This window comes from Ursus americanus, chromosome 25 (assembly GCF_024610735.1).
Source record: "Ursus americanus isolate L20-20 chromosome 25, mUrsAme1.1.p, whole genome shotgun sequence".
Classification (NCBI taxonomy): domain Eukaryota; kingdom Metazoa; phylum Chordata; class Mammalia; order Carnivora; family Ursidae; genus Ursus; species Ursus americanus.
Window position 1 is genome coordinate 42,581,268 of NC_142151.1, and position 567,409 is coordinate 43,148,676.

At 49.0% G+C, this 567,409-nt stretch overlaps 11 protein-coding genes and 2 long non-coding RNA genes across 42 annotated transcripts; 10 read left to right on the forward strand and 3 right to left on the reverse strand.

Moving 5' to 3' along the window:
• The first annotated feature begins 9,177 nt into the window (after positions 1 to 9,177).
• SLC4A8 (solute carrier family 4 member 8) lies at positions 9,178 to 76,117 on the forward strand. The gene is made up of 25 exons (XM_087855395.1): positions 9,178 to 9,364; positions 21,754 to 21,835; positions 31,664 to 31,810; positions 32,319 to 32,454; positions 33,745 to 33,905; positions 36,873 to 37,061; positions 37,945 to 38,036; positions 38,988 to 39,145; positions 40,045 to 40,132; positions 41,099 to 41,245; positions 42,059 to 42,159; positions 48,016 to 48,190; positions 48,775 to 48,908; positions 49,643 to 49,888; positions 53,446 to 53,551; positions 54,130 to 54,291; positions 56,993 to 57,106; positions 59,908 to 60,069; positions 60,967 to 61,218; positions 64,402 to 64,470; positions 66,112 to 66,285; positions 69,194 to 69,331; positions 73,818 to 73,909; positions 74,119 to 74,171; positions 76,028 to 76,117. Exons 1-25 carry the CDS (start codon positions 9,320 to 9,322, stop codon positions 76,096 to 76,098), a joined length of 3,294 nt encoding a protein of 1,097 aa, XP_087711521.1. The 5' UTR covers positions 9,178 to 9,319; the 3' UTR covers positions 76,099 to 76,117.
• A 57,162-nt stretch (positions 76,118 to 133,279) lies between these two features.
• On the forward strand, positions 133,280 to 309,808 carry SCN8A (sodium voltage-gated channel alpha subunit 8). Of its 12 annotated transcripts, none has more exons than XM_087855848.1 (27): positions 133,280 to 133,413; positions 190,120 to 190,449; positions 213,336 to 213,453; positions 215,483 to 215,573; positions 216,209 to 216,337; positions 218,070 to 218,161; positions 228,759 to 228,980; positions 230,002 to 230,065; positions 232,322 to 232,463; positions 233,997 to 234,203; positions 235,060 to 235,353; positions 244,715 to 245,110; positions 257,223 to 257,355; positions 262,530 to 262,768; positions 268,248 to 268,421; positions 270,452 to 270,808; positions 273,247 to 273,717; positions 274,253 to 274,370; positions 274,900 to 275,054; positions 278,142 to 278,315; positions 283,512 to 283,634; positions 289,448 to 289,732; positions 291,577 to 291,630; positions 292,093 to 292,230; positions 293,236 to 293,340; positions 295,951 to 296,221; positions 299,968 to 306,597. In XM_087855848.1, exons 2-27 carry the CDS (start codon positions 190,174 to 190,176, stop codon positions 301,113 to 301,115), a joined length of 5,976 nt encoding a protein of 1,991 aa, XP_087711974.1. In that variant the 5' UTR covers positions 133,280 to 133,413; positions 190,120 to 190,173; the 3' UTR covers positions 301,116 to 306,597. The 12 variants fall into 12 exon arrangements, with proteins under 12 accessions (XP_087711974.1, XP_087711982.1, XP_087711975.1 ...); XM_087855856.1 differs by lacking the exons at positions 133,280 to 133,413; positions 299,968 to 306,597 and adding exons at positions 133,603 to 133,740; positions 309,641 to 309,808; XM_087855849.1 differs by lacking the exons at positions 133,280 to 133,413; positions 218,070 to 218,161 and adding exons at positions 133,603 to 133,740; positions 217,821 to 217,912.
• TMDD1 (transmembrane and death domain 1) lies at positions 307,412 to 308,323 on the reverse strand. Its single transcript, XM_045800734.2, has one exon. The coding sequence runs from the start codon at positions 308,321 to 308,323 to the stop codon at positions 307,412 to 307,414; it is 912 nt and encodes a 303-aa protein (XP_045656690.2).
• Positions 309,809 to 311,266: 1,458 nt separating the features above from the next.
• On the reverse strand, positions 311,267 to 340,166 carry FIGNL2 (fidgetin like 2). The gene is made up of 2 exons (XM_045801011.2): positions 339,897 to 340,166; positions 311,267 to 315,458 (listed from the first exon to the last, which is right to left on the reverse strand). Exon 2 carries the CDS (start codon positions 315,445 to 315,447, stop codon positions 313,486 to 313,488), a length of 1,962 nt encoding a protein of 653 aa, XP_045656967.1. The 5' UTR covers positions 315,448 to 315,458; positions 339,897 to 340,166; the 3' UTR covers positions 311,267 to 313,485.
• A 14,706-nt stretch (positions 340,167 to 354,872) lies between these two features.
• On the reverse strand, positions 354,873 to 358,114 carry LOC148107817 (uncharacterized). Its single transcript, XR_015721576.1, has 3 exons — positions 357,870 to 358,114; positions 357,600 to 357,766; positions 354,873 to 356,203 (listed from the first exon to the last, which is right to left on the reverse strand). It is a non-coding gene; the product is annotated as an uncharacterized LOC148107817 (long non-coding RNA).
• Positions 358,115 to 358,402: 288 nt separating this feature from the next.
• Positions 358,403 to 368,670, forward strand: LOC148107818 (uncharacterized). The gene is made up of 4 exons (XR_015721691.1): positions 358,403 to 358,529; positions 359,509 to 359,987; positions 362,227 to 362,391; positions 363,687 to 368,670. It is a non-coding gene; the product is annotated as an uncharacterized LOC148107818 (long non-coding RNA).
• Positions 368,671 to 368,714: 44 nt separating this feature from the next.
• Positions 368,715 to 374,871, forward strand: ANKRD33 (ankyrin repeat domain 33). 2 transcript variants are annotated; one of them, XM_045800802.2, is made up of 5 exons: positions 368,715 to 369,818; positions 370,003 to 370,257; positions 370,564 to 370,606; positions 370,783 to 370,923; positions 372,214 to 374,871. In XM_045800802.2, exons 2-5 carry the CDS (start codon positions 370,048 to 370,050, stop codon positions 372,921 to 372,923), a joined length of 1,104 nt encoding a protein of 367 aa, XP_045656758.1. In that variant the 5' UTR covers positions 368,715 to 369,818; positions 370,003 to 370,047; the 3' UTR covers positions 372,924 to 374,871. The 2 variants fall into 2 exon arrangements, with proteins under 2 accessions (XP_045656758.1, XP_045656759.1); XM_045800803.2 differs by lacking the exon at positions 368,715 to 369,818 and having other exon boundaries at positions 370,173 to 370,257; positions 370,481 to 370,606.
• A 9,199-nt stretch (positions 374,872 to 384,070) lies between these two features.
• On the forward strand, positions 384,071 to 398,823 carry ACVRL1 (activin A receptor like type 1). 4 transcript variants are annotated; one of them, XM_045801008.2, is made up of 11 exons: positions 384,071 to 384,162; positions 384,643 to 384,820; positions 389,271 to 389,339; positions 389,904 to 390,155; positions 390,331 to 390,542; positions 390,789 to 390,888; positions 391,238 to 391,384; positions 391,659 to 391,934; positions 392,514 to 392,711; positions 395,229 to 395,359; positions 396,553 to 398,823. In XM_045801008.2, exons 3-11 carry the CDS (start codon positions 389,276 to 389,278, stop codon positions 396,685 to 396,687), a joined length of 1,515 nt encoding a protein of 504 aa, XP_045656964.1. In that variant the 5' UTR covers positions 384,071 to 384,162; positions 384,643 to 384,820; positions 389,271 to 389,275; the 3' UTR covers positions 396,688 to 398,823. The 4 variants fall into 4 exon arrangements, with proteins under 4 accessions (XP_045656964.1, XP_045656965.1, XP_045656963.1 ...); XM_045801009.2 differs by lacking the exon at positions 384,643 to 384,820 and having other exon boundaries at positions 384,100 to 384,162; XM_045801007.2 differs by lacking the exons at positions 384,071 to 384,162; positions 384,643 to 384,820 and adding an exon at positions 384,884 to 386,442.
• Positions 398,824 to 426,736: 27,913 nt separating this feature from the next.
• On the forward strand, positions 426,737 to 459,203 carry ACVR1B (activin A receptor type 1B). Of its 5 annotated transcripts, XM_045801004.2 has the most exons (10): positions 426,779 to 426,896; positions 428,155 to 428,303; positions 443,129 to 443,368; positions 444,182 to 444,430; positions 447,403 to 447,633; positions 450,111 to 450,278; positions 451,317 to 451,473; positions 452,689 to 452,813; positions 455,738 to 455,868; positions 457,356 to 459,203. In XM_045801004.2, the coding sequence occupies exons 3-10, from the start codon at positions 443,194 to 443,196 to the stop codon at positions 457,479 to 457,481; spliced, it is 1,362 nt and encodes a 453-aa protein (XP_045656960.1). In that variant the 5' UTR covers positions 426,779 to 426,896; positions 428,155 to 428,303; positions 443,129 to 443,193; the 3' UTR covers positions 457,482 to 459,203. The 5 variants fall into 5 exon arrangements, with proteins under 5 accessions (XP_045656958.1, XP_045656960.1, XP_045656959.1 ...); XM_045801002.2 differs by lacking the exon at positions 428,155 to 428,303 and having other exon boundaries at positions 426,737 to 426,896; XM_045801003.2 differs by lacking the exon at positions 426,779 to 426,896 and having other exon boundaries at positions 426,951 to 428,303.
• A 9,244-nt stretch (positions 459,204 to 468,447) lies between these two features.
• On the forward strand, positions 468,448 to 476,149 carry TAMALIN (trafficking regulator and scaffold protein tamalin). Its single transcript, XM_045801001.2, has 8 exons — positions 468,448 to 468,772; positions 470,883 to 470,932; positions 472,523 to 472,577; positions 472,682 to 472,784; positions 473,959 to 474,052; positions 474,155 to 474,221; positions 474,434 to 474,500; positions 474,926 to 476,149. Exons 1-8 carry the CDS (start codon positions 468,521 to 468,523, stop codon positions 475,420 to 475,422), a joined length of 1,185 nt encoding a protein of 394 aa, XP_045656957.1. The 5' UTR covers positions 468,448 to 468,520; the 3' UTR covers positions 475,423 to 476,149.
• Positions 476,150 to 501,879: 25,730 nt separating this feature from the next.
• NR4A1 (nuclear receptor subfamily 4 group A member 1) lies at positions 501,880 to 518,844 on the forward strand. 4 transcript variants are annotated; one of them, XM_045800999.2, is made up of 7 exons: positions 501,880 to 502,001; positions 513,937 to 514,814; positions 515,615 to 515,744; positions 516,044 to 516,195; positions 516,535 to 516,737; positions 516,841 to 517,019; positions 518,008 to 518,844. In XM_045800999.2, the coding sequence occupies exons 2-7, from the start codon at positions 513,939 to 513,941 to the stop codon at positions 518,262 to 518,264; spliced, it is 1,797 nt and encodes a 598-aa protein (XP_045656955.1). In that variant the 5' UTR covers positions 501,880 to 502,001; positions 513,937 to 513,938; the 3' UTR covers positions 518,265 to 518,844. The 4 variants fall into 4 exon arrangements, with proteins under 4 accessions (XP_045656955.1, XP_045656951.1, XP_045656956.1 ...); XM_045800995.2 differs by lacking the exon at positions 501,880 to 502,001 and adding an exon at positions 503,812 to 504,024; XM_045801000.2 differs by lacking the exon at positions 501,880 to 502,001 and adding an exon at positions 504,092 to 504,321.
• An 8,420-nt stretch (positions 518,845 to 527,264) lies between these two features.
• On the forward strand, positions 527,265 to 533,706 carry ATG101 (autophagy related 101). Of its 6 annotated transcripts, none has more exons than XM_087855861.1 (5): positions 527,265 to 527,386; positions 527,958 to 528,080; positions 530,547 to 530,801; positions 530,931 to 531,183; positions 533,005 to 533,706. In XM_087855861.1, the coding sequence occupies exons 3-5, from the start codon at positions 530,746 to 530,748 to the stop codon at positions 533,407 to 533,409; spliced, it is 714 nt and encodes a 237-aa protein (XP_087711987.1). In that variant the 5' UTR covers positions 527,265 to 527,386; positions 527,958 to 528,080; positions 530,547 to 530,745; the 3' UTR covers positions 533,410 to 533,706. The 6 variants fall into 6 exon arrangements, with proteins under 6 accessions (XP_087711987.1, XP_045656950.1, XP_087711985.1 ...); XM_087855859.1 differs by lacking the exon at positions 527,265 to 527,386 and adding an exon at positions 527,521 to 527,666; XM_087855860.1 differs by lacking the exon at positions 527,265 to 527,386 and adding an exon at positions 527,548 to 527,672.
• A 1,854-nt stretch (positions 533,707 to 535,560) lies between these two features.
• SMIM41 (small integral membrane protein 41) lies at positions 535,561 to 539,031 on the forward strand. 3 transcript variants are annotated; one of them, XM_087855422.1, is made up of 3 exons: positions 535,561 to 536,013; positions 537,350 to 537,660; positions 538,556 to 539,031. In XM_087855422.1, exon 1 carries the CDS (start codon positions 535,613 to 535,615, stop codon positions 535,886 to 535,888), a length of 276 nt encoding a protein of 91 aa, XP_087711548.1. In that variant the 5' UTR covers positions 535,561 to 535,612; the 3' UTR covers positions 535,889 to 536,013; positions 537,350 to 537,660; positions 538,556 to 539,031. The 3 variants fall into 3 exon arrangements, with proteins under 3 accessions (XP_087711548.1, XP_045656786.1, XP_087711549.1); XM_045800830.2 differs by having other exon boundaries at positions 537,350 to 537,567; XM_087855423.1 differs by having other exon boundaries at positions 537,430 to 537,567.
• The last annotated feature ends 28,378 nt before the right edge of the window (positions 539,032 to 567,409 follow it).

Below are 567,409 nucleotides of genomic sequence, written 5' to 3' on the forward strand. Positions count from 1 at the left end.
CACCATGCTGTACATCAGATCCCCAGAACTTATTTATCTTATGACTGGACGTGTGTACACTTTGGCCAACATCTCATTTTCTCCACCCCCCAGCCCTTGGCAACCACCATTCTACTCAGTTTCTATGAGTTTGGCTTTTTTGGATTCCACATATAAGTGATACTATACAGTATTTTTCTTTCTCTGTCTGACTTATTTCACCCAATGTAATGCCCTCAAGGTCCGTCCATGTTGTCACAAATGGCAGGATTCTTTCTTTTTTATGGCTAAATAATACTCCTCTGTGTGTGTGTGTGCATTACATTTTCTTTATCCGTTCATCTGTTTATGGATGCTTTCCTGTTTTCCTTCCCTCCTTTGTTCCCTCCGACCTTTAATTCCTTCCTCCTCCTCCCACCCCTTTCTTTCACTTATGTGGCATGCTTTTGCCCATCCTTTATCTTTAAAACACTGAGTCATCTTCCTTTAGGCACGGTTCTTATATTTTGGAGCCAATCTGTACTTTTGGCATTTGGCCACCTCGGGGCAGAAGTGTCTGAATGTAGTGCCTACTGGCCTGGGAATTTGCCTGTTTGATGGAGGTCTTCTTCCTCTTTTTCTTCTTCTTCTTTTTTTTTTTTTAATTTTATTCATTTCAGAGGGAGCGAGAGTGAGAGAATATAAGCGGGGTGGGGAGCGGGGAGCAACAGAGGGAGAGGGAGAAGCAGGCTCCCTGAGGAAGGATGTGGGGGCTCGATTCCAGGACCCTGGGATCATGACCTGAGCTGACCGCAGATGCTTAACTGACTGAGCCACCCAGGCACCCAGATAGAGGTCTTTTTTAGTTTGATTATTTGTGTTTTCAAAAATGTGTTTATTTTACTTTCATCCCCCACCTTTTTTGGTACTCTATTTCTCACCTTTTTTTTTTTTTCAGGAGAAAATTTTGTTTTGTTTTAAGAGGTAACAGTGCGTTGGGGGCACCTGGCTGTCTCAGTCAGTGGAGGGTGTGACTCTTGATCTTGGGGTTGTGAGTTTGAGCCCCAGGTTGGGTGTAGAGATGACTTAAAAATAAAATCTTTAAAAAGAGAGAGAGAACAGTGTGATTTTAATATTTTTAAACATTGAAGTATAGTGGACATATATTAGTTTCAGGTGTACAACATAGTGATTCAACAATTATATAATTACTTCCCAACTTTTAATTATGAAAAAATTTAACTATAAAGAGAATGTGAAAAACAAGGACAACGAACATCTGTAAAGCCCCCACTAGATTCCATAATTCTTAACATCTTGCCATATTTGCTTTCTTCCTCTCTATCTAGGCATATCTGTTTCTATACCTATACTGACCACTCACTTAAAAGTGATCCGTAGACACCATGATATTCTACCCCAAACACTGAAGCATGAGTCTTCTAAGAATCATCTCCTATATAACCACAAACCATTATCACATACAAACATTAACCATAGTGGAAGTCTCTTTAAATTCTGTCTTTCATTGCTGGAAGTTCTCCTAGTAGTCTAGAATCAGAAGGATGCAAATAGCTTGCTGGAGACAGTAATCCCATCCTGCTCATGACCTTTAAGGAAGACAAGAACAAGGGAGGCTCTCATAAACTGGCTGCAAGTATTTGAAGGGCTGTCATGTGGGAAAGTAAGCAGATTTCCCTTTGGAGCAACAGAAGCGAACACCTGGAATAAAAAATGGATATTTCAAGGAGGCAAACTGAATCTGGAATGGGACTGGTGGCCTTGTTCTGTGGTGAATTCCTTGTCACTGGAAATATCCAGGGAAATTGGACGGCCCCTTCTCTGGGATACTGTGAAGAAGGATTGTACTGAGTAGAAAACTGGTCTGTGGCCTTTTAAGCCACTTCAGACAATTCCTAGAGGACAATTCTCTGTCTCTTAGAGGATGGAAGTTCTGGAGAGACCCAAACTGATATACAGGTTAGAATCAAGTTGTGGAGACCTTAGGTTTTTTTTTTTTTTTTAAGATTTTATTTATTTATTTGACAGAGAGAGAGACAGCCAGTGAGAGAGGGAACACAAGCAGGGGGAGTGGGAGAGAAAGTAGCAGGCTCCCAGTGAAGCAGGGAGCCCAATTCAGGGCTTGATCCCATGATCCTGGGAATATGCCCTGGGCCGAAGGCAAACGCCTAACGACTGAGCCACCCAGGTGCCCCTGTTTTGTTAGTTTTTTTTTTTTTTTAAGATTTTATTTATTTGAGAGAAAGAGAGAGAAAACATGAGTGGGGGGAGGGGCAGAGGGAGAAGCGGGCTCCCCGCTGAGCAAGGAGCCCGATGTGGGGCTTGATCCCAGGACCCTGGGATCATGATCTGAGCCCAAGGCAGGTGCTTAACTGCCTGAGCCACCCAGATGCCCCAACCTTAGTTCATTTGGCCAATCCCAAACAAAGCTGATTGTTTCTATATCTGCTTTAAGGTTGGACTTTTTTTCCCCTGCTATTCATTGGCTGCCCATCTCATAGCTCTGGTTGTTCTTGGTAAATCCAGTAAATATTATATTTCTTATATAAATATTTCTTATATTTTATAAGAAAAGACGAGAGAAACTCTGCCTTCTTTAAAGAGGAGGCTGGCCTTTTCAATTTGGCAAAAGATTAGAGGTAGAAAAAGATAAACCAGGGAAATACATTCAAATTCTATGTCTATTCCCTTTTGCCCCAGCCCAAATGTCTGAATGGGTCTCTTTTTTTATTAACTGCAAAATGAAAGACCTCAAGGGATGTTTCCCCGGGAGTAAGAGTAGCTTGGACTGAATTTATATCTATGTCACATAACGTGCTTCTAGAGATAAGAAGCAGTAAGAGGTATTTTCCGCTGTTCATGAGAGTTTGTTTAGTAAACTAATGAATGGGTATCACTGACAAGCTTTCCAAAGTGGAAATTACATCAAACTGTCATCTGAGGGGAAAGGGCAACTAACAGAAGAGGAACTCTGGGCTCTTGCTATAGGGAATGCATGTCAATTCTAAAGGAGAGTCACGCTTTCACTGTCCAATTGAAATCAATTCAATTTTAGGTAGGAAGTGGCTGAGTGGAATTATGTTTCTAGGAAGCCACGCAACGAAGTGGAAAGCATTAGTAGTTCTTGACCCAGCTCCGCTATTAACTGGCCTGGGAAAGTTCTTGTTCCAGCCACAGTTCAGCTTCCTAGTCTAACAAATGTTTCTGTGTACATTTACGGATCCGTGGAAGGGACATGAGATAAGGTGATTAAAAAAAAAAAAAGGTAAGAGTATATAGAATTCTACAAATGTGAGGTATTGAATGTGCTGCCCCCTTAAGGATATCCTAGGCATCACAGCTAAAGGTGAGGCAAGAATTTCCACACGCAGGATAACAAGCTCAAGAGGTCTTATCCCCAAGCCGATAAGATGTGGAAAGAAACCACCTGATCTCGAAGCAGGACTGGGTTTGGTTCCAAATGGATAAGATAGATGTATTTAATTAATACAAATGTGTTTGGATTTGATATCAAGGACTTGGCAAATGGTTCTTGGTCAACACCCACTTCTCCCAAATTCCTGAATGATTGCCTATCTGGATCTGGAAGTCTCAAGGTTTCTTTCCTCAAAGGGCTACTTTCCTCCCGTGGTCCGCTTCCTCTGTGGGTCCTTGCCCCCACCTCTGCCTCTGTCCAGTTATCTCCCTCGTGATTCTAGAAAAGGCAGACTGCAGGTTTTTGCCGCCTTAGGTGGGTTTCCGTCTACCACAGCCTTCCTTAGGGGGGAGCAAGGCGTCGCGAGTCCAGTCTAGGGAACTTCTGTGGATGACGCTGATGACGAATGGAGGGGGAGTGCTTTTCCCAGTCAGGAGTCAGGTTTTGTAGCGCTCCATTGTTCTTCCCTGTGATGTGTAGTGTTCCAGGCTGGCAGCATGCGGTGCCCAAAGAAATGGTATGCAGTAGTCTCTTTGGATATGCTGTCACTTGGCAAAGGGCTGAAGGCAAATCGCGCACCTGCACCACCTTGTTAGCTTGACGAAGAATCCTGGCTCCCTGCCCCCCCATCCCTTCACAGGAAATGCTCCCAGACGGCAGCACCAACAAACCCTAATTAAGTCTTCCCTCGGATCCTGACGCCTTTTCCTCTAACCTTGCTTTGGGTTTAGATGTGTAATTAAGAGGAAGGGTGGGGGAGAGCAAAATCAGGTATACGATGCAGCTGGGAATTGGAGCTACTTAATAGCATGGAAAGACTAGAATCTCTGTTCTGGCGGCTCTTTTGACAGTTTAAACGGAGCAAGGGATATGGTAAAATGATGGAGAAATTAAGATGCTTTTGATGAAAAGATTGGGTGCAATTATGTGAGAACGTTTGCTCAGACATTTTGAGTTTCTCGTGTTTGTGCCTTTTTGTCTCTGAAGAAAAGAATTTCTATGTTTTTCAGCCAATATTTAAAGATAATGTATGTAAGGTGCCTGCTGCTTCCCTGGGAAGCCTGTGAACGCTCCCTTACAATTAAATGCAAAATCTGGGGCTTTGCGTACTTATCTGAAAACAGAGTCCCATTGATTTTATCATGTCCCCAGAGGGTTCAAGACATACCCCTCTTCCCCCAAAGTTTAAGAACCACTGGTATTAGAGAAGGCTCTGGAGGCAAAATCTGGAAGGAGAGCCACATTGGGAAGCCATGAAGACAGGATGCATCCTATAAAAGTTAGGGAAGGATGGAAGCCCTGGACAGACCCATGGGAGGATGTGAGTGGTTAAGCATGTTAAGCATCTGGAATGAGATGCACCTGAGCTGAGAGCCCAGCGTCTTCATTTATTAACCGTGCTGACTGTGTGGCAAGGGCAAGTTACAGCTCTCACTTGGGATGGGATGATAGGACCTGCCTCATGAAGTTGTTGCTTGCCTCCTGGCCTCCCTGTTGATGTGTGTGCATGTGCAGTCTCTGTCTCCGGGCGTACTTGGCTTTTTCCTGTGCATTTCATGCCTCCTTCTGGGCCAAGAATCCTGTACAGACCTCTAAGGGCTCTGCATTCTATTTTTTTTTTTTTTTTTTTTTGCTTTCTTTAGAAAAATCATCATTGTGAGGCAGGGTCCTCAGCGGACTATCCTTCCAGCTTTTCTAGAGCCTGCTTGCTGGCGGGATAGAGAGTTGCATATTTGCACGCTTCCAAGCAGTCCAGGGAGCATGAGAGGCTGGAAGCCTAGAGCCTGGAGCATGGAGCCAAGTGAGCCAGCCTCCTTTGGGAAGGAGAGACCAAAACGGTGCTGTAAGGGGAGAGCCTACTTCTGCAGTACCTCAAAGAGCGGCTGGCCCTCAGGCAGCCTCAGGCTGGCTCCGTGGCCTAATTCCTTTTGTAATTTGCACAATAGACCAGAAGATGGGGCTCTTGACCTTGGAGTCAAGGACCAGAGACTGACTTTCTCCACATTTGAAGTGGAGGAAAATAGACCGACCAGAGCTCCCAGGAATTTTCTACCCCCTGAGCCCTCTCCCTCCTCTGCCCACTCATGCCCACTCCCATGGCTAGGAGCTATCCTTCCAGGGAGGGGGGTATTCGGGGCACATCCTCCCTTTGAACACCATCCTTGGCCTCTCCTGAATTACCATGTTGCCAGAGTCATTCTATCTGACTCTGTCCCAGCTTTCCTCCCTGTAACCCACCTCACGCCAATGGCAGTTTCTGGCCATATTGCATAGCGGCCAAGAACTCTAGAGTCAGACAGACTCATCCTTGCCTCACCTCCTCAGAGGGGCTCTCCCAGATCACCCCGTCTAAAGCAGCTCACCCCACCCCCCACTACCCTCTATCACATGGCCTCGCTATGGACTTCCTAGCAGCCATCATAATCTGTAATCATCTGTTTGTTTATGTGTTTACTATCTCCCCACTAGACTGTAAGTCTCAGGAGGGCAAGACTCTGTTTTATTGTTCTTTCCTCAACATGTAACCTGAATACATAGGTTCTCAGTAAATGTATTTTGAATTAATAAATGACCAAAGCCCAGCTTCATGACTGCCTGATCTTAAGAAAGCTACTAAACTTCCCTTAGCCCCCATTTTCTTACCAGTGAAATGGAGAAATAATGGAGATATTATAAATATTACATAATACCATGCATTTAATGACAAAGCCTGGAACCTGGAAGTGTTCTCCAAAACTTTCAGCAGAGTCTTACTTTCTATTATATGAGAAAAGCAACATCTGAATAAATTAACTGGCTCTCCATAGTTGTTTTTGTTTTTGTTTTTGTAGAGAGAGCTCAAGAGCGTTCACCTGAGAGGGTGGGGGGGGGGAGAGGAAATAAGAATCCTCAGCAGGCTCTACGCCCAGCTTGGAGCCAATGGGGGGGGGGCTCTATCTCACAGACCTGAGAGCATGACCTGAGCCAAAATCAAGAGTCGGATGCTTAACCTGGAGAGACTGAGCTACCCAGGCACCCCTGTTTGTTTTTTTAAACCACGATCTGTGCTTCACTACTGTTCTTTTCTCTTTTTGCTTTGGCTCAAATCATGACTACTCTGAACGGGCCATGTACATTCCTACTATTATTACCTAAAGATTTTATTTATTTTAAAAAAGATTTTATTTATTTGAGAGAGAGAGAGACAAAGATAGTGACAGAGAGCATGAGTGAGCACGGGGCGGAAGGAGAGGGAGAAGCAGACTCACTGCTGAACGGAGAGCCTGATGCGGGGCTTGAGCCCAGGACCTTGGGATCATGACCTGAAGGCAGACGCTTAACCAACTGAGCCAGAGGTGCCCGTTTTTTAAAATATTTATTTTATTTTATTTTAAAGATTTTATTTATTTGACAGAGACAGCTAATGAGAGAGGGAACACAAGCAGGGGGAGTGGGAGAGGAAGAAGCAGGCTCCCAATGGAGCAGGGAGCCCGATGCAGGACTCGATCCCAGGACCCCGGGATCACGCCCTTGGCTGAAGGCAGAGGCTTAACGACTAAGCCACCCACGGACCCCAAAAGATTTATTTATTTATTTTAGAGAGAGAGGGAGAGAGCACTTGAGCGTGCACACACACACACACACACACACAAGAGGGGAGAAGGGCAGAGGGAGAGAATCTTCAAGCAGATTCCCTACTGAGCATAGAGCTGGACACCAGGCTCGACACCAGGACGTTGAGATCATGACCTGAGCTGAACCAAGAGTTGCGACGCTCAACCGACTGTGCCACCCAGGGGCCCCCATTCCTATTATTAAGTTTTTGCCTCGTAGTTGAGGTACTTGTTCTCCTTACCTTGGCTCAATTATTTTCAGATTTATCTTTAACCCATGTCCTCTGTGTCTTGGTCCTGAAGTGTCCCAAGTCACAAAAATAATTTTCTCTTCTGAATTTTTATAATCTTTGTTGTCTACATTACTCAATATGGCTCTTATTCTGTGTTTTATTATCTTGTCATCATATTCACATGTCTTCTGTTTCCCTGATTAGACTCTAAGTCCTTTGGAGATATGTATAACATATATATGTATATGTATATATATATATATATATATATATATATATAATTAAAATATTTTATTTATTTATTTGACAGAGAGAGGCAGCCAGCGAGAGAGGGAACACAAGCAAGGGGAGTGGGAGAGGAAGAAGCAGGCTCCCAGCGGAGGAGCCTGATGCGGGGCTCGATCACGGAACGCTGGGATCACGCCCTGAGCCGAAGGCAGACGCTTAACGACTGAGCCACCCAGGCGCCCCAAGATATGTATTATATTTTAAATTTGTCTGCATCTTCAGTGCGATTTGGGCTCGTACATAGTAGGGTTGGATATGTTTTTGATCGAATTAGAAGCACATATATTTGTTAACTTCTTTCTGTATGGCCAGTGTTCTTTGAGGCTCTGTGGAACACAGAAAGACATAAAAAAATAATTATCTTCAAAAAACTTACAATATTATAATAAGTTAAACTCAACATATAATTAAAGTACTTAAGTAACCACAGCATGGTAACTGATATAAGATACGGAGTGCCGTGAGGCTTCAGAGAAGGGAGAGGTGATATCTCTAAGAAGTGTTGGAGAGAGTGGGATAAAGAAAGTTTTCTGGGAAGAGATAGCCTTTGAGATTGACTTTGAAGGATGGTTAAGATTTTGATGGGCAAAAATGGGGGGCAGTGGATTCCAAATTCAAGGGACAGAATTAGTGAAGAGATAAACAGAGACTGTGGCAAAGAATGTTAAGGCTCAGAAACAGAACCAGGGGCCTTAGACAGGAGATTAGAAATACGGTTCTGACCCAGGGACACACATCAAATTTCAGGTCCAACGCAAGTTGTGGTATACAGGGGTTGAAATTTCACACGTACCCGACTATGTTCTCCAGATGTAGTTTCTTTTGAAGCAAAGAATCGTTTGGGCTGTCTCCCCCCCCCGCTCTAAAAATATGGACTCACGTACAGTCTGATGTGATAGTGCGTGAAAGGCAGAAGGCCCCTTGCCTCCTCTTGGGGACAGAGGGTTGGTTGGTTTAAGGCCAGGCTCTCTTTTGCTTCAAGCCCAAATCAACCTGAACGCATTGCTCATGAGTTTCCAACCTTGCCTTAGATCCGTGGTTCTGTTGTTAAATAATAATGTGCCGTAGATCATTTCTCGGAAAAGTTGGAGGCATTTTTGTGGAATTATTTCAACAATCCGCCTGGGCTCGACTCTGTGCGTTTCTCTGCCAACCTAAGACCAGAGGAGAAGACCTGAGTTGGAGTGAGTCTGTGGAGGGGGGTCTGATCACTGCCTGCCCGCTTCTCTTTAATGCACTTTAATCTAGCCACTAGATTAACAAGTAATTTTAGAAGGCCCTTCCCCCTCATCCTCTGGTACTTCCTTCTTCAATCCCAAGGGCTGTTACCTCAGAATTTGAAAACCATTACCTAAGTAATAACATCAGAATTAGACAAAACCGACACTTTCTCAGTTTTCAAGGGTCAGGTGCAGCCGCAAATAGCAGCACGAGATTCTCAATTTCTAGCAAGCAGCTGGGAGGACCTTTCAGCCCCGAGGCCCCCCGAAGGGAGGGAGGCGGTTTCCAAGGCAACCGGGCCCGGAGCGGTAGCCTCCCCAGACTCCCTCCTCCTCCTCCCGGTAGCCCAGGGTACCGCCGGACAGCGTCCTCCCGTGCTCCGCGCGCTGATTGGCCGCACAGGCCGCGCGCTGATTGGCTGCGGCGAGGCCTCGCGGGCCGGTGGCAATGGAGGCGGCGGCGGTTGATGGTTGACCGTTGGCTCCGGGGTAGGGGTCGCCGCTCGGGCTATCGGCTCAGAGCCGACCGGAGCGGGCGGGCTGCTGACGCTCGGCCTGGAGCCGTCGGGCCAGACGTAGCTGGGTTCCGCCATGCCGGCCGGCAGTAACGAGCCGGACGGCGTCCTCAGCTATCAGGTAGGGCCCCGCCTCCCGCCCCTCCCCGGGGCTCAGCCTCCTCATCCTCTGCCCACCCTCCTGCCTCTGCCCCTGAGCCGGGCTCCGCAGGCCACTCCCTGAGGGCGAGGGGAGGTCCGCCCGGGACACCAGGGGGCGCTCCGGGCGGCTGGGGATCGGGCCGGGGCCGCGAGAGGGTGACCTTGGGCGGAAGCTGGGAGCCGGCGGATCACTGCCGCATCCCTTGCGCGGCTGGCCCCGGGGAGCCCTGAGGGCGGCGGGTGGGTGACCGCTGTTCTCTAAGGGTACACGCTTTTGGGAGAGAGGCTGGCTTCTGGCCTCGCGGCGTCCTGTTGGAACGGGGGAGGAAGGGTGGCGAAGGACCTTGCTCTGGTGGGGCAGGTCTCCTCTTTGTGTTTTTATTTCTGGAGACTTCTGGTTCATCAGTGGTTCAGAGAAAGAGCTGGAAAGACTGGAGGCTGGGACCAGACCCCGTTAGTGTGGCCAGCTTTATGACTTTCTCCATCCCATTGGGCAGACAGCTGACAACTTCTGGGAAGGGAAGGGAAGGGGAAATGGGATGGGGAAGTGTTGAGAGGTCAGGAATAGGTGTTTAATTAAGGGAATGAGGAAACCAGATTTAAGTAAGTGATAACTGTTGGGGTGACAAATGTCAGGAAAAGCATTGGACTAGGTGTCAGAGACTGTAGGCTCAAATCCTACATCTGCCTTGCACTGGCTTTGTGACCTTGAGTAAGTCCCTTGTCTCCTTGAGCCTCAGTTTCTCCATCTAGTAAAATGGGAATGGTAATACCTGCTTTGCTTACCTCACAGGGTTGTTTTGAGGACTAAATGAGGTGCTATTTGTGAAAGGCTTTATTGTGTGACAAACTAGTAAGTGAGTGCTAGCTCATTGAATTCCCACTCCCCCCTTTCCTATGCGGTCAGGTGGTCTGGTCACTGCTCTGGAAAGAGAGGTTGAAGGGGGGTGGGTGTCAATCTGAAGTGGAGGGGCGTCAAGAGGATGATGGGCCTTCTAAGGAAGGATGATGGGTCTTGGAAACAAGTGCCATGTTGATGTCCGTGATGGTTTCTGTAAGGAAGCAGTGGGAACAGTCCGAGTTTGTAGCAAAATGGGCATCAGACACTGACTCCCTTCTTCTTCCTGGTAATAGTTTGTCACAGAAGATCCATGATTCCTTGCTTGCTTGCTCCATCAAAGAAGGGACCATATCTAAGATTTTGGGAAATCTTTCCATACCTGATCCTCCCAAGGGCTACTAAGTGTTTTAAATGTATGTCGGGGTTACAGCAATGAGTGAAAATAGGCAATGTTCTTGTCCCCTGGAGCTTCCTGTCTTGGGGGGTGGAGAGAATAACCATTTTTAATCAAATAATCCCATAAGTAAATGTATTATTATGAACTGTGATAAGTGTTTCAAAAGAAAGATAGGCAGTGCTCTGAGTGGTTCCAGCCTTGGCCTTAGATGAGAGAAGAATTTGCTAAGGAAGAAAATTAAAGATCTAAAGAATAAGTGTCAACTGAGGAAAGAGGGAGATCAAGGACGTTGGCGACAAAGAGAATAGCAGAAAGGGGGCACATCTAGTTAGAGGGCCTGAAAGAAGGCCAGTGTGGCTGGAGCCACAGGGAGCAATGCGGGGAGTGGTGTGAGATACACTCTGGGGTCATAACATGCAGGGCCATTATGGCCCATCCTGAGAAAGTTGGGATTTATTTGGGGAACAAGGGGAAGCCGCTGAAGGGGTTTAAGCAGGGAGGGGAAGGAGAGGGACAGAGAGAGTGCGAGAGAGAGCACAAGTGCATGAGAGCGAGGGAGGGGGGATGAGAGAGCAAGCACCAATGAGATCATGATCAGATTTTCCTATTGAAAGATTTCTCTGGCTGCAGTGGGGGGGAATAGAACAGGCTGGAGCGAGTGTGAGGAGACAGTGTCCTTAACATGCAGAATGTGTACCAGTTGTATTGTCAAGATCGTAATAACCCATAAGCTTCTGTTAGTGCTCTGTGAAATTGATAACTCCTGAGTGCTTCTGGGGTAGAATACAAAAGAATTATCTCCTTTACATCTAGTTCGTGTAACTTTCATGAGTGGTGGGGGGAAGAGAGGAAAAGGAATAGAGCAGAAACAGTAGGACCTCATGAAGGCTGAGTCAGGTGATGGGCAAATGGGCACTTGAGATATAGGGAGGAAAATAAATGAGGGCAGGAGGAGCGAAGAAAATAGGCATGACCTGGAGGACAGTCAACCGATTGAAAATTACCAATGAAGACTTCTGTGTGCCAGCTAGGCGCTCCCTCTCTCTCTCTCTCTCTCTCTGTGTGTGTGTGTGTGTGTGTTGCGGGGGGATGGACTTTGCAAAGTGAGGAGATTGTGTAACTCGGTGTAAACAGAGATTCTAGGCATCACATGTAAATATCATAAGCCTAGGCTGTTATCTCTGGTGTGGACTATTGCACTAGCCTCCTACACTTCCCTCTGCTCTCTCTCTCTTGCCCTTCTACAGTCCACTTTTCACATGGCAGCCAGACAGAGCTTTTAAAAACACAAATCATGCCTGATCCTATCTTGAGACCCTTCAGTGGCTTCCTGGTGCATTTTAGAACAAGACCAAACTCATCATGGCCTACAAGCTTCAATGTGTCCAGCACTGACAGCCTCTCCCCCATTCTCTCACCATGCACCTCTGTACTGGCTTTCTTTCTGTTTCTTTCATATGGCAAGCTCCTTCATGCTTTAGGACCTTTGTTCCTGTCATTTTCTCTGTCTAGGACATGATTCTACCCAGGCTTTTTTGTGACTCCACTCAAACGTTACCGTCTCAGAGTGGCTTTCCCTGACCTCCACCCACAGTCACTCTCTTTCAGATAATCCTGTTTTATCTTCTTAATAGCACTTATAACTCATCTGAAGTGTTCTTGTTCAATTTCTATATTATCTTTTTGAATAGAAACTTCATGGGGGCAAGAACCAGGTAGAAAATCTTGTCGTACAGCACGGTTCCTGGTATAAAACAGGTGCTTAGTTGCATGAGTGAATGAATGACTTTCCTGTATCCAAAGCCAATGTGCTTCTCCTTAAGGAACTCATGGTCTTGGCAGGGTTAGTACAGAGTATCAGGTGTCCATTGCTTGATTACACAAAAGCTCTCCCTTGTGTCCTGCTGGGCCTTTGCTCAGGTGTTCTGGCTGTGAAATCTTTCCCCTCCTCTTCACCTAGAATATTCCATTTAGCTTTCAAGGTCTGGCTCTATATCACTATCAGAATTCATCATTCAGTCTTCTCTGCTCACAATGCCCACCGAGTGCTATTACTGTCTCCAAAATATGTGCCTTTAATCACTCTGCATTACAGTAGCTTCTGTTTTGAAACCTAGACCAGAGCTTGGTTTGGAGTGAGCGCTTAATAAGTGTTTGGGAAGATATGTGGCAAGGTATACAAAGGATGTATTGGATAGGGAAGAGACTGGACTGAGGGAGGCCAGCGAGGAGGCTGTAATTTAAGATGACTTTTTTTTTTTTTGTAATGTAGGATGACTTAATGAAGGCCTGCATTACTGAATTTTGATAAGATCTCTGGAGGTGGTTATTGAAATTTTAGGAGTCAACGAGCTCTTAAAGGGGTTAGGTAGTAAGGGAGGAGGAAGAGCAGAAAGCTTTAGGGAGAGTCTCTAGTTTGGACAGGAACTGAGGACATCTTGTATCTTCAGAGTTCTCCTGATCAGCACTTTCAGACTTGAGCAGAAAGAAGTGCTGGAGGAGAAGGCTGGAGTGGTCGGAACCATCAGGACTTGAGGCAAGGGGTGCTGGGAACTGCAGGCCGGTTCAGTGGTGGTGTAAGTGACAGAGAGGCGAGCAAGTGAGTTTGGGTAACGACCAAGGCTTTTACGTGAATCAGTCCTGCTCAGAATGGAAAATTCTGCAGAAATCTTCAGAATACCAAGCCCTGGGAAATGGGTGATAATTGGGGAGGATGGATGATGAGAAGGACTGATGAGAAGATAGTCACATTCTATATCTTCTGTGGACCTGGAAAAACTCGTCCAAGCCAAGACTTCCTGAGGGAGGCCTGACTGCTAGCGCCTCATGACTGGCACATGTCGGAGCCCAGTTAACATTTACTGACTGTTATTGAATAAATCATCAACCATAGCAGTTTCTCTTCTCACTACTTGCGCTGTACAATCCATATTCCTCAACCCTCTCCCAAAATACACTAGATGTTCTTTTCCTTTGTAGGAGTGGGGGAAACTGTGAGCATCCTCTGTACATGGCTTTCCCAGCTCTTCTGGGGAGCTTCAGTAGGAGAGGTATGGGCTGTCCTGCCAAGCAGAGAACTGAGGTAGTCTGGGGGACAATCCAGGTTGTAAATTTACTTCCTTCAAAATCTGTAGATAATTGCCTTAGCTCAAGTTTGCTTTGGCAGGGTAGACAGGGCTCTCGGTCAAGACTGCCGTAGTACTAATCAGGACACAGAAAGCAACCATGTTTATTCTAGATCTGCTGCTAGGTAACAGCAACAAATCTTAGATAATGGAGTGGTTGGTTGTTTCCTGTAAGGTAGTAATAAGTTTACTCTGGTCTTGGTAGTTAGGGAACCATAATCTGTGTATTAGTTTCTATTGCTGCCATAGCAAATTACCCCAAATGTGGTGGCTTAAAGCAACACAAATTGATTATCTTACAGTTCTGTACTTCACAAATCCAACGCAGCTCTTGCTGGGCTATATCAAAGTGTTGGCAGGGCTGTGTTTCTTTCTGGAGGCTCCAAGAAAGAATCGGTCTCCTTGACTTCTGCAGCTTCCGAAGGCTACCTGCATTCCTTGGCGCCTAGTTCCCTCCTTCCAGCAGCACAGCATGTCTCCAACCCTGCTTTTGGCATCACATCTCTTGCTCTGATTCTAGTCTTCCGTCCCCCTCTTCCACTTTTTAGGGATCCTTGTGATTACATTGAGCCTACCAGATAATCCGGGATAATCTTCTTATTTCAAGTTCAACTGATTAGGAACCTTACTTCCATGTGCAGTCTTACTTGGGGGGGACATTACTCTGCCTACTACCATGTACTAACTAACTAGTAATCTGAGTACTGAACAGGAGTGACTCCAGCTGAGGTTCAAGAAAAGAATCACTGAGAATCCAGAGCTACTTTGAAATTTGAGGCCCCAGCAGGCTGCTGAATAGGCAGAATAGGGAGCTCCCGGGTAGTCAGGAGTTCATGGCCACTGAGAGGTCCGGAACGGCTGGACAAGTCCTTATGGAACCTTTTTTTCTCACTAAAGCAGTCTGAGTTCAGTGAGGATGTCGAATTGAGGGCATTAGACAGATGGGCATCTGTGGGCCAGCTTCACTGACAAGGGTATACAAGCGGCCAGAACTGAGACTTTGCTGGCTGAAGAGGAAGATGGACGTGCATAAGATGGAGAACTATTGGAAGTCTGGTCAGTAAAAGGGCAAAGTACAAGTTTTAAGTACCAGGTGCTGGCACACTAAGGCTTTAAGATGGTAATAATGTGGGTCTTGCGCTGTGAACACTAATGCATGATTAGGTGACCTGAGCTCTCTGAAATGACTGGGTTCTTTGCTTTTGGCAATGTTAGCATACAATGTTAATAAGAATACAGAGGGGTTTGGGTTCGAGTTCCTCCTATCCCACTTAGCTCGTGTGATCTTACTTAACCTTGCTTTAAGACTGCCGTAAAGATTAAGTGGGGTAATATACGTAAGGCACAGCGCTAGGCGTACAGGAAGTGCTCAGTAAATATTTGTTCCGAATACTCACTGTATCAACTGAGTTTGCTGATTAGAAACCCTGGAAGTCACTTCTATGTTTGTTGTTTTAAAAATGGTTAAATGTATCAGAACTCAAGAGATGCTTGACTCTTTTTGTTGGGGGTGAGGATGGGAGGGTGGAGGGGTGGAAGGGTGTTATACACAATCTCTGAAAACATTGGATCCTTAGGAAAAAAGATGAAAGCGGTCTTCGGAGGTGAAAAGTCTGAGACTAACTGCAGGAAAGGAGGGGGAGTTGAGTTTGGCTGGTCCCCCACCCACAGGTCCAGAGTGGTGCTGCAGGGGGCATGAGTCAGGGAGGGCGCTCAGGGTGGGCTCCGCTGCCTGCTGCCTTCCCCCACCCCTGCAGCCTCTGGGGCTGCTTCCAGGAGCTGGAGCCATTACGTAAAGCTCAGCTCTGCCCCTGCCTTTTCATTTGTCCATTAACTGTAAGTCAGAATCTGGTCTGCTACTCAGGTATAATTCATTCATTTTTCAAGACTCATAACAAGATGTGCCTTGCAATTTCAGTGTTTTAATGTGTATTTAACCTCCTTAGTTCTTTTTATCTTCTCCAGTCCTTGAGGTAGGCACCCAAATCAATTCACATTTACATAGTGGGTCATTGTCAGTGAGCTAGGCGGAAGTACAGAAAAGAGGAGACTTAAAAACACCACCTTTTCTCCAGTTCACTCTTCTTTCCTTTTTCTCCTAAACTTATATAATGGGGTTCTCATGATTCCAATCTTTTCTGAGTCACAAGCTTCCCTGAGAATCTGATGGAAGTTATGGGCCCTCTCAAGAAAAATGCGCACTCACACATAATCCTGAAGCCCATTCATGGGAACCCTAGAAATCTATGGATAAGAAATCCTCTCTGCCAGAAATAACAATGGTATCAGAGGAAGTAACAGCCAGCTGATGAGGAATCTGCAACAAGCACAGATCAACGAGACTTGATATTCTTTTCTTTTCATTTTTTATGATTTTAAACAAACTTTGTATATACTTGAAATTTATGGAACATTTCAAGCAGATAATAAAGTAGAAAGACTTGTAAAAGTGACTAGTCATGTACCCATGACCTAGCTTCAACAATAAACACATATATGTTTTGTTCCATTATGTCCCCACCCATTCTCCAAATCCCAGACATCATATCATTTCGTCAGTAAAAACTTCAGTGTGTATCACTGAAGATTAAGAAGTTTTTTTAATGATATAACTACCAAATCACCATATTATTATTATTTTTTAAAACTCACAATAACTCCTTAATATAATAAATATCCATTTAGTTGTTTAAATTTATGTGGGTGCCTTATAATTTTTTAAATAGCTGTTTTATTTGAACAGGGATCCACACGAGGTCCACACATTCACATTCAAGCCTGACATTTCAAATGCTCTGACTAATGGTGTTTGACAGTGGCTCTGTTTTCTTTGGCAAGACAAAGAAAGTGGATGAATTTAGGCTGTGGTTAACTAATCTAAATTAAGGAAACAAGGTGAGTTTTCAACCTGAATATTTCAGATGTTTGACCTTGCTCTCCATATTTTGTTTTTATAGTTCTTAGAATCATAACATCAATGATCCCACCCTCCCCCTGCCCCCTTTCTCCAGATTCCTGCTGTGTTCTATGCTGTGCCGGTTATCTGCGGACAGTGCTAAGCATTATAACTGATTGGTCCCTGTCCTTTGGATATTACAAACCTGTGGGGAAGCCAACATGAAAAATTATTCATATATATGTATATACATATATATACATATATATGAAGTTTAATGGGAAAATATATGATCATATGCTAAAGAGTTCAGAACCCTAATAAATATTCATTCATGACAATTTTTGGATACTTACCACATACTGGACATTATATTAGCTGCTAGGTACATAGTGGTGAACATAGGCACACCACCTCCCCCTCTGGGACTTACAAGAGTGCAACCTACTTAGAGTGGTAAGCTACTGTATTGGGCTCTAAGAACATAAAGATGACAAATTGTGGCTGCTGCCATCAGGAAATCCATGACCTAAAAGATGAGCTAGATAAATAACAAATCTAAACTAAAGGCAAGTTGTTCTGCTTAGAAGTTATTCCTTTACTTTATGTGAGTCTTTACATTGATATTAAAGATGTATTTGAAGATTTCAAGTTATTTTAAAAAATTATAAAATGTGAAAAAAGTAATATTTCTAAGTTAATATAGTCTTTTCCATATCTGTAATCTTTCAGTTTTATCTGTAAATATTTCTGTGTGTATCACTAAAAGATAAGAATTCTTTTTTTAATTTAAGCATTTATTTTATTTTAATTTCAGCATAGTTAACATAACAGTGTTATATTAGTTTCAGGTATATAAGATAGTGATTCAACAACTCCATACAAAAAAGGTAAGAATTCTTTAGAAATGAGCACAGTGTCACCTAAAGAAAAAAATAGCAATTTCTTTACTATGATAAAAGATCTAGTCAGTATTCAAAGCTCCAATTGTCTCAAAAAATTATTTAAAAAAATAACTAAAAAATTATTTTGGTTTGTTTGAATCAGGATTCAAATAAAGTGCACACGTTGAGATTGATTTATCGCCTCTTTTAAACTACTCCTTTCGCCTTCTTCTCTCCCTGTCTGTCTCTGTTTCTGTCTTTCTCTTCTTGCAGTTATTTATTTTAAAAAGGGGGTAAGGGGAGGGAGAGGATTTGTTCTACGGTTTCCCAGAGTCTGAGTTTTGTTGATTGTATTTTCATGCTGGTGTTTTTCCATGGAACTGTGTTTCAGTGTATTTTCAGTAAATTGGTATTTGGATTTAGAGGCTTGATCAGATTCAGGGACAGTTTATTTGTTAAGATTACCTAATGGGTGGTGATATGGCCTCCCATTAGGAGACATACAATGTCTGGTTGTCTCTCTTTGTGATGTTAGCGGCTGTGGAAAATCAATGCACTCCATTAGGGATTGCAAAATGGCGATGTCCTAATTCTAACATTCCTTTTTCATTTATTCTTTTCTATAATAAGAAACTTCTCTCATTTCTTCTATGAAACCACTATGGTACAATTTATATAGGAAAGCCAAGATAAATGTTTAACAGTTTTCAAAATAATGTGTTGGTTTGTTAGTATTATCTTCCAATGGTGACCGGTTAATTTTTAGAGTGACATTGCAAACTCATAGATTTTAACATATTTGATATAGTTAATCTGTTGCAGTTATTACTCTTATTGATGCTCAGATTGTCCTAAAAAGCAAGAGATCTCTTTAAGTTGACTCCTGAGTCCTTTTGACACCACCCTAGTTGTCTGTGGGCGGCTTTTAGTAGAAAATGATATTTTAAGAGGCCACAATCTAGGTGCTGAGGATACTCATTGCTTCTTGCTGATCATTTTTTCTAGGCTTTTTGAGTGGACAGAGCTAGAAAATGTAAACTTATAAATTTAAAAACATTTAAAGATAAAAATACGTGTTCTTGTTGATACATCCGAATCAAATTCAGGACTACATGGTTTTTACTTAACTTCTATCTTAAGACTGTATTTCCTTTTACCCCTGCTGAGAATGCCAGTTCTCAATGACATTGAGAAAGACAGAACAAGTTTACATAATCACTCATTGGTTGATCTCATAACGCACAACAGTCTCAGAGTGATAGCACCAACACTACCACCAATAGATAACTAAAAAGCAGTTTAAGATCTTCTTAAACTCTTTCTGTCTTTAGGGTATATGCCACTAAGGATGTTCAGTCAATTTATTATATCTTAGTTACGTGGAATAATTTGTCTTGGAATAGTTATGCCGTCAATTTGACCTTTGCTTTCATTTTGTTTCTCATTTCTGGGAATTGCTTTTAAAATTTTTAGTTTTGTTTTAAAATTATGTGAGATATTTATAAAATCAGGTATATTCAAAGAAGTCTAGTTTTCTGTCCTTGTCTTCTCACCCTATTCCCTCACTCCTCTATAGGTAACTATTAAAAAAAATTGTTCATGGTTTATTCTTCCTCTATATGGTTTTAAGTATGAGCAGATGCTTATGTTCCAACACTTTTTCTCTTATATATAGATATCTATATCTATATCTATATCTATATCTATATCTATATCTATATAGCCTCTGGTGCCCCAAAACCTCAAACTCTTAAATACAGAGAACAAATGGGTGGTTGCCAGGGGGATGGGTGAAAAAGATAAATGGAATTAAGAATACACTTACCTTGGGGCGCCTGGGTGGCTCAGTCGTTAAGCATCTGCCTTCGGCTCAGGGCGTGATCCTGGTGTTCTGGGATCGAGCCCCACATCAGGCTCCTCCGCTGGGCCTGCTTCTTCCTCTCCCACTCCCCCTGTTTGTGTTCCCTCTCTCGCTGGCTGTCTCTATCTCTGTCAAATAAATAAATAAAATCTTAAAAAAAAAAAGAATACACTTACCTTGATGAGCACTGAGTAATGTATGGAAGTGTTGAATCATTATATTGTATACTTGAAACCAATTTAACACCTATTTTAATTATACTTGAGTAAAAAAAAGAAATAGCAGAGATATACTTGAATTTAAAAAATAGCGCATATATATATATATATATATATATATATATACACATAGATATTTGACTTTAATCTACTTCCCTAAAAATTGGTTTATTCAAGTTGTCCTCAAAAACCTTTTTGAGGGGTGTCTGGGTGGCTTAATCGGTTGAGTATCTGCCTTCAGCTCAGGTCATGATCCCAGGGTCCTGGGATCGAGTCCCACGTCAGTCACCCTGCCCTGCCAGGAGCTCGTTTCTCCCTTTCCCTCTGCCTGCTGCTCCCCCTGCTTGAGCTCGCTCTCTTTCTCTCTCTCTCTCTCTCAAATTAATAAAATCTTTCAAAAAAAACTTTTTTGAGTCTTCTCATTAGGAAAATGGATTGCTTTATGTTCAGGGTTGCCTTATTTGGGGACATAGATGATAACTGGAAAGGAAAGGAGTAAAATTAAGACAGTAAGCTGGAAATTTGAGCAGGATCTAGAAGATGGTCAGGATTTGGTGGAGATTTGGGGATGGGGCACATTAGACGACAGAACATGTGAGCAAAGGCATGAAAGTGGGAATGTGCCCTATGCCCATGGGATCAGTGAACTTGGCTGGAGCTGCAGATTTGTAAGAGAAATAGATTGGCAGGAAAATCAGTTCAGATATTTTTTTGAAATAATCCAGGGTTTTGATAAGGTAGGTGCCGTTATATTCATTATTTTACCAAAGAATTATTGAGTACCTACTATGTCTGTGTAGGATGCAGGGGAAACAGTGTTGAGGAAGACACACAGCGTCCCTCCCTTGAGCAGAGACATTTCATTATGAAGGAGAAGTACAGCGCACTATGAGGGCATATAAATGGGGGGACCTAGCTTAGTTCAGATGAGGGGTAGTCAGGGAAGCCTTTCAAGGAAGTGCATTGAGGCTGAGATCTGTGGGATGATGAATAAGTATTGGCTGCTGGTTGTGGAGGTGAGGATAGCAGGGAGACGGTGATAGTTCTAGGCAGAGGGAGAAACACTTGAGGAAGAAAGTAAATATGGTTCCAGAACTGAAAACGTGTCCTGTATGACCTAACGGGCTGGAGAGTGTGGCCTAGAGTAGATGAGACATGAGAGTGGATTCAAGAGAAATTGCAAAGGAGGACTTGGTAAGAAAAGGGAGAAAACGATCTCCCTGAAGACATAAAATAGACACTCAATATACATGGAATGGTTAAATCAGTACATTTGAAATTTCAAACGTGGACTAAGAAACGAAGGTACCATGGGTGAGTGTAAGTAAATGAGCACAGGGTGCTAGTTTTGGAAAGATTAGTTTGGTTTTAGACATGTGGATCTTGTGAGTGACATCCCAATGGTTTGTCAAATACTGAGTCAACAGTTTCAGGCTGCTGTTGAGATTGTAAGACTCAAGTGAGGGAAACAAAAGGTAGAGTGTTCTTGCTTGGGAATGATGGTTAGAGGAAGAAGATGAGCCTTAGGCTGAGAGAGAGGAGACTTGATCAGAGGAACAAGATGGAGAATTTCAAGGACAAGAGGCTCAAACACTGTAAAGAGGTCAAGGAGACCGATTTACACTAAATGAAATGATGTGTTTGACACTGCTTACAAAATGCAGACCTATTATCCTCTTGTACAGGTGGAGTGGGGGGCTGGAAAAGGCATGAGATCTGCAGTCACAAGACCTGAGTTCAGTCCCACCTCTGCCTTTGACCACATTTGTGTCCTTGAGCAATAATTACTTCATTTTCTCTGACTCTCAGGCTGCTCTTTTATAAAGTGAGAAAGAGGATGGCTGTCATGTTTGTGTCTCAAAGTTATTGTGAGGTTCAAGTGAAAAACATACATAAACTGTGGTGCTTTCTCCCCCAAGGGTTGCAAAAAGGGTCTGGCTCCTCCGCTATGAGCCTGCTTCTTCCTCTCCCACTCCCACTGCTTGTGTTCCCTCTCTCGCTGGCTGTCTCTATCTCTGTCAAATAAATAAATAAAATCTTAAAAACAAACAAACAAACAAAAAGGGTCTGGCATACACGTGGGACTTAAATGACTGTTCGAATGAACATATGCATATAACCGTGGCTACTTCTTTATGTTTCAACAGAGACCAGATGAAGAGGCTGTGGTGGATCAGGGTGGGACCAGTACAATTCTCAACATTCACTATGAGAAAGAGGAGTTGGAAGGTAAGAACTGTGGTTTTGTGTGGGGTGGGGCGGGGGAGAATTAATGAGAGGCACACTGGTGTGGGAGGAGAGCTTTGCCATCAGGAGGCCTGAGTTTGAGTCCTCTAGCTTTCTCACTAGCTGTAAGACTTCGGGGGAAAATCACTTCATTTCCCTTAGGCTCTATGTCCTTATCTGTCAAATAAAAGTAGGGATATTAATACAGAGAACCAACTGGTGGTTGCCGGGGATGGGGGTGGAAAAAGGTGAAATAGATAAAGGAGGTTAAGAGGTACAAACTTCCAGTTATAAAATAAGTCACGGGGATGAAAAGTACGGCATAGGTAATAGAGTCAATAATATGGTAATAATGTTGTTTGCTGACAGATGGTGAGTATACTTACTGCGATGAGCGCTGAGTAATGCACAGAATTGTTAAATCATCATGTTGTACACCTGAAACGAACACAGCATTGATGTTAATTATAATTCAATTTAAAAAGTAGGGATATTAATACCTTCCATTAGGATCCAATAGCATGTGAGACAGTGCTTTGAGCACTCTAAAGTCCAATATAAATATGAATAAATGACCTATTCCTTGAGACTGTAAAGTACTCAGACCAGTTTGTCAATTCTTGGCAAGTGCCTACAAATAGTAATGTAAATACACAATTTTAAAAGAAAATAAAATACAAATCGTTTCTAAAATTCAGTTTGGTTATTATTCGGTTTGGTTATTATTCAGTTTGGTTATTATTCAGCTGTTCGGTTATATTATTCAGTTTGCCCCATCTCCAATATTTGCTCTTCCCATTCTAATTATCCGCATTTCTGCCTGGTGTTTTCATCTAAACAAGACAAAAGAAAACATACACACCTGTAACATATTCTTTAAGAATTCATAGTGCAGAGTTGTATTTTAAAAACACCCAGCTGAAGTAGAAGGGAAAGAAGAGTCATTTTTATTGACCTGCTCTGTCTAGTTCCCTTAATCTTCTTTTGTCCCGTGTCCCACCCCTAGGTCCCCACATGACCATTGGTGATATCCTTCTGCTTTCCTTTTCTCCATAGTGGCTGGTTTCCTGATAGGTGGTGAGGCTCAGTTTTATGAGAGAAAGGCTCGTGTCCAGTCTAGCTTTAATGAGAACCCACATTTGGCTCAAAAGCCTTTGTGAAATCTCTGCAGCGTCCCCTGCCATGTCGAAGGCTATGACGCAGCAACTTTCTAATGACCAAGACAGCATGTGAAATGTTCTCTCTGTACTGCTTCTTCCTGTGACGTTTTGTTCATCAGAGCTGCATAATTCCCAGAGAAAACTTGTCCTTTGGTTGGGGAGAGTGAAAGCTGTAGAGGCTGACTCAGCCCCGGGGCTGTTACCATGAGAACTTCTGTGGGTGGCTTCTGGAGGTCAGTGGAGTTTGGATAGATCAAGGTCAAGTTTTCCAAGTTATTCCGACCAGATGGAAGAAGAGCCAGTGTGGGTTTCGGCAACTGGGGGAAAGTGGAGAAGGAAAGGGCGTGGAGGCGGGAGGCTAGCATTTGTTGAACGCCCCCTGCGTGTGAGGCATTGGGTTAGGCATTTCGTACCAGTTGTCTTTTTCATCGTGCCAGCAGCCCGAGCGGGTAGGTATCATCCCTATTTTGCATGTGGAGAAATTACTCAGGGTCATTTAGCCTAATAGCAGGTGAGTCTGGGATGGAATTCTGCTCTTTCTATTCTACCACACTGCCGGCCAGGGAAGACAGTCCTCGGCATTAGCCATCCAACCTCAGTTTCTTGCTCCCTCACATACACGCTTTTATACGATATAAACATCGTATGAATATTTATCATGTTGCCCTACCTGTCCTTCTGCCTTGGTAATCCTGTTGCCTCTCTACCCTCTCCCTGCACCCTGAGGGCACTGTTGCTCTCAGTTTCATTGTCTGGGTCCACTAGACCTTTGCCCTCAGCAAGGAGGTAACCAGTGACGAACACTCTTGTCTGCTTGGGAGTAGAATCATAAACACAGGCAAACTCTCTTGGATCCTGAGGACTGGGTTCCATCCACGGAGCTCAGCTGAGTAATCGGGAGTCGGAACATCTTTTCAAGATGACATCATCTATTCTTCATGCACTCACCATTCTGCTATAAAAGAGAGCTATCTATGATGTCATCTGTAGGGGACAGCGTCTTGGGAAATGGTCCCTTATATAGAGAGCTTTTTGAGAACTAGAAACTTATTTAGATTAGCACTTTTTAAATAAAGCACAATTGGCACATGGAGGACGAATGGTGCCGACTTCTCAGGCCTGATGTGGTTCTAGAGCAGCTCCAGAGAGGAGAAGAGGGAGTGGGGATTTGCTGTAGGCTTGGTCATGCTGGGGACTCTACCCGGGTTCACTATGAAGGAGGCCCTAGGACTCAGGCTGCACCGAGGGTGCTGTCATTTCTTGAAGGCAGGAGGAAATAAAGTCAGTCCCACTTTGATGAAAGCGGAAGTAAACTCTATTCTGATTCAAAGTGCGTGCCATGATACAGGGTTCTGTGGCTGTAGACAAATCTCTGGGTCTCCCTTCCCCTTTATTCCATACCTTCTGCTCCACATAACATAACCCAGCCCCCTTTTCAGCACTACTTCAGAGATTTAGTCTCTGGACATGGTTACAGACTTTTGTAAATGTGGGTCTATTTGCATAAGTTAATTCCATCAGTAGGAGAAGGTGCCTTAAACCATGACATTGCTTCTTTTTATGTATGAGAGGAGTCCAAAGCAAGTATTAGAACAGATTTCCAAAGATAAACTCGCAAAGAGCAATAGTCCACGATGTGCTTCAGTGGACACTCCCATTCCCAGAAGGACATGGAACAGTTGCTTTAGTTACAGAACTGGGTTTTTCCGTTTTTTTCTGGCAGATCATTATTTCTGATCAACTATTAGACTTAAAAATCCTGACTAGGTTTAGTGCCTTCTAATAAGTTTTTAACAGAGGTAAGAGCCTTTTGATCCTATTTTTAAGTTATAAAAAAAGGCTCGCATCTGCTCCGCGTGTTAGATTCCCCCCTCCAGTTATTGACTTTGAGTTCAACCTGTAGCCCAAGGGGGCGGAATACTTTTCAGTATCTGCTAATGAGTTCTGCGTGTGTGCTGGATAAACAAACTGTTTATGCTGTGCACTCTATGTTGGTAGGCCCGGTCTCTATTTGCAAGGGTAGGTCACAGCTGTGATTTCTGTCCTGCTCCATGAGATTCGGCCCCAGTTCACTAATGGTTGCTCTCTGTATGTGTATATATACTTATTTTTAATAACACACACTAACATTATATCTCTCCCATAAGTTTTACTGAATGAATAGTTGTATTTGTACACAGATAGCTCCCAAAGCATTTGACAATGACTGGAAACAAAGAATGGGGAATTAGATGGGGAGAAGGTGGGGTCTGGGTGGGGTGGTAAGTAGGTGAAAGGGAAGAAGACTCCAGGAGGGAAGGCAGTTGAATGGCCAGCAAAGTGACCACAGGATGGATGAGTCCAGTGAAGTCACCAGACTGCCAGAATCCAGTTAAATGGACTAGATTTTATTGATGCCGTATTTATTTCCTGATGTCCATTTGTTTGTCATCGTTTCTGCTGATTTCACTCAGAAAATCCAAGTCCCTGCTTCAGAAGAGTCCTCAGCTTAGAAACTGAAGCCTAATTTTCAGACAGCCACTTTGGTCTTTCTTAGGTCTGACCCCTGCTGGGACTTGTTTTCATTTCTGCCTGTCTCCCGCATTTTCAAAAGGCAGGCACTGTGGTTGGTTAGTGTTTGGGAGAACTGATTGGACCGAACAAATTCTTAGAGAAAAAGAGCCTTTCCCTAAGATTTAAGCCTTACCCTACTTCCTACAGAGCCACCAAAGGCACCTGAAGGATGTCTTCCCCATTATCCTCAAACTTGCCTAGTGGGAATTTTAGATATCAGGCAAAACTATACATCATTTGCTCAACAAACATTTACTGAGCCCCTGCTATACTCCCTTTTTGCAGCAGTAAGTAAGAATAGTGGGAACAATCGAACCGCCTTGTCTTCTCCAAAGAATGACCTTGCCTGAGCCTTTCCTAAGTTCGTATGTAAAACCTGGACTAGAAGTGACAAGTCATTTGATCCAACCTCCTTGTTTTACTTTAATAGTGACAGCGAGCAAATTAACCAAGAAAATGAGATATAATAACACAGGTTCTAATACCTAATCACTACCCCTCATTTTCTATTTAGAATATACTTAAAATTACATAATCTTGGCAATATACCGACAAACGCCCAGTGGAAGTATTCAGAATGTGCTTAAGAAGAAGTAGAGGTCCTAGCCTGGCTGATAACCATCTGGGGGATTTTTGGGGAAGGTGAAGCTCATGGCTGGGATGGCTCTGTTGAAGGACTGAAAGTCACCCCTCGCTGAGGCTTTTCTTCACCTAAGTCTAAGCTCTACCTGGACGTACCTGATTTTACAACACCTAGGTCACTGTTTAAGGGGCTGGCTGAAGTGGTTCTGTGGGATCTAATTATGCTTTTCACTACCCATGGGTTCTTCATGGTCCTGCCTGTCTTTTTGACCTTTCTCCCCTCCTCTTCTTTCCTCTTTCACTTTGCTCTGGCCTACTGGCCATCCTTTTGCTTTGGAACTTGCACATTCCCACTGTTAAGGCCTATACATTGATCTTGTCTTGTCCTGGAATGCTCTTCTCATGGCCTCTCCTCATCACTCAGCTGTTGCCTCTAATCATCTTAGCTACAGTCTCCCTTCTCTATCCTAACTTCTACCCGGACACTTGACCTTTTTTTTTTTTTTTTTTTTTTTTTAGGGGGAGAGAGACACGTGTGCATAAGAGGGGTGTGGGGTTACAGAGGGAGAGAGAGAGAATTTTAAGCAGACTCTATGTCCAGTGTAGAGCCTGATGTGGGGCTCGAGCTCACGATCCTGAGATCATGACCTGAGCTGAAATCAAAAGTTGGACACTTAACTAACGGAGCCACCCAGGTGACCCTACCATGTTTTTATTCAGAATAATTATCAATACTTGAAATAATATGTTATTATTTTCATGATGCCTGTCTCCCCTAACTGGAATATGTGTCTTGAGGACAGGACCTTGTGCTGTTCACTATTGTATCCCCAGCCCTTGGGACAGGACCTGGCACAGTTAGGTGACTCCAGCCTGGGTTGGTCTCAGTGGTATACTACGGGGAACTAATTAATGTACTATAGTGGAACATTATTAGTTAACATGATATTTTATTAAGATGGTATTCAATTTAGTCATTTTCACACTTTATAGTTTTCATTGATAATGTCAGAGGTTTGGAATCCCACATCTTAGCAGATGACTTCTTCTGGCTCCATATTTCTGTTTCGATAAAGTTGCAAGATGATTACATTATGTTCAGAGATCTGCCTGTCAGAAATGTCCTGAGACACGCATGAGTCGATATAGGATTACCCTAAGACAGGATGAGGATAGGAGGGGTTATTCCTCCAATACTAAATGTTTATCCTCCTGCCTCTCAACATTCTAATAAATCTCTGATCAGCTTTCCTTCTAATCCCGTTCCTCTTTCTTTGAAGTATAGCTAACATACAGTGTTATATTAGTTTCAGGTATACAATGTAGTGATTCAACAATTCTGTACAGTACTCAGGGCTCATCAGGATAAGCACTCTCTTGATCCCCTTCATCTACGTCACCCATACCACCACCTCCCTTTTGTGAACCACTAGCTTGTTCTCTGTGTTTAAGAGTGTGTGTGTGTGTGTGTGTGTGTGTGTATGTCTGTGTGTTTGTGGTCTCTTTTTTCTTCGTTCATTTGCTTTGTTTCTTATATTCAACATAGGAGTAAAACCATATGGTATTTATCTTTCTCTTCTGATTTACTTCACTTAGCATTTTACACTTTAGGTCCACCCATGTTGTTGCAAATGGCAAGCTTTCATTCTTTTTGATGGCTGAGGAATGTTCCATTGTTTGTGTGCAAATTAATACAGCCACTGTGGAAACCAGTATGGATGTTCTCCCCAAAATTAAAAATAGAATTACCATGTGATCTTTGAGTATTTAGCCAAAGAAAATGAAAACACTAATTTAAAAAGATATATGCACCCCTATGTTTATTGCAGCATTATTTACAACAGCCAAGATATGGAAGTAACCCAAGTGTCCATCTATAGATGAATGGATAAAGAAGATGTGGTCTATATAATCCTTTCTTTTTATTTTTCTTTATCATTTGGGAGTTTGGAAGGCAGGAGAGGACAACAAAAAGGAGAGAGAAGTAGAGAAAGGAATGTAGAGCAGCACTCCAAGGCATATTAATTAACCCCGCTTGTAGGGGGAGAGCACTTATCGAGGAGTCCCCAGAGAAGCTGAACACAGTCTTAGGAAAACCCACTGCTGTGGGAAGAAGAAGAGTTGGCAACTCTTTCCATAAAGTCCCTTTATTCAGGAAGTCTTCCTTTCTCAGGTTGGCTTGGATCTTCTGAGGCTTCTCATGCTTTGGTGAGTCTTTCATTTGCCCTAAACACATTCACTTTGGTTACACATTCCTTTTGTGGCTCCTTTCACCTTAGAAGCTCTCTTAGGTCTGATTGTGATCTCCTGAGGAGGTTCAAAGGGGTTATGTTCCTGAGGGAGGCTCTTAGGAGATGTTCCATTTTCTGAACATTCGTGGAACAACAACCATACGCAAAACACTGTGCTTTGTTATGTGAGGGATTCCAAGAGGAAGAAAGTCTGACCTGGGACCTTGAGAAGCTTGCAGATGAATAGTGGGAGGTATTAATTCTAGTGCAAGGCATAAAATAAGCGCATAAGAGAATGCTAGCCAAGGGCTCTGGTGACTTAGAAGTAGAAGGTGGCACATCTCACAGCGGTTAAGCGTCTGCCTTCGGCTCAGGGCATGATCCCAGCGTTATGGGATCGAGCCCCACATCAGGCTCCTCTGCTGTGAGCCTGCTTCTTCCTCTCCCACTCCCCCTGCTTGTGTTCCCTCTCTCGCTGGCTGTCTCTCTGTCAAATAAATAAATAAAATCTTTAAAAAAAAAAAAAAAGAAGGTGACACATCTGATTGGGGGAGATCAGATATAATACCAAGAAGGAAGGTGTGTTGCTGTGAATCTTGTGGGAGCAAGCCAAGCCCGTGTCTGGAAGGCACCGGCACACTAGTGGAATAGCGGTTGGTTCAGGTAGAGGAAAGAACTTGAGATGATGGTGGGTACAGCAGCTGAGGCTGTGGGGAGGAGACAGAGTTGCTGGGGAGGATGCAGAAAGTGTACATCTCTAGATTTCCCCTGCCCCTGCAATGTTGAATTGGTGTGAGCCTGTGTGGGATTTCCACTTCAGTCTCGCTTGAGCTGATTGCTCAGTTCTTTTAGAGGCCCTTCCCTTTATTTTTCTATTGAATGTACAGTTTGTCCTAGTGAAGAAAAGACTAGCAAGAAGGCTGGGGCCTGAGCATGCTGGAGCATGAGGGGTCCTGACTGCACAGACGTGAGCTGTGATCAGAGCGGTGCTTCAGGAGGATTTGTTTGTAGGGCTGAACTGGTGTGGGAGGCAGGAAGGAGGCTCCTGCTGTTGTCAAAGCGAGGGGAGAGAAATCCTTGACGTACCTGATCTGTAGAACGTAACACTGGGGGGCATGGGGTGAGGTGGAAATCTAAGGTGACTCTGAGGTTTTGGGCCTAGAAAATTGAGGGAATGGTGATGCCATGAACAGAAACAGGGAAGAAATGGGTATGAACTTGATCTGAGATGGAGGATGATGGCTTTGCTTTGGGATATATTGAATCACTGCAGATAAAGATTTGGGGGTCATTTGTAGAGGGAAACTTTCTAATCATAAGAGTAGATTCCAATAAAAAAGGGGAAGGGCCCAGGACCAAAACCCTGGGAGCTTTTCTTTGGAGGATGTGGAAGGGATGGAGAAGCCAAGTCAGAGGAGTGCGGAGGGAGGCCAGGGGTACAGGAGCTAAGGGACCCTGGACCACCAATGGGAGGAAGTAGTCAAGGGATTTGGACACTGCCTGGCACATGGTGGGCTCTCAGGAAAGGCTTTGGAGTTGAACGGAGAGACATAAGATGATAGAGATTTGGCGACTTAAGTGGTCCCTAATGAGGACACTTTCAGTGGGAAGTAGCCACATGCAGAGGCTATGGAACAAGGAGATGGTGAGGAACAGAAGCTAGGTGGGTAGATTGTTCTTGAAGGTGGTTTGATGGAGAAGGAAAATGGACAGGTAGAAGCTTAGAGAGTAGCACTATACTGGAAAGTTTCTTTTTAAGATAAGAGAGACGTGGTGCGCCAGCCTGGCTCAGTTGGTAGAGCACACGACTCTTGATCTCAGGGTCATGAGTTCGAGCCCCACGTTGAGCCTAGGGCTTATTAAAAAAAAAAAAAGGTAAGAGAGACTTGTAATCAGGAGAAAGCTGTGGAAGGGATGGATGGAATGGAGAGACTGAAGCTAGCTGATGGAAGAGGACTCCAGAGGCGTGGGAAGCCATGCTCATTAGCCTGGTCAAGAGGGGCGGCTGGGGGAGGAAAGCAAGCCAGGCTGAGATGGAGGGAAGTCACATGAGACTGCCTAAGTCTTCTTAGTAAAATATGAAGGGAGGTCACCTGCTCAGAGGGAAGAAGTGTGGCTCAGGGTGGTGGATTTGAGGACAGTGACGGAAGACCGGAATGTTCCTGTAGTGGGAGAAGAGGGGAGTCAGCCTGCGATCTAGAGCGCGAGTAGCAGGAACTGGGCAGCAGTGGGGGGAGACTCAGGCTCCGTGCGTCAGGGTGCTAGCAGCCCCGAAGCTACTGATTCTGGGCTTCAGGCTGGCAGCGAGGCAAGGCAAGCCGGGTGGAGGTGAGAGAGAAGCCTGGCAGTCATGAGCAGAAACAATAAGGCTTCTAGAAGGAAGAGATGAGTAGAAAAGGAGGAATTGGACAAGAACACTCTTGGATCACTTATTTTCCCACATTCTTCTCTTTTTGTACAACATGTATTATCTCTCCCTGTAACCCCAGACTCATGCTTCTTAAGATTTGTAGCTAGTCTCTCACTGCTCTTCTGGATTGTGTATTCTACAGTGCCGAAAGAGAAGAAGTGGAGACTGGTCCTAGAACGTAGTGGCTGCTGAAAGTGATTTCAGGCATTGTGTTGAGCATTTTATATACATTATCTTATGTATTGCTCATGAAAACCCTCTGAGTTTAAATAATAAGCTTTTAGTATTATTTTTTAAAGACAGAGAATGATTAGCTAACTTATTCAAGGTCACATGGTTAGTGAATGGCGAGGTCAAGTTTCGGACCCAGGCAGGTTGACCTGAGCCTTTAGCCACTTCTCTAAACTGCCTCCCTGCCAGGACTTGCTACAGTTGGCACAGTGACTGTATTGCTTTTTCTTCAATTGCTCAAATTGTCGTAACAACAACTAGAATCCTTGTTGGCCTTTATGGTTTGCAGATCAAGTTCACGCACATTATTTCCTTTGATCTTAACACTCCTGTGAGGTTTGCAGCCACGTGCAGGGGGACGGAGTGCATCAACTCCAAGATCTCTATGTCTTTAGTCCTGAAATCTTTGAAGTTTTGCCATTACAGAGTTGTCACCCGGCCTTTCTTAAATATGCTCGATTCCTTTTATTAAAGGCTTTCTCTGGGGTGCCTGGCTGGCTCAGTTGGAAGAGCATGAGATGAGACTCTTGATCTCAGGATCCTTAGTTTGAACCCCACATTGGGTGTAGAGGTGACTAAAAATAAATAAATAAAAACTTTTAAAATAAAATAAGATTAAAAAAAATAAAGGCATTCTCTGTACAGACCTTCTGCTTCATTCCAGGTCATAGAACTCTGTATGTGGGCGTTCGGATGCCGCTGGGTCGGCAGAGCCATCGCCATCACCGAACGCATGGCCAGAAGCACCGAAGGCGAGGGCGGGGCAAAGGAGCCAGCCAGGGAGAGGAAGGCCCAGAGGCCCTGGCCCACGGTAACATTCTCAGGAGGGAGGGTGGGGGCCCATGGCTGGGACCTTGGTGAGGCTGAGGGAATGTATGATGGATATCAAGTACGTGGTCTTGATTCTCTAGCCCTTTTATAGAGTTTTCAGGGCTTGCTTCCAACAAGAAGAAATGCCTCTAAGAATCAAAAGTATCTTCCTGAAAAACTCTTAGTTCAGGCCTCCCAAATCAATTACCGTATAGGTTGAAATCATTTGCCAGAAAATTAACCATTCTTTTTAATCAAATCAATCAGATTTCCAGTTTGTTGTGGGTTTTCTTCAAGTGGTCTTAGTTCATAATTTTTCCCCCCACTAACTGCTTCCATAGAATAGCATTTTTTGGGAGGGGGAATAAATCTTTTTGATCTACATTTAGGATTGTTTTCTTGATGTTCCTAAAGTTATAAGGTCCCCAGATGTGCTAAGTATAGCAGAATGCTATTTCTGTTCTAAGTTGAGGCTGGGAGCAGACCTTTCTCTGTGGCTGATTTTCTAGACACACCATCTCAGCGTGTTCAGTTCATTCTTGGCACTGAGGAAGATGAAGAGCACGTGCCTCATGAGCTGTTCACAGAGCTGGATGAGATCTGTATGAAAGAGGGAGAAGATGCTGAGTGGAAGGAGACAGCTAGGTAAGGCCCTAAAATATCCTGGGTCATGAGTTGCTTGGGTAGGCAAACGTGTACCTTTCAGCAAGTGACAGGTCTGCTTGTCTTTTATTTCTTCATGGGAGAAGTGATAACTGACATGGGGACTGATGTTCTAAAGTCTTCAATGGGAAGTCTTGATTTTGTCCTCTTTCTGATGTCTCCAATGATACCTATACAAATTGACCTTGAGCCTGGGATTGGTGACAGAAACATAGAACCTTTAGGGAGTCCTCTCATTTACTTAGGGCCCAGAGTTGCTTGTGGGCTATCTTGATATTGTAGTTCTGGCTTAGAAGATGCCTGATGGGGCCACCTTTGTTTGGACCCACGCAACCAAGCGTAGGTGAACATAGGATAGGGGAAGACTTTTCTGCAGGTGAACCATAGTGTTTTAATTCATTTGGGTTTTGATTCACTGGACGTTTCATAATTTTTGAGATGTCCTACGGGACAGCCCAACCTCATGGAGACCAGTAGGATTATAGCTAGCCTGACGGTAGGCTTCCTAGGGTAACAGTAGAGTGACCATGCTTGCCTGAGGCTCAAACTCCAGAAGAGCCCTCAGATTAACCAGGGCCATGTCTGGGCTCCTCTGGTAACTGGCCAGTAAGCCTTATGGGGGAATAGAAAGCCATCATGCCTGAGTTTCAGGGAAGAAGGCGAGGTGGGTAACTAGTAAAGTGTGGCTCTAGCTCTCACTGGAACAGCTCTTCCTGGATCCTTGCTATATCCTTGGACGTTTGCCATGGGTGGAGAGGATTAGGCAAGACAATCACCCTGATGCCAAGTCTTGTTATTCTGTCTTTGCCAACTTGTAAAGGTCACATTTACAAAAAAGAGGCTTTTTAAAAAAGAAAAAATTATCATTTTATTAATCTGTCCAAATGATGTTGATTAGACCTATCTTTTTAATTGCACAAGTAATATGTGCTCATTATATGAAATTAGAAAAGAAAGATAAGCAAAAAGAAGATGAAAATTATGTATAAATCTACTACCTCAAGGAGAATGAGGAATACACCATTTGGTGTCTTAAACATGTGTGTTTGCATTTTTAAATTTTTCTTTAAATAGAAATGGGATCAAGCTGTACTCAACTTTGTGCTGTTTTATAACCTGTTTTTTTTTTTGCCTATCAATGTACCCCGAACATTAAATTAAAATGTCAATATGATTATTCAGCTATCTTTCATTGTGGCTTACATTAAAAATTCTCTTGTGAAAATTCCTCATTTTCTGCCTTTGGCATCCAGTTGTTCGTAATGCTTTCAGGTGGCTGAAGTTCGAAGAGGATGTTGAGGATGGGGGTGAACGCTGGAGCAAACCTTATGTGGCAACCCTTTCACTGCACAGCCTCTTTGAGCTAAGGAGCTGCCTTATTAATGGAACAGTCCTTCTGGATATGCGGGCAAATAGCATAGAAGAAATTTCAGGTAAGTTTAGGTACAGGAAAACAGAGGAATGTTTGTGTAAATTAAGAAGTGTGGTGTGGAGGAACGAGTAAAGTAGCTGTGTGTCCTCAGGTCCGTCACTGAACCTTCTCCACCTCAATGTCTTCAGCTGGGTTCAGATGGGTTTTAACTAAGAAACTACTCTACCTATTTCACAGTCTTCTTATGGGATTCAAACAACAGGGTGTTCAGTCTTCTATTTGCCTGTTCATTTAGCATGCATTTATTTTGTAGCTATTTATGCTCGAGAATGTGCTAAGCACAAGGGAATAAAGATAGGAAACAGTTCCTACCTTCAAGAAGCTCACCTTTTAGTGGGGGAAATAGCCATGGGACAATTCGAATAACTGCAACCACAGAGATATGTCTTGGTAATAATCAGAGAAAGGGGCAACTGGGAATTGTGCAGAGAAAAATGTGTGAAGGGAAGATTTTTAAATATGGCCGCTAGGGAAGACACGTAAAATTGAGCCAAACTCTCCCCACGGCTTCAGCAGTGTGTGAAGGGTGACGTCTGACGGGATTACCTGACGTGGTTGAGTGCTGCTACCATGTTTTGGGCACAGCGTTTGAGAAACACCTGGATGCATGTGAAGATTTTCCCCTCAGCTGGGCTCTGGCTGGCTGGTGAAATAGAGATTTCTTCAAACGTTTCTTCAAGTATCCAAGTTATTCTGCCTCTCTGGGATCACTTGGGGAAGCAGGGGAGGGATCAGCTCTGATGAGATCCTGTGTTGCCTCTGAAGGCTCTAGGGGAAAGCTGTTCCCTGCTTCTTCCAGCTTCTGCAGTGGCCCTAGGTGTTCCTTCTCATGAATGCCTAGCTCCAGTCTGCCTCTGTCTTCATGCGGACTTCTCGTTCGTGTCTCTCTTGTAAGGCTATTTGTCAGCGTTGTCCAAGATGATCTTATCTTAAGGTCCTTAGCTTACTTACAAATGCAAAGGTCTTTTTTACAAATAAGATCACTGTCACAGGTTCCAGGGGATTAGTATATAGATGTATCTTTTAGGGGGGGCATCATTCAACCCATTACAAAAGCTGAGAGGAGAGAGAGTACAACTCATCAGTGTTAAAAGCTGCAGAGAGGTCAGGTAAACACCTATTAGATTAAGCAACTGGAAAGTTATTGGTGATTTTATCAAAAGCAATTTCAGGGACGCCTGGGTGGCTCAGTTGGTTAAGCATCTGGCTTCGGCTTGGGTCATGATCCCAGGGTCCTGGGAGAAGAGTCCCATGTCAGGCCCCCTGCTCAGAGGGGAGCCTGCTTCTCTCTCTGCCTGCCGCTCCTCCTGCTTGTGTTCTCTAGAGAGAGATTTATTTATAAATAAATAAAACCTTAAAAAAAAAGCAATTTCATCGAGGTAGCCAAATTATAGGGGACTGAGAAATTTTTCTTTTGAGAACTTTAAATGATAGGAGTGAGTAAGGCAGGGTAAATAAAAGGGGGGGGGTGAACATTCTTTTTCTTATTTTAAATTTTTTTCAAGATGTAGGATCCTGAAGCATGTTTACAGTATGGGGGCAATGAACCAATCAGTATAAAGGTTAGAGGTAGAGAAATCATGGATCTTCAGCTTGAATATTCAAAGTAGATTTTCTTTATTTATTGCTTCTAGTTCTTGGATAGTTGTGGATGGAGTTGGGGGTTGAGAATAGGTCGAAGTTTTGGGGAGGCTTGGGAATAGGTATTTAGGATTGAAGTGTAACTGCTATAATTCCTTACAGTAGGTACCTGAAGTATATGTTAGTGATAACGTTAGGTGCACTGGGTCGAATGTCACCCGTGAATCAGCATTTTGTATTTATTATCTCATTAATTTTCCATAACAAGCTTTGATGATGGTCGATGATATTATCTCCATATTACAGATGAGGAAACTGTGGTATGGAAGGGTTATGTAACTCGCCCAAGATCACACAGAAAGTGGTAGAAGTGGGATAGAATGTGGGCTTTTGGAGGGGGGGTAAACAGAAGAGGGAATGAACCATGAGAGACTGTGGACTCTGGGAAACAGACTGAGGGCTTCAGAGGGGAGGGTGGGGGGGAATGGGATAGGCCAGTTATCTGATGACAGCAACTGTGGCAAGTTATACTTGGGTATTAAGGAGGGCACGTATTGCATGGTGCACTGGGTGTTATACGCAAACAATGAATCATGGAACTTTACATCAAAAACTAAGGATGTACTGTATGGTGACTAACATAACATAATAAAAAATTATTATTAAAAAAAAAGAATGTGGGCCTTTCGCTCTAGAACTCATACTCAATAGCAGGTATTGGGATTCTTTCCCCTCTCAACTGCGCTGGGTTTGAGGGGTTAAAGGTCGATGCTTGGTGGCGGTTAGCTGGGGTGCTGAGTTAGCTTAGTCATACTTGTAGGTTCCACCTTCAAATTGTCATTCGGAGTGCTCTGTGGTTATAGTTCCTCTCGGTGATCATAGCAATGTTGAAATCTTGGAGCAGGAGAGTATAGAGGAACTTTGGCAGATGACAGAACGAAGTGGGGATTAATGTGGGCTTTGGAGTCAGGTAGTCTTGGGCTTGAATTCCATCCTTGCAACTTACTAGGTGTGCGACCTTGGGGAATTTTGTAATGTTTGGGCCTCAGTTTCCTGATCTGTACAAATCGTTACAGTGCCACCTACTTCTCAGAGTTTTTGTTAGGATTAGATTGGATGATCTATGTAAGGTTCATAGTACCTTTCTGGTGCATATTAAGTGCTCGATAGTTTCTAATAATAATGATTTGTTACGGAATCAAGTATAACTTGCCACAGTTGCTGTCATCAGATAACTCTTTTGGGCACCGAAGCATTAGTTGTACCTCAGTGACCCTGGTGGAACTGCTTCCCCCTACTCCGTGCCCCTCACCCCTCACCCCATCTGACGCTGGCCTCTTTGAGTTCATTGTCAGTTGGAGTGTTCATGTTAGTGCCTGCTTTCCAGACCTGATCCTGGACCAGCAAGAACTGTTCAGTGACCTGAATGACAGCATGAGGGTTAAAGTACGAGAAGCCCTGCTCAAAAAGCATCACCATCAGAATGAAAAAAAGAGAAATAACCTCATTCCCATTGTTCGCTCCTTTGCTGAGGTTGGCAAGAAGCAGTCCGATCCACATTCGATGGATAAAAACGGTAAGATTACTAGAAGTGACTGTTTTCTCTTCTTATTAATTAGACATTTAGGAACTAGTTGGAGATGCCAAGTTACTAGAGGGTACAGGTTATATTTGTCTAATATGCGTCCATGCTTACTTACACACAGTACTCTGGTCACAGGCAAGAAGGGGGGCTGGGACTGGTGACCATCGATCTCTTGTGGCACTAGGGATGCAGGCCTCAGATCTCAGATAGGTCTCAGATTCAGGAGGCAAAATACAGTAGCGTAGGTCTTGAGTCAGACTTCTAGGCTGGAGATTCAGGCTTCACTACTTGCAAAGTGGGTGACCTTGGGCAACCTCCTAAACCTCTTTAAGTCTCACTTTCTCTTCCGTAAAATAAGGATAATAATAGCATCTACCCCATAAGTTTCTTGTGAGGCTTCAATACGGTAGTCCATGTAAATCCCTTAACCAGGTGCATGATGGGTTATAAACACTCAATGAATTTCAGCTGCTGATTGGTTTCCTTTTCTGTGGCCAGGCAGGGCCTGATCTATATGTCTCCCTATCCCCACATTCACTGATCACAATGGCAGGGGATATGCCTGGGAATCTATATACTTGAAAAGTTTTCCAGAGGAGTCTCTGATGTGCACTCCTGGTTATGAATCACTACCTTCACAGAGGAAGACAGAGGATCACAAATATGTTCAGGAGAAGGTGCAGAAGTAGTAAGACTTCTGTTCTCCCTTTACCACTAACTGGTGGATAAGGAGATATGTCTTAGCTTCACAGTCATCAGAACCTCTTCTTTCTATGGGCTTTGCAGGAGACATGGCCGTAGCCAACCAATGATGGATGGGGTGTGTCAAAAGGGGGAAAGGGCAGAGACTCAGGAAATTGTTTTCTCTCAATAGGTCAAACTGTGTCTCCTCAGTCTGTTCCCACTACAAGTCTTGAAGTAAAAAATGGAGTGAATTGTGAACACAGCCCTGTGGATTTAACCAAGGTGAGCACAGACATGGGAGCTTGGCTTAGAGGCCTAAGTGGCCTCTGGAACCGAGTCCAATTGCTGGAAGCTGGGTAAGGTTTGGTATTTCTGCAGCCTTTGTCTAAGACCAGAAGCCCCTCTGCAGGAAAGGAGGCCCTTCTGCTCAGGTCTTCTCCCTTTCACTCCAGCCCGGATGGGGCCCACTCAATTTGTTCCACCAGGTTCAACGTGGTGGAACTGAGAGTAGCCCCTGCTTATCCTCACTGACGCAGACCTCCCCATTTTTCCACAATTCTTTTTGGTATTTGCTCTTCAGCAGCTCCTTCTTACCTTCAAGGGTTTGGCTGAAATGGTATTTTTGCTCTTGTCTCCTAAAACTACTCGGCAGCCGAGACTCTTCTCCGGGACTGTGACTTGGGTGTCCGAGGCCTGCTGCAGCCAGCAGTGCCTCCCTGCCGCTGCTGCTGTAGGCCTCGACCTCCCCGCCCCCAGCCTCCCGCTGCCCTGGTCTCTCCTTGACACCAGCTAAAACACAGATGGTGTCATGGCACTTCTCTGCCTGTAAGCCTCCCTGTTTTATTTAGAAAAGCTGAAACCTCTGACAAAAGCAGCCAAGTATTTTAAAATGGAAAACATTTGACCTACAGCTTCAAAAACAGTCCTCTGAGAAAGCGTGGTGTCATGGAATTCAAATCAGAACACCTGGATTTAAATGGTCTCTCTCAAAAGCTCCCTCGGGCAAGTGAACTTCACCTGTCTGGGTGTCAGCGCTTCATTTTATAAAACAAAAAAGTGGGGCCAATAAGACCTGTTTTATCCACTTTACAGAGTTATTATAAGGATTACACGAAATTGTGTGAGAAAACATTTGTTAAATCATAAAATGACAGACGAATGTGAGGTACGAGAGGGTGATTGATGTTTGAGGTGACGCTCCCAGGTTGTCAGAAGGTTCTTTTGGACTTTCAGGTGGATCTTCATTTCATGAAAAAAATTCCCACTGGGGCAGAGGCCTCAAATGTCCTGGTGGGAGAGGTGGATACTCTGGACCGCCCCATTGTTGCCTTTGTGAGGCTGTCTCCAGCTGTTCTTCTCTCGGGCCTGACCGAAGTGCCCATCCCAACAAGGTAAAGACAAGGGCTGCAAAAACTCAGTGCATTCCGTCTCAAGTACAGATTTGTGTGAGCTCTGGTGGAAGAAACCAACTAATGCCAAAATTTAGGATTAATTGGGGCATTCTATTTAAAATTCAGCAGTGATCTCATTGGGGGATATTTGATTAACCTCCGTGCAGAAGGATTCTAAGACTTTTGAGGCTGTGGCTGTGCGGGACCTACAGCCTTGGGAATGGAGAACTGAAGAGCATCCGAAGGGCATAGCACAGGCTAATCGCTTGTTAGTATGGGAAGCCTGAGTCCTAGTGTCCCAGTTCTTCAGAGCCGTGTCTCAGGGAAATGTCTCTGAGCAAAGGTATTGATGTCTCTTTCCACGGTCCTGGCAGGATTTGTAATGGTTTGCAAATATGTCCACATTCACGCACTCTGAAGATGGTGACTCAGGTGATTCAGAGCACCATTAATTACAGAGTATTCAGACGTCCAGAACACAATTTAGACTCCTCTACCGGGCTTGATCATTTCAACTTCCTTATCCCTCTCCTCTCCCCATCATTTTCTTATTAGAGCAATGAATGAGATTCAGAAAACCTTGAATTTGCACTACAATGGCATGTTTTGAAAAAAGCATTTTTTCTCTAGCAAGGAATTGTGTCTATGGAAACCCTAAGAACGATAACCACACTATTGAATGGAGTCTTACAAATAGCTTCCAATGCTCCTAGTGGAGCTCTTAGGTCAAGGCAACTTCTGTTGCTCCATCATTAGCCTGTCTCCTTTTATTGAAGTTATGACAGTGATTTCTGTTTGATAGGAAACAGAAACGTTTTGTCGTTTGGAGAGGAATAAGATGCCACTTCTTTATGTTTACTTACGTCATTTATAATTTCATCCCCTGTATGTGTTGCCAGATTTTTGTTTATCCTATTGGGTCCAGTAGGGAAAGGTCAGCAGTACCATGAGATTGGCAGATCCATGGCTACCATCATGACAGATGAGGTATGTGTCACCTCTGCTTTCCGTGCATGCTACAGATATTTACTGAGTATTTACTCTGTGTCGGGTCTTGTGCTATTTGTCGGAGATAAAGTAATTACCATTCTGGGTAATTATCTTCTGGGAAGCAGTTCGGGTCACTTCTCTGTAGGCCTTTTGTGGGAGGATCAGACCTTCTGGGGGTATTTTTTCCTATGTCATCTCTCCCTTTTTGAGTAATCAAGGATGCAGAGAAATGCTTTTCTGGGAAAATTATTACTGCCAATTAGGACACCTAGAGAGAAAGACACTAAGGCTGACAACTTTCTAGAGAGAATGGTTAATTACGTGTGTAAAAGCTATTTACATAAAGAAACCTCACTCTTATTCCTGTAAATGAGACCAGTTTGCATAAGGGTCAGGGGTATGAGCTTGGGCACTGTAATGGGAATGTCCCAAGGCAGCCGGATATTTTGGCCGCCATGCTGCTGAATCTCCACCACGTACCCTAGTGTGGTCTGCACTGCTCACGTAAGCTGCAACGTAAGGTTTTTAAGGCATGTGTCATAGCAGGTAGAGGGAGATGGGGGTTGTGTTTTATCATCTCTCTTTGATTGGGAAACTTATTTCATGGAGGGGCCTTCATTAGTAATTCCATCCAGTTTTTCCAACTGTTATCAGGAAATTTTCCCCCACATTTTGCCTTTTGTTCCACTCTTTGGAGGGATAACAATATACAAAGTTAGAATCTTATCTCTTCTTGTACTAACATACATATCTCTAGTTCTTTTCGACCCCTCTCATCTTCAGGTTCATTTTTTAATCCTTTTATCTTCGCATTTTTTTTTAAATGCTGAAGTTTTCCCCACTTCAGATCCCCATGACAGGGATACAAATCCTGAGGCTGTATCTGTCCTTCACCACAGTCATTGGTGATTGTTTTAAGTCAAGTTATTTTCAACTTTGCTGAGGGTTTTTTCTTCTCTGTAGATTTTTCATGATGTGGCATATAAGGCGAAAGAGCGAGATGATCTCCTGGCAGGGATTGATGAGTTCCTTGATCAGGTCACTGTGCTGCCACCAGGAGAGTGGGACCCCTCCATTAGAATCGAGCCACCCAAAAACGTCCCTTCCCAGGTAATGTATGCACATTAGCCAACGGTGGCTTGGTGTCACTTACTGAGTACCCACCACGGACAAAGCAAAGACCATGAGGGTATATACTAAGTAAATCAAGGCCCTTTTGGGGGCACCTAGGATGAACAGAACAGTTATAAAAAATAAGTACAGTAACATAGGTCAGCTCAGGTGATGCAATCAGTCAGGATTATTCTAGGATAAATTTGGAGTGGCTCTTGACAGTTTGATGTGGAATGGCAGAGAGGGGAAGGAAGGACAGTTCTTGGGAGTAGATTGTGAATGAAGCCATGCAATGAAAAGAGCAAGTTGCAGAGAGAAAGTAGAGTCGCCCATGCTTCTGGCCAAGCTCAAGGTGGGAAAGGAGCTCCTGTACTCTAGCCACCAAGCCTGGTGCTTTATAAATGCCAACTCAGCCTTGCCAGCAACATCCCCAAATAGGTATTTTTATCCTAAATTTTACAAATAAATACAACTATCTTCAAAGTTTTAAGGGAAAGTAAGATTACACAGAGGGAGATTTGAAACTGGAACTTAGGTCATAGCTGATGCCAAAGCCTCAATATTTCTGTTTCTGGACAAGGCAGAGTTAGGAGTCAAGTACTAGTAGAGAGAGGGAGAAATTATATGTTGTTGTTGTTGTTTTCCAGGAAAATCAGTCAACTGCCCCAAAACAGTAAATGCATTTGAAAACTACAAACACTTGGGTATTTGGGGGCTGCTTTTGGATTATCTCATTACCAGTCCCCCCTGTTAGCAGGAAGGACAGAACAGATGGCTGACTTTACTAATTTTGGGGTCCTTTGTTAAAAGGAGAAAAGGAAAATGCCTGGAGTTCCAAACGGATATGTTTGCCACATAGAAGCCGAACCACATGGGGGCCACAGCGGGCCAGAACTTCAGCGCACCGGGCGGTAAGTTCGGGGATATTTCACAGCTCGTACTGCTTACAGGGCTGACGGTCTGCAAAGGAATGAGTCATACTCTGCTTTCAGCCTTCTTCTCTGTAGTATATTGGCTGGGAATGACTTTCCAAATGGAACCACTGACTACAATAAGTATTGCAAATATATCAGCTATTGTATTCATTCATTCAAGTTTCTCAAACCACCTACCACAGTCTGTCTCCCCTCCGGTCCTTTCCACACCTTGTTCCCTGATTTGAACCCTCGTCCCCTTCCTCATCTCCTGGCTAACTGCCACTTTGTCTCGGCTTAGGTGTCACTTCCTTTGGAAAGCCTTCTAAGACTCTATAGATGAGGTTAGGTATTCCTGCTATGTGGTGTCACAGCTTTGAACTCTGTCCTCTCTCATCGGCCACGCTCCCCCTAACCCCCGGTTACACCCTTCTCATGCTTAATTACTATTGCTTGATTTGTTGTCTTCCTGTTAGAACGTTTGTTGCATAAGGGCGGGGGGCCCGTTATATTCCTAGCACCCAGCACTGTGCCCTGCACAGAGTAGGCACTCAGAATCTGATGAACTTATGAATGAGTACTTTTAGAATGACTCCTGTTTTGTAGTATGAGTGGACTAAATATAGATAAATATCAAGTGATTACTTGAAGTTAAGAAACTCCCTTAGGGTAGGAATATAGGTAGGGGTGTGTGTGTCTCAGAATAGTCAATCTATTCTTCTAGGCCAAGATTCTACAGACAGATGCCCAAGGAGAAGTTTCTCTATGGAAGGTTAGGGAAGCAGGTCTCCAGACTTGGTTTTATTTGCCAGGTAGGAAGGTGGTAAAAGAGGATGATATTTTGGATTGGAGTGACATCTAGAGTTTCCCCCAGATTGTGGAACACAGGTGAGACCATAGCTCTGGCTCTGTAAGTTGTGCTTGTGTCTAAGAAGGACCTGCTGGGTGGAGATTCTCAGGACATGACTTACATCACGGAGAGAAGCTTTGTAACATCCTCTATTCCTTTCTTTCACATTATTTTTTTTCTCTTTGCTTGAAGTTGCTTTCCTTATTTTTCTATCCTCGGTATACTCTACGCATTGGAAACTCAGGGTTTTTTTAGAATTGTAGACAGTCATCTATTTTTCCACTCTTGGAAATTCAGGGAGGAGCGAGGAAAGGAGACTGAGAAGCAGGAGAGAAGGCACTTAACTAGCAGTGTCCAGACGGGGATTGTGTTTCCTGGCTGGAGGAAGGTATTTGAGGGTGGGGAAAGATAATTGGGTTCTGGGGAGTGATCGCAGAGGAAGGAGCAGTTTTGATAGAAGGGGGTCACTAAAATGACGGAGCAACCTCCAAGAGTGAGTTTAACGTGTTCTTTAAAGTTGGGAGAGGTCTGAATTGGGTGGGAGGCCTTGTATTGAGAGATGGTTCATCCGTCCTTAGAATAGGGGAAACTATTCATCTGTCCTTAGAATAGGGAACCATCTGTCATTTGAATAGGTTCCAGGATTGAGATTGTCCTGGAGAAGGTGGTGTTTTTTAGGGGAAGAGTCTTGGGTATGGATTTGATAGTATTTCAGACTTGTGATTTATCTTTTGAATATAAATGGGGTTCACCCCCCAGGACTTAGAGTTTAAAGGCAGTGGAAATGAGGGCAAGAGGATTCCCTCCAAATGATATCCATGCAGAGGTGAGCTTTCAGGTTTCTTTTGGTGTCAGATGAGAATAAACTAGAGTCCCAGGCCTTTTGAGGGGGTCATTTATAATCAATTCCATGTGGGGATTTGGGAGGCTATAAGATCAGATTTCAACAATTATAGATTCTCAGCAATGGTGCCTGACATCCCAAAAGAGAATCTCATACAGCCAGAATCATCACATGCTTACTCAAAGTATCAAAGTACCCTTACTCACAAACTCACATAGGGTTTGAGGAAGTTCTCCCTTCGTGTCTTGTCAGGAAGTTATGGAGCTGGTAAGGCTGAAAGGAAGGGTTATCTAGGCTCAGAGCCTAAGTCTGCTTGGTGAGGGAGATACTTCCTCTTCCTGAGCTCCTAGAGTTTTCCTCAGAGCCCTTAGTAGAAGACCTCAAGACACATGGCCTTTCTCCCATTGTAGCCTTGTAGTGACTACTACAAGGTGACTTAATGCCTGCATCAGAGATTATGGTTCTGGGCCAGCTCTTGCCCCTTTCGCAATCTCTAAGTATTGAGATCACTCTCAAAGAGTGAATATAAACCCACCCATGCAGATGGACATCCTAGAACTTTCTGGATCTGGACTGCACAGACTAAAAATACATTGACAGCTTGGGTTCTGTGGTTCTTCATACCATTAGTTGTGTTTCTTTGAGGTGGAAAACCTGCTTTATGCGTACCATGTTGTATAGGGTGGGGCAAAACTTGGAGACTTAGTTCTTAGTTCTACCTGTTGGACACGGTGAGGTATATGAAGATGGGGGAGCATAGACTCTAAGAAGGTGAGAAAGAGACAGGTGGAAAGCAGTATTCTGAGTTCTGTATTACCTGACCCACCATGCCAGGATGAAGACAGTGTCTTGGAGCTCCCTGCTGTTGAGGCAGGCAGTGATGCTGATGCATTCCCATATGTAACAAAGAGGAAAGTCTGACTAGAATGTTCCTAGGCCACAAGCTTCACCACAGGGAGGATACTCTGGAAAGGGTTCTTCCAGGGGTATGTTTATGTACCTTATTGGGGAAGCCGCTTTGGGGAAGGGTTAATGAAAAAAGAATCAGGAGCTGCTATCTCGATGATCCCCCCTCCCCCCACACTTCAAACAGGTTTCTTCCAAAGCACACCAGACAAAGGATGGCTGTCCTGTCCCTAAAGCCCTCCAGAGAAGGGCTCCCTAAGTCAGTGCTCCAGAGCCTAGTGACCCTCTACACGGGTAAGTCCTGTCTTGCATCAAGCTTAAGTTCATATCCCTGTGTGCCTCCTACCCTCCAAAAACTTGAACATCAAGGGTAGTGTTGAAAGGGAAAGGAAGTGTCAAATGTTAACAGAAGCATCCATGCCTGATCTTGTGGGAGAGGAGCAATTATGGTCTGATTTTGTGCATGAGTGAGATATAAGGCTGACTCTGTAAACAATATTTAGAAATTAGTTTACTAATTTACAGTTACATTATCGATAGGAGCCTCAGATCTTTTTTTCCCCTTTTATTTATTTTTTAAAAAAATATTTTATTCATCTATTAGAGAGAGAGAGCACAAGCAGGGGAGAGTGGCAAAGGGAGAGGGAAAAGCAGGCTCCCCGCTGGCAGAGAGCCCCACGCAGGGCCCGATCCCAGGACCCCAGGATTATGACCTGAGCCAAAAGCAGACGCTTAACCAACTGAGCCACCTAGGCACCCTTACTTTCCCCTTTTAATCACTGCTAGGTAAACAGATGTCCTCCCTATCTGTCGGCTTCTCATGAATCCATTTCGCATAAATCTTTTGTCTCTTACTCACAGACACTCTTCCCTGAAGGTGCCTCCTGCATCCAGGGGGCTGAGCAATCATGGCAGCATCTCCGATTGCCTAGTGGGGTGAGGCTCATTATTGCAGAAGGAGATTATTTTCCCAGAATGATACCCTTCAGTGGAAGGTCATCGATGATTAAGAGGTGATATTCGCATGGTACCAGGATTCTGTGTCGGTAAAGACCAAGAAACACTTGTATCTCACCCTCACTAGTCACAACTGCCTGTAAGGTCCTATTTACCTAGAGGAGAAAGCAAAACACAGTGATACTTTATTACAAATCAGAGCCTTGGTTCCAAACCCTGAGGTGGAATTCTCACACTCTAGGTTAGACCCTATAGATAGCTCCTTACCTAGGGTAGGTTTGCCAGATAGACTAAAAACAAAGCTAGCTTTGCCTCTCTTCCCTAAGCCAAGACCCAGATTGTGATGTTACTGCTGTAAATTGAAGAATGGTGAATCCCAACTATGCCCACCCAAACCAGAAGAAAAGAGCCAAGGGGTAAGATAGAACAGTGTCTGCCCTGTGTCCACCTGCACCCTCATTGCACTGGCTAGGGGAGAGAAGGCATTCAAATGGAGAGAGAGAGAGCTGGCTGGGCCTTCTCCTCTGGCATACAGGTTCCAGTCCTCCTGGTCCTCCTCCATGCTCCCAGGCAGAAAGAAAGAGCTGGCCAAGCCTCCTTTCAAGAAGGAGTAGCTCGTTTTTTGTTTTTAGCTTTTTATTATAGAAAATTTCAAACACATGAGGCAAAAAAGAGAATGGTATAATGAACCCCCATGGGCCCATCAGCAGTGATTAACACTTTGCCAGTTATGTTTCATTTATTTCTCCCCACTTATTTGTTTTATTTTTATGTTTTCTAGATTATTTAAAACCAAATCACCGGTATCATGTCATTTTACCTGTAACTACATCAGTATGTATCTCTGTTTGATGAGGGTATTTTAAAAAACAACTATCATGCCATTAAGAAATCTAACACGATTAACACCGATTCTTTAAATTGTCTAATGCTCAGTTCATATTCGACTTTTTGTGATTGTCTTAGCAACATCCTTTTAGAGTTCATTTGTTTGACATAGGATCCAATCGGGGATTGCATTTGGTTATTATGATCCTGTCATATAACGGCTCTCCTTCCTTTTTTTCTGTGCCACTGATTTGTAGAAGAGACCAGGCCATTTGCTGAGTGACTCTTTTTGTGACTCACCTACCAACTTTCACTCTGGTGCACTGACTCCACTCTTAGAAAAAGTGACCCCACTTGAGAACACTACTCCTCTTTGGTGTGGGATATCTTGCTCTTGATCCGGCTCATCCTTGGGAAGTGGAGAAGGGTCCCCGAAGTCCTGCCACCAAGTCCTGTTCATTCTATTCCCGATTAAGCGCTTAAGTCCATCCACTTCTCCTCATTCCAATCCACTGCCTCCAGTCTTGCCCCACGTTCCATTCATTACACCCCCCCCCCGAGTGAGCCTTCCAGAATGCATGTTTATGTTGTTCTCCTGTTTACAATCCTTCAGTGATGTTACATGCCATTAGCATAAAGTTCTAATTCTGTAAAACAGTTTACAAGGCTCTTCATGACTTGGCTTCTCCAGCTTCTCCATCCTTGTCTATCAGCTTTGGCTCCTCATTGTCTTCCAGCCATATCTCCGTCAGCCCTGCGCTCCCACCTCTAGGTGGCGCCCGTGCTAGCCCCTCTGCCTCATCGGGCTGGCTCCCGGTCCGTTCTCTGAGTCCCTGCTGAAATGTCCTTCCCTGTCCTATGCCGCCTGTGGCACCCTCACAGCACTGCCTATCTCTTGCACTAGACTGCAGGTCCTGGAGAGAAGGGCAGTGTTGTCTTGCTCACTGCTGCCTCTCCAGTACCTGGCACAATGCCTGGCAGGAAGTATCTGCTACTACTTGTCAACTGCATGAATGAATTATTATGCTAATTTCTCAACGGAAGGTGGGTAGTTGCTCAGAGTAGGAAAGTGCATGTGATGGGGCTTTTTATCTAGACTACATATACTAAAACTAACAACTTTAATACCTTGAATTGGTTTTGCACATTTCCTCCGAACAGCTCAGGATTTGAAGTTTGTAGCTACTTCTTAATTTCACATTAATTTTTTGAAACTTCTTATTGAATGGGTAATATGCACATCCACATTCATTCTTTTTGTGCTTGGGATAATCATTCAAACTCGTGCCCTTAGCTGCAAATAGAATCTCTGCTGACACCCGAGAGATCTCTTGTACTTGGGGTCAAATTGAAGCCAAAGTATGTCTTCAGTACAGAACACATTTGAAGTGTTTTTCAAATGGGTGCTGTTCAAATACTTTCGTGAAAGAGGGACTGTGTCAGAGGCCTATCTGCCATGTTTCCACAGGCTATTTGGGGGCTTGGTTTTGGACATCAAGCGGAAGGCCCCCTGGTACTGGAGCGACTACCGGGATGCGCTCAGCTTACAGTGTTTGGCCTCCTTTCTGTTCCTGTACTGTGCCTGCATGTCACCTGTCATCACCTTTGGGGGATTGCTCGGAGAAGCCACTGAGGGACGCATAGTAAGGACTTTTCACCACTTCTATCGGTCCCAAACAAGACTTAAAATGTGTTGCCGGCCAAGTCTGCTGAGGGGAAAATCCCCTGGGATTGGATTCTTTCTACTGAGTTACTGTGGTCTTCTGACTTCATACCAGGCAGTAACACAGTTTTCCCTTTAGAACAGACTCTCTTCTGCTTGAATATCAATTTCAGGAGTTGATTGCCCAGTCGAATTACCTGGTGCTCAAAGGATGGAAAATGATATATCAATGTCATTTGACATTTAAGGTGACTTTGAGTGACGGCTCGTACTCGTGAATGGTATCATTGTGCCTTCTATGTCTATTTCAGTACTGAATTGAGTCACTGAAGAACAGGACTTAGTTAAGGAACCATATGTGGTTGGATTTGGGCACCTGGATTATCCAAGCGGTATCCATTTACAGGAGTATTAGACAGTGTGTACTCTTCACTCTTGCTAAGATGAAATGCAAGCAAAGTGCTTGTCGGGGCACACAAGAGAGCTAAGTCAGGAATGTGCAGAAGCCCACGTTACTGGTTACAGATGGGCTATGGACTCTGATGATTTCTTTTCCCCCCTCAGAGTGCAATTGAATCCTTGTTTGGAGCCTCCATGACTGGGATTGCCTATTCCTTGTTTGCGGGACAGGCTCTCACCATCCTGGGAAGTACGGGGCCAGTGCTTGTATTTGAAAAGATTTTGTTCAAATTCTGCAAGTAAGACATTTGGTTTTCTGAAAACTCTAACTGGATGTGTTATTGTGCTGTTAGGATTGAATGCCGGATCCTAGGCATGTATAAGCAGGCAAATATTAGTCTGGATTGTAAAAATCTGAAGGAAGAACATCATTTGGTCTGTTGTCCTGCCCCTCCCCCCCAGGTAGTACCATACCTAAAATAGTAGATCTCTGAGTCTTAAAGAGCTTTATTAATGCCCTTCAGCCATTATTGAAGTCTTAACTTTTTATCTTTAAAAAACTTTCCCTAGCTAATTCAAATTCCTCTATTTTAATTTCAAGTCCACTTTTAATTTGGCATAATCTGCCCTCTTCATAGTCTGGTTGCTAGTGATGGTAGGGACTTGGCAGTGCCCTTGTTTCCCTACTTTTCCTATAAAATCTTTTCTTCATTTTATACTGGAGTAGGAGCATTTGGAACAAGGGTCAGCTGTAAGAATAAGGTCTGAATCATGTTGGCCAGTAACGGCAGAAATGGGTGAGGGGCAGTTCCTTTCTTCTTCACTTCCCATGTCCTTGCTGTGGCAAATAACAACAAATGTTTTGTCACGGCTGTCCCTGGGCAGCATTTAGGAGTGAAGTACAGTCAGAATCAGGGATAAACTGGGTTGCAGTACTGGAATGGGTAATATGAGATGAACTAACCACGTTTCTGACCCTTTGTCTTGTCATTCATCCATCCATACTTTCTGATGAACCTTGGTCTTATTCCAGAGACTACGCTCTTTCATACCTCTCCCTGCGAGCTTGTATCGGACTGTGGACCGCCTTCCTGTGTATTGTCCTTGTGGCGACTGATGCCAGTTCCCTTGTCTGTTACATCACCCGCTTCACGGAAGAAGCGTTTGCCTCCCTGATTTGCATTATTTTCATCTACGAAGCCATAGAAAAGCTGATTCACCTGGCCGAGACCTACCCCATCCACATGCACAGCCAGCTGGACCACCTGAGCCTGTATTAGTAAGTATGCTTTCTGCTTATCTTTTTTTTTTTTACTTGAGCAGAGGGCCTGAGTTTATTGGCTGGATGCAGTGTACCAGACAGTACTTGTAGCTTGTGTTAAGGAATAAGGAAGTGTCTTGGCCCTCTCACTGGGAAATAAGGCTCAGGTGGGGATGCGGAGACCTGGGGGAGCCGCCAGAGAACAGTCAGGAGTGATGATGGAGAGGACGGACTAAGAGTGAAACTCAAGGCACATGAGAAATGCTTTCCAGAGCATGGCTTTTGGTTCAGGCATGAGACAAAAATAGGTTGCAAAGGGAGCGGGGAGAATTCAAGTTAGTTTTTGGGAAGAACTTCTTTTTACAAGGATTTGTGAGTCCCTGGAGCATGTTGTCAAGATTTTTTATAAGTACAGGCTACTCTTAGGAATCATCAGGTAGAGATATAATAATAATTCCTTAGACATCCACAAGCCTCTTACTTTGTTTCCTAAAGATCTAGTAATCTATGTAGTTACCTAGATTTCAACACAAGAGACTGCTTTCTTCACATGTTAAATACAGTTTGGATCAGCTGGAAAAGAAACACAGTATCTGGCTGTGTTTTCAACCATCTAGGAGAGTCTGGTCCTATAAAACATTTCTTCTCTGGAATAGTATTCTCCAAATTATGACTAAAGACCCTCAACCTTTAGCTGTGTCCATCAAGTTCCCACCCTTCTGGCTGTACATTTCTGATGTGGAGGGTCTGGTTGTGAAGCGAACAATGAAACTGTCTGGGCAGACAGAGCGTGCTGCATGGAGGTATCTGCCACCTAGCCACGGATACACCTCTATAGATTTTGCTTATCCATTTAGTAACCTTTTGAAGGTCTGAATTCATAAAAAATTTGTTAGAATTTTGAAATTATTTTATAACAAAATAACAACCATTAGGGAGTATGATCTTTAATGCCTTGTGGATTGCCGATTGGCATTGGGGTAAGTTTCATTCTTTGAATGAACCTTTTAAAATCATATATTCATTTTTAAAAATCATATGTTAATTTAACAAATATTTGTTGAACACCTACTATGTGCCAGGCACAGTTTTAGGCCCTGGAAACATAGGGCCTGACAGATAAAGGATCTACCTTCATGAGGCTTATATCCCACTGGGAGAAGACAGACAAAAGTAACCAGCCCTGGACTGAGTAGACTTTGGATCTGGATACTGTAATTCTGTGTTAATAAAGCTCAAGATGGTATTTTTCTTAGTTGCATTCCACTGTTGGAGCTGTGAAGCTAGAACTCTCCAACTCTTTAAATGATTTGATGTTAGTATGTGTGGAACTGATTTTTAAATTTTTAAATTAATTAATTAATTTGTAAAAGATTTTACTTATTTATTTGAGAGAGGGAGAGAGGGAGGGGAGCAAGAGAACACGATCAGAGGGAGGGGCAGAGGGAGAAGCAGACCCCCCCGCTAAGCACGGAACCCTACCTGGGGCTCAATCCGAAGACCCTGGGATCATGACCTGAGCTGAAGGCAGATGCCTAACTAACTGAGCCTCCCGGGCACCCGTGGAACTGACTTTTTTTTAAAAAAATTTATTTATTTATTTGAGAGAGAGTGAGAGAGAGCATGAGAGAGGTGAGGGTCAGAGGGAGAAGCAGACTCCCTACTGAGGAGGGAGCCCGACGCAGGACTCGATCCTAGGACTCCAGGATCATGACCTGGTCCAAAGGCAGTCGTTCAATCAACGGAGCCACCCAGGCTCCCGGAACTGATTTTTTAAAGAGCAGTTTAGGTTCACAGCAAAATTGAGCAGAAGATGCAGAGAGTTCCCATCTACCCTCTGCTCCCACACATGTGCAGTCTTCCCAGCCAGCACCATCCCATGCACCAGGATGGTAAGTTTGAATGAATGACATGGTAACCAATGAATTTACATTGATACATCATTATCACCCGAAGTCCATAGTTTACATTAGGTTTACTCTTGGTATTATACATTCTGTGGGTTTTGATGAATCTGTAATGGATATCCACTATTATAGTATCATACAGAATAGTTTCACTGCCTTAAAAATCCTCTGTGCTCTGCCTACTCATCCCTTGCTAACCCCTGGCAACCACTGATCTTTTTAGCCTCTTAACAGTTGTGCCTTTTCCACAATGTCATATAGTTGTAATCATGCAGTATATAGGCTTTTCACACTGGCTTTGTTTACATAGTATTATCTCCTTAAAGGTGTTTTATGTCTTTTAATGCCTTGATAGTTTCTTTTTAGTCCATTGTCTAGGTATACTGCAGCTCATCCATTCACCTACTAAAGGACATCTTTGTTGCTTCCAAGTTTGGAATTGATTTTTTTTTTAAGATTTATTTATTTATTTTAGAGAGAAAGAGAAAGAAAGCACGGGTTGGGGTGGGGGGAACAAAGGGAGAGAGAAAGTCCCAAGCAGACTCTGTGCCAAACACGGATACATGACCCAGAAATCACAACCTGAGCGGAAACTAGGAGTCTGATGCTCGACCAACTGTGCCATCCAGGCGCACCTGGAATTGATTTTTTATGCCTAAATATAGGACTTTACAGCTTTCCCTATTACTTTTCATTTTGTTGGTTTCCTCCTATTACGATCTGTTGAGATCTTTTTGTATTTTAATTTTGTCATACTAGATCCTTAGAAGGCATGCTCATTAAATTTATGATGATGATACAAAGCTGGTGGGAATGGCTATGTTAGTTGTGTATACTGGGAGCCAGTTCAAGCATGAAGCATGTTGGGACTGGGAGGCAACATGGTGGCCAATGAGACAAGTCTGATCTGCTCTAGTTAGATGGAAGAGGAGGCCACTGTGGTGGGATATTACCAGGAATAATGCAGTGTCAGGAAGCGCTTGCATCCAATTCCAGGAGACCTTGATATTTATTTATTTATTTATTTATTTATTTATTTATTTATTTATTTATTTTAAGATTTCACTTATTTATTGGACAGAGAGAGAGCACAAGCAGGGGGAGCGGCAGACAGAGGGAGAAGCAGGCTCCCCACTGAGCGAGGAGCCCGATGTGGGTCTCCTGGGATCATGACCTGAGCCAAAGGCAGATGCTCAATGGACTGAGCCACCCAGGCGCCCCTGAGACTGATGTTTAGAGCAAGAATGTGATGGGATATAGGAAGCAGGAGACACCCGGGCTTGGAGGAGACTGTTGAGAGCTGACTGGGGTATCAGGTCCTCCCTGCGTAGATTGAATTTCATGGGAAGGGCCTGAGAGAGAGAAACAAAGCAGGAAACCACCAGGGCTCATTCTGGGCACATGAGGCACCGAGCTTGGTTGTCGGCACAATTTAATTCAAGAACCACACACTGATTTGTGTCTGTCTTTAGTAATGGCTGACTGAAAAATAAGGATGTGGTCAGGCTTATGCCTGGGCCTCAAGCAACAGGACCAATGTCAGGGATCTGAAGCGGGCAAAGGAGCAACAAGGCGGCTCTGACAGAGCCTTCAGCCCAGTTGTGGCTAAAAGTATTTAATTGAACACTTGGCTGCTCTCTTCAGGAATCTTTTTTCTTTTCCCCTTAGCTGCAGGTGTACTGTCCCAGAAAATCCCAACAACCATACCCTACAGTACTGGAAGGACCACGATATCGTGCCCACAGAAGTGCACTGGGCCAACCTGACTGTTAGTGTAAGTCTGGGAGCTGCGTTACGGCACTGTGACTGCCAGGTGGGCAAGGTCTGGCACTTTCAAAAAGAAAGTTCTTTTCTAATTTAAACTATTCTTACTGACCCTTCCCCCCTTCCGAAGTTCTCTTGTATGTAAAGGGAAAGGAAGATTGCCTTTCTCTTCTCTCCCACATGGCCCCTACCCGGCGACCCTGCACTAGGGATAGGTGGGCATGACACCAGGCAGGGCAGGGGGCACACCTGGGTGTGGTGAGGCTTGAAGAACATTCAGATTTGGACGTACTCTGTAACAGAAACTATATAAATTGCCAGGGCCCTCCCAGAACAGCATGCCGGCTTGGGACCATCCTGGTTTCATTTCCAAAAGTGCCTAAGGACTAGAACTTGTCGCCATGCCTGGAAGGGGCCCATGTAAGCAGGAGCCCCTCAGCTGTGCAGAGGTCAGGAGGACACTGCTGGCAGCCTATGCTCCTCTGCACATCGCCAGCACCTGCGGGGTGAGAGCGGCGGGCTCCGAAGGCCGGAGCTGTCGATTCCCTCGCGCCTGCCTCCCGTCACCCAGAACGCTTGTTCCTCCAGGAATGCCAGGAGATGCATGGAGAGTTCACGGGATCTGCGTGCGGCCACCATGGACCCTATACCCCTGACGTGCTCTTTTGGTCCTGCATTCTCTTCTTCACCACCTTCATCCTCTCGAGCACCTTAAAGACGTTTAAGACAAGCCGCTATTTCCCAACCAGAGTAGGTAGCACGCTCACACATTCCTTTTGCGTTAGAATTCTAATGTAACAGAGTCTGTTCTCGGCCTCCATGCTGCCTGCTGAGTGGAGTGGCAGTGGCAAGCTCCACGTGTCCTGGTAAGCCACACTATGGCATTCTCCTCTTCTAGTGTCCGGCAACCTTTCTTCAATGTGTGGTGTGGGATGAGGGATTAATACTTAAAAATTTTGTTAAAAGTGCCAGGTAATGGGTGCCTTGCTGGCTTATTCAATAGAGTATGTGACTCTTTTTTTATTTTTTTAAGTAGGTTCCATGTCCAATGTGGAGCCCAACGTGGGGCTTGAACTCACAGCCCTGAGATCAAGACTTCAGCTGAGATCAAGAGTCAGATACCTAACCAACTGAGCCACCCCAGCCCCCCATACCTGCGACCCTTGATCTTGGGGTCATGAGTTCAAGGCCCACACTGGGAGTAGAGATTACTTTAAAAAAAAAAGTCAGGTGGTTTAAGGTGGTTCTCTAAAAACTATGAACTCTCATTTCCAGAATGCTGGGACATGTAGTGTACAATAGCTAGAGCTGGCTCCTAAATAGAGTAAATTGGGGTGATCACTTTGGATATGTAGGGGACCTAAAAGTCTCTTCCCAGAGATGGCTCTTGTGGCAGCCTGTGAAATCACTGGTCACGTTGACTGCAGCAGCCAAAATGCTCCTGAGTTGGTTTGCATGACTGAAGCCTCAGCAGTCTTTCCTGATGCAGATGGCACTGTTTGATCGTGTCCAGTTTTAGAAGGGCAGAATTAGAGGCTGGGTGCAGAGTGGCTAAAAGGGGCCACTTTTGCTTTGAACGGGAGTTCAGATCAGGAGAGATGGTGGTTTTTCTGTGTGTGAGGATTTAATCAGGTGCATTCGCAGAGCAGGAAGTCCGAATGGGTGGGGAGCTCAGTTGATTAGATATTTAGGGTACACACATGCATGACTAAAACACATTCTTAGATTTCAGTGAAACTGCACAGTAATTAAGGGAAACGCATATCAAATAAGTTCTGGGTCACTGTTTCTGGTCTGGACAAATAGTTAATAAGTGACAGTTCTCTACTAGCTACTTGCCCAGGCCTGGGTTAAGTGCTAGCAGGGATATAAAAGAAGGTTTTTTTTTTTTTTAAAGATTTTATTTATTCATTTGAGAGAGATTGAGAGCACGAGCGGGGGGGGGCGGCAGCAGAGGGAGAAGCAGGGAGCCTGATCTAGGGCTTGATCCCAGGACCCTGGGATTATGACCTGAACCAAGGGCAGACACTTAACTGACAGAGTCACCCAGGTGCCCCAAAAGAAGTTTAGAACATGGTTTCTGCCATCATCTAGGAAGAGGAAACATATGAAGCATACAGGTCCATAGGAGACAGTAGTAGAGAGTTGGCTGTCAGGACCATAGGAGTTCAGAGGAGAGGAGGGTCACTGGGCCCCAGGCTGGTCAGATGAACCCAAGATGGCTCCTGATGGTGCGGCAGGTGCATGTGCAGAGAATTTGTGTAACATTCAGAAGAGAACTAATAAAACCAGGGGCAGGGAGCTGGAAACCTCAGGTTGCAAAGGAAAACAAGGTCAGGTTAAGATATATTTTGGCTTAGATATATTTTGCTCGATCTCTGTTGGAAGTTCAGATTCTGGCAGACGCTGGGCATTTCAGAGGCATTGTATTTTATTAAAGCCACAGTAAACTATAAAGCCCCCGGGGCACAAAATGGTGAGAAGTGCTATAGAGAAAATGAAGCAGGAAAGGAGTAGAAGAGGTGCCGCAGTGGAGGGTGATGTCATCAGAGAAGACCTCAAGGAGAAGGTGACATCTGCGTGAACATAAACGGGGTGAGGGAGCTACCCGAGAGGTTATCCCGAGAAAAAGCATTCCAGGTGGAGGGGTGAGCAAGCCCAGAGACCCTAGGCGGGAGTGAGTCCAGCACATGTAAGAAACAGCACGGTGGTCTGTGGGACCGGAGCAGAGTGAGTGAGCGGGGAAGCCCTCGAAGCTGGGCTTGGGGAGGTGATGACTGCAATGGGGCCTCAGAGGCCAAGGCCTTTTAGGTGTTCACCTCCGTGAAATGAGGCGCCATTTCAGGGTTTTCGTGGAGGAGTGACCCAGTCCAACTTCTGTTTTCAATGATCAGTCTGGCAGCTTTCAGGAAGGGCAGAGCAAGATGAAGGGTCTGCTGTACTTACTGGGACAAGAGCTGACGGTGACCTTGATCTGAGTAGGAACAGTGCAAGTGGTGACAGGTGCTCAGATCCAGGATGTGTTCTGAAGGTAGAGCCAACAGGACTTGAGTGCAGGTAGACGAGCTGTGGGCCATGAGGGAGAAGAGGAGTTGATGCTGCCGCCAAGGTTCTTGGCTGGCACAAATGGACCTTGACTGGTCCCAGGAAATCTTATTCCAAGTTCTCAGAACTATTGCCTACACCTGGGCATGAATGCTCTGAACAGAACTCTTCACAGTCAGGGCGGTGACATGAGAGTCTCTTGGATCGCTCCTTCTCCCCCATCCTATCCACCCTTTGGGGTGTTAACTTGGGCATAGTAACATATTCCTATTGTTGAAGTATGCTTATATTAACTCAATCGTCAGATGAAAGCATGCTTCTGAGGACTTTTAAAACTTATAATACTAAATTCTTTTCTACCGCATTTAACCTAATAAAACACTTTTCCAACCCTTTCTCATGCCAGGTGCGCTCCATGGTGAGTGACTTTGCTGTCTTCCTCACTATCTTCACAATGGTGATCATTGACTTTTTGATTGGAGTCCCATCACCAAAACTTCAGGTTCCCAGTGTGTTCAAGGTAAACAGCTTTCAGGGCACTTGGGGCCCTCCCGTGGCTTCCTAGAGCCTGCTCCCAAGTTAATCTCAAAGGCCTTACCCTAGCCGAACCCTGCGTTCTGCAGTGCCCTACATCTGAACTTTGCTCCTCGTGCCTTCGCTTTCAGAAGAGCAAACTCTTCGGGTTTGGCTGAGTTCAAGCCAGCAAAGTCCGAGAACAGAACCCCAAAGTGGTTTAATGAATGAAAAGTTAAGATTTGAAACAATGGAATGCGCTCGTTTACTCAAATACATACCACATTCGGTGGAAATGTGGGGTCCCTGGAACAGGTCTGGTTAACAGCACTCTCATGGAGCGTCCACTCTCTAAGGGCACTGGAGGGATAAAGCAGCTAGGTCAGGACTTGGCCCCTGTCCTCAAGGATCTTGCCGCATGGAGAGGTGAGCCGGCCAGGGGCCTCTCCCACGGTGTAGCCCTCCTGCCAGAGTAACCGGGACAACTCCTCAGCCCTGTTCCATTGTTTCTTTGTATAACTCTCTAAAATCTACAATGTTTTGCCCAAAATGTAGACAAAAAAAGTCAAACAAATGATCATATGTGGGGACTCTAGATCTGCTTCAGTTGAGGGGCACTGAGTAACACAGAGGACGGGAAGCTGAGCTCGGTTCCACAGGCCCCACAAGAACAGAGGGGAGGGAAAGCCTGGGTGCGCTCAGTGACCCGAGAAGAATCCTACAATGAGAAGACTGGAGAGGCTGGGGAGAAGGAAGACGGGAATAAAGGCAGTCCTTGACTTGTAAACATCCCCTTACCGTGCGCCTTTGTCTTCCCTTTCTTTTTCTCTCCCTCCCTGAAATAGGCCTCGTTAAAAATATCTTTTTCCATATTGCCTGAAAATTTTTTATTTTATTTTGTTAAATGCACCGCGATGCCATCAGTTAGAAATTGTGGATTAAAAAACACCCTCTTTAAAAATATAATTGCTCCGAGAATACGTCATTCTCACCTTTGTTTGAATGAGTACAGTCAGCTTTCTCTCTAATACCTAGCTGAGGTCAACCCTCCAGGAGGAATGGATTTGGTGTAAAAATAAGTAATTTGAGAACATTAAGTAGTCCTTGGAAAGGTTCCCTGATGGGTAGGCTTAAGATAGAAGGTACTGAATTTCTGGAACATCTGGGAAGAAGGCCTCTGAGAGGTGCAAGAGAGATGAGAAGGGAAAATGGGAGAATGTCAAGGAAAATGTTGCTCATTGGCAGGCCTCACTTTCAGGAAGCAGAGAAGAAATTTTCTTCCTTCTTTCCTTCCCTATTATGCCACATGGCCCCTAGTGATTAAGACCCAGTCTGAAGGCTAGTACTATTACTAATGTGTTAATGTCAGTAAGAGGATTTTGGTTTTTTTTTTAAGATTTAAAAAAAATTTATTCATTAAGAGAGAGAGTGCGAGGGAGTGAGAGCATGAACAGGGGGTGGGGGTCGAGGGGAGAGAGAGAAACACTCCCCGCTGAGCAGGGGGCTTGATCCCGGGACCCCAGGATCATGACCCGAGCTGAAGGCAGACGCTTAATTGATTGAGCCATCCAGGCGTCCCATGTCGCTCAGAGTTTAATAAATTTTTGTGTTGACCGAGAATTTAACTATCACTTGGAACGCTGTTACTAAGGAGACATAGATTCTATAAACTTTCAGAACTTAACCCGTTCATAATTTGGGATTTGGTGGCATTATTGATCAGTCTTTGAATCCTAGAGTCATGACCAATATGGACCCAACTACTTTGGACGTAACAGTCTTTGCTTTGTTCATTGAGTTTGGGTCAATTCTGGGCCAGTTTGTATCCCTGGTCTCTTATCTTCCATTGCTATTTGCCAAACAAGGGGAACTTTTCTTCCCCAGAGTACCCTGGAAGGGGTTTGAGGATCTAGGAAAGTTTAGGTATGTCATGAACACCCAAACAAGATTTGTGAACAGTAGTGTTCTCACAGGGGTATTGGAGAGGGTCCTAGACCTAACAAGCCCCCAACTTCAGTGGTCTTGGGCTCCTCTCTCAAGTCTCTAGTACCTGGGCTCCTGTTTCACTGCTGTTGGGAGAAGGCCCCTGGACCAAAACAATCTAAGCCCATGAGATTCCAAGCAACTGGCTCTACTTTGCTTTTATTTGTGCTGTAGACATACGTTATATGGCTTCTGGAGGGGAGCAGTCTGAAATCTGGAGAAGGAGAGTCGAAATTATTTATATTTGCCTTAATTATAATTGTATTAAAATTCTTTTTTGACAATGGATTTTGTTACTTTACTTGGGCTAATGTTCAGATAAAGTTGCTTTCTCTGTATGTGGATTTGGAGAGTAAGGGAAGAAAATGAGGGATTAATGACTATTTCACAGGAAGTTGGTAATCGAGGATTGACTCAAAGAGAATTTGGAACAAGGTCATAGATTTCCTAAGGAGTTGCTGTATTTCATGACTTTTTTTTTTTTTTTTTGGTTTTATTTATTTACTTGAGAGAGAAAGAGAGAAAGCAAGTGAGACAGAGAACACGAGCAGGGGAGAGGGGCACAGGGAGAGGGAAAAGCAGACTCCCTGCTGAGCAGGGAGCCCTAAATGGGGCTCGATCCCAGGACCCCGGGACCGTGACCTGAGCTGGAGGCAGACACTTAACCAGCTGAGCCACCCAGGCGCCCACATGACTTTTTTTTTTTCTTTAAGGATTCTCATTTAAGAATAAAAATAATGTGAGTTTGTGATTCAGCTTGATCTGTTTTGCCCTAATGACTAGAGTTAAAATACAAAAATAAAACTTTGTTTTTTTCCCCTTTAGCCAACAAGGGATGATCGAGGGTGGATTATTAGTCCCATTGGCCCCAATCCCTGGTGGACTGTGATAGCTGCAATTATCCCGGCTCTTCTCTGCACTATCTTAATATTCATGGACCAGCAGATCACAGCTGTCATCATTAACAGGAAGGAACACAAGCTCAAGGTAACAAAAGTTCTGACCTAGAAGGAGAAATGGCATCCTGTTACTTTTTTTTAGTTTAGGGTAAGCACATTTAGACCAGGAACTATAGAACCTGGATGAAAAAAGTCATGGAAAGAGCTCATAAAGAGTTTTCAGGGGTTTCCAGTCCCTCCATTAGTGACAAAGATTGGTTTGGAGATGAAACCAGAGTAGAGCATGATGGAATGAAGTGAAGGGAGCTTGGACTCTGTTACTATCCTCGCAAGCCTGTGGCAAAGGTGGGTGGGCACAATTCCTTGTGGTCCCTACACAGGCTTATCTTTCTGAGGTTCAGTTCAGGGCTTGGGCCACTGTTTCTTGGAGTCAGATATTCTCCCATTGGTGTCCATTACTGGGGTTTCCAGACTGAACCTTGAGCCCAAGGATTCTAGGGTGGTAGGGTTGATTCCAGCACATTTATTAGTCAGGGGCTTCATGCCTTAGTCTGTGTTCTTTCCTTATGTAGAGTAGGCAAATCCATATTTGTCAAGGATCTGGGGGTGTTTGTAAGAAGCCATTTATCTCCAACTCCTGTATTGTCTACCATCTAGACACTAGGATGATCAAGATGTGGCTTGGCCTCTGATTACTCCACCAAGAAAAGATGACTCTTTGATTGTATGAGACTCTGGGTGAGATCTGGGGGCACTTGAATAAAACATGGATATGGCATGTATAGGACAGGCTAAGGTTTCTTTTTTTCTTCTTCTCTGTTCCCTCCAAACCAGGAGGGGCTGGAACACTCGTCCAGGATCCCTGGACCCCTTCTTCCTTAGCCATACACCCCTTCCTGCTTTGGGCCTGAGACTCTTAGCTCACAGTTCTATGTCCCACTACAGCTAAGCCACTGGTGGTGACGGAGACTCTGTTTCCCCACAGAAAGGCTGTGGCTACCACCTGGACCTGCTGATGGTGGCCATCATGCTGGGTGTCTGCTCCATCATGGGCCTGCCCTGGTTTGTGGCTGCAACTGTCCTGTCCATCACACACGTGAACAGCCTCAAACTAGAATCTGAGTGCTCCGCTCCTGGAGAACAGCCCAAGTTCTTGGGCATCCGAGAACAGAGAGTGACAGGCCTTATGATCTTTGTGCTGATGGGCTGCTCTGTCTTCATGACGGCCATATTAAAGGTAACCATTCATTCGTGCAGTAGATAAATATTCGGTGCCTGATTTGTGTCAGGAATTCCGTTAGGTGCTGGGAATATAGTGATACGCCAAAGAGATACACATACAAATAACCGCCCTGAAAGAGCTTACTCTAGCAGAGTAAGACAGATAAGTTGTAGCCAAGGAAGTTAGTTAAGAAAACAGACATGAGGGGCGTCTGGCTGGCTCAGTCAGTGGAACATGCGACTCTTGATCTTGGGGTTGTGGGTTCGAGCCCTGTGCTAGGTATAGAGATTACTTAAAAATAAAATCTTAAAAAAAAAGAGGGACACCTGGGTGGCTCATTTGGTTAAACTTCCAACTCTTGATCTTGGCTTGGGGAGTTGGATTCAGGCCCCTCCCTGGGCTCCACTCTGGGCATGGAGCCTCCTTTAAAAAAAAAAAGAAAAAGAAAGAAAGAAAGAAAGAAAGAAAGAAAGAAAGAAAGAAAGAAAGAAAGAAAGAAAGAAAGGAAGGAAGGAAGGAAGGAAGGAAGGAAGGAAGGAAGGAAGGAAGGAAGGAAGAGAGGAGGAGGGAGGGAAGGGTAAAAAAAGAAAAAAAGAAAACAAACGTGATAATTATAGAATATGAAAATGATAAAAGGAAATATAAAGTGCTCTATGGTGCCATAGAGAATTAAGGGAGTGCTGTTTTAGTTAGTGTGGTCAGAGAAGGCTTCTACGGAGATGGTATTTAAGATGTGATGTAGCCAGCCATGCCATGGATGGAGGGAGATGGCATGGGGGAAGGGAGAAAAGCAATCTAGTTGGGCCCTGAGATGGGAAAGAGTGATATGTATTCTAAGAAATATCAGGACTACGTGGCTCCAGGGTGTTGGGTCAAGGCAAGAGCACAGAGAAATGAGAGTGAAGAGCACATGGGGGCAGATCGTGGAGGGCCTTTTTGACTCTGGTAAAGTTAACCTTTGAAGGGTTAACTTCCAGGCAAAGGACATCATCCATTTAGTATTTTTAAAAGACCATTCTGGCCAATTTCTAGAGAATAAACTTTTAGGGTTAGGAAAAATAGAAGCAGAGACACTAGTGAGGCTATTATAAGTGGGAGATGATGGTGACTTGGATAAGGAAGGTGGTAGAAGAGATGGATAAAAGGAATGACTTCTCTGTATCTTGGAGGCAAGATCCAAAGTCTTGCTGGTTGACTAGATCTGGAATGGAGTGTGGAAAATGGAAAAATCAAAATGCCTGCTAGGTTTCTGATTTGAGCATCTGGGTGGAGAGTACTGACATTTAAGATGGAGAAGACGGCATGAAGGAGGAAGTGATTTTGTGAGAGGTGGTGGTGCTATGGTCAGATTTTGGGTGAGACAACTGCGTGAAGAAGCTAGAGGAAGGTTCTGGATTAAAATATAAATGTGGGAGTCAACAACACTTAGTGGTATTGAAAGCCATGGGAGTAGATAAGATCACTGAGGGAGAAGGGTAGATACAAAAGAGAAATAGGCCCAGAAGCAAGAGCAGAGTTGATGGAGCTCCAATACTGAGAATTTGGGCAGAGCAGGAGATGGCAACAGAGACTCAGAAGGAGCTGCCAGAGAGGTAGGAGGGAAACCAGGAGCGTGTGGTATCAGGGAAGCCAAGCGAGGGGAATGTTTCCAGAACGAGGGATTGGTTGGAATCTGTCTAGAAAGATAAAGACTAACCCAAGCCATTGGATTTGGCAACGTGGAGGCCTCACGTGACTCGACAGGAACAGATTCAGTGGAATGATAGGGCTGAAGTTGAATTACAGGGAATTGAGGAGCAAATAGGGGGTGAGAAGTAAAGGGAGTGTGGGCAAGACAGCTCTAGCAAGAGATTTTTCTGTGAAATGGAACAGAAAATGGGCAGTGGCTGGTGTGAGATGTGGGGTTAAAAGAGGATTTTTTGTAAAGATGGAAGATACCTTGAACGTGAGGAAAAAAACATTGTTTTGTGGGTGTAAGGCTTGCATCTGGGAAAAATGGGGTGAGAAGGAAAGCTCTGTGGCTGTACCACCAAGCCCCAAACGTTCTGGAGCACTTACTTGGCTCCCGTGCCTCCTTTCCTCTTCTTTTTGGTGCATCTTCAACTGCCCCGGCCTGCACCGCGAGTGCTATTTAAGGGTGACAGGTGAGAGAAATGGGAAAGAATTTGGAACCGTCTTCCTGGCCCCTTACTTTCCACCCAGTCCCCCTCTCCTCACTCCCCCTCCCCTCCTTTCTACTGTCTGTCCCCAGCCTGGCCCCCACTCCCACCTCTGGTCTAGCCGCCATCCGGAGGAGCCCAAAGGTCACTGCTCCTCCAGGAAGGTAACCACGAAGGCATGGCGGTGGGCATCACCGGGCCTTCCTAGAAGTGGCTCAGAGGGCTTCCTTCAGGATACCATTCAGTGGTTCTACAAGCAAGGTTAGCACCAAACTGAGATGTCTACTCACTCTACGGTTGCAACAGCAAAAAATCCAGTGGGGATTTTCTAGTTCTGAGAGGAATTATGTTTGGGAATGCAGCTTCAGAATAAAAGCAAGTCAAGTTTAGTCTTCAGCTGTAAGACTTCCCTTGCCTTAATTCCATAGGCCTCTTTTCCCTACCTCACTGAGTTGCCTTGAGGATTACCGAGATGGAGAGCGATGGTGTGATAGGTGTGTATGTATACTCAAGTGCAATGTAATGATGTTGATATTTCTCCCCAAATCATTCCCTCTCTGATACCTCCCCATTCCTGCCCTCAACTCTCTGGTTCACCGAAAGGAAACTTTGTAGTCCATGTTAAAACACACCAAATCCCCAAGATAACTGATTATGTGATTAGTTTTCAAAGATATCAGTTCTGTAAAAGAGAGATGTGTGTGTGTGTGTGTGTGTGTGTGTGTGTGTCCACCCATCCCCACAGAGGAGGAAGAGCCAGACAGCAGTAAAATGTGGGGCCTATGATTTAACCAGGACCAGATTACTCCTATCTGTAATCATTTCATTTCAGAACAAAATGGGTTTTTTTTTTTTATCATTGTCAGCTTCTGATTTTGCTTCTCCTTCTAAATCATGCGAAGGCAGCAGAAACTAATGCAATGTGTATGCAGTGGTTTGGGGACTTTGTTTCCTTCTTGGAGATTCAAAAGTTTATGTAGTCTTGAGGGCGCTATGATACCAAATTTAATTTCTGGTCTTTCTGCCCTTTTGTGTTCAGTTTATCCCGATGCCAGTCCTCTATGGAGTTTTCCTCTACATGGGAGTGTCCTCACTACAAGGAATTCAGGTATTGCATGGTTCAGCCAGGGCAATGGCCTCTCACCACCAGCTCATCCGTCCTGACCGGGGAGGGAGGGCTCCCCCAGGGACTCACAAACCCGTTCGTGAGAACCCTTTTCCTAGGCTTGCCGGTTAAAGCTATTTTAGACGTTTCTTTGGGCGTTGGGCAAGTCATTTGGACAGTCAAGCTGGCATGAGGGTACAGAGACTTACAGGGTGGCCTGGCTTGATGTCATGGTGCCAGTCATTCATGAGCGATTTAACAGACAGCTGTTAGACTTCCACGCATGGATCATGCTCGTTTTCGCATCAGGCTACAGTGTGAGTGAGGAAGCTTAACTGGGGGTGCACTGGTGACGAGACTGGCAGTCGTGGGGGCTGCTCCAGGTAAGTGGATACCACTTCCCGTCATGCTCTGCCTTTTCCCAGCTGCCAACTCATTCCTCTGAGTCCTGTGAACATAGAAAATCAGGAGCTTGCCACAGATAACGAGGGCACCCCAGATGATACCTTAACTTAGTTTCTTCTATTGGCGGCTGGTTCCTCTATGTTTTTATGGAATGTCCAGTGGTCACTCTTACCCACTGAATTTTAATGTGACCTTGGGCAGGTTATTGAATCTCTCTGGGACTGTTTTTATTTATTTTTAATTTAATTAATTAGTTAATTTATTTATTTTTAGAGATTTTATTTATTTATCTGAGAGAGGGAGTGAGAGAGAGAGAGCACAAGCATGGGGGAGAGGCAGAGGGAGAGGAAGAAGCAGACTTCCTGCTGAGTGGGAATCCTGATATGGGGCTCGAGCCCAGGACGCTGGGATCATGACTGAGCCGAAGGCGGGTGCTTAACTGACTGAGCCACCCAGGTGCCCCTGTTTTCCTTTTTATAATATAAGGATGGTCATATATTCTATATCCACAATGTTATGAAGTTTGATTTTATCTTTTTTTATAAATAATCAAGGAAAGGCTCCAAACTCCTCAAAGAACAAGTAAGAGATTTGGTTTTGATAATAAGCAGAAAGATGGAACTGGCTTATTTTGTTTTCAACACTCCCCGAGAAAGATCTCTCAGGAGCCAGTGTGGGATAGAAGAAACTAGAGTTAGAAAAGATGGATTTAGGGACACCTGGCTGGCTCAGTAGATAGAGTGTGTGACTCTTGATCTCAGGGTTGTGAGTTCGAGCCCCGTGTTGGGTATAGAGATTACTTAAAAAAAAAATCTTAAAAAAAAAAAAGACGGGCACCTGGGGGGCTCAGTTGGTTAAGTGTCTTCCTTTGGCTCAGGTCATGATCCCAGGGTCCTGGGATCGAGCCCCATGTCAGACTGTCTGCTCAGCAGGGAGCCTGCTTCTCCCTCTGTCTCTACCTGTTGCTCCCCCCTGCTCATGCTTGCTCTCTCTGTCTCTGTCTTTCTTTCTCTCAAATAAATAAAATATTAAAAAAAGAGATGGATTGAATTTTGACTCTCACATACCAACCTCAGCCAAATTACCTGTACCCTCTGAGACTCAGTTTCCATTTTTGTCCAGTGGAAACAGTAGGTAAGCTTTCAGAGCAGGTGATTAAGAGACAAGAATGGGCCTCACAAGGCTTCTGTCTGACCCAGAGAAACCTCCTGAAAATAATTACCAGTTCCCTCCTTTCAGTTCTTTGACCGTCTGAAGCTCTTCGGGATGCCGGCAAAGCACCAGCCGGACTTTATCTACCTTCGGCACGTGCCCCTGCGCAAAGTGCACCTCTTCACCCTCATCCAGCTCACCTGCCTTGTCCTGCTCTGGGCCATCAAGGCGTCTCCGGCTGCCATTGTCTTTCCCATGATGGTGAGCTTAGCAACATTGTTATTTATTTTTAAAAATCGGGATGAAATATACATAACCTGAAGTGCATCACCTCAACCATTCGTAAGGGTTCAGTTCAGTGGCATTAAGTACATTTACGTTGTGCTGCAACTATTGGCACCATACTTTTCCAGAACTATTTTATCTTGCAAAACTGAAACTCTGTACCCATTAAACAGTAACTCCCCATTCTCCGTCCCCGAGCCACTAGCAACCACTATTCTACTTTCAGTCTCCATGAATTCGACTACTCTAGGTGCCTCATGTGAGTGGAACCATAAAGTATTTGTGTTTTTGTATCCGGCTTATTTTACTTATTAGCATAATGTCTCCGAGGGGTTCATCTATGTTGTAACGTGTCAGAATTTCCTTGTGAAAGGCTAAGTAATATTCCTCTGTGTGTATGTGTGTGTGTGTATGTGTATGTGTGTGTGTGTATGTGTATGTGTGTATGTGTATGTGTGTGTATGTGTATATGTGTATGTGTGTGTATGTGTGTGTATGTGTATGTGTGTGTACGTGTGTGTGTATGTGTATGTGTGTGTATGTGTGTGCATGTGTGTGTATGTGTGTGTATGTGTATATGTGTGTGTGTATGTGTACGTGTGTGTGTACGTGTGTGTATGTGTGTGTATGTGTATGTGTGTATGTGTGTGTGTATGTGTGTGTATGTGTATGTGTGTGTATGTGTGTGTGCGTGTACGTGTACGTGTGTGTATGTGTATGTGTGTATGTGTGTGTATGTGTGTGTGTATGTGTGTGTATGTGTATGTGTGTATGCGTGTGTGTACGTGTGTGTATGTGTGTACGTGTATGTGTGTATGTGTATGTGTGTGTACGTGTGTGTATGTGTATGTGTGTGTATGTGTGTATGTGTGTGTGTGTATGTGTGTGTGTATGTGTGTGTGTATGTGTGTGTGTACGTGTGTGTGTGTGTGTACGCACACACCACCGTCTGGTTATCTGTACACTTGTTGACAGACACTCGGATTGCTTGCACTTTTTGGCTATTGTGAATAATGCTGCTATAAACGTGAATTGTACAAATATCTGTTTGTGTTCCTGCTTTCAGTTCTTTGCAGAATATACCTAAAAGTGGATTGCTAGATCATATGATGATTCTATTTTTAATTTTTTGAGGAATGGCTGTATGATTTTATAAGTACATGGGGTTCCAATTGGTCCGCATCTTTGCCAACACTTATTTTCTGTTTTAGTTTTATTTGTTGTTTTTTGGAAATCAGCCCTCCTAATGCATGTGAAGTGCTATCTCATTTGGTTTTGATTTGCATTTCCCTGACGACTAGTGAGGTTGAGCACCTTTTCATGGGCTTATTGACTATTTGTATATCTTCTTTGGAGACCTGTCTATTCAAGTCCTTTGCCCATGTTTTAATCAGATTGTTCGGGGTTTCGTTGTTGAGCGCTAGTCTATCTATTCTGGACATCAGTCCCTTATTGGCGGCGAGGTTTTTGGTTGGCTTGGGCAGGAGACGCATTATTCTGGGACCTTGAGGTGTGGAAGCACATGGGAGGCAGCTGGCCATCTTCCTTTCAAGTCTATCAGTCGGTCTTCCTCCCTCCCTCGCTCCCTAACTTCCTTCCTCTTCCCTCTCTCATGAATCTGACATGGAGAGGATGCTTCAGGTTTGCAGTAATTTGCATATTACTTCAGAGCAACACAGTTCTGGTTTAGAATTCGCTGCCACCAGAAGGGCCTGCAGTGGTGGAAGTGCATGGTTGTAAGCCACTGGAAGACAGGACCAAGTTGGCCCAGCACTGAGAAGTGATTGGGGACATCCTCCCCTCCCCTCGAACGGAAGCGGAGGCTTTGGAAAAGGGACTGGGGAAGCTGAACTGTGTGTGGCACCATGGGTGGCAAGTTGCTTCCTGCCACTAGGGTGCAGATGAAATTCTTGCCACCTGACGTCCTCGTGGTCTCACCTTCTCCTCTTGTTACCTTCCCCTCTCCGGCTACCCTGGGTCGTGAGGCTGCTGAGCATTCCGTGGGCTTTTTGAAAATGACCCAAAGGGTGGGCCTCTAGAGAGAAAAGGCAATTTGTCTTACTGGGAGAATATTCAAGGGTGAGGAAAACGGGGGTCAGGGGGGACTCCTCTCCCCTCATCTCTTACACATGCATCTCCTGGTGGATCTGTCCATGTTGTCAGGGTTCATGTAGGTTTCTGCATTTGGGTGTTACATTCAGGGGCTGACTGTTTGGTTAAAGAAACAGCAAGTGCCTGACAAACCCTTGGAAGGGATACTATCGATTTTGGCTTTATTGAGAGAGTAGTTGCGGACACGAGGGAGAAACGTGGTTGAACATGAGAAGCCTGATTTGCCTCATTCCTGTCCAGCCACCAGATGTAGCTGGTGGACACAGGTCAATCCAGGCCAGTCATTCTGGGTTGTTATTATTAATTCTCCTTTGGCAAAAATGGCCTTTTATGGGAAGAAAGTAGAGCAGCGGGGGAGGTCCCCTGTCCTATGTACAATTGAGAAAATTAGCTGTCGGATTTTAGGCAAGTTTCTTTCTCTCCCTGGGCCTCGGGTTCCTCATTTACAGAGAGTGTCAGGCCAGGCCAGAGGGCAGAGACACGAAACACTAGTGATTCACGATGCAGGCATAAAGCAAGGATTTTGTGGGGAACCGTAAAGGCGAAGGATCAGAGGGAATTCAGATGGTCCTTCAAGTCCCTTCCTGCCGTGGTGAGGGATGCTTGGGCTGGGTGTGGCTGGCCTCGCTGTAGTTGTGGTCTGGCAAAGCTCTCTCCCCAGGATGGCCCTGCAGCCCTTCCTGCTGTTCCCACCACAGGGAAAGTAAGACTTGGCTTTTAACTCCAGGAAGGAAATGAACTCCTTTAATTCCCTCTCTTTATTTTTCTTCAGGTTTTGGCGTTGGTCTTTGTCAGGAAAGTCATGGATCTCTGTTTCTCTAAACGAGAGCTGAGCTGGTTAGATGACCTCATGCCTGAAAGTAAAAAGAAGAAGTTGGATGATGCCAAAAAGAAGGCCAAGGAGGAAGAGGTCATGGTTCTCGCACCACCCGTACACTTCGGGGCCGCCTCAAATTATAGAACATGGGAAGGGCCACATGAGAAGTCAGCATGTCTGGAATCCCAAGGGTTATAGTTAGGAGCTGGGCAGATTACTCCAAAGATGGCCTTAGCTGAGAATGGATGAAGGATTCTTGTCCTTATCTGTCCTTTATTTTTGGTCCCGACAATCAGTTTTTCTCCTCTTTGTTTGGCTACAGTCTGCTCACCAGGTTCATACTTAGAATATGATCATAGAGTCTGCTCTTATTATCCGATCTCATGGTTCATGTTCTCCCAAAAGGCCTCATTTGACAACGACACAAAAGCTATTATTTGTTATGTACCTAATGGCAGATGGTGTTGTGGTTGGCACCATGCAAAGACAACTTGCACAGGACTTTCTGTCCTTCCTCATTTCACTCAGCACTTGGCATCTGCTGTCCGCACAATGGACCCTCAATCAATGGTCTGTATGTGCCAAGAATGGATGTGTAACAAAATGAAAATGCCAGACCAAGAAATGAATGAGCCGGAAAGTGTTTCCAAATACAGTTAGTGCCTGAAACAGTGTCCTTTGAAATGCATTTTAAATGACATTTTTCCCTAATATCTTGAATTTTTAAAACCTTATATTATTTTTTCCCCAGCTCTATTGAGATATAATTGACATGTAACACTGTGTACAGCATAATGATTCGCTATATGTGTATATTGTGAAATGATCACCACAATAAGGTTCGTTAACACATTCATCATCTCACACAGTCACTTTTGTTTTTTTCCCGTGGTGAGAACTTGTAAAATTACTCTCTCAGCAACTTTCAAATATACGAGGCAGCGCTGTTAACTATGGGCACCATGCTGTACATTACACCCCCAGGATTTGTTTGTGTAATAGCCGAAAGTTTGTACCCTTTGACCACCTTCATCCATTTCCCCCAGCCCCAGCAACAACTAATCTGCTGTTTCTATGACTCCGGTTTTTTTTTTTAGATTCCACAAATAAGTGAGATCATATAATATTTGTTTTTCTCTGTCTGACTTATTTCACTTAGCATAATGCCCTCAAGTTTTTTTCATGTTGTTGCAAATGGCAGGATTTCATTTTTTATGGCTGAATGATATTCACCTGTCTCTCTCTCTCTCTCTCTCTCCACACACACACACACACACTCTCTCTCTCTCTATATATATATATATTACCTTTCCTTTGTCCTCATCCACTGATGGACATTTAGCTTGTTTCCAGGTGTCGGCTATTGTAACTAATGCTGCCGTGAACATGGGGATGTAGAGATCTCTTTGAGATAGTAACTTCTTTTCCTTTGGATATATACCCAGAAGTGAAATTGCTGGATCATAGGGTAGCTCTACTTCTAACTTTTTGAGGAACCTCCGTACTGTTCCCAGAGTGGCTGCGTCAGTGTGCATTCCCAGCAACAGTGCAAGAGGGTTCCCCATTCTCCGCATCCTCGCCGGCACTTACCTCTTCTCTTTTTGGTAATAGCCACTCTGACAGGTGTAGGGTATTATCTCATTGTTGTTTTGATTTAAATTTCACTAATTATTAGTGATGTTGAGCACCTTTTCATGTACCTTCCAACCATTTGTATATCTTCTTTGGAAAAATGGGTATTTAGGTCCTTTGCCTATTTTTAAATTGGATTATTATTATTATTATTGCTATTGAGTTGCATGGACTCCTTGTGTATTTTGGATATTAACACCTTACCAGAGATGTGGTTTGTGGGTGTTGCCTCCCATTCCAGAGTTTGCCTTTTCATTCTGTTGATCATTTCTTTTGCTGCACAGAAGATTTTTAATTTGATGTCATCCCCCTTGGTTTATTCTTGCTCTTTTGTTGCTTGTATTTTTGGTGTCATGGCCACAAAATCATTGCCATGAACAATGTCAAAGGATTTTTTCCCTATATTTTCTTCTAGAAGTTTTAGTGCTTCAGGTTTTACATTTAAGTCTTTAATAACATTTCAAGGTGATTTTGGTGAATGGTGTAAGATGGAAATCCAGTTTCATTCTTTGGCTTGTGAATATCCAGTTTTCCCAGTGACATTTATTGAAGAGACTATCGTTTCTCCACTGAATACTCTTGGCTCCTTTGTCAAATATTAGCTGACCATATATGCTTGGGTTTATTTCTGGGCTCCCAAGTCTGTTACATGTGTCTGTTTTCTATCATTAAAAGAGTTTTAACAATTATAAGCACAAAAGCGATGGAGTAAAACTTTAACGAGAAGATTGATAGAAATCACTACATAAAATGTGAAGCTTTGAAGTGTCCCAAAACTCTACAAACCAAATTTTAAAAATTACACATACACATGCACACGTGCGTGGACACACATAGAGGTGTATCTCATTTTATCATGCTTCACTCTATTGCACTTCATAAATCTTGTGTTCTTTACAAAGTGACACATTCACTGTGTCAAGTGAATCTATCAGCACCATTTTCCCAGCAGCATTTGCTTTCTTTGTGACTTTGTGTCATCCTTTGACAATTCTTGGAGTTTTTCAAACTTTTTCATTATTTTATATTTGTTATGGTGATTTGTGATTAGAGTTTATGATTCATTGAAAGCTCAGATGAAGGTTAGTATTTTCTCGCAATAAAGTAGGTTTTAATTAAGGCATGTACATTGTTTTTAGACCTAATGTTTTTTAGACGCTAAATAGACTACAGTATAGCATAAACATAACGTTTATATGCACTGGGAAGCCAAAAAATTCATTCGACTTGCTTTATTGTGGTGGTCTAGAAGCAAACCCGTGATATCTCTGAGGTATGTCTGCACATACATACATATATATATTTATTTACTGATTTATATAAAATTTTAGGTACTGATATGTTTGACGAAGAACATAAGGAGTGAGGGAGTTACTTTATTTAGGCTGATCAGGGATAACTCTAAGGAGACATCTCATCTGAAATCTGAATTAAGTGAGGGCAAGTCGTGAGAATATCTGGGAGTAGGAACATTCCAGGCCAGGGGCACAGCAAATGCAAAGGTTTTGAAGCAGGAATGAGCTTGGTGTGGTTACAGAACATGAGAAAGCCAGAGAGCCTGGAAGGGAGAGAGGTAGCAGGAGACTAGTTAGAAGTCGGTGGCAATGGTTCAGGCAAGAGGTGAAGGTGGCCAAGGCTAAGGGAGAGGTGGTGAAGCGGCTGGCTTGGGGACTTCCTTTGAAGAGCGAGCTCACAGGGTTTGCTAATGTACAGTGAGCGTGGGTGAAAGAGGAATCAAGGACAGATCTTAGATTTTTGGAGTGAACAACTGGATGAGTGGTTGTGCCATTTATTAAGCAGTTTTGGGAGGAGAATCAAAGCATCTCTTTTGGATGTTAATTTTGGGGTGGGCAGTAAACATTATACTCCTTCTTTTCCAAAATTTCTGAAGTAGACATGTATTTGTTAATACATGTTTTATTTTATATAGTTTCTTCGGAAACTAAATGAAAGAAAAATAAGACTTCACCCCAAAATTTCATGTCAGCATCCAATATTTATGTTTATTACTTTATGTTCATTACTTTATGTTCTCTTTAAGTCGTTAACATAGTTTTCATATAACTATAATCATTGTTTACTTGAGGGGGCGGTATTTTTTTTTTATTTCCCCCCTTCAACTTGATTTCATAAGATACTTTCATGTTTCTATATGTCCATATAATAAACAATCATGTTTATTGTTTTAATGACTGCATAATATTCTCTAGTATTTTCTCATAATTAATTTGAATTCTCTTCCTTTGTTGAAATTTATAGTTGTTTTAGGATTTATTACTAATCATACTACTTTAAACATCTTTGTATATATTTTTTCTCTGTAATTGTTTTCTTTAAATTGATGGGATTATTTAAATTAAACAAAACATTTTGTTAGGTAGAAAGGTAGAAAGAACAGTCAGTATTCATATTTCCCCGATTGCCTTATTATTATTATTATTATTATTATTATTATTATTATTATTATTATTATTTTTACAATCTGTTTGTTTGAATCAGGATCCAAATAAGACCTATGTATTACAATGGTTGATATGTTTCTTAAATCTTTTTAGGGGTTCCTTTGTATCTTTTTTTTTTTCTTTTTGTGGAAGAAACTAGGTCTGTGACCTGTACGATTTTCCACCATTTAGATTTTACTGTGTCCCTTGGTGTCATTTAACAACGTGTTCTTCTCTCCCCTATATTTCTAGTAAATTAGTAGTTGGCTCTAGAGGTTTATTCAGATTCATTTTCTTTCTTCTTTTAAAAAAATACTATTCCATAGGTACAAAGATCTGGTTGTCTCTTTTTTGGTGATGAGCCAAATCTATGAAAGAACATAAATACACTCTTTCAAAATAAATGTGAGAGAAATTAGGTAGAAATTGTGGTGAGAGAAATATGGGTGGTGTAGACTCATGGTTTTGCTTGGCCTAAGATAGAATAATGTCTTCTTCTCTTTCAGGAGGCTGAGAAAATGTTAGAAATGGGGGGAGACAAGTTCCCCTTAGAGAGCAGGAAGTTACTAAGTAGTCCTGGAAAGAACAACAGTTTCAGGTAAAAAAAAAAAACACAAAAAACACAAAAAAAAACCCAAAACCCAAAAACCTCCCCAAACACTAGGGAGTTTACTGTTCTGGTTATTCTGTAAACATGTGGCATTGTGGTGGGGGGTGGTCACAAATGCAGGTGCTGGCATAAAGAGCTAACATTCAGCCTCCCAGCTCCAACCTGGGAAAACACTTTCCCTTTTATGGTTTCCTGAGCACCTGCTATGCTTCAGGCACCACCCCGGGTGCTGGGAATCACAAGAACAGAGGTAAGGGAGCATGTGCTGAGCGCCTTCTCTGTGCTAGGAATGTGCTAGAAGCTTGACTTATGTATTCTCCTTTAATCTTTACAACAACTTACAACAACAATATGTCTTGTTATCCATATTTGTACAATGAGGAAACTGAGGCTTGGATGGTTTTAGGTAATTTGCCCAAGGTCATAACACTGCTAAATGGAAAGTTCAAGAGTCAAACCCTAGTCTTTGTATTCTTCAGGTCATTGCTCCCTCTCCTTTCTCTGCCATTTTCCAGAGATGAATAGGATATGGCCTTTCCATTCCAGAGATGAATAGGACCGAGGGTCCTCCTCTTGGGGGGCATGAAATTCGCATGTTGGGGCCAGCCTTTGGTGAGGGCCAGAGGCAGCACCTCCATTTTGACTCATGGTGTCTGTGGTCCTAGGAGCCAAGGGGAAACTGAACTGGGGTCCCCCAAATTCCTTGCTTCTGCCAGTGATCACAGCCCCCTTCTCCAGCAAAGTTATTGCTCACCACAGGTCACAGGATGCTAAATTGGTCCATCTGTGGCTTCATTCCTGGCATTTTGTTTCCACTGTGGCAGAGCTGTTTTCATAAGCTGAAAGATGCCCAGAGGCCGCAGAAAAGGGAGAGAGAGGGAATCAGGATCACCTAGACCCCGGATAACTGATTGCCAAATCATTGAATTGATTGTGGTTTATACCGAGGGGGAAATGAGGAAAGTCTCATCTTTGGTATTAAAAAAAATTGGATTTATTTATTTTGACAAATAAAAATATATACTTAAGGTGCACAATGTGATGTTTTGAGTCTAGGTACACATTGTGAGATGATTGCTACAATCAAACTAATGACATATTCATTACCTCCTAGAGTTACTGTTCTTTTTTTGTATGAGAACACTTGACTACTTACTTAGCAGCCTGCAAGTGTGCAACACATTACCGTTAGCCACGCTCACGCTGTCTATAGGTCTTCAGAACTTAGTCACCTTATAACTGCCAGTTTGTACCGTTCGATCAACATCTCCCCTTTCCCCCCACTGCCCAGTCTCTGGTAACCACCATTCTACTATCTGTTCCTATGACTTTGACTTTGTGTGTGTGACTGACCCCAAAGAAATGGGATCTTTGGGCCTTAATAAGCTTTCTACAAGTTGTGAGAAGTAGCCATAGACTGAACTCTCTGGCAGCAAAGCAGGAGCAATGTCCCCTCTCTACTGGGATGCTGCCTCTTCTTCTGGCCTTTTAAAATGAGACTGTCTGGCCGGTAGGACATTTGCCAGTATCCCGGGGTGCTAGGAGACCAAGGACTGGTCTCAAGGCCTTGACTCTCCACTTACTGACGTTTGACCTTGAATGATCCCTTAGCTCTGGGAGCTTTGGTTTCTGTACTTTCAAAATGAGGATTTGAATAATTTCTGATTTGACAGTTAAGATAATAGATTGTAAGAGTCCTTTGTAAACTACAAATGGAAAACATTTGGCCATGTAAGTGAGAAAACGTATGAAGAATGCTTATTAGCACATGCCTGGCACACGGCGAGCCTGGCACCAGCGAACGCTCAGTAGGTGGCAGGTCCCAAAGCTGTCATCCGCACCCCCAGAGGGGCCCCTGGAAGGAGGGCACGATCGTGGGGGCAGAGCTGCCCACTGCTTGGCACCCCAGCCCAGTCCTCAGCACCACCTCGTGGGCCACCTTGCCTCTCTGCATTCCAACCACCTGGCTCCTGGTGCTGCCAAGAGCTGTCAGCTGAGCTCCCTCAGACCTACTCTCTCCCATCCGGTGGCGTGGTGATAATTGTAGACTGAGATATGTCTTATATTTGTATGTCCTCCATTTACTGTCCTAAGCATTGATTTCAGGTGTGACCCCTCTGAGATTAATATATCTGATGAAATGCCTAAAACTACGGTCTGGAAAGCTCTCAGTATGAACTCTGGAAATACAAAGGAAAAGAGGTAAAGAGAACTATAATTGCTGATTTTTATGTATTTCTGGCTTTAAAAAATAGCAATCATGTTGAAAGTGAAATAAATCTTAGCTGCAAAATTGAATTGTCTAAAAAAAAAATCACTTCCGGGACTGCTGCTAACCTGTGAGAATTGCTAGAAGCCTAAGAAAAGGAAACACGTTTTCTAACTATTTGAACAGATGTGGTGTTTGGAGCCGCGCATTTACACAGCCCCAAAGTCAGGACAGGATTACTTGGGGATGTAAATTTGCTTTATCTGTTTAGTCACCTAAATCCTTTTTCTAAAAGTGCCCATTTCAGGGGCGCCTGGGTGGCTCAGTCGGTTAAACCGTGCGACTCTTGGTTTCAGCTCAGGTCATGATCTCAGGGTCGTGAGCTTGGGCTCCACACTGAGCAGAGAGCTTGTTTGGGATTCTCTCTCTCTCCCTCTCCCTCCGCCCCTCCCCCAGCTCATGCATGTGCGCGCTCTCTCTCAAAACAAACAAACAAATAAATAAATAACCATTAAAAGTTCCCATTTCAAAATTTCCCTGGTTACGGTAACTGCACAAACTGGAAAATGGCTAAAATGTGCAGAGAGTGTCGATAGTATTGATACAGACATTTAACTTGTTCCATAATGAGAATTATTGCCAAGAAAAGATTTTGAAATAATGTCACAGTTTTCTTATTTGGGAAACAAAATTCTGTATATCATTTGCCAATAGCGTAGATCAATTTTCATCAGGTTACTGAAGAAAATGGAAGGACTTGAGGCATCTTTGCCTTCACTGAGGCAAAATCTTAGATCTATATTAAAGGCAACTTTTCTAGTTAAGGGGAAAAAAAGCAGTAGGCTAGGAATTAGGGGACCTGGTCTAGCCATTTATTCCACGTGTAACCTGGCAGGCCATTGTTTCTGGGACTCAGTTTATTCAGCAGTAAAATGGGAATAATAATGACTAACTTCCTCACTCATAGGAGTGTTCTGAGGAGGAGCTGAAGTACTGGGAAAAGTCACAGCCACCAGTGGGTGGTGGTGGTAGGCTTTTTCTTCACCGAATGGGTTAAAATAAATCTGTGCTGAATGTGAGTGAAATATAGAATCTTGTTTCCTTCAGAGGAAAATCCAGGCAGCTGTCGAAATGTATAACGCACATGGTTATTTTTAGTTGAGAACTAGTCTACTTGTAAATGAACTTAAAATATAGCCAGATCCAAATTGTGGTGACATCTTCAAAGTATTGTGTTAAAAGCAGGAATGAATCATGTGTTCCCTTTTTGTCTAATTGTAACACTTTTATTCAGTCTCTTCAACTAAAAGTCTTTGCTGGGAAGGAAGATTTGGGCCGTGAGGTGCCTCAGGGAAGTTCTGGTTACAGAGAAGATGGTGAGTCTCTCAGAGAAGAAGCAAGACCAAGTCTGGCCCTGTCCGTGGTCATGTCAAAGCCATGCCGAAGCATGCAGTTATCCGTGCTGGGCATTGGAGGGCAGCCAGCCATCCCCATACCAGCAGCCAGTCACCAGATGTGAACGTGGAAGCAGAAGACCATGTCCTGTTGGTACTTCTCTTCTTCCTTTCTCTTTCTCTTCAGAACTGCCACCCATGAAGACCCAGCTTCCCATCTTCCAGACATTTTCTCTGAAACTCTCTGCTGGCCTGCAGAGCCATATGGATCCATTCTCCCACTGAGGATTCCCTCAATGAGCTCCCTCTTCCTAAAAGATGGGGCGGGGGAGTAGGAGGAGAGCAGAGAGAAAAGGGAAGGCTCTCCAGTCCCGCAGAATCCACAGGCTCCGAGGCAGTCCTGGGCCTTGGTTTGCTGCCTCCTCTGGGGGAGGCTGGTCAGACCCAGAGGCTGTCAGGAGGGACTGCCACTAGGACGGTCAGCGACCAACCTGGGCATCGGCAGGGCCTACCACTGAGGCCAGAAGAGGCCTCTGCCCCAGGCGCGTCTGTATCGCTCCCTGGCAGCAGCCTGCCTAACTCGGCAAGAACCTTGGATGATGAAAGGGCCACAAGGGACACTGGCGTTGTTTAGCTCAGACGGGAAAAAGCTCGGGGGAAAATCAGGAATGATAAGTGAGGACGAGCAGCTTCTCTTGGTTTCGTTGAGGATGGACTAAGGGAATGAACTTCAGTTGCTACGGAAGGAGTTGGTTTAGACACCAGGAAGGGCTTCCTCGCCTGAAGATTTGTCAGAGTGTCTGCTTTCTAGACATCTGGGAAATGTTCGATAGTAGTCGTTTGTGCGTAGAAAGGGAGATAAGGTGTTTTTATCGGCCATGCTGTGGAAACATCCATGTTTTGCTGCTGTCTCTTGATACATTCTGATTCCACTCCAGGAGAGATCCAAGTGCTTACGTAATGTCTCCTTAGCTGCCTTAGTAGCGAACCATCATCAACTCAATGGACCCACACCACCTGCAGCCATGTGGTTTCTTCATCATCATGAATTTCTTTTGGTTGACAAATGTTTTGGCTCTCAGAGGTAAAAAGCCACACTGGGAAATGAACCGTAAGTGGTGAAATTAATTTTGGTATTTAGTTGAAAACGATATTTATAGTTTTTCTCTTCTCTTCTCAGTTGTGATGACTAGCAGGGGTTTGGGCTCCAGTGTGTCGAGGTCTTCCCTTGTTTTGTGCACAGAATGTGACCAGTAAGCATGTCGGTACCCAGGGGATTCGATCACATTAGTTTTCCACCCCAGAAAATCTTTGTACAGTGGGATGTTCCTACGGGTTGCTCTCCTTTCTTTTCATAGGTGAAGAGTTGGTCACAAAACTTTGTTGAATTTTGCATTCCTTTGACTTTTAAAATATATCAGTGTAGTCTAGTCTTACTCTGAGGACTTTTGAAATTGAAGGAATCCTGCATTTCTTTAACATGCCCCCATCCCCTAGAACCACACCTATCTTAGCACACAGATGACTTTCAGAATATTGAGCAACTGGTACAGGATGGACGCCAACCACTCAGAACGGATGCCGGCTGTAAACAGGCAGGTGGGCGCGGCCATGCCGCTGCCTCTCGGCCAAACGCCATGCTGCTTTCAAACGTTAAAACGACATCCCTTTGAATTGTGGGTATTGTTCCTGGTTTGATTTCCGCTCACAAGGCTGTCTTAGGGACAGCCAACTTCCCTTCATATGGTGCAGACAGGAACGGGCATGCAGCTCTGAACTCTATGGGCATTACAATCTTTGCTAGCCAAAGCTTCACATTTTATCACTTTAGGAGAAATGTAATGATTGTACCCATTTACCTACCTAATGTAGAAAAATCAAAAGTCAACCTGTCAATGGGAAGAGCTTTCCTGCTGACTTGCCGTGTCTCTCTCTGGCTGCTTCTTTGAGCTTATCTCTTTCTTCGTCTTCCTTGTTCCCTGAGAACACTCTCACTTTCCTCCTCCATCCTGCCCCTACTATCTTTTCCTGCCACGTCTGTGGAGGAAGGTTGGTGACTGTTTCTCCTGTTCCCCTAGTTTCCACACAGCTGTAAGGGATGTGGCAGAGAAAAGCCTATCATACAACAAGTTAGGTGACAATATCACTCAGAAAAATCTCTGTCCTGATTATCAATCTCTCTTGATGCCCTGTGTATGCTAGGCCTCTCGAGAGCAGGAAACCTGTCTTTGTTAACTGTGTGCAGCGCAGTCACAGGACCATGCGTGTACTTCCAGGTCCTTCCAGAGCCAGACCCTCCCAAGTTCCTGCGCCTTAGGAATGTTAGTTACTTTGGAAGCCTGTGCCAATCGTTTTAAGCCATTACATCTTTCTCAGATTAATAGTCGGCCTCATTTCTGCTGCATCTCAATGGTAGAAACCATTCCCTACCCTTATGGTCTCTCTTTTCCCAACTCCCACCAAACACTCAACCCCAGCCCTACCCAAATGCTTCCTCGCTCTCGTCCGTGGCTGGTGGCCATGGTGGCAGTCAAGCTAGGCAGTGTCTGGGGTAGGGAACTAGGAGTGGAGGCGAATATGTTGGGGGGGGTGCGCGTGTACTTTCACTGACAAATGCAAGTGGGTCCATGAGATGTCCTTGCTGCTATTAAATAGTTTGTGTACCTAAGTTGGGGGGACATAAAAAAATATGATCATTCTCCACTCTCGGGTTTCTTGGAGGTCTCTGGCAGAATAGCTTGATGACAAATATAGGCAGATTAGTCTATAGGAACAGGTGTTTCAACTCAATGTTGAGGAGAAACTGACTTCGGGATAGAAGGCAAGGCAGGTAGTTCACTTGGGCCAGAGAAGCAGTCCGCCTCTTTTATGACAAGGGGGATTTCAGGAATGGTTGGAGTGTTGGCGGGCCGGTGCCCTGATGGGCTGGCCGTGTCGAGGTGGGAAGGGAGGGAGGTCAGGGGTTTAAGAAAGTGATGGTAGGTGACATCTTGGTTCTAGTGGTAAGAACGGGTGTTGCAGGGTGGTTGGGTTACTTCCTAGCTCATGACTTTGAGGGGAAGTGTTGGTCTAGAGAGAAGGGGAAGACCAGCCATATGCCGTGAACTTGCCAGATCTGTTGGGTTGCATAAAACGCAGGCTAGCTCTTTGTGACTATGTATGATTTCTAACTTCTGATGATGGGATCATCAGGAGATCTGGTCTTCACACATACAGCTCCTGTCCCCACCTCCTTAGTCATATACGCTTGCCTCTGGGATAGAGAGGTAGTGAACAATTTACTCCAAAAGGTGGTGTGAATAGTTGCTCTTTCTCTTTGTCTGGGATGTGACTGGCTTTTAAACTAGTCATAAATGTTTGATAAAAATCTGATAAATGCTAAGTCTCAGGTGGGGTTGACATCTCAGGCTATGACAACTGTGACCTTCAAGAGGTCTCTGATTTTAGGAATCTGCTTTCTGGTCATCCCGAAAAGATAGTGCCCAGTTTTACTTAATTTTCTCCTTACTCAGCTCTCTAGACTTCCGTCTCAGGAGAAGAATCAGCAGTTCTCTCTGCATCTTCTCTGTCGACTTCACTGTCCATGTTCTGAGTCTCTCAGTTTTCCTGAAGCCTAGGAGAAGATGTGACCCCAAGGCCCCCAGCTTTCCTTGTAACTGGCGTCAGAAGTCCCGTCCACTCTGTTCTCTCTGCTACTACATCAGCTTCTCTAAATAATTCTTCTGCTCCTCCTCCTAGGACTTTAAAGCAGTCTTTCTAGTTTGTCATGGCATTTTCCTCGGACTTCTCAGATTTCCAAGCCACATCCTGGCAGGACATTCAGGAACCCTGCACTGAATGTTCTCAGCCTTCCTGACTTTCTTTTGGTTGCAGCTGTCAGGCCTCCATGACGTAAAAATCCTTCCTGCGGGCCCCGACAGGCCAAATGAGACATCCTCCAAGTTCCACCCCTTTTACTGACTCAGCTTCCTCCGGCAGCCTTTCTTCTCCTTTCTGCCTGGTCTTTCAAGTTCCCCTTGGAGGGCTGACATTCTTGGTCAAGGGTCCTCAAAACCACCACCAGTTGGGGGTGGTGAGAGAGGTGAGGAGGTTGGATGGTTCTGGGGTCCTCAGAAAGGGGACTTTATGGTTATTTTCCTTACTTGGTGTGGGGGACTAGGGATTCTCAAGCCCTCAAGCTCAACCATATTTCAGGGTAAACAGGAAAAGACACCCCAAATTGAAGTGTTTTTCTACCAGATCTATTCTTTTTGATTCTTGGTGCCCTTGTTCTCATACCTTAATCATAAAGAATGGGCAGTTGACTAGGTTAACACTTCTTTACCAGAAAGGAGGCTAATTTTCATAAGCAAAAGAGGTGTGAAGGAACCATATCACTGCGGGAAGCATGAGAAGAGGAGAGGAGCGTTATGTGGATCTCTTCAACAGGAAAAGTCAGAAAGTGGAATGAGTCATCCACAGGCACAATTCCTTTAGGAGGTTCTGTGCTCAAAGGGAATAAATAGTTTCTGATCCTTCCGAAAAGAAAAGGAATAGCATTTTTCTCAAACCTGACCACTGTCAGCACTGGAGAACACAGAACTTCTTCTAGCTGATGGCATTCATATTTCCTGAGAAAGAGAGACCCCCTCCCGCAGCGCTCTTCCAAGGCCCGCAGACATCAGCAGAGCCGGGGCTTCTCTTAGCGGGTTCGCGAATGACTCCAGCAGGCAGGTTCTCACACACGCAACAATGTTGGGAACAGAAGTACCACACTGAATGTGCAACTACTCCTTTTGCAAAAGAGGCAAAAATCCTCCTCCCCGCTCCTTTCTCCCATATTCACTCCTCCAAGATGATCAGCCTCCCTCATGTGTATCTGTGTCTGTGTGATTGGTTGGCTATGGCTGCCCGAAGCTAATGGCGTCCGGTGGAGAGCAGAGCACCCTTCCCACGGAAGGGGACAGCTTGAGGTGCTGGTACATTTCCTGGTTTTCTATGTTCTTCTTTCTAGTAGGTCTCATGTAGAGATAGAGATATTTTTGTTTTAGAGATTCCAAAATATATATTTTTAGTGTAAGAAATGTACCCTCTCCACACTCCACGGTGTAAATAGAACCGAGAACAAATGTGTTGTTGTGATAATCCCATAGCAATCTGTGGTAGGAATAGGACCCTCTCCCTTGCCACCAAGTCTCACGGTCTGCATCTGTGAACCAGGGGAGGTGACCACGACACCTCTGTCTGCCCAGACCTTCCTGTGCTCAATGGGTGAAAAATAAAGTCTGTGTAAACTGTTCACACCTGTGGTATTTTTTGAGCCAAGGGGCTGAGCCAACGCGGACCAGTTTCAGATCGTGAAAGAAGAGTGAAGAGGAGTCATGAAGACAGTTGAGAGGAAGGGCAGGGTATCTGCTGGGCGTGCCGTAAGAGGCGCATGTGTACCTCCCTGGTACAGACCCAGCACAGTCCTTGGCAAAGAAGGGGACTGCCTAGATGTCTGTCTGGGTGGGGGGACAGGACAACAGGAAAAGACAGCCCATTTTGGAGATACTACCAGACCACTGAGAGCAATTGCTAATATTGAAGGACCGTCTGCTGCCTAGAAACCCAGATTTTAGGGGCACCTGGTTGGCTCAGTTGGGAGCGCATGTGACTCTTAACCTTGGGGTCATGAGTTCAAGCCCTACGCTGGGTGTAGAGATTACTTAAAGATAAATACAATTGTTAAAAAAAGTTATTCCTCCCTTTAAAAAAAATCCAGATTTTAAAAATTGCTGTCACTCAGGAGGGTTTTGGGTTTTGGGGGGAGGGAGTGCCCTATTTATCTTCTTCCCAAATCCATCTGTTGGACGGTTGGAGAAAAGGGGATGAGGGAGTAAGAGTAGAGAGGCCAGTGCCAGGGTTGGAGAGGAAGGCAGGGGTGCAGGGAAAGACAGCAAGCCTCATGGAGTTCCTAGAAAGGCATCCCCCGAAAGCACCCTGAACATGGAGCGCAGTGTGGCTATTTTATTAGGGAGCACCAGGTCAAATTGGGCTGTAGCCCTAGAACTCACTAGCTCTGAGGCTTTTGCTATCTTTGAGCTATTTTTTAAATATGCTGAGAGTATCCCCAATAAGCTGCTTTGTCTCAGAGAAACATGCTTGAGTTGCACTGAGGCGGGGTAGTGAGATGGGAAGGCCCGGGTGCAGGGCACGGGCGGTTCTGCTGTGGGGGAGCCTTGAGCACTCTCATGTCCCGGGGACTGGCCTCGGGGCTGTGAAGGAGCCATTAAGTAATACATGGGAAGTACTTAGAAGGGCACCTGGCGTGTAGTGAGCACACAGTTCAGTACGGAGAGACCTGGAGGGAGGGGTTCCTGGGGCGGTAAGGTCGGCAGCCATCACGTCAGGACTCTGGTCACAGTCTCGGCAGCTCCCCGGGTTTTCCCCTCGCAGTTGCCACGAGATGGTTCCAGCAGAACCTCCAGGCATCCCATCGGCCAAAGGCAGGAAGAGAGAACGGCACTTCTCCAGCTTCTCTCTTGTAAAGGGGACAATTATTCCCAGAGACGACACCCCCCCCCCATGTCAGTGGTCAGAACCGAGCCACCTCCCCGTCTCTAAGATGGGACAACAGGGATGGGGTGACGCGGTTCAGCTTGGACCAGTGAGGCTCTATGGAGGGGGGGGCATCTTCCCCGACGGCATTGCTGCTCCAGTGCTGGTACAGAGCGAGGATCCTGCTAGCCGGCGGTAAGGCAGGAGCCAGACGGGATCAAATAAGCCGCGTGTCCGCCTCAGACGACAGTCCCAGCAGGAAGCCGGCGGGCCGCGGCTCAGTGGTTCTCCCCCGCCCTGACCGGAGCGTCACTCGAAGAGACCGTGGGCCTCCTGCCGCCTGGTCCCCACTCTACACCAATTCACCCGAGTCTCGGGGACAAGGACGCCCGTGAATACGCGTTCCATCCCCTCGGGACGGATCTCGGACGCTGGCGGGGTGGGGCGTCCCCGCTCCGGTGCGTGCCCTCCGGGTGCGTGCCCTCCGCCGACCCTGCTCCCCGGCGTCTGCGTCACTTCCGGCCCCTGCCCCGCCTTCGCCGTGTGAATGTTCTTCCACGCGGAAGCCCTCCGGCCCCCTTCGTGTCTCTGGGCCTGACCTGTCACCGCCTCAGCCACCTCCACATTCTGTCACCCTCACTGTGCGCCGTTTCCAAAGTCAGATTCCCAAGATCCAGAGCGGGATGGGTCCCTTGGCCGCCGTTGTAGGTCCCTGACCGGCCTGTGGATCGAGGGCCTCCGGGTCCGCGGCCACGCCGGGGCCAACTGGGAGAGCGTGAGATGCAAGCAGTAAAAGGTATGGCAGTCGGGGGGTGCTCGTCGGCGGAGACTGGGACTCGTCAGTCCCTCGTAGAAGGAGCCAAGGGCCGCGGAGGCACGGGAAGTGACATGTCTGGACATCTTGGCGATGTCCGAAGTGTATCCCCAGGTTACAGAGCGGCCGCAGATTCACCCCTTTTGCCTGGTGGTGGTGGTTCATTACAGGGACACACAGGCACACACTTGCAGGAAGCAGGTGCAAGCTAGCGCCCTGCTCCCACCTGCAGCCTTCGTCGCCAGTGTCCCTAGTGGGGCACACTCCCCACAGTCTCACGGGTCCGGAGCTCCCTAACAGAGGGAAGCACCGAGCTTTCGTCCGGAGGCTAAGGGGGTGTGACGGGGGCTCTTAGCAAGCAGCAGGGTACGGAGCAGCCAGCCCAGGAACCAGCCTGCGCAGGTTCAAGGCCCAGCTCTGCCTCGACAGCTGTGTGACCTTGGGCAACTTGCTTCAGTTTCTTCACTGCAGAACAGCAGTGATAGGGCCACCCCCCGCCCCCATAGGGCCAGTGGGGAGGGCTAAATGAATTCCCCAGCACGAGGAGGCAGGCCCTGGGTGCTCTCCATGTGCCCTCCCGCGGCAGCAGGCCCTCCCTTTGCTCGCTCCTCCAGCCCTTGGCTCTGCAGCTAGGTGGTAGAATGGGGCCCTGGGGCCAAGCGTCAAGGAGTCCCAGCACTGTAACGTTTGTCTGGGGTGTTATAGGTATTAACTCCTACGAAGAAAGAGGCTTCGCATGGGCTTCCTGGCCGAAGCCATGTTCTCCGGCCCAGCTTCTACCTGAGGCTTTCATTGGAGGTTTGGGGTGCTTGCCCAGTGTAAGATACTTACCAGTCCTTGTTTGGGTGTACACTCCCTGGGTCCAGAGAGGAGAGACCAGGGTGTCCCCAAGCCCCTAAGGGTAACGGCCATGTCTTTATTATTAACGCAGTGCCCAAGGCCTCTCCCCACTCTCAGAAATGACAGAATGAATTATAATCACCTGATTTCCTTAATAGACACAGTGGATAAAGAGAGAATGCCCAGGCCTTGACTCTCCAGGCAAAACCGTAAGTTTTCTAGTAACTTCGAGCTATATCATTCTAGAGCTGATTTTGAGCACTGCGCCCTCAGTTTCCTCTCTGCCAGATGCATAAGGTCCCTGTCTAAGGGCGCTGCATCTAAAACACACACCTTCCCTGCCCAGAAAAGTAAGAAGACTTACCGAAAAATAAAAGCATTCGAGAAATAGGAAATTAGAGAACATAAGAGTTCCATCGCTTGCAAATCGCAGAAGTTGAGAAATGAACTCAGTGTTCCGGCAGGAGTGCCTAAATGTGGCCAGGGACCCAACAAGTTTTTTTAAATGAATGACCAAGGGCAGTTGTAACCACTGCTGGGCAATCCCGGGAAAGATTTCCCAACAAGAGGCACTTCGGGGGCCATTGTGAAGATGCGAACAGCCCGAACTGAGCAGCCCTGCTGGGAAACAGGGCGAATAACGGTTGGTGGTCAACTTGTTTCGTTAGAATTCCCTGCTTCCCTCTCCCCACCTTTGGCGCAGGGGAGCTGTGGTTTCCGGGTACCCGGTCCCAAGGAGAGTACTCTGCCCTCTTCAGATGCTGCTGGAAAACAGAGATGCCCAAAGCACGCCCTTGCGAGGGACACTGGAAGAAAACAGGGGAGAGGCTCGGGGTGCCCTGGCAGTTGGGTTTATCTCGTCATTGTCCTGGGGAGGGTGCGTGAGAATAAGAGTCCTCTGAGGACCTATACGATTGGAGTCCTCTAGAAAATCAGACCGTGTATGTAAAGCACAGTGGTGAGGACCGCGGTTCTGTGGGACGGAGGAGGGCAGCCTCGCAGAGCTTCAGAAGTCAGGGAGGCCTCCAAAGACGGGGCAGTATTGGAGGAGAGAAAGAAGAGGGTGTAGGCCGGGCCCCAGAGGCAGGAGTCCAGATGGAATGTTCTGCGGATGGTGAATTTGGCTGGTTTGCTTGCAGTTGAAGATTTTGTGCAAGGAAGCAAGTGTACATAAAATTGGAGGCACAGGAGAGAAGACCTTAAATGCCAGGGATAAGGAGCGAGGAGTTCCTGTAGGCTCTCAGCCACTAGAGGGAAATGTGTGTTTGCTGTGGTGTGGAGAACGTGGTCCTGTGGCAGCGAGGAAGCGCGGGCAGAGGGAACAGTGGAAACGGGGGGCTGGGCCCGAGGTGGTGAGACCCCGGACCAGGGCCAGGGCAGTGGTGACAGGAAGCGCAGACCAGGGAGATGACCTGAAGGAACCAGAGTCACTGACTGGGAGCAGGGGGTGTGCAGGTGGAGCGAACACCTCTCTAATGTCACACGTCTGAGAGAAAAGCTGTCGTGTGGGACAAAGAGGACTTGTCTGCCCGAGCTTCAGAGGACACAAGCAGGACGACCTCTCTTCCAAGGAGGCCGATTTGGGCTCAGCGACAGGACCTAGAGCGAACGCTGTCCAAGACTGGAACTCGCTGCCCCAGGAGCCGGGGGTGGGGGGGTGCCCAGCGCTGGAGCTGCCCCTGGGTGCAGGGGGGCCATCGGCCAGGAGAGCTGCAGGTGGGGGAGGATGGACGCGAGGGCCCGAGACTCTGCCGTGGGGACAGGGCGGGAGCTGCACACAGACGATGTTACCTGGGAGGAGGCTGAGAGATGGGAGGGTGGTGATGAAGGAGTGGGTGGGGAACAGATGTCTGAGTCGAGGAGACGGAGCAAACGGTGCGGGGAAGAGAGCGAGTGGGCTGCGGTTGTCTGCTTCTGAGGCCGAGCATGAGGATGGGGCCTCAGCGCTTGGAGTCCCCGCTGCTCGGGGGCTGCGACTTTGGGTTATCTGGGTCCCAGATTACATGGGTCTAGGTTAAAAAAAATAGGGTTCCAGAATGACAGAAGAGGGTACTTTCCTGACTATCCCCTGCCCCCCCCACCTCCTATCATAGGACCTCCAGGCTCTCTTAAAAGACCCCAGAGCCAACTCCTGTCTGCTCGTGAACATGGTGACCTCAGTGACAACCTCTGCACCCCAGGCCCCAGTTCCAGCTCTCTGGGCTGTGCCCGCTGCTGAGCGAGACCCTGCCATCGCTGCTGCCTCCATCGCCCACTGCCGACCCGCTGTGCCAATCCATGCTGCGCTGGGCTGACACGCCACATGCTGATGGCCTTGGCCCACCAGGTCCCTCTAGGCAGCAATGTGAGCCGTCCATCCTGATCCGGGCTAAGGAGCCTTTTCTCCCAGTGTCAGGGCACCCTCTGCCAGTGGAGTCCCAAAGCTGGCTAGTTGCCTTGGCTCGTCCAGTGTGCCAGAGGAAGAGAGTTCATTACAAGGTGTCGATTGCCTGGAGGCCCATGTCCCCCAAAGAAGGGGATGGAACAGGTTGACCTCTACTACTAATTCCCTACCCTGGTCCAACCAGTGGTGTCCAGTGTCAGGGTCATGCAGGCAGCAGAGGCCACGAGTGGGGGTGGCTCCTAGCAGGAGGTATGGGTAGGGCCAGCATCCCTGCTCGTGAAGCATCCCTAACATAAACAGCTACCATACCTTGAGTGCTTAGCGCATGTCAAACGCTGGGCCAAGTACTTTAAGTGTACAACTCAGTGAACTCTCCCAACAGCTCTTTGAGGGAAGCATTGTTATTCCTTTCTAACAGGTCTGGAAACTGAGGTTAAGAAGGTTAAGCGAGGGGCGCCTGGGTGGCTCAGTTGTTAAGTGTCTACCTTCGGCTCAGGGTGTGATCTCAGGGTACTGGGATCGAGCCCCGCATCGGGCTCCCTGCTTCCTCCTCTCCCACTCCCCCTGCTTGTGTTCCCTCTCTCGCTGGCTGTCTCTCTGTCAAATAAATAAATAAAATCGTAAAGAGAGAAAGAGAGGAAGGAAGGAAGGAAGGAAGGAAGGAAGGAAGGAAGGAAGGAAGGAAGGAAGAAAGAAAGAAAGAAAGAAAGAAAGAAAGAAAGAAAGAAAGAAAGAAAGAAAGAAAGAAAGAAAGAAAGAAAGAAAGAAAGTTAAGCGATTTGCCTGGTAAGGTGCAGCCAGTAGATGGCAGAGCTGGCATCCAGACCCAGGTCTTTCTGAGTCCAAAGCACGTTCGTGTTCAAAACCACATCCTTGTGCCTTGTTCTGACCACACGGGTTCAGCCTGTCCCGTCTTCTAGGCCCGAACGACCACTGTTTTAAGGGCGGACTAATTTGGTTTGGCCATATCTACACCTGCTTGCTTCCTGAGTCAACAAATAACTGTGGGCCGAGCCCCGTCGCCGGGCTTAGGCCACAGGGGTGAACACACTCGTGGAGCTTCCAGTCTAGAAGGCGGTGACCTAGGCGAGCACACGCCACTGAGGAGGGGGCCGATCTCCCCAACAGGATGAGCAGCTTGGGAAACTTCTGGAAGGGACCTCGGTCTCACGGTTGTCACATGGCCCTGGGAAAGGAGAAGTCAGGAGATGTGGTTCGGGTCCTGACTCCACTCTTGACTACCTTCAGTTTCCTTCTGGGTCTCTGGGTTCTTCATCAGTATAATCACGGGCTCGTGGATAGTTTCTTAGCTCTCTCCTGAGCTCGACGTCCCCTGAGTCCGTAATGAGGGCAGGACTTGCTCAGCAGGCTCAACCCTGGGCTTTCGTGTGCTGAGCCAGGAGCCACAGATTGGTCAGCTCTGAGGCTGGGGAATCAGGGTGGGAGGGTCAGAGACATCTAGGAGGCTCCAAGCAGGTTGGAGTCTGGAATCCAAGGGGTGAAAGCCTGAGGTGGAGGCACCAGGGGAAAGGAGTCCCTCGCAGGACCTAGGCGCTCAGGGGCTCTCTCGGCGCACACCGGTGTCCATGTTCACAGGTGGTCTCCTGGATCTGCCACATTGACAGTGATGAAAGTGCAAAGCCAGGGGCTGTGGCCTCAGATCTCCTGCCTGGAGAAGAGAACCCAGCTCCATTCATATCATCACGAGGCCACAGACTCCGCTTTGTACAGCCTGTGATGAGTTATTGGAAAAACCCAACCAGAGGGAACCTGCGTTATGTTGCTGGAGTGATGGCCACCCCCCCAGACGACACGGTGACCTTGCTCATCAGTCCCAGCAACTGGAGTCTTCGTCCCACTGGCACGACCCACAGAGAAGGGCCTGTCCAGCCCTCCAGATCAGGCTGCCGCCGTCTACATGACAAACATCTCACGGCCGCTTCTCTTCCCAGCTTCTCTGCAAGGTGACGGAAGCGGATCATTTACCTGCATCCGGTCTCGTCCTTCCCACTGCTCCTCCGGCACGGCGCCTCCCCGCAGCCCCAACCTCATTCTCCCCCCGCCCCCATCTCTCCCCTCACACGGGGCAAACCCGCCAACAGCCTCATCCTCTTCTAGCCCCGGCTCCGGGTCTCACCTGGTCCCTGCTCACGTGGACCCTCACAGTGCGTGCCCAGCAGGGCCGCCTCCTGCCTCCAGCTCCGCTCCCATCTACCTCCTGCTCTCGGCCCCACCAGAGAATCAGAACTGGGTGAGGCCGATGGATGCTGTCGGGCTGCGCGCCGTTTCAAACGAAACATACCTTTTGTGGGGCACTGTATCGTAGGTACGATTGTTCGTACCGTATAAAGAAACTGAAGCTCAGAGATGCTTAGTAATTTCCCCAAGATCACCCAGCTATTAGGTGGCAGATACGACTCCGAAGCACGTTCCTCTTTCCACTTCATTAATCTACCTCCCAGCACCTCTGGATGAGGCTTTCTTATGCCTTTTAAACTGATGCTTGTTACCCAGATGTGAAATTATTTCATAATACTAAACATGCTTCTTCCTACTCTCAATTCTGCTCCCTGCCTGCCCCCCAGGGAGGCTGTGCGTATTCAGAGGAAGGCATTCTTACCACCCCCACCCCAGCTCCCGAGGGCCATGGAGTGGCATGACTCCATTTGGGGAAAGGCTGCAAATTCCCCTATACTCTGCCAGAGGAGGGAATCCAGAAAGAAAGTTTTCGGCCAGTGCCTTTACATGGGACACAGAGGTGTCTCTGAGCTGGAACGAGGGGAAGCACATAAGAACAGGCCCTGAGATCCACAGCAGGAACGGGAGCCTGTCCTTCCTTTCTCCTTTGCTTGGACCATCTGGGTCAGAAAGAGCCCGAGTTCCCCAGAGAGCAGCTCTTCTCCTCGTCTTGTCCTGCACGGGAGGGAACCGACTGCCCGGCTTCCTTCTTCACAGCAGCCTTTTTGCAGACAGCATCTTATTTGATCCTCGAAACTGCCTGCAAGCAATTATTCTTGTTTCCTTTTTAGAGATGGGAACATACAGGCCCCTGGGGCCGCTAGTGCTGTCCTTGCTGCCTCCTGCCTGGGTTTGTACATTTCACACCCTCTCTTTTCAGAGTGGACATTTACCTGCTGTTGGTTTCACGGGTCAGATCTTAAAAATTTACCATGAAAGGAAATCACAGAACTGTATTGTCACAGATGCTGTCCACTCGCCACATGCGGCTATTTAAACGTAATTAAAATAAATTTTTAAAAATTCGGTCCCTCAGTCACATCACCCACTTTTCAGGTGCTCCGTAGCCATAGCAGTGAGTGGCGAGTGCCTTGGGCAACACAGAGGAGAGCCTTTCCATCATTGCAGAAAGTTCCATTTGACAACACTAGTACCAGATATTCAGAAGGTACGGAGAATTATAAAGTCACAAATGTATTCACTTCCATGGCTGTATAATCGAGTTAGTACAACCTTAGTGACTCGAATGACACACTTCCTAATGCACAGTTTCCGTGGTTCGGGGTCTGGGCACGGCTCGGTTGGTCCTCTGCTCAGGACCTCCGTAGGCTGTCACCGGGGTGTCAGCCAAGGTTTCTGTCTCATCTGAGGCTCAGCTCCTCCTCCAAGATCATTCCAGTGGTTGGGAGAACTGAGTCCCTTGTTGTGGACTGTGGCCCTCAGCTCCCAGAGGCTACTCGTCTCCACAGGCACTTTACAACATGACGGATTGTGCCTTCAAGGCCAGCAGGAGAGCAGCTCCTACCTCTCGACCTGCTCTTCAAGGGCTCACCTGTTTAGGTCGGGCCCACCCAGAATAACCTCCCTTCTGATCACCTTAGAGCCAACTGATTAGTCAACTTTAATTACGTCTGAGCAATTCCTAACCTTCGCCCTATAATGTCACATAATCCCAGAGTGACATCCCCTTACCTTTGCTGTAGTCTGTTCGTCAGAATCACTTGCCTCTAGTCTCACAGCTTCCACCCACACTCAAGGAGAAGGAATTATACAAAGGTGTGGATACAGGGGGCGGGAATCACAGGGGCCATCCGATGATTCCACTTACTACCACCGGGTATCACAGTATGAAAAGACAAATAGTACGAGAGAGTACAAAAAGACAAAACTCAATAAATCTGTAATTCTGCCATTGAAGGGGACCATTGCTAACATTGTTCTATTTCCCTCCAGTCTTTTCTGAGCATATTTCTTTTTATACTACTAAAATCATGCTGTATGTACAATTTGAATCTGTTCTTTGTTTGTTTGGTTTTTGTTTTGTTTTTTTACCACTATCACATCATGGGAAAGTCACTGCAAACATCATTAATGACTGGAGGATACCCTACCATGGATATATTATGACTTATGTAACCAATTCCCTACTGCTGGACAAATATGTTAATTTTTATTAATATTATCAACACTGTGACAAACATCTTTGTGCATAATTTTTTCTGTATGTCACATTATTTGTTTAGAATAGATTTGACAAAGGAAATGATTATCTTAAATTTGTAAAACTCTTGTTACAACTAACTGCTTTCCCCAAGTGTACCAAGTGTAAGCCCCCAGCAGGGAGGCACATGTCCATTTGCTGCAGGGGTCATGGTTTGGGGCCTCTTGGTTTTGGTTGAGTTGAGATGGTTGAGCTCCCCCAGGCAGGACCACAGGATCTCCGGCTCGGTGTCCCCACTGGATTCTTTATCAGCTCCCACGACTTGAACAGAACCTTTATCAAAAGCACAACTTTTCTCCAGGTTGGAGACACTGAGAGCTGTCAGCGTTTTACCCAGCATTAGGCCAGAGCCCTATTCCTTCCTCAATCCTGCTAGTTCTGGGATGTGGTCCCAAGGTCTTTCTTTCCTCGTAGAACCCTCCCAGGGCACCAGACTTTGAAAACAACTGCAGCCCAAATTCCACAGCGTTCCCCTTGGAACGGAATGCTGGGATGGACACGTTTGCCAGCGCCCCCTTCACAGCATCTGCTGGTCTCTCCCGGGGAGGAGAACAGAGACAGGGCTGCCTCTCCTGCCCTGGGGCTTCCCAGGGCCACTCTGTTGCTCTGGAAGGTGCCCAGCTGAAAGGGGGGGAATGGGAGCTGGAACTCCATTCACCAAGCTAACACACGCAACGGTGCCTTAACACGGCTGTGTTTGGGTGGAAGAAAGAACACCTTTTTGAGATTTGCGCAAAGATACACTATGGGCTGGCGGTGGCCCTGGCTTTCCCAAGTGCCTGCAATTCCACCTGTCACCCCCTTGGGCCATCATCCCTTGGCATGTGTCTTAGAGTTCCTCACCTCTTCTCCCCCGCTGACACGTGACTCTGGGACCTTGTGACCCGCCCCCGAATTCCTGTTTCCCCCCTCATTACTGCCCTAGCTTCACACTTCAGACGGAGTCTGTCTGAATTACTACTCCTCAGACTTCAGACTGATTCTGTCACCGGCTCATTGATTACCTGAGCTGGGAACCAGGGTATCTGGGGAAAGCCTGGCTTCCGTGGAAGCAAAGTGCCAGAAGCATAGGTAGAAAAGTTCAATAATATAGGGAGGTATGTTCCCAAAAGAAAGGGGTTGCCTAAGGACAGAAGCCAAAGGGACTGGTTGGGGAGAGGCCGAGGATGACGTGAGCCTCGCACGGAGGGCTAAGCTCGTGGGTATGTGTGAATAAGAAATCTAGATCCAGAAGGGGCTTCGGGGACAGGGCAAGCGCTGTCTGCTGCTCTCCCTGGGATGCAGTGCACAGGGCATCAGGGGTACGCTGGGAGCTGCGGTGGGCTAATATCTAGAAAGTGCCTGAAGCCGTGTCTGGCACGTATGTGTTTGATGCATAAATACGGACTTGGCATTGACATTCCCCGGCTGCCCTTCCTCTCAGAAGGCAGCCTTGCTCCCAGCAAATCTGCAGTGCCTCAGACAAGGCCCCTTGGGGTCTGCAACAGCAGGTTCCAAGGGCAGAGCTGACCATATATAGGAACTTCCCGCCCACACCTCTGTTGTTTTTACTCCACGGTCCTCTCCTTTCCCTGCCTGCCTGTGGACTAGGTTGCTGTCCCAGAAGAATCCTATACATGCCAAAGTCCCCAAACTGGTCTGTAATGAGACCAGTCTCTGAAGGTCTTGAAGACAAGAGCCAGTCTATCGTGTCCTTTTTCCTAGTCCCAGGAAAGCACACAAGAGCTGCTCATCTCCTTTGTTAGATGAACCTACGGTCCGACTCCGACACAGCATTACCCCGCCGCTGAATGCTGATCGGGTACGAAGACATTTAGGGAGAAGTCAGCTCCACACCAGACAGACGAACAGAACAGGCTCCACTGGGTGCATGTCAAGGGTCTGCTTCCTGGTGTCTGTGTGGAAAAGGGTCAACTCAGCAGGCCTGACTGCTCCAACCCTGCACATCCCCAAGAAAGGCCCTGACCCGGCTCCTGCATGTAACGTTTGAGCCCTTGGAATACCCTGCTTGATAGGAGTTTTTCCCACACCTGAGGCCTTGGGCCATACTGTGTCAGCACCACCAGACAGTTTATGCTACCAAAGTGACCTGCGGGGAATGCCCGTTGTTGTACGCCTGAGGCCGGGAGCGTGCGAATCCTGATGTGGCCTCTAGCAGGGCTGGGAGCCAGGCACGGGGGAGCTGGTATCTGTCCCGGGCGCAGCGCGCACCTGCTGACCGGCCCCCGATAAAACCCCTGGACGGCAAGGCTCGCGTGTGCCTCTCTGGTTGACAACACTTCGCCTAGGCCGTCCCATGGAGGTTCTGGTGCCACGAAACGCACCCCCGTGCAACTCCACCGGGAGGGGACCCCTGGGAAGCTGAGCCTCGTTTCTACAGGAATTCACTCCATGGGCTTTTTCTCTTTGCTGCCTTTAATCTGTATTATGTGGCTTCGTTAAGCCGTCGCTGGGAGAGCTTTCCTGAGTCCTGGGGGTCCTTCCAGTGAACTGTCGAGCCCGATGGTGGTCTTGGGGATCCCCACCACAATGTTTGTGATGCGAGAAGCCTGGAGGGGGAATCATCTTTGTCTTCGGCTGCACGGATGCCTCTGCAGAGACATACTTCATTCACGCGACAAACATTTCCTGACCCCCGGCCATGTGCCCACGCTGCAGCTCGGGCCCGGGGTACCCCAGGCAGACACACAGCCCTTTGCCCTCACGGAGTGCGGGTTCTCATGGGGGCGGGGTGAGAGCCTATGAGCAGTCAAGAATAAATAGGGTAACATAGGGCGCCTGCGTGGCTCATGTTGTTAAGTGTTTGCCTTCGGCTCAGGGCGTGATCCCAGGGTCCTGGGATCGAGCCCCGCATCAGGCTCCTCTGCTGGGAGCCTGCTTCTTCCTCTCCCGCTCCCCCTGCTTGTGTTCCCTCTCTCGCTGGCTGTCTCTTTCTCTCTGTCAAATAAATAAATAAATCTTAAAAAAAAAAAAAGAATAAATAAGGTAACAAACACTATGGTGGAAGGAAAAAGTCCTGTGGAGACAGGGTGCTGGGGTGAAGGTGGGGCCCCTTGGGAAGGGGCCACGTGGCTTGACGGAGATGAGGGAGCTGGCTGTGGGGGTGACGGCTATGCCAGTTCTCTGGCTGTTGTCATTATTTAATGAATGCTGGCGGTCTGGGAACTGCAGGAGGAGACAGGGCGGCCCGGAGGTGAGTTAGAAAGCGCTTGCCCTTCGGTGACGTAGGGGGGTGTCTGCAAGAGTGCAATGCCTTTTGGAGCATTTCTCTGCCATTCATATATCCATGGGGCGTTCTGAATTGATGGTTGCTGAGCACGGAGAATTCAGAAGGGGCACATCTGGGGAGCCAGGGTAGGAGGGATTAAGGGACAGCGGTCATGAAAATCTGGGTTCCCAAGAGCAAAAAAGGAGGTGCCGGGATACCAGGGAGGCAGGAGGGCTCTGAATCTTCCTAGGTTTCCAGAGGTGGCTCTGCCTGAAGAGACAAGGTCTCTGGCGGGGGGAGACTGGATAAAGAGAAGGAGCCTTGGAGGACGTGGCAAACGCTGCTGGCTCCGCCCCGGGTGCCCTCAGGTCTCCTCCGCCAGCTCTGTGTCCACCCCCAGCTTCAGTGTTCACTCCCGAAGGCTCTGGCCAACTACTGTCTCAGAGGATGAAACATGAGCTTCTTCACCCAAAGGCACCAAGACCTGCACGTGCCTTCAAGTTCACGTGCCCAGGGCAGCCCGGCCAGCGATGCTGGTGCAGGATACGCAAGAACAGTCCCTTTGCCCCGAGCTGGGACAAACTCTGCTCCAGCTTCTACTCCGGAGCTCCCCACAGGATCAGGCTGAGGCGAGGACTTCACCTGGAATGGAACCCTGGCTTCTCCTTCCCTCATCTGCTCTCCCCATCCCCGTATTGGAGTGGGACTATTTCCTTAGGAAACCACCTGCACGTGAAGCTTTGTCCCATCTGACCCAAGACAGACAATTCAAGCACCAAAGCAGTACCCTGGCTGTACCCTGGCTCACAGTGCTTCGGAAGAAGGGACAGAGTGAGGAGCGGGGAGGGACAGCCGCACCTGTTCCCATGGCAGCCCGGAGAAGCATTCCTCTCCCCACCCCAGCCTGGACTGCCCAAACCTGCCTGGTCTGGTTTCTGTAGAAAGGACATTGCCAGTGCCTAAGGAGAAGCGCACCAGGCTTCAAACTGCCCCAAACTCCGGGAAACTGATGGAAAATGCAAACTCAGTATCAATTCCACGCGAAACCAAAGGGCTAAATCTGGAGCCCAGACTTGGGGCAAATAACTTCAAAACGCACACAGAGAGGATTCACCCTTTTTAGCCAGCCTAGAAAGCTGTCCAGACAGTTCAGAGGAGGCGCTGAGACCAATAGGAGAACTTGTCTAAACAGACTACCCGTCCCATCTTTGCTCAGCCTGCCCTCTGCTGGACTGACTCATGAACAGCGGCTAGTCAGGAGGGACGAAGCCAAACGCAGGTTCCAGAATTCTCTCAAATCCTACTCATCCTTTAGGGTCCAACTTAAATATCATCTCCTCCGGGAAGCCTCCCCTGGTTCTTGCAGCTGGAAGCAAGTTCTTTACTGTGAGCTCCTGCCAGCCCTGCATTTACACTTCTCTACTTGCCTACCTTGTAGAGACAGGTGTTCCGTAAGGTGCTGTCTTATGTTGTAGTTACGTAGTTTATCTCCCTGATGAACTTGTGAGCTCCCAGGGGAAAAGAATTTTTTTTTTTGAAGTTTATTCCCAAAGGATTTTGTACCTGCCCTGAAATATCTCCTACAACTAAGCCCTAAATTTGCACCATTAAAGACAGTTTCTTGAGGGGCGCCTGGGTGGCTCAGTCGGTGAAGCGTCTGCCTTCGGCTCAGGTCACGATCTCAGGGTCCTGGGATCGAGTCCCACATTAGGCTCCCTGCTCAGCAGAGACCTGCTTCTCCCTCTGCCTGCTGCTCCCCCTGCTTGTGCTCTCTCTCTCTCTGACAAATAAATAAAATCTTAAAAAAAAAAAAAAAGTCGCTTGAATTCAAATGCATCTCCAAAAAGACCCAATTAAAACATAACTATGAAAAAATGTAAACGTGTTACTCTGTGAGTCATTAACCACTTATGGCTTCAACACATTAACAGAGCCCAGAGCTCAGAGCCACGGTGTTATGGGAGATGTTTTTTGATGGCAGAGAGGTGAGGAAAGGCAGAGGGTAATGAATAAAGGAGGAGAGGGTTGAGCACAGGGCATTTCTGAAGACAGTTGGCTGGATAAGGCTAGAGAGGGGTTGGGGCGTTGGAGGGAAGCAGAAACGTACTACCAGGCACTCACTCACCCTGAGTGAGAGGTTCCAGCAAGACAGGTGTGGGGTACATATCAAAGGGGCCATTGTATCTTGTAGGACCCAACAGGTAATTATTGGCTCAACACGCAAAAAGAAAACAGTAAAAGAGAATTAATAGATACTCAATTACATGTCAGTAAAACATAACATTATGTCAACATCATTAATTGCTAAATTTAGCCTTTTAAATATTCATTCTATTTGAAAAGGATTTGTGGGTTAGATTTTCTCACTTTCTGAGTAGGATTCCCGAGTAGAGACAGCGACTCCTGAGAAATCATAGCCATTTGCAAATTAAATATTACTCATAGCCGAATAATTTCCAAAGCAAAATCTTAAAAAATCCTTTCAAATTTCCAGGGAAAAATTATATTTATTGTAGCATGTGAGCACCTTTTGATATATTTGGCATAATAAAAGTAGGACTCCCTGGGGCTCACAGAGTTTTAAAGGGCCCTGTCAAAGATCAATTTCATTCATCCCCTTCAGGTGCCCTCCCGATGACATCACGGGCTTCACCTGCCACGGACGAGCTGCTTCCTTCTCGGAAAGGCAAATGTACCTTCTTGTCCACCTGTATGGGCCCATCCCTTACAACTAACTGAGTGATTAAATGCTTGGAATAGATAACTGAAAAGTTTTCCTGCTCCCAAGTGTTATCAGTTTCCTACGTGTATTTCCCAAGTCTCTCCTGCATTTACAAGCAAAACTGATTACATACTCCACCTTCTCCTTTTACACAGCGATGAATCTCTTACGCCACCGTGTTCCTCGTCCTTTCTACTTAACCTCCACCTTTTAAAAAAGACGTATTTATTTATTTATTTTAGAGAATGGGGAGGGATGGAGAGAGGAGGGAGGGAGGGAGGGAGAATCTTAAGCAGACTCCCTGCTGAGTGAGAAGCCCAGCAGGGGGGCTCTATCTCAGGACCCTGAGACCCCAACCTGAGCTGAAATCAAGAGTCAGACACCCAGCCAAGTGAGCCACTCAGGTGCCCCTGAATCCCCTTCTCAAAACCCATAATTGTGAGGAAGCTCCTAGCTGCCCTCCCCCAAAAATGGTCAGAAGGGGGAGAAACACATAGAGCCCTTTCCGAGGCAGAAGCAGTTTGTATCAAGTCAGAAAACACCGAGACACAGAATGTAGTTTAAAAGAACCGAAGTCATTTTATCCAGAAACAACGTAGAGCACAGGACACAGAGAATGCCGAAGTCAAGGCATCTGGAGGGAGTGAGCCCCAGAGAAGCCTGATGGTCAAGAGTGACAGGGTTTTTTTTATTTGCAAGAGAGATGGTGATGAACATCTTTCTCCTTTGCCTCCTTGCCTTCCTCCTCCTTCTTTGTTTCCTCTGTTATTCTTGCTAGGGATAGAAAAGATTGCCGAGAAGCCTGGAGGAATAGCCACATGGAGCAACGAGAGGCCAGGGAGTCAATCAAAGCTGAGAGGGCCCTGGCGGGTTGGAGGGCCCGGTCCCAGCAGGGCTGCGGGGAGCTCGACCCTGACGCACGAGATCAGAGGGGCAGGGCTTGAGTCCGTAGTTAAGAGAGGAAAGGAAGAGAATCTAAGGCTTAGTCGTGTTTTCTCTGCTTGCATCCGAAAACCTAGGTGGGCACCTGGGTGGCTCAGTGGGTTAAGCGTCTGCCTTCAGCTCAGGTCATGATCCCAGGGTCCTGGGATCAAGTTCCCATCGGGTTCCATGCTCAGCGGGGAGCCTACTTCTCTCTCCCCCTCTGCCTGCCGCTCCCCTTGCTTGTGCTCTCTCTCTGTCAAATAAACAAAATCTTAAAAAAAAAAACAAAATAAAAACCTAGAGAATGCAACAAAGTGATTTTATTCAGGGGCTGCTGTGTATGAGGCAGGAGGACGCAGCAGTGAGCAGAACAGATCGAGCACGTAGGTAACATGTCTCCTTAGCACCCCAGGTCTGGCATAGTTTCCGGCTCTCCTAGTTTTTCATGACCTTGACAACTTTAAGGAGTAGCGGTATACGGTGTTTTGCAGACTCTCCCTAAATCTACAAGCCCTCCAGAGGCTTGGAAGGCTCATCTGCTGTTTTTCTCATGATCAGAGTGTTGTTAGGAGTTTGTAGGAAGAATCCCACAGAGGTCAAGTGCCCTCCTCGTCACATCCTGTTGGGGGTTCGGGATGTGAATGGGATGGTAACCTTGATCATTTGGTGTCCGTTGCGTTTGCCAAGTTCCTCCGCGGTGAAGTGACTGGTTTTCCCTTTACGTATGGTATTCTTTGGGTGTGAGTCACCAAGTTCAGCCCACACTGGGGAGGGGGGGGGGTTCAGCTCTACCACCTAAGGGCGGAGCGTCTACTGATACTATTTGGAAATTCTTCTGTAAGGAAGACTCGTCCTTTGTCCTCCGTCTACTTACGGAATCATGACTTTATCCAGACGTGGATTTATGCGTATTCTGTATTATGGGTTGCAATCCAGTACCACGGTAATTATGTTGTTGCTCAGATTTCCGAGCTTTGGCTGTTGGGAGATTTTTCAACGTGGTTCCCGTGTCTCTTTGACACCTTCTGGGTTTTGAGCACTTCCTTGCTTTCTGCCACTACCAGCAGCTGACCTTTATGTTTTTCGAGTCCTGCTGTGCCGGGTACCTCTTTGTTGTGTTTCCCCCACAGAAATGTGCATCGTTATGCTGTTCTGTTAGACATGAGCTGGAAAGGGGGCAGCAAGGAGGGGAAGACTCTTGCTGTCCCCCAATATCCGTCCTCCCTTCCTCCAAAATGACAGAGGTCACCCAGGCGAGCCTATCTCCTGTAGCATTTTGCAGCCGGAGGTATCTGCTAACAGGCTTGTGTCGAGTGATTTGCACGAGAAGCAATGGAAGCCACGCCCAAGTTCTTGCCCTTAAAAAGATGGGGCGTGAAGGAGCTCCCTGGGCCCCCTCCTCCTTCCTGCGGCGCACAGATGGCCGCAAGGGCGCAGACCCGGGTCAGCGCAGGGCGTTCGGGCAGCTGAGCTGAGGCTCTCCCCCCACCTGTTCTCCATCTCTAGGAGTCTTTCTGGCACCGCAGCAGCACAACAAAGCAGACAGGCCGGAGCAGGCCTCCCCCGACAGGCGCAGGGGCCAGCGGCCTGGTGAACACAAGCCCAGGGCGGACGTGTGCTGGGATGAGACCCCCGCGCGGGCAGCGGTGAGCCTCCACCGGCCTCCAGGCCCGTTCAGAAGGCGGCTGGGCGGAGGGGGAGACTCAGAGCTTGGCCCGGGGCGGCCAGGTGAAGGTCTGGGGCCCAGCTCGTCACTGTCCGTGCAGGGTAAGTTGCCTTGGTTAGTTGCCAGAAGGGGTGTGGTTCCACTTTCACCTTTCCTTCCTTCTCTTTCCCTCTCACCCTACTCCCTTTAAATTATGACAAATGCGCAATGATCAGAAACCACGAAATGCTTGAGAAATAAAAAAAAAGCGAAGTGATATTCTGGACCTCTGGATAAGGATCAAGGAAAACTAACATTTACTGAGTTCCTACAATGTCGTAAACAGATTATAGTACTCTTCATAGCAATGTGCAAGACAAGTATTTTGTCTGTTAAAAGGGAAAAGGTGGTCAGAAGAGTTGAGTAACTTTCGTAAGGTTGCACAGCAGGAACTGAGCAGAACGAGGATTGGAGTCAAGGCTGCCCTATCCCCAGCTCTTTCTCTTACCTTGTCATCTCTGTCTCCGGGGGTGCTCAAGGCCTGCTGTACATTTTGTGTTTTGCTGGGTGACCCTTTTGTTTGGGGGTTATCTGTTGGAACTCAGCATGGGAGCCCTCTCATCTAGACGTCTCGGCTCCCCTTCCTTCTGGGCAGTTGTGATGGGCTCTCTCCCACTCGGACACTGGACCTTCATTGCTGTTGTGTTATGTGTCCCCCCCGGCAGTCCTGGAGTCCGTGTGGGTTCTTCCCGAATCAGCACCTGTGAGATGTGTCTGGAACGGAGGGGAGAGCCGTCGGCAGAGCCCCTAAGCAGGAGCCACAGAATCACGGCCTGGTAGGGCAGACCCCAGTTCAGGAGTTTTAGAAAAACATGGAGGATGCTAATGGGTGGTTTGGGTTTGGGTTTTGTGTTGTTGGCCCGATGATGGCTGCTCACGCCGTCTGGGTAGCCTGGTACCTGAGCAGACGTGCTTCGGAGCCAGACGGCACGGGGTCATCTCCAAACCTTGCTACTCTTCCAGTTATCTGTTTCCCCGTAACAAACTGTCTTGAAGCAGAGTGGCAACCATTGTATTATACGCATGATTTCCTGGGACGAGAATTCAGACTTGGCTGGATGATTCTCGTGCCCACATGCGGTATTCAGCCGCAACTGAGCGGGTCTGAAGGGTCCAGGATGGTTTCACGCACACATCTGGAGCATTGCCGAATTAGCGGGAAGGCTGGGCTCAGCTGGGCCCTTCTCTCTTTCCCTGTGATCTCAGGGCCTCCCCATTGGTCTTTCCAGCAGGGTGTCAGATTTCTCATATGGCAGCCGGCGCTCTAAGAGACCAAGATGTCAGTCTTCGCAAAGTCTGGGTCTGGGGGCGCCTGGGTGGCTCAGTCAGTTGAGCGACTGACCCCTTATGTCATGAGATGGAGCCCCGCGTCCTGCTCTTCGCTCAGCTTGGGGTCTGCTCTCTCCCTCTCCTTCTGCCCCTCCCCTCACATGCTCTCTCTAAATAAATAAATACATAAATACATAATTAAAATCTTTAAAAAACAGTTTGGGCCTGGAACCCACCTACCACCCTTTTTGCTTGTCCTTGACTGTAGGTCAAGGCAGCCAGAGGCCAGTTTTAAGAGGAGGGGAAAGATTACGTTAAATGTGTAGATCGCTTTGGGTAGTATAGACATTTTAACAACATTTGCTCTTCCAATCCACGAGCATGGAACGTCTTTCCTTTTTTTTGTGTCATCTTCAATTTCTTTCATCAGTATTTTATAATTTTCAGAGCACCAGTCTTTCACCTCTTTGGTTAGCCTTACTTCTAGGTATCTTATTGTTTCTGGTACAATTATAAATAGGATGGATACCTTAATTTCTCTTTCTGCTGCCAAAGGAAAAAGAGAGAGAGAGAGAGAGAGGCAAACCAAGAAACAACTCTATAGAGAATGGAGGTGGGTGGGGGATGGGTGAAATAGGTGTTGAAGATGGGGGCGGGCACTTGTTTTTGTTTTGTGTTTTTTTTGAGATCTTATTTATTTATTTGAGAGAGAGTGAGGGAGAGAGTGAGACCATAGCGGCCAGAAGGAGAGGGAGAGACAGAAGCAGGCTCCTCACTGAGCAGGGAGCCCGATGCGGGGCTCGATCCCAGGACCCTGAGATCATGACCCGAGCCAAAGGCAGAGGCTTAACCGACTGAGCCACCCAGGCGCCCCGAAAGGGGTGCACTTGTGATGAGCAGTGGGTGATGTACGGAGGTGCTGAATCACCAAATTGTACACCTGAAACTAACATTACACTCTATGTGAACTAACTGGAATTTAAATAAAAACAAAACAAAACAAAAAAACAAGAGGAGCGAAAAAAGACCTTATTGCCCCAATGGGCGGAGTGTCACAGTCTGGCCGTGTTTTACCCATCACCTTGTCCTTGGGCAAGTTTCTTAACTTCTTTGTGTCTCAGTTTTGTCACCTGGAACAGTGGAGACAACAACAACTCATCCAGTTGTCATGAGGATTATGTTCGAGAGTTTAGGTGAAGCACTCATGACACTGTCATGCTGTCTTACGTGCTGGTAAATGGGAGCTATTCTACTGTCATGGTTAAGGTCACCGGCTGTGGAGTCCGCCTGTGTGGGGTTCCCTTCTGCCGCTTGGTAACTGTGACCTTGAGCTGGTTACTTGACTTCCCTTTGCCTGCATTTTCTCCTCCGTGCCTACCACGTAGGACTATGTTATTAAAATTAAGTGAGATAATACATGGAAGCATTGGCCCGGAAGAAACCCCTACATGTTGTTTGGACGGTGGGAGTGGGTTCCCGAATCAGAGGACGCACACCTTCCTCACCCTGGGCTTCAGTGACCATAGGAGTCTCCAGGTTAATAACTTGGGCGCTCTTAAGGAAAGTGAGGGCAAAGTGGAGGGGCCGTGTGACGCTGTTGGCTGTCGCGGGTCCTCCTGGTGGTAACCGTGAGCCAGGTACCAGGTGGGCGGGGTGGTTGCTGCCCTGCTAAGGCGACGACGATCCCACAATGAACGGTGCAAAAGAGTCAACGTTGCCTGTTGTCTCTGGGCCTCAAGAAACATACCCATCCCGGACAGGGGAAGGCACATCTTTTCTACGTCCTGAAAAAGATCAGAAAGAAATCTCAGAACACAACCAGAATGAAGGAGCAAAAGTGTCAGGGGCTTTCAGGAAGGACAGGTACCGGGGAGTGCCACCTGGCCAACATTTGCGGGTTTTGCAGAGCCCAGGGAGTGGCTGGTGGCGTGGAGACTCTGGAAACGGCCCGATGGACTGACAGTTGGTAATCCCCACATCACAGAAGCCCGAGGCAGCAACAGAAGGAGAAGGTATCATCAAATCCCAGAGCTGGGAGGACTCCCAGAGGCCCGGCCAGATGCATGAATAACTTCCACATTCTAGAACAGTGGTCATCAAGGTCTGCCTGCACCCCCCAGAGAAAAGCGGCCTCTTGTCTCTCTCGGTGGTTGGTTTTGTTTATGTTCATCTCTTCATTTAAGGAAAATCAGCTTTCCTGCAGTGTCTACCCACTGGTTCTAGTTCTGCTCTCTGGTAGCACAGAAACCTACTAGTCTTCTAGACATTTTAAGTCAATTTCCCAACCTCCTCTCCCCTTCTCTCCACCAGGACCAATAGCCCTAGCTCCTTCTGTTGTGTTTCAGTGATGTGATCTGAACTCTCTCCACCATCCTCCTGTTTCTTCTCTTGACCTTCTCTTTCAAGAAATAAAAGAAAGAGGTATCTGTGTGGCTCAGTCAGTTAAGCATCTGCCTTTGGCTTGGGTCATGATCCTGGGGTCCTGAGATCGAGTCCCGCATCGGGTTCCTTGCTTAGCAGGGAGCCTGCTTCTCCCTCTCCCTCTGCCTGCCACTCTCCCTGCTTGTGTTCTCTCTCTCTCTCTCAAATAAATAAAATCTTAAAAAAAAAAAAAGAAATAAAATAAAATACCCCAGGTGCTCCACAGCCAGAAAAACAAAATCAGCTTTTAATTCGTAGGTGTTCCCTATCCATTCTTTATCTCTGTACTAACACTGTATTAATTTTTGAAGATTTTATTTATTTATTTGCGAGAGAGAGAGAGAACGCAGAGGGGAGGGGTAGAGGGAGACAGAGAGAAAGTCCTAAGCAGATTCCATACTGAGTGGCCCATGACCCTGAGATCATGACCTGAGCCAAAACAAAGAGTCAGACACCCAGGCGCCCCTATGCTGACACTTTCTTACACAGTGTTTGAGGGTGCTACTTTGTTCCCATCTTGTGGTGGATTAAAAATGGCCACAGACTCTTTGCTGCTCTTTCCACCGAGAAATGGAGTCTTTTTCTCCACCCCTTGAATCTAGGCTGGCTTTTGGATTTGCTTTGGCCAATAGAACATGGCAGAGGTGAAGTTGTATGACTGCTAAGCCAGGTTCAAGAGACTCACTTTGGTCCTCTCGGGATTCTGCGCCAAGGCCGTCATGCGGAGAGGAAGTCCAGGACAGGAGAGCTGGGGAGAGACAGGCCCAGCTATCGGACACTCCGGCCATCGCCACCGAGGCCCCGGCCACCCTGTACCCTCCCGCCAGAATGCATTTGCATGAGCTGGGCCCTGAGAGACCAACATGAGAAGTGCCCTTGCAACCCACAGAATGATAAGAAATAATAAACTGTTGGTGTTTGAAGCTACGAAGTTTTGGGTGGTTTCCTGTATGATAGATGACTGACACACTGACCGTAGAAGCCACTTGATTGAGTGCTTTTGCTCCACACTTACCTGGAGGTTTTCTTCCCTTGCAATAGTGAAATATTTATCTCCTGGCCTTTGCTCGAAGCGTCCCCAGCGTAGAGCCACCAGCCATCGGGGGAGAGAGTCCCGCTGTCTTGTTGGGCCACCGGCTACACCACTGCAAAGAACGCATGCCCAGCATGGGAATGAGCGGCCCAAGCTAGGAAACTAAACCCCTGTGCTAAGGGACAATCGTCATAGGGAAACAGGATGTCTGACACTGACATCAAAGAATCGCGTGTTCTTCCGTGGCTGGTATCTCACTGCCTGACGTCGGGAGGAATTCAGCAAGCCAAAGGGAGACACAACTGCATATGGAAGAGGCCAAGGGATGGCCTCTCTGGGAACTCAAGAGAGGAACAAAATAACGTCTGTTTCCAAGAAGTTGTTTTGTTTCATTTTGGTTTTTAAGTATCTTTTTGGGGTCTTTGGATTCCCAAGTAGCGAGACATTAACCGAGGTATGGAAATCAACTCACTTCAACAAACAGTTCTGAGCCCCTACCAAGGGTCACACCGAGTGCATGGGGTGAAGCAATAAACGCCACAAGCCCTCGAGGGGGTCAGTTCAGAGTTGCTCAGATCCAGAAGCCTTGGCTGCAAGGAGCAATGAATGTAAATATTTCAAGACGCTCGCGGGAGCTGTGAAGTGACAGGACAGTATCTGTGATTTCTAGCGGCTACTGCTGATTCTACTGGAGTTTGTTGCCTACATTTATAATCGAAGATACTGCTAATTTTCAGGTAGTAATCAGACAAAATGAGGATTTGTTTTCACCATTCAAGTCCCCAGGCCCCAGAATGAGACCCCCTGTGTCCAGCCCAACAGCTAAAGGGAACAACTAAAGAGAAAGCAAGACAGTTGTTTCTAAATTGTCACAGCCCAGGCTTTCCCCCTTTGCCACACAAGAAGCGGAAATAGTCAACCTCTCTGGGGGAGCCGGAGCCCCAGAAGCCCCCAGGCCTCCTGGGATGGCTTCAGGATCCGGACTGCCAGGTGCTCAAGCACCGCTCCTCCCCGAGCCACCTGCCTCCGCGTCCCCTCACGGAGCCCATACCGATCCCTGTGCTCACGGGCCCCTCGCTGGCCCCCAAGTTCTGCTCCTGTGTCGCTTGGATTTGCAGTGGCTTTGGCTTGCTGTGGTATCTTCTTTTTCAAGGTCTGAAAAAACATTTTATTCGAAATAATTTCAAACTTAGATTAAAGTTGCAAGAATGGTGCAAGGAACTCAGAATACTTTATGTTCACCAACATTTGACAGTTTGTGTATTTGTTTTTCTCATTCTCTCTCTATATGTATATATTAGAGGCATATATGTATGCATATGTACATATATTATATATACACATATTTTTTTCTTTTTTTTTTTTAATTTTATTTATTTATTTGACAGACAGAGACAGCCAGCGAGAGAGGGAACACAAGCAGGGGGAGTGGGAGAGGAAGAAGCAGGCTCCCAGCGGAGGAGTCCGATGTGGGGCTCGATCCCACAACGCCGGGATCACGCCCTGAGCCGAAGGCAGATGCCTACACATGATATTTGTCTAAACAATTTGAGGGGAGTTTGCATACATCATGTCCCTTTACTCCTGAATACTTTACTGTGTATTTCCTAAATATGGGTATGCGCTTCTATTTCCACATTACGGTGATCAAATTGAAGAAATTTTTTTAAAGATTTATTATTTATTTGTTTATCTGAGAGAGAGAGCGCGAGCTTGAGCATGGGGGGAGGGGCAGGGGAAGAGGGCGAGCAAAAGCGGACTCCGTACTCACTGCTCTCAGCATGGAGCCCGACTCCGGGTTCGATCTCAGGACCCCGAGATCATGACCTGAGCTGGAACCAAGAGTCAGACACTTCACTGACGACACCACTCAGGTGTCCCCAAATCGAAGACCTTGAATGTTGCCATATTACTTTTATCTCATCCGTAATACACATTCCAATTTCTGTAATTGACTCAGTAATGTTCTTCTTAGCGATCTTTTTCCCTATGCAGGATCCATCCAGGAATCAGTATTACACTTGGTTTCGTGCCTTTTTGGTCACCTTGATTCTGGAACAGTCCCTCAGTCTGTCTCTGTCTTTCTGGTCGTTAATACTTTTGAGGACTACAGACCAGATATTTTATAGAATATCCTTCACTTGGGGTTTCTGCAATATTTCCTCGTGACTGGATTTAGGTTGTGTGTGTTTGGCTGGAATAACACATGTTAGCCATTCTTGTTAGGGAAGTCACGTCTGAAAGTTTGTGAAATTCATCGGCCCCTTGGTGATGAGTCGTGATCACTTCCTTCATGTGTTGTCCGGGTTCTCCAGTGTGTTTTGACTTTTTTTCTCTTGTAATTAATAACTAAGGTGTAGGTAGAAATTTTGAGACTGTATAAATATTCTGTCCTTCATCAACCCCCCCCCACTTGAATTTACATGCATTGATGAATCTTGCCTGAATTGATTCTTACTATGATGGTGGCAAGATGGTTACTTTTACAACTTCATTCCTTCCACATTTATTAGTCAGTATTTTTTTTTAACTTTTTATTTAAATTCCAGTATCGTTCACATACAGTGTTATATTTGTTTCAGGTGTACAGTATAGTGATTCGACACTTCCATACATCACCAGTGCTCAACACAAGTGCCCGCCTTCATCCCCATCCTCTATTCCCCCATTCCCCACCCACCTCCCCTCTGGTAACCATCAGTTTGTTCTCTATAGTTCAGAGTCTCCATGGGGCGCCTGGGGGGCTCAGTGGGTTGAGCATCCAACTCTTGGTTTTGGTTGAGGTCTTGTATTCGGATCAGGTGTCATGATCTCAGGATCATGGGATCGAGCCCTGGGTTGGGTCCTGTATTGAACTTGGAGCTTGCTTCACATCTTCTCTCTCGCTCTCCCTCTACCCCCTCCCTCACCTGCACACACTTTCTCTTAAAAAAAAAAAAAAAAAGAGCCTCCATACTTATTAGTATTTATCTGCTTATCTGGGTTTTTTTTTTGTCACTATGGACTCATGGGTTTTTATTTTATTCAATGGACTATAATATACAACTCTCCTTGAGGGTTTGGTGTTTGAAATTTTGATGTCCCAGATTCTGCCAGCGGAAGGCTCATAGAGCTGATTCCTGTGTCTTTTTCACATACCTTCCATAATATTTTAAAAAGCACTTGCTTATTCTCTGGCACAGCGAGCTATTCCGGGCTCATCTTGTACTTTTCCTGCTCTAACTCTGGACTTCGCAATGTCTCTAAGCAGCCCTGATTCACAAAAGAACACATACACTGACCAAGGAGCACAGAAAACAATGTTCAACAACATTAATCATCAGGAAGTTCGTATTACAAGCACAATGAGAAGCCACCACAGTCACTAGAATGGCTAAATATAAAAGAATGACAATAAAAACCACGGACGAAGGTCTGGGTGGCTACAACACCCATTCACTGTTGCTGGACCCACTGTGGGAAAAAAATTGACAAGTTTCAAGTAAAGCTACACTTATAAAGTTTTATATTTACCATGTGACCTGGACATTTTGTTCCCACGTAGTAACCTAAAAGGAATGAAAATGTACGTCCACATAAAGACTTAACATGAATGTTCATTGCCACTTTATTCATAGTAGCGAAAAGTTAGAAACAAGGCAAATGTCCATTAACAGGTGACTGGATCAGTAAATTGTGGCGTATCCGTGCCGTGGACTGATTTCTGCAAGAAGTAGAAATAAACTGCTGACACACACAGCAACGCAGATGAATCCCAAAGACGTGACGCCGAGTCTGTACTGTATGGTTCCATTTGTATGAGACTCTAAAGAAGGTAAATCTAAACTATGGAAATGAAAAGCGGGTAAGTGGTTGCTTGAAGCTGGTGGTGGACTGTGGGGCTTAACTGGGACGTGGGGAGAATGGGAAAGTCCTATATTATGATTGTGGGAGGGGGGCGGTTAGAAGGGTGCATGTATTTATCAAAACGAATCAAACCGTGTGCTTAAAGTGGATTCATTTTACTGTCGATCATTGCATTTTATTACATATAAATTGCATTTTATTGGATATAAGTTGCATTTCGGTAAAGTTGATGAAAAAACTATATAAAAAGGTATATTCAGAGAAGTGCCACTTTTTTCCCTAACCCTTTGACTTAGTGTTGGGCTGAAGGCCGACTTGTTTTTGCTTGTAAGACATGATTCTGTGAATCTCTGTAGGAAGTTTAATATTAACCACAATGGGAGGATTTACACGAAGGAAACCGGCAAATTTACAAACCAGGGCTGGCTGGCTGGCTGGCTTATTTATTTATTCACTTATTTATTTGCAGAGAACTTTATCTATCCTCCAACCCTCATCTCACTGGTTTCTGGTTTACTCTGCCTGTGTCTTTTTTTTTTTCTTTTTAAGATTTTATTTATTTATATGAGAGAGAGAGAGAGTATGAGCTGGGAGGGAACTGGGGAGGGACAGAGGGAGAAGCAGCCTCCCGCTGAGCGAGGAGCTCGATGCAGGACTTAATCCCAGGATCCTGAGATCACGACCTGAGCTAAAGTCAGGTGCTTCACTGACTGAGCCACCCAGGCGCCCCTCCCTGTGTCGTTCTGTAAGCATCAGCAGAAATGTATTTGTTTTCTTATTTCCTCTTCTTTCTTACATAAAATGTCACGTATTGTATATGCCTTTTTTGCACTTTGCTTTTTTTCACTTAGCAATATGTCCAGGAAATCACTCCAGTTCAGTTCATAGAGATTGTTTTCATTCTTCTTCAGCTGCACAGAACTTCGTGGTGTGACTGTACTGTCGGTCATTCAGCCAGTCTCCTACTTCCGGGCATGTGAGTAGTTGTTAGTATTTTGCAGTTACATGTAATAAATAACTCATGCCTGCATAGTTTTGTGTTGTTAGAGATATCTTTTTTTTTTTTTTCCGAGAGAGAGCAAGAGAGAGCGTGGAGGGGGGTACAGAGGGGCAGAGAGAGAATCTTAAGCAAGCTCCACTCTCAGTGTAGAGCCTGATGGGGGGCTCAATCTCACGACTCTAAGATCACAACCTGAGCAGAGATCAAGAGTTGGACGCCCAACTGACTGAGCCCCCCAGGTGCCCCAGAGGTGTCTTTTGAATTTAAAATTCTAGAAGTGGAATTGCTGGGTCAAAACATACACGTTAAATATCGCCAACCTTCTCTCCATATTGTTGAACTTTGCATTTTTACTGGCAATGTATGAAAGTGCCTCTATCCCCACCACCTTGCCAACCATGTGTGTCGTTAAGCTTTCTTTTGTTTTTTTTTTAAGATTTTATTTATTTATTTGACAGAGAGCGAGCACAAGCAGGGGTGCAGCAGAGGGAGAGGGAGAAGCAGACTCCCCGCTGAGCAGGCAGCCCCATGTGGGACTCGATCCAAGGACCCTGGGATCATAACCTGACCTGAAGGCAGATGCTTAACCAACTGAGCCACCCAGGCGCCCACCCCCCACCCCCAAATCTGTTGCTAAGCTTTTGAATTTTTGCTAATTTGACAGATGAGGAATCGTATCTAAGTGTATTTTCAATTTACATTTCTATTGTAATGAGCAAAGTTGAACTTCTTTTCATGCAAAAGGGTGTGGTGCATACGCTTGCCCCCATTCTACAAAACCTCCCATTTGTAGGACCCTTTCTTGTCTGACCAAACCTTAGGGTCTTATTTCAAGTCACTGAGAGAGAATCTGATTGGCCCACCCATCTGTGAACTGGTTGCTACCGTGGGTGTATCCGGTTCTCATCAGCTGTCTCTTCCTGTCCTTGGCCAGGGGCTTGATGGTTGAGGGAATTCTCAGAAGGGAGTGTGGATTGAGTGTCACTATAAGCATGAGAGATGTCGAGTGACTATCAGTCCTGAAAATGTGTGGGAGACCAGATGGCCCTTTCTGATAAGGCTGCTACTGTCTGACAATTCTTTCATTCAATAGATATTTTTTGAATACCACTATGTGTAAAGCACTGATCAAAGCACTATGGAGAAGGCAATTTTTTGTATTAAAAATATTATGGAACATGGCAAACATATACAAAAGTAGAAAAAATATATAACGAAACTCTGTGGACCCATCACCCAACTACAAGTATCCACTCATTTCCAGCTTTGTTTTCATTCATACACCACACGCTTCCCTCCGGGTGGCTTTACATCTTTTCCTTTGTAAATATTTCAGCACAAATTTCCAAAAGATAAGGGCTCCTGACTATAAAAACATAACTACATTACCCTTGTCACACCTTAAAAATTAACAGTAATTGCCTAATAGCAAATATTCGCTCAGTTCAGGCTTGGGTGTTGGTTTCTTTTATAGTTTGTTCAAATCAAGACCCAAATAATGTCCATATATTATGATAGATTGATAGGTCTCTCAAGGTTCTTGTAATCCAAAACTTCTCCCCTTTGTCTCTTCCCCCCTTCACTCTTCTCTCTTTTCCTTTCAACTTATATGTTGAGGAAACCAGGTCATTTGTCCTGGAGAGTTTCCCACTTTCAAGATTTTGCTCACTGCATGCCTGTGGTGTTATTTAAAATATACCTCCATCCCTTATATTTCTTTTAAATTCAGATTTTATTTATTTATTTTTCAGGACTCTTTCAGACAGACACACAACATCTGGTTGTCTCCCCTTTTGGGATGTCAGCAGTCATGTTCAATCCATTATTAGTTCTTTGGGGAATGCAGGGTGGTGATATTTTAATTCTACCATTCCTTCTTTATTAGCTGGAATATTTCTACAAAGAGAGACTTCTCATCTGCTATTTTGGTTATCTGTACTTACAGTTTCCATAGGAAAGGCAGGAGAAATGCTTCAGCAGTTTTCAACCCAGGATTTGGTTCCTAGAATGAAACATGCAAACTGAATCTGACATGCGTCCTGCCCTCTTGGAGCCTTCCTTCTGGTAGGGGGATAAGACATGTGGACAGAGTGATAAGAGAAGCCAAGAGAGGCTAAAGGCCCGCAGGGCCATGCTCCCTAAGAGGCAGAGCAGGCTGGGCTTCAGTTCTTCTGGCTGGAGGGCATCAGGGGGAGCTTGTACAAGTGGTAGAATTTCAGCTGAGCCTTGAAGGATGGGGGGACAGGAAGCACCAGTTGCTCCCCAACATCTGTTCTCACCTTCTTCTTTGCCAGGGCTCATGGTCTTCCAGACATAAGATAACTTTTTATCCTCCCCTTGCAGTTTCATGCAGTCATACGACAAGACTTTGGTCAATGGGCTATTATGAGAAGAAGTGATCTGAGCAATTCCCAGGTTATACCCTTAACGAGAGGGGGCAGACCTTTCCTGTCCCCTTCCTCCATCCTGCTGCTCAAAAAGTAGATGACGTGGGGCGCCATCTTGGAACATGAGGTCCAGGAGGCCCCGTGCAGATGGCCAAGCAACAAGACAGAAGGAACCGACTGGATCCTGGATGTCCTCCTAGGAGCCACCATTCCAGCCCTGGACTGCAATCCAACTGTGACAAGAACAAGGAATAAACCTCTCCCCCTGATGGAGCAGCTGTGGAGATGGAAGTGCCAACCAGGGCCTCCCTTGGAACATCTGCTGTCTGCTGGTGCTGGGAAATAGTGGGGAAGGGAATCTAATTCAAAGAATGTAAGGACTGGAAAAAGTGTAAGGCCGGGGGAATGTTTCGGTACTTTACACATGGAGGAGGAAGAGGAGAGAGCAACCAAAATAATCCCCCAAATTCTGTTAAAAGAAGGGTTACCTGGTATTTTTGAAAAGCATCCACTAGTCTTTCCCTGCAGTTTACTCGATGTGAGAATCAAGCAAAATGTGTTTGTTGCATTAATGATCACAGGCCTTCAACAAACGAAGTGTTTTCTCTACTATTTTCTGCATATTTTCCTAAATTATCTTGTAGGAGCTTTAGCATTCTTTTATTCACGTTCAGATTTCAAATTCACCTGAAGTTGGGTTTTGTGTATAGGAAAAAGTAAGGACAAAGTTTCAATTATTTTTAAAAACCATCCTTTTCCTTTTGCTCTACAACTTTGTCACAAATCAAAGGCATCGGGCAGTTCCTACTGAAACTGAACCTACAAATACCCTCTGATCCACTAAGTCCGTTCTAGACATACACCGAACAGAAATGCGTTCCTATGTACATGCAAGGACACGTTGGAGCATGTTTATAACAGCACTAGTCCAAAGAGCCCAGTAGACAACACCCTTGTATTAAAATCATCAGACTTGCTGAGAGACTAGAACTTAATGGTTCCAACCTCTAAAAAGAAAAGATCATTATATAAGTGATAGAGACACTAGTTATCCCTACAATGACAATCATGTCACGATATAGGAATGTATCAGATTAACACATTGTACACCTTAAATTTGCCCAATGGGACATGTCCAATGTTATTTCCATTTCTTTAAGAGTTCGAAAAAACACAAAACCATAACAGCCCTAAAATGAAAACAGCCAAAATGTCTATCAGCAGTAGGATGAAAGAATCATGGTATATTCATGCAATAAAACAACACTCAGCTGCTAAGACATTTCAGCTGAACTATACACAATAACTGATACATTTCACAAAGATGTTGTGGAGTGAAAGAAGCCAAAAGTAAAATAATATAAACTATCTCAATTCTATTTATGTAAATTTTAGAAATGGGGGAAACTCACTTATGCTGTCAGGTTATCTCTGGGGAAGGGGAGTGGATAGTAACTGGGGGAGGGGGCACTGAGCACAGCTTCTGAGGTCCTATTAATGTTCTATTTCTTAATCTGGGTGGTGTTTGTGGATAACGCATTGACCCGTGTGTTCATAATGTTTGCAGTTTTTTTTTTTTTTAAGATTTTATTTATTTATTTGACAGAGAGAGAGACAGCCAGGGAGAGAGGAAGCACAAGCAGGGGAGTGGGAGAGGAAGAAGCAGGCTCCCAGCGGAGGAGCCTGATGTGGGGCTCGATCCCAGAATACTGGGATCACGCCCTGAGCCGAAGGCAGACAGTTAACGACTGCACCACCCAGGCGCCCCAATGTTTGCAGTCTTTAAATGTGTATCATACATCAATCTAAAGTTATTTTAGGAAAGAAGCTGGTCATTGTGTTACGTGGGAGTAGGGAAGTAAAGACCGGAAGACTGGAGACGGGTATGTGGAGCTGGCCTGCTTTGGTTTCAGAGTAGCTGTTGCATTTCTTTTCTTTTTTTTTTTTTTTTTAAAGATTTTATTTATTTATTTGACAGAGAGAAACAGCCAGCGAGAGAGGGAACACAAGCAGGGGGGAGTGGGAGACAAGAAGCAGGCTCCCAGCAGAGGAGCCTGATGCGGGGCTCGATCCCAGGACCCCTGGATCACACCCTGAGCCGAAGGCAAACGCTTAACGACTGAGCCACCCAGGCGCCCCACAGTTGCATTTCTGTAGCAAATCACCAAAACATACAAGATGCTTGATATACATGCAAAGCAATGTATGATAGTTGATATAAAATGATGGCTAGAAGAGGGGCGCCTGGCTGGCTCAGTCAGAGGACCATGCAACTCTTGACCTCAGGGTTGTGAGTTTGAGCCCCACGTTGGGTGTAGAGATGATTTAAAAATAAAAGCTTTTTTAAAGAAGTGATGGCTAGAAGAGGACAATGAAGATAGTTTTCAGATTTCAGCAATTCTCATATACCACTGATGCTAAAATGTGCCATTATTTTAATAAACCACTTATAGGGGAAATGTGCTGCTAATTAAATATGAAACCACGCCTTAACAATGGTCCAAGGTGACACGTGAAATGGTCATCACAGTTTCTCGTTGCTTTGAGATTTCTTTCATTTGCTCCAAGGGATTTGACAGGTTACTTTCCTTGGGTTACCTTGTTGCGTGGCTTATGGTATTATGATGGACATTGCGTATGTTTTAGCTACAAAATGGACCACAACTTCATCTAGTTGTGGGTCTCTTCCTTTCTTAGGTCCCATAAGACTCTTGGTTGGGCTTTACAAGAGAATTGAGGATTTTGGCCATTGCTCCAGAGTGAGATTTTTGCTTTATTATTACCAATCTGTCCCCACCGCACTGCTTTGTTTCTCTGCCTGCCTGGGACTCCAAGAACCTTTTGTTTCAATGAGCAATCTCTGAAAAGACATTTTAAACATCAATTAAACTCATCCGCCATGATGCCAATGGAATAGCCACGGCCAAGTTCACACACGTGGAGGCAGTGGCACAGCTGTTGCCCGGCCAACGGCGACTATGAGAGGCTTCGCAATCTCAGAGATGTTAAATGGGAAAAAATGTGCATCTTAGAATTGATGAATCAGAGTGTTGAAGGGAAAGGCAATGTCAGAAAATTACTATTTACAGAGTTAGAGGAAGTCTTACATACTTGCATAATTTGGGCTGAAAATAAGCAGTGATGTATTTCAAGGATCTAGAAGAAAATCAGGGAAGAGGTCAAAAGAAAATAACATAGTTTGCCTAAAATAAATATACTATGCTTGATGGAGGCCGGTCTTCATTAACTTGATGTGGAGAAGCATGGCTGGTCCCCTCTCCCCTTGGGAGGCAAGGTGGTATGATAAATTAGAGCAGTGGGGTGCTGGCAGATGTTTAGCAATGACTCTCTGGAAAAAATGTGCGTATATAAGCTTATCAGAAACTTTACTGCTATAAAGGATGTGTGGCCCATGGTTTACAAATGATATTAAATATATCGCACTCTGGGGATGCCTGGGTGGCTCAGTCTGTTAAGCAGCTGCCTTTGGCTCAGGTCATGATCCCAGGGTCCTGGGATTGAGCCCCGCATCAGGCTCCCTGCTCAGCAGGGAGTTTGCTTCTCCCTCTCCCGCTCCCCCTGCTTCTGCTCCGTCTGTCTGTCTCTCTCTGTCAAATAAATAAATTAAATCTTTAAATAGGTAGATAGATAGATAGATAGATAGATAGATGGGTAGGTAGGTAGCACTCTGTTACAAATTACCGTAGAGCGTATTAGCCAGTTGATTCCCACAGAATGCTTTCGTGGATTTTTCCCTAGCTCTGTCTCCATAGCCAATCTGTGGTTGTAATTGACAAAGACATGAATGTTGGTTGGTATTTTTGTTTACATTAGTGAGTAAGAGCAAAGTGAAACCGCAAAGACATATGTTGGAACTTCACTAATCTGTCAGTGACATAAATGGCTTCTTTGCTGAGTCAAGTAACGGTCTTCTAATGCCGAAAGAATCTTTCCTCAATGTGTTTGTGTTGTGAAAAAACGTAACAGCTATAGACACAGCACACTTTTTAAAAAAGATTTTATTTATTTATTCATTTGAGAGAGAGAGAGAGAGAGAGGGAGGGAGGGTGGGGGAGGGACAGAGGGAGAGGGAGAGAGAGAATCCCAAGCAGATTCCCCACTGAGCATGGAGTCCGATGGGGGCTCGATCCCACAACCCCGAGATCATGACCTGAGCCAAAATCAAGAGCCAGAAGCCAAATTAAACGAGCCACCCAGGTGTCCCTAGACACAGCACACTTTTAGGTTTTGTCTACATTATTAACATTTCCCACAACTTTTTTTTTAAATATTTTATTTATTTATTTGATGGAGAGAGAGAGAGAGCCAGTGAGGGAGGAACACAAGCAGGGGGAGTGGGAGAGGAAGAAGCAGGCTCCCAGTGGAGGAGCCTGATGTGGGGCTCGATCCCAGGACTCTGGGATCACGCCCTGAGCCGAAGGCAGATGCTTAACGACTGAGCCACCCAGGCGCCCCTTCCCACCACTTTCTTAAGTCTAGACAATCAACAAAATGGTAAATTGAGCCCTGATGTGTAGTGTGTGCCAGTTGCCGTGTGGCAAATGCCCCCCTCGTGGCCAGCTTCCAGCTGTCTGTGTGATCTCACTGAATGAGGGGAGGGGCAGAGGCGCGCAGCCGCACAACGTTACGTGGGATTTCCACGCTACAGAAGGGAGAGTTGTACAGAACCTTCAAAAGCAGAGGCACTAGTAAAAGGTAGTGATAATAGTTAGGAAGTGATGAATTTTGAGTATTTACTACCTTGTTTTAAAAATAATTTAATTATAAGTTTGCATCATTTAATTTTTAATAATGGCCCTGTTTAACAAATGCTCACAAATTTCCTGAAATTGTACCTTAGCAAGCCTCTGTGAGTCAGCTCCGGCACACCTCGTATTTGGAGGCAGACCGCTTCAGCTTTATATTTAACTTTACCAGTTCCTTGTTCTCCGACCACGGACAGTACGCTTAGCCCCTTCAAGCCCAGTTATTTCTCTGCAGGGCTAATAATACCTACGTCACAGAGTTGAGCTGTTGAGGACAGCACGAGACCAAGTTTGTGAAGTGCCAAAATCAACACCAAGTAGGAGCCCAGGCTTAACTCTTTTCTCGTCCTTTGGTCTTTCTCTTGTCTGACGCATCTGCTTGTTAAAATTATTCTTCCCCAAGCAGAGACATTGCTATGTCCTCGCTCAGACTTCACTGGTATTAAGCACAAGCTTCAGTTTGCTATCAAAGCCTACCTCTCACCCATCTCAGCTTTTCATTACTCCTCGAGATTGTGCCCCCATGATAGATCTGTTGACATCTCGCACAGCGTCCTTGTGGGTCCCATCCCCACACCTCTGTTCCCGGAGTTTCTTCCCATTGGGATCTTTGGACCATCCGTGCCCCCTCCCTCTGTCCCCATCAAAGCACCCACAACAACGCACACTTCCTTTGTTAGCCCCGTGTGATAATAACATCTAACTTGTACTGAGTGCAGGGGCTATGCCAGGAGTTGTGCGGAGTGCTCTGTATTCATTATCCCACGTAGTTAGTCCAATTTAAAGATGAAGAAACAGGGGCGCCTGGGTGGCTCAGTTGTTAATCGTCTGCCTTTGGCTCAGGGCTTGATCCCAGATCCCTGGGATCGAGCCCTGCATGAGGCTCCTCCGCTGGGAGCCTGCTTCTTCCTCTCCCACTCCCCCTGCTTGTGTTCCCTCTCTCGCTGGCTGTCTCTCTCTCTGTCAAATAAAATAAATAAAGTCTTTTTTAAAAAAATAAAGATGAAGAAACAGAGGCACAGCTAAAGTGAATTGATTGCCCGAAGTCATATCACTAGTAAAATGGTGGAGCTGGGATTGCAGCTCATGTGGTCTGACTCCAGAACCTGGGCTCTTAGACATTGTGTCCCACTTAACTGCCTGGATAATTGCCTTTTAAAATAAATTCATTTGTTTCATGTTAACCTATCATGTATAATGTTCTATATCATGTTCTTGACCTTTTTCAGGTCTAGGTTTCTATGCTTTATCTAGTATCATCTTCTTGAAGGCAAAAGTATTCATTTACCAAATATTTACAAAGTGCCCTCCGTATGTATCAGGGGTTATTCTAGGCATTGGGGATATAGGACCAGTCCTTGGTTAAAGAAGTGACGAAATATCCATATGGCAGAATACCATACAGCTGTCACAAAGAGCGAGAAGGCTCTTTGTAAGGACATGGTAAGCTTTCCGAGATACACCGCTGAGTGAATGAAAACAAGGCACAGAACACTTTGTACACTATGCCACCTTTTGCGAAAAGATGAGGAGGGGTTAATAACTTTTCTGTGTGTTTTTACCTGTTAAAATAAAAGACTCAGTCTTGGGGCGCCTGGGTGGCACGGTCAGTTAAGTGTCAGACTCTTGGTTTCAGCTCAGGTCATGATCTCGGGGTCGTGAGATCGAGCCCCACGCGGGGCTCAGCGCTCCTTCAGGTCTGCTTGAGACTCTCTCTTCTTCTCCCTCTGCCCCTCCCCACTCTGTTTTTAAAATAAATAAATCTTTGAAAAAGTTAAATAAAAGACTCAGCCTTCCTCATTATGAAGTTCATGGTGCAGACAACATACTATCATCGTGCTATAATTGATGTTTAATGGAATCTTGATCTTCAAAAAAATATATATTCTGAAATCTTCACAAATCCCTAAAATCATGAACACCCCCACGGCAGCGAGGGCTCGCTGCTTAATAAAGTCTCACTATCCCCTCCCAGAACGTGGACTGGTTGCTGAGAAGTGGCTTCTGGCAAAGGACTCTACTTCCTAACCTTCCTTGCATGTGGGACCATCCGATTAAATCCTGGCCAGCAGAACGTGGACCCGAGTAATGTGACCACTTCTAGGCCCAGCCATGAAAGCTTCCTGTGCGGTCCAAGGCTGCACGTTGACATCCAACAGGATCTTGAATGACTGCATGGAGCAAACCTGCGTTATTCCTCTTCTTGGCTGTCGCCCATTGGGCTGCACTTGAGAAATGAAAGTCTATTGTGTTTAGCCAGTGAGATGGCAGTGTTATCTGTAATTGAAGTCTCCGGCACCTTCGTTAATACCCTATGCTAGTATACGGTTTTCCTCTCACAGGATAACTGAAAATTTTGAATGACTCTTTCAGATGCTTACTTCTTTATCTTATGTGATGAGCATATTTTTGGCTGGGAAACTTGGTGAAACAGTTTCACAAACTAATTTTTCTTCTTTTTACCTAATACCTATGGTGGGATCAACCGTATCACAGGGCTGTGCCAAGGGCACATGTAAGAACATTTCACTTTTTAAGTAATCCAATATTTCCATTTTATTGCTAGAACTACATTTTCCTAGACATTTCAGCTTCTGTCTCTCGTGTTACCAGCCGCCGTCTTTCCTCTGCTTTTTCTACTTTTTATAGTTTTATTTTATTGTGAGATGCATCATACATACAGCAGAGGGCATAAAACAGAGAGTTTTCAAGAAAAACTAGGAGATGAAGACCTGTAAAGTGCCACTCAAGTCAAAAAACAGAACATTGCCTTCCAGTTGTCCCTTTCCAATGACAATTTCTTTCCTTCCCCCACAGATGAAGCCGCTATCCTGACCTTGGTGATGATTTCTTTCTTGTGTTTCTTTATATGTCTGATCCCTAAATGACATAATGCAGTTGATCTATTTTTTTATTATGTTCAGTTGATCTGTTTTTGAACTTTGTACAGAGGGCATAATCGGCTCCGCCCACTTTGTGTCGTGCTCTGTGTCCGCCATGATGTAGGTGCAGGGCGTCCACATTGTTTCTTATTGCTCCGGTTAGTTCCCTTGCATTGCGTAGAGCAGTCCTTTCTGTCATTTCTAGAGAAATGACATTTGACTATTGCAAACAGTGCTTTTGTGAACGTTCTTATCAATGTCGCCTATGGCCAATGAGTATGCGTTTCTCCAAGGTATGCAGCTGGAAGTAAGCTTGCTAGGCCACGGAATATGCCTATCTTCAATCTGGCTGGATGATGCCAGGCTGCTGTGCAGTGTCTGTCTGGACCACTTTCTGTGCCCACCTGTGGTGTATAGAAGTCCTCCATGTTCCTCAGCTATGCCAATACTTGGTGTTGTCAGACTTAAATTTTCTTTTCTTTCTAGCTTGCTTTTTTTCCCTTTCCTTCCCTTCCCTTCCCTTCCCTTCCCTTCCCTTCCCTTCCCTTCCCTTCCCTTCCCTTTCCATTCCATTTTTTTCCTTTTTGTCAATCTGGTAGGTATTCCATTGTGGTTTTAATTTGGCCTTTGATTATTATAAGGTCAAGCACCTTTTTATGTGTATATTGACCATTAGACTTCCTTTTTACGTGATGTACTTGTCTTTTGCCCAGTTTCTAATGGTGGTTTAAGTCTTGATAGCAGGAGTTCTTAATCCTAGACCCATGTTGGTTGTATGAGTTCCAGATATTTTTTACAGCCACCTCTTCATCTTTTCCCTTTCTTTATGATATCTTCTGGAAAGTAGACACTCTTAATTTGATCAGGTGTGGATTTATCTTTTCCTTTGTAGGTTGTGTTTTTTTGTGTCTTGTTTAAGAAATCCTTCTTTTCCCTGAGGTCATGAAGTTATTTTCTAGTATTATATTCACAGCTTTTACAGCTCTGGCTTACACATTTAGATCTTTATTTTGCCTGGAAGTAGAGGTCTAACGTTATTATTTTCCATGTAGTTACACAATTGTTCCAACACCATTTACTGAAAAGTCTGTCGTTTTCCCTTCAATCTGCAATGTCTCCTGCGGTCGTACATCACGCGTTCACATACGTGAGGGTGTGTTTCTGGGATTTCCATTCTGTTCCACTGATCTATTTACCTAACTCTGTGCCAGTACCATTTATTTATTTATTTATTTATTTATTTATTTATTTATTTCCCATTTCAGTTTTCTTTCTGTCATTCATTTAACGCATTTATTTTGAGTGCCGGACAGATACAGTTCTAGGTACCAAGGATGAAGCAGTGAACAGAGTGGACAAAAATCCCTGTCTCCCCCCACCCCGAGTTTATGTTCTAGTGGGAGAGTCAGACAATAAACAAGGTAAATAAATAAAATACACAAGATGTTAGATAACAGTACCTGTTGAGAAAACTATAACAGGGAACGGAATGGGAAGTGTTGGGGCTGAAATTTTGGATAGGATGGCCAGGGAAGGTGTCCTTAAGGAGGAGATATTCAGTTTCTATCTAAATGGAATAAAGGAGCACCCTGTGGCTCTCCGAAGGAAGAGAGTTCCATGCCGAGGGATCAACAAGTCCAATTTACGTGTTTGCTGGACCTGGTGTGTTTGAGCGATGGGCGAAGCCAGTGCTTGCAGTTTGAGTGAAGATTGAGGGTGATGAAGTCAGCAGTTAACAGGGGCCAATCACTGGGGGGGGGGGGGGGTTTGTAATTCACAGATTTTGGCTTTGACTGCTATTTGAGAGTTTTGAGTAGAATAATTTGATCTAACTTCTATTTAAAAAGATCCTTTTGGGGGCGCCTGGGTGGCACAGCGGTTAAGCGTCTGCCTTCGGCTCAGGGCGTGATCCCGGCGTTCTGGGATCGAGCCCCACATCAGGCTCTTCTGCTATGAGCCTGCTTCTTCCTCTCCCACTCCCCCTGCTTGTGCTCCCTCTCTCTCTGGCTGTCTCTATCTCTGTCGAATAAATAAATAAAATCTTTAAAAAATAATAAAAAAAATAAAAAGATCCTTTTGGGGTGCCTGGGTGGCCTAGTTGGTTAAATGGCTGATTTCCACTCAGGTCATGATCTGAGGGGCGTGAGATGGAGCCTTGTGTGGGGCTCTCTCCCTCCCCCTTTGTCCGTCTCCATCCCCACACGTGCTCTCTCTCTCTCTCTCTCAAAAATAAAATAAAATAAAATAATAAAATAAAGGGATCCTTCTGGATGCTGGGTTGAGGAAAGACTGAGGGGGGCTAGGGTAGAAACATTGAGGTCAGCTAAGGGTCTGTTGAAACAAGTCGGAGGAGAGAGAGTGGTGACTTGGACCCAAGGTAGTTGTGGTGAGAGAGGGTAGACTCTGGATTTGCTGATGGGTCAGATGTGAGGGTTGAGAGAAAGACAGTTGTGAAAGGTGACCCTGGAGTTTCTTCTTGGGGACATTTTCCACAAAGGAATGAAGGTTTTATTATTTGGTGAGCATTACTATCCATAGAATGCTGACAAATAGAGAAGAAGAACTTCAAAGTATGTAGGCGCTGGGCCAGACTCGTCTGCCACCACTTCTATCAATGACAATCAAAGAAGACTTCTTGGAGGAGGCTGAATCCAAGCTAGTTTTTTGAAGGACAAATGAGAATTTGCCAGATGAACCCTGGGCACTTCAAATATGAAAATGGTGTGAGTAAAGGTCTGGAAGAGCAAAATGGCATGGGGTAGACATTTCTAAACTTTCTCAGTTTACTGCACCCGCAGTGTCCTTGCGACGTTTTCATGGCATAGGCCAAAATGCTGCCTAACAGTTCCATTATTGACTAATTAGGTCCAAGCAACTTAATAAATATTTATGTCCTAACAACTAAGTAGCTGTTTGAAAAAATAATACCTATAAATTGAAAGAAAATGTTACGTTTACTTTACTCTCAGATAATCGCAATGACATACTAATGATGTCGTTGTGGGACATTGGGATATGTGCATCTATTGGGTACACGTGGTTTCTCAGATGTTGGAATCTGACTGGACACCAGCACCGTAATTTCCTGTTCCACACGGACTTTCCCATGGTGTTTGCTTTTTGTTATGGCAACTCTTGAAAACCCAGCTTTGCAAAGAGATAATGTCACCGAAAGGAAAGCTTTGGCATCTAATATCGAAATTGCCGACTACCTCAAGTTACTAGTTTACGCAGTGTCTGGTGGATGTTCATTACTGGCACATTTTCCTCAAAAAATTAAAATATCTTCGAAAGCCCCTGTGAGTTAAATGTCCTGGGCTGCCTTGGTGCACAGTTAGAAGCTGCAGGCAGGGGTCATTTAGGAGAACTGAAAGCATTTCAGCACGGCCAGCAGAGGACATAGTTGTGCAGGGAAGAGTGAGAGGACATGAAGCTGAGCTACGAGCAGCAGGCAACTTATGCAAGGGATTGCCCATCACATTCAGCTGTGTCCAGACCCACTGGAGTGCCGGGAATGCACCAGCTTGGTCTTTGGAAATGCACGTTGCAGCTGGGAGGATGGACTGCTTATATAAAGTGTATCTGCAATACACCAGGATTATTCCTCTAACAAAAATCATACTTACTGATTGATTTTGACTTGGGAGGAAGTCAGAGAAAGTGTCATAAAGCATAGAGCATGTATGGTTGGCGTAGTCAGCTACGGCTGCCTAACAAACCACTCCAAAAGTAAGACTCACGGGTCTGCAGGTGGGCTGCATCTCAGCTAGGGTGGGCTGGATTCCAGGCTCCCGGCTGCAGGCGGTCCAGTTCTGTTCCATGTGTTTCTGCACTACCCCTGGACTGGAGACTGCTTGGAGGACACGGTCTTCTCATGGTAGATCTCGGTGCAAGAGACCACATGGTGTCCAGGCACATGTAAGCCTCTGCTTGGATTGGGTCTGCTACCTTTCTATTGAACTAAGCAACTCACACAGCCCTATCTAGAGTTACTGAGGCAGGGAAATAAGCTCTGTTTTTCCAGAACATGGCAAAGTCACGTGGTTGGGAGAGGGAAGCAAAAACAACTTTTTAAATTAAGGTTTTTATGTTAATTCCAGTATAGTTAACATACGGTGTTATATTAGTTTCAGGTGTGCAATATAGTGATTCCACAGGTCCACCATCACTCCGTGCTCATCGCGATCAATGCACTCTGAATCCCCATCACCTAGTTCCCCCATCTCCCCACCTGCCTCCCCTCTGGTAACCATCAGTTTGTTCTCTATGGTTAAGAGTCTGTTTCTTGGTTTGTTTCTCTCTCTTTTTTCCCCTTTGTTCATTTGTTTTGTTTCTTAAATTCCACGAGTGACATCATAGGAGATTTGTCTCTCTCTGACTTACTTCACTTAGCCTCATACTCTCGAGCTCCATCCGTGTTGTTGCAAATGGCAAAAGGTCATTCTTTTCATGGCTGAGTAATATTCTACTGGTTATATACATACATATATAGACCACGTCTTCTTTATCCATTCATCTATTGATGGACACGGGCTGCTTCCATAATTTGGCTGTTGTAAATAATGCTGCAATAAACATGGGGGTGCTTGTGTCCCTCTGAAATAGTGTTTTTGTATTTTTTGGGTAAATACCCAGTAGTATGATTACTGGATCATAGACTAGCTCTATTTTTAACTTTTTGAGGAAACTCCATACTGTTTTCCACAATGGCTGCACCAGTTCACTGAGGGAAGCAAAAGTAATAATAGTCCATTAATAACACCCCTGTCAGGGGCACCTGGGTGGCTCAATCGTTAAGCGTCTGCCTTTGGCTCAGGTCATAATCCCAGGGTCCTGGGATCCAGTCCCGCATCAGGCTCCCTGCTCAGTGGGGAGTCTGCTTTTTCCTCTCTCTCTGCCCCTCCCCTCTTGTGCTTTCCCTCTCTCTCTCTCTCAAATAAATAAATTTTATAAGTCTTAAAAAAGTATACCCTTGTCATTGTAGTAATGGCAAAAGATAATTAGGGCAATGTCAGTGGGAAGGAGGATATACAGTCAAAGGCATTAGGGAGCCCAGGACTTAGGGTCCATTAGAAATGAGGTAAGCAAAGCATATGGATCTCGAGCTTGATAATAAACTACTAGTTACGTAGTGCTTGTAGGTGCTAGGCGCCATTCGATGTATGTATACACTGACTAATATAATCTTGTCATAACAACTCTGTGAGATATCCATTTAATAGTTGAAGAAACCAACACAGAGTAGTAACGTAACTTGCCCAAGATTCTAAGACTCGGTGATGCTCAGATTTGAATCCCTGACATCTGGCTCCACAGTCCACGTGGCTGACTGACCACTATGACAACTGACTCTCAACTATCAGAGAGCCGACTCACTGCATAGGGTGCATAGCAGTGCCCTCAGGGGGGTTCCAGATGCTGACCTTGAGGCGTGAGGTATGCTCTTGTGGATACAATTTGACCAAATTAGTTGGTAAATTATTTGCCAAGCGATAATAAAAAGTAGGATAAGCCAAAAGTAAGATAAATGAAAAGCAGGATAGTCCGAAAGTCCACAGGCTGACAAACGGGGCACATTGTGGCAGCGTCTTTCACGTTGGCTGCGGTGAAAAGGAACAGTGAGTGATACCTTCCACGTCGCCAGTATTTCTGCAGGGCTTGCCACTGTGGGAGGAGATTAGGAGTAATCTCAGAGATAAAATCTTCAGACCAGAGTCTGCTGGCATCACAGCAAGCTAAGGAATTAAATCCTGTTTCCATTGAAGAGAGCAGTAAATTTAGAGGAAGCAGTAATGTCTGGAACGAGAGATAGAAGATTAAGTAAATTATTATTGGGTCAAAAGGTAAAAAAGAGAAGTGGGACAGAACATCCCAAAGGAAAGTACTTCTGCTAGATTTTCATCAGAAAACCCTAGATGACCTCTAAAGGTAGTGGGTGAGGATGGGGACAGAACCGGAGGGTGACAGGCTCTCAGAGGGGAAGGGGCAGAGTCCACTTCACACTTAAAACATCGGTGTGCACTGGACATTCTTAAGCTGCGGTTCAAGGATGAGCTTCACAACTGGACTGTGCCTTAGGATACGAGCATGTTTGTGGATGGGTCTGCGAATTTATCTGGAAAGAAGAATGATCTGTAGTTCTCATCAGATTTGCCAAGGAGTCTCTGATCCTAAAAATGTCCAGAACAACGGGTCTTACAGCATCTCCTTGAACTGACACCTTGGCTCCCTTCCTCAGGGGTGGTCTGTTTTGTTGCTCATCAGCTCTGTAAGAGCATGCTTCCTCACCGGGAGCTGGCCCCCGTCTCCTAGGAATTCCCACCCCTGGTCGTGGCTTGGCCTCTGGAGCAACACCAGGTAAGTCTAATCCCTCTTTCATCTTTCTAAATGGAAACTCATTTCTCTGTGTATTGAGCTTTTTCCTGATATGAGCTTAGTTGTTAAAGGAGATCCTTGACATTTTTGATGACTTCAAAGATTCTCATGGAGTCAGCAAATATTCTCCTTTTGGAAAGTTTGTAAGTTTGGCTACCTGGATCTTAAAAGTAACAAATTCTGTTACTTGATCCCCATGTGATCCCAGAGGCTGAATTTCCACATTTGTTAAAATATTAGAGAAAGGATATAGAACTCTGTCCTCTCTCACTGTTTGGTAAATAATGTCTGATTATAGCTCCGAAGGGTCTGATTTCCAGGAAAAGCAGCTTCAATAAGGAGGACATACATCCTGCTTGTAACAACCAGAGATTTGGAAAATGCGAGATAAAAACGATTTACGAAGGCATCTTTTATGAGAAAAGTGTTTCTTTATGTTATGGAATTGGATTTTTTAAAAATCTGGGACCTCAAACTTCTTTTTCTAATGTATTTACACATTGGCTTCCTTATACTATTGATAAGCTACATAAAGTTTAATAATTCCAGTTTTAATCATTTTTTGGTGAATTTTCTTTCTTTCCTTCTCTTTATAACCACCTTGATTTAGTTACCATATTGGAAATCAGGGCTCCATCTCTTCATGGTGTATGGGGCCTGTTCCCATTAAAATCAACTTCTCGTTCAGTTATCTGAAGCACCCTAAGCAGGCAATCACCCAATGTCTGTTGATATAAGATGAGAAGCAACAAAAGCTCATTCTTTAAGTGTGTATGTATTGAAAACCTACTGTGTACAAAGCACCCAACGTTCTAGTAGTCAGAGAGCTTACCGTTTAATTTAGTATCCAAGTTAACTACTTAAATTTACGCAGTGGCAAAATAACCCCAACAATGACTTACAGCTAATAACTGTAATAGTTAATCAAAATAAGGCAGAAGAAACAAAGAACAGAAGGAATAAACAGGACACCGCACATTGTTAGATTTAACCTCAACCATATTAATGCTCCCATGAACTGTAAATGGTCTAACCATCTCAACTGAAAAACAGAGATTTAGATGGGGGTGGGGTGGGAAGACTAAGATTCAACTACATGTTGTCTCAAAGAAACTCACTTTAAATATAAAGATACAATAAATAGGCTAAATTAAGAGAATGTAAAAAGAAATACCATGCTAGTCTATAGTAGACAATGTAAATTTCAGAGCAAAAATATAACCAGGGATAGAGAAGTTCATTCCATAATGATGATGGAGTTAATTCATCAGGAAGGCATAACAATCCCCAACATTAATGTACCTAATAACAGAACCATAAAATATGAAGTAAACCCTGATAGAAATGCAAGAAGAAACAGACTAATCTACAATTATATTCATAGATTTCAAGATACCTCTTTTAAAAATGATAGAAAAAGTAGAAAAAAATCAGTAAAGATATAGAATACTTGAACACCACTATCCATCAACTTGACCTAACTGACATTTACAGAGCACCCCATCCAACAGCAAGAACACACTCTTCTCAAGTGCACGTGGAACATTCACCAAGATAAATCATATTTTGGGGCCATAAAACATGTCTCAAAAAACTGCAAAAGATCTAAGTGATACAAATCATATTCTCTGGTCACAATGCAGAAAGTTAGAAATTGACAACAGGAAGTTGTCTGAGAAATTCACAAATATTTGAAAACTAAATAGTATACTTGTAATTCATGACGCAAAGAAGAAATCAAAGGGGGAACCAGAAAATTTCTTTAACTCAATTATAATGAAAATCCAACATATCAGAATTTATGGGACGTAGCTAAGGCAGTGCTTACAGAGAAATTTGTAGCAATAAATGCCTATTTTAGAAGAAGAAGGTCTCAAATCGACGACCTCAGCTTCCACTTGAGAAACTAGGGGAAAAAGAGCAAGTGAAACTCAAAGTAAACAGAATAAAGGAAATAATAAAGACCAGAAATCAGTGGAACAGAACACCAAAAATTAGTAGAGAAAAACCAATGAATCCAAAAAGTCCTTCTTTGAGAAGACCAATTAAACTGATAAACTTACAGCCAGGAGAAAGAGAGAGAGAGAGACAAATTACCAAACTCAGGAATGAGAGAGCTAGCATCATTACAGATTCTGTAGATACTAAAAGAATAATATGTGAATATTATGAACAACATTATGCCCATCGATTCAACAACTTAGATGAAATAGAAATTCCTTGAAAGATACGACTACCAAAGTTCATTCAAGAAAAAATTAAAAATCAGAATAGTCCTACAGCTATTAAAGAAATTAAATTTATACTTTAAAAACTTTCTCTTGGGGCACCTGGCTGGCTCAGTCAGTAGAGCATGTGACTCCTGATCTTGGGGTCATGAGTTCAAGCCCCACATTGGGTGTGGAACCTACTTTAAAAAAATAAATACAAATTTAAGAAATAAACTTAAAAAATTAAAACTTTCCCTCAAAGAAAATTCCAGGCCCAGACGATTTCACTGGGAAATTCTGTCAAACATTTAAGGAAGAAATAATATGAATTCTACACAAACTTTCCCAGAAAATAAAGGAAGAGAGATTAGTTCCTAACCCTTTCTATGAGGTCAGCCTTACTCTGATACCAGAATAAGACAAGGCATTACAAGAAAACTACAGACCAATACATCTCATGAACATAGATGTAATCATTCTTTTTTTTTTTTTTTAAGATTTTATTTATTTATTTGACAGAGACAGGCAGCGAGAGAGGGACACAAGCAGGGGGAGTGGGAGAGGAAGAAGCAGGCTCCCAATGGAGGAGCCTGATGTGGGGCTCGATCCCAGAACGCCGGGATCACGCCCTGAGCCGAAGGCAGACGATTAACAACTGAGCCACCCAGGCACCCCTAGATGTAATCATTCTTAAGAAAGTGTTAGGAAGTCAAATCTAACAGTATATAAAAAAGATAATACTCCATGATAAATACATTATTCTAGGTTGGTTTAACATGTGAAAATCAATGGATATAATTTACCATATTAAAAGACTAAAAAGAAAAGCCATATGCAGAAAAAGGATTGCAAGTCCAATATCCATTCCTGATAAAAATTCTCAAGAGAATAAGAATAGACAAGACTTTCCTCAACATGATAAAGGGCACCAAGGAAAAATCTACAGCTAACATCATATCTAATGATGAAAGATTGAATGTTTTCCCCCTAAAATGAGGAACAAAGCAAAGACATTTGCTCTTACTACTTCTTCTTTTTTTTTTTTATAAAAGATTTTATTTATTTATTTGACAGATAGAGACAGCCAGTGAGAGAGGGAACACAGGCAGGGGGAGTGGAGAGGAAGAAGCAGGCTCCCAGCAGAGGAGCCTGATGTGGGGCTCGATCCCAGGACTCCGGGATCACGCCCTGAGCTGAAGGCAGACGCTTAACGACTGCGCCACCCAGGCGCCCCTGCTCTTACTACTTCTATTCGACATTGTACTAGAGGTCCTAGCCAGTGTAACAAGGCAAGAAAAGGAAGAAAAGACATTCGGATTGGAAAGGAAGAAATAAAACTGTGTTTATTTGCAGATGACATGATTGTCTTTGTAGAAAATCTGATGGAATCTACAAATAAAGTATTCGAGCTAATAAGTGAATTTAGCAAAGTTCCAGCACATAAGATTAATATACAAAAATTAATTGTACTTCTATATACTACTACAATCAGAAATGGAAATATAAAAAAGTATTTTTTATATTTATTTTTCAGTAGCACTAAAAATGTGCAATATTTAGCAGTAAATCTCAGAAAGGTGAGCAAGACCTGTATTCTGAAAACTACAAAACATTATTGAGAGAAATTAAAGAGAACTGAAATAACAGAGAGATATACTGTATGTTGCTGTTATGACATCAGTTCTCCCCAAATTGATCTATAGATTCAATGCAATCTTGATCGAAATCCCAGGGGGCTGTTTTGTAGAATTTGATAAGCTCATTCTAAAATTCATATGGCAATGCAAAGGACCTGAAATAGCAAAATCAATACGAAAAAAAAAGAGCAAAATGAGAGGGTTTGCGCATCTGACTTCAAGATTTATTATAAAGCTAAAGTAATCAAGACAGTATGGTATTAGTGTCAAGATAGACAGATAGATCAATGAAACAGAATAGAGAAGCCAGAAATAGACCCTCAACGTATCTGAATAATTGATTTTCAGATATGGGTGCAAAGGTAATCAGATAGGGCAGGAACAACTAGATATCCATGTGGAAAAAAAAACCCGTTAGGTATGACCACAAATCGTGATTGATAGAAAAAGAGAAAATAATAAATCAGACTTCATAAAATTAAGAATATCTGCTCTTTGAAAGGCACTGTTAAAAGAATAAAAAGATACGCACAGACTGGGAGACAATATCTACAAATCACACACATGACGAAGGACTTGTATTTCAGAATATATAAACACCTCTCAAAACTCAATAATAAGAAAACAAACAACTCAACTTTAAAAATAGACAAAGGACTTGAACATACATTTCACCCAAGAAGATTTACTGATAACAAATATGCCCATGAAAAGATGCTCAATATCTTAGTCATTAGGGAAAATGCCAATCAAAACCACAGTAAGATACCACTACTCACCTGTTAGAACGGCTTAAAGAAAAAAGACAGATCATAGGTAATGTTGGCAAAGATGTGGAGTAACTGAAACTCTCTAATGCTACTAGTAGGACTATAAAATGGCATATTCACTTTGGAAAGCAGGTTGGCCCTTTCTCAATATGTTAAATATATACACCTACAGTTGGACTTAGTCATTCTATTCCTAGATATTTATGCCCAAGAGAAATAAAAGCATATGCACACAAAGCATATTCATACAAAGACTTGCACACAAACACTCCTATCAGCTTTATTTTTAATAGGCAAATCTGGAAATAACCCAAATGTCATCAAAAAGTGACTGGATAAACACATTGTGGTATATTCCTATAATGAACACCACTTCGCAATAAAAAGTAATAAACTATTGATAGGCAACTGAATCATCAACAACAGGATAATCTCAGCACAGTTATGTGAGTGGAAGAAGCCATACCAAAAAAAAAAAAAAAAAAGGACATACTGTATGATTCCATGTATTTAAAATTCTGAAAAATGCAAACTAATGTACAGTAATAGAAAGAAGATTAGTGGTTGCCTGGAGAGGGAGTGTGGGAGAGTGATACATGGAAGGATTACAAAGAGGCAGGGGGAACCTTTTGGAGGTGATGGGTATGTTGATGATGGTGATTTCACGCATGTACACACGCGTCAAAATTGTGCACTCTAAACATGCATAGCTTATCGCATGTCAAATCCACCTCCGTGAAGCTATTTAAAAATGGATGCAGTGGGCACACTGAGTGATGGGCATACTGTGCGCCAGGTTGTGTTGTAGGTGTGTGAAATGCCTTCTCTTCAGTCCTCACAACGAACCGATCAGGTTGGTGCTGTGGTTGCTCCCTTTTTACTGAGAGGCTCTGTGAGTCTTTTACTGAGGTCTGGAGAGGTTGTTCAGGCTCCAAGGCTACCCAGTTAGTAAGTGGCAGCCTGACCATCCTCTTTCGCTCTTAACTCTGAACTTCTGAACTTCAGGGGGCACGATAAAGCGCGAAGTTCTCACACTCATTACCCACATCCTCCTAAGAGAGTGCGGAGCAAGCAGTTCCAACGTTCGCCCCTACTTCACATACAGACTAACTGAGCTTCGGACGGGTTAAGGTGGCCTTTGCACAGCTTCAGACCCGGAGGCTGTCGGGGAATAGATGTGTCCCTTCTCCTCATGCCAGGGCCCTATCCACTGAATCACAAGGCTCCAACTGCTGTTGATAGACTTGTGCGTTGTGGGGGGTTTTCCCCCCCAGTCGGCCAAAGATCATGTAGATAGAGTTCTCTGTGCCTCTAGGCGTCAGAACTCCAACAACGGAGCATTGCCATATTGCTGGGCATTTCCTTCGCGACTGCCGTTCTGGAGACAGGTACGACTTGGCATTTACCAGGGTCACGGGGCATTCGAGCCCACATAGCACCTTCGGGTTTCAGCTCCCGGGCGCTGGCAGACGGCCCGCCGGCGCTCCGCGGCCGAGTCCCGGAGCTCAGCCGGGTGCCCCTCCCGCGCTGCTCCGCGGGGGCGTCGGGGAGGCGGGCCCGGGGACGCTCGCGAGGCGCTCCGGCGCGGCGCCCCCTGCCGGCGCCCTGCTCCCTCGCCGGGATCCGGTCCGGGCGGCGCGGGGACTCCGGCCTGAGAGCCAGCGAGCGCGCGGGCGGGCGGCGCGGCGCGCTGCGGGCGAGCGGGCGCGTCCTGCAGGGGTAGGTGGGCCGCCGGGCGCGGGCGGATGGGAGGGCGCGGGCGGCGCGCGCGGGCGGGCCCGGGGCGGGCGGGGGGCGCGCGGAGGGGGTCGGCGCGGGGGCGGAGCGGGCGAGGGGCCCGGCGGCGGGGGCGCGCGCGGCGGCGCGCGGCGGGCGCGAGTCATCAATTATGCAAGGACTCGGGCGGCGCGGGGGGCGGGCGCGGGGAGCGCTCCAAGATGGCGCCCACCGCAGTCCCGCCCGCCGCAGCCTCGGCGCCTCTGCAGTCCGGCCGCGCCTCCCGGGCCCCGCGCTAGGGCCACCGTTGCCTCTCTCGCCGCCGCTGCCGTAAGTCGCCCCGGAGCCCCCGCCCCGGCGCCCCCGCCCCGGCGCCGCTCCTCGCCCGCCGGCTTCCCCTTCTCGCCTCGGGACCCCGGAGCGGGGCTCGCCCATCTCCGGTCGGGGGCTTTGCCGCAGAGTGCGCGGCGGGGCTCGAGGGGCCATGGAGCTGGGTTTCTGTCCTCCCTGTTTTGGACAGGTGTTTGGAAGTCTTGCTTCCTTCTACCGTGTTTACCGGGGGTCCTTGAGGAGAATTGAGGACCACCGGCTACCACCCGCATACACCCTCGCTCTTCTCGTCTCTTGGCTGCCTTGGGGGACACTGGCCTGCCCTCGGCGCCCCTTCCCTGGTGCAGCCCCCCTCCCCCCATCTCCAAGGGCCGGGACAGAGTCGGGGCCCCTCGCGGGGTTGCACTGGGAAGGGCAGCGCTGTCGGGATCTTCCTACAGCAGCCCCTCAGCTCTGCCCCCTCCCCCATGTCTTACTGCATCCTTCTCCCCCATCCGGCTCCAGATCGTTACCAGCTGCAGAAGCCAGGAGCTCCTGGGTTCTTAGGGCAGCCAGGACTCCCCCTGTCCTTTACTCGGATGCGTCCGTCCCCCTCCTGACATGGTGCTCTGGGGCTGTGTTGGGGGCCCCCGGGACCTTCCTCGGCAGGCTAGGATTCCTGCATTAGGGAGTACATCACTTTCAGAATATCCCCCTTCCCCCACCCCCATCCCTACGCCACCCGATGCAGAGCTCGTTCCTCTCCTCCTTTCTCTCTTCCCTCCCCCACCTTACCACAATCAGCAGCACCCCGGGCTGCTTAGCGTTTGGCTTACAGGACTGCCCAGCTCCACAGACCCCTCCTCTCTAGTTCTCTCTTGGTACTTGGGGGACCGCAAAGCCTCTGCATTTTTCCTCAGAGCTCAGCTCCATCCCCTCCGTGCCTGCGGCAACCACCGGTGGAGACTTGGCAGTTAACTTTCCCGGGGTTAGCCGGGGCTTTCAGACCCTTTCAGATGCCTCAGCTTAGAGCTCGGGTGGGGTGGGAATCATTTTTAGTCTGACAAATATGATTCTTCAAACCATGCATTCCTTCCAACTACTCCACCCTGTGCCCTCTTCCTCACTTACACTGCAGTTTTTGAAATATGGGGGAATACATTTTATATCGGGAGATTCTAAGATTCTCGGCATCCGTGTTCATAATAAAAGAATGTCATCTGTTTGGGGAGGGGGAGAAACTTGGCATTGCATCTGGCTAATCCAGGGAGAGGGAGAAATAATTAGCATGGAGCAAACTCTACCACACGAGAATTTAGTGGGCACCAGAGAAGCAGGAATGGAAGCAGGAAATGTGGGTGAGGGCTTTGGGAGCAAAGGGGGATAGTGCTTTTTATAACTATTTTCTCAAGTTTGAACCTGGAGAGCCTTCAGAGAGGTTTCGGTGTGTTAGGGCTGGGGGATGTCTTAGCTTTCCCAAGGAGATTTCGGGTGTGGTAGGCTTTCACTGATTCACCATCTCTCTGTACTTCTCTTTCCTCCACGTGCATTAGAAGATAATGGGGGTAGGGGGACTTTTTTCTTTCCTCAAAAAAAAATATATATATGTATATAATATATACATATATATATATATTTTTTGATGTGTAATGCAAATGGCTGGAGAACATTAGCATCCGATACCATTCTGGTAGGAATCTCGGGGGAATCAGACTTAAACTGCTGAAAGCTTTGTAGCACGTTGCCTGTAACCTGGTTCTTGAAATACTGCAGCATTTTTTCTTTGGAACTCATGACCCATAAGGCCTTCAATTCTCCCTGAAAGAATTTGATTGCTTGGGAGGGGGGTGGTAGTGATGGTTTGGTATTCAGCAAGCATTGTCTGTCCTAGAAATTGAGTCTCTCCCTGGGGAGGTCTCTGAGCATGTTCTATATTCTCAACATCTGATTTAGGGTATGTGTAAATGTGTTGTGCTTCTTAGTAGGGCTGGTGGAGATTGCAAGGCAGTTCCTGATAGTGCAGGCCAATTATTGGTTTCTTGGGTTCAGTTTGAGAGGCAGACTTAATATACCTTTGGTTTTCATTTGGGGTTTGGTCAACTTTTATCAAAGTACTTAAAGGATTTTATTTTAAATTAATAAAGAATTATGAAGTAGAATATAGCATACTTAAAAACAAACACCCATACAGTGCTTGTTGCTTTCTTTTTGGGAGCTTTAACAAATTTTTCTCATGGTCCAGCTTTGGGTTTAGGCTTGTACCAGGGTTTCTTGCTGTGGTGCTTAAAGGACAGTTCCCTGGTTTCTTGCCGTGGTGCTTAAAAAGACAGTTCCCGATCCAGCCCTGCCATGAAGTACGCACATGCTGGACATGATTTGGGTTTTTCTTTGCTTTTGTTATCAGCAGGCTTTCTTGTAGATGTGTGTGTGTGCATACGCAGCTGGGATTATTCTTGAGGTTGCAGGCCTAGTTATCATATTTTATTACTCCCACATAACTCTTCATTTTGGCTGTCCCTCATGGAGGGATCCATATGTAAGACTTACAGTGACGTTTTGCTGACTACATTGTTTTAGCACATTTCAGTAATTTCAAGTAGCAAGGATCTGTTAATAATTATGGGAATTTGGTCTCCACAAGAATTAATCAGCTAGCTTGCTAAGTCAACCTGGATCAGCAGGGAATCTTCTCTGGGTTGATTTGAACAGTGAGCTGAAAAAAGGACTTGACACGACAGAGACCAGTATGTAATCCATTGTATCACTAGTAGATTTGTCAAAAAATTTATTTTAAAATCATAGAAAGGGAAGGTGGCCATAAAATTCAGCTGTACAGCCTCCCAGCATAGGAATCCCCTTATGGGAGATCTTTGTTTTGAATACTTCCGTTGGTAGGGAACTTCCTACTGCCTAAAGTAGCTCATTCCATTTGGGTTCCACTGGGATTAAAGTACTTTAATGCCATTGAAAAGATAACAGACGTAAATTTAAAAGACCTTTAGTTTGGGGCTATATCAAGGCCAGATGTCTTCTTGTGCTCATTACCAAGAAAAGATTGCCTATTGATATTCTATAGAAATTATACAAGAAATCCCCATCTGCTTGAAAAGAATACAAAGATAGAGACATATCTACCTAAAGCAAGAAAAACATTCCATGAATGGAGAGAAAAATAATTATCTTTAATGTGCTGATGTTATGTAACAAGTTTTGGAGGCACAGGCATGAATTAATAAATACATAATTCCTATCGATTATATCTGAGAAAGAAAATAACCCCACACTGTATAGAAAGTGTTAAAGATGCAAAGTTTATCCAGAGTGAGATCAGTTTCTGTAATTATGAAAATAACACACTCTTATTACAGTATAATTTTAATACATGTAAGAAAAAACAGGAAAAAGTCATCCTTAGTCTTAACTCTCCTAAGCAAAACATTTGTCTGTGTTTTATTGTATATTTTCAGTCTTTTTTTTTTTTTCCCTATAGGAGGGCAAGAAGCACTTGCAAACGTTATTCAGAATAACAGTATTTTTAAGCCAAGCCTTTTAAACTCTTAAGTTCATAGTCTACTATGTTAGTCCTTTAGGGATTTAAACACTAGATGGGTATATTTAATTTACCTTTTTTTTCTGAATCATTTTTAAATTTTCCAAAAAATTATCTTTAATGCAAAAGAATTCATTCTTAGATTTGGAATCCTGTAGTCTCTTGATTTAAATATAGCAAGATAACTAGAGGAATAAAGAAATCTTTTCTTAATCAGCGAATCAACAAATATTGTCCCTCTGCACCTACTGTGTGTGAGGCATTGTACTAACACTCTGTCAGCAGCAAGAACCAGCTTGGAAAATGATACCATGCTCAAAAACTATGGCTATTAAAATGTACAAGAAAGGAAACAGAACTTTCATGCTCTAGATATACATTAATTGCTGAAATATGGTATGGCAGACTTTTAGGTCTAGGCTGGTAATTCAGTCTAAAACAGAATAATTCATATAGGTATAGGAAGTAAATGCAGGAAAAGACAAGACAAAGAGGAAGTCTTCTGGGAAGTTTCTCTCTTTGTGACTGTATAGAGACACAGCAGGACATACAGTTAAGTACCATGTCAGGAATTCAGGGGAAATGAAGACACAAGAAGGCTGCCATAGTTAACACCGCTGAGAAGCAGCAGCAGCAGTATGGGCTTTGGAGTTAGGCAAAATTAAGTTCAGGTCTCGACTCTGCTACTTATTAGCTTTGTGACTTTGGGCAAATTATTTAATCTATTTGAGCTTCAGTGTTCTCATCTATAAAAATAATAATACCTACGTTTGGGCGTTTGTGGGGATTAAATGAAATCTCGGTTATCTTGTGGTTTCTGACACATAGAGCTCAATATATATTTACTCCTTTCCCTCTAGGGATTTAGCAGCTTAGTGTATGTTTATACACGTATTTGATACAGTATATATATATATATATACACACACACACACACACTGTATTAAATTTTAGTAGTCTGAAAAGCAGACAGTTGCTTTATCTTAGGCCTGCATAGAGGATAGGATCTGCAGATACCCTGACTTGGATGGACATTGCTAGTCTAAGAGGAGAAAGGTTTTATTGTGGAATTGCAATGCCGATCTCCACCACGACCATGCAGATGCAGTTACCAAAGTAACTCCTCATTCATTCCCAAAGTATTCTAGAATAGGACTCTACCCAAGAGGAATGCTCTGGCACTGACCAGCTAGCTGGCAGGCAACTGAACTGTTTTTAGCTACAGCCTGGAATCCGAAGGTGGAATGGACCCAAAGACTGAGGCTCCCCTTTATTCTTCCTTGAGGTGGATATCTTAATTATGGTGAGTGATTATCAAGTTTGGAGTTGCTTTTGTCTTCAGCACCATTCTAGGTTTTCCCATTATATTTGCACTGATTTATTTGAATGGGTCTCATATAGTTAGGTCTCACACCTGACCGTCTACCTTTGGTAATTATTATTCTATGTTTGTCTGTTTATCAGAACTTTTAAAATCCTGGGATGCCTGAGTGGCTCAGTGGGTTAAGCATCTGCCTTCGGCTCAGGTCATGATCCCAGGGTCCAGGGATGGAGTCCTGCCCCGGGCTCCTTGCTCAGCGGGGAGCCTGCTTCTCCCTTTGCCTGCCCCTCCCTTTGTATGTGCTCTCACTTGCGCTCTCTCTCTCTCTCTCTGACAAATAAGTAAATAAAATCTTTTTAAAAATGTAAAAAAAAGAACTTTTAAAATCCTTCTATCAGTTGATTGAATTAGGTAAGGCAAATATTATTCTACCCATATTATAATTGAGCAAACTGTGTGTCCCAGAACTTAAAGCATATTGTCCAGGGCTACAGGACCATTGAGTCATGGAGTGGAGATGGCTACCCAAGTTGGCTGACCCATGATTAAGGATTTTTTTCCCCATTAAATGGTGTTATATTCTGATGTTCATATAACGAAGTAACGTGAACAATTTCGGCCTTATTTTAAGAAATTATCATTAACCTAGGTAGCTAAACATATCTTAGTGAGTAGGCATAATGAAAGATTCTTGGATAGGCAGAGGGAGGGCAAATGTACCTTTGAAGGAGAGCATTTTGGAAGCAGGAAAGATGAGGGAAAATGAACAGAAGATGTATCACTTATTGAAGTAACACACCTGTTTTGTTTCTGCAGTTATCCTAAGTACTTTTTAAAAGGTCATCATGTCTTGGTGTCTGCTTATCTTTCTTCATTTCTCTTGCACATAAATATATACATTTAGCTACTCATAAATGCTCCCGTAGTGCCAACAAAAGTTATAACCAGGACTGTAGAGGAATTATGGCCTCTACCACCTGACTTGTTTGCTTATGCAAGGCTGAAATTGGTGTAGGCCTGTATACTGGAGATTGGTGCTGGGAGGGGTATTCGCGGTGGAGCAGAAAAAAGTTCTGGAAGGCTCTTGGGCTAGAACAGCAAAGGTGAAAGTGTGTAATCGTCAGGATTTCCCGTGGGTATATGGAGATGTGTCCTATTGAGAAAAGTGGAACAAAATAAGAGCTGGGAGCCCAAGGGCCTAAGAGGTAATCTAGGTTTGGGACTCAAGCTCTCTTGACCCTGAAAGAGGTTGATTGGGTTAGGGTGACTGAAATGGTAGCTGAGGGGGGGACCTGAAGCACTTTTATATTCACCGTTGGTGGTAGGGAGAGGCCTCCCATGTTCCAGGATCTGCAAGTGGAAAGCACTGAAATTCCCCAGAAGACATATTAACAGGCTCTTTTCATGTTCAGTTGATTAGTGCTGTTTTTATGCTGTAAAATCTTTGGGTTCCTGGGGAGTGAGGATGTTAGAGAAATACTAGTGAATGCTTATTTATCCAGGGATGGATTCTCTAGGCTGTGAATTATACATGTCATTTATTTCCCTCCCTTTTCCTGCACTTTGGGTATTTGATCATTAGCATATCCACCAGAATGAACTTGGGAAGGGAAGAGGTCAAAATTAAAATGTTACTTTAAATTTTTAGATAGTGACTGATAAAGGAGGAGATCACAACTACTTTATCAATGAAAAGGCAGTTCATTTTTCAGCTGTTCTTATTCTCTTGTTATTTCAGTAGTTCACAGTTGAAGGCTAAACCTCCAAAAGCTTAATGTTCACTGGAAGCCGGTGTGAAATAGCATTTTTCCTTCATTTGACTGAGCAACTGTCCTGTAAATAAATAGAGTTTAGTATATTACATGGTCAGTTTCTTGTTTTAGGAGGAACCCTTCTTCAAGTAAGGATAATGCAACAGGCTTTTCCTTTACATTCACTACTGTCTTTTTTTGTCTTAGCAAGAAGCTGAATAAAACATTTTTAAGTGAAAAGAAAATTATGTATTATTATTAAATTGTGGAGAAAAATTGAGCAGGTTGCAAATGAGACCAGTGGAGCTTTCTCAGAAGTCAGAATACCCAGAAATCTCATTTGCTACAGAATTCTCAATTGGATTTCCTAAGATTTTGGCGAAGACTAAAGAGGCGAAATGTCTTGTTTCTAGGAAAGATGCCTTGGAGAAAATGGGCATTTTTTAAGATTTGTGCTGTGATGGAGAAGAAAGTATTGGGAGTGTAAGGAATCATAAGAGCAGAGTTTGAGAAGGTGTGGGAATGACTGCTGTGAAATGGACAAGGGAATTTGGACGTGAACTTGGGGAACTGCTCATTTTTTAATAGAAGGACTTATCTCCCCTTTGCAGACTCTTTTGGAAGCATCTCTGTGGCCTGATATTCTGGATGGGGTTTGGAGCCTTGGAAGGTGTTTTGTTTTTTAAGTGTTATTTTATCCCTAGCTCTGCTAGAACGCTGCTACAAATTGCTTTCTTTATCTGATGCCTGCATTGGAAAAGCTAGAGAGTATTTTCTTGCTTTATACCAAAAAATTTAGTAACATTCTTAAATATTATTTTGTTTCCTCTTTTTTTTTTAAAGGATTCTAAGTCATTTAATATAAAAACTTTTTCTCAAAAGGCACTGTTGAAGTTATCTCTTCCGTTCTATGTATTTTACAAAAAATATGTACTTTACATTTGAGCAGCTAACAGAGGCAGTGTTCAAAAATCACAAAGTTCAAAGTTAAATCTTATAACTGTCTCCCAGTCAGTATGCACTCCATAAAGGCAGCTATCTTTACCAGTTTTTCTTGTATTCTTTTCTGTGTACATATGCACCCGTGCACATTCTGTCCCCTTGGCCCATACACAGTTACTTCCATCGTCTTTTAGGAAAGACTATTAGAATAGTTTAGGGATTTGAGCTCTTCTTTTAAATTGTCTTAGATCAATTTTCCCTCTTTTCCTTATGATATAGATAATCCCTTATGTTTTTTTCTTAGTGAAATTTCTTGGCTTATTTAAGGTAAAAAGTTAATTAGGCCAAAGCAGCCCTTTCCTACCAACTATGTTGTTTTTTAGGGTTTCTGTATGAGAATTACGTATGAAAAAAGTATAGAAAAAGACATGGCCTTGAGAACTGTTGGTATTTTGCTTTCTTTGGGGAACTGTAGATCCCTTATTCTGACCACACCAATCAACAAAATTTTCATGAGTAACAACTAAGGGTGAGGCATTGTGACAGGTGTTGAAAGATAAGGAGAGATAGCCCTTATGTTGCAGAAATGTATTTATTGGGTGAAATAAATTATAAACACAAAGTGATAAATAAGAGGGGTTCATAATGGTTCATGACAACAACTGTAAAGGGTTTAATTGCCATATAAATAGTATAGAATATAAGTAAATTGTTTTTTTTAGAAAAGAGAGCTTTAAGCTGGTATGATGAGAAGGTGATGGAAGAAGTATGATTTGAGCTGAGCTTTACGGAATGGTTGGGTAAGACAGTGTGAGTCAAAGTAAGAAGGTGAGAATGCACGATGTATTTTGGGAATGCAGTGAACAAATCAGTTGGGCTGGGGTAGAACGCCACCTCCTTTTCCCCGGCGGGTAAGCCTGCAAAAGATAGGGTAGAGGTAGCTCAACGTTAAGGATTTTTGAAGCTGCGTTTATCCTTAGAGACCATGGAGAACACAGAAGCTTTTTGAGGGAGCACAGAATGACACATCATCAAAGCCGTGCTACAACGTATCAGGAGGATTGGGCAGCAATGTAAAATAGGACAGAATAGAACACAGAATGGACATCCAGTTAATTGGCTGTTTGGTTTGGCCTTTCATGGATGGTGACAAGGGCTTGGACCGGGATTGTAGTGATGAAGATGGAAAGGAAGGAAAAGAGAATTTTGTATATGTGTGTCACATGTATTTAAGTAATATTTTCCTAATGTAAGAAATAGTTTATAAGAAGGCTCAGTGGGACTTGATGAAAGACTACATGGGGAAAAGGGAGGCGGAGGAGTTCAGGATTATTTTTCCATTTTAAAATTCAGAGATACAATCTTCTGTTTAGAACATCTGGGGAGGTAGGTGCTGTAATGCATGCTGGCAGTCCAGTCCAGAAGCACCTTGGTTATTAGCAAGCTACCTTTATTTCTAATTTTTAAAAAATGGTCTTTGTAATCTCTCCAGCCAATGTGGGCCTTAAACTCATGACCCCAAGATCAAGAGTCAGATGCTCTTCTAACTGAGCCAAGCAGGCACCCTTATTTCTGATTTTTTTTAAAGATTTTATTTATTTATTTGACAGAGAGAGAGAGACAGCCAGGGAGAGAGGGAACACAAGCAGGGGGAGTGGGAGAGGAAGAAGCAGGCTCCCAGCGGAGGAGCCTGATGCGGGGCTCGAACCCAGAACACCAGGATCATGCCCTGAGCCAAAGGCAGACGCTTAACGACTGCGCCACCCAGGCACCCCTTATTTCTGATTTTTAATCTTTCTTTGCAGAGAGTTATTCCCCTTGAGCTTCTAAAGTTTTCTTTAAGGGAAACCTAAGTGTTCCTACTTCTTTATTCTCTGTGCTCGCTCACTGATCAAGATTATTTAACCTTTGTAGATCTCTACCCTTTTCTTATTTTGGAGTGTTAAATTTTGTCCATTTGTAGACACTTAATATGTGGTCTTTTTCCTTGATATTCTCAACTAACCTTTAGTTTCGCGTATAAAGAAACAAGAATTATGCACCTTTTCACAGACCTGGTTGGTGAATGACTGTTTTGTCCTTTCTGAAATCGAGTGGCTTTCTTTGATCATTTGCTTATGTTCTGTGTGCTTCATGAAACCATTTGAAATTGCAGGCTTAGTTAAAGGTAGCAACTGAGGGGATTCTAATAGGTGAAAGCAGAGAGGAAAGAGGCTTTATCGGCCAGTACTGTTGCTTTTTCTTGCAGGTATTGAACCTTGGGCTGTGGATACAAAATGTCAGGCTTGACTTGCATTAACTTCCTTGGTGCATCTGGGGTACCAGGCGGTGGTCAGTGGGCTCTAATGTGCAACTTCAGTATACAGTGGTAATTTAGAGCAAAGGGTATGCTCAGGGAGCTCAGGTTCTGTTCCAGCCTTTTGTATTCAGTAAAGGTCTTTGAATAAGAAAAAAATAAAGGGTGATTGGAACATCAGAACATGCACATGCAAATTAAAGGAATACACGTAAGAGAAAAGCAATTTAATTTAATGCAATAAAATTTTTCATTTAATTTGTTAATATTTTCCTTCTCACCACTAAAATTACAGAGTTCTTGCAAATTCCATTAACATTTGCCACAGTTTGCACTCAGACAGTTGGCAGAAGTCCCCATGGTTTGTGTGGAACCAGTAGAGCAGACAGAGTCCATGTACAAGACGTTAGTAAATTTAGCACTCTATTTAGGGATGCAAAGCATCCTTACGGTAACCCCATTAGGAGATTCTCTGTGCAATCACATTATAAGTTTGTACCTGCTTTTTAGTTTGAATGCTCAAAGTAACTGTGATTAAGGACAGTTAAACAAAAGCCCCTTGGGTATGCATTCTTAGGGTAGTCTGGGATGAGGAAAGTCCATAAAGACCTCTTAACTGAATGCTGGCAGTCTGTTTTATTTTTTTTTAATATTTTATTTATTTATTAGAGACAGAGCGCATGAGCGGGGGAGGGCGGGGGGCGGGGAGAGGCGGACTCCCCACCGAGCAGGGAGTCCCACGTGGGACTCGATCCCAGGACCCCGAGATCACGACCTGAGCCCAAGGCAGAGGCCTCACCAACTGAGCCACCCAGGCGCCCCTGGCGATCTGTTTTATTAATCTAGATGTTCTACAGCAAGTAATAGTTTGGTAGATTTGAGATATTTTTCTCTTTCCTTCTATCTGTAGTAGTTCTTCTTCCTTATCTCTATAAAAGGAGGGGGAGGGATGTGTAAGACCCAAGAAGAGACAGAATGAGTGATTAAGTGTAGTGGGGAAACAAAGTAGAATAACCATAGGAGTATTTCACCTACCTTATAAGCTTTTTTTTTTCTTTTTCTTTCCTGACTCATAAAAAAGTTCAGCCATAAGTGCAGAAGAAATAAGACTTCTTTCATTTGGGGATCTTAATATAGACTCTTGGCATTAGAAATGGCTGAGAAGCTTTATAGATCAAAGAAAATAAGTGTGTTTTGTGTGATGAATGGGTATCGAAGACATGTTATTAATTAGGTCTGAATGTTTTCCACCTTCAATTTTAATTAGAATACATCCAGCCTGACCCTTGGGGACTGATAGGCTTTGTTCCTTGCCACATGCTCCTTCCTGACCACTAGTAAGTCTTGGGTTTCTCTTGTCCCTTGTGAGTTGTGGGAGTTGCCACCACTTTCACCTCCCACTCCTTAGCAGGCTGCCTTGCCGCTTCCCAGTGGTGAGGCATAGGGTCACACCAGGGAATGTGACTTACTTGCCTGCTTGGGCTCTGCTCTAGAGCCCTATCTCTGCTCAGGATAATGCCCAGAGAAACAGGTTTTTGCTTGTTTTGTAAGAGCCATACATTTATCTCTCACTACAATTTGTTGCAAAATCTCAGGAAAAAAATAATCATCCCCAGAAAGCAGTGTCACTTTTCTAGCTGGGATTACAGACCCATCAGCTCCTTTTAGGTACTGCTTCTGTTTATAGATGTTGAATTGTCAAGGCTTTTCCAGTTTTTTTTTTTTTCTTCCTTGCATGGTTTACTCACAGAACCTAGTAAGAACCCGTATTTGTGGAAACTGACTGCTGATGTCTGGGGGTATTATAAAAATCCAGGGTGATCTATAGAGTTAGAGTATGGGCACTAGTTTGCATTTGGGACAAGAGGGTATCAGATGTTTTTATGGACAAAATTTAGGTATCAGGCCCCTGCAATTTAGTTGTGGCTTTGGGCCAGTACACAGTGCCCCTGGGACGAGCAGGGTCCTTTTTCCTATTTGGAAACATGTTCTTATTAGGGTACTATCATCAAACAGGGTCCTGTTTCCTTCACAAGAATAAGTCCAATAGAACTAATATTTGAAAAGTTTTTGAAGTTCTAGCTCATGTATGGCAAACATATTTTTTTCTTTTAACATTTTTAACAGCTTTGGTTATTTTTTGTTATTGTCACTTTTAAAATTTACAAACAGTACAATTGAAAAAATTTTGGTGTACAGTTCTGTGAATTTTAACACGTGTGGATTCATATAACCACCATTGCAGTCAGCATACAGAACAGTTCCATCACCTCAAAAAGTTCCCCACTACTGTCCCTTTGTAGTCACACTCTCCCTAACCCATAATCCATGCCAACCACTGATTAGTTCCCCATTCCTAGGGTTTTGCCTGTTCTAGAATGTCATGTAAATGGAAACATACTATAGTTATAGCCTTTTTTAAAATTTAATTTTTTTAAGGATTTTATTTATTTATTTGAAAACGAGAGAGAGAGCATGAGCAGGGTGAAGGGCAGAAGGAGAAGCGGACTCCCCGCTGAGCAGGGAGCTTGATGTGGGACTCGATCCTGGAACTCCAGGATCATGACCTGAGCCGAAGGCAGACACTTAACCGACTGAGCCACCCTGGCGCCCATTATATAGCCTTTTGAGACTGGCTTCTTCCACTTAGCATGATGTCCACGTTATATTTATCAAAATTTGTTCTTTTTTATTGTAAGTAGTATTCTGCTGTATGGTTATGTAGCAGTTTGCTTATCCAGTCATTTGATGAAGGGTATTTGATTTGAGATGCTTCCAATTTCAAGCAATTGTGAATAGTGCTGCTCTAAACATTTGTGTATAGGTTTTTGTATGAACCCAAATTCACATTTCTCAAAGATATCCGTAAAAGTTTTCCAAGAAACTAGTAAACCACTTTTTCAGAGTGGTTATACCATTTTGTATTCCCACCAGCAATGTATAAGCGTTCATTTGCTCCATATCCTCATTTGCACGTGGTATCGATGCTAAGTATTCAACTCTTTTGCCCATTTTTAAATATTGGATTATTTATTTTCTTACTGTGAGTTTTGAGAGTTTTTTAAAAAAATACACATATCCTGGATGTAAGTCTTTTGTCAGATAAATTACCTGGATATATCTTCTTCTAGTTTGTAGCTTTTCTTTTTTTTTTTTTTGTCTTAATAGTGTCTTTCATAGAGCTACAGTTTTCGATTTTAAGTCTAATTTGTCAGTTTCTTTTGTGGCTCATGTTTTTGATGTCATATATAAGAATTCTTTGTTGAACCGAAGGTCGCAAAGATGTTCTTTGTTTTCTTCTAAAAGCTTTATAGCTCCACATTTTACATTTAGATCCATGATGCATGTGAGATCCATACCTTTTGTATAAGGTATGAAGTTTAGATCAAGATTCATGTTTGTTTATTTTTTGCAGAAAGATGTGCAGTTGTTCCAGCACTATTGCTATTGAAAAGATGATCCTTTCTCCATTGAATTGGCTTTGTACCCTTGACAAAACTCAACTGGCTATATTTGTGTGGGTCTTTTTCTAAACTCTATTCTGTTCCATTGATACATGTGTCTGTCCCTTCATAATACCACACCATCTTGATTACTGTAGCTTTATAGCAAGACTGAAAATTGTCAAGTGTGAACTTTCCAGCTTTCTTCTTTTTTTCAAAATTGTTTTGGCTATTCTAGTCCTTTTGTCTTTCCATATCAGTTTCAGAATCAGCTTGTCTATATCTGCAAAAACCCCTGCTGGCATTTTGATTGGAACTGCATTAAATCTGTAGATGATTTGAGAGTTGATATTTTAACTATATCGTATATTGAATCAACGAACATTATGTAAGTCTTCATTTATTTAGGTCCGTATTTGATTTCTTTCATCAGCGTTTTATAGTTTTCAGCATATAGGTTTGTACATGTTTTGTTAGATTTATCCTTAGCTATTTTTTTTGAGCTATTGTAAATGTTTTTATTTTAGATTTCAATATCTAATTCATTCTTAGGATATATGATGAATTTTTTATGTTGGATTTGTATCATACAACCTTGTTAAACTCACGTATTAGTTCTAGGAGCCTTATTATAGATTTTGGGGACTTTTCATAGAGACAATTATGTCATCTGTGAATAGTGACAGCTTTATTTCTTCCTTTCTAATGTATGTGCTTTTTATTTTTTCCCTCTTCCACTGTTATTATAGACTTTACAGACTTCTAGTAGGATATCAAACGAGAGTGGTGAGAGTGGATATTCATGCTTTCTTCCTGTTCTTAGGGAAAAAGCTTTAGTCTTTCACCACTAAGTATGATGGTAGCTGTTAGTTTTTGTAGGTGTTCTTTATAAGGCTAAGTTCTCTTCTATTCCTGGTTTGCTGAGAGTTTTTTCAGGAATGGATGTTGAATTTTGTCAAATACTTTTTCTGTACCAATTGACATGATCATAGGGTTTTTTTTTTCTTCTTAATCTGTTAATAGAGTAGATTACACTGATTGATTTTCAAATATTGAACTAGCCTTGCATTCTTAGGGTAAACGCCACTTGGTCGTGATGTGTTTCACTTCTGTATTGTTGGATTTGATTTGCTAATTTGTTGAGTTTTTTTTTTTTTAAGATTTTATTTATTTATTTGACAGAGAGAGAGACAGCCATCGAGAGAGGGAACACAAGCAGCGGGAATGGGAGAGGAAGAAGCAGACTCCCAGTGGAGCAGGGAGCCCAAAACGGGGCTCGATCCCAGGACTCTAGGATCACACCCTGAGCCAAAGGCAAATGTTTAATGACTGAGCCACCCAGGCGCCCCTAATTTGTTGAGTTTTACATTTGTGTTCATGAGGATATTATCAGTTTGTTGTTTTTTTTGTGTGTTTTTTTTTAAAGATTTATTTATTTGGGGCGCCTGGGTAGCGCAGTCATTAAGCGTCTGCCTTCGGCTCAGGGAGTGATCCCGGCGTTCCGGGATCGAGCCCCACATCAGGCTCCTCCACTGGGAGCCTGCTTCTTCCTCTCCCACTCCCCTGCTGTGTTCCCTCTCTCGCTGGCTGTCTCTCTGTCACGTAAATAAATAAAATCTTTAAAAAAATAATAAAGAACCGGAGTAGAGAATGAAATTATCTTTAAAAAAAATAAAAATAAAAATAAATAAAGATTTATTTATTTGAGAGAGAGAGAGAAAGAGCACAAGTTGGGGGAGGAGCAGAGGGAGAGAATCTTCAAGCAGATTCCTTGCTGAGCACAGAGCGTAACACGGGGCTTGATCTTATGACCCATGAGATCATGACCTGAATCAAAACCAAGAATTGTCACTTAACCAACGGAGCCACCCAGGCGCCCCCGTAGTTTTGTGTTTTTCTTGTGCTGTCCTTGTCTAGTTTTGGTATCAAGATAATGCTGGTCTTATAAAATAAGTTAGGAAGTGTTTCCTTTAATATTTTTTGGAATAGAATGTATAGAATTCCTTCTCTTAAGTATTTGGTAGGATTCTCCAGTGAAAGCATTTGTGCCTAGGGTTTTCTTTGTGTGAAGGTTTTTAACTGCAAATTAGATTTCTTTATTATAGGACAACTCAGGTTGTGTATTTCTTTTTGGGTGAGTTTTGATGCTTTGCGGCTTTCAAGGAATTGGTTCATTTCATCGAAGTTGTGAAATTTATGTACATAGTATATATTATTTCCTTATTATCCTTTTAATGTGTGGGGGTCTATAGTGATATCTCTTCTTTCATTCCTGATATTGATAATTTGTATATTCATTCTTTTCTTTTTGATTTGTTTAGGTAGAGGCTTATCAATTTTATCCATCTTTAGAAAAACAGCTTTTAATTTTGTTGATTTTCCTCTGTTGTTTTTCTGGCTCTTTTTAAAAATTGTTTTCTGTTTATATTGTTTTTCTTATATTTATTTTCTTCCTTCTGTGTACTTTGAGTTAATTTTCTCTCTTTTTTCTTTTTTAAGGTGGCAACTTAGACTGTTTGAGAACTTCTTTTCTAATATAAGTTTTTAATACTATGATTTTCCCTGTAAACACTGCTGTGACTGTATTTTACAAATTTTGGTATGTCGAATTTTTATTTTGAGACTTCTTTTTTGACCAATGAATTATTTGGAAGTGTGTTGCTGTGAGATATTCTAGAGTCTTTATTTTATTGATTTCTAGTTTAATTCCATTATGGTCAGAGAACATACTAATTTATATGAGTTCAATACTTTTGTATTAAGGTTTGTTTTATCACCCAAGATATGGTCTATCTTGGTGAATGTTCCATGTGCACTTGAAAAGAATGTATGTTTTGCTGTTGTTAGGTAGAATGTTCTGTAAATGTTGATTATATCCAATTGGTTGATGGTGCTGTTCATTTGTTCTGTATCCTTGACTTTCTTCCTTCTCTCTCTCTTTTTTCTAAAAATGTGATTTAATTATTATTTAATTGCAACATTGTATTCTACCTTTTTATTTTTTCACTTTTTTTGAGTTGTAATTGACTAATAGGAATTGTGTCTATTTAAGGTGTACAACTTTATGTTTTGATATCCTTGATTATTTTTTATTTAGTTGTTCAGTTGATTACTGAGAAAGGAAGATTGAAATATCCAACTGTAATTGTAGATCTGTCCATTTTTTCCCTTAGTTCGATCACTTGTTGCTTCATGTATTTTGAGGCTCTTTTGTTCAGTGCATATACGTTTAGGATTGTTACATCTTTTAGTGAATTGACCTTTTATCATTATTTAATGTCCTTTCACCCCTGGTTATTTTCCTTGGTTTGAAATCCATTTTGTCTGATATTAATATCAGCCACTCCAGTTTCCTGTTGATTCGTGTTTTCTTGTATTTATTTTCCCCCTTTTACTTAAACATTTTTTTATTTTGAAATAGTTTCAGATTAGTAAAAGATTTGCAAAAGTAGTTCCTGTATGCCTTTCACCCAGCTTTCCCTAATATTAACATCTTGTATAACCTTACTTAGTACATGTATCAAAACTAAGAAACTAGCATTAGTATAGTACTCTATTAAGTAAACCACAGAATTTTTTTGGATTTCACCAGATTTTCTACTAACGTCCTTTTTCTGTTCCATAATCCAATTCATATGGCATTTATCATCCTTTTATTTTTAAAATATATATATCATTTTATTTAGTGGGTTTCTGGTAAACAGCATGTAGTGTATTTTTTTTTTAATTGAAGTCCATTCTGACAATCTCTTTTCTAATTGATGTGTCTAGACCATTTACATTTAATATAATTACTATTTTGAATTCAGGTCTACCATTTTGTTATTTGTTTTGTTTGCTCTCTCTGTTTTATGTTTGTTTCCCTTCCCTTCTTTTGGATTATTTTAATATTTTTTAGTATCCTATTTTAATTTATTGAGTTTTTTACTATCTCTGTATAGTTGTTTTAATTTTGACTGCGGATTACCGTATACGTTTTTAACTATACGGTGTACCTGGAATTAGTATTTACTACTTCAAGTGGAATGTAGAAACTTCAGCACCATTGGATTTACCTCTTTACCCTCTTCCTTTTATGTTGTAATTGTCATCTGTATTACATTTACATTCATTGAAAACATCATCAGACATTTTATAATTTTTGCTTTCAACCATCATTTAGATTTTAAAGAACTTAAGAGGAGTAAAAATGCCTATTACATTTACTCAGATATTTACCATTTCTATTGCTCTTCCTTCTTTCCTGAAATTCTAAGTTCCCCCTTTAGTATCATTTCCCTTCCTGAAAAATTCTCATTAGCATTTTTTTTGGCAGATATGCTGGTAATGAATTCTCTTGGTTTTCTTCATCTGAGAATTTATTTGCTCATCATTTTTGAAGGATATTTTCCCTGAATATAGGATTTTTGGTTTGGCGGTTGTTTGTTTTGTCAGCATGTAACAATCTTGTTCCGTTGCCTTCTATTCCTCCATGAGCCATCCAGGCATTCACATTACTGTTTCCTTATAGCTATTGCATCATTTTCCTGACTGTTTTCAAGATTTTTTCTTTGTTTTAGTTTTCATTGGGCAAGAATTTCTTTGAGTTTATCCAATTTGCCATGCACTGAGTTTTTTGAATGTGGAAGTTTATGTCTTTTACCAAATTTGGGAACTTCGTAACTATTATTTCTTCAAATATTTTTTCTGCACCATACTCCTTCTCCTTTCCTTATGGGCCTTTGATGATGTAAGTGTTAGGTCTTTGTATTATCCAGTAGGTCCTTGAGGTTCTGTTAATGTTTTTTGCGATCTTTTTTTCTTTGGTTAGAAAATTTTTGTTGGATCCATCTTCAAATTCACTGACTCGTCTGTCATCTTAATTATACTGTTGAGCCCATCCTGCAAATTTTAAAATTTGTTATTATATTTCCTAGTTTAAAATTTTCCATTTGGTTCCTGTGTGTGCACACGTGCACATGTGTGTGTTCTGTTCTTTTGTTGAGACTACGTATGTTTCCATTTACTTCAAGAGTGTTTGCATTGATTTCTTGGAGCATGATTAGAATAGCTGCTTTACAGTATTTGGTAATTCTTATATTTTGGGGTTGGTGTCTGTTGATTGTCTTTTCCCTTGTGAGATGTTCAGATATTTTTTTGAGAGAGAGAGAGAGTGAGAGCAAGGTGGGGGGAGGTTGGTGGGCAGAGGGAGAGAATCTTAAGAAGACTCCATGCTAAGCAGGTAGCCCAAAGCAGGGCTTAATCTCACAACCCTGAGATCATGATCTGAGCCAGGGTTAGAGTCAGACTTAACCAACTGAGTCAACCTCATGCCCCAAGATGTTGAGATTTTTGTGTTTGTTTGTATAGTTTGAATTTGTATCTCAGACATTTTGCATATCATGTTGTGAAACTTTGGGTTTTGTGTAAATCCTATAGAGAATGTTTCTGTTTGCTTGTTTGTTTTAGCGGGCAATCTAGTTAGGGTTAGGTTCAGGCTGTAAGTACTTACCTGTCTTCCATGGGCTGGGGTTTAGTAACTTCAATTTTCAAAGTGTTTGCAGTGCCATTTGTGTTTGTTCCGTGTCTGTACCAGCCAGTGGCCAGTCTCAGAACTGGCAGTGATGTAGCCCACAGATCACTTGTTAAGGCCTTTGTTATGTGTTTAGGGTCAAATACATGCCATGTGCAGCTTGCGGATGAGCCCTGGAGTTCTCGCACAGCCTTATTGAGCTCCCTTCTCTTCCTCTTGTTCTCCCAAACTTTCCAGATTCAAAGCATTCTCCTTTCTGCTCCTCTCACTAGAAAGCTGAGACTTTTAAAACTTTCTGCTCTACCTTGAACTTCCTGTGACTACATTTCTCTGAGAATCAAATGGCAAGGGAATAGAGAGAGAAAATAAAACAATGGAGATGCGCTCTATGCTCCTGGATTGCAGTTCCTCAGGTCAGAGAAAAGGTTTTCCTGTTTGGCTGCTGTTGTCATTGCCACTGCTGCCTCTTTGCTTTGGGGTAGAGCAGGAGAGAACAGAAGAGACTAACAAAATCAGGATATTTCCTCTATTTCTTTTGACCTTTAGGGGATCCCTTTCCTGGTTTTCTGCACCAAAAATGGAGGTCTTCTTTTGGAGCTCTTTCTGTGTGCACCTGGTACACAGTTCTGGATTTGGGCTGCATTTGAGTTCAGTCCAGAAGATACCAGAATAAGGAAAACTCTCTGTTGATTTCATGGCGTTTCGAGCTTTGGTTTCTTATCCCAGTACACTGGCGATCAGTTACTCTTCAGTCATCAGATAATGCATGGAGTTGCTCTATCTACGGATTTTAGTGGAGTTCAGTGGGAGTGAGAGGGTGGAATGGACTTACTCTGTCTTAACTGGAACCAGAAATTTGGGTTATTTATTAAACACATGCTGAGATGGGGCAAGAAGGGTGATGGCTTCAAGGAAGGTTATCAACCCCTGAAGATTAGAAGACTGGACTGACAGGCCTCAGGGTCCCTAGTGGAGGAGGCCCCAGGGTGGGACTGCGGCATTTTTGGTGCTCTATGCTCTCTCCTCCTCCTTTTTAATTTTAAAATTAAAAAAATTTTGAACAGATAATATTTGCAGTCAGTACAAGAGTGATATAAGGGGAACAGAACAAGAGAGCTCTTCCTTCACTCACCTGTAGCCGCCTGGTTCCTTCCCCCGGAGGCACCCAGTTACCAGTTTGTTTTGTGTCCTTGCGGAGACACTCCACACATCACCAAACACAAAGTAAGGATAAGTGTGCATATATTAACGAACGGTAGTGTTCTGTACACACTGCTCTCTGCCTTGCTTTCTCACTTAGTATGTCCTAGAGACCGTTCCATATCAGTGCTTGTAGAAGACCTCATTCTTTTTAGCAGCCGTGAGGAATGCCATTAAATGAATATACTATGATTTATTAGTAAGTCCTTTATTGATGGGTTCATTCCACCCATAAATGTATATTTTTTCAGTAAATAAATATTTATTCTATTGATTTCAGTCCTTGTGTTATTATAGGAAAGTTGCACTGTATGTCCTCGTACACATATTACATTTGTGAAGCGGTACCTGGGAGTAAAGAGTATGTGCGTCCATTTAAAATTGTCAGATTGTTAATAACGTGTTGATACCTTATTTCACACAACTGCAAATAACGCACCAACTTTTTTAAAAAGGCTTGGCAAGGAGAGGGATATCAGAACAGGTAATAGAAACCTTCATATAGTCTTGTAATTTTTTTTTTTTTTAAGAGAGGGAAGGGGGTAGGAGGAGGGGCAGAGGGAGAGGAAGAAAGAATCCCAAGCAGACTCCATATGCAGTGCAGAGCCTGATTCAGGACTCCATCTCATAAGAGATCTTGACCGGAGCTGAAATCAAGAGTCGGACGCTTCACCGACTGAGCCACCCAGGCGCCCCAAAATCTTCATATAATCTTAAATATTTTTTCTAATTCTGGTTAACAAATAACTCTGGTTCTGCCAAGTCTTTTACCAAAATTATACAGGGTAAAAAACCAAAAGTGCGTTAGTTGGCATTTACCTTCTTTCTTCCACCTTCTGATTCTATTAAGAGACATGTCAACAAGCTGTGGAAAAAATAGCGTAAAACGGCTGTATAGCAAACAGCCAAAAGGAAGGATACGGCGGTCAAGGGGACTCGGATGGCCAGTTGATTAGACAGTAGTTCCTAATCCTTACATGTTGGTTTGGATTCAAGCCTTTCACAGAAGCCATACACATTCACTGGTCATTTTTTTCTAATCCCTAGATCAGCATGTGTGATGTAAAAAGTTTTCAGGTAAGGAGTCTTGGAGATACAGTCAATATTATGGAGACCAAAGTGTCATCATTTAGGGTTTGTTTTTTTAATGGTTTATGGTGTTTGTTTGAAAGCCTTGCATTTTCCGGGGCCTCTGGGTGGCTCAGTTGGTTAAGTGTCTGCCTTCAGCTCAGGTCTTGATCCTGGAGTCCTGGGACTGAGCCCCGTATCGGGCTTCCTGCTCAGCAGGAACCCTGCTTTTCCCTCTCCTTCTGCCTGCCACTCCCCCTGCTTGTGCTCTCTCTCTCTGTGTCAAATAAATACATCTTTAGGGGCGCCTGGGGGGGCTCAGTCGTTAAGCGTCTGCCTTCAGCTCAGGGCGTGATCCCAGGGACCTGGGATCGAGCCCCACATCGGGCTCCCCTCTCAGCGGGAAGTCTGCATCTTCCTCTCCCACTCTCCCTGCTTGTGTTCCCTCTCTCGCTGGCTGTCTCTCTCTCTAAGAAATAAATAAAATCTTTAAAATAAATAAATGAATAAATAAATAAATACATCTTTATTTTAAAAAAACAGAGAGAAAGCCTTGGATTTTCCTAATAATAGTTTTTGTGACATTATACCTGAGACCAAAAATCAGATCAATGAGGTACTTAAAAATTTTCATGTTTACTTGGCTTTAATTGTATTGGTATCTGCTTCAATTAATTTTAATAAATAACAAAATTAGCTAGAACATTAATATTAAAAAAAGACTTTTTAACGTGAATGGTGTGTTTTTTCCAAGTGGAGACCCTAATTATTAAGTAATAAAACTGGTTTGGGTGGCTCTTCAAATAGTCATTTTATCTTAATTTTTTATGTATTTAACCCCATATTATCTGAAAAATAGGGATAAACATGTATTAGTTTTTTAAAGAAGTACAATGCAGTAGAAAATACAAAACAAAAACAGTTATCTTGTGAGACCATGCACTTAATACAGTGAAGCAGTCATTATATAAAACACTGAATTTCTTGTTTGAGTTTGCCTTTTGAACCTGTTCTACATCGGTTAAATTAAAAAAAAAAAAAAGGCTCTGTAACAGGGTGCCTGAGTGGCTCGGTTGGTTAAGCATCTGGCTTCGACTCAGGTCATGATCCCAGAGTCCCAAGATCTTGATCGAGCCCCTCATTAGGCTCCCTGCTCAGTGGGGAGTCTGCTTCTCCCTCTGCCCCTCACCCTGCTTGTGTTCTCTCTCTCTCAAATAAATAAAATCTTAAAAAAAAAAAAAAAGGCTCTGTAGGATGAGACACCACTATGGGGCAGGATGGCAAGGAAAAGTCGATGGTTGTTATAATGACTTGAGTATAGCAGGTGTACTGAAGGATGCTAAGATATGGCTCACATTGGGTATCCTTGGTCTTTCCTCACATTGTGGTTTTATAGAGTAAAACAACAGAGGAAAGACCATCAAGACATTTTTTATTGCTTAAATGCTGTATCTTTTACTTTTTATCTTCAGAAGGTTCTGTGACCTTCTCTGCTTAGCATATAAAGCAAGTTAAGCAAGCATGGTCCTTGCCAACTATAAACTTATCTCTTTGGGTCTAGAAATTCCCTTTTTTTTTTTTTTAAGATTTTATTTGTTTATTTATTTGACAGAGAGTGAGAGAGCAGCAGAGGGAGAGGGAGAAGCAGACTCTCCGCTGAGCAGGGAGCCCAACAAGGGACTCGATCCCAGGACCCTGGGATCATGACCTGAGCCGAAGGGAGATGCTTAAATGACTGAGCCACTCAGGTGCCCCTAGAAATTCCCTTTTGAATGTTGTTTTCTGAATTTGGACTAGAGATCAGAGCCAGTATACATCTTTCCCAGAGGGCAGCCAAGAATTCTTAGAATTTTAAATCATTACCTTAAAAATGTAGTGCTAAGTTTCATTTAGGAATAGAAAACGCATTGTATTGATGACCTCAAAAAACGAATAGTATATAGGGGTGAGTGTCAGGTGTTACTCATCAGTTTTGATATCTTATGCAGAGCCCACACCGTTATTTGGCCAGAGGCTAGGACATTGCTATTATCAGTTCACGTACACGGTGATGCTTCTGAAATAATTTCATTTGGGAGTGGAGATACTGGGGTGGTTCAGATCTCTTTAGTTCTGTGTCAGAGCCAATAGCGAGTAAGAAGGAAGGGGCAGAGTCTCAGCCACAGCCCTGGACTCTTAAAGGCAGGCCAGGGTCCAGACCAGACAAGGTGGAAGTCCCAAGAGAGACCAGAGTTCTGCTATATAAGCTTGGGAAGCCCAGGAGGCTTGGAAGAGAAGGAAGGAGTCCTCATCAAAGAAAGAATATGTAGTCCTGTAATTTGGGAATTCTGCCTCTGACTATGAATGTGCCATGGAAATGCATTGTCTTCATCAATAGAAGTATCCGTACAATAGATTTAGCTTACAGGGTTGTAGGTGAAGTGCACTGTATCTGTAACAGATGTGCCTAATTATGTGATCCTGTTCTTCTGTCACACAGGAATCTCGCAGATAAAACTTCAATTAGTTTTCTCACTAATTTGACCCTAAACCAGCATCAGATGATTAAAAAATCAACTTTTTATTTTGGAATAATCCTAGATTCACAGAAAAGTTGCAAAGGTCATACAGAGAGTTCTGCATATGGCTCACTCAGTTTTTCCTGACGTTAATACTTACATCACATGGTATAATTGTCAAAACTAAGAAAGCAGATTGGTGCTTCCCTGTGAAATTCCAGACTTTCTTTGGATTTTACCAGTTTTTATAGTAACGTCCTTTTTGTTTTGCAGGATCCAGTGCAATATATCACATTGCATTCGGTCGTCATGTCTCCTTAGTCTCCTCTGGTCTCCTCAGTTTCTCAGACTTCCCTTGTCTTTTATGATATGGGCAGTTTTGAGGAGTACTGGTGAGATATTTTGTAGACTGCCCCTCAATTTGGGTTTATCTGGAGTCTTTCTCATGATTAGACTAAGGTGATGGGTTTTGAGGAAGAATACCTAAGGGGAAGTGCCACCCTCGTCACATCCTGTCAGCAGTATATGGTATTAACATGATTTATCCCTGCTGATGTTAACCAGTCATTTGGTTAAGGTAGTGTTTGCCAGGTTTCTCTACTGGAAAGTGACTATTTTCCCCTTTCCATATTGTATTCTTTGGAAATGAGTCACTAAGTCCAGCCCACACTTGGGGGAGGAGGGGTCAGGATTAGGCTCCACCCCCTGGAGGAGGTAGTATCTACATATATTATTTAGAATTCTTCTGGAAAGGAAGATTTATTCCTTTTTTCTCTGTGTTTTTTTTTTATTGTCGTTAATTTATGTCAGTATGGACTCATGTATTTATTTTATATTTTGATTATAACCATGCTGTTTATTTGGTTGCTCAAATTGTTCCAGGTTTGGCTCCTGGGGGCTGTTCCAGATTGACTTCTGTCCCTTTGACATGCCCTCAGTCTTCTGTTACTTGAGCACTTCCTTACTTTCTGGAACTAGAAGATGTTCCAGGCCTATCTTGTATTTTCCCTGTCCTCACTTTGCAATCAACATCTTTGAAAGGAGTGCTGGTTCTTTTCATGGGAGAAACCAAGCTCTGAGCACTGGATATGTGTATCATTAGTAGGTCCCTCAGAGGATAGAGCTAGGAACTACACATACATGTACCAACCCACATATGTGTACGTATTTGCAATTATTCTTGAATCTATCCATCTGTATATATATGTTAAGCGTGGGTTCACACTGGTATCTCTGACTCTAATCCAGTTACACAGTGTTTATTCTAGTCTTCCCCCCCTTGCTTATCTGCATCTCCTCCTCTGACAATGAGAAACCTGCCTCTTACCATCCACCCTAGTGAATGGCGGATTTACTTATTTATTCAATCCTCTACACATGTTAAGCAAGTTCTGAGTTATTAATCATATTCCCATGAGCAAGAAATTTACCAACCAAAGTACAGTGTTTATGTACAGTTTCTTTTGTCTTCAGCTTTATAGGTTTTGATTGTAACAACATTTTCCAAAGTAACTTAACTGAGCTCCTTTTCTCCCCCACCCCCTTCAATGAGTTTATGTCATACATTTATAATATGTTAGGTTCATTTGTCATAGTCTGCATTCCATCTTGGAATCCCCTGATATCCTTTCGATTAAAAAAAAAATTGCATGCACTAAAGTTCACTGTTTGTAAGGTATAATTCTCTGGGTTTTGACAAATACATAAAGTCACGGACCACGTAGAATAGTTCCATCACCCTAAACATTTCCCTGTGCATATCCTCATAGTCAGCCACCTACCACCACACTGGCATTCTGTTTTCGACACCACTAATCTTTCCATACCTGTAGCTTTGCCTTTTCCAGAGTGTTACATGAATGGAATCCTACAGTATGTAGTTTTTCATTCAGCAAAACGCATGTAAGATTTATCCATATTGTTGCATGAACCAGTAGCTCATTCTTTTTAGTCATTGACTAATATTCCCTTCTGTGGATATACCACAATTTGTTTATCCATTCACCTGCTGAAAGACATCCTAGTTGCTTCCAGTTTGGGACCTTTTTAGATAAAACAGCTATAAACATTTGTGTAGAGGTTTTCATGTGAACATAGTTTTTGGTTCCCTTGGCTAAATACGTAGGAGTGTGATTTCTGGGTCATATTGTAGTTTATATTTAACTTTATGGGAAACTGGAAAACTGCAGCATTAGAGTTAAACACCCATTTGGGGGATTTTTTTTTTTTTTTGAGTGCAGTGGGGTAATTAACAATTGATAAGATTGAGGCTAAGAAAATGTCAACTAATTATTATCTGTGTAACATTCAGCTGATCAAGTAACTGCTGTGTATATAGCATTAAATTTGGTGAGTAGGTGATACAAGAGAAGATCTTGTTTTAAATCTTCAAAGGAATTTGCCATCTAATAAGGAGGGTAAGTTTTTATAAGTAGTAGTATAAGGCAGCATTAGGCTGGCATTTAGGATTAGGCTGGGTTCTGGTTCTTTGTGTCTGGTTGTGATGGTAATGACAGTATTCAACTGATTTGTGCCTGGGTCTTAATCTGTAAAGGTGACTGACAGCACAGTGAGGTAAATGCCATTAAAAGGTTTATTATTTACATTTCCCAAGAGAAGGGATGCCTCACCAGGTTTGGTTGGGAGGAGGGAGTAATGAGAAAAGTGAGGCCCAGAGCCTTTTTTCTGTTTTCCATGGGAAACACGAGGCAGGGCAAGGGAAATGGCATTGGATTAGCTAGTGTGAATCATTTTGGTGGGCTTGTCAGGGTTTGGGGCTGTTCCTAGTCGTCTGGGACCTCGCCCTGGGTTGATTTAGGGCAAGGGAAATATAGGCTTGGTATGTGAGTTGATAAAGGATATAGTTCAGAGTATGGGCTCTGGTTGGCAGGGAAGGTATAAATGACTCTGGGTGTTAGTTTGGTCCCGTGATTAATGGATAACAAATCGAGAAATACAGAATCTAGAAAAACACAGAATACCAGCACAACCTTCTTGCCTAGAGCTCGCTGTACCTACCAGTTGAATAATTTAATTCAATGCATTACTGACTGTCCACTTTGAAACAGGTACAGAAGTGTGTGAAATGAGGTCTTTGCCCTCAAGGAGCTCATGATATATCAGGAAAAAAACAGATTCATTCATTCATTCATTCACTAAGCATTTATTGAACAACTACCATGTGCCAGGCACTTGCTAGTCTCAGAAGATACAGGGTTTAATCTATTGGATGGAAGGTGCATGACCTAATAGAATAGGTTTCTTTCCCTTTTAAATATTAATATTTAATACCAAAATACATACTCTCATTTTGCTCTTTGTTTTCTATTTCCCTCTACCCCCCCAACTCTCCAGTTGTTTTCTAGATATACATTTGGATTTAGAGGAGCTTAGATTATAGATTTGGGTTTTCACGTTTATGAAAAGTGTAAGAAATGGTATATGATTGACAGGTTTTCTTTTAAGAATGTGGAGTACATTTTTCCCCCCTAGAGCAGATAGTTTAAAAATGCAAAACTTTGGGAGGGATGCACTTGGATGGCTCAGTCGGTTGAGTATGCAACCCTTGATCTCAGGGTCGTGAGTTCAAGCCCCACTTTGGGCATGGAGCCTTCTTTTTAAAAAAAAATGCAAAACTTTGGTTAGGTAGTTGTCTTGACTTTTTCTGCTGTGTCTAAAAAGCAGTAATGGGGGAGGTGGCACAATTGTGTATGTGGCTGAAGGAGGAGGGAGAGGAGCTGTGGGAAGAGAGTTAGAAACTGGGGGCTAGACGTCAGAACAGTGGCTCTAGTGTTGGTTTTGTTGTTAACATGTACATTTGGGGCAGATCATCTTCCTCTTTCTAAGCCCGGTTTCCATTTCCTCATTCAGAGCATGGGTTGATGGTTACCACCTGTTCTACCTATCTTGTATTGTGGTTAACCATGAAGTGTGGTATAAATATAGACTTATTATGCAGTACAAATGTAGGGTATATTGTAATACCTCATGCATAAAAAAGCCTCAGAAAATATTGAGGGAATGAATGAAGATACCCCTTTTTTCTTTCGTTTCTGATATTTCACTCTAAGAAATGAGAACTGAGAGACCTTGAACCTATGTATTTACCATCTCTAGCTATAACTTAGTACGCGCTTTCTTAAGTTTAGCTATGGTTTTGAGTGGGTTAGTTTTGGCACTTCAAGAAGAGTAACTAAAGAGGATACATATTTTCTATCTCCTGCAGAGCTTGGAGTACATTGTAAGAACTCAGTAAATATTTGTTGATTGATGGATACTTATTGAGAGTTTAGCATATCTAAATAAAACCTTTGGGGACTAATTCTAAAGCAGAATATTTCCAAGTGAGTAAGAAGTTGGTACACAGACTGGGAGAGGTGATCATGGAATGGAGTTAATAAAGAAGACTCGGTAGAAGGTTTGAGAGAGGTCCTGATGTTCAGCTTAAAGGCACAGTAGGTTTTGCTTGAGAAATGAAAGAAGAAAGGTACACCTCATTAGAGTTTCTGGGAGAAATGAGAAAGGCACATTAGAAAGTGAATGAACTGGTGGGACTATAGTACAAGCCAAGTTGATGCGGTGTTCGAATCACTTTTAAATTGTAGTTATCACTGGGGCTATATATTTATCAGAGTCAAACAAGCAACCTTCCAACTTTGTTCAGAAGTGAGTCCTTGTCACGGTATAGACGAGCTCTGCAAGGTTGAGACTTAATGCTTACAAAGCATCTTTCTTCTGCAGAGCAATCTCTTAGGCTGCTGATGTCATTACTTCTATAATCTATGTAGAATGTCAGAAGTTTTTAGTAGTTTTGTAGCCCAGCTAAGCAGATAGGCCAGGAACTAGCAGCCTTTTATGGAGATGTTTGGGTCACTTTCCTTCTAGACGATGAAGAGAATTCTTACTGTGTAGGGATTCTCACTAGCTGGTGTGTGTGTGTGTGTGTGTGTGTGTGTGTGTGTGTGTGTGTGTGTGTATGTGACAGCATGCTGGCCCCCACCTATAGGTGGCTGGTAGAGACCGTTTAAAAATAGCTGAGTATTGGTATCAACAGACCTGTGTTTGTGTGGAGTAGTGATGGCACTCCTCCCCTAAAGTAAAGGTGCTTTTCTTATCTGGGCATTACAGCAAGTTGGTGGTCCTCACCTCCTTCATGCTCACCATCAACTTAGTTATATATTAGTAAGTACGAGTTATATACTACTAAGTACTAGTCTGGATGATATTTTTACTGGCAATCTGGGCAATGCAGTGTAGACCTGCTCCCTGCTCTTGAGAATTTCAGTGTAGGACTCTTAAGCCTCAATCTAAACATAAAAGCACGGATAGACGATTATATAAATGTTATATAAGTCTGCTATGTTTATAAGATGTAGTAACTATCTTCTGATTTTGAAGAACTGCCACGTAGGACAGGGATTCGACTACTGTTTGACTTCAGAATTAGTGTGAAGACTGGTAGGTGAAAGCTGGTAGAGGCAAATTGTGATCGAATTTGAGGAATACACTTATTTGTTGACAGGTGAAGTGGGCCACCTCAGATCACAGTTCTCTGTCCAGGCATTGTAGCAGACGCTGTCATCTCCTGGTAATTTGTAAAGGAAGTACAATTGTCATGTGAGTGGGTGGGCTACCAGGTGTCTCAGCCTTGGCACTACTAACATTTTTTTTTTTTTTTAAGATTTATTCATTTGAGAGAGAGCGTGAGTGGGGCAAGGGGCAGAGGGAGAGAATCTTCAAGCGGACTCCCCGCTGAGTGTGTTGCCCAACAGGGGGTTTGATGCCAGGACCCTGAGATCATGACCTGAGCCAAAATCAAGAGTCAGACGCTTAACTGACTCAGCCACCCAGGCGCCCCACTATTGACATTTTGAATAGGGTACTTCTTTGTTGTGGTGGGCTGTTCTGTACGCGGTAGGATGTTTACCAGCGTCCCTGGCCTGCCGCTAGATGCCAGCAGTACCCCCTCCCCCAAGTTGTGACACTCAGAAATGGCTCCAGACATTGCCGGTTGTTCCCTGCCCCACTGGGGTACAGAACCATTGGACCCAGCGACTTAAGGTGCCTCAGAACTCTAGTAATGTGACCTTTTTTGGGGCAGGTAAATGCTACAGCATAAGTTTTTTTTTAGCAAGTGAGAATTGGTTAAAGGGCCTACATAATTGGAGTAGGGGTATTCTCTTACCTTTCAATGCAGAGAGGCTTTCTAGGGTTGGGAGGTTTTTCTGAATCTGTCGCGTGATGTTGGTGAGCTTGGAATGTGCAGGACATTCCCTAAACAGGGTGTACTCTTGGGAGAGGGCTAAGAGATGAAAATGAGATGAGACAGGGTTTGAGTCAAGACCCCCGATTGACCAGTGTAAGGGAGAGAGATGTGAATGGGTTGTTACAGCAGGCGAGCTGTGGTCAAGCAGAGCATCAGAGTTCCCTTCCTGATCGTTCTCCGCAAGCCTGGACAGCTCCGCGGTGGAGGAGGAAGGAGTGTCCGAGGAAATGACAAGCTTTAAGCTTGACTTGAATCTTGTCTCCTCCCTTTGCTAGTTTTGACCTGGCAAGTTTTTTAACCTCACTATGCCTTGTGTTTTTTTTTTTCATTTTTAAGAATTGTGGTGAAATATGTCACATATAATGGACCATTCTTAAGTGCCTAGTGCAGTGCTATTAAGTCTAGTCATAGTGGTGTGCAACCATCACCACTGTCCCTCTCCAGAACTTTCTCATCTTCCCGAACTGACATTCTGTATCCATGAAACTCCCCTTTCCTCCTTGCCTCCAGCCCCTGGTAGCCACATTCTACTTTCTGACTACTCCAGGCCTTTCACATGAGACGTATCCTACAGTTTTGTCCTTCTGTGACTGGCGTATTTACCATCATGTTGTCAAGTTTCAGCAGCGTAGCTTGGGTCAGACTTCCTTCCTAAGGCTCGACAGTGCTCTGCTGTATGTATGTGCCACATTTTGTTTATCCGTTCATCTGTCAATGGACACTTGGGTTGTTTCTACTTTTTGGCTACTGTGAATAATGCTACTGTGGGGTGTGTGTGTTAGTGTGTGTTTTCATTTACAAAATGGCAAAACAATGCTTCTCTCATAGAGTCATGGCGGCTGTCTGCAGAGGCCCCTTGCGGAGTGCTGGGCCTCAGCGCGCGGTGACTGGCACTTTCTTTCCTCCCACCCCCTTTTATGCCAGCTTCTTCCCTTTTGCTTCTTTTATGTCTCCCCAGTCCTAGGACTGGTAATCAAACCAAAGCTGGCGCTAATGGGTTTTTTCCCTGCCAATTAAAGTCCGTTCTAGGACTGATGTCTTGCCATCAGTATTCTCTGAACTGTTGGTGTTACTTCAAGACTAGTGAAGCTCTGGACATTGGAGCTGACTCTGAGGTTGCCTGAAGTGCTCAGTTTTTTTAATGGCTCTGAGAGTCCTTTGCTAAACTCATTGTCACACTTTTCTCCAAGATAATTTGTTCTAAAACCTTGCTAATGACAGCTTGCTGTGCGCAGGGTCCTGAGGTCCCTTCATCAAGGGTTTTGATTCATTTGTCATTCAAAAGACTATTGATATCCTGAGGGCAAGTTTTAGATACACTTGGTGAATTTCACTGCTTTGTTCTTTTGACTCCTGCCTTTAAACACCCAGGCTCCCTCCCTCTGTGGGAAGGAATATTTTTGGCTGGCCCTTTTCTGTCTGTGCTGTGCCATCTGTCACAGGGGTCATTGCTCAGAGGCTAGCTTCTTCCCTGCTGGGAGCAGGTGGTCAAAACCAACGGCTATTGACAGGGTCAGGTTGGGGCATCTTACCAATATGCCCCCAAAGCTGCATGTATAGCTGTTATCCTTCAGAGGAATAAGAGAAGGTCTTACTTTGTGGTCTTTTTCTGCGTTAAGGAGGGAAGAGATGCAGATGTGATCCTAAATTGTGAGTTGATTCCTGTGGTCCAGCCACTTGTCATCTGTCCTGTCTGTGCTCTTGCCTCTACCTCAACTGGTTCTGGATGCTAAGACAGCTACCTGAAGCAGCCTACGGTGTACAAGGAAAGAGACATCCGTGAAAATTATGGGCGATATAATGACGCAAGCTGCTGCGTGTCTAAGATGCTAGGGGTGACATCCTGATCCTTGTTCAAGCAACATAAAACACCCCTGAAATCTTTCAGTGATCTCGCATGGTAAAGACCTTGGTTTTAAAGTCTTATTTAAAGAGACTGTGCTCCCAACCACTCAGGATTCTGGGCCTGACTCACAGGGGAGCCAGCCCAGTGCTGAGTCACTTAGCCGACTTCATTCATCCATCATGTGCTTGTGCATAGCTTGGTTGCAAGGTGGGAGAGAATTACTATTTTCAAATGTTCCTTCCTGAGGTAGCATGGTCCAGAAGTGAGCCGAGACACAGGATGCTGGAGTTCTATTCTTGGCCCAGCTATGCACCTTCAGCAAGATGCATCCCTCTCCCCCCCCTTCCCCCCCCCCCCAGTGTGTTAATATGGAAGGATCAGGGAAATAAAACCAAGACAGATATAACAGAATTTTTTTCTAATGGTTTTCCCAGAGAGATTATAAGGAAATATGGCCCACAAACCCATGACTTCCTGGCTCGCTGAGTGTTGTTCCCCCACTTGCTTAAGTAACTTGCCATAGCCTCCACTTTTAAGATAAAGAGGAATTTTTCCTCTGGAGATGAGTCCCGGCATGCCTAGTCTTTGTTCTCTTTCAAACCTGTAATTCCTCTTTCTCGTAGTACTCACTGCATTGTGCTTGGGGACATTCAGCTGTCTTAAAAAGCACAAGCTACCCTATGACCCAGCCATTGCACTACTGGGTATTTACCTCAAAGATACAGACGTAGTGAAGAGAAGGGCCATATGCACCCCAATGTTCATAGCAGCATTGTCCACGATAGCCAAAGCTTGGAAGGAACCAAGATGCCCTTCAACAGATGACTGGATTAAGGAGTTGTGGTCCATATATACAGTGGAATATTACTCAGCTATCAGAAAGAACGATTTCTCAACATTTGCTGCAACATGGATGGCACTGGAGGAGATAATGCTAAGTGAAATAAGTCAAGCAGAGAAAGACAATTATCACATGATTTCTCTCATCTATGGAACATAAGAACTAGGAAGATCGGTAGGGGAAGAAAGGGATAAAGAAAGGGGGGGTAATCAGAAGGGGGAATGAACCATAAGAGACTATGGACTCTGAGAAACAAACTGAGGGCCTCAGAGGGGAGGGGGTGGGGGAATGGGATAGACCGGTGATGGGTAGTAAGGAGGGCACGTATTGCATGGTGCACTGGGTGTTATATGCAACTAATGAATCATCGAACTTTACATCAGAAACCAGGGATGTACTGTATGGTGACTAACATAATATAATAAAAAACATTAAAATAAAAAAATATATAATATATATAGCAATTAAAAAAAAACACAAACGATTTTTTCTGTTAAGTGGGGGAATTACTTCAGAACAATTTACCAAATAAATTTGGCCTAAGGTGTGTGGTCTCCAGTTACCAAAATCGTCTTGACCTAGTGGAAGGTACCGCTGGTTTCTCTGGGGGCTCCCTAGTTCCCCCGGAGGCCTAGTATCTGCATGTTCGCCCTCACTGGTGTGCTCTTATGTGTCCCATCCATCCAAACCTAATTATGCCTTTCACTTCTTCTGACTCTTGGAGAAGTCAGGTCTTTTCTACCTACGCCTCAGGTATTATCTACTCCTTGGCATCCTAAACCTCAATATGGTGCCATCTCTGAACTCTGCCGACAGAATTCTTTTATTTTTATTTATTTATTTTATTATTATTTTTTAAAGATTTTATTCATTTATTTGACAGAGAGAGAGACAGCCAGCAAGAGAGGGAACACAAGCAGGGGGAGTGGGAGAGGAAGAAGCAGGCTCCCAGCGGAGGAGCCTGATGTGGGGCTCGATCCCAGGGCCCTGGGATCACGCCCTGAGCCGAAGGCAGACGCTTAAGGACTGAGCCACCCAGGCGCCCCAGAATTCTTTTATTTTTAATATGAAACAGTTTAAGCATACAGAAAAATATAGAAAATAATAGTCTATTTGCTTTAGCTCCTTTGTTTGAATGTAAGAAATCATCATGGATTCATTTGAAGCCCAGAGGCACCATGTTCACCCCCATCCCCAGCTTTTTTGTCTAAGGCACAGTGTAGAGTAGTGCTTAGCCTCCCTATAGGAGGCCTGCTTTCCTCTACCTGTATTAATTATTCTGTTTTCCTCAAGTGCTTTCACAGCTCCCCCACCCACCTTCACTGTGACCTTGGGCAAACTGCTTTGTCTCTGTGAGTTTTTTGGGTTTTTTAAAGATATTTATTTATTTATTTATTTATTTATTTATTTATTTATTTGAGAGAGCATGTGCATACGTGGTGGGGGAGGGGCAGAGGGAGAGAGAATCTCAAGCAGACTGTGCTGAGTGTGGAGGCCAATGTGGGGCTCGATCTCATGACCCCAAGATCATGACTTGAGTACAAATCAAGAGTTGGACGCTTAATGGACTGAGCCACCCAGGCGAAACCCCTCTGGTGAGCTTTATATTATATTTCTCATCTGTAAAATGAGAATAATAGCAACACCTGCCTTCCCCAAGTTATTTTGAGAATCAAATGTGGTAATACATGTAGAAGTGGTTTGTAAAGCTCTGGGTTACATGTGGCCTCAGTCATCTTGTTTCCCAAGGCTGTGGGAGAGGGTGCTGGGGGAAGAGAGATGGCCAAGAGAAGGGATGGATCAGACTCTCCAGGGGCTTTTCCAAACTAGGACATACCTACTTACACTTGTATGTGTATACACACTCATAGACACATACTCATATCATTAGAAATGCTTTGAAGGTAGAGGCCAAGGGAAATCATCTCTGTCTCGACTCCCTTCTATCATTTTCAAGGTTCTCTGTTATTTTTTAACCCATCTCCCACATTGTTATGCACTGGAATGGCCATTTAAAAAAATCAATTTCTTGGGGCGCCTAGCTGGCACAGCGGTTTAGCGTCTGCCTTCGGCTTAGGGCATGATCCCGGCGTTATGGGATCGAGCCCCACATCAGGCTCCTCCGCTAAGAGCCTGCTTCTTCCTCTCCCACTCCCCTTGCTTGTGTTCCCTCTCTCGCTGGCTGTCTCTATCTCTGTCAAATAAATAAATAAAATCTTTAAAAAAAAATCAATTTCTTAGTCTGTCTCTATTTGCTCAAAGTTCGGTTTTTCAATAAGAATTTTCATCAACTATTTGGCTACAGAGGTTTGCTTTCACCAATATGCTTTGCAGAATTCCTGCCACAATTCTTTGTTACCCCAGAATATGTCTTTCTTTCCATTGTGCCCTGTCTCTTCTAAATGTAGTCTGAAGAGAGCTCTCCGCTGTGCAAGAGTTAAGGATGCCTCAACAGTTCCTTTAGAGCACATTACACGGAAGACAGACAGTCAGGTGTAATTACTGTCTAGTCACTTCTGTGCTGCTGCATGTAGGCTTCTGAGTAGATCCTGCCTGCTGGTCATTGTCTCTCAGCCTTCCACATCTACCTAATCATTTGATTTATGGGCTCCTGGGTAGCTCAGTCGGTTAGGCCTCTGCCTTCGGCTCAGGTCATGATCCCAGGTTCTTGGGATCGAGATCGGGCTCCCAGCTCAGCAGGGAGCCTGCTTCTCCCTCTGCTCCTCCCTCCTGCTCATTCTCTCTCTTTCAAATAAACAAAATCTTAAAAAAAAAAATCATTTGATTTTATTCAGTTATAGTACTCTGGCCCAAAGTGGAGAAGGGGTACATGGGTGAAGATATTCCTGTATAACCATAGTAAGAACTCTTCAGTTTTATTATTTAAAATATTTAAGATTCAAGGGTAGAAGTTAAAAATGCTTGCGCTCTGGAATGCAGTAATTAAACTCCTGGGTGTACACCCAAGAGGAACTTCCTCATTGAGCACATGGTGACCTGGACAAGAATGTCTTTGGTAACACTGTTGACAATACCACACAATGGTTGGAAACAAAGGTTCATCAACAGGAAGGAAGATAAGTTACAGTGTAGTCACACAGGGACCTATTCCTGTGAAGCCATGAAACTGCATGAATTAAGGAGGTATGTCAAAAGGAATCTGTCAACCATAATGCGGGGTGGAAAAATGGAAGTTTTAAGATATGATCAATATTTTGCATTTATACAAAGTATCAGAACATGCAAGACAATCTTTATATTATAATGGATACACTGTTTAAATGGCAATAATATAAAATAACATAAGAAGTGGAAGAGTTTGAGAAACACCCAATTCAGGATAGTGGTTGCCTTTGAGGAGGGTCGAGAGGAATTGAATGGATAAGAATACACAGGGGTAAAATGGAAGTTATCTGTAAAGTTCTTTTACTATCCGTATGTTTTTTTAAGACTTGAAATATTTCATAAAATGAGTCAACTGTAATAAAAAGGATTCAAAATATACGTCTTAGTTCATTTAGGTTCCTATAACAAAAATACCATAGACCGGGTGGCTTAGGGACAACAGACATGTATTTCTCAGTTCTGGAGGCTGGCAAGTCCAAGATCAAGGTGCTAGCAGATGCAGTGTGTGGGGGGAGCCTCCTTCCTTTCATACAGGCCTTCTCTTTGCTGTGACCTCATGTGGCGGAAGGGGCAAGGGAGCCCTCTGAGGTCTGTTTTATGAAAGCCTCTATCTTTTATCATTTAACATATGAATTTGGGCGGGACACAAGTATTCAGTTTGGTCTATAGCAATGTATAAAGAATATGACCCCAGCTTTGTAAAATTATAGGTGAAGGAAAGAACATGGAAGGATTTAACAGAAGTTCTGTGAGTATTAGGCTCATAGATGATCTTTATTTTTTTTATTTTCCTGTATTTTCGTAGTGTTCTGCGATGAAATACATATTATTTTTATAACCAGAAAAATAAATGTTATTTTTAATTTTTTTTTTATTTTTATTTTTTTTAAAGATTTTATTTATTTATTCTACAGAGATAGAGACAGCCAGTGAGAGAGGGAACACAAGCAGGGGGAGTGGGAGAGGAAGAAGCAGGCTCATAGCGGAGGAGCCTGATGTGGGGCTCAATCCCAGAACGCCGGGATCACGCCCTCAGCCGAAGGCAGATGCTTAACCGCTGTGCCACCCAGGTGCCCCTAAATGTTATTTTTTAAAAAGAGGTCACAGGATATCCAAATAAGACAGTAAAGTAGTATTGGCAGCCACTCAGGGCTTTTTCTCCAGTCTGGACTGGAGACTATTTTACAGTTACTTTAACTGGCTATAATTTTCAAACACTTTAATTTGATGAGTGCTTTACTGTTCTTTTTGCTTTAAAATTTTTTTTTTGTTTTGAAGGAATTAGGTTTAGAGGAAAAAAACTGCTATGATTTTTAAAGCCAAAGGATGCTATTTAGTATTACATAAAATCATGTTAAGACAAATAATGATTTTGCAAGACCGACAGCATGGTTGATAAGCTAACCACTTCCTAATTAGAAGAAGTTCTCATGGGGTTGAAGATGGTCTGGATCAAATTGCGGAGGAATAAACTTAATTTTAACTTTTCTGTTTGCCTTGTACCTACAACGTCATACATTTCACATGTTCATAGAACAAACTTTCTTCTCAGCTCAGATATTACTTTTAATAGGAAACCCTACCTCCGCCCCATCCCACACCCATCTGCCCCTAATTCTGGATTATGTGAATCCCCGGTACCTGATAAGGTACTGGGTACCTTAATGCTGTTGTGTCCCTGCATGGTAGTTGGCTGGTAATCCATCTGTCTCTACTGCAGTTTAAGCTCCACAGGATCGGATGCAGCTATTTTGTTCATTATAGAATCATTCCTTGGTATCTGGCACGGTGTCTGGCACATAGAAAGCACTGGTAAATAATTCTTGAATGAACAAATGGATGAAAAGGTCACCGCTGAAGGGGACCTTCCGGAAACTCCCAACTGATGGAAAATTTTAAACTGGGTTTTCTGCGTATAGGTACAAGAGAAGTAATTAGGTTGAGTAATAAGAATTCCAGAATTCTCTCTAGAACCTTTCAGTGGAGAAATGAAAAGCCAGAGTTTTAAATGCCAATGCCTTACTAGAAATAATGAATGAGGAAATAGGGAATGAAGAAAGTATACCCAGGATTGACATAATTAATGATAAAAAATTGTTAAATTGGTTGCTCCTTCCTCTTAATCTGATTTGAAGTGTTATTTTTAAATCTTGCTTTAAATGGTCTGATTTTTTAATATTAGATAAGTTGTTTTACCAGTATTCATTTTATAAATACTTCTTGAAATACAACATGCATTTAGGAAAATGTAGAAATCATGAGCGTACTCTGAACACACCTGTGTAACCAGCAGCCCAGAAGCTTTCCTCCTGCCTCTCTTAATCACTACATTTCTCCAAGGGAACTGCTATCCTGAGTATTCATGTTTTCACACAGTTTTTATAGAATGCCTCAACATATCACACTCCTATCAATATCAGGAGTCAGTCAGACTGTTGGGCCCAACTATTCAGATTGCTGCCATCTTCCCCCTGGTGGTCTGAATGGAAGGCATGGTGTCTTCAGCCCAAGTGGATGCTCTGTTTTATTGACGATAGGTGTCATATTCCCAAATCATCACTTAACCTTTATCGTGGAGATCTTCGACTACGGTGTGTGGAAAGGTGATTAGCAGAAATTTAGTTCTGTAGTTGATTTGAGCCCTGGTTCCCTTGAATCTTGAAGATCTCATACTGCTAGGTGCATTATTTAAGAGGTTTTAGAGTCGATTTGCTTTCTACTTTCTGAACTTCTGAATTAATTTCTAAATACCATTCTTTCATTTTTGCCACAAACATTTATTTGATGTCCTATTGTGTTCCTCTTTGTGGACAAAGCACAATGCAAGGCAAGGATGCCGTGATTAATAAGTGTGATCTTTGCCCTTGAGGCGTTTATAATTAGGGAAAATGAAACACACACACATAAAGCTGTGATTTAAAATAGTGTTTTAGGAATTGACATAAAGTACTGAGGGGCAGGAGAAGTTATTTTGAGGAGGGGGAATATGAACAGCCGTCCCAAGCAAGGTTAGGCAGGAGAGCGTTCTGGGCAGAGGGGATGGCACAAGCAAAGGTTAGGAGTGGAAAAGTACAGTAGGAGTGAGGGATGGTTTCGTGAAGCCTAAGCTACTAGCAGAGAATAGCTATTAATAGGCTGAAAAGGGCCCTGAGTGCTCGTTTAAACATTTGAAATTTTAATCAAAAAGCAGTGGAGAGTCTGAAGATTTTTGAGCAGAAGGAAGCCATGGCCATCAAAGCTAAATTTCGTATCAATTTCCACTTGTGTCTACAGTTTAGAATTACTGTCCTGTCCCTGAGGTTTGCATGGGTTGTGCCAGCTGTGAGGATTAGTCAAATTCATTTGTCATCGGTGAGGTAGTTGACAACAGTCAGGGTACCGTAACAGTTACGAACAGTTTTCTGTTTTAATGTTTCCTACAAAATATTTGCTAATCCCACCTTTTCTGACTAGAGAGAGAGAGGGAGAACTTTGGACATCTTAGGGAAGAGTATAAGAGTAAGTTTTGTTGATACATTACAGATGAGATGAGAAATCTATTTCTCACCTTGCTACCACTGTGCTTGTCCCATCGTAACATTCTTTTCCTGAATGAGAAACGTCACGCTATAGGAAAACACGCTGGACGAAGAGCCACGACTGTGAGTTTAAGTCCTGACTCTGCTACTTGCTGTCTTTGTGACCCTGAGCAAGTCACGGAAGCTCTGCGGGCCCGTCAGCGGGTGGTTGTGGAAGTCCAGTTGGAGAGCACTTGTGAAAGCATTGCTAACAGTACGGGGACGCGCGTGGCTGTGCTTTGTATTTGGAGGTGATGTTTCCGTGCAGGCGTGGCTGGCAGTGTTCACGGAGGCTGTCGACCTCAAAGTGGACAGTCGCTGTCCACGTCATGTCCACAGTGCTTCGCAGCAGTGTGTTATCGCAGCAGAAGAGTGCTGGGGTAGAAGGCAGAAGCACCGAATGCCAGCCCGCACCCTGCCGCTTGGCACTCAGATGTAACTGCCTGCTTTTGTAGGCTTCCCTGCACTTGTCTTAAGGCACGGTAAAAACGAAAGCACCCAACAACACAACAGAAACAAAACACATACAAATTCAATTCCAAAAGACTTCGTGAGTGATGCAGGCGTTTACCCGATGATTCTTAAAGAGATTAGCAGGATGTTTTGGGCGTTAGTCCGCTAGACCTGCTAAAAGGTATTCTTTAGCCACTCCATATCATCCTTGTCCTGTCTCCTTTCTTCCTTTCTTTCTCCTTTTCTTTCTGTCCCCAAGCGCCCCAGCCCCACTGCAAGCCATCTCAGGCATCAGCGGCATTGCCAGAGTTTTCCTTCCTGGCCTCTTCACCATCACCGCCATTATCAGTGTGATCGGGTAGCGTTTCCCCCTTTCCCTTCTTACTCATTGTTCTGTTCGGCACGGGGAAGATGGCTAGTCTCAACGGGAGGGAAATTCTCCCTCCTTAGAAGGTGGATGGGGGACCATTTAATATTTTGTCCCGGCGTCACTGGCTGTTCGATACAAAGCAAGGCAGTTAACCTCTCTGACCCCGAACACCTCTTCCGTGAAGCTGGGTCTGGCAGTAGTTGCCCCCCAGGTGAGGGTGAGACGAGGTAAAGGACGCGGAAGCGCTCCGGAAACACTCGAGCGCTGGGCGAGTAGGAGGTGCCTTCGTTTAAAGCCTCAGCAGCTGTTGGCAGAGTCTGTCACTGTCAGCTCGGTCTCCCAAGACTCCTGGCAAGTCCGAAATCTCATTCAGGAAAGACCTACCCTGGTTTTAAGCATGGCTGACCACGTTGGATTGTTCGCTGCTGTGATTTCCTGACGGTTCACAGCCAGGCTGTGGGGTATTACCGTATTTTCATGTGTATGACGCTTCAGGAGCTCCTGACATTCTCTCTCATCTGCTCCTTGCGGTAACCCTGTGTGAGGAAGATGATTTTATTATCCCCGTGGCCATCCCGCCGTGTGTGTCTCCCTGCTTGTAGTCACCGTGTCCGAGTGCACTGCACAGTGACTGCTTGAGTGACGCGTCTTCCCTTCCCCTGCACCCTCATACAAGAGCGAGTGATGCCTCTGAGTTTGGTCAGCACGCTGTCTTCTAGTAACCACGTAGTGGGTCTGCCCTGCCATCCACCAGTGATTGATTGAGCGAGTGAAGAGCAAAAACCCTACAAGCTCGAGGAGACCTTCGTGGTGCCTATACTCAGACCTCTTAGCCGCGCTCCACGCTGTTTGTATGCCATACAGTGTGACCCAGTTTGGGTGTCACCTTTTTTGACCAGTGAAGTGACCTGTGTGTTGCCTGCATAGCAAAACTCCACGCAAGCTGTCAGTTCTCATGTTTTCATTAAAAGTCTTCATCTTGTTTGTAGAGTTCTTTGGAGTAGGCAATGCTTGACCTGAGTCATTGTCAGAGGCATCATGGTACCAGGGAAAGCATGTGGGCTTTGGATGGAGGCTGCTTCGCATGTGACCTTGGGAATTCTTATTTTTTCTTTGATTCTCTCTTTCCTCACTTGTAAAATGAAGCTGTCAATACCTGCCTTATGAGGTTGTTGTGAGGATTAAAGGTAATGTTTATAAAGTGCCTGGCAATATATATTATCCTAACCTTTATAGCTACCGCACCAGCTTTGCAGACAGGCGCGTGACCACTTGCATATACTGTTGTATGTCCATATCAAGTGAACTTTGTTAGTGAGCAATCCCACATCCAGTGTTCTAGGAGCTGTCCATTGAATTCTGGAGTTGAAAGAGACCCAGCCGTTATCTTGTGTACTAGTTTTGGGGCCATCCTGGCACTCCACAGGGATGTCTTCAGGGGTGATCTGAGAGGAGTGAGGTGGACCGTGGGCCCTACTTCAATTAGAGCAGAGTTACTTTTACCCGTATTATTGACATTTCATCCAGCATTTTACTTGAGAAAGACTTCCACTGATTGAAAACAAAAAACGTTAACATTTTAAACCAACTTTCTACCATTCAGTGTGGGAATCTCCGTTACAAGATTGACAGATAGTGACTTAGAATGTGTTGGGATTATCAGTCTTCTGAGTTCCAAGCTTTCCAGGCTGCATAGTAGACACTCAAGAAGCGCGTATTAAGGGCACCTGGGTGGCTCAGTCGTTAAGCGTCTGCCTTCGGCCCAGGGCATGATCCCGGGGTCCTGGGATCGAGCCTCACATCAGGCTCCCTGTTGCGCTGGGAGTCTGCTTCTTCCTCTCCCATCCCCCTGCTTGTGTTCCCTCTCACGCTGGCTGTGTCTCCCTCTCTCTGTCAAGCAAATAAATAAAACCTTAAAAAAAAGAAAAGACATGCGTATTGAATGGATGATCTCGGTCATGTGGTAGGGATCAATGGAACAGTACTAGACTTCTTTTTACCCTCCATGTTCATTTCTTTATTCAACCTATTGTTCTTTCTGATGTAAGCCTATATGTTTAGAACCTCAGTAATTCTGTCAGAGAGGCTAACTTTGCTTAGCCTGTCAGAATCCAGGGCAGCTAATTAATTTATGTTTATGGAATCATAGAGCTAAAAGGGATCTTTGAAGGGGTACAGAAAGGGAAAGAGTGCTGATAAGAAGTAGTGTAGTGAAATGGTTAAGAACACAGACCCTAGAGCCAAACAGCTCGGGTTCGAATCCCAGTCTGATCTCGGGCAAGTTACTTAACCTCTCTGCTTCAGTTTTCTCATCAATGTGGAATAATGACAAAATGTACCTCACAGAGTTGTTAGAAGGATCAAAAAGATTATATAAAAGTTTTTAGTACTATGCCTGGTACATGTAGTTACTATATGCTATTATTATCAGTAGTGTGATTATCAGTATTTATTTATTGAGACCTACTTCACATGCATTATCTGATTTAACCCTTAAATGAGGAAATGGAAGCTCCTAAGATTATGTAATTTTCCCAAGGTCAGTTAGCTGGCAAACTGCAGAGCTGGCTCTATAAACGATTTCACTCACTTCCCTTCTTTTTAAGTAAGACCAAGCCTTGGGTAGGTAAATTGAATTATTAAGGGCCATACAGCTGGTCAGTGACAATATCTGAACTATCATCTCAGTTTCTCAGTCTTGGTCTAGGAATGTTTCTCTTTTAGGGGTGGTGGCAGAGGTCTTGATCTGATGTCATAATTTAAAAAAACAAAGCAAAACAAACTCTAGAGCAAAGGTAATGTCAGCTGTCCAAAACTAATATGATTGGAAATTGTCAAGCTGTATGGAAGCGTATGGGTTAGAGTCTTACCAATAATGGAGAGTAGACACCTCATAACTCTTATTATAGTCAAATGCCGTATTTTTGAAGATGGCAAAGATAAGGACAGCTGTGAAATATTGTGCCTTAACTTCTGAATTCTCTATGATATGAAAAAAGCATATGCAGACAAAAGTAATAACAACGCTGTGATGCTGATGTTATCATAGTCCATACCTTCCTCTTCAGTTGTGAAAGATGTTCTAAGTCCAGCAAGCGTTTCCACCATCTCTTTCTCTGTTGAGGGTCAGTCATCTTCATTCTGCAGCTGAAGCTGGCAGGCACGCCTTTGGCTGTGTGCAGTCTATAAAGTAGTAGAGAGTATCTTGCCTACACTGGTCTACATTTGTCTTTGGTACACATGAGATATTGATACTCCGTGGCTACCTTTTATATCCACATTTGGATTTTTTTTGTATCAACTGAAAAATGAACATTTATACTTAGTATTTCGTGTCGCTGACTGCGCACCAAAAGTTTAATTCCACAGTGATTTCATCTTTGTTCAGCAAGATTTATGCAATGATTTTCAGACACTGTTTTGGATTTTTATATATTTTATAAAGATTGAATGAAATGGAAAAAATTAAACTGATAGCACAGGTGGTATTAACTAATATTTACTGTGTACTTTCTACTTGTTAGACACCGTATTAACCCCTGCACTTTGTCATTTTAGTAGGTCTGATAGTCACTATAGAGTAGAGGCAAAGCTTAAAACCATTGGATTTTTGTCAGAAGCAGTGAATCTCTAACCCAAATCATATATTCAGTGGACTTAAGCTGATTGACTCTGTCCAGTTGGAAAGGAAAAGACATGAACTATGAGATGTGTTGGTATCTTTTCCTCAATTATAGAATAATAACATAATAAAAAATAATGATTTTTTTGTGTGTACAAGTACTTTTCTCCCTCTACCCCCAGCCATATTCCTTGATATAGAAGGATTTTTGCTGTTCCCACCATGCCCAATAAACACTGATGGAGAATGTGTACAGTGAGTTTCTTATCTGGGCTCTGGGGTTGTACTGGAAGCTTAAGATACCTGGAGCAAAGGGGCGTCTGGGTGGCTCAGTCGTTAAACGTCTGCCTTCGGCCCAGGGCGTAATCCCAGGGTCCTGGGAACGAGCCCCACATCGGGCTCCCTGCTCCGCTGGAGCCTGCTTCTTCCTCTCCCACTCCCCCTGCTTGTGTTCCCTCTGTCGCTGGCTGTCTCTCTCTCTGTCAAATAAATAAATAAAATCTTAAAAAAAAAAAAAAGATACCTGGAGCAGACTGCAACTTCCAGAATGTTTTGGTTTTCCTTAGACGTAGGAACATCTATTCAGTGACATTTCTTTTCTAGATGCTCAACGTGTCAATAGTTTCATTCCCTGGAAAACACAAACAATCTAGTGGAAAATAAGACTACATCTGCTCTCTCTTTAGACCACTGGGGAGGGGAGGAAGTACCGAATAGGTGGAGAGGAGAGTCTCAATATGACTGAAAGGAAGGCATCGGAAATTGGGGTTAAAATCTAAGGTGCATGTTGGAACTGAGGTGAAAGAAGTAGAGAACCGCAGATCACAAATTGCAGTTATGATGCAGTGAGCAGGAAAAAGTTGTTTGCACTGTAACTCGAATCAGGAGACTAGTGAAGAGAATGACAATAGATGTGGGGGCAACAACCAGAGTCTACAAGGGGTTTAGGGTGTGGGATGTAAAGGGGAAAACTCCTGTGCCTTGTGGAAGAAATAAAGGAACACAGAAAGCCAGTTACATTTGAAAAAAAAAGAAAATTGGTGATAAGGGTTAAGTGATAAAACAGAGGGCAGTTTTGACTTGTCGGGTCTGCAGGGCCAGGGAGATGGCAGTCTAAGGGCCTCTTGACTGGGCCATATCTTGAGATAGAAGAGGTGGCTTTATGGTTGTATGGATATATAGACAAAGTGGAATTCTATCTTCATTTTGGCCTGACGGGACCTGCTCAGAGAAGCTTTTGGATCCATTTACAATCATTATAATCACTGGTTTTGACTTCATTTAAATGCTTTTTTATATCAAAACACTCATGTACTCAAGAGTGTTAAGTGCTTCACAGGCCCCTCCGGGTAGACTGACTTATTTATCATGGTCAGTCCTATGTTTAGATCCATATTAGGCCAAAGCATTCCATAAACAGACCCTTCGAAAGGTATCTGGGGAAGACGTAGGTGTAAATCATTGAAGAGTGACTGTCTCAAAGGGATTAGGAAGAGACCGGTTATTGAGAATCAGAGGCAAAAATAGATCAGCTCTGGGAAAGTTTGTTGGGCGTGAGGCTTAGGAGGAGCAAACCTCGCGGTGGCCTCATGAGGTGGAAAGCCAGAAGAATGCGCAGGGCAGCTCTCAGTTAGCATGGGTGCTGACAGTCGCCAGGGTGAGGACGGGCCATAAAATCTCGTAGGAGGGAGAGCCAGATTTTGATGTTATCAAGAGAGGGTTAGGACTGCAATTTTTTATGTTTCAAATGAGTAAAACTAAGGTTTGACAAAATTGTTTTTATTTCAATTTCTAGAACTGTTATATGATTTCCCAAAATGAAATCTGTAAGTGACAAAGAAAATTGGCAGCCTAGCATCTAGTTGTCACTTGGGGAAGGAGGGGCCTAGCGAGTGGGGACAGTGTAAACTCCATCCATCTGGCTGCATTTTTCTCTTTGGTGATAAGAGCCGCCCACCTTCCTCCCAGTGCAGAGCGGCTCCCCTGGCTGATTCCAAACGAGCTGTCGATCAGCATGCAGAGAGCTGGCTGCCGGTTCTCAGGGGCCGGCTATGGTGCTGCACCAGACTTCTCTTCTTTTAGTGCTTGTGGTTAAGTCTTTCCCCTGAACTTCAGAGCGGCCCATCTGCTGCCTATTTCGGGGGTCCATTTGGATGTTCCAGAGCAACTCAGACTCAGCATATTTAAAAGTGAGAAGTCATCATCTTCACCCCCAACTGTGCAGCACATCTTATTCTCCCATCAGTGAATTTTACTACCTTCCAGCCATTTGCCCATGAAAAAAATCCGGACCTCCTTCTCGGTTTTCCGTCTACTTACTTCGCACTTCAGTTAGTCGACAGGACTGTTCAGTGTGTTCTCCCTCTTGCTGCTGCCTGGTTCAGGCTGTCCTCACCTCTCACCAGAATTGCTACAGCGGTGTTCTACCTGGTCTTCTTCACCCGATCTCTCTCCTCCCGCACCCCGTCTCCCCACTGCCTATCTCATTCTGCACACTGCAGCTGGAATAATCTTTCTGAAATGCAACTTTGATCAAGCCATTCCCTATTTAAAAACCTTCAGTATCTCCTTATTGACTTCAGGATAAAATCAAAACTCCTGCCCATGATAAGGTCTTGGCCTTCCTGATGTGGCACCTGCTTATCTGTTATCTTCGGAAGTCTGCTTACGCTGAACTGTTGGCAGTAGCCAGGTGGCTTGATCTCCCTTTTCTGTGGTCTCTTGTATATGCTGCTTCTTCTTCCTGCAGAGTTCGGTCCATTTTCCTGCCATCCGCCACTCCACCAGCCGTCCTTCAGGCTTTAGCTGAGATGTCCCTTTCTCCAGAAAGCCTTCCTTGATCTCTCCAAACTAGATTAGGTGTCCTGCTTGTGCATGTCTATAAAAGCCTATTTTACTTCATTGGATTTATCATACTGTCCTTGCCTGTTTACTGGTCTGCCACCCCCAGAGGACTTTAAAGGTCCCTGAAGGCAGGGAGCTACACTGATCCTCAATATAGTTCCTGGCATATAGTAAGGAGCACACTAAATGTATTGTTTGTCTTTTTTTTTCCTTTTTAAAAAAATTGTGGTAAAATATACATAATATAAAATTTACCATCTTAAATGTACAGTTCAGTGGTGTTAAGCACATTCACATTGTTGGACATCCATCACCAGTGTCCACGTGCATAACTTTTTCATCATCCCAGACTGAAACTCTGTACCCATTTAAATAATTTTCCATCGCTCCCTCCCCTTAGCCCCAAGTAATCACTATTCTACTTTTTGTCCTTATATATTTGACTATAGGTACCTCATATAAGTGGAATCATACAGTATTTGTCTCTTTTTTAAAAAGAATTTATTTATTTATTTATTTATTTATTTATTTATTTGAGAGAGAGAGAGAGAAAGCACGAGCTGGGGAGAGGGAGAGGGAGAAGCAGACTCCCCACTGAGCAGGGAGCCCAACATGGGACTCGACCCCAGGACCCTGAGATCATGACCTGAGCCAAAGGCAGACGCTTAACCGACTGAGCCACCCAGGCGCCCCCAAAATTTCCTTACTTTTTAAGGCTGAGTAATATTCCATTGTGTGGGTAGAGCACATCTCGTTTATCCATTCGTCGTCTATCCGTGGACATTTGGGTTGCTTCCACCTTTTGGCTCTTGTGAATAATGCTACTGTGACGATGGGGGTACGAATATTTGTTTGAGTCCCTGCCTTCAATTCCTCTGGATATAATTCTAAAAGTGGAATTGCTGAATCTTGTAGAAATTTTATGTCTAATTGTTTGAGGGACTACCACACAGCAGCACAAGGGTTCCACGTTTTCCACATTCTTGCCAACACTTGTTATTTTCTGTTTTGTTTTGTTTTATATTAACCGCTCTGGTGACTGTGAAGTTGATTTCATTGTGGTTTTGATTTGCATTTCCCTAATGATTAGTGATGTTGAGCCCCTTTTTGTGTGGTTATTGGCCATTCGTATGTCTACTTTGCAGAAATGTCTATTCAAGTCCTCTGCTCATTTTTTTTTTTTTAAAGATTTTATTTATTCGGCAGAGATAGAGACAGCCAGCGAGAGAGGGAACACAAGCAGGGGGAGTGGGAGAGGAAGAAGCAGGCTCATAGCAGAGGAGCCTGATGTGGGGCTGGATCCCGTAACGCCGGGATCACGCCCTGAGCCGAAGGCAGACGCTGAACCGCTGTGCCACCCAGGCGCCCCATCTCTGCTCATTTTTTTTAAAGGATTTATTTATTTATTTTAGAGAGAGAGGGTGCGCGGGGGCAGGGCAGAGGGAGAGGCAGTGAGAATTTTTTTTTTAAGATTTTATTTATTTATTTGAGAGAGACAGAGAGAGCATGAGTGGAGAGAGAGGGGCAGAGGGAGAGGGAGAAGCAGACTCCCCGCTGAGCAGGGAGCCTGATGCGGGACTCCATCCCAGGACCCTGGAATCATGACCTGAGCTGAAGGCAGACGCTTAACCAACTGAGCTATGCACGTGCCCCCCTCCCTGGTCCATTTTTAATTAGGTTGTTTGTTCTTTGTTGTTGAGTTGTAGGATTTTTAAAAATGTAGTCTGAGCATTAATCTTTTATGAGATATATGATTTGCAAATACTTTCTCCCATTCTGGGTTGCCTTTTCACTTTCTTGTTAGTGTCCTTTGAGGCACAAAGGTTTTTATTTGATGAAGTCCAGTTATATCTGTTTTGTTGTTGTTGCTGTGCTTCTGGTGTCACATGCAAGAAATCCTTGCCAAATCCAATGTCATGAAGATTTCCGTCTACATTTTCTTCTAAAGAGATTTATAGGTTTAGCTCTTGCATTTAGATATTTAATCCATTTTGCGTTGATTTTTGTGTATAGTGTAAAATAAGTGTCCAACTTCACTCTTCTGCATGTAGATATCTAGTTTTCCCAGGACCGTTTGTTGAAAAACCTGACCATTTCCTCATTGAAGGGTCTTGTCACCCTTGTTGACAATCATTTGACCATATATCTGAGGATTTGTTTCTGGGCTCTCTATTCCATTGGTCTATATGTCTATCTTTATGCCAGTACTGGTACGGGATTGTGGACTGCAACAGCCAGGAAAGAATTCTTGAGATGTTGTATGGTGCAACTTAGTTTATTTAAGTAGCTGGGGGACAGGACCCGTGGGTAGACAGAGCTGCACTTTTGCTGTATAAAGCTGGTCGTTAACATGCTGAGTGCTCAAGGGGGTGGAGTCGTGCAGGGCATATTAGATCATAAATGTCTTCTTTGAATTTCTACTCGTAAAACTACTTTCACAAGATTTCTCTGGTGCTTATCGTTCTGTTCGATATCGACTATGGGTGAGATGTACAGGCAGCCATGAGACTCTTTTAAGAATGTGGCAACCAGCACATACTGGATCCTTATTGGAACTACACAGGCTGTAAGTCGGCCTTCTGGGCTACAGGTGAACATTTTTCTGCTTTTATCCTTCATCGGTACCACACTGCTTTGGTGACTGGATCTTTGTAGTAATCGTTGCTGTCGTAAAGTGTAAGTCCCCCAACTTTGTTCTTTTTTTTCAAGGCAGACACAAGTTTTTAATACTACTTGCTATTTGACCCTCCTCTTAACATTTTTCTTGAGTGCCCTTGCCTATAATGTTTCTGTTAACAGTTCCTCCTGGATGACTTCTCTTCCTTCATCCGTTACAACCACTCCAAAGCCAGTTTTCCTTCCCTCTTGTACCCCTCTCCCCTTAATTTAGATTCATTTCTAGTTGTGGGTACAGGCCACAGCTGATATTTTAAGGCCTTAATCCTCCTGGATGACCAAGAGAAGGGAACCCTAATAATCTCTTTCCCCCAACTTTAAGTCCAGTTCAGTCTCTTTCAGAACCATTAGGGCTAAAAGTCACTTCTCTTGTTCCTTCATCATCTGGGCTGGGTGTTTCATCTGGCCCTGCAAGAGGAAGAAAACTGAGACTGGGGCCGCATGACGGGCGAGGTGCATTGCCTAAAAGGCCGTGTGGTATGGTGAGAAGAGCGTTATGTTGGAGGCCGAGAGACTTGTGCCGTAGTTTTACGTCCGCCACTAAGTAGCAGTTAGATAACCGAGCCTTTCTCGCTTCCTGGAAAGTTCTCTTATCTGTAAAGTAAGGAAAGTTGGACTGGATGGTCTCTAAGTTCCCTCTAAATCTAAAAAGTTTATTTTTACTTTTTGCAAGACAGGTTTCTCAGAAGAAGAATTTAAGCTGGTTTAAATGGATGAATAGAACTTGAATGAAAAGCAAAGAAAGACTTCAGGAGATTTAAAACAAGAAAATGAAAGTATATTTAGAAGTCAGTGAAAATAACAGTGACCAGCCTTTTTATTGAGCGATACTGGGTCAATTAGATATCCATGTTGAGGGGCGGGGAAGAACCTAGACCTCTATCTTATATACAAAACTCAGCTCCGAATTATTTGAAATCTAAATAAGAAAGGTAAAACAATAAGGCTTCTAAAAGAAAAAACATAGGCTAGTAGCTGCCTGACCTTGGGATAAGCAAAGAGTTCTCAGAACAAAACATGAAAGAGAAAATGGATAAGTTGGATTTTAGCAAATTTAAGAACTACTTTTTTTTTATGTTATGTTTAAGAACTACTTTTTATCAAAAGACACCATTAAGAAGGTAAAAAGGAGAAAAACATTTGAGATATATCTGACAGATGACTTGTATGGAAAATATCCAAAGAATTCCAACAAATCAATAAGAAAATGCAGGTGACCAATAGAAAAAAGTGGCCCAAGACAAACTGGTATTTCACAAAGGAGGATATCTAAATGGTCAATAAACGTGTGAAAAGGTGCTCAGTACCCTCAGAAAAAAGCAAATTAAAACTCCAGTAAGCCCCCAGACAAGAAAAACTGCTCAACCTCTTCAGTCAGTAGAGAAATGCACACCAAAACCCACAATGAGACACCACTCACACCCACTAGGATGGCTGTAATACTATAAAAAAAAATTAAAAATTAAAAAAAAATTTAAAAGGAAAATAAGCATTGGCTCGGATATGGAGAAATTGGATCCTTACATTGTTGGTCAGAATGCAAAATGGGTCAGCCACTGTGGAAAAAGTTTGGCATTTCCTCAAAAAATTAAACATGCTGTTACATATGACCCTGCAATCCCACTCCTAGGCATATACTCATAAGAACTGAAAACAAGAGGGACACCTGGGTGGCTCAGTCGGCTAAGCGTCTGCCTTTGGCTTAGGTCATGATCCCGGGGTCCTGGGATCTAGTCCCACATCTAGCCCCACATCCAGTCCCACATCCAGTCCCACATTCCCTGCTCAGCGGGGAGTCTGCTTCTCCCTCTCTCCCTACCCCCTGCTCATGCTTGCTCTCTCTCTCTCTCTCAAATAAATAGATAAATCTTTAAAAAAAGAAAAACAAAATATTATGCCAAGTGAAAGAAGGCTGACCCAAAAGATTACTTACTGTAAGCTTTCATCTGTATGAATATCCAGAATAGATCACGAGAGCCAGAACAGGAGCTCAGGGCAGGAGTGGGGGGTGGACAGGAAGAGGAATGAAGAGAAACTAATTAGTGGGTAAAGGGTTTTACTCTGGAGTGATGGAAATGTTTTGGAACTAAATAGACTTGGTAATTGCTCTACATTGTGAGTGTACTAATTGCCACTGAGTTCACTCTAAAATGGTTAATTTTAGGTTATATAAATTTCACCTCAATAAATCATTTTTTAAAAAACTATGTACAGTACCTATGTGCATACCCACCAGAAAGGGTGAAATAAAGAAGACTGTCCTTTCTAAGTCTGGTGACAATACAGAACAGCTGGAACCCTCTTACATTTCTGGAGGTATCATCAAAGCAAGACAAACACATGCCCTCTTTCAACCCCAGCATTTCACTCTTGTTTCTATCTGAAGAGAAATGAACACATATTGCCACCAGCAGACATGTGCAAAAACGTCCTTAGCAGCTTTTGTCCATGATAGCCTAAAACAATAAAAAACCTCAATGTCTATCAAGGTCAAATGGATAAACTGTGCTGGATTTGTACATGGACTACTAGCCAGCAATAAAAAGAATGAACTACTGGTACAAACACAACAAAGATAAATTTCATAGAAAGAATGTTGAGTGAAAGAAGCCAGACCCTGAAGAGTATGTTATATTCCGCTTATATGAAGTGCAGGAACCAGCCAAAGTAATCTAAGGAGATAGATGGAAGACTAGCCTTTGCTAGGTTAGTGGTGATGTGACGGTGGGGGTTATTGACAAGGGGGCTCAAGAGAGCTGTCTGGCTGCTAGAATAAATCTTCCGTAACTTAATCCGGGTGGTGGTTACACAGGTGTATACATATGTACATAATAGCCCATCTGTGCGCTTGAGATCTATACACTTTATTATGTTCTACCTTAAAAAAAAAAAAAAGCCTAGAAAATCAAAAAACAGTCCCCAGAGTAGGGGAAGAACAGGAGAGAATGTTTGAGAAGCGTAAGGTTGTAGAAGACCTTGAATGGCAGTGGGGTGGCAGAAGTTTGGATTGCGTCTTACAACTGTGGTAGGTTTGAGGGAGAGAAATGACACAGCGGAAGCAGAGATGTGCCTGGTGGTCTGAGCACTGGTCTACAAGCGGAGGCTGTTCTAGTAGGACCTGGATGCAGGTGATATGATACTGTTGAAAGTGGAAACTTGGAAGAAAGAAGGATTAGTAAGGCTGGTCACTGGTTGGGCAAGGACAGCGAAGGATGACAGGGCAAAGATGACTGAGAGTCATTGCTAGATGGCTGGAAAAATGATGGCTCTAAAAACAGAAGTAAGAAAGCCAGGAGGAGGAATCAGTTTGGGAAGTAAAGAGATGAGTGGTTTTGCACGCTTTAATTTTGAAGTGGTGACAGGCAGTTGTGAGACTCAGGAGAACAATTAGGGCTGGTGATCAAAATCTGAAAATCACCCACCCATGTGCAGATTATGTTGAGTAGATGAGATCCCTAAAAGAAAGAGTGTTGCAGAAAGATTGCAGAAGCCCAGCTCTTAGAGAAGAAGAGACTGTGGTTGTGGATAGAACCAGGATAACATAGACTAGAATGAGGACTTAAGCCTCATGGAGAGAGAATGGGGCAGGAGATATAAAGGGAGAAGATACAGAAGTAGGAAAGGAAAAGGAAAAGATCGAGAATGTGAGGGGGAGCTGGGATCGTTGAGGGACCATGGTCTTGGAGAAGGCAGGAGGAAACAGGATCTGCAAGCAAAGGCAGAGGACTTAGCCTTGGACAGCTTGACCTGTGAAGAACGCAGGGCTGTACAGTCAGGTCTCGGGCATTGTCAGCATCTTCAGTCACTTCCTCTTGCAGTATATTCATTCTTTTCAATTTGAATATTTGACTTGCAGTGTTACACTAGTTTCGGGTGCACAGCATAGTGACTGGACAAGTCTGTAGGTTGTGCTGTGCTCACCACGAGTGTAGCTACCATCTGTCACCAGACAGCACTGTGACCATAACATGGACTATATTCCCTGTGCTCTGCCTTTCATCCCTGTGACGTATTCATTCCATAACTAGAAGCCTGTATCTCCCCCTCCCCTGCATCCACTTTGCCTGTGGCAATCCCCTCCCCCGCCTTAGCAACCATCAGTTTGTTCTCTGTATTTATGGTCTGTTTCTGCTGTTTTAGAGTCTACGTATAAGTGAGATCATATGGTATTTGTCTTTTTCTATCTAACTTATCTCACTTAGCATTAAGCCCTCTAAGTCCATCTACGTTGTTGCAAATGGCAAGATATAACATTCTTTTTTATGGCTGAGTAATATTCCATTTTATATGGATGTACCACAACTTCTTTATCCATTCATCTTTCAGTGGACGCTTGGATGGCTTCCATGGGGAAGCAACTCTTGCAGTATTCTTTGTCCTCTAAGTAGGAACTGAGGTGACCCAGGGTGGAGAATGAGTGTGACTGTGAGAGCCAAGAGGTCCCCAGGTATTTGAACCAATAATGGGTTTCAGGCATAATCCTATCATTTGTGAAAGGGATACAGAAGTAGTTTAAGGCACCATGCTTGCCCTCTGGGAATTTATAGGGTGCAATTCAACAATGGCTAAGAGCCAAAACCAGTGCAAATAGGATGTTTTGAATCCTGATTTGTCATTTTCTAGCTGTCTAACTTTGGGCAGGCTGTATTATGCCTCTGTGTCTCTGTTTTCTCATCTCTTAAAAGGGAAGAATAATGACACCTACCTCATATGTTGTCCTGGAGATTAAATGAGTTAACAGGGGGCGCCTGCGTGGCGCAGTCGTTAAGCGTCTCTCTTCGGCTCAGGGCGTGATCCCAGCATTCTGGGATCGAGCCCCACATCAGGCTCCTCCGCTAGGAGCCTGCTTCTTCCTCTCCCACTCCCCCTGCTTGTGTTCCCTCTCTCGCTGTCTGTCAAATAAATAAATAAAATCTTTAAAAAATAAATAAATAAATAAATGAGTTAACAGAAGCAAGGTGCTTGGAACAGTGCCTGAGACGTAGTAAGTGGTGGATAAATATTAACTAAGATCATGATAAAGCTACAGGAGTTCACAAGGGGGAAAATTAGTAAAGGCTGCAGCTGGTGGGAAGGTTGTGCAGAGGAGCGGGCATTTACTGGAGACCATTCAGGGATAGAGAGGAGGAAAGGAATGAGAGAAGAATTCTAGCTTGAGGAAAACATTGTAAATAAAGTCTTAGATCAGCAAAACCATTGGCATTTGCCTGTGGTGTACTTGGTGATCCAGACTGTTCCGCTGGGAGTAGTGGGGGTTAGAGTAGGACAGGAGGGGGGGTGACTGGCACTGGTCACAATAAAAGAACTATACGTTGGAGAGTCAGAGCGCCTGGGTTGTGATTTTTATCCTGGCCCTGTGACCTTGGGCAAGTTGTCCAATCTCTTAGGACCCCAAGTTTCCTAATCTATAAAATGAGATGGACTGTATCTGTAAAATCCCTTGCATCTCAAGAATTCTGTGCTTCATACGTGATGACTTCTTGGACCCCACGGTCTGTGGAACAGTGGGTTTTTTTCAGCGCAGCATGGAGCCCTCTGGTCTTTGTGGCTGTGGCCTCATTAGTCCCATGCTGTAAGGGAGTGAGCCGACCAGCCCACATGGAGACTCCACACACTGCCTGTGCAACACTTAGCAATCACCACCGCTAGAGAAATCTGGGATCTCTGCGGGTGTGTTTATGAAAGGCGCCCTTGGGTATTTCATTCTCAAATTATTTAGAGTTAACTCTACGACTGTTCTCTTGAGGAGCCTTGAGTTTTATGGATACTTGCCTTGAAGTGGACCCTGAGGGCTAAGTAGGAGGGAAAGAACAGTCTTTAGCCTTTTAAAAAAATTTTCCCAGATTGTCTCTGTGGAGCTCACAAAACTAACAGCAAAAGCAGCACCATGAGCACCAGACGAAACGCTGGTAAAGCCCTAAAGCTTTCATGGTAAGACTCACCTACGGGGTCCTTTCGTGACAGGCACCAAACACTGTTGTTTTTGACGTTAGGGAGTCCCCTGTTCCAAGATGTGTTTTGTTTTGTTTAAATATTTGATTTATTTATTGAGAGAGAGAGAGAGTGTGTGTGTGTGTGTGTGTGAGAGAGAGAGAGCTTGGGGAGGGGCAGAGGAGGAGAGGGAGAGAGAGAATCTCAAGCAGACCCTGTGCTGAGCGTGGAGCCCAACGGGGGGCTCGATCTCAGGACCCCGAGCTCATGACCTGAGCTGAAACCAAGAGTTGGACTCTTAACCGACTGAGCCACCTAGGTCCCTCTTAAAGGCGTGTTTCAAATAACTCAGGACTCTGTATAAACATGGAAATGGACTTTTCAAATTCCATGCTTAGAAATCATGGGCTCTAGTATGGCCCTACTTCATTTTTCCTTTTAGAAGGGAAGTTTGGTTTGTCGTTGTGTTCTCACGTCTGTCCTTCCTGGTTTGAGCCCCTCTGGGCTGCACGCAGGCCTCTGCCGTCCTTCACCCTGCGGCAGGCGCTGCAGTGCTGTGGCTTCAGAAGAAGTTCTCTGAGATTCCTCTGCCACTGGCTTCCCCCGCCCCTCCCCCTGCCCCCCGTTGTCCCTGGCAGCATCTCAATCATCAAAGAGGTACTTCTGGGCTCTTATGCCAGATGGACTTCACGCATCTTGGTAAATTGAAAAATAACTTAAAACGGAAGAGCCAAAGTAGATGGAAGCTATTTTATCTATATTTTGTGTCCCCAAAGTTTTGAAGGGTTTAGTGTTTGCAGAAACTGGAATTTGAAAAGAGTGACGGTTTGCCCCGGTGTTGTATTTGGAAGGAAGCGTATTTCTTTAGGGAATAGAGTTCTGGGAAAGGAAGGTGACTCGAGCATATAAGGATTCCAAAGCTAACGCGTGCCCCTGGGTGATGTGAAGGATGCCTTATTACAGTAGAAGTTCCAGGAGGGTGTGGAACGTACTCTGTAGTCACGTGTGGTCGCGAACAGTGAGCTGCGTCTAAGTAAGAGAGAAAAACTAGCAATTCCGGAGCCTCCCGTCTTTCCGTCTCCCCGGCTAACCATTCCCCTGAGGGGTGGCGGTGAGCCTCACGCAGCCCGTTCACGCCACAGCTTCTCCGAGGAGAAAAATAACCGTGTCACGGAGGAAACTATGTGTTGCAGAGGTTGTGAATAAAGGTCGAGAGTGAGATGGTTTGGTCTGGCCTCTTTTCAGAGCAGCGATTGATTACTGCTGTCTGTGTTGCCGTTTCTTCCAGAGCTGACCTGTCCCGGACGCAGCATAACTAACGAAGCTGCTGCAGGATGAGAAGATGGCAGCGCGGCTGCTTGCACCACCAGGCCCCGATAGTTTCAAGCCTTTCACCCCTGAGTCACTGGCGAACATCGAGAGGCGCATTGCCGAGAGCAAGCTCAAGAAACCGCCGAAGGCCGAAGGCAGTCATCGGGAAGACGATGAGGACAGCAAGCCCAAGCCCAACAGTGACCTGGAGGCAGGGAAGAGTCTGCCTTTCATCTACGGGGACATCCCACAAGGCCTGGTCGCGGTTCCCCTGGAGGACTTTGACCCATACTATTTGACGCAGAAAGTGAGTTGGAGGAGGCCGCGCAGCTTCAGACCCCCTTTCCTAACAGCCTTAGGGGAGACGGGGGAGAAAGAACTGTCCCTTTCCCAAGTTTGGATAAGTAGTTAAAATTGCGTTTCAGTTCTGGTTAATGCGGTTTATTTTTCCGTCTAATTGCTGCTCAGGGTCATTTGTGGGTCTTGACACTTCTCCACCCTGTTAATAAGACTTCCGGTTTTGGCTCCAGGCCAGATCAGAAAAAGGAAAATGGAATAAAAAACAAAACAAAAGAGAACGTAAATGCAACGTGACTATTTAATAGAGTCCGAGAAAGATGGCGCAGTGAAAGGAGCTATAGGCGGGTAGAGTCTGTCTCCTACACACGTTCAGAATTCTCTCTTTAAGTGTAAACATGATGTAACTATTACAATAGCAGCAAAGCCTATTGTTAATATAAAGGAGATGATGGGTTTGTGCTCTGTGCGATCTTTCTCTGTCCCTTCGTGACCTCAGGTCATAGCTGTTGGAGACAGGAATAGAGGAAGGTAAACCAAACCGGGCCAGTGAGGAGACCAGGTGTTTGGCCTTGTGACTCAGTCGTCTGGGTTGAGCCCCCACTCATTCCTACATTAGAGTCCACTCTGTTATTCCTGCCGGTAAGAAACACAAGTGAAATAAATACTAGTCTTCACTTGGCCAAGAGTTTCAGACTCCCCTAACAAATCTTTGACCAAACCATGGGTTTCTTTCTTATGATTATCTTTTGAAATGAGGCAACAGGTGGAGAAGCAAAGCCCCCTGGTTAATCCACCAGCCAACTAATGAGCCATTGCATACATGACATCAGGAATGACATCAGACCCCATTTTAGGGATCCCTCATTTGGTAAGTGTCATTTAAAGAATTAGATTGATAGGTGTTTCCAGATGAGGGGAGAAAAGGCTTTGTGTAATTACATATTCACAAATATGAATCTTACCTAAACTGTTTTTATTAACAAAACTGCCTCATAAACTTCCCCTAACTTGTCCTTCAGTCTTTTAATTTGGAAGAAATTTTAATTTTTTGGATTAATAATGGGACAGAAGTAAGATGAGACCAGTAGATCTCAGTCATTTTTGGCTCAGGATGGCAAAAACAGGTAAGACGTTGTCTACACAAAGCTGTCTTCACTCACTTCTGCGGCAGCTAGGACAGCTCCATGGCAGAAGCAAAGTAGCACCGGTAGCCTGTACCTTCGCCTGAGAAGTATAGAAAGTCTCAGAAGCAAAGCATGATACGATAGAAATTACAGTAGACTAGAAGTGAGAACTCCTGACTCTACCGTCATTCTCCATGCTTATTATCTGTATTTCTCTTTTCTCAAAAGTATATTGTTCAAGCTACCACAAATAGATTATAGGAAAAGAAAGTTTTCAATGAAGAAAAAACTTCTCAAAACTAGTTCATGTCCATTAGCAAGACACGTCACCTCTCTGGGCCTAAATTTTCTCATCTAGAACTGAGAAGTTAGAATTTCTAAGGACTTTTTCACACATCAAGTTCTGGAACTGAGTAGTTTTCATAAACTTTCATTGATTTCCTCATTTACTCTTCCCTTTTTAAAAGTCTAACTTTGTAATCTCAGCCTTTGCCGAGTGGGGTAGATGGGAAGGGAGGAGGCAAGCTGTAACGTTCTGGGTTAGAGAATAAGGGAACGTGGAATCTTTGGCTATTTTTAGAAAAAAAATTCATTCATTGTAAAATTTGGAAATATTTTTAGAAATGTTTTCTTGCTCTTTCCTACCCTGACATCCATGATCTTAGAAGAGGTACAGAGCAATGACAAATCACAGGGTTTGGGTTGTGCCTATTTAAGTGAGTTGGCCAATGGTAAAACTTTTTCAGAAAGTACTCTTATAGCAATAAGAAGATAAGTAAAGCCCCTTGGATCCTGCCCTTTCAGGAGGCTAAAACCTCCTTGCTTTTATTTGAACTGTTTATTTTTCCAACTCAAATGCAAATTAAATCTCCCTTTCTTACACTTGACTTACTATACAAAGAATACATAGAGCTTTGGTTGTTAGAGCCAGTTTCCCGTTGCATGCCTTTTCCCCTGGTTGCTGCCCCATAGATAGCCTCTTTTCTCCTCTAACACCTCAGATTTCAGTGGCCCTGGATTGGGAGCGAGGCCTCAGATGGGGTGGGTCTCTGGCCCTGATAGGTGTCATTCCGTGGGCAGGATAGATGTTGACGGAGCTCCATTAGGGGACTGGCTCTTCATGACAGTTGGACTTCAGCCTTCAGCCTCACCACAAGGTTAAATAGTTTGAGGAAAGGATAACTTTAACTTATTTTTTTTTTTTGCTAATCTTTTTTTTTTTTTTTGTGAAACATACCACCATGCAGAAAAGTTCATAAAACATAAATGCATAGATTAATTATTATTATAAAGCAAACAAACTAACACTCATGACAAGAAAGAATATTAGTAGCACTTCAGAAGTATTAATTGTACTGTTAATCAAGGGTTGTTTTTTTTTTTTAAGATTTTATTTTTAAGTAATCTCCACACCCAACGTGGGGCTCAAACTTAGAACCCCAAAAGCAAGAGTCACATGCTCCACCGACTGAGCCAGCCAGGCGCCCCAAAGCAAGGGATTTTTTAGTCGATTACTAATATGTTTGCTCAAGTTTATTTGCAAATCTTTACGGGCATTACTAATATTTCTTACTAACTAGGCCTTTCACTAGGCCAAATTAGCAAGGTCTCCTCTACAAGGAAGCACACTGGGAATTAACCCACAAATCAAAATATTGAGAGTAGAAATGACTTTAAGAGGACATTCCCTTGCGTTTGTTTTTCATGGACTGCCTTAAATAATTCTTGCAAAATAGAGTTTCTTTGATAAATGATACAAGTGGATTTCTTTATCTTTTCCTTATAGGTCTCATTTTCTACCTAATTAACCATTTTTATGGTTCTCAATGAAACTGGTTTCTCATTTCCTTCCCTCTATTTTAGAGGTGAAAGAAAACTACTCCCCTGTTAGTAGAGTTCTGGTTTCATCCCGTTGTGGATTTCACACTCTCCAGGGACACAGGGACATAAACCTGTGTGTCATATTTTCAGATACCCTTGTACCAGCTGGTGCTGGTTTGAGCTTCTTGAGGCCCTCAGCAGTGTTGTCCATATTGCATTGCACTCCCAGCTGTTCCCGAAAACACTCTCTTCGGATTTCCTCAGACCTCCCAGTGCTACAACATTTTCTTTGCCTCTTGGTACTTTGTTCTAATGTCTCCTTTCTTTGGCTTTCTTGTATTTCAGCTGTTGCTTGCAAATAATTGCATTTAGGGGACGTGTGTGTTTATTTATTTATTTGTTTATATTAAATAAAAATAAGTTATGTACCTACATGGTTAAAAAGTCAATCAAAGATATTCAGTAAAAAGTCTCCCCTTTACACCTCTCCCTCTTCTGCTCACTTCCTGTCTCCTTGAACAGGTAACCACTGTTAGGAGGGTCTTCCAGAGTTTCTTTATATATGTATCGGCAAAAACAAATAGGTATTCTAAGGAACTTGAACTCTCCCGAATGCCTTTGTTCTTGGTTTTCTTTCTGCTATTTTCTTAAGCCTGTTCAAGTCTTAATTTTGTTGTTTTCCCTTCTTTCATGCTTCGAAATCTTATATTTTATCAGTGTAAATTCTCAATTGATTTCTCCCCCTTCCAAGCTTTTTTAATAAATCAAATCAAGGACTTTGTATTACTTGAAGAAGGGTTTTTCTATCTCCCCAGTTCTTAATAATAACTTGTTGAATTTCAAATGGCCACATATATTCCTGATAACTATCTGAAGTGGGGCAGCAAGAAAGTCTGTGGATTAGGTTGAGAAGGGCCTTCAGAGTTGCCTCCTACTTCTTTTCCCACTTCTTAAATTGGTGATTGATCCACGTGTCCTTTTTGTTCAGGGGGTATACGCTCTTACAAGAAAGCCTTATGAACAAAAATCTAAATTATAGGATGGACTGATGTGTCTTTAAATAGGGCTCATGCCTAATGCATTAAGAAATTATATGTGGTTTCCCAAAGTTCAATTTGCCTTCAACTCCTCATTTCTCTTTTCCTGCAAATTGTAGTCTACCTGGAATCATAGAAAATTAGAATAGTGTATCCTTTGACATCAGCTAATTCAGCCTCCTCTTTTTATAAATTTAATGAGGGGAAGTACTTGTCAAAAGCCAATAGTAGGGGCGCCTGAGTGGCTCAGTTGGTTAAGCATCTGCCTTAGGCTCAGGTCATGATCCCAGGACCCTGGGATCGAGCCCTGCGTCGAGCTCCCTGCTCAGCAGGGAGTCTGCTTCTCCCTCTCCCTCTGCCCCTTCCCCAGTTGTGCGCGCTCTCTCGCTATCTCTCTCTGACAAATAAATAAATAAAATCTTTTGAAAAAAAGTATAGCCCTTCTCAAAAAAAAAAAAAAAAAGCCAACACCAGTGTTCGTGGTGGAGCCAGGACTAGAACCCATGCCTCCAAACTCTTAGTTGGTTACAACACATTTCTGGTTCTCCACTTTTCTCATGTTTTATTAACCGATCCTCAGCTTCATTGGCTCAGTTCTTCTGAAGCTAGGCAAGCAAATTTACAGACTGGAAGAAGAACCTGCTTTTTCATTCATTTTCCTGATAATCCCTACGGCTTAATAGCCTTTTTTAGGATGGGTCCTAAGAAGTGCAGTTCTTCTGGAGGAAAGGCTGGTGTCTGTATTAGTTGCAGGATTTTACCTTGCGAAGTGCAGGAGCTGAGTAGTGTACCCGCCGCAGACAAGCTGTTCCGGAGGCTCGGGCTCAGTATCCGCACTCCTGCAACAGTTCAGCTGGACATGTAATCTGAACACAGGTTATTTAACCTCCCGACGTATTTTTACTTTACTTTTTTTTTCTTTTTAGAGAGGGAGAGGCAGGGGGCAAAGGGCGAGGGACAAGCAGACTCTGCTGATTGCAGAGCCCACCGCGGGGCTGGATCTCATGACCCTGAGATCAGGACCTGAGCCCAAATCAAGAGTCAGACGCTTAACCAACTGAACCACCCAAGCGCCCCTGTATTTTTACTTTTAACAGGAACATGATCTCCCACCTGTCCCAGTCCCCCAGCCTACTGACAGAATGGGATAGTGAAAAGAGCACCTAACTGGCGATATAAACACTTCCATTTTAGTTCTTCCTGTGCCCCTTGTTTGCCCTTGGCCAAATCACTCAAAATTCTCTGGGCTTCAATTTCCTCACCTATAATATATGCAAGATGAGAGCTGGACATTATCTGTATCCTTCTAATTGTATTTCACACATATGTCTATCACAGTATATTTTAGCTGTGGCAGACTGCTTCCTGTTTCCCGAGTGTCCCCTGCCTCCTGGTCTCCATTCCCTCCTCTTAGAACGTACTGGTCCTTTAACTTCACCTTTTGACACTTGACCCATTCGTCCAGGCCCTAGGGCCTCTTCTTGAAGCCTGGCTTGATTCTCTACACCAGAACTGATTCCTCCTCCTTCTGAATTTCTGTAATACATTAACGTATAATACATTTGGTCCAACCTTTACCAAGAAGTGGTTTTTAGATTTAATTCACGTTAGCTATAGCAGGGCATTCTGTTCCCAGCAATGTTTACAGTTTCCTCCTTACACACACACACACACACACACACACACACACACACACACACACACACAGAGTCCCAAGCGCTCCTGGCAGAAAATCCTTGCTGAATCTATTTTCACATACTCTTCAACAGGTGTGCAGAACAGAGACAGGCTGCTTAAGGAGAGTTCATGTTCATTAGGTGTGATTTGAAGTATTACTAATGAGGTGCTGCATTTCCTGCTTTTGCACAATAAGCCTAGATGCTCCTTTCTGTTCTAAATAAAAACTACGTATTTTAAAACTTCGTTTTTAAAAAGCCAATATGCAACAATATAAAAAAAAATGGTGTTTCTGTTACTTTATCCCCCAAATCAAAGTGAGGCAAATGCTTGTGCACCAGTGGGAGGCAGGCCATCGTCAGGGTGACGGGTTAAGGATGTGCATGTGTGGGGTGCTTTTCTATTCTCCAAACATCACTCTCTAGAGGGGGAGGAATTTAGCTGAATATTCCCACAGCTAAACCCTCTTTAAGACCTTAGCAGTAGACCAAGTGTTGGGACATCTGGTTTCGGATCCTATCCCTATCTATTCTAGGCCATCTTGAGCATGTCACCTAACCATGCAGGGTGTCAGTTTCCCTAATCTAGGAAATTAAGATGAGGCTAATAGCTAATATCCCGCCTGTCTCGCCGGGTTGCTGTGAAGGTCATTTCTCGTAGCCTACATAAAACAAAACAGCCTGTTGCTCCAGCCCTGCTTCAGTTTTCTCCCTAGCGCTTGGCAACACCTGCCATGGGTTTATTTGTTTATTGTTCATCTTTGTGCTCATCGGCTGGAGCAGTGCCTGCCCTGTAGTGAGTGTTCAATCCATATCTGTTGATTACATTAATCTTAGGAGGCAATGCATATGAAAACACGAGGTACTTTTCTGAGTGCTTTGAACATGAAAGGTGACATGATATTTTTTCTAATAAAAATTTTCCCATTGACCAAAATGAATTGAACTTTGGAGGGAAAAGAGACTGATTACCAGTATATCTTTTCCTTTCCCAAAGAATTAGTTTCCTTTAGGGGCTGAGGAAGTAGATCAGGAAATCGTTTTCCTGACATTTTAGATATTTTCAGAGGGCTGGAGACTGTTGTTAAGTGCTACCAGTCTTATCTCTCCTCTTGTAGAAACTTAGAGTTGGAAAGACTTTATCAAAGGTCATGGGTTAATAGCCTCCACCTCATGCTTGATTCTCTTCTTGGTTTATTGGTATCATGTGTGTATTATACAAAGGATGTTATTTCCTGAACATTGTAGGTTGTCCTGTCATGTCTACCTTTATTAAGTGTTTTGCTTCTTTCTTGGCTGTGTGAGTTGTGTTACCTCCCCTGTATTAACCGACTAAAAAGACAATGAGAGAAATGGACATTGGAATATATGCCAATTTGGGTTGCCTCATATAAAACATGACCCATTTATTCAACAAAAATACTTCTTGAGTACTTCCGATATGTGAGGCCTTGTGGGGCAGGGGGTCTGTTTGGTTCTCTTAGGGAGACAAAGATTAATAAAGTCCATTCTTCACCCTTAAGTAGCTTATAACATGGCAGTGTATAGTATGATATAATTTTTGACAAGAGAGCCCCAGAAAGGGCCTTACTTACCTCATAGTAAGAGTAGTATTTGAATCAGGCTTTGGAGTTTCTAAAAGAGGGATAGACCGAAACATTCTAGGCAGAAAGAGCAATGCGAGCAAAGGCTCAGAGACAAGGTCGTAGAACAATGGAAGAAAAAGTGGAGTAGTCTGATTTGACTGGAATGTGGGGAAATGAGTGAGGAACCATGGGAGATGAGGCTGGGGAGGGAGAGCTGGAGCCAGATCATGGAGGACTCCATATGAGACGAGGAAGTTTGGTCTTTATTTGATAAACAGCAGAGACCTACTGGAGGTGTTGGGGAGTGCAGATCGAAGTAGAGCTTTAGGGACGTGAATGTGATATGCAGGGTGGGCCAGAGGACAAGAGACCAGCTGTGAGGTGATAAGGGTCCAAATATGGTGGAAGTGAAGAGTAAGGGCAGTGGATGAAGTCAAGAGCTGTTACAGAGATAAATTGATAGGATTTTGTGATTGATTGTGGAAGGTTAAGGACAGAGTCGAGCATTCAGTCATTCGTTTGATAATGTGATAAATTGTTATTGAGCGTTTTCTGTACGCCCAGGCTCTGTTCCATGCCCTCGGGAGCAAATCAGACAAGGCTATGCTATTCTTGGAACTTAGTTTTTGTTGGGGAGACAGATAATAAACAAGTAAAGAAATGAATCATTACAGATAATGATATGTGCATTAAAGACAATATGGCCTAGGTACTCGAGAGGTTGTGGTGCTCTAACGTGGTAAGAGACTAAACCTAGGGAATACAGAAGAATCAGAGGCTACACGCTGTCTAGATATTCGGTGTCTTAAATAGGCTTTTATCAAGCACTAAATTATAATCTTTAAAAGGACCCATAATGCAGATATTCTGAGTTACTTAAAAGCCAGTATCACTCTGTTGAGAGATTTTGCCAGTCTTCGATTTTCACATAGGCAGGAGTCCAGCACATTTCAGCATCGGTGTGAGTCACGGGGGCACCTGCAGATGAACCTTGCATTTGCTCCAGAAAAAAAGCCTCAGGTCTTCTCAATTCCTTGCACAAGTACTAAGTTGCAGTTCCAAAGCTCTGAGCCATGTTGATGTAGAAGAGACAACCTTTCACCTGAATTCCAGAATGCATGTTATTAATACCTCGGCCATAAAATTCCACTGATTGATAGTTTTAGGAATTAGTCTCCGATGGTTTCTCCAGGGTCATGAAATATTTTTATTTTAATGAAAATTGACCTGTTGAATGGGTTAGTTAATAATGGCCGTTGGAAGTGGTGGAGGACCTCTCAAGATCACAATGATATTGATCATCTTCTGACAATAACCATATTTTAAATTCTTTATTAGTCAAAGAGAATAAGCCTGTGGCATCATTATACAGAGGGATGCTTCTCTTACTGATTGTTTCCATATTCAGATGAGTTGTAAATTCTTTACATATTGTTCTTTACACCTAACCCTGTTTGACACAGTTCAAGATTAGGATTGCCCCATTATATGACAATTTCTGCCAACTCTGAACCCAGCAGTAGAATTTTCGATACTGGCTCTGAAGAGGCACTCCTATTCCTCAACTTCCAAAGTTTGGCCTGTGTAAGCAAGTTTGAATAAAAGATCCCTCCAGTTTCAGAGGATGAGGTCCCCTCTCTACTGTTCAAGGCCAGTCCCTGTCCCTGTGACTCTGACCCCACCCATGCCTTCCAGCCTTCTCTAGAACTTCACTCTCGCAGTTTTCCTCTCACTTTTCTGGTCTGTCAGTCTTTCCCTTTGCATCCTGGTTCCTTCCCCTCAGCCTATAAACACTCCCAAAGCCTCTCCCATTCTAACAAGCCCTCACTTGAGCCCACATCACCAGCTAGTCTAACCTCTCTTCTCCTGCCATTGAAACTTGTGAAGAGTAGCCTTTACTCATCATCGCCACCTGCATGCCTCCCACCCACTTCCCCATCCTTGCAGCCTGACTCTGCATCCTCACCTCTCCGCTGACATTCTCATGGTAAGATCCTCTGTGATGTCAAACTGCCGAATTTATCGGACATTGTTTTACTTCTTATCGCACCGAACCTCTCTGCTGTATTTGATACTGTTGATTCCTCCCTAATTCTTGCAGCTCTTCTCTTCCTTGGCTTAATGCTCCGTATATCTCCGATCATTCCTTCTCTTCCATTTCCGGCACCTCTCCCAGGTTCTGTACGTGGCCCATGTTCCTGTCGTTCGACACACTCTCCCTGGGTGATGTCACCCATTCTCTCAGTACTCTTGAATCTGTATCTCCAGCCTGGAACACTCCTTAATATTCCGCAGCTTGCCAGTCATCTCTAGCTGGGTTTCCCACAGGTAACTCAGTGTGTTTCATATTGAAGTCGTTTCTCCTCTCAAACCTCCTTCTTTCATCAGCTGTTTTAGTGGATGACACCACCCAAATTCTAGATATCATTATCGACTCCCCAATTTTCTGCAGTTCTTAGGGGCTACCAACCTTAAGGAGCTGTCAGTAGAATGTTGCATATTTTTATAAGTAAGAAAATATTGTGGCGCAGAAATCTGAATTGCTCAGATTCCCTAAGCTAGTGTGGGGCAGAGCCAGATTTCAGGCGCGGGGATGTGTGATTTAATGTTCATGATCTTTCGGCCATACCATGCTGTCTCTCTAGCGTATACTGCAGACTCATTTTTTGTTTTTGTGTTCTGTCGCTTTTAGATAATTTTCTAGCATTTTACGCTGCCTCAATATGAAGTTACTCCATGGTGTTTTGAGGTTTTTTGTTTTCTTTTCTTTTTTAGTGTATTTGTCTCAGGCTGTATCTTTAGCATGGTATCTAAGACACAGAAAAGATGAGAAGACTTTTCAAACTACAACAAATAATTCTTATGGGCGGATGAGCTAAAGGGTGGAAAAGGTCGATTAGACACTGAGCAGAAAGTTGCGTATAGTTATAGGTTAGTTGTCTGATCATTTCTTCATGTCTAAGAGATTAATTCATGTGTTCAGTAAACATGTATGAATCTCTACCTTTGCCAGATGGGCATCAGATTATGCACTCTACTCGCTAAGCTGAGAAACAGTAGTTGGAAGCCATAGCCCTGCTTTAAGGACCTCAGGGTCCAGTGAGAGATAAAGATGTGTACATAAAAATGACAACACTATGTGAACTGCTCTAACCGAATTAAGTGCCAAGCAGAGACACACAGGAAGGAAGGATAATTCTGTTTAAGAGAGTTGAATGGGGCCATCTGCAGAGAGGAGGTGATAGTTGAGCTGGACCTTAAAGTATTAAAATATGGTTAAAAATTTCACCTGTTGCAAAAGAGAAGAAAGAGCAGTTCGGGTAAAAAGACTGGTACATGCAAAGGCAGAGGGGCATGGGAAGGACTGAATTGTTTCAGACAGTGGGTTTGGTTGTGACGAGAGCATGGAGTGTGGTTTGCTGTGGCTCCCGTCGAGAGGCAGATTGGATCCCAATGTGTGTGTACTAAGCCGTGTTTATTTTCTCCCACTTCCAGAGTTCTTAGGTCTGACATAAGCTCTGGGGCCCATCTTGAGCCATTCAGTGCAGCCATACAGGTGTCTCCTAGTGACTCTGGATACTTGGTCTAGCTTATCCTATGGTCTTGTGCCAAGTGTGTGAGTACTAACATGAATGGTAGCCCTTGGGGTTTCCTCATGGCCACCCCATGTTGGGAGCCAGAGAGCAGGAGTGACAGTAGTCTGTGTGATGGCCGCAGCAGCATCCTAATCACGTCCGTTGAGGGTTCGTTCTGTGCCAGACACTGTAGCGAGGACTTTTGGTGAATCTTCATTTAATTCTCATAACCTGATGAAGTAGGTACTATTAATCAATATCCCTATTTTATCAATAAGAAAACCGAGCCTTAACAACCTAGAGAAGTCGACAAAGATCATGACAGCTAATAAGCAATGGAGCTGTGCCTTGAATCCAGGTCTTTGTGGCCTCAGAGCCTCTATAGAAAACACTCTGCTCTTTCTAAGAGAGAGGAAAGCAAGAATATAGAATATTCTGGAATATGAATACAGTGACTAAGGGGGTTAATATGCTTTATATAACAAACGTGCATTTTGCTTTACCCCAGAGCAGCTGCAGTCTGTGTACCCTAAGAGGGTAAAGGGGAAAGAGATCAAAGGCAAATTCATATTGAAGGGCAGCAAGGAAGAGTGGCCATGTAGGAGGTTCAGGGCCGCCCAGCCTCTAGGGAGCAGCGTCATGCTGGCTCAGCCTGGAGCAGGTGCATGGCGCTGCTGTTCTGCCAGGTATGGCTTCCCGTGACCAGGATGTGGGCAGGAAGGGGGTCAGCTGCTCCAAATGTGGGTTGGAGGGCATGCGGTTACAAGGTCAAACCAAATGAGCAAGTGTGTGCAGAAGCACCTGGAAAACAATAAGCCACAGGTGCATGTGGTGCCAACATTACCTTCATCCAGCTTCACTTGGGAAAAAGGCCACAGCCATAACCAGCTGCTGTGATCTCCGAGGGATGTGCAGGGGTTTCCCTTTTGCCAGAGTTAAAGGTATTAAGTAAGAGAGATTGCTTCATTGACCCAAGGATTGGACCGGATGACCTGGTGTGAGAAAAAGCATTCAGGACCAGACGCCGGGAGACCTGGCCCCTAGTAACTCTCAGCTCTGTGGTGTTAGTGTGAGCAGAGGTGTCTGTGCGTGGTCTCTTGGCTGTAAAGTGAGGGTTAGATTTTTTGAAGCTTTTTGAAAACTGCCTTATAAGAGCACAGGCTTTGGAGTTAGACCGCCTTGGCTCAGTTCTAAGTTTTGCCACTTAATAAATAATGTTGTGGTTCTTGGGAAAGTTACCTGACTTTCCGCCTCAGTTTCATCATCTGGAAAATAGTACCTACCTACCTCATGAAGTGGTTGCTGTGAGACAGATACTGAATGGGCGTCTTAGTAGGCTGCCTGCCACGGAGTAAATGCTTAATGTTCAATGTTGGTCCTCAGATAGGCTCATAGGTACAACTGTCAATGATCAAAAGCAGTAAAAACATTAATATGAGATTTAGATGTCCGTCTTGCCTAATCCTCGGTGTAGTGGAATAGAGACTTGGAAGACGAGGGCTCTAAATATTCATAGTTCGGGACCCCTGGGTGGCTCAGTCAGTTAAGCGTCCAACCCTTGATTTGGCTCAGGTCTTGATCTCAGGGTTGTGAGTTCAAGCGCCGTGTTTGTGGAGCCTACTTAAAAAATAACAAAAGAAAATAAAATAAAAAATATTCATAGTTCAAATGAAAGTATAGCCTAAAGGAAAAAAAATTTGTCCATGTTTCATGTCCTGCTTTAGTTCAGTATTTTTAAAAGGCAGCTGAGTGCCAGGACACAGGTACTGAAGAAATTCAGGCCAGTTGTGCCTTTGCTGGAGCCTTTCCTGAGGCCCATGGGACTGTAATCGTGGTTTCACTTGAGGGGCCCACTAAGCAGATTAGCATTAAGAACGGCATCCAGACTCTTTTCAACACGGGGTAGTCGTTTGACAGTGCAGGTCATTTCTGTCCCAACAGCTTCCCCGTCTGAAGTAGAATCTGTTTAGATTCAGCATTAGATGTTCCTTTATTAAACTGGGGGAACTTGGAAGGGACATTGATTTGCCGCCCGCTGTATGGGCTCTGTAGATAGTCACTCGGAGGTGAATGCCAGATCGCTGTTGACGAGCGGACGGCGGGCTGCTGCTGCTGTCGCTGGTGTGGCTGCTCTGCAGATCGGCTGTATTCAGATTGTCATCGGACAGAGAACTGTGCGTGCACTCTGAAGCCAACAGGCAGAGAGAATGTGCCCTTCGTAGAAGTTACCAGAATTAACAATTTATAGTTAGGCGGGAAAGAGCTAACAACTAATGTAAGTCAAACTGGCCAGTTGCCTGGTTCAGAGGGAGTACGAAAGGTCCGCGAGAAGACGGTGTATATATGAGGTTGAGACAGGCAAGAACTGAAGGGGAGAGAAGTCAGCTAAAAACAAGAGGGTCAGGGGGTTCTAGAGACCAAAACAGTTAAGATCCAGGGGCCAAACTCGGGGAGACAGTCACAAGTCAGTGTCTGTAACAGCTCGAGCTAGATAGACTCAAAGGACATTGGTTCCCAACTTCCCTCTTGTAGATTGGCTCAGTCCCTGGGCGCCTTGGTGTTCATTATAGCCAGAGGTCATTAGGTACATGAGGGTTACTTTTGCCCTAATGGAGAGGAAGGACTCAGTTGAAGGGAGAGCCACTCTGCTGGGCTGTGTGTCCCACAGCAAACCAGGGGCTGGACAATAAACCTTTCTCTAAGAAGCTTTCTGGTCTGTGATCTATTCCAGCCCTGCATCGAGTACTCTTCTCCGTAACGTCTTTTCGTATCTGTGTACCCTTTATTATTTTAACCTACACTTTTTGTATGATTAAAAGAATCTGATCCTGAGGTGGGGCGAGGGTGACAACATGCCATTATATTGGCCGCACTGCAGTACTTTGGTACCTACGTGCATTTATTGGACCGCATTTGCAGGATGCTAGGATTTGTGCGGTGTGTGTACGAATGTGCTTGTCCCTGACGTGCGCAGTGTCTCTTCCCCTCACAGTAGACCCTGAAGAAAATACATCTTATCCTGAATTAGCAGTGGCAAAGCTCCTCCATCCTGTGCTCCAAGCCCCACGTTGCTAATTAGAAATGAAAAGCCTGTGCTTTTCAGAAGGTTCATTTTATGCCGGCATGACATATTTATGAAAACTGTGCCATAACTCGGTAAGAGCTGTTCCACTGCTCTTAATGGGCCTTGTGCTCAAACGCGTTCAGTGGCTGTTATTATAAACTGATATTTCCCCTTGGGCAATAAACCACAATTCAATTTCAATTTTCCTTTTAACTCATTTACTTCACAAAGATCTAATTTAAGACAGATTAGGTAAAATATTATTGGACTTCATGGACACCAAGTGATTCTTGCTTAAGAAGTATTCTTGTAAGAATCCAAAGCTTGCTGTCCTTCCCATTCAGTCTTCCTGGGCTTTGAAAATCAATCCAGTGTTGAACAAGGGACAAAACTCCTTTTCTAGATTCTCATCAGCAGTTTAATGACGATTACTGAGATTTTATTGGCCACGCATATGGCTTTAAAGTGCTTTAAATATATATTTTTTAAAGCCAGCCCCTCACCAGTCATCCCCATTCATTTTCTCTCTGCTCTTCACTGTTCTGGCAGGAACGGGGCATAGAAGCAGGGGAGACAGGGCGGGGTGGGGTGGGAGCAGCCCTTGGTGCACTTCTGCCCTGGGACTGCTCCGTGCTGCCCTCTGCCCACAGAAATATGGTTTTCAGGGTAGTATCACAGCTGTGGACCCTGGACTCGACAAAGTATCACATTGAAGGAGCAAAACAACCAATTCAGGAGAGTTCTACCAAGACGTAATGTGAAAGAATAAATAATATTAGGCTTTCTCCTCAAAGGTATGGCACTTCATCTCGGATGTTCCCGCATATTTTCTAAACCACAGAATCACAGATATCAGAGCAGGAAAGGGCCTGGGCACGCCCATCAGGCAGCCCTCTCTCTCATTTCATAGACGAGGGAAATGAGATCCAGGGAGAGCGGCTCACCCAGGCCATACAGCTAGCAGAGGCAGGTGAAGCAGGGGAATCTAAGTGTTTGAAGATAGGTGTTTGAATCCCCCCCTCCCCTGTTTTAGTGACCTGGAAGATCACTGGCAGTCCCCAGTCCTGGTGAGCACAGATTCCCCTGCAGCTTATTGAATCCCTAACCTCTGGGGTGGGACTCGTGAAGCTGTACTTCTTACAGAAGCGGCTCGGATAACTCCTATGCGGCCCGTCGGGCCTAGGTCCGGAACTGGTGTTCGTGTGTGACAGGGGTCACCCAGCTGTGCCCCGTGGGTCAGATCATCTCTGCCATTTGTTGTTGGATAGCCCGTGGGTTCAGAAGGGCTTATACACTTTTAAATGGTTATGGAAAAGTCAAAGGAAGGATAGTATTTTGTGATGTGTAAAAATTATATGAAACTTAAATTTCCTTGTCCACAAATAAAGTTTTGCTGGAACACAGACACTCTTAACTTGTTTACGTGCTGTCTGTGGGGACTTGTGCACCACAGCGGCGGGTTGAGTTGACTGTGCAGCCCACAGAGCCTACAGTATTTACTGCGGCTCTTTACAAAGGAGAGCTGCTGGCCCGAGACATGCTATGCTGTTTGTCACGTAAGCCCTGTAAGTGCCAGCATCAAAAGGGAGATTCCTGAACTTCGAGTACTTGTCTTAGTCCAAACACTGTCTTGTTTTATGCTAAAGGTGCAGTTATGAAAGTGGCACCTGGGTGCCGCAGTCGGTTAAGTGTCCGCCTTTGGCTCAGGTCATGGTGCCAGGGGTCCTGGGATCCAGCCCCACATGGGGCTCCCTGCTCAGCGGGGAGTCTGCTTCTCCCTTTGCCCCTCCCCCCTACTCATGCTCCCCCTCTCTCCAATAAATAAATAAAATCTTTAAGAAAAGAGGCAGTTATGAAAAACTGCATATAAATTAAGCATACGTACTAATTATTTTAACAATAAAGTATATTTTATTGTAATACAGCCTGCTACTGGAAGAATGGACGATTCATGTTCACTGCAGGCGGTTTTGTGTGGACCATGTGTTTATTTCTCTTTGAGGAGAAAAAAGATACCTTCTTTTTTACCTGATGAAGATCTAGGATGTAAATATTTAGAAAGGAGTGCTGATAAACTATTTTTACTCTATGTGCACTCAATACCTAAATTAACTATGAAATTTCTACTTCACACATAAAACATAAAACATTCTTTTTTATTCTTTTCAGATTTTTATTTACTTTTTTGGCAGAGAGAACACGAGCAGGGGAGCGGCAGAGGGAGAGGGAGAAGCGGACTCCCTGCTGAGCAAGGAGCCCGACGTGGGACTCGATCCCAGGACCCTGGGATCATGACCTGAGCCGAAGGCAGCTGCTTAACCATTTGAGCCACCCAGGCGCTCCACATCAAACGTTCTTAATAAAGCCTTTATACCTATAAAACCATAGTTTTTAAATTCACCAGAGATCCCTACTTTCCTTGCCAGCTCCTCACTTACTAATTCAGAACCCTCTGTGCCTCCTGGCTTTTCTTCAGCCAAGGCTCACAGTTTCCGTTTCTTCCTGTCTTCTTTTTCTTTTGCCTCTTCTCCTTGTCCCTCACCTCAGACATGTAAGCATTTGTTCGCTAACCAGGCCGCAGATAGTCGTTAATGTGCAGACGCTGACTCCGCGGTCGGAAGGGCCCTCAGTGGTACTTCCGGACCCGTCTTTCCACCGGGATCAAACTCAGAGATCAGACGAAGGGTGTGGAGCACACCACTTTTAAAAGTCCCGTTCCCTGTCTTCCTCGAAGGCAGGTGGGTGATTCTGTAAAGGCCTGGCCTGGTGGTGTTTAGATCCTGGGACGTGGGCCAGTGCTTCTTTCATTGCTGCTTAGGCTTTTATGTCGTGTGCCCCAGGGGCTCAAATTTCCCATTCACCAACGAATCCGTCCCCCATACCAGTTTCATTCTCTGCCACACGGCCCCTGAACAGCCTCTCAGTTTGGCACAGGAGAAGCTGTAAAGAGGCTCTAAACTTGGCAAAATATACTGCTCTTTGCTGCGTGACCTTTGATAGGTGGTGTCCCTCTCCTGAGCTTTTGTAAAGTGCATAGAGGATAATAACCCCTCCTTCACCCAAACTTCACAGGAATATTAGGAGGTTGAATGAGGAGGTTATTTAAAAGGCTTGGCATTTTCATAGAGGGAGTTGCTATAGAAACCCAGAGGCAGACAAGTACTTTGGAGAGGAGGTTTCTGGAAAGTCCCGGGGTCTTTGTTTCTTTGGGTAGCCAAAATATGGAAGATCTGGCCTTTGACCTGTTTCAGCTTAACCCTTTTGCATTCAGCTCCCTTTTGCATTAAGAATCGGCTTTCCTGCAGTCCTGCAGCATGCCCCGCCAGAGCCAGTGCCCTCTAGTAACAGGAAGAACATTATCACGGTGCAGTCTCGAACACTAGGGAGGGTGAACTGAGCATTTCCAGAATGTATATCTGGCTCAACGCCAGCACCGCTTTTCTACTGGGAGAAAGGCATGACTGCCAGATTAGGAAAGGAAAGACTAGATGATGAGAGGAAAGGATCTTTAAAAAAGAAATCTGTTGGCAGCTGTTTATTGGGAGTGCGTGGCTTGGGTTTGGGTTATAGGAACTATGGGAAGAAATGTGAGACTGAGTCCTGTCCTCTGAGAGTGTAAAACTTAGTTTCGGGGGTAACTGGATGGAGTAGAGGGAGGGTTAAAAAAAAAAAAAAGTCTTAGAGTGGAATGAAAGGCACAAAGTCCAAGTATAAATAGGAATTCAGAAAAGGGAGAGCTCAGAGTAATTGGGAATATTTCATTAAAAAGTGGGACCTCAGGACCAATTTCAAAATCATGCTTCCTCTGTGGGAAGAGGGGATGTGCTTTGGAGAGCTTGCAAGAAGGAGCAGCACGGTAAGGCCTTATCTCTTCAGTAACTGATGGGTACATGGATGTTGGTGGTATCATTCTTTAGACCTTTGTATATGTCTTATACATCTTAAATGATTCATTTTTTTGTTTTGTTGCTGTGGTGTTTGTTTTTTACTGAAATATCATTCACAAGCTAGACAGTTCACCATTTTAAAGCATGCAGTTCATTGGTGTTTTGTTCACAGGTTGTGCAGTTGTCAACACTATCTAATTCTAGAACATTCTCATCACCCCAGAGAGAGCCCTTAGCAGTGACTCCTCATCCCCCCTCTCCATTCAGCCTAGGCAACGACTAACCAACTTTCTGTCATAGATCTGCCTCTTCTGGACATTTCATGTAAATAGAGTCCTACAGTATGCGGCCTTTTGTGTCTGAATTCTTTTTAAGATTTTCAAGGTTCACCCATGTTGTGGCATGTATAATCTTTCATTTCTTTCTTTCTTTCTTTTTTTCTTGGCCCAGGTGTCTTTAGTTTTCAAGAAGTTCTTCAAATCATTCTGAAGTTCAGAATGAGTTAGGAACCATTTTTGGCTATTACTATTCTTATTTCTATTATTTGACTTGGAATAAAGCTGATTTTTAAAAATTTGTCAATAACACCTTACTGGGCACTCTTTGGATAATAATGTATATATTTTTATTATGGTAAAATATATGTAACGTAAAATTTACCATTTTAACCATTTTTAAGTGCATAATTCAGTGATACTAAATATATCCATCATGTTATACAACCCTCACCACTATCCATTTCTAGAGCTTTTTCATCTTCCCAAAAGGAAACTTATACCCATTAAACGGTCTCTCCATTTCCCCTCCTCTAGTGCCTGGTAAACTCCATTCTACTTTCTATCTCTATGAATCTGCCTATTCCAGGTTCCTCATAGAAGTGGACCTGTCCCTTCGTGTCTGTCTTATTTCACTTAGCATGATGTCTTCAGGGTTCATCCATATTGTAATATATAAATTAATCTCATTCCTTTTTAAGATTGAATAATATTCCATTATATAGAGAGACCATATTTTGTTTATTCATCCATCATTGATGGACATTTCCGGTCATTTCTACTTTTGCAGCATTTTGAATAATGCTTTTTGTGTATGAGTTTTTGTGTGAATACCTGTTTTCAGTTCTCCTGGGCACATACCTGGGAGTGGAATTGCTGGGTCATATGGTGACTCTGTGTTTAACTTTTGAAGACTGCCAAACTGTTTTCCAAAGCGGCTGCACCATTTTGCAGTCTGCCAGTAATATGTGAGTGTTCCAATTTCTCCGCATCATTGCCAGCACTTGTTCTTTTCCATGTTCTTTTTTTTTTTTTCCCATTATAATCATCCTGGTAGGTGTGAAGTGCTGTCTCATTGTGGTTTTATTTGCATTTCCTTAATGACTAATGATGTTGAACATCTTTTCATGTGCCTAGTGTCACATGAAGTTTGTCTGTCTGCCTTGTAGAAATGTCTACTTTAAAATTGGATTTTTTTTTTTTTTTTAACTTTTTACTGTTGAGTTCTAAGAGTCCTTTTCTAGTCCGGCTGCTAGGCCCTTCTTAGATTCACAATTTGCAAATATTTTTTCCCATTCTGTGGGTTTTTTTTTTTTTTAACCTTCTTGGTAGTGTCATTTATTGCACAAAATTTTGAATTTTGATGAAGTCTAATTTCTCTCTTTTTAATTTGGTTGCTTGTGCTTTAGATGTCACAAGTATGACACCATTGCCTAATTGAAAGATGTGACGATTTACACTCATGTTTTCTTCTAAGAGTTTTATCATTTTAGCTCTTACATTTAGATCTTTGATCCATTTTGAGTTAATTTTTATATAAGGTGTGAGGTAAAGGTCCAGATTCATTCTTTTGCATGTAGTTGTCCAATTGTTGCAGCACTGATTCTTGAAGGCTACTCTTTCCCCTTTGAATTGTCTTGGCACCCTTGTCAAAAATCAATTTGCATAGTTGTATGGGTTTATTTCTGAATTCTCAATTCTGTTCTGTTGATAGATATGGCTATCTTTATGCTAGTACCACAGTCTTGATTACTATAGCTTTGTAGTAAGCTTTGAAACAGGAAAGTATGAGTCCTCAAATTTGTTCTTATTTTTCAAAATTGTTTTGGCTCTTTTGGTTCCCTTGCATTTCTATATGAATTGAGTATGAATTTTTCAACTTGTTAATTTCTGCCCAAAAAGGCAGTTGAAATTTTGATTGACATTGCATTGAATTTGTAGATTAGTTTGGGGAGTATTGCCATCTTAACAGCATTACATCTTCTAATCTCTGAGCACGAGTGCTTTCCACTGGTTTAGGTCTTCTTTAATTTCTTTTGATGATGTTTTGTAGTTTTCAGTGTACAAGTCTTATACTTCTTTTATTACATTTATTCCTAGGTATTTTGTTCTTTTGGATGCTCTTGTAAATGGAGTTGTTTTCTTAATTTCCTAATTTTTGGATTGTTTATTGCTAGTGTATGGAAATACAACTGATTTTTGTATATTGATCTTGTATCTTGAAACCGTACTGAACTTGTTTATGAGCTCTGATAGTTTTGTGTGTATGTATTCCTTAGAGTTTTCCATATATAGGATCATTTCATCTGCAAATAAAAATAGTTTTACTTGGGGCGCCTGGGTAGCGCAGTCGTTAAGCGTCTGCCTTCAGCCCAGGGCGTGATCCCGGCGTTCCGGGATCGAGTCCCACATCTGGCTCCTCCGCTGGGAGACTGCTTCTTCCTCTCCCACTCCCCTGCTGTGTTCCCTCTCTCACTGGCTGTCTCTCTGTCAAATAAATAAATAAATAATCTTAAAAAAAAAAAAGTTTTACTTGCTTAATTGCCTTGCCTAGAACAACCAGTACAGTGTTGAATAGAAGTGGTGAGAGGGACATCCTTGTCTTGTTCCTAATTTTAGGGAGAAAGCTTTCAGTCTTATCATTAAATGTGATATTAGCATGTGGATTTTTCATAGATGCTCTTTATCAGGTTAAGGAAGTTCCCTTCTATTTCTAGTTGGTTGGGTGTTTTTATTATAAAAGAGTATTGGACTTTGTTGAATGCTTTTTCTGCATCTGTTGAGATCGTCTAGTGGTTATTGCCTTTATTTTATTAGTATGTTGCATTGCATCAATTGATTGTCACATGTTAAACCATCTTTGCATTTCTGGGATAAATCCCACTTGATCATGGTGTATAATCCTTTATATATGCTGGATTCAGTTTGCTGGTATTTTGTTGAGGCTTTTGTGTCTATATTCATAAGGGATATTATGGTTTTGATTTTTCTTCTCGTGATGTCTTTGTCTGATTTTATATTAGGGCAATACTGGCCTTACAGATGAGTTGGGAAGTGTGTCCTCTTCTATTTTTTGGAAGAGTTTGCAAAGGATTGGTATTAATTCTTTAAACATTTGGTAGAATTCATCAGTGAAGCCATCTGGTCTGGGCTTTTCTTTGTGGGGGTTCATTTTTTTAATGCAAGGTGCAGAAGAGTATTTATAGTACAATCCCATCTGAGAGAGAAAGAGAGTCTTTTTAAGGCTGTATCTGTGTGCGTGTATTTACACAGAAGAGTTCTGAAAAGATGCACAAAAAAAGATATATAAGCAACAAAGGTTATCTTTGGGTAATGAGATAGAACTTAAGTCTTCTGTGCCTTATATATAATTACAAGCATGTATTGCTTGACTTTTTTTTTTTTAAGAGCCTACTAAGAACGGCTAATCTTTGGCCATTTGCTCTTTTATCCGCACAGTGAGGTGCTAGTGCTGTGTGCTTGCTACTGGCCTTGTCTCCTTAGGAGCTCAGTCTCCTAGGCCCCTGCACCTCCAGCTTCATGGTCCGTGGCACCCCTTCTCTGTTTCTCCTCCATCAACACCGAATTACCTGTCAGTTCCCTGAGAACGACCCACAGTTATGTGCTACTGGGCCTCTGTACATTCCATTCTATTCCCTTTCCCTGCCAGCCTTCATCCTTTATCTGCCAGCCCTTCCCTTGTATCCTTGAAACCCTTTCCAAATACTAGTTACCTTTGTGAACACCTTCCAGCTCACTCTTCTCCCCTTCATTCTCTACCCAAGGGGAGAAAACACTCTCCCTCCTGTTGCCTCTCGTTCATTACACATATTTTCGTTATTGAACTTTGTATTTACCCTGCATCGTAATTACTAGTTCGCATATATGTCTTCCCTAAAAGTACAGTTTTATCCAATTTTGTATCGCAGAGTTTAGCACAAAGTAGATGCTCAAAAGTACTTTGATGGAATTGAGTTCATGAGACAAGAAAAGGCATTGTGGGTAGTATGAGCAATGTGAGCAAAGGCCAAAGTTACGAGTTACTATAATATGTACTGGTTTGGCAAGACAGGAAGATTCATGTTGGGAAATATGGTTGAATGATTTTGGCAAGGCCGATTGATCATGGAAGCCCCTAAAAGCCGGTAGAGTAGACTTGGTCAGTAAATACTGGCAGAATAAACAGCTCTTCTCACTTATTTCGATTCCTTGCTCAATTCTTTCTTCTCAGTAAGCGTACCCTGACCACCTCCTTTAAAACGGGTTACCTCTCCATTCACCCATCCCCTGACCCCTGCACTCTATGTCTCCCCTTCCCTCATCTTCCTCCTTTTTCCATCGCACTTACCACGTTGTATATCATTTACTTATTCATTATGTTTTTTTATTTGTTGTCTGTCTTCCCCATTAGAATATAAGCTCCCTGCACCATGTAGCCTGTTTCCCAAGCACCTAGAACATTGCCTGGAACATAGTGGGGATATAGGAAACATTTGTTGGGTGAACAAATCCCAAGTTAATGAACTTCAGTGTCTTATCCAGAGCTGGCAGAGGACAGCCTAGGTATAGTTCAAATGGCTTTTTTCTGAAAGAAAGAAAGAGATGTATAGAAATGTGTAAAACTGCTAAGATAGTACCCACCGTATATTATGTATATAATCTGGGGCCGGGCAAGGGAGGGCGGGGAGGGAAAGAAAGCTACGGTGCCTTAAGGTTTCTTGCCTTAGAAACCAAACTAGGAAGTCGAAATTACAAGTACATTCGAGTTTATTTATTTCTTGCCTAGAAAAATGTTGTTGCGTGTGGTGATCCCATGCTTTAATAACTTCTCTTTTTCTTTCTCCACAGACCTTTGTAGTATTAAACAGAGGGAAAACTCTGTTCAGATTTAGTGCCACGCCTGCCTTGTACATTTTAAGTCCTTTTAACCTGATAAGAAGAATAGCTATTAAAATTTTGATACATTCATATCCTTTTCTACAAATGCGGAGTGAGTGCAGCATTCGCATGGTCACTGGTATATAGTGTATGTTTCTGAACTTTGACATTTGAATCGCATATTAAGTATTTTATCGGTAGTGTCGTTGACTGTCCCACCAGTCAGAAGTTTGAGTCAACATCTGCCAGCTCCTGAGCTGAGCTTCAGCAAATTCTTTTTTCCTAGGACAATATCATGGGAGTCTGGAATTTCGTTGGTATCATGAAGAGAGACAAATTAAGATGGTACCCCGTAACCGAAGTCTTACTTTTTAAAGTGCCCAGAGCTCAGTAATTTCATTCTGAAGCAAACGATTCAGTTTTTTAACACATACACACACACAAACACGAGTCCAGTATTAGAATTTTTTGGAAGGCCACTTCTTGAGTACAGAGTTGAATGAATGCTTTTAGAGATCTGCCTTGAATATTTCTGATTTCTTGAGCAGTGAGCATGGAAAGTGCCTGAGATAGTTTCTCGGATTAAATGGTCTCCTCAGTACAGAGGTTTAGATCTGGATTGCAAGCCTGATATGAGTCTTCTGTGGTATTTTTACTCCCCTTCAACAGAAAATGCCAATTTATTCCTGTGGCCTGAATTTTATATCTTATTAATATAGGGGCGTGTATGACAGATGAAAAATCATGTGATGAGTTTAGCAACTTTTCACAGTGACTTTAAATTGTATGGTTGGTGTTTAGTTTGTCAGTCTTTAGTCCGGTGCCCCGAAGGATATTGTATTCTCTGAGTAGGATGAAGAAAGTGGCAGTAGCGACTTATAAATTGGTTTGCTCAGCTCTTGCCACATTTTATTAACTCTAAGAATTTAGCAGCCCGATTCTGAAATCTGTAGTTTACAAGGAACATTGTTCTGGAATAAATAATTCACAGTGGACTTCTTCCCCTTTTGTTCAGAAGACTGTGTCTTTTTCTCTTCTAATCGGAATGTGTTCTTATTCCTGGAAGAAAAATCGAGCTGAGGTGAAGAAAAATCCAGCTGTAAGAAGTATTTTTTCTTTTAAAAATTTCATTAGTAGAGTGAAGATGGTGAATGCCATTAGCAAGAGAGAGTTAGCAACAAATGAGATATGGCTTCTGTGCTTATGAAAGTGACAGTTTGAGTTTGAGTAACTCACCTGCTGACCTAAAGGAGTTAATTTGTTTCTCAGTAGACAAGAACAGAAAGGCTGAGAAAAATCTTGGGTGGAACTGAAAAGGCGGCAAAATGGTTTGCTGTCCGTAAACATTCCCGGGCACTTTCAGAATGATCAGACGAATCTACCCCATCATCTAATTCTTAGGAGTATGGTGGTGCTTATGTCCTTGAGATCCTTACCCAACAGGCCATGACTGGTTTCCCGAATTGTTCAAATGCCACACGTAGCGGCTGTTACCTTCCCCTCTAAGGACAATTCAGCCCTTTGGAAAACTAGGGGGAAAAGTGAACCGTTACGTTCTACACCTGAAACTAATGTAACATTATGTGCCAACTGTACTGCAATTAAAAAAAAAACAAAAGTGAATCATTAATTGCATGTAGATTTTCAAATAACGAGTTATGCAAGATAAGGTAATTAACAATAAATGAGTACTGAATAATATAGATCAGATGTAATGTACTTTCTCACCTGATGACGTCGGCATCTGGTAGACTGGTAGATTTCTGGTTACTACGTGTACAGGTATTTAGAAGCTTTTTCCATAGCTGAGGCCAATGTGGCAAGAGTGGGGGGGATGTTTTACCCAAAAGAAGCAGAGCAGTGTCAGCCCTTTTGAAAGAAAGAGAGTGGCTGTCCTGCTGTGTCCACCCACAGCTCTCTGGTCAGGTGTGGGTACATACGGCAGCATTCTGTGTTCATGGTGGCTTTCACTATCGCCTCGCTGTTTCCTTGTCCTCTGTGCTTTGTCTCCTTTCAGGTTACTGACTTAATTCTCATGATACCCAATGTGAAATGTGTTTGCTTTCTGAGGAAGAAAACAGGCCAGATTTCGTGTATTCTCCCTTGACTCTTTTCTACAGTATTTAGCATGATCATTATGTGCACTATTTTGACCAACTGTGTATTCATGACTTTTAGTAATCCTCCTGAATGGTCGAAGAATGTGGAGTAAGTAGCTCATTTATTTATTTGTCTGCTTGCTTGTTTTAAAGATTCTTACACACCGAATCTTGCTTTGCACAGTTTATCCATCAAGGAAAAAAATTGGTTTTTTCCCACTCTTTACTTCACAGAGAGGGGTGAGGATCCATGTGGAATTTAGGAAATATCCTTAGAAGTCAACTCTAGAAAGAGAAAGTGCGCTCTGGAAGTTACTGCCCTTCACCTCCACCCTCTCCTGTGCTGGCCAGTGCCTTTGACTTGCTGCCCCAGCGCCATCTTGTACCCTCAGTTAGTCCCTCATGGCACTGCCTTCTTCTCCAACATGAGATTTCCTCTTTTTTTTTTTTTTTTTTTAACTTGTCTAAAGTTAGAAATAGCTCTGGGGCCTCCTCACCTGGTTCAAAATGACCACCTACTAGATGGCACCCACTACAGCATTCCAAAGTTCTTGGTTTTGTGTTTCGGTAAGTTTTCTTCAAAGCATCCCTTTCTCTTCCTGCCTTCCTTTCTCCCGCATTGGCTGTGCCCGTTTTGTTTTGTCTAGTAGTCGAAGCCACACTTCAGGCACTGTTATCTTAAAAGATTCACTGAAAGTTTCTGTCTGTTCAGAAATTACCTCAAGCTCTCCATTTCTTTGACAGGTACACATTCACAGGGATTTATACATTTGAATCACTAGTGAAAATCATTGCAAGAGGTTTCTGCATAGATGGCTTTACCTTTTTACGGGATCCGTGGAACTGGTTAGATTTCAGTGTCATCATGATGGCGTAAGTTGTCTGCTTACTTTATTGATGTTCTTGGTGTGATTACGCATGTGTGGTTGTATGCCTGGTTGCGTTCGTAAGTGTGTTTGTGGCCAGTTAGAAGAGGCATTAGTGGATAACCGTAGAAGGCCAAACGGGCCTACGCCTGTGATTCTCGCTTGTGAGGGCAATGACAGCATGTTTATGTGGGAGAAGGTAAGCCAAGGCTTCGTGAAGGTAGCAAGTGATTTTCCCATCGACGTGCTCTCGTATGTTCTCTGCCCTTACAACACTGACCAAGGTTTGCACTCTTATTACCATGGGGCCTTGGTGAAGACTTGACATGTTTTAGGTGTTAACCTTAAGCTGAAAATCAGTTTCCTGGGTATGTTAGTTATAGCACATGTAATTTCATGAGGCTGGTCCAGATGTTGCAGACTTGAGAGCACATTTGAGAGTGGAAACATGAGCCAAAGTATTCAGACTGGTTACTTCCTGAGGAAGTACTGACCAGGACTTGACACTATCGCGAGAGAGCAGCGTACCTCCACAGCAGTATGCTAGCTGCATGTATGCATCCCTGTGTCTCTTTGGGAAATGTAACTGATGATAGAAGACTTAGAGCAGACTTCATCATTTGTACTTTCGGGTGGGGAAGCACTTTGTGGTACGGTGGGGAGTAGGGGTGTTGTCTAGATTGTGTGTGTGTGTGTGCAGGTGTGTAAGAGATCGAGTACGTTTGTATATATATGGGTCTGAGCATCAGAAAGATGTGTTTCAACTGTAAAATGTGAATGAATGAACGATATGCATTGAATATTTGAAACGGAGACTTTGACTTTCTGTTATGTCAAGGCAATTTCTAGCTTTCCAACATTACGAATACGCACTGGTATTCATTTAAAATTGAAGTGTCCTTGCTGGGCACAGAGCTGGTGATAAAGTGGGCACTTAACACACTATTTGCTTCGATCCCATGATCCTGAGCCCTGCCTTTGTACGTCACTGCAAAGATATGCGTACGACTCCTGGATAAGTCATATCTACAGACATGTAGGCACTTTTGCCGTTGTCAACTAGGGAGTTATTTAATGTAAATTTGTTTTTATGGGCTTCTGCTGCAGAAATTTGCCTCCTTTTTCCTAAGAAATTGTTCACAAAGCTTGGAGACATAAGCCTTTGATAACTCCTGGCCTTTCTTTTTACTGAAAATAACGAATGGACCGAGAGTAGTCCTTCTGATTGGGGTCTACACAGCACGATGCTGATTAAGAGAGTAAGCCCTCAGAACCTCCTGGTTGGATCAGTTCTTTCGAATATTCTTTTGAATTCTCTTTGTCCAATTGAAAAAAGAAATGTGTTCTTTAAGTGTTTGTATTTTGAAATTTTCTTTTTCAACAACAAAAAGAATGAAATCATAGCTTGTGTATAAGACCCTTTCTTCCCCCCATTGTCAAACCCTCGCCCAGTGGTACCATTACAAGTTAACTTTGGTTTGATTCTGCAGGTATATAACAGAGTTTGTAAACCTAGGCAATGTTTCAGCTCTACGCACTTTCAGGGTACTGAGGGCTTTGAAAACTATTTCGGTAATCCCAGGTAAGATGGCCCGGGGTTGGTGTTAGGTGTTGGGTTAGGGCCCTGACGTGACGTATTGTACTTTTTGTTTTGTTGTGGTTTTGTTTTTTTTCCTTCGGTGTTTGTGTTCGTGTCTGTGTTTGTCATTTGTGTTTGTGTGTGACCTCCCTTACTACAGATATGTGACAGAGTTTGTGGACCTGGGCAATGTCTCAGCGCTGAGAACATTCAGGGTTCTCCGAGCTTTGAAAACTATCTCTGTAATTCCAGGTGAGAAAATTTACACACAAAACTGACTGCCTCATCTCCTCTTTCCCTTCCATTCATTTTGTCCACCACATTCTAAACCGGTGTCAGCACACTTGATATGGCCTTGCATTACGCATGTTTTTCCTGGGAGACGTTCTCTGGAATGGCCCTCTGGCCCTAAGGCAGTTTCAGTGGCAGCGCTTTGCGAGGCATGCAGCCCCATTGCATCCATGCTTTGAAAAAGCACGTGCTTAAAAATCACTTGGATCCTCCAATATCTGAAAAAAATTGTCACAGAGCTAGCTGTCTCTTGGAACATAAGTCATTTGCTTCCTGGCCTCATGGAATTACAGTAAATTTAACATTCACCGTCACCCCATTGCTTGTGACTTCTAGGCTTCCTGTCGCATGGTTTGCTGATGGGATGTTATTCAATGAACTATACTTTTATCGTTACTGTGTTAATGGAATTATTTAACCACAGAAGACACCTACCCTGTTAACTAGTCCAGTTTTAGAGCCAAATTGAAGAGCCTTGGAGTTAGTGAATGAACTTTAGTAATCACAGTCACATCCTATTGCTGTCTGTTTCACTGGAGTAAGAACCAGTAGACCTCTACTATGTGTGTATTCAGAGGCCATTCTCAAACACAAATCCCAATGAAAGCTTGTGCAGATGCTGTTAAAAAAAGTGAAAGGTAAGACAACATACATGCGTCTGAACGTACGGGCAAACAACAAGGACAGGAACTTGAGAAGAAAAGGGAATCAATCAGTGGGTGGTTGGGAAGTAGTTAATTGACAATCGTTTCATAATTTTTGCCTTTTTCTTTTCGGTCCTGGTTGAGCTAGCCCGGTGGTTCTTCACAAAAGGTTTTGGATCCTTTTGAGAATCAGGGGGAAGTTCCCGGACCCCGCTGAAACCCATCCATGAACCCCATGTTAAGATCCTTAATTTAATTTAAATCCTAACTACCAGATAGTGCTTAACTAATTTTTCTAAAGGCCGGTCTTGAAATCTGGAAGGAAAGACATTTGAGTAAGCCTTGGGAGCCTGAGGCCCACGGGCAGGCACGTGGCAGAAATCAAGAGTGTGTGGTTGCCGACTGGACTCTGGTTCCGTGCAGGGGCTTTCAGGGAAGACTCCCAAGGGACCAGGCTTCCCACTGCAGTTTTGTAGAAACAGGGACATGAAGAACAGAGGCATCCTGTTCCTGGTGTCACGTGGCTCTTCTGGCGGCTGACTCAGAAATATTCCTCTCTTCCCCTTTTCAACTTCATCTAAATATCAGACACAGAGAGAGGGAAGCACAAATGCAGAGTCCTGGAAAGGGCTGACTTGGAATGTAGTTTTCTGAGAACCTCAAGGAAGGTAAACCTCAGTTTCTCCATTTACAAATCTGGGCATGAGGTGGGCCGGTAAATTTGGGCCCTACTAAAAATGAATTCTTTTACAGTTACCAATGGGAGCTTTCTCCCTCTCAACTAGAGGCTAGGCATCAGTTGGAGTATATTCTTGGCAAAAAAAAACTACAACCCTGACTTATCAAGGTTCAGTTCCTAGCCATTTTAAATCCGTTTGACAAAAAAGCGAAGCTCGTTCTCCAGGCAGCCTCAGGCAGCTCATTGATGGTGATTTAACCCTTGGGCAGCCTTGTCTTATTTCTTCAGGCATCTGGAGCACCAAATCTTTACTTTCATTTTCCCTCTGCTCTCTTTCTTCTCTGGCCTCTTTTAAATATGATCCCATGTTTTCTGCTCACTTCCCCCAACATACTCTGCAAGGCATCTGTCTCTTTATGTTCTTGTGATCTGAAAACTTCTCTTCCAGAATTAAATTGGAAAGCTGCATTCTGTTCACTAACTAGGGCAGCAGATGCTATCTCTGGTCTAGCTCTTAGCTTCTGTTTGCTGTATGGATAGCTTCTGACCACAGCATTTCTGCAAGGTAACTCTTGACTGGCGTCATATTACTTATCCTTACTATTAACCCATTGATCTATCTATCTATCTGTCTATAAAATATATTTATAAACACATGGTAGTGCTCCATAAATGATTTTAGTGTAGCAATTATTATTATAAAGAAGAAACCTAAACCCAAAGAAAGGGTTTGTATCAAGGCTTAGACCTCAACTTCACAATTTGAAATAGATTCCTGATTCCTGTTTCTAGAAGCACCCCCCCTCGAGCTGGCTTTGCAAAGTTAACTGGGATGCAAAATAACTTGAAGGGATAATAAAGCCAGTAATAGATCTCTATCAGTGAGTGGTACGATTGATACTTGAATTAAAATGCGACTTTTTATGCCAAGTCCTTTCACTCCCCGTACTATTTATAGAGAACTATTGCCCTGTTCCTACCTGCCTGTTAACCAGCTCTCCTTTCAAGATGGGAGCACCATCGTATGAGTCACTAGACCTGGTGCCATCTCGATTGGAAATCTCAGTCATTCTGACTCTGTCGTCGAGCCAGGCCTTACTGCCCTCTTAGTGAAAGCCATTGTTGTGCATACCAGGCTTTCTCATGGATCAGTTCAGCGGGACTGGTGCTCTCTTTGCCTTTTCCTGTTCCCAGTTTGATTGTAGGCTTTTGCTGAAGCTGCCGGAAGCAGAAGCAAGAGCAACTACAGAACTGACGTGGGGTCTGCAAGATCCCACGAAGGCTTCAGCTCCCTTCATGAGAGTGTTCCGTTCCTGGAGAACTCACCCACTCACCCGGGCTGACGCTGCCATCCCTCTTAGCACTTTGGTAGATAGTCCGAATGTGTCAGCGAGGTCAGGACTCCCAGAAGATGGGATAACGCAGTGTGTCGGTTAACTGCAGCCTTTTGGATAAGGGGTGCTTTGATTTAGAGCCTTCTGGTGACTTAGAAAAGACCAAACCCACATTCTGACCCTTTTTATTTGCTGACTGAAGACCTAGATATGTATCACACATGGTTTCCCTTTTGCTTCAGAGACCTTGGCTTGAAGAACAGTGTATGCAAACGGCAGTTACAGGAAAAGACCTTTCCTACATTTCTTTGGTCCAGAATTTGCTGGATTCGACTTGACATGGAAGTATTCTGTGTAGAAATTCATGTCTTAAAACTTTGTTTTCAGGGGGCGCCTGGGTGGCTCAGTTGGTTAAGCGTCTGCCTTCGGCTCAGGTCATGATCCCGGGGTCCTGGGATCAAGCCCCACATCAGGCTCCCTGTGCAGCGGGGAGCCTGCTTCTCACTCTCCCTCTGACCCTCCCCTGCTCATGCTCTCTCTCTCTCTCAAATAAATAAATAAAATCTTTAAAAAAAAAAAACAAAAAAAACCTTTGTTTTCAGGGTGCTTGGGTGGCTCAGTCGGTTGATCGTCCGACTCTTGGCTTCAGCTCAGGTCATGGTCTCTGGGTGGTGGGAGTTGAGCCCCGCATCAGGCTCTGCGCTCAGCACAGAGGCTGCTTGTCCCTCTCCCTTTGCTCCCTCCCCTCATCTCTCTCTCTCTCTCAAATAAATAAATAAAATCTTTAAGCAAGCCAACAAACAGAAACTTTGTTTTGGCTTTATATTCATTTGGGGCCTGGGCATAAAAATGAGCTTCTGAGTGACTTTGCCAGAAGTTTCATCTTCTACGTGTTTTAACCATGTGCCACAGGACCGACATGCCCAAAGATAGGGTGGAAATCTCAAAGCAGGAATCTGAGGCTTTTCCTATTGAGTAGCATTTAGTGGTGTAAATAAATCCAGTTGGGACAGCCTTACTGGCCAGTTCTACTCATTTCTATCATCATTTCAGTGACTCCCAAAAAGCACTGCTTCTGTATTTGCCAGCACTAGTTTAATATCATTTTGCTTTCTTTAGAGTTATAATTTTTTTATTATTTTTCTCTTTGATTTTTTATTTCTGTGCTTTCATTTCTATTACTTTCTCTCCGTACCTGTGGTATCAGATAAGAAGCAAGAAAAATGGTGGGCCCTTCTCCTTCCCACCCCGGTATTCACAAAGAAAGCGTTTTCTTTAGACGTATACATTATGAATATGGCAATTTCTGCTGCCCAGTGAACGGGGATAGAAAGTGTTTTCAGGCTATATTTAGACTCCTTGTTTCCTTTATAATATTCTAGTTATTAATCCAATTGCTTTTGTATTTCTCCTTTTCCCATTGCTTCTCAGGAAAGGTAACAAGTTGAACACAGTGGTCGTATGTGGGAAAACCCTGGAGTCTCACAGGATCCCACTGACCCACCTTTGGGAGCTAGTTAAAATTTTGCTCAGACTTTGTGATACAAATCTGGTCTTGAGTAAATAAATCTATCTCCAGATCTCTCCCCAATTATTCTTGATCCAAAGAACCCTCACGGACGTCATCATGAGGCTTGAACCTGCTGCAGGATAATTGACGTGGCACAACCTAAATCTAGAGCTTGTCTGGACCAAGCCAGACTTTGGGAATTGGGGAACTTTTCTCCCCCGGGCTGAGAACTGCTTGGTACCGCTCCTGAGCCCCATTCCAATGTTACTTTTGTAGAATTAGCTCATGTTGCTTCAAACCAGACAAGTTTCTCAACCTGAGCCACAAGCTAGAAAATATAAATTTACTTTATAATCCGGCATCACCGCTGTGGAAGATTTTGACCCCAGTGTACATGGCTGATTCCTCTGGACCTGGCACGTCCGCAGGCTTTGTTCATCTGTCCGACGGCTTGCTGGACGTCGTGAAAGGTGACGGGAGGTTCAGAGGTGCCTTTGGATGTAGAGGCTTCACCTGCTTCTCAGAATTCTGCACTGGTAGCTGCCATTTCTGTACGTTGGGTCTGCCTGTCTTTCTTGATACGTAGTAAATGTATTAACCGCTTCTGCTCAGGCTCATCCCAACGCTAGTTAATGTTCGCCTTTTCCAAGAGTTCTCGCTGTCCAATCTGCCCCCACGTGGCTTCTGCTGCACCCTCTGTTGTGTAGGAGTTGTTTGAAGGAGCATTCTGCTGTGTTTGGGATAATCAGTTTTCAGTCAGTATCTTGCTTGTTCTGGGCTGTGGTGTTGTGAGCCAGTAGAAGAAGTGAGGCAACTTCTCCTCAGAGCCAAAACAGTGGCATTTTCCGTTCTCGCACGCATCAGGTCAGGAATTCTACCAGCAGCTTCTTACTTTATTGACCTCTGTTGGCGATAGCAGGAAGCACTTTTGCCTGGCTGCGTTTTCTAGTGAGCGTCGGTCGCTGCTGGCAAGACTATAGAGCTTGAACTCAAGAAAGGCGTTGTATGAAAGACCATCAGGTACATGAAAAGATGCTCAATATCACTAGTGATCAGGGAAATGCAGATTAAAACCATAATGAGATAGCACCTCACACCAGTTAGAACGGCCATCATCGAAGAGACGAGACAGCAAACGCTGGCATGGACGTGGAGAAAGGGGAACCCTTGCACACTGTTGGGATTAGTAAATTGGTGCAGCCACTATGGGAAACAGTGTGAAGGATCCTCAAAAATTAAAAATAGAACTACCATATGATCCAGCAATTCCACTTCTGGGAACATATCCAAAGGAAACGAAAACACTAACTCAAAAAAGATATCTGCACCCCATGATCATAGCAGCATTATTTACAGTAGCCAAGACATGGAAACAATCTAAGTGTCCATTTATGGTTGAAGAGATAAAGTTGTGAGATATATACACAATGGAATATTATTCGGGTATAAAAAAACGAGGAAATCCTACCATTTTTGACAACACGGTTGGACCTTGAAGGCATTATGCTCAGTAAAATAAGTTGGACAGAGAAAGACAAATAAATCCTGTATAATCTCACTGATGTGTGGAATCAAAAACAAACAAACTCATAGAAAAAGAGATCGGACTTGTGGATACCCAAGGCAGAGTGTGGGGGGAGGAGGAATTGGAGGAAGGTGGTCAAAAGGTACAGACTTCCAGGTCTAAGAAAGAAAGTGCTAGGGATGTAATGGACAACATCGTACCTGTAGCTGACATCGCTGTATGACACATAGGAAAGTTGTTAACAGAGTAACTCCACAGAGTTCTCATCACAAGCAAAAATTTTTTCCTTTTTTTCTTTTTTTCCCCCCTTTTCTTTTTACTGTATCTATATGAAAAGGTGGATTTTAGCTAAAACGCTGGTGGTAATCATTTCACGATATATGTAAATCGAACCATTATGATATGAAACGTCTCCAGTGATATATGACAATTATTTCTCAATAAAACTGGGGGAAAAGAGAAAGAAAGAAATGCATTGAGAGCCTCATCTCCATAACTTGCCGTTGATGTCTGCGAGTATGGTCATTCCCAATCATCAACCCTAACGGAAGGAAGAAGAGTCTTAGCGGAGGCCAGGTGACCCGGTGACCATTTACATTTAACACTGCCATGTAATTGGGTGTCTCCCTCGGCACGCTAACATTACGCCACGCCACCTTTCTTCCTGTGGAACCTGGATGAAAATCTTGGAGAGTGAACTTTTTAGATAGCCATAGTTAGTGTTATTTAGCAGTTATTCTTGCGTAATTAAGATTTGTTTCTCTGAGCCCCTGTGAAGTAAAAAGCAGCTGAATACCATTTCCAACTTAAGTTTTTACTTCAAACTTCATGAAAGCTGGAAGAACGCTCACCAAGGAGTTGCTCTAAACCTCAGACTTCAGAAGAAAACACTTGAAGATTTTTTTTTTTTTAAGTCTTCTTGACTCATATTTACAGATTTCTTCAGCAATGATTTCTGGTTTATGGAGAAAAGATTTTAAACCAGCTGACTGAGAGCGTTTAGGTCTATCCCCAGGAAAATGATGAGTTCCATGTATGGTTGGTGTGTTAGTCGAAATCTTTGGTTGCAAGTGGAGGAATACATGAAGGGCTGGAATGCTTTTGGGCTTCTGGAAGCCAGCGAAACCAGAATGCAGAGCCAGAAAGCTCCAGATACCAGGAAGTATTTTTTTTTTCATGTTCTTTCTCTCCACGTGTCTATTTCCTTTTTCAATCTCTTAGCTTGCTAACTGCCTTTACTTCTCAGACATCCTAATATAATGACAGAATATGGCTACCACTTAGTTCCCAAATTTCCACGTCATCATTCCTTCCACTTGAAAAGACTACTGGACTGTCTTTAGTCCCATTCTAAGTCCCCAGAGGAAAGGATCAGGATTTAGGTCAGATGTCCACCCTGACACCTATAACCTACTCACAGATAGTCACTTCCTACAAATAAGGCTGCTGGGGGGCCAGCTTTATAAAACAGGGGATAATTTGAGCCTCATGGCCTGGAATTTCCATTATATGGGCTTGGAACTGTCCAGAGAGTTCCCAGCCCAGGAAAATCAGATTAAACTATGCTAAAATTGTATGGGTTTTTTTTTATTTGATTGATTGGTTGATATCACAGATGCTTCGGTTTGACTATTTTGTAGTATTATACTCTTGTTAGTAATACAAATGACAGTTTACAGCTCCTTTCTCAATTCATTTAAAATGGAAATAGAAATGGCCTTGAACAATCATCCAGTGTTCAGATCAGTGATTGTCTGAACCATTCAGGGGAAATATAAGCTCTTCTTAAAGAAATCCAGGAAAAGAAACTACAACCATTCTTCAGTGACCTATTCACCTATTTTTTAAAATCATGCTTTGACTTTGAAAACAGAACTTAGGAACCTAGAATTGAATTATTGACCTAGTATAGACCCACCTCGACCAAGCCAAATACTTTCCTATGAAAGGACTTTCCTGTTACTCAGCAACTTATGCAAATAAGGCCCATAATACTGGAACAACATTTACTTCTTGATGGTTGCTTTCTATTTTATACCACCAGTATCTTCTTATCTGTGTGACTATGATACAGTTTTCAGGGCCTTCCGAATAAGATTGATATTGCAGCTACTTAATCTCGAAGAAATAAATATCTCTGCCCTATTTTGAAAGACTTCTAAAGAAGATTCTTCAGCTTTTCCTATACTGCCCACTGCCACATACTCCTGTGTTTATCCACATTCTGTGTATAAGAAAATGAGGTGGGACCTTGAATTCATTCTGATATACGTGGATCATAGCTAGTGACTGAGCCAGGACCAGAATTTCTGCTTTCTGATTTCCTGTCTGGTGCTCTTTTTGTTTTTTGTTTTTGTTTTTGTTTTTTGTTTTTTTTTAAGATTTTATTTATTTATTTGACAGAGATAGAGACAGCCAGCGAGAGAGGGAACACAAGCAGGGGGAGTGGGAGAGGAAGAAGCAGGCTCATAGTGGAGGAGCCTGACGTGGGGCTCGATCCCGTAACGCCGGGATCACGCCCTGAGCCAAAGGCAGACGCTTAACCGCTGTGCCACCCAGGCGCCCCTGGTGCTCTTTTTGAACAGTCTTTTTTTTTTTTTTTTTTTAAGATTTTATTTTGAGAGAGAGAGAGCACTATTGGGGGGAGGGACACAGGGAAAGGGAGAAGCAGACCCCCTGCTGAGCAGGAGAGCCTGCCGCAGGGCTCAATCCCAGGACCCTGAGATTATGACCTCAGCCAAAGGCAGACACTTAGCCAACTGAGCCACCCAGGTGCCCCTGCACAGTCTTATGAGGAGAAAAGAATCCGGTTAGAAATGTCTTGAGTCCTATGCCTTGAATGTAGACAAGCTCTTAATGCCTTTGGTGGCCACAGTCTCTATGGAAGGTCCATTCTATAAGAAAACACAAGCCTTTGCATACTTTTGTATCTCTATAGTCTTAATTCATAGCTCTTTTTTCTTTAATTCCTCTCAGATCCCTTTCAGAGTATCTGTGTGAGAGGAAAGAAAATGTCTCATTCGTTTGCTCTTTCAATAAAAATATGTTAAGTGCATGCTTTGTGCTAGGTCCTGTGCACAGCATGCATTACTATTATTGGACTCAGATAGAAAATTCTATTGAATTCAACTTTGAAAATTCCAGGTGGTTACTTGCAAAATACAGCAAAGAACCAGTCATGTCCATACTCCCCATTAGATCACCATGATACGAGGTTAGCCATGCCGCGTTGCTATCCCAGTCACATCTCTTTGAGGAGGGCAACGTCTGGAACGGTGATAGCTTGCAAGCATTAAGTGTCAGGTACTATACTTGGTGTTTTATGTTCATTATCTTATTTAAGCCTCACAACAACCTGGTGAGGGGTATTGTAAGTACCTTCTTATAGATGAATAAACTGAGGTTCTGGCAAAAATGGTTAACATTTGAGCCATTTACTGTGTTCCAGGTACTGTGTTAAGTGCCTGTATGAATTATGCTTAATCCTCACAAGAGCCCCATGATACTCAACTATCTTTATTCCCATTTTAAAGATGAAAAAAACTAAGATTCAGGTCATATTAGTAACTGGTCTTAGTTAAGAGTAGTAATTATGCACCTAGCTTCACACTTCAAAGCCAAGATTAGGATTTCTCTTGAATTTTAGTCTAATATCCCTTCCTTCGGCAGTGGATCAGGGGTGAGCTCACTCTTGAGGCCTGTGTGTCTGCGTCCTGTCTGCCTCGCATCTATCCTGGCACACTGGCCTCCCTGGAGTGAGTGCTCAGTACTGTGTTGGCCACTTCCTACAGATGGCTTGACGTCTGGGCAGGCCCAGGAGAGCCTCACACAGCATTTGTTTTGACCCAAACATCGTGAACCCACCGCCATGTTTTCCTGTGTCTCCTATCACTGATACCTCCATCGCAGTTAAGAAAGCTACCCGCAGGTTCAAATGTGAACCAGCGGCTTCTATTTAAACCTCAAATTCAAGTGGGCTAGTTGTTTTTTTTATTTTGTTTTCAATCTAGGACAGAAAAAAAGGTCAGTTATAGAGAATAGGGCATGTATATGGTCCGGAGGTGTATTTGTAAATGGAAAGACAAACTGGAAATACTGGGTTGATAATAATTAACCTTTTCAATACATTGGTATATCCAGAACTCTTGGGAAAATATTTATCGTACTTTCCCACAACTTGGCTTTTTTAAACTTTGCAGTAGTTCTCTGTCCAACCAGGAAACCTCCTCAATTCCTGATCTTCCCGTTTGTTTATTCAGTGAATATTTACTGAGTACCTGCCATGGGCTAGGCAGTCTAGGACAGTTGTGAATGAGACAGACGTAAATAATTAATTATAAGCATGATAAATGCTATAGAGGAAAGTATAAGGTGCTATTAAATTATTAAAAATAATGGGGGAGGGAGACGAATTGGAAGTCAGGGAAGGCTTTCTGAGGGAATTCCTATTTAAGCTGAGCCTGAAGAATGAAGAGGAGTTAGGCGGGTAGGACAGGGGAATGGAAGGAAGCATTCCAGGCAGAGGGAAGAGCGTGTATGATCGCTCTGAGGCAAGTAAGAGCCTGGCGCATATGAGGAGCTAAGCAGCAGTCAGACTCAGGAGAGTACTTCCCGGAGGAAAAGAGCCGCATGTTGGAGAAGGAACTTTCTTTTTCTTCTTAAAAAGTGTTGACTTAAGAATTGATACTTCTGGAAAAATGGATAATATTGCTGGCCTGTAGTTATTCCCATGGCATAAGAGAGAAAGTGGCCATGGTTCAAGGGTGGTGCTGTGGGGAGGAGTAGAAGCCAGTAGCTAAGAGGGAGGCTGGGGGAGGTGGGGAGGGTTCTGACGCGACTCTGATTCCGAGGCTTCTATCTCCTCAGGCCTGAAGACCATTGTGGGTGCCCTAATCCAGTCCGTGAAGAAGCTGTCAGATGTGATGATTCTGACAGTGTTCTGCCTGAGTGTGTTTGCCTTGATTGGACTGCAGCTGTTCATGGGCAACCTGCGAAACAAGTGCGTCGTGTGGCCCATAAACTTCAACGAGAGCTATCTGGAAAATGGCACCAAAGGCTTTGATTGGGAAGAATATATCAACAATAAAAGTAGGTGGCCCCTTCTCTGCAAGGGGCAAAGACAAGTCTGTCTCCAATTTACATGGTCTGAAGCCATCACTGGGCTATAAAAAGTAGTTGGGGTGAGAAAGGAAGCCAGTGCTCCCGCAGTGGCCTGAGGAAGTTACTCCCTGTCCTCGGGGTAGGGTTGTATTCAGAAGCGCTCTCTGGGTTTTCTCTCCCCTTTAAAACCCAAAATGAAACTTTACAGCCTTTTCACAGGCACCCCTAAACTTTTGCTTTGAAAATCAGGCTTAGGAGTTCGATAAAAATACCTTTTGCCTTGGTTGGGTTACCTCAGATGGTTCAGAATATGCCTCGTAGGCTCTCTTGTCTCTGGTGTGGGGAGTCCGGTGATCTCCTAGTAGCCATTTGAGCCCCTCACACTGAAGGAGTTTTAATAATTTCATTTCAGGAACCACAGCACTTGGGTCTGCACTAAGTGTGCTGGTACTTCCATAGAATAATGGGGAAAAGTTAGCAGTCTCACTGTTCATCACCCCTGAGGAACTAAAGGCAGTTACGTAGCCGTAAGAAAATGTTGCAAAGGCCATTTCGGGGACACATACAGGAAAGGGGAACGTGCCTCCAGTGAATACAGGACAGTGTAATGTGATCAGTGAGGGTTCAGCTTATCTTTGGTTAAGAGAGCTTTTAAGGACAGAGGCTAAAGTTGTATAGAAGAGGAGTAAAAAGGTCAGAAAACTCACTTTCAGACCCCTTAGACTCGAGTACCAGAAACTGGCGTATAGATTTGAAATACGAGTGGAGGTCAAGTGTCTGTGAAAAGGACATTGGATTAGGACTATATGGTAGCACTTTTCATTTTTAAGTATATATAAGAAAATAATTAATGGGAAAGAATTCTTATCAGGTTTTACTCTGTCAGAAAAGATTTATATGAGCTAAAATCAATGACTGTTCCTGCCAGGCTAGTTAGGAACAGTGTAACCTTATTCTCTCATTCACTTAAATCTGCCTTATTCATTTCCTGCTCTTCAAACTTTTCTAGCAAATTTTTACATAGTTCCTGGCATGCTGGAACCTTTACTCTGTGGGAACAGTTCTGATGCTGGGTAAGTAGCTCACCTAATTTTATTCTTCTCCCTTAAAATAATGTGTCAGATGAAAATGGACAATATTTTCACTTTTCTCTGTGCTCATGTAGTAACTGGGTCTGACATATTGGTTGACTCAAATTTTCTTCCGGTTTCATATTTGTCCATCCAACATTGGCATTTCACGTTCATAGGTGAACGTGCCTATAGTCTCGGGGCAAAATTAAAAATGTAAAAGGCTAAGGATAGAATCTATAACACCAGGTACCTTGCCTATCTCTTGTAGACTCCCCTCATTCTATTATAACATGACGAATAAAATACAGAGTAGGGACACTGTCTTAAAGATAGATTAGTACCAAGGACGACCCAAAACATACCAGGCCTGACAGCATGGGGAGGGAACAGAATAGCAGCATAGTATTCTTTCCGTTTCTTAAGAAGATTTTATTTATTTATTTATTTATTTATTTATTTATTTGAGAGAGCAAGTGCACCCACAAGTGGGGGGGTTCGGGGAGGGTAAGGAGGGGGGGGAGAAGCAGACTCCCCGCTGAGCACGGACCTGAAGTGGGGCTGGATCCCTGGACTTGGGGGTTATGACCTGAGCTGAAGGCAGCCTTTTAACCAACTGAGGAGCCCAGGTGTCCCCTTTTTTTCCCCATTTTTAAAAAATCGTGAGAAAATACATAGAACATAAGATTTACTCTTGTAACCATTTTTAAGTGTCTAGTTCAGTGGCATCAAGTACATTCACAGGGTTGTACAACCGTCACCACCATCTGTCCCCAGTACTTTCCATCTTCCCAAACTGAGACCGTACCCATTAAACACTAACTCCCCATTTCCCCTCCCGCTCCCAGGCCCCAGTCGACCACCCTGCACTTTCTGTCTCTGTGATTTTGACGACTCCGAGCACGCCATGTACGTGAGGTCACACGGTGATTGTCTTTTTGTGACCGGCTTCTTTCACTTAGCACCATGTCCTCAAGGTTTACCCACGTGATAGCATACGTCAGAATTTCCTTCTTTTGTAAGGCTGAGTGATGCTCCATTGTCGGTATATACCACATTTTGTTCATCCATTCATCTGTCAACAAACGCTCGAGTGGCTTCCATACTTTAGTTATCATCAATAATGCTGCTATGAGCACAAGTGTATAGCAACATAATGTGAATCTTGATTCTGCTACTTTTAGCTCTGAGACTTTTGGCAAGCCTTTCAACTTAGGTGAGCCTCAATTTCGTCATCTATAAAATGGATTTAATAAGTCAAGTTCTCACTTCCTCAAAGGGTTATTGTAATGATCCAATTACGTAACATACGTGAAAGTGCTTTGTAAACAGAAAATTATATATATGTGAGGGTGTCAAATCATTATGCAGAGTATACTTGGTCCTCTAGGAATTAGTGTTTTAAGATGACCATGACAACTAGAAGTCCGTTTAATTTCTGTATTGAAGTAGATACTAGAAATTACATTGAAATAAATATCAGGTGAGTCTAAAAGCAGAACTGGTAAAACCAAGGTCACTGAAATCCCCAGTATGACTTAGGTTGTCATGAAGGTTGAGTATTAAGAGAACAGAGATGATTAAGAGGAACTTATAGCAGGCCATTTGTCATTTGGGCTGGTAGCTAAGATGAATTTGGTTGAATTGCACATTGATGTGTATCTAGGACAATGATTCTCAAATTCTGGCATGCACAAGAATCACCTGGCATGCCTCTTTAAAATGCAGATTCGTGGCTCCCGTGTCCAGAGCTTTTATTCCCAGGTCTGGGTAGGATATAGGAATCAGCGTTTTTAAGAGGCATTTTAAGAGGCATGCCTGGTGATTCTGATCCTGGGCTGTTCCCAGAACATCGTTGTTGTTTTTTTTTTTTTAAGTTGACCTGACCAGGGAGGCCTGGATAGCTCAGCCAGTTGAATGTCTGCATTTGGCTTAGATCATGACCCCAGGGTCATAGGACTGAGTCCCTCATTGGGCTCCTTGCTCGGCGGGGAGCCTGCTTCTCACTTTGTCTGCCACTCCCCTTATGCTCTCTCTCTCTGTCTGATAAATAAATAAAATCTTCAAAAAAAAAAAAAAAAGTTGACCTGACTTCTTTGTTCTTTCTCCTTCTTCTTCTCTCTCTTTTTTTAAATACCTGTGTGTTGGCCTGACTTTCTAGACGGTTACTTATTATCTCCATAGTCCTGGAAATGACCTAGAGTTAATGATTGGGTAGAATTATGTTGAAAAGTGCTGAACTTCCCTTTCTTTTCTCAGGCAATGCCCAGAGGGATACCAGTGTATGAAAGCAGGAAGGAACCCCAACTATGGTTACACAAGCTTTGACACTTTCAGCTGGGCCTTCTTGGCATTATTTCGCCTTATGACCCAGGACTACTGGGAAAACTTGTATCAGTTGGTAAGTAGTAACACCTCTTTTTTTGAGTATTGCCTTTTTTCTCTTTGGGGACAGAATTTGCGTGAGGGTTTGTGGGTTTGGAGACACTCTGTGTAAAAGACCTTCAGTGAAGATATTATATGGGATCTTAGGATGTTATTTCTCAGAGTCAGCTGGTTTACAAAATGAAGGGAATTCTCCCAGCTCTTGTCCCTGTTTTTTTAGTAGCCAGTCACATGTGCGGTAGAGGCTCAAAGGGTTGACAGCCTTTTGCCTGGCCTGGGAATCTGCTATCTCTGCTTACTTCCTGTTGGTCCACCAGACCATCTGCAGTATTTCTCTTCTTGGATTTTTGGCATAGGGCATCTTTTTAGGGACTATCAATTAAACATCCTGTACAAGGCACCGTGCTAGACATTATAAAGATGAGCCTTCTAGCCACAAGGATCTTGGATTCTAAACATATCAACATTTGTGAGATTTGTAACACATCTGAACTTGTTCAGGCAGGTTGTGACAGATTTAAAAAAAAGAAAAAGGTCTGCCGTTCTGTTGGGCTATCTTGGTAATTGGAGACAAGTCTTGACTGGTGGTGATGGAGAAGTAAGTGTAGGTGATTGCTAAGGGTCTTCCAGCTTAGAAATTCCATGATAATTCACTGTTTTCTATTTGACTCTGTCATTTGGTGATGCCAATTTGAGAATGAGAAACATGTCTCCCTCAGGCATGCAGGCCCTCTTGAAGAGAAGCTTCTAATTTTCAGATCCCGTAAGGAATTCTTACTTTCCGTCGGACAGCCTAGAGTTCTCCTAGGTTCAAATCTTTCTCATGAAATATTTGTGGTTGATGCTAAATTCCATTAAATATTTGTGGTTGAAAAGAATAACAATGAAAACTAAATAATAGCGGGTCACATATACATAACCTAAAACCCAAGTGCTCTTTGATGTCTGTTTGCTCACTACTAGTGAAGGGAATAGTCCTAGGATCTGCTTCTTCTTTTTTTTCTACTGTTCTTTATGCCATATCCCTCTTTAAAAACCCACCCTACTACAGAAGGATAAGGGAGGATGTCACTCAAGATGGGGACTTTCTATGACTTGGTCCCTAAGATGGAATTTGTCTGTTAATGCTCTTTGAGGACCCATAGATAAATGAGCTGAAGTCTTATATTCTTTTCTTTATACTTGTTTTACAACCAACTAACAAAGTCCAATATAATTCTTAGCTCAGAGCATTTTTTCCTTTAAAAAAAAAAAAAGAATCAAGTGTTTTTCCATGAAAGGAGTATACCGGGAGTATTTAGAAATGCAAGAGGATTTTTTCTGTCACAATGAATGGGAGGTACTAGTGACATTTACTCTGAGTTGAGGAGAGAGGAAGCCATTTGGCCGTTGGGATGCTAAGTGCTCTGCAGGATGAAGGCACACCGTGCAATAAAGGACTGTTCTCGAAATGCAGTGGTGCCCCTGCAGGGGAGCATTACCCCACAAGTTATTTTCAGCCTGGTACATTTGATGCACGTGACTCAGAAAATGGTTCCTGTCTTTACAGACCTTACGAGCAGCTGGGAAAACGTACATGATCTTCTTCGTCTTGGTCATCTTTGTGGGTTCTTTCTATCTCGTGAACTTGATCTTGGCCGTGGTGGCCATGGCTTATGAAGAGCAGAATCAGGCAACCCTGGAGGAGGCAGAGCAAAAAGAGGCTGAATTCAAAGCAATGTTGGAGCAACTTAAGAAGCAACAGGAAGAGGCACAGGTTGGTGATCAGTGCTTTGCTACGGTAACTTCCTGCCAGATCACCATGACTAAGGCTCCGTCCGATTGTCATTCCCGTTGATCTTCTGTAGGCACGTTGTCAAACAGAAGTCGTTAATCTGATGAAAATAACCCAAGTAACAAATGCAGATGGTTGGTCCAGTCATTCCATTTGTCTTTATGGCCCAGTCGTTCGTTAATATGATCGCTAGTTGAATTTCTCAACTGGGTAGTGCTCAGCTGCTCCGGCGGCTGGGAGGAAGACAAGTGGCCGGAACAGGGTATATAATGTCTCATGTAAGCACAGTCTTTTCGTTGAGTAAATCGTTAGGATCTCCTTCGGAGAGTCTCTGGGGTCATGAAAATATTGGTCGTAACTGAAAAGAAGACGCGTGTAAAATAGTAAAGTAAGATGCGAAAAACAGACTAGTGATCCCACCACCCTAACACTTTGCTTTCTGATCCTTATCCAAATAGACAAGTGTTTTTATACTGTTGGGCCCATAATATATAATATAGTTTCTTAGCATTCATTTTCAGAGTTGCCCAGAAGAAATCTTTTGGTACCAAGAAAGCAGCTAAGTTCTTGTCTGAGAAACTCAAGAGAATAAATCCTAGAGTTCTCGCCACTGGGTTCTGCTCTGATTACCGTAGGGCCACGTGCCACAACACAGATCAGCCAGAAAATGGAGACAGTCAGGTCCTGGCCACAGTGTCCTCTATGGGCTGGTTCGCCTTCCTCCTTTCCCCACCTTCCCCCATCTGTGGGAAAGGAAGTGACCTGCACTGCTTGCCTGTTTTGGGGCAGCTCCGGTTAATGGCTTCTGACTTTCCCGTCACTGTGGCTCCTTCCCTAGGCTGCTGCCATGGCCACCTCCGCGGGCACTGTCTCAGAAGATGCCATCGAGGAAGAAGGCGAAGAAGGGGCAGGCTCTCCTCGCAGCTCCTCTGAAGTATCTAAACTCAGTTCCAAGAGTGCCAAAGAAAGACGTAACAGGAGAAAGAAGAGGAAGCAGAAGGAACTCTCTGAAGGAGAGGAAAAAGGGGATCCTGAGAAGGTGTTTAAGTCAGAGTCAGAAGATGGTATGAGGAGGAAGGGCTTTCGGCTGCCAGACAACAGAATAGGGAGGAAATTTTCCATCATGAATCAGGTAAACTCTTTGCACTGGGTCAAATAAGCCTAAGAAATTCTGCTTTTTCTAATCTCACTTGATTCTCATATTCACCGTTGGCTCTTCATTTTCCAGCCCTTTCCCTGCATCGTCTGGCCTACCTCTCCACGCTCCATATTGTTCCCAGAGGCAGGCGATGTGGGCGTGTTAGGATGGTCCTCTGCTCCAAGGCTGCCCACCCCCCACACCTCCACACACTCCACACCTCCAACCCACCCCACCCCACCCCCACTCTAGGCCAGCCCTAGGACTGAGTGATCACCTTTGGCAGACTGACTTCAGCCAGAAGGTCCATGTCACACCAGTAGGCCTTCCATTCTAAAACTTCGGGAAGCACCTTTCTCCTTAAACCTCAGAACATCAGAATTTAGCTTTCAAACATCTTCTGTTTAAGAACTGCATATAATTTTAGGTTAGAAGAAAAGTCCTGAAACTCTTTAGGTCACCTTATTTGAATGTGGCAAATTCTAGTAATTAATTATTCTAGATATATAGTGTCATGCTGATAAATTAGCCTACAGTAGATTAAAAGCTTCCAGTTGTAGCCAAGTTTGATAAATGGGGAAACTAAGAGAAAGAGAGAGGGGAGGACTTATGGATAATTACTGAGCATTCTGTTACTATAAATATTACCACATAACACCTATTTTTGGATTTCAAAGAACACCACCAAAATCCAATTCTCCGGCCATTTAATTCCCCATTTTAAGGAAATGCTGGAAAGTTTGTAAGGTGTAGAACAGATTACAGTTACCAGGTTTATGGAGTGTACCCAGTGTTTTCTCGTCTCCCAGAGATGCTGCATTGTGTCTCTCCCTTGTATCTCTCACCTCCCAGTTCCATCTCTGCTAGAACTGTTCGTTTTATCACAGCAGAATCTCTCCTGTCATCCCCTTCTTTCTATCCTGTTAATCCCGTCTTTGTTCAGACCTTTGTATTGTTTCATTCTACTGCAGTTAGCCACCGCAGGTTCGTTTCCTCTGATGTTTCTCCCTCTCCTTCATGTTTTCTATACCATTGCCAGAGCGCTTCTTAGTAAAACAGAGCTCTCCTTATTCACCCCCAAGCAGTCATGGAGTGCCTGTCATGCATCAGGGATTATGACGGGTCCTAGAGATTCACAGGGGTTCAAACACCATCCCTGCAGTGGAGCGGCCACTAAAACTTGTTTCTGTAATAGCACTGATGGTTCCATATTGTTCCGTGACTGCAGTAGGCCGCAGTGTTTTAGAGGGCACAGACCTACCACAACCTGGAGGCTTAGCAACTGGTAAGTGGGAATTAGTCAAGTAACGTATGTGCGTGTTGGTGAGGGAGCACTAGGACAGAAGAAAGGACGCTCCAGATTTGGAAGAAAAGTAACTTCTGGTGTGGACACCCCCAGCTTGAATTACAAGTAGAGATGTCTTTTAGGCACACAGATAGGCAAGCGATGGCTTCTGGAAGAGGTGCTGAGGTGAGAGACAGTGATCGGAGCCGTGAGACTTGATGAGGTATTCCAAGAGGCTGTGTCAGGTGAAGGAAGGAATGGTGGCCTAGGGGCACGACCACTGATGTCCGTGGGCATCGGAGATGGAGCTCATGAGGAAAACAGACGAATAGTCATCAGAGGTGCTAAGAAAACCAGGTCAGTGAAGCCCAGGGAGCACAAAGGTTGGAGAAAGGAGGGAGTGATCAATGGATTGAAATTTAACAGAAATGCTTCATGAACTCAGAATTGGAAATATGTAGGGGATTTGGCAATATAAGTCATCGAGAACTTTAAAGACACATCTCAGTCCAGGATAAGGATGGAAGCCATATGGAAGTGGAATGGGAAGTGAAGACAGTGAGTGTAGGCTTCTCATACAGACTTCTTTAAACAATATGAGTGAAATTATTTTTATAATCTGGGCTGGGGAGCCCAGACTAAGGGGAAATAGAGGTAGAAAATGGAGTCGAACAGAAAGAAAATGGAGTACAGGCTTGGAAGACGTGAAAATAGATGGAGTCTTTAACAGGAAAGGGCCACTCCTTCTACACATGTCAAGATAATAGGGGAGGGTGGGTGTAGGTAAGTTTGTAGGTGGGAAGTAGGAGATTGAGGAAGATGACACCGGACAGTGTCTGGTGTGCAGTAATACAGGAAATTCCAAGTCCGACTGAAGGGAACGAGAGATTGAGTAGGGGGTTTAAAGAAAATATTGACAGCGTAGAACAGTGATCACAAAGGATGGGAGAGGAAGTTACCCTAATCATATGCACTCTGTTTACTAACGAAGCACCAGCCCTGTAGCTGGCAGTCCTAGCACCCCCTGCTCCTGGCCTTCCCAGTCCCCGGTCACTGTGCCGTCGGGCACCCTGCGCTTACACCAGAATGAGCTGCTAGATGCTTCTCATGTGCGATGTTTGTTTTCTACCCTCAGTTTTGCTCCAGAAACCCCCTTTCTGAGATGCCCTATTTTTCTCTCTCTCAATGTCCACACCGTACTTCCTCTTCACAACCTTCTCTCGGAAAACCTTCCCTGACCTCCCCCGTTCCACACTTCATTGGACGTGACCATTTCACCTTTCCGTTATGTTTTATACGTACCTCTTTATGTGTTGCTTTTTACTCTGCGTGGACTTACGTTCTTCCCTCTCTTAGATAAAGTGCTAAAGGCAGGGCCTGCATATGGCTAGCATTCAGACACTTGTTGGACAAGTGAATGGGGGACTTTTAGAAATCTGATTTCACCCCTTCTGGGACTTCTCTGTGGCCTGGAACCATCTCTCTGTCTCACCTTCACCTCACCTTTCTCCTAGTTCAGCCTCTTTTGGGGAAAAGTGTGATTCAGCTTTGTTGTCACCCAACCCTTGTCTTGAGAGCCGTCTCTGAGCTAGTTAATGAACACCTTAGTGCCGTTATTGAATGGTCTCTGATTAATCTATAGGCTTTAGCATAGAGTTGCTCTGATTGCTCCCTAGCTCAAAAAATAAAACTGGGCTTCTGAAATGTCCTGCTTTGCATGAAAATACTCACTTCCTCTCATTTCTCCATCTGAAAAAAATTGTAGATTCCTAGAGGCCAGGGCTGTCTGCCAAGACTTGCTGAGAAACCCCACGTGGAAGTCATATTCTTTGTCCCAGGACTCTTCTGCAGTTTCTCTGATTTTATCTGGAAGAATGACTGAGCAAACTGAGGCCAAGAGAGATTCACTAACTCATCTAACGTCATATGGCTAGTAGGTGTTAGAGTCAGGATTTGAACGAGGTCCTTCAGACCGCAGAGCTTGTACTCCTGAATGCTACGGTGTAGAGCCACCCCTCCCTACCCACCTCCACACGTTCATGGTCATCTCTTGTTGGCTCACCAGTGAAGGTGGCTTCTGTTTCCCATGGCCAGTTCAAGTGTATGTCCATTTCCCTTACTGCCAGATCTTCAGAGAGCGCCTTAAGACATCTACCCACCCCATTTCCTACTCATTGCTCTATAAAATTACTACTACCATTTTAGGGCTTAGGACAGTTCATAAATATAAAGTATTATCAGTTTTTCATAGTATTTTAATTTTTCCATTGTAGCATTTCTCAAGCTTTTTAGGCTTAGGACCCCCTGATATCCTTAAAAATTGAAGACCTCAGGGCACCTGGGTGGCACAGTCAATTGAGCATCCAAGTCTTGGTTTCAGCTCAGGTTGTGATTTCAGGGTCATGGGATCGAGCCCTGCAACTGGTTCAGCACGGAGTCTACTTAAGACTTTCTCTGTTCCTCTCCCTTTGCCCCCCCCCCACATTTTCTTGCTTGCTTCCTCTCTCTCTAAAATAAATAAATCTAAAAATAAATAAATAAATACCCTTAGCTGTATTCGCACCATAGATCTTTAACTCATGAATTATTTGTAGTATCATGCACTGATCATTTGGGAAATACTGGTTCACTGAGTTTCACAGATCTTCCAAGTACTGACACACAGTATTAATTACATACATTGTAATCACTACCAGCGCATCAGAAAAGTCTAAATACTGTGAAACTGTCAGGCTCGCAGAGGCCACTCTACACTTGTGAGAAAATGAAAGTGATAAAGGCGATATCATCTTATTGTTACTATGAAATAGTTTTGACCTCTTGAGCCCCCTTAAAAGGATCACAGAACCCCCAGGAGTCCCTAGACCACACTTTGAGAATGAATGCTGTTTTGGGAAGGAAAAGTGAAATATGGCATGGACATAGAACCTTTAAACCACCAATTTGTCACATCCTAAGCATCCCGGTCATTGTGAAGCCTTGTCCCAACAGACAGCTGACATGGATACCCTAAAATCCTCAATTAGTTTTTCTGTGGAAAAATGTGAGGGCCACCTCCTCAAATCAAGAACACCCCAGAGCCATTCTCCCAAGGAAGCATCTAGACCTGAAGTAGTATATTTAGTTGGCAGTGATGTGCCTGCCTGAAAAGGATCAGAAGCTCCTGATTGGTGGACAGGGAAGATTTTGAAAACAGGAGCTAAGGCCCACGCATTTTATAAAGCAGCCTGGATCCCAGGAGTTAATAGAGCCAAGGGTCCTGAGTCATCACTGAAACCCTCCAGCCCAGGGAAGCTGAGACTGGGGAGAGGCTGGGGTATCTAACCTCAGGATGTATCTCCTTAGAGAATGGGCTAGAGCAGGATTGAAGGCTGGGTCCAAGGAGAGATGGGGCAAATTCTCTTTTCCCCTTCCACATTTATTACAGGCAACTCTTTTGCCAAGAATGGAACAGAGAATTAAAGAATAATAGGTAGATAGTTTTCTTTTAGTGTGTATTGTCTCAGGATCCTGATTTCTATGTGTTTGTAGGTCACTGAATTGACCATTATCTTACTTACCAGTTCCCTATCAGTTAGGAATAGATCTCATACAGTATATATTTCTGACTAGGCTGCAAGGTGCAAGAGGGCAGGGACCATGTGGTAGGTCTTCTTTACCACTGTATCTACATCACTTAGTACACATAGGGATTTAATGATCATTTGTCTAATAAAGGAAACCTCTTTCCTAACGTGGAGACCTATTGTACCGTGTAGTGTCAACAGCCAGCATTGGCTTCATGCAAACTCACAGACTTAGTCCGGGGAAGTGAACTTCTTTGAGAAGTGAGGCAGTGACCCAATGCAGGTGTGACGTAATGTTCAGGTGTGGGTGGCTAGTTTGCAGTATCATCTAAATGCATGTTCACTAAATTAAGCACCGTACCTGCGATACACAGAGCACTCCAGGAGATACAACATGAATCAGGCAGTGTGCCCCTAAAGAGCTTGTAGCTGGTTAAAAAGGAGAGCGCGCGTACTCTAAAACAGAGGCTCGGGGCTCTGGAAGGGAGGAGGTCTGTAGAGGAAGAAGCTGAAGGGCTGGACCGTGGACAGTGGCGAGGACTTGCACGGCTGGAAGCGCAGAACATAGAGACCTGCAGGCAGTGTGGCTCCACGTTGGGTCTGTGAGGAGAAAGAGTGAAAGATAAAACGGAAAAAGTGAATTAGAGTCAAAGCTGGGGGGATCTCGAAGGACATTTTTAGGACATTGATTGATGATATTAAGTGTGATCATGGGATTTAGCAAAGGAGCCCAAGAGTGCCTGAGTCTTGTCTTGTCCTGGCCATAGTTCTCTCTAGCGAGCCCTCCAAGGGAAATACATATACCCAAGGCACTGTTATTAACTCCAGTGTTCTGTGTTAGACTGAACCAAACATGTGGGTAGAAGCTCAAAGATATTTCCTGTCCCCCTCCCCCTGCCATCCACCTTGGGATCTTACTGCATTTTTTTTTTAAGATTTTATTTATTCATTTGAGAGAGAGAGAGAGCACAAACGGGGGAGAGGGAGAAGCAGACTCCCTGCAGAACTGGGATCCCGACATGGGGCTCGATCCCAGGACCTGGAGATCATGACCTGAGCCACCCAGGTGCCCCAAGGGATCTTACTGTATTAATCATCATTTTTATTTTCTGTGTTTTATGATGCTTTGACATTTTAGGAGTCTTGCTAGCTGGGGAGAGACTGCCCCTCCCAGTGCAAACTTAATTCCTAGACAGTGAACAACTTGTCTGGAAGTGTGTCTTTCATATACAAATCAACCAATCCAAACCTTCAGCCCCAACTTTTTATCTAACGCTCACATACCAAGACACACCAAACCAATGTTTTCCCTGCCCTCAATCACTCTGAGGGCCAGGTACTGGACAGCCAGCACCGCTCCTATAGCCCGGAGCTGGACAGCCAGCACCGCTCCTATAGCCCAGAGCCCGCTGAAATTACTCAAACCGCCCGATCCCAAAACTTGTCAGATGTTCCTACTCTGTCTCAGCCGTTCCTTCTGAGGAAACCACCATACAGGCTCTGAACCATGCTTTTCCCTTGCTCCTTTTGCCTCCTAACTGACCCTACTACCTCCCCATGAGGCCCTGCGGCATGGCGTGGCATGCCTGCCCCCTTCTCTTGAGAGCTACAATTAATAAACTCTTTCTAAGGTAGCTGTCTCTGTGTCTGTCACCTTACCATTTCTCATCAGAACAAAATCATAGGCACAATAGGAAGGCATTGCCTTCGGGATAGCACATTGCTGTGGTATGAAAATTTAGGAGTTGCCAAACAAAGGGACAATTAAAAATATTAGTGTCTAAGTTTTCTTTAACCCAGGAAATTTAAATCCATTGTAAGGCTTTCTGAATGTACCTATCTTATAACCAGGGTGTTTTATATTCAGGAGTGGGATAGATGTCACTTGGATACATATTAGTATATTTATTAAAAAGGAAGAATAAGGTCATAATTTTTCAAATAAAAGTAAGTCTGATTTGGCCAATTGCTTTGACAATAAGGACTGGTTTTGCTAACTATATCATATGGTAGATACTTTTGTAAGTTAAATGAGCTAAATCTATGGCTTTAAGGTTTTGATGAAAATATCTTCAAAGCATGTAATAAAATAAAATGATTTTATTAAAAAATTAATGTTGGAAAAAATTAACGCTGTCAGTGATGCATTGAAATTAATGATATCTTGATTATTCCAACCATTTCTTTTGGGTTAAATAAGGTCTCTTTAAGTAAAAGAATTACCTCTTTATGAGTAACTCATATTTTTATTAGTAAATAAAAATGAAACCTTTTTGACATCCTCAGAAATCAAGAAATGGAATACTTCTAAAAGCTAGGTAACAAATCATTTGGCAAGTTGGGTGGTTTATAGTTCTTTGCTTTCAATAAAGTTGAAAGACTACCTGATTTGATTGTCAACCAATAGATCATTAGGATAAATTTTGCTGATAGCTTACTATGTGATTCTGGTATAGAATTTGAAAGGAAATTAAAAAATTGAGTGAGATTGCTATAGCCAAATTCTTCTGTTCCAAGATACTATTTATGTGAATAAGGTTTCTCAGCATTTAAAATCCATATTAGATAGGGAAGGGAGAATTGATGTAGAGCCGTGTTTGATTCTAGTAATAAATAATACTGTCTACAAATATTTCATCACCAAAAACACCAATAGGAAAAAAACTCATTAAGAGATACGTTTTAATAAAATTTTCTTTTTAGGGGCGCCTGGGTGGCTCAGTCGTTAAGCCTTCAGCTCAGGGCATGATCCCAAGGTCCTGGGATCAAGCCCCGCATCGGGCTCCCTGCTCCGCTGGGAGCCTGCTTCTTCCTCTCCCACTCCCCCTGCTTGTGTTCCCTCTCTCGCTGGCTGTCTCTATCTCTGGCTGTCTCTCTCTGTCAAATAAATAAATAAAATCTTAAATAATATATATTAATTATATAAATATAATCTTAAATAATAATAATAAAATTTTCTTTTTAAGCTTAGTAATTGCTTATAAATGTATACTATATGTGTATATCTTGATCAATTTTATTAATAAGAATTATAATAAAAAATCAATCCAAGAGAATTTTTAAAAATTCTTAGAGACTCATGGTCACAGGAAATTTTTTTAAATTTTAAGTACAGTTTATTTATAACTTTTTGTTGAAGAAAATTGTTGATCAAAAGTGATCAGTAAAATACAGTAAAGCATAAAAATATACATTAGCATACAATTCTCTAGGGAATGTGGAATTGGAAATATGAGTTGAAAGAGAAAAAGAAATGAGAAAAAATTTGTAAGTGATAAATAAAAGTTTTATTTTAACATGTCACTGCAGGGGCGCCTGGGTGGCTCAGTCCCTTGAGTGTCTGCCTTCTGCTCAGGTCATGATCCTGGAGTCCCGGAAGTGAGACTGAAACCCTCATTGGGCTCCCTGTTCAGCGGGGAGTCTGCTTCTGCCTCTGCCCCTCACTCTGCTCATGCTCTCTCTTGCTTGCTCTCTCAAATAAATAAAATCTAAATAATAATAATAACAAAATGTCAGTGCAGGGAGCACCTGGGTGGCTCAGTTGGTTAAGTGTCTGACTCTTGATCTCAGCTCGGGTCTTGATCTCAGGGTTGTGAGTTCAAGCCCAGAGTTGGGCTCCACACTGCACGTGGAACCTAAATAAATAAATAAATGGTACTGGGAATTATGTAATTTACAAATATTTAAACTTTTGATGGGGGCGCCTGGGTGGCTTACTCCATTAAGCATCAGCCTTCGGCTCAGGGCATGATCCCAGGGTCCTAGGATCTAGCTCAAATCAGGCTCCCTGCTCCCTGCTCAGTGGGGAGTCCACTTCACCCTCTCCCTACCCTTCCTCCCACCCCTCCTCATGCTCTCTCTCTCTTTCTGTCTTGCTGTGCACTCTCTCTTAAATAAAATCTTTTTTTTTTAAATAAACTTTTGATTTAAAAAATGTTGACTTTAAAATGGAATAGGAGGGACCATACATGATATTCAACTGAACAAAAAATACTTTAAGACCGCTGTTGGCATAGGACTTACCTCCAGGGCATGTACTCATCGAGAGAATTAGCAAGTGATAGAACACTTCAGCCTTCTCTCCTTTTTGCCAAGTGTGGCATGAGTCTATCTTGAGTAAATGAAAGGCACACTTCATGTGAGCTCATGGTAATGAGAAATAGACACACCGATGTGTTTCCTGGTGGGTTAGCTACATAGAGCTCGAGGTAAAAGCATCGTTGCAGTGCATGGGTGAACAGTGAGGAGAATTTTTGTATGGTCAGCTGGTCAAAGACCGATGCATCCCAAGGCTATGGGGCAAGAAGTGAGTGCTGATGGGTGCTGAGTAGTACTACGAACCCAACATCCAGAAGTGCTTTCTGGGAATACTTGTGTTCTGATGCAAGAAACGCAAGGCGGGGGCCAGGAAGGGGAGGCACACAGACTTTGCGCAGCCTGTGTGGGGTCCGCCTCGAGTCTCATGCCTGTCTCTCTGTCCTTCTCTGTCTCCCTGCCCCTGCAGTCACTGCTCAGCATCCCGGGCTCCCCGTTCCTCTCCCGGCACAACAGCAAAAGCAGCATCTTCAGCTTCAGGGGCCCCGGGCGGTTCCGCGACCCGGGCTCGGAGAACGAGTTCGCGGACGACGAGCACAGCACGGTGGAGGAGAGCGAGGGCCGCCGGGACTCGCTCTTCATCCCGATCCGGGCCCGCGAGCGCCGCAGCAGCTACAGCGGCTACAGCGGCTACAGCCAGGGCAGCCGCTCGTCGCGCATCTTCCCCAGCCTGCGGCGCAGCGTCAAGCGCAACAGCACCGTCGACTGCAACGGCGTGGTGTCCCTCATCGGCGGCCCTGGCTCCCACATCGGCGGGCGGCTCCTGCCAGAGGTGAAAATAGATAAGGCAGCTACCGATGACAGTGTAAGGAAGTAAACACATAGACCGAGGCTAGGCATGGCAGTCTCTCCCGCGCCCTCCTCTCTCCTCTCCGGCCGGCCTCTGGCTCCCACGCTCTGTCCCCTACTCTCACGTCTCGTCCCCACCACCCCGATCCCTTCTGTCTTCTCCCTCCTGGTTTGTTTCTGTTCCTCTCTTCAGCCCCTCCTTGGTTTCCCTTTCACTTTAATCCCTGCTCTCTTCCCCCCACCGCACCTTCTTCCTTGTTTCTACTGCCCTACCCCATCATCTCTTTGCTTTATTTTACCTCTTTTTCTTTCTGTCCATCTTTGCAAGTCTTTATCAGCCTACCTGTTTCCCTCTCCCCACCTGCTTTGACTGAATGCTTCTGGCCACGCCCGGATGGAATGAGAATGGCATCCTGCCACCACCAATGACCAAGTCTGAGCCGGTTTGGAACTACCATTGCTTCTCTCCCTCCCACGTCCTCTCCTCATAGGGAAACAGCCTGGAATTTAAAGCTCTTATCTTTCTGTTAACAACAATAACAACAACGATACAGCTCAATAATTTTCCAAGTCTCCTCTGTAAGAATGAGGTGTGATTTTTCCAAAGAGGAACGTGGACACCTGGTGCTACGGGTGGGAGCTGTGCACCAGGGAGAGCCAGGCAAAGAGAGGTTAGGGAAGCCAGTGCAGAACTGGAGCTAGACATTCAAAAGGGATTGAAATGGAAATAAATCGAAGGAGGGAAAAGTGGGAGGTTGGGGCAAGAACACATGGTGTATGGGGGAGGAAGGAAAAGGGAAGCGAAAGATGAATTTTAAATGTAATCAAATGTCAGGCTCTGGAGGAGCTGCATATAATAGCTTCATAAAATCACTTGTCTAGGGATTTGGATAATGGCTCCCCTCTTTGGGAAAAGCCATCTCTTAACATTCCTTTAAATTCTAAGCTGTTTATACCTTTTTTTTGTCGTTTCAAATTCTTATAACCTCAGCGATCCTAATCCTCCGTACCTCTAACCCTTAACTTCCCTCAGTCCTTCCGTAGCTGGCATAAGCTCCTTGAGATAGCATGCCAGTCCGTTTTGTTCTCACACTTCAGTTTCCTCTAACACAGCACGAAGACAGCCGGTCCTCTAATTAGCATGATGCATGTGTGGAGGAAAACTGGACAGTCAAGGATGGACTTATTCACAATGATCTGTTTTTAACATTTCAGGACAGTTGTTGACTGTACAGATAAAAATTCAAAGTGCAGTTAGGATGTGTTTGACATTGTCTTTTCTCTCCTGCCTTTTTATTTAATAGCAAAATACCCCATACACACGCACACATGTGTTTGTTTAGCGTTTTACAAGCTACAGGTTACTTTTACATTCATTATTTAACTTGCTCTGAATAAGAATTTCTGTAAGGCTGACCAAGTGGAGAGCATTATCCCTGTTTTTGAGATGGGGAAGTAGGGCTCAGAAAATTTGGGCTCCTTGAGGTCACGCAGCTCATTGTTGATAGAGCCAGTCTTAGGGAAAAGTCAGTCTTCTCTCAGTGAATTTTAATGCCTTCTCTGTTTAGTCACATGGCCGTTTTTCTCCTGGAAAACTGTTTCTTTAATATCAACTATAATACCCGTAATAATAACAAACAGTGGTTCCAAAATCCCCCCCACAACCAGATAGTTGGGCAAAATAAATGTTATAGATGATTATCTCTATTTTAAATATAATTTTTGATTGTCCCTAATTCTACATGTAGAGGTAAATATTTAGGCTCCATAATTAGACAGTTATATTCTCTGGAAAAGCAGGAGATGATATCAATAGAGTATGAGGGGTGGGTCAGCACAGTGTAGGCAACTCAAATATTAAGAACCAAATCAAATTTTGATATTCTGGCTGGTTTTTTAAATACTTCAGCCAAATAATAGATCTTGCTTCTTCTTTGAAAAGAAGGTATTAAAAGGTATCCAGGAAGGAGGAGATTGAACTTCAGCTGAAGGCAGATGAGCACGTTTGCAGGTTTTGTTTTTGGGTTTTTCTGCAGCTTCTGTTATAATGTGTGGGGGAAAAAATTTGAGAGGCAGTTGAGCAGATGGCTGTGGAAGTAAGGCTGTCTGCACCGCCTTACCGTGTAGCCTACGGAGTGCTGCCTTTGGGTTTCGGGGGGCCTGCACACTCAACGCCTATAAGCGCTTAGAGGATTCATCGCAGTGGTCCCAAGCAATGATGGTGACAGATTTGAGGATTCCCAAGGCCAGGAGGGCAGATCCCAGAGTGGCAGGAAATGAGGTAGGCGGGGCTATTTCATTCCCAAAGGCTTCATAACTAGGAAAAGCTATTTCATTAGAAGCCATAAAGAAGCACTTTCTAGCTATTAATGGTGTGGCAATATATGTAAGTTATACTAATAGGCCAAAAAGACAAAACAAAACAAACCCAGACTGCATAGAGTTTGTGTGGTGTGATATCAGATCTGTAGAAAGACAGACTACATGCAGAAAAGGATGACCGACTAGAAGTTAACAGTAGTTGGCTTTGGGAGGGGAAATTATAAGTGACTTTTTTTCTTCCTTACGCTTTTCTGTTATTTACAGTTTTCTACAACAGAAATAATAATTATAGCCACCATATATTGGGTTCTTGCTATAGTTATGCTAAGCACTTTATATGCATGATCTCATTTAATTTCTTGTATATACCGAACACAAATCCATTGTGTTCGGTAGGTGATTTTATCCTCTTAACAGGTGAGGTTCAGAGCCTTAGTGACTTGTGGAAATGGAGCTTGAACCAGGGTCTTCCTGATGATAAAGAGACCTTCCTGGCTGTTTGAATATTAGCTTCTTTGGGAAGTGGGAAAAACATTTATCATTTATCTTAGGAGGAGGCAATAGATTACTAATGTTATATGCAGCCCAGGCCAGAAGAGCAGCGAATACTGCTTTAGGCTGGGATGTAGCAATTCAAAACACTTGGGATGTGTCTCCAGTGGATTCACTTGCCGTCACCTGAACCACTAGAGTGCTTCCATCGTATGCTCATGCTTTGTGGAGTTGAGTAGGAGCTGCTGAGGCCCACAAGCTGGTCTCACACAGTATTGATGCTGAAGCTGTGCCACATCTGTATTTTTTCCTGAGACTCAAGTCAAGAAATAGAATATTCTCAGGGCGCCTGGGTGGCTCAGTTGATCGGTTAGGCATCTGACTCTTGATTTCAGTTTGGGTCATGATCTCAGGATGCTGAGATCCTGCTCCACGCTCAGCAGGGAGTCTGCTTCTCTCCCTCTCCCTCTGCCCCTCTCCCTGCTTGTGCATGCACTCTTTCTCTCTCAAATAAATCTGAAAAAAAAAAAGAAGAAAAAAATCTAATATTCTCTGTGGAAAAAAAGATATCCAGACATCACCTCATTAGAGTTCCACCAGAAACTATTTCACCTGTTCATTAATTACTGTTATGATTGGTGATTATTTTTCAATAGTTTAGGAATTTTCATTTTTGCTTTTTGCTGAAGCAGAGGATGAGGGGACTGTTCCATGTCTTCATCTCTAAGCTGGAAAAGTAGGTGAGAATCTCATCACTCATAGAGAAAGCAGGTGCTGCTGACAAATCCAAAATTCACAAGTAACTCAGAAATCCTGTTGCACTAGCTTGCAAATAACAAGCATTATCTCATTTAATGCTCACAGCTGATAGATATTACTCTCGTGTGCATTTCACTGAGGAGGAAACCAAGGCATAGAGAATAAAGTGACTTGCCCAACATCACACAGTAAGTGGTAGGGTTAGGGCTTGAACTCAGGCAGTCTGACTCCAGAGCACCGGCCAGTAACCAGTGCACTACACCAACTCTGAAGCCCGAGTTCTTCAGTTTATTTACTGATGTGATCCTGGGAAATTAATGTCACCTCTCTAAGCCCATTTCCTTATCTGCAAAAAAACGACAAAAGGACCTGTGCTATAGGGCTGTTGTAAAGATTAAATGTAATAACATTTATAAACCATGAAGCATATTATTTGGCCCATTCTTGGTGTTCAGAAAGCTAATTTCCATTTATTTCTCTGAGAAGTAAACATTAGGATTTCTCCTGAATTGCTTGACTTGGCGAGGGTTGCATTCCTTCTAAAATCCTAAAGAACCTTTGTCTGAGAAGAAGAAATTATTGTGCAATTATTTTAAAGCGGATTACTACAAAAATTTGAGAAAGGTTTGAACAGGAAACAAATGGCTAGGTTCTAAAGCTACTTCTGAAATGCTCTAAATTTTAGTTCGAAGAAAGGTAACTGCTTGATAAATTTCCATTCATGCATCTCCGTGGGAAAGCAATTTAGTTGAGCTTCCTTGGGCAGATCTGTAGAAATGTGGGCAAATCCGCCACCTGCAGGTGTTGTAGGATATCTCTTTGAGAAGGACAGCTGCAATGTTGGAGGTTGGAAGTCCGTGGCCAAATGTCCTAATAAACTTTGCTTTTGGGTTGAGAGAAACGGAACAAATTTGTACTGAGTTTAACTTTCAAAGAATGTAATTAAGGGTCTCAGTGGCTTCCTCTGTTTTACATGAAAGCTCCTTAGAGGCCGAATTCTAAAAAGGCAGAAGCTCCTGCCTTTAAAACGTTGTTAATTCTTCTCTTTCCTCCCCAGCAAAGAAAAACAAAACAAACAAAAGAAATAAACACCTCCACTTACAGGAATAAAAAATGACCTGAAGAGATAGTGAAGGGGAAGGGAAAGAGTATGCGATCTTTCCTCTGGTCCTTGGGTCTCAGCATGGTTGGAGGAAGAAGCCCTCTCCCTCCCCCCCAGGTGAAAAGAATTGAGCAGCTGAGCCAATAACAGAGACATATCTCCCAAGCAGATTCTGGAGGAAGGGCGCCTCTGATGCTGTTGTACGCCGGAGAGTCTACTCCAGCTTTCCTTCCCTCTGGCTGGCTATAATCTGACACAAGAAACAATAGCCATCAACCCGGATGGGGAATGTAAAATGGTGCGACCACTTTGGAGAACAGTGGCAGTTCCTCAAAAAAGTAAACACAGAGTTACCATTTGATCCAGCAATTCTACTCCTAGGTAGAACTGAAAACAGGTGTTCGCACAAAAACTTGTACATGAATATTCATAAAATCATTATTCATAATAGCCAAAAAGTGGAAACAACCCAACTGCCCATCAACGGAGAGATGGTTAAATAAAATGTGACACATCCCTATTATGTAATATTATTCAGCCATAAAAGGGAATGAAGTATTGCTCTGTGCTACAGCATGAATAAACTTTGAAAGCATGCTCAGCAAAAGAAGCCAGGCACAAAGGTGCACATAATATATGATTCCATTTATGTGAAATGTCTAGAAGAGGCAACTCTGTAAAGACAGAAAACAGATTATTGGTTGCAAGGGGCTAGGTAGAGGTGAGGATTGGCATTGGCTGCTAACAGGTACTGTGTTTTTCTTCGGTATGGTGAAAATATCCCGGAATACATTGTAAGTATACCACAAGCCACTGAATCGCACACTTTGAAACGGTTAAAATGGTGAATTTTATGTTATGTGCATTTCATCTCAATGTTGTAAACGTTGAAAAGAAAGAAACAATAGCCTGGGCTTTCAGTGCCAGCTTTCAAAACTTCACCTAGGGAAGAAGGATTTCAAGGACTACATCCATCTTGGATTCCTGTATGCCCTGGTTTTAACAGATTAGACTTTTTTAGTACAGATTTATTTTTCTCTGGATACTACTATCTTAGCGCTGAGTGCTTAGCACTTTTCAGTAATGTTCTTTATAAGCAGTTTTAGTTTATATCATCCTAGGCAGTTAACAGTGACTAATATATGTTTGCTCCTTGTCTCTCCATTAATCGATCAGATCTGATGAATACTGAGAGACTCCGTGTTCAGACAATGACCAGACCATATATAAAAATAAGACTTTCACTCACAACCTGCCCAAGAAACCAACCCCCTTGTCAATGATAAACAAGCCAGGCAGCCAGCTTGCTGTAAGTCAGACCTGCGGGCAGCCAGATTGCTATCTCTGGTGACAATCCAGTAAGCTAAACAATAACTTCTATAACAACCAGCCCCAGATAGGTAGGACTTGAGTACCAGGTGACAGTTTTCCTAATTTTTGTTTCTGCTTTCAACTTAGGACCCACCAGAGAAAGCCAAATATGCACCCCTAATCAATCACCGAGGATGCCCTGCTTCTCGTTCCCACCTACAGCTTCCTCGTGCCAGCCACCTTGAAATCAAGGCACACCCGAAGCCTTCCCATTTTTCTACTATAAAGCTTTCCCACTCTACCTTTGAGTCTCTGGCAAAACCCATGTGATGGTGGCTGACTCCCTTCATCAAGCTCAGAGTAAATAGCTTTTCCCACTTGACTGATCTTCATTTATTTCCACACCACAGATAACATTTTATATATATTATATACACACCCTGTGTTCCATATTCTGTTTCAAAAGAATGCTACTGCATAATCAGTATTGCAGTAGTACATTGGGCAACCCTCACCCAAGAGTTACCGAAGATGTGGGTACAAAGGTGGTAGAGCAGGAGCTGTCCAGCTCCAGCTGGTGGACCAGCTGAGAATTGTACCCTAGACCCCTTTGTACCACAAGACTCTCAGAAAGTACCCTTTCCTACTCAATCCCCTCACCTCTCTGAGCAACCTCTTCTGACATTTATCACCATAGATTCGTTTTCTTTCATTTTCAAGGACTCATACGATACATATTTCTTATTCGGCTTCTTTCACTCAACAAGAAGTTTTTGAGGTACATTCCTGCTGTTTCAATAGTTCCTTCCTTGTTATTGATGAGTATTGATAAGGTACTTCATTGTATAAATACACTGTAATGTGTTAGTCCACTTTCCTGTTGATGGACATTCAGATTGTTTCCAGTTTTCAGTAGTATGAATAAGCTTGCTAAGAGCTTTCTTGTGCAACTCTTTTGGTAGATAAATGTTTTCATATATATTGGATAATTATCTCAGAATGAAAATCCTGGGTCATATGGTAAATGTATGTTCAGGTTTATAAGTAACTGCCAAACAGCTCTCCAGATAGTTATACCATTATTTTTAACACTCCTACCAACAGTGTATTAGAGTTCCAGTTGCTCCATATCCAAGCCAACATTTGGTGATGTTAGTCTTTGATTTTAGCGCATTAGTGAGCATAAACTGTATCTTACTGTGCTTTTAATTTGCATTTCCCTGCTGATTAATGATGATGAGCGTCTTTTCATGTGCTTACTGGCTTCTCATAGATCTTTTATTGGTTGCTTATTTAAATCTTTTACCCATTATTGATTTGTTTTTATATGTTATGGATACAAGTCCTTTATCAGATACATAAATTTTTAATTTTGATGAAATCCAATGTATCAGTTTTTTCCTTTTATGTTGTTTTTTGCATCCTGTCCAAGTAATCTTTGCCATTACCCAAAATTGTGAAGTTATTTTCCTTCTATAAATTTTACAGTTCTAGGTTTTATATTCAGGTCTCTGATTCAGCTCAATTTGTGTGTATGAAATTAGATAGGAGTTGACTTGGATGAATATCTAATTTTTCAGTACCATTTGTTAAAAAGACTTTCCTTTCTCCATTGAATTGACTTGGCACCTTGGTCAAAAATCAAGTGATGTACATGTGTAGGTCTGTTTCTGGATTCTGTTCTGTTCCCTTGGTCTGTTTGTCTATGCTTATACCAATACTACATTTGTCTAATTACTGTAACTTTATAGTCTTTTTTTAAAGATTTTATTTATTTGACAGAGAGGGAACACAAGCAAGGGAAACGGGAGAGGGAGAAGCAGGCTTCCCGCTGAGCAGGGAGCCCGACACCGGGCTCAGTCCCAGGACCCTGGGATCCCTGACCTGAGCCAAAGGCAGCTGCTCGACGACTGAGCCACCCAGGCGCCCTGTTACTTTACAGTCTTGAAATGATATAGCATAAGCCCTCCAAACAAAAAATATTTTAAAGATTATTAAGTAACCTCTTAAGAGATTAATTTGCTATTCAGATCTTTTTTAAAAAATTATTTTCCTATTCTAGATCCTTTGCATGTCCTTATGTATTTTAGAATCATTTTCTGTCAGTTTCTTCAGAAAAGCCTAGAATTCTTATAGTGATTGCTGGGAATAATGGACATCTTAATTATATTGAATCTTTCGATCTGTGAATATGGTATAGTTCTCATTTATTAAAGTCTTCTCAAGTTTCTTTCAGCAACGTTGTATAGTTCGTAGTGGAGGTCTTACCCATCTTTCCTTAGTTTTATTCCTTGGTATTTGTGGTTTTTGATACTGTTGTAACAGGTATAATTTTTAAATTTTTTATTTTCAAGTATTTGTTGTTGCCAGAACATAGAAATACAGTTAATTTTTGTGTTTCGAACTTGTGTCTTATCACCTTGATAAATATAACATATTGATTCTATTAGGTCCTTTTTTTTTTTTTTTTTGGTAAATTCCATAGGGTTTTCTACATGCATAATAATATTTTCTGTGAATAACAGCAACTGCACCTTTATGCCTTTTACTTATTTTTCTTGTTTTATTGCACTAGCTAGGACTTGAGATACAAAACTGCATAGAAATGATAAAAGCAGACATTCTTCCTTGTTTCCATTATTAGAGGAAGAGGATATAATGTTTCATCAAGAAGTATAATGTTAGCTGTAGATTTTCATAGATATTCTTTATCAGATTGAAACTGCTACATTCTATTCCTGGCTTGCTAAGAAACTTTATTATGCAGAAGTGTTGAATTTTATTAAATGTTCTTTTTCTGCACCTGTGAGATAATCAGATGGTTTTTCTCCTTTATTCTGTTAAAGTGATGAATGACATTGACTTTTTTCCTAATGTGAAACCAGCTTTCCTCATATAAACCCTGTTGGTCATGATGTATTATCTTTGTATATATTTGCTTATGTTTTGTTAAGAATTTCACATCGTTGTTCAACATGAAGAATGTTGGTCTCTGATTTTCTTTTCTTGTGTTTTTGGCAAGTTTAGTATCAAGTTATGTTAACTTTATAAAACAGGTTGAGAAGTATACCCTTATTCTCTATTTGCTGAAGGAATTGGTGTTAGTATTTGGTATTGGTATTATTTCTTCCGTAAATGTTTGATAGATTCACTGGTACAGCCATCTGGACCTAGACTTCTCTTTCTTACAAGGTTTTTTTTAAATTACAGTTTCTAATGTGGGCTATTTAGATTTTCTATTTCTTCTTCTATCAGTTTTGATAAGTTTGTCCATTTCATACAAGGTGAAATGACATGAAGTTGTTTACAATATATTCTTTTTTTTTAGGTTAGACCATTTAGATTTTTGGGCTTATTGATTATCATACTGTATCTTATACTCTAATACAAATATTGTACAGAAGATTTTCATCTTATGATGGTTCAACTTATAATTACAGTATATTCTTACTATCCTAATAATGCCTGTAGGATTTGTAGTAATGTTCCCATTCCTTTTCCTGAAAATTACCATTTGTGTTTTCTGTCTTTTTTTCTTGATCAGTCTTGCGAGGGAATTATCAATTTTAGTACTCTGTTTTTAAAAAATATTTGCCCTTTTTGATTGTCTATTGTTTGTCCATTTACTAATTCATTAATCTCCATTCTTATTTTTATTACTTCCTTTCATTTACTTACCCACAGTTTAATTTGATCTTTTTCTAATTTCTCAAGGTGAAAGCTTAGAGCATTGATTTTATATCTTTTTTATATTCTAATATAACCATTTAGCACTGCAGAATTTTCTCAAGCCTTTGTGTTAGCTGCATCCCATAAATTTTAGTGTATCATTTCCATTATCCTCAAAGTATTTTCTAATTTCCTTTGTGATTTCATCTTTGATCCATCGATTTTTGGAAGTCTGTTTAATTTACAAATTTAAGGGGATTTTTCTGAATATCTTATTATTACCACAGGACTTTTCAATGGAACCAGTTATTTGGATCTGTGGTAAATGCTCTTGCCTATGTAAAAAGGTGACATAATGACTTTCTCTTTTTACCCTCTGAAGTTCCCTAAGTATTGTCTTTGAAATTTCTTTTTCTCGGTGTCTTCTTTCATTTATTTCTTTCCTGAAGCTGAAGATATGTTCTATAACATACCTTACTCTGGAACAAATTTTAACATTATAGAAGTTGCCTCCACGTATCACTGCTACAGTTTATTTTCATTTTACATAGAAAGATATAAATAATCATTGTTCCATCTTAATATTAAGTTTGGGGATAACCTTTTCTTTATGTGGATTTTTTTAATCCAAGCTAAAAATTATTTTAGCTTTCAAATAGATACCACTAAATAATATTAATGATTTGACTAGGTCCTTTAGACAGCATTTTTATTAACTTTGTTTAAGGTTAATGTTACTAAAGTCTGAAGAATTTATATCTTGTTACATCCAGCAAGTCCAGAAAACAATAAGATATGCTTAGAACCAAAGCAGTTTTAAAAATGCAGTTTCATCCTTTCTTGATGAATCAGCCAGTCCGTCAGATCTTGGAGTCAGCATTATGAAAATTATCTACCATGTACTGTAGGTCTGCGGAGGGCAGCTCAGTAAAAATCTAGAATGAATAAATGCACGAAACAAGAGTGTCCACTCTATGGAGCCTTTCTGGGTTCCTTTTTAGAGGGTTGTCACTTTTAAAATAGAGTAGTCTATTCTGATTTATTAGGTGTCATGAATATCAGGCTGGCAATGGAAGCAAAAAGTGGCCTGTCAAAGAAATACATCTTATTATGACCTGAGGTCCTGGTCGACACATCGTTGCTTTATATTCAGGTGTTTGTATAGTAATGCAGCCAGGAATTCCCAAGGAAATCAGTTCTTTTTCTTTTCCATTTCTTCTATAGTTCTGCCAAACAAAACAAAACAAAACCCTAAGGTAAACCAAATGTCTGAATCAGTGGAACAGTTTGATGAAACACTGTAATAAGATAAACTATAATCTGCCAGAAACTTTCTCCTATACAGTTCTTAAAATCTAATCATATCCAAGGGCAGAAAGCCTTTCTGATGTCGCTCTCTAGAGACAATTACTTTCTTTTCAAAATCACTAGGACCTCTCTGGTACTGATCAGACATACTTCTCTAGCTTCACGCAAACATGTATCTTCCCTGTGCTCTGAGAGACGGTGACTGTCTCTGCCCTCTTACCTTCACAATGGAAGGGATAGCCAACATTACATGGATGACCTATTAGAGTGGTTGGCATGGTTACTAGAAAGCTAGCTTTTAAGCCACTGTGTGAGGGCGGATCTAATGCAGAATATTCAGGTTGGCACAAAGAGCACAAGCAAGGGACGTTAAGAAACACTGCGGTAATCTCCCATACCAGTACTGCCCACGGTAGAGCATGTAACAGATATTTTGTATAACAGTCTAATGGTGTTTCCTGCCCTTTTTGTTTGACTGGGAATTTGAACTTCACCGGTTAACGTATGAAGTAAAATTTTATAAGGGCAAACTAAAAATAGTGCTATTTATGTAATTAAAATAGTGAAACTCTTACCATACTTCTTTACATTGGCTTGGAGGAGAACTGGGGTAAAACTTCAACTTGCTAACATTCGGTCGGGCCCAGGCTCGACATTTGGAAGTGACAGTTTGAGAAAGTGATGGTGTCCTCTCCCCATGGAGGAAACAATGTCGGCATATTTGGTGTGATCAGGGACTTGGTTAATGAAACGTTGAATAGAGGTGAATTCAACTTATTTTATGTGTGGTCCAATTCTAGCCAGATGCTGTGGATACGAGACTGAGACAGGAAAACTCAGGTTCCACTTTGGTTGGTGTTGCCCCTTGGGATCTGGTCTTTCGACTCCATGCTAGGAATTGACCAGATGAGGTGTTTGGGTCTTAGCCAGATGCTTTGGTTCAGTGGAGATTTGTACAAACTTACCTGGTCTTGTCCTCTACAGAGCTAGGATGACCCGTAGTCATGTTTCCTTCTACTTGTTGAGGTTAATAGGATTGTAGGATCAAAGTAAGAAGGTGTCATGAAGAGTATCTGTTTCTGCTCACACTCTGGACTATCTGTCCAGTAAGGCCCAGCTTTAACGTTTGTAAGACTTTACTCACCCGATTTGCTATTTTTTTCAGGCTACAACTGAGGTGGAAATTAAGAAGAAAGGCCCTGGATCTCTCTTAGTTTCCATGGACCAACTGGCCTCCTATGGGCGGAAGGACAGAATCAACAGTATATTGAGTGTTGTTACAAATACACTGGTAGAAGGTATGTGCCCTTAATGTCAGTCCAAGCCGCCAAGATATCAATATATAGTGTGCATGATAAATATAATCCCTGTCCATTGGCCTGAGTTTTGCAAAACCTGACTCTGAACTTTAGGAATAGAGTCTACTGGTTATAGAAGCCAGCATCCCAATTCTGCATGCAGAGAATCAAATAAGGACTTCAGAGCTGCTGCCAGCGTCATACACAGATAGGTAAGAAGTATGAAGGAACGACGTCGGGAGGGAGCTAGAAGAGCTCGAGAAAACCGTAATGGTCGTGAGGAGCCAGTGGGGTGAGGTGAGGCTATAAAGGCTGTGGACTGAAGAACTGTGAGACAGGAATTGATGGAATCCCCTCCCTGCCCTCTTCCCCAAAACATACCTTCCTCTTTTCCTTTTTAGCTACCTACAGCCCTCTTGGTTTTCCCTGAAGGACTAATGTACTGTGCATTTTGACTGCACCTAATTCTGCCTCTCATCAAACACCCCACGTATCCATAAATATATTTGGTGTGTGAATAGGTAAGCCGAAACCCCTCTTATTTCGGCGCTCTGTGCCCCAGGGAAAGAACAGCCACTGTTGAATCATAGCGTATCTGCAGTCGTGCTGCTGTCAGTGCTTGTACTTGGTATTGCTGGCTCCTCCACGACACAGCCTGGCACGCTGAGGAACATCAGGATTTTCCATGACACCATAGTCCCCCAGCAAGTATCAGCTCTCTGCCCAATCGTGGTCTGTATTCCAGGCTCCTCCTGCTTTCTCTGGAGGTAGAGTCACTGACGGGGTTTTCTCTCACAAGATTCTGATTGATTCTGCATGAATCTTCTTTTGATTCACGTCGATTTAGCTGAGCCGTCCCACTATAGATTCCGAATATTGTCGACGCCCCAGACTGCTGCTCCTCAGAGTTCAGACCCCCAGGCTGGTGTCCTTGGGACAAGTTATTTTTTGAGTCATTTGAGCCCAATACCATTTCTACTCTGAGAGAAAGGGAATAGGAGAGAGAGAGTATGTGTTCATTTGTTCGGCAGGGGTGTCTGCGGTGAAGGGAGGGTCCCCAGAAAGGGACTCTTCTAGATTGTTTACATTCCCACGTGTGAGCAAGGTGTTAGAGGGTACCTAGACTGATCTTAAGAATGTATAAGTAAAAAGAATATTGAGTTAACGGTTTTCAGCTGCCTGAACACTTATTCCTGTTTTTCTTTCATTCTCATCTAATGTCTGAGAAAATCTTTAAACTTTGTGGTTATACTTTGAGATCACAGGCAAGTAACTGCAGAGCATAAGAATTCCAAGCTAAGGAACACTAGCTTAAGAACAGTGGCTAATTTTATTCTTCACTTGGAAACAAGGACAGGATTTCTCTGGATGTCTGTGGAAGTCGAGAAAGACAAATGAACCACCTCCAACAGGCATGTTTTATGACTGGCAAAGACAGCAGAGTGGGAGAACTATTGATACGATACAACAGTTACTCAGTTGACTGCTACAATGGCCCAGCACAGGGTCTAGTAAAAGTAAATGCACCAGAAATGTTTGTTAGACTGACCCTTGCCAAGCTGGGAATGCTGGGGGCTTCCATGCCGCAGGCTTCCTTTTGGAGGCCTTGGTGCTTCCATTCCTCTCCTGAGTTGGGTAGAAACCACTGGAGCGGTAGCTTGGTCTTTTTCTTCTCCCTTCTCTTCCTCTTCTCCCTGTGCTCTTCTTTCTCTTCCTTTTCTGGCCTACTCATTCTCTACCCTCCACCCACCAGCACATACCTAATAAAAAATAGACGTAGGGGTAGTTCAGGGGAGAGAGAGACTGTCACAGTTGTGTTTCTGGGTAGGAAGCCATTCCAGTTCTTTCTCCTTTTTTGAAGTCCTAATGTTCACATAGCCTTTCACTGCTCGGACATTCCCCTAGCCCCTCCCCTAGTATTCGACTCCCTTTGTTAAAGCTGGTGAGACAGAACTGCTGTAAGCAAAGAACAATGATTGGGTGGAGCCGAATAACGTGAGAGGGAATTAAAGGACATTAAGAAAGATCCATTCCTATTTAACTGCTGATCCCTCTGTATTCAATAATGGTTACAACCTGAAAAGCCAGCATTGAATGAATAATTGTCCCTGCTTCTCAGAACTTCAGTTAGGAAACTCTGATATTATTTTAGTCTTTGGATTACCAAACCAAAGAAGCAGGCTTCTTCCTACCTAATATCTTAGAAAGCACGGCAGAGAATTCCGGAACCATGTAAATAAGGAGAAAATCCTGCCTGCTGTGTGTCCCCCCATCTCGCTGCAGCCATGCTCACCCAGATCCAGTAAACTCAGCAGAATTCAGTCAGCAGATCCTTGGGGATGTTTCAGAGGACTGGGGGGGGGGGGGGCAGGGTGTAGGCAGACTACTATAGACTCACTTCTCCGATCAGTGAAGCTGTGGGAGAAGGGGAGGGAGTTGGTGAGGTAAGAATGAAGAACTGGTGGTGGTACTTGGCATTATTGATTCTCAGGTAAAACAGGTTCAAAAACTGCCTCACAGAGACAACTGGCCATAGCCGTTGGCTGCCACGATTTGTTGATTCACTCTTGTGTTCAACTGACCAGCCCCAAGTGTCAGCACCATTACTTACCTGCTATCTGTCTTTCGTGGTGTGGCTACAAGCTCTGTGAGGGTGGCAACTGTGCTCATCAGCGTATTCCCAGGGCCTTGCACACTGTAGGTGTTTCAAAATTGTTGAGTAGAACTGAGCGAACCCCTGCCTTCAGAAACCTCACGGTCTACTAACACCACCATCTTGGTGGAACTGTGAGGCCCTCTCTGAAAACAATTCCCAGCACCCCTGAGTTGACTGCAGTAACCTCTCTAAGAATGTCCAGGAGTAAAATAAAGGGAACCCCACAAGCCTTTGGATATTTCTTTAGATATGTTAACCCATTCCCCCAGACCAAACTCTTAGCCACTTCACGCATGTGGGGCCAGTAACATTTTGTCAAGTTGTGAGTCACTTTATAAACCTCTGTTGTCACCTAACTGATCTTTTCTAGCTACTAAAGCTCCACATTGTCTTACCGTTTGTAGAACAGAAAAGATTATCCTGAGATCTTACCTGAGAAAATGTGGATAAGATCCCTAGTATCCCTATAGGAGTCTTCTTGGTGGCCCATAGGGTAGGGAAACCCCTCTTCAGTATCTGGCAGAGACTTGGAGCCTAGTGCACTGTACAACACTGCAATTGTGTCTACTGTCAGAGACGTGAACAGTCGCTGCTTTAACCTCCACGTGCCAGTGAACAGACATTTGGAGAAGGGAGGAGATTAAAAAAAGGAACGGAACCAAATTTCCAAATATGTACTGTAAGAATTTATGGAAATAAGAGAACCTTTTCATTTTCTTTTTTTGGTTAGAAAACTAAATTTACCTTGGGAAGGGAGGGAGTTCTCTGAGGAAGAAGCCAAAGCAAATTTTCTTCACAGACTTCCTTTCCCACGCAGACTCCCACGTGGCGCTTACTGTGGCCCTTAAATCTGAAAAACCAAGGCAACCATTTTCTTAGCAACCAGAGAGCCAATCAAAAACCCAATCAAAGCACCCCAACTAAAATAAAGCCATCACCATGGGCACCATCCAGCTGGTTGAAAAAGGGGAAGTAGACTAACTTAAGGCAGCCATCTTGTTCTTGGTGAAACGTTGGGAAACTTTTTTCATTGCCTGAACGATTTTAGTTTGTCAGCAGAACTGGGTTGGGGTGTGGGATAGATACAGTTATATCCAACCCTGTGGAACGAGACCTTGCCTCTAAGGATTACCATGCTGACAGCTTTTCAAAGCTACATCTCTTAAAGAACATCCTCGGAGATCAAGGTCCTTGGACTTTTGTAATCCGAGCTGTTATGGCTCATGCTTTACTTGAGCAGGGCTTTGTTACCTACGGCCTAATGCCTGGGTTGTTGTGGCTGCCAGCTGAACAGCTCTCTGCCTTTAGTGTCTAATGGTCCTTTTTCATCTTTGTTTTGTGAATGACCTTAGAGAGCGTCTTGGTCCAGTGATATGCAATCTCTGTCCATCAGAATGCCAGGATTCTAGGCAAGTGCCTCAGGGAAGGAGGAAGGCCGTCAGACTGGGCTCCTCTTCTTGCCTCAACTAGAGCAGCTCTTGGCTTATCGGTTTTGGGGGGGGGTCACATAAGATCAGTTGGAAGCTAACCGGTTCTGTTTTTCTTCTGAAAGAAGGTAAGAGAAAGGAAAGAAGAGAGAGACCAAGGTAGGGAAGAAAGGAGGGAGGAGGTAAATGGAGAAGGGAAGAAAGGGGATGAGAAAGAGGAGGGGACGAGATGGGTGGGCCTCCTGTGCCCACCTCAGCTGTGAATTGTGAACTCCCTGACTTGCACTTCGTTGGGACCGTAAGAGACAGCCTGCACAGGGTCGCTGGCCGCCCGTGCTGCTTCTGCTGCAAGGAGAATACTGAGAGCAAATGCTTCTGTAACCCGTAATGCAGGCCGGGGTGCTCCGAGGGGCTTTCTGTCTCAGCTCATTTAATTCTCTCAGCAGATTGAAGTCATGTACTCAGGTTCCCCCACGTAGCAGTGTCTGAGCGCCAGGTATGTCTGGCTTCAGAGTCTGTGCTTTTGACTGCTTCTCTGATAATGATCCAGGGATACGAGATACAATAGAAAACCTGCCATTTATTGAGGATTTCCCTTGTGCCGGGCGCTGTACCGGCTGCTTTACGTTCACCAACTCGCTTACTCCTCAATCAGTGGATGAGGATTATAGGACTCGCTTAGTCCTATAGCCTGTGAAGTAAGTGTCGTTTCAGATGAGGCAACAGAAGCGTAGCGGAATCAGTAACTTGCCTGAGATCACACAGTTGTGAGTGGTGAAGCCAGCTGGACCGGGGAGTCAGACTCCAGAGGCCAAGCTCCTAACCAGCATGCTATGCTCCCAAAACAGACAGATCAAACCCTAGTTTCTAACCAGATAGTTGTTAACAGGGACGTAACCTGGGACTGCCCCTGCCTCCTCCTTCCCTTCATGAGAAAGAAAATGCGTGGGGGGGCGGGGACTACACACTCAGGACAGTCGGCACTCAGACCACCTTTCTTCTCGTGGTGAAGAGCAGTGATAACGACCCAGCAGAGGACCAGTAGCAACTGCCTTTGTTTCCTCACTGTGTTTGTGCTTGACTCACTACAGAGCTGGAAGAGTCTCAGAGAAAGTGCCCGCCATGCTGGTATAAATTTGCCAATACCTTCCTCATCTGGGAGTGTCACCCGTACTGGATAAAACTGAAAGAGATTGTGAACTTGATCGTCATGGACCCTTTTGTGGACTTGGCCATCACCATCTGCATTGTCCTGAACACCCTGTTTATGGCCATGGAGCACCATCCCATGACACCACAATTTGAACACGTCTTGGCTGTAGGAAATCTGGTAAGATGGAACATGGTCTCCTGATTTTATGATCTGAATGTGTTTTGCCTGTAGGACATCTTTTTCTGATATTGGAAGCTGGAGTTTAGTTGAAAAGAAAGTAATAGTTAATTGGAAGACAAATGCTTCCACATATGGCGTAGCCCCAGCCACTTCTGCTCGCTGTTGTGATCCTTTGGCTGTTTCCTCTTTCTGCAGAACTTTGAAGACGTCATTTAGGAGCTATTGGCAGAAAACCAGCCATGGTGACAGAATGGGAGGCATGGTGCAGTGGGTTGGTTTCAGCAACCTGAGCCAAGGACTTCTGGATTTTTTTTCTCATTCTGTTTCTCACATTGATTCCTGCATTACTCCAGCACATCACTTCCCCTTTCACCTTCAGTAACAACCACCACAAAATAGGGGAGCTCTTTTACTGCATTAAACATAACTATAAATTGGCCTGCACTGTCATATCTTTATTATCCGTATGGGGCCTATCTGTGGGAAACTTTTAATTCTAGGCTGGTTTCTCCCTCCCATCCAACTTCTGGGCTCTCATCCAGTTTCTACCGTTAGTTGATCTGTGCCAAATTTATTTTAATGTTAGCTTAAGTCATATATTTAATTTATTATATTATTTAGAAGATAAGAATGAGGGTTTTTTTTAAATAGATGACACAGTGTATTCTGAAGTCAAATAGTTGTGATTTGGGCGTTATCTGTTTTATTTCTTTAGTCCAAAAACCAGGAGGTAATTGAATTTTGATAGGAAAGATTTAGTTGGAAAGAATCCTCTAGGTCGTCGGGGCTTCATTATTCCTTAGGAGTTTCACCATGAGCAAGTCAAATCTAGTGATTCGTTACTTTTGAGTATGATCTCTGCCTGATGTTCTCCCTCCCCCTCCCCCGCACGCGCACACACACACACACACACACACACACGTCTCACACACACAAAGAGTCTTTACATTAAGTCCTAATATACTGTTAGAGTGTTATAATATCATTTTGAGTTCTGATTATGAAAACACGCATGGCAAAGGAGAAGATCCTTTATCTGTTTAGTCCTGGCAGCCTACCATGTTCCCTGGTACACGTCCAGGGTAGTTCTGTGGCCTTTCCACTCTCCATGTCTGAGTTAGTGCCACACTTCAGACTCACTGCTCCAGTATAAACCCTCATGTGCAGCCCGATGAAACATGGGTGATCTTGAAACAGGACACTTTCATAGGCTGCCCAAGAAATCTGCTGACTCTAAAGGGCTGTGTGACTGGCTGACCAGGAGCCATCAAGCAACATTTTGAACCAATCAACAAAGTGATAGCGATAGGAGCTTTATTTTATTAGTCAAGAGTTAAGTAATGAAAAATATGACTTGATAATTTTGTTTGTTGGTGGTGGTGGTATTTTCCCTGTGATGTTTTGTTTTTCTCAAAGTCTTTACTTTTACTTGCTTTTTACAGAACCAGTCCTTGATTTTGAAGGGATTTTGAGAGGCCCTTTCACCTACCACCAGCAGAATTGCCCTCAGACCAGGCCAGCAGATATCGTTATTTTTCCCTTTCTTAAAAATCCGTAGAGACTTAGGGTCACACCTAAATTCGAGTTGTGAGCATTCAGAAGACTTTACTCAGAATCATCGAGAGGAAAGAGGGGAGAAGGGAAGGTCAGCAACTAATATTTCAGGACTCTTTGAAGCAAGCCAACCAAAACCGAATTCTGAAATGAGAAAGCACTCTGGGGGCAAGAATTTTCAAGGGATTGTAAAGAATTGTAAGCATGCAATTAGTAGTTGGGATGGAAAATAGTGAATGGTTCGGGACACTTTGGACTGGCCAGTAAATTGGAGGTGAGCATGAAGGGAAAGAAATGAAGAATGGTACTTAGATTTGGAAGTTTAGTAGCTAAGAGGGAAATAGGATGACTGAGGAAGGAATAGGTTTGGAGTTTAAAATCAAGAGTTCTGTTTTGGACATACTAACTAAACATGCCACTCATTTCTGACCACAAATGTTTGCATCAATAGAATGAGGATAATACCGTGTCATCAGTCGTTGGAAGGATAGAATGAGAACCTATAGAGAAGTTTTTGGAATAGTGAAAAGCACTCTATAAATCATAGGAAGTGTATTAGTGTATTCAGTAGCTTGGACATTTTTTTTAAACTAATTGGCTTTATTAAATGATTCGTGAATCAGGCAGCATCCCATCTAACAAGCAGAAGGGAGCTCCCAAAGGCTTGGACGTCTAAAGCAAGTCTTTGACTGAACCTGAGAAAAAGAAGGTGGAAAAGAGTGAGATTGACCAGCTTGTGAAATAGGGAATGACCTTGTCTCACGGTTGGAACTCTGAGGCCTTCCCACAGCTGGGACGGTGAATTGAGCTGCGTTTGTCCATAGATATACAGATGGAGGTTTCTGATGATAGAAGAGAACAGTTTTCTGTAAAGTGAGGGTCCCTCCTACCTCTTCCAACCTCCCCACAAGGAAAAACTTTAATACGAGGAAGAACCTTAAAGATAATTCTATCCAGCCCATATGTTCCATCGAGGAAATGGAAGCCCAGGGAGGCCATGTGACTTCTACAACTTTTGTGTTATTCAGGAGATAAATGGGGCGCCTGGGGGGCGCAGTCGTTAAGCGTCTGCCTTCGGCTCAGGGCGTGATCCCAGCGTTCTGGGATCGAGCCCCACATCAGGCTCCTCCACTATGAGCCTGCTTCTTCCTCTCCCACTCCCCCTGCTTGTGTTCCCTCTCTCGCTGGCTGTCTCTCTCTCTGTCACGTAAATAAAATCTTAAAAAAAAAAAAAAAGAGATAAATGTAAGGATTCTTCTCTTGCCTTTTTTGCAACTATCTGAACACAACAGTGAGTTTATAAGGTGTTTTGTTTTGGTTTTTAAGCAATTTTAGTCTTAGAGAAAGGTTTCAGGTACAGTCTAAGACATTTTTTTGGAGAGTAAGTTGCTGACACAGCCTCTCAGCCTTTCACATGTGTGTTTTATGAACAAGTACGCTCTCGTGCAAAACCACAATACAGCCATTGGACTCGGAAAATTCCCGTGCACCTCAGAGCTCATTCATTCTCGGGCCCCTTCAGGTTCTGCCAGAAATCCCAGTCATGTCCTCTCGCCCTGTTCAGGCTCGGCTTTCTATGCTAGACCCCCAGCATCCACACCATTGTCCTCCCTGTGGACCCTCTCCCCACACTTCTCAGGCCCTGACACCCCAGTCCCAATTTCTTTGGGAACTGCTCCATTGAAGCATAAGTTCCTAGGTGAATATTTGAGGACACTCACAAGAGCGCCGTTGTCGTGTGGTTGTTGGTTGATACGTTGTGTGCAGTTCTCCTTTTTTCTCCTCCTCGAGAAGCATACCACAGCGCAAATTAGACGGCATCATAGGGATAGCCTTCAATCTACTCTTTTCCATTTGTAAAAAAGTAATTCTTTCATACCAGCAAACCCCAAATGATGGCAATCCCTGTACGTTGAAATAACATGGTTGCTGACCTCTGTCACAGGCATTTCCACCCGGCATCTGGGTGCCATTCATCCCACTGAAAAGCAACAGTAACTCTGTCAACAATGATTTTCTCTCAGGAGCCAGAGTTCCCACAGTATAAATATTCCGTGGTCAGTTAGCCAGTGCTTATTACTGAGCATGTCCTGTGTGGTCACCAGAACCGGTGGGGCAGCAAGTCCGGGCTCTACTTGGTCTGCAGTAAGCAGGCTGACGTTTCTGTATAGAGAAAGCTTCCGTGGGCTTACGCTGCGGGTGAGCTGTCTGTCAGGGATCGATTAGACGCCCTCGCAGGGATGTCCATCTGTAGGTGCTTAGCACGCACCGTGAACTTTGATTTTGCTTAACTGGATCTCTCTGGGAATATTTTCTTTCAGTTCTAGAATACTGCATCTGCAGTTTAGAAAAAAGGGGAGCCATGGAAAAGTACACAGACACAAAACCGTACAGCCCATGTATCCATTTTGATTTCCATCACACCGTTCTGTTTTGTCATTGCTATATATTCATTGAGTTTCCAAACAGTGTCTGTTATCTAAGTGTTTTCACTATTTCCAATTCTGTCCTCAGACCGTATCTTCAAAGTTTTCCTTACGCTGCTTCCTTTGTAAACTTGGTAACCAGGTAGTTGCAAGCTGTAATTTATTATGAGTTTAAAGCCTATTACATAGAAAGTCCTCCTCTGAAATCATAATATTCAGTAAGAGTCTGATGTTACATGGTTGGCTTAGAATGAGGGTATTGGTCTTGTCGAAACTGGCATTCGTGGGATTTTACTTTCTTACTGCACGTTATGTTACCAAGACCTGTGGGATACAGAAGGCATGGAAACACAGGGTGCTCTGAGGGTAGAAAAGTTGGAGTCGTGTCACACCGGGAAGAAGTCGTTCTCAGACCCGATAAGCTCCCGACCTACAACAGTTATTACATCATTAATTCTCATACTGAAACAATCAAAAGGAAGCACCAAAGTCTCCCAACAATAAGAAAAAAATTTGAGGGGGTGCCTGAGTGGCTCAGTCGGTTAAGCGGCCAGCTCTTGATTTCAGTTCAGGTCATGATCTCAGGGTCCTGGGATCGAGCCCCAGGTCGGGCTCCTCGCTCAGTGAGGAGTCTCGTTTGAGATTCTCTCTCTCTCTCTCTCCCTCTGCACCTCGCCCTGCTCATGCTCTCTAAATAAATAAATAAATAAATAAATAAATCTTTAATAAAAAGAAAAGAAAGTCCTTTGAGGATATACTCAGTAGAATTTTACACGAGCGATATAAATGGGATTCGGAAGGCTATGGAGCAACATGGATTGAGTTATGATAAGTAAGAAATAAGACCCAAGATATTATGTACTCTGTGATTTTACAACTCTGTCAAAATACATATACATTTGAGAAAAACCAGAAAGGGAGTGCATAAAAACGATAGTTGTATGCAGGATGATGAGGCTATACTTTTTTCCTGTATTTCGCACAGTTCTAGCAGTGTTCTGTTGCTTTTACAATGTAAAATAAAAAATTTGGAAGCATATGTCAACCTTTGATAAGACACATGCTATCAAATCAGGAATAATGCTATATTTTTTCAATAGAATTATAATTCAGTGAGTGTGTGTGTGCTCTTTTTTAGGCAAACATCCCAAACATAAAACATTCAAAATGACTGCTGACCCTTTAGAAGGGGTCCCCTGTGTGGTCTTCCTATTGCTTAAAACAGTTTTTTAAATGCACTCTCGAACAATGTGAATTAGGTGGCTTTGGCAACAGAGATGAGAATGTTGGGACTGAGTACTTGATTCAAGAGGAAAAGAAGTCTCTCCTGCCTCGTGTGGCGTAGTCACGGGACACCTAAGCGCTGATGTCCTCAGATACAGGATTCAACACGGCTAGCTCTCGCAGCTTCTCGGACGTGTCGTGTTCAAAGATAATGATAAAGGCATTCTCTTTCTATTATTTCTTTTTCTTACCCCCTGCCTTCCCCTCTTTAGGTTTTCACTGGAATTTTCACAGCGGAAATGTTCCTGAAGCTCATAGCCATGGATCCCTACTATTATTTCCAAGAAGGTTGGAACATTTTTGACGGATTTATTGTCTCCCTCAGTTTAATGGAACTGGGTCTAGCAGACGTGGAGGGGCTTTCGGTGCTGCGATCTTTCCGATTGGTATTCCATATTTCTCCAATTTCTTTTTACATTTCCTATCTTGCAGCTACTAAAAAGTTTTGCATAAGTTAATTTGATGATTAAAAAAATCCTTAGCTATATTCTTCTCACAATTCCTGTTGGCAATTTATTGGCTTAGATACTAAAATCTTAAAAATTTTTCTGTTAAGCGCCTGATATAGAAGTTAGTTTTTAATATCAACAAACAGAGGTCCGTTTTAGGAAGTTCCTCTCCTCAGAAAATAATGGATAATCTAAAAGATGAAAAAGGATTCCTAAGGGCTATTCTGAGGTCTAATGAATTTGGTAGTAAATCTGTTTCTTTATCCGAACATCTCCCTGAAATGGAATTTCTCCTTGTTCAGATGTCTCTCATTTCTTCCATCATGGTGACCCCTCCCAGAAAACGGGAATAAAATAGTATTTTTTTAATTATATTGAAATTAATAGTTGAACATTGGCTTTTTTTCCATAACATTAGCTGAGAAGGGTTTTGTAATGTATTTGAAGAAGTTAATGTTAAAATTACTAAAATGACTTTGAAAGAATAGTTAATGATATCCTCGAAATAGCTTCCCATAAACACAGGGATAAGCGATGTCCTGATTAAGTCCCTTGAGAAGCTGAGTTACTTTGGGGATATCCCACTCAGATTATCAGAACTGGCTTAGGTTTTTCTCTCCCTATTGGGAAAAATACCTAAGCACTTGTAACCGAAAGGATTTTAGGTTTTTTCATCAGGATGTTTAGCATATTGAAGAAAGAGAATTGGAATAGAATGGAATTATTTGTAAAACAGAGGTCCCGCTCAGTCTAAGTCACACATAACCTCTGCCAAGTTTCTGGAACCTCTGCTTACAGTCTTGGGTTAGGATCCAGCCCGCAGTAGACTTTTTGAAAATCGTTCTTATTATCTGGAAGATGAGATGAAGGACTAAGAGGTGGAAGCCTTAGCACAAGTTATTCCTAATAATTAAAAAGCCAGTCAGAAAGGGAAAAAATACAAATGATCCAGATATTCATACGGAGAAACACCTGGTGTATCTTGAACTCTCAGATAAGACTCAAGCTTTTAAGAGGAAGAAAAAATGTTCCGCTCTATGCTGTTGCCTTCTACCGGAATTCCTATTATATCCTGCGTTAGTCATTAACTAATGAAGTCTGAAGATGATATCATTTCATTCAGGGGCTTTATGCATTGTAATTCTCAGACTACTAGCTAAGACTTTGTAAATCAGTTATTATAGAACATTGAAGTTTCATGATTGTAGGTAACAGAAGTTCTGTCTTCTGAGTTAATACCATTATAAAGATGTTCGATACATGTGGAACTGCACCTACTAGGGCATTCTGCTTTTCCTCCAAGTTATTCCAAGCATATCCCAAAGTTTCATATCAGCTATTGATTATTTATTGGCAAGCAAAAAGAGAGACATTTGGAATTTTTAAATGCATATTTTTTTAAAGAGACAGATGATTTTTCACTGTCCTTACCATCCTGATCTTTGTCTTCACTACAACTCACATTTTCCTTGATATGTTCCTTGAGAAGTCAAGGCAAAATCAATAGCAAAAGGATATATTCATGTATGGGTTCTTAAAAAGTGGATTGAGGGGTGCCAGCGTGGCTTAGTTGGTTAAGTGTCCAACTATTGATCTCAGTTCAGATCTTGATCTCAGGGTCGTGAGTTCAAACCTCCTGTTGGGCTTCATGCTGGGCATGGAGCTTACTTTAAAAAAATAAATAAATAAAAACTGGTTTGACCCAGGGACTAATACAGGGGGCTAGAGGCAGTATTCTTGGTTCCTAGTTTAAGTCTTTCGCTTACTGTGAAATTAATCTATTTTCCCTGTCTATGCCTCACATTCTCCCATTTTAGTCTAAGACAGTTAGAAAGTCCTGGGAACTTCCCAAGGGTGCTCAATAAATTTAAGGTGATCTCACTAGTTTTGTATGTTTTTATTTTAGCCGTGTGGTAAGGAAATGGATTGAGAATCATTTGATTTTTGTTTTGGTTTTTTCCCCTTAGCTCCGTGTCTTCAAGTTGGCCAAATCCTGGCCCACCCTGAACATGCTGATCAAGATTATTGGAAATTCAGTGGGCGCCCTGGGCAACCTGACCCTGGTGCTGGCCATCATTGTCTTCATCTTTGCCGTGGTGGGGATGCAACTCTTTGGAAAGAGCTACAAAGAGTGTGTCTGCAAGATCAACCAGGACTGTGAACTCCCTCGCTGGCACATGAATGACTTCTTCCATTCCTTCCTCATTGTCTTTCGAGTGTTGTGCGGGGAGTGGATTGAGACCATGTGGGACTGCATGGAAGTGGCCGGGCAGGCCATGTGCCTCATTGTCTTCATGATGGTCATGGTTATTGGCAACTTGGTGGTTAGTACGAATTGTAGAACTTCTCATTCTTTGTCCAGAACATCTTACCCTTGACCCAGAAACCCAATGGGCTTGGTCCTACTAGCTTCCATGCCTGTGCTGGGTTTTATTCTTTCTTGGCTCAAGAACCCTAAGGTACAAATGAAGGAAAGGAGACTGCTCTTTACAGAGGCCTGCTGAGTCATAAGCCCCACAACCTGTCAACCCTTTTTCATAGTTTCGGAAACAAAACTCAGCAAAGTTAAGTGACTTTCCTGAAGTCAGGCAACTGGTAAACATCAGGGCTTGTATTAGATCCTCGACTACAAAATCTACGTTCTTTCTACTACAGAAATTTCCTTCATTTAAATTAGAATTTCTCAACCTTGACATTGGTGGCACTTTGGGTTAGATAATTCTTTGTTGTCGGATTGTCCTATGTGTTATAGAATGTTTAGCAGCATTCCTGGCCTCTACCTTTCACGGGCCAGTAACCCCCCCTCAAGTCGTGACAACCAAAAATGTCTCCAGATGTTGCCAGCTGTCCCCTAGGAGGCAAAATTGCCCTCATTTGAGAACCACCGATCTAAACCGATGGAGGGTTTTTATCTAACTTGTATAAATGGCAGATGCTTTACTCTGATCTGTCTGCCTGCTGTCTTCTGCCTCTGTATGTAGAATATTCACCAACAGAGATTTTGACGCCATGATTCTCCAAGTGTTGTCAAAGGACTGGCAGCAATGAGATCATTTCAGGGTATGTTAGAAATGTAGAATCTTAGGCCTCACCCCAGAACTACTGAATCTGCATTTTAACAGAACCCCCAGGTGATTGACATGCGCACTAAAGTTTAAGAAGTACTTATCTTTCAGATCAGGTCCAATACAACTTGCAAGTCTAGAGCAAGGGGGGCTGGAAGAAGGCAAACCCAGGTGACCTCCTGTGAGCCCTCTCCAACTCACCCCCATCTTACCAACCATATTCCTTTGTAATTCTACAAATGGTCCAAATAATTTGCATACATATAGTTCATTTATTGTTTCCATCACTCCCACTCTACCCATACTATTACCTCCACCTAAAATGTATTGCTTGCTCTTCTTCAGAAGTGTGACAAAGTAAGGGCCAGTGGTAATCAAGAAGTGAACACCTCTCCCAATTTGTAAAGTAAGTCTTAATAAAAATAAATTAATCTTATTGTCCAACGTGGCAAAATAGACTAGTAAAACAGAAATAATAAAGCTTGCGTCTGATGGCTGGACACTTAGGTATACAACAGAACCCAACAATCACCATCACCATCTTGTTAAACTATTTTATTTTATAAACGTTAGGAAAACAAAGGAAATTAATTCTTAAGATGACACGAACCATATTTCAGTTCTACTTTCTTGATTTGTTGTAGGAAAGCATGGCTCTCCAAGCCCAGTTGTTTTCCCATGTAGGTTCTCCGGGACATCCACTGCTCGTGAACACATGGCATCTGTTTCTTCTTCAATCCTCCCAATAAGCTGTCTCCATCTTTTTCTTCTGTTTGGGGGGTGGAATTTTTTTCCAAAATGGATACAGTTTTTGCTTTTTCTGATTGTAAGACAAGTAATATATTTGGGGGTACATACATATGTATGTAAAACTGTAAGAACCAAGAGAAGAGGTGCTAAATTTGTATTACAACCAAAACCAAACAAACTGCCCACTTGGTGGAAAAGAGTATGGAGGTTCCTCAAAAAATTAAAAATAGAATGATCATATGATCCAGTATTTCCATTACTGTGTATTTACCCAAAGAAAACAAAAACAGTAATTAGGAAAGATATATGCTCCCCTATGTTTGCTGCAACCGTATTTACACTAGCCAAGATGTGGAACCACCCAAAGTGTCCATCCATAGGTGAATGGATGAAGAGCTGGGGGTATCTGTACGCAATGGAATATTATGCAGCCATAAAAAGAATGACATCTTGCCATTTGCAACAACATGGATGGATCTAAAGGGTATAAAGCTTAGTGAAATAAGTCAGAGAAAGACAAATACCATTTGATTTTACTCGTGTGGAATTTAAGAAACAAACGAGCAAAGATAAAAGAGACCAAAAAACCCCCAGACTCTTAAATACAGAGAACAAACTAAAGGTTACCAGAGGAGGAGGGGAGGATGGCTGAAAGAGACAAAGAGGATTGAGAGTATGCTTATTGTGATGAGAACTGAGTAATGTGTACAATTGTTGAATATTGTGCAGCTGAAACTAATATAACACTGTATGTTAATTATACTTCAGTAAAAAAAAAAATTTTTAATGCCCACTTAAAACACTAAGTGGGTCAAACCAAACACAATAGAAACTCTTGTGCCTGTCACATAAGTCTGTGGGCTTCCAGGTTTCATCCTAGCTTAGTGGCTGACTTTACTTGATACCACCTACATTCACTCTCCTTCTTCCTAATGCCCCCGGTACAGGTGCTGAACCTGTTTCTGGCCTTGCTTCTGAGCTCCTTCAGTGCAGACAATCTGGCAGCCACGGACGACGATGGAGAAATGAACAACCTGCAAATCTCAGTCATCCGGATCAAGAAGGGGGTGGCTTGGGCCAAACTGAAAGTTCACGCCTTCATGCAGGCCCACTTCAAGCAGCGCGAGGCCGATGAAGTGAAGCCTCTGGACGAGCTGTATGAAAAGAAGGCCAACTGCATTGCCAACCACACTGGTGCAGACATCCACCGGAATGGTGACTTCCAGAAGAACGGCAATGGCACAACCAGTGGCATTGGCAGCAGCGTGGAGAAGTATATCATTGATGAGGACCACATGTCCTTCATCAACAATCCCAACTTGACCGTGCGCGTGCCCATTGCTGTAGGCGAGTCTGATTTTGAGAACCTCAACACAGAGGATGTTAGCAGCGAGTCGGATCCTGAAGGCAGCAAAGATGTAAGGTCCCAGTCTAGAACCCAACCTCAATTCTGTGTGGGAGCAAACGGGGCCCTGTCTGCTCTTGGGACTGGTTCAGCTGTGGGCTTGGTAGAGGATTGTGGAATAGCCAGCTAGGTTTGAGAGCCAACCCTTATACCCATTGTCATTCTAGACCTTCCCTAGGTGACCTAGTTTCCTGAGATGCTCCTAAATCTGTCTCCATTGCTTCTGGATCGTCTCAGTCAGAGGCTGGAGCAAACCCTCCAGTACTTTCCTGCCATTAAGCTGAGCTGCAGCACTGAGATCCACCACCAGCCACATTTTGTTTAGGGTGACCTGTGAGCAGACGTCATTGTGTTCTACCCAATCCTGACAAGTTTTGAGGGCCCTCTGGTAATTGTTTGCACCTCTGGAACTGGATGATGATGAGTTTGTAGTAGGAGTTACAAAGAATGCTAGCTGGTCCCTCGTCCGTGCCCGAGATAGAGCAGTCAGCGTGCAGTGGGAGGATCGCTGCAGATGTTGTTGAGCTCCCTTTCCTTTGTGATTCTAGAAACTGGATGATACTAGCTCCTCTGAAGGAAGCACCATCGATATCAAACCGGAAGTAGAAGAAGCCCCAGTGGAGCAGCCCGAGGAATACTTGGATCCGGACGCCTGCTTCACAGAAGGTGCCAGGGGCAAGGACAAGGGTGGGACTGCCGCCCTGGCACCACTCACGGGTTTCTGCTGGGGCTGGTGGTGGGCTGAGGGGGGGGGCTCCGTGGCCATCTTCAGGAGCTTTGTTCCCCACCTCATCATTTTGAGGGGAGTTGATATTGTTTCCCTTGTTTGGTTCCTACCTGTAGCAAGTTTCTGTTCTCAGACGTTTCTGTGTCCGTTTTCTCTTGGCATCAGCCTAAAAACTGCCATTAGCAAGGCCTGTTCTGTCGTGGCTGTGTCTGCCTCCTAACTACCCTTTTCTCCTCCCTCTCACTGCTTCTTTATAGGACATCTCCCCAACTCCAGAGGGCCTTGCCCTGGTAGCCTTGCAGCGTAGCCCCAGCCCTGCCGGCCTCCATGTCTGAGTCAGACGTTGTGGTTCAGCGCTGTACTCCGGGCTGTGTGGTGGGGCAGCGCCTGGTGGGGCCTGGGAGAGCGAGGAGAGGGCAGGTCTGGGCGGGCTCCCTCGGGCTGACCCGCCTCTCCCGCTGGTGCCAGGTTGTGTGCAGCGATTCAAATGCTGCCAGGTGAACATCGAAGAAGGGCTGGGCAAGTCCTGGTGGATCCTGAGGAAGACCTGCTTCCTCATCGTCGAGCACAACTGGTTTGAGACCTTCATCATTTTCATGATTCTGCTCAGCAGCGGTGCCCTGGTGAGTCCAGGGGAGAGGACGGGGAGGGATGGGCTGGGAAGGCTTTGCGGGGACTAGTGGGAGAGACCAGAGGGGGCCCAAGGCCAGTTTCTCTGAGAGCACAGGTGGCCGCGGCCCCGAGGATAATGGTCTGCCTAAGTGCTTTGGGCTGCTGTTTTGAGCCTTTAGGATTAGAATCCACTTATCCACATCTTGATCTTCCTTACACTCAGCATGACCCTTCTCACGTCTGAGACCCCTTTCTATCAGGAGGAGAGCACAAATTAATTATCTTCACTGCTTAGTGTGCCCCATTCTAAGCAACTTCCTAAAATGAACTTCCCTTTCTCACCTAATACCCCAAATATCTTGTTCTTTACTTTTCACTTGCCCCAAATAGGAGAGAGGTTGGCTTCCCCTACCCACCATCTCCCCTCACACCCTAACTGGTTGGGAGAACCCGTGGCATTAGCAAATACTTAGAGAGCCAGGTCTCTGGTGTAAAGGTTGTTCATATTCACAGAGTCGTAAGTACTTAATCATTGATCAGTGAGGCACAGGGGACACCGAACACGTGGCCTCCTCCCCTGCTGGAACGAATTATCTGGGCATTTGCTTTCATTTTAGCTGGCTTGTAACTGAGGGGACCTGGACATAGCCAGGGGTGAGGGAGCTGTTCCCCAGTTGGATAGATTTGAGGACAGGAGGGACTTAGAGATGCTGCACATTTTCCTTGTTCAAGTTAAGGGAAAGCTGGAGAATGCAGAATTTTCGAAATGCTTTTAAAGAAAGCAGGCACACTCAAGTAGAGATGGAACCAAAGCCTAATCTGGATGCAGAAAATAGCAAGAGAGAAGCCCCAAATTTAGTGTTAAGGATCCTGACAGTGATTTGAGAAGTTTCTCACCAACTGGTGAGGTAGGCGAATCAGAGAAGCTGAAATGGAGGCAGTAGGTGGCAAAGAAGAGTCCATGGGGAGTGGGGGACACGAGGGGGGGATTATGCAGGAAAGCGGCTGGACAAATGCAGGAGGCTGGACGGTTGTCTTGGTAGCCTGGATCTGAGCGAGGGGGAGTCACTATCCTGCCTGCCCTGGGCCTTTATTGCCTCCACAGGCATTCCCCCAGTGCTCACTGAGGTGCCGTGCAGGCCCCTGAGAGAGGACAGCACGGTCTCTGCCCGCGAGACAAGGGAGAGCCGGACTCAGGCCAGCGCGGGGAGGAAGGTGTTTTGTGACTGGCGATCTAGTAAACAGAAACCCAGAATTAAGAGAACACACCTCATCTTCTGGCTCTTCTATTTCTCGTCGCCACAAAAAATAAAAGCAGCAGTGAAACAAAAGTTTTTAACTTTCTTTACTGCTCACCTTTGACAGTTTTTCTTTATTGTAGACGAATAAGACGGGGGTACTTGGCTCAGTACATGAAGACCCTGTGCGATTAGCAGGCGTGAGACCTAAGAATGGCGAAGCGAAGGGGCGCCTGGGTGGCGCAGTTGGTTGAGCACTGACTCTTGATTTAGGCTCAGGTCATGATCTCAGGGTTGTGGGATCAAACCCTGTGTTTGGCTCAGTGGGGAGTCTGCTTGAGATTCTCTCTCTCCCTCTGCGCCTCACCCCTACTCTCTGCTCACTCCAGCTCTCTCTCCCCCCCACCAAAAAAAAAAAAAGAATAGCAAAGTGAAGCCATAGCTGACATGTCAGAGAGATGCCGAGAATGGGGTTATGACGGGACTCAGGGCGGGGCTGGAGCCGCCAGTGGGGGGAGCTCAGTCTTGGGCATCTCACATGTATTGGATGACAGAATGAATCTCTCCAAAGGGAGGTAAGGGGAAACTTGACACGGAAGCTGTTGAGTTTTTCACTGAGAAAAGGGGGTTTATTTGTACCAAGACCCAGAGAAGGACTATGGACCCATGACCTCTCCCCACCTGCCCAGTGATGGACCTGGAGCACCTGATGTCCGTGTGCCTCCATGTTGGAAATGTGTCTGTCGGCAGCCTGCTCTTGTCCTTCCTTCCAGAACTGTCCGGAGCAGGACCTCCCATTGCAGGACACAGGACTTTTGTTCCACCTACAGTTTTCTCTCCCACTGCAGCCCCGCCCCCCCCGCCCCCTCCACAGCCCCGCCCCCCAGTCGTGGGAATGCTCGTCCCTTCACGTTAGGGAGTGACCTCCTTCAGGAATTCCAGAGAGAAAGTCGGACTAAGATTTTCTTCACCTGAGTGTCTCCCAGCCCTGTGACCCTCCCCCTGTATCTGTGGGGGGGGCTGAAGGGAGAAGAGATTTTATGGTATAAACATAGAGTGCTGTCAAGGACACGCAGAGGCTGGAACCCTCGTACACTGCCGGAGGGAGTCTAGCATGGTGCGGCCACTTTGGAGAGCCGTTTGGTGGTGCATCAAAGTTACCATGTGGGCCGGCAGTTCCCCTCCTGGGCATTAGACCCTAGAGAAGTGAAGACGTGGCCGTGTAAAAAAGAGTGCGTGAATGTTCAGAGAGGCGCTATTGCCAATAGCCAGAGCGTAGGCGCACGAACGCCCGTCGGTGAGGAAGGTAAGCAGACTGCGGTACAGCCACGCACTGGAGTCTTACTCATCCGCCGAGAGAGAGGCCGCGCTGATGCGGGTGCAGCGCGCACGAACTCGGAAAACCGCGCGCAGGGAGAGAAGCCAGTCACCGGGGACCGCATAGCGCTGGTTCCGTCGTACGAAATGTCCAGAATGGGCAAATCGGAAGACGGAAAGGAGCATAGTGGTTGCCTGGGACTCGTGGGAGGCAGGGAGGCCACAGGGTGGCAGCTAGAAGGTGGGGGGCTTCTTTCTGGGTTGGATGAAGAGGTTTCCAAACCTGATCGTGTGACGGACGCACACCTCCTGACCACGCTGAAAGCTTTCGCGCTATACACTTGAAACGCTGAATCAGAGGGTATATGGATTGTATCTTAGTAAAAGTTTTTTTAAGAAGCCACGTGCAGCAGGGGCTGGGGACAGAGGGACGGGAAGGCGAGCCTAGGCCCGCCGCAGGGGGAGGAGCTGCCGAGGGGTGGCGGCCTTCCCGGTTGCCTGCCTCCCTGCGGGCACGTTCGGCAGCCGCTGCTTCTCTTTCAGGCCTTCGAGGACATCTACATCGAGCAGAGAAAGACCATCCGCACCATCCTGGAGTACGCGGACAAGGTCTTCACCTACATCTTCATCCTGGAGATGCTGCTCAAGTGGACGGCGTACGGCTTCGTCAAGTTCTTCACCAACGCCTGGTGCTGGCTGGACTTCCTCATCGTGGCTGTACGTGTCCCGCTTTCTACTTCCCACCCCTCGCAGTAGCAAAGCAAAAGCAGCATGTCCCTTCCTCTAATGGCCAGAGTCGCCTGGGGGGCCAGGATGTCGGACAAGATGTAGGTGTAGTTTTGGGTAGAGCTCCCGTCGGAGCGCTCCGATCTTAACTTTGGGAGAGAGAGCTCTGAGGTCCCTCCATTTGCTCTAGGGATTCACCAGCCAGCTCTGTGCTCTGGTGGTTTGGCCTAGAAGAGTCAGAGATTAGGAATGGGAAGTGGAATTGTTGGTGCCAACCCCCCTTGTTATGAGGCTGGGAACAAGAAGGTTCTTGCCCCACACCAGCAGGGTGTCCTCTTTCTGGTGCCAGGAGAGGGGTGAGGTGGGTGCTGCTGGGGTACAGGTGTGGGGTCGGATCTTGGTAGGCTCTCTCCGCTGACTGTTCCTGTGGACACTTCCAGCAACTCAAGGCTTCATACCAGACTCCTCTGAACAAGTCGGTCTACCCAGAAGAGGTGGTGTTCACACCGAAATAACCCCCCCCCCATTGCCATTTCCACAATGGTGGTCAAACTTAAGAGAATCCTTTTTTCCTCCAGGTTCCAAGACCATCTCCAGGGCTTGGTGGCCTCTGACCATCTGCAAGGCCTGAAGGCTTTACCTCCTGTGTTATTTTTCAGGGTGGCAGCTGGATCATCTCTGTTTCTCACCCCACCAGCCCCTGTTCCTTGTTGGCTTTTCTAACTGCGATGAATGCTGCTTGTTCTGTGTAATCGCTAAAGCTCTTTTCTTCTAGCCAAATCAGCATTGGGAGAAAGGGTGAATGGGAATTTCAGGACCAGGGCCTACGGAGAATTCACGTCCTGCTGAGCGCTCCTGCTCAGCTATTTCCTGAGCGAATGGACTGTTCGGAGGCTGGGTGGGTACCTGTAGAACATAGGTTTCCTCAGCTGTGTAGTAACCTACCTAGAGAGGGCCTCTGGAAGCCTCTGTCAGATGACAGGAGCCCAGCACTCCGCACCAGCGATCCCTGCTCTGTCAGTGCATTCCCGTTCTACACAGCGTCTGCGACTTCCAGCGTCCGTGGTTAATGACTCCTTCTGGGAGCTGTCACTCTGCTCCTATTTGCATTCCTTTTTCAGAAATCGGGCCTTTAGGAGGATGCCCAGATGAGGTGAGGAAGTCACCCTCTGCCCTTAAAGTGGAGCCAACAGGTACTGCCCCAGAGGGCGCCAACAGGAGCGCTGAAACCACTCCCTTCAGCAGCCGCCGCGCTCCCTGCTGACGGCAGGGCTCTGCTCCCACAGGCGGAAAGCTTGAGCTCGAAGAATTAAGGAATGGGCTTGGGGTCTGGCCCAGAGAACTAGAGGGACACTGGGCCAGACCTCTTCCTACAGAGCAGGACACCTGGTACCCACATAAGCTGATAAAAGCATTGACCGTCCTGCATATCACCGTTTATTTAGCACACATTTTTATCACTTTTTATACTGGCTGGCAGAGAAATAGAAAGTATGAGACAGACATGTAGCCAGCAGTAATCCAGAAATTCCCCAGCTTGAGGGAGTTGCTGGATTCTTACATTGCCTCGAGCCCTGACAGCAGTTCCTAAGAACACCACTGTACCAGTCACTAGTCAACAAACAGAAATCAAATACCAGTCTCGGTGCAGAGCTGTCCCAGAAGCTGTAGGGGGTCACCAGGGGCGGGCAGGCATGGCCCCAGCTCCTCAGGCGCTCACACCAGCTTGCAGGACCACTCGGGCCTGATGCCAGCCTTGCAGTAATCCAGCATTCTGGGAACAGGGCTCTCCCGGGACCCTTCCATCTACCGACTTCTCTTGCACACTGCAGTCCCTTGAGTATCAGATATCTGTTGAGCGCCCACAAACAGGCCAAGCCTCCTGTCAGGAGTTGTGGGGGATACAGAGAGCAGAAGACATGGACAGTTCCCTCTAAGGGCCTGGAAAGATGAGACATGCATACAAATAATCACAGAATAAAGCAGCGTGCGCTGAGTGGGAGCAGCCCCAGTCCGTACTGGGGCTGCACTGTTTGCCACTCCTGAGTTGGGAGTGGAGAAGAAGGCTCAGCTGACACCTGCCCAGCCGGAGCCATCAGGGTTGTTGCTGTCTAGTGCCTCTGGCATCGTCAAATAGCCAGCATGTGTAAATTTCAGGTACTTTAGCACCGTCTCTGAGAGACTCCCTTCTTCCTGTCTCATCCCCCAGTGACTATGTGTCCAAATCTGTTTTTTATCACCATGTTTGTTTCCCTAATGGATTCTCATTCCTCCGCGTTGCCCCTTAAAGCTGCTAAGAGGACTTTTTACAATCACGTGGATGATCCGGACAACTTCCAAGGTGAATTCTCTTTGCTTACAAGCCGCGTAATTCCCAAACAGAGACAGTGTTTCATTTTGCTCAGGTCCTTGGCTGCACTGGAGATCTTGTCCTGTAGAAGAATTTTGTCCTCTGTCCCCCAGGGAAATTTATCCCATCATAACCGGAGGTCAGCCAGCATACCGGTTCCAGGGACAGGAACTTTCAGAGACCACACATCCTGAATTCAGACTATTATAAACATTCTCCGTCTGAAAATGTTCACATCATTTGGGAAAAAGTCACCCAGTGTCTCCCTTTTTTTCCATTCCTGCAGCCATTGATACCCTGAATTTTTACTTCCCCTCAACTCCTTTCTTTTTTCCAGGTTTGATTCTTTCCTTAAAGTATACTTGCAGCGGTGGCCTGGTTACCTCCAGTGAAAGTTTAACATGGGGATTCAGAGGATTATGAGAGCGCCCTCAGCTGCTAAGCAGTAGCCCCCCTAGGACCCTTGCCGACCCTGGCTTGGGAGACCTTGGCTAGATTGATCAGCTGGGCAGCACGTTATCTTGGCACCAGTTAGAGCCAACCTCGGGATCGGCAACTGTACCTCCGTCCTTCTTCCCGCCTCAGGCCTCTTTGTTATCAGATTAACCCCCCCCCCCGAAGAGCTGGGGTCTCCCTGCTTTGTGTGGGGCCCGTCGTGCGTGGGGCCCGTCGCCCCTCAAAGCTTAGTGTTTTGCAGTCTTTAGCTGGCATAGGATGAGGCTGAGGGTATTTTGAACTCAGGCGCTTGGGCAGGATGGGGTGGCTCACCTTCAGATGTACCTGTGGAGGCCTCACTAAGACTCTGGCAACTGTAGTTTATTTGGGGGTAAGAGGTGGCTGTACTTGGCAGTAAGCAAAACACACCTCCATGTAGATTCTTACTGATGGTGACGAATGGAGGAAAAGTGATTGGGTGGTGCCACTGTGTGTCAGAAACCTTTTGAGACCCTTGTTTTAGACAAAAATTGAACTCTGAAGCATGTACCCTTCAATAATAGGGCAGGCTTTAATTCCAGATTTGCTTTGAATACTGCCTAGGACTCCAGGGAAGATACCTGCACTGAGGGATTATGAGTCCATGCACGGATAAAGGTTCACGCCCCTTTTAAAAATTGAAATCCTGGAGCCTGCTCATGGCTTTCCCTCACTAGGTCACGGACATTCTACGTCCACTCCTGTCAGTCCCGCTGCTTCATTATAAAAAGAAAAGAAATTCTTTTTAAAAAGGTTTTATACAGCTTAGAGATACAGAATCAAAGAAGGGAAGCCCTCAGCTAGAGCTAACAAGCAACAAATGAAACTGAGCTGTAGATCGTTTCCTTTTCTCTCCTCTAAATTTGCCTTGAAATACTAGTTTAGGCCAAGCAGATCTGTAACCATCGCTTTCCAGGAGAGGGAACTTAATGATTGATGGGAACATCTTAACCTGTCCCAGAATTTGTGGTGCAGGGAGACTGCTCCAAGAAACCCAGAGCCCAGACATGTCAGGATTTGATCCGCTAACGGTAGTTTCCTTTGGTGGGAACTCTAGGCAGGCCTGTCAGGTCAGGCCCAGGCAGCCCTCGGTGTAGTTGGCCTCCAGTGTTACGGGACCACATGGTAACTGCTCGGAGAGCGCTGGTAGAACAAGGTGAGTTTGGCTCCGGAAAAGCAGGAAGGCATTTGACCACCACGACTCCAGGCCTGGAGACCTGCACGTTCTCCCCAGCAGGGCAATACAGTCAACTCCAGATTGTTCAGATACCGATAATCCTCTCGTGGGTTCTTTTACCTGCCGGTTGGGGAGGTGACCTGTCTGTGGAAGAAGGAGCTCTGGCCTGGAAATCAGGAGGGTGGGTCTCTATTTCTGGCTCCCCAACTGCCGGTGTGACACTGGGCAGATCCTTGTGTAAGGGTCTCAATGTGCCCATCAGGGAATAAAATTATTCTAAGAATCCTTCCAGCTGTTTTTCTAACCACGAGAGTAGAAGACGGTCCTGGAAAGGACAGACCTGAGGCCATTTAGTTTTGAGCCGTTCTGGAGAGAAAGAATGGGCATTATAAGAAGTATGGGTTCAGTGTTCAGACCCACCCGAGTTCTCACGAAGGAGTCACGGTTATAATTCAAAGACGGAAGGATTATTCGAGTTGAAGGGAGAGACGAAAGAACTGCTTAGGGGTGCTCTTGTGGAGCCAAAACTCTGTCTAGAAATTGCTTCCTTGGGTTCTGGCCTTCTCGGGAACGGCAAAGCCAGCTGTGGCGCTTACTGGGTACGTTTCCTTTGTCGATGTGGTAACCCATCACATTCTCCAGCAAATGGTTTCTTGTCAACCAGGAGCAAGAGAGCTTGTCCTTGTTGGAAATCCGTGGTGGACGAGCTGAGGAGGGGCGGCTGGTGTGGAGTGTGTGTATTTATCTGTATTCTTTTCCATAGGTACCATTAGATTTGTCTGGCTTAATTTAATGGCAACTTCTGGGAGCTGCAGAGGCTGTAAAGGGCGAGGGTAAGGTTTTTGTCATCTGTTCAGGCTCCTCTCCTTCCACTGGAACGTCCTCATTCCCCCTCTCCCTTCAGCCTCTTCCCTTTGCCAACCTGTATGTCTGTTCTGCCGCCTCCTCCCGATTTTCTCCTCCCCCTGTGTTTTTTCTTCTGCCTCTCAACCTCCTTTCCTTTCAGGTCGTTTGAGTCCAGCTTGAAGTAGGCAGCTGGTGTTACCCACTCTCCCCCTGGGGGGCCCAATCTGTGTAATCAGTGCTAGGGGCTTCATTCTAACACTCTGGAACCTCTTTTCTTGTTTTTCTTCGTTTTGTTTTGTTTCCTTTTTTGTTTTTGTTTTTCTCTTCTGTTTCCGTGTAGGTCTCTTTAGTCAGCCTTATAGCTAATGCCCTGGGCTACTCGGAACTAGGTGCCATAAAGTCCCTTAGGACCCTAAGAGCTTTGAGACCCTTAAGAGCCTTATCACGATTTGAAGGGATGAGGGTAAGATACTAAGAGCAGCTGATCCTTCTGCATGCCGATGGAAACTGTTTACGCATGCTAGAACCGATCACACGGTGGGAAGATCATTCAGACACGATCTGTGATGCAGCTGCTGATTTGATCCTCCACTCTCTGCCCCCGCACCTGCCCCGTGCGAGGGGGTCGCATCAAGCTGCCTCATCACATTAATATGGGCCCCACCCCAACAGCGTGCCATCGCAGAACATGTTGACGCTGGCTATTCTCATTTGGCCTGGCTTACCTGTAGCACTCGGGGCGGCTTTCTGGGCTGTTGATTTAATAGGGAGAATCACCAGGTGCAAAGAAGGGGAATTGTAACCCACAGACCCACTGAAAAGCAGCAGCCGCAGGCAGGGCAAGTACGGGCATCAGCCAGGTGGGGACTGTGGCCTGGCCGTCCCTGAGAACGCAGCTGAGAAGGGGCTGGAAGCCATGATGGCAGGCCTGGAATTGGGAATGGAGCCGAATTTGGCGTGGCCCTGGGAAAAGAAATGCTTTTCTTTCTGTTCTGATTCCTCTTATTGCACCTTGTTGTTCTCAGCCCAGTCCCGTAAGGACTGGCAGCCTCTGTCTGATAGCAAAGCTTTCCTCCTCACCACCCTCCCACCCACGCTCTGTGGTCCCCTATCCTGACACCGCCAAATAACAATCAGCTATGATGCCAGATGACTTCTCCGCTAGTTCTCCTGAAATTTCTTGACACCTGCTATTCCTGCTTTGGTGATACTCCACCCAAATCCAGAGAGGGCAAGGTGCTGTCACCCTGCCAGCTTAGAAACGAGGCTCCCTCTTTTGGTGCCCTTTTTCTGTCTCTCTTGGTTAAAAAAACAAAAACAAAGCAAAACTGCATGTGTGTGCATGTGCGTGTGCACACACAGAGACGTGCTACAAAGTCAATTCCTAAAACCAAGTGGGCAACTGGCTTCTAGTGCTAATAGTTGTCCTGTGGTAATCAGAGAGGTCTGTTATACTTAAGGAGACCAAGAAAACTCATTTCCGTTCAGATGTTGAATACATGCAGGAGAGCAAACCAGAGGATATGTTTTTGAATGTGCAAACATCAGAATGTAGGAATAAAAGTTAAAGGGTTCCAGTGGTCCCCGGGAAGCCAGACTCACTGGAGCAAGTAGGTACCAGGACAGCACTGCGTCATCCATTCCTCCGCTGTGATCCGTGGCCACTGTTCCACGAAACTCCCCACGGTTGTGCAGGAGGGTGAGAACCTCCCTGCGCCTCGGGAATTGTATTTTGTTAGTCCCTTCAGACAAATGCCTTGCGCCACCCATTGTGTCTCTCCCGTAGCACAGTCACGGTTGGGTTTACAGCATCTTTGCTTTCTGCAGCCCGCCCGAAACCGTCTGCAGGAAGGTCAGGGCCGCGGCAACACAGACTTCTTTCAACTTAAAAAACAAAGCAAAACTTGGGAGTCTAAGTCTTTCTCCCAGAGAGCAGAGAGATTTCAGAGCATGTGCGGGGAGGTCACTGTCAGGCGCAGGCTAGATGCAGGGGGAGAGCGTTTGCTGCAGAGGACGCCGGCTTGCGGTCCTGAGACGTGCTCTCCCCTCCCCCACCTTCCCACTTTTTTCAGAAAGGGCTAGTGAATTTGTTTCCTAAGTCCTATCAGTTCTGTGTAGAGCGTTGACAATCTGTGTTAGTGACTGAAACACTGAGGAGTCAGAGAAGGCCGTGGAAGATAGTACTGGGCCCACTGTAGCCGCCTCCGTAGCCTGTGCTCCTCCCCAGCTGGCGGCAGTGATCTGGGACCTCCTAAAGCCAGACTGGGAATACCTGAAGAAAGCCCAAGAAAAAATGCCCAACTGACACTTGCTACTAACCTTCTCCACCCAGATGCTCATTTCTGCCAGCCCTTGGCAGAAGTCGCCCCTGGTGACCAGCTGGGGCCAGTTTGCTCCTGAGGAAGTGATTTGAGTCATCTGGACTCACACACCTCTTCCCTTCAGCCCCTCCCCCTTTCCTCACCTTTCCTTGGACTCCCAGTTTCCATTCCCCAAAAACTTTTAGTTGCCAACCTTCAAGTAGGTTAGGGACCCAGAGGTCCAGAAGTGGTGATCAGAAAGTTTTCTTTGAAAAAGCATTAGAAAATGAAACCTCTACATCAAGGTTTTTTCAAATAAGATAATATGAGCGAAAACCAGTTCGACCCCAAAGCCAGGATTTCAAACAATGAGTGTTCAGTAAGGGAAGCTCTGGTAGAGGAGTGTTCCTTGGTTTGGTTGGCTCCGGTCAGCTAACAGCATTGACCACTTCCGGTTAGGCAGGGGAGAGGGCTCAGGACCCATTCCTGCCCTGTTTCCCAGCCCCCCTGTGGAAGAGTACCTAGCTGCAGGAAGCAAGATCGAATCTGCCTGAGCTAACAGTCAGCTTCCCAGCGATCAACAGGATTAACTATACACATTTTATTTGACTTTTATTTAACTATACACCTTTCCACGGGGCCATATGTGTTCCATTTTTTGGTTTGGATTCTTCTGTATGCCAACACTGAGCGATTACCCTTAGAAAATGTTCAATACGAGCTCTCCACAAACTGACCACCATCCATGCAGGCGGGCTCAACTGTCACTGTGCTGCTCCAGTGGTAGGCTTGGACCTCCGTTTGGGAGGGGACACATGGCCCTAGCCTGTCCTGGGACACTGACCTCAGATCGTCCTCTCTCCTTCCTCAAACCAAACACCAGAAAATTGAAACACTCATGCTATTGGCAAAGGAACGCCTAATGTAGTTCTTTGCTTTCCTCTCCTCCATAGTAGTCTTCATTTAAAGATTGTGCTGTGCTGTTACATTTTTGAGGGTTTATAATGCTATGAAGCATGCATGCCTTTTTGTTGATTGTCAGTACATGGTTGTCCATTAAAGCCATGTTCCCTCTGCCAGATATTAAAAGCTATTTGACAGATTTTATAGCATTTAATGAACAGTAATGTTCTAGGTATTATGAGAAGACAACAACGCTCTAAGAACTAGTATCCATTGGAATTTTTTCATCAGTTAAGTGAGGTTTGAAGCAATCATTAAGTATAAATGTCCATTGAAAAAAGCAACTTTCTAGATTGCTAGACCCAATCTTGGAGTAATATTTCTATACCTAGTTTTGAACAATGAATTTTATCATAACTAAAAGCAATGTAGAATAACTTGAGATTTATTAGGGACCAATTCACAAAGTGACTGCCTATGGAAACTCGAATTGCCATTTACACTCACCTATGTATAGTATGGGAGTTCAGGAAAGCATGGTTTCTTGCCCTTTGGTCACTGAGCATATCAGCACGATGACTGTTATATATGGAGCACAGTTAAACAATTTTCATTATTCGCTAATGTCTACAGCCAGGAAGAATTATTAGTATATTTCATCACCTGTTTACTGTTTTATTCATAAAGCTAAGCTAAGAAGTTTTTCTTTGGTTATAATTAATCAAAAGTACATTTACATCGTATAAGTACATTGGATTTTATAGGATTTTTGTGTCCTACAGATCAGAGAACAAGGTTTGGTAAATACTTCTGCGTACTGATTCTTTTGATCAGATCTACGACTATAAAAGTGGGAAGAGGTCACTCAGTTAATTAGCCAATTATTCTTCCCTGCTATAAATATTACCCCATATTTAGCTGTCACATGTAACACTATGCAGGACAGGTCAGACTGGGTTAAGATAGAAGAGTTCCTAGAGGAGGAACTGAATTGACATAAACAGAAGCATTTCTAGGTTTCAAATCTTTTGGGGCCACTTGTGATGGTCTAATGGAAGGTCATGACCTCTTACCTAAGCTCTGCTGCAAAACGCTGTCACATAGACTTGAGATTTTGAATCTTGATAATCTATTCTCTCATTGCCTGAGAAATGATTATTCCATTTGTGGTTCATCCTCCTTTTGCCTGTTCTCTTGCACATTTCGTTGCTTTCTGGTGCTCTGCCAAAGGGTGAGCAACTGTAGAATGAGGAGGCAAAATTCTAATCTGATCACCTGACAGACTTGGTAACATCAGTCAATCAATCAATCAATCATTCTCCAAAATAACATGGAGGATTTTCCAAATTTCAGATATTCTGGCTTTCCTCCCTCAAAGTAATGAACAGTTAAAGGATAATCATTTTACACTAATGACAGCACTATTAAATCTAGAAGAGATTTCTTGGTCTAAGAATTAAGAAATAACTACCTCTCAGTCTAAAGGCCTTCATATATGAATTGGGGAAACACAAAACTAGTATTTTAATCTAAAGAAGAGTGACTCCTTAGCAGAATATCATTGCCTTTTTTATATAGGACTGAACAGTTCTTCTCGGCCCTGTGTTCCGACCAGTGACATTGCAATCTAAGGCAAGAACAGAAGATAAGGAAAACCCGACCCCAAGTGGGGCTCAAACAGAGCCCAGAGCTGCCCCCTGGCGTTCCTTCCACAGCACAGCCCTGTGGGCCCTTCTGATGCTGTGCGTATTGGCAATGTGTCCTGCCTCTTGCCCGCACTGATGCCGGAACACGGTGATACTTCTCACCTCCTTCTAACAAAACATTAGAAAGCTGCGTTTACATCATTGTTTTTATTTTAACTCCATTTTAATTTTCCTAGGATATTAGAAAAAGGAAGACACATTCTTCCCATTTTAGGGTCACCTTTCTGGGCCTTAGCAGTCCCACTTAAGACAACAGCAAGTGAGAATCAGGGCAGAATGAACACCAGTCTTATTTTCTGTGCCCCTCCCCCGCCCCAAAAAACTATTTTTGTAAGCCCTTTGAACTCCTCTAGTGAAAATTCCCACCACAGTGGAAGTGTTGTCTAGCTACTCTCACCTGTAGTGTGAATCAAAACCAAAGTTAAAAACAACCCAACGACTTTGATTCCTGAAGGTTTTTTTTTTTTCCCTTTGCCTTTTTTTCATTCCTGAGTTTACCGCAGTCAGTGATTTTTAACATTATGCCGGTTTTGGGGTTTCAAGAGCAACGATCTAACCCAGAACTCTCCAGAAAACATAAGTCATTCCTATTTCTAATACATTGTGAAGAGTCGAGGCCAGCCCTGGATTGAGCAGAGAGACATCAATCAGCATTAGCTAAACAGGGGCAACTCTTAGATTTAGAAGCCTACAAAGTCAGAAAGGAAAAAAAACGAAAGGCTGAAGAAGAATAATGAACCTTGAGTGAAAAATACATCTGTTCGGATTTTATTTTATTCTGTTTGGTAGAGGGAATATAGCTTTTTTTTTTTTTTCCTATTGAGCCTGCAAAATCTGCATGCTCAGCTATTGCCTGAAACAAGAAAACTGGCCTTGCATAAACGAGACTTTGTGTACCATTGACTGATTCCCTGCTAACCCCGAAGGGTAGTTCTCTGTGATTTTGAACAATCCTACCTTGTTTTGCAGAGGGGGAATGTCTGTTGAAAGGCGACTGGTGAGCTTGAAATCAGATTTCCCCCATGGGGGCGTATTTTATGAGTTGGCAAGGAGGGAGACTAAGAAATAATTTTTTCAGTCCCAGGTTGGAGCCTGGAAGAGAAGACCTAGGTCAACTGGGGCAGGGAAATTCGTGTTAGATGGAATAAATATTATGGAATTTACTAGTATTTCTCAAAATGTATTTTAGAGATTTAGAAAATGTTGGTCCTCCTTGTGGATCTGTCCAGCTACCCTCATTCCAAAAGGGACATAACGTTTTTGTAGTCCGAACAAGCCACACAGTGTCATTCCCCTCCTGGAAATCAAAAGAGTATGCTTGCCCGTACTTCCTGCCAACACTCAGCGACCTCCCCCTTCCAATGCAGGTGGTGGTGAATGCCTTGGTGGGCGCCATCCCCTCCATCATGAATGTGCTGCTGGTGTGTCTCATCTTCTGGCTGATTTTCAGCATCATGGGAGTTAACCTGTTTGCGGGAAAGTATCACTACTGCTTTAATGAGACTTCTGAAATCCGATTTGATATTGAAGATGTCAACAATAAAACTGAGTGTGAAAAGCTCATGGAGGGGAACAACACAGAGATCAGGTGGAAGAACGTGAAGATCAACTTTGACAACGTGGGGGCAGGCTACCTGGCGCTCCTGCAAGTGGTAAGCATCGCTGCTTCTGTCAGTCCTGCGAAGCTCAGCTGGCAGAGGTCGCATGCGGTTCCTTCTCATTCCTACATCCAGAATCAGGACGACGCCTGCTAGGTCGCAGAGAACAATGTCCTTTCCCAAACCAGTTCCAGGGAGACAGCTTTCCTGAGAATTTCTGAATTCTCCAAGACCTCCCTCAAAGGGGATCTCTCACTATGCTCAGGAGCAGAGTTCTGCTCAGCAGCCGATAGATTCCCGCAGCGTAAGAAAGTTGCAGAGAGATCACCTTCTCTCTCCAGGACAAAGCATGTATTTGAGGAGAAGGGGGGAGAAAAAGAAGAAGGAGGTAAGTGCATAGATACCGCCCCCACCAAAAAAATGGGAATTTTGATTTAGCAGAATAATCCCCTCTAACAGCTACACTAAGTTAACAAAAGAGAAGAATATGGCCGTGCTAGGATGCCGCCACTCACGTCCGCCCGCCCCCAGAGAAAGGTCTCAGATTAACGTAGCGCAGTAAGAAGGGGTTTAGTTTCGTCGCATACCATCGCGTCTAGTTTTCTCTTCCACTCTCACCAATTTTTTGGACCATTTGACGAGACAGGATGATGCACTGGAAGCTCCTAGGCTTTGGAGTCAGACAGTTGTAGGTTTGAGCCGCACTCTGATGTTTATTGCATCTGTAACCCTGGACAAAGTACTCTACTTCCCAAAGTCTGTTTCTTCGTCTGTTAAATGTCGGGAATAATACCTTGCACTGTTGTTAAGAAGATTCACGGTAATTTATTAAAATGTCTTAGAACAATGCCTGGCACATAGCAGTGCTTAACTAATGGTATTTTGCTATTAGGTATTTTTGTTCCTATTACAACTGTGCCTGCGTCCTATAGTCGTTGGGAGGATTGAATGCCGTAACGCAGGGGAAGCTCGCAACTTGACCTTACAGCTAGTAAGCACTTACCGTTAGCTAGTATTAGGAGGCAAAGTGAATAGAATGAGCTGTATCCTATTTCAGAGGCTTTTGTTGTTTTATCCCAGTTGGAGAAATTGGACCCGCAAATTAAATCTGAGTTGGAGCAGCTCCAGGAGACCAGTGCACATCAATCAGCCGGTTAGACGTTGAATTCAGAGGCCCCGCCTTGCGCGGGGTGCTGTGCTTGGCGCTACGAGGCCATCTGATGAATAAAGAGCCACCCGTGCCCTGAAAAAAAAACTTTGAATCTGGTTGAATAAAGAAAACAAATGGGACAAAAAGAAAACAGAGGACACTGAATTGCTAACCTCCTTTGTTTCCAAAGTCAGGCGAGTATAGGAGATGGAAGAAGAGCGCAGTTAGGAAGGGCTGCCTGGGATGAAGTCAGGCTTGCCGTTGCCATAGGCTGAGTGCGGGTGGTAGGGGGAGGAAAGTTCTGGCCTTGTTTTGTTTTGTTTTTTAACTGCAACTTAGAAATTTTCAGACGCCCGTTGCTTATCTAACACCATTGTAAAAAATGACTCGTCAGTGGTAGGCTAAGTTCTCAGTACCCTCAGTAGATTCCTGCCGCTCGTTCATAAATACGAGTTTGCCCCGGCTTCGGGCAACCTTCTCAGGCCCATTTGAAGATCTCTTGTGAGAGTATAGATCCAGTTACCATTGTCAACATGTTTCTCTGCCAAACTTTGATGTTATTTTTAGGGACTTAGACAAAGCTCCCTCGGGACCCGTGCTAACTAACAGAAAATTCTATGTCCATATGAGGCCGTGCCCCAACTGTCTCGTGTTCGCGCTGAGCCTGAGCCTGGCGCCTGAGACCCCTGCCCAGACTCGCACCCAACCCCCTCACGGGCACAGGCTAATGACGGACTCTGTTTGCCAGGCAACCTTCAAAGGCTGGATGGACATCATGTATGCAGCTGTGGACTCCCGCAAGGTAAGGACAAGCCTGGCGAAACCGCAACCTTCCTAACATTCTTAGATGGCTAGAAGCAAGCAGCATGGCGGCACTGATCAGGAAAGGGGGTTAGGACGCGTATTGCCTGTTCGATCGATTATGGCTCCCGTTCCTCCTCTCAGTGAGTCCTCCCTCTCTTACCTGGGCTCCGGGTCATCGGGCCGTTGGCTTTTACCTGGCCCCAGCGGAGCGTCTCCTCCTCGGCGCAGGGGCAGACGTGTGGCTCTGAGCTGACAGCCCTCCCCTCCCCCTGCCCCGCCATTCGCATTCTCCGCCCGAGTGGAGGCGGCCAGGGCCTGCCAGGGTGGAGGAGGAGCCGGGCCCGGAGAACTAGGGCTGCCGTTCCGGTGGGCAGTCACGGCTGGTGGCGACGGCGCGTCAGAATGGCCCGCGAATCCACGCGAGGAGCTGATTGTCCTTGTCTCTCCTGCCCTCCGACAGCCTGACGAGCAGCCTAAGTACGAGGACAACATCTACATGTACATCTACTTCGTCATCTTCATCATCTTCGGCTCCTTCTTCACCCTGAACCTGTTCATTGGTGTCATCATCGATAACTTCAATCAACAAAAGAAAAAGATAGGTCTCCTCCCCTCAGCGCCAGCGGCCAGAGCGCAGCTCAGATGGGAGGCGCTGCTGTCCCTGTCTCTAGAAAGAAAATGCCTCTCTCTCTAAAATCCACAGTATCCCCTCACTGCGGCCCTGGCCCCACTCTACATTAGCGCCCCCCAACTCCTTCTGTGCGGAGCTGGCTTGCACAGTATGTGGTTTACCACATTTCCTAGGCCACACTAACAATTTCCTAGTACCAACCGTACTAGCAATTCTTGAGGCCTTTGCTGGGTTTGGCATCCCGCCAGGGGGAGGCAGGGTCAGAGAGGGTCTAGTGACGGGTGAAAAGGAAAGCAGCAGTTGAATAACTGTAGCAAGAGGTAGAAAGTGTCTAGACTTGTCATTACCGCTGGGAATCCCGGGGCGCCACTAGCAAACTGGGACTTGAGAGACATCCTTGGAAAGTTCACTTCCTCACTCCTTCCAGATGGTTAAAAATTTTTCCCAGACAAACTGAAGCACTCACTTGTCATCCATTTTAGAAGTCAAGTCTGTGTCAAGGAGCTCCCCGTGTTGTTTTCTTGCGCCAGGATTCTGAATTTTTAATACTGTTGGAAATAAATGGGCCAATAACCAGGACTTGAAAATCCTTTTGTTTAAAAAATGTTTTTCTTTAGAATTTTGTCAGGAAAGCAGGTCCAAAAAAATGTGTGAACCAGTGAGCTGCAACTGTCCTCAGCATCTCTGCTCTCCAGTGTTCCCTTCCCTGAGGGCCCACAGTGGGGTAGTCCCTTTCCTTTGTGCCTAGCCCCTGGCAGACCTCAGGAATGCCAAGCTGAAGACAAAGGCTGGTGTTTCTTTGAATTAGAATAGTTGTCCCAGGTCTACCTCATTATGGGGCAACTATTAGCTAAACTGACCTCTGGAAAGGTAAGGGGGTCAGTCCCCCCTCAGTTCCTTGGGTTGAACCTTAGGTCCAAACCATAGGATGTGAGAGCCTATTGTAATTGCTCGTTCTCTTTCTTCCTTTACTTTGGAGGTCAGGACATCTTCATGACCGAAGAGCAGAAGAAGTACTACAATGCCATGAAAAAGCTGGGCTCAAAGAAACCACAGAAACCCATTCCCCGCCCCCTGGTGAGTGCAGGCTGAGGGCAGAGTGAGACCCCCTGTGGTGAAGACACTGGTAAGGTTATTGCTAAGGAAAGAAAGGGACAAGTGACGGGCTGCCTGTGCCCTCTGGTCCTCTCCTAGCCACCCCGTTCAGAGGATCTGGGGAGACAGCAGAACAGGGACTAAGGTAGGGGATGGCTTTTATATTTGTGCTTGACCTTTCCTCTGAGACTTCCTTGGGCAGCAGTGGGGCATCAGCCTGTTATAACCACATTGGCTCTGGCACTGGTGGAAAGATGTTTTAAGAGACCACTAAAAATGAACAGAGGAAAGTGAAAATGAAAGCTGGTCCCTTTCCTACCAGTGCAAGATAGGATGTAGCCACTGTCTTCTCAGCTCTCTACCCAGCAAGTAAGTCTTTGCAAGATAAGACAGTACCCTGGCTGTTTGTGGGAGTAGAAGAGAGTGAAAGTAGGAGTCTGATGTCCTGATTTTCTCTCTCGAACTGGGCCTTTTGTAACACAGATTTGGGCCCTGGGCTTTTGCTTTGCTCTTCTGTTGGTGCTTGCCCTCTCACTTCCTAGGAGGTGCTCTGCTCCTGAAGCCGTCCACCCAGCGGAGGGGACGTGACCCCCAGGCTCCAAGTTCCGCTTTCTGTAACTTTCCTTGAAAGTAACTTTTTCTTTAAAAACAGCACAACTCTTAAAATAAAAGCTCACCTGGCAGTCTAATTTGTAAAAATAAAAGTAGAGCTACCTTGACTCAAGAGTAGGAGTCCTCGAGCATTTTCCCTACTTGGTGCCACCCCCTGGGCCTGGCATACCCGCCTCACCAACTTCTGAGGGGAAGGAAGGCCTCAGGCCCCGCAGAACAGTTGGAAAGCCGGCAAGTGAAAGTGGTCCTCAAAGTAAGCACCAGCTTGAGTGCCTGGGTTCTTTCACAATACATAAATAAATAAAAAATCAGAGAGCTCCTAAGAACGAGAATGTTTTGGGTATTTCCTTGATGTTAGTGCTTCCATTTTGTGATGGAAACAAGACTAAAGAGAATGGAGAGGGTTAACATTTCTGAAGTTCTGTTCAGTCCTTTACCCATAGGAACCTGAGTGTATTTTCTTCTATTCTAAATATAAAACCTGAACGTGGCAGGAAACATTAATAAAAAGTGATCAGCACTCATTCAGCAAACAGTTAAAGATCTCCTGCTATGTTCCAGGCGCTAGGCCCAAAGTGATGGACACAATTCAGACACTGTTGTCAAGGTTGCTTAGAACGCAGGGGGTAGAGATAATAAATAAGCAAACCACCGCTATACAATGGGGAGTGTTGTGAGAAAAAACAACTAGAGGGCCTGACAGAAAATATGGAGGCTTGGGGCAGGGAATCTACTTCAATAGAGCAGTCAGAGAAAGCCTCACTTGAGGGTCTACTTGGGTAGACAAGAAGGAGCCAGAATGCTGGGGGAGGAGATCCTAGAAAAGCAAATGAGGTTGTAAAAGCAGAAAGCATCGTGTTGCCAGGTGGTGATGGGCTAGAGGAAGGGGTATGAGATGAGCTGGGTTAGACCATGCGAGGCATCTCTAAGCCAGGCTAGCAATAAGAATTTTGTTGCAAGCCCAATGAGAAACTGTTGAAAGGTTTTAAGTAGAAGCGGGATGTAATCCATTTATGTTTTTAAATAATCACACTCGCTACTGTGTGGAGACTACACTGGATGCAGGCAAGAGAGGAAGCAGGGACAGTAGGTAAGAGACTCTTCCAGAAGTCAGGATAGAAGATGGCGGTGCTTGGGCTAGAGGAGGGCCAACAGAAGCCGGAAGAAGTGGGTGAATTCAGAAGAATCAGTAGGACCTGCAGTGCCTGCGGTGGGCGACAAGGGAGAGGAAAGTGACAAGCGTGACCCTCACGTTTCTGGCTTGGAGACTGGGTGGATGATTGAGACGGGGAGGAGCGGGTTGGGTGAGAGGCAGGGGAAGGACTTGGTAGGTTGAGATGCTTATGAATCAACAAGGAGAGATGTTGAGAAAGCAACACAGGAATTCAGAGGAAAGAACTTGAGAAACTGAAGTACACGGATGCTATGTATGCAGTAGGAATAGATGAGCTCTCCTGGGGACACAGTGTGGAGAGAGGAGACGCGGGCAGGGCAGACATGGCCGGCAAGAGGCCGAACCGGAGCAGTGGGCGAGGCCGGAAGACGTCCAGACGCGTGTGATGGCATAGACGTGAAAGAGAAGAGCGGCCGTGTCAGAAAACTCTTGGGGACGTAGCACTGGTGTCGGGGTCCGCCCGTGCTCCCGACATTCTGCCAGAGCAGCAGCACAGAGCCGGCCAGGGTTACGGAAAAGAAAGGCGATGGCGGGGGCGCCTGGGTGGCTAGGTGGGTTGAGCGTCTGCCTTCAGCTCGGGTCATGATCTCAGGGTCCTGGGATCGAGTCCCACATCGGGCTCCCTGCTCGGTGGGGAGCCTGCTTCTTCCTCCCCTGTTCCCCCTGCTTGTGCTCTCTCTCTGTCAAATAAATACATAAAATCTTTAAAAAAAAAAAAACAAAGAAAGGCGATGGCAACGTCCACGGTCCAATCAGCCGGGCTCTCACGAACGCTCTTGTGTCTTTCCTCCCCCTTCCGCCCCCAGAACAAGATCCAAGGTATCATCTTTGATTTTGTCACTCAACAAGCCTTCGATATCGTCATCATGATGCTCATCTGCCTTAACATGGTGACGATGATGGTGGAGACAGACACGCAGAGCAAGCAGATGGAGAACATCCTCTACTGGATCAACCTGGTCTTCGTCATCTTCTTCACCTGCGAGTGTGTGCTCAAGATGTTTGCTTTGAGGCACTACTACTTCACCATCGGCTGGAACATCTTTGACTTCGTGGTGGTCATCCTCTCCATTGTGGGTAAGTGGGACGGGCGGGGAGGACGCAGGGCTCCGGACTGGCCCTGAGCGCGGGGCTCCCGGGAGAGCGGCCAGTCCCACGGCTGCGCAGCGCCGGCCCGGGACCCTCGCGGCGGAAGCCCGGGACCCTCGCGGCGGAAGCCCGGGACCCTCGCGGCGGAAGCCCGGGACCCTCGCGGCGGAAGCCCGGGACCCTCGCGGCGGAAGCCCGGGACCCTCGCGGCGGAAGCCCGGGACCCTCGCGGCGGAAGCCCGGGACCCTCGCGGCGGAAGCCCGCGGGCGTCTCTAAGTCGTCTCGTGGGCCCGCCCACTAGGTCACGTGGTCACTGAGTCTCTCCTGAGTGTTCACAGTCGTCGTGGGTTATAAATTCCCTGGTCGAAGTGGGGAAAATGATATAGATTTGACTCTTGCTTTCCAAGAGTTTCAAGTTAACAGGGAAGGTAAAAAGAACTATGGCTGCAGTAACAGTATAATGTGGAAAAAGGAATGGTAAGAGATGGGGAGGTTGGATACTAACGAAAATAGTCTAAGAATATTCCGGTGGGGACCGGCAGGGCTCGTTTTACTGAGGTTTTACTGTGTGCCAGGCATAGTTTGAGAGTTTCTTCACTGGCGTGATCTCATGTGATGGTTGTGACAGCCCAGGAAGCAGGCTACTTCTTAATCTTCTGTGTGTCCGGGGTCACCCAACTAGGAGGTGGCAGAGGCGGAACTCAGATCGGATCTTAACGGCAACGGTGTGACATTTTGCTTCAACCTAACAGCATGGGAGGGGTGATACCCTGGCAGGCAGAGGAAACGCTGGCCAATCGATTGGCCTCCCAAAACATTTCCTTGCCTTCCTGAAGGGTATCTCAAATGGTGAAACACTGGCTTGGTTCCAGGTAGCTTTAACTGACGTAGGCTGGCAGAGGGAGAGTGCCTGAGGCCCGCGGGAAGCAGCCCAAGAGCCGGTGGCCGGGTGGCTGAGCAAGGTGCCAGTGTCTGATTTTCTAGTTCTGTCCGCTGGAGCAGCACATCCAAAAGTGTGTTGCCACGTGGAACACTATCCCCCCCCCCAGGAAAAGAACCCCATGATGAGATCCCTCTGGCCAGCACTGTACGTGGAATTTCCCTGCGGAGAGTCACAGAGCACATCAGCCTAGAGAAGGTTCTTGGAGGTCCTACAGTGAAGAACTGTTGACCACACCATCCTACCTTTATTTGGATCACAACACCCTTTTGTTTCAAGTAATAATAATGGTATCTCATGCTTTACTGAAACACACCACGTGCCGGTCACCATTCTAAATACTTTTTTAGTTCTAATTCCTATAGTCCTCACAATGACCATCTAAGTACCACGAGGAACTGAGGCACAGAGAGGTGACCAAGACATGAGGCTGGTGAGTGAGTGAGTGTGCAGGGCTGTCAACTCAGCCCCTGGCCTCAAACCCACACTCCTAAGCTCCCACAAAACACACTTTGGACAGTGTTGCCCTATCCACTGTTCCTGAATGTTTTCTGCCCACCTGTCATTGAGTGGGCCAGAAAACCCACAGACCAAACCATGCCCCCTATTCTCAGATGGTACCCAAAAATAAAGAGGGAGAGTAACTCTACTTTTGGTGATTAGGATTTTTAGTAAATATCATTCATTTGTTCAGAAACAAAAGTATAGAAATTCTTTTTAAATTAAGAGGAGTTAGGGTAACTAGCCCTGGGACCTCCTAGAGGACTCCCTGGAGTGCTGTCTACCCGTCCTTCTCCCCTTTTCTCTGGGGACAAGTACACATTCATCAGACAGAACCTTACTCTGGCACCTTCTCTCTGAAGCCTGACTTGCCCACCAGACATGGAATGCAGTATTCCAGTTACTACCTGACTTCTTAAACCATTGGTGGTTGTGCCCTAATTGAGATGTAAGAAGAGAGCTGAGAATTCATCTTGGGTCCTGGCTGAGGTAGACGTTTTCTCAAAAGCTCAAATACTCCCTGGAGTTCTAGCTCCAGAGGACACCCCCAAGAGGCTGTCCGGCCTGCTCCCTGAACTTACCGCCTCTCGTCCCTTTCTGCAAGTTAACATTTTTGTCCTATGTTGACAAAGAGTCATGCATAATGAGCTTGACTAATCACAAAGATCGCTTTATGAAGGAATGGATGGGGGAGTGTAAGTCCGAAATGGTGGCTGTTACTCTGATACGTCTCCAGTTAGACACCTGTTTGAGTCTTAGAGAAGGGAAACAAAACAAAAAAAAAAAAAAAAGATTTTGTCCTAGTTTGAAAAGCTCAGTGAGGCACCTGGGTGGCTCAGTTGGCTAAGCATCTCACTCTTGATCTTGACTCAGGTTGTGATCTCTGGGTGGTGGGATCGAGCCCTGCGTCAAGCCTTGCGTCGGGCTCCATGCTCAGTGGGGAGTATGCTTGAGATTCTCTGTCTCTAAAATAAAGAAATAAATCTTTTTAAGAAAAGAAAAGGGAAACTGAAGCTGTAATAAGGGTTGCATAGCCTTCTGCGGTTCACTGTCCCAGTGTTTGTGAACCTTAGGGTTGAAAGGTATTTCCTTATTCAAAGAAAATCCTTCCTGTCAGTGGAAGCTCATGTTGTCTCGTCAGGGCCTCGACAGCAGGGGAAGGCACTGGAGGAAGAGGGCCTGTCGTTGCCTTCCCTTCAGCTGCCACATCCCAACCTTTGCGTGTCCTCTTCCTTCTGTGGCCCTTCACTGGGCTCCCGTGATTGCCCTGCAGTGTTCAAGGCAAGCGGTCTGGCCGAGGTGGGCCCCCCGATAAACGTAAACAGAAGAAGGCCCTCTGGATTTACATGGTCCCACTCTACTTTTATTTCCTACTTGTGCCTTGACATTTTTCTCTGCTGATGCTGTTTCTGATTTATGGCTCTAAACACAAAATCTAGAAGCTCTGAGTTAAAAGCCACTCCTGAGAGATCCCTCTGGTTTTCTCGGCTACTTTGGCAGGGTAGGGACATGGACAATAAGAAACCAAAAATGTCTTTTCAGAGCCAGGAAGAAGATACTTTGAAAATTAGCGGCATAACGGAGTAACTAAGACACGACAGCCTAGGGTCGTGAAGTCCTGGGTGGCGCTGGGCCCTCCCATTCACTGTCGGTGGATATGGAAATTTGCTAGCATTTCGGAGAGGAATCCGTAACGCCTTGGAAAGTCACGCGCGCGCACAACTGAGAAAACTCAGTGTTCTTGAGTGGGAAAACATAAATGAGGACCTGTTCATGAAATGGAATACTGTTCAACCATGAAAATGCGTAATCCAGAATTATTTTAATGCCAGCGACCAATCTCCCAAACATAATGCCAAGTCTCACAATTAAGTTAGAGATCTAAGGAACTTGTTCTAAAAAGATAGATACAGTAAAATTCTTTCAGCGTAATCGGATGCTATCTTATCTACTATGATAGTTATGGCTTCATCCGTAGTGAAGTTAGGAAGAACCTGGAATAACACTACACCATCTCCAGGATTGTGGTTGAAGAGAGGAAGCAAATTTGGTAAAATACTTGCATCTATTAAACCTGGATATTAAATGCATAGATGTCTGTGTTATTGTTTTCTCTGCGTTTCCGTATGTTTGAGAAATGTGTGATTTTCTTTCTTCATCATGACAGTTCAGATTGAATGGTAAGGCGCTCATTCTGTGAAGCCCTTCGAACTTAAGCGCTCCAGTGCCAGGTGACCTGAGAGAAAGGGGTCTCCGATCTCAGTAACATTTCTTCTTCTGTCCTCTTCTTAGGAATGTTCCTGGCTGATATAATTGAGAAATACTTTGTTTCCCCAACCCTATTCCGAGTCATCCGATTGGCCCGTATTGGGCGCATCTTGCGTCTGATCAAAGGTGCCAAAGGGATTCGTACCCTGCTCTTTGCCTTAATGATGTCCTTGCCTGCCCTGTTCAACATCGGCCTCCTGCTCTTCCTGGTCATGTTCATCTTCTCCATCTTCGGGATGTCCAACTTCGCGTACGTGAAGCACGAGGCCGGCATAGATGACATGTTCAACTTCGAGACCTTCGGCAACAGCATGATCTGCCTGTTCCAGATCACAACCTCGGCCGGGTGGGACGGCCTGCTGCTGCCCATCCTTAACCGCCCGCCGGACTGCAGTCTGGATAAGGAGCACCCGGGGAGCGGCTTCAAGGGCGACTGCGGGAACCCCTCCGTGGGCATCTTCTTCTTCGTCAGCTACATCATCATCTCCTTCCTGATCGTCGTGAACATGTACATCGCCATCATCTTGGAGAACTTCAGCGTGGCCACGGAGGAGAGCGCCGACCCTCTGAGTGAGGACGACTTCGAGACCTTCTACGAGATCTGGGAGAAGTTTGACCCCGACGCCACCCAGTTCATCGAGTACTGTAAGCTAGCCGACTTTGCCGATGCCTTGGAGCACCCTCTCCGCGTGCCCAAGCCCAACACCATCGAACTCATCGCCATGGACCTGCCCATGGTCAGCGGGGATCGCATCCACTGCTTGGACATCCTTTTTGCCTTCACCAAGCGGGTCCTGGGAGATAGCGGGGAGTTGGACATCCTCCGGCAGCAGATGGAGGAGCGGTTCGTGGCATCCAATCCTTCCAAAGTGTCTTACGAGCCGATCACGACCACGCTGCGGCGCAAGCAGGAGGAGGTGTCGGCAGTGGTCCTGCAGCGCGCCTACCGGGGACATTTAGCAAGGCGGGGCTTCATTTGCAAAAAGACCACTTCCAATAAGCTGGAGAACGGAGGCACGCACCGGGAGAAAAAAGAGAGCACCCCGTCCACAGCCTCCCTCCCGTCCTATGACAGTGTAACTAAACCTGAGAAGGAGAAACAGCAGCGGGCAGAGGAAGGAAGAAGGGAAAGGGCCAAAAGACAAAAAGAGGTCAGAGAATCCAAGTGTTAGAGGAAAGCAAAAATTAAATATTGTACAGATGTAAAACTTGCAAGTGAAAGATTGTTTACAAACTTCCTGAATATTATCAATGCAGAACAGCTGTGGAGACACTTTAACCCGAAGATCTATACCAAACGTAGTCTGCTTACCATGTACCACGGTTGCATCTTGAGCAGTGACCTGCCGAGGGCCAAGGACCCTGCTCCCTGGACTCCCAAATTTTCTAATGCTTGGGCAGGTGGTTACTGCATGTTCCACATCAGTCAATGCAACTTAGGACAAAACCAACAGGATACAAAAACCAGAGGAGAGGCTGCCAGGACCAGCATATTTCCGTTGCAGCCAAATGGATTTTATTTTTTCATTTTGGTGATTCTCAGAAGAAGAAAGCATCACTTTAAAAGTTTGTTTGTCCATGCAAACTATATTTGCATTCTCACATTAGTTAAGCTAAGCAGCAAAAAGAAAACACACACACACACTCACATTAGCCCGTGTCATTCAGTTGTCAGTTTCTTTGACATAAGCCGTCCTTCTCCACATGGGCTTCACGTGGTTTGGAGACGGGTGGGGGAAACAATCAGGTTTCTTCAGGCTGAGGAGGACTTGCTCAGGCCGATTCCAAACATTGTGCTCGTTCAATGCGTAGAAATGATTTGCATGATGGCATGCCGTGATCAGAAGTCATGCATGAGAACCATACACCACAGGACACTACCGGTCCTGTCCCCTGCACTGGGTCAGCCTTCGGACAGGACCCAGCCCTGCACCGTTCACTGTATTTGGAGAAAAAAATGGTAAGAGTTCCATACCCGCTGCAATTCCTTATGAATTCCTAGAAGTCTTTCACACACCTTCTGGGTAGGGAAACATAACCAACCTAATTGACCGCCACCACCGCCACCAAAACGCAAACCCAGTCCAACAAGCAGATGGATCCGTTGTGTGTATATGTTTAACAGACATCTCTAACATACAGCCATTGTTGCACATTCTGAAAGATGAACTATTTAATGCTGCTCGGTGTCCCTTCCACGGGGAAACTTTGATCTCGAATGGCTCGTATTAATAATGTCACTGTAAAACAAAATCCTAGGGCTAAAAACAAAAAAAAAATCCAAAAAAAAAGTTCATTTGTATTGCAATATTGATGATGATTGTTTAGCCTTCATACTGGAGAACTGACACTTGGGGCAGAGGCAAAAGTGCTATTCAAAGTGGCATGTTATCTCTAGGGGGCAATTTGGGGAACTGAAAACAAACTTTCATGGGGGCTTGGGGTGCTCACTTCATTCAGTGTCCCGTCCTTCTGCACTGTGGCTTTCTCCGGGCTCGGGTCCAGCTGGAGAGGGGTGCAGATCTGCCCAACGGGCCTCTGCCCTCTACGGAGGGTCGTCGCGAGCTCACACACTGCATGATTTCCTCTTGCCTCCATCTCATTTTTCCACCAAGCGGGGCTTCCCTTACCTCCAGAGCTGGGTGAGGGCAGCAGCACGGGGGGCTGTGGCGGTGGTCTCTTTCGTGTCGTTATAGAATAGTCACTGGTGGGACCTGAGGTAGGGATGGAGCCGCCTCTGAACCCAGCCCACTCAGTTTCTTTATTGCACTGATTCTCATGAGAAAGCGATTTAGTAGGAATTCTTAAGACGTCCCAGCTTCCCCCAGCACAGTGCCCTCTCGGCCAATCGTGCTACCCGCTTAGCGACCTGCCCGTTGTCCCTGGAGGGTGGCTCTGCGGGGAGCACCGTGTCTTCCGTTCCATCTCCCGCTTCAGGGAAGACAGTTTTTAGTCCAGGGGTTTCTCATCTGATGAGTAGAGCTCAGAGCCAAGATGCTGCAGTTGAATGTGTCAGGAAGTCGAGACAAAGAACGAGGAGAGGCTTGAGCATGCGAACCAAATCAAAACAATTTCTTCCTGAACCATAAAACCCAGGGGGCCTAAAAGCACCCCATAATCAGACACACCAACCTGCCTTGCAGTAGAAGCCCTTTGGTGTAATTGTAACACCCACCCGCCCGGTTTTGCGTAGAACCAACCAGAGCAAGGCAGTAAGCAGAGCTTTCTATCTCATTGGACCAGTAGAAACTCGGCCCAGCTCTCGTCAGCCTGCTTCTGCGGCCTCCTCCGTAGAACTTTTGTACCACGCCCGACACCAGGTTGGAAAAGCATTTCCCTCAGTGACCCTGCTAACTGCTAGGACGAATGTATAGTAACACGCACAGGCTACATCGTACACAGCACAAAACAGAAGCTGACATGTGTGGCTATTCTTTTTAAGAGAATTATAAATACTGTAATATATCATTTTATTTTATTGGCATGCCTTTTTGTAAATACAAATTATTAACTTATTAAATAGGAAATGGCTTCTGGCTTATGCCACTGTCATGTTTATTTTTATTTTTTATACTTTTCTTTCTTCTTAGAACTTAGATGCTGTCAGCCAATGTACATCCCCAAACCAGACAGACAGACAAAAAATTTTTTATTGCTAATGGTCTTTTCCAAAACAACAAAAAATATATATATTTTTGTTCCAATGTGCAATAAATTCTAACCACTTCTATGCAAGATTTGGCTAAACTTCATAATTGTTCTTAGGTCTTGAGATGGGCGACAGAGCTATCAGATCCCGCTCGGTACCCCAAGTGCTCACGCTAGTGATGTCGTGAAGCTACTAGAGCATATTTATGCGATTTTTCTAAGATCTGACCTCCTCCCCCGGAGCCCCAGCAGCTATCGCCTCAGTAACACACATGGGCCTTGGTACCTGATACCCATCAGCCAGCTTCACAGGGAAGAAGCCACGTCCGCCCGACTTGATGTTTCAACTTTTTTTTTTTTTTTAACCTTCTCCTGCCTTCTTTCCCCTCACCCACCGTCCCTCCACCCACTCACTCACGCACTCTCTCACTCACCCGCCCTGCTCCACCCTTCTTTGGTAGTAAATGACACCATCACCAGCAGTTCACACCCGCAGTTAACAGGCATTGAACCGAAAGAGTCCGTGACGGCGTTTCTGCACGCCCTCACTGAGTGCGTAAGTGGCAACGCTTTGCCAAATATTAACGAAGCCAATCAAAAAGCAGCAGCAGCCACAGTATCACTGCACATATATATATATAGATATATAAATATAATATAAATATTTATTTTTTGTAGCCAGGTCCTTGGTGCAGTATTTATACTCCACAATCCACCTTTAAAAAAGGACAAAAAGCAAAAAGACACGTGTGATGCTGTTAATTTCAAACGCAGAGCCAAAGCCACTGAGCAGCAGCTGACACGGTTGCTGGTTTGCGTATGAAAAACACTTTCCCCTCTCCTTTCCTTAACCTCCTCGTTGCTTTGGCGGAGGAGACCATAATTTACAGCAGAGAGTGAGAGCCGCCAACACGTCCCGAGTCAACATGACCTACTCCCACTTCTCTAAATGAGCCGCTTTTGGCGTCAGAGATTGACTGGGGAGAAATAACCAGAAGCTCCCAGTCAAAGCCCCTGGAACGACAGTGCCCAAAGTTCTTTTATTTTCCGCCGCAACCAATGTAAACTTGTAAAAGACCACTAGTGAAGATTAGTGTATTAGTGAATGCATGGAGGCCAACACTGCTCTAAATGAGACATGATTAAAAAAAAAAAAAAAGTACATCACTACTATAAGCCAAAAGGAAACAAAATAAAAACGACCCTTTTTACTGTACAAGGGAAGCCTGTCTTGGTGTCTGTTTGTTGCTTGACTATCCCAATTCTTGAGTCCTGGGAGGCGGTCTGGGAATTGGGACCTTAGCACATTTGGGAAAAGGAGGGGAACAGAAGGGAGAGAAATCAGTGTCTCTCGCCAAGCTCCGGCTGAGAAGTAGAGATTGGAGAGACGAGCAGGGTCCCGCCTACCACCTCTTCCCCTACCCAGATCCCCACCCACCCACCCACCCATTGCATGTGGCGTTCTTCCCCCTCCTGGGCCAGTGCTTCCAGGCCCATGAAACCCCTTCTTCACCAGTCCACCTGGCAGAGCCCCTAGAGATGACGTCAGCCAACCCAGCCGGGCTGGCCTCACTTCTGCCTTTTTCACCAGTATGTTAAAAAACAGGAGAAAAAAAAACAAACTATCCTAATGCCCCAAAGCTTGGGCAAGCACAATGCCCAATAGTCTCCACTCTGCTAGCTAATGCTGGGCCCTGCCCTCCATCACCCCAACACATACACCAGCAGACTACGGCTGGTCTCCTTCACATTCGTGCAGGGGAGAGGGGCACCACTCCCCTCCCTCACCCTGCCCTGCTTTGGGGACATCCCTCTCTAGGCCATGTCTCCCCGTCCAGGAACACTCTCAGGAGGATTTTGAAGTGCCCACTCTAGTCCGTTCCAGTAGCTCCACTCTGGAGAGAGATGGCTGGTAGGTCAGTCCCCATCCTCCTCCCCTCGGCCCCAGCCTCCAGGCCTGCTGTGGAGGTGAGATTGCCATGGGTTATGACTTTGTGACTTGAGTCCCGGGCATCTTCTGTAATGATGCCTCTTTCTTTTCTCAGATGTTGCCCAAAGTTTTGCAAAAAGCTTCGTTCATTTTCAGGTACCCCCACCCCCTAAAGAATCGGCTGCAACTAGCCAGCCAGGGGGACATCAGGAGAGAAAAGGAAGTCTGGGTTGGGAGGGGCCCAAGGTGTGCACAGAGTCTGTGCTGTGGCTCAGCTCTGTGATTTCTTGGATTCCCTTTCCAAGATTACCAAGATTTCCTCCACGAAAATGCTCCTGAGGCACCCCCTGCCCCTGCCCCCCACTGCTGTTTGCTGTACATAGAGGCTAAGTGGGGTGGGGTGGGCGGGTGTGCACGTGTGGTGTGTGTGTGTGAAGAATGTATATAGGTAAAGGGGAGCGTGGTCCAGTGGTTCCAGAAAAGGGAGAGAACTCCTGTGTTCCATCCCCAGCTCAACCACTGGCTCGCTGTGTGGCCTTGGGCAAGTCACTTAACCTCTCTGTGCCTCAGTTTCCTCATCTGTAAAATGGGGATAATAATACTGACCTACCTCACAGGGGTGTTGTGAGGCTTTAACTAAATGTTTTGTAAAGTGTTTTGAGATACAGAGGCAAAGGCACCAGGGAAGGGCAAAGTATTATTTGGACTTAAGGAAGACGAAATGGTAACAAATGCTGCTATTCTGAGAGCCATTTTAAACTGCACTGCTCCAACCACCCCCGCTTCTCATCGCCAGGACAGCAGGTCGAGAAAATGTCTTTCCTTTCACTTGCTTCTGGGGTTTGTGATTATTCTAGACACTTAATTTTTTTCCCTTGCTGTATCTCCTCCTTCCCTCACCACCTCGACTTGTTCCCTGTTCCGGTTACGCGGAAATGGCAGAAATGCTTGAGAAATGAGAATGCATAAGTGGATTGGAAGTTTATAGTCTGAAACTTCAATTTTACTTTGTACTGTACACCTTTTTACTTTAGAATTTGCAATAAAGGGTTACGTCAATCTTGTTTTCAACTCTCCTCTTGGACTGGCCTGTCATTCTGTCATTGTTCTCATACCAAAGCCCCCCCGACCGGGGGCAGACAGGGACTCAAGCTCTCCCACCCAGCAAGACCCCACCGCTGTCCTCTTTACCTTCCCCCACGGCAGGGGACAGAGTCTGAGGGCTCACCCAGGCTCAGCTCCGCAGATGGGCCGGCCGGGCCCCAGCCACTCAGGTGGGTGGGAAAGGTCTGGGGCTCCAGGTAGGGTAGGTCTTACTGTCTCCTCCATTCAGGAGGCCTTGCCTGAGTAGGGAGAGCAGCTTGGAGGCAGCAGCCCCTGCAAGTGGGGACACCTCTAGCTAGGCCACCCCTGCACACTCCAGCAGGGCCTCCGAGTAAACGGAAACTCCCTTACTGGTCACAGATCGTTCCCTCTGAGTTCAGCTTTCGGCTCAGGCAGCTCTGGGTTCAAAACCTTGACTATGCCACTAACTAGTTGTGGCCAGTTTCTTTACGTGTCATGGAGAGCGTACCTGCTTTTCTTGGGTTCTGAAGATTGTATCAAATAATGTAGGTAACGGCTTGGCACAGGGCCCGGCATACAGTTGGCACTCACTAAATGGTAGCTGTGGGTGCAAGAATTCCCGTGAGAGAAGGAGGTACTAAAGCTGGCAAGTGGGGGGCCTGCCCCACTCCCGGGCACACTGGCCCGGAGCCCCTCCTCTCCCACGGGCAGCCCCACTGGCGATGCGGCCATTTGCAACAAACCGACGCTTGCTCCCTCCTTTCCGTATCTGGTAACGTTTATAAGATGACGAAGACGACACTGGGCCAGGGCTGTGCTCCCGTGTCACAGCCGGGGGCACTGAGGCTCGGGGGGACGGGGCCCGCGTGCAGCCCGGACCCTGGGCGGCTCGAGCCGCTCCGCACACAGGAGTGGCCTCGCTTCGCACCCGCCGCGCGCCTGGGCCGGCCTGCGCCGGGGAGGGCCGGGGCCGGGGCCGTCGCCGCCCGTGAGCCACAGCGTGAGCAGGACGAGCAGCGCCCCGGCGCCCAGCGCCCCCACGAAGCCGGTGAGGAGGCCGAGCGCCAGCGGCCCGACCCAGCCGGCCGGGCTGCGCTCGTAGGGCGCCTGGGGCAGACGCTCCACGATCAGCTGCAGCCCGTCCCAGTCGGGCTCGGGGACCGAGGCGCGGCGGGGGCGCCGGAACCGGGGCGCGGCGGCGGGGCGGGGGCCGGGGCCGGGGCGGGGGGCGGAGGGCAGCCGCACGTAGCGCTGGCCGAACTTGCGCAGCTGCAGCGTCGCCTGCTGGTGGAGGTTCTTGCCCAGCTCCCGGGCCACGTCGGGGCGGCCGCTGCGCCGCAGGGCCCGGGCCACGCGGTCCCAAGACAGGGTCGGGGCCTTGGCCGCCAGCCAGGCCGCCAGCCCCTCCCGGCAGCCGTCCGACACCTCCGCGGGTTCGGTGGCCGCCCGCCGCCTCCGCCACAGCCGGCCCCGCGGCGCGGACGTGGACCCCCGCGGCTCGGGGCGGGCCAGCCGGTCCTCGGAGAGTCGGGTCAGCTCGGCCTCGACGTCCGGGTCCGGCGCCCTCAGGAGCGACTGGAAATGGTCGCACTCCTCCGGGGTCAGCAGCTCGGCCAGACGGACGGCCGCGTGGGGGCCCATGGCGTCCAGGGCCCCCGCCGGGGCCAGCGCCCAGCCCCAAAGCACCAGCGCCAGCGCCAGGGCCCGAGCCCGCGCTGCCGTCGCCCTCGCCGCCATCGCCCTCGCCCTCGCCGGCGGTGACCGCGCCGCACCCACTGTGGTGGGAGGAGCTCCGAACGCCCACGGGTGGGGGAGGGGTGCCTGGTACCTGCGGCGGGGGGAGGGTGGGGGCCTCCGCAGGCCGGGATTGGGGGAGCGGGGCGGCCCACACATGGCATCTCCCAGCACCCGGGAGATAGAATTGAAAGGAATTACGAGTGAGAGAGTTTTCCAAGACCCAGGGCTGGAGGACGCCCAGTCGCCCAGGAGGCTAGGATCCTGGGCCCTTATATTAAAACGCCTGCCCTAGGCCTGCCGCCCGGCCATCCCACTAATGCCTCAATTTACCAAGGGCCGCACATCTCTAATAATCCATTCACCGCCCCTCAGCCACCAGCACAAGCCCTAGACCCCTTGCTCTCCATTATCCAATTCCCAATCCCAAACTCTCTGGCTAGCTACTAGGTACCAAGTATTTATCGACTCACCAATTCCCATCCTCCCACAGGTGCCTCCAAACCCTCACCTCCTCTTGTCTGGATTAGGTAACCTCCTCAAGTCCCCACGCCCACTCCACACACACACACACACACACACACACACACACACACGCCCCACTCCCTAACCTTGTTTCCTTTCCTGAGCAAGCTTGGTAAGCTTGGTTCTGGCTCTCCTTTGGATCTTGGCCAGCACTCTGTTCTGCCTTGGTCACTCGTCAGCTGACAGGTCCCTTCTGGGAAGCCCTCCCTGACTCCAGGACACACCCTTCGCACCTCTCCATGAGGTAGCCCTCTTATCTACTCCTACACTAGGCTGCAGCTCTGCCTTTCTGCTATCTCCTCCATCTGTTGTCCCTGTAGCAACTTGCAAAGTAGGTGTTCAGGAAAGATTTGTTGGCTCCGTGTGTGAATTCTTAACTTGCAAATCGGTCCCTGTCCACAGGCCATCAACCCCCTTTCCTCCAAACACATGCGTGACTTTCATCGCCGAGCCTCAGCTCTTCGGTGGGCATGCAAGGTCCGCAGGGTGCGGGGGTGCAGTCCCAGGGATCCCTCCAGCCTCACTTCCTCCCGCCCTCCCACCCCTGCCCTTGGCAGCAGCAGGAGTCAGGGGCTCTTCTGGGCATTCTTGAGATAGCCTGTTTGGGTTTTGTTTTTTTTCTGTTTCAAGAGAGCCTGTGCATCGTCCATTAGGACATTTATCCGGAAATTGATTAATTGAAGGACTTATCTAGTATTTTAGCGTCGTCCATGTACCAAATCCTATACCAGACGTGAGAATACAAAATTTTTAAATGGTCTCTCCCTAAGCAGCTTTATCCATTTTTTTTTTCAGATGATTCACTTTTGAGCTCTTCTCACCTTGGCCTGTGGGCTCTGCAGCACCGCGGCGGCGCTTAACCACCCCTGCCCCCTCACGGCTGCAGTGTCTGCACAGAGTGGGTGCACAATAAGCCAACCAGCGTGCGAGCGAGTCCAGACCTCCAAGGGCCAAGGGGGTTGACGGCGCCGAGGCCTGGGGCAACGCCCTGGAGGCCCCACGTGCAGGCACGCGGTTGTTCCTCTCAAGGGGAACGGCCTGCCGGCTCTGCCCTTGCGCTCGCCTTGCCTCCGGAATGCCCAGGACGTGCGCCTGCGCCGCTCTCCGTGCACGCGCCTGCGCCGCTCTCCGTGCACGCGCCTGCGCCGCTCTCCGTGCACGCGCCTGCGCCGCTCTCCGTGCACGCGCCTGCGCCGCTCTCCGTGCACGCGCCTGCGCCGCTCTCCGTGCACGCGCCTGCGCCGCTCTCCGTGCACGCGCCTGCGCCGCTCTCCGTGCACGCGCCTGCGCCGCTCTCCGTGCACGCGCCTGCGCCGCTCTCCGTGCACGCGCCTGCGCCGCTCTCCGTGCACGCGCCTGCGCCGCTCTCCGTGCACGCGCCTGCGCCGCTCTCCGTGCACGCGCCTGCGCCGCTCTCCGTGCACGCGCCTGCACCTTCAGTACTTCTGCCTAGAGCGTTCGAGGACCTCGGGAGGTTGTGGGTCCACACCTCCAACGGGTATCTCCGTACAGCTTTTTCAACAAGATCTTCCTTCCTAGTGCTCAGGCTCTCGGTTTATGAAGAGCTGGCAGAGACAGAGCTTGGGAATGGATGGATGGTGGTGAAGGATCCCCACGTGTCCCTAAGGGCTGGAACTTAGCCGTCTCCGTACCCTGCCCTCTGCTCCCTTCCCTCCAAGAATCAAGGCTGAGCTTAGCTCCAGCCAGCAAGGGCTGCTGTCCACATTCTGCGTGCATTTTCCTCTTTGGCCCCTCTTTTTTCCAAGCATTCATCTCCCCATCCATTCACTCATTCGATGGACATGTGAGCCCTTCTTTCCCCCTCATACTTTGGGACTCTGGAGATAGGAGCCAGCCCCGATTCTGAGCCCCTGGGAGCTCGTAACTGTAGGAGGGCCCTCCCTAAACAGGGGCTTTTCACCTGGTAGCCTTAGTGCCCCAACGCCTGGTAGGCACTTGCTGTGCCAGAATGAGTACCGGGAGTGCCGCGGTAATGTTCTGCTGAAGGACTAGAAACACCCACAGGGCCACACCTATGGCACACCTGGATGCCCAAGCATTCCCCAGAGGGCTCCCCGCATCCTGCTGCCCCCAAGAAATCCTCTGGAAACCACATGTCATCGCTTTAATACTGTGTAATACTTTCTTTTAAAATACAGTCTCTTCTGAGGTAGACAGACCACAACTGCAGAGCATCGTCAGACAGGAGATAAATACGTCCACGTACAACACGCAGCAAAATGAGGTAGAAATGGTTACAGCTGGAGGAGAGGACCCCAACCCCAGTCTGGGTAGAGGAAGAGGAGGGCCAGCTCCAAGTCTGCCCTCCCCCAATCCCTGCCACTGGATTCTTTGGTATGCCCCCCCAACATGGCCAGACCTGGACCTGCCCTGTCCCCCCACCCACCCACCCCAGCGCCCATGAGGTAGGTGCTAGTAGACTGGGAGCTGTCTCCTTGTGCAAAGTTCCCCAAGGCCAGTAGAGGAGGCAGTGGGGGCCCTGGGTCTCAGTGAGCTCCTCCCCCAGCCCCCAACTGCCTGCCTCTTGAAGGGAAGGCTGGGATCCCAACCCCACTTCCCCATGCCCTCCACCCCCCCCATATACATACACACACCTGAGAGAACCTCCTCACGCCCTACTCCCTCCAAAGGGCCCTTCACAGCAGCGCAGCCCACTGCTTCTGACGCACCAAAGCCCTGCAGTCAGCCAGCTGCAAGGACAGGAGGCCCGAAAGACCAAGGGTGAAAAGGAGGGAAAAGCAGAGCAGCTTTCCTGTTAGCACCCCTAGGCCAGCACAGGCCCTCAGCACCTTGGCACCTGAAGTGCACCCCATGGACACCCTTCCAGCTGGGAGTGGGAGATGGTACGAAGACTGTAGGAGCTATGGGGTGAGCAGGGGACAGCGGGGCTGGGGTGGGAGAGAGAAGAGGGGGTGAGAGCTTGCACCCTACTTTGGAGCGAAGGTCAGGCTTGTGAAATGGGCTCCCTGGGGGGGAGGAAGACAAACTGAAGCCCCATCAAGGGAAAGTTGCTGGGAAGGAGAGGAATATTGTTCTCACAAAGACGGGCCCCCAAGCCTGGCTTCTGGTGGAAAGTTTGGGTGGGACTGAAAATAAACCCCCCACATCGGGGGAAAAACAAGTCTGCCCATCTCCTCCGCCCTCTTGCAGCCCCTGGATCTCCCAAGCTAGGACCCTAGGATAATGGGAGAGGCACACTTCCCCACAGAACGTTCTTCTGTAACATGCTCACTCCTCCTTGAAGCCTCCCAACAGACAGGGAAGCGGAGTCTGTAGTCAATTTTGCGCCCAACCATGCTTGTGGCATTGTCTTCTCTCCCAAGGGAATCCTCCTAAGTTATAGAAGACCTCTGCCTGTGAAGGGCCAAGTGAGATGACCTCTCTGGGGACTTTCTGCCTAGGTCACCTTTCCATCTGGGCCCTCTCTTTCTGGATGTGGGGCAGGAAATGGGGCAAGGGGCATCCCTCTGGATAACACTAAACAGAAAACACTAAGCTGGGAGGTGGGGTACAGGGGGAGAGCAGCAGGACCTACCTCTTCTCAAATCCCTCAACCCACTCCCCCACACCCCTGCCTACAACCTTGGACCTGGGGAGGAAGCCCTAGAAATACATTCCGCTTCTGTCCCAGGGAGAGCAGGGGTTTCAGTGTGGCTCTGGGTCTTCCTCTGCCCTTCCCCACAGGTTTCGCTTTTTGAGTCTCCTGGGAGAATTTGCTCCCTGGGGAGGGGTTCGGGGCAGGGAACACACAGGAGAGCAGCCAAAGTCTAACATTCTTTCTGAGGTCAGTTTCTTCCTGAGTTGTCAAAATAAAACGAAAAACAGCAAATTCTACACATCTTACAAAAATAAGAGGCCTAAGATATTAAACAAGCTACATTTCTGGGATTTCCCCCTCAAAAACAAACAAACAAAAACCCTTCTTTGGGTCTTTTTTTTTTTTTTTTTTGCTTGCCCTCCCCCCAAGACCCAAGGATACAGCTGGGTGAGGGATAATGGGGTGGGAGGGAACTCCCTACCCCCTCCTCCTCAGCCCCTGGGCTTCCAGATCTCCTGCAAAGGGACACTGCATTCTTCTGAATGAGAGGGACCAAGAGAAACAGGCTGGAAAGCAAGGGAGGGAGACAGAAGCACAGAGGGTGATAGATGGAGGGATAGAGGAGGGAGGAGCAAAAGAGAAACAGGGCCAGCATATGAGAAGGTCAGTGACAAAACCACCGAGAGAGAAAACTACGCGAATGCAGAGAAAGAGGGGGGAGGAGGGAGCCATTCAGAGAGCGAGGAGACAAAAGGATTGTGGCGAGGGCGCAGGAGTTCCTTAGGCCCCGGGTGCCAGCCCATCCCGGGTCTGCTCGTCGGCTGGGCGGAGATGGCGAGCTTCCCGTCCACAATAAATAGGAAAAACCTGAGTACACAGCGCATATGGCATCTATCTGCCTAGCAGAAGCATTTTCCTTCCCACGAAAAAAAAAAAAAAAAATCCACCGGCAGCCCCTCCCCTCCCCCAGCCCACATTCATCACTCCGGCACCCTCCCAGCCCGGTTTGGTTAAAGACAACCCTCCCGACCGGAGGGGCGGGGAGAGGGGGGCGGCTGCTCCTTGGCCTCCCCTCGCGTCGTCAGTGTCCGGAGCCGTACATTTTGTCCCATTCCACGTACGAGTCCAGGTCCTTGGGGGAGGCCCTGGGGCCCACCTTGGCGAGCGCTGCCTCCAAGTCCTTGTAGGAGAGGGGCCGCTGCAGCCCCGGGAGGCCCGCCCCGGCCACTGCCTGCTGGCACAGCTGCCCCAGCTCGCCCCCGGAGAAGCCCTGGGTGCCCTGCACCAGGGCCGCGAGCTCCCGCTCGTTCAGCGCGCAGCCCTGCTGGGCCAGCGCCCGCTGCAGGATCTGCCCGCGGGCAGGACCGTCGGGCAGCGCCACGTAGAAGCGGAGAGCGAAACGCCGCCGGGTGGCCTCGTCCAGAGCCGCGGGCCGCGAGGTGGTGCCCACGACCAGCACGCCGTCGGACCCCGCGCCGCAGCCGCCATCCAGGCAAGCCAGGAGCGGCGCTTGCAGCGCGCCAGCCGCAGCGACGCCGTCGTCCCGAGCTGGGAGCAGCGCGTCCAGCTCGCTGATGAGCAGCACGGAGGGCGGGCGGCAGCGCGCAGCCGCGAAGGCGGCCTGGAGGAGGTGCGCGCCCTCGGCGGCGCCCGGCGCGGTCAGCGTCGCTCCGCGCAGGCGCAGCAGCGTGGCGCCCAGCTGCGTGGCCAGACAGCGGCCCAGCAGCGCTTTGCCCGCGCCCCGCGGTCCGAACAGCAGCACGGTCCGCGGCGGGCGCGGGCTGCCGGGGTAGGCGGGCGGCCTGAGCAGGGGCCACACCAGCTCCTCCTCCAGCGCCGCCTTGAGCGCGCCCTGGCCCGCCACGTCTGCCCACTGCACCGGGGGCCCGCAGTCCAGCATCTTGCTCGTCACCAGTTCCAGGGCCCCCGGGTCCACGCCTTTGGGGGGCTCTCCCGACGGCACCGCGAAGCCCCCGCGGGGCGCCGGGGCGCGCTCCGGGAACTTTTCAAAGGGCTCGAGTTGCGGGCCGTAGACGGGGGAGCCCAAGACCTTGAGGGGGAGGCCGCCACCGTACTTGCCCGACGCCTCCTCCGCGGCTCCCGGGGGCTTCGGCCGGAACCCGTTGCCCCGACACTCGCCGTTGTCCGTGGCGGCGTAGGAGGTGCCGTCGGCCGCCGGGGCCTTGGCGGGCTCGTAGACGTACTTGCGGTAGCGGCCCTCCGCGCCCTCGTCGGCGGCCTTGCGCTTCAGCGACACCCCGGCTTCGGCCGCCGGGAAGCTGTAGGAGGTGGGCGCCGGCCGGGGCGGAGCGGGCGCGGGCAGGGGCGTGGGCGCCGCCAGGCCGGAGGTCAGGTAGGGGGCCGGGGGCGGGGCCGGGGGCGGGGGGAGGGCCGCGTAGCCGGGCTGCGCCGCGTAGCCCCCCGCGGGGTAGTTGTACAGCGGTCCCGAGGGGCCGTAGCCCGGCGGAGGCGGGGGCTGCAGGAGCGCGGCCGGGGGCGGCGGGGGCAGCGCGGTGCCGGTCTGCGCGCAGTAGCCGGGGGCCAGGTACCCCCCGCCGTATCCCGCCCCGTACTCGGGCGCCGCCGACGGGCCTCCGCACGCATTGCCGGCGTAGAGGGGTTCAGGCAGGTTCCCGGCTAAAACCGGGGAGCCCCCGAGGCCCCCGGAGCCGCCCCCACTGCCCGACTTGGTTCCCGGGAGGCCCTCGTGGAGTGAGGCCAAGGGATAGGGTGGCTCGGGCCCTGGCCAGGGCTCGGGGTCCCCCTTGGCGCCGTTGAGGAAGGCGGCGTCGCCGTAGCCGCCCAGCGCGGGGCGCTCGTACGGCGAGTCCAGGACCCCTGAGTACTTCTCTGCGTAGCGCTTGAGGAGGTTGGAGGCTGTGAGGGCAGAGATATCGTCGTGTGCCCAAGCATAGTGGCAGCGCTGGCGACCCCCAGGGGGCAGCTCCAACTTGTGGGCCGGCGACGGGGTAGTGGAGGAGACGTCCAGGTGCTGCTCTGGCCACTGGTTGAGGGGCTGGGCGTGTTCCGGTGTCCAGTGCATCTTCGACAGAGCTGCGGGCGAGAGGGAGAGAAGCGGCTAGAGAGGTCCTGCAGGGCCTCTGAGGGCCCCCACGCCGCCAGCCACAGGCCAGCCCGCTTAGAGGGCAGCTTGGCACAGGCTGGCTTCCACCGTCCACCACCCGCGTGCCACCCTCCCGGGGCCTCCCTTCTGCAGGCCCTACGTACTTGCCTTGCCGGGTACGTCCCGGGATTAAAGCTATCTGAAAATACTTTACTCAGACGAGTCTGGAAAGGATATGTTTGACCCTAACTTCAGCTTGGAGGCAATGTGATGATGATTTTGTCCCAGCCACACAAGCCCTGCGCTCTAGAACACCTGGTCCTTACTTTAGACCTAATGTAGTTAAGGGTCAGGCGAGGAGGGAGACACCCCGCTGCTGGAAATAGTGGAACCCAGGTGGGGCTCGTTCGGTAATGCGTGTTTGCTGCACCCCCACCACGCATTACAGAGACACTAGGTTTGTATAAAGATGATTGGCCCCGCGGTTTGATAGTCCTACCTGTGCTGTTCACCTCCCTGAGATCCTAGGGCCCCCCTTGGGCGTGAAGTCAGATTCCACTGGGAGGGGGGGGCAGTGCCTCATGGTCCCTGGGAAACCCCAGGGACTGACCCAGAAGCATTCACTTCCTTTCCAATTAGTTTCTTTCCTCTCTGCCTGATGAAGTCAGAGCACCTGGGTTCCAGACCCTACCCCCCCCCCCCCCGCACGTGCTGGCTGTGTGCCCAGCTGGGTGCTGCCATCTGCCCCATCCCCCAGATGTGTTTCACAATACAGAACTGCTATTCAGAAGAGACAAATCCTATTCCAGAGAAGATGGGGAAAAGTTAGTACACGTCAGAGAACGTGGCTCACGGATTTGTTTCTGAGCTTCCCAGGAACCAAATAACTCACTTTGCGAAATAAAAAACACCACCCTACTCAAAAAAAGCAAAAATGTTCCTGGCATAGAAATCTTTGAACTTCTTTTCATAGGCCGCAGGAAGCAGGCCTGTGAGGTGTAATAAACAATGCCCTCTTAGACAGCCATGCCATGAACATGGCAGAAATGTTCCGCAGAAGTTTCTTACGTTAGCCTTGAGCACCAGCCAAGGCATGAGCCAAACGCTGGTAAGAGGGAATCAGGGCCTGGGGAACACCGCTTTCCAGGTACGTGGCTCAATGGGTTGGCCTGTTCTGAGGATTAAATCGCAAAGACTAAATGGGCCTGTGGCATACCAGAGATGGTTTTTGCTAATGATTATTTCTCAAGCCGAAACTTTTGATAAGATATGTTAAACTTACAGGTTCAATATTCTTTCTTCAAATTTTTATTGAGCAAATAGTAAGCATTGTGCTAGGCAAGGGGGCAGATTGAAAGGCGATCCGATGGTGGAAGTCGACGACATCCTTTGTGAGGCGGGAAAACAGAAGTGTGTGCCCGGGGCTCTGGAGCTCAGGGAAATGTGCCGTGCCTGGTTGAGAAGACCTCAGCAGGGAGGTGGTGTCTTTACTGGACCTTGAAAAGCGAGGGGCCAAGCTGGCAGGGCAGGCTAGAGGGTTCCAGCACAATGCGTTCGGAAAGCCAGGACAGCGCTCGCTCACAGGCCCCGTTCCTTCCTCAAGACCCTTTACTGCCACCTTCTGGAAAACTGTCCTCATAAATCTACAAATCTACCGTGGCCATGGGGTGACTCGTGCCCCTTTAGAAGGGCTCATGTTCAGTGTGCAACCCACGTAACTATACATTGCAAGCCTGGCGGGAGTGCTAAGGCATGTTGCGTGGCCGGAGCCTGGGAAGCAGGCGTGTACCGGGGCAGTGGTAGAAGAGGCTGCAGGTCAAGTGGCTTCTGGGGTTCTCCACAGTTGGCCTTACTGGCCGCAGCTTGTTGACAGCGCCACCTCTGCTGATCTCACTGCCTCCTATGGCCGTGACCCACTGTCAGTGGGAGGGGACACTCTTTGAAAATAAAACTATATTCTCATCCCCACTGCCCTAAGGAAGGCATGAGCCATAGATACGAAAGCTAAAAAGGGAAGTCAAGTTCTTTGAGGTGGTTTCGCCTCCATCTGAGAGGTGATCCTGGCCACCAATGGCAAGAGGTTCAGAGCAGAGACAGCAGACCTGCGTGTGAGGTCGGGGGGGGGGGGGCACGTGTGCAGCTCTCCAGCTCCTGCTGAGGGGGTCTCCACAGAACAGAGGCATTACCTAGTGTCAGAGGGGGTAATTTCCCAGGACATCAGAAATCACAAGTGGTTCTGCTTTGCAGGGTTATATGAGGTAACATCAAAATTCTACAAATGCGGGGCACCTGGGTGGCTCAGTTGCTTAAGCATGTGATTCTTGATTCTGGCTCAGGTCATGGTCTCAGGGTCCACGTAGCATTCTACACTCAGTGGGGAGTCTGCTTGAGGTTCTCTCTCCCTTTCCCCCCACCCCGTGCTCATTCTCTCTCTCTCAAATAAATCTTAAAAAAAAAAAAAAAAGTTCTACAACAGCAAATACTGTTGTGACATGGACCCCAAACCTGTTTTGTTTTGTTTTTTTTTCTATTTATTATATGTGTTTTGGCTCCTTTATATGGAGAAAAGAGATTTGACCTTAATCACATGTCCCCCTAGCATGCTAGGGAAAAAAGCGTGACCCCCTCCCAGAAGGACACAGACACAGTAAAGAAAGCTCTGGATCTGGACTTACCACACACACTTCCTTCACTCCCTGCCAGACCGTCTGCTCCCCCTCGTCTCTGTCATATGGCATCCTCCCTGCCCCTCTCATTCAGCTCCTGCCGTGGCCCGCAGGGATCTCCACTCAAGTCCCCACCCTCAAGACCAAATACTCAGGCCTGGTCATCACTGAACCTCTCGGTCTCAGCAATTGTGCCCTCAGGGAACCCACCTCCAGCTCTCCGAACCTGTCCGCCCAACCACATGCCCACTCTCCTGCACCGGGCTTAGCCTCTTTAAGACGGCTCCTAGCCTCCCCCTAGAGGGACCCTGTCCATGGCAGCTCACGCTGCCCACTCGGTCCCCCCTCCAACCCCTCAGATACTGGTCCTTCCATTCCAGGTAATTCTCTGCCCATTTTAGCCAGAGGGCACAGCTCCCTCACTTTAGGCCTTCAGTTTCCACCCTGATCTACATTCCCTTTGCAGCCCAGTAGGCCTGAGGGGCCATCCACCCCAGCCGTTGACCCCAGTCTGGCCCAGGCTGGGACCCTGCCCCATCCATGAATTCTTCCCCCCCCCCAGCCCATTGTGTCCCGTTTCCCTCCCCACAGCAAGCTTAATTCTTTCCCGCCTCCGGAAAGACCTCCTGGGCCCTACATCCCCCACAGCTACCAGCCCCTCTCTCTGCCCCTTCTCCTTCACCCTGTGGCCTCTGCTAGAGGTCCTGTAGACCACTCACTGGGAGCGGGGGACCAGGTCAGCGGGTTCTACTGAACTTAGTCACATAGACTGCATCTGGAGACTTCCTCTCACCTCTTCCAAGGGAAAGAACAAAGGTCTGGCCACAACCAGACTGCCCAAGGAGCCGCCCCAAGCCACCAGCCCAAGGAAGATGAGAGCAGGACAGAAGTTTGCAGGAGAGGACAGCGGGGGAGGTTGCCCGGCCTGCACATAGGCTGTGAACGCTGGCCTCCGTGAGCCCGAGGACACCCCCACACGCGTGCCCCCGCCGCTGGGAGCACGCACACGTGCACAGCTGCAGGCCACGTGCGTATGTGCGTGCGTGGGCATGAACATGTGACGCTCTGTCTCGAGCTTGCGATGCAGCCTCAGTCGGGTGCCTCCTGACACACCATGCCCACCGTGGCTTTGCCTTCTTCCCCTTCCAGACTCAGCGGCTAGGGTAGGGGACACCAGGGGGTAGACCATGCTGTCTCCCTGCCCCCCACCCCCACCCCGCACTCCCCCGGGGCCGGTTACAGCCCTCCTGATCTCACACGGAGACCCTGGGCCTGTCTGTGGCCCAGCCCACAAGCCCCTGCCATTCCTTCAGCCTCCTGCACCCAGACGGGTCTCCTTCCGGCGACAGAGGCCGCACTCCAATGCCCCGCATCAGCTGAGACGGAGGTGAGGCAAGGCCCCGGGGATTTGTGTTACGTGTGGGCTTTGAATCAGCGACACCTGCGTTTGAATGCGGGCTCAGACACTTACTAGGGGACCCTGAGCAGATTACCTTGCCTCGCTAAAGCTTAATGTCTCCGTCTATGAAAGTGCATTGTAGGGTGGCCACAAAGATTTGAAAAGGTCATGTGTATAAAATATGGAGTCCTGTGTGGGATACAAAATAGTATGATACACGGTATAACTAAGAACCCAAGCCGTGGCCTCACCGTGCTGAGTGACTCCGAATAACTCCCCCCGGGGTTGGAGGAACTTGGAAAATGTCCTGTGGGGAAGGTTCCTTTAAGCTCCGATACCACAGATTGGCCCTCATGCCACTTCCCCAGCACCCCAGCGCTAGGGATGGAGCCAGACCCGTTTCCGTGCCTTCCCTGCATCTTCTTATGTAGCCTTCACAACGGCTCTGTGAGATAACGACTATCGTCACCATCCCCATTTTACAGATGAGAAGACTGAGGTACAGGGAAAGTAATACATCCCAAGGTCACACCGCTGTTAGCGCAGTGCAGCAGGATTCCGACCCCAGCAGTATGACCACAGGGCCCAGGCCCTTACTCTTGCCTGCACTGCCTCCCTGGTCTAGCCCTTGGTTCTCGGAGCCAGAGAAGAACCCAAGGCCCTGACAGCCTTTATCACTGCTTATTCCCTTGGTCCTATGGAACCGCGTTTCTGTATTTGCCTGCGAATGTGGCTAACCTCCCGAGCTGGGTAGTCACCCTTCAAATCTGCGGATGGAAGCACCCACCCCCTGGGGGGATCCCAAGCTCTGCTCTCCAAGCAGGAGGATTTGTGTCTTCATTGCAGACCAGCCCCCCGAGAAGCTGTCTCTTATAAGCCCTCGCTCCCCGAGGCTGGGCAGACAGTCTTGACTTGAGTCTGCGACCTTCCCTGGGCTGGCTGGGACCCCGGAGAAAAAGCCGTTCTGTGCCGGACTGCTTGGGAAGCAAGGGAAGCCTCCTGATGAAGCTCCTTCTCCGCAGAGCCCTGAAGGCCAAGGGCCCTCCCACACAGACGAGCCTGGAACTCCGCTTGACTCCACCCACGGAGCGCAGCCTTCGAACTCACAGGTGACAAATAGTAATGGCAAGAATTACCAGATGGAATGGTAAGTAAATCCCTTCAACGACACCCCCCCCCCCTTGTTTTTAGGAAGTCTTCCAGGATGGATGGGAGGAATGATCTGTCTTCACAAATGGCCAAAACACTCAATGCACCAGTTTCGGGCCCTGTGGGCCATGCCCAGGACGCTCCGTGCTTTGGGCCTGACACAGGCTGTGATAGTGTGATTTATAATAAGAACCACGTTTAGTCTTCGTCCACTGTTCCTGGCTCACAGCTCCCAAAACCCTGGACATGTCCTAAGCAGAAGAGCAATGGGGGCACCTTTCCCCGTGGTCTCTTGTCCTCAGCCCCGGAAACTGCTTTGGGGCCACGAAGGTGAAGTGGGTGGCTTATTCACAACAAGCCCCTTCCCACGGCACCTGAGCTCATGTGAATGAGGTCATTTTTGGAAAAGCCCCTAGGTAATCTAAGGGTGGAGGCTGGTTGCCAGAGGAACCAGCCTTGATTAAAGGCTTGGAACTTTCGGTCACACCCCACACCCCCCATCCACCCAAGGGAGAGGGGCTAGAGGTCGAGTTCAGTCACCAACAGCCAGTGACTTCATCAGTCACGGTTATGTAACGAAGCCTCCACAAAACGCCAAAAGGACAGGGTTGGGGGAGCTCGGGCTGGGGAGCACGCGGACCTGCTGGAGGGTCTGGAAGCTCCACACCCCTTCCCACACCTTGCCTCGCGCCTCTCTTCCATCTGGCCATTCTCGAGTTACATAGCCCGGTGATCTAGTATGTAAACTGGTTTCTTGAGTTCTGTGAGCCCCTCTAGCAAATTAATCAAACCCGAGGAGGGGCTCATGGGATTTTCGCCATCGGTCAGGAGCACAGGCAACAGCCTGGACAGTCGGTCGGCATCTCAAGTGGGGCAGTTCTGTGGGATCGGATGCTACCTGCAGGTAAATACTGAGCTCGGTTGGTAGGACCCCAGCTGGTGGGACAGAGCTGGCTGACCTGTGGAAACCCCCACACGTGCTGTCAGAAGTGGGGCGCGCGGCCACGGAGTGTGAGGGTGAAGGAGGACCAGGCCTGAGGGCACTGTTCCTCCACCCCTGCCCCCGCGACCCAGGGTCCCAGACCCCCTCGACAGCCACAATGACTGTAGGCAGGACACCTACCCTCTCGAAGCCTCACTTTCTTCAGGTGTCAAAGGACAGTGGAGTCAAGAGGTGGTCAGCAAACTTCTCGCTCTCTAGGAACCCTTTCCAGTCAATTTTATACAAGATGCAGTTGGAGGGGCCCCCAGGCATGCAGTGCCAGCACCTGCCTCCAGCTTCCTAAGAAGGCCCTTAACACCCTTTCTGGATGGATCTTACAGAAATTCTCTGATTCCGAATGCAGAGCTGGGGGCAGCACAGGGGAGGAGGGGTAGCTGCGTGGCGGCTCCAGACCTGAGTGGAGAAGGGGCAAGGCCGCCCCCCTGGGCAAGCTCCTCGGGGCTCCATTATCTCAGCCTGGGACAAAGGGGCGGGAGTGGAGAATCCCATTGTCCGGCCGCCTATGGAAATCTCATTAATCTATTCACCACGGCTCCCACAGGCCTTTTGTCCCAGGCTTTTTGTCTACTGCTCACAACTGGTGCCCTGGGGGTCTCTGGCCGCCTGGCAGAGCTCAAACGGGGCTGCCCCCCCCCAGCCACTGGGCCCTGCCCCCTCGTGCCAACCCCCCGTTACTGCAAGAGGAGAGGGAGGGGTGATGAGAGGAGCAGAGGACTGGTCACCTGCTAGGGGCTTGCACCTGCCACACAGGAAACCTCTGCCCTAGCCTAGGCCAGAGAGCAGCCCCCAACACAGCTGGACCCCCAGAACCCTGCCTGCGACCCCCTGGGGCCTGGCATAGGGCCCAACGTGGGCAGGGCTCAATAAACACATAGGGGATGAGTCAGAGGAAGCCGGAGGGCAGCTGCAAGACTTCGTGCGGTGAGGGCTGAAGCCCGTCTCTGCAGGTGCGCTGTCTTGTTGCCAAGCAGCCAGCGGACACTCTCAGGACACCGGTGTACCCGATGAGGTTAGAGACGCGAAATTGCATCAGATCAGACTGCGACCCATCCCCAGGGACTCTGTCCTCTAACAGGAGAGATAAGGTACAGGCAGGCATGGCCAAAAGAAAGAGAAGGAGGAAAAGAGAAGAATGAATTCTGGCAGTTCGGAGACAGTTGAGGCTATGTTTGGGCCGGGGGGTCACGGCAACACCTGAAACGCGTGTCTGAGGATGGAGGGCCCAGGGGCTTGAGGCCAGCGAGGAGGACCCGAGCTGAGGAGGGAGCACTGGCACATCTGGCTCAGCCCTCCTCACTGCCCCCAAGGCCCCACCAAAGTAGACCGTATTTACAGACCACAGCACCAAGTCCCAGGGAGGAGTTGCAAGGTCCGAAGGGGCCTCCTCCCTCTGGCGGGCGTTCTTCCCGCCTCCGCAGGCTGGGGTCCAGCAAGGATGTAAATTGGGGAGCAGGGATCAGCTCTTAAGATCTGAACTCTCCCTCCCTGTCCCCGGACTCAATTCTGGACTGGAGAATGATAAAGAACTTGTCGCTGGCAACAGCGAGGGGAGGACCATGGAAAGATGAGGACTGGGGGTGTCTGGGTGGTTCAGATGGTTGAGCCTCTGACTCTTGATTTGGGCTCAGGTCTTAATCTTAGGGTTGTGAGTTCAAGCCCTGCGTTGGAGCCTTCTTAAAAAAAAAAAAAAGAAAAGAAGGAAAGATGAGAACTGGAGCACATGCCATGAGCTGGAGAAGTGGCAATGGTCAGGACAGAGATGTTACTGTTGGGGTGGTTCCCTTCATGCCTCAGGGCAAGTTGCTTGTCCTCTCTGTTTACTATCTGTGAACATCACAGGCTTCTCTGATCCTTCCAACCCCCTAGTGCAAGCCAGATTTCCTCTCCATGCACAAGGCCTAAAGAAATCTAGAAAAAATCAGCTCTGCTCATTCAGGCTTCTAGACCATTGCTCACACAGTTCCACCCATCAGAAATGCCCTTCCCCTGCCAACCAGCCCTCTCCCATCCTTCACGGCCACAGCAGGGCCTGCCTCTTCCATGCCGCCTCCCTGGCCACTCCAGCCCTAAGGACCCTTTGCCTTCTTGGGCGAGCTGGACGAAGTCCGTCTTGGCAGCAAGAACAGAAGACATTCATCCTCCCGTACGTGGGCTGATCCCATCCCCTTTCAATGCTCAAGGCCAGTGTTCCCTCCCTTCTCCCCTCTTCTGCATGGTCCGTTCTCCCACTAGTGACCCTTCTCATCACACAAACATGCTGTTATTTCTCCTATTCTCGGGGGGAGAAGCTCGCAATAACTTCTGGATCCCCCTCCAGCTACATCCCATTGCCCTCTGCTTCCCCTTTGCCAGAACAAAACCGAAACAGGTGAAAAGTTGCCTGTACTCCTATTTCTGGTTCCTCCCCTTCGGTTCTCTCTTGCACCCCCTCCAACCAGGCTCTCACACCCCCAGCTCCGCAACACAAGCCCCAGCCAATCACGCTCCTTCCTGAAACTTCTTTACTGGGCTGCCCACCCCTCTCTCCTCCTCAGCTCCTTTCACTGCCCTCCTTTCATTGCTGACCCTCCCCAACTTGGAGAGCCCAGGGGGCTCTGTTCTCAGCCTTCCCTCCATATTAATTCCATCCAGTCCCGTGCCCTTGACCGGTGTCGGTGACGCTGAGGATTCCTAACCATGATTCTCCAGCCTAGATGTCTCCCCTGCACTCCCCACCAGCACATTCAACCTTCTTCCCAACACCTCCTTCGGAATATTTCATTGGTATAATGACATGCCCCAAAATCAAACCTCTGATTTCCTCACCGCACCCAGTCTACCCCTGCCTGCCTTCCCCATCTCAGGAAATGGCAGCTTCACCCTTCCTCGTTGCTCAGGCCAGAAACCTTGGGACCATCTCTAACTCCTCTCCCTCACACCTCAGACCAGCAAATCAGACTGGCCCTGGCTTCCAAATCTATCCAGAATGCAACCCTCTCTCACCTGGATGCCTACAGCAGCCTCCTGCCCCATCTCCCGTTTCTACCCTTGCCTCCTGCTGTCTGTTCTCAGAATAAAAGCGAACGTCCGGTGGCGCCTGGCTGTTTCAGTCGGCTAGGCGACCAACTCTTGATGTCGGCTCAGGTCATCATCTCAGGGTACTTGGATTGAGCCCCATGCCGGGCTCCGTGGATCTGCAGAGAGTCTGCTTGACGCTCTCCCTCTCTCTGCGCCTCCCCACCCCGCTCGCTCGTGCGCATTCTCTCTCTCCCAAAATAAATGAATACAATCTTAAAAAAAAAAAAAAAAAAGCCAACATCCCAGGAGCCTGGCTGGCTCAGTAGGTGAAGTATGCGACTCTTGATCTCGGGTGGTGAGTTCAAGCCCCACGCTGGCTGTAGAGATGACTTTAATTAATTTTTTAAAAGCCAACATCCTCACAGCGACCCACCAGGTCCTAGTGATCTGCTTCCCCTTAGCTCTCCTGCCATTCTACAGTCTATTAAACACTTATTCTGGGCGCCTGGGTGGCTCAGCCGGTTAAGCATCTGCCTTCGGCTCAGGTCATGATCCCAGGGTCCTGGGATTGAGCCCCACGTCGGGCTCCCTGCTCAGCGGGGAGCCTGCTTCTTCCTCTGCCTCCGCCTGCTGCTCCCCCTGCTTGTGTGCTCGCTCTCTCTCTCTCTCTGCCAAATAATTAATTAATTAATTAATTAATTAATTAAATCTTTAAAAAACAAAACACTTATTCTGCCTGCCATTCTCGCCTGGCTCGTCCCCTCTCTGGCCACACTGGCCTCCTACTCCGGCACACCAGGCTGGCTCCCACCCCATGCCTGCTACGCTCTTGCCCCCACGGTACACACTCACACCCTCAGGGCTCTGTTCAGCTGTCACTTCATCACACACCGGCCCCTCCACCTGTAGCTCTTCGTAGCCCTCACCATAATCTGTCGTACTGGTTGCTTTAGTGTCTAGTACCCACTAGAAAGTTCCATGAGGTCAGGAAAACAAAGGCTTAGAAGTTGCCTGTACTGCTGTTACTGTTTCCTCCTCTTGCACTCTCTGGTTTTGTTCACCACCGCCATCTCAAGCACCTGGGACACTGCCTGGCACACAGCAAGTTTTTAATAGACCATAGAATGGATGGATGGATGGATGGATGGATGGATGGATGGATGGATGGATGGATGGATGTTTCGGCCGACAGATGAGCAAAGAGGCTGGAAACTGCCTCTGTGTCCAAATAAGAAAAAGGTGACTAAATTTGAGCCCACAGAAGATGGTGAGGGTGGTAAGAGGCAGGGCCAGGGAGTTCCCTCAGGAGTGGATAGGGGAAGGGTGTCTGGAAGGGCGTTTGTGTCTGTGAATGCCAGCAGAAACTGTCTAGCCCTGATCTGGCTGGACTTGAAGGGCACCCAGCCCAGCCCCCAGGGACCCCCACCTGGCCCTTTTTTTTTTTTTTTTTTAATCTTCCTTCTTCTCTCTTCCCCTTGTTAGGCCTCTGGGAGAGGACAAAAGGGCACTGGAATCCCCATCAAAGGCCACCGACACATGGTAAAGAGATTAGGACCCTTGGGATCCTGCTTCTTCGAGGTAGTGAGGCCTCCCCGCCAGTCTGGCTCCTCTCTGGGATGGGAGGTGTGTGGGGGGGTGTCCTCTGGCCCTGGATGCCTCATATGTCAAATGCCAAACAGCGGGAGGTCAGCCTGAGCGGGGCTGAGCAAGCAGCCCCCATCTGGGCTGTGTGTGTGTGTGTGTGTGTGTGTGTGTGTGTGTGGGCGCGTGTGTGCACATGCGCTGGGGGCAGGGGAGAGTGCAGAAATCCCTGCCTGTGTCCGCGGTCAGGGCCACAGACAAGCTGTGGCCATCTGTTGTCTTCTAGGGAGGCCAGTCCAGGGGCCCAGCACCCTTGAGGATAACCCATCCCTTTCTCCCAGCCTTCTCGTGTTTGCAGAGAACTTCCACGGCTACCATTTGGTTTCACCCTCACATCTTCCCTGCCAGAGAAGTCTATTCTCCCCATTTTACAGAAGACAAAATGGAGGCTCAGAGAGGGGGAGTGATTCTCTCAAGGTCATAACAGCTAGTAAGAGGGGAAGCTGGGACTTTTCGGCCCATTCTGCCAACCGCTCTCTATCCCAGCCTTGGCCAAGGTGCCTGAGCACCAAACACGGGGCTCTCAGGCATAGCCGTTCCATCCATCCCTGGCTCATTGTTCAGTGCCAGCTTAAGATTGCTCCACAGCCCCCTCTTCCAGGAAGCCTTCTAGGACTGACACCCCCAAGGAAGTTCTGAAGATGCTTCGAAGTATAGAGCTCTGTACAGCCACTCCTTTCCCACCCTGGGCTGTTGATCTGTCCGGTGGTCTGTTGGTTTGGCCCCCTCACGTCCCAGGACCTCTCGAGGGCAGTGCAGCCATGCACAGGAGCGGATGATTCCCTAACAGTGCGGGATCCACCCTGGGACTGTGGTGGCCTGGCAGGCTGGGGAGAGGGCCTCTCATGCTGGAAGGAGCCCTGCCCACGGTTCGCTCAGCCAGGAGGGAATCTGCACCCAAGAGCGTGGCTTCTGCGCCTGAGAAGAGCTTGGAGTCCAGCGCTGTCCACATCACAACCGCTAGCCACAGGTGGCTATTCAAATTCAAGTTCATTAAAATGTATGACTGATTTTTACATGTAAATCATGTATTATTATTTCTCAATTATTAAAAATAAAAATGTATTATGAAAGTTATATTAAAAGTTCCATTTCTCCAGAGCACTTGCCACCCTCCAAGTGCCCCACAGTCACATGGGGTAGTGGCTGCAGTATGGGACCACGCAGACAGAACATTCTCATCATCGCGGAAAGTTCTACAGGCCGGCGCTGCTCTCACCCCAGCCCGGGCTCCACGCTGCCGCCAGGGTGCATCCCGCTACAGCTGGAGCCTCCAGAACTTCCTCTTGAACTTGTATGGAGCCCCCCCTTCCTGGGGTCTCCAGGGAAACTTCGCTGGGACTCAGACTCCTTTCCTTAGGATTCCTAGGACGTTTTCTAGCTCGGCAGGGCTCCAGCTTCTCCAGGGGCCAGGGAGGGAGAGCGGATGAGCTGGACCACCCTCTTCCCACCAGCCCAGCCTGTCCCGCCCCACTGCCCTCAACCTCAGGGCAGGAGAGGAGGGGCAGGCTGAAAAGGAGAGGACGGTAGGACAGGACAGTTTGTCATCTGGCCCTTCGGGGCTGCGCTTCCTTCTACCTTCCCCCCCCCAGCTGCTCAACACCCCTCCCCCTTGCCGACCATCCTCATCCTCATCAAATCCCAAGGACAGATGGGGGCCGGCTGCAGGAAACGTGACCACAGTGAAAGCACTCTCAAATGGCAACAGAATCTGGGGGTCACAGCTGTGTCCCCTGAGGCCTGGCCCGTCCCTCATGTCCAGCCTGTGTCAGCCAGGCCTGGACTAAAGCAAATTTCAGGAAAGGGGGAGGATACTCAGGAATCTTAGTGGGGGGGGGGGGTAGGAGTCTGTAGGTGCTGGATTATTCCAGCAGACACAGCCCCAGTTAAAAATGCAGTCACTCATGTGGTCACTCATCCATCCAGCCATTCAGCACACAGTGAGTAAGTCCCCACCGTGTCAAGATGTAATAAGAGGATGGAAAGATGGACAGGTGGGCTCCCCAACCAGCTTGACCAGGTAGCTTGTTCTGGACTTAATCCTCTGTCCAGGCTACATGAAGATCCTTTGTCTCTGCCCAGTGGTCTGAGCGGGATGGACACCCCCCCAACCCCCACCCCTCAAACAGGCACACACGCACATGCATGCACGCGCGCGCTCACACGCGCTCACACACACACACACACACACACACACACACACACACACACTCCCAGCTGCTGCCATGACCCCCCTCCCTTGGTCTCTCTGACCAATCACAGCACTGAAGGGTAAGTCCCACTGCCCAGAGGGCCCCCAGGGAGTGTATTAGCACATTTGAACCGCTCAACCCGCAATGACAAAGCCTGGGGCCTTGGGAGGAGACACAGCAGGAGGGGTGGCGGCCTGTGGGGAGCTTTCCTCCCTCCCCTCCCAGGAGAAAGCTCAGGAGTAGATTAAGCATTCTGGGGCACAGAGGAATTTGGGGGCCCCAGCTCCAGCAGTGAATAAGCGATCCATAAAATCCCAATTTACACACTCACTGATCAAACAGCCCATCTACGACCCCAGGAGGTTGGGGGTGGCTGCTGGGCTTCCCCACTCTTGCAGGAGGTCCTGGGGAGCCTGGCGCTGGACCCAGGGCACAGGCTCCCAACGTGTTCTCTGCAGCCTCAGTCCCACCCCCAGCCTCCTTGCGGGGCATGTTCCCCCGGGCCTGGGGCCCTGCCCCGACCGCGGTGATGTGGCTGCCTTTGGGCCGTGGCCGGCTGGCGGCCATCTTTGTCTGCCCTCGGTGAGGAACAGCCTTTTCTCCCTGGTGCTGCCCCCGGGGCTGCCAGGGCTGGCTTCGGTTTCATCAGAGCTGCTAATCACTTTTCCAGCTCTGAAGCTCTCCTCCCCACCCCCTTCTTTCCAGCAGCCCCTCCGTGTTTCCCCGTGGCCCTACTTGGGATGCTGGAGCTGCTGGGGCAGACTGGGGAGCCCTTGCTACCCCGCCTCATCCCTCCCCTCCCCCGGGCTGGGAACACGGTGTGGCGGGGCTGGGTACCCATCGCCCTGGAGACACCAGGCAGGGAGAGCTAGCCGAGCTGCTACCCTTGCCGCTTTCCCAAAAATAAACACAATTTGTCTTCACCTGCCTACATTCTGCTTGCTTCACTTAAAGCTGCCTGGAGTTTCGGTAACGGAAGACCATTCTGGTTCCCAAACACCTCTCTGAAACCACGGGTGCCTCTGGCAGCTTCCCGGCCATCAGCCACTCAGCCCTTGCGAAGGCTGGCAAGGCGGCTGGCCTGCTGCCTGCTAGAGATGAGCTGCACTGAGGGAGCACGGGTTCTCCGCACATTCCACGGCGAAGCTTAGGGCAGGGAATGGCCGTCGGGCAGGGCAGCCCGCTCCGCCACACCGTCTTCTCCCATCTCGGCCACCTTGCAGTGGTTAGGTCTGGACCTCAACTCATGGGCCCTGGGAACAGGACAGAGAGGGAGGGAGGGGTCGCCCTATCAAGCGCTTTCCAGAGGGCTCCGAAGGTCAGGCTGTCTCGCAGAGGCCCCTGCACACCGGGCCAGGGCTAGGTCTCCACGACGTCCTCCAGCCCCGGCCACAGGCTGCTAGGCAGGGAGCGTGGCGCCAGTCTGCTCCACCGCGGGACACACTCCTTCCCTTCCCCGCCCTCCCTCACCTTCCCCGGCTGCTCCCAGGGACCCTCGGATGCAGCCTGGAACGAGTAGCAGCTTGAGTGAGGCAGGTGTCTGAAAGCCAGCCTGAACGACGGACCCGGGGCAGGGTCTCTGCACCCGCCCTAGCGAGCCCAGGGCGTCCATCTGGAGGTCACGGGCCCACCTCCCCTCCGTGGCTTACATGGTGCAGGAGCCGAGTCCCTCTCTGAGACGCGGGACAAGTGTCGATCTCTGTTTCCTCTGGTGTGACAGGAGCGTAGGGGACCCAGCCAGCATCTCCCTCACTGGGCTGGCCTGAGGGTGGTGCTCCTAAGACTAGAAGGAGGCCAAGGGCTGGGGCAGGCTCTGACTTGGCTCTTAGGAGGGCTGGCCAGATGCTTCAGGCAGGAAAGAGTGCGGTAGGGGGAGGCTCTCCGGGGCCCAAAACAAGCCAGTGGGCTCGGGGGACTCCAGGGAGAGAAGTACAAGTCCCGAGCAGCCAGTCGTGCCCAGAGTGGAGAGCACCGCCCTCAGGGTGAAGCCCCCATCCTGCCCCTGACCTACCTTCTGGGGGGTCTGCAGAGGCTGTGGGGAACTGAGCTCATCACCACTGAAACCACAGCTGCCCAAGACAGCCTGGCCTGACCCCGGGCCCCTCTGACCTGTGTCCTGGGGCAGCTCTTACCAGCCCCTCCCCTGCCGACAGAGGGAGGAGCCCCAGGGCCCTGCCCACCCCACCCACCCACCCCCAGCCACCACTTAGAAACTGCCCAGGCAAGGTTACCGGCCTCTTCAGGTCCCTCTTGAGAGGCCCCCACACCAGACCCAACTTCAACCTGAGCCACACGTTTCACGGCCGCTGACACCCTAAGGGGGAGACTTAAGAATTTAGGTGAGACTCTTTAGGGCCCCAGAGATGACCACCAAGACCTCAGACTTGACATGCCCAGAGAAAACACCTCTGCCTTCTCTCTCCAGAATCCATTCACCCAGCCTGGAAACCCTGGAGGCCCCATATCGCTCTTGCAGCCTCCTCCCATCTAGCCGGTCACTGAGTCCCCCGACACTGTTTGAAGTGACACGCAGCACTCACATCTCCTACCACGGCTGGCCCCATGGCTGGACTCCCAGCCCTCTCCTTCTTAACCCTTCTGGATGGCTGCCAGGGGGTTCCTTCCATCTGAAACGGATTCAACCCTCTACTGACCTCCGAGTGGACACCAAACCTCTTAGCCTAGCACCAGAGGTGGCCCTGTTTGTCCTTCCCCCAGCCTCAGGCCCTGCCCTTCCAGGCCCTTCTAGCCCCTCCAGCCATATCCGTCCATTCTCTGCACAATACGCATTCACGCTTCGCAATACGCACTCACGCTTTGAGGCTTTTGCTCATCTGGTTCCAGAACACCTTCTCCCCAGTTCTGCAGCAGGGGAGCTCCCGCACTATTATGTCACTCTGGTGCTGTTGCTGGCTCCTTCTTGGGTTCCCCCAGCAAGTGTTCTGCACCTCTGTCCTGCCACTGAAAGGCCTTATTTAGAGTTGGTATCAGCAGTTACACTGGGTTCCCCACTCCCTCCCTGCTGAGAAACCCCTGCCCCTGGGCCTTTGCACAATAGTTCTCTAGCCCCGTAGCCCATCTCCTCCCTGCCTACACTATCCTCTCCCTCACAAAGTCCTCTACCCAGAAAACCTTCCCTGATACAATGGCAGGGGGAAGGGCAGGGCCTTTGAAGTTTCTACAGCAAGTACTTGTTCTAAATAATTCTTTTTATTTTATTTTTTTAAAAGATTTTATCTAGGGACACCTGGGTGGCTCAGGCGGTTAAGCATCTGCTTTTGGCTCAGGTCATGATCCTGGAGTCCCAGGATCGAGCCCACGTCAGGCTTGTTCACTCTCTCTCTCTCTCTCAAATAAATATAATCTTAAAAAAAAAATTAAAAATAACTAAAAGATTTTATCTATTTGAGAGAGAGAGAGAGAGCATGAGCAGGGGGGAGGGGCAGAAGGAGAACCAGACTCCCCACTGAGCAGGGAGCTGAAGTGGGGCTCCATCCCAGGATCAGAGATCATGACCTGAGCCAAAGGCAGACACTTAACTGACTAAGCCAAGGTTGACTTGGGTCAGTTTGGGTGGCATATGACCACCAAAAAGCTTAAGCTTTCAAGACTAGGTGATCCTATATTCCTTGGCCCCAACTATGTCCCCTTCCCTGTGCATGGTGGGGGGGGGGGGGGTATGGGGTAGGGGGGTGGGAGATAGAAACGGGTCTGAGCAGAGGGCAGGAAGCAGGCCCAGGCAGCCCACCCAGGCCTCCCCAGTGGCCGCCCCTGCCCCCTCCTACGCCCTTCCCAGCCCTGGGGGTGCCGAGCTCAGTAACTCCAGCTATGCAGCCTGGCCGGTCTACCTGGGTGTGAGTGGGCAGGGCCATCCTCAAGGGGGTGGCCCCCCACACCTGCAGGGCCACAGGAACAGGGAGAGAAAGAGAAACTGGGGACAGGGAGCTAGGCAAACACCAAACTACCGTGACAATCCCTTCTCTCTGTCTGCTCCTGGATGGGATCCCAGCACAAGTGCCAAGCACTGTTCTAAGCGATTTCCACACAGTAGTTCACTGAATCCACACCATAACCCTAGGAAGCAGGTACAGCTGTTAGTCCCATGTTACAGAAGAGGAAACTGAGGCACAGTCAACTTGTCTAAGTCACCACGCTGGAGCACGGTGACACCCACTGGGGCTTTCTGGCTCCAGATGTTCTTCTGCCTCTCGTGCAAATGTCAGAAGCAAATGTTATTGTTCCCATTTAACAGCTAGGAAAATGGAGGTATCACTTGATTTCCACCACCGTCATCAACCTCCCCTGTCCCCTTTAGCCTTCTGCCTTCAATGTCCCCCACTCAGCCATCTCTGAGTCCCCAACTCAGACCCCAGAGTCAGCACATTCCAAAGTGGTTGTCGGGGGACCAAAGGCACTCTTGCAGGCCTGAGCCCCCAGCCCCCCCCCCCCCCGACCCCGGACCCACAGCAGCCTCACCCAGAGGGGAGAGATCAGAGAGGAGCGGGGCAGCCAGGGCAGGGGATGGGGAGCACTCGCTCACGAGAGAAAGACTCCGAGGACCCATACGTCCACACAGCTGAAGGGCGGTGGCAGACTGCAGCTCTGCACAGCCACCCTCCTCAAGAGGCGAGCCCTCCGTGAGAGATGTTCGGCTTAGTGTTAGCTGTCTGAACATGTGTGTTGGCTCTGGAAGTGAGGAGCTCCCCATCAGTAGAGACATTCAGCATGAGACGCCATCTTTCCTGGGAGGGGCACTCCAGGCAGGCTGCAGGGCTCCTCCTTCCTCTCTGCGGGTCTTCTGGGCCTTCCCCACTTGTGTGTCTCGTTGGCACTGCAAACCCAGCGAGGCCCACACAGAACTCCTGGCCACCCCACCCCCATCCTCCAGCTGCCTTCCCCACACCACTGAGGCGCCTCCATGTTTTCCAACAAGGCTCATACTCTAAAACTCCAGCCTGCAGGCCACTGGGTGGCTCAGTCCGTTAAGTTTCTGCTTTCAGCTCAGGTCATGATCTCAGGGTCCTGGGATCGAGCCCCACCTTAGGCTCCCTGGTCAGCAGGAAGGCTGCTTCTTTCTCTCCCTCTGCCCCTCCCCCCCATGCTCACTCGTGCCCCCCCAAATAATAAAATCTTTAAGTAGACAGACAGACAGATAGATGATAGATAGATAAAACTCCAGCCTGAAGAGGGCTCCAGTATGGAAGATGTGACCTAAGAATGGCCATCCCACATGGGACACGTCCATCTGAGAAAGGAGGAGTAAGGGTCAGACCGCTAACGAAAGCTGTTTGCAGAGCTGGGTGGAAGGGGTGACTTCCCCCCATGGCCAGTGTTTCCAGGGAGCCCCTCTGCCCCCAAAAGAAACAGGCAGATTGGGTAGGGGTGGAACCACGTGATTGGGGGGGGCGTGGCGGTGATCCACCATCTTTCTTCAGTATAACCTGACTCCCCCAGTCTTCTTTCCCCACTGGCCTAGAAAGAAGAACCACCAGCCACAAACTCTCGAGCACCCAAGAGCCAAATAGGCCAGGCAGCAGCAGGGGGACTCTCCCAGCTTCCTCCTAATTCCCACTGAACTGGGACCTCCGTCACCTCTGAACAGCCTCCCCCAGAGGAACTCCGTCCCCTTGAGACTCCACTGGTGATGCCGGGGCCCTGCTGGCCCTGAGTCCCTTGTGTCGAGCCACTCCTGGGCACTCGCCACAGCCCTGAGCAGGGCCACTCCGCTCTTGCGGGCTCCCGTCTACACAGAGAATACAAGGAAAGCAGTTCTGACAGCATACCGTGTCCCTTCACCTCTTCTCTGCTGCCCGACTGTCTCCTAAGCTCATTGAAGGTGGGACCAAATCAGGAAATCACGGATGCTGGACGGATAGCTACCTGACAACCTTCCCAGGGCCTGGCGCAGGGCCTCGCCAAGGGTGCCGTGCGCATGGCCGTGCTTCCTGCTGGGTGCCTGTGGCAGAGCACACGATGCCAGGGCTGGGGACGTGCTCTGGTCCTCCCTGGCCACGTGGGACACTGAGGGTTGTTAAGGGAAATGTGCTCAGGGCCTGGCACATAGGTGCCCTGTGAGTGTGCAGGGAGTCTCAGGGCCAAGGAATCCCAACCCTGGCTGGGGCCCTCTGGAACCTTGCTGAGGTACACCCAGAACCCCAGGACATGGCAGGTGCTCAACACCGAGGTGGAAAGGGTAAGATGCAGCCTTGTCATCACATCTCCCTGTCCGTCCCCGATTAATCCAGCACGGGGCTGGGACCAGGTGGCCTGAGTCTGCCTGGGCAGTGAGGGGAGATCCAGGAAGGTAGGCTTCCACCTCCCAGATTCCTGAGGTAACCAGGCTGGCTCTCCTCTTGCCTACCTCCTGAGCCCAGCTCTCTGCCCTGACTCTACTTTGGAGGGAGTTTCAAAGATGGTCCAGAACTTTCACACACACACGCCCTCTTTCCCTCTTTTTCTCCTTGCTCCTACATGGGAGGTGGTTCTCCGGAGTCCCCGAGTTCAAAGTTACCAAGCGGGTCACCAGAGGTAGGCACGTACTTCAGAGATAAAGAGACACACTATTTCAAACCAGGGCCTCTGTCACCTATGAACCCACCAGTATTCTTATCCCCGTCTTACAGATGAGAAACTGAGACCCAAACAGAATGACTTGTCCAAGGCAATTATACCTAATTAGTTGGGGGGGGGGGTGGTCATTGCAGCCCAGGGCTTGGCCCCTAGGTTGGGGGCTATGATTGGTCATTATAAAATGGAGTCGGGTTGGGGCACCTGGCTGGTTCGGTCAGTAGAACATGTGACTCTTGACCCTGGGGTTGTGAGTTCTAGCCCCGCGTTGGGCATAGAGTTTACTTTTAAATAATTTTTTTTAATTAAAAACTAGGGCGCCTGGGTGGCTCAGTTGGTTAAGCATCTGACTTCAGCTCAGGTCGTGATCTCAGAGTCCTGGGATCAAGCCTCACATCAAGCTCGCTGCTCTGCTGGGAGTCTGCTTGTCCCTCTCCGTCTGTCCCTCCCCCCACTCCTGTTCTCTCTCTCTTTCTCTCAAATAAATAAAATCTTTAAAAAATTTTTTCTTCTAATTAAAAATTAATAAAATAAAATGGGGTTGGAGTCACAGCCCTCTGGGGCTATGGAGGCTGGCCGGTGACCATAGCCCAGTTCTCCCATTCCCTGAGAACTCCCCACCCCACCTCCAGTCCCCAAGATGAATCGCAAAGTCTGACACTGCGCATGCCTCAGTAGGAAAGGAAAAGAGAGCAAGGCACCCAGGTAGCTCCCATGCATGCCCCTCTCCTTGGCGGGGCAACTGGGGAAATGCCAGAGTCAACAGCAATCACAGCCCGGAGCCCTGTCACCTGCGTTTCTGACCAGTCACCACAACCACAGTCGTTCAAGACGAACTCGGGGCTCCCAGCTCCTGGCTATTGCCTCATTTAATCCTCATGATCACACTTAGGAGGGCATCATTCTTAGTCCCACTTCACAGGTGAGATAGAGGGTGTTTGATACGTGCTGCTTAAGTATTCGCCATGACTCAAGAGGCTTATGAAAATGCTTAGAAAAGAGCTAGACTTTCTTGCCACTCAGTGTTGTTCCTGGGGACAAGCAGACTCTAAAACAAAACCAAACAAAAATCCCTGAACATCCTCTCTCCAGGCAATGCACTCGGAGGTGAGAAGACCAGCCCTTACCCCAACACCGACAGTGTGAATCTTTCCCAACTGAAGGCTAGCCTTGCAGCTCAGTGGCCACCCCTGGTCCCTTGGCACATGCTGTCCCCCACCAGGAATAAGGCCATGGAAAAAGCACTGTGGAGGTCAGGAGTCCTGGGCTACCAGCCCACCTCAGCCCTCCGCACATCCGAGGGGGCCTGGACTAGGGGGAGGACTTCTTGATGTGGGGTCCCCATGGGCTTCAGGGGGCCCAAGAACCCTCAAAGGCAGAAGGCAAAGGCTGGGGTCAATTGATGGAAGTGCATTGTTTGGAGAAAGGCTTTCATCAGTCCCTCTGAGGGGCCTGTAAATCAGAAGTCGTGGGCAATCTGGAAGACCCCTTCCATCCCTAGTGCCCTTGAGCTGTATGTGTTTACGCAGAAGCCCACTCCCCATCCCTCGGGGCCTCCCCCGCTGCAGCTCCAGGAAACTCTCAGCTTTCTTCCTTCTTTGCGGCAAAAGGCTTGGGACCTGGAGCCTTGCAAGGTCTCTCCTGGGAGCACGGCCAGCCCAAGGCTGAGACGGCAGAAGAAACCAGAACACGCCATGGTCAGCCTAGTGTGGCTCGCCCCTGCCCACAGCTCCAGGCCACTGGAGGGGGGGCTGTCAGTGTTGTGGACCACAGGTGCCCCGAGACTTTACGTCCGCCTCTCCCTGCAGCAGCCCTGGAACCTCCCTGAACCACACTTCTGCGAGGAACCTGGTTTTCATTAAATTGGGGAAAGGAGTCATTAACTGGCAGCCAAGTCAAGAAGAAGTAAAGTTCTGCTAGAAGGCCCAGGGAGGGTGAGGGAGACCAGCCTGTCCCCTGCCCTCCCAGGATGACCAATGGTGGGGGGAGGAGGAGGCGGGGAGGCTGGGCTCCTAAGGGTCCCGCAACTGCAGCAGTAGGAGCTGGGGGTGGAGAGTGGGGGCAGTCGTGGCCCAGATAATAAGCAATTGTTAATGTGATCCATATGGATCCTGACTGGCCTCTCTGTTTAACAGAATGATAATGGCAGGGAAAGAATGCTGGTCTGTGGGGAAAGGAAGGGGCAAAGTCCTTCCCAACTTGGGGGTGGGGGAGGGTCAGTAATGAGGAGGAGGAGGAGACCCACCCAGGGGTCTCCACCCACCCAGGAGTGCATCGCTATTTGCCCGAAAGCGGCCAGATTCCATGCTTTGCAGGCTGCCCTTACCAAACCCCTTGTATTCAGCCAACAAATATTCATGGGACGCTCACAAGGTGCCAAGCTCTGCCAGGCCCAGTGTGGGCAGGGTGCAAGGAAGTATAGGCTCCATCCCTGTCCTCCCGGAGGCAAAGCCTAGCGTGGACTCAGCCACGAAGGCTGAAGGAGGCACAGGTGCAGGACGAGGAGAGCGTGGCCACAGCAGCAAGGGCGAGAGCTGGGGGCTCTGGGGAGACAACACAGAGGAAGTCTGGCATCCGAGTTGGGCCTTGAAGAATGAGGAGGTGGTGGAAAGACAGGGACAATGGGGAAGGCATTTGGCTGAGGGAACAGCAAGAGCAAAGGCAGAGAGGCGTGAAATTGCGTGGAGAGTCTGAGATCTCAGCAATAAAGCTGCAGCCCAGGCAGGGGCGGGGAAGGGAGCCTTGTTCCCTAAAAAAAGCTGTGGCCATGGATGACCAGGAGGAAGGCAAGAAAGGGCTCTTGGAACACCACATTCCGGTCCGGTCTGGTCCCTCTCCCTTACCCCCTCCAGTCTGCGTCCTGGAATTTTCACCCATGGGATCCTCAGCCCAGCCCACTCTTAGACCACGGCCAGAGAATCCCGCGGGGCCTCAGAGGCCAAACTCCTCCCTGTGCCTCTCAGCCCCCACTTCTTCTCCTGGGGGGATGGAGGTCCCCCTGAGGAATTGGGGTTATCTGGGACTCACCAGAAGCAACTCCACTGCCCTACATAGCTAAATTCCCTTTGGCCCAAGAGGACTTTCGCCCAGAAGGTATCACAGCGAGGGCGAGGGTCGCTCCTCGCTGGGGTTGCTGCTGCGGACTCCAATGGACGCAAGTGGAAATAAATGAAATGGTGTTAAATATGGGAAAGGGGGATTTACGAGGCCTGTCACCGCGTCCAGCGCAGCCAGCCGGCAAGCCCCGCCCCTTTCTCGCCCACCCCAGGAAGTCGCGCCCCGCCCCCTGCCCGCAGCTCCGCCGCCGCGGGGTCCGCGCCCCGCTGCTGGGTCCGGGCAGCGCCGCAGCCCCGAGCCGCCCGGGGACTGGGTCCTCCGGGGCCAAGGCTCAGCGGAGAACGGCGGTTGCTCCCGGCCAGGGGGTCCGGGGAGGGGCTCTGAGGAACCTCAGAGCGGCCTTTTCCAGCAGGGTGCACCGGAGGTTCAGGCTGGATTCCGGAGGGTCTGGGGCTCCCTGTGCAGCTCAGAGGGCTTTGGGCCGTGGCACTATCCGGCCCACTCCAAAGACTCCACAGGGAAGGCTCTGGGCCCCGAGAACCGAGAAGTGCCCCCCGCAGAAGCCCAGAGTGGGCTTGGAAGCAGAGCCTGGCTCCCCGCTGCCTGGCCCAGGGCAAGAGCCCGCTCAGCCGCGGCAGCCCGTGCGGACCACAACACAAACATTCTTCCGTCCTCTATTCTCCTCCAAATTAGGTAGCCATGGAGACAGGGCCAGGCAGCCTGACAGCCCCACGGCCTAATCCTGATTTAGTGACCGTCCCTTTAACAGCCCACCCACCCGTCCACCCACCCCTGCGCTCCGGGCCGCCGCTGGGCGCGGGCTCCAGGCCGCTCGCAGACCCTTCCCAGGCCTCCTCCGCCCAGGAGCGGCCCGGGCACCGCAGGCGCCGGGGAAGGGGGCCCACCCTTGCTAAGCACCTACTGTGCGCCCGCACTTCTGCGGAGGACCCTCGACAGAGCAAGCTCCTAGCAAGGGAATCTCTGCGTAGAGCGAGAGGGCTCTGGGAGTGGGCCAGTTTAAGGGGCTCTCTCTATAGAGCGGGGAGCTCAGAGGGTCTCCCTTGTAGCTTGTAGCCCCGGGGCGAAGGTAAGTGCAGCTTCTTGCAACGCCCTGACTCTGAGATGGGGCTACGCTCTCCCCCGGCCAGAAGAGAAGAAAGGAAGGGGGTGGGCGTTAGGGGCGCAGGGCCCGAAGTGGCCTCAGTCTCCTGTCACTGCCCCGTCACGATGCTGGGGAATCTCCGGGCCAGGAACCCAGCCCCCACCCCCTCCCACACACACACAGGGGCCGCTGGACAAAGACCTGACGGAGTGGGAGGGGCCTGCGGGCCGGCCCTCCGGCTCCGGACACAGGATCCTTCGGGGACCCGAACCCGCAGATCCCGGCTCCCCACCCCCCAATCCCGCAGGCTCCCCCCAGAGCCGGTCGCTCGCTATTGCTGCAACCTGCGCACCAAAGCGGGCGGCGAAGAGGGTGCCCGTCGCGGCGGAGACGAGATCCCCTTGTCTGCCGTCCCCCTCCCCCCGGGAAGTGACCCTCGGCTCCCACGCACCCGCCCGGGTCTCCGGCTGGCCTTGCCCTTCGACCCCGCCTAGTTGAACCCCGCGCCCCGCAGCCCCGGCCCTCTCCGGCCCTCACACTGCCCCGCGCCCGCGGACAAAGCTCCGGACACCCCGACCGAACGGTCACCACCCCCTGACCCCGGCCAGCCCGCGCGCTCCCGTGCCTGCCCCCGCCCGAGCCCGCAGCCCCGTACCTCGGCATCCCGGCCGGGTCCTAGGTGAGTGTGCGCGGCCTGGGGGGTCGTCCGGCCCCGGGGCCGGGGCGCGGGCCGGGGGCGACAGGCCGGGGCTGGGGGGCAGCGGCGCTCACCATCCTGGAGCCGCTACTGCTGCGGCTGCTGCGGCCGCCGCGGCCGGGAGCGGGACTGGGCAGTGGGGGTGGCCGGACAAGGGGCCGCCCCGGCTCCCCCCGCAGGCAGGACCCCCACCCCCACCCCCGCCTCCCCTCGCCCGCCCCCAGCGCCCTCCCTCGCAGGCCTTTGCTCCCCTCCCCTTTCCCTGCTCCTCCCTCCCCTACTGCCCCTCCCTTCCCCCCAACTCCCGCCCCTTCTCTGGCCCTCTCCACCCGGGGCTCCTTCCCCGCCCTCCCCCACCTCGCCCCCGCCCCGCCCCCACCTCCCCTGGGCTCGCCCGTCCCCTCCTCTCAACCCTCCCGGCTTGGCCCCGCCCCCTCCCTCCCCTGGCTCTAAAATAAATTAGCCACAGAGGGGGAGAAAAGAGCAAATGACCCTTGGTGTGGATAGTGTCCTTGCGCCACTCTCCGGCGCGCCCGGGCCTCTCCCGGGCCGTCGAGCGGGAAGTTGGGGTGGGGGTGGAGGCCGGGCAGGCCGGTAAGGGTGGGGGAGCGGTCCGCTGAGGGGGGAGGCCGGGATTCAGTGGGGCCTCCGAGCGTGTCCGCTGGGTGTGAGAGGCTTCCTGGGTCGAAGGGCAAAGGGGAAGGCAGCCAAAGGGGAAAGCAGTCGGCCCTGCCCGGCCCGCCCCGTCTGCTTGCCGCCCTAGACCCCCTCATCCAGTACAGCCTAGACCCCTTGGCCAAAGCCTTGTTGACTCATGCCCTCATCCTCCCGGCCCACCCTCCCCAGGTGCCCTGAGTTCCTACTGTAGCATAAGAGACTCGGCTGCCCCCAGCCTGGGATGCAGAGGGTGGGACACACACGGGCCGTCAAATCCCCCTCTCCACTGATGCCATTCCCAGAGGCCTGTGGCTGTGGGGAAGCCCTGGACTTGGACAGCTGAGGGTGGGGTGTGAGTTTTAAAGGTGGGCTTGGCTGGAGAGCTTCCCCAAGAAGGCGACTCTCACATTGGGCCAGGCAGGATGAATGGTGGAAGGCAAAGATGGACGATGAATTCCAGACCCGTGGTCTGCTGAGAGGTGTCCAAAGACGTTCATTGATTGGTGCATTCATTCCACAGACGTATTGAGCGCAGACCCTGTGCCAAGCTTTGGGCTAGGTGCTGGAGACACCTGAGAGAGGCTCAAAGGCACATCCCTGTCTCTGTGGAGCTCCCAGCCCAAGAGTAGACAGAATCCTATCAGACACCCAGGCTCACCGCTTTGGCAATGATCCAGGTGGGGAAGGAAGGCCACGGGGCAAGCAGCCCATAGAAGAACCCACTTTGCCCAAGGAGCTTGTAGGAGATGGCGCTGAGCTTAGGTTGGAGGGTCTAGGTGCATTTCCTGGATGGGATGTTGAGGACCCAGAGCGTCCCACCTGTGGAGGCCCCACTAGCACCCACGCAGGTTCTGCAACTCACCGAGAGCAGGCTCTTCTCCAGCCCCGGAATCCTCTCTTCCTCTCCACTTCACACCCCCAGGGCCACACCTGGCACAAAGGACAGATGTGTCCAGGCTCACCGTGCTAGGGCAGCCCTGGCCTCAGGAAACCAGAAAAGCAGGACAGAGCCACAGCCACTACCCTTGGAGAGCTGATACTCCCTGCTGAAGGCGCCATCCCAGGACAACAGAGGCAGAAGGAACTCGGGTGTTTCTTTACTGACGGGGCGTCTGAGGCCTAGAGAAGTGACATTCTTGGGGTCACACAGCAAAACTGGATCTAGAAACCAATGTACTCTTTCCATCCCACCTGTCCTGCTCCCCAAAGGTCGGAGGCAAGAGTTAAGAGAGAGGCCAATGTCCACGGGAACTAAGTGACCTCAACCAGCTGGACTAGTTCCAGAAGGCCAAGCCTGCCATTGCCAGGGCATGGTGGCGGGGTGTCACTGGGGGCCATTCTCCTCCAGGCTCCAGGCCAGGGGTGGATGACAGGAGTGAAGTTAGACGAAAGAATTGATAATGTGCTCCCCTTGAGCAACAGTCCAGTTCTCCCTCATCCCCCAGGACCCTCCAGTGGTGTTTGGAAGGACAAGGTTAGACCTCAGGAAGGCCTTCCCAATAAGATAGTAGGACAGTAGGACAGGCCGGCGTGATGAGAAGGCCTTCACCAGCCTCCGGGAGCAGGAGGGAACGCTCTGCATCTGTGAGGTGCTGAGTTATTTCTGATGGGCAAACTAGCATGGGTCCCATTAAGGGGGTTAGTTATCAGGTGGGGTGCGGCCGGCCTCTTCACCCTTCTGCCCCCCATCCTGCACCAGTGCTCGGGCAATGAAGTGTGGCTCCCCTCCCGAGCTCATTAAAGTCCTGTTAATACATCATCCAGCCACCTGGGCTGACAAATACTCAATCCCAGCAAATGGCCCTTCATCATGTCTCTCCCTCTGCCCTCCTGGGCAGGGCGCTGGGTGTCTGTTCTCTGAGGACTCCCTGTTCACCCCTGTCCTGGCTGACCCTAGCCAAGGGATCTGTGCCCTGAGAGCCCCTTGCTGGAGAGAGGAGTCGGGCTGGTCTCGTGATCAGCTCAGGGGTGGGTCAAGTGCCCTGCGGCGCATTGGATAATAACAGTGGGGATGACGGCAGTAATGCTTGGCTTCTGCAGAGGGCCCTCCATTCCTTTCTAGTCCTTTTGCTTGTATCACATCCAAGGTGGAGAATCCCACCCCCGACCCCACTCCCAGGGAAGGCAGGGCTACCTTTGCGTGTGTTCGTGCGGAGCTTGTGTGCCTTAGGGACGTGTGTGTGCATGTGCGATCTTCCTGGTCCAGAGACTGGCAACAAGGCCTTTCTGGAAACATGAAGAAAACTTACCCAGCTGGCCCGGGAGAACCAGCGAGAAGAGTTTCAGAGAGAGGAGAGTCAGAGGGAAGATGTGGAGGGCCGAGGGGGAGGGAGGGAGGAGCAGGTGGGGTGAGGAGGAAGGAAAGAAAAGGGCCCGGGGAAGGATGGGGGTGGGAGGGAGGAAGGGAGGAAGAAGAGGAAGAGAGGAAGAGGAAAGGGCGGGGAGAGCTCTCTTTGTGGTCCTCTGGACCGGCCACTCAGGAGTCATTAAGAAGCAGGAAAGGAAGGAAATGCGTCCCGGGGCTGAGGGATTGGGGTGCGCCCAGACATGCCACACCCAGCTCGCTGCTGCTGTGCTCACCACTCACCAGGGCTCAGGCTGCTCCCCCCACAAATGGGGGCCCTTGCTCTTGTCTTGCTGACTCCTTGGCCCCAAAGGCCCAGCTCCCAATGCCTCCCCAGCCCTGCTCAAGCCCCTCACAGCTCATACCACCTTTGCCTTCCCGGGAGCTACAGGCTGTCAGGGGAGCCCATCCTCCCCCACAGCCAGCAGCTCTTTTTTTTTTCTTTCTTTAGTAACCTCTCCACCCAATGCGGGGGTCCAGCTCACGAGCCCGAGATCAAGAGTCGCATGCCCTACCGGTTGAGCTGGCCAGGTACCCCAAGCCAGCAGCTCTCAAGGGCCTCCATGAGAACTAGAAAAAGTGTCCTTCTGGGCAGACAGGCCTCGGTGCCAGACCACACAAGATTTGGGAGGAGGAGCTGGGGCTGGCCATCAGTCCCCTCCTTCCCCTTAGGGGCCCAACCCTTGGGGACTCTGGTGCCCACCTTCTAAATCCTCAGCACACATCTGGCTCTACCATTTGGTCTGTGAGCAGAAGCACATCCACCAGCCCCCCACCGAGCAGCACAGTCTTTGGGCCAGCACCCCAAAATGAACTGTCATCTCCCCTGTGTATCTTTATAATACAGCCCCACAGAACCTCTCACGAAGCACCCACACCAATTTAATACCCGAGCCTCTCTCCCTGGAGTATCTTCTCCCCTATTCTGTCTGGGAGCTCCTATTCATCCTTCAGAACCCAACTCAGAGAGCCCTTCTTCCGTAAAGCATTCCCCAGCTATCCCCCACCCCCAGCAGAGCTGAGAGCTCCTACCCAGAGCTCTCCTAATCCTTTTTCCTAGGTTCCAGGTGTTAGAGCCCAATACCCTGCTTCCTAGAGGGGCCCTTCCCTTCCTGCACCCTGTCTAAAGGCAGAAGACTACATGTAAGCCTGACCACCTCACTTTTCACATGCCAGCCCCTCTGGAACCCCACTGGGCTTCTCCTTTCCCTAAAGCTCACACACCCAGGGCAGAATGGGGAAGTGGAAATCCAAGTGGCTCAGAGGTCTCCCCACCCCCACTCTGCCCTCACTGGGGCTGGGCCTGCCCGGAGACTCCCAGCACATCTGGTTGTACTTCAATCATCCAGCGCCCAACTGCCCAGGCACGGCCCCTGCTTTTCTCCCCTCCCTGGTCTCCTCCCCTTCCTAAACCAGCCTTCTAGTTCTCTCCTCCAGGATGCCTTCCCTGATTGGCCCACAGCCCACCCTTGAACCCTCCACCTCTGTGGGTCTGGGTTCTGGGATGTGTGCTTAGCGTGGCTAAGGAACCCCATCCTTTCCAAGCATTGGTCCTGGACAGAAACCTTCCTCCCCGCCCCCGCCCCAGGCAGGATGGAGAGCTGACCAAGGGCCACTCCTCTGTCCCGCTGGCCTCCAGCCTGGCTGCCTGCAGTTCCTGGTGTGTGCCACGGAGAGTGGGAGTGTTTCTGCCTTTTTCAAGTTTTGGTTCAGATCCAGACACAGAGCTGTTCCCACGACAACTCTCGCTGTCAGCCATTTTCCAAAAGGCTTTGCTAATATTCAAGAATCAAAGGGAGGGGCGCCTGGGTAGCGCAGTCGTTAAGCGTCTGCCTTCGGCCCAGAGCGTGATCCCGGCGTTCTGGGATCGAGTCCCACATCGGGCTCCTCAGCTGGGAGCCTGCTTCTTCCTCTCCCTCTCCCCTGCTGTGTTCCCTCTCTCGCTGGCTGTCTCTCTGTCACATAAATAAATAAAATCTTAAAAAAAAAAAAAAAAGAATCAAAGGGAAATCCATATAGAGAATACAAGTACGAAAAGACACCGGTTGCAAAGAACGGGACCGTGGGTGACCTGCTTCACCAGCGCCCCGGGGTTTGAATGTCCATCCGTTCGTTCAATAGCATGTACCGCTCCCTCAGCACACAAAGTTCTGGGAATAGAGCCTTGCATAAAACCCCGTGCCTCCTAGACAAACTGACGGTGGAGGAGAAGGACAGGTAGACGAACAAATGCAAGATGCCACCGCGGGCAGGCGTGGGAGGCGGTGGGGTGAAGTGATGGAAGGTCAGAGACTTTGGTTTGAGTCCCGGCTCCCCACTTCCCTGCGGCTGCCCCTAGGGGGGCCACAGAACCTTTTGGAGACTGTCTCCTCACCTGCAAAAGCGGGATGGCATGACCTAAGAGGGCTGTGGTGGGATTCCAGGGAGATACTGTGTGTGGAAGCATTTTGTGCGGTGCTAAGTGTGCGGCCGCTGTTATCATTAGGCTCATACAGGGTCTGTCTGGTGCTCAGGCTCAGTCTGACGCTCAACCGCTCAACTGCTGTCTCCGCCTCCCCTCCGTGGGTGGGAGCCATGTTGGAGAAACTTCTCCGGTGGGGCGGGGGGACCCCCAGCCCAGAGAAGCGGGCAGTCACGGTACACACTCACACACACACACACTTTTGTTATGCAAGTCAAACACCTTTTTACAAAAATTAGAACATATGGCTAAGCACAAAACAAAAAATTTTTTAAAAAATCAAATCCCTTAATCCTACAACCCAGAGATAAGCACTGGTAAGGCTCTGGAGCAGTCCAGGTGTTATTCTAGATATCGATATAGAGAGAGAGAGATCTCTACACTATTTTGTAATCTGCTTTTCTCAATAGACAAATATTTTGAATATCTGTTCCTGTCTATAAATGCATTTATCCCACGTAATTTTTAAGATTTTTTTTTTTTTAAGATTTTATTTATTGGGACGCCTGGGTCGCTTAGTTGTTAAGCAGCTACCTTCGGCTCAAGTCGTGATTCCAGGGTCCCGGGACCGAGTCCCGCACTGGGCTCCTTGTGCAGCGAGGAGCCTGCTTCTCCTTCTGCCGGCCGCCCCCCCCCCCCCTGCTTGTGTGTTCTCTGGCAAATAGAGAAATAATAAAATCTTTAAAAAATTTTTTTAAACATAGGATTTTATTTATTTATTTGACAGGAGAGAGAGAGTACAAGTAGGGGGAGCAGCAGGCAGAGGGAAAGGGAGAAACAAACTCCCGCGGAGCAGGGAACACAATGTGGGGCTCAGTCCCAGGACCCTGGGATCATGACCTGAGCCGAAGGCAGATGCTGCACCGACTGAGCCACCCAGGCGCCCCTAAGATTTTAAGTAAACTCCCCACTCAAGGTGGAGCTCCACCTTACAACCCAGGCAGGCACGTTCCACCAACTGAGCCAGCCAGGTGCCCCATACCGTATAATTTTTAACGACAGCTTAATATTCCATCATGTGGACATGCAAGAATTAATTTAACAAGTTTCTGTTGTTGTCAGATTTTTTTCATCAATAAAAGCTCGATGAACTGACTTGTTAACATCCACCTTTGTGCATGTCTGGTTAGCATAATTCCTAGCAATAGGAGGCTGAGAATGCATACTTTTAACTTTGAGGAGCCACTAGCCCAGGCCTCTGGGTGGTGCTGTCACACCTCCTCCAGGCAGCCCTCCCAGATTGGCAAAAGCGCATCTCACAAGGGCCATGCCTTTCCCAGTAGCTTCATTCCTTAGTGACCTGGCTTGGAAGCCCAGAAAAATACTCAGAAGGCCTAGTTGGTGACGGCCCCGGAGGGGCCCTGGGTGGAGAGCACAAAGCAGGCTTGTCTGGGGCCCGGAAAGGGGCCCCACCCCCCTCGGGGCTGCTGGACGTACATTCCTTCCCCGGACAATGGCTGCCTCGGGAATCCCGAGAATGAAGAAGGCCGGTGGTTTTCCGAACCTCCCCCCCAACCCCCCTCAACAAGTTGTACCCGGTCCCAAAACGGAAAGAAGGGGCACTTTGTATTGGGGGCGGGGTGGGGAGGGCAGTACTTCTGTGCCTACAGCCCCGCCCCCTCTTTTTACCAACAGGGATCCACAAGCGGGCTGAGGCCTGCCCTGCCACCCCTTCCCTGGGGATCTTGGGCAAGTCCTGCTCTCTCTGTAGGCCCCTGCTTCCTCAACTGTAAAATCAGGGGCTTGGACATCCGTGGTGGCCAAATTCTGCACAGATCTAAAATGCCATAATACAGTGGCTGAGCACTGGCTTTGGAGCCAGATTGCCTGAGTTCTAATTCCGGTCTGTTTTTTACCCTGTGAACTGAACGTACCGGCCTCAGCTTTCCTGTCTGTAAAGAGGGTCGATGATAGACACCCACCACTGCCTCATGGCGCTGTCTCGAGGAAGGATGAGAAGAGGCTCGTGAGACAAGTGGCTGATTTGTTAAAGTGTAGGAATCATGATTCAGACTTCATTCTAACGCCAACTGGATCCCCAACCCAGTCTAGATCTCATGTCCAGTCTAGATTTTGGCCCCTGGACATTTGCCCAACAATTGGCCACACTTCTGGAAGATAAGGGGCAACTGAGGCAGGAAGGAAGTATTCCTCTTGCATGTTTCCATTTCCCCTGCTATAAGCCCCAAAGCCGCAAAACTGTAAAGGCTTTTGGGGGGCAAATAAAATGTAAAATACAGGAAAACTCCTGTGTCCCGTCCTACTTTTTCATTTTTGTTTGGGAAATGCAGGCATTTCCAATGTTGCCAGCAATTGCCAAGTGACAGGTGACGCTGGATTCCAGGCTCTTCCTAACCCAGTGGAGGTTTAGGACTAACACACTTAAACAGTAAACACTATGGGTTTCCTGTATATACTTCTGAGCAGTTCACCACAAACCCTGGCCCCACCTCCTCCCGCTGTCCCTCAGAGGCCTGTTTCCACCTGCTCCTTACTCCTCAACCCCCGAACTCTAGGCTGCCTCATCCAAATCCTCTGATGCGAGTACCAGAAAACCCCCCTCACGACGGCTCACACAATAAGGAAAATGCATGATCTTATCTCATCCAGTGTAGACGCCACTGCCACTGGTGTTAACATCAGTGTACTGTTAGAAAGGAAACACCGCCAATTCAACTAACACAAGGATTTCTTATCACTTTGAAATTTTCTGTTATATTTATGTAGAAAGCTCTTTAAGACTTCCATGGAAGTATATACTTTTTTAAGATTTTATTTATTTATTTGAGAGAGAGAGTGAGAGAGAGAGAGAGAGAGAACATGAGCAGGGGAGGGGCAGAGAGAGAGGGAGATGCAGACTCCCCGCTGAGCAGGGAGCCCCATGTGGGGCTTGATCCCAGGACCCTGAGATCATGACCTGAGCCGAAGGCAGACACTTAACAACTGACCCACCCAGGTGCCCCGGGACTATATATATATATATATTTTTTTTTTTTAATAAATTACTCTTTCACATACATAACAAGGAAAACACAGGTGAAATAAATCAGTTAAGGTTTTCTTTAAACTTCAGCACATTTAGAGACTGATTCTTGGAATCACTTTTCATCTTTGAGCTATCCTCTCCCCGCCTGTGTTTTCCACAGACTCGTCATCTGGGCCGTCACAAGTATCAGTGACACAGCATTTCTTTAAAACCGCTCTACTGAATTATGCTGTGTGTAAAAAAAAAAAAAATTTCCCCAAATCTTAGCACTTGAAGCCACAAGTATTTATCATCTTATAGTGTCTATGGGCCGGGAATCCGGAAGCGGTTTAGCGGGGAGCTTCTGGCTCAGGGTCTCTCCTGAGCGAGGACTGAAGCTGTTGGGGGGGGAACTGCAGCCGCATGGTGCTGGCGAGTCTACCTCCAGGCTCGCTCACCTGGCTATTGGCAGATCTCAGTTCCTACCTGAGTGTTGGCTGGATACCTCAGTTCTTCACCACATAGGCCTCTCCGTGGGCTGCCTGACTGTCTTCGTGACACGGCAGCGGGCCTCCCTGACAACAGAGGATCCAAGAGAGAGCACAATCAAGCATTCAAGACAGAAGGTGCAGTCTTTTTATAACCTAATCTCAGAAAAGACATGACACGATTTCTGCCGTTATGCTTCTGGTCATAAAGACCCACCCAGAAGAGCCGTGGGGAGAGGCTACACAGGAGTGTGACTAGCGGGAGGTGAGGACCCTTGGGCGCCATTTTGCAGGTTGACTACCTCATCTACTGTCACCCTCTGGGACTTCTCCTAAGCCACTGTCGTCCATTCTGGAAGTATTTATTGCTGGCAGATGATCTTGTCAGATAACCAATGAAAGTTGCTAGGTATCACGTAGGACTCAAAGAGGCCCCATGTGGTTCACGGACTACAACTTCATAGGGTTGTCAATGTCCTGTCAGGACACCAAGAAAGTCACCAAAATGTGCGCCTGCACGGGAAGGGTAGCTAAGCACAACTGTTGTCTGGCTGAAAGCAGATGAAAATGCTATTGATTGTAAGATGTGTAACAATCTCAGAAATGTTAAAATGGGACCTAATGTGCATCTTAGAATCGATCAAATATGATATTTTACAGAATAATGAGAAATGGTGGCTCCAGAGTCGATTAATTCAGAGACTCAACACCTTCTTCAGGGACCCAGGTTCCTTCCATCTTCACATCTAACACCTTCAGCGTAAACGCTGTGCCCCTGGGTGGTTCCTCTCAAATCACAAAATGACCGATACAGTTCCGATCATCCCATGTGGGTCCAACTATTTCTCTCGGGTGTCTCCTTTGAAGAGCAAAGCAACCTTTCCCAGAGACATCCAGGTGATCTCCCCTCTTGTTTCATTGACCTGAAATTGTTTCTGCCCGTGTTAGTCAGGATCAGGTTCTGTTGCAGATGTTAGCAAAACTCAGAGTGATTTAAACAAGATCGAAGTTGGGGGCGCCTGGGTGGCTCAGTCGGTTAAGTGTCTGACTCTTGATTTTGGCTCAGGTCGTGATCTCATGGTCATGGGACTGAGCTCTGCGTTGGGCTCCATGCTCAGCAGGGAGTCTGCTTGAGATTCTTTCTCTTCCTCGGCCCCTCCCCCTTCTCTCTCTCTCTCTCTCTCTTAAATAAATAAATCTTTAAAAAAATAAACAAGATTTAAGATTATTCCTTCTCATATAAGAAGTCTGAAGATAGACAGTGCTATTGTACTGGCTCCACAGTTTCGGTGTCACCAGGAACTCAGGTGCCCCCATCTCATGTGATGTCATTCTCCGATTTGCCTCACGTTGCAAAAGGGTTGCTGGAGTTCCAGCCATCAGATCCAGTATGGATCCAGCCATCCATATTGTTGACCAGAAGGGGCAAAAGCAGAAGAATGAAAGGTTGTTCCTCAGCAGCGTCAGCTCCTTTGGACAACCTTCTCAGATGTCCCACAGAACATTTCTACTTATGTCTTATTGGTCCGAAGTTGGTCACATGGCCACATCTAGCTGCAAGAAAAGCTAGAAATATTTTTTAGCTGGGTACTTTGTCATCCAAAATAAGATTTGACTCTTTATTACTAAGGAAGAAGAGAGAAGAATGGATGTTAGGTGGCCAAGATCGGAGTCTCCCACTGTCTTCACGCTTAAACCAGCCCCTGGTCAGGGGGACAGGGTTACTAGGATTGATATACATCGATGTAATTTACTCCTGGCATGGGCATGCAGTTATATTCCTTAAGAGGTGGATCCCTGAACAAAATCCAAATTCTGTTAACAAGAAAGAAGCAGATGGGAGTCGTCAGTATTAGTTATTTACCAAGAACTATTGCCCTCCTTTCTTGCTAACAGAACCTTGATTTTGTTCAGGGACCAGACTGCCCTGTTCTTCAGAAGAGGCAGAGCCCCTCCCCAACCCCAGGGGCAAACCCTGATTAGTCTTAGACACCTGTGGGAATTCCATTGCCTCTGCCAGTGTTTGATTTAAGGATGGACACATGAGGGGATTTTTGTGGGGGAGACTTCTGCAAAGATTTTTCAGTGCTGAAGGAGAAAAACAGTTTTTCTTGGCCCCTGAATGTTGTTCGCATGTGATGTCTGGACCTGCAGCAGCCATCTTGTGGCTTTAAGAGAAGTTGGGGTACAAAGACAAAAACTGGGGCGCCTGGGTGGCACAGCGGTTAAGCGTCTGCCTTCGGCTCAGGGCGTGATCCCGGCGTTACGGGATCGAGCCCCACATCAGGCTCCTCCGCTGTGAGCCTGCTTCTTCCTCTCCCACTCCCCCCGCTTGTGTTCCCTCTCTCGCTGGCTGTCTCTATCCTGTCGAATAAATAAATAAAATCTTTAAAAAAAAAAAAAAAACCAACACTATAAGAATGGCAGAGAAAAGAAAAAGCAATATCGTGGAATACTCACAAAATGGAATCCTACTTCAGCAACAAAAATCAACTATTGATACAGACAACAAAATGGGTGAATTTCAAAACCATTGTCTGAAGCAAAGGAACCAGACACAGAAGAGTATATACAATACAATTCCATGCATAAGAAGGTCTAAACATGCAAAACTGATCTGTGGAGGTGGAAATCAGAAGAGTGGTTACCTGTGGCAGGGGAGGGAGGGACTGACCACACGCAGACACGACAGAACTTTCTGGCATGATGCTAGTGTTCCGTATCTTGATTGGAATCGTGGCTACCAGGTATTCGTTCATCAAAAGTCAACAACTGTACTTTTATAATGTGTGCATTCTACCACATGTAGATTCAATTTCAATAAAATTGATAAAAGAAGGAAAGAAAGGAAGAAGAAACAAACAGGAAGGAAGGAACTGAGGTCTTTGATAACATTGCTGAGTCACCGAATTAATCAACAGCCTCACCTTGGGACTTCTTGTTTGGCAACATAATAAACAATTGTCCTTACTGTTTAGGGCATTTTCAAGTTGGGTCTTCTGTAACTTGAAGCCCAGTCCCTCTTGTTAAAAGAAGGGAAAGGCACTCAGAGGTCAGGGCACAGATCCAGCCCGGGAAACTGTGGCCTTCAAGGAACAGCTGAAAAGAGCCAGAGACATTGACAGGTCGGCTTGATCTGGTGGGGAGTGCTGCCTGCCCCACGATCATAGGATCATAGCCCCGTATAGCTGAGGGTTTCTCCCCACCTTTCCTTGACCTTCCTTACCCCCATTTATAAAATGGGGACCCTAGCAATCGAAGGACCTCCTCTCAGGTTTCTGGTGAGGATTAAGAGAACACTCAGGAAAGCTCTTAGCAGAGTGCCTGGCATACAGCCAAGGGTTCTGTAAGGCTCCTGTCTTTCCTCACCTGGCCTGAACCAAGCAGTGGTCCCGGGAGAGGAGGGAACAGAATTCAGAAACCTTTAGGAAACAAATCTTTGAGACTGTAAATGATTGATGACACCAAGGACTCCGGCCTGGGTGACAATGCAGATGGAATCGCTTCTCAAGCCTTTGGCAGAGATTATGAGCAGAATCTATTCTTAACGCCAGGAAGATGCTGGTAAAAGGAGATAAGAAACATGGGAGGAGGGGGAGATTTGGAGAGTGGGAAGAAGAGTGCAAGCTGAGTTTGAGGTGCCTGTGAGCAGTATGGAGTGGTAGACCAGAATAAGGGGTCTGCCACCGCCTAGCTGTCGGATCTTGGGCAAGTTACTGCCTCCCTGAGCCTCAGTGTTCTCATCAGTGAAATGGGAAGTCTGAGAATACTTACCCCAATAGGTTGCTATAAAGATTAAATGAAACAATATATTTAAAGAGCTTAGCAATGTGCTGGCACATAGTAGGTGTTCATTAAGTAGTGATAATAATTGTTATCACCCCTTCACAGCCAGGCAGGCAGCTCAGGCTGAACTACTGCGACTACGGGACTAACCATAGCTGAAGTGCATGAAGAGTTCCAGTATGCACTTCACTTTCTCCCACCGCCCACAGGGTGTTCCCCTGCAGAGGATTTCCTCTCCTTTTCTTTGACCCTGTCCCTCCCTTCCTTCCAGTCTCTACTCTGACCTCCCTCTTCCAGGAAGCCTTCCTTGACTAATGCCCCCCCCCCCCTTCCTCACCAACTTCTCCAGGAGCCTCCCTGTAGGGGCTGGTCTCGTAGTCCAGAGCTCTCTGCACTCCCTTCCATTGCCCATCCCTCATTAAAGATCACTCCAGCTCAGATAAGGCCTAGACCCATGGGGATGCTTGTCCAGGAATGGAAGGATGCCCGCTCTCCACGGCGTCTCTAGTGGATGAGAGCTCTGAAAGCGGTGGGGGCTGGTGAGGAGGCGGCCACCTGCCAGAGTGGCAGCAGACAGGCCAGCTAAATCCTTGACCTACGATTTAAGGGGTCGGGCATAGTTCAATAGAGCACTCCAGGCTGAGTCCCAGCTCATTCACACAGGTCAGGGGGATGAGGGGCAGGGAGGGGAGGGGGGCCATCTCCTCCAAGAGCCCCTTCGAGTCACTCCCAGCCCTCTGAGGCATAATGCAGCACCCTGAAATCTGCAACCCCCATCCCCATCAGGGCAGAACCCCCTGGGAGGTGGGGGAGCCAGGGGAGCCCTGGTTTGCATGGAATCCCCCATGCCGGGCACACAGTGAGGGCTCAATAAGGCTCCCGTTTGGATTAACCGCAGAGGTACAGCCCTTTGCTAGATCCGAGGACCCAGCAATTTTGCCCAGAGTTCCCGGGTCGGCCTAGTCTCGCTCTTCTCGTCCTCCTTTGGAATCCCCGCCCCCCACCCCCACCCCGCAACTGGGCTCTACCCGGATTTGCGCAGAGGCCCTTTGAATAGTTGGAATGTCCGATGGAATCCCACGTGCAAAACGTAGATTTTCCTAGCCAAAAATGCGTGATCAGGCCCCGAGGAGGGCCAAGCTCGGATGCAGGTCTCAGCCGGACCCCCTCCTACCCACCCACACCCTCCCCGGTTTTCCTCAAGGGCCGCCGCCCGCGTTTGCCCCTAGGGAGTGCTATGCAAAAAAGATGCAAAACAGACCGAGACAGCCGTAGGGATTGGCTGACGCGTGAGACTTCGTCCGCCCAATCCGGGGCCTCTGGCGGCCTGGGCTCCCCCCCCTCCCCACCCCCCCGCACAGGGTCTGGTCCCGCCCATAAATCAGCTCCGTCAGCGTTAATGGCTCCTGACTAATTGCCTGGACTCGGCTCCGGGCTCGGGTCGCTCGCATTAAAATTCAATCAGGCCCAGCGCTGAGCTATTAAATATTCATTGGGAGAGCTTCCCGAAACCAGGCTGGGGGATGGGGGTGGATTGGGTTGGAGGGACTACCTGAATCCCCAGCTTCAGCGGAGGCCCCCCTCTTGGCTCCTCCCCAACACTCTCATCTCCTGCAACTGCTGCCTGATTTCCATTCTACTGGGCCTGATTTCACTCTGGAAGTCCCTGAGCCCTCTCTAGAGACTCCGGAGATTGAGCTGCCCAGCAGGCATGTGGTGCTAAATTATGCCCAGGGTTGCCCTAGTCCTCTACCCTGCATCCCCTCCGTGCTTGGTGGCCTGGCTCCACAGACCTCTTATCCAGTGCCCACGTGGGCCCCCTAATCAATGCTGGAGTGGAAGAGCTCCAAGGCACAGATGGTTTCATCCTCAAGAGAGGCCTCTAGGTCCCTGGCCAGGTCTTTGCCAGGGGCTTTGCTGGCATTACACTGGTCATCTTCAGCAGGCTTGAGAGATTCAGGCTGGGCAGCGTGGGGTCTGTGCTGGAAGGGAGGAGGGGGGGCTCTGTGCAGCCCTCCTCTCCTCTCCCCTTCCCCCAGGAATGCAGTCTGTCCAAGCTCCTGGGCCCCTGGCCTGATGCTGAGCAGGTTGCCTGGAAGTTCTCAAGGAGGGCACCCAGGGGGAGGGGGTTGGGACCAAGGGCCTGGAGGGGGCCACTGGCAGTGTCTGGGACTTAAGCAGGAAGTACACACACACACACACACACACACACACACACACACACACACACACACATACACACTATAATTGCAGGGTCATATGAAGAGCGTTTGGCAGGTGGGAAGACAGCCATGGCCCAGAGGCTGGAGTGAGCCACTCACATAAGGAGTGGAAGTTTTTCTAGGCCCTCCATATTGTATTGAGACATCTTGTAACACAGCTCCAGCCCTGGGCCAGGGGCTGTTTGAAGGAGGGGAAGACAAAACACCAGGAAATATGTTAGGAGAAACCTGTTTCCCTCCCTTTTTTACAGCAAATCTTCAGGAGCAAACCACCTGCTCATGGGGTTCTTCCCCTGCCCTTTGGACTGCTCCCTGCTCCTAGTGCCTGAGGTCCTACAGGAAATTAACCCTGCAGGGTATGGAGGTGGCCCAGACTGTCCGAGCCACAGAGCACCCCACACACAGTGTCATGGAAGGACAGAGGCTGAGGGCGCCAGTTTCTGCAAAGCCAGAAGCTGCTCAGTCCTCTAGGAGCAGTGTGAAGTTCGGGGGGGTCCTGTCTTCGGAGATACTGGAGGAGACTTCTTGTTCTGCTATTCTGAGAGCATCAAGCCTTGTAGAATTCTTGTCTGAAAACCCCGACTCCCTCAGAGCTTAGGTGCTCTCCTAGCAAGAGATGGGGGACCCAGGCTGGCCCCAGAGCTGGGTACAGGGCAGAATGTGTCTGGCAGCAATTAGGAGGGGAGCTGGGCTGGGAGGCCTCAGACTTCAGCGGGTCAGGAGTGACCTGAGCCAAGTGTCCAATTCCAAAGCCAAACGTCACAGGCAATCCGGGATTCCAGCTCACCCCACGTGTGGTTCCCATTAGGGCTGGCTGGGGTCTTCCTGAAGGCCAGGCGGATTCCTGAGCCCCTCCCCCAACACAGCCCCTCCCTCTTCAGGCTGTTTGGAATGTCTTACCCAGTCCTTCGGGGTGGCCTGCCACGGTGCAACCTTGGGGATTTTCAGGGGCATCCCACTCCGAATAGGCCTCCCCCCACCCCCACTAGATGATGTTTTTGCAATCTCTTAAAGGGGACAAAGGGATAGGAGACTTAAACTCTTAACCCCCCCCAGGAAGGGCTAATCCCTGAAGACCCCTACACTGTGTCTGGGAGCCTTCCCTCCTCTTCAGGTCAGCCGCCTTTGTTCAGGCCTCGGCCCCTTTGGTCCAGACACTTGCAACTGTCCCACTTACCAGGCCATTCCTCCATACTGCCCCCGAGTGCGCATCCGAACACCCAAGCCCGGGATTCAGATCACTTCTCTCCTGACAAAACTTCCAGTAGATTCCCAGCAACCCTGCAGCAGTTGCACAGATATTCGTGTTACGTGTGTTTTGGACACACACACCATTTTAGAGCTAAAAAAAAAAAAGTTGTCAACATTTAAAAACCTGGAGACAACACATAAGAATCGACATTTCTGATTTTTCTTGAAAATACCTGACAACACGAAGCTCCCATGCCAGCATGATGGTAACTGGCTGGAGCTGAGTAACGACTGTGGCCTTCAGAAGGGGCCCCCCGCGGCTTACGTGTGCACCATAGTCCCCACTGGATGAGTGAATGGCCTTTTTATCACTGGGCTGGCACTGACCTTTTTATCTCACTTCCTGTCAGCTTCGCTCCTTCTAGCCATTTATGTTCCTGTCTGTCTCTCTCAGTGCAGACACTTCCACTTGCTACAACAAACCCAAGTCTAAATCTCTGGGCCTAGGGTGTATGTCATTTCAGCCACCCTTCGACCCCATCCCTCCTCTCCTTGTCAACTCCTCCCCTCCAGCACTCTTGGTCCAAGCGCATGAAACTTCTCACTCTTCCCCAGACACATCCCAGACTTTCACACCCCCAAGGCTTTGTGCATCCTCTTTCTTCGGCCTGGAACACCGCATCTCTTCGGCCCCTGGTGAACTTCTGTTGCTCCTTCAAGCCCCACCCCAGAAGCTACTGACTCTGTGGCATCATCCTGACCTCTCCCAAAAGCAGTACCCTGGGTTGTCTGATAGATCCTGTGATTCCAAAATGGCTCATGGCGCATCCCCTCCCTGTAGTGAGAGCCTCTCAGGGGCTGGGAGTAGGCCGCTTGGCATTCCTGGGGCTCACCTGCAGGGAGGAATGGGCCATCAGCTCTGTGGGGGGAATGTCTGGGCATCTGAGCCCCTCTGGAGCTGGTCTTTGTGGCTAACACGGGTTTGTCAGAGTTGGCAAGGTTGGAGGAAGGGAAGGGGAAGGCAGCAGGCATTCTGCCACGTAAGGTGAGGTCTCGTGGCAGGAAGGAGGCCTCCCCTCACTCAGGATCACCTGTGCTTCTGCACCTGGGAGGCTGTTTACACCCCTGGGTGTGTGTGTGTGTGTGTGTGTGTGTGTGTGTGTGTGAGAGAGAGAGAGATGTATGTTCCCCTAAGCGGGTCCGGGAACCCAGGCAGTGGGGTACTACTCTCCTCTGCCCTGTGATCACCCCCAGGGCCCCCAGAGCTGCCATCAAGGCTGGATAAAGAGGTCACACGGACAACATCCTCACCTCCTGAGGCTGATGTTGTAGACACCCCTGGAGATGGGGGCTTGAAACCAGTGGGGCTGCTCTCAGGATCTGTTCCCTGGCCCACTCCACCCCCCTTCCTGCCTCTTCAGGCTTCCCAGCTGCCAACACCTTTCACAGGGCCCACTCCCCTTGCCCCAGGGGCTCCGCCAGGCCAGGCACAGCCCCCCCCCACCCCCATCTCCGCAGGACTAGCACCTGGCCCTCTGTGGAATCACCTGAGAGGTAGGTACTGGGGATCCGGTTTTTGTGCACGAGGAAATAAACTCTGAGGACTCCGAGGCTCGAAGGAACGTCCTGGAGATCCCACAAGTGAGGAGTAACTGGGAGGAATTTCCGCCCGGCCCCTTGTGTCTGAGGGCCGCTTGGCATCCCTGGGGCTCACCTGAGGGGAGGAATGGGCCATCAGCTCGGTGGGGGGAATGTCTGGGCACCTGAGCCCCTTGGGTCCCCCCCATCCGCCCACAGTCACCGCATCCCGTGCGCACAGAGATCGATGCGTCAAGGTCCCAGCGCCGGCGTTAGGCACGGACCCGTGCGGACGTCGCGTGCGTGAGTTGAGGCGGGCCGGCCCCCGGGAGCCTTCGGGGGTCCCTACCCGGCGAGGGGCAGAACCCGAAACCTGCAAAGCGGTGTGCCTCCAGCTCGGGCCCCTCAGCCCCTGCCCGAGAGAGGAGGCGGGCGCGCTTTCGGGCCCCCCAGCAGTTGGCCCCCGGGGGCCTCGCGAGGCACTCCGAGCTCCCGCCCCCGGGCGCCGGGCGCGCGCGTCGGAGAGGCGTGCGGCGCGCGCCCCGGCCCCTCCCCCAGGCGGGGGCGCGGGGTAGGGGAGGGAGCAGATGGCAGCAATTACGGCTCGGACCCTCCCCCGCCCGTAGCCCGAGGCCGGAAGACCCGCTGCGTGCGCTTTCCCGGGCGGGAGGGGCGGCGGCCTCCGCGGCCAACTAGCCGGCGGAGGCGGGGCGGGGCGGGGCGGGGCGGGGCGGGGGCGCCGGTCCGGGAGGGGACTTCCTTCCCCCGGGAACGGGGCTTGGGAGATTCCCTCAGGAAAGGCCAAGCCCCACCTTCTCGTTCCCGGCCCCAGAGTGCTTTCAGGCCCGTGTCCCAACAAGCCCAGCGCCTGCAGATCTCAAAACTCCGAGGATTTTCAGGTTGGGCCAGTGGTCCAGGCGGGGGAGAGGGGAGCTGTACGGTTGTGCAGGTTGCGACCTAAACAAGGGCCGGGTGGAGGGGTTAAAAGGAATCTGAAGTCCAAGTCTTGGGCCTTGGCAGGTGCTGCTCTTTCTGGAGGGAAGGCAAGGGGCAGCTTTTCTCACAAAGGGCCCGAATGAGCAAGTCTGGACTGCCCCTGGTTTAGGGTTGCTGACTGTAGACCAGGGGAGAGCAAATAGCTAGAATTGGCTTCCGTGGCTCAGGGACAGGGCCAAAGAGAGCAGGAGGACTCTCATGGCTCACCACAGGGACAGTGTCTATCAGTTGAGCTTCCCTGGTTCCTTCTTCCTGAATTCAATTCCCATCCTGATCCTGTCGTCCAATCCACTAGCAAAGTTTGTCCCTTCTGTCTCTAAGATATATCTTGGATCTGCCCCTGCTCCCCATCCCCTCCAGCGTCCAAGCTCCTCTTCCCTCCTTGTACAACTGCAAAGGCTCCTGTCTGCTCTCCTGGCTCCCTGACAGTCAATTCACACAGCTTCCAGGGGGATTGTTAAAAATACCAAGGGGGGGGGGGAAATCAGAGCATGTCACTCCGTGTTTAACAACTTTGCATGGCTTCCCTTGGAGGAAGACCCCAATTTCTTATCCTGGCCCCTGCCTATGCTGACCTCTCCTAGATTATTCTCCCCTCTGTCCAGATGCTGCTCACACTGGCTGTCTTTCTGTTCCTTGACCTTGACAAGTTTTTCCCACCTCTGGCTTTGGTCTTGCTGTTGCCTTTGCCTGGAACACTCTGCTCAGATCCTTCACAGGGTTGTTACCGCCCCGTCAGTCCTGACCACAATACTACAGCAGCCCCCCACCCAATTGCCTGATCTACTGTGTCACTTAACCATGTCTATTTCTTCAGGACTTAACATCTTTCCGTAATTATTGTTTCTATTCACTTGGTTTCTGTTCTGTTTCACTCACCAGAATGCCAACTTGAGGAATGCAGGTGTCTTTCTCGTTCTCTGCTAGCACGGTGCCTAGGCAAACCTAGGAGGTGCTCAACGTACTTCATGCAGTTAAGGAATGGATTGGCTGCTTATCCATTCGATCACGTCTAAGGGGGCCACTGCTTGGGAGAAGCCAGCTGCAAACCCCTGTATTCACCTGTGTTTCACCCAAATGCCCCATATAGGGGCAGGCCTGTGGTTTCCAGTATCAATCAACGTAGCAGCCAAGACTTTACTGAGCATTTACCGTGTGCCAGGCATTATTCTGAGTGCTTTACATGGCTTCGCTAATTTAATTTGTGCAACAAAGTAGATACTCATCGCCTGGGTTTACGAGCAGAGACATACCAGGACGCGCACAAGAATGCGTGGTCATTCAGCAAACACCTGCACGCGTCGTAAGCACTGACTTGATGATCATTGTACAGCAGATGGGTGAATTGAGTAAATACACAGGTGAGCCTAGTGCAGGAAGGTGGAACAGATCAGGAGGACAGAGCGCCAGGGAAGGATCAGCATGGGGGACGTGGGTGGAGGACACAGGGCTAGTGTGGGCAGGTGGGTAGGAGAGGAAGCAGAGGGCCATGGTGCGTGCTCCTGCTCTGGTCCCCACAGCACTCAGGGGTGCAGCTGTGGTTCAGGGGCAAGGGCCTGGGTGCAGTATGCTGCCACCCCCCGGAGGGCGATCCTGGGCAACCCGCATGGGGCCACATTAGCGAAATGCAGGGGAGGGCTTATGGAACACCTAACTGCCAGAGCCGGCCCTGGGATTACATTTAAAAATGCTCGTGAAAGTGCTTCTTCAGCCGCAGAGGGCTGCTGAGGGAAGGCAGTAGGGAAAGGGTGCAGGCTGCTGGCCTGAAAAGCTGGGGTCAGAGCCATCCTTTGGCTCCTCTTGAGTCAGTCCCCTGCTGTGTGCCCCTCCAGGGTGGACCGGGTCTTCTAGTTGTTCTCTGCATGTGGCCTGGCACGGAGTTGGTACTCAGTGGGTATCTGTTGAGTGAATACAGGTGTTTGTGGAGTGAATGCCTGAGTGAGGGAAAGGCCAGGGGAAGGGTAAGAGAGGGAGAATAAATACATGCGTGAAAGATGGAGGAAATGAAGAAGAGACTGGAGACACCCTCTGCCTCTGAGCCTCAGTTTCTTCATCTGTAAAAGGCAGTGGTAAGGCTCGGCCCACCTTTTCTTGGGGCTCTAGTGCAGATCTGGTGAGATGCGGCAGGTCTGTGGAGGCCACCCCTTGCTGTCTATGCTGGGCTGAAATGACCACTGCTCCCCTCCCCCACATCCCTGTCCCCCGGAATTTATAGATTCCTCATTGTCCTGCACAAAGGCCCTCTTGGGGAGGAGGCGGGGTGGGTGAGGAGACTGGGGAATTAAAAAGTCAGAAGCTGAGTAACAGCTAGCCACACCCGAGGCCCCATAAATCTTCTGGGGCTCCCTGTAAGGTGGACTTGCTCTGCTCTCACCCAGAGCGGCTTGCAGGGCTCCTGTGGCCCGGGATTGGCCCCGGGATCAGCTCAGCCTTGCCGCTCGGAAGCCTCAGGTCACCACGGTGGAGGTGTGGAGGCCCGAAGACAAGACGGGACCCTGACCCTGGGGGAGGGGTGGATCCTATTGTTTTATCCGTATGACATCAGAAAGTCCTTCCTCACACCCCATTCCACTCCCTTACACATCCCTGTAAGTCTAGCCCACTGCTGTGGGGACTGAGCAGAAAAATTAGCTTTCTGTGGGTATCCTGAGTTCCTTGGGGAGGGGGTGGGGGGCTGGAGGTCTAGACTCCAGGAAAGCAGCCGCCTCCCCCACTCCGGCCTCTCCAGAAGAGGAGAACTGGCAGATGGTGCGGTGTTAACAGATGACAAGAAAACAGAATTACTCAGCTGCTCTGTCCCTCATGTTCATGGAAGGGGATGGCCTTCAAACTGGAAAGAGACAATGGTGTCAGTAGGGAGGGTTGGGGAGGAGAGGGAGGGAGAGAAGCTTTGGGGCATGGGGGGCCCCGCACACCAGCACACGGAAGACCTGCTTGGAGTCCCATCTCAGCCACTCACCAGTTGGGGGATCTCTAGCAGGTCGATTAGCCGCTCACAGTCTGCATTGCCTCATCTATAAAATAGATCGACGAAAACCCTGCCTTACCTTCTCACTGGCTTTTATGAAGACAATATGGATTTTTCTCTTTATAAAACTGACTTTATGACTTGTGAAGGTGTCCAAATACAAGAGGTTATTATAAACTGTAAGTGCTAGCCCCTTAGGTGTCTGTAGAATCATTTTTAAAACTTTCTTTCCCTTACAACAAAGTGGAATGGAATAGAGAATGTCACGTGTATCACAATGTTGGTAAAACTTTTCCTTTTACTTCTGTGGATGTTCTTGTGTCCTGGGCCAGAGGAAGATATATTTTACTGTGGGTGATAGTCAAAAAAGTTTGAAATATTCCAAGGAGAGGAAGTTCTTTCGTGGTATCTCCAGAATGGAAAGGTGGATGGATGGAAATTAACAACAAGAAATGCACCAGGAGAAATATAAATGTATTGGGCCTTGGAATATGGAACCCCAGGTGGGGAGCCCTGGCTCTGAGTTGCTCAGTGTAACTAAGATTTGTGGCGGGGCGGGGGGGGGGGGGTACTTACCTAGGACCTACTGGACTGCCCTCTTGGTGGGTGACAAGAATCTCTTTGCTTTATAGGATGCCTGAATCATGAGGACACTGTCCCTGAATGTCTACTAGGCCATGGCCACTGCTCCCTGAGCATGGCCCTGAGCTGAGCCATCGAGAGGGGCTGGTCAGTGAGAACCTTGAACTCCTGTGCTTGGGCCCTTCCCCCCAACAAATCCACTAAGAGTGCAACAGGTATGTTGTAGTGGCAGTCAGGACCCCCCCTGTCTGAACTTCACCCATGACCCTCATCCCCACCTCCATCCTAGGGGCCAGAGTCCAGTGGGGGTGAACTGGTCAGAGGGGGCCCTCAATCAATCCCAGACTTCCCTGGCTGGCATTGACTTACGAGCTGTGGGTTTTGTGATGTAGATCATGGTAGGGGAGGAGGGAGCATGACCTATGGCAGGTCACAGGGGACCCCCAGAAGGGGCCAGAGCTGGGGTCAGAGGTCACCTCCGCCATTCTCCATCCCACCGTGCCGGGTCCCATCCCATGTCTAGTCCTTAGGCAGGGGTGGGCCATTTCCCCACTGACTGCCGGCCCCAGCTGTACCTGCCACCAGGCCTGTGGGGTGGGAGTCGGGGGCTTGTGCTGGAAAAAGATCCTGGAAGAAAGGCAGAGATCGAGATGCCAGTACATTTGGTTCCCTAGCAGTGATTGGCCTCTGCTCCCAGCTTGACTCAAGAGTTTGCCAAGCTCTTCCTCTGTAGATTTGTCACTGCACTTTCCCCAAATCTCCCCCTTCCCTTCTGATTGAATTCCACAAGTCGAGACTCCTGCAAACCCCAGCCCAAAGCATTAGATGGCTGGAGACATGGCGTGATGGTCAGAGACAAGATAAGGAGAGAGCGAGCATCGAGCTGGTGCTCCAGACAATGCATGTTATCAGGGCTTAAGAGAGATTGTTAGAGGGATAAAGAGGTGGAAAGATCCAGACAGTGAGATGAGAAAGATCAGAACTGAAAAGATGGAGAAGAGAAGTCAGGCAGACAGAAGACAGACAGAAGGCAGTGAAGAGATCGAGATTGAAGGGAAATTGGAGTGGGCAAGAAAAGAGCATTCTGGTGCACTCCCATCAGAGCCCAGCAGCTAAGAGATCAAAAGGAGGATAACCCTCACTATTAATCGTTAGGACAGCCACACTGAGATTCTAGAAGGCCCCGACTGAAATGTACCCATAACGCCCAGGATGTCTTCCATTATTTTACACATTAACTAGCAACCTCCAGTCCCCTCTAGCACAGTCATCCCTATCAGCAAAGACATAAACAGGGAGTCAAGACCCAGCCTGGGAAACTAGACAAGGGGGGTGGGGTGGGAAGGGGCCAGCATACAGTCTGCCTGAGAACAGAGGCTTGGACAGGGCACTGGGGAACCGAGCACTGCTGCAGGCAGAAGATAGAAGAAACCTTACAAACCACCTGGGTACCCAACCAGGTTGACTAAAGCTGATAACAAAAATAATTCCCCTGTCTATCATGCTTCAGGACCAAAAATGGACCCCATTGCCCTCCTCCTGTGCACCTGCCCTGCCAAGACCTTGCCCCTGCATCCAACCCCAGGACTCTCCGCTGTGTAGCCTCCACTCGGTGGGGATGCTCTCCCAATTCCTGCCCAGGGCTGCCACCTGCTGCCTGAGAGTAGCCTTGCAGAACAGGACCCTTGCGGAGGCTGCGGGTGATCTAGGCTCGGAGGAAGATCATTTGAAAAGCAAAATGTGAAATTCCCTTGGACCTAGTCAGAGGTCCTTGGGGCACAGACTAAAGTCTCCTATCCCTCTACAGTCCTTGCTGAATGGTACTGGCGGGGGGAGGGGCTCTTGAGGCCGGAGGAGAAACTGTCCGGGAACTTCGCATTCCCTGAGTGGCCAACGCTGTGCTTGATGCAGGAGACGAAGGTGACCGAGGTGAGGGAGACAGCCAAGAACAACATAAGGATAACTCATGCGAAGAGTCAGAGTATGTGCCTGACACAAGGCAGGTTTCAGTTCATGGTTATTGAACCAATGAATGAATGAGTGAGTGAAGTTCAGAGGTACGCTGACAAGAGGTTGGGCGCCTGGCTGGCTGAGTCGGTAGAGCAGGGGTCATGAGTTCGAGCCCCATGTTGGGCGAGATGTGAGATATATGTGAGGGGCTGGGGAGGAAGAAATCTTTTTGATTCTTTTTTTCCCTTTTGTTATGAATTAGTAATGATCTTGGAAGATTCAAACAGCAGACAACTTGAGAAAGCAGAACATGAAGATCCCCTTTCACCTCACTCCTGTTCTCCATTAGATTAACTACTGGCAAGGCTTTAATACCAGTCACTCTTTACAAAAGTCCTCAGACTTGGGTACACATTAAAACCACATGGGGAGATTTTTTTTTTATTATTTAAATTTTTAAATTTTATTTATTTTTTTAAGTAATCGCTACCCCCAGTGTGGAGCTCCAACTCACAACCCTGAGATCAAGAGTCGCGCACGCTACCGACGGAGCCGGCCTGGCACCCCGACTGTTTTTGTTTGTTTTGTTTTATTATTTTTAAAGAAGATGGACTGATGGATTTGAGAGAGAGAGGGAGATGGGCAAGGGGCAAAGGGAGAGGGAGAGAGAATCCACAAGCAGACTCCCTGCTGAGTGTGGAGCTGGACTTCAGGACTCGATCCCAGGACCCTGAGATCCTGACCCGAGTGGAAACCAAGAGTCAGCCGCTCAACCGACTGAGCCAGCCAGATGCCCCTATTATTTTGTTTGTTTTGTTTTAAAGATTTATTTACTTGAGAGAGAGAGAGAGTGCACGTGCACTCACACGCACAAGCAAGTGGGAGGAGGGGCGGGGGGGGGGGAATCCCAAGCTGACTCCCCACTGAGCGCCCCATGAGATCATGACCTGAGCTGACAGGGGTCAGATGCTTAACCCACTGAGCCACCTAGGCGCCCCGCTACTATTTTTTTTTTTAAAGCGATTAAGTGATTACATGGTGCAGCCAATGTTGACAGCTACTGTTCCAGGCCTTTCTGTGCGTTTACATGCATGGAAGTTAGCCAAGCACACACGCACACACTTCGTATATATATGTCTATCTATGTGTATGTATGTATATATATGGCTTTATTCTCTTCAATTAACAAGATGTCTCAGAGATATTTTCCAAGCAGTCCATATGGATCTATCTTATCACTTTTTAATGGAGGCATAATCTCACGTGCATATGTTTTTCAAGCCCTTCCTCTACTGACAGACATTTAAGTCATCTCTAAATTTCTTTTTTACAATTACCAACAATGCTGCAAAGTATATACAATATATCTTTGTTCACATACGCAAGTAGTGCTTTGGGAAAGGTTTCTAAAAGCAGAATTTTTGGGTTCATGTGTATGTACATTTGTTATTTTGATAGATACTGTCAAAATGCTTTCCAAAAATACTTCACTAATTTACATTTCCCCAACAGTGCAAGCACTTAATATTATTAATGTTTAATTTTTGCTAAGCTGATGGGCCAAAAGCAACATTTCATTATTGTTTTAATTTGCCTTTTCCTGCTTACTTGTGAGATTAAGCATCTTTTCATACGTTTATTAGCCATTTGTATTTCTTCTATGAACTAATTACCATGTCTTTTCCCCATATTACTATTAGGTTTTTTTTTTTTCTTAAAGATTTTATTTATTTATTCGACAGAGATAGAGACAGCCAGCGAGAGAGGGAACACAAGCAGGGGGAGTGGGAGAGGAAGAAGCAGGCTCATAGCAGAGGAGCCTGATGTGGGGCTCGATCCCATAACGCCAGGATCACGCCCTGAGCCGAAGGCAGACGCCCAACGACTGAGCCACCCAGGCGCCCTGCCCCTAATTTTCTTTTTAAAGATTTTATTTAGTTATTTGTCAGAGAGAGTGTGTGAGCGAGCACGAGCCAGGGGAGGGGCAGAGGAAGAAGCAGGATCCCCACCAAGCAAGGAGCCTGATGCAGGACTTGATCCTACGATCCTGGGATCATGACCCCAGCTGAAGGCAGAGGCTTAACCTGGCTTAACCACCCAGGCATACCGACCTCATTTAATTTTAAGTATGTCCACAAAGGCCCCATCTCCAAATATAGTTACACTGAGGGTTAGGGTTTTAACTTATGAATTTTAGGAGGACACAATGCAGCCCATAACAGAGCCCTTCTTCATACTATATATGAGTAAATGTCACATGTTAATAGTTAAAGACTTAATTACTAAAAATAAAACAGCAAGATTAATAAAAGAAGTGAAGATCTTCGTGATCTTGGTGGGGGAAGTTCTTCTTAAACAAGACTCAAAGGCACAAAGCATAAGGAGAAATTTTGATGAATTTAACCACATCAAAATTCAGGATTTTTTCTTTTAAAAGACTATTTATTTATTTGAGAGAGAGAGGGAAGAAGCAGGAGCAGGGGGAGGAGCAGAGGGAGAAGCAGGCTCCCCGTTGAGCAAGAAGCCCAGGGCTGCCAGGCTCCATCCTGGGGGGCCCAGGGATCATGACCTGAGCCAAAGACAGACGCTTAACCGACCGAGCCACCCAGGTGCCCAAAATTCAGGATTTCTTTCAGTGAAGCTCACCACAGATAAAACTAACAGAAATGTACATAGTACAGTTGCAACATCTAAAACCCACTTGACAATGGGTTTATTATCTAGAATATTACAAGGAATTCCTGAAAAAGCAATAAGAAAAAGACAGGAAAACAACAGAACAGAACATCGGACAAAGGCTGGGAAGGGGCAGTTTGCAGGAGGGGACACAAGAAGGGCTACCGGGTATTCAGAAAGATGCTGACCTGGTTGATAATCAGAAAAAATCCAGTGCAAAATAGCGATATTACCTTATAGTTCTGTATGATCAGTGTGACAAAAATTAGAAGGCTGAATAATTACAGGCGTGGCCAAGGATGTAGGGAGGCTTTCATGCACTGCTGGTGGACACACTGCCAAAGAGAGAGCAATCTGACAGTACCTGGTCAGTAAGCATGTATGTGCCCTCTGACCTAGCCATCTCAGAGCCACTCTGTCGCAGGTCTGCTAGACGTGTACAGGGATGATCCCTGCAGCCTTATTTGTAGTGGCAGGAGGTTGGAGGCAGCTAGGCGTGCAACACTGGAGGAATTGGGAAGGAAAATCTGATGGACGCACACCCTGGAACTTTATGCAGCAGGAGGAAGGGGCAGAAAGAAAGAGGTAAAAAGCTCTGCCCCGTATCTTTTATCAAGAGAGCAAAGATTTTTCCAGGAGGCTCACCCATGAGACTACTGCTTCCGTTTCACTAGCCAAAGCTGTGTTACACGGTCACACCTAACTAAAACGTGACTAGAGAGAAGGGGGTCAGAGATAGGGATTGTGTCATCTAATCAGTGGTGTCTAACACATAATCTAGTAGATTTCTTCTCGGTGCTGCACAGAATGGCATAGCGTGCATTGTACTGTGATGGCTAGAGGTACAGTAGCCACCTTGTGGCCACGAGGAAAAGTCGAGAGACTCCCCGAGAAGACCCTGCCATCATCAGTTTATATCAACACCAACAGCTTAGCCCTGAACTTCCTAATCTTGTGTGAAGAGTAAACCCCTATTTGGTTAAGCCACTTGTGGCAGTTAGGGTTCAACAGCAGGCAACAGAAATAGATCTGGCTAGTTTAGACTTAAAGAATGGAGAAACAGGTTGTAGGTTCAGAAACAACTCCCAGCTTTGAGAAGCACATGACCTCTGCCTGCGATCGGGAAGCAACAGTCACTACTAGGGGAAGCTGATGAATCAGGAAGCTGCTCACCAGAGCCCCACTGCATCTGTCCTGATCTGTGACAGCGAAACAGATGTCCCATGGTATTTAGCTGTGTTCCAAATTTATGACTTGCACAAGAGCAGAACCTAAATCACAGATTCCTAGCGCAAGGGAATCGAGGAAGTGTCGTTTTGGTTTTCCAGCCTCTGTAGTTCTTTTTTTTTTTTTTTTAAGATTTTATTTATTTATTAGACAGAGAGAGACAGCCAGCTAGAGAGGGAACACAAGCAGGGGGAGTGGGAGAGGAAGACGCAGGCTCCCAGCGGAGCAGGGAGCCGGACGCGGGGCTCGATCCCAGGACCCTGGGATCACGCTCTGAGCCAAAGGCAGACGCTCAATGACTGCGCCACCCAGGCGCCCCCCCAGCTTCTGGAGTCCCGAAGGAACACTGCAAGGAGTTTGGGATTGATGCTGGCAGCCACCACAGCCCTGAGGTCAGCTTTTGGTTACTTACAACCAAAGATCCTCCCAACAGACACACTGCACAGAAAGCAACAAGGGGCGGTCTCCAAACCAGCATGGAGTGAGAAAAACAGAAGGAGCCCTGTCACACAATTGTAGGGTGCTGGTTAAAGCATACATAAACCACATAGAGGAAGGAAGGTAAAAATAAAATAAGACGAAATCAGAAAGGGAGACAAACCATAAGACACTCTTAACTCTAGGGAACAAACTGAGGGTTGCTGGAGGGGAGGTGGGTGGGAGGTTGGGGTAACTGGGTGATGGACATTAAGGAGGGCACTTGATGTAATGAGCACTGGGTGTTATTTGTAAGGGATGAATCACTAAACTCTACATCGGAAACTAAAAGAAAGACATACATAAACCAACACTACCTTTTTTAACGCAATGTACATTTTCGAGAATATACAAGTGCCAATTGGTAAAGGGAAAGAGGAGAAAAATGGGCTGTGGGGATTAGGGATGAAAGAGATAAACCAAATAAAGTAAAATAAAAAAAGATCTCATACACGCCGATGGTGGGAGTGATATAAACAGAACACAGTTGGCTGTTTTCTACATCTGAAGTCCAAAACTGATTCATTAAATTTAATATTTAGTGTTAATTTAATTTAAAGGATGGTTTTATAATTATTAATAAATAATTGTAAATAATGTAACTCATTTATTGTAATTTTAATGCAATCTAAATATTCCATACTTAATTTACCATACCAAAACTAGTCCATGAAACTTGCTATATCATCATTTCTATCCTCCTAATTAGGCAATTCTTTATGTTTTAATTTCCCCAGAACCTCAAAAAAAAAAAAAAAAAAAGGTCCAGGTGACCCCGAGCCCCACCTCCCCTAGTCCCAGCCCCTATTCAACGAGATGTCTGCACTCTCACCCTCTCCTTCCACCACCCCGGCTCCGCGGAAGGGAAAGAGACTTCCAGCATTCGCGGCCGGATGGGGACCCCTCACGCCCCTCCCACCTCCGAAAGGGGTGCTTCTGATGCAGGAGGCGGAAGGTGAGCGCGTTGCCGGGGGCGGGGTCTTCCCCCAGAGCCGCCTCCGCGGGGGAGGAGCCGTCGGGATTGGGCCCCGCCCACTCGGGGCGGGCTCTCGGGCGAGTCCCAATCTCGGGGACAGGAGAGCACCCGCCCCTCCCGGCCCCCCGTCCGCTACTGACCCAGCTTGATCCAGCTCAGCCCCGGGGTGTTTGCAGCAGCTCTTTCCCTAAGTCCAGCCATCTGTTACCTGCCTTGCTTCCTGAGGAGAGAGTCCACCTCGGGCAGCCCCGGAGAGTCCCCGAGTGTGCTCCCAGAGGTCTGGGGGATGCTGTGGGCCCCGGCAATGACCGCCTCCTAGGAAGCCTCCACACTCGGGTAAGGTCCCGTGGGAAAGAGAAGACCCCGCCCCTCTCCTTGACCCTTACTGGGATCCTCACAGCGAACCACTTCTGCCCTCTTAGGGCTCCTGCCCACAGCTTGTCTTCTCTTAAGGTGGGTGGGGTGCTGGGACCCTTCCCTGGGATACAGGGAGACACTGTTCCCCTCCATTCTGTTGTAGATGCCAGCTGCGTGAGGCGGAGGGACGGTCCTTCTTGCCCCCCGGATGGAAGAGGAAGAGCCGCGGTTGCACAGGGGAGGGCTGGACATGTCTGAGGCATCGTCCTGCCCCACCAGCCAGGAGACGCCTGCCCCAGGCTGTAGGCTGGGGGCCTTGTACTGGGCCTGTGTCCGCAATGACCCTGTCCAGCTCCAAGCCACGTTGGATGGTGGGGTCTCCCCCGAAGAGGCCATCCAGGTGGATGGCAACGGGAGGGTGAGCTACCCCAGGTGTTTCCCAGGGCACCTAGAGCAATGCTGTGTCCCCGCCGCAGGACATTCGTCCAATGCCTGGATCCTTGGGAGGAAGGGAGGGGTGAGGGTGGGTGTAAACAGAGGCTGGGACATCTCTGGGATAGATGTGGGTTTTAGAGGGCACAGGGGCTGCAAGGAGATCCTGGAAAAAAGTGCAGGGGCTGAGCTGTCCCTCCCCCAGACAGGTCTCATGGTCGCGTGCTACCGCGGCTTTGAGAGTGTCGTGGCTCTGCTCAGCCGCTGCCCTTTCCTCGATGTGAACCAGCAGGATAAAGAAGGGGACACAGCCCTCATGCTGGCTGCCCAAGCAGGTGAGAGACTGTTGACCTTACCTTCCACCAGTTTCCCCCACTTTAGACGGGTCAATCCCATACTTTTTGTATAATTTTCTCCCACGACAGACACTGTCGTGTTTGGTGGAGGGTGGGTTTGGGGCTTCTTCACCCTCTTTTGGGGAAAGCTAACCTCCGTCCTTGGTGCCCTCCAGGCCACGTGCCTCTGGTGAGTCTCCTGCTCAACTACTACCCGGGCCTGGACCTGGAGCGCCGAGACCAGCGGGGGCTAACAGCACTGATGAAGGCCGCCGTGCGGGACCGTTCGGAATGCGTGGCTGCCCTCCTCATGGCAGGTGCGTGGGGCTGGACCGGGACTTGCGACCTCCAGTCCCTCCCCAAGGCTTCCAGCCTGACACTAAGTCAGCTGTATAGTTGCAGGGAGAAAAGAGGTGGAGATGGAGGATCAATCTAGGCCAGCTTCCTGGAGGAGGGGAGTGTCCTTGAGCTTCTCACAATCAACAAAACCCAACTATTGATACCTCTGTTTACACTGTGAATGTTGGTCTCAGGAAAGAAAGCTTGGGAGGATAACCTAGATCAGCTAGAAAAACAAAAAAGGCTGATGTCTGGAACCGGACTCTTGGGTTCTAGTCCTGGCTCGGCCACTAGCGGAGTGACCCTGGGCGGATGACTTCCCTCTCTGGGCCTTACCTGTATAATGAGGATATTGGCTTTCTATGGGATGACTTCCGTCTCTGACAAGCCAGGATTCCAGGGACACGATGATATGTAGTTGAGGCATGTGGCCGCGTAGGTTGTTCTGGGGTGAAGTCCATACTGCTCATGGAGTCTTGGGCCTTCACTCTTCCCTGAGGTGGGGTTGCCATCTGTTGGTCACCCTCTTCCTTTCCCTTTTCCATCTGACTGTGTTTGGGGTGAGAAGGGAGAAAACTCTGCAACCTCCCTTTATCCCAAAGTGACTGCTATTCCCCCACCCCAGATTAGAGGAGTGTGGTGTTGACGAAAAGGATGAGGAGTGGGGGCCAGCAGTACCCCCTCCACCTGCCCAGCAGGTGCTTCTCAGGCCTCCCCCATCCTGGGCAACGTGCCTACCACTCCTTCCTTGGTTCAGGAGGTCCCTATTCTGCTCCTGGTTTGGAGACACCCCCCCCCCCACCAGGTCTCTCTGAAGTCTTTTCCACTCTCTGGACTTTCCGTTTTCTTCTTTAGTCTTTTTTTTTTTTTTTTTTAAGGATTTTATCTATTTATTTGGGGGAGAGAGAGAGAGATGGAGAACACAAGCAGGGGGAGCTGCAGGCAGAGAGAGAAGCAGGCTCCCCGCTGAGCAAGGAGCCTGATGCAGGACTCGATCCCAGGACTCCGGGATCATGACCTGAGCCGAAGGCCGACACTTAGCTGACTAAGCCACCCAAGCGTCCCTTTAGTCTTAAACAGGCTGTTGGGATCTGCAGCTGGTACTGGCTGAGGCTGTAGCCTCTGACGGCTCCCAGATCCCAGCTGCAACAGGATGGGACTCTGTGGTTTTTAATCTGACCCCCATCAGTCCTGCTGCTCAAGAATCTGCCCTTCTGGAAGTTACCAATCCCCGTCCCATCCCGTGTCACTCCTGCGCCCCCTCCCAGGTGCTGACCTGACCTCGGTGGATCCTATTCGGGGCAAGACGGCCCTAGAGTGGGCGCTGCTGACCGACAGCTTCGACACCGTGCGAAGGATCCGGAAGCTGCTGCAGCGCCCCCGGATAGAGCAGCTGAGCCAGCATTACCAGCCCGAGTGGCCAGCCTTGCCTGGGCTCGTGGCTCAGGCCCAGGCCCAGGCCACCCCATCTCTCCTAGAGAGACTACAGGCCACCTTGAGCCTCCCCTTTGCCCCGTCTCCTCAGGAGGGGGGTGTCCTGGACCACCTTGTGACCATCACGACCAGCCTGGCCAGTCCCTTCCTTGCCACGGCCTGCCACTCCCTGTGCCCGGACCGGCCGCCGGCACTGGGCACCCGAAGCAAGTCCGTGCCAGAGCTGCTAGGTACTGCCCCGCCCCCTCCCCCAGTACCCCAGCCCCCCCAGGTAGTCCCTGGCTCCCGGGTCCTCATCCCCTACCAGAGCCGTCAGGGTGTGCTGAGTATGTGCCCTCAGTGGCTACAGCCCAGGGACAGTAGCAGCCCCAGGCCCCAAGCCCCCAAGATCCGCCTTTTCAAGGCACCCTCATCTCCCAGACGGTACAGGCTAGAGCCCAGGCCTCGAGAGAATCAAAGCCTGGCCCTTCCTGTCTGGAGATACCAGGAGCTCAGGATGGAGAGGAGGAGGCAGGAGGAGGAGGCTAGGTGGGCACAGAATTAATTAGGGGAAGATGGGTGAGGCCAGGCTGGGAGCAGGTGATCAGGTCCTTCCCTAAGGCTCCTTAGCCCTCTAGAGCCCTTCTGCTTTCCCGTCCATCTCTGTACAAATAATTCTACTCTAACCTCCTTAGGACGTTATTCATACGGCATCGTTTGAGATCGTAAGAGTGAAAACAACCTAAGTGTCACCTAGCTAAGTTGATTATGGGTGTGATTACCGTACGACCATATGATATATTCTATACAGTGGAAAAACAAGATTAAGGACGCTCTTTATGTTCTGATATGAAGCTATCTTCAAGATATATTAAGCGTAAAAAATTAAGGGATGGAACAGTGCGTACGGGATGCTACTATTTGTCAAAGTAAAATTTGCACCAAGATAAACTTGACTAACACAAACATATAGTGAATGCCCGCGTGTGTGTAACTGCTTAGTGAATGAAGGGTTGGAGGACGGAAAGGAAAAAACCATGCCTGACAGTAGAGAGAAGAATGCTTGAATAAGATTGGAAAGGTAGGTACCAAAAAGTTGAATTCCTGTCTGGCAATAAAACCATCACTTTTTTGTTCTGCCAGATAAAAATGATTTGCTATTTCTCGATCTTCTACAGCTTAACCTCTTAACTTTATGTAGAGTCTGGGCCTTAATAGTAAACGGGAGGTCAGACAAAATTACTTCCCCTACATGACCCATAGGTGGGGTTATTAGGCAGTGAGCTAAAATATCTTGAAAAGGCACTTAGTAATCTTTTGTGTGTGCCTTATTTACAATTTTTTTCTCGGGGTTTTGTTTTGTTTTTTAAGATTCTATTTTTAAGTACTTGCCACACCCAAGGTGGGGCTCAAACTCACAACCCTGGGACCAAGAGTCTCGTGCTCCGCCGACCGAGCCAGCCAGGCGCCCCTGGGTATTTTTTTTCTTAACACCTTTGCTCCATAAATACATTTGCACGTTTATTTGTAGTAATAAAAGCAACCATTTATAAGATGCTTACTATATACATGAATACACTGAACACTCCCAATAATCCTATGAGGATTTTATCTTTGAGGACACAGGACACAGAGAAGGTAAGGAATTGCCTGGGGTCACAGGGCTAGAAGATCAAGATTGAGAGCCAGCCATCCAGTTGTGGAGGCCAGGCTCTACACTGAAACCTCCCTGGGAAGAAACACGGCCGTTTGCTCGGGAAGATGACTGAGCAACTGACCAAGGGCAGAAGGGAAACTTCTCACTGAACAGCTTTTTGAAACTTTTGACTTTTTAAAAAATCAGCTTTATTTTTTGGAACAGTTCTAGATTTACAGAAGAGTTGTGGAGATGGTGCAGAGTCCCCATACACCCCACACTCAGTGACCTCTATTGTTAACACGAATGTAGTACGTTTGTTACGAGTGAACCAGTATTAATACATTATTATTACTAAAGTCTAAACTTTATTCAGATTTCCTTAGGTTTTCCCTAATGTCCCTTTTCTGTCCAGAATTCTATCCACGATACCACATTACATTTAGTTGTCATACCTTTGTAGATTTCTCTTGAATGTAACGACTTCTCGGATTTTCCTTGTTTCTGATGACCTGGACAATTTTGAGGAGTACTGATTAGGAATTTTGCAGAATATCCCTCAATTGGGATTTGTCTGATGTTCTCCTCATGATGAGACCGGGGTCATGGGCTTTCGGGAGGAAGACCACAGAGGCGACGCGCCATTCTCATCACATCCCGTGAAGGGTCCCTGCTACGAACATCACGGTCGAGGGAACCTCGATCACCTGGCCGAAGGAGTGTTTGTCAGGTTTCTCCCTGGGATGTTACTCTTTCTTCCCCCTTTCTATATCGTGCTCTTTGGAAGGAAGTCATTACACGAAGCCCACACTGAAGGAGTGGGGAGATACATTCCATCTTCTTGGGGGTGGAGTGTCTACATAAATTACTTGGAATTATTCTGCACAGAACGTTTTGACTTTTTAGTCATCTATTACTACATTTTGCAAAATTAAAAAATAAACCTGTTCTTTGAATAGGGGGAAAGCATGCAGACACACTGAGGTGACAACGACTGTTTGGGTTAGATAGTGTGTGATTTCTCCCAGAGGGTTCCTTTTTTTTCTTTTTTAAAGATTTATTTATTCTTTTGAGATAGAGCAAGTAAGCATGAGTCAGGAGAGGGAGAGAGAAAGAAGCAGACTCCTGCTGAGCGCAGAGCCCCTTGCAGCACGGGGCTCGAGCCCAGGGCCCTGAGATCATGCCCTGAGCTGCAAGGAAGGGTCAGCCGCTCAGCGGACTAAGCCACCCAGGCACGCCTTTGCTGGCGGCTTCTGAAGGCAGCGATGGTGGACTGGAATGGATTCAAGGCTGAGTTACCGTTTCCTCCCTGTGCGAATGAGGCACTTAGATTCCTCTCACCTCCGTGAATGGAGGAGGACAGGGTTTTGGGAAAGATCCATTAGATAATATGGGTTAAGAATGCCTATAAACCGTGAAGTGCTACCGAGATTTGAGGTGCTATGGAAGGGCCCTGGGGAACTGAGTTTGATTGAGCTGTTTCCGGGCGTCCGGGATGGAGCTCGAGTTCTTTCCTCCCATCGAAGACAGGGAAAGAAACATGGGAACAGCATGGTAGGCGCGCTTCAACCTGGGAGCGGGCTGGTGACCTTGGGCAAGTCACTGAGCCTCTCTGAGCCTCCAGGCTCTCACGCACGCAGTGGTGGTAACCGTGACGTGTCAGCGCGGGGCCGCCGGGAGAATGCAGCGAGCTGGTGGAGCGCTTTGCACTGTCCTGGCCTTAGCATCACCGTTACCCTAGTGAATCCTCACGACCTTCCTGCTTTATAGTCGAGGGAACAGACTGTGATTAAGTGACTTGCCCAAGGTCACCAGCTGGTAGGGGCTAAGTGACACTCAGAGTTCATGTCTGTGGACCCTGAAGCCTGTGTCCTTTCCACGGCAGCACATGGCCTCTGCCCACAGCCTGGTGCCTGGGCTCTCTGAGCCTCTCCTTGCCACGTCTAACCGGCCTGAGTTGTCCTAGGGCGCAGTTGTCCTATGGCATCTTCAGGACCAGAGAACTAGCGCTCCGTGGCTCTCTCTCCCTCCTGGTGAGCATGGGCTGGCTCTGGGCTGGGGGGGTTCAGCGAGCAGGCAGTCATCCTCTGGCAGGGGCAGCCTCTCCACCTTGGAGACCCACTGTCCGTCTCTGGCCATCCTGGGACAGCTCGAGTCCCAGGCCTGCAGTCCCGCAAGTGCTCTTCCCAGGCCAAGCCTTTTGTCTGGAATCCTCTAACAGCTTCTGACAGCCTTTCAGGCTTCCTGAGAGGAAAGAAGCCGACGTGGGCTGCTCTGCTTGCGCCACCCAAAGTCAGCTTCTCCACCAACATCCCAGCTTCTTCCCACGGCAGCCAGTGCCTAGAGCTTCCACGTGGAGTCCCTGTCGGCAGAGGCCAGGGAACTCAGGACCAGGTCCCCGGCTGTGCAGATCACGCCAAGCCGAAAGCGGCCTGCTCAGGCCAACACCTGGGTTTGCACCCTGGCCCTGCCTCTGACCATCTCTGTGACCAGGGACCGCCGCCAGCCTCCATGTCCTCACTCGTAACACCCCGTGGTGATAGTATATAATCTCTACTTCCCAGGGTTGTCCCGGGGCACCGAGTGGGGCCCGGCCAACAGTCCGCACCCAGTCAACAACAGGTTTCGTTACTGGGCTGATCTGCAAGGGGTGTGGCCCAGGCGGCGGCTCTGTGGAGGACGCCTGTGGACACGTCCTGGGAACCCCATGGCATCCCCCGTGATTCCCGGATTCTACTCCGGTGGGCCCCGAAGTGGAAACACGAGCTTATCCCAGACAGCCTTCTCAGAGCAGCTCCTGCAAGCTGTGTGTCCCCCGGCCCAGTGCGCCCCCGGCCCGCTGCCCATCCCCACAGCACTGATGGCAGGCCAACCTGCTTCCCGCATGTGTGTGTCCACCCTCGCCCAGCCCAACGGGGGCTCCTACAGAAGGGGCTGAAGAGTTGGCTTTCCGGACACACTGGGATGTCAGCCAGGCTTGTGAGGACTCCTGGGACAGCCTCCCCTCCCTCCTGCACGGGCAGAACCTGGGTCTGTCTCCCTAGTCCCTGGCTCTGTGCCCAGCCTGTACAGGTTTAATAAATGTGTGTAGACAAGAACTGAGTTCAGGCTCCACCAAGGTCTGGGATGCTTAGAGGGCCCTTTATCATCACCTTCCTCCTCATAGGGGCTGTCCTGGCCCAGGAGCCACGGTGTTCCCGGTCATCCCGGGGCATGCCCATAAGAGTCCTGCTGAGCCAAGAGAAGACAAGGGAGTACACGTATGTAGGGAGGACAGAGGGACAGGTGGGGACTCAGTGGCTTATGTCCCCTTTCTTCCAAACTGGGGCACCTGGACAGGATTCCCTCCCCTCCCGCAGTCATACTTTCCAAATGGTTGGAAACATCCACTCATCTTCCACCACACCAACCCCCGGGGCCCGCTTCCCTCCCCACGCTTTTCCCCATCCTCCACCCATTCCTCTCCCTGGCCTCTGAGGACATTTCTCCCATCAGATTTCCGCTGGCCTCGCTGACAAACCCACCTGGCCAGGGCTCCTGCCGAGAATCAGAGCTGTTCCCTTCTCTCCTTTCCCTCAGAGGGACCCTGGCGCTTCACGGTTAAGGAAGGCACCCCGTCTGGAGGGAGGACTTGAGGGCAAGGCTTGGAGTCGGGGGGACTCTGTAGCCTAAATCTGTCACACGGGCAATGTCATGTGCCAACACACCGCCAGCCCGGGTGCCACAGGGCCCTGCGGGTTCCCAGGCACAGAAGTACACACAGGCCCCCGGCCCACACATACAAGCACACATAAACCCACCCCGCCACACAGGGACACAAACACACGGACCCACCAACCAAGGGAAAAATAAAGACAGAGTTCGCTATCCCTGGGGTCCCATCCCACCCCCCAGCCCCTCTGCGCCCCAGCACTCCGCATTCCCCAGCTGTCCAGCTCCAAGTGTGCCCAAGGGACTGTGCTCCAAGCTGCGGTCTGTCCAGCTGTTTGGAGTGGGAGTTGGTTGGGGGAGGAGGGCCAAGGCTTACCCTCGAGTTCACCCTTAGACCTCACTGAAAAGCCATGGTCCCTCAGAGGGAAAGGGGAGAGGGGAGCAGGTCAAAACCCAAATCCTGCTTTGTGGTTATTTACTCCAGACCAGCCTTGGATACCTCCCCACCTCTATTTCCTACACCCGTGCCTATGATCTGCTGTGGGGGAATTTGGGGCAGAGGCCGGAGGATGAGGGGCCCTGGAATCAAGAGCTTGCAGAAGGCCTTCCATACCAGGCTGTCTGGTGCTGCAAGGACGGAGCCTGGGCACGGATGCCGGAGGGGTGGGAAAGGGGCAGGATTTATGGCATTTCCCCTCCAGCTGGAAACAAAGGCAGATTCCTGTGTCCAGTTCCAGCAATCCGGTCCCACCCACCCGAGTGGCTGGAGCTGAAGGAAATCCCGCTGGCCTGTGGCCTCACCCAGCCACTCAGACCCTCTTTCGAACAATCTCTCCCAGCTGGCGCCATGACCAGCTCTCAAATCCTGGGGACCCCCTCCTTGTCCAAATACCAAGCCCTTCCCATTGGGGATAGTCCCCTTAACCTCTCAGACTCTCTCCTTAGGCAGCAAGGGTCCCCTCGGCACCACCCAAAAGCCTACCAGGCCCCCATCCCCTTGCTGGGCAACTCTACCCACCCTCAACCCACAAATCTGCTTTTCTTTAGAGCGAGTGAAAGTGTTGATGACTCTAGGAACTCCCACGCTGTCCTAAATGCTCAGCCACACCTTCAAGGCATCTCGCGTGATCTTTCAATTAACAAAACAAAACAAAAACAAATAAATGGCCTAAATTCTGGAGCTTTAAAATAATGGCAGAGGACGTCTGGCTGGCTCAGCTGGTAGAGTGCGTGACTCAGGGTTGTGAGTTCGAGCCCCATGTTGGGTGTAGAGATTACTCAAAAATAAAATCTTAAAAATAATGCCTGAAGCTTTTCAATGTAGAGGCAGCAGAAAGACAAATGTTGCACAGTGTCCCTTAGATGTGAAATCCCAAACCAAGGCAAACTCATAGAAACAGAGAGTAGGGGGCGCCTGGGTGGCGCAGTCGTTAAGCATCTGCCTTCGGCTCAGGGCCTGATTCCAGGGACCTGGGATCGAGCCCCACATCGGGCTCCCCTCTCAGCGGGAAGCCTGCTTCTTCCTCTCCCACTCCCCCTGCTTGTGTTCCCTCTCTTGCTGGCTGTCTCTCTCTCTCTCTGTCAAATAAATAAATAAAATCTTTAAAAAAAGAAAAGAAACAGAGTAGAAAAGTGGTTGCCAGGGCTGAGGGGTGGGGGAAATTGGGAGAGGTTGGTGAAAAGATACAAACTTTCAGCTAGAAGGTGAATAAGGTCTGGGGATCTAATGTAAACCATGGTGACTACAGTTGATAACACTGTATTGTATAACTGAAATTAGCTAAGAGCGTAGCACTTAAATTCTAGTCCCCAAAAAACTTGTCAACAACGACAACCAAAAGATAAATATGGGGGTAATAGATGTGTTATTTTGATGGGAAGACTCCTTGCACCCCATCTCCGTGTATGAAACCATGATGATACACACTTCAAATGTCTTACAATTTTGTCTGCCAATTGGACATCAACAAAGCTGGGAAAAGATGGCGACACCGCAGTGTGAACGTACTGTTAAGAGTCAGCAAAGTAAACGACAGAGAAAGGAAGAGCTGAGACCCCAGGAAGGGGGTTGTGGCCACAGCCAGAGGGTCTGGGGCTGCGCACAGGTGCTTCTCCTTACCAAGTTTCTCTGCAGAATATCCCATTTCTTTATTTCACCCCATGCTTATTTGGGATTTCTTCGAATGTTTTTCTGGAATGGTCACCGCATCCTTCGAAGTCCTCCGCAGTGGCTCTACCTTCAACTGGATAACAAGCCCTCAGGTAGGTCCCTATCAGCAGACGAGGTAGCAGGGGGTACTCATCCTTGAACAGGTAAGGAAACGGAGCCTCTGATGTCTAAGTCGCCGTTCGCGCTCTTTCTCCCACCGCACGGCTCGGCCTCCCTCTCGTGCACAGACAGACATCTGTGTGGGTTTTACAGCTGGTGGGGGATGGGGGACTCTCCCAGATCGGTTGCCTTTAGGCGGAGAATGTGCTAGGGAAGGAATGGTCAGCGCCTCGCACAGGTGTGGAGATGAAGGCTCACATGGAGAGACTCCAAGTCCGAGTCTGGACCCTTTCACAGTGGGGTGGGGGGCAGTTTGGTGGAGGAGTCAGGGCCTCGAGGGGGCCTGTGGGGAGGCGCAGTGCAGAGGTCCGGGAGGGGGTGGTGCTGGAGTGGCTTCGTCCGCAGAGCCCGGCTGCTTGCCAACTCGGCCGGAGGCCTTGTGTGGGCACCGCCTAATCTCAGACTGCTGCCCTGACATGCCATCCCTTCCTTCACAGGTTCCATCCTGAGATGAGTCATCCTGATGGTTCGGGGGCAGGCAAGGAGCGGATGAACCCAGCTAGGGGACATCCTGGAGGAGCTGGAGAGGAAGAGGAAGGTGACTCGGTGGCTCCACGTCTGGCGATCTGGCCCCCCGTCTGCCAGCCTCTTCCTGAGGTGCTGGCCGGGCTCTGGCTGCCGCACCCTCCCCAAACCTTAGCACCAGCCCTGTTGCCTTTTTACCTGAGCTGTGATGGACCAGGCGAGGGACCAGACCATTTTCTGAATCTTAGAGCCAAACGAGGCTGGGCAGGACCTTTGGAAGGATCTGGTTTTTTTTTTTTTTTTTTTTTAAAGATTTTATTTATTTATTTGACAGAGAGACAGACAGCCAGAGAGGGAACAACAAGCAGGGGGAGTGGAGAGGAAGAAGCAGGCTCATAGTGGAGGAGCCTGATGTGGGGCTCGATCCCATAACGCCGGGATCACGCCCTGAGCCAAAGGCAGACGCTTAACGACTGTGCCACCCAGGCGCCCCGGAAGGATCTGGTTTAAACCCCTCAGTGTCCAGAGGAGGAAAGGAAGCCCAGAGAGGTGATCCAGGCCTGAAACCCAGGCCCCACGACCCCTGGTTTACTGTGGTCTTCAGGACACGACCGATGGTGCTTCTGCTCAGAGCTGAAGGAGACCTAGAGAGGTCACTTCTCCCTCCCTCTCTGGGCAAAACTCAGGCTGCATTCAGCCCACAAAGCTCACTCTGCCCTCTGTGTTGAATAGATGGACAAACGGAATTCACAGGTACCTGCCCCACTTCTCTCCTAAAGGAGACCCATACTTCTCCGTCCTCAGGTAGGAGAACCCTGTTCTACTCTTTCTGTGTCTCTTGCATTTGAAAAATCCCTAGATTGGCTGATCCGCAATCCCCCACTCTGCAATTTAAATGAAGCAAAGCCCAGCTCGCCCTTTGCTAATTTCCCCACCCTTGCTTTTTCTTCCTACTCATCCTGGTGCAGAACCAGCTACATAATTTGTGGGGCCCAGTGCAAAATGAAAATGCCGGGCCCTTCGTTCACACATTATTAAGAATTTCAAGATGGCAATGGCAGAGCGTTAAGCCAAGCGTGGGGTCCTATGCGTCTGCGCGGGTCGAACACCCGTAAAGTTGGCCACGCCCTGGTGTCAAGAGCAGTGCTCGAACCCGATACTCACAGCTGGTTCCAAAAGCACAAGTTGTCCAGTCTCCCTCCTTCAGGCGGGACTCCATGTCACCTGCCTTCCACAGGTAAGAATCTCCTGGAAGTTCACCCCACGTACCCTCCCTAGGGTCTCCAGACCTCTGCTTCACACACCGCTGGGAAATCCTTCTGAATATCAACATTCACATCGTAGCCCTTTCAGCCTGTTTCCTCTTGTTCTGTCCTCACTGAATATGGGGAACAGCTGGTCCTTCTGAGTAATTAATTTTGTACACTTGGATACAGTCTGTCATTCCTTTTCCCTTTCCTCATTGGGCTGAGTCTCCGGGGCTTTCTCCGACTCTGCGGCCCTCTGATGCCTTCCCCAGGTTCTCTGTGTGCTGTAGAACTCATGGGGGTCACAAGAAGCCTGAGAGAGCCCCAGTTGGGGTCCAGAGGGCTCAGCGCTCTGGCAAGGTGGGGTGTCTCCAGGACAGACTGACATCCCCGTTCCCCAGTTCCCCATTGGGCCCTGTCTTCCTCCTCCAAACCCGATCTTTCTTTCTTTTTTTTTTTTTTAAAGATTTTATTTATTTATTTGACAGAGAGACATCCAGCGAGAGAGGGAACACAAGCAGGGGGAGTGGGAGAGGAAGAAGCAGGCTCATAGCGGAGGAGCCTGATGTGGGGCTCGATCCTATAACGCCGGGATCACGCCCTGAGCCGAAGGCAGACGCTTAACCGCTGTGCCACCCAGGCGCCCCCCCCATCTTTCTTTCTTTCTTTCTTTCTTTCTTTCTTTCTTTCTTTCTTTCTTTCTTTCTTTCTTTCTTTCTTTCTTTCTCTTTCTTTCTTTCTTTTCTTTCTTTCTTTCTTTCTTTCTTTCTTTCTTTCTTGAAGATTTTATTTATTTATTTGACAGAGAGACAGCCAGCGAGAGAGGGAACACAGGCAGGGGGAGTGGGAGAGGAAGAAGCAGGCTCCCAGCAGAGCAGCCCGATGGGGGGCTCGATCCCAGGACTCTGGGATCATGCCCTGAGCTGAAGGCAGACGCTTAACGACTGAGCCACCCAGGCAACCCCCCCACCCTACTTTCATCTGTTTCATGACCCCTTCCCAGATAAAGTCCCCTGTCCCCACCGACTCTCACCAGCGACTCAGCCCTAGCCTATGTCACTGTTTCAGTGCTCGCTTTGTGTCTCAGACTGAATGCTTCCCTCAGGGAAGCCCCCATTTCCACCTCCCAGGACAGAGATCCATGGGCTGGGATTGGGAGAAGTTTATCAGAAGCCAGAGCAAGGCCGGGGTTGGGGGGGAGAGTGGGTATGAAAGATGGACAGGAGGCCACACTCCGAAGTGGCCGCTATAATCTAAAAGAGCAGATACCGTAATCCCATAGTACTTCCTATTGGCTGCAGGACGCAGCTCTGTCCTGACACTGAAATTTGGGTGTGCCTTGGTTCTGGAATTCACAATGCTCACAAGTTGTGAAGCAGCTGTGGGGTGGGGGCTGGGGAGGGTTTCAGCAGAGGAAGTGAGGTCAGTCGGCAATTGATGGCTGGCTGAGCCTTTAGCCAATGTTTCCCCCAGCCTCTATTCCCAGCAAAGGGTGGGGGTCCCTGGCCCATTTTACACAATCTTCGTAGAGGAAGACACCTTAGAGGTCCGCTTCTGCTTCCAGTACCTGCTCTTTCCGCTTGGCTCCGAGGCTACCGCCTCTCCAGGTGTTTTACTTATTAATTTAACACGTTCATGGAGGGCCTACCCTGTGGCAGGCACAGCCAGCCAGCGTTTTCACTCTGAGCTGAGATAAGCATCATCGCCTTCCTTCTCATGATGACCCTTGTGAGGCTGGCTCTGTTGATTATGCCCATTTAGCAGATGGGGGAGTGAGGCATGGCGAGGTGTCACTTGTCTAAGGTTACGCAACTAGTCTGGGTTCCCAGACTTCAGGGTCTTTGTGGATAACCGGGAGGCTAGAAATGAAGTCCTGCCTCCAGGGTGGGTGCTCACGGTGGTTGGAGCAAAGCAAGACCATGATGTCAGTGTTCTGAGCCTCTGCAAAGGAATCAGAAGGAAGAGTGAGTCTCTCTCTGGGGGAGAAGCCATTCTGCTCCCCCCCCCCAGCACCTTGTCTGCCTTGTCCCATCAGTGTTCCCACGTACTTCCAGTCCCCATCTCCATTTGGTGGGGTGAGGGGCCTGCCTGGAAGGGGGCAGTCCAAGGCACTTCCTAGCCTCTCCCTCCATTCTGGCCAAGCGTTGTAGGGAGTGCCGTCCTTGTCCCTGAGCTGGGCTGGGGCTGGAGGGGCTCTCTGCTGTTCTCACTACGGACCCAGAGCAGCCCCATCTGGGCCTGTTTACCCTGCGCGGAGCCGAGGGAGGCTGCGGAAGAGGGGAGTGAACAAAGAGGGGGTGAAGGGGCAAGAGGGAGGAGGCTGAAGGATTTGGACCGAGTGGGGACTCCTCGAGGGCGGGGGTAGGGGGTGGAGAGGGCGGGGCTAAACTATTTCGGACCCTGCCAGCCCCAAACTCTGCCTCGGCTGCTCGGAGCCTCCCAGGCCCAGGACCAGGGGCTGAGAGTGGGAGGCCAGGTAAGTCACCTCTCCTCTCTCCCTCTCCCCGCGGACCTTCCCTCGGTGCCCCCCTTCCAGTCCCGGATTCCAGGACCCCCTCCGCGGCTCGGAGCGCGAGGGGGCGCTTCCCCCTCCATCCCCTCCTCGGGCCGGGGCTCAGACCGTGCCTCCGGCCTCGGCTCCGGGCCCCAGGGCCCCGGGCCTGGCCCCCACGAGACCCCCGCGGCCAGAGTCCAAGGCCCGCCCCCTCGGGGAGGCGGATGTGGGAGGCTCGGGGCGGGGGCGCAGCCGCGATCCCGGGGCGCGGGGCAGCCGAGGGTGGCGGCTGCCCTCGGGGTCTGGGAGCCGCGCGGAGGAGGGTCCGGGCCCTGCGGCCCCAGCGAGGGGCGAGCGGGCGGCCCGTCGGCTAGTTGGGCAATAGGAAACGGTTTATTAGGAGGGAGTGGTGGAGCCGGGCCAGGCAGGAAGACGCTGGAATAAGAAACATTTTTGCTCCAGCCCCTTTCCCAGTCCCGGGAGGCCGCCGCGCCATCCGCGCCGAGCGAGCCCCTCCCGGGCCCCAGCGCCGTCCCGGGCCGCGCGCGACCCGCGCCCGCCGTCCAGCGCTCGCCGGGCTACCGCGGCCGCCCCCGGGAGGGGAGGCGCCCGGCCCGCTGCCCGCAGGGCGGGCCCAGAGGTGAGTCCAGGTCCGCGGGCCTCCTGACACCCCCCCACCAACCCCGCAGGGCCCCTTCTTGGGGCAGATCCCAGAAAGCGCCTCAGAGAGGTCGCCGTAGGGTCAGTCCCAGCTCCGCACTGGGGCGAGCTGCCCCTCGCCCTCCGCGCACGTCTGCCCGTGACCCCATCTGAGACTGAAGCAGACTGGGCCGAACCTGGGCTGGAAATCGGAGAAGTTCTGGCTCCTGGGGCCAGTCACTTAACTTCTCTGTTCCCCTAGCCTCATCTGTAAAATGGGCAGAAGGGATCCCTGCTCTTCTTCCGGGACAAGGGGTCACATGTCCCTCGAGGCAGCTGCCTTAACCTGGGAGTGAGCGGCGACTTCCCACCCTGTTGGGCCTCCCCTTGAAGCCCACCTTTCTCAGACCAGCCTTTGCAGTTCTTGTTTAAGGAATCTGCCACTGTAATTCCAGGCTACAAACCTCACCTCCAACCCTGCGTGGTCAGATAATCCCCATGCCATGGCCTTCTCTGGGGATCCAGGCCAGAGGGTTTCCCAGTCTCCCTGCAGGCTGATACCCCAGGTTTTCAGCAGGCCCTGGAGGTCAGTGCTGTTAAGAGCATTCCTGGCCTGGCCACCCACCCCCTTTCCTACTTGAAGGACAGGGGCATAGTGGACTGCAGCACTCGCCCTCTCTATAAGGGGAAGCTTCTGGCTGAGTCAGGGTCTGTCCTCTCTGATTCCTCACGGCCCCATTTGCCCGAGTGCCTGTCCGCCCATCTCCCTGGGTGGTAAGACTACTATGTAGTCTTAGATATGCACTTAGCTGTATTTTTCTCATGTAATCCTGGCCACAACATAGCAGGGCAGGTTTCTTATGCCCATCCTCCTGAAAGGGAAAGAGGTTCAGACCTGAGTCACTTGTCCAAAGCCCCATGGATGGTGTAAATGGTGCTGTTGGGCTTTTGGTGGCATTTATTAGGCGCTTACTGTGTGCCACTTAGTTTTACTACGGTGTGCCCCTGAAATGAGCACTCTCGTTATTCTCATTTTTTGTAGGGAAGCCTAAGCCTTAGAAAGTTGAAGTTACTTGCCCCACAGCTCATAGCTCTAAGTGGCAGAGGCAGGATTTGAACCCAGGTAGGGGCAAGATTTGAACCCTGACCCCTGGGCTGTCTGGCACTGCCTGCACCTTCTAGAAGCCTGGCCCTAAGATCCAGGCTTGATGCTCCATCACACTGCCGTGGAGGGCCAGGGAAGTGATGACGATGAAAGTATTGTGTGTATGAGAAGGGGCAGCCCGGTCTGGGTAGCGCCGTCTAGCCCTCTGCTGTTTGGCTAAGACCTGCTGACACGCCGAGCAAGGCTCTTCCAGCCCTGTGACAATTCCTGGGGTGTGCTGAGGAGAAACAGATTGACAACCACCTTCTGAGCGCACCCTGACGCTGGTTCCGCCACTGAAGACTAAGCCTACAGCAAGCAGATGATTTCTGTCTTCACATCTAAGCAACCCGCCTCGGGCACCCGGCGACGACAACAGCTGCGTGCAATCGGGTTACTGTCCGCAAAACCCACTTGCTCTTTCTACTCCTTTGCGGGACTCACTGAACACCAAGGAACTGGAGGCAGAAAATGCCCAAGTGAGGATTTATTACCAGCAATTTAAGTCAGTCAAGACACACACGATGATTATAGGCAAGAAACGTAACATCCCCGAGCCTCAGTTTCCCCACCGGATGGTTGCCAGGATTAAACGAGATTAACCGTCAAAATTGAGTCCTTAGCTCATAAGTAGTATTCAGAGATGGTTCATTCTTATTATGAAGGCTTTCACAGCGGTAAGTTAACGTTTGAAATTAGCTTGGCACTTGTGATGTCTGGCCAACAGCAGTGATGCTTCTGGCAGCGGGAGATCTCCAGCCTAGAAGGGGAGGGTTGCCACCTGTCCCCAGGAGTCTGTTCCTGCTAGAGTCAGGTCTCCAGGCGAATCGTTCAGGGTCGCTCGGAGTTCAGGCGGGTCAGGGCTCAGCACGTCTCCTGTCCGTCACTCCGTGCCAGGCCCGGTTAAAAGCTGGAGGGAGAATCACAATTCTACTCCACCATATTCCCCAGATGAGACCAGAGGTGGATTCTGCAAATGCTGTCAGGCGCTCCCCACGCCCGCATGGTAGCTGAGCCTGGGAGGCTTGAGAACAAAGCCCTCCCCGTGCCCTCCCTCTGCAGTGTCTTCAAGTCCCTGGCTTCTGCAGTTGGGGAGGGGGGGTTAGGGAGGTGCCCTGGTGGGAGTGAGAGTCTCTGCCCTCTGCACTCTGCTCCCCGTCACCCAGCAGGGCCCCGCACAGCGAAATGAAAACACGCGGACCGGATTTAGCATGTGTAGGACACATGTCTCAAGGGGTGGGACCCATGCCAACCGATGAGAATTACCTGGAGGCCTTTTTCAAGTGCATGCTTCTTGCTGGTTCCAGATGGACTGAAGTCAGAATTTGGAAGTGGGGGTGGGGCTGAAACCAAAGAATGTGCATTTCTAACGAAGCGCTTCAAGTGAGTCTTATGCCCCACTGGGGCACCGTCAGAGAAGTGAACACATGGGTAGAGGATCCGAAAAGGATGCCCAATTCATCCTTACTGTTATCCCCCCTTCCCTTCCTCCCCCATACTTTCTCCTTCGCTGCTTTCTGGACAAGCAAAGGCTTCCACGGAAGGCTTCCCGCCCCTACCCCAGGGGGCAAATTCAGCTCATCTTGGGCTCCTTCTCCAGCTACCAGTCCCACTGCTGAGTGCTTGCCGGAGTCCCCACTGCCTGCCGGGAGGGGTGAGAGGCAGGAGGTCAGGCAAGAGGCTGGGGACACAGCTGCAACAGCCCAAGGCTCCGTTTCCTCCCCCAGCCCTGGGCCTCTGGGGCAGAGGAAGCCCAGGCAGGAAGGCCAGAGCTGCCACCAGCCAGAGAGGCCCAGGAGCACCCCCCCCCCCAACAACCACCCTGCCCTCAGAGCCTCAGCACCATGGAGCTTCATATGGTACCATTCTTAGGCTATAGGTCTGCTGAAGCCCATGTGGCCAGACAGCCAGCCCTCCCAGCCTCACTGTATTAGGCCGGAAGACACTCCCCTCCCTCGTGTTCGCTGCTCCTGCCTGGGGATCCAGTCCCCAGGCACACACCTGCACACTTTCCACCATTCAGAAAGTCCTTCTTGCTGTCTGACCTCAGCCCTTCTTGCTGCAGCATCAGTCCTTATCTTCTTGTTCTCAGTCTTTGAGAAATGATGAAGGGGGTGGCTTCTGGAGCACCACATGGTTCGGGACCTAGGTTGGGGACTATCATAGATCAGAATTACTTCCCTAACACTCCCTACCACACTTCTGGAAAAGTTCAAACTTAACCAGCCATGGAAGGTCAAACCTTCAGTGTCTAAGTATGTTTCACTTCCCCTCCCACATCACAGGCCCTACCCCCACCCCTTCCCAGGACAGCAAGGAGAGAGAAGGAAGGGGGCCAGGGAATGGCTCAGAGAGGGCATCTTATACCCTTGTGAGGTGCAGAGAGGTTTCTCCCCACCTGGGGTGAGCCAGCACTGTTCAAGGTCTGTACGGTTGTTACAACCCCGAGGGCTCAGGCCGAGGCTGCCCCCTGGGTTGGGAGACAGAATGGTGAAAGCGGGGGCCTGGGAGTCTGGACACCAGGGCTGTACTCTTGCAGCTGCCACTGAATCCCGTCTGACCTTGGACAAGTCTCCTGCCCTGTCTGAGGTTTAATCTCCATCTTCTCTAAAATAAGGAGCTGGGCTTTGTGGTTCCCAAGGCATCCCCCTAGAATTCTGTCATGGGGCTGTCCCGGCCACAGGTGGCTCTTCCAGACCCTGTAGCCACCCCAGCCCTCTCTGAGAATACCCCCTGAACTCTCTGCAGTGCGTGACTCCTGCCTGTTCTATCCAGACCCCAATCTAAACAATCTTGATTCCTGTTCCCAGCTTGGCGGGACCCTGAATGGCAGGAAGTGAAGACAGGAGCCTGTTTATGTTTGAGGCAGGCAGTGCTAGGGGGGTGGGGGCACTGGGAAAGGGGTGGACAGGGAGGGGGTGGGCAGGAGGCAGAGGACAGAAGGGTGGGGGGGACCTGAAGAGATGCTCCTTCCACCCCAGCCCCATGCCCTCTGTGCCCTCCAGTCTGCTCAGAAGCAGGGGTAAATAGCTGGGAGTCCCCCAAACTCTCTGTCACTTAAACATGGCTCCCCCACCCTTTACCCCTAACAGGATGGTTTCCATGGGGAAGTGAACCAGGACTTCCCCTGCAGGCCCCGCCCCAAAGCCAGACACAGGGAGTAGGGAGGAGGCCTCCCTGCCCCCCCAAAAACTCCCAGTGATTTCCTCTGGGTGGGAGGGACCCGCAGTTAGTGGCTGAAAACACCGAGGGGATTGCCGAGGGGATCACATTTCACAGATCTTACTGTACCCCCTCTCCTCTCCAGGGACCATGACCTGCGACCCCCCCAGGAGAGGCCTTCTGATGCTCCTGATGGCCTTGGGCCTGACCCAGGGTAAGTAGAGGGAAGCAGGTAGGGGACAGGGGCCTGGATGGAGAAAGGGCTGGCTGGGTTCAGCTCCTGCTGGGGCTGAATTTGAGGAGCTTGGGAGAGGGGGGACTTAGGAGCTCGGCTGGAGAGTGGGAGGCAGGCTCAGTTAGACTAAACCCCCAGCTACCCCAGCCCTCCTTTGCTGTCTTCCTGATCCAGCTCTAAACCCGGTAGAACTGGTGCTCTACCGGCCTCCAGGGTGGAACCTCTCTGTCTGCAGGGTGCAGAGAGTGGGGACGTTGGCAGGGAGGGCCTGGGAGAGCTCTCAGGGTTGGGGCTGGGGGCCAGGGCTGGGTCTAGAACCGGGAGGAAAGGTCCTAGGATCAGGGAGGGGACAGTAGCCTGGTTCTCACTGTGTCAGAGAGTAAGGTTCTGAAAGGACAGATAATCTAAGGGTGAGACTAAAGGACCAAGGCCTCAGGGGGTGTGTGTGAGAGGCCAGAAGGGAGGGGCGGTGGGACAGACGGGGTGTGAGGCCCGGCCTAGGAGTCGGGCCCAGAGTGGCTGAGCTTCCAGTGTGCGTCCCAGGCGACCCTGTGAAGCCCTCTCGGGGCCCGCTGGTGACCTGCACCTGTGAGAGCCCACACTGCAGGGGGCCTACGTGCCAGGGGGCCTGGTGCACGGTCGTGCTGGTGCGGGAGGAGGGCCACCACCCCCAGGAGCACCGGGGCTGTGGGAGCCTGCACGAGGAGCTGTGCCGGGGGCGCCCCACCGAGTTCGTCAACCACTACTGCTGCTACAGCCCCCTCTGCAACCACAACGTGTCCCTGGTGCTGGAGGGTAGGTGCAGCTGCCCGGCCAGCCGGCCCTGTCTTCTCGGACCCTTCCTCCCTGCCCTGCTCCCACCTCACGGGAGGGCGGGGGGAGGCAGGACCCTGGGATCTGACTGGCAGAGTGGCCAGGTGGGGGGATCTGGCCTGGTGGAAGCTGGGCCTCAGTGTCCCTCCTCCACCAGCCACCCAAATTCCTCCGGAGCAGCCGAAGGTAGATGGCCAGCTGCCTCTGATCCTGGGCCCCGTGCTGGCCTTGTTGGTCCTGGGGGCCCTGGGCGCCCTGGGCCTGTGGCATGTCCGGCGGAGGCAGGAGAAGCCGCGGGGCCTGCACAGCGAGCTGGGGGAGTCCAGCCTCATCCTGAAGGCATCCGAGCAGGGGGACAGCATGCTGGGGGTATGGGCCTGGGGGCACCCGGGACACGGGCGGGGAGGGGTGGAGACAGGAGCCACAGAATCAGAGAGGGGTGCCGAGGGACAGGTAGCCAAGAAAGGCACAATCACAGACAGAGATCTGATTGGGCGGGGGGGCTGGGCGAGTGAGGACCATGTGGGGACACAGCAGCGGGGCCCAGCTTAGGGAGGCAGACATGGGCTGGGCCAGGTGGGGGCAGCCTGTCAGTGTCCTGTTCGTACCCCCCAGGATCTCCTGGACAGTGACTGCACCACGGGCAGTGGCTCAGGACTCCCCTTCCTGGTGCAAAGGACAGTGGCGCGGCAGGTGGCCCTCGTGGAGTGTGTAGGTGAGCCGTGGGTGAGGGGGGGAATGGGACCAAGGGCTCCCGTGGGCTTGCAGGAGGGAGCAAGCGAGCGAGCTCTTGGCCTCGGAGTCCTGGGCAGGACCAGGCCCCGAATGGGAATTCTGCTGGGTAGCGGTGGCTTGGAGATAGGTCAGGGCTAGATCCTTCTGCAGGTGCTGGGCGTCACAGGGCAAATGGGGGCAGGGCTGGATTAAGCAAAACATAAACGTCAGGGGTTCTGCAGTTGGGGCCAGTGCAGCACCAAGATGGGGGTTTCTTCTGGGGTTCCCCATGCCCAGGGGCTACGCGTGCCCATATGTGACCTCTCCCACCCCTCCCGCCATCTGATCAGGCAAGGGCCGCTATGGCGAGGTGTGGCGTGGCTTGTGGCATGGTGAGAGCGTGGCCGTCAAGATCTTCTCTTCGAGGGATGAACAGTCCTGGTTCCGGGAGACCGAGATCTACAATACGGTGCTGCTCAGACACGACAACATCCTAGGCGAGTGGGGACGCTGAGCACTCAGGGCTGGAGTCCCTAGGCCTTGGGACACGGACCTAGTCCTGAAGGACGCCCGTCGGCCCCTCGGCCCCAACCTCTGACTCCAGCTTCCTCTCTGACCTAAGCCAGACCAGCCTCCACCCCAGCCCCAGCTTTACCCTGGCCGTTTGTTCTCTGACCCCAGCCCCAGCCCTGACCTTGACCCCGACCCCGATCAGTCCAGCCTCCCTTCTCCCTCGCCCCTTGGCTGAGCCACCTGACCCTCTGCACGCAGGCTTTATCGCCTCGGACATGACGTCCCGCAACTCGAGCACGCAGCTGTGGCTCATCACGCACTACCACGAGCACGGCTCGCTCTACGACTTTCTGCAGAGGCAGACGCTGGAGCCCCAGCTGGCCCTGAGGCTAGCTGTGTCGGCCGCCTGTGGCCTGGCTCACCTGCACGTGGAGATCTTCGGCACGCAGGGCAAGCCGGCCATCGCCCACCGAGACCTCAAAAGCCGCAACGTCCTGGTCAAGAGCAACCTGCAGTGCTGCATTGCTGACCTGGGTGAGCGGCTGGGCAGGGGCAGGCGCTTCGCAGGGCGCGGGGTTTGAGCACTGTCCCTCCCCACCGGGTTCTGCCTTTGCCCGTTCATGTGTGTGGCGCCACCAATGCCACCGATTGGTACTTTAACACCTCCTGGCGCGTGTGCTGTCTCATTTCACCTCCGCAAGAGCCCCGCAAGTTGCCTTGCCGCTTTGCAAGCCCAGACTCCTTCCAGCATACCGCCCTGGCTCCGGGAGTTGGGAGAAAGGGCACCCTGGCTTCACTTGACTGCATCGCTCCCCTCCCCGGGCCTCAGGGTTCTGCTCTGTGAAATGGGCACAGTAACGCCTGCCTTGCTGACTCACATCTCTCTGGGCGCTTGGGCACCTAGCAGGAGGGCTATTCAAGCAGAGCATAACAGGGACAAGTGTGCTCCGGGTGGCTGCCGCCTCCCAGCCCGCCTCCGGGCAGGGTTCCGTCTGCCTGCTGCTCCATGTCCCACCATCTCTCTCCAAGCCCACCTTGCCTCCTGCGCCCCAGCCTCCGGTACTGTCTGTGGGCTCGGGTGAGCGGCAGGAGTAACAGGCCTGGTACCCACAGGCCTAGCTGTGATGCACTCCCAGGGTAGCGATTACCTGGACATCGGCAACAACCCGCGAGTGGGCACCAAGCGGTACATGGCCCCCGAGGTGCTGGAAGAACAGATCCGCACTGACTGCTTTGAGTCCTACAAGTGGACAGACATCTGGGCCTTTGGCCTGGTGCTGTGGGAGATTGCCCGTCGGACCATTGTCAACGGTGAGGGCCCGCCCCGCACAGGGTGGGGAAAGTGGCGTGGGACAGACGGATAGACAGGCGGACAGGCAGGAGATGGGGGCTTCCTGTCATGGATGGTGCCCATGGCCTGAGGGTTCAACTGAGTGACCTTTTAAGGTGTGACTCTGTGGTTCTGGCTGTGAGATCTTGGATAAGTCACAGTAACAGATGTATCAATAGCAGCTGACTTGTGTTGAGCTCACAGATGTGCCGAAGGCCGTGCTATAGCTATGTATGACCTTAGCTCACCGTCCCGGGTTGGCAGGAGGTGGTATCGCTTCGCGGTTGGGAATCAGACTGCCTAGGTTCCCTTCCTGATTTTGCCACTGACCACGGGCAGGTTACTTAACCTCTCCGAGTCTCAGTTTCATTTGAAAATTAGAATGAAGATAGTTCTAGTTGTTGAGATAATCCTTGGACAGTATCTGGAGCTATTCTGGGGCTCAGGAAATATTCGTGGTATTATTGTAATAGTGAATGCCTGACACAGCGTCAGCCCCATTTCACGGGTGAGGGCACTGAGGTACAGAACTACAGCTGGCTGCAGGCAGCACCAGCCCCATTTCACGGGTGAGGGCACTGAGGTACAGAACTACAGCTGGCTGCAGGCAGCACCAGCCCCACTTCACGGGTGAGGGCACTGAGGTACAGAACTACAGCTGGCTGCAGGCAGCACCAGGCTCTGAAGCCGGGCAATCTGACGCTGCAGCTGTGGTTTCTCTGCTACAGAAATGCAGGGTGTACCAGCGTCTGCCCTGGCTGCTTATCGCTGCCTCGTTATGACTGTGGGCGCCTTTGGAGGGGCTGGGAGCAGGTGGAGGGACCGCATTCCTGATGGCTGGTGCAGGGGCAGCCCTGTGGCCGGTGCCCTCCCAGCCCTGGGGCGGATGGCTATTGGGTGGTGGTCCGGACCAGGTGGGGAGGCTTGTCAGTGTCTGTGGAGGGCGTCTATGGGGAGGGATGGCTGGCGGTCCTCACAGGTCGGGGACCACCTCAAGATATGACTGGAGCTCTGTTCCTTGGGGACAGGGACACTCTCATTTCCTGAGCATCTGCTAGGAGCCAGCCCCATGCCAGGCTTCATGCACCCTCAGCATCGACAGGTGGAGGCCAGGGTGTAACCAGTCCTTCTGGAAGACTCTCGAGGGGCTCAGATTCCTGCCCCTTCAGGTGTGACTCCCCAAGGTTGGGGCAGGCGGCACCTGGAGGGAGCCGAGGCCCCTGGGACAGAGGCTGCAGGCAGGAAGGGAAGGCTGGCCCGGCTGGGACTGAAGGGGGAGGCTGACTGCGGGGCCCCTGGGGCGGAGGGAAGCTCTGTCAGCCCCACACAGATTCGTGGTGCATTATAAACACTGTAATCTGGTGTCAGCCCCGGCACTGATTAAAGGCCCATTAGACACGCTCAGGCCTCTACGCAGCACTGATTAGGGCTCGAGCGGCCCAGGGGCCGGCCTGGAAGCCCGCCACGGGGAGAACAGCTGGCGAGGCTCTGGCTAGGTTGTGGCTCTGTGGCCGCGGCCCCCAGCTTCGGGCTGGGAAGCGGGGGGTGCGGGGGTCTGGGGCACCTTCTCTGGGTCTGGCCTTTGCTGCCTGAGCTGTCCACAGGCAGCATTTCCAGAAGGCTCCTGCTCGGGGATGACGAGGAGAAGCGGCGCTGGCGGCTGAGAAGGGGCAGCGAGGCCTCTGCCGTCTCCGCCAGTGGGGGGCTGTTACGGGGGGCCTGGGTAAAAGTCCCTTGCTCCTTGTGCCGCAGCGTCCCCCAGCAGCAGGCCAGCTCTCCTCCCGCAAGCGGGGCTCGGAGGTCAAGAGCCTGGGCTTCGGTGAGACCGTCTGGGCTTAAATCTTAGCTCAGTCACTCACTACCTGCGTGATTTTAGCCCAGTTGCGTCACCCCTCCGGCCTTAGTTACATTGTTCATAACGTGGGGCGAATAGCATGACTTATCTCCTAGGGTTGCTGAGAGGATTCAATGCCGTGCAGTTAGGACAGCGCCTGGCACAGCGTACCTGGCCAGTAAACGTTTTTATCAGGCATCCGTGAGAGTTGGGGCCTGGGAGCGGCACCCGGGCCCTGGGTGGGAGGCAGCCACGGAGAGACTGGAACGAGGTCTGGCCTAGCAATCCGACGGGATGAGTTTAAGCCTGTGCTCTGCCCTTACTACCCGTGTAACCTTGGGCTCAGCTGGTCCGAGCATCAGTTTCTTCATCTGTAAACTAGAGGTGACAGTCATACCCATTGGGCTGTCGCAAAGGTGAAGAAGATAGAGCGTGAAAGTGTGTATAGCCCAGCGCCTGCGCGTAGTGAGTGCAAGGTCAACAGCCGTCATTCGTATTATCGGTAAACATACTGATTACGTTATAGAGGCCCCCTCAGGGGTAGCCTGGGTCAGACAGCGGGTTTTCTGGACCCTGGGACAGAAGGTGAGCAAGGCTGTCCTCAGGATGGTGTGAAGCCTTCTTGGGGTGCCGAGTGACTGTCCCATCCCCCCTCCGTCCTCAGGCATCGTGGAGGACTACAGGCCCCCCTTCTATGATGTGGTGCCCAATGATCCCAGCTTTGAGGACATGAAGAAGGTGGTGTGTGTAGACCAGCAGACGCCCACCATCCCCAACCGGCTGGCTGCAGACCCGGTGAGGCCTCTGCAGGGGCTGGGGTGGCACGGGGTGGTGGTGGCTCACAGCTGGGCGTTCTGGCCCTGGGAGCACGTACCTGAGGTCTCTGCCTCACCTGGAGAGATTCCGGAGGGTAGATTCCAGGGTCGCTCCCTGGGTACTCCCTCCCACATCCCTGGCCTGTGGACCCCTGAGATTGGGTGGTTCTGGGATTTCCAGAACCTTCCATCTGGCCTGGAAAGTCAGAGTCTCTCTGCTACATTTCTTGCTATGAACTTTTGTTGTTGCTGTCTGCTTTTGTGTTTTCTCACAACACTCCGCAGGCATATATAAGACACACACACGTGTGTACGCAAACACATACAGGCATGCACATGCTTCCACATAAACACATCCTCACAGATACATACGTGCGTGCACATACATGCCAGACTGTTGCCCTGTGAAGACAAAGAGCGTGTCTCCTCCGCCGCCTCATATCCCTGTTATCTGTCGCTGTGCAGGCTCACGATAAGTGCTCAACCGATGTTTCTGGAAAGAGTGAACGCACATGTATATACACATACGTACACAGACCACATGTATGTTTCCACACGACATGCGTATCCGTGAAAAGCCACATATATGCGCCGCTCTGCGCGCACTCCCTGTCAGGAGGCAGCTTGAGTTCTGAGACTGGCTCACTCTGGGGCCCCTGAGCATCCCGGGCTGGGTTCCCCCGGGACACTCCTCCAGTGGCCGCTGGGCCCAGCCAGGGCTGGTGGAGGTGCAGGCAGACACTGTCTTCCGCCCTGGGGTCCGGCTGCAGGGGGGCCCCGAGGCTCGCACATCTCCCCATCCCCGGTCTTGGCGAAGGCGGGGAGTGGGTGTAAGGTGTTCCACAGACACTCCTCTCCAACGAGGGCCGGCCTGAGTGTGCCCAAAGAGCGGAGTTACAGCGTCTCTCTGTCCTGCCTGCTGCCTTCCGCCCCCTTCTCACTCCACAGTCTTCCTCTTCTATCTCTGTCTCTCTCCTCTCCTCCCTGCCTCCATTCCCCCTCTTACCACCCCGGCTTTCCTCTTCCCTTCCTCAACACTCTCATCTCCCTCTTCCCGTCCTTTCTGTCCTGCTTCTGTCTCCCCATTCCGGGGGCATCCTCCTTGCCACCCCCTCTCCAGGTTCCCTGACCCATGTCTCTGCCCCCTCTCCTCTGCCTCTCCCCGCCCCACAGGTCCTCTCAGGCCTGGCTCAGATGATGCGGGAGTGCTGGTACCCCAACCCCTCTGCCCGCCTCACTGCACTTCGCATCAAGAAGACCCTGCAGAAACTCAGCACCGGCCTCCAGAAGCCCAAAGTGACTCACTAGCCTCAGGCCTGAAGCCTGACTCCCCTCTGCGGGCGGGGCGGGCAGCAGACGGTGCGGGGTGGCCTGTCTGGGGAGAGGTAGTGTGCGTGTGCTGGGGAGGGGGGTGCCCCTCTATGGGCGGCTGTGCCTGCCTGCCGGCTCATCCAGCCAAAAATACAGCTGGGCTGAAACCCGATCCCCCACCGTCTGGCCTGCTCAAAGCAGCAGGCTCCCTGACGCCTGGCTCCCTCCCCACCCTCATGCCCTGGGCGCAGCCCCTACCACCCCCAGGACAGGATGCAAAAGAGGCCCCAGAGCCAGGGTGGCCAGGCCAGGGAATCCCAGTCGCGGGCCCAGAGCCCGGGCTTGCACTTTTCCCCCTGCCCTCGGTCAACCCCACTGCCCCACCACAGCTGCCAGGGTGACGCAGGGCTCTGTCTAGCCTTCAGGACACATCTTGCCTCTGGCATCAGCCCGACACCCAGGGTCCATCATTTCCTCTCTGCGGGTTTGCCTGGGGCCTCTGTCTCCTGGACAAGACCCCATCAGTTGAGCGCCAGCTGCCTGGGAGAGCTGGGGCCTGATCCTGGGCCCCTTCCCCAGCCCCATTCTAACTCACTTCTTAGGGCATCAAAACCGGGGAATCCTGCTGCAGCTGTGGCAGGGTCAGAGGACGGTGGAGAGGTAGTAGGTCAGACGGGGGAGGCCCAGGACCTTCAGAACAACTGGGAGAATCTAAAGCCAAGCACAGCTGGGGAAATGCTCAGCTGGGAGTCAGGAGACCCAGGTTCTGCTCCTGGGCAATTGCTTTGTTTCCTCATCTATCTACTGAAAGATTCAGTCCTGATGTCCTTTGAGGTTTTTTCAGCTCTAATTTTCTTTGAAATTTCAGCCTGTGTCAAAGGTCAGTTCATCAGTCCGTTCTGCTCATTTTGCCCCAGCCCCTGGCAATTTGCCTCAAGGTGGGGACTTGAAAATAACTTAATCTGAGGCCAGGAGTGCCTGAAAGGCCTCCTAGACAAATTCTACAAGCTCCAGTCTTAACTCAAACCAGTAGCCATCCTTGGGTTCAGACAGCCCTGGGCCTTTGGCAGGCAAACCAGCCACTCACCCCACTCTGTGGCTTAGCCTTCTCTCTCCAGGACTGAGAAGGGCTGAGGGCCGGCTCCCTGCAGGGCCTCCGAGGCTCAGAAGAAATTTGGCTCCAGCCAGCTAGCCTCCAGCGCCCAGGTTCCTGCTCTCCACTGGCCCCTGGCCCAGACCCACAGCCTTGGCCAGGTCCCAGACAGTGTGTGTCTAGGAAGAACCTGGTGGCTGTGGAGAAACACATGGAAAGTTCAGCATTTGGCAGTGTCAAGGGTGTATGTCCATGCAATGGAGAGGTTACCCCAAACCCTGGGCGGGAGGATGGGCTGGAGGTCAGTCGATGGGAGGTGGAGCCTGAGGGATGGGGGATAGGGGGCTCAGGCTAGGGACGAGGACAGTCCCAAGCTTGGAAGACCCGGCATCTCAGCCCTCGGGGCAGGCTGGAGAAGGACCCTCAGTTCTCCACCGGAGCCTCCTCCCTCCTGCTGTGGATGACCCAACACAACCTCCCCAGGCACTTGCGTGCTGCTTCCGCCAGCCACGGTGGCACTTTCCCAGGCCTGTCTCCCCATGTTGTGCAAGGCCCACAGCACGACCAGGAAGTGAAACCGGGTGAAAACAGAAAGTGAGAGGGACCTGCTGGGTCCTCAGATGAGCCTGGGGCACTTTCGTGTCTTTTGGTCACTGCAACCCACCCAGTGTAGGAGCCAGTCCCCCCGCCCCATGCCAGATTTTCTCTCTGCTGGGTGGGGGGCAACGTGTCTCCTCCTGGGACTCCACAGCCAGAAACTGAGGGCCGCAGCTCCCCCCCGCGGCTGGAAAATCCCAGAGGAGGAGAAGGTCTGAGGCAGGAGACAGACTGAGGGGGCCACCGTGCTGGAAGAGAGGAACCAGTGGCTAGGGAGGGAAGGAGGCCCTGGGGAGAGCAGCGCGCCTGGTGCTTCTGTCTGAGGGCAGGAAGGTGTGCCAGGGCCCAGATTACAGTCTCTTACCTGGCGACACTGTTTGTGGGAGCACTTAGCTTGTGCTTAGCACATAGTAGGTCCTCAATAAACCATGGTTGAATCTCGAGCTCCTGCTGAGTCTTGCCAGGCTGGTGCCTCTGCAGTGGCTTGACGCAGAGGAAATCTGAGGGGGTGGGGAAGGAGCGGGTCCCAGAGTATCATGCCTGGTCTTTGCCCTTCGGGGACAAGTCACAGTTGGCGCAGACCCCTGCGTCCAACCTCCACGACCCCCGCGGCCGCCCAAATCTCAGGTCTGTCCCTGGGCTGGGAGCAGCCTGCTCGCGGCGCCCGCCACACCGCCCTCTGCTGGCCGACGGCTGCCCAGCGGCCGCCTCCCGCCCCGCCCCGCCCCTGCGCAGGGACGGGACCGACTCCCGCGCGCCCGGCGCCAGCGTGCGTGCGCTACGCCGGGCCTCGGTTTGCGGGGACAGTCCCCCGAAAACCATACCTAGGGAGGAGCTTTCTGCGTCTTTACGCAGAGGCAGCGTGGACCCGTCCGCTTCAATTTCTCTGTTCTTGATTCCCTCCACAAATGGAGCCCCCATGTTGCCTGGAGTCAGCGCTCATCCCTAGGATGGGAAGGAGCTCACCATCCTCGGGGACCCCATCTGGCATCCTGGGCTTAGAAAGCACCTCCCCCACCCCCAGCCCCTGGAAACTGGGGGCAAGGAAGTGCCATGGGGGAGAAAAGTACTGAAAGAAGCAAAGAGGTTCTCCTCCATCTGACTTCCCAGCCTCGAAAATTTGTGCCTTTGAATTAGAGGCCCTCGTAGGGAACCACAGAAAGGTACCCTAAATCTTTCCACCACAGAGGACCGACCCGACTGCCTGCAGGCCCCAAGTTGGCCTCATGCCTGGTGCCCGCTAAAGCCTGCTGGTGCCTATGTCCCTGGAAACCACCCAGCCCCCAGACAGTACCCTCCTTCCTAGAGGACCTCTTAGACCAGCTTTGGGGAAATTAGAGCGTTCCTGGCCTCCACAAAGGCAGTCTTTCTCCTCCCTGGGCCTTCGTTCCCACCCTGATGTCCACACCATGGTTGGACATGGCTGGGGTCGGAAAAAGGAGAGTTGGCTCATTGCCCTCCAGGGTTAGAAGAGTCCTTGGGAGATCACCAGGTCCCAGCCCCTGTCCCCCACGAAGAACCTAGGGAACCTGCCAGCCTGTGGAAGAAGAAAACCCATTGACTTCTTTGCAGTTTTGCCCTAATTTCCTGGGGGACCCCAAACTCTAATTTCCTTACCTGTACAAAGAGGGAAGGGATCATCTGTATAATAAGAACCCTCCCTAAGGGGTGACGAGTGTCTGTAACATGCCAAGTGGGGTGAAGGTGGTCTCCAGAGCATGAGCTTTGAAGCTGAGGACCACCCCTTCCCCTGCCAAGGCCTCAAGGTACCCAGGCCCTCAAGGACGGTTCTCCCTTCCTCCATGTGAGTCACCAGTCTCCCTCAGTCCCACCCCACATCAGCCTTCAAGAAGGGTACTCTGCTTCCCCCCAATCTTCCCTTGCAACAAGACTGACAGACCAAGACGTGGCCGTCCTTGTGTGTGGGAGACCCAGCCTGGGGGTGGAGCGGAGGGGTGCGTGCCCTGAGTCCGGTCTCCCAGGGCGGGGACTAAGGCTATCTGTGCCACCGTCACTCTAGGTGGGCGACTCTTGGAAGGAGCTGCTTCCACCAAGGCCCATTCAGTTTGCTAGAAATAGAGACAGAGGGCTTCTTGACTTTGCATATAATTTGCATAATGTCATAGACACACAGTCTATTTTCAGGCAGATTTCAGGTTAAAGTGTTGTCACTGCTGCCCTGCGGGGTGTCACGTCTGGATGAGTCTCTTCTCTGTTCTTTCTCACCCACCCACTCTTACTGACCTAGATCCCAACGGCAGGAGCAAGTGGTGAAGTGAGGGGAAAGAGTGGGGTTGTCCAGGGAGACACGAGGACGGGGCAAGAGGCACGCTGGAATTTCCTTTATTCCTCCGGCCACCACCAAAAGCAGAGCATGGCTGCTCCAGCCGGTGGGCAGAGGGCAAAGGCATGGAAGCGAGGTGGCCCATGCTCTGTTCTGCAGAAACCTTTCCTGTCTCTCCTAACCAGGAGAACAGCCAGTTCTCATACTCTTGATTCAGGCTTTTGCCAGTTTGAAGAAAGACGTCTAGATAAACCTGTTCCTCTGAGCTACCCATAAAGCCTTGCTTGGCTGAGCTATCCCTCTTGGGCGTTTATTTTCAGCACTAAGATTTGATCTTCGCCTCCTGTGAAATCTGACCCTCGGTCTGTCCCTCTCCTGGGAGTCCCATCTGGGAGACCAGTATCCTGGTCTGATGATCCGTGTTTCTAAAGCACCCAGCACATAGTAGGAGGTCAGTCAGTGCTAGAGCTCCTCTCCTCCCCTTCATCTAGAAGTCTGTGCCAAGTACCTAATTGTCCCAGCCCTGGATGCCCAGCACGTGAGGGCTCGGGGCAAATGCACTAGAAAGGCCAATTGGGGTGATTGTCACTAAGTTGTCTGTGACCTTGGCAGGTCATCTGGCCTCTCCTCAGCTAAAAAGGAGGGGATTTGGTGGGTTTTAGAGCCAAAAGCAGTTCTTACTTCATAGCTTGAGCTGTTCGGGGACTTGTCCTTGGTCACACGGGGCTAGGGGTGGAGCCCCACCCTCCCGCAGACCGTTTGGCCTCAGGGCCTGTCTGATGTGCTGTCTCACTCCGTAGACCTAAGGATTCACCAGATACCAAGGCAAAGAGCCTTACTGGGTCCTGGGAATCATGAGGCCACTCGGTCACGCTGGACAGCAGCAATGCGCTACCCAGAATTCCCAGTCCCTGGCGTCCAGTCCCCCTGGACCTGCTTCGTCCCCTTAGGCAGGCGTTTCCTGTTGATAAGAAGCTCAGTCACAAACACTGATAAAGAGATGAAGAAAGGAAATTGACGGGCTTGGGTATAATGGGCATTTTGTCTGCCTTTTCTACCTTCCTCCTTCTCCCAGCACCCCTCCCCCCACTGCTTCCCCACTGCTTCCCAGAACTGAGGGGAAAACATGCCCCCCACCTCCACTGTGGGCCCTATTTTGTAGTTTCCAGGAATTTGGCCTTACAGAGCCTTTAGCAGCAGGGCCTAGCTTGACCTGGTGGGGGGGGGGGGGGTGGAACGCCGGGTCAGAGCTCAGAGGCAGGAAGCACTGGGTGCTGTGAGGCCCCCAAGCCCAGGGAGAAGGGCAGTGGCAGCAGGAAGGAAGGACGGTCAGGCACAGGTTGCATCCGTGACCTTCCCTCTCCTTCCTCCCTGCAGAGGCCTGGCTCCAAGTCGTGGCTAGGTGGCTGCCTAGTCTATAATTAGTGGATTTTCCATAATTTTAGTCTTAGGCTCATTACTGGAAAATCTCATTAATTTTGACTCTACTAATTTGGAATCTGTGATCCTTCAGGACAAGAAGCTGGACTGATCTTTAGAAAAACAAACAAAGCAAACAAGTTTGCAAAGCACGCTGGGCTGCCCTTCCAGGGTTTGGATTTGTAAACCCAGCTGGACAAAGGCAGTTTTTCTCAAGCGCCACCCCCACCTGCAGTTAAGATAACCTGCCACCAGGTGGGTGATGAAGTCTTACCCGCCATGTAGGCTGCTTGACAGAGGTGTTCTAAAGATCTCTGTTCAATACTTCTTTTTCCTTCTTCCCCAGAGATGTAATTCCTTAATAAAACAGTTAGGCAAACAAAGGAGTGGAATAGACGGTTCTCTGAACGGCCAGTGTTTAAAAGAAAAACAACAGCCATTTAGCACTCGTGACTTTCTCCTGAATTCTTAACTGTTTCCAGTCCTGGGACCCACCTGACCAGCGTCTCCTGGCTTCGGTCCCTCGTATCTTTCGTTGCACTTCTGATACTCGCGGAAGGAGCAGAGTAGCGAAGAGCAAAGGTTCTTTTTCCTCGTCAAGATTCCAGCTGGATTTTTCTTTTTCTTTCTTTCTTTTTTTTTTTTAAAGATTTTATTTATTTATTTGACAGAGAGACAGCCAGTGAGAGAGGGAACACAAGCAGGGGGAGTGGGAGAGGAAGAAGCAGGCTCCCAGTGGAAGAGCCTGATGTGAGGCTCGATCCCAGAACGCCGGGATCACGCCCTGAGCCAAAGGCAGATGCTTAACGGCTGCGCCACCCAGACGCCCCTGGATTTTTCTTTTTAGTAATTCAACAGATTTATTCTTAATTTAATTTAATTAATTTATTTTTAAGATTTCTGTATTTGAGAGAGAGAGAGAGAGAGAAAGAGAGAGAACACAGAGGGAGAGTGAGAGGAAGAAGCAGGATCTCTGCCGAGCAGAGAGCCCGATACCATGCGGGGCTCAATCCCAGGGCCCTGAGATCATGGCCTGAGCCGATGGCAGACCCTTGACCAATTAAGCCACCCAGGCGCCCTACTCTTAATTTCATATGGAAGAATAGAAATTCCTAAAGAGCCACATCAATTTTCTCCTTATTTTAGATGACTTTTTGAATAGTTCATACATTGACATGATTTAAAACCAAGAGTGCCAAAAGTCTTCCATCGTTGTCTCCTGTCTGCTCAAGTTCCCTGACCTCCAAAGAAGCCACCAGTCTTAGTTTCTTATGCTTCTGTCCCTTCAGAGTTTATATATATAAAATATCTATATACTTATATAAATATAGATGTGAATTTAATATGGATCCTATCCCACCCCACCTTTTATAGAAAAGTAGCATTTTTTAAAAAAGATTTTATTCATATTTATTTGACAGAGCGAGAGCACAAACAGGGGGAGTGGCAGAGGGAGAGGCAGAAGCAGGCTCTCCCTGGGGGGCTCGATTCCAGGACCCTGGGATCATGACCTGAAATGAAGGCAGACGCTTAACCAACTGAGTCACCCAAGTGCCCCAAAAGTAGCATATTATATATACTCTTCGACACCTTACTTTTTTCTTCTCTCTTTTTTAAGATTTTATTTATTTATTTATTTATTTATTTATTAGACAGAAAGAGAGCACAAGCAGGGGGAGCTGCAGGCAGAGGCAGAGGGAGAAGCAGGCTTCCCACTGAGCAGAGAACCCAACGCAGGGCTCCATCCCAGGACCCTGAGATCATGACCTGAGCTGAAGACAGATGCTTAACCAGCTGAGCCACCCAGTCACCCCAATACCTTCCTTTTTTCACTTAATAATATATACTCACAAGTATTTTTTCACTTAATAATATATACTTAATAATATGCCTTGGGGGTGCCTGGGTAGCTCAGTCAGTTAAGTGTTTGACTCTTGGTTTCAGCTGGGGTCATGATCTAGGGGTTGTGGGATGGAGCCCCACATGGGGCTCCATGCTCAGCTCAGAGTTTGCTTGTCCTTCTCCCTCCCCCTCTGCTCCCCCTGCTTGCTTGCTCTCCCTCTCTCAAATAAATAAATAAATAAAATCTTTAGATATTAGGGAGGAAGGGCTAGGTTGCTCAGATACTGCTGGGAATGCTAGATCATGGTTTTGAGAAAAAGTGTGGCTGGATCTCTATTTCTACATCCCATGTAAACATGGCCTCCAAATGGGTTAAGGACCAAAATGTGAAAGACAAAACTGTAAGGCCAATAAAAAAAATGTAAGAGGATATCCTTGTGACCTGGGGTGGGGGAGGGGGGATACTTAAATAAGACCCCGAAACACAAGCTGCAAAACAAATAAATCATATAGATATGATGATACTAGTTCACTCTTCAACTATACACCATAAATAAATTAAACATAAATAAATTCATAAACTTAAAAATAGGTAGTAGACTGAAAGAAGATACTTGTAATCCCTAAAACTTTCAGGCATTAATATTTACAACATATGAGAAACTCCTGCAAACCAACAAGACCCAATAAAAACTGGGCGAAGACGTGAAGAGTCAATTCACTAAAAAGGGAGCCCCAAAGACTAACAATCAAGAAAGGAATGCTTTAATTCACTAGTGATCCGAGAAACACACACTTGAATGACATAGCAACTAACATCCATCAAATTGGCAAAATTTGAAAAGGGGGTAATGCCAAGAGTTGGCAAGGACGTGGGGGATAGAAGCTCTCGTGCAGTTCTTTTTTTTTTTTTTTTAAGATTTTGTTTATTTATCCGAGAGAGAGAGAGAGAGAGAGAGAGAGCGCGCGCGCACAAGAGAGAAAGAGAGAGCACAAGCAGGGGGAGGGGCAGAGGGAGAAGCAGACTCCCTGCTGAGCAGGGAGCCCGATGCAGGCTCCATCCCAGGACTCCCGGAACATGACCTGAGCTGAACACAGACACTCAACCGACCGAGCCACTCAGGTGCCCCTTGTACAATTCTTGTACAAATGTAAATTGGTACAGTCTTTTTAGCATTACTTAGAGAAAGTGGGTGTGCCTATCCCATTTGACCTGGTGCGGGATACCTTTTCTGCATCTGTATCTCATCAGAGTTCTCAGAGAGTCCCCAAGGGGACATGCATGAGGGAGTTCAACACAGTGCTGCTTGTGGGGCCAGGGAGGGAGCCAACCTTGGTGTCCATCAATGGGGGAATAGCTAGGTAAAATGTTATAAATGAATATTTCAGAATATTACATCATCCAATGGACCAGATGTACATACAACAACATGGATAGATCTTAAAAATACAGAACTGATTGGCAAAATGAGAATTCAAGTTCTAGCACAATGCCTTTTATATAAATTTAGAACGCATAAGAGAACTATCATATGATCCAGCAATCCCACTTCTGGGTATGTATCCAAAGGAATTGAAATCAGGGTCCCGAAGAGATAGCTGCACTCCCGTGTTCATTGCAGCATTGTTCATGAGAGCCAAGACATGGAAGCAACCTAAAGGTCCTTTGACAGACAGATCGATAAAGAAAATGTGGCCTATTGGGGCGCCTAGCTGGCTCAGTTGGTGGAGCGCACGACTCTTGAACTTGGGGTTGTAAGTTCGAGCCCGACATTGGGTGTAGAAATTACTTAAAAACAAAATCTCTCAGGAATGCCTGGGTGGCTCAGTCGGTTAAGCATCTGACTCTTGATTTTGGCTTAAGTCATGATCTGAGTCATGAGATTGAGCCCTCCATCGGGCTCCGCACCAGGCACGGAGCCTGCTTAAGATGCTCTCTATCCCTCTCCCTCTCCCTCTGCCCCTCCCCCCACCTGCTCCGGCAAGCACTTCTCTCTCTCTCAAAATAAATAAATAAAATCTCTTTAAAAAGAAAATGTGGTATATATCTATATCTATATATGATGGAATATTATTCACCCATTAATTAATGTTCATATTAATATTTAAAAAGGAAGAAATCCTGCCATTTGCAACAACATAGACGAACCTAGAAGACATTATGCCAAGTGAAATAAGCCAGATACAGAAGGACAAATACTACAAGATATCACTTATACAAGGCATCTAAAATAGCTAAATCATAGAAGCAGAGGGAAGAATGGTGGTAATCAGGGCTGCTGGGGGAAGGTGGAAATAGGGTGTTTGTAGTCCAAGGTACAAAGTTTCATTTATACAAGATAAATCAGTTCTAGAACTCTGCAGTATACAGCCTATTGTTAACAATACTGTATTGCATACTTAAAAATACGCTAAGAAGGTAGACCTTTTGTCAAGTGTTCTTATCCCCCCAATAATAATAGAATATATGCATATTCAAAACAATGCTACATCCTTCCCAAGGATACGCATGCATTTAAAGACATTAGCAAAGGAGCATCTGGGCCTGGGTGGTTCAGTCAGTTAAGCATCTGACTCTTGATTTCAGCTCAGGTCACGATCTCAGGGTGGTGAGATGGAGCCCCATAGGGCTCTGCACTCAGAGGGGGGAGTCTGCTTCAGGATTCTCTCCCTCTTCCTCTGCAGCTCCCCCCCACCGCCCACGTGTGCTCGCTCTCTCTTTCTCTCTTTCAAATAAATAAATAAATCTTTAAAAAAAAGACACGAGCAAGTTCCCCAGAGTGCCTGTGGGGTGAGGGGAGCAGGTGGGTGGAGACTGTAAAGGGGGTGGGAGAATGAGGTAGAAAATAAAACCCGAAGGGCTCCTTGCTGCCTTGCACAGGCCAGAGATGCTAACAGGCAACCGCGTGACTGACCTGAGGCCCAATGTGGGGGCTGGTAAGAAAACAAAATCCAGGGGCGCCTGGGTGGCGCAGTCGTTAAGCAGCTGCCTTCAGCTCAGGGCGTGATCCCAGCATTCTGGAATCGAGCCCCCCATCAGGCTCCTTCCTAGGGGCCTGCTTCTTCCTCTCCCACTCCCCCTGCTTGTGTTCCCTCTCTCGCTGCCTGTCTCTGTCAAATAAATAAATAAAATCTTTGAAAAAAAGAAAACAAAATCCAGAGCCGCGGACTTTTGGGTCCCGACAGCCATTCATTCACGAGCCTGTGATCCTGGACACAAATTGGCACAGAATACTCAGCAACCCCATCTTGAAATGGGGATACTATCCACAAGGCGGTTGTGAGCATGTGGGGCAAAAGGCCCCGCCAGAATTGTTGTTTGAGAAATAATAACACGAATACCAACGATAGGACGCTATCCTCACGGACGGTGTTGACGGCTTCAGTCCTGCGAGTTCCAGGCTGGCTTGGTGTCAATGCTTCTAGCTTTGTTCCTCCCTGAAGTGAGAACAGAGAAAGGCAGTCCCTCTCCCCAGCCCCTGGCTCTCTAATCTCCCTGGCCTCCTTATCAGGGCAGCAGCGAAAAAGGAGAGATTTGTGGGACAAGGTGAGAGCCTAAGATTGCACATACACACATATATGCTCTGTCTGTATGTGTGTTTATTTCAATTAGAAAAAGCCTTCTCATCCTGTACTCGCTGGCTGATCCCTTTGGATCAATACTTTCGTTAGGTCTTTTGTGAAATGAAATTTATATTCACGCTCCGCTGTTCCCTTAGTAACAATCTCCGGCAATCAGATCTGCTCTCTGGTGGAAATGGCCTTTGGAAAGTGCCTGAGAGGCGCACAGTTGTGCGATCTTACCTTTGCCAGAAACAGTTTTCTGATGTAGCCGGTATCTTTTCCAGAAAAAAAAAAAAAATTAACTACATTTAAGCAGACTTAACAAGGTCTTAAAATAGATATAAAGTGGTTTCACCCCACAAGGGGAATTCTTAAAATACTAAAGTACTGTTTTTAAGCATAGTCAAGTACTTCAGAAAAACTAATTTACATTCCAAACAATTTCTATGCTAATTACAAATGATTCTTTCCCAACCGCTAGGTAATATTTTGTGTTACTGTATGTACCTGAAATGAATAAAATTACCTCTTTCTTTTTTTTTAACCAATATTCACTCATTCAAACTGGTCTTTCTGCAATTCTTCCGGATTTGCATTTTTATTGTATTTCAGGTGTGAATTTGAGAATTTGATCCCGTAGTATTAAGGTAAAACCACGAAAACAGATTTATCACAATCGTCTAAATGAGATGGTTGTGAATCTCGGTTTCCACTGCTTTTGCTTTTTCATAGAAAATGAAAGCCCAGGCTGCCCTCTGTGGCTGACACAAAACCCATAAACTCACCTGCATCAGCGTCTCTCCCTCCTCGGGTCCTCCTTGCAGTTTCCTCTCAATCTCTCTCTCTCTCTGTGTTTGAATAAAACTTTATTTATAAAAACAGACAGCTGGCTCGGGGCCTCAGGTTCCTCTCTCTTAAGGACCCTTCACTCTTCGGAATGAATCTTCAACTTGCCCTTCTCTGTGGGTCCTTCCCACCAGGGTGTAAACTCGCTGCAAACAAAAACTCTCACCCCCACCTTCCAACCACGCCGATGTCTCTCAACCACCCCTCCTCTTGCCGGTCACATTTATTGGAAAAGTCTCTGCTTCCTCACTTCCCACTCTCGGCCCACTGCCTTCCAGCTCTGCCATGGAAACTGATCTCTTGGTGGTTACCACTGGCCTCCTTGTTGTGAAATCCAGTGGCCCCTTATCAGTCCTTATTTAACTCAACCTCTAGGCAACATCTGACTGCTAACCACCCCCACCTCTTGGCTTTTCCTGCCACACACCGCGGGCCTCCCTCCGGCCTGGGGTGGGGGTGGGGACTCCTCCTCAGACTTCTCTGCTGGCTTCTCTTCTTTGCCTCTTGCATAAAAGCTGGTGCTCCCAGGATTCTGTCCGAGTCCTCTCCTCCATCGATGCATGCCTCTGAGTGAGCTCATCACTCCTTGGTTTTAATGCTCACTGATGACTTTCAAATCTGTGTCTCCAGCCCACACATCCCTCCTGAGCTCTAGACCTCAAGCCCCAGCTGCTTCTGGACCACTTCTTGGATGTTTCCAAGGCTTCTCAAATTCATCATGTCCCAAACAGCACTCATTATCTGTCCCCCCCAACCTGATCTGTCCCTGGTGTTCAGAGAATGGTATTACTATCCAAGCAAACACGGGATTTGTTCATGACCTCTTTCTACCTATCACTGCCCCCCTCTGTCGATCAATCAAACCCGGACTCTTTCCCTTCCACCTCCCAATTACCTCTCCAGCTCTGCCTACCTCTCTCCATCCCCACCTTGGTCCCAGCCACCAGTATCTCTCACCTCGGTTCGTGGGAACTCCTCTTGCTGGCCTGCACCCATCTAGCCCCTCCAGTTCGTCCTTCATACTGAAGCTGGAGAAGTTCTTCTAACATACCAATGTGTATTCCATACTGTTCTCTGCGGCATGCCACCGCCCTCAGGTTAAAGTCCAAACGCCTTATTAAAAGGCTGGTATTGCTCGATCTGAGCCAGCCTGCAACATTCCCACAGCCCTCCTCTCCCTTCGTGGTCCAGTCACACTGGATTTCTTCCCTTCAGCTCCTTAGACTCACAGTTCCTCTTTTGCCTCTGGACCTTTGCACATGCCATCTCCTCCGTCTAGGACACTCTTAGGTCTGACTAACTTACTATCAGTAACTGTGTGTGGTGATGTGATGGAGCAGACTTCTGAGAGAGACAGACCTGGGTCTGTATTCCAGCTCTGTATGTATGACCGTAAGCCTGTCCACTAGCCTCTCTTAGCCTTGTGTCCTCATCTGTAGAAAGAGAAGTAATAATGTTTGCTATGTCTGGCATACATTGGTTTTTCTTTTCAACTACCTGACCCATCTCCACCTATCCACATTGAAATCCTTTTTCGAGGAATTGCTCCCTCTTCCCTATTTGTGTAGGAACAGTGGTGATTCCTGGCAGCCATATTCATATAACATGGTGAAGCCCACTCCCCACAGATGATGGGGCCGGGGTTGGCACCTGACCCAAGCTGGACCATCAGTCCCTACCTCCTGAAGGAGGAATTGGGACCCAGAGAGAGTCACACTGGAGACTCTTGTGGGCCGCTGGACTGAGCAAAAACCCAACAGCTATCAGGAGCTATGTGTTCCTGGCAGACCGGAAGCAGAGAAAGTTGGTCTGCCTCAAAGATGGAAACAGGTGCTGAGAAGCAAAGTCCTGGAGAGGAAGAGAGGGTAGAAACAGAGAAAGAATCTGGCACCTTCGACATCCTGCTTCCACTGACTGACTGAGACTAGCTGCACTGATTCTGGGAGAAACAACTGCATCCTTAAACTGAAAAAGAAAAAAAAAAATTTTTCTTAATTAGCTAAATGGATTTCTACTACTTGGAATCAACAAAGTCCTAGGTAATTTACCTATCTCACAGCGTTCAGAGTTATTGTGAAAGGTGCAAATGAGGTAAGTATCCATATGGTAAGTAGTCAATGAATAATAATAATATTATTATTAATACATTTGGTGGATGAATGAGGTGAGGACTGAAGATGTCAGAACTCTCTGTACCTGTCTTTCTAGAACAGTTTTAGAAATAGGGCCCAGTGCTTTGTACTGTATCATCCCATGAGTAGGTTTTTTTTAATTAAAAAGGCAAATGATTGTATTTTGGTAATTTTGAAAGAAAGGAAAAAATTACACATAATCTCACCCCACCAAATGGAAGCAAATATTTCCCTTGCATATGTACAGTACATACTTGAAATCACAGCCCACACTCCATTTTGTGTCCAGTGTTTTTCACTTAAGATATCATTAACATTTTATGGGGTGCTTGGGTGGCTCAGCGTTAAGCGTCTGCCTTTGGCTCAGGTCATGATCCCAGAGTCCTGGGATCAAGCCCCGCATCGGGCTCCCTGCTTGGCAGGAAGCCTTCTTCTACCTCTCACACTCCCCTTGCTTGTGTTCCCTCTCTCGCTGTCTCTGTCTGTCAAATAAATAAATAAAATCTTCAAAAAAAAAAAAAAGATATCATTAACACTTTGATATTTCTGCACAGGCTTTGTAATCATTTTAATGATTACGTAGTACTTAATACAGTGTATTAGGTAATTTAATAAGCCATTCTCTCGCTCTCTTTCTCTCTCTAAATATTTATATTTATTTTGTTTTGTTTTTTTCTGTCTTACATCACACTTCAATGTATATTTTTCTGGATAGGCATTTTTTAAGATTTGTTTATTTATTTATTTGAGAGAGAAGGCAGGGAGGAAGGAGAGAATCATCAGTATACTTCCTGCTGAACGGAGACCCTGAGGCAGGGTTCGATCCCACTACCCATGAGATCACGACCTGAGCCAAAACCAAGACTCCGATGCGCAAGCGACTAAGCCACCCACACGCCCCTGGACAGGCTGTTTTAAATGAGCTCACATTGGTTGTTTTTATTACAAAAGTAATATGTCGTCATCTTTGAAAATGTTGATGACACAGATAATCAAGAGGAGAAGATTTGTCATTTCAGCACCCAGAGATAACTCTCATGAACATCTTGCCAAGTATCTTCCCAGCTCTTTTTACACATAATTAAATATTCGGTTATACTGTACGTATTTTGTAACCTGCTTTTCCCCACTTTAACTGTATATCAGAAACATCTTTTTGTGTCATTAAATATTTTTCTACAACCCTTTGTATCAAAGTACCTCACAGGAACAATCCTCTGTTTTTGAATATGCATTTCTACCAATATTTTCCTATTTCGCCTGAAACTGAAATGACTGGAATTCTGGAATTCCCGAGTCACATCTTTCTGCTTGTGTCTGATGACAGTATTTCCTTAGAATGAACTCTCACAACGGGAATTGTAGCGTCAAGAAATATATGGATATGCTTGGGATAATTTCTAGGAGTGAGATTATGAGGTTCAAGGTTACAAGTTCTTTAAGGCTCTTGTTGTGCTACTTTGCTCATAAAAAAAAAAATAAGGTTGCCTTAATTTTTGAAAGTGGAATTTGAGTGGGGGAGGAGGGAAGAGTGCTTTTTTTGTCCTCCCGGAATCACTGGGTTATGGGGACCCGCTCTCTTCCATCTTCCCTTCCCCCTCTGCACCCAGGCATTTCAGGATAATGGCAAAGATCAAAGGACTTGGATTCCAGGGGGCTGTTTCCACATCTTACAGACGAAATGACTCAGGCAAGTCACTTAGATGTTCCTGAGGCCTCAGTTTCCCCATCTGTTAAGTGAGGTTAATTATACCTACTCTGGAGTAGCATCGTTTTCTCAGAGGTGAAGACGAAGGATAGATCAACCATAAACCCCTGCTCTGAGCCGTGCATTTGTTCAGTCTCACGAGCAGACAGTGGCGCTCAGCACCGGGCTGTTTCTGATAAGATGATGGAGACGGGGGAGGGGGGGGTGGAGAGTGTTGAATCATGGGATTTTACCTACCTGGCCAGAGGCAGGACAGGCAGGGGGTAAGCCCCATACGCTCCACCCTCTGGCCCCCACTGTCTGGATCTCTTCTGTGGGGCAAGGATGGTGGGCCAGCCGGCGGTGGTCATGGCTCCAGCAGCCGTGGTGGGATTCTGTGGCTTTAATCCACCACCCCTTCCTCCCCCAAACCCAGGCAGCCCCTGTAGGTTCCCATGACAACAGCACGCCCGGGAAGGACCAGCCTGGGGGGAAAAAAATAAACAGATTTCACTGTAAGGAAAAGTGGCCAGGAGCCACAGGCAGGGCAAGCCGAGACAAGGGCTGGCGGGCTGGGTCCTAGGGACAAAGACCACAGGGGTGTGAGCGCGGGCTCCGCGCAGACGGTACCTGACGCGTCCTGAGCACGTCCTCCAGCCGGACGCCGTGACATGTGCTGTGTATGTAGAGTGACTTGTTGGATTCTCCCGACTGACCTGCGACGTAGGACCATTACTGGCCCTGTTTTTCAGGTGACAAGACCGACACCGGGAGGTTGAAAACCGGCAGTCTGCCTTCAGTGCTCGTATTCTGGACCTCTAGGAAGTCGTAACTCTTCTGTCCACAGCCTTTGGTGATTGATAAAGTACAGCTTCCTTCTTTCCTCACAGAAATGTTGCGAGAGAAAAATTATTATTCCCGCGTTACAGATGAGGAACGCAGAGGTCAGAGAGGTTAAGTGACGGGTCCCAAATCACACAGCGAGGAAGTAATAGAGCTGGGGTTTGAACTCAGATCTGTCTGAACCCAAAGCCCGTGGTCTCTCTTCTACGGAGGTGCCTAGAGGTAAATCTGGAACTTTCTATCGGCCCGTAGGTTCCTTTGCCTGTCAGCCTGAAGAGGCAAGGCATGGCTGCTTAGTATAACTTTAGGGGTGTGTGTGGGGAGTGTTTCTGTGCCTTCAGCCCTGCGCCAACTCTTTCCCAACACACACACACACACACACACACACACACACACGCACACGCACACATGCACGTAGGCACACACACATGTACACACAGGCCCTGGCAGCCTGTGCTGTCTTCCTCGCAGCCAGGAATGGGCCCGCCTACTCACAACAGGCTTTCCGGGCAGGTGAGCCTGCCCACACCTGCTCGCCTCACCTGGGAGAGGCTGCTGGAAGGCACCTATCCCCACCCCAACTCATTCTGTGTAACCAGGCTGGGGCTTCCCAAGGGAGGAAGAAACTTCCGGAGGTCTGCGAGGCCCCAGGGACTTTGGGGGAGATTTTTCTCTAAATAGAACGGGGAGCCTAAACTTCAGAGCTTGGAGCCTCAGTTGGTCCAAGGTTAGGATGGGGAAGGTTCTGGCATTCCAAAAGGAAAACTGTTCCTATTGTTCTTCCAGTGTCCTTTTTTTACTTAATGTATTTAATTACCTGCACCTTGATTTAATTCTTTTCTGGATGTGGACTTTGATTTTTAAAAATCCTACAATCCCTGTGGAAGAGCGGTGGTCTTCTATCTGCCATTCTATCTGTCATTTTTTAAGTTTTTTTTAGGGGCATCTGGGTGGCTCAGTTGGTTGGACGACTGCCTTCAGCTCAGGTCGTGATCCTGGAGTCCTGGGATCGAGTCCCAGGATCGAGTCCCAGGATCGAGTCCCAGGATCGAGTTCCATATTGGGTTCCCTGCTCAGCGGGGAGTCTGCTTCTCCCTCTGACGCTCCCCCGTCTCATGCTCTCTCTCTCATTCTCTCCCTCTCAAATAAATAAAATCTTTAAAAAAAACTTTTTTATACAAGCGTAGCTAACGTATAGTGATATATTAGTAAAAAGTTAGTGTATTAGTAAAATCAGTAAAATCATGACATGTGCTGAAGTGCAGGTGTACAATATAGTGATTCGACTATTCTATACGTCACTCGGTGCTCATCACAATAAGTATACTTTTAATCCCCTTCACCTATTTACCCACCCCTCCCCCCTCCCCTCTGGTAACCAGCAGTGTGCTCTCTATGGTTAAGACTCTGTTTCTCGATTTCTCGCTTTCTCTGTATCTTTCTTTTTCTTTGCTCATTTGTTTTGTTTCTGAAGTTCCACATATGAGTGAAATCATATGGTATTTTTCTCTCTCTGACTTATTTCGCTTAGCATTATACCCTCTATCTCCATCCATGTTGTTGCAAATGGCAAGATTTCATTCTTTCTTATGGCTGAGTAGTATTGCACTGTGTGTGTGTGTGTGTGTGTGCACGCGTGTGAACCACCTCTTCTTTATCTATTCATCAGTCAGTGGACGCTTGGGCTGCTTCCATAATTTGGCAATTGTAAATAAGGCTTCAATAAACATAAGGGTTCATGTATCCCTTTGAATTAGCATTTTTGCATTCTTTGGGTAAATACCTAGTAGTGCAGTTCCTGGATCCTAGGGTAGTTCTACTTTTAATTTTTCGTGGAACCTCCGTACCGTCTTCCACAGTGGCTGCACCAGTTTGCATTCCCAGCAATAGTTCACGAGGGTTCCTTTTCTCCACATCCTCAGCAACACTTGTTTTCCTGTGTTTTTGACGTTAGCCGTTCTGACGCGTGAGGTGCGAGGTATTATCTCATCATTGTGGTTCTGATTTGCATTTCCCTGATGATGCGTGGTGTCGCGCATCTTTTCTTGTGTCTGTTGGCCATTTGTATGTCTTTTTTAGAGAAATGTGTGTTCAGGTCTTCTGCCCATTTTTAAATTGGATTATTTGGTTTTTGGGTGTTGCGTTATATAAGTTCTTTATATATTATGGATACTAACCCTTTATCAGATAAACCATTTGCAAACATCTTCTATCATTTCATAGGTTGTCTTTCAGTTTTGTTGATGGTTTCTTTCACTGTGCAAAAGGTTTTTATTTTGGTGAACTCCCAATAGTTTATTTTTGCTTTTATTTCCCTTGCCTCAGGAAACGTATCTAGAAAAACGTTGCCGCAGCTGATGTTAGAGAGATTACTGCCTGTGCGCTCTTTTTTTTTTTTTTAAAGATTGATTGATTGATTTAGAGAGAGAGAGAGAGCAGGGGCAGAGGGAGAGAGTCTCCAGCAGACTCCCCACTGATTACGGAGCGACGTAGGGCTTGATCTCAAGATCCTGAGATCATGACCTGAGCTGAAAACAAGAGTTGGACGCTCAACCGACTGAGCCACCCGGGTGCCCCTGCCTGTGCTCTCTTCTAGGACTTTAATGGTTTCGGGTCTCACATTGAGGTCTTGAATTCTATCATTCTATCTGATCTCTGAAGGACTAGTCTATATTTTCACCTGGGACCTTACCTCAAAGGTCTTGAGTAAAATCATGACATTTGCATAAGATCAGTCATTACACAGATATTGATCCTATGCCTTTCCCTGAAAGACAGGGTATATATTGGAAAATAAAGACACATTTAGGTCCATCCCTTCTTACCTCTATAGAGTCAAGGGAGGCACCAGAAGCCTCTTCTGCCAAGTGTCCTCTTAGGTAGTGGGTTAGATAAGGGGCAGAGACCCAAAAGCCTGTTCTACAGCAGGAAGCTTCTACGCAGTTTTCCACTGGAAGCAGAGTTAAGGTTCTCTCCCCGACTCCATCAGCCTGACTATCTGCCTCTACCCAGTTCCTCTCTGAAGCGCCCACAAGACCTCCTTGGGGATGACCTGGAGACCATCCTAAGCGGCTTTCTCTAGCATCTAGCAGACCCTGCCCTGCTTAGGTGAAACCCCGTTTCTGTTCCATGCCAAACTGCCCAGGATGGGGGTTCGATTAAGCACACGACAGCTCCGGGTTTCTCACTTGTGTAGAAACTAGCCATGAAGCCTTTTTTTAGAGGACCCTGACGTCCATCCACAGGACAACATGGACTCCAAAGTGGAGTGGGCAAGGGGGAGAGAGGCTGCAGAGCAGGGGACGACGGCCAAAATATGTCAATATCATGTTTGTTTTTTCCTCTCGTGGAGGACGGGGGAGAGTGTGCCCGCTGTCTTGAGTATGGCGCACCTGAGCATGCCTCCCATCCCCCAGAGCTCCCTGCAGGCTAGCCCAGGCATGCGGTGGGTATTTAGTAAGTGCCCACTAGAGCCGGTGGTGATGTTGATGGGATGGCCGCACAACACTCAGTCTGCAAAGTCCAGACTTCTGTCTCTCCCGCCCCCTGGGAATTTCATAAATAAATCCCTGGACCTGTTCCAAGAAGAATTTCAAGGCTTCTCTGCATGTGTGTGTGTGTTTCCAGAAACACAACAATTTTACATGCTGCCTGGTGTGCAAACTCCTAAGCAACTCCTGGGGAGGGATGAGGGCCGGCTTGGCATGAGAACGTGGAGCCCAAGTTGGGCTGGGCCAGCGGGGTGGCCGGGATGCCAGCAGTTAACCGATAGGTTGGAGCAGAGTCTCTGCAGCTGGCTCTGCTAACCTGGCTCGCAGACACCGAGTCGGCCCCAGGCTCAGGTTGCTCAGCCCCCTCCCCCACTCTTGGGCTTTGGCAGTATTCTCCACCAGGTTTTTGCAAAGTGCTGGGGTCTTAAAATAGCATAAAGACACACACACTCTAGACCATAGTGTCAATTCCCGTACCACAGAATGATCAGAAAGGAGGGAGCGTGGAGGCTGGAGAACTCCAGGGCATCTTCCTGAGCAGAGAGCAGTGCGAGCGTGAGGCCAGGCAGGAAACGGGGTGGGCACTTGGTGTGAGGACGGGGATGGAGGAACAGGGAGGAGAAAAAAGACAGAGCCCATGTCTGGGTGTGTGTGACACAGTGACAGGACTGATGGTCACGTATGGTGTGTGTGTGTGTGTGTGTGTGTGTCTGGGATCATGAAACCAGAGGCTGTATTGGTGTGACCAGTTTGGTGAGGAGACCCCGGATTTCCCTCCTGGACTGTGAACTTCATCTTAACCATCCCCAAGGCTTAGCCTGGTGCCTGGCACATAGTCACTCGGTGCATGTTCCCGGGATAAATAAATGATGGATGGATGGATGCGTGGATTTGCCAGAACAAGAAATGATAGCAATAAAGATAGTCCAGCTTCAGACAGCAAGATTAGAAATGGGTGCCCCAAAGTGAGAAGGTTTGATCAATCAATACATATTTACTGAACATGGGAAGGAAAAGGGAAGGGGTAGCGTTAATGGTCTGTCTGGGGAAGGAGAGAGGAGCACACCCAGGAAGGGAGAGGCTTCCTGGAGGAGCCAGGCCCTGAGCTCCTTCTGAAGGATGGGTGCCGTTCCTTGAGCTGGTGCTCCAGCTAAGGCTCGCAGGCTACAAGGACCAGTACACTCAAACCAGCGGAAGTGGAAAGAGGATCTCCTGGAAGGACGTGGGAATCTCAGAGAAACTGGGAGTGGAAAATACAGCTAGATCTCATGGGCTCTGAGAAGACACTGGGCTGGGTGTGTGTTGAGGACAATTTGACTGAGTGGGTGAGTCTGGAGGGCGTGTGGGCACACGCACACACCCACAGGCACACCTCAGTAATCTCTCTCTCTCTCTCTGCCTGTGCTCCACTCCACTCTCTTTTCCTGGCTCAGCCTGATGCCACATGGCCCAGAGCGGCTTCTGGTACTGCTCTGTCACTCCTGTCACCATCTAAGTAACTCAGTTACAATGCCTCCTGAGTTCAAATGCCCACACGAGAGAAACTGAATAGCTCAGCCAGTCTACTTACAGCTTTTCCTGGGTTCAGATGCCCAAACCTGGTCAATCATCTGTGAACAGAGGGCAGACCATGTGCTTACCCAGGAGAAAGGGGCATTGACTCTCGTAATTCAGGTGGAAAAGAGGGAACGAGGGCTGTCCAGGCAGGGGGAACACTCTGAGTGAGGATTTGGTGTGTGTGTGTGTGTGTGTGTGTGTGTGTAAGAGGGAGAGGGAGAGAGAAGCCAGGAGAGCTGTCAGGACCAGAATTAGTTGGGTGAATTTTGGCAACTTATTTTCAGTTCCTCATCTCTACAATGGAGTTGTTGTGAATATTAAACAAATAATCCATAGAAAGTTCGGAGTAAACCGTCAGTGTCTGTACGCTATTTTTAAAAGTATATCTGAATGGATATTAAGTTCTCATCATATGGAGATCTTCACCTCCAGTTTTGGTTCTAACCTGGACAAGTCATTGATCTTCTCTGAATCTCAATTCGTCCATCTGTAAAATGAGATCAGACTAAAATAATTTCTATAATCTCCTCCAGATTTAGAATGTCATGAGTTTGGCTTTATGTTTTGGGCAATAGGGAGCCTGTATGCTGTCCAGAAGGCAGATGACACAATGAAAGGGCCTTTCTTGGACAAGGGTATGCAGCGGTGTCCCTGGGGACAGCAGAGAGTGTGGCCGGGTGCTAGAGAGGTTGTAGCACGAGCAGTGCCAGAGATGTGTAGTCTGAGGCTCTGGACTGGGACCTCACAAAGGGCGTGGAGAAGAACGGGCCGGACAGGCAAAAGCTCAGAGGTCCATGACAAAAGAATGAGCAGGAGAGCCATCCTGCTTGGCCATCGGGCATGCTCAGAGAGAAACTGAAGTCTGAATCATCAAGGCTGAGGGCACCAGGCCTGTTTACCAAGGAGGCACCGGGGTAGAACGAGGTCAGTGTGAGGGTTAAAGAACAAAACCTAAAACCATGCAATGGTCTCTGGAGCAGCAACAGGGTGAGAAGAGCCAGGAGAAGGTTTTCCTCAAGGGTACAAGAGCTCAGCACCATCCCACGGGACCACTGAGCACAGACTGTGTACAGCTGACGGCATCGGGTTCCTGATGCGGTCTGGGGCCTTCAGGCTTCAAAGGGCCACAGCAACCGCTCTGGCCAGCCTCCCATCCTCAGCCACCAGCCATACCACGTTCAATGACCTTCCATTCCTATGCTGCCCTCCCTCTGTTTCCCTCAACTCCCTGTCCCATCTGTTCACCTACCAGCCCCATCACCCCACTCCCTACCCCTTCAGCCTCCAAAAGTCCCCTCTTCTGCTCCCACCTGGGGGTGCGAAGTATTTCCAGAGGAAATGGTATCAAAGCTTGTTATGACCTCAGCTTTATGTTCTGCGACCCTGGCTGGGCCCCGGTGCCCCCTGGCGATTCTTTTCTGCTTCCATGTCCCTGCGCACCGCTCCCATTTTCCACAATGGCTTTTCCAAATGCTCACCACTCTCTTCAAGCAGATCCACCATCACATGCCATCCTGCCTCCTGACCACGTTGTACCACAACAGAGGGCCATGACTGCAGTTTGACCGAGAACACCCAGGTGGCCCTCTCATGCCTATAAACTCCCTTGGTTCACCTTCTTCCTCCAGCCTTTGGCCAAAGCTACTCCCTGTACCTCTGGATCTTGGTCCTGTGTTCCCCATCCACCCTGGGTTCTGGCTCCATCACTTATTCCTTCTTCTTCCTATACCTTTGAATTCCTTTTACCATAGTCTAAGTTGCAATTGTTCCCTTCCTATTAAAGCAACAAAACACAGCAAACACTTTTGTGACCTTGTGTATCCTTCTAGGAATCTCCTTTTCTCTCTTTCTCTTGTCCAGTCTGAAAATCTGTATCTTTAAGTTGGATTATTTAGCCCATTCACATTTATTGTAATCATGGGCATATTTGAATTTATTTTCACTGTTTTGTTTATGCTTCCTATTCATCCTACCTTAATATGTTTTTCCTTTCTTTTCTTGCCTCCTTTTGGATGGATTATTTTTTCTCATTCTATTTTCTTCCTTCTCTTAACCTGGAAGTTATGCAATCTGTTTCTCTTTCATGAGCAAATATCTGACAATTAATAAAGTATGCATGAATTCATACATAACTATAAGTTATGTATTTTTATTTAGCCTCTAAAAAAAATTTACCTATTTATTTGAGAGAGAGAGAGAAACATGAGCAGGGGGAGAGGAAGAGGGAGAAACAGACTCCCCACTGAGCCGGGGACCTGATGCGGGGCTCAATCCCAGGACTCTGGGATCATGATCTGAGCTAAAGGCAGATGCTTAACCAGCTGAGCCACCCAGGTGCCCCAAGCCTTTATTTTTGAAAGACGTTTTCTATGAGTACAGTAACCCCTTTATCTGTGGTTTCCCATTCCACAGTTTTAGTTACCTGAGGTCAACCATGGTCTAGAAGCAGATGATGCTCCTTCTGACATGTAGTCGGAAAGTCAGTAGAAGGCCTAACCCTGCTACGACTGCTACTACTTATAATGCCTACATCATTCACCTCATTCATTGCATCTTGTAGGCATTTTATCATCACACATCATCACAAGGAGAAGGGTGAGTACAGTACAATAAGACATTTTGAGAGATCACATTTACATAACTTTTATTACAGTATTTTGTTATAATTGCTCTATTTTATTGTTATTGGTGTTAATCCCTTACTATGCCTAATTTATAAGTTAAACTTTATCATAGGTATGTATGTATGCATAGGAAAAAACATAGTATATAAAGGGTTTGGTACTATCTACAGTTTCAGGCATCCACTGGGGGTCTTGGAATGTATCCCTTGTGGATTGGGGGTACTATTGTATACAATATTCTGAGTTGACTGCTATTTTTCTCTTGGCCCTATTTCATTGTTTTTGGATTTTTGACTACAGAGATTATATTTCTTGGAACTTTGTCTGTGAAAATTCCTTGTAGCCTGAGTTGAAGGTGGGCTCCTCTGGAGATGATCTGCTCTTCTTTCTTCCAGGTACCATCAGGACGTACTGCCAGCCCAGGACCATTGGAAGCTAAATAGTGTGTCGTTTTCCAGATCACACTGGTAGGGTGAATTTGTAATGAAATTAAATCATGCAAGCCAGCTTGTGGTTGTGAATTCTCAGGGAAGATTTCCCCCCATTCTCACTCATAGCCAAGGTTTAAGTCTGGCCATTTTCCTTGCCTATCTCCTGGAGGAGTGAATTATTTCTAGTTCATCCTTCAACCTAGTATATTATTACCCATTATGGGTCACAGCTCTGTGCAGATGGTTGCTCATTAGACTCCTCACCTTGGGTAGGCCTGCCTTTGTTTTCTGTTCCTTGTATCCTGCTTGCCTTTGAAAACCAAAGTTCAAGTTCACCTGGTATGCAAACGGTCTCAAGGTGAAAGCCAGCTTTGCTGCTTTGCTTTCCTCTCTTTGGTTCCTTAGTTTTTGACTTGAATGTTCTTCATTTCCTTGGTAGTTTACTAAGCTTTCTGAGTTGCTCTTTCAGCAGAAGGTTTGCTCAGGGAAGCTGGCCCATCATGCTGAAGGAAATCCAAACCTCCTCTCCCATCACAGCCATGTTTTTTAATTTATTTATTTGTTTGTTTGTTTGTTTGTTTGTTTGGGGGTGGGGGGAAGGGCAGAGGGAGAGAGAGAATCTCTCTCTTTTTTTTTTTTTTAAGGATTTTATTTATTTTTGCAAAAGATAGAGAGAAAGCATGAGCTGGGGGAGAGGCAGATGGAGAGGGAGAGGCAGACTTCCCGCTGAGCAGGGAGCCTGATGAGGGGCTCAATGCCAGGACCCGGGGATCGTGACCTGAGCCGAAGGCAGACACTTAACTGACTGAGCCACCCAGGCGCCCTGGGAGAGAGAGAATCTTTTTTTTTTTTTTTAAGATTTTATTTATTTATTTGACAGAGAGAGAGGGAACAGAAGCAGGGGAAGTGGGAGAGGAAGAAGCAGGCTCCCAGTGGAGGAGCCTGATGCGAGTCTCGATCCCAGGACTCTGGGATCACGCCCTGAGCCGAAGGCAGACGCTTCATGACGGAGCCACCCAGGCACCCCCGGGAGAGAGAGAATCTTAAGCAGGCTCCGTGCTCCCTGTCCAGCATCCAGTGCAGAGCCTGAAGATATGGGGCTCAACTCACAACCCTGAGATCATGACCTGACTTGAAATCGGGAGTTGGACGCGTAACTGACTGAGCCCCCCAGGTGCCCCTCAGCCAAGTTCTTTTAAAGAATAGATGACTCTCAGTGTTTCTGAGCCTCCACTTGCCATTCGCTCGTAATCCCGTGAGGTTAGGCCTCCGCCCCATGTTGCACTGAACCTGCTCAGGTAAGCATCACCTTCAAGCATCAGGCTTCGAGTCACCCAATCCTAGACATTCTTTGCTCCTCATCCTACTTTACCCCTTCTCAACATTAGAAGCCACTGATCTCTTGAAACCCTGAGTGTTCTATGCTACTGATGAATCACCGAACTCTACCTCTGAAACTAATAATATGCCATATGTTAATTAATTGAATTTAAACAAAACAAAACAAAACAAAAACCTGCCTGCTTAGAACCCTGAACAAGAAAACTGGAGAAAAGTACCTGTCCAAGTGTACGTCCACATCTGTCTCTCTCTTCAATGTCACCTGTCTGCCCCACCGCCAGCCCCCTTCACCCTGCGCCCTCGGGGCGTCCTGCCATGCTGCACGGGCTTCCCCTGAAGGCCAGGCAGTCTTACTTCAGTAGCTTGCTCATACTGCTCTCTCTGCCAGGAACCACCTCCTGCTTTCCCTTGCCCCACAGCAGCCTGTCTATCGAAGGGATGTTCTTTGATCTTCCAAGAGTCAGCTGTAGCACGGCCTCTCTGTGAAAGCTTTCCCACCTCCTCAGCTTGTCCCTGCAGAGTTGAGTCAGCCGTACCCTCTGAGTGCCCCCACTGGCCCTTTACGGTGTGTGTTGTAGCATCTACGCATGTTTGCCTTTTTTTTTTTTTTTTGTTTAGAGAGAGAGGGGGAAGGGGAAGAGGGGGAAGGAGAGAGAAAGAGAATCTTAAGCAGGCTCCATGCCCAGCACGGGGCCTGGCGTGGGGCTCGATCTTGGAACTCTGAGATCATGACCTGAGCTGAAATCAAGAGTCAGCCGCTTCACCGACTGAGCCATCCAGGTGCCCCTGTTGTTGCCTTTTTGAAAATGCTTGTCTCTGCTACTGTAAGTTCTATGAGGGCAAGGACCACAGCTCATCTCTGTTTTCAAGTTGCACCTGGTGTACCATAGGTGTTCCATGGATGCTTGTAGAATAGACGAGTGAAGAGGAGCTATCACCTTCTTGAGCTGAATGAGCCTGCCATTCACCAACCTGAACTGTGCCAGATCCCCTACGAAGACAATGTCTTGGTGCATTGTGACTGAGATGGCAGCTATGACACTGGATGGTCTAGTCGGCGGAGCCCAGGGAGTGAGCTCTGGGGAATCCCATGACAAGGGGACATTGCAGGGCAGAGAGGAAGCTTATAGATTGTGATGTGGGCCCAGTGCTAAGACTAAGGAGGTTTACAGAAATGGACACTTTGCTGAGCTGTGGGCGGGACACAGACAGATCGCGCTCAGTAGGGCTCGGCTCAGGACCTAAAAGGGAAGGTAGGCACATCACATAGGAAAGCTCTGATTTGAGGGGATGCACCAAACTCTCAGGAATAGGGTGTAAGGATATAACTAACCCCTCCCACACCCCATCCAGTCTAAGTTCCCCACCTTCAGCTGGCTCTCGGAGACCAGTCCCTGGGAAAGCATGAGATGCTAGCACGTTGAAGGAGCACAGGACCAGCAGGCTGGGCCTTCAACACTTAATTATACGTGAGCTTGGGCAAGGTGTTCACCTTCCCCAGGTCGCAACTGCCTCACCTGTAAATTGCACATACACCGACATGCCTCAACCACTTCACAGGATTGCAGTAAAGGTCAAATCGTCGTCATAATAATAGCTATTCTTTTTATATCACTTCCGATGTGTCAGAGCCTATGCTAAGTGCTTTACATACGATATCCTCACAACGTCTCTGTGAGATGGAACTACATTTTTTAAAAACGATTTATTTACTTTAGAGAGAGAGCACAGGGAGAGGGGCAGAGGGAGAGGGAGAGAGAAAGAACTTCAAGCAGACTCCCTGCTGAGCTCCGAGCCTGACATAGGACTTGATCTCACAACCCTGAGATCATGACCTGAGCCGAAACCAAGGGTCAGATGCTAACCCACTGAGCCACCCAGGTGCCCCGAGATAGAACTATGGTTATCAGTTCCATTTTACAGATGACTGAATCGAAGTTTAGGGAGGTCAAATGCTATCAAGCGAGACGGTAGAGCTGGCTTCGGGTCGTTGACCCAGGGTTCTGGTTCTGTGCACTCAGGTGTGTAGCTGACCTTGCAGTCTAGGAGTGAGGTAACCACAGGCTGCTTCTGGGTCTGCAGCCATAGTAGCCGCCCTTAGCAAGGTTTAGGGGAAGGACAGTTCCTCCTCCTTGGCCCCAGAAATGTGTTCCGGAGGGGTCAGCTTTCTCTTCCCAACCACAGGGGTTGGTAAATGTAAATGTATTGAATAGCATCTCCCCCGAATTCATGTCCACCCAGAACCTGTGAATGTGATCTTTTTTAGAAATAGAATCTTTGCAGATATAATCAAGTTAAAATTACTTGAACTCATACTGGATTAGGGTTGGCCCTGATCCAGTGACTGGTGTCTTTATAGGAAGAGAGAAATTTGGACACAGAGATACACAGAGAAAAGATGGCCGTGTCGAAGATGGAGGCAGAGAATGAAATTATGCTTCCGCAAGCCAGGGAACACCAAGGATTCTGGGAACCACCAGAAGCCAGAAGACACAAGGAAGGATTCTTCCCTAGAGGCTTGAGAGAGAGCATGGGCCTGCTGACACCCTGGTTTCAGATTTCTAGCCTCCAGAACTGTGAGAGAATAAATTTCTGTTATTTTAAGCCACCCAGTTTGTGGTACTTTGTTAAGGCAGCCCTAGGAAACTAACACAGTACCCCAGCGCTGTGCACCTCACAGCTGGGCGCCCTAGGCATGGGTGGAGCAGAGTTTGAGAGACCAGTTAGATGGACTGGGGTGTGTGTACCCATTTTGGGGTGATGAGGGAGAGCAGTATAAAAATAAGGTGTTTGCTCATCTAGCTACTGACCAACTCGTAGACAGCGTTTCTGAGTGACTTTGCACGTGTGTGTTTGTGTGTGAATTGTGTCTGGGGAGTGTGGCTGCAGTCTTTTTTTTTTTTTTTTCCTGGAGGTGAGGATGGGCATTCTTCAGATTGGTAACAACTTATAAGATGAAGGAAACATTGCCCCCCACCTCTGGTCATCCTCTCCACCCCTCGATCTTGCATGATGATGCCCTGTACAGAGAGGTTAAGAAATTTGCCCAAGTTTTCATCCCAGTTCGTAAGAAAAGGAAACCTCAGAACCAGAACTCTGGTTCCGAAGACCCTGTCCTCTTCAAGAGCTCAAACTGTTTCTCAAGCTAAAGAAAGCAAACTCTTTTCGAAAAGATACGGGCAATTTAGTTAACCTTCTTTAAGTACTTTTTCTAATTTTGAAAGTAACACTTGTTTATTTGTAAAATATTTAGAAAACCTTGAAGTGTTTCAAGAAAAAGTAAAAAAAAAAAAATCCTGGCAATAACTACTGATAATATTGGGTAATTCCTTTCCAGTCTTTCCTCCATACAGTTATATATTATCAACAAAATTACAATAATATTGCAAATATTTTTTGCAGTATTGGTTTAGTATTTTGCTTGCTCATTTAACATTATCTCACAAACATCTCACCTCATTAGTTTTCATAAATAGAATTTTTAATCATTAAATAATGCTCCATCACATGGATGGGCCACCATTTATTTGTCTTCTATTACTGCCTACTTTCGTGTCCAGCTTTTTACAATGATAAACATGCAACCGTTAACATTTTTCATGCATATTGGTCCTCATCTCTATTATTTCTTGGAGACAGATAAGGAATAATACCAGCCCATGGGTATGGATATTTTAAGGCATTTGATACATAATGTCAAACTGTTTACCAAAAGGGTTCTACCTCCCAGCAGAATGGGAGTGCCTCTCGCAGCACCCTCACCAAGACTGAGCGCTAGCATTAAAAACCTGGCTCTGTTCTGCAAAGGGGCACCCCAGTATGCGATCACACAGGTTGCCTGCGTCCAGCGGACCGCAGGCGTACGCGCGGGACAGGGAGGCCGGTTGCGAGGACCCCGGCGGGACGTGAGACGTGAGACGTGATGGGGGCTTGAGGCGAGACAGCGGGGATGGATGGAACAGGAACACACGCACGCGACCCGTAGAATATTCGATGCCGACGACGGGGATCGGTGCTGATAACTGCGCACGGGGCGGGGTGCAGGCCAGGGTGGAGGCCGCGTGTCAGACTCGGGCCTCTCCGCGAAGCGCTCGGCACCCACCCGTGAGGTGGCCGAGGCGCGAGCCCCTCCCACCCCTTTAACAGGGACACTCCCCTTTAAGGCGGGCGCCCGCGCGCACCCGGCCCCGCCCTTCGGGGGCGCGCGCGGCGGCCGCGGCGCCGGCTCGGCCGGGAGCGCACGTGCCGGCGCCGGGCGGAGGAGAGGGAGGCGGGAGCGGGGCCGAGGGAGGAGGGGAGGCGCCGGGGGCGCGCGCGCGCGCGCTGGGCGCTGCTGGGCTGCGGCGGCGGCGGCGGCGGTTACTATGGCGGAGTCGGCCGGAGCCTCCTCCTTCTTCCCCCTTGTCGTCCTCCTGCTCGCCGGCAGCGGCGGGTCCGGGCCCCGGGGGATCCAGGGTGAGTCCCGGGCCGGGGGGCGGGGGCCGGGATGGAGAGGGCCGGGCGAGGGCGAGGCCTCGCGCCGCGGCCCCTGGCTACAGCGCGCCCCCTCCCCACGCGCACAATATGGCCGGGTGGGGGGCGCGGAGGAGTCGGGGTGACCCACGGTCGCCGTCCCCAGACCTCCGAGGCGCGGCTGCCCAGCCGCGACCGAGCTCATGCGGGGCCCCCGGGGACCCGAGCCCTCTTCCAGGCGGAACTGGATTCGGGGAGCTCTCAGGGTCGCGCTCCCAGCACCCCCTTGTTCCATAGAGAGGAGTGCAGGCTCCCTTCCCTGAGATTTGGAGGTTCGTGCTTCTGCCTCTGAGCATGTCCAGGGGCGGGGGTCTTCATTCCCTCCCTCCAGATGCTCTTGGGGGGCGCCTTGTCTCCCGCCAAGATTGAGGGGCTCAGGCGATGGGTTTTTGCTTCTCCGAGGTATCCTGATGTTGCGAGCCCTTGCGCACCTCAGATGACGGGGGAAGGGGTCTCTAACCTTTCCTTCAGGACCTGCACTTGGGGTGTCTCTTCCCTTCCCTCTGTTTCCTCCCTAATGTTCTGGGAAAGGGAGTCACATTTCCCCAACGCGCAGCCCCTTTGAGTTCAGTGGGGCAAAACCCCCCACATACACATGCCCCGTGGAAGCCGTGTGGAGGAAGCGAGACCAATAAGGCCCCTAAACGTTTTTGGAGCTTGGCTTTGGAATCTCTCTAACCCTAGGAAACCTGGTTCCAGAACGGTTAATCTGCATCTAGGTGTATTTGCTTTCCACCTCGCTTCCCCCACCCCACCCCAGGGGGCCCATTCAGTTAATCACTTTGTGGTTGCCTTTTCAGGTGAAATCCTAGAACCTCCCTCCAACCCCCAAGATTATTTAAAGATCCCACCACTGGACCGACTCCCCGGTCCTTGGTCAGTACTTATTTACCTTCCCACACAATCCCTTTTCCCAGCCCTGCCCCCCACGCACTCCCCCACCCTTACACACCCCTTACCTTCCAACCCCCACAGCCTTCTGCTCCCTGACACCACCCCCACCCTTCTCACTATAGAGGTGGGTACCTTTCTGTGGGACACTAGACTGGGTGTGTTGTTTTTGAGGCTTCGGGGGCTAAGAAGAGCAGATGAAACCCTAAAATATTTAATTTAAGAGACTCGTCTGAAATGTGTTTTGGCATTGGGGTAGCAGAAGAAGGTTATATTTGGCAGTTATATTGAAGTGATTATTGACCCACAGATGGATCTGGGAGAGACGATGAGGATTGTATTCGCTCCCGATGTACAAAGCCTGGGCTTTGACTTCTCAGCAGCCCCTAACCTTCCAGCTATGGGAGATCAAGTGTGTGTTCTGTGGCTCTCCTCTCTACTAAAAATAATGATTCTCAGGTGGGTTCAGGCTTCTTTAATAAACCAGACAAACAAGAAAAGACATCATCTTACTTTGGAGTCTCAAAAACAAGTTCATTATCTCCAGCTTTGATATCTGTTCCCAGTGGTGTAGCCTGTGCGGTGGGGTCTTTGTTCACCGGCTAATGCTTCTGTTAAGCACCTCCTGTGTATTCCTGGGTCTTGCTGCTCTGTGCATGGCTAATATGCCGTGGGCTCTGATAAACATGGTGAAGGTCTATGAACATGGGCTGACAGTTGTGGTAAGATAATGGTTTTTGTGAATAATGTTTGCTGGGCCTTATTATGGGCCATGTTTTTGGAACGTGTAACATAATAATGCTATTTCTCTAGTAGGATAGTAAATAAGGACACGCAGCCACCAGGTTTGTCATTTTGTAGGTGTCTGAATACATCTTAACATTCTTCCCATAGAATTTTTTATACTGTCCCTAATATAGTTGAGATTTTTAACAGCCATTTCCCTGTTGATTTGGTGTAGTGTCTGTGGGGTTTTTCTTGTGGTGAGCCTAGTTAAGAATGTTTAATTGGTAATCCAGCTGGTTCTGAATAGGGCAGAGTTCATTTTTTGTAACCTTCCTAAAATGGATGTTTGTTAGGGTGAGGATGGGTGGGCATAATAGGGAGTTAGTTTCTTTTTTTGGTAAATTGGAAATTAGGTTGTGTGTCCAGCAAACATTCTCGAAGGCCTTTAAACTTCTTGGCCAGACAGTACAGTTTTTTCCGGGACACATGTAGTTGCCAATAGTGCATGCTACAGAGACCACTGTTGCAAGAGGCTTCAAGTAAAACGTCAGTTCTGGGAAAATAGAGGCTGTGGGATTAACAAGAAGTTGATTGCTTTCCTCCCCTGCACTTCCTCTGTGTGCTCTCCTAGGTGAGCTGGGGGAGTGGCTGAGCCAGGCAGCCCTGATGGCTGGTGTTTGGACATGACACGAGGGCAACAAGGGATAGGTGTTCCTATTAGTGCATTAACTGTGACTTAGTAGAAGGCCAGTGGCAAGGAGAATGAGTTCCAGGTTGTAAACAGCATCCACTTGATAGGTATAGCAGGTTTTAAGGCCTCCCTTTGGAATTTTCACATCAGTATTTAAAAATGTAAAGTTGCATTAGTTAGTAGTGGGAGAACATGACATAAATTTCTGAAGACAAAAGCAACAAGGGAGACGTTTGAGGTTCTGATAGGAACATTTTGGATTTCTGTGAACAGACTTAAAAATCTGATTTCAGGCCGAGTCTTGTAATTTTGTTGAGTGGACATGGATTTGAAGTACAGTGGAAGTGAACTCTTGTAGAGAAGAAGAGAGTCTCTAGTTGATTTTGTTAAAAGAGCTCCGGGAGCAGATGTGATTAAAACATAATAAAATGGCTACTCTGGGTAAAGGTTGGAGCCAGATGGAGGGAGGTGGCCAGAGCTCAGCCCCTGAACTTTGCTCCCTTACAGGTTGTCCTTGAACAAGTCTAGTGCTTAACCTTTCTGTGACTGCCTCAGTTTTCCCTCTGTAAAGTAAGGAAATAGCCTGCGTAGTTCTTATTGGGACATTTGTGAGACTAACTTACTGATAGCCAGTTGGCTGGGAGGTATTTTTAGACACAGTTTCTGACTTCAGGGAACAAGCAATGTTGGGTTCCTTTTTATCTTACGGAGCAGAATAACATAGTCTTGGGATTGATAGAAGCGCCACAGGCCACAGGGAGGTTAATTTCTTCTGATTTGTGCATTTTCTCTGATAGACCGTTTCAGATTTCCTCAAGTTGATTTCTGTCTTTGGACAGGCTTGTGCATCGCAGACCGGGCAGCGTACCTGTGCTAATCAAAGACAGTCTGGAGGGAGTGACCTGCTTTAGGCTTTATTGGTTTGGCAACGTTTTAATTCTTACGCAACTCTGGGTATGTTTATGGCACTATGTAAATGTTACATAAGAGCATGGAGGCTGAGAGGTGGCTGGAATGGTGCCTGTGAACACAGGAAGGTTAGACTGAGGACTTCATCCGAAAGGACCTTGGGAATCTGCAGTCAGCACAGGAAGAAGCTACACTTCGTTTTCCTCTAAAAACCTTTTCAGATGATTGTGTCTTTCAGGTGGACTGCTGTGTTATAAATAGGTTTATTCTCCACCGGTGAGCTAATTGTAACCTTTCTACCAACATAGGAATCCGTGCAGGAGGAGCGAGGAGCCGAGCTGCTGCTTTCGGCACGTCCTGCCGAAGCTGCTTGTTGCATTTTGGAACATGAGTTGAATTGCGTTGCAGTCTGCTCTCATAATAACTGAGGAGTGCAGGGAGTTGAGGTGGAATGGAATTCCCAGTTCATGGTGCTTTAGATCTGCTTTATTTTTGAAGGTTAAATCAGAATACTGAAGTGGCTCTTTTGTTTTAATTTTGAAATCCTTATTGTTCACTGTTCAGTTTTTGCTCGGAGCAGCAGTGAACATTAATTCCGGAATCCCGCCTCTTTGTCTTGAATTCTTGTGTTATTTGTCTGTTACAGTAGGAGTTGATGTAAGAGGGTCTTATCTCATTTTCCTCTCTGTGTTTATGAAAAGAAAATCCTAGAGTCCTCTTTCTCATCCATCCCTCTGACATTGGAAGTGCTCCTGGCACCCGCAGCCCATCCGTTCCGCCTGGACTGGGACCGCTGAAGCCTTTGAAGGAATGGGCCCCTCAGACCCGCAGTCTAATCTGCATTTCTCTCCCCCTCTGTAGGCCCCGCCTCGTGGCCAGGTTCAAACACCTACCTACCTGCTCCGGGTTTTTGCTCTCCTCAGTGTCTCTCACACACGTGGTTTGACCTGAGCTTGGGCTCCTGGAGGTACCATTCCCGCTCTTGCCTGGTCTCTCCGCTCCCGGCTTCCCCGTCAAGGATAAATGTACCACCAAGTAAAAAAACTATCGCGGAGTCTGGCTCTCTTTCCCTTGCTCCGTAGAGCTGCCAGCGTTAGGTTGAGCCGTGGAGTTTGCATCCCAGACAATCGGACCTGCTCTCTGGGTTTCAGAGACAGTGTCACCTCAGGCGGCTCTGGGGTTCTCTTTGGTCTTCTTTCCTCTCTCTCCACTTCAGCCTAAGCCTGCATTTGTCTTACTCAATATTTTGAATTTAACATCATGAAAGTAACTGCCCTTCCCTTTGAAATGTCAGTCACCCCTGATATTTACAGAATTACATATAGGAGATTTCTGTATTCATTAGGTTGGGTATGTGCCTAGAATGGTTCTTGGCTTGGGGAGATAACCCCGAGAGAACGAGACGGACAAACATCCCTCAGTCCCTAACTGTCACGGAACTTACAGTAGCAGCGGCTTAGACTGAAGATAAATAAGTAAACATAATTCTCAGTCTTAAGTGCTCTGGAGGAAAAATGAAACAGAATGATGTGCTAGAGTGAGCTGAGAGCTACCATTTCACATCTTTCTCAACTTCATTGTTTCATCTGTAAAATGAGGCTAATATAGTCAAGTGTCATTATTTGTGGTACTTAATATTGTATAAAGTCGACTGGAACATTGGCTTAGCAAATACTGAACCACTGCTCCTAGGGGAAAGACGGGGTTAGGTTCCTGTGAGCCACTGCTCACCACCTTTTCTTCCACCGATCAGTACATAACCCTGCTGTGTGTGTGTTTCTGTTTAAAAACACCTTATTTCATATATATCGTTGGCTAATTAACCTTGAACTTAAGGCCAACAGCACTATAATGCAATCCTGAGCGACACTCATCTGATACACGTGTTTTCTCTGCAAGGCACATCACTGTCTCCTTGAATTTGGGAACACTGCGGAGCATTTTAGCACTACTCTTGGGGACCGCTTTAAACAGCAAAATCCCACCACCAACACAAAAATGCAGAAAGGTGAAAAGCATGGCACAGAGTATACTGTGAAAAGAACACGTATTTACAGTATGAAAACTGAAACAAGAAGGCAGAGCATTGTCACCTTGTTCACCATCAGCTGGGGACATGTGCTTTGGAGTACCCACATTTTTTTTTTTTTAAGATTTTTTATTTATTTATTTGACAGAGACAGCCAGCCAGCGAGAGAGGGAACACAGGCAGGGGGAGTGGGAGAGGGAGAAGCAGGCTTCCAGCGGAGGAGCCTGATGTGGGGCTCGATCCCAGAACGCCGGGATCACGCCCTGAGCCGAAGGCAGACGCTTAACGACTGAGCCACCCAGGTGCCCCTAGAGGACCCACATTTTTTACCACTCTGCTCATGTCTGTGAATGACCACGAAAGCACTGAGAGTTTTGATTTTGGGGTTACAGATAAATTTTAATGAATATGGAATCTGTGAAAAATGATCACCTTTATTTTGTTAAAGCCATACAGATCGTTGTGGCAGAGGTAAAATTGTATCGTATGGAATTCCAAGGATTCCTAAATGGTTTCACTGAACCAGAATTTGAATACAGAGAGAAGTCCCATTTCCACCCTGTAAAAATATAGTTATTTGAAGTAAATATATGTAGGTATCTATAGTGATCTCAGTGATCTGTATATAGTGATACATAGATATGTAGTGATCTAAATAAACATACGGTGATCTGAAGATTCCTTTAACACATTTATTGAGCACCTACCATGTGCCAGGTACTGTCATAGGTGCTAGAGATACAGCAGTAGGCAAAAGGACATACAGACGCCTTCCTTCATGAAGCTTACTTTCTGGCAGGTGAGATAGACAATAAATAAAATATAAAGCGATTCTTCCTACCACAGTCTACTCTCTGCCCCCTTCCCCCAAGATTTCCTGCCTTTGGAATATACCACCTTCCAATTATTAAACACAAATCTAGGTCTGCCTTGGAGGGATTTTGCAGATGTGATTAAGGTCCCAAATCAGTTGATCTTCAGCTAAGGGGACTGTTGTGATAGACCAACCTTACCTAACTACCGTAGCCCTTTGAAAGCAGTTTTCGCAGCTGATTGCAGAAGAGGAAGTCAGAAGTGCTCCAGCTGGTTTGGAGGAAAGCAAATATCTGTGTGTGAACTACCCATGGGGGCCACGTGGCTAGGAACTGCGGGCCAACTCTCAGAGCTGAGAGTGGTCCCTGGCTGTCAGCAAGGAGGCAAAAGGGGACCTCAGGCTTCCATCCACAAGGCAGTGGAGTTTGCCAACAACCAGTGAGCTTGAAAGAGGTCCCAGCCCTGGAGGAGAAGGCAGCCCTGGCCAACACCAGTCATGCTGTGCCTGGACTTCTGACCTACAGAAACTGAGATAGTAAATAAGTGATGTTTTTTAAAGTGTGTGTGTGTGTGTGTGTGTGTCTGTGTGTGTGTGTGTGTGTAGTGGCTCTCGTGGATGTGTGAGGAGAAGGAGAGCAAGAAGGGAACTAACTACCCAAGATAGGCTCAGGGAGACTTGAGACCTGGTACCCAGCCATGCTGTTGGTGAACCTCGCATGTGAAAAGTCCTTTGACCACATGTGGCTTTCACCTACTGCCAGTTGCCTTTTCCTAGATAGTCGTGAGTGAGTGGAGGAGAGAGGAGATTGTGGGTACTTTGGAGATAAGTTTTTTAGGTGGTTATGGTGTTTGAGTTGAGGCATCTGAACTGAAGCGTGTCTTTTTTTATTAAATAGCTGTGGTGAGCCTGCCTTGCCCTAGATCTTCGTGTGTTGTCTTGGTGTTTTCGTATATTACACTTTATAATTGTGGTCGATAAGATTGAATTGTCACCAGTGTTCATTTCTAACATCCAGGACCAAGCAGAATGGTGAGAGGGATACTGAGGAAAGAGTCTGGCCTTGCCCTTCAGAAGTTTACACACAAATTGACTTTTCTTCTTCCTGTTGGAACAACCACAAGACTAGGAAGAGTTTAGACCCTTCTCGTGCACTGGGATGACAGTAGTGATAAAGGCCTCTGGCTAACTGAACGCTTACTGTACACTCGGGTGTGATGCTGAGGACTTGGGTTTTGTTGGCTACTCCGTGCAGCTACTCTGAGCACTCTTATTCCCGTTTTGCAGATGAGGCGACCAGGGCATGGAGAGGTTCAGTGGTGGGGCTGGAGGTCTGCCAGACTCCAGAGCATGTGCTCTAAACCCTGCACTCTACCATACCTGACGAGGACGTGAGAGGAATTTTCTAACCAGTCTCTGCTTCCAGGCTCCCACCTGCCGTCCATTCTGTTGCTGGCTTTAACTTTGGAGAGCACGCCCTCTCCACTGCTTTCGTGTGGCCTCCAGGATCCACCCCAGACCCCTTAGCCTGGCATCATGGTGCATCTGATTTGGTCTCGTCTCCCTTACTGTCCTTGTCTCCTGCTGGACCCTTGCATCCATCGGTTCACCGTGGACCTAATATGCCTTGTGTTTTGCTTGGCCTCGGCCTTCTCTTCTTAGCCAAAGGGACCATCCTCCAGTGTGGGACCTCCTTTGTCCTCCTGCCTTCCCCTGGTCCATGGTTCCATCCTCTCTGCTCTGCTCTTTGGTCCATCTGCACCTCCCACTCTCCCAGCCTCTGCCCCCTAAAAATGGATGCTCGGAACTGGCTTAGCCTCCATTCTGTGGCTTTGTCCTGTCACAGAGCCTTGCACATTTTAGGTACTTAATAAGATTGTTTAATTGAATTCGTTCCGTTCTTTTCCATCCTCTCAGCACCATCCTAGGTAAATAATTCCAGTTCTGTCCTGCTCTACTTTTACTGTCTCCTCTATATGCAGTTTTTATCCTAGTCACTCAAAAATGCTACAAACATTTGTGAGTTTCTTGGAACATGATAAGCTCTCTTCCTATCTCACCGCTTTCATCTTTGTTTTGTTCTACCACCTACCCATTTTATTCCAGCCAAATGCACTTGATCTCAGCCTCATTAGTTTTATTCTCAGCCCTGGCTGATTTTTTTCTCCTTCATTGTCCCAGTTGCCTGAAACCATTCCTATTCCTCTTCTCACGCAGACCTGTGACGTACTCTGTCTCCTCTCCACTCATCCATGGTATGGTAAATAGGTCAGGAAGCAAATACAAAATACCACTCGTAAACATCCTCCCCTGCCCTAATGAACCACAAATACGTCTATTTAAATACAACAAAGAGAGAGAGCAGAATGGTTTTACATGTTCACTATAAACAGTAAGTTAAAGGAGAAGTACCAGGTTACTCCTACATGGTCTGAATAGGACTGCTGAGTCCGTACACTTGGGGCCTGGGAACACCGGGCACTCTTGGTAGTAAGACACCACTCATTCCAGTTTTAACTTGACGTTCTCCTGGGCAGCAGGTGGGCCCTTGCTAAGATATTCAGGTATTTACAGTCAGCCATAAATTGAGTTGCAATGACAGGTCTCCTTAGCATAAACATCAAACGTCTCTTTTGAGTGAGAACAAAGCTTTCATTCTCTAGACCTGAGGCTTAAGGGTGAACTTGTTTAAACAGCTCTCTAGGGTTGGGTTTGTCTCCAAGTAGAATGTCAGAAAGGTAGTTGGTAGAATAGATGGAGTGTGGAGCTGGCTTTTCAAACACCTCTCTCTTATGCAAACCATTCCGAGACCTTTTCCCAGATTGGAATTAAATACCAAACTTGTCAAGTGTCTTATTGTTAAATCTCTGGGTTTCTTCCCTCCTCGTACAAATTGCTTCCTTTATTAAGTCGGTTACATTTTTTTCATAAGTGCTTTTTACCAGTACATTTTTTGGTTTTTTTTAAGTACCACCCAACTACACATGTAAAATTTGACTTTATTTTGGCTCTTGGATACTTGAGAGGTTTGATTTTGTTTTGTTTTAATGTATTTTTAAAATCTAATTTTGATGATTGTGGAAGGTGAAAATGTAACTTGGGTCTGTTTTTTTTTTTTTTTTTTTAACCAACCAGTAGCATCTGATTGCTTTAATGTTACGTGATGTTGCTACTTAGGTTAGAGGTTTGGCTGCTGGCGCATTGGCAGTTCCCCGTTACTGTCCCCCCTCACCCCTACCAGGGGAACCAAACATTACCTCTGTTTTGTGACAGTTTAGTGCCGGACGCCTCCATTTTTTTAACCTGATTCAGGATTTTCCTAAACATTTTGGCCGTCGTCTGCATCAGTAGTTACTGAACAATGTTTTTCTTTTTTCTTTGTCTGTTTAAAGCAGTGCAACCCTTTAAAGAATACGAATGTAGAGCCATTCCGGCAGAGCCCCCTTCCCTCTCAAGTTATTAGGCTGAGATGTACGAAGCACAGCACTGTTTGCCAGGCGCTGTGCTAGACCCCAGTGAGAAGATGGTGAAGCAGCGCAGGACGGTGGCTCCCCCCTTGTGGAGCTTAAAGGTCCCCGGGACATGTTGGAGAGCACAGGGCTTCAGGAAGAACACAATCTGAAGAGCGCTAGACCTCCAGGGTTTTTTCCCTTGTTATTTATTTATTTGTTTAATCTCTGCACCCAGCGTGGGGCTCAACTCATGACCCCGAGATCAAGAGTTACGTGCTCTACCACCTGAGCCAGGCGCCCTGAGGTTTTTTTTGCCTGTGCCTGTGTGAGGTGTTTAAATGTTTTTGTTTCACAATTGGGATTATATTATACATACTGTTTTTCAAAGATGTGGGTTTTTTTAAATTGTGGTAAAACAGGTAACAGAAAATGTACCATTCTTAACCATTTAAAAATGTACAATTCAGTGGTGTTACGTACTTTCATAACGTTATCGCCACTCTGGTTCTAGAACTTTTTCTTTACCCCAGAGGAAACCTAGTAACCCCTTAAGCAGTGACTTCCCATCCTCCCTCCCACTCCACTCCCCAGCCCCTGACAACCACTAATGTGCTTTCTGGATATTTAATATAAATGGCATATAAATAAATGTGGCTCCTTTCATGTAACATAGTGTTTTCAAAGATCATTCATATTGTAGTGTATATCAATAGTTTATTCATTTTTATGGCTGAATAATACTCCATTGTATGAATATACCACATTTTGTTTTTCCATTCATTATTTGATAGACATTGGGTTGTTTCCACCTTTTGACTGTATATACATAGTGCTATTGTGAACATTCGTGTACAAGTTTTTGTGTGAACACTTGTTTTCAGTCTTTTGGATGTATACCTGCAAGTGGAATTGTTGGGTTTTATGGTAATTCAACATTTAATTTATGGAGGAACCGTCAGCTGTTTTTCGCAGCAGCTACACCATTTTATGATCCTACTGGCAATGTTTGAGGGTTCCCGTTTCTCCGAGTCTTGAGCGACGCTGGGTATTTTTCATTTTCTTACGGCCTTCCTGGTGGCTGTGAAGTGGTGTTTCATTGTGGGTTTGCTTTGCATCTGCATTTGAAATTCATCTGCATTTGAGGTGATGTTGGACATCTTTTCATGTGCTTGTTGGCCATTTGTGTATCTTTTTTGGAGATATGTCTGTTCAGGTCCTTTGCCCATTTTTTAGTTGTTTCGTGTTACAAGTTCTTTACGTATTCTGAATACTAGGTCATTATTAGATATGTGACTTGGAAATATTTTCTCCCATTCCATAGTTTGTCTTTGTATTCTCTTGATATTGTCCATTGATGCCCAGAAGGTGCATTTAATTTTTGATGAAGGCCCATTTATCTGTTTGTCTTTTGTCACTTGTGCTTTTGGTGCTGAGATACGGCTGCAAACTCCAGAGTCATAAAGCTTTACCCCGTTTTCTTCTTTTGAGGTCTTACAGTGTCAGTTATCGCTTGTGTGTTTAGGTCGTTGATCCATTTGGAGTTAATTTTTATATATGGTGTGAAGTAAGGGTTGACTTCATTCTTTTGCATGTGGATATCCAGTTGTCCAGCACCATTTGTTGAAAATTAGTCCTTCCCCGTGAACGGTCTAGAAATTTTTGTCAAAAATCAGTCAATCATAAATGGATAGGTTGGTTTCTGGACTCTCCGTTCTGTCCCATTGGTTTACGTGTCTGTGTTTAATGCCAGCACCACACTGTTTTGATTGCTGTAGTTTTGTAGTAAGTTTTGAAATCAGGAAGCGTGAGTCGTCCAGGTTTGTCCCCCCACCCCCACCCAAGATCATTTTGGCTCTTCAGACTCAGAGTTGAAGTCTTTGTTCTAGCCTAAGGAAGCTCTAGGGGGTTTGGATAAGGTCCAAGGAGGACTCATTAAAATAATCATGCGTTTTAATAGTTCTTATCAATTTGGCCTGTCTGATGGGTGTGTCCTCTGGAAGGAGGAGGGCTGAGAGGCAGCTTGTGCTCAAATTGTAAAGTCGTGAAGAGGAAGGGCTACGCCAGCTGGTTTGGGTTCCTCATCATGGATACCGTAGAGCTAGAAGGTTGCCCAGGGAGGTTTGGGAGAGGCAAGTTTAGCGCACCTGAACTGGACAGTGTCCCATCCTGGTACGAAATCCGTGAAGCTCAGTATCCCCGAGGAGCGATCGATACAAGCTAAAAGTCACAAATACTGTAGCTTTAAAATGTTTTAGAACATTTGTGGATCTTTATCTACCAGACAAATGGATGTTTTGAGGCTTGCTTCTTACCTTTTGAGGTTGGTGCCACCACCCTGTGCTCTCCCACACCCTGTCCCCTGGAGATGGGGTCTGGGGCAGAATAGTGGGCTGAGTGGCCATGAGTCTATGGCCTGTGTGGTGGCTCTTGAGAATTTCCATGAGCTGCACCCTTGCTGAGTGTCCTCCCGGTGGGTCAGAGAGAGAGAGGACCCAGCCCCAGTGCCCTGGCTGCAGTGGGGCTGTCTTTGCTGAGACCTGGCCGTGTTAGTGCCTCCGTAACGTGCAGCTTGACAGAGGCTGCCCGAGTTGGGACTTGTTGGTCCTCCTCAAAACCCAGCCTCTGTCCGAGTCAAATCGGCGTCTAAACCCTGCCCCGCACTGCCTTCTTTTTTTTTTTTTTTTTTAATGATTTTTTATTATATTATGTTAGTCACCATACAGTACATCCCCGGTTTCCGATGTAAGGCTCCATGACCCGCACCGCCTTCTAATCATATCTTGGAGCCACGTTCAAATCCTGCTTGGGTGGTTTTGTTTTTAGCTCAGGCTTGACTGCCTTGTTAATAACGAAATGCTGTGCTAATGAGAATTTCGTTCTGACCCCTTTTTGGGGCGGGGGGTGGCTAAGGGAGAGGGAGAGAGAGAATCCTAAGCAGGCTCCACGCCCACAGCACGAAGCCTGAAACGGCACTTGATCCCATGACCCTGAGATCACGACCTGAGCCGAAATCAAGAGCTGGACGCCTAACCGACTGCACCACCCGGGTGTCCCCTCACTCTGACCACTTTTTAACGTGGTTGTGTCTCAAGTGACTTTGTTACTCCTCTGTAATTGGTTTTCCGGATTGTGTTATTTCTACTACATAACTCCTTGGTTGCGGAATACAGAGAGTTTTAGGTATGTATTGTTTATAAGCGTGTGTGTAGACCGATTTAACCTGATGAGTCACTATGAAGTAGATTATAAAGGGCTTTTAGCATTCATTAGTCCAGATTTAGCTTTTCAAAGAAATGGCGATCAGGTTTATGGTTTAGTGTGCTAGTACACTTACAGTAAAGTCAGAGGTTTTCATAATTTTATTACTTATTTTGGAAAATGAATAGTAACAGAAGCCCAGCCCTAATGTCTGTCTTTAAAGTTCAGAAAGAAGTATATAAAATTTAAAGCAGAACTTCCCATTGTTGGTTCAGTGATCCAAACGATGTGAATTTAAAAAACAAACTGGATTCAGATTTCAGCTGGAGGCGTTTAGAGGCCATCTAGCTCATTGCCTTCTTTCTGATTACTCATGAGGAAAACGAGGTTCAGAGAGGTTAAGTGACTTGCCCAATGCCACACGACTAGTTACTGGCAGAGCTGACTGGAATAGCAGTTTCTTGCTGTGCTTGCTGTGGTCTTACTGTAACTTGCCACTTCCTAATTAGTGGTTAAAGAGACGTTTTACGTGTGCGTGCCTGTGTGTGTCTGTTTATGTTTGGGTCTCACATTTAGAGGAAAGATTAAAGTTCGTTGAGCACCTATTTGCTGAGCACTTTTAAAATGTATTCTTTCGTATCGTTCTTACGTAGTCCTGTAGAGTGATTATGAACAGCCCCACTCTACAGATTAGGAAAGCCGGGTACAGGAAGGTTGCTAACTTGCTCAGGGTCGTGTGATTGATGTTAGAGCTGGTATTTGAGCCTTGGGTCTTTCTGACCTGTTCCTGCTAACGTAACGCTGCTGTGGCTCTAGCGATAAGTAACTGAAGCCTTTTCAGGGGTGTGGGCAGGAGTGATGGCTATCTTCAAAATATATCTTTTTCAGACTTCTCCCTCACTCTGTAAAATATATAGATGGACCCAGATGTGTGCAGAGAGAGTCCTTCTCAGAATACTCACAGCACTTAGCGGATGTTTGGCTAATCTTCATACCATCTCTGTCAGATAAATGGTATTTTCTGGTTAGGCGGCTGAGGCCCAGATAGATTCAGGGACTTGCCTAATTCCTTATCACAAACCCGCATGGCCCTGCTCCCAGTTCCGTTCTTCATCCCGTCTCACATAGATTTCACCACTTTTGTTCTTTCCTGTCTTACACCAAGATTGTTTAAGTACTTCCCAAAAATAATGAGCCACGTGTGGGTGTGTTCGTTCTCCAGAATGAATCACTGTGAAAGAGGCCATGAACCAAACGAAGGGAGAATAAGTATCTGGAATCGGAGACTCTTGGCTCTCCTGTCTGCTAATTGACAGACTCTGAAGTGAGGTTTCTTTTCAAAAGGCGGCTACGGGTCTGGCCTGTGTGTCCCACTGCGCTCAGAATAGCCCTCTTGGAGTTGTTCGTTTTCCCTTCTTGCTTCCCAAAATAGCCCCAGTGCTGTTCTCTTTGCTGGATGTCATGGCACATGTGTGGAGAGGTGTGCGCTCCACGGGGACCCCTTTGTGCCCACATGTCCTCCCTGACACGCACGGGAGGGGCCTTAGCTTCCTCGGATCGCCGGTCAGGACTCCAGCGTGAGTAAAAGGTTTGGCTCCGGTGTTCAGAGAGTTGCAGAAGTAAATTTAAGTTAGCAAGAAGACTAAACGAGGAAGCAAAAAGAGGTACGGGGGGGGGGATGAGGTTTCTTCATCTTTCTTGTGTCTGAAAAGGGTTGGAATCGAAGTTTAGGAAGAACTTACTTCTAAAATTGCTTTTATGATTTGGATTCGAGTCTAAAGGGTACCTGCTTTAAACTTCCTGCCCTCAAAATAGAACACTACCCTCACCCTTCAGCAGGTAGCTGCGTGTTTTGGAATTTCTCCCAGAAGAAAGGGCTCTGATCAAAGGCCTTGCGGTGACGCTCCCCAGGGCCGTTTACCTGTCACTGTGCGCTCTCCTTTGTTTCCGTGGGTGGGAACGGCAAGGGATTGCGTCATTTATAGAAGGCCTGACGAAGGGGGCTTGGGCACAGAGATATTTAGAATCTGCCTTTGGAACTGAAAAGCCGAGAGATGCCTTCCAGTGTATTGCAGGAAGAGACAAAGATAGACTGTTTACCGCCTGAAGGGGTGAGTTACAACAGGCTGGTTTTTCATGGGATTGGTCATAAATGTCTCTTCTCTAGGGGCCCTAGTTTGAATGTATTCCAGATAGTATTCACTGAGTGTCCAGTGTGGGACTCGGGTGGGCTGCCCCGTCCATTCCCTGACGGGCAAATGCTTCATTCAGCACCGAGTCCCCACCTAAGTGTCCTGGTGGCCACAGCCGCACTCCTGCCGGTTCCGAGAGGTCAGGGCTGGGTTAGGCTCATGGGAGACAGTGTTGGGGAGAACCAACTGCTGCTGTCTGCGCTATTCTTGTTAGATGGATAAATAAAGGATTTCAGATTCCAGGGCTGCTGAACTGGCTTTCAGAGGCGCCAAATTCATTTACAGAAATTTCCTGTCAACGGTGCACACTTACGTATAAAACACACCCAGCAGAGCTCATTAGTCCCAGACATAATTGCACACACTGCCTATTGGGGGGGGGAGTGTGTGTGTGTGTGTGTGTATATGTATAAAATGTATTTATATATTTTTATATATGTGCATATATCATATATACGTATATAGTATTTTTTAAATGATATACAGGGACCTTCCAGAGTAGGTTAAATTTATCGAACACTTTCTATGCATCAGCTCATTTGATCCTCACAATAATTTTATGAGGTAAACATTAATATTATCCTCGTTGGAGGTTATTCTTTTTGCCCCTCATGAGAGGTGCACCTGCCGTGGAGTAAAGGGAGGAGAAGGATGTTGGACTAGTGGGCGGGAAGCTTTTCAAAGGAAGTGGCGGTCAGGCTGAATTTTAAAGGATTTCTGAGAAGTAGCCAGGAAAACAAAGCACTGCAGCAAAAGAGCGTGTGCGAGCGTGCATAGTGCCTTCAGAAAACTGTGGGCATGCCTAGTGCCGGAGAGGGGGCTGCGGTCGGTGAGCCGTCGTCAGCGCGGAAGCCTGGGCGGTTTGGGAGGGAGGATGTAGGGGTGGGGCAGGAGGTGGGGTCCTGTATCCTCCAAGGGGTAGGTGCCTTCCTCTCATCCTCAGGTATCTACATTTAGAGGGAGACCCCATTTCCAGCCACAGAACAATGTGTAATGAGTCCAAGGCAGAGTTCCGAAGGTGGTTTGTCTGTTTCTCGTGGGCATTAGGTAGGGCACTTAGAAGAAAATGGTGGAGCTTGGAAGCCTGGTCTCTGAGCTGAATAAACAGGCGAAAAGTCGGTGCTCCCATTGACGGTGTCATCTTTCTGGCCCTGTCTCTATAAAAGCGCCTTATTTGGGAACATCAAGTGTGCTAAAGGATTATATTCTGAGTCTGGAAAAGGACCTAGGAGAAGATCTCACCGTTAATGTCAGCGTACTCCCGAATTTCCTGCAGCTCTGCAGTGTGCGTGTACCAGCTGCCTCCAGGCCAACTACACGTGTGAGACAGATGGGGCCTGCATGGTTTCCATTTTCAACCTGGATGGGATGGAGCACCACGTGCGCACCTGCATCCCCAAAGTGGAGCTGGTCCCCGCCGGGAAGCCCTTCTACTGCCTGAGCTCTGAGGACCTCCGCAACACCCACTGCTGCTATACTGACTTCTGCAACAGGATTGACCTGAGGGTGCCCAGTGGTGAGTGGACACCCTTGTTGGCCTATTGGCTCATCCTGGAGGTAGGGCACCCCCGTCATCGCATCCTTCTCTACTCTTCCCCAATCCCTTTGTTTGGTGATAGGTAAAGGTACCTTTTTGATGTTCTCCAAGGTGACAAGGGGATGGGATTCCTCCCCAGTCAGGTTTGTAGACAAGAGGTTGGGGGAGACAGATGGTCAGGGTGGCCCAGAGGTGAAAGCTGCATTTTGGCTACTGGCTGAGCAGCCGTGGGCAGCTGGCGAGGAGCGGGAGAGCCAGGCAGGGATCCCCACGGGCAGGTATGGAGACAACCCCTGAGCTGTGTGAAGGCAGCTGCTGGGTGAGGGTGATGGCGAGATGGGAAGAGAAGCCGGAGTTGGAAAAGAAGGACAGCAGTCAAGGCTGGGCAGTGTTAGCTGGCAGCCCTTTGCAAGTGTACCGTTTAGAAGGCGTTACTGGGGAGAGCAGAAGAGGAGGGACTTAAAGCCGCAGAGCTTAAAGCAGCCATAACGAGTAGAAGAGCAGAAGCTGGCATGTGTCTGGGGCACTGAGGTCGGATAGTCCCATGAGGTGCTGCGGATGGGAGTGGGTTGTGAGTCGGACTGTTGGAAAGGGCTCCTCCGTTAGAGAGTTTGCATCTGAGAGCTCCGGGCAGACACACAGCCTGGTAAGACCAGGGAGGTCAAGGGCACCTTGAACACAGGCAGAGGGCAAGGGCATTTTCACGCGGAGGGAGGTGCTGGGGACAAATAAGGGCAGAGCTTTCCTGTGTTTTTACTGTGTTCTTTCCCTCTCCTCTCTCACTTGACCCAGGTCACCTCAAGGAGTCTGAGCACCCTTCCATGTGGGGCCCTGTGGAGCTGGTAGGCATTATTGCTGGCCCAGTGTTCCTCCTGTTTCTCATCATCATCATTGTTTTCCTTGTCATTAACTATCATCAGCGTGTCTATCACAACCGCCAGAGACTGGACATGGAAGATCCCTCGTGTGAGATGTGCCTCTCCAAAGACAAGACGCTGCAGGATCTTGTCTACGATCTCTCTACGTCAGGGTCTGGCTCAGGTACCGAGTCCTCCGAGTCCTTCAGCGGTTGTGTCTGCCGTTGGTCCTCATCACCGGTTTCCAGCAGGATAGAGCCTTTATGAAGAAGGCTGGGCCTTGCACTTGTTTCTGCCAGCACCGAGGCCTTTGGCCTCCTAATTCCCCTTCTTTTAGAGTCTGATATGTAATAAGATAATGGGTCCACAGAAAATCTTTCTTTCCCTGGGATTCCAAAGGTCAAGTGCAAAACTCTCCATTCCAGAAACCCCGCCTCTCTTCAAGTCTTGTAACTGTACATCCATTAAAATTCACCTGGTTCCACCTGAGCAGTGGAGTGCTCCATGGAAGGGCCCCTCTGGAGAAACAGGAGTGTGCCGGGTTTCTGTGAGGTGGTGACAGCTAGTCATTGATCTCCGAGCAACCGCAAGGGGAGTTTAAGGACACTGAGTAAAGCTGAGAGCTGGGGCTTGGTGAATCATTGACTTGTACCAGTTGCCCAAGGGTTTTTTGGTGGGGGTTACGTAAAGGCAGCCTGGGCTTGCAGCATGGGATCTGTACAATTTGTTTCCTGCACTGCCTGTTGGTAACGGAGTCTTTCTTAGACGAGGAAATGGAACCGAACCCTGGCCCTTGGTGTGAGCCCCGAATTCAGGATAAAGGGCCTGGGGTTGCTCAGGTCTCAGGGCACAGCTCAGCTAGCTGTTAGATGTGAAACGACTGCGGAAGAGTCTTTTTATGAAGATAAACAATTATTTTAGTGATGGTGGTATTCTGTCCTTGTTAAAAAAAAAATCATCTGCAAAGGTCTCTATTGCCATTCTAGCTAAAACATACAGAATCGTATTGTGAGAATTTTGTGTGTGTTTATGTATGTTTCCTTGCCGCGTGACAAAGACTATTGTTCTGTAGGGAAATTATGCCATCAGTCATGGCCAGACATTCCTCCTTGAACACAAGGCATACTTTGAGCTGTGACATCTCCTGAATTTCAGTGGCTTTGCCTTTATTAAGCTCTGCAGTAGAGAGTGCCAAAATGATGGATATATTTAAAAGCTGCATATTTTTAGGAAGAGAGAAAATATATGTCTTGTTCTTTGCTGAAAGAGGTAGGGCAGTGGTTAGAACTGCCTGACTGACGCTGCGGCTTGATTTGCTGTCACAGGAGGGTAGCTCGGGTTTTCTGGAGTCCTTTTTAAGATCAGAACTAGCTAAGGCTAGCGAAGGTCCATGGTGCTTACTTAGTCATCTGGAGTAAAATGATTAATAACTATTTCTGCTTGGATATTCTAGTCCCTTCTTAGTTCCAGATATGCAGAGCTTTGAAGGTGTTGGAGTTTTAATACTGTGATTCTTAAAGTGATAAGTGCTTGGGTGACTCTCAGTTGCCTTCAGCAAGTACGCGTCGAATACCCTCTGGGTGACGCAAGGTAAGCAGAGATGAAAAGGGCTGACCCAGGATTGGGTAGCAGAGGTGGGGATTGCTGGGAAAGGGTCTCATGGGGGAGGATGCATTTAAAGGGGTCTTGAAGACGGAGTTGGAGGTTTTAAGAGAGGTAAGAGGACAGGGAACATTCCAGGCCAAGGAAAACCCCGTGAGCAAAAGGAGAAAAAGGCACGAAAGTTCACCATGTGTTTAGGGGAGGACACAGAGACTGGCGTGCCCTGCCCGCACTGAGGGGGTGGGGCCTGGCAGCACCGCCCAGGTGGGAAGGACCTTGGGTACTGTGCTTTATCCAGTAAGGCCAGAGGCATCTACCGGAAGTTTTCATGTGACGAAGTAAACGTTCGTATTTTCCCGTGGAAGGAATTCTGGCAGTGGTGTGGAGGGTGAAATCACTCATTCACCAACCTCCTGTTAGGGAGGGCAGGGTGAGGCAGCGCTGTGTGTGTGGGTGTGCAGGGCAGGAGGAGGACGCCGAGGGAGGTGGAGAGACCAGTTGGGAGTCTTTTAAAGAACGGCCAGAACTAGGACGGGCACAGAGGCGATGGAGAGGAGGGGTCTGATGTGAAAGACATTTTGGTGGTTCTGTAGTGTTGTAGTTAAAAGCACAGACTTTGGGAGTCAGTTCTACACTTTAATCCCTCCTTTGCCACTTGCTGCCTGTATGAGTTCAAATGAGTTACTTAACTTTCCCTTTTGAGCCTTAGTTTTCTCATCTGTAAAATGGGGATAGTAACACCATCTACCTTATAGGTAGGGGTTGTGAGGAAATGAGGTGATTTAGCTAAAGCTTTCTCATAGTTCCTAGCGCACAGTAAGCCTCCAGCAAATGGTATTCACATCCACAGCACTTAGGGATTAATAACATGTTTATTTGGTCTGGGAGAGGAAGCGAGAGAGCTTTGAGTCAGCTGTGATGGTAAGTGTGATTGGATAGATAGGGAGACTACTGAAGGGGGCAGAGGAAGCAGTGAATGAGCCCTGTAGAGACAGTAAAAGTTACTCTTAGGGATAAGCATGGGTAGTCTCTTGTGTATCTGGAGCTTGACCTGTGAGCAGCTCTTTGGAGGGAGGTGTTTGGCTTTCATGGGCCGCGCAGCACCGCCCTCTAGTGGCTGCGGAGCAGAGCAGCCCGAGGTAGCCCCAGCCCTCAAGCCCCGTCTTTCACCTTCCCTGCCCTCTTCAGTTAGCAAAAGCAGATGTGGGTGGACTGGCCCACAAGAGGCCGGCTGCAGAGTTGGTAAATCTGATCAGACGTTGTGTGCAAATCTGTCACCCGCACTAACTGAAAGGAAAAATTGCTTATCTAAGACACAGCTAATCTCGTGCGTTTCCCTTTCTGTGTTCACCCACTGCCAGTCGCGGCCTGGCTTAGCCCTCTGCCGGCTCACCTAGCCATGGTGCAGGGGCAGCCACAGCTCCTTGGTCATTGGACCAGGGTGGATTGGAGGCGCTGTGTGGTAATGGCCTTTCCATTGTGGCAGCGAGAGTGGGAGTTGCAAAGCTCAGCGAATTTACAATGTCCGCTTTCTTTCCATTCTTTGGTCCACAGGGTTGCCCCTTTTTGTCCAGCGCACGGTGGCCCGAACCATCGTTTTGCAGGAGATTATTGGCAAGGGCCGGTTTGGGGAAGTGTGGCGTGGCCGCTGGAGGGGTGGTGACGTGGCTGTGAAGATTTTCTCTTCTCGCGAAGAACGGTCTTGGTTTCGGGAAGCAGAGATATACCAGACAGTCATGCTGCGCCACGAAAACATCCTTGGATTTATTGCTGCTGACAATAAAGGTAAGAGGCTGGCTTTGGGTACAGGGGGTCCCAAAGCCAGCAGTCGCCCTGGGTGGAGGGGTGACTGGGGTAGTTGAACAGCTGTGGGACCGCCTTCATAGTTATGACCCATAGAAAGAGAATCTGAAAAAGCTGATCGTCCTTCCAACTTTTCTTCTGTGAAGAGCTTATACCGAAACCCAGACTATTAAGCAAACAGTATTAAGCAGATAAACAAGATAAACCCTTCACCCTACCTGCTCACCTCCCATTCCTAACACCCCTTCCCCTCACCCCTAGTGTAGTCCCAGCAGGGGCACCAGTTATTTTACCTTGAAAATCACTGGAATGAAGAACTGTGGCCTCGCCCCCTGCCAGGGCAGGATAGCCCAGAAGAGCATGTGGTCCACGTTCTGGGACATGATCAGCCTCATATACGTGTGTAGGGGAGCAGGCCCAGCAGGGGTGACCTGGCTCCCCCCAGAGTGTTATCTCCTCGTGATCTTTCAGGCTCAGCTCTTGGTCGGCTTGGACCTGAGGTCCTCTTTCCTCTCCCTTCTGATTTTTCTTTAGTTTCTGAGTCTCTGTTGTGTGGCCAGGCACGTCCTTGTTTTTGAGGGCTTCACTGACCAGTAAAGCGAGAAGTAAACCAAGAGTTGATTCTAGGAGGTAATCAAGTAGCAAGCTTTTCTTCAAATAGCAAGCACACATTGGGAGTGAGATGGGGGTCAGGGAGGTCACACCGGAGCTCGATTGAGGCCAGGATGTCAGGAGTTGGTTAGGAAGAAAAATCCGTGGGAAGGGCACCATAGACACATAGGTAGAGGTGAGGGGTGTCTGGGACCCTTCAAGTCATGTGCACGGCTCCGTGGGTGGAGAGGTGGCGATGCCAGGCGGCGAAGGGCCTCCTTGAGAGTGTTGCATTTTATTCTGAGCTAGTGGGTAGTACTTGGAATTTCATTCATTCATTCACTAACATCCATTGACCACTGTGGGGCAAGACCTCTGCCAGCTACTTCGATCATTACACGTAAGAACGAATCGCGGTCCTTGCGCTCGCGGCTCCAGGAAAGAAGGGGCAGCAGGCACGTCGACAGGTAGCGCACCTGAAGTCAGAAAGACCAGGAGGCGTTCTGTGTATGTTTGAGAAGAGTCGCTCTGGCGTTTGTGACACAGGCTGCGCCCATGACATGGCAGTTTCTAGAAGTTAGTGTCTCCAAAGCCTACGGAAGATGCTAAGTAGTTATTTTTCCTTCCTAAGACAGCAGCAGACTGCTGATTCCTCATATCGCTGTGGGCGTTTGTCATGGCCTCACCTGCCCCCAAGCTGAAGAGGCTCGGACTCCAACACAGGGAAGAAGGGGAAGAGAGGAGCTTTACTCCCTTTGCGTGAACTGTGCTTTTTTAAACAGCAGCATCTTTCGAGAACACTCCGATTTGACATACAGTTTAAAGGCTCAGAAGATGTCTTCCCTTTTGACTTTGACTTACTGCCAGGGTCCTCTTGACTTCAGGGCTGGTTGGAGCGCAAGAGGGGGATGTTGGGTGGGCCCCTTGTTCAGAATCAGAGGAGCCAAAATTGGTGCCGTTCCAAGAGCCACTCCCTGTATTGATTCTGGCAGCTCGTGCGAATAGGGATCTGGCTGTAAAAACTCATATTAGGGCCAAGGGAGGAGAAAAATCGGACTCCTTCGTTTTTGTCTTTTTAGCAGGATATATATATAGTATAGTGTCCTGGAACTAGCACCACCCTGGAATTTGGAGATCCCAATCCAATTTCCAATCTTCCTATTGACAGCAGCATAACCTAATTAGATTACCAGCTTTGGGTTTTTCTTTTTCTCCTTCCTTCTTCCTACTACACACTGCCTCTCATCCCCCACCCCATATAAAAGTGCATGCTCTCCACCTTCCATTGCTCTTCTGAGGATAAGATGATCTCTCTGGAATCAAGTACTTGTAGTTGTGCTCTTCACTCACTGAAAAGCTTTTTTTGGGGGGGGTCTGGGATACAAGAATGCACAAAGGAGCTCTGCTCTTCTCCCAGAGAGCGAGCTCATGGCCTAGGAGGAGCAGTGGCCTGAGAGGAAATGTTACGGATGAGCCGGCTGCTGGGCCGGGCTGTGCTCGCAGGGTCTTGGAGCGCAGAGGAGGGTCTGCGAGGCCTTCCTCCTCGGCAGCGGTGGGTGCAGCCGGTCATGGTCTAATGAGTAGATGAGTAGGTCCTGTTCAGACTCTGACAGCTGCCTGCAAGAAATAAGGGAGCACGTGTCAGAAGGAATGTCGTTCTTCTGTCCTTCCTGGACCCCCACACTGGTGAACAGGTGTAGATAAAACGGGTGTAGAGGGGGAGCCTCGGGAGCTCTCAGGAGTGGAGACAAGAAGCGTGAGTTCAGGAGTGTGGTTGGAGTTCGTGTTCACATAATTCTTTTTTTCCTCCCTCAACCTTTTTGCTGGTAGTAGTGCCTCTCCCAGAACTCCTCTGTGGTTCTCTGCAGATAATGGCACCTGGACACAGCTGTGGCTCGTCTCAGACTACCATGAGCATGGCTCGCTGTTTGATTATCTGAACCGATACACGGTGACGATCGAGGGGATGATTAAGCTGGCCTTGTCTGCGGCTAGCGGGCTGGCACACCTGCACATGGAGATTGTGGGTACCCAAGGTGAGTGGACCCCGCCAAAGGCCAGGGAAGTTGAGTAGACTTTGAAAGCCGGTACCATCCTGATTTAGTTTCCAGAACTCCTTTTACTGAGGAAGTTGGAGGTGGGCCTCAGGAACTGTGGCCTGGTCTAAGGGAGAGAGGTTTGAGTTTTTCTTGAGAACAAGAGGTGTCTCCAGTGGGGTCTTTTCACCTCAGTCTTTAGAATTCCCTCAGGGGCTCTAGAACATAAAGATTCCATTGTTTGTCATCTACTGGCCTGGCATGATTGTTGAGTGTTCTGTCATGCCAGAGGTCCACCACACACATGTAAAAGAAGAGCCCAGAAGAGCAAGGGAGCTAGGGCAGAGGAGCACAGTTTGGTAATGTCGCATCACACATTCGCTGTTGGGGACAGTTGGCTTACAGACTGCATGGTGGCTTAGACCCTGGGCTTTACTAACCTAGGAAAGTTCTCCTGGAGGAAACAGACCTCAGGCTTCCTTGCATGTTGACTGTGACATCAGCTTTTTGTGGGGTATGGTTCTCATCCAGGTGGCAGGTGTGCGGCGCTCCCTGATTTCTGGTTGGCCAGGGCAATGGCTCTTGCTGGCCCTGACCAAAAACCAAACATTAATGTTCGATCCTGTTCCTAGCCCCTGTGGTGTTAGTAGCAGGCCTTATCTTCGCCTCTCCGATGGTGAAAACCTAGCCAGTACAGCAGTTTTTCTTGGAATTCCTTAGCAGCTCTATCTTGGAGCATATCAGTTCAGGGAAAGGCAAGGAGGAGGAGGAGTGAGAATCGCTAATACGCATGCCTTCTACGCTCTTCACTCACCTACATTAATGCCTTTAATCCTCACGTTGCTGTCAAGTAACGACTGGGTAGCTTCAGCTGATGGATGAGAATACAGGTGCAGACGGGTTAAGTCGCCTTTTGAGGGTTACCGGGTTAGTGGGAGGAAAAGCCAGAACTCGGACCCACACAGTCTGGCTGCAGAGTCTTACGCTTTTAACATTTATGCTATCTCTCTGTAAAGATCCTTATTTTTTCTCTGCCAGGGAAGCCTGGAATTGCTCATCGAGACTTAAAGTCAAAGAACATCCTGGTGAAGAAGAATGGCATGTGCGCCATTGCAGACCTGGGCCTGGCTGTCCGCCATGACGCGGTCACGGACACCATCGACATCGCCCCAAATCAGAGGGTGGGGACCAAACGGTAGGAAGGCCCCAGGCCTCTGCCTTTGCCCTACCCTTGTACCGAGGGGCACATGAGTGCCCTTTCCCATCTGCAGAGGAGAAAGAGGCGTAGAGGAGGTGTGGCCTTTGCGCTCCAACAGCCAAAAGCTGAATTGAAGCCCCACTCCGCACCCTGGAAAGCTGTGCTGGTTGCATCTGACAGATACGCGGGCCGTGAGCATGGCTCTAGAGAACTATAGACGCGTAGCTGTTCTTGGTACTGGGCAGGGGCAGGCAGCAGAGAAGGAGAATCTGGAGAACGATTTGGAAGGGGGGGCGGGCCACAGGCTTCGCTGGGACTAGGAGGGGGCATGTGAAGTCCCAAGGGGTACTTGCGTGGAGACCTGAGGAGGCAGGGGTATGTCTTGCTTGGGGGTCAGACAGCAGGTTTGCCGAGCTCGAGCAGAGGTGATCTAGGGTGGAGATGGGGGCACCTTTAGGATTATGGGCCTGCCTCCCACTTCATACAGAGAAGTGAAGTAAGAAGGAAGGAATTCTGATTGTAGATTGACTTCACGAGTTGGTGATGGGACAGAAGAGGAGGTCTGTTTATCTGCCAGATTTCAGTGGATTTCACTCAAGTGTGCTGCCGCTTTCCCCCTTCCTTTTGACCTGAATGAGTGCAGCTACCTAGGCCCCAAAGTGTCAGGCCTGAGGTGACCCCTGATTGGCCTTCCTGTGGGAGGAGGCGGGGGGCTGAGGAGAGTGGCTCGAGTGGTACTGATCAACTGAGGAAGACTTCAGTGATTGTCTAGAATTAATTTCATTTTTATCTGTAATTAGCTAAGTTAACAGAAGAAGTTCAGGATGAAATTTAAATTCTGCCCATCACTGCGGCTACGTTAAGTCCAAGACCCCGGCCGCAGCCAGATATTACGGATTGTTACTGCCCTGGGGTCCACAGTACAGACACTTCTGCCAAGACATGAGAACATGCTTCAAATACATCTCGATGGTTAAAAGATAGAAGTACAAATACGAGCAGCCTGGTGTCACCCAGCCTCTGCCGAAGCGTTTAGATTCGAATCCAGAACATGGGAGTCTGCAATTGAGAGCACTGATCGCTTCCTTCCTCCCCAAGAGGCATTCTTGGGGTGATGCCATTCCACATTCAGAGGCCCCTGAATCACTACTGGGATTTGAACAAAGAAAGCATCCTTTTCTCCGTGTGATCCTGTTCCCTTTGCTGTTGCAGATACATGGCCCCCGAAGTGCTCGACGAAACCATTAACATGAAGCACTTCGACTCCTTCAAATGTGCGGATATCTATGCCCTCGGGCTTGTGTATTGGGAGATTGCTCGAAGATGTAACTCCGGAGGTACCTTTCTTTTTAGCCTTCTCCTGCTCCTGCCTCCCGGTCCAGGTTGCCGGGTCACCCGAGGGTGCTCACCTGAGGCTGCCGGTGTTTCTTTGCCTCCTTTCCTTTTACAGCCTGTTGGGTGTCTAGTGCCAGAGTCCATCACACCTAGGGTCCTCATCAGAGATGAGGGGATCTTGGAGATGGTTGTACTAAAGGTGTGTTGACTCTATCGAGTAGTGCTTTTTTAAAAAAAATTTATTTTTGAAATTATTTTTATTTATTTGAGAGAGAGCGCGTGCGCGTGCGCTCATAGTTGGGGGAGTGCAGAGGGAGAGGGGGAGAGAGACTCTCAAGCAGGCTCCACACCCAGCATGGGGCCCGACTTGGGACGCAGTCCCCGGACCCCGAGATCATGACCTGAGCCGAAATTAAGAGTTGAACGCTTAACCGACTGCACCATCCAAGTGCCCCTGTTGAATAGTGTTTTACAATGTGGTCACCATTCTGGAAGCTTGTTTGGCTTGTTTTTTTTTTTTTTTTTTCAACACGTTGTCCTTCTTGATCTTTGGAGGTTGGGAAAGCCCTGGGCAGAAGGAACAGCACAGGACTAAAGCAGGGGCTCGCCTTTACATGAGAGGAGGTCTGTTCTGACACGAGCTCTCAGGCCACACTGCTGGGGTTTCAGTGATAAAATCGTGTTAATTTCTGAATTTGGAACAGAAAGTCTATTAATACAGAATTCTCTCAAAAGGAGTGTTTTTGTTCTGTAATTTTTTCTTACACCGTTAGCATTTGCACCTGCTCACGCATGTCAGAGTCCAGTAGAAGGTAGTATCAGATGTAGCAGGGGACGTTTTGGATCATTGGCTTAGTACGTCGGTATGACACAATGACTTCTGAGTTTTCTGCCATGTGAACAAGTTCCAGAACCGCTAGAACCTTTCCCTCAGCCGTTTATCTCTGATGTAAAAGATTCCAGGTCAATGGAAATGAAACAAATTAAAATTAAATGAACTTAAAAGAGCCAGTAGGTCTTCCAGCAGAATGCTCTTCTGTTTTACTGCCCTTTTCCATCTCTCATATGTTTGGGAACATTCACGTGATGGAGCAGGCACCCAGGTATTATTCATGGAATTGCACATCTAACTTTTTTTTTTTTTTTTTTTTTTACGTAAACTACCCCTCAATGTGGGGCTTGAACTCATGATCCTGAGATCAAGAGTCACGTTGCTCTATTGACTGAGCCAGCCAGGCGCCCCTAAAAATTTTGATCATTGTATACAGATAAAACAGATTAAGAAAAATCTGGTCACACAGGTCTTAAACTGTGAATAAGTTAATTTTTTCTTTCTCACACCATCCAGAAGTTGGGGCTAAGTAGTCTAATAATACTAATATTTATTCACCACTCGCTATGCATGAACTCATTTAACCTGTACTGCAAAACCTAAGAGGTGGGTACTATTATTTTCATAATTTTGCAGATGAGAATGCGTCACAGTGAAATTAGGTTAATTTGTCCAAGGTCACACAGCTGATCAGCTAGGATTCAAACACTGGCAGACTGAGGCCAGAGCGTAGGTTCTCAGCTACCCCTTAGATGATTACCAAGTCAGACCCTATTTATAAATCTGCCCCATTAGCTCAGAACAGTCAAATTTTTCCTAGAAAAAGGCATGGGAAAGTTACATTGGATTTTTTAAATTAGCTTTTTATTGTGGAAGGTATTTCAGTTTGTAGCTCTAAAAGGTAAGGACTTAAAAACTAGAACTGTTATCACCCTTAAAAAGTGAATAGTAATACCGTTTAACGTCAGTCTGGGTTGAGATTGCCGCAGTTGTCTCCAGATTTTTTTTTAACGGTTCAAATTAGGGTTCAAATAATGTCCATTGACTGCAATTGATTAACACACATCGTAAGTCTCTTATAATCTCCGGGTTCCCCCTCCACTTTTTTTTATTCTGCAGCTTATTTCATTGGAGGATCCAGGTCATTTGCCCTGTAGTTACCCTGTCTCGATTTTGCCAGTTACCTTTTCGTGGCACTCACCTGTTCTACTCTTCCTGTGGATTTCCTGTGATAGCTACATGTAACACCCAGCATCTCACACACACACCCCACATACATAATTGTTCCCCCAAAGTTGCTCTGTTACCGGGCATATAATGCTGGTTATCTCTCTTTTTCTGGCTTTTTGTGATGTTAACAGCAATCAGTGATCATTGTCCAAATCCAAATTCATTAACGGGGGAAAAATGCCAATAATCTGATACTGTCAGTCCTCAAATATTGGCTAGATTTCTTTTTTTTTTTCTTTTAACTTTTTAAAATTTCAACAATTTTTTTTTTTAAGTAAACTCTGTTCCACATACGGAGCTCAAATTCCTGACTGTAAGCCAGCCAGGCACCCCTAGATCTCTTCTTTAAAGAGAAACTTCCCCTAATTGTTTGGTTACCAAGATACGTAATTTGAATAGGGAAGGCAGGAAAAATACTTGCTTGTTTCCATTTATTTAGCATTTTTCAAAACAGTGAGTTTGTCCCCTCTCACCCTACAGAGGTGACTGAGGTTTTTGGCACCCTTCTTTTTTTAGTATATGAACTGGTGGCTGTAAAGTATTTGCTTTCATTGCAGTGATTAATTAGTCTTACTTTCGCTTAAATGTTCTCCTCTTTGGCCACTTGGGAGCTTTCTAAGTCGATGCCTTTGGTATGACCTTAGCGTCTTTGATGGTCTGCTGGCTTTGGTATGAAAACGATGTTCCTGGCTAATCTCGTGTGTCTCTTCTCCCATTCCTGGAACCCACCCATCTCTCCAAGGCGCCCCAGCTCCTCTTAGCGGGAAGTGGTATTTACAGATCACAGTGTGAGTGTTGTCATAGGTTTCTGAGTACTGCCCTCCTCCTGTTGATAACTCAGGTGGATATTTTCTTTTCTCCCAGGAGTCCATGAAGAATATCAGCTGCCATATTATGACTTAGTGCCCTCTGACCCTTCCATTGAAGAGATGCGAAAGGTCGTGTGTGACCAGAAGCTACGTCCCAACATCCCCAACTGGTGGCAGAGTTATGAGGTAGGAAGCTTCCCTGCCTCCTGTGGCTTTTCCATCTGCCTGATTTTTCTACTTTAGAAAAAGGGTTTCCTAATTAAAAAAAAAACAAAAAAGGGGAGAAAAGGGTTTCCCAACAAGGAGGCCGTGCCCAGAGGTGACCCCCGAGTGTGTCAGTCATACGCTACCACGTGCTGTTGTGTACTAAGCCCTGTGGGGCCGTGGGGCCTTGTCCGGGGCTCTGTAGGGGCCCCTTGCGAATGGACAGCCTGGTAGAAGAAAAATCTATGTTTTGGGGACCAAGCCAAGAGAGGTAGTCTAGTCAACAAGAGACAGAAAAATGGAGCGGAAACTGTTAGACCTGTCTAACTAGAAAATGGCTCTGGAACCCCAGGGCTGTGCTGAGCTCTGTTTAAGAGTCGAGAAGAAACATCCATGAAAGAAGCCCAGCCTGGGTGTTGAAAAGCAGCAGGACAGTACTTAGCGAGAGGACGTGTCTGTGAGGGAGGTGGCCTTTCTAAAAACTCAGAAGAGGGGAGGGTGTGAAGGCTTGGAATTTGGGAGAGGTGGCAGCTGAGGTGGGGTGGGGACAGCATTTGGAGGGGGGGAATTAAAATGAGGGCAAATTTATGATACACGTTTCCTAATAAACATGGCATTCTGGGGTCTTCGAGTCTTGGGGGGGCAGGGCTGGCCGAGCCAACTGCACGTGGGCCTCTTTGGCCCTGCTTTTAGGGACTAGAACCACTAGAGGGCATTTGTGCATTTAAGAACCAAATCTCTTAGTTCACGGTTGAGGTGACGTCTCCCTGTTGCGTAATAGAGCAGCATTTTCCAAAATGTTCCTCGGAGCCCTTGGGTCGGGGCTTCCGAGGACGAGGGTGAGGCTGAAAGAGCTGGTCTTCGGTTGCCCCCAGCCCACACGCCCTTCAGTCAGTTTTTGAAATTTTGAAAACCACTGGCCTAGGGTAGCAACTGGGGACTTCTGTGGCCCCCCGTAACCAGTGGGGGTCCGTAGGCGACCTTCCAAATCCATCTCTTGGCCTGACCACGGTGGCCGCCTGTGTAGTCCAGGCAACAGCAGCGTAGCTTTCTGCCTCTGACAGGATTGCTTTCAGGGGCCCCTTTCCTGCTGCTTCTCAGCCCCGGTCTGTGTCTGCCCGTGAGCCGTGGGGTCTCGCCGTGCGCCCGCCCGCGCTGAGCTGCGTCCCCGTTGTGCCCGGTTCTTGTGTGACTTTAACAACACAGAGGACAGAATCCTACAGATGGATTCTCCAACCTGACAGAAGTGATTTTCGAAGTCCTGGCTATTTCGGGTACCCCACGCAGGGCACCCCGGTGATGGGCCGGCTGAGAGCACTTGCGGGGCAGGCCTCCCCTCTCCAGGCACAGTGTTCTCCTGGCCCCCCGACGAAGGGAGGGCCGGGGGAGAGGGAGGCTCCGAGCAGGTGGTCGGGAAGGCCTCCCGGGGCGAGGGTGGGACTGACGCCCGTCTGGGTCTCCCCGCGCAGGCGCTACGGGTGATGGGGAAGATGATGCGAGAGTGTTGGTACGCCAACGGCGCGGCCCGCCTGACCGCTCTGCGCATTAAGAAGACCCTCTCACAGCTCAGCGTGCAGGAAGATGTGAAGATCTAAGCCTCTCCCTCCCCTGCACGCAGCCCTGGGCAGCGGGAACTACACAGAGCTGCCGTGTTGAGCGTACGATGGAGGCCTACCTCTCGTTTCTGCCCAGCCCTCTGGCCAGGAGCCCTGGCCCGAAAGAGGGACCGAGCCCGGGAGACTCCCTCACTCCCATGTTGGGTTTGAGACACAGACACCTTTTATATTTACCTCCTAACGGCATGGAGACTCTGAGAGCGAACGGTGCGGAGAACTCGATGCCACAACTCGAACTGGCTGTGGTGGGAGGTCCCGCAAAACCCGGTGCATCTGGAGGGCGGCCGGAGCGGTGACGGGCGGCCTGGGAGGACCCAGGAGACGCCGAGCGTCGCCAATGCCCAGCGCCCAGCAGCACTGAGTGTTTTCCTCCAGGGACCAGCCCCAGCGCTCCGAGGTGGTCCAGAGACGCCGCAAGTACAGCCCCTCTCACAGGCAGCTCTGGGCCCCGGGCTCCCCTCCTCCCTCCCGCGGACATCCGGGGGGACCTGTCTGTCCAGCCGTGTGTGTGCATGTGCCGAGGTGCGTCCCCTCTTGTGCCTGGTCCGTGCCACGCCCTTACACGTGTGTGCGTATGTGTGTGTCTGTGGGTGCGCACTTACCTGCTTGAGCTTTCTGCATGTGCAGGTCGGGGGCGTGGCCGTCACGCCGGCTCTGCGTGCTGGTGCCTCTGTTCCGTAGTGAGCAGCGTCCGGTTTCCCTGGTGCCCCTCCCAGAGGTCTCACTCCCGGCCCCTCCCCCCCGGAACCCCCATGCCACAGTGGGGCTCCCTGCCCAGCAGGCTGCTCCGCCCGCCCCTGTGTCAACACCTCCATTTCAGACTGTGGAACCAAAGCTGGCCCAGTTGTCCATGTCAGGCGAGGCTTTGGGGTCCAAATGTGAGGCGGGGGTGGGCGGGGAAAGAATCTTGGCAGAAGTCTCGGGCGTTGCGGTCAGTGGCAGCCGTGGGAAATGAGCCAGCCCAAGGGCATCGTCCTCAGTGGCATCAAGGCAGGGCCAAGGGATTTGAAGCCCAGATCCTGGGACTCAGATTGGAATGTCACATCTGTCTTTCATATCCCAGATTCTGGAAACAGCAGTGTATATTTTTGGTGGTGATGGGTTTAGGGTGGGGAGGGAGAGGGGGGCAAAGAGTAGGGAGGGAGTCGGGGGTGGGAGGGAGGCATCTGCATGGGTCTTTTACTGGATTATCTGATCACGGTGGAGGGAAGATGTGAGACTTGCACCCACTTCAGGGGCCCTATGAAGGGGAACAGCCCGAGCCAGATCTGTTCTTTTAACCTGAGTATAGTATTTAATGACGTCTAGAAGCACGGTTGTGGGTGGTGGTTTGCTCAGCGTATCTTAGGTGTATAATCACTTTGAAGCCATAACTTTTAAACTGGAGTGGTTTGGTTTCCTTCCTTCCTTCCTTCCTTCCTTCCTTCCTTCCTTCCTTCCTCTCCCTCCCTTTCTTCCTCCCTTTCTTTCCCTCTTTTTCTTTTCTTTCTTTTTTCTTTTCTTTTTTCTTTTCTTTCTTTCTTTCTTCTTTTATTGGAAGGGTCTGAATTTTAACTTTTTTTTAATATTGTTAAGTTTTTATAAAAGGAAAACCATCTCTATGTGATGATTACCTCTCAGTCTCTTTGTTTTTAAAGAAATTCCTACAAAACAATCCCAAAAAAAAAAAAAAAAAAAAAAAAAAAAAAAAAAAAAAACAAAGCTCCAGTCAAACGCACAGAGCTCGGCCACACTGGAAATATTTGTCCTCGCACCTGAGCCTGTTCCCACTGAGCAGCGAGAGCGCCTCCCTCTTTGCCCTGGAGGTTAGTCTCTCTTGCACTGTGCCCCCCCCCCCAGCCCCCAGTTCTGTGAGTGGTTTTTGCATCAGGGCCCGAGCCTTTTGTGCATCGTTCAGCCGGTCGCACGTTTTCCTCCAGGCCCTTCTCCGGCCGATGTTTGCTGAGTGCCGGTGGTGCGCCGGGCACTTGCAGTGCCTACGTGAGCAAGACGGGCCTGTGTCCCCCTCTTGGAGCACTGAGGAGGGGCTGATTCAAGTTAGTGGGTGCCTGTTTCAAGACCAGATGTTTGTGTAGTTGGTTCTGAGAGCCTTTTGAGCCTGGAATGACGGCTCTTAGAGAAGACCACCGAGGAGCGGGATGCCTCCCCACCCCAAAGAGCCCGGCAGTGGGCAGCGAGACCCTCAATCACTGCATTCGTCCTGAGCCCCCTCCTGCCCCCAGGGGAGGCAGATGATGGATGCAGCCTGAGAGCCTGCCCGCCTCCAGCCCAGTGATTCTCTGCCAAAGCTTGTGGAGGAGGGGCGAGCCTCTCCTGCTCACATGGTCTGCCACACTCTCCTGGTCTTCCTATTTATTGTCCCGTGTGTTGCTTCTTTCCTTGTGTTAAAGGAGATCTTCGCCTCACCCTTTGGGCCAATTTACTGGCTACTGACTCATTTCCCTTGAATACCAATTGTGTCATTAGGGGGACCTTCTTTCCCCGCCCCTGCTGATCCCTCCTGCCCTCCCCTGCCTGTCTGCCCCGCAGCAGAACCTGGCAGGGTAGAGGCGGTGATGGAACGTAGACTCCTGTGCCCCAGTCACAACCAGCCTCTGGGATCTGCCAACACTCCTCGACCCAGGGACTCCCGAGCCGCTAGCCTGGTCCCCCGGGGCCCCTTCTGGCCTCACCACACCTTGGGGAAGACTGAGCAGTTTTTTGGGAAGCTCCCACCCCCATCCCCACCGCTCTTAACACCAAGAGTTAGGAGTTGGAGAGCTGGGGAGAAACTAAAGCCTAAAGCCGTGGTTTTTGGCCCCTGGGGCTAACCCTGATCCATAGGGCTACCTGCACCTCTGGATTCTGGATTCACAGACCAAGTCCAAGCCCGTTCTTACGTCGCCATCAAGGCCCCCGAACGGCATTCTCGGTACTTCTGTTTGTTTTTGTACATTTTATTAGAAAGGACTGTAAAATAGCCACTTAGACACTTTACCTCTTCAGTATGCAAATGTAAATAAGTTGTAATATAGGAAATCTTTTGTTTTAATATAAGAATGAGCCTGTCCAATTTCTGCTGTACATTATTAAAGTTTTATTCACAGAGCTTCTCTGGTGCCCGCTGTCTTACGTGTGTGTAGACTTGACTGCCCAGCTCTTGCCGGGGGCGAGGGGAGGGGGGCAGGTGTTCCTGGGCGGTGTTGCTATCCTCCCGCTTGCTGGGAATGATGCCTGCACCGGTCACAGCTGGTCATGTCGTCATAGGAAGAGGAGCTGGTCTGAACACAGGGGTCTTCCCTCCCTGACACACAAGGGGCGGCCTGGCCTGGCCTGTGTGAGGGATCAGAGGGCAAACCATACGTCTTTTCTTCGGCTTTGTATCCGCTTTTGCCCGTTAGCCTTTTCCTCTGTACAAAAGAGGGTCCTGATTCTGGTGCGTCACCAGGCGCCTCGTCCTGAAGGCAGCCGGAGAGCTCTGCTGGGTTTGTGCTCGCCCCCTTGTCAGTGAGAGAATAGATGGGAATTGGGGGCACGCAGGTGACTCTGAGATGGGACTCTTCTGCGGCTGCTTGGCTTCTCAGTGTGTGGGTGGCGGTGAATGCCTTCCTCTAGGCCACGGGAACCCAGATAGCCGGACTTCAGGTCTCGGAAGCTCAGGCGTAGCCAGGACCCTGGAGGTCGCCTAGTCCCATCGGTGTCAGGCACTGGGCTCCCCTGCAGCCCCCCTGCCACGCCCTGGGAGGCCCCCGCCTTCGCCCGCAGGGCTGTCTGCTCAGTAGCAAGCCCCTCCTCGCGTGGAGCCAGGCAGCCTTGGGGGGACTTCTCCGCAGGGGGCTGAGAGTAGTTACTGTGTCTTCCCTGGGAGGTCCCTTCGGTTACCTAGCGTCATTGAGTAACGTTGACACTCTGCCAGGCAGCGCGGCAGACTCGCTCTGTGCGTAACCAGGGCTCTGATCCTCAAACAGCACACGAGGTGGGCGTCAATCAGTTGTCCTTGCAGCTCACGGGGTGGAGAAGACCTTGGGTCCAGGGTGTCTCACCACAGACTGTGGCCCCTTCATGTGTGCGCTGTCCTGCCCACGCGGGTCCGCCGCCGTGCCAGCCGTGCTGCGCTGAGCCTCGCCGGAGCCCGCGGCCAGAGGGACACAGCATCCCATCCAGGCGTTAACCGGCACGTAGACTGCAACACGAGTCACACTGCGCCGGACTCCTGCGGGTCACGTCCGACGACCCCAGGACTGCCATCTCATCTCATGGGCTGAGGGAAGCCCAGCCGCCTTCTCCTTCGTCCCGTCCACGGGAAGCTGGTCTCTGGAACTCAGTGTAGGACCGTACGTGTTTGCCCTGTTCAGTTTTACCAGACGATATGCTCGTGGCTCCAACCTGTCAGTATTTAAAAATTCTGATCGTTGGGGCGCCTGGCTGGTTCAGTCGGTAGAGCGTGCGACTCTTATCTCCGGGTTGAGTGCAAACCCCACGTTGGGTGTAGAGACTTAAAAATAAAATCTCAAAAATGAAAATCCTGATTGTTATCCAGGGTTTTCCATTGTTCTCTCATCTGAGACTCTTGGGCTGGAGAAAATCAAGAAACTCACCTCTAGAAGCTGGCTTTAAGTTTGGCACATATCCCAGTAACCTGGATTAGCTGCTAACTACATTGTCCTTGTGCCCTCGCCATAATTCATTTGTGGACAGAGATAACAGCGGAAGTCCAAATATCATTCTGAAATGGCAAGGTATTATTGTGGCTGTTGTACCTGTTTGTTGAAAGAAAGGTGTAGTGGCTTGTAGGGAATCTCTACCCCATTGAAAAGCCATCCTGAGAAGAATCAGTCATCTTGCCAGGCATGGACCTAAAATTCCCTAGGCTATGGATTGCAGCTTCGTTACCATTCTGAAAATCAGAATGGCAACTGTCGTGGTACCCCTTTGTGTGCCCTTGAAGGTTACTAACCAAGTTTCATCTTTGTAAGGCCCGTGACAGAGGAGACCTGAATTCTTTTGAATAGTGTATCACTTATTTCACACATTGTAGATTTTTGTCCCCACCAGGTCCTGTCTTCTGATCTTTACAGTCTGGAGAACATGCTTGCGAAATCCAACCAAAACAAAATTGAAAGTAAAGTAGTAGAGTTCAAGAGACAGGGACATACGAGGGATGCATAAGGAAGGTGGCGGGACGGGGAGAAGGCTTTGGATCTAGCCAGGAATGGTGTACTAGCGTTCTCCAGAGAAACCGAACCAATGGGATGGATGGATGGATGGATGGATGGATGGATGGATGGATGGATGGATGGTTGGATGGATGGATGGGTGGATGAATATTTTAAGGAAATGACTCATGACCATGGAGGCTGGCAGGTTTGAAATCAGGCCGGCAGGTTGAGATCCAGAGAAAAGTTGATGTTGCAGTCTTGGATCCGAAGGCATTCTGGAGGCAGAATTCCTTCTTCCTCGGGACTGCAGTTTGTGAAGGCCTTCAACTGATTGGATGAGGCCCATCCACGTAATGGAGGGTAATCTGCTTTATTCAAATTCTGATTTAAATGTTAATCACATCCGAAACATACCTTCACAGCAACATCTGGACGGGTTCAACCAGACAACTGGCATCACACCCTGGAAGCTGTTAAGCATCCCGTGGTCAGGATGGGATTGAAGGACTATGGCAGAGAGCCTTGGGTCCATCTGGGATTGCTCCTGGGAGCCATGGATGGGGGCTCGTGGGGTAGGAAGGTTTAAGGAACAATCGGATAGACTAGGCTTTCTAATTTGTTGAGCAACCTTAACACGTAATGCAGAGAGGAAGACAAGCAGTCGATGGTCCTTGCCCTTCAAGGCAGAGAGAGGGTTTGTACAGAAAGAACAATAAGGCAGATTCTGGCAAGTCCCATTACGAACCATATGTAACGTGTCATGGAAGCACAGACGGGGTGCCTAGTCCCTGCCCTGCGCGGGCTCCCTGACGGGTGGCCTGGACTAGCAGACATAACCACAATGGAGCGAGGTGCGTGCTCGGATACGGGTTGATCAGAATGTTGCAGGAGCCCAGGACAGACGGCAAACTGGGATCAAGAGAGGTGACATCTCTATTTTGTTGTAGGCATTGGCCTGCTGACTGAGGAGAGGGTTTTAGTCAGAGCGTGTCACCGTTCAAGACGCACAGATGTCCTCAGCTGTGGCTAGAGCAAGGGAGCCAGAGCGGCAGCGAGGGAGTCTTCAGGGGCTGTCCCATGCCGAGACAAAAAAGACTTCATCCTGGGGGCCACCAGTGCCATCACTTGTGACAGCTCTCTCAGACTGTGCAAGTCTGGGCTCGGTCTCCAAACGCGTCTCAGTAGCGTGTGTCTGTGGAGTCGCCTGTAAGTCAAAACCTCTCTGAGGTCCCCGCTTCCCGGTGGAGGGAATAGGCTACGGACAGCGGACAGCGTTCAGCAGGGGATGAGGTAATCGTGCTCGTGTCCGGAAGATCACCGCTGTGACGGTGATAGATGGGAACAGCTGGAGGGATGGGAGAGATGCCAGGTAGAAGGCACAGGCTTGGGGCATAACCCAAAGCAGAGAGAGAGGGAAAGAGGGGAGCCGACTTTGGAGTCAGGTGGGGGGAAAGCCAGTTCGGAGTAGGCGGGGGGAAAGCTGGGTGCATCACCCCGTCACCGTCGCCTGGGAGAGGGAAGCGGGGACCAGAGGAGCTGTTTGTGCCAGGAGGGAGGAGGGCTGGGGTGTCCGAGGCCCTCAGAACTGCCCTTTTCTGCCCTCTCTACATGTTCCGAAATGAGGCAGGTAGAGTAAAAGCTGGGCCGTTAACCCTCCCTTCTTCGGTCATTCTCACCTGTTGAAGTCGGAGACCCCTTGCCACCCCCACCCAAGAGGCAAGGTGGTCCCAGGCCTCTGGCCAGACGAGACCCAGAGGCCACCCATATCCAATGCAAATCAGCTGCCATATCTGCTTTGCCCTTACTGCCAGACCCCCCAGAATCGGCTCTTCGGGCTGGGCTGGATCCTCCCGGCTGCTGGGCTCCCCTGGGCCCTGGCACCACACACAGACATGATCCAGTGGAAACTGTTGGGCAATAGGGGCCATTAAGAAAAACAACCGCTCCCTGCCCAGTCAGCTGCCCACCGGCTGTCTCTGCCTCCCTCGGTGTCATGCAGCCAGGGGCCCAGGCCCTCAATCCCGACCAGAGCACCAGCTGAGTCCCAGGCCCTCTCTCTCTGCCGCCTCCCCGGCTCAGAAGCAGCGGCGGTACCCGGAGAGGAGTCTCGGTGACCTCTTCTGCATCCTCCCAGTTCTGGGACCAAATGACGATGCCGGAGCGGACATTGAGTTAGACTCCAGAGTGGCCTGCGTGACTGGAGCTCCTGCCCCAAGTGCCCCTGACCTCCTGACAGTACCCTAGAGCCCGGCGGTGAGGACAAGATTCAGCTCTCCCTACTTCCTCCACTGGGGACTGGGGACTGTTCGGTATGCAGGCAGGGGCTTGTCCCAAAGGAGAAGGGGTCTTCCTCGGTCTCCTCCTGCCACAGACAGCAAGCCCTATCCTGAGAGCGAAGAGCCCGGGCAGCTGGAGGGAAAGTAAGCGAAGCTGGGAGCTCATTGGGAAAGACAGACTGGCTCAGGGGTAAGATACAGATTGAGTGCAGATGTCTAAGGAGCCACAGCCTGGGGCTTTTGCAAGGAGGCCTCCCGGAGGGAGGTGTCCTCGCACGCAGTTGCAGGCAGCAGGCGACATGCTCCCCCCCATCCGCCCCACCACCCCCGAGCTTTAAGGAGCTGCGGAAGATAGGATGGGGAGAACAGATGCTAGACAAGAGACTCAGGCTTAGGAGGAAGTCGAGGAGGGTGGGAGAAGCCAAAGCTTCAGGGACCCCGCGGATCTGGCATGTGGAGGTTAGGCACAGAGGAGGCCCACCAGCTGTCTGCCCTCTGTTTGTTGAATCTCACCTGCGGCACCGCAGCCCTGGGGGAGATCAAAAACATAGCTTCTGAACTGTGACAGCGGCGAGACTCCAGAGCTCGGTGACCAAAGTGCAGCGTGGCATCTCAGTGGGACACAGACCCTCTCGCGCAGGAGAGGAGATGTGGGAGATCCGTAAGCCCTGCTCAGATTCCAGGTGGAGTCTGGCACGACCCAGACAGCCCTTCACACTGGTTTGAAGATTTTCCAGCAAGAGACACGTGGCCACCAGAGGGCATCACTGCCCCATAGTGTGGCGTCCTGGGCTCCCCATTCCCCTCCCAGGAGAAACGGATGAGATTGGGAGCAGGAAGCAGGCACAGATCTCAGCTCTCAGGGGAGCTGCCAGCAGCTGAATTAAATAGTCCCTGGAGTCAGGAGACCTTGGATCTAGTGGGTTCTGGTGCCTGTCCTGCCACCATCTTTCCTCCCTGGCCTCAGTTTACCTCCTCCCTTCAATGAGTGCTTGGACCGCATTGTATCATCACTGAGCCACGAGGCCCTTCCTTTCCAGCTCTCCAATTCCAGGGTTTGAGGAAGTCGTGCAATGAGCCTCACAGAAATTGCATCTCCTGGGCCCATCCTTACTCTGGGGTTCTCTGGAGCTCTGCCTGGAGGAGGGGGAAACTTGTGTGAACTTCACTTGTCTGGTGCTTCGCCCTCACTTGGAGGCAGAAAGGCAGACTGACCTGCAGACTGCCTCCATGTCAGCCTGAAGGAGGAATGTCTTAACAGGGCTTGAGACACAGGTGCTGTGACGCCCGGAGCGTCCACTTCTCTAGCTTTCAGACAGGGCGGTGTCTGTCGGGTCGCCCTCTGTGAGAGCTGGGGTGGTGATCCTTCCCACATGGGTGCCCTTTTGCTGGTGCCCTTTTGCTGGTCCCATCAGGGACAGCCACAGGAGTGAAGAGAATAGAAACCATCGCCTCTTGCGTCCCCATCCCCCACCCCACCCCCACCCGCACCGCAGATGCCGTCTGTCAGGAGCAGGCAGCAGACGGTCCAGGGGTCCATCTGTGCTCATGCTTCACAATACAGTCCCATGTTTCCCCACCAACACCCCCTCGGCCCCTCAGCTGATGGCCACTTGGTGGTGCCAAGGGGGAGGTGGGAGGAGGGAGAGGAAGGCACTAGGGAGCTAGCTCTTGGCTCCCAGCAGTCCCCAATCCACCCTCTGCCACCCCCCCCCAACAAGCATCCTGCCATCTGGACTTGTGCTAATTACTGAAGGGTGGCAAAGCACCCCTCCCACCCACACCTCCTGCAGGGGCTGGGGCCCCAGGGGCCTGGAGCTGGGGCAGAGACACAAGTCAAGGAGACACAGAAGCACAGAGATGGAGAGAGACCCGTGGCCTGAGACAGACGACAGGAGACAGAAAGCCTTTCCTGGCCTCTCCAGGTAGATATGGCCACTTGGCTCTCCGTACTCCTCACGCCGGCCGTCAGACACAGCACGTGAACGCGTAACCAGAGCCTCTGTAACCCCAGTGCCCGGCCGGTACCTGGCCCAGAGCAGGGCTGAAATGTAGGGTGAGTGGGGAACTGAGGCAGACAGCATCACATAGCGTTAAGATGGCAGGCTCTGGAACCAGGCTGCCTGGGTTCGAGTCTCGGTTCTGCCACTCAGTGGCCTAGAGCGAGTTACTCAACCTCTCTGGGCCTCGGTTTCCTCATCTGTGAGGTACCGAGTGAGTTAACATGTATGTAACACAGCACATGCCAGTGCGGACGGCCCGTGGTAACCGCTCAGTACCTGTCAGCTGTAAAGGCAGAACACAGATCTGGGAAGACTGGAGGAGAAGGGGACAGATGGGGACAGTACCTCCCCAGCCTCTGTTTAGTGGCCAATGGTGGGATGCGGAGGCCCCAGCTGGTGGTGCTGACGCCCTGTGGTGGCTAGCTGCTCTTTAGACGCCAAGACTGGCCTTCCACTTCCTCCTCTCACTTCTTATTTGGGCACCTCTGACGACAGAGACTTCAGCTGGGCCATCCCAGTCTCTCCCACTGCCTGGCAGCCACGGTAACACAGGCGAGGCGGGGGGAGGGTGGGAATGGGGGGGATGGTCCCAAAGACGGGGTCAGAATGGTGGAGCACACCCCCCTGCCCTGAGCACCCCCTCAGCTCAACCACATTCTCCTCCCCATGAGTCAACACAGAGTTAAGATCTAAATTTCTGCTGCGGAAAGGGGTGTCTGAGCTCCAACATCAGGAGCTGGCGAAAGGGACTCCTGACTTTCTGAGGGGACAGGCCAGAATTACACCCTCACCCACGGCTGCTGGGTTTCCACTGCTTCCTTTCCCCTTGCCTCGGAAGGCGGGGGAGCCTCTCTCACCTCTTCTGGGGCAGCTGTGCAAAGGGGAAATCCTCGGCCCTCACTCCCTGGGGGCTTCTGCAGTTTCAGGGGTATCTCTAACCTCCTTTGGGACCTCACCGCCCCCTTGTGCATACCCCTGCCCCTGCACTGCGCTGGCGCCACTCTCCTCTTGACTAAACTCTACTGCAGCCCCCCCGGGATCTTCTAGAATCTTCCCCTGAGCGTCCAAACCTCCTGACAACGACCCCTTTCTGTACCCCCACCACCAGATTCTCCATTAATCTCCAAAGCCAAAGCCATCCATCTCTAAATTTTCTTATCTCGTGCATAAGCGCCTTCACACACACACACACACACACACACACACACACACACACACACACATACACACACACAAACCGCTTCAGGTATCCGGGAGACCCCCGGCCCCACCCGAGGATGTCCTGCTCCCCTCCTCCGCGGCTAGGTTTTCCCTAGTGAGTGCTCAAGTCCCCAGACTTTCCCCAACCTGGCGGGGCGTCGGACGCTGTGGGCGGGGCTCCAGGGCAGCGGCCCCCCCGGAGGGCGGGGCCTGCCGCTCTAGGGGCGAGGCCACCCGAGGCCGCTCCCAGCCCGCCCCCCAGCCCGCCCCCCAGCCCGCCCAGCTCGCGGATCCTATAAAGGGAAGAGACCCGCGGCCCGCTGGGCTGGCATCCCCGAGCCGCTGGCAGCCCCGCCGCGCGGAGCGAGCGCCTCCTCCGAGGGTCGCCGGGCGCCGGAGCCATGACCCTCCGCCGACTCAGGAAGCTGCAGCAGAAAGAGGAGGCGGCGGCCGCCCCGGACCCCGCCGCTCGGGCTCCCGACTCGGAAGTCGCTCCCCCTACTCCAGCCCCGACCCCGGCCTCGGGCCCCCGTGCTGCAGCCGCCAGCTCTGGGGCCCCCGGAGACGAGCTGTACGCGGCGCTGGAGGACTATCACCCGGCCGAGCTGTATCGCGCGCTCGCCGTGTCCGGGGGCACTCTGCCCCGCCGAAAGGTGCGTCTCCACCCCCCAACTCCCACGGCCCCCCCAGTGCCCGGTGCCCTCCGGTGGCCTTTCCCCGAGACCTGCTCAGCCCCGCAGCATCCCGCATCTGTGCCCGCTGACCCCACAACGTATTCCTCGGGGGCCACCGCGTCCCCCACCTAATTCCCCAGCCCGCCCTTCCCCACCCTACACGTTCAGAACCTGCTGGCCCTCGGTCAGTCTCCTCTGCCCTCTCCTCCAAAGGCGCAAGCCAACCCCGGCCGCGGCCCCCGCCTCCACGCCGCCCCCGATCTCAGCGGCTCCCCACTCCACTCCCCACGCGCCGCCGTCGCGTCTCGCTCCTCTCCTTCCCGAGCACCCCCTTCTCCGGCTCGCTCCATCTGGCCCTCAGCACCCCTGTGCCCCGCCCCCCGCGCCCAGGTGTCTCGAGGCCCCCGGGACCCCTCGCCTGGGCTTCTCCAATCGGAGCGGGGAGGCCTAGGGCTGCGGTCCCGCCGCTCGCCCGGACACGCTGAGGGTCTCAGAGCCCCGCGGGGAGAGGGAGGCGGGTGGACGAGGAAGTGTGTGCGGCGCCGCGGACTCCCGAGCGCTCACCCTTCCGAGGGGACGCCCGGATTGCTGGGCTCCGGGCCTGCCGCCTTGCCCCGCGGAGGAGGTGCGGGGCGCGAGGCCACCGCTCCCGGGACTTCGCCGGGACCGGACGCGGTGGGAGGGGTCGCAGGGCGCCCGCAGGGCAGGAAGGATGCGAGCCGCGCCCGCCCTCTGAGTCTCCCCCTCCGCGGGACTCTTCCTCTGGCCTGGGGGGACCCGAGGGCTCAGAAGTGGGGACACAGACCCAGGTTAAGGAGAGGGGGCTGGTGGCCTTTCCCCGCTCAGCACCCCCCCCACCCCTTGCCTCCCCCCATACAATGAACAGCTTGTTGAGAATTTGCATTTTATGAAAATCGGGTTGAAAGACAAAGGGGTCTCTCTCTATGCTGCCCAGTCCTTCCACCCTGGCCCATTTGGGAACTGCCCCCACCCCTGAGGCCAGTCTTTGGTTCTGGAGAAAGAGGGCTCACTTCTCTTCCTAGCCTTGGGGCAGCCTGGGGGGGGGGGAGGGTTAACTAGGGCACCTACCAGGAAGGCCCTGGGCTGTTTAGGGCACTTGGGACCAGGGCTGGTCTGGCCCCCGCCTCTTCCAAGGACCAATAATTTAGGCAAGGAGAGAGACTGCTTGCTCCAGGGCCCCAAGGAGGCAGGAACCCTCAGCTCTGACATCCCCCCACCCCCGCAAAAAAAACTAAGAAAAGCAAACAAAAAACCCTCCCAATCTATCTCCTAAGTATAGTGAGACTTAAGGACAAGTTTGAGGTCTGGTTTTTGTTTGTTTTGTCCCAGAGAGCAACAAAATATATGGCAACATGGAGAAACCCAGGTGGAGCTGGGTGCAGCTGGCCACCTGCAGCTGTGATCCACAGTTGGTCCCTGAAACAACCTCTAGTTTGGGGGAGGAGGGTTGGCCCTACTGTCCCCTGACTTCCCATGTTCAGGCTGGGATTGCCAGCCCTCCAGACCCGGGTCTCTGACCCCAGGTCCCCCTAGTCACTGTCTGTGACTGAGAAAATAGGAGGACATGCTCAACTGGGGGGGTCTCTGGAGGACCTTGATAGGCAAGCCCAGGGTCCCCCTGCCCTTCTTTGGGGACATCTGGAAAGAGCCCCTGCATCAGCTTTCAGAGTCTGGGGGGTCTGAGTCCTGCAGACATACACCCTGAGGGTAGAGACTATTCTATCTAGATTAATGAGTGCCCCCCCACCCGCCGCCGCCGCCTGGGCTAGCACAGTGTTTAGAGCTTCCTCTGTCTGGAACCCTGGAGGACTGTTGTGTCCCCATGTCTCAGTTATGGGGTAGAGGCTTAGGGAGAACTCTGTGGAGTGATGCTGGAGTGGCGCTCGGCAGAGTTACAGGGGCGCCAAAGCAGGTATGGAACTGGGACCAGACAGGAAGGCGACAGGAAGTGAGGTGCTGGGTCCAGGGCTGGCGCCTAGGGGAGGGACCTCTCAGAGTAGGACTCTCAGCATCCGCTTGAGGACAGTCCCCCTCTCACCTGCTCCTTCCTCTCTGTCTTCCCAACCAGGGCTCAGGATTCCGCTGGAAGAATCTCGGCCAGAGTCCTGAACAGCAGCGGTGAGTCACCAGCACCCCAGCCCCTGCCCTGGTCCTCAAGGGTGAGGTGCTGGGGTGGGCGTGGAGGGCAGCACGACTCCGCTCTCAGCCCAGGCGGAGTCATTCTCCTTTCAGCAGGCTCCCCTCCCTGGGAGTGAGGGGCAGGTGGGGGTGTGGGCTGTGTTAAGGGGGTGGCAGAGGAAGGAGGTAAGGACTTTTGAGTCATCAGGTGCTCCTCATGCCACCCCCAGTCCCCGCCAGTAACCCCTCCCTGGGGAGATCTGGATCTGGGAGGTGGAGGCAGTGGAAGTCTTCGGGTCTCCCCTGAGCTCTCTGGGCCACAGCAAGCTCCCGGTGCCCAGGCCCTAGCCCGGCTGCCTCCCTCTGCTTGAGTCTGGCCGCCCCTGCCTCCAGGAGCTCAGGCCTCTGCTGCTTCCGTCCTGTGGTGGCCCTCTTCGAAAGCGTCTGCGGTGAGGGCAGAAGTAGGAGCTGACCTCAGGCCCCACGTTGCTGAGTCCCATGCAGATCGGGGCCTGGCTTCTAAAAGGGATCAGCAGACTGCAGCCTGCTAGCCAGATTGGCCTGTTGGGCCCTTGAGCTGAGAGTTGTTTTTCTATTTCTAAAGCGTTGTAAAAATAACAACAAAGAACAATATTTGACAGAGGCCGAATGGAGCCCGCAAAGAGAGCCTGAAGTATGTACTATCTGGCCCTTTGCAGAAAAAAGTTTGCCAACACTTGCGGAGAGCACTGGGGTAACACAGAACTTCAGTCACCCTATTCCCCAGCGCACACACAGAGGGGGAAAGGCCTCCTTTCCCAGCGGGGAGGAGCTCAAGTGAGGGCTAGGAGTTGCTGCTCAGCATTTGGGGGGCATCTGGGTCAGGCTGGAAGCTGTGGGCCTGGGTCTCAAGGGCCTTCCTGAGGCCTTGAGACTTCAAGGGGCCTCTGGAGGCTGCTTTCACTCTGCCTCTGGCAGGGCGGGAAGGAAGGGGGTGGGGTGGGCAGAGGAAACTCTGGGCTCCCCCAGCAGGCGAGGATCTGGAGTGGCTCCAGACCATTGTGTCCAGTGGGCAGGCCTTCTGTGCGGGAAGGGGCGGCCTCGAGGCTCCCCTCCCCCCAGCCTCACATCTGGTGGGCTGGCCGGCCGCAGCTGGGAGGAGCAGCTGTGGTCTGGGCTGAGCCTCGTGACTGGCCTCCGGGGGTGGGGCCAGCCCTCTCCCCAAGGCTGCGGAGTAGAGAGGCTCAGGGCTGGGGCCGAATCTGGGGCCTCTTCTAGTCCGTCCATTAGCGGGACTCTAGGGCTCACTAGAAAGCTGGAGGAGTGGCTCAAAAGCTCTGGTAGTCCATTCCCTCCCGGCCAGAGGTTTCCAGTGCCTCCCTCCCTGCCCTGGAGGCTAGATCCATTCTCTGTGGCTCCGAGAAGCTGATTTAGGCTGGGGATTGGGACCGGCATTCCAACAACCATGATGAGAGTTTTGTCACTGGAGACCGTGAGCCCTGCCTGGGTGCTCTAGAACAGACCCCTCCATCAGTGGAAGGCCACGCTATGGGACCACCAAGCTCCTTTTAACCCTGACAGTCCTGAAATGGCCCCCGTGTCCCCTTGCAGGAAAGTGCTGACTTTGGAGAAGGAGGAGAACCAGACCTTCGGCTTTGAGATCCAGGTGGGAGAAGCTGGGTACGGAGGGAGCGAGGGATGGGGGGGCCAGTCAGAGGGATGGCTGGCCCCTACCACAGTTCTGGCTGATGGTCCCCTTGTCTCTTACAGACTTACGGTCTTCACCACCGAGAGGAGCAACGCGTGGAGATGGTGACTTTTGTCTGCCGGGTTCATGAGTCCAGCCCTGCCCAGCTGGCTGGGCTCACACCAGGTGAGGTCTGAGCCTAGGACACAGGGCTCCAGGCAGGTGGTATGACCTTACTCCCAAGCAGAGGGGCTGAGAAATCTCTTCTGAAATCAATTCCCCTTGGCCTCCTGTTTTGAGAAGGCCAAAAAGAGGAATGGGTAGAATCTAGGCTTTGGATCCACGCAAATTTGCCATTTTCTGTGTGATATCGAGCAGTCCCATCTGCAAAATGGGGGCAATAACATGCCTAGGGGTTCCCTAGGCACAGAGCCAGGGCCTGGTTAATGGCAGAGGCTGCCGCTGCCGTTTGACTCCTCCTGGCAATCTGGCCATCCAGCCCGGGGCAGGAGCTGGGGAACGTGCAACATTCCATTAGATGTGCTTGATATTGGAGATCAGGGCCTATCCCGCACCGACCTGGCCCAACTCTGGGGTACCTGTGTTACTTCCTCTAACAAGGAAATGATATGATGCCTCCAGTAGGGGACCCTTGGGATTGGCCAAATCTAGAGTCCCTGGTCCCAGGAAGGGGACTGGGACCGTAGGAACTAACCACCCCCTTCCCCCCCCATTCTATCACCACTTTCTTCCCTAAGCTCCCCCTCCGTGCTCACTTACGAGCAGCCCCTGGTAGCCAAGCGGTGTGCTGTAACTTTGCAAAATACCTTCATACCCACTCTCCCCCCGATCCCCGAAGTAGCCACAGTAGGGATCCACACCCCTTGTTTTACAGATGGGAAATGGGCCCTCGGAGATGGTGCCCTGCCCTGCCAGAAGTTGGGAGGTGCTGCGGTGGCACAGGGTCTCAGAAGCTGAGGCCTCTCGTGCCTGGGGCCAGTGTCAGTGTCAGTTCCCAGCTCTGCGCTATTCATCCCGACCCCTTCCTGTCTTGGCCGGGTCTCATGACCGCCTGTGGGCTAGACAGAAGTAACCAGCTCCGGGGGCAGCCCAGGATTGCTGAGAGGGCTCGGCCTTTGGAGACAGTTTTCTGACGGTGGGGTGAAGGTGTGGGTGTATGAGGGCCTGACCCCTACGCTGGGGTGCTGGGCCAGGATGAGGTTTCCCCACAATCACGAGGAGCGGCGGGAGGGAGCTCGGGAAGTGTGGGGTTATTACCCCGAGCTGGAAAGGGTAGCGGACTGGAATTCTTCCATCATGCCGCAAGGAACAGATGCTGACCCCCCTCTCTGCCTGGCAGGGGACACCATCGCCAGTGTTAATGGCCTGAACGTGGAAGGCATCCGGCATCGAGAGATCGTTGACATCATTAAGGCATCCGGCAACGTTCTCAGGTATGTCCGGGTGCCGCAGTGTCCCAGGGTTCCCGGGCTCAGCTTCTCCCAGTTTCCAGACCCTGGGGGCTCACGCAGCCGTTGATTCCCCAACCTCCTCAGGCTGGAAACTCTGTATGGGACGTCCATTCGGAAGGCTGAACTGGAGGCCCGTCTGCAGTACCTGAAGGTAGAGCAGCCCAGATGGCGTCCCGCCTCCGCCCCCTCTCCCCACGCCCCTGCCCCTCCAGGCCTCACTCTTTTTGTAGGGGCCCACTGACCTGTCCCAACCTGCTTTTAAGATTTCTTCTGTGTCCTGCCTGACCCCTCAGTCTGTCTGTACCCACCTCCTGCTGGTTCCTTGCTGGCTGCTGACAGTGAGGCGGGGGGTGTCTCTTGCAGCAAACCCTTTATGAGAAGTGGGGAGAATACAGGTCCCTAATGGTGCAAGAGCAGCGGCTGGTGCATGGTGAGTGGACTCGGGGTGCAGAGGGCCCCTTTTGCCCTACCTATTCCCCTCTTCATGCTTCCCCCTCAGAACTAGGGGGTTACTCCCTCTCCAAAGTGAAGAAAGGTTTATTGAGCTACTTATCCCGGGACAACGCGGCCCCGGGCTACTTAACTGCACACACATTGTTAGTTCATTCTCACGACAGCCTTCTACTAAGCACCAGTACCTCCATTTCACAGATGGGAACAGCAAGGCCCAGCCAGCCAGTTTCAAACACCTTCCGGGGCCCCTGCATCCCGGTGGTCCTCATAAGGACTTGAGTGTAGAATCCTGTTTTACAGAGGAGGGAAGTGAGGCTCAGGCCAGGGGCCGCACCCATGGTGAGGAGGAGGGAGCGGAGGTCGCCGTCTGACCGCCTGTCCCCGTGTCCTCTGTCCTGGCAGGCCTGGTGGTGAAGGACCCGAGCATCTACGACACGTTGGAGTCGGTGCGCTCCTGCCTGTATGGGGCGGGCCTGCTCCCGGGCTCGCTGCCCTTCGGGCCCCTGCTGGCCGCGCCCGGGGGTCCCCGCGGGGCTGTGCGGCGGGCCGGGGGCGACGCGGACGACGCCGTCTACCACACGTGCTTCTTCGGGGGCGCCGAGCCGCCAGCGCCGCCGCCGCCGCCCCCCGCCCGCGCGCCGGGCCCGGGCCCCGCCGAGGCCCCGGCGTCCGCGGCCCGGGCCGCTCTGAGCCGCAGCGCCAGCGTGCGGTGCGCGGGCCCCGGGGGCGGCGGCGGCGGCGGCGGCGGGGCGCCGGGCGCGCTCTGGACTGAGGCCCGCGAGCAGGCCCTGTGCGGCCCCGGCCTGCGCAAAGCCAAGTACCGCAGCTTCCGCCGGCGGCTGCTCAAGTTCATCCCCGGACTCAACCGCTCCCTGGAGGAGGAGGAGAGCCAGCTGTAGGGGCGGGGCGGGCGGGGAAGGTATTTATTTATTTATTCGATCCAGCCAGTGCAGAGAGGGGGCGAAGGGAGGGGCGGGGACCCGGGCCGAGGGGACCCCAGGAGCCCAGCCCAGCGGGAGAGGGTCCTTGCCAGCCCCAGCTGGTCTGCTGGTGCCTGGCTGTCTCTGCGGAACGCTGACCCCGGGCAAGGGGGGGGCCCAGATCCTTCTACTTCTCCTCCCCAAAACCACAGTGGGAGGTGGGGCAGGGAGATCCAGGCAAGCTTGGGTTGGGAGAGGTTTGGGGGCGTTCACCCTGCATCCGGGTCAGTAGTGCCTTGTGGGGTGTCCAGGAAAACCCCTCTGGAGGGGAGGAACCCTGTCCCACGAAGCCCTCTCCTCAGCTTTACTTGCTCCTCAGCCTTGGCCTGGGGGAGAAATGGCCTATGGTCGGTCGTTCCCCTGCCCTCCACACACGTACACAGTTCAGTTAAACCAGCGGGCCCCCGAAGGGGCCTAAGGTGCTGGGCCCCCTCCTTCGCGGCCTTGACCCCTAAGGGCTTGGCCCCTCCCAGGGGCCTGTAACTAAGTTGGGTCCTGCCGGGCAGGGGTCCCGGGTTCTCTGCCCCTTGGGGGACAGGAATGGGCATGTCCAGGCGGGGTGGGGGCAGCGCGGACTGTTCTGCCGTTTTGCATATTGTTGCTTCTCAACCACAGACTGTATAAAATGGACGGTTTTTGCATCTGTTGTCAGCGTGGTGACTGCCTGGTGGGGGGCAGGACTGGGCTCCAGCAAGCTCTGACTCTACCACGCACCCCCCCCCAACACGCGCGCCCCTCCCCCTAACACGGGCGCCCCCCAACATACGCGCGCGCACACACACACACACACACACACACACACCCCTAGGCTATATTTTACATCTTATTTGCTTGGAGCCTGCAGCCAGGGGAATAGTCTGGGGGATTTTGACTTACGTGTAGGAACCTGAGCAAGAGGCCCCACACCCTCTTCAGAACTCGGGCATCTTGTTTAAGTGCGTCTTGAACCTCCCTTCCCCGCAGGTGCTGGCCAAGGCTCCTCTCAAGCCCTTAACTATCCCTGTGCAAATAACGTGCTTGGCACCCTCTGGGCGCTGGGCTTGGGTCTCCCACAGAGGAGGCCTTCGCCACCAGCCCCCCAACCTGTGACAGGCCCCACCACTGACCCCTCCATTGTTCTAGAACTCCTCACCGGTGCCCCGGTACTCCTAGAATAAGATTCTCACTGCCATGCTGCGTTCTCTGACCCTGCCTGCCTCATGTCTTGTCTCCCTTGTCGCTTCCTTCTCTGGCCCCACTGGTCTATCTGGTCCGCTTCCGATCCCATCCGCTCGAGGCCTCTGCATTCACTCTTCCCATAATTGGCCCCTTCCGTCCTCGGCTCTGCCTCCCAAAGGCCTCCCCACCCAGTCTAAAACACAGTCACACCTTCCGCTGTGACAGAGCCCTGGCTTTTTCTGTCCTACTCCTCATCCCCATCTGCAGTTGCCTTGACTTCTGTGGAGTCTGGTGCAGGCCTGGCCGCCTTCCCCGTGACAGGGCTCACTCCTTGCAGCGGAGCCCGGGGACCTGTCCTGTCTTCTCTGCTGCTTTAGTTCTTGCCCAATCCGAGCTCACAGTAAAACCCTAATACCTACAGTGTGTGCCACAGCGTCTCCAGGAGGTGGACAGCACCTTTCTTTGAGGCGACCCAGGGCAAGTGACCTGTCCAGGGTCCCACAGAAAGCAAGTAGCAGAGCTAGGCCTGGGACTTGAGACTCCTGTGACAGTGCTCCCTGGCCGTGGCCAGCAAACAAGAAGCAGCTTTAAGGGGTCTGATGGCGCCTTCCCCCAGCCAGGCCATCTCCTACCCTCTCTGTCCTCCACGGTACTGCACTTCCCTCCTCAGTGGGCCCCCTGCTTCCTCTCTTGCCCCCGGACCATCCCTCCGCCTAGTAGTTCAGGTGATCTTTCTGAAAAGGAAATCAGATCATAACCCTTCTCACTTAAAACCGCTTATGGCTTCCCCGGGGATAACAGAATAAAATCCAAACTATTGCCTATGGCTTGTCCATAACATGTTGTCCTTCTGGGCAGACACATCACAAAAAGACATCCCTGCCTCTGAGTTGACAGCAGCCACACAGGCCCACGAACTGGGTAACTGGGAGCTTTTGTGCAGTGCACAACATCTGCAATTGTACTGGATGCCCTGCAGGAGGCCCTCCGGGGTCAGGTCCCTATCCCTCTCCTCAAACTCAAATTGATTCTCCTTCCATGTCACTTCTCATGTTTCAGCCACACTGCTCTTCCTGGGCTAATTCCTCAGCTATGCCAAGCTCTTTCTTGGCTCTGCCCTTTGTCCATGCTGTGCTCTCTGCCTGGACCATTCTTCGGCTCGAGATTGATTCGTCCACCCCCGGCTCAGCCTGAACACTTGCTCACAGAGCTTTCCCAGATCGGATCTGTAGTTCCCTGTCCTCATTACCCTTTATCTTGAGCCCTCTAGTTTTTTGTTTTGTTTTTTTCTTTACAACACAGACTCCTCATTGGTAATTATACGACTTCTTTTGTATAGATAGTCTTCTGCCTCCCGGAGGCAGGAAACTCAGCCTGGTTTCCGTTGTGCCTCCAGGGCCTAACACGGTGTGGTACACAGCAGGTGCTCGATACACAGGAATGCTTCCAGGGGGCCGTGTCAGCAGAGGGGGGACCACCACCTTCCCCCCACTCTCAGCCGTGGGGTGTGGGTGGTGAAGAGGCCCCTCCCCTGCTCTGGCTGATGCTGGCGTCTGTGGACCCCTCTCATGACATCCCTTTGGGCCTGGGTGTAGCTTCAGCCCCGCACCTGCCCCTGGCCGCCTTGCCCTCCTCCCTGGTTCCGGGGGAGGGAGAACATTCGATTAGGAAAATGGAGCTTCCCCAAGCTCCCTGTTTGAACAGCTGCTCTGCAGCCATGACAAACAGCAGCTCCCAGAGGCTCGGGGCTCGGGGAGGGGCCCTCTCCTACTTTTGTTCCCAGAGCCCAGGACTGCCAGGAGACCAGCTGCCCAGGCAAAGCCTAGCACCTTGCCGGAGGCGGGGTCTGCAAAGGCCTCCCCGGCTTTCTCCCCCTAGCAGAGCTCCCCAGCCCCTCTCTGAACAGCCTCCCCCCTCCTCCTGGGCAGCTAGTCTCAGGAGTCGAGTCGGCACCCCTCACCCAGGCTGAAGGGGGCTCCCGGCCAGGGCACACACCGATGAGGGCGAGGGGGTGCCCACAGGGGGACTGGGTCCCACCTCACAGATGACGGGATGACGGCACCAGCACAGCAGCCTCCTGCCTGTAGGTGGGTGACAGGGAGTGACTAATGTGCGAGCTGCGATGCTAAAAATTAACCCAGGGATCGTGTTTGGTGGAGGGTGGGGGTGGATGGGAAGGGAGCAGGGATGCGGAATAGTGTGTGGCTGGTATTCCCCTGCCCTGCCTCCCCTCCTTCAGCTCCCACCAGCCTTCTGGTCCCCTCCGTGCCTCAGGGGACTCTGTGGGAGCCCTTCCCCATCCCCAGGCCAGAAGGGGCCCCGAATAATTCCAGGGAGAACAGTGGACACCGCTCTACGTTTTGTGCGTGGTGGAGTGAGGACACAGCCCTGCAGATGGGGCTCTGGGTTCCGGTCTGAAGTCCCTACAGAGCCCTGCGTCTGCCCCCTTCTCCCTGGCATGGTGGCTGCACGCCCCTGAGTCCCCTGGTTCTCCCTACTCTGCCCGGCCCAGAGCTCTGCTCAGGAGCGGAGTGGGGAGCAGAAGTAGCCAGTGCACAGAGACAAGGGCAGGTTTCCAGCAGCCGGTGGAGTTGGGGGGGCGCTGTACCTGAAGGAAAGGACGAGGGACTATCTCCCAGAGCACCTCTATGTACCAGCACCGTGCGAAACACTTCCAGAATCATCGGCCACTTAGGCATATCTGAGAGCCATTTTACAGATGAAAAAGAAGCTAAGAATTGGAAGAGGTTAAGGTAGCATAGCTGTACCTGGCAGAGCCTGCCTTCCCTCATCTATGTTTGTCTCTAGAGCCCCGATGGGGCAGAGGGAAGACCTCCTGGAGGAAGGAGTGTGAGGACAGGATGTCAAGATGGTAAGGAACCATTTAGAGGAGCTGAACCCCTAAGGCTGTGGGGCTCACTTGTGGGGAGGGAAAGCGGGAGCACGGAGGGTGGATGACAGGTGGGACCTGAGGGAGCAGGGTCTGAGATGTGCCAGAGAGCAAATGGAGATCAGGTCCAGAGGCATCAAGGCTCCATGTATGTGGGTGCTGTGCTGGAGGTGAGAACATTCTCATCAAGTGATTTGAGGGGCTTTTGAAACTGGACTCTGGGGGCCACAAAGGGGCTTGGGCTTGGAGAAGAGCTTTGTTGACACATGTAAGAAAACACGTTAGAAGGAGTAATCCAGAAACTCCCATTTTGCTTGGAGACAAAACCAGAGAACTTGAGCTGAATGGGGGCAGGACAAGAGATAAGATAGGAGTGGGCAGTTTCTGCTCACTAATTAGTCACTCCTAAAATTGGGGAAGTGAGAGGCTACGGGACTCCCCAAAGGTCAGGAGAGATGCCAGGCTGTCTAGTTGGGAGGCTGTCTGGCCCTGCATTGATGGATGATGAGATGGCCTACAGGAGGGAGGGCTGGGCTGTGGCAAGTGAGAGAGGAAGGAGCCTGGGGCAAGCAGAAAGCAGAGGACCAAGGAGGGCTCCTCAAAGCAATGAAAGAGTCAAAAAAATGAGAGGACACCGCAGAGAAGATCAGGCTTGCCTGACCCCTAGTGGTGACCTCAGAACACTGCACCCGTCTCAGCCCTGACCTTAAAGCCAGACCTGGCAGAAGTAGGCAGACCCTGTGAGCCCTGTACTGTGAGGGTTGCTCTCCGTCCCTCCCTCCAGGCCTTCCTCAGCCCTGCCCCACACTCACTCAAAGCGGAGCCTCCTCTGAACCACACAACCCTTCTCTGAAGCTCTCTGCAGGCTCGATTTGCCTGGCACTGAGCAGGCACTCGAACAACATTGATTAAAGGTAAGTGTGTCTGAATGAACGAATAATGCATTCAGAACTTATAAATCATCAAACTTAATTTATTTCAACCAACATACCTTCTCTGTGTGGAAGCCCACTTAGCCTGAAGGCTTATAGACTGGGGGGGGGGGGTTAGTGGGGAGGAAGATACCTGCTGAATGGCGAGATACAGAATTTTTGCCATAAGGGAAACCTCCAAAACCTCAGCGAATGTTTCATTCCTAGTGTTCAGAGAACACACCAATTTATACAGAAAGTAAGAAGTATGGAAAACGGGGCGCCTGGGTGGCTCAGATGGTTAAGTGTCTGCCTTCGGCTCAGGTCATGATCCCAGAGTCCTGGGATCGAGCCCCCACAGGGGGCTTCCTGCTCAGCAGGGAGTCTGCTTCTCCCTCTGCCTTTCCCCTGGCTTGTGCTCTCTCTCACTTACTCTCTCTCTCTCTCTCTCCCTCAAATAAATAAATAAAATCTTTAAAAAAAAGTATGGAAAAGGAAGGGTGCTAATTAGTAGCAAGAAAACACGTAAGAGTAAATCTCAATGGAAAAGTAAATATATAGTAAAGGGAGTAGATTAATTATTATAAAGCTAGTATGAAGGTTAAGAGACAAAAGTAGTAAAAAATAACTCTGATTACAATAATTCGTTCAGAGATACAAAGGTAAAAAGATGCAAAACGTGACATCAAAAACACAAAACCTAGGTGGGTGGGGGGAGAGTAAAAATGCTGAGCTTTAGAACGGGGGTCACATTTAAGTTGTTGCCAATTTAAAACAGACTTCGCGGTAATCACAAAGCAAAGACCTATAGTAAATACATAAAAAATAAAGAGGAAGGAACATAAGCATACCACTAAAGAAAATCATTAAACAACAAAGGAGAAGAGCAAGAGAAGAAGAAAGGAGCAGAGAGGAACTACAAAAATGGCCAGAAAGCAATGAACAAAATGGCAATAAGCACATACCTACTCATAATGACTTTAAATGTAAATGGACTAAATTCTTCAATCAAAAGATAGTGACTGAACAAATTAAAAAAAAAAAACCCTTTTATATGCTGCCTACAAGAGACACACTTCAGATGTAAGGACACATACAGGCTGAAGGTGAAGGAATGGAAAAAGATATCTCAGGCAAATGGAAACCAAAAAAAAAAAAAAAAAAAAAGCTGGAGTAGCCATGCTTCTCTTAGGCAAAATAGACTTTAAAAAAAAGACTGTAATAAGAGATAAAGAAGGGTGTTACATAATGCTAAAGGAGTCAGTCCAGCAAAAGTATATAACAATTGTAAATATTTATGCACCCAATATAGGAGCACCTAAACGTATAAAGCAAACATTTATAGACCTAAAGGGAGAAATTGACAGAAATACAATAATAGTAGGGGATTTTAATACCCCACTTACATCAATGGATAGATCATCCAGATAGAAAATCCATAATAAATATGGCCTTAAATGACATGGTAGACCAGATGGACTTAACAGATATTCACAGAACATTCCACCCAAAAGCAACAGAATATACATTCTTCTCCAATGCACAAGGAACATTCTCCAGGAGTGATGATATGTTGGGCCACAAAACAAGTCTTACTAGATTGAAGAGAACTGACATCATAACAAGCATCTTTTCCAACCACAATGGTATGAAACTAGAAATCACACGAAGAAAACTGGAAAATTCACAAGTATGTGGAGATTAAACAACATGCTCCTGAACAACCAACGGGCCGAAGAAGAAATCAAAAGAGAAACAGGGACGCCTGGCTGGCTCAGTCAGTAGAGCACACGACTCTCAGTCTCAGGGTGGTGAATTCAAGCCCCACGTTGGGTGCGGAGCTGACTTAAAAAAGTTCCTTGAGACAAATGCAAATGGAAATAGGATATACCAAAATTTATGGGAGGCGGCAAAAACAATTCTAAGAGGGAGGTTCACAGTGATAAGTGCCTACCTCAAAAAACAAGAAAAGTTCAAACAAACAACCTAACCTTATGCCTCAAGGAACTAAAGAGAGGACAAATGAAGCCCAAATTTAGTAAAGAAAGGAAATAACAAAGATTAGAGAAGAAATAAATGAAATAAAGACAAAAAAGGCAACAGAAAAGATCAAGAGCTGGTTCTTTGAAAAGATAAATAATATTGACAAACCTTTAGCCAGACTCACCAAGAAAAAAAGAGAGGGGACTCAAATAAACAGAATCAGAAATGAACGAGGAGGTGTTACAACTGACACCACGGAAATACAAAGGATCGTAAGGGAGCACTATGAATGATGAGGTGCAGCAGACTGAACAACCTAGAAGCAGGCGATCCATTCCTAGAAATGTGCAGCCCACCAAGACGGGATCATGAAGAAATAGAAAACCTGAACGGACCGATTCCTAATAAGGAATTGGACTCAATCATCAAAAACCTCCCAGCAAACAAAAGTCCAAGACCAGATGGCTTCACCGGTGAATTCTACGAGACATTCAAATAATTAATATCCTTCTCAAAGTCTTCCAAAAAACGGAAGAGGGGAACTCTTCTAAACACATTTTATGAGGCCAGCATTATTCCGATACCAAAACCAGACACGAATGCCACGAACCAAGGAAATTACAGGCCGATACCCCTGATGAATATACAGGCAAAAGTCCTCAACAAAATAGGAGCAAACTGAATTCAACAGTACATTAAAAGAATCATACAGCATGATCAAGTGGGATTTATTCCAGGGATGCAAGGATGGTTCAACACCCACAGATGAGTCCATGCGACATACCACATAAACAAGATGCAGGCTAAAAGTCATGTGTTTGTCTCCATAGAAGCAGAAAGAGCATCTGACAAAGTGCAACATCCATTTACGATAAAAACTCTGAACAAAGTGGGTACCCCAACACAATAAAGGCTATGCGTGAAAAACCCACAGCTAACACCATATTCAAGAGTGAAAAGCTAAAAGTTTTTCCTCTAAGATCAATAACAAGGCAGGATATCTACTCTTGCCACTTTTATTTCACACAGTATTAGAAGTCCCACTCAGAGCAATTAGGCAAGATAAAGAAAAAAAGGCATCCAAGTGGGAAAGGAAGGAGTAAAAGTGTCAGTATTTGCAGGTGACATGATATTATATATAGGAACCCCAAAGACTCTATCCCCAAACTGTCAGAACTAATAAGTAGAGTCAGTAAAGTTGCAGGATACGAAATCAATACTCTGTTTCTAAACACTAATGATGAGCTATCAGAAAGAAAAATTAAGAAAATAATCCCATTTACAATTTCATCAAAAAGAATAAAGTACCTAGGAATAAATTTAACCAAGGAGGTAAAAGACCTGTATATTGAAACCCTTAAGACATTAATGAAAGAAATTGAAAAAGACAAATGAATGGAAAGACAGTCCATGCTCATGGATTGGAAGAGTTATATTGGTAAACCGACGTCTGTGCCACCCAAAGCAATCTACAGATTCAATGCGATCGTTATCAAAATTTCAATGGTATTTTTCACAGAAATCGAACAATCCTAAAACTTATATGGAACCACAAAATCCCTGAATAGCTAAGACAATCTTGAGAAAGAACAAACTTGGAGGCATCACACTCCCTGATTTCCAACTATATTACAAAGTAATAGTAATCAAAACAGCATGGTATTGGCAGAAAAACAGACACATGGATGAATAGAACAGAACAGAGAGTCCAGGAATAAATCCATGCTTATATGGTTAATTTATTATGAGGGAGCCAAGAATATACAATGGAGAAAAGGCAGTCTCTTTGATAAACGGCGCTGGGAAAACTGGACAGCCACATGTAAAAAACTGAAACTCAACCACTATCTTACACAAATATTCACTCAGAATGGATTAAAGACTTGAATGTAAGACCTGAAACCATAAAACTCCTAGAAGAAAATGTAGGCGGTAAGCTCCCCTGATGTAGATCTTGACAAAGATCTGACACCAAAACCAAAAGTGACAAAACAAAAGTAAACAAGTGGGACCACATCAAACTGAAAATCTCTGCCCCCCAAAGGAAACCATTAACACAATGAAAAGGCAACCTACTCAATGGGAGAAAAGACTTGCAAATCATGTATCTAATAAGGGGCTAATATCCAAATGTAAAGAACTCCTACAAGTAAATAGCACAAAAAAATAAACAATCCAGTTTAAAAATGGGCAGGGAGCACCTGTGTGGCTCAGTCAGTTAAGCGTCCTACTCTTGATTTCAGCTCAGATCTTGATCTCAAGGTCGTGAGTTCAAGCCCTGCGTTGGGCTCCACACTGGGCATGGAGCCTACTTTAAAAGAAAAACAATGGGGAAAAAAACGGGCAGAGGATCTGAATAGACATTTTTCCAAAAAAGACACACAGATGGCCAACAGACTCATGAGGAGATGCTCAACATCACTCATCATCAGAGAAATGCAAATCAAGACCACGGTGAGATATCAGTTCACACCTGTCAGAATGGCTAGTAGAAGGAAGGAAGGAAGGAAGGAAGGAGGGAAGGAAGGAAGGAAGGAAGGAAGGAAGGAAGGAAGCAAGCAAGCAAGCAAGACTGAGGGCTTCAGAGGGGAGGGTGGTGGGGGACTGGGATAGGCCGGTGATGGGTAGTAAGGAGGACGCGTATTGCATGGAGCACTGGGTGTCATACGCAAACAATGAATCATGGAACACTGCATCAAAAACTAAGGATGTACTGTATGGTGACTAACATAACATAATAAAAAATTATTATTAAAAAAAAGAAAGAGAAAGAGAGAAAAGAAAAGAAAAAAGAAAAGGAAATAACAAGTTCTGGCAAGGAGGTGGAGAAAAAGGAAGCCTCGTGCACTGTCGGTGGGAATGCAAACTGGTCAGCCACTACGGAAAACAGTACGGAGCGTCTTCAAAAAATTAAAATTGGGTGGGGCGCCTGGGTGGCGCAGTTGTTAAGCGTCTGCCTTTGGCTCAGGGCGTGATCCCGGCGTTCTGGGATCGAGCCCCACATCAGGCTCCTCTAATGGGAGCCTGCTTCTTCCTCTCCCACTCCCCCGCTTGTGTTCCCTCTCTCGCTGGCTGTCTCTCTGTCAAATAAATAAATAAAATCTTTTTTAAAAAATTAAAATTGGAACTTCCGTATGATCCGGCAATTCCACTTGTGGGTGTTTATCCGAAGAAAAAGAAAACCCGAATTTGAAAAGCTATCTGCACCCCCATGTTTACTGAAGCATTATTTAAAACAGCCAAGATATGGAAACATCCTAAGTGTCCATCAAGAGCTGAATGGATAAAGAAATCATGGTTTTTATATGTATTATTCAGCCATTAAAAAGAATGCAATCTTGCCATTTGTGACAACACGGACGGACCTCAGGGCATCCTGCTGAGTGAAATAAATCAGACAGAGACAGACAAATACAATGTGATCTCTCTGCTATATAGAATCTAAAGCAGAAACAACCCAAGCTGATAGATAGGGATAAGTAATTGGTGGTTACAAGAGGCAGGAGGTGGGGGGCGGGAGAAATAGGTGAACTGTTTGACTTTTTTTTTTTTTTTTTAGTTTAAATAAATTGAATAAAAACTTTTTTTTAAGTAAAAATTATGCAAATAGTGGCCCTCTGGGCCTCTTTCCCTGATGTTCCCCCCGCAGTCACTCAAGAGCCCCCCCTCAAGCTGGCCAGGTCCAGACAGCACTCCCCCCCACACACCAGAATGACAGGCCACCCAGGTCCCAGCACACATAGCATGTTCCGCTCTCTCCAAATCTCACTGTAATTGAGGCCTGGGCCTCATCCCACTTTCTCTGAGAAACTGGTCTCTGGTTAAGTAAAGGCAAGACCAGTGCTGACTAACTATGGCCACAGATCACCGGCGGGACGTTGAACAGCAGCTAGGACCCTACCCCTTCCCTTAAGATTCTGGTTCCGGATCAGGAGTTCTGCGGTAAGCTGAAGCTCCCGCGTTCTAAAAAACATCCCGGATGCTCAGACATACTAAATGGATGCTGACTGAAGATGATTCTAGAGACCTCTGAGCTCCCTCCCACCTAGAACCTTGGCTCTCCAAACACTGACAGCACTCTGGCTCCCCTGAGGTCACATCATCCACAGGGATCTAATGACCTGTGCGTCCCACTGGCTCTTTCTGCTCCATGGTGCGGTGGAGGCTCCCCCCGCAGGCGGGGACCTCTTGGAGGACAGGGAGATCCCATGGGACACATGAGTGTCCCCACGTAGGCTGGAGCGGGTGTGGGCACACTACAGAGGTGTGGGGACCTACTGGTTGCGTGTGGCCGGTGCTCAGGGGGGAGGGGAGGGGAGAGGAGGCTGGGACCCGAGGGGCGGGCCGGCTAGGTCTCCCCTGCAGGCGGCTGCTCCTTAAGGGTTCATGTCTAGACCAACAGTTGGGGGTCGACAGGGGATCAGAGTGGTGGTGGTGCTGGGGGGAGGAGCCCCATGAGCTGCCTCAGGGGCTACAGGACTGACCTTCAAGTTTCGGATTTGGTTTAAGTGGGGTGGGGGTGGGGGTGCCACTTCAGTGCACCAACTGGAATCAGGGGGGGCCCCCTCCCCATCCTCGCCCACTCTGAAGCTGAGAGGCTGAGGGCTGAATTGCAGAGGCAGGTTCCAGCCTGGGGGTGCAGCCGTCATTAGCTGGGGTGGGGGTGGAGATGGGGACTCTGGGTTGTGTTTGGCTGGAAGCTGGGAGGGAAGCAGGTGGCAAAGCTTGAGTGAGTAACCGCCTCCCCGGAGCAGCAAATCTTGCCGCCCCAGGAAGTCCCACAGACATTCTGCACCCCCTCCCCCCGCCCACGCCGGGACCTTCTCCTGGCAAACGCCCACCCGGGCTCCGCACCTCCAGCTCGCTCTCGCGCTGGCTCTTCCGGCGCAGACGCGCGGCGCCCCAGCACACTTGACCCCATTGCAGGCACCCACACCGTGTCCCCGGGCAACCTCTCCGAGCGGGTTCCCCTTTCTTCCCTTGCCCTACCCCACCCACCGCCCCTCCACCTTCTCGCTCCGCAGACCCTTTAGAATCCGAGGGAGGGCCCCGCCGCGCCCCTAGTAGCTCCCAGGGTCCGGGGGGGCGGGGGTCCGGTCCGGGCAGGGGGCGTGGCCTGGGCAGGCTTGCCGAGCTTTGGGGCGCTGCCGCCCTCTGCTGGACAGACTTGGGAACTGCTTCACCTCTTGGTCGTTGCTTCCTTTCCTTTGCCCCCTTGGCCTCCTGGTTTCGGATGTTCCTTGACCTCTCTGCCATCTCTCTTGTCTCCTTGACCTGACCCCTGGAGGACTCCGAATTTGTAGGTGTCGGTCCTAGTGCCAGCTATGCCACAGGCTAGGCTTGGGTGTCTTCCCAGTGATAGCAGTCATGACGATCAAAGGCAGGACGGTGAATGACACTTTGTAAACCCCAAGGGAGCATCTGAGTATGAGGTGTGGATGTACCTAATGTTAAGGGCAGTCTCTCATACTTTGTTTGGTGTGGCTGGGGAGGGGGGATTTCCTTTCCCCCTGTCCTTGGCCCGCAGTGGAACCAGAGACACAATTCATCCCTAGGGATCATTACATTTTGTTACATTGCCGTTTAGTCTTTCCCCATGTATAGAAGCACATATATGGATATGGATTTTAATACAAATGTGACCATACCCTACATGCTGTTTTGTATCTGGCCTTTTTTCCCCCTCCAAGTGCACAAGTCATGGTTAAAAGCCTGGATTCTGGAGTCAGACAGACCTGGATTCAAGTCCTTCCGTCCTTAGGCAAACCACATAACCTCTACCTTTCTCATCCTGTTTCCTCATCTACGAAATGGTGCTAATGCCAGGAATACCGCCTTCACAGGCCCTGGGCATATTCAGCTCAGAACCTGTTAGCAGGTGCCGTCTCGTGCCTGTATTTTGAGCCAGACTCTTCTTTAGCCCCGTGATTCTTGGAGTGTGCAAGATGTTCTCCCTTCTACACGTGTCCTCACAGTAAGAAAGGGAGAGACCTCCATCTCTGAGCTCGCCCCCACCCCAACGCTGCTCTTGGCCCCATGCGTCTCATTACTCTTCCAGCACATTCAGAGTTTCCCCTCTTAGTGCGCTGCAACTGTCCTCTGCCTCGCTGGCCTTTTCCCCAGGTAAGGGCTCTTTCCCTCACTTCCCTGGGGTCCCTACTACCCGAAGCCCCTCCGACTGCTCCTCTATACTCAGCAGCCTCAGGCATTCTGTAGCCACTTACCTGCCCTGTCCGCCTTCATAGCATTTCTCGGTGTGAGGCATATACGCGTTTATCAGTATCTCCCCTCTCCCCACCAATATATCTCCAAGGAAGGCAAAGACTTCTGGAGTTTTTTAAATGCTCCCCCGTCTCTGTGGTTCCTAGGAGACTGCCCAGCACACAGTAGGCCCTGGACAGTTTGCCGTGTGAATAGGAAGAAGTCCACCACTCACCTTCCTCCCTTCAGAGGCAACAGTTTACTAGAGGCCACTTCTGTCCAGCAGAGGGCACCACCGCACAGCATTTTGGGGGTGGTCTGGCCCCAGGCTAGGATGGGAAACCCTGGGGGCGTTCAGTCGGGTGGTACTGGAAGAAAGAGGGCCTCCTCCACTAATCTGCTCCGGCAGGCACGGAGCTGGCGAGCCCTGGCCGCCTCCTCCCGCATGCTCCAGTGCCCAGACTACCCTGACTGCTGGCCTGGGGACACTTCCTGGCAGCGATGCTTCTGGGTGGCTCACGCCCTGTCCTGGGCTGTCTGTGCAAAAGGAGCACAGTGACATGAGCTGCACTGCTTGCCCCCGGGGGTGCTGCAAGGCCCAGACAGAAGCGTGTGTGAAATGTCTTGGGAATGTAAACACCAGGCACATGTCATTTATGCCTGCCTGGTGTATACACGAAAGAGGAGAGCCCTGAGGGCACTCGAAGATTCCGGAATTGCCAGGCTTGATGAAGGTGGGCTTACCAAGAAGATCAAGACAGTGAAGGAGAAAGAAGTTGTTAAAAATAACAACTACCTTTCACCAAGAGCTTATCAGCAGCCAAGGCTGAGGAAAATGATCCCCAAACGTTGTCTAATTATAGCCAACACTTAGACGGTGTTGCCCTGTGCCAGGCGCTGTTCAAGTGCTTCATGCAGACAAACTGGTTGGAGCCTCAGAACTCAGGGAGCTGGGTCCCATCACCGTCTCCAGTCTTCACTGGAGGAGACTGGAGAGACAGCTTGAACAACTTGCCCAAGGCCACCCAGATTGGGCTGGGATGCAGCCCTGAGCGATCTGCCTCCTGGATTGGGCTCCCCAAGCCCTCGTGGTCACAACCACTCTGAAAAGAGGATATTATTGTTCTGGTTCCCAGACGGGAAACGGAGGCTCAGCAAGCTTACAAAGGCTGCCTAAGGCCATGATGCAGACAAGTGTATGGGAACCCTGCTGAAACAGTAAGAGGTACCTCCCAGTCCCCATGCAGTCAGGAAAGGGGCTGCGGAGACGGGGACCGGCGTCTCTCAGACCGGCCGGCAGCAAACATGCCTGCTTTTTTCTCTGAGGGTCAGGGGAGGGTGAGAGGACAGAGGCCATGTAGAGCTGAGTGGGTGACACAGAGGCTGCTTGGCGGCCTCAAATGTGTGGAAGGAAGGAGGCTGGGCCACTGTCTGGGGCAGGATGGGAGGGAGAAAGTGAAGAGTGCTGGTAGACACCAGGCTGTCCAGTGATTCCACCCAACCCTGCGAGCTCCCCCCCCACAGCCCCCTCCACAGGTAGAAAAGGGGTGCTGAAGGGCTGGCCTGACAGTGGGAGGTGGGAGCAGCCCCATCCCTTGCCGCAAGTGCCCCCAGCCGAGCCCCTGGCTTCCAACCCTTTACATAAGCTGCTCCGTACCCAGGGACTGGAAATAGCCGTGGCAGTGCCGGGCTGGGCCGGGGGCATGATGAATGGCCCCCAGAGCATCAGCTGACCGCTCCCGAAGTGACCTGAGGGCCTGCCGGCAGCTCAGGTTACCCAGCCCTCCCTGGGAGGAGGCCCTGCCTGGCTTGCAGACGACAGTTCCAAAGTGACTCTGCGTCTGGACATTTATGGTGTGAGTGTCTGAAGGATCGTCCTACTCGCGAGCCTGAGTGGCTAAGGCAGTTAGTTCATAGTCAGGCTATGCCACAGCAGCGCCCCCCCCCCCCCCGCCCCCAGATGCTGAGAGCCAGAGCCTTGCCCAGGGAACGTGCTTTGGGATCCCCGGAGCCAGCACCAGGGACAGCTGGCAGCTCTCCTCCTCTGGGTCCTCCACCAAGGGCCCAAACAGACAGCAAGAGGAGACTGAGAAATTGGGTGGCGTGGGGGCTGCTGGAGGCCGCAGGCTGCATGGTTCCAGGGCCGCGCTCCGCCCCAACCCCATGCCCGTGTCACAGCCCACTCTGTCATTGCACTTCCAGCCCTGCAATCCAGGTGCTCACACACCCTGATGCCCACTGGAAAGGGCAGAGCCACACGACCCCTTCAGTCACCAGGCACACACCCCTCCTCTTGAAAGCAACTCGGGCACACTTTCACAGACACCCTGAGACACGGGAGGGGGTTCTCCCACTGTACGGTGGTCACATGTCAAGAATGATGGTAATGGCTATTTAAAAAAAAAAAAAAGAAAGAAAGGGGAAAAAAGAACAACAACAACAAAAACCCCCACAAAAACAACAACCCTCTCCCTAAAAATATAAAATTAATGCTTTATGATGTTCCCTAACCGTTAAATCACCTAATAATTTCCCCCCAAATCCTTCAGTGGAATAGACGCTCTCATCCCAGGGAATCTCTTTACTCCATGACTCCAGAACCCTCTGACAGGTAGGAACCCCCCACCGGAAATGTGTGGGAAATTTTACAGAATGCACAGAAGGCAGGGGAGTTGCCTAACTTTCCTGATGATGGATTCCCTGCTCCGTGATCAGATGGACACACACACACACACACACACACACACACACACACAGTGCTGCTCTTCTTGGTGCTCAGGTGTGGGGGCAGGACTCCCCGCCAAACTGCTGTGGCAGCACTCTCTGGAGAGCCCTGCTTGTGCCGACGCACTGGCCATGCCTCTGCCACCCTCCTTGTGTGTCTGTGGGTCCTGGACTTCCGCGCCCATGCAGGAGGCACAGGAGAGACAGGCCCCAAAGGCACACCCAAGGGTTAAGGGTCACCCACCCCACTGCCAGGTAAACCCGTATGGGAGAAAGGTCTGGCCTCTCCGTTTCCCCTGTCTGCTTCCGTGTCTCCGCAGCGCTCCCCTGGGAGCCGTCACCGGTAACCAAAGCTGGCTCTGCCGGTGAGAGCGGAGGAGGTGTCGCTTGGCAACATGGACAGCACGTAAGACCCAGCTAATCTGGGTTTGCCCCGGCGGGCAGCTGCCTGCCAGCTACCAGCAGACCCCCAAAGACCGAGGCTTAAAAACTCCTCCTTATTTCCACTTCAGGAAACCCCACGTTCTAGGCGAGTTCCAGCAAACCCCAAGGTCTGGGCAAGGAGGACACTTTGTCTCCCCATCCTTCCTAGCCTCCCTTTCCCTATCCTTTGCTTGAGCTCTACCACCCTTCGCAGCACAGTGAAAAATCTACAGACCTCTCTGGGGCTCCCAGGCTCTGTTGCAAGCCAGGAAATTCGAGGTGAATCAGTTCGCTTTTCCGAACCACACACTCCAATCTGGGAGGTTCAGTGCACAGACTTTGAGACCACACTGGCCTGGATACTAACCCACGCCCCACTATTTCTCAGCTGTTGTGACATCCGGCACGCTCTTGAACCGTCGCGGCCTTGGTTCCCTCGATACTAAATAGTACCCACCTTCGAGGGCTGTTGAAAGAAGGAAGAGACAAAGCAAGGAAGGTGCTTGGCCCAATGCCTGGCACGCAGCCCTGCACGACGGGGCCAGGCACTCGTCCCAACACTCTCCCTCCATCACCGGGCCGGGCTGTTCACCTTCCTCTGCTGTTCCTGTGAACCAAACTCTCTCCACACTCTGGCCTTTCTCACGTATTCTTCCCTCTCCCTGGAATACTTGGCCCTTACCACCACGCTCCATCTGACAAATACTCCTCAGTTGAAAAATTACTTCCTTGGAGAAGCATTCCCTGACCTGTCACTTCTTCTAAATTACAGCTCCCCATTAAATATCTTGTTGGCGTCCTGCATTTAGTTTTCTCTCCCTCTCTCTTTTTCCAGGCCTCAAATGATTTACTGCACACTACTTCTTACCCATCCAGCTGCCCCTGCAGGGTCAGCCCTCTCCTTTTCTCTCTACAGCACTTATTCCTTATTTGCAAGATGGTGTAACATTAGTCTCCCCCTGCTGGGCTGTAAGACTGTGTGGGAGGACAGGGGCTGTGTCTGTTTTGTTTTGTTTTTTTATCTCCAGCCAGAGGGTTTGGCCTAGGTGTTCTCCAAAGTACGTTCCAGCTCCCTGTATCTCTTTATAATTTTTTTTTTTTTTAGGAGAGGGGGAAGAAAAAGAGGGAGAGAGAGAGAGAGAGAATCCAGAAGGCTCCAAGCCGAGCAGAACCCTACCTGAGGCTCTGTCTCACATCCCTGAGATCCTGACCTGAGCTGAAATCCAGAGTCGGAGGCTTAACTGACTGAACCACCCAGGGGCCCCTGTATCTCTTTTTCTTTCTTTTTTTTTTTTTTTTTAAGATTTTATTTATTCATTTGACAGAGACAGACAGCCAGCGAGAGAGGGAACACAAGCAGGGGGAGTGGGAAAGGAAGAAGCAGGCTCCCAGCGGAGGAGCCTGATGTGGGGCTCGATCCCAGATCGCCGGGATCACGCCCTGAGCCGAAGGCAGACGCCCAACGACTGTGCCACCCAGGCGCCCCGTATCTCTTTATTTCTTATATCTTCCTTTTCCTCACCTCCAAGTTGACCTAAATAATTTTTGCATCATTTCTTAGGTTCACTGAATCTCCAAGAAATGGGGTTTCACTGGAAAGACAGCTCAAGAATTAAGGGAGCTTACGCTTAATGCCACTCCATTCCCCAGAGGACTGACTGGACCAGATCTGGGATGGCTAATCGCAAATCTGACCCCTGCACACTTTGGGACCCCTCCTCTGCCTCCTACCGGGGCGCCCCCATCCTCGCAAAGGCGTCTATTTGCATACACCAGACCCTAAGGGGAGCAAACGCCCAATGGCTGATTTGCATACAATCGTGCTATTGGTTGGAAGGGCCGCAAGGTAGCCAATGGTTTGCGGCGGTGTTTACCCCGCGGCGGCTCCGCGCCGCCCGGTGATGTAATGGAAGCCTGGCGGGACCGGCGCGGGCTCCCTCCCGTCCGCTTCGTGACGTAGCGGCTTCCCCGGGCCCCACCCGGCCCAGCCGGGCCAGGCGCGGGGCCGCGCGGCCGCCCCCGGGAGAGTGGCGTGGGGCACGGCCCAGGCTGCAGTGTTGCGGCGGGGCCCAGCCCTGTTCCTTCCGGCCTGGCGTTCCGGTCCCGGCCCCAGGGGGAGGGCCCGCCGGGCAGATCTGATCGCTGGCGACGTGGAGAGAAATCTGGAAACAGACACCAGAGGATTACCAAACTCTCCTCCTTCGGGAGTTGATCACCAGCCTCTCGCTTCGTAAATCACGTAGTTCTGTAACATTCTGCATTTGTTTACGAAGAGCCTGTTGGATTTTGTAATTTAAAAAATAAAGTTATGGAGGAGTTTTGCTTGTTTTTAATGAAGAGAATGGCTTGGATTTAGGGGAGATCTTGGCATTCATTCCAGCTCTGTCACTTCCAGCCTGGTGACCTTGGTCACTTTTTCTCGCTGGCCCTGACGGCCTCTCATGGCAACCAGGGAAAAGCAAATGTGGAGCCACTTTTGGAAAAGCACCCAGCCAGGCCTCCTCATCTTTATGTAATTCAGAGCACGTAACCCCGTAACCTCATCGGATGTTGTCCCTGGGAGGCCCCTGATCCCTGGGAGACCCCTGCCCTATCTTTGTGTCCCCATTTTCCCCTTTAATTGCTCCTAAAACTGGGGAGGGGTGGGGGACCCCAGCGAAGTCTTTCTTGATTCTCAGGATGAGGAAGGGAACCATGAAGGGAATCCCCTCCACAGACCCTCTCCTCTCTCAGGGCCAGGGCAGGGGCGGGGAACCCTTTCTGCGCCAGAATGGGCTGGGGAACCCCCTTGACATACTTTTATCCCCAGCCCCAGTGGGCCAGGGTGGAGGTGAGGTGGAATGGTGTCTCCCTGACTGGGTGGAGTTGTACCAAGGGTTTTTGCTACTGTGAGAGGGAGGCACCCCATTCCTAAGAACTTGGAGATCAGCCTTTTACCTCCACCCGATGCCCTCCCTTCTGTCTTGCCTGACCCTCTCCCTTCACACAGTGAGTGCCCCATATTCTCTTCTTCAAGGGAGGCCTCTCAGATTAACCTTCCAGATTCCCATCCCAATGCCAGCTGGAGGCCTCTTGGAGACCACCTTTTGGGCCTTCTGGCAATGTTTCCATAACTATTCTGTGTCCTGCTCCTTCCCCCCACCCCACCCCCCATTAGACTAGGAAGCAACTTTTTGTAGCAAGATCTTGCGCTACTCCCTTAGGAATTTCCCAGAATGTGTGAGAGCCCTGGCCAGAGGGCCTGTTTCCCCCTCTAGTCCTAAGCTCCTGAGCCATGCAAGTGGTTGGACTTCTCTCTCATCAGTTTTCCCATCTGCAAAAGGGGCTTTGTGTGGTAGTTCCTGGAATTTGTGTAGCAAGAAGAGGAGCTAGGTATGAAGGAACAGGATGGTGGGTAGAAGCTAGAGCACTGGTCTGGGAGTCAGAAGACTGGGGCTGTGGTCCTGGCTTGGACGCTGACTAGCTGAGTGACCTGGGTCAAGAAGGCAACAAGCGGGCTGAGATCTACTGGACATCTGTAATGACACTGAAAGGTGACATTGCCTCCATCACCTGGGCAGCTCCTTAAGCCCCCAAATACAACATGCCAGCTGGGCAAAGCTAGGTGAGAATTCTGTATCTGCAGATTCGAGACAAGACCCCCAGGCCTGCCTTCCCCCAAGGCCTCCTGTGTGGAAGCAGCAGATCTGCTACTCTGGGCCAGACGACTTGCTACCTTCTCTGTATCTACTACCAAAGATCCACCCTTCATGACAGCTCTGTGACCTCCGGCCTGTTTTCGTCTTCTTGTTTCAAATGAAGGAACCGAAGCCCAGACAAGGTGAGTAACTTCCCTGAAGTCACACAGTTGGTAAGAGTTGGGACCAGCCTCCTGAACCTTTTTGCTCCTTCTGCCACCTCACGCTGCCACCGTAAGCCACACAGGTAGGTGTGTGTGTTTCGGCATTACATATTTCAGCATATGTTTTACTTGATTATAAAACAGGAGAATATATAATAAAGCCAAGTTGTGCTAAAGTATTTATAGAAGGGAGAGACCTCTGTGGGCTGGAAGCCTTCACGGAAAAACTGGTAATCAAGCCTTTTCTTTTTCTTTCTTTCTTTCTTTTTTTTTTTATCCTTCCTGTCCAAATAAATGTATTTCTCCTACACAGGCAAATATTTTTAAAATGTATTTCAAAAGTTAGATTTCTGGAAAAAGAAAAAGAGAGGGTGGGGGTAGTGGGTTCTTGAAAACGCCCATTTGGAAGGAGCTGCTGGGGTAGGAAGGAGAAGGGGGAGCTAGCCCCAAGCCACCCCCCCACTTTGCCATTTTGAGGCCTCAGTTTCTTTATTTCTATGTCCGCCTAATACTCAAATCTGGGAAAGAAATGTCAAGGTTCTGAGAAGAACCTGGATTTTGAGACAAACCAGAGGTTCTTGGGATCGTTGCGAAGAATGAGAGAAAGGGGCTTCTGAGTTGCAGAGTTTAGGACAGGTCCAGAAAAGGATTTCTGCGGGTGGGCAGGGGGGTGGGGAGAGGAATGTGGCCCCTGGAATGAGGGCTGAGTGGGGGTGTGGGGCCTCTTTTGGAGAGTTTTGAATGCAGAAGAGATTCTTTGCTGCGTGGGGCCTGGCCTGGGTGCTGGGGAGATGATAGCATGCTTGTAACTTAAGGTGGCTCTAAAAATGAGCAGGGCCTGGGGGGGGGGGCAGCAGAGCACAGGACTAGGGCCTGCCTAATGGCTATTCCCCAATAGCCTTGCCTGCCAGGTGGTAGGGGAGCAGACATTGTAACCCAACCCCACCCAGTCAGCCCCCAGTTCCCCTGCTCCAGCTTTGGCCTGGCTTCCCTGAACCAGCCATTCCGAAGTTGGAGGCTGTTGGGGGAGAAGGATTTGCTCTGGACAAGGTAGTTCTCTCCCATTTCCAGAGTGTTCCAGTCAGGTGTGAGAGGGAAACCTGAGTACTCCCACCCACAGGAAGGTTCTTCCTGGGGAGGCCTGTGCTTGGAGACTATGGCCAGAAGAGGGTGGGTCACTCACAGCTTCCTGGCCACAGTGGGGAGCCTCTGTGTATTTCCTTCACCAAGCACTCCTGTGGATTGGGGGAAGTCTGACTCCTAGAGGGGAGCAAGGCGAAGACAGTAACTAGGAGTGCCTACTGTGTACAAGGCACCTCCACAATTGTTCCATCTCCTGATAACCAGAGAAGGTCGATAATATTATCACCCAGGCTCAGAGAGGTGAAGGGACTTGCCCAAGGTCGCACAGTAGTATGGGAACAGCTAGATCAGCGAACCCACCCCCAACCTTGCCCCAGCCTTGCACTCCCCACCTCTGCGAATGCTTCTCTTCAGGAGAAATTTTACCCTCCCAAGAAGTCCTCTCCCTCTGTCTCAGATGCCCTCTTGTGTGGAAGCTGGGCACCCCGCTAGTTGGGTTTCTTGCCCTTCGGGTGGCATGCAGGCCAACCAATCGATGCTGGTGAGGGTGTCCAAGACTCAGAGGCCCGGGACCCTGTCCTCTTAAGAGAGCCTAATTGCTGTGTGACCTTGGGCCACCGCGGGGCCTCTCTGGGCCTCACTTTCCCCATCTCCTCTTCCGGGGAAGCCCCGGGTAAATTTATTTATAACCCAGCTCCAGGTCTGCTGCCTCGAAAGGTGTTAGCAAGGCCACAGGACCCTCACCTGAAAAACAGCTCCCGCACCCCAGCCGCAGCGAGGCGGATTATGTAACTGGGTGTGCGGCGTGTGTGTTGGGGGGGGCGTGGGGCGGGGCGGGGCGCTCGCGGCTATTCCGGGCGCCGCTATTTTTAGCCCCATTGATGAGGCTGCGTCGGCCGCCGCCGCCGGGATTCCGGAGACGTCAATGGGCGCGCGTCACGGTCCCCGCCCGCCCACCGGGGGAGGCGCGCCCGGGGCTGGGACGGCGGCGCTGGCGGCCGCGGGCTGCGGGGGCGGGGGGCGCGGCCGCGGCCGGAACTGCGGGGCGGGGGGCTTCCCGGGGTGGGGGGCTCGGAGCCGCGGCGGCGCGGCTGCAGGAGCGCGCGGCGGCGGCGGAACTGGTGGGGGCCCCCGCACGGCGCCCGAGACCCCTGGCCTCCCGGCATGGGCGCCCCTGCGGTGCGGAGCAGCTCCCCGCCGGCTGGTGCGCGACCCCGGAAGGCGGGGGTGCAGAGGCGAGCAGAGCTCGGCGGGCCAGGTGAGGGGGCCGGGTGGGGAGGGGAGGGGAGGGGGTCCCCGGGAGAGGCCCGGGAAGAACGGGGTCTCCGCGTAGGCAATGGAGTGGGCCGGGAACCACAATGGGAGTCCTGCTGGGGTTCGGGGCTATGGGGAGGTTGGGAAGGACTGGATTCCCAGAGGAACCTCCTCGCTCAGAGTCAGCCCCCGAGTGCGGCGGCCAAGGCTTTCTCTCCCCGGCCCGCCAAGGGTGGGGTTTGGCCCGCGAGGGGCGCTGGAGGTGGCCAGGCCGGAGAAATTCCTTCCATTTCCCCGCCGGCTGCAGGGAATGGGTTCCAGGAGTTCGGGAGGGGAGGGACCAGACTTGCCCGGTGCAACCCCTTCGTGGGATTGAGTGAGGAGATCGAGCCCGGAGAGGGTCTTACAGCGTCGGGAACGGACCTGGGATTAGAAACGCTGCAGGAGCGGCATTTACAGTGGTTTGCAGTGAAGCATTAATTTGGATTGGGGGCTAGTTAGTGTTCGGGCATGCCGGGAAAAGGAAGGCTGGGCAGAGGTAGGTGTCTCCCCAACAGTTGTGCCCAAGAGGTGCTGATGGATTAAGGGGCTGATAACAGCCTGGACGGGGGCTGCAACCATGGTCCTACACCCACTGCAAGTGAATGTTTAGATCAGTGACTTGAATGAAGGCTTAAAAGGGAAGCCGGCAGACTCTTTGTAAAGGCCTAGAGCCAGGGGGAATGACAGGTGTACAAGAGGATAAAATCAAGATTCCAAATGATGGCAGCCAGGCAGAAGGATGGACCAAGATGAACGAGATGAATGTGACCGATTACAGATGTTGGGACCTGTGTCGGAGTGAAGAAAATGAGCTGAGGGGTTCAGGCCTAGTGCCTGGCTCTAAGGCACACCCAGGCCCGGAGCTTCCCACTTGCTTTCTGGTGTTAGTTGCCAAACTGCTCCGTGCGATCTGAGACCTCTCCCCACTAGAGGAGTCCAAGGAGGGGAAGATGGATGCCTGGCCCCTGGCTCCCTGGTTGGGCTCCCTGGGTCCTAATCCCGGCTTTGCCACTTCCTAGCTGTGTGACCTTCAGCAAGTTGCTTAGCATTTCTGTGCCTTAGTTTCCCCATTGGTAAAATGTTCATTATAGTAATCGCTTCCTCATGGGGTGTGAGGCTGAAATGAGAAAGTGCCTGTCAAGTGCCTAGTAAAGTATCTAACACGTGGTGTTCAATATCATCTGCTGTTATTATTGTTCATACTCGTAATATGCCCATTTCCGGGTGGGGACTTAGCCGAACGCAGGGCTGACATCCAGGAGGGCGCCAGGGCCGGAGAGGGTCGGCCAGCCATGTCCTGTGGCGAGGAGGAGTTTAGTTAAGAGAAGACATACTTGATAGGAAGGGGAGAAAGGAGGGGAAGAGGTTTCCTGTGGGCCCGGGCAGAGCTGGGATCCAGGCCTGGGGCTCCTGGAGCCAGGGCTGTAGCTCAGAGTAGGGAGGGACTGTCAGTCTTTGCATCTGGCCTCCCATGGAAAGGACAGCTCCTTAGCTCCAGCGTTCTCCCCACCGCCTTCCAAGCAGCTGGCTGGTTCTCTCGGCCCAGTTCTGAGGCAGGCATGTGCGAGTCCTCTTCTCCACATCCCTCAAATACTTCCCGAGTACCGACTAGTGCTGAGCTCTGGGAGACCGAAGACTGCTGCGATTGAGACAGATGGGTGAATAGCTGAACCTATTTGTATTAAAATAGGTTAATGTGTGGGGGTGGGCGTGGGGGCTCTCCGGGGAGGTGGAATGGGGCTGGAAACCTGATCGTTGAGAAGAAGCTAACCATACAGATGTACCGGGCAATGACTTTCTTGGTAGAGAGAATAGCCAAAGCAAAGGCCTGACTGGGGAAAGCAAGCCCAGGTGCTTGGAGCACAGCAAGGAAGGGGGAGCGAGAGCTGGGTCTTGAGGTCTGGCCTGAGGCTCCCACGCCATTTAGGGGGCACCAGACTCTTCTCTTCCAAGCCCCCTCGGCCCTGGGTTCGCCCTCTGCACAGTGCTGAGTGTAATTGACCTTGGTTCATTCCCACACCGTAGTGTCCTGGGGCCCAGAAATGTAGGTTTGCTCCTTCTCGGATCTCCTGTTGTTCGGGGCTCACTGCCTGGCTCACGTTAGGCCCTCAGTCAACACTCGTGGACGGGATTTTGATCTGCGACGGGAGATGGGATCAGATATTCGCTCTAAGATGTTATGAAGCACTTTCAGGGCGTGACCTGGGTCCCCGACTCTGGCGCCTATTCTCAGAGATCTGGGAAGGTGCGTGGGGAAGACCTGGGTGCTCAGGGCAGACCTGACTGTGGTGGGAGGTGTTGGCCCTTCCTGCCCTTCCTCCTCAGTTGTGGACTGGTAGAGAGAAAAGGGAAGGCTGTGGAGGGGAGCCCTGGGGCCTTACTGCAGATCTGTTTCCGGGGTATGGGAAGATGACAGTGTCATTCTGGGAAGCAGGTGTAGCCCGTGGGCTAGGGCAGGTCTGAAGCCTGATTTTGCCTTCTATTAGGGGCTAGAAGCCCTCCAGGTGTTCTAGACTTCTCCCCTCCCTTTTTTTCCCTGCCACCTTCACCCTCTGCTCTCCATTACATCCACAGGAGCATGGGAGTGTTGGTGGCTGTGTAAGAGGAGAATCTGGGTACCATGGTCCAGAGTAGCTCCCTTTAGCCTGTGGACCCTGGGGCAGAGGTCAAGAGGGCAAGGAAGCACATCACCCACCCTCTGGGGCCCTTCTCCTCCTTACTCCCTCTACCTCCCAGCATGGGAACATCTACTTCTCTTTTCCCACGCCTCATCTTGCCTGAAGGGCACCTGGTCCTGCTTTCACTCTGGGGCTCAGTCGGGAGGTGGAAAAAGGGAAGAAGAGATGTGGGGTCTGGAGTACCTTGGCTCAAGGAGGCTTTGGCATCGGTGAGAGGACGGGCGAGAGCTTAACAAGGCTGGAAGGGTGGTGCTCACAGTTGGCTCCGGAAGTAGAGGCCAGCTGCCCAGAAGTGGGTTGGGATGAAAACCAGGGTCTGGGGCCGGCTCTGATGTGTCCTCATTTAATTTCTCCTAATAATGATAGGGCTATCATATGTGTACCTGGCACTGTTCTATGTCCTTTACCCGTATGAACTCATTTTAAGCCCCACCATAGCCCCGTGGTTGTTAATTTCAGAGATGTCAATTACAGATTGTTATTTTCACAGTGGAGGAACTTGAGACACAGAGAGATTTTGTAACTTGCCCAAGATGACAAGTGACAGAGCCAGGATTTGAACGCAGGCATCTGGGATCCAGCGTCTGTGCCCTTAACCACTTTGCTTCAAGCTGGGTCTTCGCATTTGTGGGACTGGAGCACCTTCACAGAATATTTCCTGGGAGTCACCGTTGCTCTGCTTAGAAGGCTGGGCTGCCTGGAGATGGGGTGATTGAGCCCCTGCCCCATGGGGTCCTCCGAGGCTTTAGGGCCAAGTTAGAGCCCTCTAAGGAGAGAGGGGTATCCTGCCCTGTCCTCAGAGTAGCTCCCTTTTCTCTGCCTACAAAAGGGCCAAGTGCTGGACTGAAGCCGCCCCCGCCCCCCCCCCCCCCCGCCAACCCCAACCCAGGAGTGGGGCAGGAGGCTGAGGGGCTGGATGCTGGCATGTGTCTCCATGGCCCTGAGATGGCCCAGATAACTGTCAGCAGTTCCTGGTCACGTCCCACATCCCCCAGAGCTGTTTGCCTGGGGTTCTGTGTGCCCCCAGGTTCTGCTGCCCAGCCCAGGGAAGTCCTTGGGCTGGCTTATCGCCTCTCATGGCCTGGGTCCTGCCCCTGTTCTTACTCCTGTGTTTCCTGGCTGTGCTGCCTCCAGGGAATGTCCCGGCTGGCTGGTTCCTCCTCACTCACACTGATTCCCCCTCTGTAGGCTTCCACCATGGACAGAAGCCAGCCCTGGTCCCTCTTTGGTGTCCCAGCTCCTTCTGCCTGGCCCTGGAGGCCCAAGGGATGGTTGACTGTTGTCCGAGGTCTGTTAGTTCATCCAGACTGGTGAGTGCTCTACTGTTGTCCTTTGTACTCCTCTGGGGCCTTCAAGCAGCTGGGGCTGGGGGGCAGAGGTGGGTGTGGAGCTGCCCTAAGCGGATGTGGTTTGGGGGATGGAGGGGGAAGCCCTGCAGAGGTGGCAGGCGAGATGCTGCTCAACTTGGGGAGAACTGATTTCTTCAGTGACGGGAGTAATGGGGTGGGGAAGGGGGAAGCCTGGCTTTCTTAGCAGGATAGGCTGGGGGGGCTCTGGGCCTGGGCGGCATGGGCTGGTGTGGGAGGAGAGGGGCAGGGATGTGAGTGAAAGACTGCTGTTGCCAGGGCAGCGTGTGCCTGGTTCTGATGGGTGGGGCTGGGTAGCTCAAGGCAGGCTGGGAGTGTGGTGGGGCAGGCCCAGGGCATGGGAAGTTGGCTTGCTTCTAGGGCATGCACCAAGGGAGAGCATGGAGGGAAGGCTGGGATTATCTCCCCCCTAAAAGGGCGATGACCACCACTTCCTACTATGATGGGTCTGTATGGGGAAGATCTCGCTGACCAAAGGCAGTGATAGACCCTCCATGATTCACCCAACGTCCCTGAGGGGGAAAATCTCAGACTTGTGGCGATGGCCAGAGGGACTCTAGGCCATCTAGTTCACTTTCTTCTCTTATGGGTGAAGAAACTGAGTTACAGAGGGGAGAAGTGACTTTGCAAGACCCTACAGTGAGGGCGTGTAGAGCCAAGCTGAGAATCAAGGTCTCTGGAGGCCTGGTCGGCTCGTGGAGGACTTACCTTCCTTGCCTGAGGAGGCTTCTGGAGAAGGTACAGGCAGACCTGGGCGTGAGGGGTGGAGTGTAGGAACGGAATTTCCACCAGGTCTTTCCCGTGGGATCTCAGATACTAGGATGGGGCCAAGGGCACCCCAGTCCTGGTTACCATGTTTACCTGAGAGAGCTGGAGTTCAACCTGGCACGTGGCCAGGGACCTGTGATTGCCTTCTTCCTGTCCCAGAACGGAGGGCTGTCTCCGAGCCACAGCCCCCTTCAGGCCTTGAGGGATCCCTGGATGAAGGCGGAGCTGTCTCAGTATCTCCCCCAGCCCCCCAGCCACTGTTGCCTCATGTGGAGTGGGTGTTCGGGGCACAGGGAGTCCCAGGGAGGTGGCTGCAATGGGGGAGGACGGGGTGGCCACTGTGAGCCTGGGTGGAAGGGGGGGAAGCCCAGGGAAGCAGGGCCTCCTGTTCCAGGGGCTGGGCTGGGTGTGCACCTGGCCGCCCGCTGGCAGCAGGCTCCGTTCCACCAACCTTGGGCTGGGGGCAGGGAGAGGAATTACTGTAAGTGGGAGAGGCAGGTGTCCCTGGTCGGCCGGGGATTTGGACTTGGGAGGCACGTGAGTGAAGATGACAGCAGCGAGCCAGATGGCTTCCCCCAACCTGGCCCCCACCTCTACCGTCAGCTCAGACTGCCTCCTGAGCGCCCAGCCTTCCCCTCTGTGTACAGAGTGGCCCCCATGGGCAGAATTCCTTGTGTTCACCTCGTTGTCCGGGTGATGGTGGTGCCTGGGTGGAACTCTCATGCCATACCCACTGCCAAGGCCACCCCGAGGGGCTGCCAGCCGGGGCCCCGTGAGCGCTAGAGCTGCTGGTCTTGTGACGTGGGCACCCGTCTGCCAGGCCTGGGCACGGGCCCAGGGTCACGCTCACGCCGGGGCTCCCGTCAGCTGACTATTTTGGGCTCTTGCTGACCTGGGCCAAAGTCAGGCCTCAGCCAAGAGGGCCCCGAGGCAGCTCCCTCTGTCCCCAGAGGCCGGCTCTGGTTTCGGCTATATAAACAGAGGAGGACATGCTGGCTTGGAGACAGGTCCACGTCCTAAGTCCGCTCAGCTGGTGCATAGCCTTGGCCGGGCGGGCCGGGCTGACCGGGCAGTCCCGTCTCTTCCCGCAGGGCTCCCTGAGGCTGCCAGGAAGAGCCCCTGAACAACCCCAGGATTCTCGCCTGGTGCAGTTGTCCAGGATCTCTGAGAGTCTAAGCAGATCGTGAAGAGATAGCTGGTGAGTCTTAGGGATGGGGAAACTGAGGCATGGGAGCTGGGCCGTTTGGATCTTTTTCCATCGTGACCATCTTTGGCCTTGAGAGGAGGGGGGCGGAGGAGGAAACAGGGCTGGCTGACCTTCCCGAGGAGTGAGAGTGAAGCTTGACCTGAGTTGGGAGGTGGTGGGAGTCACATTTGGTGGCTCGCCGTGGTCAAGAGCTGGGAGACGTGGGAAGAGACAGGTGCTGCCATTGCTCTCCTTCCTTGGAGATTTCCACCACACTCTCCGTCCTTCTCTTCTGTTGACCCGGCCTGGGTGAGGCACTGGTCAGCTCGGGCTGGGGAGGGACGCTGGAGTGAGCTGGGGGGGCCTCTGCATAGATCCCCGAGTAAGGTCCCTGACCCCCCAGCTGGTTGGGACTCGGGTACTTGGCTTCCCTGAGCCCTCAGCCCCTGCCCTGCTCTCCTTGCCTGGCTTCCCAGCTGGTCTTGGTGCCTGCAAAGCAGGGCTGGAGCGAGGTCTGGCAAGTCCACCAACCATCTTGCCACAAACACGCTTCCCGGGCCCCGGGCCAGGGGCTGCAGCCCGGCATGGAATAAGTGGCAGCTCCTTACGTGGGAGGCTCTTGTGCTCTCCTTCTCAGTTCTCAAAAAAAAATTTTTTTTTCCCTTTTCTGAACGTGAGTCTCTAAATGAATCCAGAGCCTGTGACTAAAAATACTTTAACAATAGGAAAATGCATCAGTCTTTCCGGCTGGGGCTCGTTATCAGAGGGTTTTTATTTTGGAATTTGAAATTTTGCCCAAGGAGGCTGGGTGGAGACCTTGGGCAGGGGCAGGAGAATTTGGTGGGTGGTGATGTTCTGCAAGGTGGTGGGAGGCCCTCCAAGGGTGGAGGAGAGGAGCTGGCCAGGAGCTGAGCAGACTGGGGGGCACGGAAGGAGGTTTGAGGAGGGTGCAAACATGGCGTAGGCCGACCTTTCCCAAAGGCACTCCGTGATCTTGTCTGTGTTTCTCTAGCACCATCTGGCCCTTCTTCCCGAAGTCTGATCTTACTCTTTCGTGCTGTCTGTTCATTCTTCCTAACCTGAGAGGGAGTGGAGGGTAGAGAAATCCCTGGACTAAAGACAGCCTCAGTGGAGAGAGGCCTGGCCTCCTTAACTCACAAGCTTTCTCCGGAGTATTAATTGAGCACTTGCTGCATATACAGAGTCTGGAATTTTCCCAGTGCTGGGTGGAGCCACGTCTCTGGGCACACTCTCATTTCCTTCCACTCAGCCCTGGAGGGGGAAGAGGTGTGGATGGGGTTACTGTTCTCCAGTTCTTGACGAAGGGGGTGCTGGCCCTCCAGTCTAGCTGAAGACCCTGCTATCTCCTTTCCCTGCCCGCCCTCTCTGCCCCAGGGTCCTGCTGCAGGTCCCTAGAGTTCAGCTTCCCAGGCAGGGCTCCATTTCACTGGTGAGCCTCCCCCTTCCCTTAACCTGTTGAATTCACACAGCCCCGGGAGTGTGAGGTCTGCACTGGGCAGACGAGGAACCGTCTCGGAGAGGGCAAGGGACTAGCCCCAGGTCACACACCAGGCTTACAGGCTCCTGGTCAAAGAAGGCTCTAGGAGCTCTTCCATCTTTTGTCCTTGCTGGGGTTGGGGTGAGAGGCAGGGGGCAGTGGCTTACCTGCCCACATCCTAGGGAGTCTGTTGTCAAGGAGGTGACAACGTGTGTGGTCGTGGCAGGGCCTGGGCGAGATCAGAGCCAGAAGCCTGGTCCTGACCCTACATCCCCAGTTGCCAGAGCTGTGCACAGGAAGCCCCCTGGGGCAGTACGTACTGCTTCCTTGCCCACAGCATAAATCCCCCTACCCACTGCCAAGGCAGGAAGAGGAAGTGGCCGGGTCAGGGCTGGCGATAGGGCCTGGGGCTGAGGAGGGGAAGCTCCCGTGGCCACTTCTCAGCGGGAGGAGGCAAAGCTCACTCCTTCTGCCCACCACGCGGGAAGGGTGTGGAGGCCTGTGGGTGGGGATGGTCTCGGTGAAAGTAGGGCAAGTTCCTGCCCTCTGCTGGGGGAGGCGCAGCCCAAGGGGGGGGCAGTGTGGGAAAGGGGCTGTGCATTTCTACTTCCTACATCCCCCATTTACCCAAATCCACACCCACCCTCTTGGCTGGTGAACGATGGTGGACATTGGCTGCCCATTTGGGGCCTGCCCCGGGCTAGTTAGTATTGAAGATGCATGAAGGCCCCGCCTGCCGAGGTCGGGGACATGGGGGGGGGGGGCTTGCCCTCACGTTCACATAGAGCTGAAGGAGGGATGAGTCAGCACATAAGTCCCTGGGCCCCATAAGCTCTGACTCGGGGGGCGGGGGGCAGGGGCCTAGTGAGTGCTTCCGAAAACATGCAGGGTTGACAGAAAACATCCTGTGTGAAGACCCCTTTCTACCGAGAGGTAGCGCAGCCTCTCCTAACCGTAGCTGTGCTCTGCGTGTGTCGCTAAAACAAATACATAATGGGAAACAGGCACTGTTCTCTGATTTCAGCAACACACACTTGAATGAATCTGTACTCGATGAATTCCAGCAGCATCTGCGTCCATGTGAATAAATACGTCTCTCCCGTTTAGGCGTGGCTATTTTTTAAGAAACTTTTGTTTTTGAAAATAATAACATACATAGAGAAAAGTACACAAATCGTAGGTGTGAAATCTTGAGTATAGTGTGATGACGTTTCCAGGGTGAACACACCTGGCTGATCGTTGTCCAGGTTGGAAACTGGGATGCTTCCAGTCCCACCCAAGACCCCCTCACAGGCACTGCTGTTTTCAGTTTACAGGCCGTGTGTGTGTGTGTGTGTGTGTGTGTGTGTGTACACACACGTATGCGTGCGTGCACATACCTGGTTCTACGGTACATTTAGAAGAACCAAGGCCCAGCAGGCCAGAAGCCCAGTCTGCAGTCCACAGTGGGGGCCATGGGTGCCGCACAGACCTGGGAGTTAGGGGACCTGCATTTGAGTCCTGCCCCCGAGCCTCCATTTCCTCGTTTATCAAATTTGGGTCACAATTCTAAACGGGGAAGGTTGAGGGGAGCGTTTAGTGGAAGAATCCACACGAAATGCTGTGGACTAACGTCTGACCCTTGATTGGTACTCCCTATAGCTCCCCTCACTTGCGAGAAGGTGCTTATGATTAAGAGTTAGGCTGGGGGAGGGGTATGGCCTGAAGTCTTGGAGGATGGGCAGCATTAGAGCAGAAGGGAGGAAGGGGGTCTCTCTGCCCCCGGAAGGGTGGAAAGTCTCGCCCAAGGTCCTCTTATGGGAGCAGTGGGGAGCCGGGGGTAATGAAGGTAGACGGGTGCACTGGGCCAGGCTGTGCTCTGGGAGCCTGGTGTGGACTGTCGTCTCATCTCCAACACTACATCTTCCCTCCCTGCGCTTCTTGTGGTATCGTGGCCCCGCCTTACCTTCTGGTCCTCCCTCTAGTTTTGGATATCCCTCCCATCATTACCTCCTTCATCATTACCTGTCCCCTCCCACCCCACACCTCCCCCCACAAGGGGCTGTTCACTCTGACCTTGCTCTTGAGGGTTGGACTTGAAGATCCCTTAGGAGCTTGGGACCAGCTTATGCTCCAGGCCTCCCAGGGTCTGCATTCATTGTGCCTTTCCCCAGAGTTCCACCTTAGCCAGATTCCGCTCTCCTCAGAGCCCCAGGACACCGTGGAAGGCCTCTGGCCAGCAGGGATGACACCAGGGGGTCCCAAAGCCCCTCTTCCCTCTCTCCCCTCTGCCATAAGGTAGGTGCTCCACATGGGTGCCTGAATGGGTGGCCGTGGCTGTGCTCCCACAGGGGGACCCTGCCTTTTTTCTCCTTATTTACTTATTTTCAGAGCGCAGCGTATACAGACCCTGTAGCGTCCCTGCCACCAGAAACATGGCCAAATGGCGGATGTGGTTGTCTTCGCCTCCCTCTGCCTTTGTGGCAGGGAGAAAGCAGCCGCCAGACCTGCAGTATCCTGGCGAGATGGGGCCTGGGCTGCAGGCTCCCATCTGGAGGCTAATGCTGAGATTCGGAGATTTAGACCAGGGCCTTGGGCAGCTCCCCACCACACTTAGTTCCCTGGGGCTCCTGGCTGGGCTGGTCCTGTGGGAAGGTAGGAAAGATCTGTGTTGCTTTTTACAAATGGAGAGTGGCAGGGAGGACAGGGGGCCACCAGGGCTCAAGGCCGGCTCCGCTCTCAAAGAACTGGTAACGGCTGGGCTTGCACACAGACTGAGATCAACCTTCAGCTAATACCCCGGTAGGCTGGGGCAGGATGGAGGGAGCGTGGACTTGGCTAATCATGTTTTGCTGACATTAATTAATTAATTACTTTTGAGGAAGGCACTGCTGGGGTGGAGGGAGGCATTCCAGGGTGGGGTGACAGGCTAGGTGGGAAGCCAGCCCATGATGTGGCTGGGGCTAGCTTCACCAGCCCAGACTTGCTGTGCACTTCTGAGCAAGGCTCCTCTGGGAACCCTTGGGTCCTAATCTGCAAAATGGGAGGACGTGAATTCTATCGGCAGTTTTATCTTTTTTATTACTTTTCTTTAAATGCCTATTTTTTAAAAAGATGTATTTCTTTTAGAGAGAGAGGGAGCACAAGCAGGGGGAGGGGCAGAGGAGAGGGGGAGAAAGAGAAGCAGACTCCCCACTGAGTGTGGAGCCCACCACAGGGCTCCATCTCAGGACCCTGAGATCCTGACCTGAGCTGAAATCAAGAGTCGAACGCTTAACCGACTGAGCCACCCAGGTGCGCCCCATAGTAGCAGTTTTAAAGCCTTTTTGTTTTTTTCTTTTTTTGTGCGTGGAATCTCTTTTCCAGGCAGAATCTATGCAAAAGCCCAACACAAAGGAAAACAAAACTTGTGAAGTGGAGATCTTGCATAGGTCCCATTGCGTTATTCTGCCCATGCTTCACTTTTCCCGGGGTGGCCTTGGAGGGTCTTTGAAAGATGGTTCGGGAAAAACCAGAGCTCTCTAAAGACCTGTCCACAGTGAGACTTATGCTGAAGTGGGGGAGCTATGGCAAGTTCTGACCAGATCACCCAGTGAGATTGGTGTTGCATGAAGACTACTCCACTGGTGGGCAGGGGATTTGGAAAGAGGAGACAAGCTGGTTAAGGGTCAGGTTCCTTATTGGGTGTGGGCAAGGAGAAGTGGAGGTCACTGGCCTCGCTCAGCTGGTCTGCTGTCTTCATGCACCGGTGAGGCGTGGGCTGTGGTTGGCAGTAGGAATAGGGGTCCAAGAGCTCTTCCAAAATAGAATTTCAAGAAAAAAAAAAGAGAAGTTGCTTGTGGGGCATCAGGAGCAGAGATGGGGTGGTGGGCAGGGAGTACGATGATGACAAGCTCTGCCTGCAACGGAGGAAGTTTGAGATGCGGGCAGGACCTTTGAGTGGGCAGAAATGGGGGCTGAAGACAAGGCTGTGGGGGACCTGAGATGGGAGGTAAGAGTGGAAGTGAGGAACAGGAAGTGCCTCAAGGGTAGGGGGAAGTGCTGTCGGGTGACCAGATGAGGTGAGAGTGGGGCCACCAGAGCAGGCGCAGTGCAAGCAGAAGCCCTTCCAGCTGACTCATAGGGGAGAAGGGGGCTGGGTGGGACCCCAGTGTTGGGGGGCGTCTCTCCTCTTTGTAAACATTAGCGCTACTTCCCCTCTTACCTAGCAAGTGCTGGCTCCCCGAGTTTGGGGTAGAGCGGGGGTGGTGGAGTGACAGCCAGATCAGGGAAAGTTCTAGGTGGGCTGCCGCGTGGTTTGTGCCCCGACACACCCCTCTCCGTCCCTTCTTGCTCCACGGGACAGGTCAGAGCTGCTCTCTCCACAGGTGCTGGAGGTGAGGTAGGAGTCACGGACAGGGGAGGGCGTGAGAAGATCCCCTGCAGATGCAATCAGAGGTCCCGGGTTCCACCCAGTGTCCCACCACCTCGCTGTGTGACCTTGAGCGAGTGCCATTATTTCTTTGAGCTTGTTTATTTATAAAATGGGGAAGAGTCGGCACAAATTTGACAAGATTTCTCAGGCTCCACCCGGTTCTGAAATTCGGTAATTTCCCAGCTATAGTGCACCCACCCTCTAAGGGACTGGGAAGAAATCAAGTTCAGCGTGTGGAGCGGAGCCCATTGGCCCATCTTCGGCCTGGCAAACCCCTGCCCTGGAAAGGTACTTTGCATTGGGAGAGTAGGGGGCAGAAACCAACAGGGACCGGGGCGAGGTGGGGGGGCGGGAGGAGGATGAAGTTCCTGCGCCAGTCTCTCAAACAGTGACTCTGCTGGGGAAGACGAGTCAAGTGCACTGGCTGCGCCTGGGGCTGAAGTGGGGGTGCAGGTTGTCCCGGGTGTGTCCCCGAGTTGCCCGCCCCGGCCCGAGGCCTGCCCTGGCAGCCCAGCAGCGGCAGAGGGCGACCCCCCAGGGCCCCAGGAAGGGCTGGGAGGGTGCACAGGCGGAGCCGGGCGCAGAGGGAGCCGCAGGGAGCGGGCGCGGCCGTGGCTCCCCAGAGCAGCCGGGGGCTGGAGATCCTAGTCCGGGGAAGCCCCGCGGCCGCGGCTCTAGAGCGCCCCCTTCTCGGGCTCTGGCCCTCCAGGCCGGTTATTTCGGACCTGGGGGCCCCGGGCCGGGTCCTGGGTCGGGCGGGGGGGAGCCTCGGGAGTCCGCGAGCTGCTATTTTTAGCCGGCGCGGCGGGCGCGAGGGGACTATTTATAGATCAAACAATCCGCGCTCCCTGCGTCAATGGAACCCCGCGTGCGTCACGCGCGCAGACATTCCAGGCCCCCTCTCGCCCCGCCCCCTCGGGCTCCCCGTCCCGCGCCTCCCCCTGGCCGCCTCCCGCCGGAACCGCGCCGCCCCCCGCGCCCTTGTATGGCCAAAGCTCGCCGGGCCGCGTGCGTCAGTGGCGCCCCCGCCCCTCCCCGTGCGTCACGGAGCGCTTAAGAGGAGGGTCGGGCTGGGCCGGGGAGCCCCAGTGGCAGAGGCTGCGGAACTTGGGGGACTGTGCAGTACCGGGGGAACGCACGCGGGACCAGACTGCGACTCGGGGTGCCGGTCCCGGGCAGGGGGAGCAGGAGCCGGCCAGGTAGGTGCCCCCCGGGGGGGGGGAGCGTGCATCACAGCAGCGCTCTCTGCTTTGGTTTTTAGGGGTGTTGCATGAAGGAGATGGTCGTACGCGCGGGCAGAAAGGATGTTGTAGGGTCAGCGTGCAGGAGAGCGGGTGTAGGGTGCAGCTCTGGCGTCGGAGGAGAGCGGTTGGAGCGGGATGAGGACCCGGATCGGACTTCAATCTACTGGGCGCGGGGGTAGATTGGGGGGAGTGTCTGTGCAAGGTGGAAGCCGCAGGGGGTTAGAGCTGGCACCACGAGTGGGGACTTGTGCAGTAGGAGGCTGCCTGTAGTTCAGTTTCCGAGGGTGCCGGAGGGGCACGGGGCGCCCTGGACTGAGGTGGTGATGGGGTCTCAGGACAGTGGGGGAAAGATACACGGAACTTTAACTGCTGGGATCCATCGGACCCCTTCCTGCCAGGATTGGATTTCCAAAAGGGTCTCCTTCCTCCCCGCATGTCTGCCTCCTCCCCCATTCCCTTCGTTGTTTCCTTAACACGTTAGAGGCTGCGGCTTAGTTTGCAAGGATCCCCGAAGTTGCTGCCTGAACTGTATTAGGAGACTTCTGGATTGCTGAAGGAAATGGCCAGCATTGGTGGCTGAACTGTGGAGGGGTACTGTTTGTGTTCCACTAAACGAGTCTTCTTAGGGGCGGGGTCTCTGGAAGCCCAGGGAAGATTGTTTTAGCTGTAGCTGGGCTCCTGTGGGGGGGGGGTGTGTGAAGGAGAGAGAGAGATGTGGAAATCTTGGTCCTTGGGGATCCTGGGTAGGAGTTGCTTATGTTGGAGTCTCTGGTGTACTACCTGAAGGATACCCCCCCCCACTGTTCCAGCCCCACATGCTGGTCACATCTGTGCCCTCCCCCCCAGTCCCAGTTGGCTCATACAGGTAGGGTGCAGCCTGAAGCTTGTTCAGCGTAACAGGTGCAAACCACATTGTTGCCAGGACCTGCCTGAAGCCGGATTCTCCCTGCTCCCTCCTTCAACCCCGCCCCTTCCTCCTCCCTGTGGGACTGCTTCTCCCCCACCCCCCTTGACGCTAGATGTAGGTTCCTATCTGGTGTAGTTAAGTACCTCCTTGAAGGGGGGTGGAGGGGGATAGGTTGATGGGGGTTGATCCGGATGTGGGACGTCCAAGTGGAGAAACAGGATTTGAATAAGGCTGGAACACCCAGCCTTCTTCCAGGTGGCTGCCACCTCTCCTCCACCCCTAACCCATCCCTGCCTAGGCTGTCATCGGGCAGGGAGACGTGGCCACTCTTATCTCTCGCAGGTGCGCTATATGCCTGTGGACAGGCCCTCCTGGGTGGGTGGCACCAGTGCTTCAAGGGGCTTCGTTGTCGGGGTTGGTTGTGGGAGTGTCAGGCCAGGGGTGGAGCTGCCCTGTCCAGCGCCCATGGAGGTGGGAGAAAGTCTAGAACCAGAGGACTCCCTGGGCTCTTGGCCAGGAGGTGGTGCCAGCCTTTGCCCCCTCTCTCTGTTCCCTCAATTATGGCACTCTCTGTTCCAGCTTGCTTTCCTACCCAGCCTCCCTCCCTCACTGGGAGGGCCAGAGCTCTGCCGACCCCAGGCATGAATGTGGGATGGGGAACTGTCCCACAGCCTCCTCCATGGTCGTTTTTGACCAGTCTGCAAACTTAAGGATCCCCCCTAAATGGTGCTGTCTGCTCCTTCTGGCTTCTCATGATTGAGAGTGTGACCAACCCTCCTTTCCTGAGCTCCTGGATTCTTCAGGGCACAGATACTCCTTAGTGGAGGGACCCAGGCAAGGACGGGATGTCTTCAATCTGCCCACCAACAGGCTGCTTCTCCCCGTGTAGCCACCTCAAGTCTGCTGGACTCCGAGAGTTCTCATAAAAATAATAAGGCGCAGTGCTTTTGGGGTAGCAAAGAAATTCTTCTTAGGGACTGTCCATTCTTCTGGAAGTCAAGGGGGGCTGTCCTGTCCTCTTTCTGGCCCCTATTCGGCCTCCCTCCAGCATGCGGCCTTTAAAGGTCTGGAGCCCGGTTACTTGATCCCCTGGGGAGCTGGGGAGCTGGGGAGCTGAGGACTGCTGAGGAGGCCCCAGGTTCCCTTCGTTTTTGCTTTTGGGAGCCTCCCAGGCAGCGCCGAGTGGGTGCCCATGCCCAGATGGCAGGACTGGGGTGCGCGTGGGAGCTTCAGCCTTTGTTCAGTGTGTAGAGTGGGGGCAGGGATGGGGACAGACTCATGGCCACTTAGGCCTCTTGCTTGGGCAGCTGGGCCTTCACTCTCGGCTCCTCTTCCATTTTCAGGATGTCCATCCCGGGCGCTGTGGGGGAAGGAGGAGACGGGTTTTTGCAAAGGCTGGGCCATGCCTGGGAATATTCCCAGAAGGGCCAGGTTGGAGAAATATCATATCTGCACCCCGAGAGTGGGCTAAGTCAGGCTTTGCTCCCACCCACCCTTCTCCCAGCCCCCACCCATGCCTTACCCGTTGCGGGAGGGCAGGGGGCTGGAGGAACACAGTTTCCCCCTGTTCCAGCAGAGAACTCCTGGCTGGATGCCTTCCCTAGGGTTCCCAGGCTGACTTGGGTGTGGCTGGCCTTCCAACTGAGCCCACTCTTGCTGGGCCACTGCCCAGGGGCTTTGTGACATGGAGGTTGAAATGGTACTCCGGCTGGGGACTGGGGTTTCTGGGTGCCGTGGTGGGCCACGGTGCTCACGCCTCAGTGTCCTGTGTCTGGCTGGGATCCCTGCCACCTGGCTGCTCAGGGACCTATACTTAGGGGTCAGCCTTCAGGCTTCTCTCACGGACTCTCACTCCCCCAATCTTGGTCTCCTCCCTCTTCAGAGATGCCCTGTATCCAAGCCCAATATGGGACACCAGCACCGAGCCCAGGACCCCGAGACCACCTGGCAAGCGACCCCCTGACCCCCGAGCTCGGCAAGCCCACCATGGACCTGGCCAGCCCTGAGGCAGCCCCCACGGCCCCCACCGCCCTGCCCAGCTTCAGCACCTTCATGGATGGCTACGCAGGGGAGTTCGACACCTTCCTGTACCAGCTGCCGGGAACAGCCCAGCCGTGCTCCTCCGCCTCCTCTTCGGCCTCCTCCACGTCCTCCTCCTCGGCCACCTCCCCCGCCTCTGCTTCCTTCAAGTTTGAGGACTTCCAGGTGTACGGCTGCTACCCTGGCCCCCTGAGCGCCCCCCTGGATGAGACCCTGTCCTCCAGCGGCTCCGACTACTACGGCAGCCCCTGCTCAGCGCCGTCGCCGTCCACGCCCAGCTTCCAGCCACCCCAGCTGTCTCCCTGGGATGGCTCATTCGGCCCCTTCTCACCCAGCCAGACGTACGAAGGCCTGCGGGCATGGACAGAGCAATTGCCCAAGGCTTCCGGGCACCCCCAGCCGCCGGCCTTCTTTTCCTTCAGCCCCCCTACCGGCCCCAGCCCCAGCCTTGCCCAAAGCCCCTTGAAGCTGTTCCCTTCACAGGCCACCTGCCAGTTGGGGGAGAGAGAGAGTTACTCCATATCAACGGCTTTCCCAGGCCTGGCTCCCACTTCTCCACACCTCGAGGGCCCAGGGGTGCTGGATGCGCCCGTGCCCTCGGCCAAGGCCCGGAGTGGGGCTCCAGGGGGAAGCGAGGGCCGCTGTGCCGTGTGCGGGGACAACGCTTCGTGCCAGCATTATGGTGTCCGCACCTGCGAGGGCTGTAAGGGCTTCTTCAAGGTATTGGGCTGCCCTGGGTGCGGCTTTTTATGGGAAGTGGGCAAGGCTGGTCTCTTTGCCCAGCAGCGTCTCTGTGGTAGCCTCCCTGGGGTTCTCTTCCCAACTAGTCCTGCCCTTCAGGGAGGGGTCGCATCTGCAGGTGGCCTACCCTCCCAGGGACCCACAAATGGCAGGGGGCTGCCCGTAGAGGGACGGTGAGATACGGGGCGAGGCTTCGGGCTGCAGGGGTGCCCCCAGGAGGGCACAGGCTAATGGGCAGCCTCTGGTTTTCCTCTGCCTGTCCTCCCCCAACTCAAGGTCCTGGTGGGAAGGGGGCCCCAGGCACTCATGTTCCTGGCGTGAGATAAAAGGATCTGGGAAGAGGGCTTGGTGCTTGAGGGCTGGGGGCGGACTGGGGAACAGGCTGTATGTTTGTCCCAGCTCTGGGTGCCTGCTCAGCTTCCCATCCCCACCCCCCACCCCTCCTCTGCCCTCTCTTGTCTGCCCCAGGGAAGGCACATTGAGAAGTGCAGGTATCTGGGCTGCCAGGGAGCCCCGAACCCCTGGCTCCTAGTCTTGTGTCCTGGGGGGTCTCCCTCCTTAGGCAAAAACTTCCCCCAGTGTCCCCAAGATTTTCTTTTTCCTCCCCCCCACCCCCCGCCATCTCTCCCTCCCCTGCCACCCAAATGTTAGAAAAATAGCTGTGAACAGAGAGTGCTTTTGTCTGTGATGGCAGCAGGATCTGGACGGTCCCCTCCCCTGGGCCCCCCCGCCCCCCCGCCCGACTCTGACAGCCTGTTCCGTGTTGCCCCCCCATCCAGCGTACAGTACAGAAAAACGCCAAGTACATCTGCCTGGCTAACAAGGACTGCCCTGTGGACAAGAGGCGGCGAAACCGCTGCCAGTTCTGCCGCTTCCAGAAGTGCCTGGCCGTAGGCATGGTGAAGGAAGGTGGGTGGCTGCGATGCGCTGGTGGGACAGAGGCCGGCCTGAGTGGGGTGGGGCAGGCAGAGTGCCCCCAGACCTCTGTCCTGGTGGGCCGCAGTGGACGGCAGGAGCAGACCTTACGTCCGCTCCCCCTCTGGTCCACCTGCTTGGCGCATGGGTGGGGCGTGCTCTCTGTAGGGTCTCAGGGGCTCCAAGTCCTGAGACTCGGAGGTACTTCGCAGCATTGACGCACACGGCGTGGGCTGAGAGTCCCTTCCCTGGACCCCTTCCTCCTTTCCTTAGCCCTGCCTGTTTCTCTGCAGTTGTCCGGACAGACAGCCTGAAGGGGCGGCGGGGTCGGCTCCCTTCAAAGCCCAAGCAGCCCCCGGATGCCTCTCCTGCCAATCTCCTCACCTCCCTGGTCAGGGCGCACCTGGACTCTGGGCCCAGCACAGCCAAACTGGACTACTCCAAGGTGAGGCCCCGCCCACCCCACTCTCAGTGCCTTTGTGCGCATGGGATAAGGCCCCTTCCCAGTGCAACACCTGGGAAAAAGAGGAGCCCCCTTTTGGGCTGACCAGCTGGAAGAATGTACCCCGTCAGGTGGGCAGCCAATCAGAAAATTGTGCTCCTCCCAGCAGCCTCGGCCCGGGGTGAATATTTAAGGGTTGGCGAGCAAGAGCAGGGGCAGAACCTCAGGCCCTCTTTCGCCCCCCCGGCATCTGGAGATCCTCTGAGTGCATGACGTGGCCTCCTGTGGCGGCCCCGCCGCGGGGCCCTTTGCGGGGTGCTGACCCCCTCGGCCCACCCTCAGTTCCAGGAGCTGGTGCTGCCCCACTTTGGGAAGGAAGATGCCGGGGACGTGCAGCAGTTCTACGACCTGCTTTCGGGTTCCCTGGAGGTGATCCGCAAGTGGGCTGAGAAGATCCCTGGCTTCGCTGAGCTGTCCCCAGGCGACCAGGACCTGTTGCTGGAGTCGGCCTTCCTGGAGCTCTTCATCCTCCGCCTGGCCTACCGGTGAGTTGCCGCTGTCTGCGGTCCCTTGGCTCCTCTCCTCCCCTGTGCCCTGTCCTCCCTCGAGCCGCCCGCCCCGACCGACCTCTGCATTTCTCCGCACTAGGTCGAAGCCGGCCGAGGGGAAGCTCATCTTCTGCTCCGGCCTGGTGCTCCACCGAATGCAGTGCGCCCGCGGCTTCGGCGACTGGATCGACAGCATTCTCGCCTTCTCTCGGTCCCTGCATGGCTTGGTCGTCGACGTCCCTGCCTTCGCCTGCCTCTCTGCACTCGTCCTGATCACAGGTGAGCAGTCCCTGGGGGCCTGGGGAGGGCTTGAGGACCTGGCCCTTGGTGCACCGGCATCTGGCACCTGGCGGGCCCCCACGTTGTGAAGTGAGGGCGTCCCGAGGCAGAGAGGGGCAAGCATGTGCTCAGAGTGACGCAGCTGGTAGGCCGCAGAGCTGGGGTTCAGGCCCCGCCGCATCCGATCGCAAAGCCCAAGGCCGTCTGTGACTTATCGCATACTCTCCAGGATGCACGCCGTGTGGGTGTCGCCTATGGCCTGGGGTTCTCGTTTGGTTTGAAAAATCTTCCCGAATTATGAAAGTGCACAAATGCTACATTTTCACAAGCTCCTCACACTCCCGTAGCCAGCACCTAGATGGGGAAACAGAACCCTGCCTCCTGTCCCCTCACAGCCCTCGGCGTCCCCAAGGGTAACTGCTCCCCTGGTCTCCAACAGCGTAGGGTAACTGTACGTGTTGTGTACTTTTGTAGGTATCATTCTTCAGGGTGGATTTTTTGGGGGTAAATGCAGAGGTTTTCAGATCTCTTTTTTTACAAAATTTTTTAAAGCCCCAGAATCTTCCCCCATCCCCCTTTCCACTAAAATTTCACAGAGGACCCAGCCATATAGGACAAAATCCGAGGCACTTTGGGCCGAGAGAGCGGTGGGTTTTGGAATCTCTAAAACGCACTGCTCCGCTCCAGGGTGTCTCAGAACTGGCTGGGAGAAAACTGTGGGCCTAAGCAGAAAATCTGGTTAGGGATTGAGTTCGTTTTTGTGACCTTGGGCAACTCATTTAACCTCTCTGGGACTCAGTTTCTCATTTGGAAGAGGAGGATAATGACTAGACTTCCAGTGGGGCTGGAAGATGGGCTCCTGTGTGCACTTTTGCAAAGCGCCGGGGGAGGGGGGATGGGTGGCCAGGAGCAAGTGGGGCGAGGCGGGGTCTGGGGTTGGGGGGGCCTGCTCCTCAGACATGTGGCTGACCCCGCCCCCCCCCCCCAGACCGGCACGGGCTGCAGGAGCCTCGGCGGGTGGAGGAGTTGCAGAACCGCATCGCCAGCTGCCTGAAGGAGCACGTCTCGGCTGTGGCGGGCGAGCCCCAGCCGGCCAGCTGCCTGTCCCGCCTGCTGGGCAAGCTGCCCGAGCTGCGGACCCTATGCACCCAGGGCCTGCAACGCATCTTCTACCTCAAGCTGGAGGACTTGGTGCCCCCTCCACCCATCGTCGACAAGATCTTTATGGACACGCTGCCCTTCTGACCCCAGCCCAGGAACACGCGTGCCCCGTGTACGCACGCTCATACGCCACCCCACGTGCCTTTAGCCCACGGCCCACCGACCCCTGGAGCACCCCCACCCCCCGGCCTGGGCTTGAGCTGCAGACCGGCCGGCCTCCCCCACTTGGGCTGGGTGGTTGGCAGGGAGCTCACGCCCTGGGGGAGGGAGGATGCATTCAAGAGGGGGGTGACCCCTACTATTTGTCTTACCCCCCAGCCCAGCCCCAGCCTTCATGTTTTTGTAAGATAAACCGTTTTTAACACACACCGCTGTGCTGTAAATAAGCCAAATGCTGCTGTAAATACAGGAAGGAAGAGGCCGAGATGGGAGTGAGGGTTGAGAGGGAGGGGCGGCCCCCACCAGCCCGGGCAAGCCTTTCCCGCCTCCTTGCACCTGCTCTCTCTTCCCGCCCTCTTTCCACATGTACATAATCTTACCCTAGGAAGAAGACAAATGACAGATTCTGACATTTATATTTGTGTATTTTCCTGGATTTATAGTATGTGACTTTTCTGATTAATATATTTAATATATTGAATAAAAAATAGGCCTGTAGCTGAAACCGGGAGCCTGTCTGTCTCTGACACCCTCCTCCCCACCACACGCACCCCCCCCCCCACACCCCGGTAATTACTGAAGACAGAAGCGACTCTGGATGAATCGCGGATGTTACCAACCTGAGCTCACAGGCCTCAGTTTACTCCTCTGTGAGAGGTAGCCACGCCTGACCCCTGCTTCTTGGGGTTGGCACACTAGCACTCAGACTAGTTTCAGATGAGTGGAAAGCCTCTGATGAAGCCACGCCTCGTGGAGGGAGCCTGTGGTGGAGGCCCTGGGGTCTGAGGGGACAGCAGCGCCACTCCGACTGTCACGGCTCCTCCTTGGAGCCAGGGTCTCTGATTGGGCTTCCATGTCTGTAGGACAGGGTGAGGGGCAGAGCCTGCCTCCTGTTGCTGCTGGGAGTCCGGGAGCGTGGGTGGGGGGCTGAGCCTGGGGCTGGGTAAAGGGCCGCCCAGGATGGCGTTAGTTGTTAGTACAAGTTTTTTTCCCATCTGCATTTTCCACATTCCTTCCCACCTGCCTAGCACCCCAGCAATAAGATCCGGGTTCCTGGTGGCCCTCGTCCTCTTGGGTAGAAGATCGTTCTGGGGTTCCCACCTGTACTCAGGTGCCCCTGTGTAGGTCCTCCAACTCCCAAGCTCATCAGTTGCTTAACTGGCTTAAAATGCAGGTTTCTAGCATCTATGTCAGAAACTGATTTGCTGAGGCGGGGGGCCCAGAAATCTTCGCTTTTACCAAGCACCCAGAGTGCTTGTGATGCCTCTGGTCTCGGGGCCACTTTTTTGAGAAACAGGAACCTAGATCGACCCCAACCAGAGGCCCCGGGTAGATTCCAGCCATGGAGGGTCCAGCCCCCTTCACTGTGCTTAGTGTCTGTCTAGCTGCATTGAGTCCTGCTCAAGGACCTGGTAGGAGGCCCGAAAGCACCGCCTATCACACCTGTTCCTCACAACCCTTGGCCCAGGACTCTGAGTCTCCACCTTTGTGGCCCCTGACTGGTTGGAAGTCATACAAAATAGGGCTTTGCTGCCGAGGATGGGATCAAGGGCCTTTCCCCGTGCTCTAGCCACAGCCCACAGGTTCCCCGAGGGGCTATCAAGCACAAGCCCTTGCTCGGGTTCTAGGAAGACCGTCCAGCCCCAGGCCTTCTGCAGGGTCCACATATGGTTGGGGTGGGGAGTCCTGGGCCCAGCGCATGGTGACCACCCCTCCAGCATGTGTCCCTGGCACCCCCCACCAGAGCCCCTGAATGAGACTTTGTCAAGGCACACACTTGGCAAGGTGCAGGGCAGGCGGGGGGCAGTTAGGAGATCTTCTATTCTCAGCCCTGCCTCCAACTCCGTGCTGCTCTCTGAGAAGCTCCTCTTCCTCCCTGAGCCTCGGTTTCCCCATCTGCTCAATGGGTCCAGGAGCAGCACTCTGATTAGGAGCAGAGCTTGCTGGGAAATCTCCCACCAACTGTGGGACTGGACTGAGTTCTCTCCCTTCGGGTCACTCTCTTCCGTACCCCTGACTTCAGAACTGACAGATGTGGAGCCCAGGGCAGGCCCTTGGGGAAGGCAAAAGGGCCATTTAGGGGCTTGAGTTAGAGGCAGGGGTTGGGTATGGGGAGGGCAATGGAGAATCTTGGTCTGTATAGATATCTAAACCCCATAGTGACAATAATAGCAGGTTCCATCAAGCACTAAGTTCTTTTCGTATGATATTTGTCATTTCCAACCCTCACTACCACCCCATGGGGAAAGTGTGGTTATCCCCACCTCATGGGCTGGGAGCACAGCAGAGTAGTAAAGAGCGAGGACCCTAGAACTGGACTGCCTGGCTTTAAATCTTGGCTCCAGCTCTTTCTAGCTGTAGAATTTTGCCAAAGATACTTCTGTGCCTTGGTGTCTTCATCTATGAATAGGGACATAATTGTATCTATTTCATAAAGATACTACAACGATTACATGAATGCATGTATACAAAGTGTTTCAAACAGTGCCTGGTGTGAAGCAAACACTCAATAAATCATAGCTATTGCTTTTACAAATGAAGAGAAAGGAAATGACTTTCCCAAGGTCACTTGGCTTCTCAGCGGCAGAGCAGGGTGTGTCTCAATACCTAACCACTAGGTTTCCCTGCCCAGGGCCTTGTAAATGAAAGAAGCTCCATCATGGATGGTGGCTCCTTTCCAGTGTTCTGGTGATTGGGGTACAGGGTGGGAGTCTGATTTCTCCAGCCCCGCCCTGCCCCACCCTGCCCCGCCCAAGGGCTGGAGCCTGGAGGCAGGCCCTTTCTTTTCCACTGAGCAACTGGAAGAACTGGCCTCCAAGTCTTGCTAGGGGCTGGGAGGGCGAACAAGGGGGCATTGAGCCTGGTGGGGCCTCACAATGGCTGCTCTGTCCCCGCTAGCCGGGGGCTGGGCCCGTTTCCGACAGGGACAATAGTCAAAAGGCAGTGACGCCGGCAGGGCCTGGAATCCCAGGCGGGATTTTCCAAGGCCTCAAAGCCTGCTGTTTGTCCTCACATGGAGACCCAGGAAGCCTGCCTCCCTGTCTCCCCCCCACCCCGCCCACGCTGGGCCCTGTGCCCAGAGGCCCCGGCCCCCTCCCCAGCCCTGAGGTGCCATTGTGACTGGGGTTGGGGTGGCTCTGAGGTCTAGGATCCGAGTGGGGGTTCTAGACTCCAGAGTTTGTGCCTGATGACCCTGCTCTGGGGCCGGGAATGGAGGAGACGGCCTCGTACCTGGGCTCTGACCACTGGCACTTGGTCATGGAGGAGGTGGCAAAGGCTGGCCTCGAGGAGGCTGCGGAGCTTCTGAAGGTCACAGGCAGCCACCCGTACTTGAGCTGTACTGTGCCACACCATCGGCTCTGGGTGTCCAGTGCGCTGGGCTGTGTGGCAGCTTGCTCTCTGGCCGCAGAGGGAAGCCTGCGAGAGGCCATCAGAGGTGGGAGGCCGCATGTGGTGGCTGGATGGTCAGCAGGTGGTTAGTGACGTCGTTCCGCAGCCCTGAGGCAGCTGTGTAGGGCATGTCCCGGCTGAGGGCAGTGCTGGGTCCCCTTTATGGGACAGACAGGCCTAGGGAGTCCCAGGGAGTTTTAGCTTAAATCTGAACCAGCCTCAGCCCCTCCCGAAGTCCCTGCCGGTGGAGGAGACCCCAGAGCCTCCTCAGAAGATAGGCTGCAGGGGTGAGCTTCTGTGCGTCCACCCTCCAGCCCTATCCAGGCCTGGCCTTGCAGCTGGCAGCTGCTCTGTCCCCCCTAGAGCCCAGCGCCAAACCTCTGCCTTCACCCCTGCTCTAGGCTCAGGCTTCTGCCGTGTCCTGCCTTGGCCCCAGGCTGGGGGCTGCTGGGGTAAGGTCTAGGCTGGCTAGGGGGACTTCGAAACCCCCAGCCTCCAGTTGCGAGGCCAGGAAGGAGTTAGCGCAAGGCTGAGCAAAAGCCCCCTCCGCTCCCCCAATGTCTCCTTCCCCACACAGCCAGGGACACTCTGAGGGCAGGAGGCCCATTCCAGGCTCTCCAGCTAGACTCAGAGCTGGCCTGAGGACTGGGGTGCCCTGGAGACTTTAGCCTTGGCTTCTGCCTCCTTTCCCCCACCCCTAGGCCCGTGCTTGGTTATTCTCCCTACCACCCTGGCTCCCCTTCACCTCCTGCCAGGCCCTGACCCTTTCAGGACAGGGGCCACTTGAGGTCTCCTCAAGGTCTGACCCAGGCGCCGGCACTGTCCAGCCCCTACTCAGGCACGGCAGGGGCCGGGGGTGGCAGCTGGGTCGAGAGGGGAGTGCTGGGGCGGGTGTGTGTGTGTGTGTGTGTGTGGTGGGGCTGTCTGGGTACGTGCTGTGTTAGCAGGGAGCAGTGCCCAGCTGCAAGCCAGGCAGGCGGGGTGCCGACAGTCCCTGGCCTCCTAGTCTGGTACATCAGAGGGACAAGGTCCTCACCCAGCCCAGCCTTGGAGCCCTGGACCTCAACCTGGGTAACTGGGGTACTATGAGGATAGACAGATGCCCCTGGCCTGACAAGAAACCAGGGTTACATAGAGAGACCACCCCTACCGGGGGGGGGGGTGTTGGTAAATACTCTCTCCTTTTGCAAGGACAGTCACACAGGCTCCCCTGGCCCAGAGAACAGATACACGCATGCCTCCCAAAGGAACAGATGCATAGGTCTTGCAGGACACAGATGACAGAGGCCTTACCCCTGAGGACAGACGCAGAAATTAAGCCCCATCCCCACCCCAACTTGGCCAGAGGGACAAACATATAGACCTTCCCAGAGAAAGACACCCACCACCCTTCCCGGACACCAAAATGCAGATTCCCATATCCCGCAGGAGGACAGGCAGCCGCCGTGGTACCTCCCAGCCCAGGCCAGGTCGAGAGGCTGCCTGATGAGGTCTGGGCTGGGAGGTGCCTCTTTCTCACGCTCTCCACCACCCTGTCGGAAGCCCAGCCATTTCCTCTGCCTCGGAGGAGGGGCTGTTGGGGTGGGTGATGGAGGAGCCCCTTCCCTGGGATCCCAGAGGGGAAGATGTCAGAAGAGCACAGCTGATTCTCCGTGGCCCTGCAGCCTGGCCCGGGGGGAGAGGGTCAGCAGACAGGGTGCTGGCCACCCGGCCAGGCTAGGTACCGTCAGGAGCCCCGGCCTGACGTCAGTCCCACTCATTGTTGTTGCCGGGGCTTGAGTCACTCCCCGTGACGCCACTGGGGTCAGCTCCGGAGCGACTGGGGGTGGCCTGGAGGCCCAGCTTCAGGGCTCAGCTCTCCCCTGGGCACACACTAGGATGGGGTGGGGCCATCCAAGGCCACAGTCACCATGCAAAGCCAGCTGCCTACTCCCAAGGTCTTGAGTTGGCCTTCAGGGTCTCTCCACGGGCCTCTGCTGCCGGCCTGGCTCAGAGGGCCTCAGTCAGCCGCCCTGCTGCCTGGCCGGCCGTGGCGCTGGGCTCTGACTGAGACGTCCGCTCTCTCTGTCTTTGTCTCTCCCGCCCTCAAGCCTCAGTTTCCACCCTCGGCTCTCAAAGAGACCTCTCCCCAAGCCTTTTTCTTTCCCCTTCTCTAGGATTCCCTCTCCCCTAATAAACTCCCTGTAGCTCCACTTCTTTCTGGAACCACTCCCCCCTTCCTTCCCATCCCCTCACGTTGCTATCCCGTGCTCTGTCCCAGTTTTCTTCTGGTGTCCAGTCACCGCGCACCTTGCCAAAAGCAGGGCTTGGCCTCTACTTCATTCTCAATGTATCACGTTCTCTCCCACAGGCCCTGTCGAGACTGACAGCAGTAGCCTCTATCCCAGGCCCCTCTGGTCCCTGTGAAGCCTGCTGCCGTTGCTTTCATGCCAGGTCTTGTGTTCTCCTGCCCGGGAGTAGCCCCTGGTCCATTTCCTCTGCAAGACTTTGAGCTTCCAGAGCGCCACACTGTCCACCTTGGCATGACATGGGCGTGGCATGTGGACAGTTACATATGTCTGGCATGAATGAATGAATAAGTGAATGAATACGTGATTATCTCTTGAAGGGGCGCCTGGCTGGCTCAGTCCATAGAGCATGAGACTCTTGAACTCCCGGCGGTGAGTTCAAGCCCTCTGTTGGGTGTAGAACTTCCTTAAAAATAAAATCTCTGAAAATAACAACAAAGATTACATCTTGATCATCAAGAGAGTGGCATAGGGTGGGATAATTCATTCCACACAGTCTTTTTGGACCCTCCCTCCCTGACAGGACCACCCACACGGGCGTAGGGCCCAAGGTCTGAGGTGCACTGCCCTGTAAGGATTTGGGGAGGTAAGAGGGGCAAGGACTGGCCAGCATCTGCCCCAAGACAAGCCAGGTGAGGGGCTCAGCTTCAGCCTCAGGCAGGAAGGGCTCCAGGGACAGGGTGAGTTTTGGAGGAGGGACAAGAGTGGGTGGAATGAGGACAGAGGAGTGTGTGGCCCTGGCGAGTGTATTAGTCCGGGTTCTACAGGGAAACGGAACTAATAGGACGTATATCTACAGAAAGGGATTTGTTATGAGGAATTGGCTCCTGTGGTTATGGAGGCTGAGTCCCAAGATGTGTAGTCAGCAGATGGGAGACCCAGGAAAGCTGGGGCATAGTTCCAAATGCCGGCAAGCGGGAGACCCAGGAAGAGCGGGTGTTTCAGTTCAAGTCTGGAAGCAGGAAAAAAACCCAGCGTCCCAGCTTGAAAGCAGTCAGGAGTTCTCCTTATTCCTGGCAGGGTCAGCCCTTTTATGCGAGTTGTGCCTTCAACTGATTGGATGGGGCCCACCCTCATTAGGGGAGGCAGTGGTCTGCTTTCCCCAAGTCTACCAGACACGTTCATCTCATTCAGAAAACATCTTCTCAGACACACCCAGAATAACGTTTGATCAAACGTCTGGGCACTCTGAGGCACAGGCAAGTTGACATAGAAAATTAGCCATCGAAGTAAGTTACTACATACCACCGAGCCTAGGCTTCATTATCTGTAAATTGGGGGGAAATTGTATTTACCTTCAAAGAGCTGGAGAAATCAACACAATAGGGCATTTGAAGTGCTGGTGTTGTGCCTGACAAGGCTCAGTGATGGGGAGTAGTGATGATGATGATGTCAGGACTGTGGCCTCGAAGGTCCCTGAGATGGAGGGTGTCAGGGGTAGAGGAGAAATCAGCCACTCCCTTCACTGGCTGGCAGTCTCTGGGAGTTAGGCTCTGATCCCCCCACCCACCCAGGGCTGGTTCTAACCTCCTTGGGTCTCCCTCTTTTGGCTCCTCACACGCTCTCGCAATATTTTATGCTGATTCCTTCTGGTTAAGTCCAGGCTCCCAAAGAGGTTGCTGGTCTGTAAGGAAGGCAGCTTTCCCCTTCCTGAAGCTGCCAGGGCAGACGTAGCTGCACCTGGGATGGAGACAAACCAAAGACCAAGGCTGCACAGGGGCCCAACTATGGGGAGGAGGGCGAGGGCACAGGGAACTGATGAGGACGGGGGTCAGCCAGAAAAGGAGTTTTGTGGGGGTTTAGAAAAACTGGTGGGAGGGTGCCTGGGTGGCTCAGTCGGTTAAAGCCTCGGACTCTTGATTTCCGCTCAGGTGGTTATCTCAGGGTCATGAGATGGAGTCCTGTGCTCACTGCGGAGTCAGCTTGAGATTCCCTCTTTCTCTCCCCTCCCCTTCCCCCATTCACACTCTCTCTCCCCACCCCTTTCTCTAAAATAAATAACTAAACACGTAAACAAATAAATCAATAAATAAAAATTTTAAAAAAGAAAGAAAGAAAGAAAAACTGGTGGGAGAGGGGAAGCCTAAAGGGTGTACTGGAGCCAGCTGGTCCTGGTTGGTGCTCGAGAGCCCACTGTACCTCTGAGATCAAAATGTAATCCTTCATCCGTTCTGGACTCTGCATTCCGGGATGTCCTGTAGCTTCAAATCAGCCATCGTAGAAAACTAGCAAATGCTACTGATCAAGGCACCTTCCCCCTAGAAAGCAGGCTTTGAGTGGTGTGTATTAGAGAATGGTAGCGCATGGGGAGGGTCAGGGCGAAGAAACCAGAAAGAGAACTTCTGTGGTGGTATTTGAACCCCAGGCTCGGCTACTTACCGGGTGACCTTGGGCAAGTTCCTTAACCTCTCCCAGCGTCAGTTTCTTTTATTTGCCTTCTAGTATTGATCGTTATCAAGCTTAAATTAATTAACATATGTAAAGCACTTTAACCGTGCTCTTCACGTTCCACTCAATAAAGATGATCTATTATTATTTTGGGAAAGAAAGGGTATGTTAGGAAAATGAGCATCTTAATCCTCAAGTAAACCACTCAAGCAGGTCTCGGTTGGGGCATGCCAGGCCCTGTGGGCATTAACAAAACGACGGACAAACCTCTGCCTGCCCAGGGCTTACGATCTACATGGAAAACCAAGCACTTCCCAGAAGTTACAGAGCACTAAAAACGGACTCATTCGTATAACACTTTACATTCCACAGAGATCTTTCATATGAATTCTCTCTTGTGATCCTCACAACAGCGCCCTATTTATACAGGAGAAAATCAGAAAGGATGAGTGACGTCAAGGGGCTCACACGGGGGGCAATGGCAGAATTAGGAGCCTTACAAGAATTGTCACCAGATCATTCACGGTAGAGCCCCAAGCACTGCTCCAGCATGAAGAAAACACAGTAAGGTTAAGCCCCTTTCTCTGGCATCGTGGGGCCGGGGATTCTATTATGCACGTTGGACAAGCTAAAGTTTTGCCATGAGTTCGGCATCATGCAGCGCCCTGGCGTGGGCTCATCTCCGGGCCCCCTCTCCTGATGGCATGCCCTTCATCTTGGGCGATCGGTGCCCCGACCAGGCCTGTGCGCCCGGAGTTGGAGACCAGACAGACCAGCGTCCCAGGGGCAGGCTCGTCGCCGATGACTCCTCTCCGCCTGGGGAGGCGGCACAGAGCGCACCGGCCTCTCCTTCCCTCTCATCTCTATGGCGGAAGTGCGTGTTCCAGCCGAACCACAACAACACTCTCGGTGGTGGGAGTGAATGGACTCGTCCAAATGAGGGGGATACTTCTCACCATCGACTCAAAAAATCCGAGCGAGGTAATCAAGACAAAATCAAGCACGTTTTCAGGGAGCAGTGTGTGGCTCCCTGTGTCCGCCGGCGTGGCTGTAAGGCGGGGCGGGCGGCTGCGCTGCTGTCGGGGCCCGGCCGGGCGGGATTCGCGCCCCCGCCGGAGGCGCACGGAGCCGGTGGAACCCGCCCGGCCGGCGGGGGCGGAGGTCCGGCCTTCCGCCGCCGGTGCCGCCTCCTGCCGCGGTGGTCGAGCCCTCCTGGTGCGCGGTTGCTTGGTTGTCGGGTCCCGGTCGCGGCTTCGGAGAGGTGGGGGTCCGTGCCAACCGTCTGCCCCCTTCCCCTGTGCGAGGGCGGGCACTCCCCGGGCCGGTGGGAGGGACGGCGCGCCTCGAGTTCCCGAGCGCGGCCAGGCTGGGCGCGGGGAGCCCCCCCCCCCCGCCCGCATCTCCCGGGACCTCAGGAGGCAGCTCCTTCCCTGGACCTTGCACTTCGGCGGGTGGCGGGTGGTGGCGGTGGGAGACACGGGACCCGGGCGGGAGGCCCTTCCTGGGGCCCGCCGGAGTGTCTTGACGCTGAGCCTTCTGTTTTTGCTTTCAGTCTCTCTCTTGCGCTTAGTCGCCGGCGCGGACGTCGAGGCGCGCCTGCGGAGGGGACACTTGCGCGTGAGGAGGGGCAAGGGCATGGTCCGAGCCTGAGGGACTCACGCTCCAGCCTGTACGCGTAAGTGGGCATCGGGATGCCCTGGGCTCCAGCCTGGCTCTGTGCTCTGCAGACCTGGGCCTTGGGGGGATCGGAGGCATGAGACTACCCAGAGAAGACTCCCTGCTCACCGGAGGCGCGGGTGAAGGGAAGGGGACAGACAAGCTCATCACAGACCAGAGGTGGCTTGCTGTGGGAACGAGGCTGGGGTTGGTCAGTACCGACTTCCTGGAGGAGTGTTGCCTAAAGCAGTTCAATAATGAGGGAAGAGCCCGGGCGTGGGGCAAAAGAAAGAAGTGGCCTGGGTGAACGTTTGTGGGGGACCCCAGAGGGGGAAGTGGTGGAAGAAGGGGGAGCTGGGCCAGAGCTGGGAGCCTCTAGATGGAAGCCTGTTGAAGGGAGTTATACTAGAGAACAGAAATGAGCGGGAGAGCCCGACTTCTCCTGAGTGTAGGAGAAATCAATCCAGCAACTCTTGGAAGGAGCTGAAGCCTCCCGGTCAGGGTGATTTGAACAGTTACTTTGTACTAGGTTCCGGGCACTGAGTTTCCAGTGATGAGTAGGGTCTAGTCCCTGCCCTCAATGAACTGTCTAGTGGGAGAGCCAAGACAGCATAACACCTGTGAAGAGATGACTGCTGGAACAGGTAGACCCGCGCTGGTAGCCGAGCCGAGAGGCAGAGGCAGCTTGATCTCTCGGAGCTGTGCGCAGACTGCCTCGTCCTTTCCACTGAGCACTGCTATGTAATGGGGCTTGAGACAAACTGAAATACACTTAGAGGAGAGCTGCCAGATAAGATGTGATGTCTGGCTGTGATGCGTATGGGGACTGGGGACCTTTAACCTGTGCTAGGGGTGAAGGGTGATGGAAGAATTGTTCCAGATATCAGAAAGGCGCATTAGTGGAAAAGGGGTGAGACTTATTCTGTGTGGCTCCTGATACCCAAACTGTGACCAGGGGTTTGAATGACGAAGGGGTGGATTTCTTCTGTAGAAGGAGTATCTGAGTAGAGCCGTCTAAAGATGGAATGGTCTGCTGTGAGAGGTGGTAAGTTCCCCATCAGGGCAGGTTTGTAAGCTGAACGCTCAGCAAGAAATGTGACTATTGCTTCTCCTTTGGGGCTCATAGTCAGTTACTTACCAAGGTCTGGTTCTCAGGTGTGTTCTTTCCTTCCCACTGGGTCCACCAGTGCTGTATCATAGGCTGTGTCCTCTCTCAGCAACAGTGATATCGTAATGAATTATAGTGGCTGATATTACTGTTTACTCCTTGGCAGGTGCTGAGTGCTTGATAGATGCTAAATCTTCCACTGCCTGGGACAGTCCTTTCAGGGTAGCTTCTGTAGGTCCCCTTTATGTGGATTTGGGAAACTGAGGCACATAGGAGTGAAGTACCTTGCCCAAGATCACACAGTGAGCAAGTGGCAGAGCTGGGCTTCCAACCCAGGCTGTCTGGCTTTAAAGTCACTGTTTTTAACCACTATTCTACTGTGTTTTACGTATGTGATTTTATTTGATCGTCACAAGAATCCAAATTTACAGATAAAACATACTCAGAGAGGTTGAGTGATTTGCTTGAGATTACAGAGCAAGGTATAGGAGAGCTGGGGTTTGACCCAGGGCTGTTGGACATGAAAATCCCCACACTTTGCACTTCACTCGTCCACATCCCCTTGCGCTGCCTCTGTAACTGTCCGTACTGTCGGGGCCTCTAACTGGACCTCTTGCCCAGCCTTTCTGCCTTAAATCTGAAAGTTTTGACTCCAGAGTCTGTGGGTGGACCTGGCACTAGGTGAGATTTGGGACGTGCGTGTGTGTCAGTCAGGCGTCAAAGCCCAGTCTTCGTGTTTTTTTTTTTTTTTTTAAGATTTATTTATGTATTTGAGAGCACGAGTAGTGGGGAGGAACAGAGGGAGAGGGAGAAGAGAGCCCGTTGCGGGGCTTGGTCCCAGGACCCTGGGATCATGACCTGAGCCGAAGGCAGACGCTTAACTGACTGAGCCACCCAGGCGCCCCTCAGTCGTCATAGTTTTTATTGATTTCTCAGAGCAGTTTCTGGCCACAAAATAGTAAAGAGCCATTCTTCACCTTTTATCCGGTTCACTTTTTTTTTTTTTTTAAAGATTTTATTTATTCATTTGACAGAGATAGAGCCAGCGAGAGAGGGAACATAAGCAGGGGGAGTGGGAGAGGAAGAAGCAGGCTTCCAGCGGAGGAGCCTGATGTGGGGCTCAATCCCATAACGCCGGGATCACGCCCTGAGCCGAAGGCAGACGCTTAACGACTGAGCCACCCAGGTGCCCCTATCCGGTTCACTTTCTGATGCACAGATCTGATCGTGGCACAGTGAGGCGTTGACTCTTCCCCAAATGCTTTAACCTGGTCCTTCGAGGTCCCAGGCAGTCAGATTCCAGTCTTCCTTTTCTTTGAACTCGTGCCTTGTACTCTGGCCAGTCAGGCGGCATTCACCTGCTTTTCTCTCCTGCAGTCCTGCGGCCTCGAGGGCAGGGGCCGTGCTCGCCTCAAGCGGCCGGTGCCTGACAGGTGCCACGCAGCGAGCCTTTGTGGGACACTGCGCTGGACGCCGTCCTGAAGTCAAGCCCTGGCTGGTTGTTTGGACTGGTAACTTTGAAGCTCTCTCCCTTTCTGAGCCCGAGAGTCGTCCCGGTAGTAATGTGTTGGTCGAAATGCAGAGAAGGGCCACGGAGGCAGAGGCTGGCCGGGACAGGAAGGCAGCGGACAGGTAACAGGGACATCATTCAGAAAGTGTTAGCTTGCTGACCTGGCTGCTCTTGCAGGGTGGCCCCTGGCTGGGGTGAAGCTCCCCCATCTTTATTCTTGTCCCGCACCGGGTGTGGGCCCCTGGCTGCAGGATGAACTGCCGCTCGGAGGTGCTGGAGGTGTCGGTGGAGGGGCGGCAGGTGGAGGAGGCCATGCTGGCCGTGCTGCATACAGTGCTCCTGCACCGTAGCACGGGCAAGTTCCACTACAAGAAGGAGGGCACCTACTCCATTGGCACCGTGGGCACCCAGGACGTGGACTGTGACTTCATCGACTTCACCTACGTGCGGGTCTCCTCTGAGGAGCTGGACCGTGCCCTGCGCAAGGTGGTCGGGGAGTTCAAGGTAGGGGTGTGGCCCAGCGGGGGCGGGGGGGGCAGGTGGACCTCGAATGCCCCTCCACCCCAGCTTGCTCTTGCACCAGCGTACCCTTCCCGAGTGTCCCTGTTGGGTTCTTCCACGTTCTAAGGAACGCGTGTGTGTTCAGCGCTCCTTGTGGGGAGGGTGGCTTCGGGCGGGGGGCAGGGGGGAGGGGCCGGTAAAATTACCCAGGGAAGGAGAGCAGGCAGCCCTTGCGGCATGGACATCGGGTTCCCTAGGGTGCTCATCGCCTCCCTGGGCTGGACGTTCTGTCTGATCCTTCAGCTCTCTCTACTGACTCCTCCTCTCTGCTTCCACTTTCGCCTTCAGGAAGTTCCTTTCCCCTGGGAAATTCCCTGAGAGGGAGGCTTGCTGGGCGCAGGTGCTTGCCGTCCAGTGGAGCGTCCCTTTGGGCAGTGCGGCACATGTCTGTATGTGCCTGTGCGGGTGTGGAGGAGGCTGGCGGGGACACACCGGGCTGCTAATGTTAGTCGCTTCGGGCAGTGGGAATCTGTTTGCGTTCAGGGTTGCAGTGTTTCACTGTTGCAGGGAGTGGCTATTTTGACTTTTCAAGTAAGAGGGAATTTTTTTTAAGGCCCCATGTCTGAGGTCAGAAGTGGAGGGTCGTCTGTCTGGCTTCCGTTCTACAAATGTCTGAAGAGCCCATACACAGTGCCGGGCGCCATGTGCTCATGCCCGGAGGTGGACCCTCTCCCAGGCCACAGTGTCCCCCCCCACTCCCACTCCCCAGTCCCTCTGAGACCTGACAGGGTAAGTTCATAACAGTTTCCCAGTCCCTCTTCAGGGGAGGCTGTGGCAGTCAGCCGTTGGTCCTCTAGACGCCTGTAAGAGTCACGTACATATCATGGATTCTGGAGCCAGGCTCTATGACCCGACAGGTGTGTGACCTTGGGCAAGTGACTCCACTTCCCTGGCTCAGTTTCCCCGTATGTAAAATTGGAATGATAATCGTACCTGGCTCATCAGCATATGCACTGTGCTGATTACATGAGTCTGGTACGTCAAGTGCTCGAACCAGCCCGGTGCCAGAACAAGCACTGTGGAACTGTTAGCCACGATGACTACCAGCCAGGATCCCGTGACCTTGCTTTGTCTGCAAAGGAGCGAATTAGTCCTTGACGGACGGTTCAGGACTTGAGGGAAGCATCCTCACCCTCCGAGTTGGTCTTAACTCAGATGGAAAGGTGCGTCAGGGTCCCAGCTGCCCTAGGAGGCAGAGTGTGGGGCCACTCCACCCACTGGAGGTAGGGGATAGGCAGAATTATTGGGGGAGATGGTCTCATTTGCTTCTCAGAGGAGAAGAGGGAGAAGCCAGGTCTGGTCTGTCCTTTCCTTATCCCTTCTGTTTCTTGGTCCCCCCCCTTAAGATTTTATTTAGTTGAGAGAGAGAGAAGCGGTGGAGGGGCAGAGGGAGAAGCTGACCCCCCCCCCCCGCCCCGCCTCGTGACTGAGTCCCAAAGGCAGTTTTTAACTGACTGAGTCACCCAGGTGCCCCTCTTGGTTTCCTTTTTTCTGATTAAGGATCACTGGGCTTTAATCCCGTCTTCTGCTTTTCTTTGGAGACAGATTTTGTTGGTTTGCTTGGAGCATTCAGGGTTAGGCTGGCTGTTCGCTGTGTCACTTCACATAAATCCTTTGCTCTCTGTGGGTCTCCTTCCCTGCCCTCCCCGAGGGACTAGCAAAGCTAGGAGAGCCTGAGCCCCCGGGGCCCAGGAAGCAGGCGCTCACAGGGCCAGAGCTGCTCCAGAGCCTCGCTCTGCTCATCCGTTGCCCCTCCTTCCCCAGGACGCGCTGCGCAACTCTGGGGGCGACGGGCTGGGGCAGATGTCCCTGGAGTTCTACCAGAAGAAGAAGTCCCGCTGGCCTTTCTCGGACGAGTGCATCCCCTGGGAAGTGTGGACGGTGAAGGTGCACGTGGTCGCCCTGGCCACAGAGCAGGAGCGGCAGATCTGCCGGGAGAAGGTGGGTGAGAAGCTCTGCGAGAAGGTCATCAACATCGTGGAGGTGATGAACCGGCACGAGTACCTGCCCAAGATGCCCACGCAGTCGGAGGTGGACAACGTGTTTGACACAGGCCTGCGGGATGTGCAGCCCTACCTCTACAAGATTTCCTTCCAGATCACTGATGCCCTGGGCACCTCGGTCACCACCACCATGCGCAGACTCATCAAAGACACGCTTGCCCTCTAGGCCTTACTGGGGCCACGGGCTCTCCTGGACGGCTTGCAGACCTTGGCTTCTGGGGATCGTACCGCGGGGCCCTTGGGGCTCTGGAACCTGCTCCAGGTCCTTGAGGAGACTTGGAATGGCCACCCCTGGCTTCCTTGTTTTGTGGTTGCCGGTCTTTGGTCATCCCTTTAACCTTTGCTAATGGTCACATCTGGCCTCCGCTGTCTCTGTACACCCCTGTGGGGGTCCCCCTTCCTCCACCGTATGGAAGGGCCATCGCTAGGATGGTGAATAAAGTTGAGAACGTGTTTAGGTTGAGCCATCTCTCCCTCGGCTTGTGTCCTGCTCTGAAGCGTTAACACTTTCCGGCAGACCTGTGAGGGTGCAGGCGTGTGTTAAGGGTATTCCAGCGTGAAGGGAATGGGGGGATGGGATAGAGTGAAACGGACCAATTTGGTCCTTTGTTGGACATTCACATAAGCAGGTGTTAACCACCCAGGTGTCACGGTGGTCAGTCCTATGAATGACGACACAGATCAGCAGCTGTGACTTTTGGGTATGATTGCTGTTTCTTCTTCCTAAGGAAGCTGTCATATCCTGCCTTTTACATTGTCTGGTCTGGTTTCACGATGACCCTCAGAGTGTTTTCTATGTCTTCATAGAGCACATAGAGGTCCCCACGTGGCACCAGAAAACTCATTTAGTTGGGGGTTTCCCTCTCTGGAGAGAGATTGGCCAACTGGAGACAGGTGTCTGATGACACTTCCAGGTCGGGCTAGCCCTTGCTGCTTGTTAGGACTGCTTTGTTGACACACTCCTTTCTACACGGGCGTACTCAAAATCCGTGAACTCCTTTTTGTGTACTTCTTACTGATTGATTCTGTATTTTAGAATACCTTTGGGTTGTATGTGGGCAGTAGAACCAAGCTACATGGAGCGGGGGTGGGGGGTGGGAGGGTCTTGCCTGTGGTCCTGGAGCAGGTAGCCAGCGTGGCCAGGAAGTGCACATTTTCCCCATTCCAAGCCACCCTGGCCCTGTGATATTTCACAACAGATCTTGTGAAGTCTTGCCCTTGATCTCTGGGGCATTGGGAGGACTCAGGAGGTTCTCAAGGCTTTGGAGATGGGGAAGGCCATCTCCTAGCAAGTCCTTGATGGTGTGTAATCCCTACCTGGCCTGCTGCAGTCTGGGGATCTTCTTTTCCTCCCAAGCTAGCCATCAGCTAATCCCTTCTGAGTGGTTGCTTGGCTGATAGAGTTGTTTATTGGCTGTGACTTACTTTTTAAAAAGAGAGCTCAAGGTTGCTGTCTTTCAGGAGACCTGAGCAGGACGGTCTTCCCTCCATCCCAGCTTTTTGAGACTTTCTGCTTTCCTGCAGCCAGACTCTGCTCCACCCCGACCCCAGGTTGGCTATGGGACACTCCACTGGCAGTGAGCTCCCCTTGGTTTACAGGACAGTAACCTTTCCAACATTTTGGCATTATGATTTCCCGGAGGTAGGGGACTGATTTACTCAAGGTCAGGACAGGAGCCCTGGTGACTCAAATCTGCTTTCTCACCAGTAGGTAACTGGACCTCTGGGGTCTGAGCGAAGGAATGGGGGTAGGACTTGAATTCCCCCTACCCTCCATCTTTCCTTGCTGCCGGCCCAAGGAGGCACCGGGCTGCTTGTCCAACTCCAAGGGGTGCCCAGAAAGGACAATGGAGGAGTAAGGATCCGCACCCCTCAGGTCCTGGAGGCTGCTCATTTGCCTCCTGTTCCAGTGGCCCCCTGAGCCACCCGGCAGTATTGAGCTTTGGCTCAGGGACAGCCTAGGAATGCTTGCTTGTCTTGTGTCCTGCTTAGCCGGGCAGCACCCACCAGACCCTGGGATGCGGTCTGGAAGATTTTTTCAGTTCTGAGGGAGGTGCTGTCTCTTGACTTCCTTTGCCAAGGGAGAGGAAAGGCCTTCGGGACCTGACTCTGGGTCTGGCTGGTTGGATGCATGGGCTGGATTCCCACGCGTGGGTGTGGAGGTCTTTGGGACAAGAAAGAATACCCCGGCCGGGGAGTCTGGCCCATGGTCCCCGCTGGAGGAGCCTGGAGGCTGCGCGCAGGGTGGGAGCGAACAGCGCCTGGGATCCGCCCCTCGGCACCTCCCCTGTGCAGCCGGGCCCGCCCGCCGGCTTGGGCTCCCGCACATCTGGCCTTCCCGCGCACATCTGGGCAGCGGGCGCCGCAGCATGAACGGCTCGCAGGCGGGCGCTGCGGCCCCGGCCACCTGGCTGAGTTCCTGCTGCAACCAGTCGGGGGCGCCGCCGGAGCCCCCCGAGGGACCGCGCGTCGTGCAGGCGGCGGTGCTGGGCGTGCTGTCGCTGCTCGTGCTCTGCGGGGTCCTGTTCCTGGGCGGCGGCCTTCTCCTCCGCGCCCAGGGCCTGACGGCGATGCTGGTCCGCGAGCGGCGCGCATCCCGCGAGGCCGAGCCCGGCGGCGCCAGCGGAGGCGAGGACGACTCCTAGGCGTCCCTGCGCTCGAGGGTCGCGGCTTCCGGGCCGCCCAGGCTTGGGCGCCCGACGGCTGCTGCGGAGCGCAGGCGCCGCGTCCTCCCCCCCCGCCCCCCATCCCCAGGCTGGCGCCCGCGCAGGTGAGAACGGGGGGGGGGGGCAGCTCTTCAGCGACTCGGGTTCGGCTCTGCACGACCACCGGGTGGGCCCTGCGGCAGCGCTGGGTGTGCCGGGACCTGAGGGAAGAGGCTGCCACCCTCTCGTGTCTCTCCTGCGTCCTTTTTCTAGAACAGCCGGTCACCGTGTGTGAGAGGGAGGCAGGGCGGATCAGAGGGGGACGTCTGGAGGGGCCACAGTGTGCTTTGGAGCCCCTCCCTGCACGTACCCGACTCCCGTTTTGCCCTAACATCACCTGGAGCTAAGCCCCCGCTCCGCGTGCCCTAGCACGGCCCATGCCACTGGGAGGCTGAACGAGTCGCTGCCACAGAAACTCGGACCACCCAGGCCTTTGGCTTCTGCTTCCTCCTCCTCTCCTTCCTGAAGCCTTGTCCCTAGACAGGGGTTTGAGTAAGACTCCTCACCGTGGCCTCCCTTTGGAGGCAGAGATGGGAGTGTGGGTCCTGTTTTATGGCAGAGCCAGGGGCCTCCATGACTCTGGGGAATGGGGAGGTATGGTGGGTCTCCCCTCCCTCAGACCCTGTTCTGGCGTGGGGGGGGGGGGGGCGGTGGCAGTTGTGGCCCAGAGCAAGGAGCTCTGCGGTTTTGTGGGGAAGGTGGTGGACGGCAAGGTTCCTGACAGCTGGGGGGCCTCATGAGCACATTGCTGTAGGAAGCTGGGGCTGAGGGTTCCCAGCTGTGGGGGCTCCATCTGGCTCTCCTGCCTCTGTCTCTCCAAGGACAAGAACCATCTGGAGGGAAGGGCCTAGGTGGCCTAAAGACAAGGTAATTCTAGGCCAAGGCCACCTGGGGTGGAGCCACAGGGCTTGGGCATTGTCTGTCCTCTGCAGTGTTGTACCTGTGGGGTCCCGGGGCGGGGGGGGGGGGCTTCTGTGGGGCTCTTCTTTGGGGATGCCTCTGACCTGTGGCTTGCCAAGGGTAGAGGCAGGGTCCTAGCCTCCCTCTGAGAAGGGAGTCAGTGCATGTGAGCGGAGGCTGGTGAGGGAAAGGTGACGGCGTGGGCAGGGTGTAGCCGAGCAGCTGTGAAGCTGACGACGTGTGATCCGTGCCCAGAGCAGCCAGGATTTAGCACTAATCCCAGGAAGTTGTGCCACACTGGCCTTGCTGAGCTGCGGACTTCTCACCTCAGGGATGCCACTGCCACCCCCTCGGAGAGAGGGCTGGCCAGGGCAGTGAGGGGCATGTGCGTGTGACTGCTCCTGGCATCAGGGGGGCAGGCCGGACCTGGGGGACACGGTCCACCTCCCTGGGCTGCGTGTCGGACGTGGGGTGAGAATGCCCTCTTTTTCTTGTATCCAGGTTCATTCGCCCCCTTGCCTGATAACATTCTGCTGGTTTTCGACCCTTTCTCCACCCTGTGCTCTTCTCTCCTGCCCCAGCGGGGATAGAGGAATTCCCATATCCACGGTGAACCCTTCATTTTGCAAATGGGGGCGCTCAGAGAGAAGAAAGTGACCTGCTCCAGTGAATGCCAGCGCGGAACCCAAGCCTGAGGCTCCCGATTCCGAGCTCAGCGGGTGAGGGCGTCCCTGAGCGAGAAGGCCTCTCCTCGGGTTATTCCTCTTGCTCTGTCCTTGATTTCCCACCACTCTTCGAGATGCTGATGCAAAGTATGACCTCTCTCTGTGACAGAATGAGCCTTCACATACACACCCTCATTGGGCATATGGTGCCTGGGGCTGGAGCTCAAAGCCCCTGTGTTACTGCCTCCCTCTTGACACTTCTTCCCCAGCGGCCTTCTTAGCCTTCCATTGCTGGGTACAGCCCTCCAGCTGCTGGCAGCTGTTCCCCAGCCAGCTAGGCTCAGCTTTCCTCTGGCCTAAACCGCAAGGTGGGGGGGTGGGCTCAGAAGGTCAGCCGGGGTATGTATCTAGGGAACACAGTCCAAGGGGACAGAGCAGAGGGATCAGAGGTGAGGGGGGTGCCTTCTGTATTGGCGTTTGGATTCAAGTCTGGCTGGCGGTAGGGGTGTAGAGAGATCTGGTGGAGGGAAGGGCCGTGCCCCCACTGTCACGTGTCTGCTGGAGTCGGGGGACCGAGGGGGTAGGCAAAGACTTTCTTTATCCAGCTTCCTGCCTTTGCTGTCCCATCAGCTCAGTGCTTGGAGAGCCGGGCCGTGGCCTGTGCCAGGGACCTCGATGTTCCTGAGGGAAGATACTGGGATGTTTGCTGTGGAACTCTGACCCTGGCCAAGGCTGTCCGACTGAGGAAAAAGATTTAGAAAATTGGGGAATGAGTGTTGCTGTCTTCCCAACTCTCAGGCTGCAGCTTGGAGTGACAGGTGGGGGAGTGGCCGTGGTCTGAGCGCCACGGAGTAAGGCTGGGCATCCGGACCCCCAGCAGGCCCCATTAGCCTGCACTGTCCCTGAGGGATAGGCTGGGGCCCAGACAGGTGATCTTGCCTTAACCTTCCTGTGGCTCATGAGTTTCGCCACGAGCTGGACAGGGCTGTCGGGGGTTCATCCAGTCCATTCCTCAGCAAAGATGGGGTGCTCTCTGTTACAGGTTCTTGAGCGTTGCGTGGTCTGTCTCCTCCTGCTGCCTTTGATCCCTGAGTGGTGCAGACAAGTCTGGGAGAAAGCTGGCTTGTGCTGAGGCCTCCACCTGCGATCCTGGCACTCGGCCCCGCCTCTCATTTGCTCTGTTCAGCCTCCTGCAGTGCCCGTGGACGTGGGGCCGGGAGGTCAGTGCTCCAGCGATGAGCGAGCCCCTCGAGCAGCTGCTGCACGTCCGGGGCGCCGGAGTGGACATACACCCTGGGTGCTCAGCGCGGAGGCTGCCTACGCCCCCTGACTTGCTGGCCTCCGACGACATGAGTACCGCCCCCGTCCCATCTCTGATACCAGCTGCTGTGGTCTGACAGGCCAGTGACCTGTCCCCCGCTGAGGGCTATGGGTCGGTGTTGTCCATTTGGAGATCTTGGGTGCCCCAGCAATGCCCTATCCCTCACTTCCTGTGGCTTGTTATTAAATACGTTGGTAATGCGAGTGTGGGGTGTACAGTCTATGTTTTCAGCTCTAGACTCTTGGCATTAGTGGTATCCTGCTCCCACCCTCCCTCCAGTTTGAACTGTTTCTAGCTGATCCTGAAAGAGCAGCTGCAGCCATGGCCCCTCTGCCCTGGCCTCTCCTCAGTGGCGACTATTCCCCTTGGAGCCAAATCTTTCCAAGGGTGGGTGGGAGGTGGGGCCGACAGTGACGCTCACGCCGGGACTCGGCTGCCCCCCAGTGGCCAGTGTGGGCAAGAACACCACTTCCTTCGATGGGTGTACTGGCGTGTAATCACAGCCCAGCCTTAACCCGAGGTGCTTTGGAATGAGAGTGGGTTTGTGAGTGTGTGCACTGAATTCTAGTTGTAAACCAGCCCGAGCCTCCGTCTCTTCATCTATAAAATGGGGGCAACAGTATCCTTGTGAAGATCAAACAGGTAATGTGCTTGTCCATAGATACGAGGCTTTCTACCCTGTAATTATCATGAGATGTTATTTTTCTCCCCCCGAACCCGACCATCCCCGGAGAAGAAGTGTAGAACCACCCACCCTGTTCCTGGGAACACTTCATTTATTCATATTTTCCACGAGTATTTACTGAGTGACCGCTCTGTGCCAGGCATGCTCTGGGACCTGGGGGGTAATGAGGAGGTGATGACACAGAGCCCTTGCCCTCAAGGAGCTCACAGTCCCGTAAAGAGCACTGCCCACAAAACTGAAGTGAACAGAGACAATGAGTCGTGCCCAGGGTCAACAGGGTCAAGAGCAGAGAGTGTCATAGAGAAGGTGGTGTCCTGAGTGGGCCCTCACAGGACGGAGAAGGGGAAGAACATTCTGGACGGAGGTGCGGAGGCTGTGGGGCTGGGGGTGCCCTATGAGCAGGGTAGGTAGAGCAGGGCGTGAAGGGAGATGAGACGAGAGGGGTGGCGGCTGGAGGGGAGTGGAATTTACCCTGGGGTAGTGAGGTATCTAGGGGGTTTCAAGCTGCCAAGTGACATGGCAAGATCTGGATCTTAGGGGATCGGGAGCGAAGCCGGTGGGTGGGAACAGGCTGGACAGCAAGGAGGCCATGATCAAAACCCCGCAAAGTTGGGGCGCCTGGGTGGTTTGGTCGGTTAAGCGTCTGCCTTCCGCTCGGGTCATGATCCCAGGGTTCTGGGATCGAGTCCTGCATCGGGCTCCCTGCTCAGCGGGGAGCCTGCTTCTCCCTCTGCCTCTGCTGCTCCCCCTGCTTGTGCTCTCTCTCAAATAAATAAATGAAATCTAAAAAACAAACAAACAAACAAACAAAAAAAACCCAAGCCCCCAAACCGGCAAAGTCATAATGGCCTGGACGAGGGTGGAAAGCAAGGGGACAGATCCAAGTGATATTTAGGGTTCAGGCTTTGGTCACGAGTTGGATGGGGGACGAGGAGAAGGAGGACGGGAGGACCTAGTTCCTGTGCTGAATTACTGAGTGGGTGGAGATGCCTGCCACCCACCGAGGTGACGTGTTATCAGTTAGGACTTTTTGGGTCTGAATTTACTGGAAACCCAAAGGCTATTTGGCTTGAGTAGAGGGAATTGATGGCCCATGTAACTGGAAAGCCTGGGGGTCACCCTGGCCTCAGGGCTGCTGTGACTCAGGTCTCAGAGGTGAGAGGGGCTTTGGTTTCTCTCCCCTCCGGGCTTGGTCTGCTCACTGCTGTCAGCCTCTGGCAGCGCGTCTTGTGGTCAGAGCAGGAACTTGGAATCACACAGCCGGATTTGGGCTCTGGCCCCACATTCACTAGCAGTGGGATCTGGGCGATGCTAGCGCATTGCTTTGTTAGGACGGATGAGATTCGTGCATGTCGGGCACCTGCCACAGAGCAAACGCACAGTAGGCGTGCACGTTACCATGTTACTAGTCTCAGCCTCCACGTGAGGCCAGGTGTTGGCTTTATAGCCTGTCAGGTTCAAATCTATCAGGAAAGAGAGGGGTCATCTCTCAGGTCAGTCAGCCCAAACCCCTGGAGCAGCTGAGACTGGGCCTATTTGACTCTGTACTCCCCCTGAAGTACTATGCTTCGAGGATAGAATGTTCTAGGCCTCAGTCACATGCTCGACTCATAGTATGTGTGTGTGTGGGGGGAGTGTCAAGACACCCCAAACCACAGGACCCAAAGGAAGGGGCTCTCTCCTCACCAAATCTAGGCCTGTTTCAGTTGTGGGGTGAACAGAGGCTGGGTGGCCATAAGCAAACTCATGGCTGCTGCAGATTGGGGCCATAGGCAGAGCGGAGGGCTGACGAGTCCAGTTCTGGTGTGTTGAGTTTGAAGGGGCGCTGTCGGGTGGACAATTGGTGTATGGGGCTGGGGCTCCGCAGAGAGAGTTCTGGACCATGATGTTGCTGGAGCCAGAACACGGAGCTGTGGAAATGGGTCTGGTTCGGTGGGGTCGTTGGGGCAAGATGGGAGGAGCCGGAGCTTGCCGCCCCGCAGGACACCACTGAAAGGCAAGGCAGGAGAGGGGCTGGTGAGGAGGCAGAGGACTAGGATCCAGGCAAGTGGGTGGGGAGCAGGGTAGCCAGCGATCTTGGCAGTCAGGGCAGAAAAATCTTGGGAACCGAGTGGGTGGCCAGGAGCGTCCCTGCCCCAGCAGTTCCGATGTGCTGGGAAGAGGCCTCAGCCTGAGCCCTTGCCCAGAGCAAGTGGGGAAGGCTTCTCCCTAGGCCACACAGGCAACCCGAGCTAGCCCGCCACCTCCCTCTGCCTCGGAAGAAAGGAGCCTCCGTTCAGAAGAAACTGGGAATGTGGTTCCCTCTGGGCTGGGAACCCACTGTCGGGAGGGGGTTGGGTTTATCATCTTTAATAGCACTCTTCCTTCTATTGTGCAAATGCTTACCACACGTGCACACACACGCACGGGCACACACACGCGTGCACACGCGCACACACGCGCGTGCACACACGCACACACGCGCGTGCACACACGCACACACGTACACATGCGCGCGCACACGCACGCACACGCACGCATGCACACACGCACACACGCCTTGCCTAGGTAAAATAGAACAATACAACACAAACACGCACAAAGGAACCTCACCCTACTCTATGGCTACTGGGCTTCCCTTCCGAGGGGCAGCAGACAGCGACAGCGTTCTGGGAGTCCCGCTTCCTGCCCGGAGGGCTGAGGCTTCAGCCACACGCCCCACACCTGGGAGTCCCTGTCCGTCTGGACATGGCTCAGAACCTCTGGGTCGGAGACCCCGACTGAGATGCTCCTGTGCTTTGTGACCACACCGCCTGCAACCTGCACATTCACACATTTTCAAGACGGTCCCTTGACCTCACCCTCTCTATGTCCTTATTCCTCAGCGACCCCCCCCCTTCCTGCCCCTCCAGTTTCCAGTCCCTGCTCATGCCTCAATCCTGCGCTTGCCCGTTTCCTGACTTCACTCCCCCCATGGAGCCCTCCCGGTGGAACCTCAGCCCTGGAGGGAGGCAGCTCTCAGCTCTCTGACTCCCACCTGACTGCAGAGCGCCTGCGAACACCGCAGCCCCGGGGCAGACTGATGGCGCCAAGAATGGCCACCCAGTGGACCCTCGCCGCGCCTGGCCCTCACTCCAGCTGTCTCGGTCTCCCAGCTGAATTACGGCAAACCTTCCCCCGCTCTCAGACCCTGCCCTGCCTCCTCCCCTGCACTCTGCTCGGATGTCCTCGCCTCCTGCTTCTCACAGAGCACAGGCGCCAGCAGACAGCGCCGCCTCTGCTTCTGTCCCCAGATCTGCAGCACACCTGCTGGGAGCCAGGGGTTTAGTGTGGCCCGTCCCCGCGCTGAGGGTGCGCTCCCGCCTCTGCGCCCCTCCCACCCCGCCGCCCCATGGGGCTGCTGGTCCTCCTCCACTCCTTTTTTTAAGGCCCCTTCCATCGCTCCTTTCCTGCTGGCTCTGGCTCCGAAACACACTCAGGTTTCTTCCAGTTTAAAATAGCCCTCCTCCGCACCCAGGGCTCCTTGAGTTACTACCTTGCGTGGCACTTCGTCTTTGTAGCCAAACTTCTCCAAAGAGGTGGCCCACACTTGCACCCATGTCCTGGCCTCCTGCGCACCCCTCACTCTTCTCCAGCCTGGCCTCGGTCCAAGCCGTTGGCCGGGGATCACCAACCCCTGGGTTCTTAGCTGCCCTCCTGGCCTCTCCTGTGGCTGCCGCCCCCCCGCTCCCCACAGCCCCCCTCCCCCACCCCCACAGCCCCCACCCCACCCCCACGTCCCCTTCAGCAAGAAGCTCCCGGGCTTGGAGAGGGGAGGCTGTGACTGTGAGCTCCCCCTGGGTCCGCCATTTGCCACTTACTCAGGAATGGAAATCCTCTCTCTCATAGAAAAATTGGATAATGCTAATACCCACTTTGGGAAGCTCCGAGATTATGTGGCCGAGCGTGTGGGAGCCCTGGCCTGGGTTGAGCCCAGGCCCCCCAGCTCCCAGCTGCGTGCCCCTGGGGGAGTCTCGCTTTGCCCTTGCCCTGTCTCAGGGCTCTCCAAGAGGACTGGGCCAGCCCCTCCTCTTTTCCCTCCCAGCCTTGCCTGCCGGGTTCCTCAGGACTCTGTCCTTGGCCTTCCTCTTACCCTGCCCCCTTGCCTGGGGTTCTCCCCCCACCTTCTGGAGCTTAAATTGCCACCTCTTTGCCATGACTCTGAAATGTCAGCTGCCTTCGTGGTCATGGGGCGTGGTGTTCTCCTGTGTGTCCCTGTTTCCACATGTCTTTCTTCTTATAAAGACACCAGTCACATTGGATTAGGGGCCCACCCTATTCCAGTATGACCTCGTTTTAATTTAACTAACTACACCTGCAATGACCCTGTTTCCTGATAAGTTCACATTCAGGCACTGGGGATTGGGACTTCAATATTTTTTAAAATTTATATGCATATATTTTAAAGATTGAGTTTACTTATTTGAGAAAGAGAGCCAGCAGGGGGAGGAGCAGAGGGAGAGGGACAAGCAGACTGCACGCTGAGCTTGCAGCCCAATGCGAGGCTGCATCCCACGACCCTGAGATATGATCTGAACGGAAATCGAGAGTCGGACGCTCAACCAACTGAGCCACCCAGGCGCCCCAACACATCTTTTCTGATGGGGGAACACAAATCAACCCATACCAGATTGTACCAAGTGTTATGGAGAAAATAGAAAATAGGGAGGATGCATGCACAGTGTGGGGGAAAGACTGAAATTTTAAGTTGGGGTCATCAGGGAAGGTGTCACTGAGAAGGTGACATGTGACCAAAGACCCGAGTGAGGGCATCAGTAGAGATAGTGGGGAGAGAGCGTGCTGGGCAGCAGACAGCAAGCGCTGACCCCTGGAGGAGGGAGCGCACCTGTGTGGTTAACGCCTGGCAAGAAGGCTCAAGGAGTGGGGGTGCTAGGACAGGACTGTGGGGGCCCCAGCCTCCTTACCCTGCGCAGGGAGAGGGAGTAAGAGGCTGCAGCCGAAACAGGTCTTCCACAGAGAGCCAGAAAATGCACCATGCTTGTGTGTTTTCTTAGGAAGCACTGGAGAATGTGCCCTACCCAAATTGAAGAGTGACCCAGGAACGATGGCCACAGGGCCATGTCACACTCTGGGAGACCAGGAAGCCTGGGTGCCATCTCCTGAGCTCTTAGGCCAAGGGGACTGGGCTCTCATCAGCCCAGCGAGTGGGACAGCTTCCTCCTGAATCCTGTTCCTGTCCCTGGCTGCCACCCTCCCCTGGCCCAAAACACACTGAACTTCTCTAAAGGCCCAAGATGTATCTTCGTGAAGGATCAGGCTGGGATTCCAAAGCTGTGCAGGGGACTTGATGTAACTACCTCACTCACTCCCTTGCCCCACTCACGGGTGGGTTCTGGGGGTGTCCTCAGCCTGGAGCCTCTGCCGTTTTCACAGGGGGGATGCTGCAACCCCAGCTCCATTTCTCAGCCAGGGTCTTTCTCCTTCTGAGACCTGGACTCCTCCCCGCCGGTGAGAGCTGCTTTTCACGCGCCATGGAGAGTCTGTGTGAACCTTCCTGTTTTCATAACTTTGAACCCCGTCCTTGCAAAACAGCCACCTATAAAAGCAAAGATTTGCCTCCCTCTTGGAGTGGTTTTGATGGTAAGAGCCACCATATTAGCTGGAAACTTCTCTGCCTGAGCCATCTGCTCAAATGTCAGCTCCATTAGGGTAGGGATTTTTGCTGTTTTATTCACTGCACATAGAGGGCCACTAGGAAATTTATTTTTGAATAAATAGCATCATCTCTTAAATTCCTTCGTTAATCACAGGGTGGGGAGGAGGGAGAAACAATAAATGCATTAAAGCCCCTTAGTTTTCTCAAGCAAAAAACTCGTGACCTCCCAGAGATGAGCTAGAACCCGAGGAAGGCACCCTGGAGTTGATGGTGTGATACGCTGCTGGCGTGAAAGGGGGCTTGGGAGAAATGGCAGCAACATTTAAGGGGGCAGTTGGCAGATTTCCAGATATTGTCATGTTCACCTTTTGGATTTTGCAATAGTCAATCAATGAACAACGAACAATGAAGTTAGTTTTTTTTTTTAAGGATTTTATTAATTCCTTTGAGAGAGAGTGCGAGCATGCCTCGAGTGGGGGGAGGGCCAGCGGGAGACGGAGAAGCAGACTCCCTGCTGAGCAGGGAGCCTGACACGGGGCTCCATCCCGGAACCAGAGCCGAAGGCAGATGCCTAACGGACCGAGCCACCAGGCGCCCGAACAGTGAAGCTTTGGGGGAAATCTACCTCCAAAATGCTTTCAACACTGTCACTTCTTCAGAATCTACTCTTCATGGGTTTGCAAAAAAGATCAGCACATTTTTCCCAGCGTGCAGGCTGGGTGGAGAGGGGCAGAGCTGGGTGACTGGCCGAAGATTGGAACGGCACGCTTTAGTACGGGGTGGGGGTGCATGGGGGGTGGGCAAGGGGGGCGTTCCAGAAGTTTCGGAAACAGTGGGAGCGGAACCAGTCACTTCTAACACATAGACGGCTGGCGGATGGGACAGTTTGCTGCCTGTTGGTTCCCAGTTTTGAATGTATCTTCTTGTTTAAAATTTCTTTATCAGATACCAAACGTTACAGGAATTGTAGGCGAAATGAATTAATTGATGAATATTTCAAAGACATTTGGCAGAAAGTGGGGGTTGATGTGCCGCCTCCCCTCCCGCAGTGGCTAAGGCAGCGTTTCTTAAAGTGGGTTCCATGCCTGCTCTAGCCTCAAGGGCCTTGAATGGGTGGCACATGAGAAAAAGGGTTCCGTGGTCTAATCTGTGTGGGGCTTATTGTGTTCAGCAAAGTTCAATAGGCTTCTTTATGGTGCTTCTTTTAAGAGGCGTTACTATGCCAACGGGATGGTGGGTCTGAGAGAGGCACTGAGGATCTCCAAGTAGATGTAACCAGAGAATTTTTCCCCCTTTTGTCCTCCCTTCTTCTTTTCTTTTCTTTTTAAGGAACATCTCACGGGACACCACCATTCCAACAATATACTTTGGGAAACGTCATTTAAAATCTTCCTTTTAGAAGGGAAGAAAAATTCTGGAAAACATTAGATCCCGCTACTTGAGATAGTGCATTTCCCTTACTTTGTCAGAACAACAGTATAAAATTAATTTTCCTTCCAAGGACTATAATGCCACATTACTAAATTTAAATTCACTTTTTCCCCAAAGAGTGTCTTAAAAAACACATTTCGGAACTCCTCCTTCTGTGAGACAAACCTCTACAGGGGAGCAATGGCCAAATGTGTTCCAGAATTTTCTACAGGATGTAAATGTAATCCCAGAACTTCGATTTTGCCACAACTATTTTACCCGAAGTCGACTGTACTTTGTGGTTCCTGTAACGCAATAGATCCTGGCTGGTCTTCCTGCAGCGCCGTTTCTCTCAAAGAACATCCGTTCCTCGAACAGCTATTTGGTTTGCTTCGTTTGACCGAACTCTATAGCGGGTCAACCACCATGTTGCCTAGAGTGGACTGACCCGGACACGGGTCAACGGCCTGGGCTGTTGGCGGAGGTGTAGGGACCCCGGTGTCGGCGGGGGGGGGGGGTGGGGGGGCCGGGGAAGCCTGAAGGCCTGACACACCGTAGAGAAGTTGGCTGCGTTGCCTGAGAGATCGGTGATGTTTTGCTAGACTAATCTGAGCTTACCTTGCTATGTTTTATCGTATTATCCATTCTTTTTTTTTTAAAGATTTATTTATTTATTTGACAGAGAGACAGCCAGTGAGAGAGGGAGCACAAGCAGGGGGAGTGGGAGAGGAAGAAGCAGGCTCCCAGCAGAGGAGCCCAGTGCAGGGCTCGATCCCAGGACCCTGGGATCACGCCCTGAGCCTAAGGCAGACGCTTAATGACTGAGCCACCCAGGCGCCCCTAGATGGCACTTCTTGATGAAAGTGTTGCTGTGAGTCTCTTTTGAAACAATCTACCACAACTGCCAACTATTCTATCAGGGGTTGTCAAACACAGCGCTCCCAGGGCTAGGCGGGAAAGGTATGGTGCCCGTCTGAGGGAGGGGCCGCTAGGCAGCTGGAGATGACTGTTGCAGGAGGGGATTCAGGCCTGATGGTATCAGATCTTCTGGTTTTTCAAGAATAGATTTTCATATAAATTTTACTGATGTTAAAAATGTAGTTTCCATTAGAAAGTCACGGGAGCCGACCCAAACTTCCACATGTGACCTAACCTGGCCTGTGGGCTGCCAGACTGTGAGCACTAGTGATTGGCAAACTTATCTCCAGCTTTGACCCTCTTCTGAGCCCCAGAGCCACATACAGAACTCCCCACCGGACGCCTCTGCCTGGATGTCCCAAAGCATGTCAGTTTCCCCATGTCTGAAATGGAACTCCTCACTTCCACGCCTGTTTGTGCTGGGTTCCCGTTCTTGGTGGTAACACAGCAAGCAGCCAGCCCCCAGGTCACCCGGGGAGCCCTGGAGCCTCTACCGCCCCCTCCCCACCTTAGCTCATCGGGTGACTTTCTTCCTGGCTCTAGTTATTAATCTCTAGCACGCATACTGTGCCCCTATTTCTATTTCCTTGCCGCAGTCTTCCCACCCTTATCCTCTCTTACCTGGACCGTTTGCACAGGTGGCCCCGCCTCCACACCCTCTCCCTTCCAGTCCTCCCTCTAGAGCGGTGCTGTCCAATATCGTAGCCACTAGCCATGTGGCTATTTATGTATAAATTGAATAAAATGTGGGATGCCTGGGTGGCTCAGTCAGTCAAACGTCCGACTCCTGGTTTTGGCTCAGGATCAGGTCATGATCTCAGGGTCAAGAGATCGAGCCCGGCCTCGGGCTTTGCACTCAGTTTGAAATCTGCTTGAGATTCTTTGCCCCTTCCCCCTCTCCCTCCACTCCTCTCACCTCACCCTGCCCGTACTCTCTCTCTCTGTAAAATAAATGAATAAATGAATGAATAAAATATTTAACAAATTAAATTAAATCAAATGTAAAAATTCATTTCCTCAGGCTTAGTAGCCGTGTTTCAAGTACTCGATAGCCACATGTGGCTAGTGGTTTCCGTGTTGGGCAGTACAGATATAGAACATTTCCATCACTGCAGAAAATTTTATAGGACAGTGTTGCTCTGTGATCACATTACTGCCTCAAGCCTCCCTGGTTGTCCATTTCCCTCTGTCTCCTTCACCTAGTTTACATCTCCCCCTCACCTGGGTGCACCCACCCAGCTGCACCTCCCATCTTGTTCCCACACGCATCCTCTGTTCCAGCCACCCCCCCCCCCCGCAGCTCCCGGCCTATGTTGAGTCTCTCCTGCCTTCATGCCTGGGCACCCTTGCTTCCTGCAGCCTGGAGCTCCTTGTTTACGTGCATAACCCAAGCTCACTTCAAACACTACTCTTGCTTGGAGTTTGGGAGCGCCCCACCCCAGGCCCACCCAAATGCAAGACTGCGTCACACACGGCACCCCTGTTGGGCCCAGCTTTACTATAGCACTCAATTCTCCGTTGATAACTTGTCTACCTCTCTCTGTAGGTCTAGCTGTGTTTCCTTCCTGTCTGCGCTCCCCAGGCCTAGCCCAGTAGGTTCTGGGGGAGGGGGGGTAGCATAGGGGGTAGGGATCAGGTGGGGTAGGGCAGTGGGTGGGTGGGAGAGACTGGGGGACACAATCTTGAGAAGCTCCCTAGAGTTAGCAGGAGGCTTTCATTTGCAAGGACCCACCTCACTCGCTGGGCTAAGCAGTAAAAAAGGTTTAGGAGCTCAACCAGCTGGCTAGTGCCGAGTAAGATGGACCTCAGGGCTGGTTTGACTCAGGCTCATCCAGTCAAGACCTGCGTCGTGGTCTGTGGCTCAGATGGGCAAGGCCTGGACAGTAGTCACGTCTCTCTACAGGCGCCCCGGTGCGGCAGCCGCCTGCGATTGTTGCCCCCGTGTGGCCCGAAGGGGTACAGCAGCTCCCGCAGTTGTGGCTCCCTGGTCCAGGTCCAGGTAGAGAGGGAGGGCGGCTCTGGGAGGCTCTCCTGGGAGGGTGAGGAAGCGACTTTCCAGGCAGCCCACAGCAAAACTCTTCTTGGCCCACACGGGTCATATGCCCACCCTGACCCCGTAACTGGTGGGGAGTGGGCATGGTCTTGTGTGCCCACCCTGGAACCCATGGTGACGTCAATTCCCCACAAGCACAATGGGTTGCTTGGGGAAGTATGTACAGCTGAAATAAAATTAGGGACATTGCCAAGAAAAGGGGGATGGTTGCTGGGGAGGCATCTGAGGGCCACTGCAGCCCACCAGACTCTCCCCTTGGTTGTTAGCCAGAGGGCGGCCTCAGCTTCCCATACAGGAGTGGGTGAAAATCGGAGAGGCACCCCATTCTTTCCCATCCCAGCCTCAGGGAGGGACAGCCTCAGTCCACAACTACTTAATGGAGAAGTCTGGGGAGGTCGTGTCTTGGGACCCCGGTTTAGAGGCTCCCCGCCCACCCGTCCCCCTGAGCTCTGGCCCCACTGGCCACTCTCTCTTCCTCTGAGCCACCAGCCCTTGCCAGCCTCAAGGCCTTCTCAGAGGCTGTGCTCCTGCCAAGAACACTCTCCTTACCATACTCCACCCTCCCACCCCGCACCCCCTTATTTACGTGGCGGGTGGGAGTGAGGGAGGGGAGGGCTGCTGTCTCAGCTTCAACCCCCCCTGTATAAATTCCCAAGACATCCAGAAAGTGTGTGAGGGGGTAGGAAAGACCCTTCATTTCTTCATAGGGAAGGTCAAGGTTAAAGCAGGTAAGCCAGGCCAGCTGGCCCTGGGGCAACAGGAAGCACTGAAGGATCCCGGACAGAAAAATGGGGACCCGGTGACCTCTGGAGCGGGACGGGCGCCTTGCAAATGTGGAAATGCTCTTCCTGGATCCCATTTGTCTGAACTTCTTGTCCCTGGGAGTTTCTCCGATGCCATCTAGCCTGCAGTCCCTGAGAAGGAAATGGGGTGTCTCTAGTTCCCTTAGTGGGAACCCTGAGAAGGAAACGCATGGGAGGGTTCCCATCCTTATCCGCACCTCCTCCAAGCTGTCCCCAGCCTGGGGACCTATTTAGGGCTGCAGGAGCCGGACCTGCGGCCTGTCCTGAAGTCAGGGGAGGGGCTGATCCTGAGGAAAGGGGCGGATGCCTGACCTAGAGGGAAGGAGAAGGGGGAGCCTGAGGCTGGAAAGCAGCCAGGAGTGGGGAACTCTGTGTGGGGAGTCCCTTCCTTGGAAAGGCTCTTGTTTTTAAATACATTCCTTAGTGAAACGCAAGGGAAAATCCAAGTCACTTTGGGGCTTTAACGGTTTCTCTCAGAAGAGGTCATTCCCTCTTATGCAAGTACTTCAGTAAAGAAATTTGCATATGGAGTAAATGTGCCTTTGGGGGAGATTCGGGTGGCAGAGGAGCCCGTGTCACCTGTCACCTTCCACTTTCCGGCAGAGAGGATGTCAGTCTGTTGAGGCCAAGAGGTCCGTGGGTGATTGGTGGCTCTAGAGGTGGCAAAGCAATGGCGGGACGAATAAGCCAGAAGACGTGTACCGGGGAAATGAGACCCAGCTTCCTGATGGTCCCCCGCCCAAAGAACAGAGAGTTCTGCCACCCCCACCCCTGGGAGAGCTCTCACCTTCTCCTCCGGGCTCAGCAGCCATTCCCGCATCCTTCCCTGTGCCCTTCTGCACTTCGGAGGTGGGGAAGTCAGACCCAGCCCCCACACGCCTCAGGCTCTGGCCGCCAGAGGGCAAGAGGTGCCACCAGATGGTTGCACTGGGGCAGGGTTGGTAAGTGGGAGGTGCGGTGGGGGCCTTCTCCCGCTGACCAGCAAGGGGGTGGCACGGCAGCTGTGGGGCTGGTCTCCGTGTCCCGGTGTCTGCTCACGACTGCTTGGGCATCCGATGGTGGCTGCGGGGGTGGCAGCATGAGCCGCGGTGATTCTTGACCTGTGGGCGGCAACATGGTGGGGTGTCCGTGTGTCCTTGAAGTCAGCAATTCCCTGGGAAGCCTCCTGACTCCTGACTGTCTAGCAGCCACCTGCTGCCTCCACGTGTGATTTTACAAGTGCCTAATTCCCTTGAATTGAATCCCTATTTTTTTTACCTAGAATGGTTTGTTTCCTGCACTGCTGGTGCAGTAGGCGTGCAGATGAGGCCGGTTTGAACGGATGGAAATAGAAATGTTGAATCTGCTCTTAAAACAGGTCTTTAGGGCCGTTGGCTCTAAAACAGAGAGAGCCCGGCCAGGTTGGGGGATAGGAGGGGGACGGAGCCCACAGACGTACAGGGCTGTGTCAGAGGTCAGCGAATGGGCAACAGGGAAAGTGTAGGTGGGGTGAAGCAGAAGCTCGTGGGAGGACCAGACTGGCGAAACGGCGACATTGGCCAAGTTCACCTTCAGGACCTTAGACGTCCCCTCTTCTTTCCTTCCCTTTCTCTTCCCAGGCACCTAGTCAGGATGGACGCTTGGGGAAGCACGATGGCCCAGGTGCCCCTCCTCCCCATCTTAGCCACAGCTGCTCTCTGCAAAGAGATGTGCGTGAAGGAGCAGGAGGGAAGTTTCCAGCCCCAGACAGCTGAGTCATCTCCTCCCAGTCGAGCCTTCCCAGCTGAGGCTCCAGGCTCCATCCCTGACATGTCCCAAAGCCCTGACCTCCAGGCCCCCCACTAGGTTGGAGGGGGTCTGAAACATTGCAGTAGCTAACTGCAGCCCCACTAAGACTCACGCAGGCCCTTCCAGGGGGTCCCTGCCGGTGCCACGTGCCACGCTCCGTGGACTGTTGTGGGAACGAGGTCTCCTCAGGGTCGCAAAGCCCAGGTGCGCTCTGTGAGATCTGCCGACTGGCCCTCTGGGAAGGTCATGGCAAGAGCAGAACCCAGACGTCCCCTCTACCACATGCTGCTCTCCGATGGCAGCTGGGCGCTCAACCCTGGCACGGGACGGGACTAGCGTCTTCCCCCATTTCCATGAGCAAGCCAGCTCCTTCCAGTGTTTTGTGACTGTTGGAGGATCCTAGGGAAATGTAGTGGGTGGTAGGCAGCACCCTGTCGTGGGCCTTGGTGGTCCACCCAGCCCCCTACCCCCAGCTTGTCTTCCCCTCCCCCGCCAGCCGTCCCCCCACCCCCGCCCCATCCCAGGTTTTCTGCCTCTTTGATGCAGAGTAGTTTCCCTCTGCCCATTGGAGTCCGAGCTTAGCCTCCACACAGGCTTGCCAAGGCCTCTCCCACAGACACCCTCTTTCCACGAGAATGACCACGCTGCATTCGGCTGAATGGGTGAACAATTCTCGCTTCTGTCAGGGAGAGCGAAGACTTGGGAGCAGGGGAACCTGGAACTGAGGCTGGCTCCACCAATTATTGTTGCCTCCCAGCTCTCGGAGTTTTGGTCATGTCTCCGAACCTCAGTTTCCCCATCTGTAAAACAGGAATAGAAAGTCTCTTGCAGGGTTGCTGTGAAAAGCCCCGGAGGCAGCGATGGCCCCAGGGGGACCGGCGAGCCTTCTGCTTGGAACAGTTGAGAGTGGAATAGCGTAGCGGGGAGACCACGTGGTTCACCCCCAGAGCACCCAGGGGTGAAAGGCAGCAGCTTCTCATCACAGATCCTGGGTTCCCTGGGATACTAGGTGGAGGGCCTCAGAGACTCACAGTAACAAGAGGGAAGCTCGGTTTTCTCTCACCTACCAGTCCTGGCCAGAAGCTTCCAGAACTAGAGCAGCGGCTCCTCTCTCTTGTTGCTTCACAGGCTGCCGGGCAGATTTGATCTAAGCCGACTGTCACCACCACCTCTGGGGTCCAGCCACCACGGGGAGGGTACGAGCTGGGGAGACGGCGTGTCCCCCACGCAGGGTTGGACTCACGACTTCCCCTCACAAGCTGTTGGCTATCGACGGTCACAGGGCTACACCCAACTGCCCGGGTGCCTGACTCCAAACTACGCACTAGAAGCTTCACGACTTCTACAGAAGGGGCGGCAGAGATGAGGGGCCAGGGAAGGGGCTGCCACAGTAGGCGAGGGGGTGCGGAGGCTGGCCTGAACCCGCTGCCTGCCCACCTCTCCAAACGGCTGGGCTGTTGAGGGCACACTGAGCCAGAAGGCTGGCACGGGAAAGACGGGACCCTGCCCTCAGGGACCAACCGATTCCTCACAAACCACAGCAGTGGGGGTGCGTGGGGGCATGAAGGGCTGTGCCGTCTAGCCAGGCCAGGTCTCCGAGTTCTGGTCCTGACCCGACTGTCCTGCCCTGGGAGCATCTGTCCTGGGACCACGTGGGTCTCTCTCCTGGAGGGCTCCCCCTCCCCAAGTGTCACTTGGTGCAATGCCCTTCATGTTGGTCAACGGTCACATGACATAACACTTTCCTTTTGCAGCAGAAATGGTTTTTCGGGACACGGACAGCGCATTGCCTCACGCAGCACTCCCGCTATTAAGGCCCACGTGAGCAATTTGCATCAGAATTTCTCATAAGGGGAAAACTTTGTCACCACAGAGAAAGAGTCTGCTTCCTGCAGATGGAACAGATCAGACTTCCCCTTCCGCCCTGGCTGCCTTGAGGCTTAATCACGGCCTCTGCTGCGCCCCCAGTCAGCCTTTATCATCTCTGTTACTGGTGGACCCAGCACTCCAGTCCTAGGTGTTGGTCTTACTGCTAACGTCTTGGACACGTGCTGCCGCCCCCATTGTCTCTAGAAAGAAGCAGGCTATCATTAACGATAACACAGCACACTAGAGCCCCTTCATTGGGAAGAAAACAAAACCCGCGGCCGCGAGGGGTAGAAGCATAGCCGTACTTGGGTGTCAGTGTTGACTCGAGCTTCCCCGCAGCTGGTGCAGAAAGGGTGGTTACAAGGCTGTTCTCAGAAAGGAGGAAGCAGAGCGAAGTTGCAAGAGAAGCAAAGCAGGAAAGCCCTGAGCTGGAGGGAGGGGCCCCCCTGCACCGGTCCTGGGGGGAGGGCAGGAGCCCGGGCGCTGACCCCCAGCTCCAGCACTCAGAGACTGTGTGGCCCTGGGCGAGCCGCTTGCCCTCTCTGTGCACCCCGATAGTCATGATAACGGCCGGCCTGTGGCTGCCTCACGCCAGGCTCTGCTTCGGTCTTCACATTGCCTTCTCCTCTGCGTGTCCTGTCTCCTCTCTTGTATCTCCTAAGGACACTTGTCATTGGTGTCAGGTCCCACCTGGATAATCCCGGATGATCTCACTTCGAGATGGTTAACTTAATTACATCTGCAAAGACACTTTGGCCAAATACGATCACATTCACAGATTCTGGGATGTGCGCTTCTCTTTTGGGGGCCATCATTCAATCCACCACAAGGATCTAAGCAATGCGTCTCTTATGGTTAGACCAGTTCTTAGTGGGCAGATGGTGGGGGATTTGTTCTTATTTTTTTGGTGGAAGGAGAGGGGACTGTAAAAGCTCACCTTGTAGACACCAGCTGTCCCGTAGCGCTGCCTCAGGCTGTCAAGCACCAGGAGTTCCGTGCATGCTGAAATGCCTGAGGGTGCTTGGAGGACCGGAGGGGGCCCCGCGGTTGAGCCTGCAAGAAGATGTTGAGGGAGGAGGACTGAGAAGTGGGGGTGAATGGAGAGGGAGGGAAAGGGATACGTGTGTGACTTTGGGCTGGTTAACTTCTACCTCCCCTGCCAGTGGGGAGAATCTGCCAACTGACTCCTCACCCCAGACAGACTCACTGACAGAGTCAGACCCAAGGTGGGACTCCTTTCCTCCTCTGCTCTCCCCTCCCAGCAGAGGGCCACACTGCTGGCTCACCCGTCAGCTCTAGTGGTCTCCCTGCCTCGAGTTGCTCCCTACTCTGACTGCCAGTACAACACTGTGAGGCTGATGGGCACTCTCCTGCTCTAACACCTCCCATGGCTCCCCACTCCCATGGAGTCTAAACTCCTTCCTGGCCTGCCGCCAGGGGGCCTAGGCTCCTTCTCTGGCTTGAGAATCCAGGATTCTTTTTCTAAAATCTATCTTCTGCTTGCTGTTCCCCAGACCTACCCCTGGATCCTCACCCTCTGGCGTTTCCTGGCTCCATCCTCACCTTCTGGAATAAGTCTCTTCCCTCCTGCAAAACCTCTGAAAGCCTCAGCTCTCCAAGGAGCTGCCTCTTCCTCCAAGGAGCTAATTCCAGGTGGAAGTGCTCATTTCGTCCCCGGTGTCCTCTTAGGACACCTCCCACCCCCTATCTTGTCCCCTTGTGGTTTCTGGTCAGGACTCACTTCCAGTATAGAGCCACCTCTCTGTTGGAAGGAGCCATGTCTAGCTCACTTTTGGATTCCCAGCCCCTCACACGGTGCAGAGCACATAGTGAGGGCTTACTACTTTTCAAATGAGTAAAATACCCGTTGTAGTTGATGCCCATTAAACTTCCGGGGCTCAAGGGCCAGCGTTCTCAGGACGGAGCTGTGTGCAGTGTCCTGACCTCTGGGCTTGCTTTTCTTTTCTTTTTTTTTTGTAATTTTTTATAATAATTTTTTATTATGTTAGTCAACATACAGTACATCCTTAGTTTTTGAAGTAATGTTCCATGATTCATTATTTGCATATAACACCCAGTGCCCCATGCAACATGTGCCCTCCTTAATACCCATCACTGGCCTATCCCATTCCCCCACCCCCTCCCCTCTGAAGCCCTCAGTTTGTTTCCCAGAGTCCACAGTCTCTCATGCTTCATTCCCCCTTCTGTTTACCCCTCCCTTCATTCTTCCCTTCCTTCTCCTACCGATCTTCCTATTTCTTATGTTCCATAAATGAGAGAAACCATATGATAATTGTCTTTCTCTGCTTGACTTATTTCACTTACAATTATTTTAAATATTTCAAACACCCTGATAAAACTGGAGTATTAAAAAAAAACTGGCACATTTATCCATGGTAATATTTCAAGGAAAACCAAGAGATCATTCACTTAAGTAATTTTAACACCATTGGGGCACCTGGGTGGCTCAGTCGATAAGCGTCTGCCTTCGGCTCAGGGCGTGATCCCGGCATTGTGGGATCGAGCCCCACATCAGGCTCCTCCGCTGGGAGCCTGCTTCTTCCTCTCCCACTCCCCCTTCCTGCGTTCCCTCTCTCGCTGGCTGTCTCTCTGTCAAATAAATAAATAAAATCTTAAAAAAAATTTTTTAAATACCATTTTTCAAGTGCTTATTTTGATAGCAAATTTAGTTTTACGTCCCTGATTTAAAAAATGAAAATTTATTTTGATAGACAATCTTTTCAAACGTGAGGCCCAAGGAAGATGGGGGAGAAGAAGGACGACAAAAGTGATCCTCTGCGGTCGAAAGGTTGGGATTTAGCTGCTATACATATACTTAAAAACTAATCTTAGTTAAAAAAAAAAAAAGCCTTCCTTCTGTCTAGTCTATCATTCTAGTAGCTTATATCTGCTATACATCTTCACTATACTCCCACCTGGATTTCTAAATGTTCTGTCTTGTTTCACTCCTTAAGTCTGTCACCCCCATAATGCTGCCAGGGTGGCTTCGTTAAACTGCACATCCGATCTCACACCCCAGCGCACACTCTTCCACGCTACAGCACTTCTACGGAAAACACCGAAACTCTAAGGCACCGTCTTTCACCGTCGGGGTCCATCCAGCCTCTGTGTGGCCATTCTCTAACTCATGTCGTACATTTACTACGATTGTTTTCCTTGTAGCTCTCCGAGCAAGTCTTGCTGCCCTATGTCCGTGCTTTTGACTGTGCTGTTCCCTCCGCCTAGATATCCTCCCTTGCATATTATCTACCCATCTCCAAAAGAACGAGAACAAAATATCTTCGCTCTCCCCCGAAAACTCAAGATACCTGTCTGGGAAGCATGCTTCCACATTGGTAGGCAGCTGCGGGTCACTTCCCTTGCACTCTAATCACCCTTGTATTTGTTGGCAAATCTGTGTCCCTGTAGAGAACTGGAATCTCCTCCAGGATAGGATCCATCGGCATCTTTATGTCTCTAATGTCTGCAGTAGTGATGGGTCTATAATAGGCACACGGTAGGAAGTGAGGAGTAAATTATTTATAAATTCACTGGACATGTGAATTCTCTAGAAATTAAGATTAAAATTATGAGGATTGGGCTTGCTTTTCTTCTCTGGGTGGCTGGTGCGGGCTCACATGCTAACATTTCCCTGAGAGGGGGGGCCTCTTCCCCAGGGTGTTGGTGGTTTATCACCAACTGGGTGATACAGAGTTGGTCTCAAACGTTGGGAAGTTTGTCTTAAAGACAATACATTTTAAGTAAAATATTTCATATCTACAAAAACATGTAAAAAGCTTAGCAGACAGAAAAACGCACATCCATATACCCACCACCCAGACTAAGGAAGAGAACGTTGCCAATGTTGTGAGTGATGTCCCTTCCCTTACAGCCCCCAGTAAGGGCACTGTCTCAAGTCCACCTGACTCCAGAAACAGGTACAGTTGAACGGTGCTCAGGGACTGTATGAAGCCCTCAGTCAGATAATCAGCTTTCAGAACTTTTTAAAAAAAGATTTTATTTATTTATTTGAGAGAGAGAGCACGCAAAAGCAGGGGGAGCAGCAGAGGGAGAGGGAGAAGCAGACTCCTTGCTAAGCAGGGAGCCCAAGGCAGGGCTCAATCCCAGGACTCTGGGATCATGACCTGAGCCGAAGGCAGACGCTTAACCGACTGAGCCACTCAGGCGCCCAGCTTTCAGAACTCGTTTTTTTTTTTAAGATTTTATTTATTTATTTGACAGAGATAGAGACAGCAAGCGAGAGAGGGAACACAAGCAGGGGGAGTGGGAGAGGAAGAAGCAGGCTCATAGCGGAGGAGCCTGATGTGGGGCTCGATCCCACAACGCCGGGATCACGCCCTGAGTCGAAGGCAGACGCTTAACCGCTGTGCCACCCAGGTGCCCCCCAGCTTTCAGAACTCTTAAAGTCACCTGTGTTCCTACTGAAAAGAACTTGGGACCCCTGAAGAAACCACACTTTGTACACAGTTCTAAAGGGAGCGGTCTCCTGATTGGGAGCTGTATGAAGCAGATCAGGTGTGCAGTAGTCACAGCTCTGAACGGCACACACATGGTGGGGGAGGGGTGGGGGTGCGGTTGGCGCGTGGCATTCTAATAGGATCTTTGTCTGCAATTGTCCTCATGGGTCCCTGCGCGCTAGGCCCGCTCCACTGCGCTTACACCTCTGCAACGCACATTTCTGCCCCTAGATGGCGCCACTGGACTGTGCCCGATCCCACCGCACAGACCATTCCGGGGAGTAGAGGAAAATTTTATCTTTCGGAAATGATAAAGAGAAGAACCCTTTAAACTCAGAAGTGGAACTCTGGCCAACAGTTATAAAACAGGCAGAGTTAGTTGCTAATTCCAGCTGCCTGTTCCTTTGACTCAAATCCTGGCTCAGCATCGTGTCTACAGGACTTGGGGCCAATTGCTTATGTGAAGATAATAAGAGGGCTTTTAGGATAATTAAATTATTTCACATAAAGTGCTTGGAACAGTCTCTGGTACATAGCAAGTGCTCAATAAAAATTGCTCTGTTCTTTTCCTTTTCAGTGTGTAGTGCAGGGACACCTGTCACACTCTCTGAGGGCAGGGACCACAGCTGGCTGCTCACCTCTGCACCCCAAGTGCCTGGCAAATAGCAGGTGTTTCTTTCCCCAGCTGCCCCCATCACAGAGGAGCAAGTGTCTGTGTTCCATGTGGCTTCAGGGGAGAAGACCAGGTGGGGACTTACAGGGAGGTGAGTGAGAGGCTGGTGGACAGTCTGAGCTGTCCACACATGGTATGGGCCTCTTGGTAAGAGAGTGAGCTCCTGGCACTGGAGGTGTGCAAGAGGAGGGCACCTGCTCCCAAGGGTGCTGCAGAAGGGATCCTGGTTCAAGGCTGGACTGGGCAGCCCTGTCCGGTGGTTGTATTCCTTCCCTTCCCTTCCCTTCCCTTCCCTTCCCTTCCCTTCCTTTTCTTTTTCTTTTTCTTTTTTTTAAAGATCTTATTTACTTATTTGAGAGAGAGCACGAGTGTGCACCTGAGCTGGGGGAGGGGCAGAGGAAGAGACAAGTAGACTCCCGGCTGAGTGGCTGAGCGCGGAGCCCAATGCGGGGCTTGATCTCACAATCCTGAGATCAGGACCCTGAGATCGTGACCTGAGCCAAAATCAAGAGTCCGACACTCAATGGACTGAGCCACCCAGGTGCCCCTGGTGGTGGTATTTCTAAGTGGAATGCTGATTAACTATTGCTGGGGGCGTCAGCTTCTTGAGGTGGTGAGAGAGGCAGGAGCGGCTGCGAAGGCCAGAGAGGAATAAGAGGAGCGGGTTCCCTCATCACGGGTGGAGGGGGGTAGGAAGAGGGGGAAAGAAGGGGAGAGGCAGCTCCAGGCCTTTACCCTCCTCGGGCCAATACCTAGGCATGGATGAGCTTGAGTGTGGGGTGGGGTGTCGGTGAACCCTTGACCCTGGCTGGGACTGGAAGTAACTGGGAGGACTTTCAGGGGACAGCCTGAAGCCCTGTAACACACGGTGGGGCCCAAGAGCCCTCTGATTTGGGCGCTGACCTGACAGTGGTCACTTTTCCACACAGGCTGGGGAGCACCTTGGTGTGTGCTCAGTAAACTTGGCGTGTGCTCAGTAAATGGGAGCCGATGTGATCCGTGTCTGCAGTGTGCTCTCAGGAGGGCTCTCTCTGCAGGGGACCGAGGCCTGGGGAATGGCAAGTACAGGCAAAGAAGGGTCCTCAGCAGCAGCTGCTCCACCCCAAGCCCATTTTGAGAAGAGGCTTGCCCAGGGCTGGGGTCGGAAGCCAGAGAGGGGAACCGCGCTGTGATGGAATCCCTCCAGAGCTTCGGTCTACCTCCTGCTGGTCCCTCAAGGCCACTGTGTTCAAGACAAGCCCTCCAGCTGCCCTCCCAGACCTGTCCTCACCTGGGGCTCCAGTCTTGGTCTCACTATCCACCCGGTCCCAGAAACCTGGGAGTCCTATCTGACCCTTCCTTCTCCAGCCTGGCCTCCTCCATCACTAAGTCCCAGGCTGCGCACCAGGCTCCAGACTCCCCATCTGCCTCTGGCCCCGCTGTTCCTCTCCTGAGTGTTTGTGCTCGTGTGGTTCCCAGGCCGACTCTTTCCTTTCCTCCGCTCCTCACACACCTTCTCTGATTTGGCCCTGGGTGCTCTAGGAGGTCAATAAATGGTGGTTGGGCAGGGGTCCTGGGACACAAGGGACTCCCTTCTGGCCTGGGGCCTGGATTGGGTCCCAGTTGCCTGCGTGTCCCACACTGGTCAGCTGGGGGCGCTCCTGCCCCATGGAATCCATGCATCCCAGCGCCAAGTGGGTGCGGGGAGCCTCTGGAGTCTCTCTCAGGTCTGAGCTGGCCCAGCTGGTCTGGCTGGTCTGGGTGTTGACAGCAGCAGAGGCCAGGAGTGGGGGCGGGGTGAGGGGGTGTGGGACTGTGAGTGCTGGGTTTGTGCACGCAGCTTGGAATGTGTGTGTGTTGGAGGAGCTTGGAACAGGGCATCAGCTGCCTTATGGGCTGCGGTGGAGGTGCCTTGGGGTCCTGGCTGTCCCGGAGGGCCCTTCCCCAAGGGACGCCACCCCCACATCCGCTTGGGGCAGGACCTCCGTTCTTTGGAGGGTGGGCTTTGAGGTCTAATTCCCACTCTGCCACGTGGTCAATAACTTACCCTGTTGTGGCCTCAGTGTCCTTGTATGTGAAATGGGGACAGTAACACAAACATCATGAGACTGTCATGAGAGCTGGCATTACGCACCTCGCCCACTGGGGAGAGGTACAGGTGTCAGAAAAGACCACCGTGGAATCATAGCCCCATCTCTTGCCTTGACGACGCACCAGGGAGCAAGAGCTGTGTCCAGATAGTCTGTGCCCTCAGGAAGCTGGAGGTCAGGGGATAGCAAAGAGCCACCACAAAGCTGCAGTACAGGGGACGTGGAAATGCCATCAGAGACAGAGCACAGCGGCCTGGGCTTTGGAGAAGGGAGCTCCTCTTGGAGGTGGGGGTGCAGCTGAGGGGGTATCGAAGGACAGAGACAGTGTCCTCCCCGTCTGGAAGTGGAGGGGAGGGCTCCAGGCTGCAGGCCCTGAGATTGAATCAGCAGGGTCCCTCTGGAGAGCCTCAGGGGCCCTGTGTAGCGGGGGTGGGGGTGGCTGGAGAGTGGGGGGGGGGTGAGGTTGCTGGGGGAGGTGGCATGTCGTTGGGATCCTTGGCTGGTAATGATGAGGCCTGCTATGAATTCCATAGGCGGCAGGCCACAAGAAGTGTCTGGGGTGGGGGGGCCGTGTCTCCCTGATAGCACTGAGCTTCGGGAAGGCCCTGGGCAGCCTAGACCCCTGGAGCAGGGAGGGCTAGATTTCCTCTGCTCAGCACGGGGGGCTGGAGTGGAGGGGCCGGGCCAGAGCCAGGGACACCAGCCGGGGTGGGGCAGAAGGGTCATCAGGCCAGAGGCACCCTGGATTTGGCTGGCACTGAGATGGATGGAGAGGAGGGAGAGCTCCTTCTCCCTGTGGACTGCAAGGAATTGGGTTAGATGCCTGGAAGAACTTTCTGGGCCCCAGTCTGGGCCTGGCCTTGTGTTACTGTTCCCTGAGTCCCTAGCCTCTCCCTAGCTCCCAGGCCTCCAGATGTCTCATTTGCTTATTCAGACTTCTGGGGTGGGCCCTGGACCGGCTGAGGTGGGGCAAGGGCGTCTAGGCCCTAACTGTACTGGGTGATACGGGGTTGGTTGTGACCTCTCCGGGTCACCTTTACACCATGGTGGGGGTGCCGAGCTGCAGTTCCCGACTCTCCCGTTCCACGGGCGGGCTTTCTGTGGGCAGGTGGCAGGCTAAGGAGAGAACCCACTGGGGTCGTCCTGCTGCCGTGGGAGCAGGGCATCTGGGGCACAAGGCTGAGGGAGTGAGAGCGGTGCTTGGGCCTGGCCGAGAGGGGTCATGGGGAGTCTGGTAGCAGCATCTGGAGCACGAAGAAGGCCTGGGGCTGGAGCTGAGGGAGAGGTCTGGAGTATGGGAGGACAGGTGGGGGTGGGTGCTGAACTGGCTTGTTTATCCTGAGTGGCAGGTGCTGGCTTGATGGGAATGTAGCCTGGGCCTGGGGGAAGGAGGGGTGCTGACACCAGCTAGCCCTGCTCCCCCTTCCCCAGATGGCACAGGGAGGGCCTTGAATGAAGCCCGCTGGGCCTCTAGAGCAGAGGCAGGGGCTGGGGGTGCTGGGAAAGGGGCCGGGGCCCCCTGGGAGATGTTGGCACAAGTTCCAGGGGCCTGGGTTTGACTCCCTCCCCTGAGGTGCTGTACCCCACCCCAGGGCGGGTAGGGGCTGACCTGGGTAGGCACTGGACTGCTCTGAGTTGCCCCCCAAACTTCCACTGCCAAGAGGAGAGGCAGGCCAGGGCAGGCCCAGGGTCTAAGTGATCCCCCACACAAGTCTTCGCACGGGCCTGCAGGGGCAGGGGCTGGTGGTGTTGGCAGAGTGCCTGATGCTCGACCCTGGGCGGGGGGGAGCTGACTTCAGCCCCTGCCCTTTCACCTCAACTCTCCGCTGCCTGGCCGGGTGGGATCTGAGCCACTGCTCTTGCAGGCAGGCCTGATCTCGCAGAGGTCCCTGGTCGTCATACGGGGGACATGGGCTGGCTGCACGGTGGACAGCTGGGGTAGAAGTGGGTCTGTGGGGGGCCTAGGGGAGAGTTAGGGGGAGGGTAGAAGCAGGTGTGGGGAGCTGCTGGGATGTGGACTGGGGGTTAGGATGAGGGAGGGCCTGGGAAAGCAGGATTTGGAGGAATGTTACGGGTTTAGGGCCAGGGCAGAAGTCTGATCTGAAAGTGGGTGCGGTCATGTCGGCGGTTTGGGAGGGGGGAGGCTTTGGCCATAGGCAAGCACCCAGATTGGGATTTAGGGTAGAGCTGGGGCATGATTCAGATCGGGGGCTCGGGTTCTGGCTAGTGAAATGTCAGGTCTGGAGATGGGTTCAGGGGTGAGATGGGGCAGGCACAGGGTCACGTGAGGCAGTTTGGGGTTAGGGGTCAGGCCACCACGTTAGCATTAGGCATGGCTGGAACCTGTTGAGGGTCCTGGGGAACTGGTTGTCTGCCCTGTGGTGGCCCTGCCAGGTCTGTCTTCTCTCTTCTCGGTGGGCCACTCTCAGCTATGACCAGGTCCGCTGGCCCCCATGGTGGCAGGACCCCCTCTGGCCTCTGAGCCCAGGCCAGGGCCTGAGGAAGCAGCAGTCTGCAACTGGGCCCTGGACTTTCTAGAGCCTGGGTATCCGCTGACGCAGGGACCCCATTTCACACTGAAGAGGGTCCTGGGTTTGGGGCGACACCCTGCCAGTGAATACAGTTCCCCTTTTCTACTGGCTACCTGCCTTCCTGCCTCCTCTCTCACCCAGGACGCTCATCAGGGAAACCTAGCATCTTTGAGCCATGGCTGGCCAGGGGCTTAATAGTCCTAGCTCCTCTCCTGACCACCCCCCTCCCAGGTCCAGGTGGGGAACCTGGGCCTGCTCTTCTCTTGGCCTTACCTACAGTGCTACTTGGGGCCTGGGCTGTCTCACCTTGTGATTCCCACACATTTCCAGGCTGGACTTGGGAGCCCAGGGTTAGGGCTGTCCCTACAGCATGTCCCCAACTCAGACCGACCAGGCCCCATGGCCTCTCCCCTCTCCTCCGTGACCCTCCCTGAGTCTAGCCCGCCTCCTGAGCCTCAAGCCTGTGGCTCCACGGGGGCTGTACTCTGCCAGTTGGACTGAGCTGGAATCTGGGGGTCAAGTGGTGGGTTGGTGGTCCCAGTGTGGGCCAGAGACCTCCGGGCTTCCCTGGGCTCCGCTCTTGACTCGGCCAGCTGTTCCCGGGGCATGGCCCTGCTGGTCAGTGTGTGGGGCTGCTTCTGCTCCCCCACTGCGGATCCCCTTAGGGTGGGTCTGGCTCGGGAGGCATGGGGGCACCGGCCTGGGTGTGTCTGCACGTGTGACTCAGGCTGGATGCCGGGGACTTGAGCTGGTGGCTTTGTTCTCTCCCTGGCCGTGTAGGGTGCATGCGGCAGCCAGCGGCAGCCGTGAGTCACCAGGGTGTGGCCCAGCCGGCTTGGCAGCTCCCCAGACACACACAGCCACAGGCACAGCCGGCACTGGGGCCTGTCCTGCCTGCCTTTCCCTCAGTGGCGCTGTGAGCACTTCCCAAGGTGCTCCTGGTGACCAAGGGCCCTGTGCCCCTGGAGCTCCCTCCGTTAGAGCCTTAGAGGAGCTGGAAGGGGATTTGGCCCCCCAGACACAGCCTGAGTCCCTGAGGGGCACACTGCCCCTCCCCCAGCTGCCCAATCAAGAGCATTTGTGGGCCACTATGTGCTACTATCCAAACTGTCAGCCCAGGGGACCCTTAAAACGACTCCGAGAGGAGGAAACGATAATTCCCTACAGATGGAGGAGCGGGGGCTGAGGGGGGCTGATGAGGCTAGTGAGTGGCCAGCCTGCCTTAAGCCTCCTCACCAGGTGTTCTCTGTGGCCTGCCCTGTGCCAGTGTGGGGCCATCGGTGATGGTGATCTCCCCCGCTCCCCCGCTTCAGAGCAGCTCATCCCCGGCACCCCCTCAATACCACCTCCTCCTCAGTGTCAGGCAGGGGTCCCACAGGGTGGGGTGAGCAAGTAGCCCTTCCCAGCCACTGGGCCTGGGTCCCAGGCCCTTCCATACCTCTGAGCGTGGAGACAGACGTGCCCCCGCTGGACCCCTGGGCAGTGCCCATCTGCTTTCTCTGGGCAAGGGGCTGGAGGCCCTGGAGTCCCGAGGGCCAGCTCCCTCCTTGGGGAGCCAGGCTTCACTGTTCCCAGGGAAGGACAGGAAGTGTGGTGTCTACATGACCCCTGGCCCTTGCCCCCGAGTTTGTGTATGACCCTGTGTGGATGGGAGGGGGCGGGAGAGCCAGACTGGCTGTAAATCAGGGGTGAGGGGGAAGCAGTGCAGGTTAAGGGATAGCTCCCTCCTGCAGAGGCAAAGATGGGAACCCCTGTCTCTGGGCCAGGCTTAGGTCCTCGGAGACCACCTGTAGGTGAGTGCAGATTCACACACACACACACACACACACACACACACACACACCCCACGGGCTGCTTTGGTGGCTGCAGCCCCCAGAGGCTTATTCCCCTGCGGCTGGGTAGGTGAATAGGGTGCAGTTCTAAGAGCTGGCCCCACCCCCTCCACCCACAGCCCCACCCGGGTGCTTTGTCAGGAGCTGTCGGAGCAGAGAGAAAGCACCTTATAAGGTAACAAATGCTGTCTGCCAGGTGGAGAGGACAGGTACCTCCCCGCCTCCAGGCCTCCCTGCCCCACCCAGGCCGAACAGTGGCTTAGGCTTGGGGCGGGTTCCCACTTCTGGCCCTGAGCCTTACAGCAGTCCCCTGCCCCCACCTCCTCACCTCCTGGAGCCCCTGCTACCAGCCCAGACTCTGGGGGGTGGGAGGGGGGCACCTGGACTAGTGGAGGCCTGGCCCTCCCCACCTGGGAGGCAGAAGAGGCAGCCAGGCCTCAGAGAGGCTGCTGTGTGACCTTGGCTAAGTGACTGCTCCTTTCTGAGCCTGTTTTCTCTTCTGTGCAATGAGGGTCGGAGGCGCTAGGGGCTGGGAATCAACTCGGGAGGGTCCTAAGCCCTATGGAGTGTCTCTTCACTTACAGACACTTAGTAAGACTGGGCCACACCAGCCACTCGGGGCCACAGCCCCGGTCACCTTCTCCAAGTCCAGGAGCTCCTTCCCGGCGTTGTTGGGCTCCCTAGGCAAGGGCCGACCCTCACTGTTCCAAGGAAGCTGAGGCTCCAGGGCGGTTCTGGTCAGTTCTCCAGGTGGGGTGGCCGCCCTCAGCTTGCCCTACTTGCCAGCAGTGGGGCCTGGTGGAGACAGCCTGAGGACGCAGGCGCTCTCTCCAGAGGCTTGCCTCCCTGCCTGGAATCCTCCTGTGTCCAGCTCTCCAGCTCTCTGCGAGGGCTTCCGTGGAGAAGCTGACCTTTCCCTGAAGCCCCCACCTCACCCCCGGCCATTCTCCCCCAGCACCATCTTGGAATTTTACCCCGGAGATAAAAGCACTGACTCAAAATTTCTAAAACATGTTACAAGCACGACTGACTTTGGCCCTCGCAACTACCAGGACAGGTGGCGCTGAGCTGAACAGAGCGGTTTAACAGCATGGTAGGGGCAGAGCCAGGCCTGGAGGCAGCCCGTGCTCTGGCCCTGGACCCCTTGTGGGCACAGTGAAGGAAGGGAGCATGTCTTCCTGTCGGTCCTAGAAATTTCGGAGCTGGGAGTATCTTGGATGTTATCTAAGTCAGCCTCTCACTGTGGGCCTTGGGCAACGGAGGCCCAGAGCCGGGACTAGAGCCCAGGGCTCCTGACCCCCAGTCCCACCTGTTTCCTGGGGGAGGCTGTGTGCTCTCTCCAGGCTCCCTCCTTGTCTGGCTGGGCCTGGGCCTGAGGGGTGAGTGCACTTACATGGCCCCACTGGGAGAGGATGGGGTTGAGGGCCAGGGACCAAGCCTGACGTGAGGGAGGAGCCCCTGGTGGCTCCCTCTCCTCTGTCTGGTCTGGTGTAGGAACCTCCCAGCACAGTGATTACACCGAGGGTTTCCAGGGAGCTGACGGAGCAACTTGTGTGTGAAGAAAACCAGGCCAAACACATGAGAATGGCTGAGGTGTCCTCTCCCATTCTTAGCCTCCCCTGCGTGATGCAGCCCTTTGAGTCCTGCCCCTGGCCCCCAGACAGAGTGCAGAAAGGACCCCTCCTGAAGCCCCCAGGGTGGCACCTGTTCTTGAAGGCCCTGAGGGAAGTCTCTTGCCAGTTTGGAATTCAGAAGTTCTAGCAGGAAGTTCTGCCTGCTGTCTGGCTCTAGTCTCTCCTGCTGTGTGTTGAACCCCCTCTCTTCTTGCCATGTCCCAAAGCTCAGGCCACAG

What these genes read in the sequence shown, in the direction of transcription:
- SLC4A8 (XM_087855395.1), top strand. Translation starts at nt 9,320, where the DNA reads ATGCCGGCCGGCAGTAACGAGCCGGACGGCGTCCTCAGCTATCAG. An exon ending in CCAAAAACGTCCCTTCCCAG is followed by an intron (nt 41,246 to 42,058) that starts GTAATGTATGCA and finishes CTTTGTTAAAAG; the next exon opens with GAGAAAAGGAAAATGCCTGG. An exon ending in GAACTTCAGCGCACCGGGCG is followed by an intron (nt 42,160 to 48,015) that starts GTAAGTTCGGGG and finishes ATGTTTCCACAG; the next exon opens with GCTATTTGGGGGCTTGGTTT.
- SCN8A (XM_087855848.1), top strand. Translation starts at nt 190,174, where the DNA reads ATGGCAGCGCGGCTGCTTGCACCACCAGGCCCCGATAGTTTCAAGCCT. An exon ending in AACTATCTCTGTAATTCCAG is followed by an intron (nt 218,162 to 228,758) that starts GTGAGAAAATTT and finishes CTATCTCCTCAG; the next exon opens with GCCTGAAGACCATTGTGGGT. An exon ending in AATTTTCCATCATGAATCAG is followed by an intron (nt 235,354 to 244,714) that starts GTAAACTCTTTG and finishes CTGCCCCTGCAG; the next exon opens with TCACTGCTCAGCATCCCGGG.
- TMDD1 (XM_045800734.2), bottom strand. Translation starts at nt 308,323, where the DNA reads ATGGCGGCGAGGGCGACGGCAGCGCGGGCTCGGGCCCTGGCGCTGGCG.
- FIGNL2 (XM_045801011.2), bottom strand. Translation starts at nt 315,447, where the DNA reads ATGCACTGGACACCGGAACACGCCCAGCCCCTCAACCAGTGGCCAGAG.
- ANKRD33 (XM_045800802.2), top strand. Translation starts at nt 370,048, where the DNA reads ATGGAAGAGGAAGAGCCGCGGTTGCACAGGGGAGGGCTGGACATGTCT. An exon ending in AGGTGGATGGCAACGGGAGG is followed by an intron (nt 370,258 to 370,563) that starts GTGAGCTACCCC and finishes GTGAACCAGCAG; the next exon opens with GATAAAGAAGGGGACACAGC. An exon ending in GGCTGCCCTCCTCATGGCAG is followed by an intron (nt 370,924 to 372,213) that starts GTGCGTGGGGCT and finishes GCCCCCTCCCAG; the next exon opens with GTGCTGACCTGACCTCGGTG.
- ACVRL1 (XM_045801007.2), top strand. Translation starts at nt 386,286, where the DNA reads ATGATTTCTGTCTTCACATCTAAGCAACCCGCCTCGGGCACCCGGCGA. An exon ending in GGCCTTGGGCCTGACCCAGG is followed by an intron (nt 389,340 to 389,903) that starts GTAAGTAGAGGG and finishes TGTGCGTCCCAG; the next exon opens with GCGACCCTGTGAAGCCCTCT. An exon ending in CCGTCGGACCATTGTCAACG is followed by an intron (nt 392,712 to 395,228) that starts GTGAGGGCCCGC and finishes CTCCGTCCTCAG; the next exon opens with GCATCGTGGAGGACTACAGG.
- ACVR1B (XM_045801002.2), top strand. Translation starts at nt 426,806, where the DNA reads ATGGCGGAGTCGGCCGGAGCCTCCTCCTTCTTCCCCCTTGTCGTCCTC. An exon ending in TGACCTGAGGGTGCCCAGTG is followed by an intron (nt 443,369 to 444,181) that starts GTGAGTGGACAC and finishes CACTTGACCCAG; the next exon opens with GTCACCTCAAGGAGTCTGAG. An exon ending in CAGAGGGTGGGGACCAAACG is followed by an intron (nt 451,474 to 452,688) that starts GTAGGAAGGCCC and finishes TTGCTGTTGCAG; the next exon opens with ATACATGGCCCCCGAAGTGC.
- TAMALIN (XM_045801001.2), top strand. Translation starts at nt 468,521, where the DNA reads ATGACCCTCCGCCGACTCAGGAAGCTGCAGCAGAAAGAGGAGGCGGCG. An exon ending in CCTTCGGCTTTGAGATCCAG is followed by an intron (nt 472,578 to 472,681) that starts GTGGGAGAAGCT and finishes TGTCTCTTACAG; the next exon opens with ACTTACGGTCTTCACCACCG. An exon ending in AGAGCAGCGGCTGGTGCATG is followed by an intron (nt 474,501 to 474,925) that starts GTGAGTGGACTC and finishes CTGTCCTGGCAG; the next exon opens with GCCTGGTGGTGAAGGACCCG.
- NR4A1 (XM_045800999.2), top strand. Translation starts at nt 513,939, where the DNA reads ATGCCCTGTATCCAAGCCCAATATGGGACACCAGCACCGAGCCCAGGA. An exon ending in GCTGTAAGGGCTTCTTCAAG is followed by an intron (nt 514,815 to 515,614) that starts GTATTGGGCTGC and finishes CCCCCCATCCAG; the next exon opens with CGTACAGTACAGAAAAACGC. An exon ending in TGCACTCGTCCTGATCACAG is followed by an intron (nt 517,020 to 518,007) that starts GTGAGCAGTCCC and finishes CCCCCCCCCCAG; the next exon opens with ACCGGCACGGGCTGCAGGAG.
- ATG101 (XM_087855861.1), top strand. Translation starts at nt 530,746, where the DNA reads ATGCAGAGAAGGGCCACGGAGGCAGAGGCTGGCCGGGACAGGAAGGCA. An exon ending in GACAGGAAGGCAGCGGACAG is followed by an intron (nt 530,802 to 530,930) that starts GTAACAGGGACA and finishes CCCTGGCTGCAG; the next exon opens with GATGAACTGCCGCTCGGAGG. An exon ending in AGGTGGTCGGGGAGTTCAAG is followed by an intron (nt 531,184 to 533,004) that starts GTAGGGGTGTGG and finishes CTCCTTCCCCAG; the next exon opens with GACGCGCTGCGCAACTCTGG.
- SMIM41 (XM_087855422.1), top strand. Translation starts at nt 535,613, where the DNA reads ATGAACGGCTCGCAGGCGGGCGCTGCGGCCCCGGCCACCTGGCTGAGT.